General features: G+C 44.2%; 10 protein-coding genes, 1 long non-coding RNA gene and 1 other non-coding gene across 27 annotated transcripts; 5 read left to right on the top strand and 7 right to left on the bottom strand.

Annotated features, from left to right (window-relative positions):
* Nucleotides 1-12,505: 12,505 nt before the first annotated feature.
* On the bottom strand, nucleotides 12,506-59,699 carry CACUL1 (CDK2 associated cullin domain 1). Of its 3 annotated transcripts, XR_007906773.1 has the most exons (10): nucleotides 59,318-59,699; nucleotides 52,959-53,085; nucleotides 49,132-49,234; nucleotides 40,051-40,146; nucleotides 34,275-34,377; nucleotides 22,369-22,458; nucleotides 19,999-20,137; nucleotides 17,182-17,222; nucleotides 16,462-16,616; nucleotides 15,960-16,098 (listed from the first exon to the last, which is right to left on the bottom strand). XR_007906773.1 is itself a non-coding variant. In XM_051800419.1 (9 exons), exons 1-9 carry the CDS (start codon nucleotides 59,604-59,606, stop codon nucleotides 16,058-16,060), a joined length of 1,029 nt encoding a protein of 342 aa, XP_051656379.1. In that variant the 5' UTR covers nucleotides 59,607-59,699; the 3' UTR covers nucleotides 12,506-16,057. The 3 variants fall into 3 exon arrangements, 2 of the variants coding, with proteins under 2 accessions (XP_051656379.1, XP_051656380.1); XM_051800419.1 differs by lacking the exon at nucleotides 16,462-16,616 and having other exon boundaries at nucleotides 12,506-16,098; XM_051800420.1 differs by lacking the exons at nucleotides 16,462-16,616; nucleotides 40,051-40,146 and having other exon boundaries at nucleotides 12,506-16,098.
* Nucleotides 59,700-191,063: 131,364 nt separating this feature from the next.
* On the top strand, nucleotides 191,064-198,957 carry NANOS1 (nanos C2HC-type zinc finger 1). The gene is made up of 2 exons (XM_051800426.1): nucleotides 191,064-194,308; nucleotides 198,168-198,957. The coding sequence occupies exon 1, from the start codon at nucleotides 191,282-191,284 to the stop codon at nucleotides 192,050-192,052; it is 771 nt and encodes a 256-aa protein (XP_051656386.1). The 5' UTR covers nucleotides 191,064-191,281; the 3' UTR covers nucleotides 192,053-194,308; nucleotides 198,168-198,957.
* EIF3A (eukaryotic translation initiation factor 3 subunit A) lies at nucleotides 198,780-235,260 on the bottom strand. Of its 2 annotated transcripts, XM_051800371.1 has the most exons (23): nucleotides 235,097-235,260; nucleotides 231,477-231,667; nucleotides 231,139-231,275; nucleotides 228,627-228,790; nucleotides 225,177-225,376; nucleotides 223,779-223,987; nucleotides 222,652-222,823; nucleotides 221,563-221,667; nucleotides 220,680-220,778; nucleotides 219,863-219,979; nucleotides 218,721-218,906; nucleotides 215,725-216,072; nucleotides 215,010-215,114; nucleotides 213,093-213,206; nucleotides 212,720-212,842; nucleotides 211,585-211,738; nucleotides 210,387-210,571; nucleotides 208,615-208,703; nucleotides 203,723-204,345; nucleotides 203,459-203,662; nucleotides 201,969-202,143; nucleotides 201,361-201,530; nucleotides 198,780-200,049 (listed from the first exon to the last, which is right to left on the bottom strand). In XM_051800371.1, exons 1-23 carry the CDS (start codon nucleotides 235,143-235,145, stop codon nucleotides 199,808-199,810), a joined length of 4,161 nt encoding a protein of 1,386 aa, XP_051656331.1. In that variant the 5' UTR covers nucleotides 235,146-235,260; the 3' UTR covers nucleotides 198,780-199,807. The 2 variants fall into 2 exon arrangements, with proteins under 2 accessions (XP_051656331.1, XP_051656330.1); XM_051800370.1 differs by having other exon boundaries at nucleotides 203,459-204,345.
* LOC127477256 (small nucleolar RNA SNORA19) lies at nucleotides 220,187-220,318 on the bottom strand. Its single transcript, XR_007906905.1, has one exon. It is a non-coding gene; the product is annotated as a small nucleolar RNA SNORA19 (small nucleolar RNA).
* Nucleotides 235,261-236,508: 1,248 nt separating the features above from the next.
* DENND10 (DENN domain containing 10) lies at nucleotides 236,509-249,463 on the top strand. Of its 4 annotated transcripts, none has more exons than XM_051800408.1 (9): nucleotides 236,509-236,982; nucleotides 240,637-240,833; nucleotides 242,008-242,087; nucleotides 243,619-243,767; nucleotides 243,938-244,049; nucleotides 244,400-244,500; nucleotides 245,663-245,770; nucleotides 246,314-246,408; nucleotides 247,091-249,463. In XM_051800408.1, the coding sequence occupies exons 4-9, from the start codon at nucleotides 243,650-243,652 to the stop codon at nucleotides 247,265-247,267; spliced, it is 711 nt and encodes a 236-aa protein (XP_051656368.1). In that variant the 5' UTR covers nucleotides 236,509-236,982; nucleotides 240,637-240,833; nucleotides 242,008-242,087; nucleotides 243,619-243,649; the 3' UTR covers nucleotides 247,268-249,463. The 4 variants fall into 4 exon arrangements, with proteins under 4 accessions (XP_051656368.1, XP_051656365.1, XP_051656366.1 ...); XM_051800405.1 differs by lacking the exon at nucleotides 236,509-236,982 and adding an exon at nucleotides 236,991-239,762 and having other exon boundaries at nucleotides 240,617-240,833; XM_051800406.1 differs by lacking the exon at nucleotides 236,509-236,982 and adding an exon at nucleotides 240,051-240,150.
* Nucleotides 249,464-253,933: 4,470 nt separating this feature from the next.
* SFXN4 (sideroflexin 4) lies at nucleotides 253,934-263,788 on the bottom strand. Its single transcript, XM_051800421.1, has 14 exons — nucleotides 263,675-263,788; nucleotides 263,516-263,581; nucleotides 263,143-263,217; nucleotides 262,767-262,793; nucleotides 262,624-262,678; nucleotides 261,813-261,838; nucleotides 260,341-260,391; nucleotides 260,190-260,255; nucleotides 260,036-260,104; nucleotides 258,673-258,763; nucleotides 257,652-257,767; nucleotides 256,626-256,711; nucleotides 255,436-255,550; nucleotides 253,934-254,345 (listed from the first exon to the last, which is right to left on the bottom strand). The coding sequence occupies exons 1-14, from the start codon at nucleotides 263,711-263,713 to the stop codon at nucleotides 254,268-254,270; spliced, it is 960 nt and encodes a 319-aa protein (XP_051656381.1). The 5' UTR covers nucleotides 263,714-263,788; the 3' UTR covers nucleotides 253,934-254,267.
* A 1,266-nt stretch (nucleotides 263,789-265,054) lies between these two features.
* PRDX3 (peroxiredoxin 3) lies at nucleotides 265,055-271,151 on the bottom strand. Its single transcript, XM_051800432.1, has 7 exons — nucleotides 271,084-271,151; nucleotides 270,938-271,013; nucleotides 270,437-270,578; nucleotides 269,560-269,695; nucleotides 267,334-267,437; nucleotides 266,314-266,479; nucleotides 265,055-265,834 (listed from the first exon to the last, which is right to left on the bottom strand). The coding sequence occupies exons 1-7, from the start codon at nucleotides 271,117-271,119 to the stop codon at nucleotides 265,781-265,783; spliced, it is 714 nt and encodes a 237-aa protein (XP_051656392.1). The 5' UTR covers nucleotides 271,120-271,151; the 3' UTR covers nucleotides 265,055-265,780.
* Nucleotide 271,152: 1 nt separating this feature from the next.
* Nucleotides 271,153-277,447, top strand: LOC127476923 (uncharacterized). The gene is made up of 3 exons (XR_007906784.1): nucleotides 271,153-271,223; nucleotides 276,224-276,277; nucleotides 276,510-277,447. It is a non-coding gene; the product is annotated as an uncharacterized LOC127476923 (long non-coding RNA).
* Nucleotides 277,448-279,083: 1,636 nt separating this feature from the next.
* On the top strand, nucleotides 279,084-432,855 carry GRK5 (G protein-coupled receptor kinase 5). 5 transcript variants are annotated; one of them, XR_007906768.1, is made up of 17 exons: nucleotides 279,084-279,307; nucleotides 343,582-343,677; nucleotides 376,406-376,518; nucleotides 384,708-384,785; nucleotides 402,558-402,658; nucleotides 405,447-405,539; nucleotides 407,681-407,744; nucleotides 408,280-408,420; nucleotides 409,526-409,716; nucleotides 414,082-414,119; nucleotides 414,964-415,053; nucleotides 416,352-416,560; nucleotides 423,987-424,124; nucleotides 426,363-426,500; nucleotides 427,315-427,446; nucleotides 427,972-428,062; nucleotides 428,223-432,855. XR_007906768.1 is itself a non-coding variant. In XM_051800384.1 (16 exons), exons 1-16 carry the CDS (start codon nucleotides 279,256-279,258, stop codon nucleotides 428,319-428,321), a joined length of 1,773 nt encoding a protein of 590 aa, XP_051656344.1. In that variant the 5' UTR covers nucleotides 279,084-279,255; the 3' UTR covers nucleotides 428,322-432,855. The 5 variants fall into 5 exon arrangements, 4 of the variants coding, with proteins under 4 accessions (XP_051656344.1, XP_051656346.1, XP_051656345.1 ...); XM_051800384.1 differs by lacking the exon at nucleotides 427,972-428,062; XM_051800385.1 differs by lacking the exons at nucleotides 279,084-279,307; nucleotides 343,582-343,677; nucleotides 427,972-428,062 and adding an exon at nucleotides 375,023-375,400.
* Nucleotides 432,856-452,120: 19,265 nt separating this feature from the next.
* RGS10 (regulator of G protein signaling 10) lies at nucleotides 452,121-472,131 on the bottom strand. Of its 3 annotated transcripts, none has more exons than XM_051800434.1 (5): nucleotides 472,041-472,131; nucleotides 466,213-466,331; nucleotides 464,717-464,803; nucleotides 459,065-459,208; nucleotides 452,121-455,489 (listed from the first exon to the last, which is right to left on the bottom strand). In XM_051800434.1, the coding sequence occupies exons 1-5, from the start codon at nucleotides 472,087-472,089 to the stop codon at nucleotides 455,343-455,345; spliced, it is 546 nt and encodes a 181-aa protein (XP_051656394.1). In that variant the 5' UTR covers nucleotides 472,090-472,131; the 3' UTR covers nucleotides 452,121-455,342. The 3 variants fall into 3 exon arrangements, with proteins under 3 accessions (XP_051656394.1, XP_051656396.1, XP_051656395.1); XM_051800436.1 differs by lacking the exon at nucleotides 472,041-472,131 and adding an exon at nucleotides 471,462-471,806; XM_051800435.1 differs by lacking the exon at nucleotides 472,041-472,131 and adding an exon at nucleotides 471,021-471,806.
* Nucleotides 472,132-482,138: 10,007 nt separating this feature from the next.
* Nucleotides 482,139-501,191, bottom strand: TIAL1 (TIA1 cytotoxic granule associated RNA binding protein like 1). Of its 4 annotated transcripts, none has more exons than XM_051800410.1 (12): nucleotides 500,924-501,191; nucleotides 494,448-494,544; nucleotides 491,139-491,288; nucleotides 490,787-490,841; nucleotides 490,389-490,476; nucleotides 488,407-488,482; nucleotides 485,919-486,027; nucleotides 485,549-485,644; nucleotides 485,379-485,463; nucleotides 484,964-485,087; nucleotides 484,351-484,490; nucleotides 482,139-483,604 (listed from the first exon to the last, which is right to left on the bottom strand). In XM_051800410.1, the coding sequence occupies exons 1-12, from the start codon at nucleotides 500,950-500,952 to the stop codon at nucleotides 483,487-483,489; spliced, it is 1,167 nt and encodes a 388-aa protein (XP_051656370.1). In that variant the 5' UTR covers nucleotides 500,953-501,191; the 3' UTR covers nucleotides 482,139-483,486. The 4 variants fall into 4 exon arrangements, with proteins under 4 accessions (XP_051656370.1, XP_051656371.1, XP_051656373.1 ...); XM_051800411.1 differs by having other exon boundaries at nucleotides 491,139-491,237; nucleotides 500,924-501,190; XM_051800413.1 differs by lacking the exons at nucleotides 490,787-490,841; nucleotides 491,139-491,288; nucleotides 494,448-494,544; nucleotides 500,924-501,191 and adding an exon at nucleotides 488,950-489,322.
* A 15,959-nt stretch (nucleotides 501,192-517,150) lies between these two features.
* On the top strand, nucleotides 517,151-534,405 carry BAG3 (BAG cochaperone 3). Its single transcript, XM_051800389.1, has 4 exons — nucleotides 517,151-517,408; nucleotides 528,681-529,028; nucleotides 531,053-531,433; nucleotides 533,092-534,405. The coding sequence occupies exons 1-4, from the start codon at nucleotides 517,238-517,240 to the stop codon at nucleotides 533,863-533,865; spliced, it is 1,674 nt and encodes a 557-aa protein (XP_051656349.1). The 5' UTR covers nucleotides 517,151-517,237; the 3' UTR covers nucleotides 533,866-534,405.
* The last annotated feature ends 4,011 nt before the right edge of the window (nucleotides 534,406-538,416 follow it).

The raw sequence follows: 538,416 nt of genomic DNA on the forward strand, positions 1-538,416 counted from the left end.
AGGAATGGCACAGTATCAAAAAAAAAAGATATGAGAAAGACTGGGGCATGACAAAGCTGTTGCAATGCTGATTTTACCTTGGATCTATGGAGAGTGTCACATCTGCACAGCAGCACAAGGAGTCCTGGCTGGCTGGTGGATGGGGAGAGGCTCCAGGAGGGAAAGAATCTCCTTCAGGAACTTGTGTGTGCCCACAGTTACACAGGCACTGATGCACAAAACCCAGTCCCTTTCCAGCAAGGGACCTACCACAGAGGGCTCTCCCTAAGCTCAGCCTTTGGGGGCTGATGGGTGAGAAGGGAGCACAGTCCCGGCCTCTCCAGCCCTGGGAGCAGCCCCTGCTGTCAGACTGAGCTGGAAGGCTTCACATCCTGCAAGGACACGCCTGCCACGAGCAGCACAGCTCCACAGGCTAGCCAAGGTGAGCCTGAAACTTCATCTGCACAAGATGGAAATCTAGAAGGGCTCATACAACCTTCCTCTGACAGAAACAACAGCAAAACAAGCAGCCTGTGACAGGAAGAGAGATGCTCTGTAGTGCTCTGCAATGCACTTCTGCAGAGTGCCCTGCTCTTGTGCTGGCACTGCCTGCTCAGCTCAATAACTCGTACAGAGCAGAAAACAGGCAGTGGGAAGGTCACTTGGAAATTAGATTCTAAAAGAGACACTGCACATTTACAATCCTCCAGCCTCGGGAGGACAGAATTGAGTTGTTTATTCAGGAGGAAGCATGTCTGGCTAACATTGAGTTTGCATTTAATTGGCACTGATGAACAATAAAGTTGCAAACTCCTTTCACTAGTGCATGAATGTGCAGAAAACAATCTGCCACAGAACATTATATAGGAAATACTGTCCTTCAGCACCACGCAGCCTTCTGCCGTGTGAATCACAGCCCATTTAACAAGGACATTGATGCTGGGCTTCTCAGGGGAAGGAAAGGCAGCTCTGACCATCGCACACAGCCAGCATCATTAGAGACAATTACCCCATTAGCACCGACACAGAGCTCAGACGTGAACAGGGAGCTTCAATGCTCCTCAAGCACTGCTTTCAACTGGACATCAAAAACGGCACGTGAAAATATCCAGCTACTTACAACAGGCGCTCAGCACCGAGCAGAATTGGAGCCCTAATTAGGATTTAATAAGCTGGTAATTGTGATGGCAGTGGTCTCATTAGCCTGACGCCTCATTACTGTGAGCACAGATCAAGTGGAGGAAGCCAGTCAGCCTTGCAAGCCTTTCCAAACACCCAGACAAGGGCTGATTAAAGCAAGCGCTGCTTTTGTGGCAGTTCCTAATGAAAAGTGAATTCGTGGCCAACGGGAAACCAGCAGTAATTTGTGTCACTCTCTTTAAGAACATCTTTAGTGAGAGGCATGGGACCAGGAAGTTTGTTAATACTTAAATAAGTGCCCAAAATAAAAAAGGAAGAATTTGTAGTCAGCGCTACAAAATGAGGAACACTGAAGTGGAGCAATGATTGCCCCAAAGACAGCTCATGGAAATCACTGCTGACTGCTCAGTGTAAAACCTCCAAAGGAGACCAACACGTTTCTGAATCACAAAGAGCTCCACAGCCCTTGGTTACCCGATATATTTATTTAAGCTGTCACTTCAGGTACACACTTGGGCACTGCTCAATAGCAGGTGAAATCACGCTGGATTTTCACTGCAATGTTCCACTTGTCTTTGATCAAACAAATGTCTGTCTGCTGACTCTCATCTGCCTCTGTTTGCACAAGATCACAGCTACAGGTCTAAGGGAGAGTTTTGCATTTATTAGCAACAGAAATGCAATGTGTTTTACAAATACTTTTTCTTTTGATTTCGGGAATTTGGATAAAAAGCCAGACTATTTCATGCACAAAATTGGAGTATAGGTACCACCTCATGCTGGGCAATCCCCTAGGTGCCAATCAATCAAGAATGTCTGAATGCAGATCAAAAAGGTGAGGCCTCTGGGCTCTTTGCTCACCTTCTTTCCATCAAAACATTATTGAGGCTGGGATTTTGCAGCAAGTCATTTTACATCATCTTTTCATCTCAAGGAAGCAATGTGAGCAGAGAGTTGGTAAAATGAATTCAAAATAATCAGCTCATTAAAAAGAAATGGCTTCTGCAAAACCAAACCCCTAATAAAAAAAGGACAATTCTGAGCTTGATTTCTAGGTATCCAACTAGACAGTTTTAAAATTTCTGTGAGTTGTTACCAAGGCACAGACACATATAAAAAAATCTTGTTTAGGAGGGAATTGAAACTCTTTAAGTTGACAGTGTTATAATGGATTTACTTTTTTTTTTTGATGAAAAGTTGTCTGCAGAACAAATCTTTATGTAGAACTGTCCTTCAGTCAAAAAACACCATGACCTCCCACTGAGAGAAAATCGTGCTCTTAACCTGCTGAATCACTTCAGGGTGGCACAGGATGTACCTGCACAGAGGCCTTGGAGCAGCATCACCAATTCCACACCCCATGGACCATCACCAGTGTCACTGGGCAGCTCTTACCTGACTGTTTAGAAAAGTAGCAATGTTGATGGCCATGAAAAATGGAGAAGTCCCTCAGGAGCCTGAAAATGAGATTTTTTTAGCAGTTAAAAGGGTCTTATTTACTAAGCTGACTTCAGCACTAGTGTTTCCCAGAGCCACTCTTCTGCACAGCTCCAGGGAGGGCATGCAGCACAAAACCACTCACCTGCCTGGTTTTGTTTCTCTGTTTGTTTAGTTCCCTGAAGCAGCTCACCTGGGGACTAAAAAAAAAAAAAATACAAGAGGCACCAACACCATCACTTTGAACACCAATTGTGCAGTAACAGTGAACACAAAGCAGCACTTAGAGATGCTGATGCCCACAGAGAGACCCTTAACGATGGCCCTGTAAAGAAGATCTGTACAAGAGCATAAACAGGAATTTCACACATGGAGTTAGGACAAAAGAGGAGCAGAGACCTGTTCCATGAGGAAGCCACACTGCCTGCTATTGCTTTCACACTGCAGGCAGCAAGGAACCCAGCAAGGAGAGGATTCAATGAGTCCTTGCATGGGATAACCACAGGAAAACACTCAGTGTGTGGGATTTACAGGGTATGTAGTGATAGGACAAGGGGTAATGGCTTTGGGATGAGGGAGGGTAGGTTTAGATCAGATATCAGGAAGAAAATCTTTACTGTGCTGATTTTGGTGACCAACTTCTGTTGGTGACCACATCACAGGAGATGAATACCCTTCTCCTCCAGGCAGCTTCATCAGAGACACCCATGGGGGCAGGCAGGGCTGCACCAGTGGTGCTGCTTCTGCAGCACTGCACACCCAGGGCACCTCTGACAGCAGAGACTGCCCACCCAGCTCCTCAGGGCACAGAAATGCAAAGGTTACCCCACCTTTCTGTTTGTTTTAGTGCCACAGCCCTGTAGTTTTGTCTCCTTCAGCTACACCCAAAGCAGAGCTAGAGACAGACACCTCCTCAGAGCCCCACTGCCACCCCACGGGTGCTCACAGGGCACACAGGCAGGGAAGGCACCAAGCCAACCAGGGCTGGACATCAGTGATGTGACAGCCCTGACAAAAACCCTCTCCCCTGGTGTTGGAGGGCACTGCAAGGACCTGCCACGTCCCTCATGCAGGTGGGGAAGGGGCAGCTCAGTACACAGTGCCTTCCTCCAGCTCCAGAGCAGGAGGCTGCACTGGGGTGGCCCTTGAGCTGCCCAGGGCTGGGCAATGTGCCCACCAGCCTCCCTGGGCCCCTGTCCTCACCTGGCACACACTTCTGGGAAGTTCTACTGGCAGAAAGTACACCAAGTCCTCTTAACCACCCACATTGCACAGAGCAAGGAAGGAACAACTTGTGTGGCTTAAGACCTCCTGCTATCAGGTGACTTTTTTACTGCATTGGTCTGAAACCTCTGGGCAGCAGCCAAATCAAGTGGGCAGCAGGAGGAACAGCAGGGCCAGGACAGGATCTGTCCATCTGGCTGCAGTCACCACCTTCACATCTGCCCCTGAGGTGGAAAGGCAGAGGAAATATGACCCAAGAAAGGCAATTCCAGCAAATGAAGACACTGTATGAACCAGCCAGCTGTGCTGTACAACTGCTCCTCTGAAGGGAAGGGAGCCAAATTTGCCAAAAGCACCATTTCTGGAGACTGAGCAGCACCAGCCACAGCTGGATCTGCTGCCAAATTTAGGGGGTGCAATCAGAACCCTGCTGTGCTTTGGAGAACACATTGCCTAAACCAGAGAACATGAGAGATGGCAAGGCAGAGGACATAAAAATCCAACAAAGACTAGCTCAAGCTTGTAAATTATTTAATGAAACAAGAGCCTCCATGTGCACTCTGTGCAAGGTCATCTAGGGGGAAACATCCCATAAGGCTGGCAAGACAACAGAGGCATCCTGAGGTGAGGAAAAGCACTTATGTCCTCTTTATGGGAGAGGAACAGAGGCCTAGTATGACTGAAAGCCCAATTTAATAAGTTAAGTACCTCAATAAGTGCAAAAGCATCTAGAACATGAGACACAAGTGGGCTAAAAAGTGTCTGACACTGAGCTCCATTAATTTCAGCAGCATTTTCACACTCAAATGGTTTTTTTTTACCAGTTGAAGTGGATACCAAACTGATTGGGTATGGCTGAGGCACAGCAAGAAGTGAAATACAACTTTTCAAAATTACTGGCATCCTCCCACCCACAGCCTACCCTCCTCTTCCCCCTCTTCTCCCCCTCCCCCCCTTACTGGACTTCAATTTCTCTCCAAAAATTATAATCCATTCTCCATAATCTGTGCAGATTCAACAGATTCAACAGTTTGGGACATCTCCAAAAGATGGAGAAGGGGCAGCAGAAAAAGCACAAGTTGAGAGATTGCAAAGCATAAATCACAGAGCCATTGAGGTGGGAAAAGACCTTTCAGATCATCAAGTCCAACTGTTCCCCCAGCACTGCCAAACCCATCACTAACCCACGTCCCCAAGTGCCACATCCACATAGCTTTGAAATCCCTCCAGGGATGGGGACTCCAGCACAGCAGGAAAACTACCATGGCAAGACCAGGGCTCTCCTATTTGACTTACTCCAGAAGGATTTGTGGAACTGTTGTGCAAGGGTCTGTCAGACCAGCAGTCTGTGTGAGGAAAAGCAGATATGGTTATTTGGGTTCTTTTCAAACTTACAATTCTGTCCTAATTGTAAGAGCTGAATGCTTTTTTAAATTGTTCACAAATTGCATTAGTCCAACATGCACATTAATTTTGATGTTCACGAATAAAGTCACTGAGTTACACCAAGCAAAATCTCATTTTGAGCAAAGGAAAGGAGATCTTGAGACTGGGACAAAAAGTCTCCTTGTGCTAAAGCCACAACATTATTTATCCAAAGTCATTGGGGGGTTTCCCACAAAGGTACATGTTTTCTAATACAGAAGGTAACAAACAGCTTTTGATCTTGATGCAATCCCTGGGACTACAAGTAACCTGTGTTGGGTAACTGCCCCTGAACCCCCCTGAGCACAGCCAGCCCCTCCAGCTGGAGCCCAGCCCAGGGATGAGGGCAGGGGCAGAGCATCCCTTCCTGCAGAGCCAAAGCAGAGGGACTGCAGAGTCCTTCACAGGGCCAGGGATAATGGCAATCTAATTATAACTTCAATCATTGTAGGTGTCTGTCACTGTGCTTGAAGAGCTGGGGTCAGGGAAGGGACCAGTGACAGACCTGCTCAGGAACATGATCTTGAAACAGCAGCCACAGCACTGGAGCAGTGGAAGGGAGGGCTTCAGAGCAGGCAGGAGGGGGAAGCCTACAGAGAAAAAAGGTATCCCAAAGCACATCCTTTAGACCCTCAGAACCCCACTCCACAGCAGAAGTCTTTTAAGAACCCCCAAAGTAAAGAATGCCTGTTTCTCCCGAGAAGTTATCCTGGCAAGACCAGGACTTTCCTACTTGACTTTCTCCAGAAGGACTTGTGGAACTGTTGTGCAGGGTCCCTCAGACCAGCAGTCTGTGTGTCACCTTGTTTCACTGTTTTCCTTACAGCTGCTGCTTCGTTTTGTGGTGAGAGTTTTGCTTGCAGCTCTACAACTTAAAGGAACTTAAAATATATTTTCTTATTAAAATACAGACAAGAAGTTACTCTGTGGTGAAACAAACCTCTGACATACTGAGGTGATGGTCAGACACATCCGTCTTCAGCACACAGATGCCCCCAAGGAATCTCTCTTAGCATCTTTCAGTAATCAGGCAGATTGCTGAAAGCTGGGTGTTTTTATCTCCTCAACTTCCAGGAGTTTTTCCCCCAAGTGGGAATAAGCCTTTCTGACAGCTCTGACTCAAAGTGAAAGTCAGAAAAAGTGACAGGTTTGGATGGCTTGAAAATAAAACCAGAGAGAACACATCTGCAACTTCATACATATTGAAGTAGGCTACAAAAAAAGTGACAGCAGAAGAAAATCACACATTGTATGAACCTACAAATCAAGAGAACCTGATTGACAGCACAGCAACACCTAGAGAATAACAGACTAGAATTGCTGGTAGAAAATTTAAATGTATTTAAATTAATTCCCCCATTCCCGAGAAAGCGATTATGTTGACACTAGAAGTAACTAAGATTTCAATCTGTTTTGAAACATCAAGCTGTCAATATTTTCGTCTTTTTTTGCAAATAACCATTAAGGGGAATTAAAATGCAACGTTGCTCAAGGATTGCCGGTACATCACCCACCCAGCAGAGAGATCAAAGCTGCCTCGAGGGCTGCAGCCTCGCCCGGCTGCGGGAGACAAACGGCTCCGGAGCAGCACCCAGGGACAGGAGCTCAGAAGGAACTGGTGCAGACAGCTTTAACGTGTCTAAAGGCTCTTCAGAGCACACCTGGACAGCCAGAAGCACAGACTGCAGTGGTTAAAACAGGCAGGATTGCTAAACCCTCATTGAGGTCCTGCAGTTTCCCCTCGGAGGCAAAGGGACCATCTCCCTGGGCTGTTGTTCCTCCTTAACAAAGCAGTCCTGTCCTGACCCAGCCTTTCTCCTCACACATGAATAGAGCAGCCCAAAGGTTCTGCTCCAGGGCTGGGAGACAAGATGGGGATGTGCAGCTGTTCAGCATCACCAAGCCAGAAGACACTGGATGGCCAAAACAGAGACAATATTTGACAACCACATGAAAAATTACAGATGTCAGACACAATTCGGGTGACACAGTGGACAGGCTAAAAAATGCTGAAATTGTGCCTACAGGGGCACACACAACTTTTGCACAATCTTAGTATGAGGTCAGAGAGAAACAATTCTAAGTGTTGAAGTGCTCCCTCTGTTCTGTTCATGAGTTGTCATGTCCAACATGACCCAGGAGTTTTATTGTTAGCTCTTCATGATTCCGAATATTCTCAGAGATTAATGTTGAGGGCCAAGTCAGTTGTTTTCAGAAATTAATCTAGCCAAGAGAAGAATTATTTCTTCTGTATGAATATCTCTCTTTTGCTTTAAATTCAGTTCATTAGCCTTAATTTGGCTGATATAAAAATCAAATAAGTTACATGGCTCAGCTAAAAGCAACCAGATATGTTGGGTTTTTTCCTGTGCATATGTAGCCCATAAACAAAGGGAATAATATAATAATGGCCAAAACATTTGTTTGTATTCAACACAAGATGAATTCATCAGACTAAAGTAATCTTGAACTAAGTCACTCTGAGGATGCAGACTAATAGAAAGCTAAATTAGCTCTGCTAGGAACAAACTTCACATGTATTATTTTTTCAGGATGCTTTTAAAAATCAATAGTGCTCTTGAAATTCTTTATATACAGTGAATGACTGGCTGTAAAACAGCTAAATCAGCTTAAGAGTGGAGGTTTGTCCTGCCCTGGGAATAGCCAAATAGAAACACAAGCACCATTTGGTGGTACAAATAATTACATCCTTCCCAGCCCAGGCTGTGGAATCCTGCTCTCCTCAGCACCCCTGTTCCAGCACATAGCTCTGAACTTCAGAGCATGTGGAAAAGTGCCTTCTTCCAAGAGCAGAGTCACTGCTGCCCTGGCAGGAGGCTGGTTTTGTAGTTTGCCCAACATGATTCAGCTTCCTACTCCGTTCTTCCCCAAAGTCCAAGGGAGAGTGGCCTTTTCACAGAATCCCAGAATGGTTTGGTTGAAAGGACCTTAAAGATCATCCAGTCCCACCCCCTGCCATGGGTAGGGACACCTGCCACTAGCCCAGGTTGCTAGTCCTGGGCATCCAACCTGGCCTTGGACACTTCCAGGGATGGGGCAGCCACAGCTTCTCTGGGCAACCTGTGCCAGGGCCTCCCCACCCTCACAGTAAAGACTTTCTTCCTATATCTAATCTACACCTGCTCTCTTACAGCTTAAAGCCATTTTCAGCAACACAGGCAGCCCAGTCCTGAGGGTGTTGGGGAGCTCTGCAGCCCCAGCCCGTGCCCAGCTGAGCACAGACCCTCGGGGCAGCCCTGCCAATCCCACCTGGGATTCGGGAACAGCCACAACCTGGATTTCTGACAGAACAGCCCAGAGCTGACACTGTTCAGGAGGGACATGGTGGCTTTGGGAAACGTGCCTCAGAGGCCGTTCCTGACATTTGCAGATCACTGGCTGTGGCTTATTTTAAAGTAGCAGTCAAAGAAGTGAGTGTGATGACAAGGCAGCCAAGGGTCCTGGAGGTGGAACAGACTGCTCTGCCTCTGCTCTGTGGATGTTAAACCTCAGCCACAACAGCTGAGGCTGCTGGACTGCTCTGCTCAGTCTCCTTCACTCAGTTGGGATCTTCAGATGCAAACAGATTCTCAGACAAGTAGCTGTGCTGGCAAAAAACAGGAGGACCTGGCAAATTATAAACTTGCTCTCTTGTCCTCTCATCAGCAAATCATGAAGTGGCTGACGACCAGTTAGTCCAAGTTCAGAGATTTTGCAGCAGATTTGCAGAAACTCTTTGCTAAATCAATTAAATAAGCTCAAAGTTTTCCTTCTTTCCTTCTACCTAAGGGAATCATCTTGACAATCCCCAGTTCTTCAGCAGGATCAGAGTGTGACACCACAAATTTCCATCTGAACTCTTGTCCCCTGCGACGTGAGAGTTCAGACACCTGAGTCTGCCCAGCAATTCCTGTGTGCTGAAATGGTGAGCAATAGAACACGAGTGAGGAAGGCTTGTTTCAGTGGTTATAGCATGGACACAGGGCTTCACAGGACAGCAAATGTGGCTGAGTTACAGTACAGCAGATCAGTCAACACACATGTGCCAAGTGACATCCTTTGGTACAGAATTCCACGGGGTGTTTGGAGAACTCTCTCATCTAAAGCTCTTTACAAAGCTACCACGAGACAATGGAGAAGCTTTTCCACACAAAGAAATTGCCACTGGAAAGCTGTGGAGCAGGAACTGGCAGTGCTCACAACGGAGAGGGGTCACCACGAGAATCCCACAGCACCGGGGTCCTGCTGGTTGCTGTGCTCACAGACATCTGAAAAGGAGGTGGAACATGAAGTTCAGGTGCTTTCATCCAGAAAGGTAAAGAAGAACACTGCAGAAGTACAAAGAGCTACAGGACTTGATTTCATCAAGCAATGGGGTGAGAGGTCCAGACTACATATGATGACATGGACCTACAAAATGATGCATTAGGAAAACGTGACCCTAATTCTGCTTTCACAAGGAGGAGCTGCTACTACCCACAAATGACATCTTGTCACTATAACAGATAGCTCCAAGAAGTGTCAGCTTAATATACAGCAGTTATTAAGGCAAATTCAAAGCTGGGAATTATTAAAAAGAAAGAATATAACATTATTATGGGAGAACACAAATGAGGTGAGTGACTGCATGTGCAGTTTTTTATTTCATGACACTTTCCTGCAGGGAAATATGAAAGAGAAGTCTGGAAGTAGAATTTCACTCTACTCTATAGGCATCTGTCCCCTGCATATCTGTACTCTGTAACTACAGCATCTCTGAAGGAGAAGATTGGAGCCATAATGGAAAGCACATTATCACTTGAATATACATTCAGCAGTTGTAACCCAGGGAACAAACAGGATAATGAGATTATTTAGAAAACAAGTAGATAACCACCGGGTCTGACACTTCTCTGTATTTTAAGGGAAATGATTCTATAGTTTGGATGAAATTCTGCTTCAGATTCATTCCAACAGGCTAAAATATCCAAACTGCATGCCTTGAACAACTCAGGCTATCTAAGCAACTGGGAACAGCAGGTGCCTATTCAGTAAAGACTTAATATAAAGGTCATTAAGAAAAAGAACAAAACAGGCCTGTTTTCCTTCTGCTCCTGCACAGGTAGAACTAGTCCTGTGTGCCAAATTCTGCTTCCATGAGGTGGGTTCAAGTACCAGCAGGCCATGGTTAGTAAGAAAGACCCAAAACCAGAACTCTTGGAATATATTTCTTTAAACTTAAGAACTGTACTCTTATCCTGGAAATGCACCTCTTCCACAGGGCAGCATCTACTGACCATCCTAAGATATTAATTTATAAACTGCTCTTTGTACAAAATCATCCAATTTGCTGATAGATGGCAAATGGTGGTGCAAACCATGGGTAACAACAAATAAATCACCTGCTGCTCTCTAATTGAAACAGATGATGACCCAGGTCATTGTAGAAACTGTAACAGTTTTTCTTAAGGAACAATCAGTTGAAAAACCATATTAATGAGGCAATAAGTGCTATTGCTAAATTCATTCTGCTGCCATCATTAGGGGAGTCAACATTCCTGTTCTGTGCTAATTAGGTCAGCTAGCAGAAGCTCAGAAACAGAAAGAACATTAACCAAGTGTATCTGGAGCATTCCAGAGACAGATGGAGACAGCCAGAAGGGATTCTGAGTAATCATTCCCTATGAAATTTTGGAATCCCCTTAAACCAGTCATTCCAGTTAGACCAAGATACATTGGTTTAATACTTTCACTCTCTCTAGCAAAGTAGAAAGCACTTTATCAGGGAGCTTTCAACTGTGGCCAAATCAGTAAGTTTGTCTTGCTTTGCTAATGCAGTAATGCTCATCTTCTGCCCCTCCTGACAGAAGGGAAGATTCCCCCTCACAGGTGACTGGTTGGTCCCCATCCAAAATCAACCTATTTTGGTGCTGATAAGGACAAAATCCAGATTTTCTGACCTTTTCCTGTCAACAGGCACTACAGGTATAAAAATATCTTGTTGGGCCAGTATCACACCGATCTGTGCTAAAATAAGGACTGTCCTCTGGGACAAAGTAACTTCCCCTGACCTGTAATTACTGGAATGACACCTGCCAGAGTAAGTCCACCCCTGGTTCATGCCTGCCACAATTACCAGTACCTGAAGTTTGTAAGCCTACCAAAAGATCACTGTTTATCCCAGCTGAAAAGCAGAATGAAAGGCTGCCAGTGCCACAGGCAGAGTGCACTCAATGGGATTGACTGCCTTGCACCACACTGCTTGGAGAACAGCAGACAAAACCCACTGACATGGCCCACAGCCTTTTCCCTGGAGGAAAGATCCCTCTCCTCTTCCAGCCAGGGAGTATTTCCCAGCTCAGAATGACCTCATGCAAACACCTCCACAAAGATGCAGATCTTTGGGGTGCATTTAAAGGCTTCCAGCGGAGGTGCTCAAAGGGCAGTGAGGGAACTCTTCTGGGCAGCAAAGCAAACTCCACTGGGGCAAACAAATGCTGTCAGTAACAAGCCTATTTACAGCATCCAGCTGTGAATTTAAGTTTAAATGAGTTGTGAACACAAGACATCCCCCAAAAGAGGATTTCTCAACTCGAGTGGCATCAGCACAGTGACAATGCCCCTGTTACCACAGTCCCAGCAGAGCAGAAAGGGAAGGACCCTAAATCAAGCAGTGGCCATTCTGCCCTAGTAATACCTTTGTTTTGCAGTCAACTGATCCTAAAGGTTCACAGTGTGAACTGAACCACCTCTAGATACCTCATGCACCTCAATGCACCACAAAAAAAACCCCAACCAAACAACCAAACAAAAAAAAAACCCCAAAAACCCAAACTCTGTTTTCTCTCTACTGGAGTTGGCTTGATGACAGGAGTCAAACTGAAGCAGTTGGTTTTTATTCCATAGTTCTACAAAATAGTCCTTTCACTAGGGTTGTCATAGTGTACACAAAAAACATTTTTCAGTCACTCAAAACACAGCCTTTGTAGCTCTCGGGGGTTTCGTTTGGTTTTTTATCCTGCAGAAAGTAAACAATCCCATCTGTGGGGAAGAATTAAAAGGGGTGAATCTGGCTGATCAAATTTCTATCAAATGACAGGAGTCAAAAACTTTTTCTTCAATCTATTCATCTGTAAACACTTCCCCAACAATTGCAGAAAGGAGATCCAGCTGAAGAAGAGTTGAGTATTTTTCCAGTGAGCTCCCCCACCCCATCATTTGTATCAAAGACCATCTTGGCCATTTTTTGGCAATTGCCAACCACCCCAGAAGTCAGAGGGATGAACTTAAATATTTCAGCTTCTCAAATCAAGAAATGCAATTAATCTAAAAATATTTTAATGTAGCAAGTTTGGCTGTAGAACCAGTGCAACATAGAGAGGACACCCATTGTATAACCAACTTTACTGCTTAATCTTAACAGAGTAAGCTACAGATGCAATGGATTCACCACAAGTTATTTGGTTAAATTAAATACTGCAGTTAGGATCATGCTGTTGGTAATTGTGGCTTTACAGTACCAATGCTCAAGTTGGCTGAGTTAGTTTACCTGTAAGTAAAATGCAAGTTTACAGAGAACGGAAATAATTTAGTATAGTATGCTGTATTCTGTTCCATGCTCAGTCACAATGATCATGTCTTCAACAGATAAACAATATTTCAGCATTATGTTGATAATGCCAAACCATACAGGAATTGTAATGCCAAATTTACAACATAACACAGAGCTTAACAAACAGATTTCTCAGGTAGGTGGCCAGTGGTGAGAATGCTACAGGACTGAGGAGCATCCAAGCACTACTCAGTGCACACAGAGTGCTGACAGGAATGCTTTACCTTCGGGTGGAATGATTGTTCTAGAAGTTTGTCCCAGAAATAACCTGCTGTAAAATGATTGTTAAACCCTTGCCTCAAACACGAAGCAAAAGCACTACATGTTATTTACAAACCTGAACCAGTAAAACCACTTTAGGAACAGAGAAAAAGTGTGATCACCTGACAAAGATGACAGAGCTTGGTCACTGTATTATGTGAGCTAGGATGGTAACCAAGTTGTAAACAAACTTTAACCAAATTAGGTTAATGCATCTATTCTTACCTCAAGAATATTGCCATTTCAGCAGACAGTGATTTTTAAAGCTAAGGACACTATCAGAGGTTTCATTTTTGTTTAAAGCCAAAACTTAAAAAGACCTGGAAGCTGGCAAATCAGTTTTGTTCCCCATTAGCCTTCATTAACTTCACCACAGCATAATTCAGCAAAATTTTCAACCCCCCTGATTTTATCTAACTCTTCTCCAACTTTAGTAGCTGGTAGCAAAGTTGAAGCAAACACTATCAACACCTGAAAATCCCTACTCAGAGTGGTTTGGTTTTCCACTACTGGGGATGAGATCAGACTGCTGGCATTCTGCTACACAGAAATAAAAACACTAAAAGCTTTTAATTTTGAAACAAAAACTTCCTCAAAATCAAACAGGCTTTGCAAACACGCCAAGAAATATATATGTAAACCAGATTTGAGTCTGTCAATCCCAGCAGTGTCATCTTCATTCCTCTTTCCCCCCCACCCTCAAAATTAACAGCATTGCCAAAGTGGATGATGTGACACTGATGGAATTAAATTCACTTACAGGAAGCCTGGATACAAAAAAAAAAATAAAAAAAAATCCCTGCCGCACCTATTTTTTTTCCTGCATTTTGTAATGAACCCATGCAAGCATAAAAGGAGCTGTGTTGGTATTTTGTTTTTCTTTAAACAGGCATAAGAGTTGTGCCAGACAAAACAGAACAAACTTATATTTCGCTTCAGAAAGATCTTGTATTACCAACTCGTTTCTCTTCATAACTAAAGGTGATAAAAAAATAAATCCATAGTAATGAAAAAAACCCAAACCCTGTAATCAAGCTGCTTTTCAAGTATGTTGATCCCCTAATGAGAGAGCTGCATTAGCCATACTACTGATTAAAACCTACATCACCATGATTAGGACACAGACCACAGGCCTGACCTCCTGGAATTGTGTCCAGCTGGATGTCCAGCTGAGCTTCACAAGCCTGGAGGCAGGAGGCCGATGGCTACACATGCACACCTTACAGCACTCCTCAAATCCCTGATTCTGGCTGCATCCACTGCCCCAGCCCCAGCACAGCTCCTCCCCACACAGGGGAGGTGGCACAGGAGCCACACAGTGATCTTGGACAGGTACCATAGTTTGCTGATCAACCCAGTGCAAATCTTGTGCTCAGGAAGATGCCTTTTGGAGACCTCCCAGACTGGAGAATTTTGCCCACAGTGTTTCTACAAAGCACAGCATAAACCATATCTCAGTATTTCATTCAGTCTGGAATTCCCACCTCCACGTATTGCAATTGTGGAATCACAGAATATTCTGAGCTGGAAGGGACCCACAAGTCCAACTCTTGAAGCCAATGAAAAGTCAGTGAAGGGGGTTCTACCAGAGTTGGTCCCTGCATTAAACACTAATACATATGAAATATAAAAGGGGACAAACTTCCAAGTCACTATTAGTGATAGTGATAGGTTCAACTTTTCTTCCTTCCTCCTTAAATTCACTTCCTATTTAATGCAAGAGAAAAGTGCAACTTTGCAGCATGTTTGTTCACATCAAGTTTTTCCTCAAGAACACATTTTGCAGTAACAAAATATGGTCTATAAAGTCGCAAAGTGCTCAAGCTGAAGGCACAGAGTACAAACACATAGGAAAACAGACTTCAAAATACCAAGTAACAAAACAAGAGATAAACCAAAAATCTGGAATTGAAAACTCCCTGACAGAAGATACATTTACATGGTGTTACCGAACAAGGTATATTTTTTTATAAAAGGAGTCTATGCAGCAGTGGGGAAAGATGTTGGAAAATTCTCTTAACCTCAGTAAAACAGTGTTTGATCCCTACATCTATGATTAATAGTCTTGTGCCAGCTATTGCTTCCTTATTTACCTGTATCAGTGATCAATATGAACTAGCAGATGTCTTAACTTTTGAGAACAAGGATTGTGTGTCAGAGCAAAAAATGATAAGAGAAGCACATTATAACCTGACCACATATTTGAGATATTCTCAAGGAGAAAAGATTCGTTAGAAGATCTGGAACCACATCCAAATAAGTCCACGGAAATAATTAGCATATATGGATGTATTCAGGAAATGTAATGAATATGTAATAGAAATGTGATGAATATGCATTAGTGCCATGAACATAAGCTGGTCTGTTAGGCTGCTGGTATGCATGCTTTGTGGAGCAATCCCCATGCACCCAGCACTGGTAATACAGTGATGTTGGCTTTCTAACCTACCAAATTGGTTGGAGAGTTTATTTCCCAATTTTCGGTGACAAAGGGACCAACTCTTAAAAGGTGACAATTTTTAAACTAACAAACAAATACTGCAAAATAATGTAACTTTATTCTTATTATTAAGTAGAAGCTCCAGAAAATAACTTGGAAGTTCAAAAACTAATACACTGACGTGTTAACTAGTTTTAAGAATGTCCTTAATATTAAGAAAAGAGTGCAAAAAGGATTCTTCCATTCTAATGCTTTTGGAAGCTGCTGATTTCGGCTGCCCACTTCCACTTTGAAAGGATTGTTTTTCAAGGTGCATTCCTCACAGAAGTCACAGAACATGAACTTGTTGATAGGCCAGACCAAGGAATCATGTCATTCAAAGTCACCCCAACTGTAGCAGCAACTGACGTTGTACAAAGAAGAAAGTCCAAAACTCTTCTCTGAGGCAAAGTTCGTGTCAGAGCTTGAGTATCAGCAGTTGCCAAAGGAGGCTCCAGATACCATCTGTGCTCCTCCAGTGTCTGTTCTGGCTGGGAGTAGAAGCTGATCCAGTATATTCACTATCTGTATCCCCTGGAGCTTGCACAAGCTGATGAGCCACCTGAAATTATAGAAAAAAGTTGGAGAAATTCTCTCATATTAAACTTCCACATTATGTCCCTTGGCCCCCATTCCCCAAAAATACAGCATTGCCTGTAAAACATTAACAGTATAAAGAGAAGCTGATTTACCATATAAATGTCCATTCACTCATTTCAGCTTACAATAAGAGTTCATCACAAAACTCTCTGGCATTTTATGGCAATAAATAAAGCCAACATACTGAGCTGAAAGCACCAGAGGAAACTTGGTGGAAAGAATGCCATAAAATGAACAAAAGTTAACAACAGTCCCACAAGAGATACTATTCCCCAATCCCCAAGGCTGTTTAATGACAATCAGGGCCTTGTACTTCAATCCTAACCTAGATTGCACAGGACTAGTCTTTCCTGGCCAAATGCTTAGTCAGCACAGAAGATGAGCAGAAGACCAATGAGATGAGACCTCTGACCGACTGCACCCAAATTAGGGCTGCCTGGAGTAGAGCAACCAACTCCTCTCTGTGTCTCTTCTCCTACACTGGAGGAAATTAAGGGAACAAAGTGAAGAACCCCACAGTCAATCATGCAGCAAGAGGCTTCAGCTACAAACAGAAGAGAACTTCCCTGCTGCATGACTCCAACACTTTAGTAACCCAGGGCAGGGGATCCTGTGCTGGATCAGACACATCTCTGAGGGTTCCAAGCTGAAAAGCACAACCCTCCAAACTCTCCATTCTGTCAAGAGTCAGAAACACACATCACCAGTGGGTGATTTACAGAGGTGGACTGGCTCACAGCATTGCCTGTTATGTGTATCCTGAGCAGGCAGACACTTGGGAGAACTACATTCTTTTTCCTCAAGACCTCAGCTTCCACTTAAATCAAGTGGAAGTATCTTGGCCTCAGTATCCAGGATAGTGGCTGTGGGACTCTGGCAGAGCTAGCCAGACTCTAGATCCAAGAAATTTGTATTTTTCCTTGCCGTGGTCAAGGTTACATTGCAGGCAGCTCGATACACGTGGAGGTGCAGCCTCTGACACATCACCACCCTCAACACCCACCAGTCCACCACTACCTGAGGGCAGGGTCAGGGGCACACTTACTGTAGAGCTCTTCTCCAGGTCTCTTGCGTGACTGGTCACCTCTGGGAAAGAAGGGAGAGAAAGGTATTCTCATGATAACCTCAATTAAAGATGTCCCTGCTCACTGCAGGGAGGTTGGACCTTTAAATGTCCCCACCAACCCAAACCATTTGATGATTTTCAAAACAACAGCAAAATACCTCAGCACAACCATCAACTTGTAGAGATTTAGAAACAAAATGCGAACATAGTAACAATAACACTACTGCAGGATTGTCAATTTACTAAAACAAAAGGATAAGCTATATTTCGTAGATTAAATCAGCTCACCTTTTTGTTACAGATTTCATAGGATAACATGTTTGATATCATAAGATAATTTTTTAGAAAATGAAGATGAGAAAAACTGCTCATATTCAGCATGGTCTGAAGTCACACATAAAATTGTATTCCTCGATTCAAACTCCTCAACCAAACTTTATAAACTACGTGAAAAACTCTGTATCTATCAGTCTGAAAAGGTAAGATGCTCCTGGCAAAGCCCAACGATCAGACCCTAGGCAAGTCTGAGCTGACCATACTTGCTCTTTAAGCAGATTTTAGTACTTAACAGTGGTGATAAACTTCCTTCTTTAACTAGAGCCTGACATGCAATTAATGCTGCTGAAGACACCTCACTGTGCTGTTTCCTTGTGGTTATTGTAGTAGGAAATACAGCAGCAAAAACATCACCATTTTCTGGCACAATTAAAGGAGAACAGATGACATTTAATACTAACCCAGAAGAGACTTGGCATGCTTCTTGATAAAAGAGAAAGCCTTTTTATACATCTGTATGTGTAGGAATATAACCTCAGAAAAATTCTGACAAGTCATAAACAAGCATAACCTATGTTTGTAACAGGAAGAAGCATATTACACTTTGAAATACCTTTCAAGGCAAAATGCATTTCAAATACCACTGAAAAATGCCATGTAGCAAATAAAACTGAAGTAGAGATAATATCTTTTGCCTGTGTCCCTTCAATGATGACACTCAAATCAAACACTTTCTATAACCCCCATGTTTACCAGACTGCACTGACTCACCCACAGCACAACCCTATAAAACAGACTGTGCAAAACACAGTCATCAGAGACTAAGTGCCATCCATCAGTTATTCCTCTGCAAAGTTCTAGTTTGCATTTTTATTTCCTAAAGTGAAAGCAAGCTACACAGAAACTGCAGTTACACAAAAGCATGAGCTGGGAAGGGGGCAATTTTGTAAACCTACAAGCGATACCAAAACTCTCCACATGTCCAACACCCAGCAGGTCCCATCCTCCAGAAAGCCAAAAAGAAGAGTCAGAATTTAGACTCTGCAAACAATATGTGACACAGAAACCTTTACTCAGCTCTTGCCTGCGTGACTGTCCTCAAACCCCACTCTTTTCTTTGCCCACATCTATCACTCAGGAGAGGAACTGTTTCCTACAAATTTGCATTAGTCCCACAGTCAAGAGAATTTTCTGCATAAAAACAGCAGTTGCTAAAATACATTCTGAGGATCCCACAGAGTCTGTAACAAGACAGCACCATGTAGGCATTTAGTCTTTGCAATGGTCAGTGTCCCTTACTACCTCTCCCAGCTTTTTATAGTCTCCTCCTTACAGAACCAGCCAAAGAACTGCACAGCCAAGCTAACAAAGCCTCTCATTTTCAGGTAACTGAAGAAAAACATTTTTGAAACCGATTGCTTTTGTGGATGTAGACTGTTACAACTTGAAACCTCATTTTTAATTCCCTAAGAACTGTGAAACTGGTGAAATGCACTTGTAAGCAGAACTATCATTAGCCACCCACAGAATTAGCAAGATTGAAAGTTAGACACAACTAAATTGTTCCTTTTTTTGTTTGGTTCTGTGCATTGTATCCTTTTGTCAGCATTATATTCCTACTCAGTTTCAAAGTGTCAAACTCCTATTTCTTGGGTCATATGCACTAGTTTTCTCAGCTCAAGCTCTTATGACTTTATTTTTATGCATATCTCTCTAAAAAATTCCTTTAGTCAACAGAAAGCCTTACAAGGAGAGTCTACACCAAACCATTTGCATTTGGGTCAACAGTAGAGCTTTGAAGCTCAATAATTTACCAAGCTTTGAAGACAGAGATTACCTCTGAGGAAAACTACGTGGGATGAAATCCAGAAATACATCTGACACTAAACACACCCACACCTAGTGGGTGTTCAAACTACAGCACCAGATTTGGAGCATTGCACAGGTAACAGGAAAGATGAAGAGCAACAGGCACTGCCCAGAGTGAACAATGAACAGTATGAACATTTTCTGCTGGGACTTTTACTGTTTGTTCTGCCTCCTTTTGCCCCTCCCAGTTCAACACTCAGAAGAGAAATGCCTATTTAAAATAGACACCTTGTCTGTACGAATAACTCTGAAAGTGGAATAAAGAGAAATCATCAACTGACATTTTCAGAAGCATCAAAAAAAACCAAAAAGGAGAGCTTATAAAAAACAAACAGCCAAAGTAAATGCTGAAGTTGAACAAGAGCATGACCAGGCAGTAGAAGCACAACCAAAACACAGGAATGCATGAACTGAAAGCAATCTGTTTCATCAAAATATTTCAAGCCTTCCAATCATCTACTTTCTGGTACCATCTGCATGGTTGTTAGTGTTCCAACACATGGAAAACAAGGCCAATATTTCATATGGATACTGAGTTGTGGAAGTTTTTTATGAACTCTTAAATTATTTCTTCAATATTTTTAGGTGTATCCATTTTTACCATTGCAGCAGCGTCCAGAACAATCACTACTGAATACTAATAACTATTACCTTGTAAATCCATTCTGAATAAGCTCTCTTTGAAGTTTCTGGTCTTGAGCAGCATATTCCTGAAGCTCAGATTCCACAGCAGGGGGGAGAACATTTGGGATGAATTTGGAAAATAAAGCTGGTGCCATCTGTACCCATTCTGTAAAAAGACAGAAAGCAACAACAAAACACGTGGAAGAGATACTTTGTAAAAATTTTACTCTTTGACAAATGTAACTTTATTTTAAATACATATCAGTATCTTGAATTAAAAGAAAGAAAAAAACCAAAACCATCCCTAAAAACCACAGAAATCATGTCTTAAAGCAAAACAAATAATCAGGTTTAAAATCAGATGTTTACATGTAGATAAAGGAATCCACATCAAATTGAAATTCAGTTCCTGCTGCATCTCACAAGACCTTCTGAGTCTCTGGACACTCTCAAGGACAGGCAACTGAGGATCAGCAAATTCACCTTGAAAATCAGATAATTGTAGACCCTTTACTCCAGGAAACTCACTCACAAAATGTACCTGAGTCTTACTTCTAAAAAGCACAGCAGAATCATCACACAACCCTGCTTCTCCACTCTCCATTTTTAATGAAATAATGCATTTCTCTCCCTGCTCTTCCAAAGCTCAGATGAACAAATGCAATTCTAACCTGTACTAGTTCAGCTTCAGGACAGAAATGTGATTTAATTTCACTACACTGAACACTGCCTCACAGGAGCAAGACAGTTTACCTTAAAACTGCTTCACAGCTGATTATAAGAAACACAGAAGAGATGAGCAAAGCATGAAAACTGGTTTTGTAGCAACTGTATAACAAGGTCTGAGAAAAATAAATAGCCCTTAGGTATTACTGCAGCCAGACTTTCCACAGGTTGTAGCAGTTATCTTAAATCTAATCTTTACTTAGAAAAAAGGGATGCTTTTAAATTTATTCATTAAGGCACATCCCAATTCCCACATTCCTGCCCAAACTGGTGTTGTCTGTAAACCAACCGAGGGAGCACTCGACCCCTTTGTCCAGACCACTAATGGAGCTGTTAAAAAGGACTGGTCCCAGTGCTGAGCTGGAATTAGAAGAGAGTCTTTTCTGGCAACATTTGAAGCCTGACAGCTTTCAGGTACTTTCAACCTGAAGAGTAAATAAGAGAAGAGTAAGTGAAGGGCAAGCCCAGGGCCAGCAGGCACATGAGCATCCTCCTCCTGTCACTGCTGCACAGCCAGCTCAGAGCCCTGCTGGGATCCCCAGACCTGCCTCTGGGCACAGCTGCTGCTTTCCTTCCCAGCCACGTGCTCCCAGAGCCCTGACACATCCCATGGAGCACACCCCACAGGGGAAGGGAGCAGCACCACCCAAGAGGAGCACTCGCCCGGCTGGTTCCAGAATTCACCCTCAAGAACTTGCAGCACCCAAGAACTTTTACACCCAGAAGTCTCTCCTGGGCTCTGCTGGCTGGAATGGCATTAAAGCTCCTCGGTTTTTCAAAGGCTGAGAAGTTTGAGAAGCAGGCAATTAGAGCAAATGTGTATCTGTTCAAGTGACAACCAAAAGTCAATCATCTGGGTCTTCCTGGAAGTGTTTTATCCATGCATTTTGTAAATGGAGGGTCCACCACGTTCCTGGCTTACATGCTAAATATTGCACTAAGGACTTCTGTAAAGGATTCCCATCCTCATTTCTATCCCATAAATGGGGATTGCAAAGCAAAAATAGACTGAAGCTCAGACACAACCCTCCTCTCAGTCACACCAAGGTAAGAAGAAACTCTCAGTACTGTAAAAGAAAGGGAAGCAGGTACCATTTATTTATGGATATTTTAAACACTTCCTGTTTCTAAAAACTCCTCAAACACACAGCAAAGCTCTGCTCAGTTCTCCAAAACTTACAGAACCAAAGATTTTGGTACAGAATTGATCAAAATCTGCAACACCATTTTCCCTTCAACTTCACTGTTGTTGCATAAGATGTCATGATGTGTTCACAAGTTAAATTATTTCTTCCATGAAATAATCCCAACCAAACAATGGCTTCACAGAAGAAAAAGTCATTCACCTCATGTCAAAGACCTGACTGTTTGAAGTGCCACTTGCAATGTAACTTCCACCATTTCCACACTCCTTTATACAGACCTGCCCTTTGTCTCCAGAGCAGAGGGTTGGGTTGGTATTTTTAAGTGTATTTGGTATTCTCATGGTACCTTGTGCAGGTCAGATGGGCAACAAGAACCAGGGCAGAACTGAGCATTATGATGGACAGAACACAACACACATTCTTCTCTTAACTGTGCATTAAATAGAGACTATACACATGTAGGAAAATACATATTTAGGGAAACATATCACAGTATGAGACTAGCACAAGCATTGTTCCTTTTTACCTGGTCGTAGTGTATACAGGCCTTTCACAATATTTGCCATGGTTGAAGGAGTTATTTGAAACGGTGTTGACTGAGCTTCCAAAAGTAAAGCTGAAATAAAATTAAGAGAATCAGCAATTTTTCTAACCAAGAAATACAGGCTCTTACACATATATTTTTCCATCAAAAACACAGTAGCTGTGCTTTTTTTGGTATCTAATGTCCTCACAAAGAAAACCATCTGAACCTGACAACTCAATTCCCTAGAGTAATAAAAGATCACCTCTAAATAGAACTATCCTGTTCAAATTATGTATGACAAAAATGTGCAATAACCTATTTTTCATCCACTGGAAGCAGTAGGAGCTGTTAGGCAAAATTCAGCAAGCAATGGCTCTAAGTATTCAGACACAGAGCTGAAGTAAACAATTTATTTTTAGATGCACTCTCAAACTGAGGGTGTTAAACACCCGAAAATCCACAAATCCCAGCTCTACAGTATTTAGAATCTTGTACATAAAACCAAGGATGGATTGAAACTCTGTGCACACGTAGTGTAAAAACTGTAAACATCAAATAAGAAAAGCTGTTCTTTTAAACACAAATTGACAATTTAATCTCATTCTTGGTATCTTCTGCAGTAAATATTGCAATAATTGTGTCTTCTTGTGGAAAAACCTGGCAATAGCACATTTATAACTTGTACTATGCTCTAAGCTGGCCTTTATCCTGATGATGACTTATATGAGCTTTCTGAATTACAGAAACACACACACAGAGAAGTGAGAGAAGGAAGATGTGAACCAACTGCTGCCTCTCAGTTTTCATTTGTCTACAAAGGAGCTGAGCAATACAGACACCTTTCTGTACACCCACTACAGAGGAGAAATGCCTTATAATTCTACCTAAAGGGCACATCTCTTGGGCTCACATTGTAGAAATTCTGCTTTTTAAGCTTCAGAGCATCTCCAGTTCCAGCTTCAGCATCTGCCACTATGGCACTTACCATAAAAAGAAAAACCTTCAGTAGCATGTTCTTCTTTTCTGAAGGTGTTTAAGTGGCTCATGTCACAGGGAAATCAAAACAAAGTATTTTTTCTAACCTTCAAGTAATCAAAGTTGTTATATTTAACTGTTAGAGATGAATTTATTTTATGAAGAGCCATCTTAAAAGTGCTTGCTCATTTCAGCTGAAGCCTTGAGGGCGTGAGAGCCTGTGATTTGTTTTGTAATGACATATTTACAGCCCCTTCCCTAAAGATGTTTCAAACAGGCTCTTTCCTAAAGATTTTTCACACAGCCTCTTGGCAGCCAACTAAGCCACAAATCACAGAATTAAAATGGGCATAATGCTTTATAATGTGACAGTAATGCACAATCCAAACAATGTGTGTGCATATATAATATGTGTGTCTTTAGTTAGACTGTGGCTACTTCAGGTTAGGCTTCACCAAGAGATTTGCAAAGTGGCCAGAGAACTGTGAATTTACTCTTTACATACAGACAGTAAATTAGATTCCTAACATATGTAAAACAAATTATTTAAAACAAAACCAACTTCTTCATCACTTTAGTGCAGCTTCAGACGTTACCATTTCTTATCTTGGTTTCTGCAAGTGCATACATATCCTGCTACAGTGCAAATGTAAATCACTTGCTCCTGATTTACAGTCAGTAAACACAAGCACGATAGTATATTCAACAACAATATAACAAGGTAATGGCATATATTTCCCATTTCTCAGTGAAGAAAATTAAAGAAGCATACAGTGTAAACTAGCCCAGTCTACACCTTTCCCAAAAGCTGAACATCAATCTCTGCAGAAAGAATAGCACTGCTGTAGGATTTGTGTTTTCAGAACAATTCCCACAATAACAAACAAGACTCCTCTTTGGACAGATCCAAATGACCCCAATGCCAGGTTTAGACACAAAGATGTCAACAGATAAAAGCTGTAAAAGTGCTCTGCACACAAATTCATGTTCACCAACCCAGACACTCTATCCTGTGTTACTTCTTGAGAGAGGGTCACTCAGACTCAAGGAATAGAAAGAGCTGTGCCACACATGCTGAAGTCACCTCTGTTATTATTTTACAATCTCACAAAAGACTAAGACTAACAAATTCTAAGGTTTTGCCTCTTGCTTTGTTAGCATAACTAACGAGACCCTAAAAGACAGAAGTTGCACAGACTCCTACCTGCTCCCACCTGCAGCATTTACAAAGATAGAGGGGGGTGAGGCAGAATAAACCTAAACCTCAGCTGAATGGCAGTGGTAATGACACTATGATAATACCTGAACACCTCCACAGTGTTTATGAACTAACATCACATTCTACAGAGCAAGTAACTAATATGCAAAGAAGTTAATTAACCTACAAAGAGTCTCAAAAATAACTCCTGGCAGAATCAAAGAAGAGAAGTGTGGATTCCCACGATGAAATGCTTTAATTGCAGAAAGATACAAGAAGCTCTGAAATGTTCTTGAGCTGAGGTAAGACACGATACCCAAAATAGCCTGAAGGATTTCTGAGGAACAGTGGATGAACTATATTGGAGTAAGTGAGGAATGAACCTGCAACACTTCAGGTACTCTGCAGTAATCGAGTTCCCCCGTTATCACACAGGAACACTGAAGAACCTCATCCTTCAATGAATGTTCAAGCTCCTTCCTAATTACAGGGGGGCACTTGGGGCAAGATCCAGGACCCCAACAGTTCCAGGAGTAGCAAAGTTCAAATTCACTTGGTCATTACTCAAGATTGACTTGCAAAAACTAACGGGTTAGCTGTTCTAAAAATCTTTTTCTATCCCTCAACATTCCTTTGAAAACAGATTTATTTGGCTTAGCAAAGATGTAACTTTTCTGGCAGGACAGCGAAACTTTCTCATGTTAATTAAACAATGGTTTTTTCCCTCCCTTTACAGTAGCTTCAAAGTAAGCTATTTTAACAAATCACACATAAGTATGACCTAAGCAGATGTGTTCAAAGCTGTAATTATTCAACAATGCACTTTAAAAAAATATAAACCATATTCCCATTAAAAGCAACTCCAGGAGCTTCCACAACTCAGGCCTTAGTCAGCTGCTGGCTCTTCAGTCTCCAAGAGAGGCAGAACCCATTGCTTAATGAAAACAAGCTCTGTGTCCCACTGTCCAAGCTGTGCTCTTTGGGCCTTCATTCTTTCAATTATTGTGCAGTAGAACAAGTTGAATGCTGCCAGGGCACTGGGCCCTCCCACAAGTGCCCGTGAGGTGCTCAGGGATGCCCAGCAGCAGCACCAGAGCTATCAGCAGGGCACAGCCCCAGCAAACCTGGGCAGCACAGCCCCACGGGCCCTGCTGCCCTTGGGGAGGGTCAGCAGGTCACAGGCAGTCAGATCTGCCCTCTAATAAATCACCTTTCTCTCAGCTGAATTACACACAAACACTTCCACTTGGCTGGGATAAAATCACACTCCCCTTGAGGATGGTTCCTTTATCCCAACCTTTACTCTCCAATCCAGCCCATGCAAAGCACTGGCTTGGAACCCACGTGCCAAGAGCAATTAAACAGGAGGGAACTGCTACTCCTGGCACCCAAGATGTGGCTGCAGGTCTTTGGTGGTGCTGTTTGGGGCTGAGGTTTTCTGTGAGGTTGATCACGTTTTTGTGATTGTTTTTTACTGTTGTTGTTTGGCATTTGGGGGTTCTTGAGGGTTTTTTGTTGTTTTTCTTTCACCTGCTGCCTATTTTATTCTTAAAGTTACTGCTGAAGCTTGATCATATATTACCTTTTCATTACTTTAACCTAGGTACAACTCCTACGTGTTAATTATTGATCTAGAACTTCAAAAGCCTTTTGCAGGAAAACTGACTTGCCCTTTGGCTTAACCCTCACATTTGCAGTTTCATCCACCTCCTTATGATCCTGCATTTTCATTTTCCTTTAAACAGAAGTAAAAATAGAGTTTTACTAACTTAAATTCCTTATAAGTTTGTAATGAATTAAAATGGAGATCAGAAAAAAAAGATATAAAAAAGTTGTCTTTATTATTTATTACTAGCATTTGCCACTGGGCAGTTAATAAAGCCACAGATTACTTTTAAAATATTCATTACCTAAACCAAAAGCTTTATTAAGTATCTCATGAAAATGCTACAAAACAAAAATTCTGAGTCTTAATCACATGGAAAATACTCAGTGCTGTAAAAAGAATAAATATGAGAAACAAAGCTATAAATGTAGAAATATATGCTTTTGGACTTCTATAATTGGAAAATAAGGTGGTATTTTCACGTTTATAATTTTGTGAAGGCTTATTGAAATGGGAACATTATTCCTAGTTCTTTGCCAAGCAGGCAGATTAACCACAATGACCATTACTTGAGACTGTATTTTCCAACTTAATCAACATGAAACAAGGAAAATAAGAAACACAGCTGCAATTTTTTAAAAATGACCTTGCTCTTCGATGAAAGGTTTAGTTCAGAGACAAAATTTGCCTGCAGATTGTTACTTAAAGAATTTGAGGGTATTCTACAATACCTGGTAACAACACAGACTGTCTCCAACGTGGTTACAACACAATTAGTCTTTAGCTGTCAAATTACAGCTTCTTCAATATCAGTGAGACCACCCTTACCCAGGTGAGTGTGTTATTCTTGGTTATTCCAGCAGATCTGCAGGGTACAGAGGGTATAAGAAAGATCACCAGCTACAAAAGCTGTCTTATTTAGCCCTTGTGAGCATCCAGGGTACCTGCTGAGGTCTAAGAAAAGGGTTGACATTAAGTGTGACAAGTTCCTACAACAGCATCCCAGCACACTCCCCAAGGGCTGGAAAAGAAGTGGAACAATAGTGCAGCTGATTTTTGCTATCAGTTATCTATGTCTACCAACATTTGCAAGGAAAGAAGGAAGGACAGGAAGGAAAACACTGGTTTTGAGGTCAGAATTGGAAATTTGAAGGGGTGGTAATAAGATTGAACTATTTGCCTATGCAAAACAAGCTAGAGATTAAACACTGAACAAAGTCACAATACTACAGATGCACAAAAATCTTTAAAAATTACTTTTAATGAAGAACCTGAGAATAAATAGATCCCTTCTCTACATCTCACAAAAGGACTCTTTATGCTACAGAACCCTCTTGTCCCCCCAAATCTGTCAGAAGCTGGTATTTCTACAGCTTTGTAGTTGAGGAAAAGGGTACATCAGTTTTTTGTTTTAGAAGAATTCTAACAGAAATCACCCTGCTTTAGGCTGGCACAAATACACTGGAATGAAGCAGTATTTTCTACTAGTGCTCTGCTACCTTGCTGCAGTTTTAAGGCCCTCAGGAAGGAATGTTCTCATTTCATTTTCCCTATCCTGACATGTAGGCTAATTGCAAAGACAGAGAGCAAGTCACTCCACAGGCCAGTAATTCTGTCTTTTTAAATGTTTATTTTTCTGCCTTTTTCCCCCTGTATCATTCTTAGGCTTAAAAAGCAAGAAACAGTTTGTGAAGGTGGCAGAGTGAAGTTGTACAGATTTTCTTCTCATACTAATTTCACACACTTTTAGGAAAAAGCAAAGCAGTGTCCAGGGGCTGAGTAACATCCAATATATTACAGAAGGGCCTCAGTAATCAAACAGGACATTTTTAAACATATTGCTTCTGTCATCACAGTAGTCACTCTGTGTCTCAAAGAAAAAAAGAACAGTGATTTCAAATGCTTAAGGGCAGTTTCTATATTAAAGCTTTAGTTCAGACTAGAAAAGTGATTTTGAAGCAAATTCACCAATCCTCCCCACTTACTGCTCCTTGGTTGGTATGACAGAGCTGCCTTGGAGCATATTACTTTAATTCCTTTTGGGCAAGATTGAACCAGATGTGCTTGAACTGCTGCTAACTGGAATTCTCTCCAAAGGACCAGACAGTAGCAAGTGCAAAATAAAACTCTCCAAAAGCACATAAAGGCCAATACTGGGTCCCAACACATAGGTGTTTCACCCTTTGTAGATGTGCTCCCTTTGCAGCACACCACCTGCTAATGTAGATGTAGCCTAAAGGATGCAATGAAACCTCAGCTCTTCCTGCAGGGCCCACACCTGCCAGATACCAGCCTGTGGTCATCAATCTTCTGTGGCACCAAACCTATAATGATGCTCAATGCTTTCTGTCAAAACCAACTCAGAACAGGCATTCAAGAACATGTTCACTTAAGAAAGTAACTGCTATTTTCTTATGAAACACAGTCATTAGATCTGACATGGAAACGAGAAGCACAAAGAACAACTCGAATGTCAATCTGAAGGGCAGCAGCACACAGGAAGGGTGGGGGCAATGCTTTCTGCATGGAGCTGAAAAATGAGGAGTGTTTTCTCCCCTTTTCAGGGGATTTTCTCTGCAGTTTGCATGTCAAGACAATGACAGGTTGCTTCTCACATCCAGATTGTTTGACACAGATGTCAAAATTGAAGGGGGGAAAACAAATGCCACCTCAAGCAGAGTAAGTGTCAATCCAATCCATCTTTTTCTTGTCTATCTCTGCTGAAGGGTGAGGCATAGGGAGTGAATAAAAAAACCCAGCACACATCAAAATAAACCCTGTGGTCTCTTGTAGCTGTACAGTCAGGCCATGAACCTGGCATCAATCACAGTCCTTCTCTCAGCCTTTTACACTGCTCTTCTCAAACAGAGAATTCTGTATCCACAAACAAAGGCTGGATATAGAATTTATTAACAAAAGGCATTGTGTCATAGCAGCACAGCCAAAGAGATGAGGGTCCCTTCCTTCACTGACATCAACAGGCTTCTGGAGGTCAACACAATAAACACACATCTGCTAAATATGTAGGGCTGGGTGCCCACAGAGCAACACACTCCTGCTTACCCACTGCACCAACAGGAAAATCCCTGCTCAAGAAACATGCTCCCTGCTACATTTATCAACCTCTAACTAGATTCATCCTCTATGATTTTGCATTAGATTTCTACCTTCTGAATTGAAAAGGACAGTTGGGCAACTTCATTGTTAGGAGATGCTGGCAATCTTTTCCAACTTTCACATTTTCTGGTGCTTTTTAGAAAGCAGCAACGCAGTAGAAATATCCTTCCTGATGTCTTTATAAAGGAAAAGCTTTTCCAACACAAACAGTCCTCTGTTGAACTTTAATACCCCTCCAATAAAAAATAAAAATTAAGAAAATAGAACAGGATCTCTTCATCTCATCTGAATCCAAATGACCTAACTAGAAAGGAACAAAGCTGTCATATGCAAGAATCTTCAGAGGAAAAACTCTCTGTGTAAGTAACCAGAAACTGCTAACTTAATGAAGTAGGCTGTGAGTGGTCTCCCTCCTTCAGACTTTTTTCAAAGAATTTTTTCTTGGAAAACCATGAGAAAAACTTCTGAAAAAGAGAAAAATATATCTGTGATCTATTTTTACACTGTGTTTTAGCTCTGAACTCACACAAGCACTGACATGGAGAACTACATTCAGCAATTGCCTATGTACTGTTAGGATCTACCCAGGGTAGCACTCTGTATGCTCAGGCTTCAGTAGCTAATCCTGCAATCACCCCAGTCAACAGGAACAAACTCAGAAGTGCTGAAGAAAGCAGTTTTCCCTCTGATAAAGTTCACCTGACTTCCTAGTTGAGTAACTACTGTACAGAAGTGCAGGCAGATGCTTCTTTGGGAAGAACCATCTTGTACTGAATGGTGTTTACCAGCAGATTGCTCTTACAAGAGTAAATACCACTTCCTGCACTCAAAATACTAATGTAAAAGGAAAGAAACAGCTCCTACACAGACATAGGAATGGCTGAAGTGCTACAGTGATGTGCTAAGGCTACCACTTATCTGGAAGTGCCATAATCCATCTGATACATCCTTACTTCCCCCACAACACTACTGTCAGCAAAGAATTAGTAGAACACTCTACTCAGGCTGCCCTTTAAAACAGCTTCCAACTACATGACCAGTTTTAGCTACTGTTGCTTTTTTCTCAGTATGGAGGTGCTGAGCTCCTCATCAATCTGCCCGGGCAGGACTCCAGCCTGGAACTCTTCAATTTTCAGGAAGAGAACAGGGATAATTGCAAAATCTCATAATTAGAAACCAAGTGATCCACCCAGGAGACACAACAGTGCACTGTTAATAGCTTTGCCTTCTGTCAGAGTCAAAAGCAACCTTGTTTTGGGCACTAAGCTGCCAATAGCCAAAAAGAGAAGAATAGCAGCTACTTGTAAATACCCTCTGCCATTGCATTTTTACCTACTGCAAGTACTAGAAGTAGAGTTTCAGGAGTTGTTATTCACTTTCATGTAGTAGTTGTCATTTTGCTAGACAAGATTAAACAGGCAGGATGTTTCCAGGGCACGGAGATTACAGGGCAGGACTACCAGAAGAGACAGTGGCTACATAAGGAGAAAACACACCTATTTCTGAGTTTTTCTGATTATAAGTCACCTAATGCAGTAGGTGGAATTAGGTGTAGCAGGAACAAAGATAACACTCTCCACCACCCCTTCCCTAGTGACATGGGGATATTATCTGCATCCTCCCCTACTGCCAGGGCTCATTTCTGAAGCTCCTTATAAACAAGATGCTGTATCTTTGCTTGTTACACTCAGTTAAGTAGTTCTGCACACAGCAACTTCTCCCAAGCCATTGAATACAGCAGTCTTATTTACAAGAGCCAGCTTTGCCTTTGTAAGGAAAATAATCAGGTTATATTCACTTAGTTCAAATGTACCCTGTTTAATTTGAAGAGCGTTGACTTGATAAGTATGTGTGAGGGTAAAAGTGTTTCACAAACGCAACCATGTTCATGAATCTGTGCATGGTATAATTTTTGTTATATATTTACTTTATCTGATGAGATGCAGTCTAGATAGGAGAGAGCTGATTTAAAAAAATTTCCTCTATCGAAACCAAAGTGGAACCAATCAGCATTTGTGCAGGAAAAACCTGCCCAAGTAATGTTCACTCAGGCAGTGTTTCCCCTGTAAGTAATGAACTCACACTTCACTCTATTTTTTGCATCTCAGTGCTCAGAGAAGTGCTCCCAGCAGAGACCATGGTAGCAGGCACTCATCCTGCCCCTCCCTGCCTTCAGCCCCCCAGCACGGGTACCAGGGCTCACTCAGCCTGGGGGGCTTTGGGCAAGATCAACACTAAGGAACACATCTGTGTTGCACTGCCCTTCTGACTTCTTTTGTTTCTCTGTCTTTTTGAAGTGGAGCAGGAACTTTTTCAAAAATCAGATGAACCTGAAATGTACTTACAGTCCTTCCTGACCACAGCTTCAAACAGAAATGCCAGCTTTCAGGTTCTGAGAGAATGACAAGCTCCTGTAAACAAAATCCACTTTGCACAGAAAAACATAGCAACTAATTTCAAGAGCAAGAGCAGATGTTACTCTTATCCTCCAGTCTAGATCACAAACGGATTAAGCCAATTTTGTAATTTGTTTTTTCGAGCAGAGGGAAGGCATGCTTCTCCTCTCACTGAAGTGGCAGTTGCAGCACCTCTTTAAAAAACAGCCCCAGGATTCCATTTCTCTCTACAGATCATACTTTCCTTGACTTTAATTTCCTAATCAGATCCATTCATAACAGTATTTTTTCCTCCTCAGAACGCAGAAACTCTTTTTTGCTCAACCAAATCTGTATCAAACATCAGGAAACAGCACCACAGACTGACATTGGGAAGTAAAGTAAATAACAAACACTGACTTACATCCTATTTTCATAGAGCCCTTACACTTCCAAAAATGAAGGTAATATTCTGATCTATTATGGTCTGAATTTCAGCAAGCCACAAAGAACAGCTGAGAACGGCAGAAAATAATACAACATGAACTTTTTCAGCACTTCTACAGTACTATATCATGTGCTAGGTGTCTTCAATTATTTCCCAGGAATCTGTTAGCAAGCTTAGAATTTTACTTAGGCATTCTTTAACTCAATTTAAAGATCCTCTTGTCCAAGATTTAACCAATTCAGATCACAGTTAGTTCATACCTGTCAGTATTTATCGTCTTACTTCGGAGTAAGATAAAACCTAAATAACTTAGTTTTAATAAATTGACAGACTGAAATGAATCCAAGGAAGTCACTCATTAAACAAGAAACTCCATACACAGCAACAGACAGTGACGTCTTACTTTTATTTTTCAGTGTTTTCTTTTCATTTTACTTCTGCAATTAACAGAGCTGGGAAGAAGTATTTCTGATTTCACACATACACACAACACCACAGGTCTTTTCCTTTCAACAGTTCATCTGCAATTTCTATTGGAATATGCTATTATCATCACAGAAAGTTAATTACATAGCAACAGACATCTGACAGCACTTATGTCAGAGGTTTGACCAGCATTACCTTTGCATTGGCACTGGGGAAAAAAAAGAATTCTTTGTCTGAAAAATGCACACACGAAAGTTATTTAATTTTAAGGCAATATCATCTGAATTTTCCATGATCCTGTTGCAACAATGATCTTACTGGGTTTCATGACACTGTTAACTCTCTTTGGCACAAAATAAAATGTGAGGCCCATGGCTGGGGATTCCTCATGGTTCTGCTATTTCCAAGGATCTGATCTGCTACCCAGCTAAAAACTCTTAGCAACACCTTTCCACATGGCAAGAACAAGGTGGCATCAGAGCTCATGATCTCACAACATTTTAGGGTATCAGGCTCCCTGACCTTGTAGTCACTTTGTTTACCCATCCCTCTCCCAGGATGTCAACTCTCAGTGACCCTAAAACACAGAGTAAAGTGTGTGCCCTCACTGGAGAGAGCAGGGCATTACCACCCAAGGAAAGACAAAAGGAAAAATATCCTCCACTCCAATGGCTCTGCTGCTTTGCCACCTGCCCTCTGGAGGGGCACAGCAGCCCATCCACAGGTCCCTGTGCTCACACAAGCACCCCCAGCAGCGGCAGGGGGAAGGCAAACTCTGGCTCACCACAGCAGTCACACTGCCCGGTAAGTGCTCCCGTGGGTATCATTTGAAGCACATTAAATTTGCATTAACCCATTAACTTAGGAACTGCTGTCAGCATGATGCAGTTCAGAGAAGAGCAGCGAGGCTGGGGAAGGGACTGGAGCACAAGTGCTGTGAGGAGAGGCTGAGGGAGCTGGGGGGGCTCAGCCTGGAGAAGAGGAGGCTCAGGGGAGACCTCCTCACTCTCTGCAACTCCCTGCCAGGAGGGGGGAGCCAGGGGGGGTTGGTCTCTTTTCCCAGGCAACCATCAGCAAGACAAGAGGGCTGGGTCTGCAGCTGTGCCAGGGGAGGGGTAGGTTGGAGATTAGAAAGAATTTCTTTGCAGAGAGGGTGCTCAGCCATTGGAATGGGCTGCCCAGGGAAGGGGTGGATTCTCCATCCCTGGAGGTGTTTAAGGACAGACTGGATGTGGCATCAGTGCCATGGGCTGGGAACCACGGCGGGGTTGGAGCAAGGGTTGGACTGGATGATCCCAGAGGTCCCCTCCAACCCAGCTGACTCTATGACCCTATGATTCTATTCTAACTGGCAGGGAGGACTCGGGTACATCATGACAACAACCACAGCAGGATCACAGTTCTTTGGCCACGCCACGTTCCTACTGATACCTGTCAAGATTTTGATAATGAAATTAAAGAGTAGCAGCAGAAGCAACAGAACAATAAAGCCTTCATTATGTCACAATCACAAGTCATATGGGAAAATAAATATTGGTTCCCCCACACCTCAGGACAACCACTACTTTGTAGAAAGTCACATTTTTGAAAAAACAAAAACAAACAAACAGAAAAAGGTTGAAGTGTGCCACATTTCCTCATGCCTTAGAGGAATTCGTATTCATTTGCAATTTTTCCCTGTTTGTTGTGGATTTCTGCAAGATCTGAAAGCACTGTGGCTTTCCACACTCCCATTGTAAGAAAATCAACAGGTTTACTTACGCATTAGGTTGTAAATGTGCTTTTCTGCAACGTGTTCCGTAAACAGCTTTATAAGGTCATCTTTTAAGTCTCTGTTAAGCTTGGTTTCTATGTAAAATTTATTCTGGAAAATAAGACAGAAGTTTTCAACTTTCTTTCGCACAATAGCAAATAAAGCAAACTTATTTTTTAACCTGAACAAAAACGGTTTGGAATTTTAAAGGTGTAGAATAATTCACCTGTAAAATGATGACTTGGGTATTTTTTTCAATGTCTAAAAGTGATTAAGCCATTCAAATAGGTAGGTTACAATAATAAATCATCAGGACAACTATCCACTTCAATGGTTCATCAACAATCTCAAAGGATAGCTACTCAGAACTAATCAGCTGTGGAAATAAGTGATATATACAAATCTATGCAAAACTGAACTACATTAAAATTTTTAGGATTCCATTATCTTGACCTACTCAGCATTAATAATACATTTACCTCTTTGAAGAAAAAAAAAATCAAAGAAAATTCTATTAATGAGTTCCTTCAGAGTCCCTATACCTAATGTACTATTTAGTATTACTCCTCAGTTCCCAGCCTGCAGTTAATAGTAAGATTTCTTGCTGTATTTTATTGATAGGTGTGTTTTAAATGCTGGAAAAAAATAATTGCTCCAAGATAAGTCTCCTCTTATTAAAATGCTAACTTTGAAGTAGAACAGCTGAATTCAACTGGACAACTTGTGTAAGAGTTAAACAGATTACCTAATAGAAAATGAACTCAAAAATAACTTGCAGGAACACTTATCTGACAGATTTACTAGAGGAAGGGCTATCTTAAGGGAGAAAGGTTTTTTCAGATTTTGAATCAAGTTGTTCTCCTGATGCATTTAACAAAATTGGAACAAACTCTCAGAACACTATTAGAGCAATCTTTACATTTCCCTGTAAAACTCATTCTCTTGGCCATTAGCAAAAATATAAACACACTGTAACACTGTCCATGCAGAAACCACTTAAATGTTCAAGGCAAGCATTCAGCAGCAATTACTCATGTGTAATAAAAACTGAACCTGTCAGAAACAAAGGCCATGTGAGGGTTGAATCCCCATCTCTGCTGCAGTTTAGGTTTGTTGCAGTGATGGACAACCACCTTCGGAAGATATTTTTTTTTAATTTAGTAAACTTCTTGCTGTTGGTTCCCCCTGGACACTATCCTTACCTGTAGAGGTTTTATCAAGGGCTATTTTATTTTACTCAGTTGTTTCCCCCTCACCTGGGCCTGTTCTTTGAACAGAGGTTGAGGGAAAGGCTCTGCAGACAGAATAACCTGTTTCATAAAGAACAGACTGACTTCACTCACAGTGGTTTTGGTCAGTGGTGATCCACACCAACTAGAGATCCATGGCTCCCAGGAAGTGTTCAGATACACACCCTACTTCAGTCTTTCACCAGACTATTTTCCTAAACCATCTGCACCTCGAGGTTCCTGACCAGCAAACGCCATGAACCCACTGGTGCAACACAGAGGAGTGTCACACACAGTGTCAAACTGCTCATTCTGATGAGCTGGCAGGTGAGATGCACCCAGCTAAGGATATAACTTACTCTAGTCCCTTCCCAGTCTCAAGACCTCTGGACATTAAAAGAAGCTGGCAACAACAGGTGCAAACTCTGATGCTTGCTTTGGTTCATGAGTTGGAAAGCCTATACTTTTAAGTTTCGCTACTGGAAAAGCAACATAAAAATAATTAAAAAAAAAAAAAAGCAAGCCAGCAGCTACAAGACAGTACTTACACACAGAAGAAATGTAAAATACTCTTCACATTTGCTCACTTTGAAACACCTTTCCAAAAAGATGGTACACTTGTGTGAGTTTAAATAGACAGTGAAAAAATCATCTAACATAAGTACTCCATTTCCAATCCACACTGCTGAAAGGAGATGGCAGGAGAGCTGTCACCTTCCCCATTCTTGTTAGTGGAAAAACAGGAAGGTTTTCTGTATAACATACCACTACCTAGGCTGTACCAGTATTTCTTGAAAAATGTCTCAAGTCACCTAAAGGTCTAACTGACAATCAAAAGGGAAGCAGATAGCAACAACTGAGAAAGCCAGGTATGACACAAACACTTATTCTACAAAATAATTCTACACTGTATCACAAAGCAATCTGGCAAATCTTAAGATATAACTGAGTTAATATTACTAAGAGGAGATCAATAAATACTTGAAAGGAGAAAAACCCGTATATAGGAGTGCTTATCATCTCATCCACATATACATACTCACACATATTTGTGTTCACAGACACACACAAAATGCCCTCTAGCTGATAAGCAACAAAGTGCAATACCACCCAGAAAGAATAATAATGTTTTAGAGGCAATGAAAAAATTCTTAACTATCCTAAAACCACAGTGCTCACAAATGTTAAGCTCATATAATGCACCAAGATAACAGATTTTCCTCTACAGTTTTAAGTAAAATGAGCAATTGAGAATCTATAAGAAAAAAATATATTATCTAAATGCTGATTTTAATTTTTATTGAAGTGGAAATATGGTTCTTATTCATTTATGTGTGTAGCATAATGTGATATGTACAATCTCTAAGCATCCAGAATAGCCTCATTTACATTTACAAAGCAAACAGTTATTCACCAGGAATAAAGCACTGTGTACTAAGCTTACTTCCAGCTTAATTTGCTTTATCTGCTGTTACATTCCAGAACTTTTGAAGGAGCCTAAACCCACAGAATCTTGGAGGGACCAAAGTACTTTGGGTCTCCATGCTTTTCTGAAAAGTCTGCTGTAGCAGCATAAGACTGAAAAAAAAAAAATCTAGTACCATGTGAAAGGAGAAAGTGCTCCCAGCAAAAGAAGGAAGAAGAAAACTCCCTCAGCTGCAAGGTCAGCCCTCTCAGCCATCACCCAAAGTAAGCTTTGGAACACACCCTGGTCACCATAAACACCCAGGGGAAGAAATCACCTTTCCTGTACTCCCACCATTCAACATATGGTTTGGTCCATATCAGGAAAGGAAAGAAAAAGTGCTGCTGCTCCTATCAACACACAAAGCCTAACACAAAACGCTATGGCATGTTCCAGTTTTACAGAGAAGCTTTAGTTTTTCTTCAGCTTCACAGATTTTAAATTACTTAAATGCATATTAAAAGCTTTCCAAAGCAGCAATGCAATTATCCTTTCAGAACAAAGTTCTGAAGTGCAATTCAACAGCCTTGGAAGCTCCTGATTAAAGTAATCACAGAAAAGGAAAGCTCTGCCACCTCTGATATAAAGGTAGAGTTCAACAACTTAGTCCTCCTCACTTAAAAATGCATTGAAAGTATCTATTAAAGTAACTGCAAAACTGTAATTTATACTGTAGAGCAATTAGGCTTTCACCTCTTGCAATTGTTTTTTAATTGTATTTTTTTGTCCAAACAGAGGAAACTGCTGCTGCTGTACGAGAGAAAACTTGACTGGACAGTACAATGTAAGATTGCAAGAGTATCTGTACATAAAAAGTACTTGTGAATGCCCACAGGAAAACCTAAGAGAGACAAAGATTTTTCATCCTGACTTCTTTAGAGGTACTGTTCACATCATGCACAACACTGATTATTAACTTATTTCAGTGAAAGTTAATTTGACATTAGCCTTATAAAGCAGCATTGTGTTTGGAAGCAACAGGAACTAACAGTAAGTCACAGCTCTGATTCAAGGGGCTTGTAAGTAAGATGGGGACAGGCTGTTTAGCAGGGCATGTAGTAGCAGGACAAGGGGTAATGGTTTTAAACTAGCAGAGGGTAAATTTAAACTACATAGAAGGAAGAAATTTTTTTAAATGAGGGTTAAACACAGGCACAGGTTGCTCAGAGAGGTGGTGGATGCCCCATCCCTGGAAACACTGAAGGTCATTTGTGACCTGGTCTAGTGGAAAGTGTCCCTGCTCACTGCAGGGAGGTTGGACTAGATGGCCTCTAAAGGTCCCTTCTAACCCAAATTATTCCATGATAACTCTCAGGTCTAACTTGAATTAAGCCACTTAAAAGATAAAGTGTTTGCAGGAACAGTTTTACATCCTGAACAGAGCACTAGTCATGCTCCAAAGAAGTTTTTTCCTTTCAAACGATAGAGCACTTTCACTCTTCTTTGATGTCAAATTAAAAAGAAAACTATTATCTAACTATTCATTTTACAGGTCTGTTTAATACCCATTAATCATTTCTACTATGTTCAGGTATCAGACTCAAACTCTAAAATGAACAATGGGATACAGACCACTCCTCACCTGTACAAAGATGTGGAAATCTATTTCACAATTACACTTCATCTGGTCATATGGAAAAACCTTGTAATGATAAAACCCACCTGTTTCTATGTGTGTCATGAACATTTTTTCAATATTAGCTACTGCAGGCTTAATTGTGAAGGATAAATTTTGACTTCTGTGATGGAAGAACATCACAGAAATGGGCACTCAATACAGTACACACCTGAATAGCTTATCTCCTTTCTGAAAATGGATATTAAATTATGGGGTCATGTAAAACACCAGCCTGCAACAAACAAGTTATGCACACACAGGTCACAAAGTGGCTACCATCCAAAAATATCTGGATGCAATAGGGAAAAAAGTCTCTTCCTAGTTTTTCCCAGCATTTCACAACAGGAAGCAAGAGAACAATTTAAAAAATCATCAGAGGAACACATCCCTTAGCTTAAAATTGATGCTGGAGCAACTGGATTTCATTCTGTATTAACCAGATAAAAGAACAGATTAGAGTTACCCAGTTCAAGAGAGGCAAATTCCTCTTTTAATGCAACAAATCTGTTTGGCAACACTACACTGAAAGACTGTAGCAAGCTACCTAAATTCACTGAAATGTAGGAGATCTTTGGTAGTTTCTCAGAGTTTGGGAATCTTTTAAGATACTGTTTCCCAAACTCTGAGAAACTACCAAAGAGAATCATTGTGAAGAGTTTGAGGTTTATTTAATGTAAATCAGTTAAAATATTTTTTGAAAAGTTTCTTTCCCAACAAATATATCTTTTTTAAATTATTTCTAAGTGAGGCTAATGCAAGGACAGTTTCTGGGAGGACAAATTTCAAGCTTAAGTTATTCATTACCACAGAAAAACCCTCAACCAATAAAAGTCTTGGCACTTTGACAAAAAAACCTCAAATTATAAACGTCTTCAGAGGTATAAAAGATTTCATAAACTAAAAAATCCACACAAAAACTCTTAACCAATTAATCATTAACCATTAACCAATGGTTTCTGAACCTCTCCAAGTATTCCTGACAGTGCTATGAACATAAATTTGTCTTCATCCATCCAACACTCTAAATTGCTTTATCAAATGACAAAGACAGCTCCAAGATACATTTCTTCCTGTATTGTCTGAATCTGTGCTATTTAAAAGCAAGAAATAATCATCTCCATAACCTGCCCAAACTAAGAAGCCAAAGTATAACAAGCCAATAAATGATGTCTGTTCAAAAAGATATAAATAATGAATTATTTGGGATGGCTTTTTTTCCTGATCACAATAAAAGCCACTCTTCCCACTCCCAGGAAAGAATTGTTAGGGCAGAAACAAACTGCAAAACTCTACATTTAAAAAGCCCAGCTGCCCCTTCCTCTTCCCATACAACTTGATCAGTACTCTTAGGCAGGTATGAATCATAAGTTTTACATGTCAAAAATCAGTATAGCTCCATTTTATTCTTCTCACTTTCAGTCAGCATCTCATGTATGGACATATTTATTTGAAAAGAATTTTCTAAAACTTACCATATATATGAAAAGAGGCACAATGCTCTGCAATGCTCCCATATACTGTCCAAGAGCTATGTTAAATCTTTCAATATAGAGATCTGGAGGGCTGGCCTGAAAGAAACCGTAAAAGTCAGGTTGGAATTTGAACAAGAGAAAGATCTGGAACAGCATGGGCTATGCTTTCACAGCAAACTCCAAAGTATTTGATACACTAGGTCCACACAAAGCAAGCCACACATCATTCCAGAGTTTCTGCTCTAACTCCCTCCAGCACAACCAATCTTCCCTCAGTGAGCAGTTTTTGCCTGGGGCTGTGTCAGTGCCCAGCACAAGGTCCATTCAATAGGAAATAGGTATTCCTGTAACAAACTAGCATTTAGCATATGCAAATAAAAACACTCATCAAAGATCAGACCTTCATTTAGAAAGCACTCCCTGTCATGCTTAGAACCCCTCAGCAAATCTGAACGGGTGTGTGCCCCAACCTCCCGAGCTGCTCCTCCACCACAGAAGGTGACATTAAGTTCTGCTCTGCACCAAGATGGCAAGTGGCACACCCTGCAGCTGCACAGGGCACTGCCCTCCACACTTGGAAATCTGAAAGAAAGTCTTTTGACATTTTTGCTGGGTCACCTAAGGCAAGGCAAGTGTTCAGGGTATTGAGCTGAAGGGACCATGATGAAGCAAGACCTTCAGACAGAGCTGTGCGTGCAGAGTCCTCCTCAGTTCAGGCCTAGGAAAGCCTCCTGCTGTGCTCCAACACACTGCATCACCCTGGAGCCCCAGCAAAGCTTTGCTACACAACACCTGAATGTGCCAACCTCCTGATAGGCTTTGGAGAGCTATTTTCTGTGCACAATACCCTATTTCCCAAGGAAGGAGATAAGGAAGCTAAAAAGGTCTGCAGCGAGCTGAATTAAATTGAGAAGGGTAGCAGAAAAATGGGAAGCATTAACCACTGTTTCTGTTCCAATATTTATTTGGAGGCAGGCAGGGGAGCTGCACTGCAGCATTCAGATGTGCTCTCAGACACCCACTGCTTTGGTCTTTGGCTGCCTGAGGTCCTACTGCTCCCAGACACACACACACCTAAACACACCCAGGGGCAAAGTGCTGCTTCCTAGTGAGAAGCAAAACTGTTTTCCCCTCTGGCATTCACAGAGCCTAAAGAAGAAAGAGAATACAGCAGAAACTGGGACCTTGCAAGAAAACAAGCCCAAAGATTCTCCTAAATCCAAAGCATCTGTGGCATGAAAAACACTCAAGGCTTAGGTGCACCTCAACCATCTTATCAGAACTTAGAGCTATCTTCACATAGCAGATTTTTCAGCCTTTGTATGGACATTCACCAGGGCCCCCAAGAGAACAGTTAAAATTTATGTTGATATTTTGCTCTATTCTAAATTTATGAAAGGGTTTTTTTGCCTTAAATTAGCTTCTTTTGCCTACCTTCTTAATATGCTTAATGAACACGTGGGTAATTTTCACAGCAAACACCAATACAGAGTAGTCAGTTTAGAAAGGAAAGCAAAACTGGCAAAGGAATAAAGAGCATTATTCCATATGCAGTTGCCAAAGGTTATATATGGTTATTCCTCATTTTGATCATAAGGTTTTAATCTTATTGCAGATGCAGTTCTCAGGGGTGGCCAAACAAATTTTAGTTGAAAATGCCAACAATGTACAAAAGTAGCTATGAGCTCCAAGGACTCCCTTTCATATATAATTACATATATAATTTGTTGTAAATAACATGCAATGAAATCTGCATTTCTAAGCAGTATGTATTCCTGCTTCACTCCTTTTCAACCTCAACTTTAAATATGGTGATACCCTCGGATTTGTAAAGACTCGGCATACAGCTTCTAAGATTAAAGAAAAAGGAAAATTCTACTTCAAAGAACACATCAGACAAAAGGAGACCACAGCCTGACACAGTGCACCACTCTTCTCTCACTGGTAGATTGCCCTTTTTATTTAAAAGGAAAAAAACCCAACAACAAAAAAAAACCCAACAAGAAAAAACAGAGACAGAAGCTGTCTGAGCAGTGTGTGATTTAATCCCATGAACAGACTGCAGGCAATGTATCCCCTCAGTCTGCCACTCTTTTTTACAGGGGACAGTAAGGACTCATCTCTTTTTCCTCCACTGCAGATGAAAACTCTGCCAGCTCACCTCACAAAGCTTGTGTCCCAGTAAGAGAGACATTTGATGAGGGGACAACAACTGCACAACTGCCAGAGTCCTTTAATGGAAGGATACTGGGAAGCTGTTACCACCACCATCACCTTGCAACCAAGTGGAAACAACTGTTCTAGACAAAAGACAAAAAAAAAAACCCTAAGAAAGGTCCTGACAGCTTTAGAGGAAGCACTCACTAGTGTCAGGCAAATATCAGGCCTTGGTTTTAACCTCTGCAAAACAGAAATTATGGTGTTCACTGCTTCATCAGTGTGAAATGGCACCTTTCAGTTTTATTCTCCTGAATGTGCTTCATGTCAAGTCTCGACAGTCAAACCACTAAAAGGGAAGGAAAAAAAAAGCAAGCTTGACAATCAAACCCGCCTCAACTATTGCTGGACTTGTAAACTACCAAAATAGCCAAGCCAAAGAGAAATCAATAGTATTTTCACAGCTCATCTCTGAATTATCGTGATCTGGGGGGGAACAGAACCATCTGCTGCTGTTCATCCTGATGTTACTGTGCAGCTGCTCCAAACTGCCACACTGAAACCAATCACTTGTTTGAGCACAGGAACCTTCTCCATATCTCTACATTAACATTTATAATACAGTAACTGGATTAGCTTTATATACACTACTTGAATTTTATAAACTAAAAAGCAGTGCATGACATCAAATTCAGGAGTAAACAGAAGTTGCTGCATTTTATTTATTAAATGGTCATCACTAGAATACAGCTTCCACTTAAAATCTTTACTTATTCAGCTATAGCTATTACAAAAAAAAAAAAAAAAAAACTAGAAAAAAAAACCAAAAAAAACTCCAACTGCTTAGCTGACACTTTTCACTCCTGGTCTTAGTCCAGAAAAAGAGAACACATACATTCAGTTGTTTTAATTACAGGGGGAGGGGCAGAATTAAGCATGACATTTACTTCTTACAACTCTCCAGACACTATTAAGTCTTTAAATCTACTCCTATCTTACCTGAGGGATCTATTACAGAAGCTGCTCAAAGAAAGAAAAAATGCACACTGAGAGCCTAAGGTTTTCCAGGAAGGAAGAGGATCCCTCGTTCCTTCACTCTTCCTCCTCAATTCTATCAAAATGTTAATTCAGGGTTTTGGGGGGCTTTTTTTGTCTGTTTGTTGGGTTTTGGTGTGTTTCAATTTGTTTGTTTTTTAAGACATTCCATACAGGGAGACAGCTTAAATCCTCTCCTACATTTGCTCTCATCTGCCACTCATAGGGTTAAGAACAGTTTTCCAGTAACAACTCTGTGTGTCTACCCACAGGAGCACTGAACGTTAGGGTTGGGTTGGGTTCCTCAAAATGGGATACAGTTGCATTTGCTTATCATCTTCAGCTTGGCTGTGAGTCAACTACTTCTTGGCATAGAAAACTATGGTGCTGTTTAAAAGTTGTTAATAAATCTCCTTACACATCACAGTGGACATCTCAGCACCAAGAGAAATGAGAAGTAACAAGAAAACACATTTGAGAAAGGATGACATGCAAGATAAGACACAGTCAAACAAAACAAGCAATTGGAAATCCAGTATACTACATTACCCTTCCCTTATTTGAAATCTAATATCTAGGCATTTCAATGAACTTGTGGTCAAGAAACTGTACACATGAAAATGATGGGGTTTTTTGCAGCTTGAAAAACAGTTTGAATATTATTCTTTAGCTGAACACATGAATGAAAGCAGAAGAGTGTTGCTGGCTCAACACAGCTCAGAAACGGCTTACAAGAAAGAGAGACAACAGTGCTTGAGGAACACAAAGCTAATCTGTTTATGATGTGTCTGGCACAACCAGCAGTGTACTGAGGAAAGCTTACACTCCTCTGTGGAATGGGCAGCCCCATTCTCCTGGGAACACGCTCACTGCCACGATGCCAGCAATGTGCTGCAGCAGCTCTGCCACACCTGCCCAGTGGAAAGGGGGCATGGCCACCACTACACAAATGAACCTGTTATTCATGTGGGTGGTTTGAATCTTCTAAATTAGTCTTTGTTCTTCCTTGAGAAAATTTGTTTACCTTGCCTTAATATAGGTGATGCCCAGGTCTGCCTCCTCAGACCCAGGGATTATTGAAACCTTTCACAAAAACCAGCCATCACACTAAAGCACAACTCCTGCAAAGGCTGACTGTGTCTTCCTAGTCCAGCCTGCACTCAAACCTGTTCAAAGTTGTGCAGGATCATGACATACCCTCACCAAACTGTCTTACAGCAGGTTAGCAGATGGAGGTCGTGTTTCCATTTCCATTCTAGACGTTTGTCAAGCAAAAAGACATTGTATCTAAGGACCATTCAAACCCTGTTTAGTAGTAAGGTATCTTCAGAAGCTTTTCCACCTAGCAAATGCATATTAATTTGTGCTGTATTTACTTATAGCTTTCTGTAATTGTATCAGGCCTTGCAGTCCCAGCATATCTAGAGCTGCAGGAATACAAACCTTTTCAAAAAGCTGCAGGCAAGGATGCTTTTCTCAGGTTAGCTGGCTCACGGCAATGTCATTTTTCAGAAGCCAACATTCTGATGGCCACACAGGAAGATACAGAATTTCTAACGCTTCTGGTTTCTGCCATCTGAGTTCAAATTTGATGTGATTCAGTTTGCTGTGGTTCACAGCAGTGAAGACGTTTTTCACACCCGTTTGCTATACCTGGACCTAAAGTGTTGGTCCAGTCCGAGGTTAAGTTTGGTAAGGAGGTCCACTCTGAATGTTGTGACTCAAAGGGAGGGTCTCCCTTATTCCTTTTTATCCTTACCCTTTTCCTGTCCCCAGCCTGCACACAGATCACTTTTGTTGATTTTAGCTTTAGATTGATTGATTTTTCTCTGTGTGCTTTACCCCTGTAGCAGTGGGTGCAGTGAACACGGCCAATGAACTCTGTCACACTTTCACTTTGACATTAAACCTGCTTTTTCCAATACCTTTCCAGTGATTCTTTGAGCACCTCAAAACACTCATTCCCAACACCTGACTCCACTGCACACTGTGCCAAGGAAACAGCAGGAGAGATGATATTTTCATACACTGCACCGACTGGTTTGAGAGCTGACAAGACAGAAGGCTGAGAAGTTGTAAGGATTAATATCAGGCAGGAAAACTTGCTGGCATTGCACAACAAAGACTCTAAATCTGCAGGTCCTGGGGCCAAACAGCAGACATGCAAATTATCTACCAACACCAGCTGGTATCCACCAACACCAGTTCAGTCATGTTCATTGTAAAAAACTATGTAAAAAAATATAGTTCTTAATGAAAAAAAACCACCACCACAAACAGAAAACAATAGATCCCTTTTTCTCTTTTATCTAAATAAAAAAGGTGCAACATGACAAATAACTGGTTTTCAGTTCTCGGTCATTTTGTAAAGGAATTTGTGAAATTATTTTAACTAAAATGAGAATATTCCACTGCACTTGCACAAAAAAAAGGTACTTTTGTAACGGGCCAGCTCAAAGCTACAGTGCATTTTGATTGCCAATGCTTTGAGTACTTTCCAGTATCTTTTGCTGAAGAGGTATGTAATGGGTAGAGTACCTGATTTTGAATGACTTTATCAGAGTACATAAGAATAAGTTAAGCCAGTAACACTAGTGCCTAATGCAAACACATTTTTATTCATTTTAAAGGGAGGTGTATTGAATTTGAAAGCATATGCCTGTGTATCTACTCTACCTCATACATCTGAATGACTCAGCACTTACCCACAAAGTCAGCTGACATTATTTTGAACCACAACATAATGAACTATGTCTATTATCAATAAAATGTTTCCAAGTAAAGCATCTTAGAAAAATCATCTGTATACTGCCTGTATATTTCATAGACCAAGACAACAGGAAACAAGTTAATTTGTGTTTTCTGCAGCCACACATTTCTATTTTAAGCAGACAAAATCCCAAATTCCAATCAACTCAAGAATTAGGGAAATTTAATTCTCAATTACTGAAAGCTCCACATGACGAAACTCAGTCTTAACTAATGCAGAGAAGCTGGTCAGACATTGACTGCAGGGAAGGAAGGCAATCCTTGCTCTGAGTCTCTCCTTAACAGTCTGAAGAGAGGATTATTTACTTACAGACATAGTAATGAGGGAGCTAGAAATGTCTTGGGATATAGGATATACAAAAAGCTGATGGCCTGGTGACAAGCAATTCATCTCATCCAAACATACTATTACTGAGCAAGCACCACTCACTGCTTTTCACCCAGTGTGTGACACAGGAACACGTCAGCCCATCCACATTTTCACATCAGCTCTGCCACCACTGCCAACTGACCTTTTCGAGGTGCAAACCTGCAGAGCAAACCAGGAATGCACGAGGCAAAGACACAGCAACACCACACAGGTGTCCTGCAGTCTGGAAAGGCAGAAGTCACCTGGGATGACCAGGGACTGTTTGAGTGTCCTGGTGTGACCACGGGGCCAAAGCTCAGTTCCTGGGACATCCAGCCCAGGACACCTGAGTGCCACCACTCTGCTGACTCCAGCTGGGGCCAGCTGAGAGCTACACACACAGTTTGGGGGGGGGGGTGAATAAATACATATACAGGGAGCTTCTGCAGTGAATGCCCCACAGTAAGAAGCCAAACTCCAATAAGATCCACACAAGAGCAAGTCTGACCAGTCCCCTGAGATGCTCCTGCTTTTATTGTTTGGTACCTGAGTTTTACTGCTTTTGCTGTTGACATGTAATTCCTGTAGGAAATGGCTTGCTCTGGCACGCTGGTTACATGCAGATGTTCTGCAACCCACTTGCCATTAAACTGTTACACTTCTACACAAAGAAGCTGCTTGGCTTGTCCAGAAAAAGACATTGCATTTGCCTGCCAGTTCAATTAATAATCATGTTTCTCACAGAAACCAGCATTCTTGCTTATACTGGGCTACATTTGCATCTCTGCATGTAAAAAAAAAAATACTTATCTTGCATCAAGACACACCTTGCCAACTATACAGAACTCTGCAATTCACTTAAATGTTGCTGGTAGGTAGAATGAGTTCACGTCAGAGAAAGCAAAATACCACATATCGTGCATTAAAAGAATTCACATATATAGGGTTTTTCATTGTTTGCCAGCGTGAACCAGAAACTTCCAAGCAACCAACATTTACAAGGTAATTTGTTGTTGCTGCTAAAGATCTGGAACTGCATTTTCAACATAAATCCCGAGCGACTGAATGTCACCAAAATGTATTAGGATCAAAGAAGTATCAGGATAATAAAATACACTGTAGTAAAGTAATTCCTTAAAAGCAAATTTCACAACCCACAGCTAAAAGTTTCTTTAGAGAATAATTTTCTGAGGCATACGAATTTTACTTCAAGCGGCTCCAAAAAGATCTTTACCCTCCAAAAGCAGAGTCACGCTCGTGTCAGACAAAACTCATTAATAACACTCAAAGATGGTATCATGTCATACTACAGGTGTGTCTAACCTACATAAGGAGCCTTTTGCAAGGCACAGATTGCACTAAACAGTTGTCTCAATTACTCTTTCACCAGGCTGATGTTCAGAAGGCAGCCTTGCTTTTAGGCAGAAGCATTTAAGGCTCCCATGTGCCAAAGCAAACTTTCAAAGGAGCTGCCTCAGTTCCGGAACTTTGGAGGAAACAATGAAGGACTAACACAGAGTAAAGAATGTGGGGTATTCCCAAATTCACAGCAAAGTAATGCAGTATATTACCACGGGATGTATGAGAAGAACTGGCCAAACCTGTGTAGCTGCAATGAATCACAGTTCTCAGGCTGCACCAGCTCAGCAGGACCAAGGAAAGGCTTTATTTTAAATACCATGTTCATCTACTCTAACCAATTTTTACAGAACACTGAGGCTGTCATTCCATAAGGAACAAAGAGAATGTAAAAGAGAAAAGAAGAAAGAACCTAGCTCAAGATATTTCAGTCCAACACCATGCCTATTAAATGCTGGGTGGTTATTTCTCTTTTTATAAGGAAAGCCACAAGAGGAAAAGAGTGAAACCAAAAGGACATGAGAGATCACAGTGCTATGGGAATGCACGTTTAGCCAGAAGTACCTGAAGCAGTAAGACTGCTTTTGACTGACAGAAATTAATTATCAATGTGTTAGAACCACTGAGGGAGCTGCTGCAGTTTAGGGTTCCTTTGTATTTGGCATCTCTACTTCATGCACTGCAAGGCAGTACAGAACTCAAACATCTGTTCTGGAAGTGACAAAAGCTGTAGGGAAAAATCAAACAGTGTTGCTGCTACAGCAATACCAATTTCAGGTAAGTGCCTGGAGATTCCAGCCTAAAAGGAATGTTCAACAGGGAACACACATGAAAACAATCATGGGTGCACAAATAAGATGCAGAGAAGGATAGGGACATACAAGCATTAGGACTGCTGTAAACCACTGACATCTAGAGATAGGCAAGAAAAATGCAGAATAAACTGTAACACAAAACTTCATATGCAATAATTCCTAATTTATATTTCACAATCCATAATTAATTAATGTTATTTTTTCCTTTTGTGGTGCACAAGAACCATGAATAGTTTCCACAGACTTACACAGCAATGGCAGACATTAATCCCACGTGCACAACTCATGTTTGGCTGAAGTATTTACATCCCAGATTATGCTGTAGATTTCCCATTCTCTAGGCCTTGATTCCATATAATGTATTCAAGTTTAGCCACTGCTCTCCACATGGCTCAGGTCACCAAGGTTAAGGCAGTGCCACACAACTGGATCTAGCAGTTGGTATTTGACAGCCCAGTAGTGAATGAAGTAGTCCCCAGTTTAGTAAGCTACTGTAAATCAGTCTTAATGGCTATCTCCTCCAGAGGCCACCTACATGCTGTTCTGATACAATCCCAGATCCCAGGAAAGACAGAATTAGATTGTGCAGCTTCTTACCTGCAGCTCCTTTGAGACTCTCTCTAAGTGGTTAGTTATCTTTTTTATTAGGTCACTATACATCTGCTCCGAATGCTGCTGGCATACACACTTATACACACAACTGCAGAAACAAACACAGGAACAAACAGTGAACCCACAGCAGTTTGCAAAGGAGGGTAACAGACTTCAAAATCACTTGTACAAGTTGCAATTTAGAGGATAATAGAGTTGAGTGATTACTGAACTTTTAAATACAGTCCTAAGCTCGGAATGAGCTCCAGCAAACTCTTAAGTCTCTGGAAGCTCAAGAGTGTCCATCCCATTCCCCCTCCCCAACCTCATTTTTACTCACAATGAGCTCTCCTCACAGTGCCATTCAAAACAGCCAGGACAATTCTGTCAACAGCACATTCCTAATTCTGGCTTTTGCCTCTCCTATGTCAATTAAGTGCCCATTAAAATAAGCAGGTTTAATGATTGTATGAATATTCTAGACAAGCAGTCACAGAAGTTGCACCAAAACCCTGATAAGTTTTAAAAGGATATAGTAAAAGTTCTAAAATTACAGACCCAAGCACATTACTCCATTCTTTGTTATTTCAATTCTAAGAAAATCCTACACTTTCATAACAAAAAAAGATGCAGAAAAAAAGCAATAAAATTTTAATTCTACATTCCATGGCTTGGCTGTGTTAACTCTGGTGTTCAGTGTTACCTTTGTAAAGCTACACTGTGTGTCTGTAGGGGAACTATGACTTCCCAGTTCTCCACTGAGAAGGTGGGACAAAGACAGGCAAACCACAAAGATGGCATCAAAGCAACTGTGGGCTACTGAAATCTTCTAATGCAAGTGAGAGGTTAGGCACCAACTTCAAGCCTTCAGAGACCAAGACAATGCTCTCATTCAACAATTGCAACTCTCAAAGTCTTCTGGAGGAGGCTTTTACGAGTGAATTAGCAGTTACTCTAAGAAGTCTGTATTTATTGCCTCTGACAACTTCAAAGACCCCAAAATACAGCATTCATCCCTATGCAAAGTCTGCTCATTTGGTGAACAATTCTATTTCTTAAAAACCAAAAGACACTCCACACCTCTCCCATTACTATATTTAAAAAATAACTGAGTATCTGCCATTTGATATTATTTAAATAATACCAGTCAAAGTTGTCCTTTTTCTTTCACATAAAGTCTACCGATAACAGATTCTGTTTTGGGACAAGCAAGTGCAAAAGAGATTTTGGTATGATGCTTTTGGTAAGAATCAATTTAATTTGGATCAAAGAGAGAAACATTGATAAGAAAAGTAGACTGGCTTTTGTGATGTCTCACAAAATCAGCCAGCTGGGTAACCACAGCAAATGGTCACATGTTTGTTTGCTCCCTAACTAACCAAATACAGCCACTTCCACAAGCTGACTGCTTCACTGGCATGTAGCAAACTGAATTTTAAAGTACACTTCTGCTTAGTGTTACACACACTCTCGCTGCACCTACTTCTGCAACACATTCTGTAATCAAACACCAGTCTCTGTATGTACATGCAGGGTGTGTTTACATCTTGGGTTTTGTGTTCACTTCTATTTAGAGGCTCCTTCCCCATTTTAAGATCCTGTTTTCAGTTCCTGATTGTGGGTTGATCCTGTGAATCATCCTCACCCTGCTATTACCCAAAAGAAGTCACCAGCCTGTCAGTTCTGCAGCATAACCCAACAACTTAGGAAAAGGAAGACCCCAGGACACTGGAAGGTAAGCACTAGACAAGAGGGATGAATATCTGATATCTCTAAGTTGTCCTGTGGAACAGAAAACTGCCTGCCCTGCACCTGGGAGCCAGTGGAGCCTGTCAGAAGTACAACTTAAATGTTCATCTTCTCCTCATCTCAAAGTTCCCTTCACATCTCTCTGCCAAGATATCCAACATTTTATAACAGGAAGTCACTGTGCACAGGCAGGCTTTGGACTCAAGGCTGAAAACAGTCATTAAGGACACTTTGATACCTTACAAGTAAACTGATCCATAGGAAATACACCTTGGAGGTTACCTCCTACCTTTCACTGCTGGGGAGCAGACACCTACAGTTATCACATGGCATATATAACAGTTTGGGTATCTAATAATGTATTTTGAGTTTGCATTATGGAAACCTTGATTCCTTTACTCAGCACAAAGATGACCAAAAAACCCACTGTATTTTCACCTCAGTTTTATTTAAAAAAAAAAATATATGTAGCTGTTTGAACTACTTCAAGAAACATCCTATTTTTCAGACTTAAGAACTGACCTAGTTCTTTAGTCTGTTCTTCTAGCTCTAGAAGCAGAGAGGATCTAAACTCCCAGTCTGCTACAGACTCTGAATAATACTCCAAGCAAGCATCCTTATTAATCTCAGTTAAAAACAAAATCAATTTTCCTTCCATTCTCAACCTATCTTGTCCAGATTGTCAGTCAATCAAAGGAACAGCCTAAAAATATATAAAAAAAGGAAAAAAAAATCAGTCTTATGATTGGAAGAGGTTGTGTCAGAATAATTAAAACCAGACATAATTTTTAAAAGAAAACTGTCATGCAAGTTTTCCCAGTAACAGTAAACTATAAAAAAATCTTAGTAATAGTAAAATACATTCAATAGATACCCGTGCATTGGTACAGTCCTGCACCAGGTGTCCCAGGTTTGTCAGGGTTATCTCAGAGAAACCCCAAACCCATTATTCATTCAATAAATAAAACTTCTGAGGAGTAAAAAGGTGACAAGGATGGACTGCAGTTATCTGCAAACCATAACTAGGTGTAGATCTACTCAAGGTATTAAACCACTAATTTTGCACATTTGCTGTATGTCAGAGATGACTTTCAAGACATGTTGGCTTATCTCTTATGAAGACTGTTTGCACACTGGGGATTTCAAGCTGGGAAAGGATTTTGATTACTTGCACCAAAGCTGTCTCTCTCAATTCAAATGACCCTCTAATTATTTATACACATGATGATATCCAAGTCCTGATAATAGCAGTTCCAAAAGTCTGGAGAGGAAAGAGGAAGTTTATTAAAGTTTTCAAGTGGAACTAAGAGGAAAGACTGAACACTTGCCTTTCTTTTATCTGGTTCCCTAATCCAGAGTTTCAAACCACAGAGGCAAAGTGGCTGAGAGCAAGTGGGCACGAGACAGAGGTGAAAGGCTCTAAGAAGGGCAGTCAGTGACTGAGCTGGCAGCATTATAGGGTGCAACACTGTGCTAAAGAAAACCAGCACAGCAGTGCTACTATAGCTGTGCTACTGGCAAGGGCCAGTGGTTTTAACAGCACCTTGGCCAGTAAATGCAGCAGCAGCCACCTAGTTTCCATCCTGTTTACCAACACCCTGAATACACCTTTCCATCCTATTTACCAATACCCTGAATATTTACCAATACCTACAGAACAAAAATCTCCATTTCAGTAAATCTCTGCAGACACTGCCAGGTCTGTAACACATTTAGCACTTTGGTTTGGAGCAGTGGTGTGATTTGGAAGCAAATCCCCTTTGAAGGAAGGGGTGTTGAGTCTTTGATACATTTCTTATTATACTACACTAAGCAGCTGTGGTGGAGCTCATTGTAATGTTAGTGCTCCAAGCACTGATGCATTTTATTTCTTTAGTACTTATTCCTGTTAACATGGGACAACAAGTTATGTATTTATTAGTCATTCATTCTGACCATTTAACAATATTTTATTTCACATAACCTTCCTGCTTTCCTCCTTGAGGATACAAAGTAAGACATATGCATAGGCTGCAAGATAAAACAAACATTTCGCTTTAAAGAAGAAAAAAAAAAGTAACACAGCACTTAAAACATCTCCTTACCTGTATATTTGTTCATAGGAAATAGGGATGTAGTCACCAGGACTCTGAGTTAAAAGCTGATCTATGGCACTGTCCAACTTTGGCCAATATGTGCTCTTATAGTCTTCAATTGTTATAACATTCATCACTGCAAGAAAAGAGACAAAACCGTATTTAGTAACTTTTCTAAAAGATTAGAAGCAAGTGAATGCTCTGCAATTTCGGATCACACCAATATGCTAGCCAAAAAAACTGGGAACAGCTCACTTCCACTAAGAGAACCTCACCTAAAACTCAAGCCCAGGTTTGAATTTGTACCTTTTTATTTACAGAAAATAAAGTAAAATCAGAAAACTTGCCAAATCAGTGCTTGGATATTTCTCTGGGGCTCAAGTAGCAGGAAAAAACAAATTTCTGGGATTTCTACCATGACAACAACAACAACAACGTAATATTTATTTATTTATTTATGTTAAAAGAATAGCTAGAATTAATAAATTATGCAACTTTGTGGCAGTCCACAATCAAAAATTAGCACAGGGCCCTCACACACAGAAGAATAAGCTTTGGCCAAGACTGGCAGTGTTTTAAATCCTCCTTCCCAGCAGATTTATTCATTTCACAAGTCTCTGGTGGGACCAGCAGATTCCCTGCTCTAAAAGCTGATGCAATTCCCTCTCCCTTCAATTGCAGTTAGGCTTCCAGGCAACTTTTTTGAATCCCTATTACAGTTCCCCTCTAGCAGGCACGGTAATACTCCTTTTGCAGATAAGAATCAACACAGGGAAAACCAGGAGGTGTTTGAATTAGCATTCCCCATCATTCCCTGATCTTCCTCCTGGCTTCCCAACTGCACCTTCTTGCCCAAGTGACTCCGTGTGCCTTCACAGCCACAGAAGGGGTTGAACCTCTGTCTTTCCAGGGAGGATTTCTGAACTAACCCCCCAAGGCTCAGTTCCAACAGGTTAAACACCTTGTGTTCAGGGCCATCTCCCAGGACTGCCTTGCTGGCTTGTCACACCAGCACAGCTTCCCAGCACTCACTCCCAACTCCCTCAGCAACCCAGAGCACAGCATTTACTGCACAGCAAAACTACCCAGCCCAGGAAACCTCAAATCAGGCCTTCAGTTGAACTCCACAGGTGAGTCTGGGCTATATGGAAGAGAGAATAAAGATACTTCTCACCCCAGACAATCTAGTTTAGACACCACACTGAAAAGAAACGTTTTTGCTAGGGCTGTGTAAATGTAGATTCACTGCTGGCTTTGAGGAGCAAGATTTCTGAATTTGTATTTTCACAGGAGGTTGAAAGGAGCTGGGTAAATCACTTTTGGCAGCATTGTGAAGAACAATTCTAAGAAAATACAGGCAAACCAGTTAACAGACCAAGTCTTGATTCAGGATTTCCATGTATAATCACATGCATGTTAATGTGGTTTAACATATTAAATGAGCCCTACTAATTTGAAAGAAAGCATTCACGTAAGAATTCAGAACACTGAAAAATCATTTTTGAGGCTGTTGAGATGTTAACTTTAATTTTTTTTTTTTTTACAGTATGGACAAAGAAAGAAGCTGCAGACAGGAAGGCCTGCCCATTAGACACGCTGCACAGGTAAAGGAAAAACACTTTTATGAACAGCCCTGGGAGACTTGCATAGAAAATACTGATAAATTCACAGTGAATTTCAGATAAATCCTAGAAAAGCTTCACTCATTCAAAAGTCTCTTATAAGTACTATGTAATTCGATTTCCACACTTCAGTTCTGAAACTGAGCCAACCACAATATTTATATAGCTAAAAGTCCAAGACTACACACTGAACAATCACTACTTTTATTCTTCCAATCCAGAAAACAAATTATTTTAAAATTTTAGTAACTGTCACTAGTTAGTGAAGTCCCCTTTTCCTGGCAGTGCTTACACACAAAAAAAAGTGAAGGATGGCTTAAAATAGGACCCTGTGACTACAAACTCTGCCAGAACAAGTTCAAGACCAGGAAGGAAGGAATCACACAGATCCTCAGCAAGAAAAGACAGGCTGCATCAGCCTTTTTTGCTTTTTTTACTTTTCCATCTTTTTAGGATGCCATGCTTAAACGCTTATCCCTGCATTAGGTACTCGAGATGTAAAAGGAGTTGCCCAACAGCTTCTGTTCCCAAATCACAAGGAAAGACTACTTTCATTTTGTTGAAATTTCATTGGTTTCTGGGAAGTGATACTGATATTCTGTAACCAAACATGCTACAATGCACTATTTTATCCAACGGCAGCAAGTTTGGGGTGGGGGTGGGAGAGAAATCAGCCTGATAAAACAGAAAGGAAGTCAGTATTTTCCAGAGAATAAAAGACTTCACAAGTAAAGCTTGAGCAGCAACTGCTGCTTTTCCATATACAAAAAAAGTTCAAAAGAAAAAGTGTTTAAGTCAAATGCAGCAGTGAAACCATTTAAGTAAAAAGGAATATGCATGAGCTTCCTATCATAACCTAGATATATCAGTATCATAGCCATAAGTGAAACACAGCCTGCTCCAAGCTACCAAATTCTTTGATATCAACTTCAATGAAAAGAATGGAAAAAGCCACTAAGATTAAAAAACAAAAACAAACAAACAGACCCTAAGAGCAGGTATATATCCCCTTGAAATTGATAATAACACTTTACACACAGCTCAAAAGAGATGCTGAAACAGTAATGGCACAGGATGTGAAGAACAGAACATTAACTTTAGAACAAAAATAACTGACTTAGATGAGACAAGCCGAAAAACTACTCAACACACTTACTCTGGTCACATATAAAAAACAACCTTATCTACAGTTAAAAAGCAAGGGGACAGAGCAGGATGGCTAATGTGACCTACTGCCAAGTGTGCAGACATCAGTCTGACAATTACCTGTCATTTATTCTGCCAATGAAAAGGAAATAAGCAGTTGAGCATCTCTTAGAAGCCGCATTTCACAAAGTGACACGTACAAAACTTTTTTGCTTTATTAGCAGCACACCCTAAAATCCTGAAATATTTTGTCAAAGTGTGCAAACTCTTCAGGCAGATGTCTAAGGCTAATCTGCAGACTGTGGCTCAGTGCCTTCCTTCTTCTCAGCCCTCATGCTCACGTTTACACAACAGATTTTGCTCTCCCCCCTGCCTGACACATCCCAGCACACATTAGCAAGTTCAGGAGTCTGCCCCGTGGTTGCTTTCAATTCTGTTCTATTTTTATAACGTGTTTCTCAGCCTGCAATAAGACTGGTTAGAAAAAGGAACTTTCCCTTCATCAGCCCATTTGCATAGGCAGGAATACACACACTCACTGCACGATGTTATGTGCAGGGAAGGCCAGAGATTTCAGGGATGTGCCAATGCACACAGCCACATGTGCCTGTCCTAAACAGGCACTGATGACATTTATAACCATCCTTGCTTGGAAAGGATGTAAGAAACAAGAAGAAAACTCTTCGCTTTTCACAACAATGAGTTATGCTGCAATTACTACTATGGAAGAGTTTTTCTTAAAGTATTTAAAGTTCTTACTCTTCTTTTCTCCCTCGCGGCCCTTGAAAAGTACTTTTCATAACATTACAGCTTTATAAATCTGTAAATACAACTGAAGCTGATCAACTGTAAATATTTAGTTATAAGTTTAGCACAACACTGAACATTTTCTTAAGTTGCTTTAACTAGAAGGAAAGCTATTACACGAACTGTGCACTATTCTATCTGATTTTAGCTCTCAGTCTCACCACAATCTCAAGGAAGGTGAACTGGATTTGCCCCTTTGGAAGACCTGTCCAAGACAGCCTCTGTATCATGAAGCAAGCAAGGCACAAGTCCTTGCTCATTCACCTGCAGAACTTCCTTGTGTAGCAGAGAACAGACAAGGTTTTCATCAAGCCTAAGACTGACAATCAGCTTCTCTACCCATTCTGCCACAACTGAGACACAGCAGCAGGAGAGGATCCAGCACATGCATCATACGTTTACATCCAAAGTGACCCTTCTCCTTTTTTCTACACATGAAAATTAAACAGAGGATATTAAGGGATCCTCTGTCAGAGCCAGGATGAGAACAGGAAGCATCCCAACTCAAATCCTGTACTTCCTCAGTCAGTACTACTTCACTAGACTTGTTCTGTTCACTTACACACCTCATCACAACTATCCAAAACACAAAATTCTAAACAACATAAATTTGACAACTTTGTACTGTGCAAGAGAATTATTTTTCTTTAAACCAATACTTAACATCAGTAAGATACTGTGTTGGGATACCAGTGCTGGAGAACTCCAAAACCACACCCTAAGCAAAACCATGCATCACAGCTTCTTCTCCCCCTCAGACATAAACTGTGGATTAGCTGGAAAGTCACCTTCCCATCTGGGTGGAGATCCAGCTTGAAAACCCTTTTCATTCTGAAACAGAAGGAAAAACTAAGATTCTAAATTTCTGGATTGGGAATTCAAGGGCCTGGGTCAGCGAGGCTGAACGACATCTCACTGCAAAACTCTCGGGTGTTCAGAAACCACCCAAGTACCTGGAGCCTGACAAGCAAGGCACACAGAGTGCCAGGGAGCCCCAGCTTCAAAGGAGTCAGGCTTGGCCATGTGCCTAGAGCCACGAGAGCCAGGCTGCCAGAGGAGCAGGGATCCAGAAGCCTGAACTTCAAGCTCCTGATCAGCCTGACAGGTGAGCGAGCGCTGGGGAAAGCAGGCAGGACAAAGGAAGAGAATTGTGCTTCCCAGCAAAGTTTTATCATGGCAATTACACAGTTAAGAATACTTCTAACCACCCAAATCCAAGTTTTCCAATAGTCCATTAGAAAACAGGGCCCATTTTGCCTACAGAGGTGACTTATGTTTCAGTTCTGCTTTTCTTTCCATATAGCAAAAAAAATCTTCCTTTCCCTCAACCTTAGCTCAGTAAAACAATGGAAAAGTTTGCCATTCCTACTAAAAGCTACATGCAAAGGATGTTTAGGAACCCTGTCCCTGGAGGTGTTCAAGGCCAGGCTGGATGGAGCTCCAAGCAAGCTGCTCTAGTGGAAGGTGTCCCTGTCCATGGCAGGGGGTTGGAGGCACATGAACTTCAAGGTCCCCTTCCAACCCAAACCAGTCTGTGATTCTATTCTGGGGGGTGTAAATTAACACTCAGTTGTTCTCACCAGGCCTGTACAGACCCATTTTAGCTCTCAGTCCCAACAAAGTCTCAAGGAAGGTGAACTGGATTTGGTCCCTTTGAAAGACAGAAAGGATAACCTGTCCGAGACAGCCTCTGCATCATGAAGCAAGCAAGGCAGGAGTCCTTGCTCACCAGGGCAGAACAGCCCTTCCACGGGCTCTGCACACAAACAGGTCTCCAATTCACCTCGGGGTTCTTCAGACAGAAAGAAAAAGCTTCAGGAAAAGCAAAGAGAAAAAGCTTCAGGAAAAGCAAAGAGAAAAAGCTTCAGGAAAAGCAACAGTGTCAAACCCTGCCCAGCTCTACCGTGACAGCAAGGCAGGAGAAGTTGGGGTGCGCACAAGAAGCGTTATTTTCTCCTTCCAAGGCACCTTAACCCATCTGATTTCGCTTCGAGAAGGCTCTCGGGGCGAGACCCGCGCAGGGGTAGGGCAGAGCCGGGGCAGCGGGGCTGAGGGGCAGAGGGGCACAGAGGGGCAGCGGGGCACAGAGGGGCAGCGGGGCACAGAGGGGCAGCGGGGCACAGAGGGGCAGCGGGGCACAGAGGGGCAGCGGGGCACAGAGGGGCAGCGGGGCACAGAGGGGCAGCGGGGCACAGAGGGGCAGAGGGGCACAGAGGGGCAGAGGGGCACAGAGGGGCAGAGGGGCACAGAGGGGCAGCGGGGCACAGAGGGGCAGCGGGGCACAGAGGGGCAGCGGGGCACAGAGGGGCAGCGGGGCACAGAGGGGTAGAGGGGCACAGAGGGGCAGAGGGGCACAGAGGGGCACAGAGGGGCAGAGGGGCACAGAGGGGCAGCGGGGCACAGAGGGGCAGCGGGGCACAGAGGGGCAGCGGGGCACAGAGGGGCAGAGGGGCACAGAGGGGCAGAGGGGCAGAGGGGCACAGAGGGGCACAGAGGGGCAGCGGGGCACAGAGGGGCAGAGGGGCACAGAGGGGCAGAGGGGCACAGAGGGGCACAGAGGGGCACAGAGGGGCACAGAGGGGCAGCGGGGCAGAGGGGCACAGAGGGGCAGCGGGGCAGAGGGGCACAGAGGGGCACAGAGGGGCAGCGGGGCAGAGGGGCAGAGGGGCAGAGGGGCAGAGGGGCAGAGGGGCAGAGGGGCACAGAGGGGCACAGAGGGGCAGCGGGGCAGAGGGGCACAGAGGGGCAGCGGGGCAGAGGGGCACAGAGGGGCAGCGGCCGCGGGTCACTCACGGAACTTGGACGTGGAGGCGCTGATGTTGATGGCGGCGATGGCCCCGGCCGCGCCCGCCCTGCCGGCCGTGCCCGCCGGCTCGCAGCCCCGCAGCCCCCCGCCGTTGTGCTCGGGCCCCGCGGGGCGCGGCGGCCCCGCCGCCGGCGGCAGCAGCCGCTCCTCCAGCAGGTACCGCCCGTAGACGCCCGCGCCCCAGTTGTTGTGGTTCTGGTCGTCCATCATGGCCTCGCCGCCGTCCTCCTCCTCCTCCTCCTTCATGCCGTCCTCCTTCATGCCGTCCTCGTCCATGGCGGGGCGGGGTCAGCGCCCGCCGCCCATGCCCGTCCCCACGGCCGCCGCCTCAGCCCCGCCGGGCTCGGCCCGGGCCCCAGCCCAGCTCCGGCCGCGCCGCGCGACACTTCGCGACGCGCGGAACACGGCGGGAGCGCCGCACGGCGCCCCGCGGGGCACGCTGGGGGATGTAGTCCGCCGGGGCGGGGCGATGGAGGGGGCGGGGCGATGGAGGAGGCGCGGCCGGAGCGGGGTCCGTCCCTGCCTCCTCCCCGCCGGGGGTTCGCGTTTGCCGGTTCCTCGACGCCAGGGAGTTTTCCCCGGGGGTTTTCCCTGGAGCGCGGCCGCTCCGGCAGGGCCCGCGCTCTGCCCCGCGCTCTGCCCCGACGGCAGCGCTGGGCCCCGGGCCGACAGCGCCCCCTGGCGGCGCCCGGCGGAGGCCAAAGGCACCGCTGGAAAAGGGATTAAACGTGAATTGGGATTTTACACCGCCCTTCCTCCTCTTCGTGAGCTACCCGGGACAGTGGGAGGTGTCCCTGCCTCGGCTGGATGTTGGAACCGAACGGTCGTTAAGGTCCCCTCCAGCCCAAGCCGTTCTGTGAGGTGCCCGCACACGCAGCTGCTCCCTTACGGTGTTTCCATTCCCCTGTTAAATAGGGGAAAAGCCTGCACCGATAATGTACGAACCCACTCGTCCTGCAACAAACAATGGAACCCTTAAAAAGGGTTTTTTAATATACTCTTCATCAGGAACTGTGCTGATAGGACAAGGAGTGATGGATACAAACTGAAACGGGTTAGGTGTTAGGGAGGTTAGATATTAGGTTAGATATTGGGCAGAAATTCCTTACTGTGAGGGTGGTGAGACACTGGCACACGTTGTCCAAGCAGACTGTGGATGCCCCATCCCTGGAAGTGTTCAAGGTTGGATGGGACTCTGAGCAACTTGGTCTAGTGGAAGGTGTCTCTGCCCATGGCAGGAGTTGGGACTGAATGATCTCTAAAGTCCCTTCCAACCCCTTAGCATTCTATGATTCCATGATAATATTGTCCAGTTGTCTTCGATTTATACTTACTTTGGGTGTTATCTTCATTTGCCTCTGGGTGCTGTGATAGAAGAACGGAAATGAATAGTGGGATTTTGCTGAAAATAAATTTCCTCTGTGTGGGGTTTTTTGCTCTTTATTGGCAAGTAAACAAAAAAAAAAAAAAAAAAAAAGAAAAAAAAAGAAAAGTGTAGATAAAATCAGAGGTGGCTTCTTTCCAAAATGTCTCATAAAAAGTGAAAAGTGTGTCATTTGTTTTCCAAGCTGAAACACCAACTTGTACTTTAGCATGAAACAAAATTGTCCTGGTTTATACAAGCAGAAGATGCCGCTGACTTCCCAGCACTGTGGAACTGTCTCGAGTTGCTTTGATAAAGACAAGTGATTGAAACAGTTTATCCTTATTGCACGGGGTTTTTTCATACAGATTTTAACTGAAAATGGTTAGTGGTCAGTGGTCTGTTCAAACCAATAGAGAGTCTTCTTCATTTTCCATCTGGGTAAACACCAGTGAGTCACAGTTTTGTCTCAAGAGTCCAAGAGCTGATTTGGCACATCACTCATAGATCTCAGATTGTGGGCTCAGCATATTCAACACACCTGCTTTGGCTGTTGATTTATTTCTATCTACACCTTAACCACAGCTAGAAAAAGAACAGACAGGACACTTTTGTTCACTTCTGCTGCACCTTTGCATTTACTGAGTGGGATGTGCAATATAATGCAAGTGTCAGTGGAGTCATCTATAATGGATATTAAACTTGGAAAGCTAAAGCAGCAAACCAATTTTTAGCTTAAGTAAGCGTTGGGATTGTCTGATAATCACAAAGAAATGAAGTCTGTGTAACTTCACTGCTTCAAGAAAGAAATGTTTGTGTTGTCAACACTCAGAGCAACTCCACTGTACCTTCCTGCTCATCTGCTCCCACTCAGACTTTGCCACTATTTAAAAACTCTGTGACCTGAGGAGGAATCAGAAATTTACCTTTATCAGCATAAATTTATCTTTGTTTTACTAATTTCAAAAGTGCTTATGTGAACATCTAAAACCAGCGGAAAAGTAAGACAAACCCAGCATTTTTCAGTTCTAGAATTCTAGAATTTCTTCTTTTCTGTTTCATGCTCTCCTGTTGCACAGACCCATTTTTGTTACCATCTCTGTAATTTGCTGACCAGCTGAGGTCTCTGGTTTGGGTTGGGGTTTTGTTTGTTTGTTTTTCTTTTTTTCCCCATGATCTTTAAAGGTATGTTGCCTTTCTAATCCCTTTTCACAACATTCCTTGCGCTGTGACTGTACTCACTGCACTTCCTTGTGGCAGGAATCCAAAAAAGCTTAGGAAATACTTCACCAGGCATTTCTGCAGAGTCTCCTCCGTTGTCTTGTGCAACAAGCCAGCTCATCTTACAAATCAAACAAGCAGCTCTTTCTTGCCTCCCATAAGGCAAATGACAAGCTGCAACAGTCATTTCTGGCTCATGCTATTTAAAATATGACTGCACGCTGATAAAGGCACTATCAAACGGTTCATCATTGAAGCAGCACTTGTTTTTGCAGGCACTGTGGAGACTTCTCAGCATTGTTTCCTTTTTTCCTCGTCAGCATGTGAAAATTTGACTCAGGCTTTAAATACTGCCTTGGCAAAATTACATTTTGCAATAGCAGAACTATAATTATTTCCACTATTAGCTGAGAATACCACTTAAAAATGCACTTCTGACAAGACCTGAGGTTCCTCACGTCTCCATAACATCCCTGGAGATCTGAGACTTGTCTCTATTGTAAGTAGCTCATCAGCAGACTGGAGAAATTATGGCAACAAAGTAACATGCAGATGTCACACTTTCATTTCAGTCTCCTGGATCTGTAGGTAATTACCCAGACAAGCCTTCGAAGCGTTTGTTGTGTCTTCATCTTTTGTTTTTTTATTTTTTTAGTTTGGCACAGCACTTTTGATAACCAGGTCACAGCCACAAGCTTTGCTACAAATTAAAAGGGAAGATCCAAGATTTCCTAATATTACCCATCCATGGAAAGTGTGAGCCATATTTTCTACACAGAAATTTGCAGGAATGAGACTACAAGGAAGCTTTTCCTTCTAGGTTCTCAAGAAGCAGCTTGTGACACTTGATTCTGCTGGATGTCATTTCAACCTCACATGAACATTTATATCTATCAGACAAGGGGATTTTGTTTTTCTCACACATTTGTGCTTATAAAGTAGAGTTATTGGGTATTATTAGTGCAGCTGTTTCTGCACTCTCTGTCCCAGCGGGGTGTATGTAAGTAGCAGATAAATGATATACGAGACATGTTGGTAAAAGACATACATAACATGTTTGGGTTTACTTCCTGCTATTGCTAATAAACATTATGGCATGGATACAATTCTTCTTATTTCAAAATAGACCATTTTTCCGTATTTCCCAAGCTCCCAGTCCATTGAAGTCAGCAGGAAAGCTTTCATTGATTTCAATGGGATTTCAATCAAGCCCTAACACAGCATGTAAAATGCTTTTCAGATTTATAGCTCTGGTTCTAAATACCAAATAAAATAATTCCAACAAGAAAGAAAGATGAATGCTAAGCAGAGCCTTAAATAGCAGTCTGTCAGGAGGAGCATGAAACACAGCTCTTTCAATAGCAAATAAGACAGCCCCTTGCAGAGAGCAGATAAACCAAAAAGGAGGCTTAGGTGCTTGTTATTTTTGAGACACATTTTGACAATCGATGACTTGCTCGAGCACAGAGAACCCATAGTCCCTCTGCAGCCTGGCAATTTGTGACATATCCCTTCCAACAGAAATCACCACTTAGGGCAAACTGGTTAGTGTAAAATTTTCTTGAAAATGTGCCAGTGGTGTGGAGAGACCACCCTTAGTGTTTCTTGGCTATATACCCTCTGCAAACACAGACTATATACAGTGTGTCTCATTATATTCCAATGTCTTGGTTGGTCTCTTCCTAGGAAAAATTAAAAAAAAAAAAAAAAAGGAAAACAAAAAATCCCAAATAAAAAGTACCACAGCTTATGTGATAATTCCTTGGGAAAAAATTCTGTTAATGCATTTTACCAGCTGTATTGATTTCTGAGAGTTCAGAAGGTGTTACTCACAGCATAGGCAGAAACCAGCTGCCTGAAAAGGAACAATCCCTGCCATCCTCCTCAGGGAGAAACTCTACTTGGAACAAAGGAAATCCCAACTACCCCCCACCAAGACAGCAGGAGTGTGCTCTTGCTGGGTGCCAGCACAGTGCCTTTGGTGCAGAAGAGAAGCACACAGCTGCCACCCAGGCAGGGAACAGCAGGGTAAGTGTAAGCTGCTGATCAAAGCACAGGCACTCCAGGGACGTCTGTCCTGTGCTGGACATACAGCTGCTTTGCAGGGCACAACAAAACACATAGTCAAAAACCAAAAAATACAAAAATACATAGTCAAATCACATCATATTCTCCTGAAATGAACAGAAGAGTCACACCACGGGCTGCTCTGTGCTACCCCTGGGTGCATATGTAGCTCAACAATTTACATTTAGGGTAAATGGGAAAGTTTTACAAAAGGTTCGAGTGCATCCCTACTTCTGTCCTGCAGTGAGGTTGTGTTCCTCCTCCCCAACCTTATAAACAGAACAGAACCCAGGACTGTGTGAAGCTGTTTAAAATGAAAATATATTTTCAAACCAGCTCCCCTTTCTCTGCCTGTACTCCATCACCAGTGAGACATTAAGAGCACAACGACCACAGTAGTATATCCACTGAAATTTTTCCAACTTCCCCATTAGTGGTCACATTCCCACCATCATCTGTGCCTGGTGTGAGGGCCCTGAGTGCAGTAATTTGCTATAATTAACATGACCAGCCTCACCTAGGCGCCCATAAAACTTGTGGCCTTTTGTCCACAAGCTCTCTTTAAGCTCAGAGCTTAAGGTTCACTCCATACCTGTGCTGTGCATGTCCCATCACCTTTCTCTTCCAAGTCTTGACACGTTCCTCCCTCAAATTATTAAACAGGATTATCTCAAGGTCTGTGTCACTCAGTTCCTGCATATTAGAACAACTCAGAGTTTGGCCCATGGGAACAGAGAGATGAGACAGCCCTGCAGAGCCACGTTCCCTGGGCCAGGTGCTCTGGGTGCTCTGTCTCCTCAGCCAGGCACACAGAGCAATGCCCCAACCAGGCCCCAAGGGCAGCAGGGTGGGTGGGATGTGTGTCCTCTAACACAGGACATGTATTTTGCTCGTGTGGGTTTGGGTTTGGTTTACCAGCACAAAGCACAATTCTTTCAGCATATTTGTACTACAAGCGTTTTTGTGACATGTGATAGGGGTTAATCCTTCTAACTGTGGGCATGACCAGACTATTCTGTCCCATAAGCCAATATCAAAAGGAGCTCACGTTAAATAATAAAATATATTGCCTGGTGTTCATTGGTGACCTCATTTGGGCTGTTTTCTGGGCCAGTCTCATGTGTCTGGACAACACTGGGTCAGTGAGAGCAACAGAAAGGAGTCTTTGAAACTGTGTTCAGTACTTTACAAAACCTCCAGCCTGTCTCCAGCACAGGTGAAGAATCTGGAGTGTGATCTCTCAGTGCCTCTGCACTACAAAATCAGAAGAAAATTGAAGACAATTCCCTACCACCAGGGAAAGCTTCAGGCATCTGAAAGTCCAGGATGCACACAGCCAGCCAGCCACGGGCTCTGCTGAAGCACCACCTCTTGTGTGCAGCCACAATACAAGGGAGGTTTTGGCCACATCTGAGCTCCCCATGGCAGTTAATACCACGCTGGAAGGTCATGTGTGTTTGGCTATTGTGTGACACCACAGAAGGTGACACTCAGCTCAGCTCAGCTGGCACTGCCGTGGTCTCAGTAGGGGCCAAAGTGGGTACACCATTCTGATTCCCCAACGGCTTTAAGTTGTTTTAGAGGGGCCTGATGCATTTAATGCAGTAAAGGGCTGCAGAGGCTGTTTCCCCAGTGCTGCTGTTGCAGCCCATCATCAGCTGCCAGCCCCCTCCCCTGGGAGCACAGGGCTGGGCAGGTCATGGGCACATGGGCACATCCAGCCACACGTGCTTACAGGGCAGCACTTGGAAACAAACACAGAAGCCCTGGTTTTGTTAGTGCAGAAGGAGGAAGCAAACCAGCATGTAAATTTTCTGCTGCTTCATCATGTTTTCTCATTTGACTTGCCCCATTATCTCCTGGTAATCTGCTGCCGAGCCTCCGCCTCCGCTGGGGTGTGCAGCCTCTTGAAAGCTCTCTAAAAGTGTCCCATTTATCAAACAAGTGCTCCTTGACTAAAAGGAAGAAGGAAACTCTAGACTTCTCAAAGCAGATTTTGGGTTTTTTATCATTAAGTATTTACTTTCTTTCTCAGAATGTACTCAGAGAGTATGTGAGAGTCCACCAAAACGTTGGTTCCAGTAAAATAAGGGTACATGCATTAAGTAACATTTTCAGAGAATCTGCCAAAGCCTTTGTGCTTTAATCTTCAACTCAGATATCCCTTTCCACTTGTTTAGCTGAGAATGCAAATATAAAGGTGTGTTGGGTATAAAAGCACAAGAACTTTAGAAATTAAAAAAAAACAAAAACCAAAACCAAAAAAAAAAATGTATTTTGATATTAACTGATGGGTGTAGGATTCTCTCAGTATGTCCCTTTTTTAAAGGGACATTACCAATATATTTAGGTATAAAATTTAGAAAATATTTGGGAGTTTTTCATAATAGAATGAATAGGGTGAAAGCTTTCACTCCTTCTAAACTTTTCACAAGTAAGTTTAACAGCAGCACTGTGCAGGTAACCGAGAGCCACGGAGGCAACAAAACATTCTGGTTCTATTTTTCCAAAATGAAAAGGAAAACCTCAACATAAGCAGCAATGGGCAGATCACCCTGCAGAGCCAACTGTAACTGGCCTAGAGGTGGAGCCAGTCATCTGCAGGGCTGAACACAGAGGAACCACGTTTTCTGAGCAATATTGCAGGAAAACTGAAAAACAGCAATAATGTAAGTCATGTGTTTGCTTTAATAATGGCCATGTGTGTCTGACACATCCTCACCAGTAGTGAGCAGCAGGTTCCTGGAAGGTTTAAAATACATTTGTGATATAGCCACAAGAGAATTTTTCAGGGGAAAATCTGGGAAGGAAGAATCATTGCACAAAAGAAAATCATCTATAAAGGGGAAGAGAATAAGTAGCACCTCTCTTACAGAGTAATTCTTTACTGCCCTACCATACAGAGCCCTGCTCCTGATCACTGTCTTGCACAATGTTTTTAGGTGTTGAGCAGCAGCTCTCTTGCTGTTTCAAAAATAGGTCTTTCTAGCACTATTTAATCAAATAGTAGAAAAGCTTTCTCCACCACATCTTTCACTGGCTTTCACATCTAAGACATTCTGGAAAATAATTTGCACAGCACTTACCTGGGCTGGTGTGAGCTGCCAGCATGTAGCAGCAGCAGAGTGGGCTGTTTTGTCTTTGTTTTGTGTTGGATACTGGATATCGACTTCTTCATTCTTTGTATTTCCTCAGAAAATGGAGAGATAGCATCCACAGTTCCTCCTACTGGAAGATAATGCATGAATTCATCATGCCTCGAGTTTTAAAGTGGATCATTGTGTTTCCAAGGCTACAAGAGGGGAAATACTGTCCATTAAAACTCCTTTCTCCCCACAAGCTGTCACGGTGGGGAAGGCTTTAATGAGATTCAATCACACGGTTTCTTCGTCTGCTTTTGATTCAATACTCAAAGGAAGGTCCACCCACGTGCTCTCCAGGACTTGGTGCCACTTCCCACTTTCTGTTCTGCATTGTCAAGGTGTCCAGAAGTTGACACCTGCTTTGGTTCAGTCCAAAATCTCAGCTGGCCGAACTAATGTCCCCTCTGGAAAATATTTTAGGGTGAAAGGAATTACACAAATGCAAGAGGTTTTAGAGATAAGGTTAAGCACAGAAATAACAAATGCAAGAGATTTTTAAGTGTTGTTATTCGAGGGCCAAAGGCACAGAGATACCAGCCTCTAGCCCTCATGATTACTGCTCTTCCCAGCACAGCAAGTGACCTTATCTTAATCAAACTTCACAATCAGCGCTCCAGCCTCATCCTCTTCAGTCTGCCCAGATTTTTGGCATCATTCACCACCCACAATCTTGTCTTGCTCGGCTTCTCTGCTCAGTACTCTCTTATTTTCTTCCTACTTCTTCAGTTATTTCTCCCCTTCAGCCTTTCTTCCCCCACCCATCTTGTGTTTGCATCTCTGGTTTAACCTTCTCTCCTCCCTTCCTTTCTGGCAGTAATACAACCTCAACATAGCAAAAACTATAAGCTCAACTTCAAAGACAGCTTTTACTCTCCCTCCAGACTCACTGCCTTATCTCCTTCCCTCACCTCTTCTCTTGGGCACAGCCCTGTCATCCCACCCGGGTGCTGCCCTGGCTTTGGCCTTTGTGTCCCACATCCTGCCATTCTCCACACTGGTTCAGGTAACATATTGGCAAACACCTCTCTTACACATCCAAAGGTGTGAGTTTCCTGAGCAGATTCTTTCCCCTTTCCTCACTTACAGTGACCTTTTTTTCCCTTCCCCTTAACAGACGTGGTTATGTCCCCCTTTATCCACCAAACTGAACATGTTACAGAAACATCTCAGACTCCTCTTGAGTTTCTGGACCCCCTTCTCCATGGTATCAAACAGAAGCTTCACTTTCAAGGTTCTTTGTGATCCAGGTCTTGTCTTTCATTAAGTGTCAGGAAACCAACTCTGCCCTCTAAATCCATTCAGGATAAAAGTCCTTATCTCCCACTTGTTAAAACACTCACTTAGGCACCTTTGTGCTTTTTCCCAAGCAGCTGTAAGTATCTGTGAAGCTATCCTCATTATCCTTATAATTCTCCTGTGGCATTATGTCAATAAAATCCTTTAAGTGTTAGGCTGTGGGTTTGCTGAAACCCTCTGACTCAGAGTGGCTCATGTGTCCTTCTGCCTCCCTCCCTGTCTGTGCCCATTCATTAGTTCTGTCTGACAGGGAGATCTCTGAAGGACAGACATTGCCTTTCTCCCTCACAGCCCCCCCCCACAGTGGGGTCCTGCTCCGTGACAGCTGCTGGGTCACAACAGTGGGGGGGTAAATCAATCCATAGCCTTTTCCCATCAAAATTATGCTTCAAACATTCCTCCTAATAGCACACTCATCCCAGGCTCACCACGGACTGCAGGAATTTAGATGCAAAGGCACATATCACATTGCATAATAAAAGGAAGCAATGATCTAGCAAGAACATTGATGAGCATTATTGAAGACTAATTCTGACTTCATACTAGGATGAAAGAAAAAATAATATGGAAGTTCCTGGCAGCATATCAGCAGAAAAGTGATAACAACAGGCAAAAGCATTCCTAGGAGATTTTTGTATGTAGCTTATTTTAAATTCACACCTTTGCTTCTATCAACCATCTGTACCTAACCACTGGTAGAACTTATCAGGAAATGAGAATACAAGCGGGAGGCTTTTAAGGGATTCTTGAACTCAAGCACCTTTTAAATGTCATCTTCTGATATTACAAAAAATACCAAATCCCATCCGGTTTTGCAGTAGTTCCATGGTAATAAGTAACATCAACAGATTATGCTTCAGGTCAATTGGTTTCTCTGCTCTTGCCACTCCATCTTGCAAGCTGCTCCTTCCTTGCTTCAAGACACATTCACCAGGACAGATTTTATTCCTAAATCAGAGACCTATCCACTTGGCTTCATAGATGTTTCTCTTGAAGTGAAAGCAGAATTCAAAGAAAACACTCTTTTATATTCATATGGTCAAAACCATTCTGTTTTCCTGTTAGACAACAATTTCTAAGCCATAAATCTTTACCAGGATAAATTTTGCTGGCAGAATTACAGTGGCAGCAGAGCTAGCAGAGCATTCCTAATTTCAAACACTACCAGTTTGACATATGCCTAAGTCTAGAACAGAGGGACTAAGCTTTTAAATAGCTTTATTCATTGCTGCAATTTCTTTGATATATATCAGCTGAAAATGTCACCCAGGATCAAAATCATCACGGAGATGCTGCAAAACAACACAGTGAATGGAAAACAATGCAGGAGGAAACACCAACAAAATCAGCTTTATTTACAGTAAATAAAAGGACATGGGGACAATAATAAACAAATCCCTTCTCTTTATGTGTAGTCATTAGTGTGGCTTAAGGCATGTGGAAATTTTACTACAAAACTCACTGCTGCACTGCATAATTAAGAAAAGCACAGGGACTACTTACTCTTACAGCAAAATATCTCAGCTGAATCTAACCACCCATCATATGGTTTTCTTCAAACGTTCCCTGCTGAAGTGCAATGAGAATTACCATATTGCAAGAGAACTTTTATGTGCTGCTTTATAAAAGAAGTTAACTTCTAGGTGAAAGAATTAATAAAAAATAAATAATTATGGAGGAACTAGTTGAATTAGACAAAACAAATGAAATACTTAATAATGTTAAACAACTAAGTTACTTAAATAAAATAGGTAGCAGATGTCCTGTTATATGTGTTACTTTCACAGACAGGAATTACTTCAGTTTCTCTTTCAGTGTTTCTTCTGTAAGTGAAATAGGTAAAGAAAAGCCCATATGACAATAATAAGGGGAATTAGGTCAGCTTCTGAACTCATCCATCAGCGCAAATGCAGCACATCTCCAGCTCATACAATTCCAAAATCATTTAAAGAGCTTGTTTTCAAGTCAATCTTCCATCACCCACCTTTCTTTTTGCCAGAGGCCAGAAATAGCACCTCATAATTTATCTTCTGTGTCAAGCTTTGCAACAGCTGCCCCCTTCTGAGCCACTGAACTCAGTTTGTTGCATCTGCTTTCAATATACTCACTGGAACCACATTTTCTCTATTGCATTCACCTGTCAAAAATGGTTTAAGAGAACACACTTCAGATAATGCTAAGAAATGCTACAAACACGAGACTCATCCTGTGCTTAGAATTCAGTGTGTTTGTGAAGGGCCTTGAAAAGACTGCAGAACTTCAACTCATTGCAATGAACTGATGCTGCTAATTTATGGGCTGGATGCCAGAGAAAAGCTGGCTGATAATTTTTACGTTTAGAAAATCGGAAGTTGCCTTGGACCCAAACATTAAAAATTTCCACCTAAATAAGTGCTGAAAGCTTCCACGTTCTTTTCCTGCATTGCAGCCAGTCTGGGACACTTGCCTGAAATAAGGAGTTCCCAGAGCTCTCCTGAGCCCCCAGCTCAGGGTGTGGAGTCGCTCCACGTGCTGGCTCTGTGAAGGTGAGTCTCAGGCACGACAAGCCCCTGTCCCTCTCCATCCTGCCCTTGATGCTCTGCTTTAACCAGAAGTAAAACTTGGGTGTGGGGTCAAAAACAAAGGCATTTTGGAGAGGTGGCTGCTCTGGGCAGCCAGGAGGATGTACCACAGCCTGTGTTTGCCATTCAGCACAGATGTACCACTGTCCCCCTCAGAAAAGCTCATTACAAGAGCCCAGTGCACCCAGGCTGCTGTGCACAAGCTCTTCCTTCTCTGCAACTTTGCCAGAAAGTCTCTCTGACTTTTCACGCTGCCCCAGTGAAATTTAGCCTGACCTAAAATTTAGCCTTCCACCAAAGCTGGTGGAAGGGACCACAACACTCCAGCCATTTATTGTCTGTTGTAGGAGTCTGCCTGGAAACACATGCCCAGCCCAGGGCTCTGCTGTGCCAGGCACAAGAGGAGAGAGTAATTTAGCAGCACATCTCCGCTCTGCACAATTTACTGAGCAGGTGTTGGACAGGACAAAAAGAACAATCCAGACAATGGGAGAAGCTTCCTGAAGTTGAACCTCACCATACCAGGTGATTTATCTGTTCCCACACCCTCACAGCTCTGAAGGCCCAGATTCACAATTCCTTATGAATGTGCACAGTAAGATTCAAGTAAATGGCAAATGGCACGTGGCAGTTTGAATCCTTTTTTTGTTGGTATCTGCTCCTTCATCTTTTAAGAAATGGAAGCAGCAGCTAGTCTGAACTGCAATGCAACAGCTTTGTGTTGAAAAGGGAAGAATTCCCTTTAAGAGGTCAGCATCCAACCTCAGCTTTGTTCAGCACCACCTCCTGAATAGCAAGAATTATGTTTGAAAGGTATGTTCCTTTGAGCAGCTCCTGAATAGGAAAAACTACAGGAAACTGCACATTTTTACAAAGAGAGGATGTGCTCTTCTCCATTTACTGATCCCATGCTCAAAGAGCTCAGAAATCACCTCCTGCAGGTGCCAGGCTTTGAGAACAAAAAAAAAAAAAAAAAAAAGAAAAGAAAAATGGATATTCTGGTAACTATGGAGAGGCTAAAAAAATGGTTTTCTAGGTCACTGAAAGCAGACAAAACAGAAAATATTTTCTATAGCCACTCCACTCTCTCCTGTGCTCCCCACAAACATAAATAGTTCTGTGATTCATTGCAAAGCTGCTCTTTCCTTGTTGAATCTTGAAAGAGAATATAATTGCTTTTTCCATACACCAGTAATGATGAGAGAGACCAAGATGCATTTTTGACATAAAATGGTATGTCATTCATTAAATTACTGCTGGCTGAGTGGGAAGTTTCTAGCATAAGTGTCATCTTAGAACATGTACTGAAAGGAAGTCAGATAAACAGAAGTTTTACATAACACATTAAACTCTAGTTTGCAGCTTAACAAAACCTGTCTGCATGTTCTCATGGGGGGTGTGGGTTTGTTAAAATACCAGCCCAAAGCTGGAATGTACATATATCTATGTACATATATCCATGTGCATATAATACTAAAAAAATTAACCCTCCATTATTCCAAGTGTGACCAGATCAGTCCATGGTGAAACATTTAATCTTTTATAGTTCTTTGCATTGTAAGTGTATAATATTAAATAATTACAATTATATAAATAATAATATAAATTACATATATATTATGTAAATATATAATATATACTATAATATAAAATATATAATATAAAATATATAATATATATTATATACATAATACATATATAATATATATGTATGTATTATATGTATTATATATTATATATAAATATATAATATGATCTATAAATTATATATTGTATATTATGTATTTATACAAATATAATATATAAATATAATAAATAAATAGAATAATTATCATTGAATAATATTAGAATAAATAGATACCATTTGTTACACCACTGCAACCAAGAAGAGGAGAGCTGTATTAAGCTTAAGGAATATGTTTTCAGCAGTGAAGGTAAGTAACCAGCAGCTGTGGCCAGTGAAGGAAGCAGTGGACTCTGTCACAAGCACAAGCACCCAGTAAATCAGTGATGCATTCTGGCTTATGATGCACTGGTCCTTTCTAGCTTTAAAAACATGTCGAAGTTCCTTTTAGTGACCGTGTCATCTCCCCACCACCACCCGGCACAAAGCACCAGCAGCAGCCCTGCCAGCCCTCCATGGCACTCATGCCAGGAGACCTTGTGTCACATGGAATCCCAGAGCTCTCCTGCGACAAAAACAAGGCTGTGCCCTCGGCCCCCAGCAATGTGTTGGCTGTCTGTCAGGGCACAATCCCCCCGTGCCCACCAGGCAGGGCTGCGGGGCTGGGAGAGAAAAGGGAAGCAGCCCCAGAGCAGTGCCCCCCTGTGCCTGATGCCCCTCGCGGTACAGCGAATGCAGCACGTCAGCGCTGAGGGCATCAAAGGAAACAGCACTTCCAGCCACATGGGAAATATGTCAGCAAAACAAATGGAGTCAAATAAACGGCAGCAGAAGGCGCATAGAAATATTGATTCACGGCTTTTTATCCTCTGTCCTTTTGAAACGGTCCCTTTCCAGCACCTCGAGCTGCTGTGATAAATGGGTAAATAACCTCCTCCCCCTCCCTCACGCCCGACTACTGAGGATGCACTTTGTGTGATTTTCTGAGCGGGGAGGAAAAGAAAAGGACTTTAAAAAAAGACACCCACACTTTGTAATGATTCTGGTTTTGAGCCATTAGCTTGCCCTGCAGTATCAAGCATTGCTTTCAACCTCTCCCTGTTACAACAGTGGCTGATTTGTATCAAGGTGCTTCTCAGCAAAGGCAAGGCTTTTGAGAAAAACACTGAATTAAGTGTCATTAACAAAAGGTGAGTAGTAGAAATACATCAAAGGAAGCAAGATCAAAATTGCTATTAAGTGAGCAACTGAAGCAATTGGAAGTCCTTCCCATTCAGACAGGTCACCTATTCCAGTCCAACCTGAATCAAAAGTGAAAATGAGTCCTCTGTAGTTTTGGAATAATGAGATGAAGGATCTCTCTACTGGGTTTGATAGACAGCCCCATCACAAAAACAGCTGCTGTCAATTTTAGCAAAGGACAATGCAAGGTTGTAGGTTTGGCTAATTCAAATTGTTCGTAATAAAAAACAATACTATGCTATTTTTTAAATAAAAACCTATACCAGATGAATATTTTTGCCACCTAGCCATAAAAAGCACAGAAAAAACATGCAAATCTGGTCTGTTGGCTGCTGGTCTGTGAATGGATAAGAGTGAGGCACAAAGCCCAGGCTGTGTCTGAGGGTTGTGAGCCCTCAAAACCTCGTGGTAGGGTCTCAACTGTGCAGGATCATCAGCTACCAGCAGAAGTGCCACCTTCCTGCTTCCTCCAGGGAAGCACCATTTTCTTAAGGGCTTGCAGACAAATAGGACTGTATGAGATCCCTCAGTGCCACCTGTTCTCAGTCTATTTAACGCCAAAATTAAGTTAAACATTTGAGAAATGCTAAGAAAAGTTTGACTCCTGCCCTGCAGCATCCCTAATACCCCGACACCTCCAAGCAGAGCAGTGCTGAGAGCTCAGGTCTTGCCTGTGCCCCAGACAAGGCAATGCACGTTCCAAGTGGGTGCAGCAAAGAGACATTGCTGAGCTGACCCCTGTGCCCTGAGTGCACTGCTCAGTGACTTCAGAGGCACAGGAAGGGAAAAGAAACCCTTGTAAACCTGAGGAACTGTTTGTGCTGATCTCAGTCACTTGGACTTGTTGGCTGGCACTGACCTTGTAACAGGACAATCCTTCCTGCTCCAGCTGGAGGGCTAAACTCCTGTTTGAGCTCTGGGGTTCATGGCCCACAGCACAGTTCTCTGGCAGGAATGTGGGCTTTTTAGTGAGTTGGTGCTGTTCTGCTAAATGACTTGGAAGTGCTTATTCCCCTCCTCCAACATAGTTGTCCTTTTTTACTGCTATAAAAATGTTAGCACAACTGCCCCCGATGAATTTCAGGAGTTTCAACACATAATTTAAAAGCAGATATCATTAGCAAGCATCTATTTGATCACTGACAGCTGAAACAGTGAGAAGAGCAACCATTTAATAACAGTTAAGGTTAAATATATTGCTGTAGTTTACCATCATTCACTTTCCCTAAATGCATGACTTCAGGTGGGAAACGCTGAGGAGAAGGACAGTGTGAATTAAGTGGTGTGGCAGATATAACCATCAGCAGCAGGCTTGAACATCAAACCAATTCAAAACAAGAGCCTGACAAACAATTCCAGGGGCTCATCAAACGATATTAAAGTCCTCATAATACCATCCTTTCATGTGTGTGATGTATTGGAGGCAGCTCTCGGGTAGTCCTTAATGGCCCACCTGCCACCACAGTGATATATGCACTGTATATTAAGGAAATGAAACAGGAATTATGCACAATTCATCATTCCTCTTGCTGGTGTCACTGGGCAGGGAAGACTGCAGCACGCTGTTGCTTCAAGATAAAACAGGATCCTTATTGATCTAGAATAGAACAGAATATTTCACTTGAAAGGGACCTACTGTGATCATCCCGTCCAACTTTGTGCAGGTGCAGCAGACCAAACAAAGGAGAAGACACAAAACCAGAAAGACAAGATGCATTTAGAAAACCACACTTCACGTCATGAAATAACAGCCTGCTCCTTTCCCAGTTGTACTCCCTGAAGGCTAACTTTATCAAAGACACCCACCAAAACAAGCACCTTTCTTCCCTGCTCCAAGCTCTGCTCCATTCCCTGTTCCAAAAGTTGAACAGTAAAGAGGTGGCCACTACTCCCTGATTCAGGGCCTTCCACACCCTGTGCTGGTTGGAGCAGCTTGTGACTGCTCCAGCTCACTCCCTTGCAGCAGGATAACTGCAGCACCTTGTGCCACTAGAGAATGGGGAGTATTAAATACTACTCTATAACTCAACATAGCCTTTGCAGCAAAACACCAGTGCACAATAACAAAGCAAAAATAACAGCCACATCTGTCACCTCTGCTGCAGCAGGCAGCTCTTCAGTCCAGGTTTCCTGGGTAGTCATTTATAGCTTCACAGAGCAGGTGGAAATCATTGCTGTTCTGATCTGGTGGCATTTTACACCCACTCCAGATCAGAGAAAATCACTATAAGGAGGAATAGAGAGGCAAATATATGGCAGAGTCCCCTTTAGACAAACATTTGGCAGCATCTAGTTTACGTCCTCATCATCACATACCTGCAAACAAAATTAGTCTGCCTGGGCAAATGTAATTGTGAGATGCTCTGGTGGGCAGACAGGAGAGAGGAATTGGTTTAGATGCTAACAAGCACCCATCTGTGGCACAGAGCAGGTGATAATCCCAGCTCCAGCCTGCACATCCCTTCCCAGGTCAGCTCACCTTCTGCAGGTTTTCTCCCTCCCTGGGGAGCAGGGGAGGCAAACTCGCTCTTCCCAACAAATTTGCATCTGTCATTCAGAATCTATGTTTCCTTATTACAGAGCTGACAAAGTGACAGCAATAATTAATCTCACTGTGTACAGAGCTGATTGATATCAAACAGAATTAAACTACTGTAATCAAGTTAGTCTGTTGCAGATGTGTGAAGTGCTACAGTTTATCAAATTCTGCAGGCACACAATTTGATTCTGAATAACGAGAGAGGACAATACTGACAAGGCAGCAGAGAGCCAGTAATATGATGCAGGATTTCACGAATGCCTTTTTTTTAGCTCTCAAAAAGTGCCCCGCTTGTCAGCTGTACAAAAGATGCCACGACATGTTAATGCATGTCATATCAAAATTGTCAAAGGATGCTGCACACTGGCTCCATGGGGATGTGCTCTGTGTCCAAATCAACACGTGCCTGCACAGACTTCTTGTGACACACCAGAACTTTAGCAGATGAAGGCTCCTGAAACCAAGTCGTGGCAGTAAATGTGCAGATCTCTGAAGGTGTGAAAAGACGCTGCTAAGGGGGCTGTTGAAATAGAAGCAAAACTCAACAAGGACAATTATCTCTGTCAAAGGCTTTTGGTGATCGATGTCAGCTGCCATCACAGGAGGAGCAGGGAAAACCACAACATGAATATTTGATTAAATTAGGCCAACCTGAAGTCTCTGCCAGAGCACGTGATGCGGCGGGGTTTCTGTGAGATGGCAGGGTTCATCTTTCACAAAGGATTACATCTTTGTCTTGCTTCACCAGTTTCTTTTCTTCTTCAGCTGGAATGTTTTAAGCACAAAAGGTAGGGCTGGTCAGTGCCAGGGACATCTGTCAGCCTGTGCCAGCTCAGCCCCCTCCCCAGCGTGCTCCCCTCAGTCCTGAGGTGCAGGCACTGAAAATGGGCTGAGGGCAGGGGCAGCACAACCACACAGGCTGAGCTGACCCAGCAACTACCCTCCTGCAAAACCAGACAGCCTTGCTCTGCACCCCACCCCGCTTAGGACTGTGCATTCCTGCCCCCTTTCTTGGTGCTGGCCCTTAAACTGACCCCCAACCTCCTTCAAGTTGATTCTAAGCCCCATCAGACAGATATCAAATTTGGGGGACAAAACCAAGTGAGGTTTCCTATGTCACAGCCAGAGTGAGGCCAAGGGACAAGAACATGTGAGTGGGGGTGCCAGGAAGGGGGAAAGAGGCACAGCCCCTGTGGCACACTAAGGAATTGGGTCAGGTCTCCCAACAGCCAGAGAAGCTGTTGCACTCAGAAGGTTCAGGTGCTATCAGGCCTTTATTTGATGCACCTCAGGCAGCTGAAAGAGCCTGGAGGTTGTCTACACAGAATTTACTAACCCCTTGGCATTTATTCCCTCTTCTCTCATGATGCTTTACATCTAACCTAGATGATAAATACCCTGTGCTCCATCCTGCTCTTCATTCAATTCAGAGAACTAAACTGCTATGCACTCCCTTAGGCACTATGTGCTGCTAACAAATCAAGCTGGATGTTTGCTTGCAAAGACTAACCTGTAGGGAATGGCTTATTTTCATTAGCAGCCTGGTCTGTTGTTCAACACAGACCCTAAACCTGAAAGCTGTAACTCAACCTGCCCACTCAGACTCCTGTTTCAAAGAGTTTTTTCCCAGACTAGCCAGTCTTTTCTGGCACATGCCACCACAATAGGAATCCTGTGGTACCTCAATCAGCTCCACAGACCATCTCACCGAGCAGTCACCTCCTCCTGCCCCAAACTGCTTCCACAAAGAGGGACATGTTCACCCATCCTGCTGGCCCCCTCCTCCCCCAGCATGGAAATAGGTGTTTCCAATCAACTGAGGCAATGAAAGCAAGCACGAGTGGGTCAGACAGAAAACCTGATGTTTCCTCCTTATTCCTCCTGCAGGAATAACTGTATCTGACTGATAGGGCTGGAAGAGACCTTCTAGGTTGCTCAGACTCAGTCCTGCTGTCACAAATAGGTATTCCCTGTAAAATTGCACATAAATTGGTTAAACTCTGCTTAAACTAAGTCTGTTGTAACTGTTGTAAGGCCATACTCCCCTAATGCCTAAAAGCTCTCTGTCTATTCCCAGCCTCTGCTCCTTTTGCAGCTGGTTTATACTAATTTTCTCTGTTTACCTCCTATCAATTCCATTGAGTGACTCCTTGACCTTCTATTATTTAGTGTTTCATTGTGTTCCTTCATGCTCCAACACTACCAAAAGGAAGTGCAAACACAGGAGAACATGTTCAAGAGCAGCAGGAAGGATCATACAGCTTTAAACAATTAGGGAGGGATGGGGAAAAAGGGAATAGCCCACAGCTGAACCTTGCAGCTTTCTACATAATAAATAAACAAAGAGGCACTACAAAAATGGACCTATGAGTTTGAAATGAAACAAGATTCTCCATGCAAATGGAACAGCATTAATAATCTCATACAATGGCCACTTCTGTGTCAGAGCTGTATCAGTGTGGCTAAACAAACACAGCTGGAGAACTGGCTTTGGGGAATAAGGAAGACTTGGAAAAAAAAGGAAGTTGCTGGAAAGAGTCAAATAGGCAAATTTAGTGTTTTTTGGAATAATATGGTAGAACTCACCAGGTAGTCCTTGTAAATTAGATCTGGGAAGTTATGCTTTCTCTGCTCTGCAGAGGGAAAGTGAACTTGAAGAGTTCATGACTTGCTTCTAAGCAAACAAGAGCTGGTTTTAGGGTCGTGTGACTCTGTGGGAGAAGGATCAAGGTTCAGAAACTGGGTAGGGCCCAGGCTGGTGCCATCCAGGAACGTGCTGGACTATGCAGGAGAGCAGCGAACAAGGCTTCCCCTTTCCAGTGGTTTAACTCTTGCAAAGAAAATCATCCTCTATTTGTGCATCTCCAATTAACAGCAGCCCTCTTCCCAACATTACCAGAATGGTCACTGCACAAGAGCAGTTAAAAGGGAGACAGAGGGCTCTTAAAACAGAACAGCTTAATTCTTGGGAAACTCTCAAGGGCATCTTTCTTGGCTTTCAAGACACTTGTTTGTAACACCTCCTCTTTCAATAACCAAGATTCAAAGTTTCCAAAGCCTTTTAGGAAAAATCTCCTAAACTGTATCACATAATTGCATCACATCATGGCCTTTCAGAGGACATCTTGAACTCAGGCACTGGGAAACATCTTCACAGACAAAGAGGAAAGAGGTAACAACAAAGAATCATTGTATAAACTATTAGGCTTTCAGCTGGTAACATCAAAGAGTTTATTTACATTTTACAGGACTGGAAAATAGACCAGAAAGTGTTATGAAAAGTTCCAGCTCATCTGAGAGCAAGCACAAAAGCTTCATGTACAGTTCTATCACTCTTTCTAAGCTGGAAACGATTAAAAGCCTTGTGATGAATTCCATGAGCACAAACCCAGGAGAAGATGGGGTCTCTGACCACAGTGCATATAAGAATCTACAGAGATATGACTTGGTTTAGATAATTCTTGGGAACATATCAGGCCAATTTCTTTTCTTTGTTTAAAAAAGTTTGAGCATGTTTGAAGTTGTACTGGAAAACTCGAAAATTGATTTTTTTAAATTATTATGTAAAATCAGAAAAGCTTAGGTTTTAGCAGCTGAAATACACTCTTTACCATATTTTTTCCTCAAATAAAAACTGGAACAATATGCAAAAATGGTATTATGGGTGCAATTTCCATTTTTGTCAAAGCTTTTGCCACTGAAAATCCTGGCAAAGATGTTTTGTTGTTGCTGGCACTTCTGCTCCTCTGTAAAATTCAGGTGAATCACTAGAGACAAGCAATTAATGGTCTCTTTATTGCACTATACATTAGTCTCTTGTTTCAAGGCACTGCTGGTTTGCACCAACACAAGAGGTTCAGGAGTTAAGTGAGCAGGGGATCAGACCTCACCCATTCCCAGAAGTAGGAGATGACTGGGTTTTTTCTGTTAAAAGGATGCTAGGCCATTCATTTTCCCATTTTCAGAACAACATATTTTGTTCTGTGTCAAAGAAATGCTTAGGCCAATGCTATCCTTTTTAGCTTTTTTATTTTACACTTCTGCGGGAAGATGAAAAAGTTGGGGTATCAACACACAAGCATTTTCCCCACATGTTCCTAATTTGGTCAGGTAACCAAAAAATCAATTCTTCACCAGTTCCTAATGCTCAGGGTCACTAAATGTGAAACACATTCTTTTTCAGTCAGTCATTCTTAATAAAAGACACAAAACTCAGTGCACAAATGGGTTTTCTGTACATCTGGAGACATACAAATCGAAATTAAACTGATGTCCAGAATTTCTTTCTCTCTATAAAAGACAGATATTGAAGGGGAATTGTTTTCTAGAAGTTAATGGACGTGGGTTAAATTGTTCAGCAGGTTTTATGATGGTTTTGCTATATGTTCAGCATAAGTAGTATTTGATTATAGAAATTTCTTTACAGAGAATGGTACTGGACATATTTCAATTAAACATTTTGCTAATCATCACTATTAGGAGGTTAGTTCAATAAACAGATGAACGGTTTCGCTCTCAATGTCCAATTTTCTAGAAATCCTCTTTTCACAGGAGGGGCACTTACTTTCATGTAGAGAGAGAGAAGGCAGCAGAGTGAGGAGGTTCCTTGCTGATCTGACATTTTCTTCTCTGTAGCTACTCAATTCCCACCATGTCTCTGCAACAGAAAAATTCTAGGTCTTTACACAGCACCAATCAGCACAGTGGGGAGGGGACAGTCTGATTTTCACCACAGGAACCCTTTTGCATTCATCACAGAACAATTTAATAGTGACACCAAAAATGAAGTAAAGCTTTTCACCACACAGGAAAAGAGAGAAGTCACTCCTCTCCTGCTTCAGCCCATGGCTTTTGTCTGACAAACAAGGTGACCGAGTTCCTCTCCCCTCTCCAAAACCCAGGGCTTGCTTCATTTGCAAGGGTTTGGAAGCTATTTCCACTGTTTTCTCACTGTTGGCTACTATGGAAGATCTCCTGCACCTCCTGTCCCCCATCATGTCACCTCCCTCCTGGCCACACAGCTCCCAGCACAGGCAGCCACTGCTTTGTATATTTATCTACCCCCACAGACTCACAGCTTCAGGACATAAATCACCTGCACAACAAAGGGGTTTTGCAGAGCTGCAGTGGTCCCAGGTCCTGTGCCAGTGTCCTGAAGGCAGCAAGTGAGGGGATGCTCAGGGGAGGGAGATGCAGCATCAACAGACACAGCCCCTGCAGCTCCCACTGCCTGCTCTCAAACCCAGCTCAGACTCCTCTACCTGTCTCTCCCTTTGCCCTGGAAGAAGCAAGAAGCTCCTTGTCTGGCTGCAACTCAGCTTTTAGTTTTGTATTTGGAAGGTTTAACACTGCCAGCATTGCTGAGGAGCTGCTGGCCAGGTCTTGGAGCTGCCCACGTGGATCAAGAGCTGCAGAACCCGAGGCAGCCACACAGGCTGTGCACAGCCAGCCTACAGCCCTCTGCCTCCACAGAGGCTCAGGAACAGCAGCCAAGCACATTCCCTCCATTTCAGGGTTACATATGTATTTCCAGGAGTGATCTTCTCATGCCTCCTAATACCAGGAGGCACAGAGCTGGCATGAGAAAATTAATCCTGGAAGTCTGAGCAGAGATTTACACGGGGGGAGGAGACCTGGCCAAATTTCTTTCTTCAGTGCAGTTCCACCCTGTGTGTTCACCCTGTAGCTTGCTCACTCTAAGGGCACCACTGGAGCTGTACAAAGACATGACTTTCCCTCACCCACAGGCACACACACATGCACACACTCAGGATGAAGCTGCAGTTGTAACTCCACCATATGGCTTTGTCACAGCTGTCACCAATTCAGGAAAAAGAACTGTGAAACTCCTCTTCCATTTTGAGCTAACCACTGAGCAGTGTGATAATTTTCTGGGTCAGCATCCCAGGATTTTCCTTTTCCTAGCATGCTGTTCAGTACTCTCCACTCTTTGACATCATGTACAACTTCTGTAGCAAGAAAGTGCTTAAACCTCTCTGAAGTAATTTCTTTCTTCCTTTATGACTGGAGCCCTGGACAGTCTGTTATGCTTCAGCCCCTGTGCTATATTTAACTCAACCATCTTGTTCATTCTTCCTCTCATCTACAGCTTGCCTAAAAGGAAGAAATTGCAGCCATGAATAAAACACCAGTAAGAGAGTCAAATTGTACAAGACACTTCGAGGCAAATTGCAGCACCTGGAAAAGGGCTGGATTTCTACAGTGTTCCTCATTCTGTTTAGGGAGGATTTGCATACAGCTTAGTGCTCGGGGGTGAAATGTGAGAGTCAGAAAGATGTGACTCAGGAACATAACAAATGGGGCGGAATCTGAAACAGTGATGAGATAGCAATAAAATTCCTCTGGTCACAGGGAGCTGCCTCAGCCTCTTGCCCCAGGTTGAGGGCTTCCTTCTGCAAATCAGGTGACAGCAGATGCAGTGGGCACGTGTAGCTCTCAGGGTATAAATTTAACAAAGTACTTTCCAGCAAACTTTGCCCATCACTGCACAGACCTGCTCAAGCAAAACTAGTTCAACATGGCATTTGTCATCACTTCCAAAGCAAGAAAACTCTATTTGTCTACACTGAGATGCCACAGCAGTGTACATAACTCATGGGTTTCCATGCTAGTTCTGACACCCTTTCCAAGGCAAGCACACTCGTTTTGTTCTACCCACAGGATGCAGCCACAACACAATGAAGAAGAAGAAGAAGAAGAGGACTCAGGGCTGCCTGGCTCTGACACTGCTCATATGGTTGTCCTGCCTCAGCTGTATGACGTGGATACACCCTTCACCATCTCATCCACAAATCAAGGAACAACCTCAGTGCACAGCAAGCACAACCCTGAAATGTCCTATGCACAAGAATTAGGTATCTTTGGGTTTTGTCTCAGTACCAATCTCCAACATCTCTATGGTTTATTTAATACTGCTTAGTTCATGTTCAGCAGAGGCTTCTTTTCCTGAGGTGTCTAGAGAGTGCACTGGGACAAGAGAGGACAGCTTTTCCAGATATCTGTGCCTAAAATGAACCATCTACCTACATGCAAATACCCATGAATACAAATAATCTGATCTTCAGAACTATGGTAGGTTCAGATAATTTTTAATGACCCAGGGACAAAAGCTGCCAATTCTGTCTCTATTCCATTGGGTTTCTATATATGACATTTTTATTTTCTGTTTAACCAGAGTGCAGACAACTGAGCAGCTCCTGGTTTAGACTTTGTAATGTTAGTGCAGCTGTGGGGGTGACAGCTCACGAAGCAGACACCAGCACACTCACGTGCTTACAACACAAATGTTCAGATAAGCCTGAATTCACAAAACCATAATGTGCTGAAGAAGTTCGTCAGTAGGCACATTTTTAAGCAATTTAATCTGCTCTATTTCATACATTTCTCTTGGTGACAGCAAAACCTCATGCAAATCTGCTGCATGTTCCCAGCAATAGAAAGGGCTCACATACATGCTGGCAGCAAATAATGAATTTCACATTTGGCTCTGAGACTTAAATGAATTGAACTTAAAACTCACCTACAGAAGCATGGACCACACACTGACAAAGTCACCATTCCTAATTTTCCAATCTGAATCTAGACACTTTTTGATTATTCCTCAAATCTGGAACTGATGCTAAAACCACAGATGAGACAAAAGCACCAATGCTTGTTTAGCAGCCAATTAAAGGAGGAACAAACTCTTAAACTTTGGATTGCTCTGACAAATGCAGTAGGACAAAGATGAGATGGGAGAAGCTGAAGCCTTTAGCCTGTGCCATCCTGCTCTCAGCAGGGATTGCTATCACACACAGATGCTCCATGTCCCCAAGCCCTCTTACTGACCCTGCTTCCAACCACAGCAGAAATGATGTTCTCTGCACCCTTGGCAGGGAGGACTGGTGGGAAATGATGCCTCCAGCCACCACCCAATAGCCTTCCCTATTCCCATTGCCCCTGTGATAAATAAGGGAGGTGTGGAAAGGGCAGTTGCCTTGCAGTGGGCTTTGCACCAGCCGGGAGGGAGGCTGGAGGAAGGCCAACCTCCTCATTGTTCTGGGAGGCTGCTCACAAAGGCTCCTTTTTTATTATTGTTTTGTGTCCTCTTTGTTCCACCAGACCCACTCTAAATAGGCATTTTGTTTGCTATTAATGAAATCTGCTTCAATTTCAAAAGTTCTGCTTGCAGGCTGTAATCTCAGTCCCAGTCCAATTTAAATGTCTGTTGTTTTGGTGGTGGACTCCTGGACTCCATCCCTCTTGCTCAATGCCAGAAACATAACGGAGAAAATTTCACCCACCGTTAGGAGCCATCTGGTTCTGCTGCTCTGAAAAGTGAGAGGGATAAGGAGCTGTATGATACCCATGTAAGGCAATTTGCTGGCCTGTTTATCATACCTGACTCTGGGGTGCACAGCTTTATTTTGATTTGATAAAAAGCACGGGAGTGCAGCTGCAGCACACTGCTGCTTCACCAAGTCGACAGATGGGCATCACTGCAAGGAAGCCACATGGCATTTTTTTTGTTAAACTCAGCTCATTAGGTTTTATCTGCAATATGTTGCTGTATTGGCAGAAAACCTTTTAGCAAGCAGAAACATTAGCCAAAGTTTGTCAACAGATACAGGGAAGATCCTATTGTGGAAGGATATGTGCTGGGGCAGGGGTGGGCTGTGACTGCCTCTCAATGCTCACCAGTCAACTCTTCAAACTTTTTTCGGCTCTCTCTATAATTTCTGCCATAATGGCAGTCCTGACTTGCATATTAATAGAGCTGCTATTCACAGCTTGCAATTGCTGGGACATTTCAAGACAGTTCACAAATCACTTGATCTGAATAGGTGCAGAAGGTTTGTCAGCAGAACCTGGGAAGTGGGAATTTTTCCTTGCCCCTGACACAAAACAAAAAGCGAGATGCCCAAGTTTCTGTAACAGTGAAAAGTGCATTTCTAAGTTGAGAACCACGTCTCTTACAGGCTGCATTATTTTGAGATGGTTTGGGTTGTAAGCAGTCCTTTTCAGTCATGGGTCGCTGAGTTTAATTCCAACAGGCCAGTTTAACTTTGAGAGAAAAATTAAGCAAATTGGCAAATTTGGAAAGCAAACCAATGCATTTTCAATTCACAGAAGAAATATCAGGAACTTTGAAAATTTTCTCCTCAAGGAAAGAAATGGAATGGGCTGCTCTGGGAGCTCCCAGGCATCTCAACAGCTGCTCATGTGGGAGTCCCAGAACCAGCCATTTCCCAGACTGGGGGCTCAGCGAGGTATCAGGAGCTCAAGTTTCTGACACACAAACATGCACCAACTCACCAAAGGCCATTTAAGCAGCCAGGAGGTAACAGCATCCACAACTCAGTCCAGGTCAGACGTGTTCTTTCAAACCAACTGTACTCACCAGTCCCATTCTGCTTTGGGAGATGCCCACAGAGTGGTCTGGGAGCACATGCTCTGCCTTCCTCTTGGGTGAAACTCAACCACTAGGTGGTCCTCAGGACCAAATTAATCTGAAAGAACCCCCCAGAAACACACACAGCACAGATATCAGGGCCTCAGCACCGTCTCACCCTCCACCAGATAACTTGCTGAAGCAAACACATTGAAAAATCTCTCCTTGTTTTAATTTACAGGTGGTAAATTTAATTTTACATCGGGGGTTTTAATTTACTTTAAACTAGAACTAAATCAAATCAAACTCAACCAAAATTTAATAACTCCAGCTTAAATCAAAATGGGAATATCCACTCAATTTTCTGGGTACTCTAAATTTACCAGCCTAATAGGATATTTTGAATTAAATCATACCAACTCAGAATCTAAATGTAACCTTACTATCTGCAAAAGAAAACATTTTTCCATGATACTGCGAGCTGAGCTGTGTTTTCCATTAGTGGAAAATGTGATCACATTCTGAGATACTTTGTGTTTTTTACACTGGTCTTTATTTTTAGCTGTTTCTGTGTTAGAGCAGTACCCATTATCTCACTATAATTAAAGGTCACTGCTCCTGTTACTATCCATAGCTATAAAACTTCATGGTAGGCTGTGGTATCGTGACCCAGAATTAATAGATGTGTCTTAGATCACACATTTCCCCTTTCTCCAGCTGCCTGGCCCGTGTGCACACCACAGACACCCTCCAGCTCCATTTCAGGAGTGTCTCTGGAAGATGCTGTGCAAGGGTGTGATTGATGCCACCCTGGGTCTCAATCCCTTATTCCAGGATCACCAGCCAGGAGCACGGCAGCTCCCACGGCAGGGAACGTGCCAGCCCTGCCCTCTGCTCAGCAGGGCAGCCTCGAGCCCTCGGTGTCCTGCAAGGGGAGCAGCTGCAGAGCTGGACAGGGCAGGGAGAGCTGCTGCCTCAGCAATCAGGGGCCTCCTCCAGCAGTGGGACCTGTGGGAACCATTGGCTTAAACCAAAATCCCTTTCTGTTGGATTGGCTTTTTTGCCTGATTTCTTCAGGGCAGCCAGCAAAGTGGAGTGCTAACCCCTGAGTAAAGTTCACTGGCATTTTTGTAATTCAAATAAAGAATACCCTGGACTTGCAGCCAGTTTTCTCTGGCCTTACTTTGCTGCCATGCAGCCAGTAAAATGGACTCTATGAAAATGGACTCTGTGAAAGCAAAAGATGATCTCATTTGTAGAAAAGGATAGCTGGAAAGTTTCCTATATGCTTTTGACCTTTTTGTTGTCATGATAATATGAATTGTCTAACCAACAGTGCAAGAGAGACTGCAAGATAAGAGACAACATTTACTCCTTCAGAAATAGCCCTATTTCCCTGTAGTCCATAAACTCCACTCATTTCAACACCAGACAGTTTCCTCCATCTCAAGCACTAGAAATTTTTCTGTCCTTTTAAATTTCAGTCTTGCTGGAGAAAAAAAAAATACAATATCTAGTCACACATGCAAGAGATAAGCTTCATGGTAATTGAAGAGCAGAGACTCTGCACTCCAAATTCTGCCTGGGAGCCTGTGTGGATATTGCCTTTCAAGGGCAGAAAGGGGAATGGCTTTTCCTGATAACCATTGTACATATAGGTCCTACAGGAAAAAGGCAAAGGGCTATCAGCATGGTGGGAGGGAGCAGGAAGAAGAGGTGGCAGGCTTGACTTTGGAAAAACACCCCCAGGTTTTACTGGAGGCAGGGTCTGTATAAAGAATTGGGTCTCAACTCTGCTGAACATAAGAAAAATCTTCTGGTATCCAAGTTTAATTGATATTCATGAAAATGTATGAGATTAATGCACTCACTTGGCACTGCCCTTCAACCTTGTAATGGAAGCAGTCAGGTCTGAGAGGAGGTGGCAGAGAATAAAGAGGAACAGGAAAAGGAGAAGAGAAACAGGGAAGAGGAACAAGCAAACAGAGCTGATTGATTGAAAAACTTCCTTGCTATGGATCCACTGGCCAAATGCTGGTCTCCTTTGCACCACATAACACTGGGGTGGGATAAGATTTACACTGCTGACCCCAGCCACTAACACACCCCAGACCTGCCCTCTGATCATGCAGCAGAGCCTGTAACCAGCTCCTCCACAGGAAGCTTTTCTGGTCTCTGAAGAGCAGCACTGCCCCTTGGCTGCTTGGTTTCAGGACAGAACACCAGACTAAAAGGACCCAGCACACTGGCAGGTTTCCTGCAGCTGTAAGCAATGCTGTGCCAGAAGCATCAGGCAGGAGGGTCTCCTGAGCCTAAAGCTTCCTGGTGTCTTGGCACAAATCTAGGACACAGTATATTGTGCCACAGGAAGGCACAACACACATAAGGGAACCCCACAGTATGTTTTTCTCAGTGTGTTGATACAGTCACTTCCTCCCTCCATGGTATAATCTGGCAGTCTCAGGTGCTAACTCCAAACTGTGCATCACCTCACAGTGCAGAGTCCCCAGTGCACCCCTGGGCTGTGCTGCCCACTGTACCCTGAGCACTCTGCCCTCTGGATGGCCTGACCCACCTGACCTGGCAATCTGTGTGTGTCCAAGCAGCTGCAGCTTCCTCCTTCATCAGCACCTCCTTCACACTAATCCTTTTTCCAACCACTTCATTTTCTGAAGTGTCTCATCTGGTAACTATAAAATCCCATCCATGGCATTTAATTTCAAGAACCAGCAGGTTTAGTGTACTGGTACTGTCTTTGCTACAGAAAGCAGGATCAGGAACAAGCACCTCTCAAGCAACTCTCCTGTTGAACCATGGGAGACTTCCCTTGTCTCTCCTTATTCACCTCAAGAGAGCAGAGCTTTATGCAGTCATATTCTCTGTACAAGCTCTTCAAAGCAATCATTGTCATAGAATCATAGAATAGTTTGGGCTGGAAGTAACCTTAAGATCATCTGTCTTACCCTCACGGTAAAGAATTTCCTCCTAATACCTACTCTCTCTCAGCTTGAAGCTGTTCCCCTTCGTCCTATCACTCCATGCCTTTGCAGAAAGTTCCTCTCCATCTTGTAGCCCCCTTAAGTTCTGGAAGAGGCTCTGGGGTCTCCCCAGAGTCTTCTCCAGGCTGAACAACCCCAGCTCTTCAGCCTGTCTCCATAGCAGGGCTGCTCCAGCCCTCTGAGCGTCTTCCCGGCCTCCTCTGGACTCGTTCCAGCAGGTCCATGTCTTCCTTGTCCTGGGGGCCCCAGAGCTGGATGGATTGATGCTCAAGGTGGGGACTGTGAGGAAATGTCTCAGAAGATGAAGGTATCCAATACCTGGACACGTTGCTGCTTACTTTTTGTTTGTGCTGTTCCCTTGTCCTTCACGTTGCAGAAAACACAGATGCATGTCCTACAATCCTTCAGCCACTCTCTGGAGCACCTTGCCCTGCTGTTTAACACTGTTTTTTTACTCTCCAGTAGAACATTTTCAGCTCTTTACACTGTGCTGATTATCTTAACAAGACTTTCAACACCCTGTGGTTTCTAGGTAGAGCAGGAGGAGGGTATTGAGGTCATTCTGTCCTTTGCCAATCATCATCTTAAGGGACATTTATTCCAGAGTTGGCCATTTCTTGGTCCAGCTTTTTCATTAACACTTTTATGGTAGGACTAGACCGTCATATGGTACTAAGTGAAATATAACTGTGGAGCCAAAGAAAGTCCTCCTGATGACCTCTGTGATCAGTCTCAGTAACAGTGTTTGCAGTATAACCCATAAAACCTTGCAGAAAGGCTGTTGTTTCTCTGCTGTACCAAAAATAAAGCAAAAATGCAGCCAAAAGACTGTAGGAAGGACCTTGTTCAGAGGCAGGGGCTCGGTGACACCATCCTAAGGAACAAAATGGGAGTGATGCACATGTCCCTTGTTTATAACCCCTGTCTGGCTCCACCTACACTCCAGAGTCTCTTCTCCCAAAACTGTGATGTAGTCAAAAGGTTAACAGATAGATAATTGCCTTCTCTGCTCAGCTTTGCTGGTGTGCCATAGCAAATGTGTACAGCACATTTGACATCAGGCTAGGCTGCTTTACAGTGACAAAACCCTTAAGCTTATTGGGGGGGAAAACAAAGGTAAAAAGTTAAATATTACTACTGAAGTAGTGCCATGGAACCTCCTTGGAGTAAAGTTCCTGTACTCCAAGTTTCTCCAGAAGCCACATACCCTGTCATCTTATATCCCCATCACACTCTAAAATATATTCTCCAGGGCAAGGAGACAGCTGTTGGTGATGTGGAGGGAACAGGCAGTCCATCTGGGAAATAGAAGTCCCATGACATCCTTTCAGTATTTCTAAACAAAGTGTGATTTCCAGTTATCTGACCTAAGGGAGGGAGTAGAGGACAAAGTAGGGATTTTCCTCAAAAAGTTTAATTTCACTGGTAGTCCAGTTTGTTGTTAAAAGCAGTGTCAGAGGGTGTTTTTGGTCAAGTGTGAGAGGTTTCTCAAGGCTCACAGCAGAGTGTGCTGGGGCCACTTTGGGGGAGTGGCAGAGGTGGGGTCTGGGGAGGAGCTGCTGCCAAGGAAGTGAAGGAGCTCTCCAAGCTGAGCTGTCTGCTGGAATAACCTGAACAGGAATTTTACTTTTTTTTTTTTTTTTCTGGGAAAGCCTCACTTTAAAAATTAAATCCCTCTTCCTCTTAAGGATCAAAAAAGAATATACCAGAACAAAACCTGCCTGTACCTGGGCATGGTGCACGTTTGATTAGAATAAAAGAGAATATTGCTTTGGCTGCAGTAACCTCATGGCTGCACAGGGATGTTGCTGCAGGAGCTGCACCTCTGCCCTGCTCACTGCTGTGCTTTGGAACACACGGGATGGTTGAACACACCATCACTGGGAGCACTGCAGTGACAGCTGCCAACACGCTGAAGACTTTCAGCTCCTATCGACCCTGGTGGAAAGGGAGGGGATTCAGAATCTCCTCTGAGGCCCTGCTTTGCCACCGTGTCCTGTTCCAAAGGGTTGTTTGCACCATTATGAAATAAGTAGGTCACAGATAACCCTCACCAGTGTTCCAGTCTACCCACTTCGCTACCCTAACGTTATTCTTTTCTCACATAAGGATGCAAATTACCTTCTCAAGTTCAATTCCATCACATGAAAAAGGGACAGCTGAGCTGCCCACATCTCCATTTGATTTTTCCTCTGCACATTTTTTGCTTGGTTGCTGGGACTTCCCTTCATCTCTTTTGTATCAGCACGGAGGCAGGACCTTGTTAGGTTGCCTCTTTGTACTTAAGAAACCAAATCTGGCCCCCCTGCTGGCATTGAAAAACCCAGGAGAAAGAAAAACACTTTCTGACCTCCAAAGTATTTTCTGAATTAAGTAGATTCTTTCTTTTTCACCAGAAAGCACAGAACAAAGCTGGTAGTGATCGGTCTGTGTGAAGTCAAGAGATATCGGGAACCGATGCAATTCAGGGCTCAATGGGCCATTACCCCCGAGACAAATTCCCTCCAATTTACTTCCCTGGCTTTGTTTCTCTCTTCTGTGGCCACATTGTCCTCCCTCTATGCTTATCCAAGTGCTGAGCAGGGAAAGTATCAAGGTCCAAGCTGACAAGCAGCAGATGAATTCCAGCAGCTCTTTCTGTACTTTGATTTCTTAGGTCAGTGAGGACTTCATGGACCAGTTTTTCCTCATCTTGAGAGAAACAGTGCATATGGAATGGAGACATTTATATCCAGCTCCAGGAATGGCATGATAACTATATTTATCTTTCCAGGTGATTGTGCCAGACTCATCACCATGGTACCTGCAGTGAGCTGACTTTTAGCTCCAACCTTGTGCTACAGCAGCCCTTTAGTAGCCCTCACTCCACTGCTGAGAGCCAGGAAGTGCAAGGAACCATTGATGCTGCTCTTGAGTTATTCAGGGAGGAGGGTAAATGTTAGTCTTGTTAATCATTTCTTACTGTTTGCACCGTAGCTCTCTGGTATGTTAAGTGCCTGAGCCCTCCTTGCAGGCTGAGGGGTTGTGGATTATTAATCACCCCTCCTTTCAAATATATAAATCATGATAAAAGTAAAGGCAAGGGAAGAGAAGCAGTAATCTCCTGTTAACCCTTCCAGCTCAGAGAATGCTGTCTGTCCTGACCTGATCTCACCAGAAGTCCTGGGCTATCCTGTGCCAGTCACCTCCCCAAGAGAGAGGCCTTTTTAAGCTGCCCTCAAACCTACTCATGCAGTGTTCTCACATCCACCAGTTCTGGGGTTGCAGGCCAGGCCTGGGAGCTTCCAGATGCCCGGGTCCCATAATGAGGGAAAGGAGCTGGCTGGACATCAGACCTCACTTCATTCCTTGCATGAGAGCCTGGAACAAAAGCACACTGCTGAAGACAAAATAATGTTAGGTAGAGAGAGAAGACACATTAGGCATTGAAAAAACCACAGGGAAAATAAGCTCATTGGGATTCTCAGATCCATAGAAACCAGGCTAGTTTAAATAAAAATTCAAAGATAACATGATGCTAATACAATTCTCAGACTAAAGGGGAAAAAAATAAATCCCTCTTTAGCTCCTCCTGAATTATTCTATCTTTTACCTGGGCTAAAATAGTATTTCTGAACTAGAACAGACCTTCCTCAGCTGGCCTAAATATTAGATCCAATAAATACCTACTGGGGTAAGGCTGCCTCCAAGCCAAGCCCACAGGCGAGACAGTCTTCTAGTTTACAGGAAATCTTTCAAACTGTGCAGACCTTCATCAGTGCCAGAAATCTGTACTGACTCCAGGCCCAGATAATGAAGTTCTCAAAAGCCAGAGGAAACCACTGCTCAGGCTGGACTCTCCTTCAAAGCTGCAACAAGATCTGGTATCCAGGAATCACATCTTCAATCAAGCTCCAGACAGTGCATAACCACACCATGTAATGTATCACTACACTCCTCCAGCTCATCATAGCTAGGAAACAAGTTAAGTTCATTACAAATAAATTTGCAGTAAACAAACAGGCTCAAAAAAGGGGTTATTTTCAAAACGTTCACGTTTTAAAATAACGCTTTACAAAACTGATATTTCAGGTTAGGAAATGGTGAGGAAGGTTTTTGAAATGAAAAATGTTTCAATAAGATTAAGGTTTAGTGCTAAAAAGAAAGATATTTTATGACTAGAAAGACAAAATTGCAAACCAATATCACTTAAAGTGATTTATCTCAAGACAGGTCTGATGACAGCAAAATTCATCTCAAGTGATGTATCTCAGAACAACAACTCCAGCCCTGATGTCTCCCTACCTCAGTTCTAGGGAATCCCTGCCAGCCAAGAAAAAGGAAAATGCTCACTCCAGTTGTGAGAGCAGCTTCTTCAAGCAAGAGAGATGCTGCTGTGGGCTTCAGAAGGCCCTCCCTGGGTGGGTAGGGAGCTGGCTAGAACATCAGGTTAGATCTACAGCAAAGGTTTTCTACCAGTACAAGATTTTCTTTCAGGTAGACCTCTCCCCAGTTCATGTACAGACACAAGGTTGTTTGTGGCTGCTCTGGGGAGAGGAGGAGGTGCTGCTGCTTAGAGCAGAAGACAGCTATTGCAGCAAAAAATCCACAGTACCTGTGCTGGTAGTATTTTGTCCACTTTAAAATTAATTATAGCACAGAACGACAAATTAGTGCTAATTGTCATCAGTGGTGTGCATGTTTTACTCTACGGCACATCCATATTTTGGTTTTTTCCTGTTGTGCTACAGTGCTTATAGCTAATAGCAGTAAATCTGCTTTTCATAGCACTGGGCAGCTATAATGGTCCAAAGGCCTTGCAGCAAGCAAAGCAAAGCAAAGTAAAGCAGCTGAAATCTTAATTACAGTGATGATGAGCGAGAGCCAGAGCCTCAGTATTCCTAAACATTGGTTTCATTTCAGGTTGAGCTGTATCCTAGCTAGGAATGTTTATAAGGGACTGCAGAGGGCTGGCTTGTAAGCATGTACAGCCAGATTGTCATGTAAATCAGCACAGTCCTGTTCCAATCCCCAGGGCTCCAGCCCCAGGGAAAGGGTTGATGTCAGTGGAGCTGCATCATTTTCCAGCAGCAGAGCCCATCACATTTAAGAGTTTGAAGCACCAGAGTGAGTCTTAAATATTGAAGGTTTTATCCTGCAGTGGGCTAAAAGGATTCACATGTCCTTGGAGCAGCAGGCATTTAGTACATCTCTGGAGAAAGCCAGTCCTCTGCATAGTCATCTTGTGTTATCATCTGAGCTAGGCTCCCTACACACTGTCACAGTGGGTAACACTCACCCTGTGAGCACAGCCTGCATGGAGCACACCTTGGTTCAGAGCTCCCTTCAGCCTTCCAAATGAACACCAATGAATTTATACAAGGGGAAAACTCCATCCTCTCCAAATTATCCTCTGTGTGGCCCTGGAGCTAAAACCCCCCGTGCACAGAACTGTGTCGTGAACATGCATCCAAAATCTCTGCAGATATGGTCAGGTCAGTGCAATGTCTCTGCTCAAATTTAGATTGACAACTTCAGAGAGCAGCTGGAGCATTTCTAAAAGGAAAAACATGCTATTTCCCTCTGTGCTGAGTCTCAGTAGATCCAGCATAGAGCATCTAGAATGCCAGCACCGCCTCAGGAGCCATAATAATCAATCTCATCCACATAACTCAATCAGGTGTTTATAAATGCCTAATAAAATTGAGAAACTGGTAAGCATGTGGAACAGGAACAAAAAGATGTGAAGATGGTTAAGCAAATGTAAGTTGTTACAAAGCTTTCTTGCTCAGCTGTACTTAAACCATGGCCTAGTTCAGCTCTGATACAGGGTAAGGGTAAGCAGAGGCACTGAGATCCCACCTAGGGCAGCCTGGGAGGGTGGAAGCCAAGGCAGGTTCCCAGGAAGGGGTACATATATTAATTTGGTGTTGGTATGAGAATCACGGAGCCACACAGGGATGTTGGCTAGCCTGGATGTAGCTGGGAGCAATTTTTCACATGGACAAGCTCTCAACTCTCCAGGCAGAGGAAAGGGGCTACTGTCCCCAGAGCTGCCTCAGGAAACCTGCTCTAAGATAACAACAACGCCATTCTCTAAGTAATGATGCCAGGAAAAAGTTCACTTTATCTCAAAAGAAGTTGGATTTATGTGAATACAAGAAATACTCCAGAGTACCTGTAGCCCAGTAGCTGTCCCAGAATAGCTCAGGCAATGTCTGCCTACACAAACAGGCCATCAGCAATTCATCTTGAATCATCTTGGATCACAGAATCACAGAATTCCTTAGACTGAAAAAGACCTCCAAGATCATCGAGTCCAACTTCTAACCCAGCACTGCCAAGGCCACCACTAAACCACGTCCCCAAGAGCCACATCTGCACATCTTTTATATAAATCCCTCCTGAGATGGGGATTCCACACTTCCCAGAGCAACCTGTTCCAGGGCTTGGCAACTCAAGCTTCTGGGTTGAGAATTACTTTTCCTGGAGGGAGAAATGAACAGGAAGGGTTTGTGGCCTGGAAGAAGCTCAAGTTGTATCTCCTATACTCTCTTCATACAATGAACTTCTCCAGGGCTCTTCTGAAACGTTCTCCCAGGCAGAGGGGGCAAATTTAGCTCCCTGCTGTGTTGGTTTCTGTGGCTTTGCCCTCATGTAATGAGCAGATATTAGACCATTTTGGTTTTCATCTTTTTCTCAGATGGCAGCTCCTATTTTTTCTAATCTACCTGGGAGTAAATACTGCCAGGAGCAAGAGCTCTTCTTGGAAGAGCTCCTGAATCATCCCTCCTGTTTTCTAAGATCAGTTGAATTAGACTGAGAAAGCCACCCTGTAGTCATAAAAGCTGTATACTGAGCATACTCATTTGATTACAATTACTATGGTTTCCTGGAGTAACATTTAAACAGGAAAAGACATTCAAAGTGAACCAATATTAGATATAGGCCTTGCAGGCAAAACACTCACTTTGCTGAAAACTTGGAATACTGCAATATGAGATGGGGGGAAAAAAACCCTCTCTAAGTGTTTTATGCAAATTGTAAGAAAGAAGAAAAAAACAGTACCAGAAACACTACTGAATCCACCAATTGGATGTTGCTTTATGGGCAAGTTGTGAGGCAGAAAGCAGTAGTAACTTATGTTTTCCACAATGAAATTGAAAATGCTCCTATTGTGTAGTGGATTACGACTTTGTGAAATATTACAGTTTTCCTTATTTGCTTTTGCAGGTAGTTAAATTTTAGCGCCACTTACATTCCCCCTCATCCCCTAATTTAAAAGGCAATAAATTGCTTTAGTGTTTTCAATTTCCTTTCTTTCAAGAGATGTAAATTGACTGCCTGAATCCCTCTACAAACTTTATTCTTGTGAAGAGGGGAGCATAATTTACGAGGCCGTTGGCCCCATCCAACCCCCCTTTAGCTCCAGGTCACCAGTACCACACTTCACATCCAGCATCACAGCAGAGAGCAGGAGCCCCCAGAGCTCCACATCAGTGCTGCCCCCAGCCTGGGTGACAGGGGTGGGCACAGGGGCTGTTGTACCTTTCAGCTGGACCCAGAGGAGCAGAGGGATAAGGATGATTCCCAGAGACACTCTTGGGATGTGCCTGAAAAGCAGTTCTTGGGCTAGGGAATCACTTGTGTATAAACCAAACAGATTGGTTTTCAAAATTCTTGGCTGGCTGAGGGGCAAATCAGCTCCAGAACAGTAACCTGACCAATTCAAAAGCCAGATGTGGCACACTGGCAGAGCTCAGCAAGGTGAAGGCTTGGGCTCAGGACAAGAGCACGACCACTCCAGGCTGCAGCCTCAGGAGCAGCAGCCTCTAGCAAACCAGGCTGCAGTGCTTGGAGGTCTGCAGTGCTCCTCCACAGGAGCTGACCACACATCTGGCACAGGCCTGTCCTGTGCCTCTGCTTCTCCCTGGGGTGAGCTCAACCCATGGTCTAAACTGCCACAGAACCATTAAAACTGAAGTTGGAAAAGACCTCCAAGATGTCAAGTCCAACCCTTGGCTTGAAGTCATGCACAGGCAGAAAGTCACCTCCACAGCTGAGATCACTGAGAGCAGAAGTTTGTTTCAGGGAGTTTTCTGAGGGGGAAGGGGGTCAGTCTTTCTTCTGCCCCCCAGCACAGTGGGGCTCCAAACCATGGCTGGAGCCTTACCAGAAGTATCTATTCCTATAAACCTCAGAGCAAACACAAAGCTTCTTTCAATGCAGTTTCAAAACAACTACCATAAAGTCTTCTGCAGGCCAAAAGCCTTTTTTTAAAAAGAAGTAAAAAGCTTATTTAAAACTATCTGTACCATTTGACTGAATAGATTTGATTGCCATTCAGAAAATAAAAATATAGCAGCATGGGCAGCGATGAGCACAACAAATCCACTCCAGGTGGGTACCCTCCCCTACACGGGTGGATTTTTCCAGGAATAAAGATCATTCCCTAAGCAAAGCCTTCCTGCCATCCATCCCACACGTGCCACACAGCCTCCTCAGCCACCCCACGTGCAGTGCACAGTGCAAACGTGCTCACTGCCAAAGAACAGGAAGAAAAATGCCCTCCCCAGGCCCAGGCAGCAGATTTGCAAAATGGAAACCTGAAAAGGCTGAGAGGGTGAGGGAGCTGGCACTGTGGATAATCCTGTGAGCAGGGTTTGCCAGCCAGAGGCACGTCCTCCCCGAGCCCTCCCTGCCAGCTTCCTGCACTGCTCACAGAAAGCAATGTCTCTCCTGGCTTGCTCATTTAAAAAGCTCCCTGAAAGGTAAAGAAAGCTGCAAGGGAAGTCAAGCATTTAGGCAAAATGCAGCTGCTTGAAGATGTTACCCCCACAGAAAGCCTGTAATCCCATCCCCACCCTCATCTGATGCTTAGTGACAGCCCATCAAGCATCCCTCTTTATTAAATTCAAGTGTGAACAAAACTAGCAAAGAAATATAGGGTTTAATTAATGTTTGCCTTCACCATAAATGAAAGGGAACTTCAATTTTTTTACTGTATTTTACTAATCAGAGCCATTCAATATCTTGGATGCTAGTAAATTAATTCTGAACTAATGAAGTTAAAGGAGGTCATTTGTTAGAGAAAACTGATTACATATCGAGATCTCCCGGGGACCTAAATGAGAAAATCACTATAATGAAAAAATATTTTAAATGATGCAGGTCAACCAAGTACATCATTAAGGATGCAGGGGGGATGGAAATATTAATGACACCATGACAGGGAAATGCCAAAAGGGAAGTGGGCTGACATAAGTAATCAGAAAGGCATTTACAGTGCTAGTTTGGTTCTTTTTCCCCCTTTAATAATTGAAACACACGAACTTCATTGCTTCCCTCAAATTAGTCACCTGTGTCCAGATATTCCAATGACAGTGCAACAGCAATGCACTAATGTGCATTATGCACATAAATTTATTTGTGTGGTGCATAAACCTTTTTAGAAGTATAAATCACAGTGGCACCTAAGGACCCAGGGTGAAATGTGGGTTGCATTGTATGAGACATGGGGAAAAGCACGCAGGGGAAAGGAGGGATCCCTGCTTCTCAGAGGTTTAATTTCAACAAGCAAGCAGCAGTCAAGGGATGGAAGCTTACATGGCACAGCAAGCCAGGACAGTGTTTGAACACAGCCAGCTGCAACAGTGGGAGCAGTGTAGCCTGGATGAATAAGGAATACTTCCAGGGGCTGGAGCTGTGGTCTGACCAGCCCAGAAATCCCACTGCCTTGGGCTGGGCTCTGGTGTGAGCCTGGCCACTCTCTGCAGCTATTGCCCCTCTGCTCCTCCAGCACCTCTAGCAACTGCAACAGGGACACAGAAAGCACTGCTCTGCCTGCATTCCCTATATCCACTTCAGACCTGCTGGCTGAAATTAAATGTGTTTAGTTCCATTTTGAACCTGCTGGCATCATGAGACTCTGCAGCCTCCTGGGACAACACCCCCCAGAAGTTCTGTGCCTGCTGTGAGGAACAGCAATGTCTTTCCCCTGTCCCACACTCATCTCCTGATGGTTTCAAAGAGTTCCTCCAGCCAGAAGTAGTGCAAATTTGGTGAGAAACAATTCTGAGTTCACCTAATTCATGACTTTACTAGCTTTGATCATACCTTCCTCAGCGGCAAAGCAACTCCCAGTACTTTGCTCTCAGTGTGCTTCCTGAGGACACCCAGCACTGGGTTGGATTCTGCGGCTGCCACTGCACAGGGATCTCGTGATTTCCAAGAGCCATCAGCCATGGCCCTTTCCTAACCAGTGCCAGTTCCAAGCCTGGCATTGTGTGGGCAGGATTTAAACTATTCTTTTTCCTTATGCACCCTGAGAATCCCTGAAACATTCCTTTTACCACATTCACGTCAGCACTGTGGATGTGGCTGAGCCTGGTCCCACATGGCAAAGCACATGGTGTTCAACACAGTGGGAGCACCTGGACAGCATCCACACTCAGGTTTGCTGGGTTTTACTGAGCCAGGTTACAGGGCTTCAGGATACTTTCAGGGGGGAAAAAAAATTAAAATCAAATGGATGACTGAAGGTAGAAACAAAACAAGGCAGAAGGTGCAAGCGACATCAACCCATGGGGATTGGCAGATGTAACCAGGTAAGGAAACTGCAAAGTTGTATGGAAAAGAAAAAGATATCTCTGCTCAGTAACACAAGGATGGGAGGATCCTCTCGTGAATTCAGGAAGGCAGAAGGAATCTAAGGAATGTTAGTTAGAGGAGAAATGAATGTATTGCTGAAGGAGAAACAAAGCAGCACCAAGGAAATTAGTTGAAATAATCCTTTATGCAAATTAGTTGAAACAATCCTTTATGAAAAAGGAAGTACTGACACACAGTTTACCAAGATTATCAGAAAGTGGTTTTTTCAAAGGAAAGAAGAATCAAAAGTGATCCCGGATTCACTAAATCCACTTTTCAGGATTTCTTCACCAAATTAGGCGTAAGACATACACTAGTCCTACAGAGGAGATGCACACTATTTAAATTGGTACATCAAGCAGTTCTATCACAAAGAGATGTAATTAGATTTGAGGAGCCAATACCTCAAGCAGAGCCTGAAAGAGTGATCAACAGTTTACAGCTTGGAAAACTCCCAGAGCTGGAAGCCAAATCCTTCGGAGCATTTGAACAGAAACTCATCCCCACATTAAATGGACCACTTGCTGAAATTCCAGGAAAGGCTAGGATGGAGCTACCACACTAATCCCACACAGAAAAAAGGCAAAGCCATTAATTATTGAGCGTTCTTATGATTTATTTCTCTTTTAAGTATGGGTATTAAAAACAGTGCTAAAAGCCAGATGACGAGATGGAGACTGCTTTTTTCAACAGTAAGCATTTCTGACCTTTTAGTTACCAGTTGTTTAGTTGCAACCTCCAGATAAGCAGTAGTAGCAATTGATTTGTGTTCGTTAAAACTCTATTGTAGAACCAAGAACTAAAGCTGATGTTTCAGAATGCAAAGATAGCATTTGGCTGAGTTAAGTATCTACATCAGTTAATGTTATGATGATGATTTGGCTTCAAAGTATGTCTTGTATTGAAATGAAAACTGGAATTCCTGTAAGAGCTTCATTAAGCAAATATTCCTCAAGGATGGAATTTGCCATGACCCTTTTTAACTGGTCTTTCAATCAAAGTTTTCTGCCAACTTCAAATGAGAAACCCCAGCACTAACAAAGCAAACATTTTAAGACCCAACTCCTACTTCATTATATCTGCATATCTCCATTTATATCCATTATATTGAAATAATATGAAAGTAGGTATTCATTTTAAAAAATTTGGAGTTATCAACAATCTGACACAAAGCCCAAAAATCTCTAATTACACACGTGTGTGTAACACCCAGCAGACAGGCCTGGCACAGTCAACTGAAGATGTGTAGTCTGGTACGAGCAAACAACAGGAAAAGAAAAGGGCAGTTCTACCCAGCTCACCCCAGATTACTGACACAGTATAGGAGGTGGGGAGGAGGGTTCATTCCTGCAGGGAAGCAGAAGGCTGGTTTAGGTGAACCCAGAAATGTAGCTGTGACTTTATTGGAGCCCGAGAATTAACTTCTGCCAAATCCTGCTGGTGCTGCTGTGTGAGTGCTGCCCAGGAAATCACTGTCCCACAAGCAGTGTGAAAAAAAGCAACCCCATAAGCCTAAAGAAATCTACAATATACTTGCTCTCACCCCAACAGAATTAGTAGGACCAGAAGGATCAGAGTGATGTATTTCTCACTCCACTACCCTGATGTGGAGGACGACATTTATAAAGCAGCTAATTACAGTTTGAATCACAAGTAAGCACCAAAGCTGAGTTCCATTTTACTCAGATGCATAAATTTTCCTCACCTATAAAACTCAGAGCAGATGTACAGTGCCTGTACATGGCTGATGCTGCCATTCAACGTGGTTGATGCAGACAGGAAATGAACTGTGCTTTGCCACACTTCATGTGCACATTTTGAAGCAATATATTCTCCATGCCATGCTGAGCAATACTGTTTCCATTCCTAACCATGAAATAACCATATATTTTATATATATATACACACATGTATATACATATTTGGTTTAATGCACAGACAGACCTAAGCTCCAGTGGTGTAAACCAAAACATTTGTGCTCCTGTGATAGGTGTTCTTCACAGTTTGGTATCAGCTCCTCAGTTTCTTAAGACACCCTCATCTTTTGGTCCAGCAGCCCTTGGAATGTACAAATTCCAGCATTTTGGCATGGCCCAAGCTGTACCTACAGAACTGAGTGCTGGTTGCTGATGGAAATTCAGGTTGCACGCTCAAAATGCATGCATGCTCAACTAGAAGAGGATATCTGTGAAACCTGCTCTGATGATAACTTGAAAAAAAATGTAAAGTTTATCATCAGTGAAGCAGAGGTTTTGGCATAAAAAAAATCCCCAATGGATCCATCACTAATATTTAGCAAAATTATTAGCTCAATAATAAAAGGAAATCATTACCAAGAAGGGTGTTTCTGAAGAAACAAACTGTCACTTGCTATTGAGGAATTCCTCATTACCATTTAGCACGAGATCTTCTTGCAAAGCTTATTTCTCAAGGATATAGAACAAGAATGAAATTGAAGAGATTTATTATTAAGACATAATTTCCATTCAAGGCTGCTTGCAGGGTTTCAACCCCATTGACAGCTGGCAGCAGATCTTTGTTCAGTAGAATTCAAGTGTATTGCAGCAGAATTCACAGCAAACATTTCTGCCTCACATCCAAACAATACATGACATCATACCACGAGAGGCTGAAGTAAGTCTGGTAGAAAACCAACCCTAACCACTGTTTCCTACAGCTGTTAACTGTGGCATGGTAATGAAAGCAGGGGGTTTTGCACCACCCAAAAATATTGCAGCCTCTTGGCTGTGGAAGAAGAGTGTGGCTAAAACGAAAGCACTTGACTTCACACCAGTCTAATCTTGGTGTAATTAGGGGATCCCTGCCAAATAGGCAGCATATGCTTGGTCCAAAATCTCAATGCAAATCTCTGTGTGTGTGTCTATGTGTGTTGAATTATTAAATTCAGAAACCCATAGCAACATCTATGATAATACACACTGCTGCTATTATTATACACAAGAAGCTCTAAAGTCACTTTTAATCAAAAGAGATCCTTTTAAATCTATACCTGGTTTTAGTGACATTACTGTTAATGCAGCTGATGAAATATTAAGCATGCAATTACTGTACATGGTCTATAAATGGCTTTCCTGACATTCAGACTATATAGAAGGCTGTGTCAAAATGAGAAGGAAGATATTTTTCTCCCGAGTATCTTTTTCCCAGAGAGGGATTCAGGATTAGGTTGAAAGCATTTCACTCAGAAGAGATGAGAGCCCCAACCAAACTAATTACAAAGAAAAAACAAACAAACAATTAAAAAAAACCAAAAGACTGGAGGAGAGACCCCAGCAGAACCCCCAGTTGCTGTCCTGTGAGTAGGTGGGGCAGCTGTGCTCAGGCTCCACACCCGGGGTTCTCATCTGGTGCATGTTGGATCACCCACAAAAGGAAGGGAGAGAGGCAATCATCTCAAGAAAGCTTGTTACAGCTTTACAAGCACAAGGCACATACAAAAACTGTGAGATAAGGGTCACTTCATACTCATTTTTCTATGGAAACCTCATTCAGAAATGAGAGATGACTGCAGTTCGTGCTCTACCTGGTGTAAAAAGGGAGGTTCATTTTGCAGGCATCCTATTGCCACCCCATTTTTGAAGCTGCAGCCATAGCCAGTATTGATTGATAGTGTCTAATGGTCTGGTATGGATGTGCAAGCATGAATGTATCTGCACAGACAGGTGTCAGAAGTGCACTGACACGAGCATTTGGACAGCTCTAATATCTATCTGTCAAGTACACAAGGCTCCAGTAAAACACAATACAACCAAAATATAACTCCTCCCTGCAAGCAGCAGTCACCCCACAGTATGCATCAGCATGACTAACCATTATTGGCACTAATAGGTAGAAGCCCTGCAAAAACAGTTTCACTGCAGGACATTTATAACCCTTTGTGATTAGCCCATTAGAAACCCATCACATCGTTGCTGATTGCTGTGGTTATGGGCAGTCTGCTCATTACTGAAACAACACACACGAGAACAACAACAAAAAAAAGAATAGGTGCTTTTACTATCACAGGGACAAATGTTGCTGCTTCTTTACACACAGCATCCTTCCTCTTGGACTTTATCAGCAGCTGCTCCAAACTGAGGGAGAAGTCTCCTATTCTGGGGCATTGCTGTCTGATCTCCTCATGATTTTTCACCTATGAAATGAAAGAAACTTGCTGCCAGATTGGGGAATCCTTTTATTTCAACACTCATTCTTAGTAGTTTTAGTGTTGTGCCAGAAACCCTCATTCTCCCTGGACCTGAAGCTCTTTATCTCATTCCTGGCTCCTGTGGCACAATTTTCTTTCAGAAAGAGCATCATCAGTCCCCTTGTATTATACAGAAGCCTTTTCAGGAACAGGCATAGCTGGAAGTATCCCAACAGCTGGTATTTATCCAGGAGACTGATAATTGTATGCAACACGGGTCTCAAAAAATTATTAGTGCAGTAGAGACATCTCCTGCTTTATAAAGATGTGATATATAAGAGGAGGTCAGGTTAAATGCAACAGTCCCTTCTGGACTTAAATACTATGAATTTATGAAAAGATCATTTGTTTTATTCAGTGTCTCATAACTGAATGATTATGCTCACCCTTCCTCACAGCACATCACAGTCGGTGACAGATGCACAAAATAATACTGCTCCAGACAGAATGAAAGATAAAATGCTCAAAAGAGGGGGAAAAAAAAATCACCTACAGCATTTAGATATTACTACCAGGAGGCACAAAGATATAACTCATAACAGCAACATCTGCGTCAAAACAGATGCATTTTCAAAATAGCAATAAAAAATTACCCAGCTGATGCAGTGTCTGATATATTTCTGGTATATTGCATTATTTCCATGCAGCTGGAGTTCTGCACTCAATACCCTAGTCCTCTGGATCTGGAAAGAGGTTCTTTGTTCCCTTATGAGCTTGGATCTGGGATACAGGATGTTAACCTAAATATTTAAACTAGTTGTTAATCTATTCTACTAAACAGTCTTGCTGGACATATTCCAAAATAAAATAAAATGCTTTGTGCTGTAATGAAAGAATTACTGCTATTAAAAGATTTAGTCCTAAATACAACACAGCACATTTCTTTATACATCAAGCAGGGTCTGAAGGGCTGCTATTTTTATCAGAGTTGTATTTTACAGATAAGCATCAAGTGCAGATTACAGGACTGGTTCACACCAGGTTTCCCCACTGCCCAAAGGTAGAGCTTTGCAGTACCAGCAAAGCTAGACACTTCCTGGCTGAAAATACTGCAGTTTTAAACATGATTAACATATTTTCATCCTTGTCTCTCTGATTAGCCTTTCCATGGTACCAACTTTCCCTGTTCCTTGGACAGGTTCACTGGCAACCCAGGGAAAGGTCTGTGACAGAAATCACAGAGGATGGGCATGCCCATGATAATCAGATAAGGCAGGGAATATGGGATGCTAGGAAGGATGAATGTGGTGGTTTGAAAATATTTACAAGCATCTCCTTCACTCTCACTAGAAAATAATTGTTGTGGTGGTTCAGAGCTATTTGGGAACAAAATGCATTTAAATGAAAGTGAAAAGGAGAAAAAAATTATATTCACAAAGCTAAGGATTCAGGTAAGAGCCACTGGCCTGTGTAGGGAACAGACACCAGAAAGCAGCAAAGAAATGAAGGGAAAGAAAGCACTGGATGGGTGGCAGGAAGTAATCAAAAAGGATTGGGAGACAGGAGTCTGGTTTTATGAAGAAAGCACTGAGGGATACAAGAACAAGCCCAGAGAAAGTCACTGTTGAATATTTAAGAGCAGAGATTGACAGACTGAGGAAGGATCCAGATGGATGCAAAAGGAAAAATTCCTCAGATGTTACTTCAGAAAGGAGATACACAGCTGAGAGCAGGTGAACATGCACTACAGGGGAGAGGATGGGATTAGTCCTGATTCCTTCTGCAATCTGCATTTTTATAGCAGCAGTGAAATCCTGGACTGTAAATATGGCTCTGAAGCAAGACACAAACAGGCTTGTGCTTAGAGTGATGTTTTTCAGGACATGTCCCTTTGATACAGTCTTGTTACCTCCTCCCCAGAGCAGCAGGAATGATGCCTATAGAGGCAGCTGAAGGCATTTTTACTGTTCTTCCTCCCTGCTCTGCCCTAGATGAGGTCCAGCAGCAGCAGTGACAGTGACCTGCACTGGGGACACTGTCAGGTTTGCTCAGCTGGCCCTGAAGAAAAGACTTTTGTTAGGGACCTGTAGAACACACTGGTGACAAATTAAAAGGGAATTACTCTAAACTGCTTCCTCAAAGAGAAAGGATAAAATTGTCCATCAACTGAAACTAAAAAGCAGGTGAGTAATTGGAGAAGATGAGTGTTAGACTTAATCCACCATCTTTCATATTCCAGAGGTTATAGGGGTTATTTCTCTTCAGGTGAGAGGAACAGGCTTGTGCTGAAGCACCAGCTCATAATTCTGAAATAGTGCTTTTGAATCCTGGCTTTGCTGTGTGGTGCTCCCAGAGCAGTGAACATAATTCATCTCAACCTGTGCTTCATCTTCCACATGCAAAAATAAAACACTTGCCCATTTACATAGCAGGGCTCTGGGAGGAGACTGGACAGGGTTGGGCTCAAGAGTCTGATGTCCAGGTTGACAGAAAGCCAAGTGAAGGATGGATGTAAAAAGCAGTAGCCCTATTTGGGTGTGTCAGAGTCAGTGCTAAAATTTTTCGTCTCAATGTCAATGCCATAAAAACTTTTGTGACCAAGCCAAAGCTTTTGATTTTGGAGTACCTGACAGAGTTGGAGGGGCAGTTCCAGCAGAGCAGTTGGAAAAGCAGTTCCACAATTGAAACAGTTTTACCCCTCCTCATCCACCCCTTCCCAAACAGGTTTTGAAGAGAAACACTGTTTCTACAACAGGGAAAGCTTGTGCCTGCTGCTAATAAATTCAGATCCCATATCACAAATGGCCATCAGTTCATAGATTCACTAAAGACATAAATAGAAATCAAACACAAAAACACGAGTCAGGGATCACTGGTTCAGCAGAATCACTGCAGAAATGGAGGTTATTCCAGACCAACAGGATCTGAATTGCCACTGTCACACAGTACACACAAGGCTGATCCTGCTCTGGGATGCACGGGCAGATGTGTTACATGTGAGACATGGGAGATGAGCATTCTGCTCTACACACAGGAGAGAGGTCTCAGCTGGAATACTGCAAATAGATTTGTGCATCACACTAAGAAAAATGTGGAGAATTTGGAGATAGTTCAGAGAAGACCAACAATAATCATAAGAAGTACAGACAAGCACAGTTTACAAGGAAAGTGAAACAACTGGGCTAATTTTCACTATAGAAGCAGAGTCAGGCATTGCCTGACTATAAAGCAAACTGGGTATCAGTCTCTAAATAGGTAAATGCAGAACATAATTGATAAAAAGACTAGATGAACATCATCCCAGGCTAGATAGACCTGTTTCTGCCATGGAGCAGGGGGAGGAACTAGGTCTTGTTACTATATTTAAGCTTGGAGTGCACTTAAGCAGTCATGTATCATAGAATGTACTAGTGAAGTGTCTTATTTATTAAATACTGTGAAACATCATAAAGTAAATCTCAAAGCTAATAATACTCTGAAAAAAACCCTGCCAAGGCAACGCCTGCATACATGTTGGGCACAGGTATTAGGACATAAATAGGACATGGCTTGATAAAGCAGCAAAATCAATGGCACTCAAAAATACTGTTGGTCTCAGCCATTGAATTTCTTGTAAACACATTTAATGACTGATTCAATAATCAATCCTGGATTCATCCAATGAAACTGTAGCCAGGAATATGCATGTTGACCACAAGGAAAGTTGCTAAATCCCATTCAGCTAATAATGCTTTCTAGCTTGAAGCTTGATACCTTTATAAAATTTCAGCTGGCAGAGCAGCAGATGATATTCCTACTTTCCATGCAAATGCATAATCCTTTTCTGAAGGCTACTAAGCTCTTTGCCACCAAAATCAGTGGAACTCGGGCTGTTTACATCGGATCTGTGAAAGGCTTTGAAGATGAAAAGAGCTGTGCAAGTGCTAAGTGTAGCTATTTTGGCATGGAATCTAGACCAGAAACACAGGCTGTTACACACAGGTCCTATTGTTTCCTGTCATCTTGAAAGTCATCTTTATCAGCATAAAGGCAGAAGCCAGCAAAACCCAGGCAGTCTGATAAAAAAGACTGGGGGGGAAAAAAATCATTTTCCAAGGATCCTGTCAGAGGCACTCTGAGCAGGGGTGCAGTAAAATTGACTTTGTGCCCATTACTAATCCTTTCTTGTATCAACTCTTTTTTAAAAATAATTATTTTTATTTGGTCTGACGTGGTTTCTGGTCAGTCACGAGGTCAGGATTTGGGGGACTCCCCACCAACATCAGTTTCTGCAGATGAGTAGGAGAGAAGTAAAGAGCTGAGGTGAAAAGGCTGGTTGTGAAGAACAGCTCAAGGTGAGCAAGAAGAATATGAATAAAAAGAGTGTTTTGAAGGACCAGAACACAGCAGATGAAAGAGTCCTAGGGAAGCTTCCTGGCACACACAGAAATGAACAGGTGCAAAGGCTTTTTTTGTTGGCTTTGGGCTTTTTTTGTTGTTGTTTTGGGGGGTTTTTTTGTTTGTTTGTTTTGGCGTCTCAGGGTCTTGGAAAAAAGTTCAAAAGAGAAAAAGGCAAAAAAATAATGTCATTGGAAACACATGCTACAGGATGTAGGGAATTTACAGCTCAAGTACTGTACAAACCAACTCCTTGAGAATGTAAATAAAAACAGAGTAAGCAATGAAAAGAAAGAAAGGCATCAACTGAAAAAAATACCTGCAGATAAACAGGTTGGGTTTAGGGCAGGACTCAGGATAAACATACCAACATACTATTTTAAAACAGGTCTTGGAGAAGTCCACAGGACCCAACTGAACCTGCTGTAATAATTCCATAAAATCTGAGCAGGCTCTGACAGCATCACACAGAAAGATGAGGAATTCTGTGAATTTTGACATCCCAAGAGATTGATCAAGCTGACAGAAAACATTTACAGCAAGTCATCACGTGTGGCAACAGCAGACAAGATGATGAAGGAATGGTTAAGGATGACTACAGCAGTCAGACACGATGCAGGCTATGTCCACATTTATTTCTGCTGGTGGCTGAAGCTACAAGGCTTTAGCCCAACAACAGCTTTAGTCTGGAAAGAAGAAACAGCAAAAACTGGTCTGTATGAAAAGGCTGCTGATCCATAAGTAAAACTGAGCTCATGTCATGGATCACAGGGAACTTACAGAGGACAACTGAAAAAGTAGACAGAAGACCATGAAAGTCAACCTAGGAATTATTAGAGGACTACAAAACACATGGCTATATGTTCAGGTATCCTAACCATGCAGGCTCTGAGGGTTCCAAGTGGGGAATGGGAATTGTAAAGATGTTGGAAAGAGAAGGATCAGGTTGTTTCTGACTACAAATGAATGAGGAATATTAGAAGATCCCTGAGGTTCAAGGCTATTTTTTTTTTACAAAATTCTTAACTGAAGCAAATCAGCAGCTTGGAATATGAGGAAGGCAAGTGAAGAAAAGTCATTGGTAGCAGAAATTGTCTCAGGTAAATAGTAATGAAACACGTGGAATAACAAGGTCTAACGACACCAAGAGGTAGGATGTCTTATTTCATTTCTGCAGTTGCCTTAACATTCCAGGTTTGTGGAGCACAGAGGAAAGCAAACCAGCAAGCAACATATAACTTCAGCTTTCCAGTGGATAAAATAAAATGCAGTGTCATAGAAATATGGACTTAAACCAAAGCCCCCCTGAGGCCAGAAATGCTCATCACACCCCAGACCCAGGAGGAGCACAGAGGATCTGCTGTTCCAAAAGAACTGACCACATTAGTCACTCATGGATTCAGAGTATTGCTCAGAAAAGCAGCCCCTGTGCATTTACACAGCCTATATCATTTCCCAACTTATATTTGGTTACCTTATGTAGTGGGTCAGGAGAATTCCTCCAGCAGCAGAAGGCCAAGGAATTCAGCACAGACATCTGCAACTGCTGGAAGTACAGATCTAGTTTTTCTATGATCTACTTCCTCTTCTCCATGTACCTTTGGAATCTTCACAGAGAGCATTCAGAAGGCTCAGCATTTCTGCTTCTGAGGGTGCAATGCTTTCCTCACCCTCCTCACCCCCTCCTGTATTTGCAGGCTGCACAGTGGGATGGGGTACAAGGGACCCAATGTCACCCTGTTTTGTCTCTGTCCTAGATCCCCATCTCAGAAAGATGCAAAGGGCTGCCCTGGACCCACACCTCCTTACAACTCCTGCTAAAACCAAATAAAACAGGAGGGAGAGCACACTGCAAAGCAAAGGCTTGCTGCTAAGGCGAATTTCCAAACAGTGTGAGTCACTTAGAGGAAGTTTCTATGTGCTTCCATCTTCCAGCCCAAATACTGTAATTAAATTATCTTAAGTACTGACTGGAAAAAGCTTTATTATTGCAATAGCTAGGTCTGCAGGTGAATCATGTTGCCATTATACAGCACAGGTGCTTTATCACAGAAGTCACCCAATTGCCTTTTAGGACAGGTGGCATTTACTAAGAGAAAACCCCACAATTTTAATGTCTAAGTAGAAGATGCAATCCCAGATGTTGTCTGTTCTCATAAAAATACACTGAGAAAGCAACTTTTAAAGGGGAGAGACAGACTGCAAAGCTGTTTGACACTAGTGATTAAATCTCAAGAATTTAAGTCTGTATTGCTTTACAGAAAGATGAAAAACCTAGCAGACCATTACCAACACCTTTTGCAGACTGAGTTAGTGTTGTTCACAGTAAGATTTTCCTTCAGCACAAGTGAAGAAGGGGCTATGTGTGATCAAAGATGTGGCCATACCACTGCCACAGAATATGTCATAATACAGAAAAAAAGCAATAAAGACAACATGCAGAACTATGCATTCCATTTAATCAAACATTTCTGGAGGAGGTTCTGAACCAGGCTCTGCTTCCATGACATCAGTAAAAGCAATAGAGTTTTCAGAATGACTCAGCAACCAGTTTGTTGGGATCTTCTGTTTTTCTGGCCAAATTAACCCAAAAGAAGTTGCTAAGTATTGAGCACTTTTAAAAACATTGTTAAGAGATCAGAATGCTTCTCTCACACCCCTTTAAGAGGACAAGGCTATTACATCCAGTGTTATAAAGGGCCATATGGGACAGTCCCTGCAGAGAGAAGTTTTGTGGCTAGCAGTACTGAACTTCAGGCAAGTCAACTGAGCCCTCATAGTGAGGGTTAATAAATGCTGTGGTAGGTCATGTGGATTTTTTTCTCCTTGCTTCACCAAAGAAACCACAGGAGGAAAGACAACCCTTGGTGTTCTGATCTCTGAACCCATGTTTGTTCTCATGCAATGGTACTTATGACTGTTCTTTCTTTTTCTCTAGAGAACTGCTATTATCAAACCAGAGCAAGAACAAGTCATGTACAAAAAAAAAAAGTTCCTTAAAAAGGCAAGAATTAACCACCCTTGGAAAAACAATAAGAGAGGAATGTGAATAACACAGCATTTCCTGTGGCTTGTATACTTATCTCATACCATAACGATCAAGTGGCTTACTTGTCTCTACCCGTTACAAAAGGGATTCTTTGCATTTTCACGTGGTTCTGCTCTACAACCAACCACACAGTTTTACTACTTTGTCTTAGCTATTTTGGTGCTTAGATACTCAAATCCTTCCCCCCCCCTTCCCCTCACTAAGTAAATTTTCCAGGCTAAAGTTCAAAGTAAATTCCAATGTGATTATATAAACACACGCATACTGTAGATTGACATCATACAAAGCTATTCTTTGTTGCTGGATATTTTTTTTTCTTTTCAGTTTGCAACAACTTCGGCATGCCTGGCTTGCTTCCCTAAAATAGTAGCTTATTACACCCTACTGAATAAGATAACACCGTATTTATTCCTCTGGCAGTTTGGATTTCACAGGGGGGGAAAAAAGCTCATAATTTAATTCATAAAAATAGACTTAGAGAGGAAAAATAAAAGTAACAGACCTTATGAATCTCCCTGTTTATTAACGTATGTGATTAGTGGAGTGCAGAGCAGGCAGGGTTATGTGTTTCAGTCCATCATGACTGTGGAATTGAACTGTAAATGGTACCTAGTGCAGCCAAGTGAGACCGACACCACGCCGAGAGTTAATGGAAATGGGGAGAGCTTTTCTTTTTAACAAAGTACTCCAGCAATTATCCCAGCACACCCACAGCGAAAGGAGATAAAGTTAGTCTGTGCATTACAAAGGCTGTTAACTGCAAAATAAATTCACTGACAGCCATTGGGAACCCTTAGTTCCTTGTTCCTTTTCCTGCCCCTATTAGCCAAAAGTGACACGCGGTGCATAATAAACAGCCAGCCAGTTGTGGGGTGGGATGCTCGTTATGGGATGCACTGGCTGGCAGCCACTTGCTGGAGGCTGCAGACACTGCTTAGCCCAGAACACAAAAAACTAGTTCAAGAAAGGGGTGCCCTGCATTGTCACAATCACCTGAACAGAGGTGGGGCTTGGGGAGCCATGGGGAGCAGCCTTGTTCTGCCCCTCTGTAACACCGAGCGCTTCTGACAGCCCTGCTCTGCTGCCAGGGCTTTGCACTGCCATTAACCTTTTACTGTGGTAATAAAAACACATTGGAGCTTCTTCCCGGCCTCACCTTTCCCAACACTCCCCTGTCTGACTGCAGCCCCAAGGAGTGAAGGTCATGTTTGAGGCTTAGCCTGTTCCAGCTGTTCCACTGAACCCCAGGGACAAAGGGGATGAAGGGCAAGTCCCCCTTGCCCTCTAAAACACACCCTCATCCAACTGCTTCATAAGGATCCCCTTCCTCCAGTCCAGCTGCTCCCCACAGCAGTGTGGTCACACCAGCGTGTCCAATGGTGGATGTGGATCTCCTGGGGCAGAGCTTGGTGGACGTGGATCTCCTGGGGCAGAGGGTGGTGGACGTGGATCTCCTGGGGCAGAGGGTGGTGGACGTGGATCTCCTGGGGCAGAGGGTGGTGGACGTGGATCTCCTGGGGCAGAGGGTGGTGGACGTGGATCTCCTGGGGCAGAGGGTGGTGGACGTGGATCTCCTGGGGCAGAGGGTGGTGGACGTGGATCTCCTGGGGCAGAGGGTGGTGGACGTGGATCTCCTGGGGCAGAGCTTGGTGGACGTGGATCTCCTGGGGCAGAGCTTGGTGGACGTGGATCTCCTGGGGCAGAGCTTGGTGGACGTGGATCTCCTGGGGCAGAGCTTGGTGGACGTGGATCTCCTGGGGCAGAGCTTGGTGGACGTGGATCTCCTGGGGCAGAGCTTGGTGGACGTGGATCTCCTGGAGCAGAGCTTGGTGGACGTGGATCTCCTGGGGCAGAGCTTGGTGGATGTGGATCTCCTGGGGCAGAGCTTGGTGGATGTGGATCTCCTGGGGCAGAGCTTGGTGGATGTGGATCTCCTGGGGCAGAGCTTGGTGGATGTGGATCTCCTGGGGCAGAGCTTGGTGGATGTGGATCTCCTGGGGCAGAGCTTGGTGGATGTGGATCTCCTGGGGCAGAGCTGCCCCCTGTGCACCCTCAGGCACAATGCCCTGCCCAGCTGTTTGCAGCCCCTCACCCCCCCTCCAAAGGGGAGCTTTGCTGGATGAACTGTGAAAACACAACCCCTCTGTCAGTGGGGAGCCTGAAAGGAGCCTCACTTCCTAAGCAGAAAAGCTCAGGCAGACACCAGGAGAGAAAGGTTGCCCATGAAGAAAGTATTTATCAGTGATTGCAATGGTTTTCTACAGATTTTCCATTTAAGGGAAAAATCCTTCCCTTTCAGATGGGCATTGGAAAGCACCACTGGTATGTTACGGGTTACATACCAGAGGAGACCTGCCCCGTTACTTCATGAGAAGCCCACTGGAGAACCTGATATAGGAATGATGTTAAAATGTTTTGAAAAAGCAAAAAATTCCAATATCCATTGCAACTTGTGTTTTACAAAGTCCTTTATCGCCAGCAAGTATTGTGCTTGGGCCTCTTTGATATATCTTGTGATAGCAGCACACTATTTGCCTTTTATCATGCTATTTTTGAGAGTATCTCAAATGCAAACCTGCATCAAATACAGCACATTGACCCAAAGTCAAGCCATGTTTTATGTAATACCCATGACATCTCTTACTCCTTTGGCAATAGAGTCTAGTTCCTATTTGCATTTCCAGTGCAGATAAAAGCAAGAGCTATTTACTCACAGCTCTTCCCTTGCTATTCCTGATCTCTGTGCTGAAGCATCACTCTTTTCAGCAGGTGCATTGACTTCACTGTCTCTTCTGCAGCTCATTGTCATGGTTTGTTGCTGTTTGCCTCAGTTACACAACCTCTGAAAGCACCTCTCCTTTTCAGGGAGGTATGATTTGAAGATCTGTATCTTTTGGCCTCCCAGCTATTATTCCTGGCTGTCAGTCAGACGACAGAAACTGAAATCACAATAACCAATGCTCTCCTCTGTAGCAGACCTGTCACTGTCACTTTTTCCTGACTTTTATACAACGTAATCAAAATTTATTTTGTTTTCCCTACTCATGTGTCCTATACAAGCATCCTGGACAGCCCTGGCACAGCTGCATCACAAACCAGCACACCCTCCATCCCCTCCACAACCCTAATCCCATCCCCAGCAAACAAGAGCCTGCTAACTCCAGAGAGTGCTCTGATTTCAGCCCTCCTGAGCCACACACAGGCAAAGCTGCCCTCACCCAGATCCTCACTGCCAAGGAGGATTGCAACAACAGTTGGGCCATGAAGCCAGCCCGGACCCTGGGGCAGTCACTGCTCCGTCCTGCCGGAGCTGCAGCTGCAGCGTGCGGGCTCCTCTCCCTGCCCGCGGCATTTCCACTTCCCTGCACGTCTGTCAGATCCTTTCCACGGTGCTTTTCCTTCCCTGTGCAGTGGAGCAAGATGTCAGCTTTCTATTATCTGCACCGTGTGTGCTCCAGATCTAACGCTGTGCTTAAGATGCTATCAAGTAGCCAAATGTGACACGATTTCAAGGTTGGCCTCAAGGTGGTTAACTCTGGGAGTCAGCCTTTCAATCACCATCAGATACCAATCAAACAAAAATAGATGAGGGCTGACAGCAGGCTGGCCTTATTAGACTGTCTATTTCCAGCTGGTTCAGTTCAGGATGTTTTTATCAAGTGAGTCTCCAGCTCACCTCACTAGTATGCAAGGAAGGCAGGAGTGGAAATGATTGTACAAAAATGGAATAGTATGTGATTTATAGCTGAAGGAAAACCAAGACAATGGTTTCCCCTGATTTACTAGATGTGTTGTGCCTTGAACATCACCATAAGACAAAGCAAATCTCAAAGATAAAATCCATCTGAGGGGGGAGAGGGGACCCACAGCTGTGAAGTCATCATTTCAAGGTACAGCTTTTCTCCCTCTCCTTGCTTAAACATCACATCAAAATTACTGTGAACCTGCAGCTCCCCAAATGGCACTTGTGTCCTCATGCCCTGCACACAAAGTTCACTATTCACTTCAAAGGAACAGAAAGATACTGAGAATTTTTACCTTCAGTTGGCCATGCTGATAGAGATCAGGGAGATTTGTAGACTTTGATCATCCCTCATTTAATTAAAGTCAGACGAAGCCCAGTTGAAGGGTGAGGTTTCAGCTTCAGCAGGGGACTCTGTGGCCCAGCAGAGTTTTCACCAGCCTTTCATCTCTTCCCATCAGAGCCTCCTACCCTGACCCAGCTGATGTCAAACTGCTCTGATCAGATCCTGGTGAAGAACTGCCTTTTTATGTGTGATGGGGACTTCCTGTGAGTGTCACACAGGCATCTCACATGAAGGAGCTACACTGCTGTTTACCATTCTAGCCTCAAAATACATGTTTTAAAAAGACTTTGACTGCTCTACAATCCAGTAAGGACCACAGCCAGAGCCCTTTAAATGAAGGGACATATTTTGGATCAAGGTCTAGTATAGGCTCCAGTCTTTTACTGACACTGCTAATTCTTGCACCTGTAAGGAATTAAAGTGGTGATTATGAGTGTAGCTGACCTGAGGACAAATGAGAGGATAAATGAGAAGCTTTAGTTTCTCGTTAAATACTTGCGATCAGCTTTCATAAATTCATCACTTCACCTGAACACATTCTAGACAATTCTAACACTGTTCTCCAAAATGTTGTCTCCATGTGTTATGTCCTGCTTGTTTGTCCCACTTTCATCAGAGATAAATGTCCGTGTCACAAGGCAGAACTGTTGTAGCCCCCAAAGCATAACACCTGATTACAATATTTACTTGAGAAAAAACCCAACAGCAACCACAGGCCCCATGCAAAGCCCTGAGACCACAGAAAGCTCTGCACAAATCGGCCTCTTTGCTCTGGCTGTTTGTGCAAAACCCCGTTAATTCAGGAAGACCTTCTCACACCAAGCTCCTTCTGGGCACACAAGATCCACATCTCATATGCAGTGCCCTCATTCTCTAGTGGAGGAGCACAACCTGCTGCTGGGGCTACCAAACCACACCAAACATCACAGCTGGGGCTGAAAATACACCCTTATGGTCCAGACCAATTTATCTTCCCACTTGAGAGCTTGGTGACATGGTCCCAGCAGGCTTTAACAGCTCACAGGGGTGAGGGGGGCCTGGGGTGAGAAGGACACTTGTCTTGCAGGAGTGACAAGCCAAATAGTACTCAGGTGCCTCAGGATTTCCAGATAATTACAAGGGAAAATGGGAGCACCTCACCTCTGACTCCACACAAAGTCAAGGCTCCTGTTGAAGGTTCCAAAATCACCTGTCTGAGGTCTGAAGACTGTGTGTCACTAGGGTATGTGTAAATGCTCTTCCAGCTAGTGGGATTTGGACCTAAATTTGCTTATGATCTGACAACCAGCCCTTCCTTCCAGGGGCAGGACCTTAGATCTTCCCCAAAGCGGGTGCATTGGGGGGAGTTAAATGTCACCATCTCCCTTTGGCTGATTAAACTCTGTTTTTCTCCCCCTGATGCCACTGTCAGGGTGCACCGTGCTGATCAGGCACACGTTTGGCACAAAATGTCACGCGTGTTTATTATTAGATTAAGCTGCAGTAGGTTTAATTTTAGATCTTTTGATTCAAGTGGTGCAATGAAGATTAAATGTTAGGCATTATTAAAGATGCAGATGTGGGTATATTGAATTATAAACTTCATTAAGTGCCATGTCCTAGACAGGCTTCTGAGATAAGCTACAAAGGACTTCCTCACTTCATACCAAAGTTATTAAAATATTAGAAGGTAAATCTAATCATAAAAACATTGTGATAGAATGAAACTGATACTTTAAAAGTCCTATTACAAAAGACTGTATTTCTTTCATGTATAATTACTTCCTTCTCAATTCAGATTGCTGGATTGATATTAAAATGCAAGTATTTTTCCTCTTTTGAGCACACATTAAAAGTAAGTACAATGGAGCCAAATTTTGTCACTGTTTTCAGTGCCTGAGCCTTGAAAAATCCTCCTCCTCATTGTCAAGCTTTTAGCTCTCATCAAGATTAAAGTTATCCACTCATGATTATATCTGGTAGCAAGGCCATCCCCACTTGCATGGATGAGTGGTCGAGACACAGTATCACAGGAAATATATGACAAGATTTTGGAACGTCTGAGGTGGCTAAATTTAGACATGAGAGCAACAGCATGGAACAGGGCAGAGATTCATGAAAAAATAAAGGCACACAGAGAGGATTCTCAGATACTCTCATCAACTCTTTTAACATCACTCAATTGCTAGAGCTTTCTCCTCTGTTGCAGAAAAGTAGGGGGTACAAAGGGAAATTAGAAAGGGCAAAAGGAAAAAAGTTTCAAGTTAGTGCAACAATTTTATTTTATTAAGCACATCATGAACTTGGGGGACTCATTGCTATGAGATGTGGAGGTGTTCCCTGTCATCCCACTTCAAAAGATCCCCTATTGACACAGATAATTACAATTTCACCATGTCATTGGCGAGGATAAATGATCTATAAGATATAAAAGCATTTCTGGCTTAGACCATCAGCCAACCAGTGACTCTCAGGTGGGGGGGAAACTCTCCTGCAGGAATTTCATGATTGCACAGCCAAGTCTTTCCCTCAAGAGGGTTTTGCTCTGGCTCTTACTACCAGGACCAAGATATTGCTCTAAACCCAGCAGGGCAATTGCAGCTCTTTCACCCCATGGGCAGGTACAAACAGTTTCAGACTGCATCAGGACTTTCACAGATGTTTTTGAAACCTGTTGGAAATTCATGTCCAGGTTCTGCAGCTCTCACCATTTCTGCTAATCCCCCCCATTGCAAGGCAGGGCTGAGCTCTGCTAAAACCAGTGCCTGATTCTCGGATGGACTGCTTCTACCCCCAGTTTAAAGGACATCAACTGCTCGTCCTGTCCTGGATCACCTTCAGAAAAAGTCCATAAAATCCTGCAGTTCAATATTCAGGTTTTCTTTGCAGGGCTTTCTTCTCTTTCCCCATTAAACTGAGGCAACTCTTTGACTGCACCAGATAAAGGCCACTCTAATACACTGAAAATGTAGGGATAGCAATTCTACTCCTCATTTGCTAAACAACTGTATTTGTAAAGTAATGTAAGGATTTAAGAGCATCTTCTGTAGATGCATTATGTCAACTGAATGAAGTGACCACAATGGATTTGATCCATGATAAGATATTTGAATTTGCTTGTTTGCAAGAGTTGCCAGATAAGATAACCTGATTTGTCTCTCAGGGTACAGAGCAGGCCTCTTTTCAGATAAAGCTGGAGAAGAAAGTACCAATTGATTTGGCTGCATTATATTTTACATTAGAAGTTTCTTTGGGGATTCTTGTAAAAGCTGGCATTTATTTATAGCTGTCTGTCATTGACTGGAGGCACTTGATGTCAAAAATGGCAAGATAAAAAAGCTTGTTTTACAAATAAATCTTTAAGAGCAAAGCTGTAGCAATGATTTTTGTAAGGTAGGCAATCACATTCTAGTGGGTTATGGTTTGAACATTGCAGCTGTTATGAGAATTTGAAAATAAAACATGAAATACCTCACTGCCACTAGGAAGGGAACTGAGGAACAGGGAAAGCAAGACTTGGAGCAGAATATCCAAATTTCTATTACACTTTTCCAATTGAGAGTTACAAATTCTCCTGCTTCCTATAAGCTGCTTTTCTGTGTGAGAGGTAAAATGATTGTAGGAAGGAGTTTCTCCTTTACTTACACTAAATTATATTTAGCACTATTTTCTGTATTGAGCAGAATAAAACAAAAGGGTTTAAAGGGAACTATTAGATTACTTGGGAAGGTTTCTGAGATACAGCATGGTTGGATATTTTTATCTTCATTTCCTTGTCTTTTGCAATTTTAATTTGAGAAAATGCACATACTGTGAAAAGTTCAGTTAAATATTTCATCGTTAGTGCATGCTTCAGAAAGAAAAAAATAATACTCTAAAGATCAGTTTTTCTGTATTTGTTTTGGTGGGTAATTTGTTAGTGTAAATGGAAAAAAAAATCAAGATTCCTACTGAGGGCAGACGCTCTGAAAGAAGACAAAAAATAAAAAAGCACCAAAATGAATTCAGATACTGGAAACAGAACTACTAAATAAAATACACAAATGGAGGAGTCAGGAGTGTTGCCTTTTCTTCTGCTCTATAAACACAGGCCTCCAGAACTTAGATTGCTTCTGAAGCTGGAAGTAATAGCAGCTCCTACATCCTTGTTTTGAGTAAAACCAGCCATGACAACATGATCTCTCGCACAGCCTGTACTTTTTAGCACATGGACAACTGTAGGATGACTCACTACGCTTTTAATTGCAGCTTTGATCATTAAATCTTTTTCGAATTACTGAAGACTCCATTTCCGCTTTTCAGTTACAAAAACCATCAGAAAAGGATTTGAGGTTTCAGGTCAGAAAGTTCAGCTTTCCTTTTAAAATCCCAGCCTTGCTGAGCGAGTATCCATAAAGTGCTGCTCACACCAAGACAGATTACACCAGACCAGCCTTCTTAGCCTTGAGCACCCTGTGTTGGCATCCACCTCTTTATCTTGTCAGCATTTCCAGGCCAGAATCTTTGTTGCTTTGATAACCTGCTAAAAGCACTGATGCTTTCAACTGTAGTTGGCCTGCTTCTGGCACTGATCACTCCTTCCACATTAATGAGATGCTCCTCATATTGTTCAGTGAGATGTTACACTCCATAGCCAAGGAAGGCACCACTAGATGGCTCAAGGGACTGGTAGGCTGCTCCTGCTTCCCAGAGGTCCCCAGGCAGGGTGCTGGGTGGGGGCCACCACAAGCAGGGTCCTCCAAGCCCAGCCTGCCTTGGCCACGGATGAGCCACTCGGGCAGTACAAGGCAGGACGGAGCTTTGTCCTGTTTGGAGCAGCCACCATCAGCAGGGTCCCTGTGGCACCACACACTGACACCCCTCCTCAGACACAGCCACCTTCCCCACCATCACACCCTCCTCAGACACAGCCACCTTCCCCACCATCACACCCTCCTCAGACACAACCACCTTCCCACCATCACACTCCTCCTCAGACACAGCCTCCCCACCATCACACCCCTCCTCAGACACAGCCACCTTCCCACCATCACACCCTCCTCAGACACAACCTCCCCACCATCACACTCCTCCTCAGACACAACCACCTTCCCACCATCACACCCTCCTCAGACACAGCCACCTTCCCACCATCACACCCTCCTCAGACACAGCTCCCACCATCACACCCTCCTCAGACACAGTCTCCCCACCATCACACCCTCCTCAGACACAACCACCTTCCCACCATCACACCCTCCTCAGACACAGCTCCCCACCATCACACCCCGTGCTTCACGGAGCAAAAAGGGCAGATTTTGCCTCCTAAAAGGGCCTGTCCTGTTCTGACAGAGCCCCATTGCTGTGCCATGTGTCAGCACTCAACAGAAGGAAAGGAGGATCCCTCAGTGGCACATCCAGTCTGCTCAGAAATGCTCATTCTGGCTTTTTTTCCTTGCATGGCCACACAAACCCCACAGCAACTTGTCAGTGACTTTTAATTCAAGGCGATGATTAACGCAGTTGGTAGTCATAATCACCAAATGTTTCCCTGCTGATGTAAATCCCTTCCCTGATGGAAACTCGGGACCTTGCCACAGCCCAGCTTGTGAGGACACCTCCTCTGTGCACGCTGTGTGCAAAGAATGAATTTAGGAATTAGCTTAATGGACTTTTAAGTCTCTCTGGTTGTTGGCCCCAGAGAGGTGCATCCAACGGGCTGCTTCTAATAGTTAATTTGTTCCACAACTGGAGAGGGAATTTTTCTCTTTAAAAAGCTTTTTAGTGGGACCATTTCTCCCCTAGCCAGCATCAGATTGACTGCTGCACAGTCACTTTAGATTTACATTGATAAAAGAGAGGTAAAACTCATCTCCTTATTATACAGCTGAACTGGTCTGCTAAGGGAACTGAAAAGAAAGAGCAGGGGAACTATGAGAGGAAATTACAAATAATGTTGATAAAAGCAGCAAAGAATCACAGTTCTCATCCAAGTGTGTGACAAAAAGCTCTCCCAAAACAATTCTGCTATTGTACGGGTTCTTCCTACCAGAGCATTTATTTCATCTACTCCCACTCTTTGGCAACCCTCAGGTGGTCAGTCTTGCTCAAGTCATTTTCTTATGGGGGTGGGTAGGAAATGTAGCATTTTTAATACTTCCAAAAGTTTCACACATGTAGTAAAAGTAGAGATGGATAAGCTGCAGAAACCTGGTCAGCTTTAACTGAAATGCAGAAGTGCAGTACCCAATTTATCTGGGATATTTAGAAGTGAAAGAGGGGTCAGTCCACTTCTTAACAGAAACTTTCCATCTGCCAAGGGAGCTTTCGGGCAGCCAAGAACTCACTGGTAGGACTGTCCACAAATCTTGTTTTTGTCAGGCTTCTTACAATAGGGCAACATAATCAGGTGAAATTAAAGTGGCCCTGTGTTATTCAGCAAAAATGAGGGCCCAGCCTTCAATTAGTGTCACCATTAACCAGCCATGTGAAAGAGAATATAATGGATCTTGGCTGACTTCCTGCCAAGATTTCCAGACCTCACTTTGCTTTTTTGACTTTACACGCAGGATCATATTTAGCAGGACTAATGAGCCTGCATTCCTCTAATGGGCCCACCCCAGCACGGGAGGGTTTGTTTTTCTCTTTTGTTGATGATCTCCCTTCCTCGAGAAATCAATGTTTGAAAAAGACACAGAATAAGGTCTCTGCAGCACTATCATTCCAAGGTCTCTGCTCCACCCTCACTTTTAGAGCACACAAATGATTTTTGACTGGCAGGTTCAGAGAAAATTCACAGAAAACCTCTTTCTGCAGGATTGCAAATGTTTGTGCTTCTGCTTCAAGGGCCCAGAGCAGCTCAAATATTTGCACTTAACTGGGGAAAGTGAAGGAAGGAAACGGAAACAGAAGAGGAATAAAAGCAAAAGATCAGCAGAATTCATACGAGAAAGTCACGCTCTGGTTTCTAAAGAAAAGGGTTTGAATAAAAGCCATCCTTGACCCAGGAGGCATTCCACCTCAATCCCCAGGAAGGCAGTGGCTTCCAGCCTTTTTTGCTCCATTTCCAAACATCTGAAGGACAAGAACATGACTGTGACTAGTCAGTGGGGGGTTATAGGGGAGTAGTCCTGGTACTGCATCTCCCCAGAGACCCCAGGGGCAAGTTTTAAATGTCTGAGAACCCTTGACAAGACAAAGAATTTGGTAGAGACAAGTAATCAAAAGCAAGAGAAGAGCTTCACTTTTGAATATCACGAGAATCAACAGAGATAATGACTGTAGAGCTTCCTTCAGACATTAGTATTAACAAAATTCATTCTGAAAAGGCCAAGACATTAAGTGCTAAGGGGATGATGAGCTCCAATTGCAGCAATTACTTGTTGGCTGGGTAATGTGCCCTGGTTTTTGCTAATGTTGTCCTTGTCCTCTTCTCCAACCATTAGCTCAGTCTTTTTAGGCAACGGGCTGTGGGGTGAGACTTCATGTATCAGGTGTTTTGTCTGATGATTAGTTTTTCAGATCCCATTCTTGCAGTGATTTTTTTTGCCCCCTCCTTGTTGATTTTATGGGGGTGTGTGTGGGGTCTGTGGCCTCTGACCAGCTGTTTCTTTTCACAAAGCCTGTAGGGAAACAATTATTATGAGCACTTTTTATGCCTTTTGAAGTAAAGCAATCCAACAGGTTCTGATGTGTAAACTGTCAGAAGGCCAGGGCAGTGTGCTTCATGAAAAAAAAAAATTCTCAGAAAGGAAAAATTTAGGTAAGAAAGGAAAAAGCCCAGGTGCACTCTTATTCTACTAAATGATGTGGTCTCAGCAGATTTCTGATGCTGATTTCAGTGCTCAACCTTGCTGCATGCTGCTCAGTGTGCTGAACCATGGGAAGTTTCAAGTGCAGAAAGTTTCCCTCTAATTTCCCTGAGTTTGAGAAATCACCAGAATATAGGTTTCATTAAGAGTTGCTTTTTTATGCATATGACAAAGAGAAATTGCAGCCAGTGGTGTCTTCGCCGAAAAGACTCCATTAGATTGCCATTAGTTGCTAATAATATATCATAATTATTTTTATAGGGTTAAGCTTGTCTCTCTCCTCCTTCACCTGCCTCGCAGAGATAACCTCTAAGAAGACCCTGAAGGACTGTCAGTCTCCAGCTCAAAAGCTTTTCTCTCACTAAATTTTCTAAACAATTCATTACCTCTAAAAGATTGGTGGGAATAAAGAGATATGGCCCTTTCTCTTTCCAATTTACATTCTCATATAACTCCACTCAATGCCTAGTCAGACTCCGGAATAATTTGATTTTTCTCCCATTATTACTATGCAAAGATATTCTGTATATTAGTGCAGTGTTCATTCATTCTTCAGAACACATCTCATTTGCTGTTAACTGCACAAACACTTGACTGTAGTTAAAGAATTGCTCGTCGGACGTGTCACATATTTAAAATATCCACTTTACTTAGTGTGTGTGGCATGGTTTTCAAAGCTTGAGCCTTTAGTAGTGCATGTTTCTACTAGAAAATGAAGACTAAACTCACTGCTAAGACACATGTTTCTGTGTGTGCACATGTTGGAAATATTAAATGTTGATACTTTTTTTTTTTCTTATAAGCTTTGCCTGAAAGTGAAGCTTATCAGTGAACCTGTCAGGTCTGGTGGCAGCATCTGCTGCCTGACCTTTATGCAAGTGTGTTAGATAATTTTAATTGTAGAGCTGAGCAGCACTGCTGGTTAAACATGAGCAGCAGAGCAGCTGACCTGGCTGAGTCTCACTAAGAGGCTTGTTTTTCTCTTCTGCTTAAAATCCTGCTTCTGTAGGCTGAGCCCTGCCATGCACTGCACTTCTCTAAGCCTGGAACCAGCTCCAGCATCCTGAGAAGGAGCAGGACCTAGGAACAGGCATCGGTGACTTGACCTGGAAAAAAATGATGAGGTTCTACAGCTTAGCCTTGAGCATGAGATGACCCAAAACCCACGAGTCCCTCAGCAGTGAGAGCCCAGCACAGCAGATCCATCACCACTCCGAGAGCAGGGCTGGCTCAGGTCAGAATAACCAGCTATGCCCCTTGTATGTGAAGGTCAGTGACTTTTTCTGCCACTATGAAACGACATCTTTACACAGCATGAAATGCTAAATCCTCATTTTCTCCTACTGAATTAACAGAATTGAACTGAAGGCCACGTATTTCAGTCTGGACTTTGTTTCATTGCAGGAGCTTTGACTGGTGACATGACCTCACCAGCACATTTGAATCCTCACTGCACAGACCCTCTGAGCAAAAGCCAAGTTTTATTATAATGTGAAAATTTCCACGAGGAGAATGAATCAGACCTCCCTGTATGAAACCAGGAGATGCTGCAGTGCTCTCCAGAGAACATTGCACATATAACCAACAATAACAAAACCCAAACTTGAGCAAATGGCAGTATTTTCACCTAGAAAACCTGGTGGGGTGGGAGGGGGTTCTTTTCATATTCTATTTGAATAATGATAAATTTAGAGAGATGGAATCTGGGAGGAGACAAAAAAAATAACAGTATATTAACATTCAAGTTTCAGGAAAAAATGAGAAGACATCTCCACTTGTGGAAACAGTCAAAACCCAAGTGGACATGGTCAGCCTGCTCTAGCCAGCCCTTCCTGAGCAGGGAGCATGGAACAGATGATCTGCAGAGGTGCCTTCCAACCTAAGTGATTTTGTGATTCTGTGACACTGAGAGTATCAGAACAGGTTTTTCTTCATGTTTTCAATGTGTTTTGGTATTTCTGCCTTGAGCAGGAGGGGAGATTTCTCATCCAAACTCAACGATTCTAGTTTAGAAGTGCTAAAATACTTTTTGGAGTTTTAAACTTAGTTTTGAGTTTGCATTTCGGAATAAGGCAAATGTAATGTAATTTTTTTAAGCTGGGGGGAGAGAAAGAGGAATAAAGCCTAAGGGACTTACAAAAGAAAAAACATCATAGAACCATACAATAGAATCATTAAGGTTGGAAACTACCTGTAAAATCATTGAGCCCAACTATTTACCCAGCACCACTGTGTTCACCACTAAACCAGACCCCCAAGTGCCACATCCACACATTTTTTGAACACTTGCAGTGGTTCTACCACTTCCTTGGACAGCCTGTTGCAATGGTCTTTCAGTTTGAGTCAAAAAGAAAAACTTCAGTTTGTTTTGCCAAGGTAAGTTGCTTTTTACTGTTATTTTTACGTTCAGCCTTGAAACCAGGTAAGAAAAATTTCCATCTCAGTTTCTAAATACAGTTTGCATTAAGGTTCGTGATCTCAAGTATCAGTTCTATGCAAAACAAACCCCAAGCAACTGGAACCTTTTTCTGGGTTTTAGGTGCTTTCAAAGCTCAGAGGTGCCCCAAAAGTAATTCACTCCAAGCAGCACGAGGCTCAAGCAACCCCAGTTTAATATTTCAAGTTGTGACAGACGAAGTATCAAATTTCCATCTTATATTCTCTGCTCAGATTTGTCCAAACAAATCAGCACATTTCAGGAACATTTCCACTTTCTTTCATCTACCTGGTTATTCCAGAAGACTTAACATGTACTATTTCCTTTTCTTATCCAACTGCTCGAATAACATCTGCCCTCTTCGTCAGCTTCCTAAAATAACTGCCTTTGGCAGGTTAGAAAAGATTTTTCATTCTCTGGTGCAAAACAGCAGTCAAGTAATGAGCTGAGGGCTCAGCCCAGCAAATATTTAATTTGGCAAGTGCTAAGTTCTGACTCGTGCTATCTCATCTTTGCATTCAAATGTCTGAAACAGGTGATACATGGGTAATGCAAAAAGCCAGGAGCAAACATCACAGCATTTAGAAAATAGCTGCAGGGTTTTTGCTATGGAAATTATTTCTGCTTAAAACATCACCCCAGAGTAATTGTATATTTTGTTTAGGGTGACAGCTGAATTTTTCATGTATTTGCTGTCTTTTGATGGCAGATAAGTGGGAAGGAAAATGCGCTCTCTGAAGGCTTTTATCAGAGAAAATCACAGTCAGAAAATTGCACCATGGAGCACAGCAATATTTCCATACTTTACTGCACTTACAGAGAGAAAACTGTTATTAAGGCTAACAGGGTGTCATACAAAAAGAGATGTTTCTTTTCACAGATCCTTTATTTGGCTGGAATTTTTCCCCCTACAGTGGCAGGGGTTGGGAGGCCAGTACAGCAGAATTTAAAGCATTAGACTTTTCAGTGAAGTGCAGCTAAAATTTTAACATGGAGATCCATCAAAATTCCCACAGGCTCTGTAGACTGTGGTAAAACCCAGGATGGGCCATACTCAGTCTATTCACCTGTATGGCATTTAAACAGAAGGGCCAGTATTTTGAACCAAAGGGGGAGGAAAAACACATCCCTAAAGCCTGGCTTTGCTGTACAGACCCCGTTGTTCCCAGGAGATAAAAATCTCTCCTCTGGTGCCCTTCACACCTGGTTTGTAGGGCAGACGTTTCAGGAGAGCATCAGTAAAGGCAACTTCTCCTGGAAAGAGCTTCAGGAGGGCTGTTAGTTTGTTTGGGAATTCTCTGGAGGACTTCAGTCCATTTGACAGGGAAAGAGCACATTTATAAGGGACCAGACTGGAGGAAAACAGGGGGTGGGCTCCAACCAAGAAGCCCCGTGGTCTATTCCTGCTGCTGCACTGACTCACATTTGCTAAATCTACCAATGCCCTAATTGCCTTCTGCTAAGTGTGAGCCCTGACTCATAGTAAGAGTTGCTATTTCTACTGTTAGGGATAAAATTCCCAATGGACAGACCCCTGTGGATCCACAAGAATCATCACAGCAGCTGTAAAACCGTTTCATCTCCCTATGACTCAATCGCGCTGCCAATATTTGAATTATTTGCAAGTTTTGTAAACAGAGCTATTCTGAGATCTGTTGGAAGCACCAATCTCCTTCTCCAAAGGCCACCAGTTAGTCATGGCTTCATTCATCAGGAGCCCCTTTATCTTGGGAAGCGTCTCACTTCCCCACTGCTCTCAGCCGTCTGCAGCTCCTCCTCCACACTGCCTTCACATTCAGGAGCACAACAAACATCTCCTGAAACCCAGCACGCAGGACCCAGTCCCCAGTGCCATTCTGTTTGCTCTCCCCAGGCATTATTACAGTAATAAAAGCAGCAGCTGCCTGAAACAGATTTCTTCCCAGCAGAGGGGTGAAAAAGAGATGAGCCTTCTCTGCCACCCTAGCTCGGCAAGGGACAAGAAAATCTGCACCCATTTTGGTCCAGTAAAGCAATTTGAAATTAAAAAAAAAAAAATCCCAAACGCTGCTTCTGACCCAGAACTGTATTAGCACAATCATAGGTGCACCTTCATCCCACTGGCAGGGAAAAATTAAGTTAAAAAATGAGGACTTCTCTCTTTTCCCTGACTATCCCAAGTAGGTTTAAGCTGCAAGCTGTATCTCCTATTACAGCAGGCCCCCAAAGTAACAATAATTCCTAATCCCAACCATCCACTTTGCAAGCACAGAACAAGATCCCAGGCTCTTCCCAAGACCAGGGAGGTTGCCTGGCATGTACTAGGGACAATTTATTTTCATTAGGAAGAACATCCTTGTGGGATGTTACAGATGGGCTCCTGTATCTGAAGAATGCAATCATCAGAAGTTATGTCTGAAATGGAACAGAGAATTGCTAGGGATAGGAAAGCTAAGGAGAAGGAAGGATTTGCTTAGCAGAATAATACATGCACTATGTAGAAAAAACAGTCTTTAGGCTTTATGGTTTATAAGGACGTACAATCTTCCAGCTCCCTTCGTGCTCAGGACTGGGAAGCCAGCTGCCAGGAGCAGCATTCCCAGCACTAATCAGAACAGGGAATTCAGGCTGGGCAGTGGACAGCAGTGAGATGGGGAAGGCAGGCAGGGCCCAGCCGGGGGGTGCAGATGGCACTGCTCTCTCCTGGAAGCCCACACAGGTCCCGGCTGCCTCACTCAGGGACAGGCAGTGAGGGCTGGGGAGAGGTGACAGCTCCAGGCATTGAAAGTGCCAGTAATCAAGTCCCATCACTCCTTGTCCATGTGCAAGTCAAACAGCACGAGCTGCTCTTCCATTGTCCCAGTCACAAAACCCTTTGAGTGTCTGTCCTTCTGATGAAGGCTCCTCGTAGTGGAGTCATTGTTTATGGTCTCCATACAGATAACAACTTGCTTTTGTGTTTCACGTTAATGGGTTTCCTTTTAATTACCTAAGCCCCATCAGCATTCAGAAATATCAAGCCCATCAGTATGAAACAAGGGTTTTTTTCTTGTCCTGCCAATACTCAACTCTTCATCTACTGCTTCAGCAAGGAGTTGTTTTTATCTTTATTTGGGATAGTTCAGCATTCCATTAGGAACAGACAGAAATGCTATAGATTTTATTTCCTTCTTAGTAATTGATCGGATATAATGGAGCTGGCTCTCTGAAAAAAAGGAACCAAAAAAATCCCCCCCACACACACAAAAAAAACAATCCCAAAAAACAATAGTTTCATAAAGCTGTTGGTCCTTCCACAAGTTGAGTTTTGTTTCAATGGGGAGGTAACAGAGAAAGAGAGAATGGGTCTGAATGGACAAAACTGTCAGAGACTTCACTGTGGAAAACAGTAGCCAAAATCACACATTCTTAAGACACACAAAACAGAGAACAGTCAAAGCCTCTCACAAAAACATGACCATGCTCCTTTATGCTTCTCTTCTCCCTTTTAGGAAACTCGTTGTTTCCAGTTCTTTCACAAATGAAGGAGACACAAGTGTTGAGTAGGACCTTAACAAGGAGGAGGAAGAAGATACATGAATAGATACTGAAAGTGGACTCTGAAGAGTCCCTCTACACTACCACCAAATACTGGGAAAGCCCATAGTTGACATGGATGCATCCACTTTTCCTGCAGTTTACAGATCATTCTGAACTTTTGCAGGTAACAGACCTGTTCATCTTTTTCAAAAAAAAAAAAAATAGACCTATTTCCTTCACTTTTGCTTGGAAGATATCACCTTTGAAAGTGATAACTACAGAAAAATAGAGTATAGGAATGGGAATAAATTACTTTACACAGGTTTTTGGAAGAGAAAGATTGAAAGGACCTTGCAGATCACATGGTTCATTTCCCTGAGAATTAAAGACCAAGAGGCTTTTATACTGTTTCAACAATGTTAAGCCAGCATTATGTGAAATAAAAATTATCTGCACACTCTCTTGTCTTTAAAAGAGGATTAAAAAATAAAACACACTTTCCATTATATCGTTAGAGACCTATCACAGAACTCTGGTTACTGCTACCAGAAGTACCATTTCTCCATATTTATGGTTTTTGAATAGTTCCATAGGAGAATTTAAAAGTTTGCCTGCAGAGCAGGATATCAGCATTGCTGTGTCCAAGCCCAGCTCTGTGTATCTCTGAGCATCTCTGAAGGTAGGGAAATAAATTAGAGGCACTTAGCACCTTGGTTTGTGACTATAAGAAGGTGGAGGATCTTCCAGATGAGTAAAAGCAATATTCTTGCACAAAACACGCTCTCACACTATAAATAACTTCAATATTAACAATTCATTTCACTTGAACTGAGAAGTGTTTTGAAAGAAAGGCATTATCAATTCCCATGACTATCGTACTTCACAAACACCAGGAGACACTGAGATCACTGAGATGAAACTTCTTTCATTTCACAGAAGAAAATGCTACTCTGGAAGCAATCAGTGGTCAGCAGAACATAATAGCAGCTGACATTTCAGGTCAGTATGAAGGCAGTTTGGAGCCAGCCATTTTGGAAGTGCTCCAGTTTGTCACTTCATTGCTAACGAAGACAATGTTGCAACATGTTTTGTTTAATATAAAAGCCAGGATAGAATCATGGGAGAATTATTTCCCTCTTAACTTCACCCCCCCCCCCTCCAATCCTCTTGCCAAATGCAATTGTTCCATTTTTAAAAAGCTCATTTGTTCTTATTGTTTTTGCATCAAGCTGGCAGCTCACCCATCTGTCTCCCACTGTGCTTAAGAAGATGTCACGATCCTGCAGTCCCAAACACAGTCCTGATGTTTCCACTGAGCCAAGACACATCTGCAATGACAGCTTTCACTTAGGAGGGAAGCTGGTTTTGAAACAGTGACAACCTCACTGCTCAGATTTAAGAGGGATTTATCAAAAAACCCCAAAGCAGTGCCACCTCATCCAAGGTACCAGGATGTTCATTGGTTAAGACATTAAAAACAAAGCTTGTTTAAAGAGATCACAGCTCCATCATGCACGTGGTTTGAGAGCAATACCACACAAAGGTAGCTGGGAACAGGAGTCTGCCTTTAGGGCTGCCCTTCACCCAGAGTCCCACTGCAACATCTTGAACAAACCCCCAGCCCAAGGAGATCCCATGGGATCCCTAAGATCTGTGATGGACATATCAGGTGAGACACCCCTGAGAAATTACTACTTGTTCCATGTCAACTGGTAAAGAGACAGAAAGCAGGCAGGTAACCAAACCAACGTGTTAAAGAAAGCTATTTTCAGGGTCCCAGACAGAATTCTTGCAAGTGACTGAAGACTAACCCACTACTTTGCAGCTTCCATTGCAGGGAACAAAAGTCACATGGCCAAAATCGAACCAGATGTGCTTTTACTTGCCTAATAGCAGAGAAATCCATTGGAGAGAGTCAGAAATGTAACACACCATCAGTCTAGGTCCCCTCATACCCTCTGCTGCCCCAGGTTCTGGCTGTCTTGTTGAAGGCAGCAAGGTCTTCAAAGCTGGGACTGGCTCTGCTGAAACAGAGTCTCCCCCAGAAAAACAACTCTGTTTTTAGGTGAGACCTCGAGTGCAAAAGTACCATAAACACTAAGAAGCTTTCAGACCTGGCACAATCTCCATCACAGATTCTGACCCTAAATATACGCACCCTCATTCCATCACCTTATTTTGGGACTCAGCTAAGGGGCCCCAAGACTCTTTGGCCTGATAGAAAATAGAAATTGAGTCACTTTCTCACTCTTAAACTTCTTCCCTGTGAACCAAGTGAGAGGCAGAGTAGACACACACTTGCCCTACGTGTGTTTCAGGTTTGACAGCTGAGCATTTCTGGCAAGAGTTGCAAACAAACTTTCATTTTTTTAAGAGGCTTAAAGCAGACAAATGGCCTGGCCGCTCTCCTCAGAGGGACAAATCCTGAGGAGACACTTTTTTTTTTTTCTCATTACATTAATGAATATTCTGTCACTGTCGTAGGGCAAACATAATTGTTCAAACCCCGCTATGCTGAGACTAATTGCCCCGTCATTTACAATTAGAATTGTTAATACGGTCATTAAGATGTTACAAACGGTCCCTGAGCATCCCCTCAGGTCACCAGGATGCAGAGAGCACCCTGGCAGATTAGCAGGAGGAGTTAGAGGCTGGGGACCTCAGGAGGTCACAGTGCCAGGGAAACACGACAGGCAAGAACGTGCCAGAGCCTCCCTTCCTGCAAAACCCTTGCTGGTGGGTCAGCAGCACAAACCAGCCCAGCTCAGAGAGGACTGGGCACCTCTGCAACCCCCTCACTTCCAGATGCTGCAATTCCACCAGCCCTTCCCTCCAGCAAGGCATGTGGTGCCACGGGCTCCTGGCAACAATTAGTCATCAGGGTGAGACTGAGAGTTCACTCATAATCTTTTCAAATGGAAAGACCATCTTGTAATTAATTTCTTCTGTCCACAAAGCAGCTGACATACAAGAGAGGGGACTGTGAAGCTTTTAATGCACATTCCAAGCCTTGAGAGTGCAAGTGCACCCACTCACACAGAAAATTTCTCTCTGTGAACTGAGCTGTTAAAACTTGGTGGGTGTCAGGCTGGTGAATGCAGCATTAGCTGGAAGGGGCTGCATTTGCATGGGAGACTCCAGTCTCCAGCTGCAGTCTACTTTGAGAGGATCTGGAGTCATTCTTTTTCAAGAGGTCAATTTTTTAAGGGGCATGAAAAAAAATCCTCTCTAAAAATAAACCAACTCCTGTGAAAAGGCTTGGCATTGCCCTGTCAGGTTTCAGCAACTGGGAGAGAGAATAGTCTGTCTAGTGTTGGCTTCCAGCCACAAGGAAGTTCATATCTAATATAATCAAGCCACATTAGAAAGAACTGAGCAGATAAGAAGCCAAATGCAACTCAAACCACAAAGCCTCCATTGAAAATGTGTTTTGACTTCGAAAGAGGAAGAGGAAAAAAGAATAGAGGATTAGAGATTCAGGGCCCAATGCTCCTCTCAATTGCCCCAGATTTACACCCATTATACTCCAGCAGGGTTGTTCCAAAGCCCGCTTTGCTGTGAGAAAGGCAAGTGCTTAACTTACATCAGCTGCAAAAACATTTCCGATTTCTTATCTCTTTCCTAATTGCCATTCGGGGGACAGTGTGATGTGTGTCACGTCCAGCCTCTACCCATTTAATTCCGAAGGTTAAAAATGTCGCAACGGGTGTGGAATAACCAGCGTTTAAAAAAAATGTTTGTAGATACAGAGGTCTGTTATTGCAACTCCAATGAGAAAATAATGCTCTCTTTGTACTTGTTTTCTCTTGACAGACAGCTTAAATTAGGTTGCTGAATAACTTGGTACATGGTACAACAGTAAACCTGTCACAAAAGCATGTTAATCAAAGCACAACTGATACTTGACATCCCCCGGTGAAAGGCGTTTTTACAGTGTTTCATTAAAATTGAAAGGAGGATTAAGAGGCCTATTTCTTGATTAATGTCTCCCTCTGACTGGGAGATGTAATCCTATCTGTAACCTCAAATTACTGGAAACAAAATTAAATTTCTGCCAGCAGATCATTCGAAGCACATATGACACCGAGTACAAAAGTGTTCAGTTCTTTACACTCTTTATCCAACCTGGAGACCCTCTGAGCTACAAACACCACCCTGGGAGCTCCAGCAACACTCCAGGTTATGGGAGACACTGTGGAACAATCCCTGACATTCTGACAACATTGCTTTTAGTGTCAAAAAGCATTATAAAATGATACGAGGAAGCCCTTGGCGACAAAGTAAATCAGGTTGGAGAAAACTTCACAGAGGCAGAAGTTTAGGGAGAAGGTATTTGAGCACCCTTGTATGCCACACCAACACAGCAACAGGGAAATACAGCAGTCATCATGGCACAGCAGGGTGTTACTCAAACGTCTTCAGGCTTTGGGAAGGGAAAAGGCAGCCAGTCTGGAAGAAGCACAATGTGGGAATTTCTGTCAGGATACATCCTGGCCCTCTTCACTGCCAGGTGACAGGGACCCTCCTGAGAACCTGGCTCTCCCTGGTCACCGACGGTGTGATGAGCAGAGGACTCTCCCTCCCTGCCAGGCTTTTAATTCTGCATTGAACCAAGGCCAGGAATTCAGTGTCAGGAGTGCACGTTCCCAGCTGGTGCAGGGACGGCAGAGCCGTGCAGGGACAGCAGAGCCGTGCCAGGCAGTCTGGACTCACCAGCCCCACAGGGAATCCGGCTCCCTGCCAGCCAGCTCAGCCTCTGGGACATCTGCTTTCAAAACCTGGTGTCACTCGTACCAACACTGCTTGGAAGCTGTGTGTGCCCAGGAGGAGGAACAAAGGATGACACAACTGGCACTAATTTCAGCCTGTCCCACACCAGCCAGGGCAGAGGCAGTGTCAGGTCAGAACTCGGCTGCAAACACAGCCCCAGCCACCTGCCAAGTTCCCCCTTTCACAGCACTTACTGCTCATGGTCTGTGGCAAGATCTGGTGTGGCTAAATCCCAGGAAACCCAAAGCAGCTGCATATCCCACTCAAACCAGACAACCCCATGCCTCAGCAGTCCTCCCCAGCAGCACAAGGCTGCACCTCCCTCCAACGGGCTCACTGTTGCTTTCAAGAACAAACTCCAAGTGGTTTTTGCAGCAGCCCAGGCAGCCACAATTTGGCTTCTCAAAGGCAGATTAAAAGAAATCACTTGCAGCTCTGCTGTGGCAGCCACTTCTCCCTTGAAATATTCTCTGCCTGCTTCAGCCTGATAGTTTATCTTCAGAAGCCAATAGCTGAGCTAGAAGCCTAAATTCCAGGGGCTCCAGAATGCAAGAGTCGGACTCTCGACGGACGCTCCTCATATCTGTGTGCTTCAGAAATCCTCTCACCTCAAGACCATTAACAGGCAGTGCCAGGAACTATTTATGCCATTAGAACAGAGCCAGAACTTTTCCAAGCATGACCTACATGCACTGAGATATTAACAACTCACCTAAAGCTACATCATGTCTCAACTTTGATCTTCTCTTTGGCTGGTCTGAATATTTACTTCCTGCATCCTTCTGGAGGCACTGCCACAGTACCCACTATTCACCATTACTGCTGGTGCCATGAGGCCATATTGGAGTCATGCTTAGTCATGAATACCTGGGAACTTTGTTTAAACCAAACAAGAAAAACTCCAGAAGACCCACTTAACACTGAGTTCTGGAAGATGGCATAGCATTAAACACTTGTTTTTAAAGCAACCTTCGAATATGTTCAGATATCTGACGTGCATCCTGAACAAGTGGCCTTATCTTATTCTGGATTTCTGCAAAGACAACAAGTTTGTAACCCATCCACCCCCTCCTTAGATTTTTCATTCCCCAATGACTCCTTGGCACCAGGTAAACACCTTTGTCCTCACCCTTGTTTACAGAGCCAGGTTAAAGCAGCCTGTGAAAGAAGGCAGTGTTCAAGAAATGGATGGGGCTGCATTATCCTCAGAGTGTTTTAAGGGCAGTAAATATCAGAACCCTCCTCTCCTCCCCATATGCAGCAAACTAATTCAATGTACACATACTCTCAGAGTACATCTGAGAGAGGAACTTTGAGATGCATCCTTTTATAGTACCTGTAATAATTTAGTAAGCTGCATGCTGTTCCAAGAGAACATTCATGGGAGAGAGGAATTGTTGTTGTTTAAGCCTTTGCAGCTTTTTTAAGCTTTGAACTGAGGGTATTAGGTTGTACAGCAGTAAATGTACTGCAAGTTGAATGGTAATTTCCATTATAGCATTTATATCATATAATCTTACACCTGACATTTTTTATACTATATCCACTGCCTGAAAAATAGAGATGGGTGTTCTGTTGCCATTTATAACATCCCAATACATTTCAGAGAGTCTTATCAAAGGGCAGGTTAAAAAGTAATTAAAAATCTAGTCAGATTATTTAAAAAATAAAGGAAGGATGTATCAGGCATTCAAAAGCTCCAGGGTGAAGTCCTTTGGACCAACATTCAACTAGATTTTTTTTTGTTAATCTCACTTTAAAAACTCAATTTGTTCTCGTGAAATACCAACTTCCTTATTTGCAATCTAACTTGGAAGGAAATATTTACACCACATACACTGGCTTATTTATCCATTAAGTGAGCCATATGGCATCAAGACTGGCAGTGTAAGTGAGAACAGACAACAAATAAATGGTGCAGAAAGCTAAACCTTCCACAGCCCCAAAGGCTGGTTCAGAGATAAGCTTGAACAGAGACAAAGAGAACCACAAGAGGAGTCTCAGAGGTCACCAGGGAGGCCACCAGATCACCACACTGGCTGGTTGCTGTAGGACAGGTCTGTGTGCAGAGCACAGACCCCAAACCACTGGTCCATGCTGTGCCCACCAGCTGACCCTGCACACCATGTGCTGGACCATCAGCCCCTCCAGCCCCACCCTGCAGGGATCTCCATCAGTGCTGAGCCAGGGGAACACTCCCAAGGACAGCCCAGGCAGCTGACGCAAAGCTCCTGGATTCTGGTTGTGTCCATGGCAGATGAACAAAGCAGGCTTAGGTTGGTGCAGCCCTTTGCAGGGAACCGGCAAAGCCGAGCACAAATCAGTGTCCTGAGGATGCCCCCCTGGACTCTAAAAGGTGTTTTAGAGAGAGGAGGAAGAGCAAAACCTGCCTGGCTGCTCAGTCCCTTGGGCTTCTCCTATTACTGGTGTCAGTGAGGGGGAGGGAAAAATGTAAAACAAGATTTCTCAAGTTGCCCTAATCTGTGTTATGCCCATTTGAAGCTTTCTGCTCACATTTCTAAGCACAGACATGGCTCTCTTGCACAGTGTAGGGGGAGATATCATTAACCAAGGACATGGTTATCCTGCTTATTTGCACTCAGTAGGAAACATCAGGGTCAGTGGGGAAATGGGAGCTGGTAGTGGAGGGAAGGGGTAGATTTAAGGGGTTTACACTTCAGCAGGTCTGGAAACAGGTAAATGGGTCAGCCACCCTGATGGGCACAGTGCACCAGGACACTGAAGGCCAGACCTTAACTCACTTCCACTGCCCAACTAACATCAGTGTGCAGCTCAAACACTGCCCAGGCACAGCAGGGCCAGGACAGCGGGGTGGCACAGGAAATAACACAGGAGTACCTGTGCTTCCCAGGGGAACAAAACCAGACACTGCCTGGCAGGGGCACACAGGACCTGAGTACAACTCAAGGCAAGAGCAGATCCAACACAAATCCCAGGAGCTGTGAGGAAGAGGACAATTCCCAGTTTTGTCAGATGGTCTTGACCATGAGATCATTCAAGTGTCCCAAAGGAGTCCCACTCCCTTTTCCAGACCATTTTAACAGCAACACACAGTTACTTCAATTTTTGCTATTTAAGTTATTTATCACCAGTATCTCATCTGGTTTTCATGCTCAGCCTAAGCTGTGGTGTTTTATACAGCCTCTGTTATCTAAACAACCAAATAACCCTTTCCTTTCAACTGGATGGCAAGTGGGAGTCACTCTGGACAGTCCCTTGTAATTCCCAACATCACCTTGGTGCCCGAGGTACCCATGTTGAAGGGGTGTAAGGCTTGGTGTTCTTCACCTTCTAGTCAACACTGGATTTTAATAAAAGGAAGGTCAAGTCCTCACACAGCCCCCCAGTGCCAGTACAGAATTTTGTGGGCATGGGGAGCTGAGGAGCATGCCTGCTCCCAGCTCATGTTAAAGCATGAAGTGCCACAGCCCACAGCAGCCAGCACCATACACCAGCTCCTACACAACCAAGAGCAATGCCCAACATTTGTCAGCATTAACTGGAAAAAACCAGAATTTTTCCTTTCTTGTTTAAGATTAGAGACTCTCCCAAAAGTAGTCCTACTGTGGAATTTTACCTGTCCAGGTTATCCCATTACTGAAGTTGTAAGCACTGTTGGAACAGAAGGGTTTGGGGCACAGAAATGCCTATTGTCACCTTCAGAAAATAAATGTGCTCTAAAAGGCTTGAGTCTAACCTAGGGTCTGTGTGGAGGGAAATACTGGAGTGATAGGAATTTTAAAAGGCCCAAGGTACAAGCATTTGCACAGCAACCTGATTTGGAAACCAAGAAACAGGAGGATTAGTTTAGTTTATTACGAGATTGGTTTCTTTTCTGATTTCTATAACAGAGTGTTTTTATCATGTGAAACATTAGTCAGTGCCACAGCTAGTTAAATAAAACAAGTGGGGGAGAGAAGAGAAATAATTCTGAAACCTTTCTAAAATGGAAGCTTTCTTATAACTCAGAAGTCATAAATAAAATCAAGTATTTGCCCTCAGGGAAGAACTTAACACAACTCCAGTCCAGCTAAAGGAATCTTTTACCCAGGCACGCCCTTGCCCTCACAGACTGTAACTGTGCCTTCTCCTCACTCTCTTCTGTAGTCACTCTGCATTTAGCAGCTGAGAGCTACCAAAAGTCACCCTGAAGGAGCCAACAGAGCCAACCAAACCTGGAAAAGCCTGGTTTCTAAGAATTGCAGTTCCCTGAAACAGGGCTTCGTCCTTGCAGGTTTGCCAAGCAGCCTGCACAGCCCAGCAACCCTCACTCCTCCCTCTACCCCTGCCCGCGTCCCTCACGGCACCACCAGAGACAGGTCCTCACAGGGCAGGGCAGAAGTTGCAGGGCTTTTTGCTGCTGTAGGATTGTTTGCCCATTTGGGAACACATGCTCCCTATAAGGAGGCGTTACACCTTGGAGGGCTCATTTCAGAAGGGGTTCCCAGCGAGGCAGTTTATCACACTGTGAACCTTTTCCAACCCAAGTTCATTCTCCCCATCCACCTGAAAACCACGCAGAAGCCACACAAAGTCACCTGCCAAGACCTGTGTAGGCACAGTGTCCCTCTCCTTCTTTCCCCACAGTGAAATACTGTGCTCTTCCTCTCTCCCTCAAAAACAAACTGTGAAACCAAAAGCGACTCAGAACCTTTAATGAGGTGGGAAAGGGCAGTGCAATGGGTTGCACAATGTCAGGTGGCCAAAGGCTTTCTATAATAAGCCCCAAAGGCCACAGAAGGGTGTGACCTGGTTTATGTCCATATGCAAACATCTCTTAAGGGTTTGTTTGTTATGGTGAAACACACACAAGCCTCATAGTCAGGAACAGACCTGATCATGGGCTGCAGCTCAACTGCTACTTGTGAGTGACAAACCTATTGCTGAAGAGATGGAAACAGTCCCACACACTGAAGTTTGGGATTTGCACTGCATCCATACCAACCTTACAGCAGATCTGCCACCAGGACATTGGCTGGATGGCTCCTCCAGCACACTTTTAGGCAGCACTAACAATGATGATGTGGGCACTGGAAAGTCTGGGATATGCTGGTAGCTATTCCAGAAACATCTTCCTCTCTCCCTTATCACTTCCCCCAGTGCCATTACCTAGAGTGGGGTCCCATTTCTGGCAGTTCAGACTAGCAAATAGCATTAACACCTGCTGACCTGAAAGATGTCTTAGATCAGCCACAAATCCAAGTGCAAGAGGCCAAATCTCTTTTTAATTCCAGCTATACAAAACCAATGCCACTTTCCAGTGAACTCAGTAGAGCTGCCCCAAATTTACCACAGTGTAATTCAAAGTAGTGTGGAAAAGGAGTGTATAAACAAGGTCCTGTTTGGGCTGGCTTGTGACAAGTGGTGACATTTTCTTCTTGGAGTAAAACCTGTAATGTAATGATTTTACCTTGGAGTAAAATCATGTAATTAAGTGGAGAATGCCTTTGCTGCACTGAATCTATTTTCAAATACCAAAATCATCCTATATGAAGTAAATCCGTGTTCAACTTATTTTTTAAAAGACTCATTTCCAGCATGACTTACATCCTCCCTTGAGAGATTTTCTGATCTAAGCTGCCTTATCCTCAAAACAATTGAAATAACCCAAAAGTGTTTCCAGCAGCAAGAGGGTGCTGGGGCAATACTGTAAGCTCGTTTCCAACCTGTTTTTTTCTGCATTTCTCTTTTGCCTGTGTGTTTACAAACAGGTGAGGCACTCTTCCAAAGGTATTACACCTACTCACCTCAGAACAGGATAAACCAAACCTCGGATATATGCACCTATAACTGTCCACAGACTGCTTCAAATACAGGGACTGAGCTTTCCCCGGCAAAGAACATCCCCCCTTCAGGAATGTGCCTACAATAGCATGGAAGTAACAATACACCAATATTCCAATTCCAATAACAACACTGGAAAATGCTGAGTTTGCCAGAGCTGATTCATGTGTTTGTGGGAGGAGGGGGAAAAAAGGTGATTTAAACACGTCTTGTTCCTGCCTCCCGTTCCTCTCCACTTCTTTGGCTTTCAAAATTCAAATGCTATAATTGGAGTTGAGTGAAAAACAGAACTTGTGTCATATGAGAAACTGACATTTTGGCATGTTTTTACATTGAATCAGAACCAAAAAAAAAAAAAAGTATCTAAAATCTCTCATGAAGTGACAATCCAAAAAAATCCAGTTTTGAACCCGTCTGTATTGATACATTTAAACAAATTTTTTGAGACTGTCAAAGAAATGTAACAAATTAAATCCTGCTAAAGTATATCAACATTTTATGTGAATAATCCAAACAAAACACAGAAACAAGGATTTTACCTCTACCAAAGCAAAACAAGAATGCTCATCAGTTGTAAATATCTGCGTGATTGACACCTCTCAGTAAGACATTCTGATTTTGATGAAATTGCTTTTTCTGGTAGAAAACCGTTCCACCAGAAATTTCTGTGAGCTTTCCCGCAATACAAACGTGTTTGTGTTACACGTGCTTAGAAGAAAATGTCACTTTGCAATATTTTCCCTGGTTAGGTGCCTCCCCACTGAGTCTGCCTTGGTTTCTCCACATTCCCCCCTCCCCATGTACAACATGTACATTTATCATCTGATTAAAAACATTATTTATCTTTATATAAAAACATATATTTCCTAACAAGCCAGGACATTTATAAATAACTTATAAGACTACAGCTGAGTGCTAAACATCATGATTTAGGATGAAAAAAGAAACCTTTCTGATCATTGTCCTTTAGTATTTCAAAGCCCATTTTTCATGTTTATTTGCTGTCACTGGTGATAAGTGATGGCCTTGCTGTATTGCATTTCCTCTGCAATGGTGAGTTGTTTGCAAAAGGAATGGAGGACAAGCTGTCACATCAAAGAGAAAAGACTAAAACCCACCAGGAGGTGAAGCAGGGGTTTATTGTCTTCTGCCCTGGGTTTTGACAGTTAATTAGCTCTCATCCAATTTATGCCTGTGTGGCAGCCACACCAGGGTCACCAGCAACAACTCCAAGGTGAGGCAAATGCAAAGGATACAAGACAGGAGAACTTGCTCCGAAGCCCCAGGAAAGCAAAGGGCTTCATCTCTCACCCCCAGCCGCCACTGATGGGCTCGTTCCCTAATGAAGCCTTTGACTTGTTTATTTTTCCCCCTCACCTCACGGAGGTTTCTTTCAACCGCTTTGGGCACTGAGGAATTGCCAAAGCAGCTGCTAAATTAAGCAGTCAGCACAGCAGCATCTGTGGAAAAACGCTGTCCCTTCAGCTTGCTTTGTGTCAGCTGCCCTGGGCAGAGGAAGAGGAGGAACGTGTCAATGAGAGGGGGTAATGAAGGGCTTCACTGAGAGCCTCCGTGGGGCTGGACTTCACTGCCCGCCCTTCAGGACCTTTCAGCACCTCAGCCACCTCTTCTGGCACCCAGTGATTTTTCAAGACCTTGCAAAGCAAATGTGCTTCCCCTCTCATTACCTGTTGCTCTCTCTGCTGCTTCAGTAGGTTTTGCCTCCTGCAGGTATTTTATCTCCACTGTCACTTTGAAAGCCCAAGGGCAGGGAGCAAGCAGTGCTCCTAGGGCAGGAGTAGAAAAGCAGTGTTTTCACACCGTGGGATAAAACCTTTGATCAAATCACATCTTAGCTGCAATAAATGCTGGAAGAGCTCTGCCCTGCTTGATCCCTCATGAAATGCAGCAAGGGCTCACCTCTGAAAGAAGATGCTGGATCAGTCTAGAGGTCAGGTAAATGTCTCAGGGGAGTATGACAGACAGTACCACTGGAGAGAGAATTGGAAATGAGATGCCAATTCACTTTATATTAGAGTAAACATCCACTGAATGGGGAATTCTAGACATAACTGAACCAGCCAAGGCTCAGACTGGAGAGCCAGACTTGAATACTACAGAGCTCCCTGGCAATGCCCAAGATGAGCCACATTTCCAAGAGGATTCTTCATACCTTGTAGAAAGTACCTGCTGCCTCAGAAAATAGTTTCTTTTTTAGAATTACCTGTTCAGACCTTACCCAAGCAGAGCTGGGCAGTTGCTAGGCACACAAAAAGCATCTTTCCTGCAGAGACACTCCTAAAGAAACAGCCTCATTTAGCCACATTAAATATGGAAAGCACTGCAGTAAAACAGCACTGGTACAATATCCAGATTCCTATCTCAATACCACACTTTCCCTGTGTCTGGATTCTGGAGGGATCCAGTGGCTGAACTGAGGCTTTCCATTCCGTGCTGCTGTGATGGGATGCTGCATGTGCATCCCACTAATGATGCCACAGTCCTTTATATTCTCTTTGTAAAATACCTTGAAAAGTCACCAGTAAATTGTAAGCCTGAAACACAGAATTATCCAGCTCTTTACAGTGAAGTCAACTCTGGAGAAATGTAAGTGAGCCAGTCAACCCAAGCAAATGCTGAGCTACCAGAGTCAGCAGCCACCCCTCTACCCACAACTGCTGGAGGCAGACTGGGATTTAACCACTGCTGAGACACAGCAATGAGCTCACATGAATCATCTCCAGGAACCGAGCTTGGGTCTCAAGAATGCAAAAGGTTGAGAGATTCTGGCTGATCTTGAAGAGCCTATCCCCAGACACTGGGCCACAGCCAGCACGGGAGCCAACACCTTGCCCAAATCCCCTTGGAAGTACCAACAGAGCCACGTGTTTCTGCAGTAGAACCCCTGCTACTACGCGAGGCACAGCACCTCTGTGATGTCCCCTCTGAGCCCCCATGGCTGAAATGACAGAGAGCAGCCTCCCTTTAATTAGGGATCTCAACTCAAGGTCACTGAGTGCAACTTCAGCATCAGCACCCAGGAGCGTTGGTCACCACCCTTCTCTCTCCCCACTGACAATGGAGACACAAATGTCCCTCTACAGGGCCCAAATCAGGAGAACCTCTCAAATCACACCATCATAGAATCACAGGATGTTTTGGGCTGGAAGGGACCTTAAAGATCATCTAGTTCCACCCCCTGTGCCGTGGCCACAGGCACCTTCCACCACACCAGGATTCAGAGCACAAACAACTCTTTCCTCCGATGACAAGAAGCAGAGACCCACCTCACGTGAGCACCTATGTTTAGGTGTGATGATTCCAGCTCCTGCAGCCCATTCCTAACGTCAGCTGGCACACCCTCACATTGTGCAAACCCCCAGTGCTGTTTTAATGAAGGACAAATGTGAACGCAGCTCGTGTGAAAGCGGTCTCATGAGACACACACAGCAAGCTAAACAGCAGACTAAACTTAGTGCATGAGCTTGTGGCTTTGTGTTTCTCTCAGCTGTGAGTCATTGTGTGGGGTAGAAAAGTGCCTTCCTCCCCCAAAATATCACAGAAACTAAGCAATGCCTCACGCTGTAGTAAGAGAGGCTCTGCACGGGAGGGGCCAGGACTGTGTTGCTCACAGGGAGCCTGAAGACTTGGCAACGCTGCAGCCAAATCTGCCTGTTCCATTTCACACGGGCCATTGAGCAACCAGCAGAGGAAAATCATTTTCAGCTGGTCCTGATCCAGCAAGGTTCAGATAAGAAATAAGATAAAGACCCTTTCAGTTCAAGGTCACGCACCTCCCGGCGTTCGGTTCCTCAAGAGCTTCATTCCCACCTCCTCCCCTGGCACCATGAGCGCTGTGCACGGCACAGGTCCCTGCCCTGGGGTGACATGATCTGACACTGCTGCCCGGGGACTTGGATGCACCAGCTGGGAAGGCTGCCAGCTGGACGAGGGAGGCAAGTACCTCTTGCTTATTAGCACTGAGTCCAAGCGAGCCTCTCTTCTGCACAAATTTGGAAGTCTGAGAGTTGGAGCACACACGCTAAACACTCACCGGCACATTTAAGGAATTTGCATTGGCAAACATTCAGTGATTCAGCTCAGGACTGCTCACCTTCCAAAGCATGCACATCAGGTACCCCGGTGGGTGTTACCTGAGCGTGCTGTCCCTGTGAAGAGCCACAACCTGCCACGCTGCTTTAACTTGGGCTCTGGGACCGTTTTGCAGCGAGAGTATTAAAAAAATGAGGTACTGAATAGTCAACTCAAAGGGAAGGGCAAGTCAGAAACCCTGAATTCGAGTCTTTGGCTTTGATCAGGAGACAGTTTTCCTGTACATGATTCTCTTCAGCAAGGAAAACAAGTTCCTTAATACCCACTCCAGGATGTAATGCATAAACATGAAGAGGAGAACACGAAGCCACCAGGGAGAGCTAAGAAATATGCACAGATGTAGATTGACAGAAGCTTTCTGTGTGTTTAAGATCCAAGCCTAAAATCTACTGCCCACTTCAGGACAGTGAGCCATGACTGGGCTCAAAACATGGGCCCCCTGTGCCCTCCCTGAACCTGAATCGAGGAGAGCAGGCAGTCAGAAAAGTCTCAAATGCCATGACCAAGGCAGGTGCCAGGCCCTGCAGGAGAGAGTCCCAATCACACAGTGGAGGAGAAGAACTGTGTCTTGCCTGAAGTCCTGCAAGACCAGCCAGGATGGTGCCATACCCACACACCAGGCCTTCTCCTGGATTTTCTAGTACTAATTTCCCCCAGCCCATACCTGTGAGTAGCACCAGACACTCCTCCACCATCTCTCACTGAGGATTATCAACATTTCTTTCAAGTTTTTGAGGCTGCATGGGGGGAGCGGAAGGTTGAGACCAACCAAGCACTTAACCACCCTCTCCACCAAAAGGCTTTTTCAAATATCTGCTACTGCTCAAGGAACCTGAATACCCAGGATAGCCAAGACCCCCAGCACACAATTATCTTCCTTAAATGTCTATTTACCTTTGGAAAGAATGCAGTGAGGCCTTTGAGAATGAATTATAGAAGGTAAAATTTATAAAGGAAGATCAATAGTAGGACATCAAGTGCTCGTCTCTCTCAAAAACCATAGTGAGGATATTTTTGACATGTGCATGCATATCTTTTGTCAATGGAGATGTAAGTCAGTCACAGGAGAGAGGGTTGAGGGGTTTTTTTGTGCTGTCCTCAACCCAATATTTTTATAAACATCACTTTTCATTTCTGACTGCACTGCAAATCCATTATGGATAAGGAAAGCTGTCCTAAAACACAATTAAGAGATGGAGTCATGAGGTTGTAGCCCTGCAGCTATGAAGCAATGACCTCAGCACAAGGAATAGATAGAAGATACACTAATCCCTATTAAAGGGGGAAGCTGGCAAATAATGCTTTTTAAATCATTGGACTTTGCAGCATGCTGAGCTGAGGGTGCAGGAGGCTGGGGGAGAGCTGAGGGAGCTGTGCCAAGACATTTATCTGCTCCCTGGGGCTCCAGAGGCGCCCTGCTGGCAAAGGCACTGGAGAGCTGGATGAGCACTGTGTGTCCAAACCTGCACACACACACAGGTTTTGGTCTCCTCACCCAGGGACTAGAGGGGCTTTTTGCTGGGGGCCTCCCTGCTGCCACAAGGCAGCCTGGGTCACACAGACCGGGCACAGCTTCAGGTTCAGGATGTCACAGCTCCAGGGCTGCCCTCAGCAGGTGCTTTACTGAAAAGTGTGTCCCAAGCCTTGGCTCACACCCACACCTTTAGTGCCTTCTTAGTGCTACAGGGCAGCTGAGAGCCCCACAGGCTCTCTCTGCACACAGGTTACAACACAGGATCATCAAGGGCACCACTTTTCTGGCAGGTTCCTCTCCCTCCCCCTGGCCCCATTCCCAAGCCCTTGGCTTTGGAGCCAGTGCAAAGCTTTTGCCTTTCAGCAGTCAGTGGAAACAAATGCAACCTGAGGGAAGAAGAGATGTCAGAGGAGATGTCAGAGGAGAAGCAGCAGAGCAGGGGAAAGTCTCTGTTCACCACAGGTCTGCTGGCAGTTGGAGATTATGAGGCACAGCTGGGAGGAGAAGTGCCACTGCACAATCAGTCAGAGCAGCGGTGTTTCTTTCAGAGGCATTCAGATGCCTGGGAATCCTACTGAGTCTCCAAATAAATAATATTTGATTGTGACAAGTGCCTAGCATGCTTCTGAATGCAGCAAGAAAATAATGCACTGACATTATGAAAATATTAGAGAGGCATAAATCAATCCTACGAAGAACAAAAAAAAAAATATCCAGAAGCCCACACATTTGATTAAAAAAATGTCCTCACCACCATCAGCAATCATAAAAACCACTTTTCTGGCAAGGCTCAAGCTACCTGCAGAGAATTCACTTTCCTTGTCTCCTGACAAGAAGCTCAAGGGAAAAATGGCATCCATCCCTCTTTCCTCTATATGCTCCATTCTGCTCCATATGGTGCTGCCTGATAGTAAATGAGAAATTAAAAACATTAGCACCAGCCTCTGCCCTCTCCTCCCCCACAGCTTTCTCCCTGCAGTGGCTGTACAAAATCTGCTGGCCCAAGCTGGGGATGAAACCATTTAACTGCTGAGCTCTGGAGTCACATGTGAGCTCTCTGTTGTCTGCTCAGTTCATAGATGCCAGTTTTGCCAAGCACTGACTGTCCCGAATTATTTCATCTCAGAAAATAGCCCTAGTGACAGACTGAAACTCTCCCCATGGATTATTTTTTTTTATTTATCTAAAACTGAAAATAAAAAAAACAGAGACAATGAGAAATTAAAGCTAAAACCTTTGAGTTTGAGGCAGGCAGCAGTCAGCTGTAACATTTTACTCCAGCCCTTCCAAAACAGAATTTGTAGAGCCACTTTTTCGCATTGAAAAAAAAATCTGAACTAAGTTTTCTCAGTAAATTCTAGTCATAATCTGCAGCTGCCATTTTACTTTCTTCTTTTAGATCCCTTCAAAATCAGCTTCAGCATGTGCCATGTGCAGTCGGTTCCTTCCCAAAAATATTGTAAAACAGGATCCAAACCTAATTTTTTTTAATATCCATGAGCAACCGAAAAGCCAAGGAATTGGGAAAGTAGCCAGTAGGCACTGAGGGGTTTTTTTTATTATTATTCCTGTAGCACCCAGGAGCAGAGGCAGGGGCAGGTGCCACACGGGCTCGGAGAAAGCTGCCCCTCCCCGGCACACACAGTGGAGTCAAAGCCAAACAAAGGGAGAGGAGGTCACAGGGAAACGGGCGTGACAAACGTGACAAATGACACATCACCACGTGCAAGCATCTGATCTCTGCAGATTAACCTCGGCTCCTGGCAGAGGAGCCCTTATAATCATCCCATCTTCGCAGGCATCACAGCCTTTTGGGAAGATCTGAGCGCCGAGGGTAATTAAGCTTTGTCATCAGCCCATCACAGCCACAGTCGTGACTCCCTGGTGCTGCTGAGCCTCCTGCACTCAGGGATGTTCTCCAGGGGGATCCCTGCCCTGATCCCTGCACCTCCAGTCCTGCCTGCTGCTGCCCAGCTCTGCTCCTCCATGCTGACCAGGAGGGAAGCCTGGAACAGTGTGAAGATCCCCTCCTCCTGAGCCCAGCTCACGGCCATCAAGGACAGCCTGGGTACATCCCCAACAGTGTCTCCCTCACCACCTTCCAACGGGGCTGCACTCACTGGCACAGAGAAACACAGCCAGTACAACCAAAAGCAAAGCCAGAGATGAGACATTGCTCCTGGAGGGAGCAGGGGAGCAAACGGGGTGTGGGATGAAGCCAGGCTGAAACAGAGGATGGTTCCTCTGGGTCTGCAGGGCAGTTCTGTTCAGGCAAACGTTTTCCCAGCTCAGATATGTGATGTGCCCACCAGCCTAAGCTTTTGTGATGAGCTGAACTTAAAGTGTTACAAGCAGAGCCTGAAAACCCGTCACAGCCCAAAGGGCAGGCAAATCCCATCCCTCTCACACCCGGGCACACAGGCACACTGCTCACTGACACGGCCTGAGCTCCGAGCCTGCAGACACGTTGGCAGATGTCCCCGGGGCTTTCCCAAGCCTTTGAGGCTGCTCAGCCAAGTGTAGATGCTGTCTGTGAGCCCTGGTCGTTGCTTTAGCTGCCCTGTTTGAAGGTGTCTGCAGACCTGGGGCCCCTGTGCTAATGCAGCACAGTGGCAGGAATAGTTCTGAGGGAAGCTTAAGACCAGGATAAACAACTTATTACGGTTAATGGGTTTCTCAGCATTTCAACCAATGCAATGCCAGCCAGCCAAAGGCAGGGCTGGGAGTCTCAACAGTAGCACAGGCAGGACAGAAAGTGCTTTTCAAGGTCTATCTTCCTGCTAATGCTGTATTGCTTTATATCGTATCATAAAAACTGTCGAATGGCAGTTCAACAAGCCCGGACTTGATTCACAGACCTGCCATGTTACTGCTGCAGCTGAGGTCAAGAATTACAAATAGAGCAGTTAATTAGAAGGGAAGTGCATGGTGCTGAGCAAACACATCAGGCATGGGAAGATTTTCTGCTCTGGAAAGGTGGAAAAACCCCATTTACAGAACTACCCAAGCATTTTTTTGTATTGGTTTAAGCATCCACCAAAAAAACAAGGGCTTGAAGGCTTACAAATATGAGGATATCAGCCCATAGTATTGTAGTTGCTCTTTTAGGGTTTGAAAATGGGCCTCCATGTAGACCTGGAAGACCAAACTCACCAGTGGCACAACACGATGCAGACAGCCCTCAGCAGAGCTGTCCCTAGGACAGCTATTATTTCCTAGGAAAATGAGATATCAGGGACAACCCTTGGGGACTGACAGATCACATTCATTGCTGGAAAACATGAAAGAAATGCACTGTAGCAAACAGAGCTGTGCACAGCCTCTACCAGCAGAAAACAGCAAGTTTTGCTGTCCTGTTTTGCCCCCTGGGAAGCAGAGCTTGGATACCTCCTGCTTGGAAGAACTCAGTTGCCCAGTCTGCTGGGAGCAAAATCCTTACTTTGACACAGAAGCCAAATATCAAAATCTTTTCGTTCAGCCTGCCTTAGCTGGGAATTTTCCTGGTTTCTGTTTCATTTCAGGATTTGGTCAAATTTTGTGTTCCACTTTCTTCTCCAAAGCTGGCAGCAGACGACCTGTTCCAGATGCACCTTTGTATCTAAGGACTTGGTAGACAAACCTCACTACTAGGCTTGCAGCTGTAGCCTTTTTGCTCACTAATGAAGCTGCAGACACCAGAGATATTTTTAGGATGTCTGCAAACCTTGTCATAATCCACAAAGTTCAGCTACGATGGGAAAGACACAGGATGTTACAGAAAAATAGGAACTAAAATATCTCCCAGTGCTACTAAAAATGTCCAAAGAGTCAACACAGAAGAGCCTTACCTGACATAAAGAGAAAATTTAAACAAATATTCTTCAGTGTTGCAATTCCTGGGACAAAATTTATTAGCAAATTTAAATTAATTCTGCTCCAGGCATTAGGATACACTATCAGTTACTCCCTTACCCCACCCCCGGGAAATATTTCACTATTGCTGTCAGTCAACTGCTTGAATGGTTGGAGTTTACCAGCTGCATAACATATATTGATTTTTGATGAATGACATCTCTCTCTGGGCCATTATGGTTTTGTTTTCAAACCTTATTTAATTGTTCGCCTATTTTTCAGTGAAATAAATGCAAAGTGTTTATTCTCCAAAGGCTGTAAACAGAGATCTCAGGTCTAGTTTCTATGACAACCTCACTTGATACAGCAAACCTAGATTATCTCTAATGACAGACATGAAGTTTAAATTGCACATTCTGCACAAACAGTGCACTGTTGACCTTTTATTGAAAAATGGAATACAGTGTGATTAGCATAATGTGCCATATGAAAGGGAAAATTGTGGAATAATGCAGATTGTACTCTAATCATAACTACAGTGCTAATCTCCAGCAAACTGTTTGCCAGAACATGAAGCTTTAAAAATTAAGATTTTTCCCAGGAACCATTTTCAAATCCTGTTAGGTAGTAATGCTATCACATTAAATAGTTATCAGATAACACTTGCTGCTTCTGCTCTATCTCTCCCATTGCAGTTTTTAACAGGGGAGTAAAAGTGGATAAGCTTATGTAGAAATATGACACAAAAATTCCAGCTATGAGAACTATTTTTAAACCTCCTGAAGGCAATTCTTTTTCTCATGCTTACAAATTCGTTTGGAAAGGAGAGCCAAAAAACCAGAGTCCTTTCTGCCGGGTGCTGTCTTCCAAAACCTGCATGTTTTCCTAGGAGGAAAATTTGCATGTATGCTAGTGAATAAAGCCCAGCTCATCTGCAGAGACAGAGAGGCTGCAGGAGACATCCTGCTTTGCAAGAGCAGAAATGGAAAACATCTTGCCTTCATATGCAGCAAGTTTTGGCAGGCTTTGATTTTTGCCAGCCACGGTTTGCTGCTGCTCCCAGAAACGTCTGCAGCAGTTTACAAAACGTGAATTCTTTGGGGAGTTTGGTGCATGAATTGAGGCTCCCATTGGGGTTGAGAGAGTCACATGCTGCTCTAAGGGGACAGCAAGCTCTTAAGTCTGTCCTTCCCTCTGCAGAATTCTTGTAACTTTATTGCCTTTAAACTTTCATGAAACAAAAGGACGTATTTCCAATTACGAATGAAATTTCAGCTCACTTGTATTCCACAGTCACTGAACAGTCTGGAGACAACCAAGCAAACAAAACCCTAATTAATATCAAAATACAGTTATAGGTGGTAGAACTGGTGGGTTAAGGACTTGGGAATGAGGCAAAGATATTTTCACTTCTGCAGTGCCCAAAAGTAATGTCAAGATACTGTTATTTTCTTTTCTATGTTTAAAAAAAAAAAAAAAGTAAAGCAGCATTTGCTATTTTTCTAGAGAATGACAAACATGGAGGAAAATGATAAAAGTAGCTACCCACTGTGTGATAGGAAGTCTTAGATTGTCCAAGTCTGGTCATGAACACTGAAGAATCACAGCACTCAGCTATCTCAGCTATCAAACGTTTTTCTTCCAGAGGATGATATTCAGCAACTAGATCTTATTAGCATCACATCAAAGTGGTCTCTTCATCCTCCCCATTCAGCAAACAAGCTAAAAATGATTTTCAGGTGCTTGTCTACAAAGCATTGCCATTAGAGGGAACCTATTCCCTCATTTCTCTCTCACTCTAATGGGTTTATGCCACTAATACTGTCAGCTGAGTTGTTTTTAACCAGCAGTTAAGGTAGCAGCAATAATAAAGGATTTTTTTAGTACAGACAGCCCTCAGTGTACTTGTATTCTATGCAGATATTCATCACCACCACTATTCTCTGCATATCAAGATATCTCTGGTTTTCAGAGTTTGCCATTTGGCAGTTTTCCATTTTTCTTAATAATCATTGTCTTCCACTACAGCAGCTGCCAGGAAGGAATCAATTCATTTAAAAGGCATCCACTTGTTTCCACGTGGAGTTATGGCACTTGTAAATGTAATCCTGTCACTTGACATGTAAGACAGCAAGCTGTGTGTTTGGTAAGGTGATGTGCCCCAAGCATAGGTATTTCTAAACCCTGCAACACTGCCCAAACTCATCCACTACAATTTTAAACTTCACTGTCTCCTGTGACGGCAAAGAGCATTCGTGGTGCTGCTCACGTGGTGGGTTATGGGACAGAGGCCATATTGCACATATCTGCACAGCTATCAAGTGTTGCCACGTGTTTTATAGATCTAAAAAATGAAAAAATCAAGGTAAGTATTGACAACAAATTTGCAGCAGAAGCCAGCATGTCTGAACAGTAACTTCACAGGAGGTCTCCTTGCCTACTGGTATGTCTAAATACAAATAAATTACTACTTTTAAAGGCATTGTAAGTTATAAACCTATTTAGACAGAACTCCTCACCACTAGTCTCTCTGTCAGATAAATACATTCCCTGGACATTCACTTCCACAGGTCAAAAGAATGGAAATACCTCCTTGCTCTTCTACCACATTTCTTCAAATTCCCTTGTGATATTTTTAGGTAAGATACTGACCAGTTTTGGTACCTCCAGTTAATTCTTATCCTCTGTTTCACGTTTCCTTCAGGCACAGTTTGCATAACTCTAGTCACTTGTACAAATATTTAAAACCAGCAAGACAAACCAAGCATAACAAATCCAGAAATAAAGCAACTCCCACAGGAGCTAATGTTTACCCAAAAAGGAGTGTGAAATATTGCACACCCCTCTCCAGCCAGTCTCTTCTCTTCCTCTGAGGTGAGATCTGATGACGCCGTGGGCAACAAGGACCAAAGAGCCCCAGTCCCTGCCACTGCTGCACTCCCACTTGGGACCCTCAGTTGTTCAGCCTTTCCAGCCCCATCTGTGTGACCCTGGAGGGGCTGAAACTTCTGTGGGCTGAGTTTGAGGTGAGGAAGGTGAATGTGCCAGTCCCACCCTCATCCTACAGGAGAATCTGGACTCCAAGCCAGACACAGGCACTGTCGACCCCATCACAGGACTGATGTGTGATCAGGAACCACCATCTCTCTCTATTGCCCCATATCTTCAACCAAGCTGGGATGTGGCTGCCCTAAATGCTGAATGAAACAGTTCAGCTGGGCAAGAAAAAGCAACCAACACACCTAATGAAATAAATTATTCCCATCAAAGTAAAGCATGCTGTTAAGAGCACTGAAAATTCACTCTAGCTGATACAATCACCTTCCTGCAGTAACTAAACATCTCCTACCAAAAGTCAGACATGAAATACCATTTGTTTTGCAGTGAACTTTTAGCTGCACAGCTCAGCCAAGCATCTACTTTTTTTTTTTTTCTCTCTGAAACATAACCAGCTCTGTGAGATGCCAGACAGCTACGAGAGCACTCCAGGCTGGAAACAAAAAGATACTATTGTCTTGGGACTGCCACAGTCATTGTTCCCACCTATATTCATCCCACCACTTCTGTAAGGCTGACAAAACAGTTACAGAGAGCTCTTCCACTCACAACTGCTTCACAAGGCTGAGAATCAAAGCTGGAGCAGGAATAAGCCCGGTGGCAGAAACCTCACAGTTTCTGCAACAGCCCAGTTGCTGCTGTACAGACCAGAATCAGGAGTCTCAAACACGTGCAAGACTCCTAACTATGCTTGCCCACATTTTTTTATAGTCACAGGTGGCTCATTCTGCAGCTGAAACCAGTTTGCCAGTCACCTGGAAAGATTTCCACCCCTCTCCCCTGCACAGTAAGCTGAGAGAAGCCTGAGGGACCACCCAGCCTTTAGCTCCCAGCCCTGGGTGTGAGACACCCCCCTTTGCAATCCCCATGAGCACAGGGAACAGCTCTGGCACTCGGGTGGCACCTGAATGTTTCTGGGGCTCTGAAATAAAACATCCTGCAATTCCAGTTCTGTAGTTAATGTGCCCTATTGCTCTATATACAGTTCAGGATGCTGCACTGTCCACCTCTATGCAACATCTGTTTGTTCTTTGATCCAGCTGCAAACTAGATTTAAGTAAAAATCAGGTTGATGTTTACAATCGTATATTTTAAAAACTACTTATAATTTTAAAGAAAAAAGTCATCCATAAGAAGGGCTTCTACCCTTCCCAAGAGCTTCTGCTTCCACTGTTTTTTGGCATCCTTTAAATACTCTTTGTAATGACTAGGGACTGTTCAGGACCTCCAACATCTATCATTGCATCCTCTGAGATGAGCATATTGAATCAAGAGATGCTGGGAAACTACTGTCCCATCTAAGGAGGAGACTCTTAACCAGGACAAGAGAAGCATGAGGGTAAGGTTTCTCAAAAAAAAAAAAAAAAGAAAGAAAGTCTTGAAATCCTCATCTGCTCTAGCCCCTTTCTTGTTCTCCAGCAGGGTAATGACTTGACCCCATAACTGAGTGACTGTGAGCAGACAGACCACTCCCCAGATGGGTGATGTCGTGCAGTTAGGGTGGCTTCCAGTTTTGCTGGATTCCTGCTATATTGATAGATTGTAGAAGAATTTGAGAATTATATTATTAATCAGAGCCTACAAAAAACAAGAAGAGAGAGTCAAACTGCCAGGTATGATAGGAATGTTGGGCAAAGGTGTCTGTAAACTTCTGCTGACCCCTTACACCAACCAGGTCGAGAGCTCTTTTATTAATGCTAATGCTTTTCATATTAGTGCTCACATAAAGAAACCCTGCTGACTGCAGGGGCCAAAGGGTTCACAAGGTATGTTGGCCACATCAGCAATACACTGATGATTGTTTCTGACGTGACCCCGCAGCTTAATGAAGGGCCATTTGTGAGGGAATTGCTTTTCACGCAGAAAGAGGTCTGTGATGAAGGTATAAAACACATCTGGAGCAGGACAGGCTGCTGCTTTCGTGACACAGCAAAGAAAAAGTCCTCCATCCCACTGAGACAGGGTGTATCTGTGCAAGTAGCACACACCCCTTCTCCCCATTCCTGTCACTAAATTTTCCCATGCACAAGACACTGCTTCTGCTCCTTGTTGCTAAATGACCAACACCACTCTATTTATGGCCCCCATATCAAGGATTTCACCTGTAAGACCAGACTTTTTGGAGCCCAGGTCAGTACTACAGCTCAGCATTTCTCAGCCTGCTACACACCCTGCCTGCCTCTCTTTTGGGGCCCCTGTCAACAGCCTTTTAAAGGATGAAAGGCTCAGGTGCACCACAGCCCAGGGCTGGGAGCAGCAGGAAGTGCACAGGGCTAACCAAAGAGTCCCAGTGTTCTGTATCGCTGTGTAATCCTGTGTTGGGCAACATTTCCACTTCCTTTCTTAGAGATCCATTCCTGCACTTGCCCAGGCATGAATCCATCACAGAAGAGCAGTCTGGACAGGGCTTGAGGAGGTCATCCAGAAAGGGCTATGAACTCTGAGACTCACGATGGGTGTGTCTCTAACCTATTCTAAAAACACTCTATGATGACCCCCAAGAAACTGGGCTGAGAAGCCACCCTCCATGTCATTGTAAAGAAAGATATCCTCTACTACCCTGTCTTCACAGGATCTCAGGAACACCCTTCACATCATGAGAATTGTGCTCTTTTGTGATAGCCTGCAGGCTCTCTTCCCAAACAGATAACACCTTATCTGTGTATAAAAGACCTTCCCAGACTTGCATATTTAATCTGTTAGTGAATAATGGCTTCATTACTTAATAGGAGGGGCTTCATGTATTATGGGGGACTGCAGAATTATGGGGGGGTTAATAATTTTCACCCTGAGGAGAACAAGTTACCATAATAGTGTATGAGTATATAGGTATTACGTGATTTTTGAGGAGGAAGGGATTGAATGCAAACCTACAGAATCAACCAAGTAGAAAATCTAGAGATCATAAACAAGGAACAGTCATGCTGAGAACATTTCCCTTCATCACCCTGAAAAGGAGCTGCTGGGAGAAAAGAATTACTTACTATGAAAAATGTCAAGTTGTCAGATATTCCTTTTCATTCCTCAGACTGGGGCGAGACAGTGCCTTTCTCAGCAAGCCTTTTCTGTTGGACCTGTTGTTCTTCCCACAACTGTGATATCAAGGCACAGCAGTAACAGAGACTCAGGTTTTCCACCCCACCACTGACCTGCAAAACCACGGGTTCTTCTGCTGGAGCTGTTTGTCTCTGTGGTCCAGGAGGAACATGCCACAAAAAGTGCTCTTTAAAAAAAAAAACAACACATTTTTCCACAGAAGGTTTTAACTTTTATGAGCACAAATGCATTTATAGCCAACATTCCCAGCTGCATCTTTAGCTTCCCACTCAGGTGGGGGAATGAGGCAACAGTTCACAGCTGTGTTACTGCTGCTGGGGGGGCTGCAATGGAAAACAGAACTCCAAAAGGCAGCAGAGGACAAAGAATTCGAGGTCAACCTTCACCCACAGCACATTTCCCTGATGTCTCTCATGGGGTTGTTTTTTTCCCCTCACAGAACAAGTGGCAAAACTTTGTCCTGTAAATACCTACCTCTGAGAGCACAGCCACCAGCAGGGAGGGTATAAATCTGGAGGACATGTGCCATCCCTCTTCAGACAAACCAGTTACAGCTGGCAAAGTGCAAAAGTTTTTAACAAGAGCTGGGCTGCTGCTTCAGTCTGGGGCTGGCACATTAAAAACAAGAGGCCATGTATCCAAAAGCTTATCTGCTCCATTCAGCTGTATCAGCTGGCCTGGTAAGAGATATCTCTCCTTACAGCTCCCACCCTGGAAATGGGAGTCATTTATCAAGAAGGACTTTTCCCTGAGCTGTCTTGACCTTTTCTGTTGATGCTGCTTTTTCACTGTGATTTTTACACAGAATCTAACTTTAAATGCATTATGGACTTACATGCCCAGTGTAATAACAGGACCACAAATGCAGAAAGATCTTAGAGTCCTCCAATTAGATGCTACTGCTAAATCTTACTGTATCCCAGGTATTTACCTACAGAATGTATTTCTATACATACACTTAACTATGGAGATAAGTGGATTTATTATGATTTCAGTGTTGCTACAACACATGGCAATATGTATATTTGAAGCATCTTCATTAAACTTCAAATTATATATATTTTTAAAGGGTGCTAGTAGCACCATTTGATGTGGTAATTATTGATATTGGCTTCCTGTAGAAAGAGCACTCAAACTACCAGCTGATTTCACACGTAAAACAGCTGTCACATGGCAATGGCATTAAAAGTCACTAAGCTGATCTACATTCAAAGCCATGCCATAGAGGTGAAAGGCCCTGCAGCCAATTATTACTCCTCTGAGCCAGACAGTCCCCAAACACAAGCAACATATGCAGATCCATCCCTCCTTGTCTTTAATTAGATCCTGCCTACCCTCTGTGGCAGCAGCAGTATGAGTGAGAAGGGCACGTGTTAGGCAGTGGGGAAATAATCACAGAGATCCCAGTGTGCACTGTCTGGCACGTCCTGCTGGCACCTGCATGTTGTACACAGGAACTAAAGCCAGCACCAAGAGACAATTTTTATAGTGTCCATGCTGCAAAACGTATGATTTTCATGGAGCTACTAAACACATGGCACTCTGTGCAGAATATCCCAAGTCTCTTTGTCCAATCTGTCACTGACAGATTAATGATTACTATTATTTCTGGTAGTTGTGGGTACACAAGGAATACAGGTTTTCACCCACTGCTTACGAGGAAAAAACTTTAAAAACATCATTGGTACAATCTGATACTGCTTGAGTGAATCTAGTGAATCTACCCAATTTGCAGTGACTCTGAAATTGGGCAAAAGCAAACAAAAAGGTCCAAAGAAAAGGTACCAGAGCAGCCAAACTATCTTAGAGATTTTTCTGCCAAAAAATCTCACCTGGCTGTTGTTGCAGGTTCTGACACAGAGGACTCCCATGCTCATATGCATCCTTATCCCTGAAAGGTTTCACTTGCTCTTATTCTAGCCTTTCTGGTAGATTTGGTACAAAGTCCACTTCTGCTTCTGTTTCCAAAAGGAAGAGGCCCCACTGTCAAAAATTCCAGCCCTGAGTCTCTTTCCCACATCACCCAGAAGCCTGAGCTGATCTTTTCTGTAGCAGCAGCCACTCTGCAGCAGCAGGGACACTTCTCATGAGCAGAGTGAAGCAGGTCTTCCATGGCTTTAGCCTGGCAAGGTGACATGATCCATGTGAGTTTGTACAGATGGGATGACCCACACCATTCAAATAGCAGTGGTCTGCAGGTCTTTCCCACACTGCTCCAAGGTGTGTCCCTGACAATGCCCCCACTCTTCCTGCACGTGGCTGTTCTGTCAGTGAGTCCCTCCTCCTTTCCCCCAGCTCTTCTCCCTGCTGGAGCCAGTTCCACCCTAAGAACCCACCTGACCCCTGAAAGGAGGGAGAGTTATCCTTCTGTGGGATGAATCCCCCCCCAGACCAGATGCTGCCACTCACTCCCTATTTGTCAGAGCCAGGTTTCTAATGTGGAATTGATACAACCTCCTAAAAAATGTGGCCAAGTGATGGTCAAAGTCCTGCCAGCCCACTAACCCAGTGCAGATGTAGCAGCAGCGTGCACCTGCATCATTCCATGGAGCATAGGCTTCCCAATCCCAGAAAGCACCTCTAGAAAGGAAACAACCCCCCCTGGGATCAGCAGACAAGAAGCTCAAGATCAAACCGACAAGCTTGAGTCACACACAGAGTCACTCTCACAGAAATCTCTACCCTTCTTTACAATACACTGATTTCAACACTTACCAACAGATTGAACATTTAATTTCTGAATTTCAAGGGCAGCAAATTAAAACATCAAAAAGAAAAGGAACTGTAGCATAAATAAACATAGCTGCATCCACAAACTGCAATTAATCACTTATTTTTATGCACTGCAAGTCAGAATCTACACGGGCTTTTTTCTGTTTCCACTGATCTGCATGGACTTCAATATGGATTTTAACAACGAATGGGTGGTTAAGAGTTTCCAAAACAACCCTGTGAATTTCACTGCCAATGAGTCAAGAATGACCAATACACAAAGAATATGCAGTAGGAGAAGGCTTCTGCCTTTTCCCTCAGAAACTAACGGAGGAGATCTCCGAGCAGGGAGAAACTAATGGAGTGCAGGGAGCAGGAAGGGAGGGTCTGACACTGTGCCCTCAGAGCTATGCCTCACACTAATGAATTATCTCTGCTTGGTTAAATCTCTGGCATTGCTAATCAGACAAGAAGCATAAAATGGAAAGTTCATTAGTGAGATCATAAAAGAGTCAGACTGACAAAGATCATTCGACTTGGCCAGGGGAAGGTCAGTTCCAGGAATCAGAAAATCACCTTGTTTAAGGAAAACAGGTTAGACCAGAAGCAACTCGGAGTCCAGAAAAGACCTGCACTGGGGTTGTGTGCAATGCTCTGCTTTATTTCTGGAACATAAACAGGGAAACATTTCCTCTGACGGTGGATAAACTAGACTTTTTTAATCAACATCATCCTGGCCCAGGGAGAGCTGGACAGTATCAGCTTTCCCCCAGGGCTGATTCATTTACCTCCTCCCAGACCCAGAGAGCCCACAGCTCCTCTCTAGGAAACACTGTCAGCACAAGTCACAAGATGGTCTCTGAAGCAGAATTTGTTAATTGTGTCAAATTATGTGTGAAGGGTTTACAATATAGATCACTGCCCACTTGGGATTTAAAGGAGATTGCTAAAGTAATTTCAAGACTTCAGGATAATTCAGAAACCTTGTTCCCAGAGGTTACTAAATGCTCCTCTTATTACTACCACAGCCACACTGCACTGGGGGTTGGATTTTTCCCTTCAGGGGTAGGAGGAAGGGTAGGTGAAATGGTGGTGGGGTTTCTATTAGAATAATCGGAAGGAAAAAAAGCAGGATGTGCATTTTCTCCATATTCAGCCTGTTTTTCCAAAGTAATATGAAATAATAAGGCTTTAAATGCATCCTTTTCACTTTTGAGGTCACTAGCCTATTTCAAGCACATTTGGTAGGCAGAGTAATGGCAAAAGGATTTGTACACTTGAGGCAAAAAGGAGGCAAGAACTTTCTACTGCCCCTCAGGAAAACAACACCACCTGAGCTCAGTCAGGAAGACTGTAAACCCAAGAAAAACTCCATCCATGCCTTTTGAAGCCTTCAATAACCCCCACGAAAGACACAGGAAATTCAGTCACAGTCCTGACACATGCAAACAACTTCTTCTGCTCTGACACCTCTGCCTGGAGCTGCTCCATCAGCTGCAGCAGCCAACTTCCAGCAGGCATTTTCCTTTCCAAAGCAAACAGTCCAGCCAGGGTGGATGGAGGCAATTAAGACAGAGGATGTTTCAAACATGCAGACACACAACTCCAGCTGCAGCCAGCCAGAGGTAAGGCACCAAAAACCTTTCCAGGTGCCACTCTGCCTACAGGACTGAACTGTGTCAAGTTCCTTTTCTCTTTTTCCCTCCAAAAACCAGCACCTTCCCCACCCTATAAGCAATTGTCACAGTGTACATCAGGAAGAAAGCATTAAATAAATGTGGATGTTTTGTAAGCATCCCTGCTCCACGCAGGATTAACTTGTTCAGGGCACATTTTGGAGAATGGTCCTTTCTGTTTATCCACGTCCAATCCAAATTGCAGTGGGGAGAAGTATCCTGACCACGAAAGAGCTCGACAGCTTTACAGCTAGGACACATAACACAATAACCATTTAGCCAGATTAAAGCATACTGAGAGCTGCATCAAATATTGTTTAGAGCATATAAAAACTGCTTTAATATTTAAATGTATCCCACGGCTGGGCTCTTTAGATTTGCTAGATTCACTGGGGCTGCACAGCTATTAGCTTCTACATTTCATCTTCAATTCCTCTTCACAGTAGGAGAAACATAAAAATGAGGGTCACTGCTTGGTCATTTCATTACCCCTGGCAGAGAAATGTGCTTTGCACAAATGAGGAGATATTTTAGATGTAGATTGTTGTAATGTTGGTGTGACAAAATAAAACTGGAGTTAAAAAATAATAACAATATTATAATGGTTATTTTGTAGAATAACATTAAAGTAATATGCAATGTAGCAACGGTTCCCCTATCAAAGAGCCTGGTGTATGTCATTGTCATCATTTAAAAGGTCCATTAGCAAGAGCCCTGGAAATGTATGGCTCAAGGTCACAACCAAACTAAATGAGACTGAGCAGTAATTCAAAAACATTAAACTGTTTATGGTTAGAAATCTAATAAATAAATCCTCAGTACACACACACGCAAATCTTAGCAGCAAACTCCTCTACAGTTCTTTTTTTATTTCTCTGAAAACAGGAGCTTGGTGACAGAAATTGATAATCTGCTTAAAGCCAGAAATGGATTAGATGAAATGTCACTTTGGGAGATGTGTGACTTCATGCCACAAACATGGATTAGGCAGCACAAAGTGCTTGGCAATGGGTGCCCTCGTGACCCAAACACAAACAGTGCCCTCACCCAAGCCCAGTGGCCACAACAGAGCAAAAGACCTGGGCAGGAAACATGGGCTGAGCCCTCCCCTGCCACAGTGCCTGGGGACAGTTTGTGTGGGCATGGGGAGAGCATCACTACTGGTCTTCAGGAGGAGATTTAGTGCAGGAGAAACAGGAACACAATGCTATTCATTAATCATGACCTGAGAGGAGAAAGCCAGTCATTTTACTGACCCTTAGCTCTGTCTGCACTATTTGAAGCATGACATTTAATCCATATTCTTAAGTATCTGGATAAAGGGGACTTGATTTTCAGTTGAACTCCTCTCCCCAAAAGAAGTCAGTGTGAGGTATGTGCCTCTGCTGTACCAGCTGTAAATGAAGAGAAGAATACAACACTGAAGAGAGTCACTTCTGGCACTGAATGAGAAATTGTGCTGAAACAAAAATCCTAGCATTGCCTACTGCAAGGTTATTCCTCTGCAGCTCTCTGCTCTGCCCCTGAGCTCATCCTTGGATTCTCCCACTGGTCATTTCACTGGTCTTGGAGGATCAGGGCACAGGTCTTACCAGGATCATACCAGGAATTCCTGTGTGTAAGAATCACTGAAGTTGGGCCTATTCAGCACAATGGAAGTCACAAAAATGTGGGAAAAGTCATTTAGGTGGTTTTGATGAGGAACATTTTGGTATATTCAGAGACATGTACCAAAAGGCTCCTATGAGCAACATGTTCCAGAATAGCCTCCAATGCAGAGTATTGTGACCTAAACATCCAGGCCCAGCTGAATATTAAGAAACACAGGAAATCTTTTAGAGTCTTATTACTTCTGTTTGAAAACCATTCTCCTAAACCTCCCAGTTTAATATTATCCACCTTCATAAGCCTTATAAAAATGCCAGAAATGGAAACGAGATTCATGTACCACAGAGTCACAGAATCGTGATGAAACGCAAATGCAATCAATCACAGAAACTGATTCTTGGGGGAAAAAATGCAGACAGTGTACCCCACTGCCACCTGAATGGAATTCAGCCTTCAGGTACCTCACACATCTTGCTGACAGCATGTTTTATTGATGTCACGGGGATCTTGTATTTCATCTGCAAGCTGAGCGTGGAAGCAAGAGAAAAGGCTTTTGCAAACAACTGTGCTAACACTTTGCATCTGGCTGTGCTCAACAGCCATGTGAAGGCTGTAAGTGCCTGGAGAGCAGTGGAACACCTCTCTGGGACTTCAATCCACGACAGGAGCAGAAGGCACATCCAAAAAATTATAAGTTACATATGAGGGAAAATATTATTCTGTTGGTAGTTACGTCACAGCAATAAGTAAATTGCAAAGCAATGCAGCTTTGTCTAATGACTGTCCATTGAGCAAAGAGAGCTCTGGGATGTGTAACACAGGCAGAAATAAACCCCTGTACCTCTTGGTTTAGATACGTTGAAAGCATTTCCCCAAACATTGTAGTTTCCCCTAATATTTGTAGTTTCCCACTAAAATCTTCCATGCCAGCAGCCCTGGGCTCCCGTGCAGGCAGTGGCACAGCTGCTGCAGACAAACCCCCTCTGCCTGGTGGGTTGCTTAGTCCGGGCTCACATCTTCCCCATGTACAGGATATGATTCAAAAGTGACATAATGCACATTCATCCTAATCTCCCAATAATCCCCTTTCACCACTTGTGGAAATGCTTGGTCAATAAAACGTAATGACATTATTGCAGTAAAGTCATTTTCAAGTTAAGTGCCTGGCTCTCTGTCTCTGGGACCCCACCAACAGTCAGGCTCCAATCCAACAAGTAAACAAAGGCTTCAGTTTTGCCTCATGTTTGATTAAAAGGGGGGGTGAAAGCTGGGTTTAATGGTCTCATTTACTCAGGATCAGTCCAGATTCCACTCAAAGCAATGTGAGCCTGCTGCCTTTAAAGGCAGTTGAACTGGACTCCACAAATGTAGGACCTCCCCTTTCACACAAACTTCTTAACTTCCAGTTGGGAAAATACACCAGCAACTAAATAACCGGCTTTTAAAGGAAAAGATTTCCAGGCTGGGATCTGACAGGGCTTCCTGGAGCACCAGAGGGAAGTGCTGCTGTTTATAGGGTGATCATCAGTGTTACTGTCAAAAGCACCAAGTGTCTTTTCATTCCTTACAAAAACCTCTCTCTCGGTCAAGACTGGAAGACATTGCTGTTGAATTCCCCCCCTTGTAAAGAAAGAAATAATACTGAAAATGAATAAGCAACAGTGGAGCTGGGGAGGGGAAAGAAGGACTTCCCCAAAGGAGAGGGGAGCAGCAGAAGATGGTTGCTGGGGAATGAAATCAGGCTGCCCCAAAACAGGTGGCACCAGGGATGGAAAAGAAGTCCCCAGCCTTTCCCACGGAGCCACCAAAAGTAACTGCCCAGAAACTAGCCAACAGCAACCTGACATGGCCCCAGCCTTTATATGTCATCCACCAAATCCACAACCCCTCCAGCATCCCGAGCAAGCCACCTGAAAGGAAATAAAGGTGACTGGAGTTGCCCATCAACACTCTCTGTGCCTCTGCAGGTTCCAGCTCAGAGGTTCAGCAGACACCAACCCTCACTGATTAACTTGCTCTGTGCACCACCAGCTGCTCGTGGGGTGCAGAGGCACAGCACGAGTCTCGTGGCACCTCCAGAGCAAGCCAGGGACCAGGGCTCCACTTTGCCAGGCATGCAAACCTCAGGGGTATTTCAGGTGTTTCTAATATCTCCTGTGCTGTAGCAACAGATCTTCACACTCCTGAAGGATCATTTCTGTCAACACATACACCCCCTGCCAGGCAGGGTGGGTAAAAAAAATAAATTAATTCTCCATTTTTTCTTCTTTCCTCTCTTCAGTCCTGACTGTCATCGTGTCAGTCAGACTTGGAAACCCGAGGGGCCCCCGTGGAGACCAGGCAGTCCTTTTTCCCTTTCAGCAGTGCCAAGCAGCCATCCCTACACACAACAAGCTGCCCCTCACACCCCCTGCCCCTGCCCCACACACAGGGAGCTTCCCACTTCACCTGCTGCAGAGCCCCAAAGAAGCTCCGAGAGCAGAGCCTCAGGCTGGACCAGAGACACATCCTGAAACTCCAGAGCAGGCAGGCAGTGACTTAATGACAGTTCAGCCCATGAATCCAGAATAGCAACTCGTTTATTGTCTGAGGCTGGAATCCACTTTGTGTGATGACAGATAGCTTAGGAGAAGCAGATCTTGCCTGCCAAGAGAACTTCAAAAAGGACAAGGGGAAAGCAAAAGTCTGGCTAGAAACCAAATGCTTTGCTAAACCTAGATAACACACTGTTTACCAACAGCAAACTGGATTAGGGGGGGGGAAATTATGCAAATGCTCTTAATTTAATAATTGTGATCAGATATGGCTTTGTTTCTTCCATGTAATTTGTGTAATACAAATGAAGTACAAGCGTGCTCTTCCCCTATAGGAAATGGGAATTATTAAACATTGCACCGAAAAGCAAAGGAATGTGTTTATTGACATGAAAAATGATCCTGCGGATACAAAGGCTTTTGTATGTTAATTGCTAAATGTCAATGCAATTTAGAAAGTGGTTGCAGAAGGAAAGAATTCCTTTCCAAAACAGAAGTGGCTTTTCCTCATCCACCAGCCTGATTCAAGACTGCATCTTGAAAGTATTTATGGCTGTGTTTTGATCGGTGACATTGGGTTCGTACCCAAAAACATCCTCACTTCATATTGATGTGGTTACTTGCTAGGAGGCATAAAGGAAGTGAAGGATTTCCTCCCAGTTTTATTACTGAATGCTCAAAATGTTTCCTGGGGTAAACAGCACTAAAGCCATCTGGTTTTTTTCTTTTTTTTTTTTCTTTTTGGAAACAAAAGGAGAACAACGGTAGCAACCAGTGAATGGAAAAATACAGGTCTAGAGCTAAGTTATGGAAAAGACCTTCCTCTGAAAGAGGGAAGGGGAACAACCACAGACATCTTTGGCTGATATATACATTCAGCAACATTAAAAGCCTTTGGATGTGATGTCTCTAGTCTTCTGTCCCACTCCATGAAGGAGAAGGGAAATACAAAATGTGATTCAACTGCCAGATAGATGGAGGTGCTTCAGTACATTAAATTTTGGACTGGAAAATGAAGGAGCTTCTTAAAATCTTTAATTATATCCTGTTGATTTACTGCTCCGGGGGGGGAAAAACCAAACCCAAACCTTCTCAGTCCTGATGGGGAAAGGCAGCTGAAAAAAACTTACCATGCATTCATGAGCATATTTGCAGAAGGAAATGAATACATTTTACCCAAAACCTCGCTGTGAGGCATGCAAACCCTCTTAGGTGCAGAGCAGCTCCAGCAGAGCTGGTTGCACTGAGTCAAAAAAGAGGATGTGTTTCAGCCTGACAAACCAACAGGATTGGCAGAGCAGCCTGTGATGGCCTTCCTCATCCAGCACCTCCTGGAGAACCTCTGGCTGTACAACCCCAAGGCAGTTTAACTAACACAGGGGAAAGGCTGATGTGGCATGGGATGTCTGCCAAGCCATCCCTTCCACTTCCAGCAGCTTTCTCTGCCAAACCATACCCGGCCATCTCTGCCTTCCTAAGTCTCTCCTTAAAAAAATGTTGTTTCCACAGCTCTGGAAAAGTGGTCCTCATAGCTATGGACAATCCATGGCTTTCCCAGGAAAAACACAGGAAATCACAGGGTTGAATGACTTACCTGGTAAGCTGGGCTTCTGGATAAAAATGCATTTATTGCAGTTCTACAGCAAGGGACAAGGAATGTGGGTGATGCCAACAGCCTTTCAATTCCACATGAGAGCAAAGTGCCTCTCCCAGCACCTCTGCAGCTGCAGCCACACACCCCTGGCACTGCTGTGGGGCTGCAGCTGTGTTCCTCCATAAACCATGGTGGATTAATGCAGAAAGACCATGGGCAACTCTGGGATCTCTACTGTCTTCTTAGAAATTCAAAACTTTAGAGTAGGAAGAAATCTGCCACCGAAATAATTTAAAGGCTGGGGAGGAGGAACTGCTTCCAGGGAGAAATTTGATGGGCAGGATTTATTTAGCTTATCAAAGGGAAGACCAAGGGTGGCTTGATTACAGGGTATTAAGTACCTCCCTGGAGAGAAAATACCAGTCATAAAGGGCTCTTTAATCTAGCAGGGAAAATCTTAACAAGGACCCATGGCTAAAAGCTAAAGCCAGACAACTTCACATAGAAAATACAGCACAGATTTTAAACAGTAAGAGCAAACTAGCAGAGGATGCAGTGAATTCCTCAATCCATCTAGGAAAATGCTGCCTCCATCCATAGCAAGGGCCAGGCCTGAAAGGAGCACTGCTGACACCTTTCCCCTCCACACAGCAGAGCCTGAGCCACAGGAGATGCTAATGGAGACAGACTTGACTTGGACACCCACCTTGCCAAGGAACACCTGGCTGTAGCTGTGCTCCCTTCAGTGTTCAGATGAGACATTTGGAGTGAGGAATAACTCCTTCTGTAGAAGAGGAAAAGATTCATTGCAATTATTTAACAGATAAATTTGAAGTCAGCATCCATCAAAAAGAATTCAAATTTACTGTAACCAATTTTGACCTTCCATCTGCAGAGCAAGATTGAAAGAATATCCAAAGAAAATTAAAAGACAGGGGTTTGGCTACTGTGTTGTAAAGCATTTGGTGTCCTAATGTTTGGGATTCTTCCTCCTGCCTGACTAATTACTTCTATTTCCTGTTTTCTTTGACATTGCTACTATGTTCTGCATTGCTGGAATCTGAAATATTGTTTCATGGAACATTACTGTATTTATGCATACCACAAACTCCAGAGATGCCGAATTCCTTTTTGTGCTACTCTTCCAGCTTTGGAAAACACATTTCCCCTCTCCAGCAAATATCAACACCTCTCCCACAAAAAAGTGTTAGAGCTTCAAACCCATATAAAAATGTTTAACCACCAAAACACAGACATTTAAAGCTAATAGGAAAAAAAAGTGCTTTCAGTTTTCTAGTACAAAATCACATGTTCTTGACAGTATTGGACACCCATTTTGTCACAAATCCAGTTTCTATTCAAAAACAGTGATGAAAAATAGTAATTCTCTATTTGCACTTGTTGCCTGCCTAACTGTGCACTCCAGCAACTTGGTCACAAAACAACTTTGATGGCCAGCTCACATGTTCCTTTCCTTCAGCCCAAAGAAGTCTTGGAATTAAAACAAAAAACAGGGAAATTCCAGATTTTTCCTAACTCTGCCACTGAGTAAGAGATGGGCCCGTTATCACACAGACAAATTCTCTTTTACTGAAAAAAAAAAAAAGGGTTATAATATTCAGTTTCAGGAAATACAGCCTTTAATGTTTTCACATCTGGAAAGGGTTGCAGGGTCAGCTGATGGGAGCCAAATGTATTTCAGCTGTTCATTATGTTCTCTTGCACAGTACCTGGAAGACACACAGTTTATGGGTATAAAAATCTGGGATTCTGCAAGTAAAGTCCTGTGAAAATTCCACTTTTTAGGTTCCTCCCTCTCCCCAGGCAGTGTCAGCTTGCACACACATGTTTTATAGCCTTTGTCTCCACCTCATATTCAGGAAGGTTCTCTGCTGTCTTGCTTTTGTGTCCTTCTCCCCACACACCACTCCTGTTCTCATCATTAATGGTTGATAAATAGCTAATGAGTGGATTGGACATTAGGGCCTCCCTTTCCATCTGGGCTACATGCTATTTTACAGGCCCTGCTAAATCTTTATTAGATTTGGGTGCACATTATTGATTTAGGTAGATGAGGTCGTTGTAACCTCATCTCAAAGAGAAAGGAAGCAGGAGAAGCCAAATGTAATTCAGCTGTTATTTTCTGTAGCACTGCAAATCAATAGGAGGGAAAAAGTCAAAACAAAACCAAAAAGTGTCCATTAAAAAAGTCATAGCTGGACCTTAAACCAAATACAATGGTCTTACAGGCACTTGGAAGCAAAGAACTGAGATAGGCTCTAAAAGTTAAGAGCTTTTCCCACTTTAGCACTACAGAATAGGTGGTAGGTTTTAGTAAAGACACAATGTTAATAAAATGCCAGGCTGTTCCTAGGGCAAAGTGACATCTATTTATAGAATAAGAACACTTTACCTAAGATATAGTGATGGCTTAATAAAAGGACATCTTTTGCTTAAGTTATTTTTACTCCTGTTAAATGGCCATATCAGCACCTGCAGCTCTAACAAAAGAAGAGCTCAGACTTTGTACTAAGCACTTTAGAGCATCCTGTCAGAGGTAACAAGCACAGAAATCTCCCAGAAAATCTGACATTCAGGGCTACTCCCTCCAAGAGATTTCAACACACTCTCACCACCCATAATCCCATGGATGTGAACACCAAGAGCGTGTATGGGTTCAAAAGGAGCCTGAATAAACACAGGGAAAAGAAGTCTGGAGATACTTTAGGAAAGAAATTCTCGCAGAGATGGGTACAACAGTTGTGTCATCTTTACCTGCAGCCCAGTCCATGCATGGAGCAGCATGAGCCCAGGTGGAGGACAGCACAGACACAGCTGCTGTGTTCCTGGTGGCTGTGTGCCTCTTCCTCCCCCTCTTCTCACAGTGCTCTCAGGCCAATCCTGTCCTTCCCAGCTCCACCAGACAGCTCACAGTTGCAAATTTAGAGCACATGTGATCCCAGGTTAAGCACCTGCCTGTGAGACAGAGGTGCCAACCACAGCTCAGCACCCCCCAGCCATCCCCATCTGGCCCCACAGGTGCCTCTCTCTTCATGTTCTGCTGCAACCCAGGGTGGCAAATTCCACCAGGCAGCAGAGCACTTAGCCAAACTCACAAAGGACTTTTTATTGTTTGCCTAATCCTTGGGCATTTTGGGATTCCCATCCTAAAGCCCCATACCAAGTCACACAAAGCCATTTTCACCTGGACACAGGGTTGTTGTTCACTCCTAATGCACCGTGACAGGCTGCCGGCTGCTCCCCAATCACAGCTCTTTGATCTCCTCAGTCCAAAGGAATATGAAATTCAAGACTGCTGGTTGTGTCCAGGAGCTGTCAAGTTCCACTAATCTCCCTCCCTTTCACATGACACCCAGCTGGTGTTTACCTCTGCAGCCACGTTCTGGTGTGGAATTCCAAAATCAGGGAGCACGGAGCTGCCGTGAGGGGCTTGGGTCACTTGCACACACTCAACTCCTGTTCTGTCCAGCTCATTCCCAAGTCTGCACAAACCACTCTGTCCTATTTAGCAAATGAATTTGGTCACCTGGAAGAATTCCAGGCTGGTAGCACAGCCCTCTCCCTGCAGTGCCACAGCAGGAACCAACAGGGAGACCTGGTGACTCCACAGTGCTGGACCCAAAATATTTATTTGTTCCTGTGTTTTACCTGATATGGTCAATTGGTGATATGAGTGCCCATTTACCTCTTGCCCACAAATGACCAGCATTAAATGCTCAGCTGATGGGTGTGTGATCACACAGAAGTGTCTCTCTGTTTTCTGGTAGGCCACAATATATCCTGTTTCACTGCCCCCGTGACCAGCTCCTGACCAGGCACTGCAAACTCACAGCCCCCACAAGCACAGGTGCATCTCCAACTCGTTGTTTTAAACCAGACAGAGAGTCAACACACTGGGAGTCTATGTGACTTATAAGACACTGGAGAAGATCTGGGACAGTTTTTGAATTGTACACATCCTCAGGAGCTTCTGCAACTGATGCTGAGTGCACCCGGGCTGGGCTGTGTGGAAGCTCACACCATAAGATCCACATAGCTGAAATCCTCTCCAACAGTGAAGTCTGGGGCACTCAAAAGGAAATTTGGCCATATATGTGCAAAATGCAATTGAGACATTACTGCCAGAGGGGCAGAGCACCTTAGCCTTCATTTGCCGCTTTGTGATTTCACAATTACGCTGGAAAGGTCAAGACATCTCTTCACAAAACTGGTTTGAGTGAAAAGGTGTGTATTTCTGTCTGGTGTGTGGGATCACCAGCCTGTCTCCAGCTCTTACCAGATATGCAGTAAAAGGTCAATGCCTAGTTTTCCTCATCTTCCAAAGTCTAGAAAGATCCTTGGATAAAAACCACGACAGATTATAGCAATCACCATCACCTCAGCTGAATGTGCAAGCCACCCATGCAGTGAGTGTGTGTGAGTTGTATGCCCATGTGAATGTTCATTTTCTAGATAAGAACTCAAGGAGAAACTGCAAAGTGAAAGGTTTTTTATGTTTGACCCAGTAAGGGTCTTCATGCAAGCTCGACTCCCTCACTCCAGCTTAAGCCCAATTCTCCCTTGTTGGACTTCATTGCTGCTACAGCCAGAATTTCTTTTTTGCCTCATTAGCCAGAGCAGTGGCTTGTTTTCAGGCTTTGCTAACACTTCCTTCCTTCTCCCCATCCATAATGTTCCATCAGACATCATCACGCCTCAGTGAGAAAATAATGAAGAAAAATATACATTCGACAGTTTGCTGAGACAGCTTCCTTTGCTGGTCTCAGTTTTGCTTTTTGCTAATTCCTGAAACATTTCTGCCTGGCAACACCTAATCTGCACCATGAAGCAGCAATCCCAGGATCCAGTGCCTGTTTCCCCTCAGCAGCAAAGGGAGATGTTGAATTGGGCCTGGCAGTCCTGACCCTTGGAGTTCACACTGGCCATGTCTCTGCTCCATATGGATGCACCCGAAATATGTGCATGATTATGAAGCTAAGGGCTATTCAAACACTCACCAGCACCTGTGGCAGGGAGCCACAAGCTATGGAAAGAGACAATACATCCTACTAGCTCGAGAAGGAATACACTGAGCAGTTAACCACCAGTGTACACAGATTATTCCCTCCCCACCATCACACATCCAAAGATCTCTGAGCCACTGCTGCCAAGAAAGCAGTGACATTTCAAAGTAGCCACGCTCAGATTAACCAGCACTTTTTTTTGGCTCCTAAAAGAGTCAACACAAGCTGATCTCACATCCCCAGACACACCAGACCTCCTTCTGCCATTTATTTGGCAACAGAGATGGGAATCTCACGTTCTCCCTCCTCACCATCCAGTTCCTCAGGCTGGCTGGCTGCTTGGCCCAGACTCACAACCAGTGTCAGCTGCAGCAAACCCAGAACTTGTGGCCACCTGCTCTGGGGATGCATTATTGGCTCTCACTCAGAACACAGTGTTTCCTAAAGAGTTACAAGCTGGGCTAAATGAGAGGGATCACCACATACCAAACACCAGGAGGTTCTCCTTAGTTCAGACACTGTGCCCTATATTCCAAACCACTGTCATCAGACACCTTATCCTTCAATGTATAGACACTGTTCAACCTGTGGCCCAAGGACACCTGGGAATCCTAAGATGATTCTGAAAAGGGTAATTAAGAAAGCTGAGTCTGCTGTTAATGGACTTAAATTAGCTCTATGGGGATCCACATACTCACTGAAAAGTTTGTTTTTTTTAATAAGAAAAAAAGGAGGTTTATGTGGACATTCACTGCACAAAGAGTTCATTCTCCAAGATGGGCAGAACCCAGGTAGAGACACCTTCTTGGCCCTCAGCCCCTCTCCTGAACACAGCACAGAGATAGATAGATATAGAGATAGAGACATATAGAGATATTTACATGTCTTATACACAAAATCCCACCTCACTCCTCCCCTTCCCAAGGGGTCTTAGGCAGCAAAGGCTTGTATTTAACATTTTAGAGGCCCCAAATCCCAACCACATCCTCCTGGAACAAGCTTAGGGACATACTTCCAAGCTCGTTTGTGCTATTTGTCCTACACTGTCACCTAGACCCCTCCTGTGGCAATCCTGCTGTCTTTATCACTAGCAGAACAAACCAAGACTTCTGAGGTGCAGTTCTCTTGTGCTTTTGACAGCACTGGATCTAAGCAGTCCATGTGGATCTGCAGCTGTTATAAGGCAAGAGATGACAAGCCTACAGCTCAAATTTGCTGCTGTATTTGACTAAACAGCAGGGCCCTGGGAGATCACTTCTCTGCAATCAGAATTCCATCTGAGGCAGGATCTGACCATGAACAGGTGCCATTTTCCTCCTTGAGCTTCTGGAAGCTTCACCAGTAACACTTCCTTTATGTTTCCCTCTCTGCTGGATCGTGGAGTATACTCTATTTCCTGATTTACATTTAGAATCCCTGGGTTAAAGTTGCTTTGGGATTCAAGCTACTTTGTTCTTTATGTTTAAGAGCAGCAAGCACAATATTGTATGAAGATGAACAGTTTTTTAATCAGCAACACCAATACCTAAAACCACTAAAAGTCTTTCTACCTAAACTCAAACCAAACAGCAAAAGACCACTGGGCTGAGGCATAAACAAGAAAAAACTTCTTTCCTAAAAGCAATACTAGTAAAATTGAAAACAAATTAATGTGGACAGAGCTCGTGCAATGCATCACTGATCAAATGCTACGACCCTCTTTGAGAAGCTGCCTGTCTTGCCACATGTGTCCATTCCCTTCTGAACTTCATTAAGGTCTAGTAAAAAATAAATAAGATAAATATCATTTGCATTTATTACACGAATTAGAAGAGCTGGCCAGATGGGGGGCTCTCCTCCAGCAGGGCTGTTGTTTTCCAGGAGAGAAAAGCACGAGCACTACCCAGCTGTTTGGGGCCTGTGATGTTCCCACTCCTAGAAAACCATGGCCCCTGGCTTCTCCCTGTAATTAGTTAGTGCTAATACCCTTGGCTAGTCTGTGGAAAAGTCACATTCTGAAAGATCACCCCCGTGAACAGCTGTACTCATGAGACAACACGTCACCACTCCAAGCTGTCAGACAATTCATCTCCAGCGGAAGGCAACCGGGCCATAAATTGGGAGTTCTTTATCTCAGGACAGCAGACCGAGCGGGGTTTAATTGCTGAGCTATGCTAATGAGCCTTGTTTGTGACACGAGGTGCTTCGCGGTGGCTCTGTTTGAAAACACGGTGTTGTAACCCCCCTGAGGGCACGGACAATCAGCTTAAAAACGGGGCTGTCTGGAGACAGAAAAGAAATCATGTAACGGTGGCACCTTATCAAAGGCATCGTTAACAGCTGCTTCCTGGAGTGGCAGGAGGCTCTCCTGGGTCAGCTGAGTTCACTTCCCTCTTATTCTTTCCTCCCCTCTCATTTTTTTCTAAATCATGAGTTCTGCAAACCTCACTGTCAAATCATCTGCGGGGTGGGGGGGGGACAAAAAGATATCAAGAATTTAGTCTTTCCTCGCAGATAAGAGCTGTGTTTGTTTTTAAAAAGGAATTAAAACAAAACAAAACAAAACATACCCAAAGCAAACAGATAAAAGAATAGCAAAAAGTCTTTCTTTCTGACTTTTGAGTCAAACCCTACAGCAGCCTGGATTTCACTTTGTTCCTTTTGGGTTAGGGGCTGCAGCAATGAAGACAGTTATTTTAACACTCACAATTCAGAAAATCATCAAAGAATGGTTTGGGTTGGCAGGGGCCTTAAAGACCATCTTGTTTCAACCCCACTGCCATGAGCAGAGAACCTTCTGCTGGACCAGGTTACTCAGAGACCCACCCAGCCTGGCCTTGAACACATTCAGGGATGGCTAATCCTCAACATCCCTGGCCAAAATAATAGCCTAGGTGGACACAAGGCTACACATTTCCTTATCCAGAGATCACACGCTGGTTTGTTTGCCCCAATAATAATAAGACCCACAATAATCCCAAGACACGTTTCTGTGGGTAAGGCCAGTGCTCAGCATCCTTAAAAATCATTAGTACTTAAATGTGGCATTGTTATGCTTCTGGTAGTACCCAGGGAGGGGTGACAGGCCTTGCAGCCCCCATGTGTTAGACACTCCACAATCTCTATTTCCCCAGTCTCTGAGATCTTTTAACCCGGGGGCCCGACCTTGCCTGTGCTGACACACTCCAGCAACCACCATGGCCCTCCTCAAATCAACACAACTGATGAATGGAATGAAATCAGTAATTACCCATGTGCTTAATTATTTGCAGAACTGGGGGCTAAGTGCTTCATTTTTAGCTTTATGCTTGAAAATATTAGTTCTGATCCGGTGTGCCTCCCTTTGCACTCAATCCCACGAGGGGCGGCGTGGTCTGGCCTAATTAAGCAAAAGCACTTAACGAAGTGTTTAACTTTAAGCACGTGAACAAACCCATTGACTGAACACTGTGTTGCTTGGGTTGGCATGCTCAGCCCCTGGCAGGATGGGACCCCTTAACCCAGGTATTAGAGGCTGGGGATGAGGACCACGACTCAAATCCCAGACCTGTCCGAGGTCATATGTACAGTGTGGTGGGTGAGCCAGGAGCTCTGGCAGAGCTGAGGATCCACCAGTGGGTCCGTGGTTCCCCTCCTGGATGGCATCCAAGTCTGCCTGGGGAAGAGGGTGCAAAGAGGCAGTGCTGGGATTTAAAGAGTGGCTGCAAATGTTCGCTGTAATTAACTGACTGAAAGTGTTCACGCTCAAAAGCACACCCCTCATTTAACATTGGCCACGGCTCCCCCTCTGCAGCCACAGCCTGGGCCAGGGAAAGCAGAGAAAGAGCCCTGCTGCAGCTGCTCCCTGGGGACCAGAGCACAGTGGACCTCCCTCGCTGCCAGACTGGGGGAAGCACAGGACAGGGATGGGGAGAAGCACAGGACAGGGATGGGGACATGCACCCAGAACCTCTCTGAACTTCTGTTTCCATCTCTTTTTTTTGCCAGGCTCAGGAGTACCTGGAACAGGGCATGTGCACGACAAGACCCAGCTCTGCTGAGACCTGGGCTGCCTGGGATGAAGCCTCCAACAGAGGCTTGCTTCCTACAAGCCCTAATTTTAGGCCCTTTAGGACACAAAATAATGATAACACACTCCCTGGAAAAAAAAAATCCCCTTGGGCCAGTGTAAAATTAGCAGTGTGCTGACTGTCCCACTTTCACTCCTGCTATGTGGGGCAGCTTGGCTTATTAATACACTGGGCTCATTTCAAGATCCTTTGCTTTCCCCCTTGCAAAGGGAGCCCAGAGACAGCCAGACTCCTTCTCCCAGCAGTGCTGAGGATGCCCCTCTCACCCTGACAGACAAAAGCTCCTGCACTCCACCTGGGAAGGTAGTGGGAGAGGACAGAGCAATGTGGAGAAGCTGCAGGCTGCCCTGGCTGCTGCAGGGGGGGAAGAGGAGGGATGTGCCCTTTGTTGGCACAAGAGACCCCCAGCAGTGAGGCTGCAGGGTGGGGGACAGCTTGGGCTCTCTGAGGGAGAGAGGATAAACCACACATTCCCTCCACCCTTTGCAGCCTCTGGGAGAAGCCTGGCAAGGCAGCAGGGACTTCAATGCCATTTCTGGAAAGGGCTATCCCTTTATCCTACACACACAGAAACCCACACCTGGAAACAAAGCACAGCTTTAACAGTAAAATTCCTCAAAAATGGCATCACTGCCATAATCCAATAGCAGTACAAAATATGACCCAAATCAGGAGATCAGAGGAGATCAGTCCCCTGAGACATGTTGTCTGCCCAGGTGAAAACCTCCTGAAAGGACTCCCCAGGGCAAGGGAATGTCAGAGCTGCTGTGAGATTTCTTCCAGTGTGAAAGAAAAATCCCAGCAAATCTGCAATGTCCAAGTAGGAACCTGGGGAGAAGAGAAAAGGGAAGGTGACCCCCAAAGACATCTACAAGTGATGTGGCTGCACAGGTTAGAGCAATTCAAGGAGAGGGAACCCCAGCTAAAAGAACAAAGACCTCAGAAATAAGCTTTTTCATAATGTCACATAGCCTGTGCTTTCCTCCAAACTGCATACAATCTGCTCCAACACTGTTTGATCTCACACTGCTCACAATGAGTGTTGTGGGATTCTGATCCTGACCCAGCTTCCATTCAAAATACTGATTTAACCCCAACTCAAACAAAACCTCAGAAAAATAGTACTAGATTTGACTCAGATGTGAAACACAACAAAGGATGAAGATAGAGAGAAAAGGAAAGGTCTGGGGGGAAAAGATGCTGTGTACCTTAAACAAGAGGAGTATATAAACTGCCCTTGCTCCTCACAGCCCCAAGAAACAAATATATTTCAGTAAACAAAAATCTAATGGAATGGCACTGTTTTCTCTGTGCAGTTTTTTTTTTTCTCCCATGGGGTTGGCAAGTAGTGGTGCTTTCTTTTTTTTTTCCTTTCCACGAGGTACATTATTCCATTTAAGTGCTTGTGCATGTTTATTAATAGAGCAAAAATGAGTGGACAAGGAGCTGCTCTGGGGAGGCTGAAAGCCTGCACTGGAGCACTGAATCAGAGGTGCAGATTCACCTAGGAAAATGCTCATTTTAAAACATGTTCCTTTCACATCTGAGTTATTTTCCTCTGTGCCCCAAACATCATCAGACTCCCAGTGCTATCACTGCTGTGTAGTACATGCAAGACAGGAGATACTGAGATGATTCTGGCCCTCTGTGTCCACAGGTGAGCCCCAGGGCTGTGAAGATCTCCTGGACTGATGGGGACAGTTCCTAGCTCCTCTGCAGAGGCACAGGTTGCCATCACCAGAGCAGGGACACTGCCCCACTGTGCCCAGTGCTGCTGACAAACCCAGGGGAAAGGCAGAGGAAGAAATGCACACACAAACACAGACACAAACGTGGGCACAGTTCCCAAAGCAGTGGAAAACCAGGTCCTCTCAGCTGGCCTTCAGAAGGGAGCCAGAAGAAAGTGAGGCACACCAGGAAGATGGGCTGGCAAAGGGCACCAGAGAGGGAATAAAAACGTTGCTCACTTGCTAATGAAAGGAGTTCAGTAATGTGAGAAGAAATATTTCAAGACCAGCTCATCACTTACTATAAACACTTTGTCAGTGACACCTGAACTCCAGCTACCTGGGGACCACAAAGCTCCCCGAGGACACCAAAGGTCAAATGTGTTTTATTCATTTGCTCTTTCCAAAAGGCATTGTTATTTACTGGCTGTCAGTAGCTGTGTGCTCGGCACTTTCAGCTCTCTCTTGGCTCTGCTAAAATAGTTTCCCAGCCAGTGGGAGGCTGCTGCTGGCTTCAGCAGAGCCAGGACAGCGTGTGATGTGGCCGCACCCCCCGGCACACCCCGAGCACCAAACCCCTGTGTTTGCAGTCTCGCCGCTTCCATGTTCCCCCAAACGAGATTAGCTGATTGCAGACAGTGCCTAATGAAAGCTGAGTTTTTCCATGCCAGCATTCGCCTTTCCAGCCTGCAAACACAGGGCTGGAAGAGTGGCCTGGCACTCAGTCTGCAGCATGTGACTGTTTAATGAGGGAGGTCTATGAACTGCAGGACTAATGCACAAGCAAAAGCAGCTACAGGACATGACTTGCTTCACTGGACTGGAAGGATTTCTTTTTTTTTTTTTTTTGTGATTAAGGCCCACCATGGGGAAACAAACCTATTCTTGGCACTTTCACAGCCCTAGTAGGTGACTGTGAACAAATTCTATAACCCTGTTCTACCTTAGGAGTCCCCCACCATAAAAACGAGATCAAAATTCACTTTCTCACAGGAGGATGCAGCAGGTTCAGGTATTAGTGGGATGAATGCCACAGCAACACTTGCGAAATGTGAAGACTAAAATTGGAGCAAGCCCTGCAGTGTTAGCTTTAAAAGCATGCGTGGAATCACTGGATCACAGTGGTCTTTTGGGTCTCAACAGCACCTGCAGCAAACGAGGCTTCAGTGCTTCCCTGTGCCCTGCCATCCCACCCAACAGCAGTCTGCTTGGGAAACATCAGGAGGGACAAGCCAGCAAGTGGAGCAGCTGTGACAGGCATAGCATGGCTGGGTGTCAGTGAGCATTTCATGCCCACACAGGGCACCAAGGGGCAGCTGTTCCCTCGCTCCCACCCTCGGGCACCACAGCCTGGGCTCTGGCTTCTCCTGCACAAGGGCAGAGGGCACTGAGCCCCTGAGCCCTCTGCCCAGGCTGGGCAGGGCTGGGGGATATCCAGAGGTCACTTCCAGCCACTCAGTGACTCCCATGTTCTGCTGAACCTCGGTGACTCGCCCCTTATTCTGTGAATGTCCAGCAAGGTTGTGCTCTTGAAAGACCATGGTGAGAATGAAATTACAGCCTTGGAAGGAGACAGGAGGTCACAGTGCTCCATGACCCACCCCAGGCCAAGCAGATCAGGAATTCTTCACTCCAGCAGGTTGGATGCCCTGGAATTGTGTGTCTATCTTTGATCTCTTTCCCCACCTTAAAAAGTAAGGAGGAAATAAATTGAAGAGCCAGAGATGCTCAGGCATCAAGTGCCTGAGCACTTGACACAGGAAAAGTGTCTTTTTTCCCATTTTTCTTCAGTATTTGCATACTTATGCCAACAGACATTGCAGCTAGACCTAAAGGTGCTGCACTACCCCAAGACTGAAGGTATTCCCTGCAGCAACAGGTATTTCCTTCATGCAGACCATGCCAAACCCTTTCACCCCAGCAATGAGAAGTGTCAGGCACCACTCAATCCATTGGACACTTCCAACAGTTCCTGTCACCTTTATCTAATTTGCTTCTGAAAGAAACAGTGAAATAACATTTTCCCTCAGCGTTGCCAGGAAAAAGTCACAAACAAACAAGAAGAGTAAGCAGATCACTAAGTAGAAACCAGTAAAGCTGGAGCTGCCCTGAGGGGCTGAGGAGGAGATGCCCTGCTGCAACCTCAGCCCATGAGCAGACTGTGTTACCTCAGCTAAACCAATACAAAATCAACTTTGTCTAGTCCACATTAAATGTCACAGCGTGCCAAGTGACACTTTTGTGCAGAAGTTTTTGCTGTTCTCCCATCATTCTGATGCAGAAATATTGTCCTATCTGCTTTAAATTGCTTCAGACTGGTGGTTTTTTTTGTTCTGGCTTGTTGCTACATCTCTCTCCTCCTTGTTTATGAGCGTTATCTCCTGGTTTTCCACAGAGCAAGTAGAAGCCAACCCAGATTTTCATATTTCACACACTTTTTTTTTCCCCCTCAAATGAACCATTTCAGGACTCCCACTGTCCTGGGATTAGCCTGGCTCTTTTTTTTTTTTTTTTTTTTTGCAGCCACAGAACAAAAATATTATGGTTACACACGAAACCAGAGCTTTCTGTGGGCCAGGAGCCACGGGAAAGGGAGGAGGGCAGGGCTGGGCCACGGTCACAGCCGGCGCTGCCGACGTGCCCCGAACCACGCTCGAGCCACGGCCAGCGTGGGCACCCCTGGGGCTGCAGCCACAGGAACTTAACAGTGAAGTTATGGCTGCAGAAGAATTGCCTGAATGATGACAGGTTGTTATGGAATGGTCACTGGAAAGGGGAGAGGGGCACCTGCCCCAGACCAGCGGGAGCAGCACGGCTGGACGGGCGGCCAGAATTCCCGACTCTGCTCCTTGTCCCAAAATGCAGGTTGATTTCTGACCCTAAACTATTTGACAGGCTTTCCCTGGAGCATCCAGCGTGGTTTCCATGGAAGTATCCTCTTTACAATGAGACAAAAATATGTCTGATCTCTTCCTAACCTGCTAGCAGTCGGGGAAGGAAAACAGCAGAAGCCTCCATGGGAAAATATTTTTGCTGTTTTGCAAAGACATAGAAATCAGTGACACATAAAATGCTATATGAAACATCTTAAAGATCCAACCCACCATCTCTTTTCTCATTATGAAGAATATTCTACAAAACAAACAACCTCCTTCAAGTAGGTGCAGCTGTCTGCATCTAGCAACAAGGGGTACAAAGCTTGCCCTCAGACAGCATTTCAGGCAACATTTAATAAAAACCTCAGAGATTTGGGTGCTGTTTTCCACACCATATAGTGTTTCCAGGAGTGGATCTCTACAAACAGCAGATTAAAGATGGGATGGGTTTTTTTAAACATCTCTGTCCTGTTTTAAAAGGCTTGAAGTGCTGAAAGCGTGGTTATGTTTTATCTGATGTGAGTCTGGAGGGAAAAGGGGAGAAGGGGAGCGATGGAGTGAGCCAGTAAGAAACACAGCAAAAACCAGTCACCACCACCTAGACAGTCCAGCATGGATTAGACAGTTCAGCTGTGGATTTATACATTAAAATATTAGCATGGTGTCACTGGCAAAATTGAGTCGTGGTAAGTCAAAGACGCCATAGCTGCCTCCGTGTGAGCCTCAGAATTTAAGAACCATTAATTTTATTTCTATTTGTTTCATTTAATAGTAACTTTGGCCCTCATATATCATTCTGTTACAAAGCACATTGAATATCTTTGAATTCCAGTGAGGTTTTGTGAACAATGAAGTGGCTCTGCCTGCTGTCTTAAGTGGTCATGGTTCAAAAGAAGGGCTCCTGGTACTTGATAAAATTCCACTAATAAGAAGTAACCCTGTTCTGGGAAGGATTTCACCTCTGCTTTCACTTGCAGATGAATGAAACCCTCTCTCTTTCCTGGTGCCTCTTTTGCAGGCACTGTCACTGCACCAACATTCCTCCAGCACAGCCACGGCCACAGCCAAAATAACCCTCTGCATGAAACCAGCTGGGTCCTGCACAGGCAAATTTATGCTGGGAGGTTTTCATGAACAACAGCACAACGTACCTAGGGATGGGTGAAGCTTGGCATGTGCCAAAATAAAACAGTGACACTTCTAAAATGTCTCAAAATTCCTGGGAAAAAATCAGAAATGGTAAAACGAGTGGGTTTAGATGTTTTATTTCAGCAAGGCCGAGGCACTCGAGGGTTCTGACAGCTATGGTTGCTGAAACAACACTAAGAAGCATTTTGAACCAACCACAAGGTTTTGAAACTGTTGTTCAAATACTGATGAATTCCACATGTGTGGAATACTTCCACTTTGGTAAAAGCTTACAAATATATCAAAGGGTACATTTTGGTTCCAACACACATGTAACTCATACCTAGGCTCTCAGAAGCATCATAAATTTGAAGAAAAATCCAACTAAATCATAGCACTGTTTAATTTTTATTATCATTGTATTATTGATGCCATCAGTTGCTATTTTTTTAACCTTGCATAAAATCAGTTTGATAATATTGGCTTTCAGTAGCATGTACCTTCAATTTTTATAAAATCTGTGTGTTAAACTTAGAGAAAAGTAATTTATTAGTTTAAGAAATGATGGTGTTTATTTGCATTCTCTTTATTCCAAAAGGGAAGAGCATTCATATTCCTCCAGAAAGCAATGATAATTTGGTACAAGGACAAAACTGCAGAGGAAATCAAAGATGATGCCTCCAGAATCTCACAACTGAACGTGCTTATGAACAGATATTTTTGCTTTTGTCAGCTGCTCAAACAAAAATCTGAGTGCCCAGAATTGGCAAATTATCAGAAAAAAAAAAAAGGCTACAGATGGATACAATATTTATACCAAAAAAAGAATCCAACTCCCAAATTAATAAAATCCTAGGGAAGGTTCCCCACCCTGGGGGTTCCCACCTTCCTTTCATACACCAGGGGAAACAAGGCACAACTTGGGGGCAAGTCATTCACCCTCCCCTGGCAGTGGGAAGAAATGACTGTGATTTTTGCTCTTTTTGCCCAAACAACAAGACAAGAAAAGTGGAATATGTTGTCACTGTGACTCTTTGTGTCTCAATTATCTCAATAATATGATTACAATAAATGAATAAATAAGGATAAAAGCAGCAGGAGCCTTCTCAATAATTTCAGCAAGACCAGAATGCCATGAGCTTGTCTTTTCAAAGGATCAAGATGCAGGGGGACATACTGTAAATCTGCAATTACAATTGTGCTTGTGCCTTTCCATCTGAGTGGCCTATAGCATCAATTGTTTTGCTATTCAGAAAACGGGATTTAAATATTTTAAGATGGGTTTTTTCTCTGTGTCTCATCTCTACGTTCTCTGTGTCCTCACCTGTCTCTGCTCTCACTTTCAGGTCCTCAAAACCATGGCTTTTCTGATCTCCTTCCCCAGCAGTAAAACACATTCCATTATCACCAGTCTTTCCCACCACTAGCAAGTATGTCTTTGACTATCTGCATGCCAGCAATGGCTTGAAATGCAAACATATCCATTTCTCCCTCCAGCGCTGGCTCTCTCCTTGGAAAGCTTGCTTTTTCCATGGAAGTTTCATAAACAAAATTCCACGGCACTGAATTATACCTTGTTTTAAGTAATCTGCTACTGGAGTGGCTCAAAACACCCACCCTTTCCTTCTGCCAGCAGCCTGAGGGCTGTAGTGAGACAACAGTGCCTAAAGTTGAAGTGTCCAAGGCCAGGCTGGACAGGGCTCAGAGCAACCTGGACCAGTGGAAGGTGTCCCTGCCCGTGGCAGTGTGGTTGGAATAAGATGATCTTTAAGGTCCCTTCCAACCCAAACCATTCTATGACTGAAGCACAGGGCCTGTGTCTACAGCAAGCACGTTCTCCTGAGCTGGCTTGGTGTCTGCTGGCTGTGAGATGAAGTGTGTTGGCATGTGTGCTGACACTGGTGCCACAAAGTGCTGCACAACACCCAACCCAACAGACTGCACTGACTGAGGAACTGCAACGGCACGGAACCACCCTGGGGCACAGCTTCTAGCCTGGAAAGGGGCTGACAAAGCTCCAAGTGCAACTGTAAACAAGGAATCATCAGCCAGGAGTTTCCAAGAAGCTCCATGGCGATCTATTCCCAGCTGTGTGACATCCTTCCTGGAAGAAAACACAAAATCATGTTCTAATAGGGCTGCAGGTGACACAGCACTGCAGATCAATCACCGAGGGAGAGGACTGTCACTGCCAAGGGGTTGGCCAAGGGGAGGCAAGGAAGTCCCTCACAGTTCAGTGAGGCCGAGCTGTGCTCCCCAGCTCCATGCTCACAGGAGGCAGGGAGGTGTCCTGGGGGTCAGAGATGCTCCAGCAGGTTTGGGGATGGCAGTGGTTCGTTGGAAGCTGACAGATGGGGAGGCCGAGCTCCCCAGCACCAAGGACACTGCAGGAGCTGCTTCCCTGGCAGCCAGGCAGCTGCTGTCAGAGCTCAGCAGTGCATGCAGAGCCCCAGGTCTGCACTTTGGGGGTGCCAGCCCCTGGCAGTGCAGCAGGGCCATCAGTCATGGCCAGCCATCCTGCTGAGGAGCAGCAGGATGTGTCCTCCTGTCCCCACGGAGCAGGGACATGCTGTCCTTCTGTCTGGACCGTGGTGCTCGCCCTGCCTTCTCAGGGCCCTGCTGTGATTTAAAAATATCCCTTCCCAGACTCTCAGCAAAGACACAAATCTTCTGGTTTGCAGTTTAACTCCTAGGGCAGCACTAGATACAACTGCTGAAACGCCCTGTGTCAACTTGATACACTTGATACGAGGCCTAACAGACCATTCAGACACCAAAAACGTATGAACACCCAAGGCTTTGCGTGGAATTTCACATTGTATCTTTATTTTTAAAAGATAAGGGGAAGCTATGCAGGGAAATACCACCCTTCAGTATCCACCCACTACAAGCTACTGTCAGAAGCAGAATGCTGAGCTAGATCAACCTTTGGTCTGAAACTATTTTTATGCTCCTGTTCAGTTGTACACAGTGTCTGAGGGTAGCACTGTAGGAAAGGATGCAAAGCTTTCTGTGCTTCTGGTATTACTGGTGTAATTCCCACTGGAGGGCCAGTACATTTAGAGCCCACAATTCATAAAGGATGCTGACAAGTTGCAGAGAGTTCAGAGAGGAATATGAAGGATGAAAAAACAGCCTTTACAGCTGCATATCCAGGAGCTCGATCTATTTGGCTTGTGAAGAGAGGAGGTTAAGGGATGACTTGGTTAAAGACTATCAGTGTTTACAGGGAGAATGAAATGCTGAGATCAGGGCCCTCAATTAGCAGAGGAAAACCCTGACAATGAAAACAGACAAGTTCTAACTGGAAATATGGGGCACATGTTTACCAGTGCAAATAATGAATTTATTACCAAAGCCAGAGCTGAAGCAGATAGGATGACTCTTCATTACAGGGTTTTTTTGAATAACATTTGGATGCTTTTTTCCTAAAGATACACTCTGAAACTCAAACAAGTGCAAACAGAAGCAGCCTTATACCTCTATCATCCAAGGCAACAAACAGTAGTGCTTCCCTTTTTTTAACATTGACAGCCTTCTCTCCCTTCTATCAGCAGTCCTGGCAGCAATTCCAAGTGTGTAACAGGCGAGAGTTAGTTCTGATCACAGATCCTCCTGGCAGATCTGGTCTGTGTTTGTGCCAGCACCAAGCAGATCTCTTGTCTCTCTGCTGAGAGCCTCTCGCCTGCACGTGCCTTGAGCCACAGTGACACTGGTGCTCCATCTCCTCACCACTGAAGCCAGGAGCACTACACAGTCCACCTCCACCAGTGCCTGCCCCACCTCCTCCTGGTGCCTGCCAGCAGCAGAGACTCCTCTGATGCACCCTGGTCCAAGCAATCCCAACCAGACCTCAGTTACCCACCCTCGTTTCCCTGATACCCAATGTCAGCCGCCCTCGCTGTGCTTTAAGCCCATTCCTCTGTGTCCTATCCAACAGGATCATGGAGAACAGATTATCCCCTCCTTTGAAGGCATTTAAGACCATTTTCATGCCTCACTACAGTCTCATCCTGACTCGACAGCACCAATCCTTTCTCCCTTCCCTGGGAGGCCCCAGCTCTCATTAGTTTGCTGCTGGACTCATTCCAAGGGCGCCTCCTCTTGCTTGAAATGCCACTGCCCAAACTCCACATGGGGCTACAGGCATTCCACAAACACACACCAAAACCCCGGGGTCTGTCATGTGTGTCTGAGAGCAGGACTTTGCCCTCTTTTAATCCCATCTCGTCTCTCAGCAATATAACATTTTGCACATTATCGCCCCAATTATAAAGGCTCGTAGGTGATAATGAGATTGCACTGGATATATTCCAGCAAAGCACATTCTAGGTTTTACTAACTTCATTAACCAAGAAAAGCTGGTTAATGGCTGAAAAGTGCAATGATGCACATAATCACACCAGTTGCTTTGCTCCTACAATTATATTATTAAGATGGATCTTTGAGGTACAATTTTCATGTATAATTAGTGGTTTATCCCTTCAGGAAAAAAAAAAAAAAAACTAATTCAAAAGCACCCAAAGATTTGAACAAAACAGTTCTTACTGCAAACACAAATGAAGTCATGCTCTCAGGGTCAGACTGCAAATGGGATTTGTGAGAAAACAGGAGTGCAAGAATTTAGAAGCTTAGCACAGGCTCCTCAGGGATATGAAATGCCAGAGTGCAGGTTGCAACCCACTGCACACTGGGAGCACCCAATCTCACGTGGCATCCGTAGGTATCCATTCCCAGGGCTCCCAGGGGTAAGGAATGAGGATGGGCAGGAGCAGATACACCCCAAGCTCTGTGCAGGAGGGACCCCACAGCCCAGAGAGCCTTGGGGGCAGATGGTGTTTGTGTCCCAGCCTGAGCTGTGAGCACAGGCACGAGCTGGGCTGGGAGGAGGGCAGCCAAGGAACAACTGTGGCTTCTGAGAAGAATTTGATCCCAGACTACACCAGAAATGTAAAACATTTAGGCTGATTCAAAATTATTTCCTGCTGCTTTCTTGACTTCAGCATTCTTCAGTATTTTATTTTCTTGGTCATCACTGTTCTTCCCAATAGAGGCAACTGCAATTTCAGATTAAGAAAGTCAGCACCACCAAGCAGGCAGGGCATTGAAGAATCCTCTGTTTACTCCTTTCACCAAATAACAAAACATAAAACCAGTGCAAATTTTCACACATAATTTTTAAGTACAAGCCTGATTTTTGCCCAATTCCTTTTCTCTTTCAGCTAAATTGCACTTATCAGCTTGACAAAAAATGCAATGACTGTTTTTCACTAGGAATTTTTTACAAATTTAATCAAGCTGTCAGAAGAAATGCTATTATCCTCACCGTGTGAAACTCATATATCAGGAACTTATCTACTGTCTTGCATGTGTGTATGACATTTATATGGATCAACTAACATATATATCTTCTGCTTGGTAAAATTTCACACAATAAAAAAATCTTCAGAAGTGAATTTGTGGTTGTCTTAAAGTCCTTAATATGGCTGGCTCTGCCTAGGAGCTTAGTGGGAGACTTTGCTGGATTTAATCAGCCAGGCAGACCTCAGAAATTCTGCTGGAATTCTTGTTGCTATTAGAAATATGCACTAGGGTTTGCTAATTCAGGTTCAGAACTGATTCAGAAACTAAAAGCAATAAATCCTCGTGCAAGTATCAAGCTCTCTCAAGTATATCCTGCAGCAGTCATTTTTGGAGAGGAGGAATACATAAAGGAATGTAGAGTGTCTAGCCAAAATCTCATTGGAACTACTCTTTTCAGTGAACCCAAAGATTTGTCCAAACAGAAAGCCTCTGATTTTTCCCAAACGCTTTGGCTTGGCCTTCCACTTCCATGACCCTGCACTAGACCAAGTTGCTCAGAGCCTCATCCAGCCTGGCCTTGGACACTTCCAGGGATATCCAGAGACATTCAGTAATAATAAAGTTCAATGATACAGAGTTGATTTGATTCAGTACCAAACTGTAAAGCTAGCACATTTTCTGTGACATTCCAGGTTCACGGGATCTTTGCAGAAGAACCTGGTTTGCAGTTTCAGCATGAGTCTGATTTGCTGTAAGAAGGAAACCTCATTTGATATTTAGAAACTGAAGTGCTTATAGCATTTCTTACATTTCCCTGATGTATTTATACAATGCATAAACACAAATTGTTCCTAAGCAAAAAAAAGAAAAACTTTCAGTTTTCAGAAAAAACTGTTTGATTTTCTCATAAACAGCATGTATGAATTTCTATGCCACTTTGACATTCCTCTCCATGAGTTACCATATCCTCAGGAAAAATATGCTTCTGCTGATAAACATTTGGCTCTTGGCTTGTACTTGTGTTCTGCAGTAGTTTGGATGGGCAAGTCAAAACCCTGGCTGGTTGTCTATGACCTTTGCATTCTCCTTTAAATTCCAAGCATTTGCAAGAGATGATGGAAGAGCTGATAGTGTCTACTGTTTATCAGCCACGATAATTCAAGTGGCTACATTTTCGATTGTAAAAATAGTCTTGTAATGGATTTTTTTTTTAACAGCTATTTCCAACACTCTCAGCAGTGCTCTGCATTTGAAGATTTAAAAAGGTCTGTGTCCAGAAAGCACTTTGCCTCCTGATAACCAGCTCAGCTTCAGCTGAAAAACTTTTTTTGGAGGAGAGGAAATTGAGTTTCTCTTCTCTCTGCACTGTCAGCCCCCAGAGCACGAAGTCTGTTCTGCCCCTAATTGCTGTGCCCTGGAGAGGGCTCAGCAGTGTCCTTGGACCCCCCCACACCCCTGTGCACTCCCGTGGCTACAGCCACAGCCAGGCTGGTGCTGCCAGGGGGCAGCTCTGGCTCTGCTGAATGCCCAGGTTCAGCTGCTCTGGGTTCAAGTTGCCACTGCTGGAGATAAAACAAAACAGGGAAAATGATGGCATTTTGCTGGAAAATTAAGCACTCAACAGTCAAGCAGAGAAGTATTGAGGTTGCCCATATAATTTCTGCTGTGGTGGGCACATTACTTACTCAATGCCAGTGTTGTGCTCCTGTGAGCACCTTTATTTTCTCCTCTCACCTCTTTCCAGTTGTCTGCATGCAGCGAGGTGGAGCAGCAGTTCTTAGAGAGCTGGCTACTGCTGTGTGCTGGCCTGCATTTTCAGTGGCTGAATCAAATTAAGAGACGACTACAAATACACAACTTCCCCCCCCCAGCTCTGTGTGCCTGGGTAACCATTTGCTGCAGTTGCCTGAGGACTGTCATGTAACTCTTAGGCTGAGGATGACTGATCTGGACAGTCTCTCCTGCCTCCAGCAGGAGCATGGAAGCTGTGGTCTGCACCATGGAGGAGTTTAATACCCTGGTACAGAAACACCTAATGTGTTCAGTTATGCAGAAATAGCCCACTGTGCTCAGCACAGGTTACAGGAGGGCAGACCATCACTGCCCCCTTTGCAGTCACCTCCTGTGTGGCTGCTTCCACACAACAAAAGGAAAAGTACATCTTCAGTGAAAGATTCCCAAAACCAAAGTCATTTTTCATGGCTGCTTTTACATCCCTAATCCTCCATCCCAGTGAGGTTTAGCCAGTAAAAAGGGCTTTACCTTTCTTACCAACACCCTCATGCCAGCTCGAGCCCTCCTTTCCTGAAGCCTGGGAGCCTCTGTGCCTGGGGTTCTCACACCAGTGGCCTGGAGCAGGGGCTTCCTCCCCAGACCACCCAGCAGTACAGCCACCCCACACCCACTTATGGCACAAGTCTTGTTCCCCTCTCCCCTTCCAGAGGGAAAACGCCAGGGAAAGCACTTCTCCCAGGGGCACAGTGAACGTGGGTGCTGGAGCCTCTGAGCAGACTCCAGGCTGAAGCTCTGCTTCCATGGCTTGTGTTTGTATCCACTGAAACCTAACTCACCCCTGTTAGTCCTGCCAGCTGCTTCCAATCTTCTAAACAGAAGGATCTCTCTGTGCTATAAACTTCAGCTTTCCAAACACAAGCATCATCTGTTAAGCCAAAAGCTTTAGAAAGGATCCCTGAACACCAGGCTGAGTCCAACCAGCACAGGGCATATCTTCCCTGTGTCAGCAGACACCTAATGTATTTTTAGTGCTGTCAGAAACAAACCACTCCTTGATACTCCAGAGGGGGGGGGAAATCATGCAGAAGTGGCGGTGAAGCCAATATTTTAAAAGACCCTTTCGAGAACTTGCCAGCCTCCTGGGGGAGCTTGTCAACATCTCCCACGTTAAATGAAAGTCACTTTAAAATCCACAAGGGTTTTAAAGAAAAGCTGGAACATATCAAAGCTGCTGGGATGGCAAGCTTCATAACGTGCACAGTACATCAACACTTACAGACACTAAATCCTCCTCGGCCTCAAGGGAGCTCACAGCCCCCTGGAGCAAACCCTTTCTTAATGTATCTCTCAAATGAACTGCTAATCTCCTCTCTAAACTTGACAGCTGTCCTGCATGCTCTCAAACCCCCCTGTGAGTAAATCCTTCTATAGTTCTTGTTAAATCACTTGCTGGATCATTTTTCCTTTAATATGAGGAAAGAAATCTTTCCTCCAACCCCATACAAAGACCTCCCTCACTGGCTGTTGTATATATTCCCAGGGGCCATCTTGGGCTTTACAGACTCCTCTGGCCAGTAGGATGTCCTACACCAGTCCCCCCAGGCAGATTGCTCCCTCCCAGCAGTTCTGATGGGAGCTGATCCCGTGCTCAGATCAGCTTGAATCACTGACACGGTTTCTCAGTGCTCTGAGGGAGCAGAAAACGTTCCCCTTTGCTGGGCAGAGTTTGGCCCGTGGTGTTGAACCCACAGTGCCAACAGCTATTTGTCACTCCTGTTCCAGATGATAGTTTTCCAGGGTTGCTGTGCAGCCTTGCCACAAGAACTCATATGAGACACCACCAAGACATCTGTGGTCTTACACTGTCCAAGTCCCAACTGGGGTTGCTGAAAGGGTAGTTTGGGACAGAGTCAGAAATAATCCCAACTTCCAGTTGAGGACAGAGCAGTAGTTTTTCATGCAGTCCTCAACGTTTCCAATGAAAAACGTTTCCAATGAAAAACATTTCAAAGAACTCCAAAGCACCAGTGCTGTATCCTTCCTAGAAACAGCTACTTGTCCTTTAGCTGTTCTTGACCACATATTTTGTTTGCTGTTTGAAACTGGTGAAGAGCTTCACTGAGACACTGATTTGTTCCAATGTCAATAGTGGCATTCCCTACTCTTGCACCCAACAAACCAGATTTTTTGTGACATGACACCCAACAAGTTGGCACAAGGTTAGTGCAAGGCTGATGATCCCCAACAGAGGTTGGTCTCTGCACAGACCTAATGCCTGACTGAGCTGTTGAGTCTTTGCTCAACACCTGGAATGCGAGGGGCCATTGGCAAAAATCTGGACAGAGAAAACATCAAAATAACTTTTGCAACATATCTTGTACACTTGGATTGGCAACACACACGAGCTCTGCCAAGAGCTGTCAGAGGGTGCTGTTACTGCAGTGTTGGTGATGAGTATCTATCCTTCACAGTGTTTTTCTAGTGAGGATATTTTTTGTGTTGCTCCATGTTCTTCATCCCTCCCTGCATTAGCAGTGAGGGGAACAGGGCTGTTTACCTCTCTGCCTGTGCTACTGACACTGCTACAGCAGTGATTTGAAATTACTGCCTCTCCAAGACTGCCTCTTAAAATGTCCACAGATGAGCCACAACAATTGCCCCAGGATGTGATGCTCCACCACTCTGACCAATCACCCCACACTGTTTCACCCAGTTGTTATCTCTGTTTTATTGTATTCAGAGGCAATGGCCCCAATGGACCAGCCACAAAATGCTCCACTGGAGAGAGGAGAGGTGTGTCACATAACTGCACCTCGGAGACTGAGCTCTGGGCTGAGCCTGACACCACACAACTGTGAAATGTCCCTGCGGTCACCTGGTGCAGAACCGTGTCCCACCATGAGCACGGTCTGGAACAGGATTTCCTTTGCAAATGTTTTCAGTACTGAAGCAAGTCCCATTTTCCAACCAAAGAATTCACACTCCAGCCAGCTCTGCAGCCATCTGCATTGTTCCTTGGTCCTTGATACACCCACTTCCCAGGCATTTCACATGGCTGGAGAAGCATATCAAACCCTGGAGAGGTGTTTCTGGTATCTGAGCTCATGAAACCTGCCGAAATCAGGTGCAAACAAAAGCACACTGTGAAGCTGCTTTACCTGCCAGAGGAGCACCTGTTAGACCGACAAATCAGGGCCGTGCACAGGGGAGACAGATTCCCCTCTGACAGAGCTCCACCGGCCATGCTCAGCCCAGCAGCTCTTACCAGGGGCTGGAAATCAATAGGATCTTTACCTGTGGCTGCATTGCCAACTCCTCTTGCCCAAATGGAAGAGTACACGTGTGATGCTTCCCAAAGGAGGATCTGGTTCCTGGGTGGCCAGACTGGATGGGAATCATCGGGGTCAGCGAAGGGGGGACTTGCCTGTCCCCACCACGGCCCCTCGTGCAGCAGCACGGCAGCTGCTCTGCGAGCACCGTCAGCGGGGGAAGCGCTGGGCTACCCGCTCTCACCGGGCTCAGGGGGGTGCTGCAGGACACCGGTGCCCATCCTGCTGCCCAGGGTCCCTCCACGTCCACCCACTGCACACAGTGCCCTCCAGCCTCAGTGTAGGTCAGGCCTGGCCCTTTTTTGGGCTGAGTATTCCAGATTGGTTCCCACACCTGAGCAGCACTCCAGTGAGTGCAATGTCCCTCCACTCCAGTGAGTGCACGAACCTGAGACACCATCACAACCTTTTATTCTCTTTTAGTAAAACCAATCAAACCCACTGACTAAGAGGGGTCCGAAGAGGAGATCCCCTCTGCCCCACACAGCTCACGGGCACCTAAGGGGAGGCACCTGCTGCCCTCCTCCAGCTGAGGAGGCACGAACCGCTTCCCACTTGGGCGGCACTGAACTTGTTCTGTGCCCGCACATCGCTCTGCTGCGGGTGGAGCGGGTTGGTTTCGTACGGCGCTGCGCCATCAGTGCGACGGTACCGGGCTGGGAGCGGTGTCACGGCACCGGCACGGCAGCGGGGCCGCGGGAGCATCCGGGACCGGCCCGTGTGGTCCGGACCCGGGCACCCGATCCCCATCCCAGTCCCGATCCCGATCCCGATCCCGGTCCCGATCCCGATCCCGATCCCGGTCCCGATCCCGACTCCCCTCGGGGCCGCACCTGCGGGGCTGACGCGCGCCCCAGGGCCGCCTGGCCACGCCTCCCTCTGCCCCTCAGCCAATGAGCGGGAGGGGGCTCTGTCCGGCGGCCAATGGGAGCGCGGCGGGCGCGCCCCCGCCCCCTATTTGAGGCGCCGAGCGCGGCCGCGCGCTCGCAGAGGCGGCGGAGCGGGCGGAGGGAGCGGGGCCGGGAGCGGGACCCGAGCGGGAGCGGCCCCGGGAGCGGACGGTGCGCCCGGCGCTGCCCCGCACCGCGCTCGAGGGAGGGGCCGCTCCCATGGAGGCATTCCCCGGCGCCAAGCTGGAGCAGCACCGGCACCTCCCGCCCGTGGAGTGCCTGCCGGGCGCCCGCTACGGCGGCCGGAGCCACAGCGCCTGCGGGAACGTCTTCAACTCCTGGAACGACTACCTGGGGCTGGCCACGCTCATCACCAAGGCCGTGCGCCCCGGCAAGGGCTTCGGCGCAGAGCCCCCCTCGGTGGTGGTGGCGGCCGCCGTGCCGCCGGCCGAGGAGGAGGAGGAAGAGGAGGAGGAGGAGGAAGAGGCGGCGGGGCCGTACTTCGAGGGCGCGCTGGACTTGCACGACCTGGACCTGTGCGGGCATCACCATCACCACCACCACGGCGAGGGGCTGCTGGAGGAGCGCTTCGCCGACTTCAGCCCGTTCCCCGGGCGCGGCGGCCCCGCCGCCGTGGTGTTCGACTGCTCGGGGGAGCACCCGGGCCGGGAGGGCTCCGCCTGGGGCGGCGTGGTGGTGGCGGGGCGGCTGCCGGCGCACCCGCGGGCCGCCTCCCGCCTGCTCAAGCCCGAGCTGCAGGTCTGCGTCTTCTGCCGGAACAACAAGGAGGCGGTGGCCCTCTACACCACGCACATCCTCAAGGGACCCGACGGCCGCGTCCTCTGCCCGGTGCTGCGGCGCTACACCTGCCCCCTCTGCGGCGCCAGCGGCGACAATGCCCACACCATCAAGTACTGCCCCCTGTCCAAAGTGCCGGCGGCCCGGCAGCTCCGGCACGCCCGGACGGCGCTGGGCAGGAAGGGCCGCTGACCCCCGGGACCGTCCCCCGGCCCGGTGACACTGCCCCGGCCGGTGCGCGCTGGCCCGCGCCGAGCCCGGCGGGGACTGCGCGGCGGAGATGCGCTGTGTTTGTTTATTGTAAGAAAGAAAATATATCTATATGTGATTTTTACGGAGACGGCGAGATCTGACTTGCGGGGAGTGGGTTCGGAGGGTCGAAGCAGCCGCCGGGAGGGTCGCGGGGGTCTCAGGTCGCCCGAGGAGGGGCAGCGCCGCCTCCTGCCGCCCGGCCCGGAGCGCATCCCAGACCGGGATCGTGCGGGGCTGCACCGCGGGGGCGGGCCGGAGAGCTGTTCTTAATTGCCACTTAATAGCAGGGTGTTTAATTAGGGTACGACACTACTCCTTTCGGGTCTTAAAGCAAACATCCCATCAGTTTCCTTTGCCGGTCTTAAAACCGGTGTGCAAATCGCGATCAAACCTGCCCTCAGTAGTTAACTCCTGCTTCCCGAAATCGCAGCATCCTACCTGGAGCGGTGCCCCGCGGTCACTCGTGAGCAGGGATGGCGCTGGCCTCGCAGGTCCCCGCATCGGATGCTCGGCTTTGGGGAAGGTCTGAGAGGAGAAAACACCGAAGTGCACGTTTGAAAACGTGATGACTCTGGGCCAGGGTGCAAACGGAGTCCTTTCTGCTGACAGAAAGGCAGTTACAATGGCACGGAACAAGATTTGATGCAGCTGTGTTTGTAGTGGTGAAGGGGGAGGTGATGTGAAGCCCGGAGGAAAAAGACCTGGACAAAGCAGGAAGCCGTGACCATAGGATAATGGAAGAAAGGGAGGTTGTGTATTTTGAAGAGCTCAGAAAATGTGGCTTTAACTCATTGCAAGTAGAAGGGATCTACCCATGTGGTTAACAAATATCCTTAACACTACATAGACTGTACAAAGCATAAGAATTATATTGAAGATCTGGACTACCCTGGGTGATGGCAGATCCTTGGTACTGAATATCAGCCAGGGCTATGTTGTTTGTAATCCTCAAAAGACCAGAAATTACTTATTTTCTGACTCAGAGGAAGGAGAAGGAGCAGCAGCAGGCTTGTAGTTTGCTTAGGATTCCTCCAGAGCCAAAAGGCAGGTGCAGGAGTTTTCAGAGCAGAGTGTTTGTTACACTGCAGATGGCTTTGTGACACCTGGGATGTGGAGGGGTGCTCTGTCCAGGGAGGGTGCCCTAATGAAAGCAGGGAGGTGAAGAGGGCCTTGCGGAGGAACTGCTGGGGCATCACCAGGACCCTGAGAAAGGAGATGGGTCCTGACAGGAAAAGGGAACCAGGAAAATGAGGGGTGATTCACACTTGTGCAGTTTCCTTTCAAAAAGCTACTCAGCAGGGTGGGAGATGGGATCGAGAGAGCAGGACAGTCAAGAATGGAGTCGAAACATGTGTGGGATGGGCTGGGGATGAGGGTCCAGGGTCTATTATTCATCGCAGCTGTTGGCTCACAGCCACAGCAATTAGGAGGAAGAACCTGATTTTGTGTGGAAGTGTTCCTTTAAATCTCCATCAGATGACTCCAAAGATGGTGTCAGCTCTAATTACCAAATGCAGTGGGGCTTGCATTAAATAACACTCAGTGGCTGCAGTTACCCTTGTGGCAGCCTCTCTCCTTGTGCTATATACCATTACTTATTGTCTCCTGCTCCATGGGGTGTGCACCACTGGCTCTTCTAAGCTGTTAGAAGTTAGATGTGTTTGGTTTTGTGATTCCTGGTCCACGTAGGTTTAATCTGTGTCCACCACACATTAGAATCAAGCTCAAGTGTGATGCTGTGGGAAGAGTTTCCTTCTGTATTTTTGTTTCCTTGTGGGAAGTTTTGAAGATCCGTATATACATTTCAATGCAGTTGACTGTTACTGGACACAAAAGCAAGAAAGATCTAAGTAAATCTGTCTCGGGTGTTTTCTGAGGGTTAACTGGCCGGGCTGGATTGGACTTGCTCCTCGCAGGGTTTGCCATGTCCCTGCCCCACCTCTCTGCTCTTTACATTAAGCTGCTGTGCGGTACCAGCCCTGGAAATCCATCAGGATACCAGCAGATCTCCTGCCTCGGATGCACTGGCCTAGTGCAGCATCTGTGTGAGAGGGAAAGGGTTGTATTGATGGCCTGGGCTCTGTTGTTCCTGGTTCCTCTCTCGTCCCACACGTGCACAACCTGGCTGTGGGAAGGCCAAGAGCTGCCTGTCATCGCTGGCACGTGGCATGAGGCATCTGATCAGAGTCTTAACAGGTAAAGTGGGAGAGAAGAGCTTCAAAAGACCAGCTGGGGATGGGGAGAAATAAAACAACAGACTGTTCCAGAGAGGAGATGATGAGATTCAGCATTGGCAACAGACAGCCTGAGAGCAAGGCTCTTCAGTTACTTTACATGATCATTCAACAGGACAATTTCCCCTTCTAAGTTTTACAAGTAAGAGTCTAACAAAGACTAAACCTTTAAGGATATTTTGATTGGTCTTTCTAAAGTAAGCTCCTGTGATTTCTGGTGCACCAGCACACTCCTTGTGGCACTGAGTAAGCAGGAGCATGCTTGTTCTTGGTCAGTCTGAAAAGCTTACTACAATTCATAGTGTTTGTAGAGCTACTTTGATTCCTTAAATACTGGGAACCACTTACATTAGTAATTTAAATCCTAGGAACAGCAAAAAGCTGAATCTGAAAGCAGGTCAGTTTAGAGCTGTTATATGCTCTGCAGAAGAGGTCTATGAAAAGTGAGATATTATTTCACTATTCTACAGGCATCTGCAAATCAAAATATTATGGCCACGTGTTTAAACCCAATACTATATCTTCAGAGAATTGCTTTATTACAGGGAAATATTCCTATGCATGTTAGTGATGGAATCTTTTCCATAGCAATGTTCTGGCAAGAGAAGCGAACACAATATTGGATAATCATCCTCAGCTGATACTAGTCTTGGCTAAAAGCAAGCTGCTCCTAATTAAAAACTACTTTCAGATGTATAGATAACTTGATCCAGCTGAAGTCAGGTAAGTCTGTGCCCATGTTTAGTGGAAATCCTGTCTGGACAGGTTGCTCTCAGGTAACTGCCACAGGAGTAAACCACAATGGCTATAAAATGTCCTTCCCTCCTAGAGTGGCAGCTTCACCCACCCACCAGGTTAATATACACTGGAGGTAGTTGGCCAACAGTTGCACGGGGAAGAAGATGATTAATTTTAATATGCCAGTTGTCTGGGCAAAACACAAGTGCTACACTAAATCCAGAAAGAGATGTAGCAAAGCCACTAGGTTGTCCTGCCCAAGTGTGAAAGGGCTAAGAGCTTAAATTGCAGCAAGGGGGGTTTTGATTAGCAAAAATCCAGTGGAATAGCTTGTAGAATCTCCATCCTACCATAATTAAATGCCTTAATAATTCTGTTTAAGAGGAGGATCAGAGAAAGTGTAGAGCATTTCAGTTCCAGCTGGTCCTGCCATGGCAAAATAGGAAGAATTGTGTGTTTTTGTTAAGCCATTTGTGTGCCTACTTCTTGCAGTGCTGCAGTAAACCACACAGGATGGGTACCAGTGCCTGAATCACAGGGAAATTTTGGATCTTGCATTTCACTGACCCAGCACCTTCCCTTTGTAGGCTCCCACCATTCAGCAGTACTTTTAGTTAAAGGAGGAAAAGCTGCTTACATGTAGCAGTTCCTGTCAATGAGTGCAGCCCAAGGGCATTCAAACCACAAAGATGTTTCATTTACAACAAGGCAAACCTCCCAGTACTCTTGCTGTTTGAGGTGTCTCCTGGCTGCCCACCAGCCCACTCTGACATCCTCCTGGTCCTGCCCATGGCCACACTGAGGCCACCAAGGTCATGGCATGTCCTGGGGCTGTGCTTAGTCAGGAGCTGCACTCATTGCCCTGCCCTGCCAGTCCTCATAAATACTGATATTGTAAAAAACTTCTATTAGTTTTTATAACAAAGGCACTCTAGAGAAAACTTAATTAGAATGCCCTGCTTCTGCTGGGGACCCTGATGGGCTGGGTCAGTCTGTGGGCTGCTCTGGGAGCAGCAAACAAACAAACAGCCCTGTTCATACCTGACCCCTGCCTTGCTCTGCTCCTGGAGATTCGTTTCAATTGAGCAACACTTGGATCCATTTAAACAGCAGCAGCCTTAAGCTCTGCCTTCTAAATACAACCTGTGACAGTTTGTATTCTTCTAAGGTTCACTGAAAACTTTAGTTCTTCAGCTGAATGTGATTCAATCAAACAAAGCAAAGGTTGACAGAGAACTCATTTGCCTTCCTCAGGTAATCAAACTTTGTGCTCATGTCTAATGATGGCAGTAGATGGAGGTTTGAGCTGTTGGATCTGGTCAGTAGTGGGTTTTGATCACTGTAGTTAGTATTGTGTCTAAAACCATCAAGCAGTAAAATAAACACACTGGCACGTCTGCAAAGCTCACATCTCCCAGATCTTTTCTCAAGCTGCCCAGTCCTTGAGAATTTTACATGTGTTGGCAACATTATGAGTCTCAAATAATGGAAGTTAATAACACAGATGGGGGAACAGAGCTTTAGCTGGTGCAGTGATCACTGACATCCACTCCTGTGTAAAACTGTCTTTGTATGGATAATATTAAAACTATGTAACTGAAGGTATAACAATCACTTTTTACATATTACAATGGCTGGGGAGAGGCAAATGTACCTGTCTTTTTCAAAGACTGAAATGATCATCTGAAAAACTACAGGCCAGATGGTGTTGCTTCAGTCCCTGGGAAAATCAGAGGAAGTCCTTTCAGAGCCTGTTTTTGGGCACATGCAGGAGTTGAAGATTGGGAACAGCCAGCAGGCATTTACTGAAGGCAAACCATGCCTGGCTAGCCTGCCTTCTACAACAAAATAACTTTGTGGCCAAGGGAAGGAGCAGTGGATGTTCTTCATCTCAACTGTAGCAAGGGTGTCAGTGCTGTCACACAATATCCTGGCACCCAGGTGAGGATGTTGCAGCCCACACAACAGTGGGCACAAAAACTGGCTGGATGTTTGGGCTCAGCACGGAGGGCTGGGCTGCAGCAGGTGAGGGGCATCCAGGGGGCTGCCCTGGGACTAGCCCTCTCCAGGCTCTGGAGGCAGCCATGGGATGTGCCCTCAGCAGAGCTGTGGATGCCACTGGAGTGGGAGGACCAGCCCACAGATCTGGGATGCTCTCCAGAGGGACCCACAGGCTGGGCAGGAGCCTGGTGAATTCAACGAGAAGAAGGGCAGGGTCCTGCCCAGCCAAGGAAGGAGTCCTTGCAGTCACGGGCTGGGAGGTTCAAATGCCCCTTGGAAAAAGGGGAGCACGAGGCAGCAGATCCCAGGCTGTTTGAACGGGACCACAGCCTGTAGAAGGGAAGAATCCCAGCACTCAGGAGATCCATCCTGACCCCTGTGTGCCCTGTGGGGTTCCATTCCCCCCATACCAGGACATTGCCAAATCTGAGTGAGTTCAGCAGAGGGCTGAGAGGATAGTCAGGGCTGGAGCACATGCCTTGGGAGGAAATGCTGAGGGAACAGGGCTGGTTCAGCCTGGAAAACAGGAAGGTTTCAGGGAGACTTCACAGCAGTCCTACCACTTCCTACCAGTACCTGGAAAATTCAGGCTTTTCACAGCAGTGCACAGGCAGGGAGACACAGGGTAGAAGCCAAAAAGAGAGAGGGTTAAGCTTTTTGGGGGTCACAGAAATGAACAGAAGGCTGGAGCACCTTCCTACGAGGAAAGGCTGAGAGAGTTGGGGTTGTTCAGCCTGGGGAACAGAAGGCTCCAAGGAGACCTTATTGTGGCCTTTCAGCACTTAAAGGGAACCTAGGAGAAGGATGGAGACAGATTTTTTGGCAGGACCTGTTACAATAGGACAAAGGGTAATGGCTTTAAACTGAAGGATGGTCAATTTAGATTAGATACAAGGAAGTTTCTTTGCAATGAGGGTGGAAAACACTGGCACAGGTTGCCCAGAGAGAGGGTGGATGCTCCATCCTTGGAAACATTCAAGCTCTGACTGTGATCTGGTTGAAGATGTCTGTTCTCATTGCAGGGGGATTGGAGTAGATGACCTTTAAAGGTCCCCTTCAACCCTGTGATTCTGATTTTTCAGTCTGGTGCCAGTCAAGCACTGGAAGAGACTGCCCATAACAGCACTCCACATCCCAAGACCACACTGGAGAAGCACAGTTCTAAGTAACACAACAATTTCACAGCCAGCAGTGAAGAGAGCTCCTGGGTCCCTTTTAACAGGACTGACCCTGTGATCCTGTGACACAGAATGCAAGGACAGCAACAGGTGGCTGAACAACAGCAGCAGCCACTGCTCCAGATCTATGTGCTGTTCCTGGATAAAATAACCAAAAACCATGGTGTCTTTTTATGCTTAGAAAACACTACTCCTCTGAAGGAGTTCTGTGACTCAAGAAATCACGTGACAAGCTCCAAAGACACAAAAATCAAGCTCTCAGATGTCTGTGAGAGCAAGTGTTTCCCAAGATACCTGCTGGTCCTGGATAACTCAGAAGAGGGCAGGAAAAGGACAAGAGGAGTATTACGGACTTCTGGTCACACACCAACTTTCTCAGGGAGAAATTATCCCAGGTGTTCTCACATTCTCCTTCAGCCGCTGCAGAACAGGTATGAGAACAGAAAAGGGTTGTTCAACAGCTGTTCTGCATGAACACACACTGCAGGGAGCTACTAAAAAGTCAAAACACAGCAGTTAATTCCTTAAGTCGTTTATTTATCATTGAAGAAACACACAGCAGCAAGTTCTGTGTTGGCTTCAGTGTGATCAGATCCCTAATCGTTGTTACCGCACCCCAGGTTTGAAGTCAACACAGCCATTACTACAAATCACTTTTCTGGAAAGGGAAAGAATTGACCCTGAAGACAAAGAATTGGGGGAAAATTGAACAATTTCTCCAAAACCACACATTTTAAATATGACAATATTTAAAAATCCTTGAAAGGCATGAATTATCCAGTAATGGAAAAAGCAGTTGTGATGTTGGCAACAGAAAGTACATAGCCATATGCTTACCAAAACACTGAAATGGTGAAAGCTGCAAGTTGGATTGTACACTGCAGCAGTGTATACATTACTGGAACTGTGACTGCAAAATGGCCTCAGAGGTATGATGGATTCAAGTAACTCTACAGAAAATATCCCAGTGTAGCTAATGCTCATAATGTTTATTGTATTTAATTCAAATTTAAACAACTTACTGAATTTAGATAGTGATAAAATAAGTCTCAGAAACTGCCTGCCCTCCAAGATACCTATGTAAAAGAGGGCCTTCCTATTTTTTTTGGCTAATTATGCAAATTAATTTAGCTCTGCTTTTTCAATAATTCCACTCTGTGAACAGAGGTGTTTTCAAATGCGTGTTCTGTGATGATAATACCCCATTCCAAACTAAGAAAGACTCAAAATAAAAAGGGCAGCCTCTTCTGGTGCGAGATAGAAGCCGTACTGAAGACAGCTGTTGGGCTTGCTTCTTTTTATTTTAGCAACAAATGACCCATGAAATAAGCATCATTTGAAATTTCAAAAACTGGCATTTCCATTTCCAACCTTCTGCTGTGAGTTTTGTGCATGATCAATCTATATGAGTAAGTAATTCATGCTTTCATGTTACCTCAAAACATTGGTTAAAGAATTCCAATTGAGAATGTTTATAAGCACAAATATAATCTGGATTCCATCAAATCAAAGCTAAAACATTGGTTAAACTCTGTGATTCCCACTTAACGTCGTACAGTGGTCCACCCTTCCTCATCTGTCTCGTTTTTAGTGCGGCGCACGGGCTCACGCTCCTTCTCCGTTTTCCAGGAGCCCTTCTCCTTCTCCCCGTCTCTCTCCCGCTCTTTGGATGCTGGTGGGGGAGCAGCAGCTGGAGGAGCAGCGGGAGCAGGGGCTGATCTCCGGACCGGCTCCCGCTCCTCTCCCCGTTCCTCTCTCCTGTCCTCAGCGCGGCGCCAGGAGCTCGCTGCAACAAAGACAACAGGACAGCTCTGTCATGCTCCACCAGCACCTGCAGGAGTTTAACCGAGCAGGCCGACCCTGGCACTCTGATTTACTGACTCTCAGCCTTGCCAAGAGGTCATACAGCGAGGATGGCCAAATACATGGTTTAGTTTTACAGGGAAGTAATGACAGGAATCACTCAAGCCCCTTTTCAGTTTTGGGGTGTGGTGAGCAAGCCCAGTGTCATCTTTAAAACACAACAACTGCAGTAAAAATGTTCTATTGATGTACATGGTTTTATGATGTAAAAATATATTCTTATACTATTAGCAGAATTAAAAGCACAAAAGTGTCTCCTTAGAAATGACTGAACCCTGAAAACAGAAAAATCCTTACTTAAAAACACTTGTGGAAAATGTTTAGGTGTTCGCTGCACTAAAAGACAGGAAATTACTCTTCAGCCTACTAGAAATTAGAGGTACTGAATTACATGACTCTACTGGTAACAGCATCTACCACCCTTTACTACAAGAAGAACTGTTCATGTCCACCAAAAGGATGTTAAATGTTCTACCCCAGCTGGGGCATACACCAAACAGACAAACACCAAAACTTCTTGACACATCAAAAAACCCCAAAAATCTCCCCACTGAGAACACTCTGCCTTTCTGCCAGCAGCAGTCCCCGTTGGATCCCACGTTCTGTTCCAGCCTGATCCCACGTGCCGGAGCACCCACACGTGGGGCAGAGACAAAGAGATTCTGAACATTAGAATGCCAGAACTGGAAGATGTGGTGGTGTCTCCAGGCTAAATGTATCTGCTGTTGCTGTATTTGTAGAACGCAGCGAAGGATTAATAAATATACAAAATTAAAACAGGGTAATGTCTGTAATCAAAATAGGTTAGTCATCAAAATTACCACCATTAATAGTGTGAAACCCATAAGGCCTCATTTGGAAATACTACCCTCACATTTTAATGGTTTTAAGAAAAGGGACAGAAATTCCTTCCTGGGATGTCTCGATAGTCTCACTACAAAGAATTCATTCACCCAGAACACAGTCCTGCTATGAAAAGTGCACACTTGAAATGTTAATCCTCTACTGTAGATGTGAAATGCTACTATGAGAGAAAAGAATAAAACTACAAATAGTTAAGATTCTCTGAAGAATCTTCAATTACACTAAAGCTGCTTTTTATCACTTTGTTTATACAAAGGGAGTTTAAATGGCCGAAAATATCTTATTCCCCTTTGACCCCACGCTAGCAGTGTCAGTAACAGGAAGGCTCTGCAATGAATGTGGCACTTCAGGAGCAGTAAAATAAACCTACGTTCTTCCCGGTCTGATCTGAGGGGGGGGCCTCTCCTGAGGGGTGGCTCTCTGTCATCGCTGCGGCGATCCCTCATGTCACGGCCACCTCTGTCCCATTCCTCACGGCGACCTGAATCCCTCCAGCTAGAAGTTTCCTCAGCTGGGCCTCTTCTCCAACCAGCATCATCCCTTTGGCCATTCAAAACAGAAGACTAAATGTTAATATTTTACCTTTGCTATGGAAAGAAGTGATAATAAAGCACAGCACAGATATTTTCACACCCAGTGGTGGTGAAATAGAACTTAACACACTAACATACTTCCAAAATTGTATTTTTCTGAGCCTAACATGGAATTCTCTTGAAAATGGGTTAAAAAAAATAATAACTATAAGCAGTAAAGCATTTTGAGATCCCTTCTGTCAACAAATAACATCGTCTTAAAAATAACAAGCCAACAGGGCCCCAAAACGCCACTATCCATTTGCTGCCTGAAGTGCTTAATTTCACCCAAACCAACCCCTCTTCCTTTCACTTGGCAATTCCACATTATTTCGTTATCAGCAGGGCAAGTCTTTTTTTTCTTTGGCAGAAACATTCTACAAGTATTTAAACAGAGAAGGCAAACCTGGGGCGCCTGAAACGATCGTCTCGATCGAAATCTCTCTCTCTGTCGAATTCCCGGTCCTTCTCGTTTTCATCCCGATCTTTGTCTCTGTCCCACTCACGGTCTCCTGAAGGTCTGGAGTCTCGTGGAGGGCCCCAGCTGTCCTCACGGGCCTTCTCTCTTTCCCTCCATCCCCCTGTAAGAAAGAAACACAGTCAAAGGAATTTGTGACTGACCTCTGATCTCTCTGTAGACAAAGAATCCTTTACTTCCCTCACGGAAACTGGTTCTTCAAGTTTTGACCCCTGAGGATCCAACTCAAGATGCTTGTAAAAAGTGTGCACATTGAGAGGGAGCCACAGACAAAACACTGTACAAACTGCTTAATGTAAAGCCAGCAATCCACACCTGGTGTCAGGCCTGCCTCTAACAGCTCAGCAGTGCTGATCACACCCTGCCGTTCTCAGTCAGAAACTATAAACTCCACAAGGATCTTGTGCAAAACAAGTGCAAGAAGTAAAGGGAGTAGTTTAGACAGTGGGTTCCTTTGTGAAAATCCACAAGTGAGATATTATTTTTAAAGAACTTACTGCTTTTTAAAGCACTACTTTAAAATATGACTCTTGTTACCATCTAGTTAACGCAGCGCACTCTGCAATATCACTCAGTTATTTGGAAATGGGAGTTCTTTATTGTGCAGCCTGCTTTGGCTTTAAATAGGAAAAAATGGAGTGCAAGTTTTGATGTTTATAACTTTTCCACAGGTTTGGATTACAGAAGTAGTGTCTATAAAAGTTGATGTGCAAATACATAAATAAAAAGAACCAGGAAATCCAAATCATATCAAGCATTTAAATGTAATTGACAGTTCTGAAAAGAATCACAAACAGTTTTTCTAGTCACCATCAACAAGACTTAAAGCTAGAAATAAATGATCTAAGAATAGGATAATTCAGACTTTAAGGGACCTCAGACAGTCTTCTAGTCAAAACTTCACTCCAAGCAGGACTTTAAAGAAGGGTCAACACAAAACCAGAAAAGGAATGTTAAAACCAGGAATATCTCTGTACACATAAAGAGGGATTATTAAAACCAGACCCACCTGAATGAGGTACCAAAATCCTCCTTTGAAGGAGGTTCATTTCAGACACATAGAAGGGGTAGGGTAAGAGTCCCAACGTGTGCTAATCTAGTGAGAATGTTTCTCTCCCATCAGAGCATTCAACTTATTTTGGTTTTGCACATAGGGAAGTAAGTGATCAGCATTACTCTGGGACCTTTAGGTATCTTCCAGGCAAGCAACAGACACTGCTATTTGTTTGGTTTTTTTTTTTAATTCAACCCAATTAAAAGGTTTAATTATACTAAGTAAAGGAGTATCCCCTTTAGCCAAATTAATCCAGATGTTTTCAGAGCTGATTCTCCCACCTCTGCACCAAGTACATTACATCCATTACCTCTCAGGGTAACACACACTTCAGAGGGAAGGTTACTATATTGCTGTATTTTACCTGGTTTACCAAATGGCCTCCAAGGACCTGGCCTTGAATCATCACCACCACGCCACGGCCCCCTGTCATCGTCTCTCCTGGAGAGCCTGTCATCGTCAGCGTTACGCCACGGCCCCCTGTCGTCATCCATACCACGCCTGGGCCCTCTGTCGTCATCCAGCCCTCGCCTGGGCCCTCTGTCGTCATCCAGCCCTCGCCTGGGCCCTCTGTCGTCATCCAGCCCTCGCCTGGGCCCTCTGTCGTCATCCAGCCCTCGCCGGGGACCCCTGTCATCATCCGCAGCTCTCCAGCTGCCCCTGTCATCATCCAGCCCACGCCTGGGTGGCCTGTCATCATCCAGAGCCCGTCTGGGTGGCCTGTCATCATCCATTCCACGCCGAGGCCCTCTGTCGTCGTCCGCGGCTCGCCAGCTCCCTCTGTCATCGTCCAAGCCGCGCCGGGGTGGCCTGTCGTCGTCCAGCCCGCGCCGGGGACCCCTGTCGTCATCCAAAGCACGTCTGGGCGGCCTGTCATCATCCATTCCACGCCTGGGACCCCTGTCATCATCCATAGCACGTCTGGGCGGCCTGTCGTCATCCATTCCACGCCTGGGACCCCTGTCGTCATCCGCAGCTCGCCAGCTCCCTCTGTCATCATCCAAGGCACGCCTGGGTGGCCTGTCATCATCCAATCCTCGTCTGGGCGGCCTGTCCTCTTCCCCTTCCCGCCTAGGAGGCCTGTCCTCGTCCCCTTCTCGCCTCGGTGGCCTGTCCTCCGCTGATTCGGTGGAAGGACGTTCCTTTTCCTCCGCAGGACCACGTCGGGGTAGGTCATCCCCCCGGCGAGGCAGATCATCCCCTCGCCGGAAAGGTCTTTCATCATCCCTTGGCTCTCCTCGACGCCAATCTCTACAAAACCAGAGAACAAGTAGAAGCTGACATCCAGGAAAGCTTTACATCAACAGTATCAACCCCTCAAAGCCATTCCTGACTGCGTGTGCTTGATGAGCCACTGCAAACACATCTACAGAGTGTGCAGTTTCCAAGTGCACTCTGTAATTGCCTTCACTGTTATGGGAAGGCAGTAGGTCACCACCCCTCCTGTAAAGACTGAGCAGTTTACTATCTCCTTCAAAACTACAGTTTGAAGGGGATAACTGCAGTCCCCTGTTGGTTATTTGCTGCAACACCGAGCCTAATCTGACAAACTCAAGCTAAGTCTCAAAGAATGAGTATTAAAAACCCTACAACCATGAATTAAGTTTTCTCCTCCTTCATGACATACCAACCCCACAGTCCAATCCCTGTTTTCTCATGCTTGGGCACAGTTCCAGCCCAAAGGATTGGTAATACCTTCACTGACAAGGCTCCACAACTAGGCAGGACAACGCAGTGAACTCGTGAGCGAATCCACAGCTACTGCCTGATAGCAAGCAGGGTGCCCCAGGCCCTGGCAGGCTGTCAGTGCTTCCAAGGGCTCTCCTTACTGGGATGTACATGGGAAGTACAGAATCGGTGAGCATTTTCCCTGGGCTGTGGAGCCATCAGTTCATCTTTGAAATACGTTTGGACTTGTAACACTGAAAAGATCAGACACAGCTGAACAGTTAGAACCTTTCACTCTTGTCACTTCCCTGGACACATCATTTAGTTTACTGTCTCCAGGATTTTACACATACATTTATCCTTGGTTTTGTCACCAGATCAATTTATTTCTGGAAATTAACCTCCCTCAGCAATAAAAAGGAACAAGGAATAGTACATCACAGAAACGTACTGCTAGGTTTTTCTTGGCAGAAGAGAAGCTGCACTGGAGCTGAACCTCATGGATTTAAAAAAAACAAAATCAAACCCAAAACACAAGGAAAAAACACCCCCATGTTTAGAAATTCACTATGATACTAGAATGTAAACAAAAGAACAGCAATGACTTGCTACAAAACAACAGATGTAGGACTCGAAGAGGTGAGAACAAAGAGGCAACAGTTTGTGACAACTCTGCCTCTCAAGAATTTTGAGCAATAGCAAGCAGTGCATCTCCTAGTTTTGGAAGAATAAGGGGGAATGCAATTACCATTGATCTGTGAGATAAAAGCCAAGCCATGGAAATTGTTAATTTCCATTTAGACTCAAATTGGATAATCTTCTCCTTTGAAAAGTCTTATTATTTTGCCATAAAAGACATACAGAGTTATCAGTTTCATCAAATGAACAAGTATTTAATTCATTCAGGTATTGTTTCAGGGTTTAGGATTTTTAAATCGCTATTGCTACTCTAATTTTTAAACTATTACTCGCAGGTGAAATTATGTCTCTGTTGTTTTTACTGTTTTTTCTCGTTTGACAACTTCAGTGTTCGTTTCAGCTTTTGCCCTTCTTTCCCTCTTATAAATCAAGCCAGTCTCTCTTATATAACCCATTTTTAAATAACCTCTAAAATCCCCACACACAGATCTACAAGAGCTAAAGCATGCAGACAGCTTTACCCAATAAAGCAGAAACCTGCTGGCAAAGTTCACACTACAGTGTCTACCACTGTTACAGGTTTGTAATTTTGTTTTGCTCAGTTCAGGCAAACAGCAAACAGAGGTCAACTCCCCTTTTCTGTGTATTTTTAATTTCTAGGATTTCTTGACTACAAGCACGTGAGTATTTGTTGATCCTCTGGGACTGCAATCTGTGGCACAGTAACTGATGAGCTGTGCCAAGGGTGCCCTGCCCCTTTTAGTGAGTCTGTATCAGTTGCCATTTCATTGTTTCAATGGGTCTACTTCCTGAGGGTATTTTACGGATTTTCTGTCAACTAGAGAAAGAACAAGAGGTACCACCATAAAATGACTTTTTCTACTAAATCAGCTGGCTTTCAGTTTAACTCCTACACAGCACTTCTACGTTAACCTTTCTTCTCCTCTGTATAAAATTTTACTACATCGTTAGTTTTGTTTTCCTCTTTCAGTTTTTATAACTAAGCTACCTTTCCTGCACAGGGGAGGAACAAATACTGGCAGCCTAATCATAACTCTGAATAAAGCTGCTCCCTGTCCAAGAGATAGACAGCCCTTGCTGGACCCTTCTGACTGTAATTTGTTTCTTCTTGCACCTGGTAACACGCCTGGAAAAGACTGAGAACACTGGAACACGCTGATACCTGGAATTCAGCACTCTGGGGGCTGTGCTGTAGTACAGTTGCTTGCTCTGTGACTGTAAGGATGTGTGTGCCAATATGGCACATTCGACCAGGACTGTGCCATTTCCATCACAAATTGCCTGTCACACAAATTTTAGAGCTTTTCTCCTTGCATCAGCATCCATAAGGACTTTTTAAGGAATATATATCCAATAGCTGCACTTACAGCTAGATACATGCTGCAAATTAAATCTGATGCTCTGTCATCTGTGTTACTGCCTTTATCACTTGATCCAGAAATTCATGTTGGCATTACTTTACTCAGCTAGGTTTGCAGTGCTGTCTTTGTATCCAACACATTTTCCCTTTAGGGTTAAAATCCAACTGAAGGCAGACTAGGGACTACTAAGGAGTGCACCTTTCTGCTGCAATTATGACTGAGCATCATCACTTTTACTTTGGTATTTCCTAAATTCAGCAAATAGAAAATAATTGAGAAACATTCCTTTACTTAAAATTATGTAGAGATATGGAGTTTTACTTTTATCAATACATCCTTTCACTATTCCTCAGTATGTTCATTTTGGTAAAAGGAAAGAGGAAAGTTTTACCAAACTTGCTACATAATAATGCAAAATATTCCCAATTTTAACTCCTCGGCAATCACTTGGCTCCCTTTTTACAGAAGTTAAATGAGAAATGACTAAGACAACCTGTATCATTCTATGTGAAAAAAAATTGCATTGAGGCATATAAATAGATGCATTAAACACTTCACAGAATCACAGACTGGTCTGGGTTGGAAAAGACCCTAAAGATCATTTCATTCCAAGCCCTTGCCACAGGCAGGGACACTTTCCACTAAATCAGGTTGCTCAGAGCCCTGTCCAACCTGGCCTTGGACACTTCCAGGGATGGGGCAGCCACAACTTTCACAGTATGTGAGTAGTTAAAGGCTTCACCCAGGAATTTCATCCAATTTTGACATTTTGCAGATGAAGAGAAAGTGAATCCCTACCAGGAATGGCAACACAGCTTTTAAGGAAAGATGGAATGCTATTGTTTATTGAGAGATCATACTTTTCCAACTCATTAAAAAAAATTACTAGAGAGAGTAGGAGTAAATTAATTTGCTTCCACTGGAGTCATAGGACGCACTAATGGATTTAAATTGCTGCACTGGAAATTAGGGTAAGACATTTATAAAAATCTATCTACCTGGATGGCTAATGAAGCCATAAAACATATTGCCAATGAGAACCAGCAGTGTTATCTCCACTAGCAAAGGCTTTTAAGGACAACTAGATGTGCACCACCAGAAAATTTTTAGCTACAGCTCATCCTGATGTGGAGCAGAGAAATGGACATATGTTAAAAATCTTATTTTCTACAACCATATAAACAGTTTTCACTATTAGTGAACATATCCAAAATCCCCAAAATACACAGATGTAAACAAGCAAGGATTTCTTTTTTTTTTATAGTGCGAAGTACCTTCAGAAATTTGCTCTTCTCTGTTCAATACAGTCCTTCAGAACTTTGTTTAATTTATGGCACGTATTTTCTGCCCTGTGACTCACTCTGGGACTTGCACAGGTTAAGATTCCGAATTTTGACTTTACTATTCTTATACATTACTGTCAGTTTTCTAAATGGAAAATCTCAAAGAGTTTCATCATCCAGGAGCCCTGCATTTGCTTGTCATCCTTCCCCATTCTGTATTTATACAACTGACACCAATGTTTGAGTGGGGGAGGAATTTTTACTTTAAAAAGGAAACCAAGTAAGCAAGTTATCACACACAGAAGATGTCTGGTAGCTTCATATATCTCAGCTAAATAAACCAGGAATGTTATCTGAATGCAGCTCCACGATAAAACCTCTCTCTCTTTTCGAGATCCTTATAAAGCAACTTTTTAATACAAGGCAACCTTCAGAGATGTAAAGACAAGAGGTACTACTCAGTTATTGCAATTTTAGCAGTGGCAACACCATGGGAGCCTACATACTTTGAGCCCAACACAACTGGTTCTTAGTAACCCCCTGGTTACCTTTCCACTGGTGCTCGGCGCCATTCGGATTCTGGCTCCCCTCCTCTCCTCCAGGAGCTTTCAGACTCCCTGTCACCCCAACGAGACTCCTGTGTCCAAAGAAATTAGGAACATTCTCTCTGAGTACTTTAAAAATGAAGATTTTCAACATATAATTTACTTTTAGAGCATACAATGTCATTAAAAACTCACTAGTCACGCTGTAGAGAATACTGTACTATCAGGAGACTGAAGAACTAAAGTATGGTCTTAACTGACTGACTTGATTGTTTCTGGTGCAGTTTAACCAATAATGTGGTTCCCTCTGTGCCACATTCCTCACCAGTAGGGTAGGATATTTGCAAATACACTAACAAGTTTATGAACAAGTGTATGAACAATAGCTAGTCAGCCATAGCTACCACCTGGTGACTAAAAGAGAGGTTCTAAAACTTTCACTTTTCCTGGAGCTTCATCATGGTAGGAATGAATTCAAGGAATGATTTGGTTTTGTGCTTTCTAATCTGATCAGGAAATATAACTAAATACACTGAGAGCTCTCTATGACAGGGACCATTTTGTTCCCAGTATGCACAGAACAGGTGAGGTATTAGTGATTCTCACTGGGCAGGGCAATAATTAATCTGTATTCTTTTAAAATGAAGCTAAAATTACTCTCTCCATTGCTGGATAAAGACAAACCACTTAAACTATTTCTAACACAGCTGTTTATTCCTTAATTCCACACAATAAACTAATTAGGTGAACCACCTAAAATACCTGGTTTCACATAGTCACACAGCCTCTTCATAGTTTTCAATCTTTCTTTGGAAAATATTTTTATTGTCAGTATGGGGAAATACACAGGTTACCCAAGATCTTGCAGATCCACTCTCTGTGGTTGTCTCTTTAAATGCTTTTGAAGTGACCCCAACCAACAACAGTGAGCAAGGAATCCCAGAACTGCAAATGGAATTTCTGAAGTGGTACAGATATCTCTCTTGGAACCTGAGCCAGCTTTTCCATACAATCAAGTGCCCATGGCTAGGAGACTTCTTATGTGAAAAATACCCCTAATGATTATTTACTTGACAGACTATCAAAACTAGTTACACAAGCTCTGATAACTTATCTTTGTGGTGTTAATGAAGTATGTATTAAACAAAGAGAAAGGCTATGGTGGATGAAATTTTAAACTAGTTCTCTTGAATGATAAGTTCTGAAAAAGTGGAGTGTAGAAGGCTTATGGTACTTAGTTACATTCTTTTCAATCATTAAACATTCATTTGCAATTAACTTTTGCTTTGTTTCCTGTTGGATTGGGATAACATTTCTCCCAATCCAATTTATATTTGTAAGCAGAAAGTTCCACACACCCCGTTTTATGTTATTGCGTGTTTCTTTTGTTTTAAAATATAAAACTATGAGTTTATGTTTAGTCTGGAATTTTCCTTCAATATCTACTTTAATTTCTGACTTTGTCATGAGTTACTGCACTTGCTTCCAATATAGTTTTCCTCTTGTGTTAAAGACAATGTTATCCAATACTCGTTTTAGCCTTTAATTGTTTAGTTTTTAAACAGCTTGGAGCTCTTAGTAGTTTCTTTATTTTACACTAATACTAAGCTCCAGATTCCAGATCCTGACAGTGAGTGACAATAATTTAACTATTGAACTAGCCACTCACACAACCTAAAAGCCAAAACCCCCGACAATTCTGCAATGCTAACATCATCCTCCAAATAATCTAGAGGAGCAGCCAGAAAGAAAACAAACCTGCAGGTATTACCCACCTTCCTTGAAAATGGGTCATCCAAGCCTCTCCTTTCCTCTTCCCGACGACGCTCCCTTTCCTCGATCTCCATTTCCCTCTGACGTTTTTTCTTCTCCAGCTCCTCCAGCTTCTTGACCCTCTCCTGGTATTCCCGCTGCTCCTGCTCGCGCTTCTCGCGCTCGATGCGCTCCTTCTCCTCGCGCTCTGCCCAGGGGGAAACACAGCTAAAGCTCACCAAGACAAACTCCAGTGCTGTGCTGTACCCACAGAACAGTCACAACATACACTTTGACTCCTCATAAAAGAACAAATCCAAGCATTTCACGTGATGAGTTTAACAAACCATAGAACCTGTTCTCTGAAAGTATCTTAACTCCAAAGCAATAGGAAAAGGAGCCCTGATACATCCATTAATGAGACACCTTGAACAGCTAGCAAGGAAGAAAAAGTTCCAGTACCCTTATGTTAATTCCATGTAGAGACCACAAATGTGCCAGTTACAACAGAAGTAATTATACAACCATGGTGGAGGATCCCTTCCTTAGGTAAGACCAAACAAAAAAACCAGCTACCAGTGTCAAATTTGATACTCATGACTGCTTTGGTTTTCGTTTGTTTTTTAAATACCACATGATTATGATCTTTGACACATGAAATCTTAATCCTCCAAGTGACGAATAGGACAGAAATTCACCTTACAGGATGCCAATCATGTCTTCTCTTCTAAAGCCCTGAAATGGGCTATCAGACAAAGCATTTCACAAAGAAAGGTGTGCAAGTTGCTTACAGCTCTGGAGTTCTTGATATGACACCAACATTCCCTTTCTTTTCTCCTTAAGATGTGCACAGAGAAGTGGCCAGAGCTCAAACTAAAGGCTAAAATCAAAGACTCAATTTTTCACTAGCCTCCCCTACTTTATCACCTCCTTTATTCATGGCTGGGAGAAGGGCAGGGCAGGAAGCATTGATATGCTTTCATTTTCCCTCCCTGCTACCAGACTTTACCTTCACCTCTGTGCTGCACAGGTAAGCGTTCAGGAGGTGAGGTAACATGTAAAGGCACAGTATCTAACAGCAATGAACAGTCTGCTCCACTGACTGGAAGCTGAAAAGATTTCCTCCAAACTGTGACACAGGGACACCAGACACTAGCTGTGTTACACAGATGGAATGGGTCGAGGGTGCAAAGGATAAAATAATAATGTTCCCAGTCACACCTTTAAGCAGCTGCTCTTCTCGTAACCTTTGCTCCTCCTCCTCCTTCTCTCTGTAGTAAGTGATCCGTCTCTCCTCTTTGCGCTGTTTCTTGCGCTCCTCCAGGCGATTCCGCCTCTCTTCTGCCAACCGCTCCTGGAACTGCTTGAGCTTATCCTGAAACACCAACACCACACCTGAGAACACCACACCTGCCTTGTCTAAGAAAGCAACAGGACAGCAGCTGGAGAGCTAAATAAAGCTACAGAGAAACACAAACCAGCTGCAACATTTTAACGCTGCTCCACTGAAAAACAACTACCTGTTTGCCATTTCAACCTCTTCTGCAATTCATTTTAAGAGAATATACTCCAACTTAGAAGACAATCAAATCATCATACACAATTTTAGTCCTTTATCTGCTTTTTCTGAACAGGAATTGCCTAAATAATATTCTACCTGTATCTAAAATATTTTACTTAGTATCATATGCAGTTACTACTTTATTTTAACAAAATACCTTTTCCATTTCTTTGTGATAAAGCCAGTTCTTACAGCAACACAGTCAAATATTCAAAGCTATAAACAGTCTCAGAAAATGTGAAATTTTAAAATGTAGAGCAAGAAACAGAGGAACAGCTCTTTCCCTGACCTTGTGATCTCATTAGTTTTTAAATTTTGCAATCACAAAATAAACATCGCTTGAACAAAAAAAAATACTTGAACTGTCAAAATAATTTCCAGATTCAAACACACAAATTAAAAACCATAGAGAAGAATTTCCACCTGTTTCTCAGCTTCAGTGTTATTGTCACTACTATGCCATCAGCACAGTAAGTCCAAGTACTTGTGCAGATACAGCTGGCTGTCTTTATGTCACTAATGATCAGTTACAAATAGCTGTATTGAAACGAATGATTTACCTTTTTTCCCATATAAGCTATTTCAGAAATTGTCAAAAACTGTAAATGATAATGTCTAGGAATGGGTGCACAGAATTTCCTTTTTTTAAATAGTCAAAGCAGAAAATAAACAATTCCACAGTTCTGAGCCATTTTAGATACTAATTTGTTTCTAGTTTCATGAAGAATCACTTGGTCACAGTGTTAGTTCCTCACTTTAGGGGAATACTTTGTTACAGTGCCATGTCTAATGTACCTCATAAACTGTTCTTCGGGATGCTTTGAGCCTGGCTTCAAATAAATCTCTATCCTCCAACATCCTGGAGAGTCTGCTCTTGTGCTCAAGGGCTTTCTCACGCTCCAACTGCAGGGTGGTGATCTAAAAATAGAAAATACAGAAAGTATAACTTTACCGTGCATTTGGATTCAATCTACCTCAGCCACTAGAAAGAGAAATTATCTTTTCCTCTTTCAGAGCCAAGACAGAAGATATTACTGTCCCAGCACAATCCGGTCGTGAAGCCAACACTTCATTCTTTCTTCTCTTGGAATGAGCTGGGGGAAAAAAAGACAGTGCAAAACCCACTATTTTTCATTCATTGCTAAAAATCTGAACAAAAAATTCTTACCCTTTCTTCTTCCTGTTGCTCCCACAGCTCCATATCATGCACTCTTTGTTCCTCATATGCAGTCTTTATCAAAGGAATTTCTTCTAGGCGCTTCGCTCTTTCAAAATAGTCAATCTAAATAAAGATAACACACCTTTAGCATGTCATAATACAAAGCCCAAATCTGGAAGACTCCATCTTCAGCATCCCTCGAAGAAAACCCTACTATCTGGAGGCTTTTCCAATATATCTGATATATTATGGCTACATAACAACCACGCTGGACCACATCAAAGGCCCACTTAACTGAAAAACTGCCTCTAGCACCAGCAACTAAGTGCTCCCCTAGGCAAGGATGCAGGAATAGAGACAGGCACATTTACAATACTCTCTCAGCATCAGCTCCCAGCATTTCCTGTGTTGGAAGCTTTTTTATATTTTAAGCATCAGTGGATTTCTCCTCCTGTCCCTCTGAACTCAAAGAAGCTTTTCATATACAACAATGTCCTTTGGAAAGGACTCCTGTGTGTCTGTGGCTCACAGCATGAAGACTCACCCTCTACTACAAACAGCTCTGAACATGACTCCTGCTGCTTCCTTTGATGCTTCCTACTCCACTACACCTTGTAGTCAGTGCAAGAACAACTGCTTCCAACATCAGCTCTTACAGCAGGGACACTCTTACAGACTGACACCACATCCTCTCCTGAGAAATGTTTCAGACAGAGGGGTACCCTTTTACATGGACACTTCTCACACAGAAGCCAATCCACACCATGGTTAATTCTTGTTGGCCTCCTGTCTAATTTCCAGTTGAACTGCATCCTTTTAGAGACAGAGAGCAGAGCTGCAGACAGTGCTCCAAATGCAGAAGAACCAAGTCCTTACTGCTGGCTGAGAATGTTAAGTTTGGAGCCCACCATCTAACATTCCAAGCTAATGACTGGGGGATTTTTTTTTCCTCCTTTCCCTACATAAAGTTTTATATCTATCGAACCAGAACATCTTCAAGGGCATTTCCTTTTGTACCACAGCTGATAAATGTTTTTTTGGTGAAGAACTCTGCAAAAAGCTTTTTTGGAAATTTTTGGAATTTTGGAAATCCAACTTAGTTACACCCATCAGATCACCCTAACTCATGTTTGTTTTGACAGCTTCAGAGAACTCCAAGAGGAAGTCCTGGCTTACAGTTCTTTTACAGAAGCTGTGTGCTTTTCCAGGTAGAGAAAGATCATATTTACACAGGTGACCACTAACTGTACTGTTTCATGTATTTTCTGCTGTTTTGCCCAGAATGAGCAACAGGTTTACAGGCCTGCAGTGTAAAAGATCCTCACTGGAACCCTTCTAACTAACCTGCCACTTTTTGCTATCGAGTCAGTTTTAAGTGGCCCAAGGCACCAAATGTATCATATAACCCCTGTTTCCTTCTTGAATACAGCAGGAAGTCCTGGGTGAGTCTCACCTTGCCCAGGTCACGTGTTTCTATTTCCTATGACACATTTCTCACACCTTTATAGCCATCCACATTTCAGACAGATGCTTTTCTGCCATCTAGAAGGGCTCTAGCAGTGGAATTTCTTCTGTTTCAGTGAGGACTAACACAGTTAATTAATTTAGTTTCTCCACAATGACCTCTCCTCCTCCGAACATTTAATCTTCCCTGAACATTTTCCAATTGCAAGTCTTCCCACCTAAGACTTGGTTCACATACAGCTTAAGGGTCCTGTTTCAAATCAACTCCATTAATTAGAACAGACTTTTGCACTGAAACTGGAAGCTCAGATGGTTTATAATAATTTATCCTTTTTTAGTTTCAAACAATAATATTTCCAACATCAGTATTTTATATATATATGCACATATGTATATCAACACAGGAGTTCACATTCACTAAATTGTGAATGGACATGGGTTTGTACCCTTCCTACTTTGTACCTTTTTCTCCTGATTCTTCAGACGTTCCTGAAGTTCCTTCTTTTCTTTTTCTAGCTGTTCAACTTGTTTAGCCATAATGAAGTCAGGATCCAATTCTTCAAGATCCTACAATCAAGTAAAGTTATCAATACAAAATAAAGCAAACATTTTTTCTGTTGCAAACATGATTTGTTTGTTTACTTATTTACTTAAGCTTCTCTGCAGTTTTCCCCTTTAACTTTTAAAATAATTTGCTTCAGGAACATTCTGTTTCTTTTCTTCTCTTCTGGGCAACTTGTATTTTATTTTTAAGAAGCTCTATAAAGCATTTAATGTTGATTTTTAATTGAGACACAGTCCAGATACTACAGAATTGGATGTGGAGGTCTATTTTGTATTTCAGATACCATTTAAGCAACAGGAGAGAGGGAAACAAAACAAAACACCCAAAATGAACCTCCCCCAAACAAACAAATAAAAAGGGACAACAAAAACCAAACCAACCAACCAACCAACCAACGAACCAAACAAGCTGGATTTTATTCCCACAGGTAAAAAAAGATCCCACCTAAACCCAGAATTCAGGTTTACTTACACTGTCTCACTTTCAAGAGAGGCTGTTTTTAAGACCAGTTACAGTATAAACCCAGAAAACCCCATGAAATTCAGGCAGCCCAGCAATGTAGCACCGAAAGGGTAAGAAAATAACTCAACAGTGCACCAACAAGTCACTTACCTCAATATCAATATCTTTAAAGGCTTTGGCTCCCAGTTCAGTTTTCTTGATCTGCTCCAGGCGCTCCCGAACAGTCTTCTTTTTGATCTGCTCATGCTCCTGCAGGATCCGCTCCTTCTCCCTCTCCTTGGCCTCCTGGCGCAGCCTCTCCTCTTCAGCTTTGCGGACTTTCTGCAGCTCTGCCTCCCGCTGTTCCAGCTCTTCCTTCTCCCGCTGGATGTTCAGACTCTCCAGGCGCTCTTTTCTCTCCTCTATGGTCTGACGCCGCGCCAGAATGCGCTGATGCTCCTTCCTCGAGTTTTTCAAGAAGGCGGTGACTGCCAGCTGATGTTGTTCTTCCTTCTCTTGCTGAATTTAAATTAAAAAGAAGACAATGATGTATGCTGCACCTCTTTAAAAAGGCACAAAAGATAGCAAACGCTTCTCAAAGAAAACTCAAAGTTCATTGTATTCTCCAAACGGAAATACAAGTGTGATGGCAAATCTAATCCCTCGTCCAAGTGGCATCCAAAGTAGTATCAACTGACTGGAACCCTGTTGTCTGTAAAAGACAATATTCTGCAACATGGCTTAGGTGTAATGGTTTACATTTTTCCACCCAAAAATATTGCACACCCAGATGTTACTGATAGTGAAATTCCTAACTGGAAGGGGCATGGGGGGTCAATCCTGATTGACTCTGCATGTGTCTGCAAGCATACCACCACATGGACTGTATTTCACCAAAGCTCCTTTGTTTTTAGAGTTTTGTTATTTTCCAGACACACTAATATAAGAGGAAAATATCCTAATTGACACGAAGCACTGTCTGTGAGATGATAAAAAAATGAGTCACCAATTTAGGTATAAACATTGTATATAAACCCATTGTAATGACCTTATAAAAAGCACTAGGCTTCTAGATATTAGCATGTAGACTATTCTTTCAGCAGCCTTCTCCAGAGTACCCACACAGTTCTTTGTGGAGATTCATGCTGTACACATGAGGAGGTGTAATTGTGCCAGCTCCATCAAGCAGCAAAACACTGCAGCCCAATCAGCTCTCTACACTCCCCCAGTCATGCTGATCATGAAATGCAGTCGTGAAACGTGAGCCCCTTCAGAGGTATTTTTAGTAATCTGTCACTTCTAGGGCATTCAACAAAAACACTCAAACATCCATGCTTTGTGGCAGATCTGCAAACATTCAAAGATAAAGGGAGGTGCCAGAAACGGGAAAGTGAAAATTAATTTAACGATTTTGCGAACTATAACAAATGTGGCAAATTAAAAGTTCTTAAGCACTTGAAAAGACTGAAAAGTTTTGATCTGAATGATGAAGGAAAAAAGGATATCAACTTGTTCTGTAGCTTCTCTAACCGAACAGATTGATATTAAACTTGATACTGTTCTCCAGTTTTACAGGCACAATGACCAGCACTTATGTCATTTATGTTATTCAGCTTCCTGTACCAACATATCAAGTGTGAGATTGTCATTTCTACCCATGAATGTACAGATAAAAGCATGTTTTTTTCTTTCAAAATCACCATCTCACTAATACCAATCACTAGTTAAATCTTTTTAGGAGAAAACCTACATGGAAGTATTTTTTATCTTAAACACTATAAAACAGGTAATGCATGTTCAAACTAACACAAGTAAGTCAGCATTAGGTGTCATGATACAGTTCTACTTTGTGTGTTTATATTTGAAGAAGATCACTAAGTATTTCAACCTGTATAAAGAATCTAACATGGACATCTTGCAATCAGCCTTTTTTTCCCATACGGAAAAAAAATTTGATATGTTTGCTACGAAATCTTTCATAAACACAAAGCAAAAGAAAAAATTACCACTGCTCTTGTAAGAGAAGTGAAGGTTTAACTTGCCACGACCAAAGCATGCTGGAAATCTGAGGCTGATTTACACCTTGCTGCTACAGGGCTCTGGAGAACCTGAAATGTGAGTCCAACCTTGAAGCCAAGAGCCCCAGGGAGGAGAACAGGGAGTGACAAGGACAGGGCAGTTCTTGTGCTGGGGGATCTTTTGTTCATGTTTTTAGACTCCACTCTTAAAGTTACATTCCAGGTTCTTCAAAACAGCAGTTTCTCCAGGAGGAATAAAGGAAGCAGGCTCTTGGATTTTCAAATATGCATGTAAAATTTTAAACAAATCCTAGCTCTGTAGGCTCACCTGTGGGAAAGTTATTATTTGGTATATCCTAAGCCTGATACATGCAAGACTGGCAACTCATGATTTTAATTATAACCAAACACTAACTAGATGAGTTTTTTTAAGAATGACTTTGTTACGAGCACAAATAACTGATTACCACTAGGCTGAAAAAAATGAAAGTAAAATGAACATCTAATCTGAGAAAACACATTCATTAAAATATAAGCTTTAAGTGTTATTAGCTTATGTTTCTACTTAATCCACAAACAGGCAAATGCAGCCCATCATTACTGTCAAATTAGATCAGAGATCATTACCAAAATGCTCTGAAAAACAGAGCAGTACACTTCTGAAAATAAAACAAATGTACAAGAGCACCTCCTCAAATCCTCGCAGTGTCACGTTAAATTAATCGTTTAGAGAGCTCACTGCCATTCCTGTGCCAAGGAAAGATAAACCAAGGAACTCCTTCAAGTATGATCTCACAACTTCAAGACAAGCTTGCCTTGCTAAACCAGAAAAGCTGTTAGAGCTCTGTTAGAACAGGTGAGCATGTAGCAGATGCAGAAGGACACTTTATCACTAATAAATTCATGAATGTGACCATACATGTGTATGTATGAACACCTCAAGGATCAACTGTTTGTTCTGAAGGGATGGGACAGCAGAACAACACTCTTTACCACTGCACTGAGAACAGATTACAGGAAGGAACAGTTAATCAGACAAGCAAAAATTTAAAAAAAGGCTGGATAAAGGCAGCAGATGAACATCACACAGTGCACACAGGGAAAATGCCAGATTTTGTCAACATTCTCATAACACTTTAAACAACTTACCATTAGGTGAGGAGGCTTAATGACTGCAAGAGCCTTAGCCAGAGCTGAGGACATAGCAGTCAACTGGTTTCTAATCTGCTCAGAAGGCATGCTTTGGAGCTGAGGGCCTAGTGGGGCATCTTCTCTAGTACAGTAATTCAAATCTGAACCAAAACTCAGTGTCCGGGTGGTGTGATCAAGGCGAACCTTCACAAAAAAAAAAGGGAAGGAAATGATTGTATTAATTATTGAACAATTTCTCTGTTGCTCTGTCTATGACCAATACGAGTCAACAGAAGCTATAAGCAGAAATTACTCTAAAAAAAAATTAGCTACACCATTCTATGAGAAATGCCAAATTAGTAGGAGAAATATAGCACTGTGAATAAAAGTTTGTTTTATTTCTATGGTTTATACAGGAAAAAACCCCAACCAACCAATCAAAAAAAAAAAAAATCCTTCTTCCTGGAAGAGGCTGAAATTCCAATGATTCCATGAAATGAGCACTTCAAGCAAACCACTCTTGCCTCTTCCTCCACATCAGCAATACACAAAACAAGAACCCTAACTTTAGTGCAGGGAACTGCAACACATCTGAAATATAAATTCAGGTTCTGTGTTAACCTAAGTGAATTAACTCAGCCTCATCTAAAAACCTAAATGGATAATTACTAAGCAACCTCAACTAAAAACTACCTGCACCTCATTGTTGTTCTCTCAACACAGACACTTTACCAGTGCACACCTCAGACACTGGTGCTTCACTTCAGTCCCTTGGTGAGACACAAACCAACGTCAGCAACTGCTGGCTTTTCAGTCTTGCACAACTAATGCAGCACAGGCAGCAATTCACATCCCTGTTCGTTAAACTTGCTTCAGGATATGGTGGACTAAATGACTGGGGTTAACAGGGCAAATTTCCACAAATTTTATTTTCAACTTCTAGTTCTACTGGACTTACATTAATGGCTGTTGACCTAAATCAAAAATACACATGAGAATGCAAATAATCTTCAGTTCTTAATATAGTGTCACTCTAGCTTATCTCCATCTATCAGAATCAATTCTTTTCCTTGGGTTACACGTCAGCCAGCTCATTTGCATCCCATGTAATTCATGTGAGCCCATTCACAACTTCTCATGAGTCTTTTGACAGCACCTACTTGTAAGTCACAGTGCCTGGCAGCATCCACGATACAACGCTCCAGCGTGAAAGCATCCACGAAAGGAACCAGGGTACACAGGCGAGCAAACTCAATGCTCTGATAAATCTGGGCCACCTGAGTGGGAACAGAACCATCAGGCATTTTTTCTCAATAAAAAGAAATCAGAAACATAAGTTGTTGTACAGGCCTTAGAGTTAATTTACCAAACTGTCAACAAATGAATGTATACATAATAATACAATAGCAAATGCTCTTTCAGGATTTTATTTCTGTACTGTATTCAAACTTAACCTAAGATTACATGCCATTCCTGCATGGCTGCTTTGTATGAAGGAGACTGGCAGCAGTAACTACACACAGCTATGCTGCTAATTAGCCTTCAACTGTTTCTTTAGCACACCAGAAATAACACTGCTCTCACTTGTAACGAAAGCAGGTCAATGAAATGTGCATCCTATAAAACACTTAGATACAAAAAAAATCAAAATAAACCAAAAACCAAAGCAAAATACCCCCCCCCAGACCTTACTCCAAAGCGAAGTTTTAAGAAGTTTGGTAAGTAATGAAGAAAAAACAGGCAAGGGATTACATCACTGTACCCCACTATCAAGTACAGCTACTATGGCTGTACCTAAACAATGTACAATCTGAAAATACAGGTTATACACTGGGGAAAAGAAAATCTCAAAATCATAATGGTCTTCTACTTGATGGGAAAAAAATTACTTCAGCATGAAAGTTTCCAACTTCCTCTCCTTCCAAAGCATTTACTAACTTATGTATACTTGGGAATCTACCTTTTCTTTACTCGTACCTGCTGCAGAAGGCGAAGAATGGTATTGTTTTGCAGGTGAGGAACATAGAGCTGCAGTTCAGGTTCCTTTTCAGCTTGGTCTTTCACCCAGTTGAGAACCTACCAAAAGTCTGAAAAGTTACTCCATCTGCATCGACCCGTACAAACTTCACCATTAAAGTACAAAGCATGGCTCATAAATATTTCTGGTTTACACCCTATGAAACAACAGCACTTCTGCCCAGGGAGTGCAGGGTTTTACTGAAGTGCATCTGACAGAACACTCATTTATAATGGATAGCAAACAGGTTTTGTATGAAGGCGACTGACAGTACTGGCAACGTTTACCACACTGCTAATTTACCTTCAAGTTCTTTTTAGCACCTCAATTATCTTTGTTCCCACTATTGAAGAAAAAGAACATGATGTGCTTCATCAATTGCAAAATTTGCACTAACCTAATCAACAGCTCTCACATTATTCTACCTCCTAAACCTCTGTATTTTAACAGTGAAAAGTCACTGGTATATCTTTCCACTTTGCACACAACCCACTCACCTGCACGTGCGTGCACACAGCTTTCTCACTTTCCATATTTAAACAGAATTAACTGACTATCACCTCCACCAAAAAAACCTTCTGATACATTCCCAAAACTCTGCATCTTTATGGGACCCTCTGAAGAGCACCCTAGAGACCTGAGTGAATTTTTATTCTGTTTCAATAACGTGGTGCAACTCGTATATCAGATGTCACCAGCACGTCACAACGGAACCCAACCAAATCAAGCCTACTTTTGAAAAATCTGGCAATAGAAGATGCCAGCTGATATTTACCACAAATCAATATTCAAATAACAGACTATTAGTCAAGACCAGTTACCACACAGAGCTGCCAAACCTACCTTGCTGACACGGGCGCTTAACTTGAGCGGGTGAAAGTCTACTTCAAGCCAGTTGTAAAGTTCTTTCACTTCTGGGACAACATATTGCACTACGTTGAACCTGACCTACAGTCAGCAAAAAAAATCCAAAGATCTCAAAATAAATGCAATATTAGCCAACAGTTATGCTTTAAGACTTTCATATTCAAGAAGTTAAACAGGCACCACATGTACATTTCAATACAGATTACTTCTCATTGCAACATTCTGAACTGCAGTGACAGTAACTCTACATTACATCACTTAAATGTATTTAAAAATGGAAAAGGAGACATAAAACATATAAACAAGGTAAACAAACTAGAGCACCATCCTCAGCTTAGCCATTTCCAAAACATAAGGCCTAATACACTTGTAGGCCTACAATCTAAAATCCTAGCCCAAACTAAAATCACACACCTCTATTCATGATTAAATTTCTGAAGCCTTAAGTTGTGGTTTCGAGGCAAACTGGAGAGGTACTGAAGAAGAATTAACTTACACTGCAAAATGAGCTTTGAATGTATGTTTTAGACATGCATGTGAAGGACTGCAAAAAATTCAACCACTCTCTGAAAATACCTATGATGATGTCTGATTTGTTTATGAGTATCTGGGGGGTCTGAGGATAGATCAATCCAGCCTCCCTTCAAATTAAACACAAGGAAGTTTTCATAATCACTTAGATTTGCATGGTCTGCCACTTGATATATGACCTGTGCTTATCCAAAATACATTTAAAAAAGAAACATTTGGTTCAGTTAATTACACACCTTAGAGAAGGGAAAAAAAACCCCAAAGTTCTAGTTCATAACTCATTTCAGACCCCTCAGAATTTCAAAACGACATTTGTTGCTTGGGTGACATAAAGGGTAATCTGGAATCTGACTCTTTAGTGCACCCAAGAATTCACTGTCACTGCCATTTCCAAACAGTCCCTGTGAATCTGCAGGTTTAACGCCGCACCGTAAGTCACACACGAACCACACTGCTGTCCCCCAACCAGGCACAGTGCTCCAGAAGGAAAACAGGACACAGTGTTATAAAGCTGCTCCCCTGGCCACCACCTACCATATCATTGATGAGACTGGCACGGGTGGGTGGGGCCTGCAGCCCCAGCAGGGTTGCCAAGCGCCGCTGTTTCTCCACGATGATGCCATCCATGTCCAGGAGGCGAGCGATATCCGTCCTCTCAGGAGTTATAGGGATTGACAGAGTGGCCAAAAGGACTCGAGTAGACATCCTGTTGACAAAGTAGAAGCACAAGAGATGAACTGCAAGTGAACACTTAATAATTCCTGTTCATGTACGTGCCAATTCAAGAGAGGAACGAGTAGCATTTATAATGCAAAACTGTGTAAAAATACCAGCAATAACCAGGATGCCACCTGCACCATGAGAGGACAGAATGCAGTGTTCCTCAGGAACAAGAGGAAAGAGTTTTGTAACTTTGATATGTATGTACATATGTATATATACAAAGAAATTATAAAGAAATTTAAGCTGCTTCTGTAAATACCGAAACCCTATAAAGTAATGAAAATGGCACAAAGCAGCACCTTTAAAAACTTTCAGATGCAAATCCATCCCAGTCATTTTGAGTGAATTTATTTTTAAAATTTACAGTGTAAGACAGATGTACTTTTTGATGTAAATACTTAAATTCTGGTCCTACTGCCCAAGTGAACAGGAATGTAAGAATTTCCATCAAGTATTATTATGACCAGGTTTTGATTCTATAAAGGCCTGTAGATGAACTTCAGAGGTTAAAGCAGTCAATGATTCTGCACACCTCAAAAGCCTTGCCAGTTCATCCCTATTACCAAAAAATTAAAGGCCCTTTGCCCATGCAAAGTTTACATTAGCTACTGTGAAATCTTGTGAAATAAATCCCACCACTCAGAAGAGAAAGAGGAAACAAAAAACCCAGACACTCATTGACTTGCTTAGCTTCCAAGGCAGTGAGAGAAGGAAGCTCAACTAAGGTGATCCTGGTGTTCACAATACTTACACTGTAGCTCTGTAAAACATCCTTCTTGCTCTAGATTTCTTTTGAGGCAATTAGTAGTGGCCAATTTAGGCAGAGCTGCTCATAGGTCATGCCTGTCATCTGCTTCTTTTGGGGTACATTTTAGTTTATTTTTGAACCTAGGGGGTTAAAATTAGAATCTAAGATCACATTATATATCCTTCCCCACCTCTGCATCTCCTCTTGTGTGAGATTCTTTCGCATTTCTCTTGATAAGTGATAAAGTCGGTGAAGGGTGGATGCATGAAAGAGAGCATTTCCTGATTTCCAGAAGACAGTTGAAACTTTGTGATAGTAATTTGCCATCAGTTGTGGTTTGGGTGGTTTCTTAGACAGTGCAAATAGTCCATGAATATCTTCCACTGCTTTGAAAGCTTCCTAAAGAGAAAAAAAAACAAATACACTTTTAGGAAGTTTTTTGCAACACCCAAAAAAAAAAAGAAAAATATGAATTCATTAAAGATTATAAGACTTCAGTTTTGCCAGCTACCTGAAATTACATACTTCTTTCCTAATAAAGAAATCATTTGGACATACTGCAACTCCATTAACTATATGCTTAGAATTTAATGATTAGTTTGTGTAATTTTTCAAAAACTTGTTTCTTTCAGATTTTCAAGCTACAAACCAAAGGGAGAAGAAAAAAACCAAAAATGAAATAACAAAAGTTCTACTATTCTACTACTATATCAATTGTACTATTTATTGGCTTTAGCATTTTTCATAAAAATAGTTTTTGTGATCAAAAAAGGGTATAGTTTCCCTAAAACACAGGAAAACTTGGAAATGCCTTAGATGTAATTACCTAAACCCCTAAAATGGAAACAGCACAACAGAGAACATCCTCCAAATTCACAAACCCAAAAAACTACAGCCTTGGCTTTTAAAGGAATTTCTTGGCTTTTTAAGGAATTTGATGTTAGAAATGTTGGCAGAGGTGAAGGTGTCATCATAGAATCCCAGAATCAGCTGGGTTGGAAAAGACCTCTGAGATCATCAAGTCCAACCCTTGATCCAACCCCGCCGTGGTTCCCAACCCATGGTACTGATGCCACATCCAGTCTCATCTTAAAAACCTCCAGGGATGGAGAATCCACCCCTTCCCTGGGCAGCCCACTCAAATGCCTGATTGCCCTCTCTGTAAAGAATTCCTTCCTCATATCCAACCTAAACCTCCCCTGGCAGAGCCTGCCCTCTTGTCTTACTGATCATTGCCTGGGAGAAGAGACCAACTCCCCCCTGGCTCCCCCCTCCTGTCAGGGAGTTGGAGAGTGAGGAGGTCTCCCCTGAGCCTCCTCTTCTCCAGGCTCCTCACTGTCACAACTCCAAGTGACTTCAGCTACTCTACCATTTACTGCTCCGAGCAAAGCTTGGTTTGAAACACAGGACCATCAGACTAAGCATTCAACATGCAAGTAGCACCATGTTCTAGACATTAAAACTTCATTCTTTAGCTATCATCCTTTCTCCACCTTGCTACGTGTACCATGGACCGTGAACTGCACGGAGCAGGTTCTGGCAAGGCCGGAGGGCACAGTGTGATGGGGAGAGAGAGTCCTGTGCATACCTGCCACAGCTCCATGCTGATGGCACTGTCGAGCTGCACAAGCCTGGTCTCCAGGTGCATGGACTGGCTGTCGGGATTGTTGAGGTTGATGGCTGTGCTCTGGTTGTGGTGGCGCTGGATCTGCCCCAGGTGCATCCGCAGGTTGTCGCAGAGCTTACGGAACTCGGCCTTGCGCGTGTACTGCAGGCAGAACTTGAAAGCTGCAGCAAGGAACAGCACAAGTTAAGGACGGGCACTAATGGTGACTTCATGGTAGTTCTAAACGGGATTCAAATATGTAAATCAGCACATTTAAAGAACCTTCATTTGCAGTCAAAAGATATGTCAAACATGATATAATCTGTCACACATAATGAATAAGTGACACTGCAGAGCACTTCCATCTTGACCTCAAAAATGAAGATGTTTCTACACAATTAAGCCTAATGAGCATAGGGAACACTTAAGAGTCTCTTAAAAAATGTTGTAATTTATGCACTGATTCTATCTTTGATTTTGAACTAAGAGTAAATGAAATCCTGTGTACGGCATGAATTCAAGTTTTGGCTTTGTAAAATGTAAAATTCTCAAGTCATCTAAATATGGTAAAGTTAAAGAAAGCTTTCAAATGACTGGAAATGACACAGAAAAAAAAACTGTCTTTGATCCCGTAGTTCCTCTCAAAAATCAGCTTTTGCTCTGCCACTGTCAGTCTGGAAATTCTAGAATGTCTCTACTAAAAACAGACACAAAAGGAAGCCTTGACACTGTAGCACAAAGGCTTAAATACACCGAAGCACCTAGAACTCACCTGACAGTCATCTTTCCTGAGGTACTTGCACAATTTGGATCCAGAGTTGCAAATCTGACTTTTTTCAGAAATACCAAGTCCTAAGTGATACATACAAACATTTGCAGAACCACAGTCTCATAACTGACTTTCTGTATCCAACGAAGGAGTTGGAAGACAGCAAATGGATCTGGTATTCTGATAAAGAGTCATTTGATGATGAGGAAGTAACATTTCTGACCCCTAATTAAAACTGAAACCACAGACGATGGTCAGCGTTAGCAAACTGCTACTAAAATGGTGCCATATACAGTGACCAAGATATCAAAGTTCCAGAATAAGTACAGCAGCTGTACACAGGATAAAAACATTTGGTGTGATCCCGACAACAGAGAACCAGGGAAAGATGACTTTATCTCCTTCAACCCCATCTGAATCCACTGGACCTCAGGGTGGAGTGGGAAATCACACACAAAAAATTATCTCATCTGATCCAATCCAGGTGGCTGATTTGCAAGAGCATTACGGTCACAGTCCAGGGGAGACTGAAATCCAGCAAGTGGAATCCTATAATACACACGTAATAATGGCCCAGACATTCAGATTCCAGTTGGTTCTCACCAGCAATTAATAAAATTTCTAATAGATACGCTGTGAGGCACTGGATCAGTAATTGTTGGGTCGGAACCACCCTAGGGGTGTGTGTGGAGGTGGGAAGGGATGGGTCGAACCTCAGGGAGGTACCTATCCCTCATGGCAGCTACTGGAACCCACAGGAGAAAGCCCTGGAGCAGCTGCCAGTTAAAAGCAGCCAGGAAAACTCCAACACACCACACCTCCTGGAGCCCCTAACCCAGCCTCAGATCGGCAGGGACAGTGAGAACACTTCTCTCTTCTTGCTCCCTCTGTTTTGGGCAGCTCAAAGCTGGAGGGATTGGATTTTGACTAAGTGTTGTGGATTAGTAAGTATGTGCTGAGTCAGTACTCTGGTGGAATGTTTTGCCTGGATTGTAGGATACCCTTTTGAACTTTTGCCACATTCCCTTATTTTCTTCCCTAAACTATCAGTTAGAGTACCTTTTGAGGAAAAGTCTGTGGCTTCTTCTCTCGGCAGTGCCCTCACTCCATGCGACACCTGCACTCCCTGATTCAAGGATTGCTGGTGTGTCACAGTGCTGGGTTTTGGCTGTGGTGTGAGATGGAATTTCTGAAGTTGTAGTTGATTTGGCCCCACTAAGAGCTGTGGTACCCGGTACTGCAAACCCTACAAGCAGCTAAATTTTGCAGAACTGGTAACTAAAACTCAGAGTGTCCCACTTGTGAATGGCAACTCTAGATGTAAAAGAAGTGGGGTTTATGATTCCATGCTGGGAATATGACAAGGCTCAAGTGGCCACTACCTGTAAGGGAGGGCAATACACCTTCAGCAGACCCACACAGGGCTATAAACGTTCACCCATGATTGCACATGCTGTGCTTGCCAAACTTTTACAGGTAGTTCCACTCCCTCCAGACATGAAATTATGTAATACCCTAATCACAATCCCCCCAGAAAGGTGGAGGAATAGCAACAGCAGTGCAGCAAGTACTTCATGAAGCAGAAGTAGAGATTCCACATGAGGAATGTCAAGGCCAAACTGGACCAGATGGACTAAAGAGATCTCTGTTATTCAGCCTGACTGCATTTAAAGAGACAAGACAGAGATGTTCCAAATGGGAAAAAGGACTTTAGTCATCAGACTGAGCTGTTAAACAACTTGAGCCACTAAGGGGTAACTTGTCCAGACAAACCCTATCTCCCTTTCCCTCTCTCCTCTTCCCTTTTCAATGGATCACCAAGTCCATACTGGTGTTTGAGCCACAGGGTGATGCAGAAGCCTAGAAGATAACAGAGCTAATGCATGTCTCAAACATGGACAGCTGGATAGCCGTGGAGACAACTCAGGATTGTTGGCAAAAATGACCAAGGGGTGTTGGTAGTAACACACTGTCAGAAAGAACAGGATGTGGCTGGAAAAGGGGCCATACAGGGGTAGGGCAGCACTTTTCTAGGACAAAGGTCCTTGTTCTGGCTCCTGGAGATAAGCACAATACAGCAGAGTGCAGGCACAGGAATGAGGCTGAGAAGTAGGGATGGACTGTAGGGGGGGACCAAGACCACCCAAGACTCCCGAGGCCCTCCAACCCACTCCCAGAAAGGTCCAGAAGAAGGGACTGGGTATGATAACTGATTTGCATAGGAAGTGAGAAATTCATCTCCAGGGTGGGGAAAACTTACCTGTAAAAAGGTTCCCTCCCACAAAGCCCAGGTGTGCATGCACCCCAGAACCCTGGACACCCCGTCAGCTGGGTTGACATTGGAGCCAGGACCGCTGATCTCTGTTTATTCCTTTATTCCTCTCTCTCCCCTTTTCAACTCCTCTCTCTCTCTCTCTTCTCTTTCACCCTATCCCTTTATCTGAAGTGCACAGCTGTGTGCTTACCCTGCTAGCTCAGGGACTAACATACCAATTTCCATGCCAAGTGTGTAATTTACTAATAAAACTTCATAAGCTTTTGGGGACCCTCTGACTTTGGTTGTTCCTTTCAACCACGAGCATCTGTGAATCTTGGATGCTCCCTTCCCCTTCAGGGTGGGACACCACATCATTACACTTTAAGTTTCCATCTTTTGGACCTACCTTGCTGTGCAATGTCATGGTACAGGCGTTCCACTCGAGAATTATTTCGGAGAAGATCCAAACACTGCCTGTAGGATTCCCATAGAAATTTAACCCAGGGTGTCAAAAGCAGTCGGTCAGTACGATCCTGAGTGTCTTCTCCACTTACAGCACTCAGAAGAACACTGTAGTCAGGGCAGGGAGTAAGGAAAAACAAAAAACCAAAAGTGAGTTACTCCCTACAATTCTCATCAATTTTTCTGGACAAATCTGAACAGAAAATTGCTGCTGAACAGTCTATTGCTTATTTTCAAACTGGTCCCTCAGACGGCTCCCTTTCCCTTTAAAGGATGTAGATAATGTCCTTGCTTTCAAGTTTCAAAATCTAGCCCCTGCATATACAACTGACACGTCCAAGCTCCAGAGGTAACAGACTTCAGAAACTTCTGTATCCTTCCCGAGTAAGCCAAAGGAAATGAACCCCAGGATTTTCACCTTCCCTTTTCTACCAGGGAGCTGTGCTAGAGTGAGGTATCACTGTCAATACAGACACTTTCGTACTTGCTCAGAGCTCCTTTTTAGCCACCAGCAACGCTGCCAGAGTTCACTTCTTGTTGACATGTGACACAGAGGCACTGTGTGCCTTACAATCTACAGACATCGAAAAACAGAACACTTAATCCTTTAAAATTTTGATATGAAAAAGATGCTTAAATAAATGTCAAAAGCAAGATGTGATAATCTTGTATTTAGTGGCTGTAACTTCATTCTCTCATCAGAGAAATACAAGATTGGTTCCTGAGACACTTGAGACCAATTCAGTGCTGTGTCTCACGTGGTGCCTTTATGCTGAACAGTCCACCCACCATGACAAACTGACAAAGAATCACCTTCCCTAAGCCTTCATTTTTAAAATTCTTTTTGAACTATGCTTCTAATATAAACTCTCAACTCCTGTAGCTCTTTTCTACTACACCATTTCCAGTTCTAATTTGCTTCCCTGAGCACCAGTACTAAATATTAAACACATCACCAGTGGTTTCTCCAACAGATCGAGTGGTGAATTCAGCAAAAAAGTATGAGAAGGTTAGAAAACAGGACCTAGAGGACAATAAAGAAACTGTGCTTGTTCAGATAAAGAATTGTGATTGAAAACACATTCTCTAGTCCTCAGTCATAGAAAGGAGAACAAGGAAAGAGCAGGCAGTCCATCTTCACTGTTTAACTATTAGTGGGTTTCCTCTGTAACAATTTCAGGCTCTGGAAAAAACATGAATGGCACTGCCATCCTGGAACAACTACTGAAGACAGGTCTGGAACCCTTTTTTTTTTTTTTTGCAACCAACTTCTCCCAGAGAGCTCTGCTGTCAACATATAAATCCACAGCCTTCTACTCCAGGTCTTTATGAGTATTACTTGACTACTATAACTCTATTCCTACACAGGACAAATAACCTCTACTTCAATAATTTCTTCCCATTTTCTATCATCAGAAGATAAAACTTTTACTTTTTTAGTTCCTGTGCAAAGATTTTAATTGAAAGAATTCCCACTAACTTCCTTCTTGCTTCCTGTCTCCTTTTGTCAGTACATGTCATCAATCTTTCACTGGGCAATGTCTTAGTCCCCTTCCAATTCAGCTGCAAACATCCCTTCTGGTAGGGATCAGTAGCTTCACCTTTCCCCAGATTAGATGTCTGGCCTCCTCCAAACTCAGCTGGAATGCTTTAAAACATGTCTTCACCCCCGCCTTGTTACCCCTTTTCCACAGATGTCATCCACACATCTCTGTCCTCTGAATTAATGTGAGCATTCCCTACATCAACAGGCTCTTGGAGCTAACATCACTTTGCCTGAAGCAGAATAGGAAGTTCTCCCACAAAACACTGACTACACAATGACTTCTCAGAGCTGGAGACTTGTTTCACCCTAACCCAGCACTACTTGCCAGGGAAGGTCTACACACACAACCTACAGCAGATGTATTTACTGATCCTTTTTTCTATTCCTCTCTGTTATCATTATCCATCCAATTAATTCTAACTCTGAATGTACTTTGTATGCCCTTTCTTCTATTATTTCATCAGTTACCCAAGCAATTATAAAGTAACATTTGCTTTGGTTTGTACATGCACAATGGGGAGAGAAAAACTGGAGGTTATCAGATACAGGAATTACATTGGTCTCACATCATTAACAGCATTTATACATCAACTGGTAATGAGAAGCTTTCCATAATAAACTTTCCAATACCACTACAGATGCAAATCAGAGCAGACACTAGAAAGCAGTGACCCAACTCACAGAACCATTCCCACAAATTTTCTATTCTTTACTACTTACTTTCTTTACTTTTCTTTACTCTGACTTAGGATTTTGTTCAGTGCAAAATTCCTGCTTTCTCCCTACTTGGAAAACCTCTAGACCACCACCAGTATTCCATTTCAAATCCACCACATTTATATCTCAGCTTTGTGAATGAAAACAAGTATACTTTCTGTGAATTACTACATTTTAAAGACAGACTGCCCACCTTTCTGGAGTCTGAATGTTATCCAAGTCTTCTATGTCCAGTACCATCTGCTGGGATTCTTCCTTAGCTGCTTCTGTTTTTTCTTCAGCTAATTTTAAATAGGCTCGAACAACATCCTCCAAAGACTTGATGTTAACCTACACCAAAGGCAAAAAAATGGGAAGATGTTTCCACCCACAATAGGCAGCAAATATTTAAAATGTAAACGCTACAAACTCAAGAGCATCTAAAAGGCAGATTAATTCTAACTCGAGAGGATTCAGTTACTTTTAGATTGTATCAGCTGACAGATACCATGCTTGCTATAAATAAATAAAACAAAAAATCAGAAAATGTACCTGCTGGCAAATATTCTTGTACTGGTACAGTCCTTCTTTTGCCAGGTGACTCTTGCGGAGATCCACGCAGAGCTCCAGGTACTTCAGCATAATCGGCTCGTGGATCTTCTGCCATGTTCGGTGTTTCTTACTTTTCATAACATCATAGAGAACATCGAGGGCAGGCTGCTTTTTGCCAACCTCAAGGAATTCTGAAAGTAAAATCCCAGTTAGCAAAAGACTTGCACACCAGAAGATGCATTTTTTTATGCTTAACACAAGAAACTTTCAGAATTGAATTAACTCTACCCAAAGCTCCTTGATGGTTTGTCTCAGTGCCAGTCGTTCAATGACACAAGTGGCAAACAAACCTCTCCATTTACATGTAAACCTGAGGATAGGGGAGAGGTCTCTCCATCCATCCTGGCATGAATGAGCACTTCAAACAGAATAGTAAAATATACACATCCACTTGTTCAGCTGGTTTCAGAGGCAGGGAGGGAAGAGGGAGGGGAGTCAGGGAGGAAAAGGCACAAGGAAGGGAGGAAGGAATGGAGGGAAAGAGGGGGGAAACTAACTTCACTCGGGAAAGTTTTAGTGTTTGTGGGTTTGTTGGGTTTTTTTAACTCAGAGTGGTCTAGCACTTCTGTTTATATAAGGTACACCAAAAGCTGCTGCAGTTCAGCTGAAGGGTCAAACACTTTTTAAACTAGCCTTGCTGCTGGAACCAGTGGCCCATTTATTCATCCCTAAGCAGCTGCTCTTACTAACAGGAGCTCTCAGCACCACAGCAACTCCCACCCCTGACATCCCACACATTCTGCTCAGCACAAAACCCAGCAAACCACCCATGAGCAACCACCAAGGCAGCAACCCACATACACAGACCCCCCACTAAATGTGCTCCTCACTGCAGCAAAGCAGGAGAAATGAACACTGAGAATGGGAAGCAAACAGGTTTAAAAGATAAGGGGAAGTGAAGTACAGCCAGTGGGAAAAGTGTTTACTCTTAAAGGCTGAGGGGTGGAGCCAGTACTTCCCATGAAGTACTTTGGAAAGCACTACATTCCTAAGAAATAATGGCAGAAACAACTAAAGTAGGGGCCTGCTCAAGGTGCTCAGACATCAGACAGAGCTTCCCAGTTTTGGAATCTCAAAAGTGAAGTTAAAACACAGCAAAAGATGTAGTTTGAAAGCAGCAGTGTGGTTTTAATCTAAAAACCACCATAGCACGTATTCAGGGCTCAGTTTATGTAAAAAATGAGCTTGCATAAGATGAGCAAGTTCCTTTCTAGAAAAAGCACCCTGATACAGTTGAAGATAATTAAGGCTACGGTGTGGCAGTATCCAGCAGTACTTTTACTCACCAAGGGAATTTTAATAAAGCTGTCCTCCAACCCATAATTTACACTGCTATTCTATCTCAGTGCTGCTTTTCAGACAATTACTGCTCAGCTCTACATTTTATTTAAGAAAACACACTTGAAAGGCAAGTTTAATCCTGCAACAACACCAGGGCATTCCAACCACAGCTCTCAGTGGTCGATAACCAACTGGACAAAGCACAAAACTAATTCATATTGTTTTGAAACTTTTAATTAACTCTGGCCAAGCAGGTTCTTACCAGTAAGTCAAATAATTAAGGCTAATTTAAGAGACACTTCAGTAAAAGCACAAAGTGAACCTGAAGAGTCAAATACAGCACACACCACCATGCCTTGCAGAAGGAACTGTAAGTTATGGACATTCAGATCTGTAACACACAAATTGCAAAGCTCAGCCCATAAACAGCTGTCAGTTACATTTTTTTCATTTTTTTTTCTTTTATACCACTTAAAATGCTAAAAGGTAGCCAAAAGAGCAACTGAAGCTCTGAGTGGCCAAGAAGCAGCTGATACACATCAACAACTGACCTACTGCTAACACAAAATCCTGAATTAAGCTCAGTTTTCAATGTGAAAAAAATGTATGTCATTACAGGAGGTGACATGTCATTACAGGAGGTGACAAAGATGTCACGTGCTTTGCAGTATCTCTAACAGTGGGCAAGCTCAGTATCTGCCACAATAAAACACTCCCCAAAGGTGATTCCATCCTTGACTACAAAGCAATGCCAGATGTTAACAAATGCTGAGGGTTGACCTTGACCTACATTTAGCATTTATTACGAGAAAACCACCTTTCTTACATATCTGTACATACTTAAAATCATTCAAGCTCTTCATATTTCTGAACATCACCTTTGTATGGTGAAGTCACTGGGAACATGGAGCATTAAATGATCCTAATGCTCACCTGAGCCTTACATATAAAACACACTCTGGAAACTGCACTGAGTGTTCCGATTTGAAATGTCAGTTTAACATTAAGCTGCTTCCTGCAACACACAGTCTGCCTCAGGTACAACTTTCCACCCTTTGTTACGCTTGGACATGAAAATATTGAGCCCCTGCAAGACTTGACACTGCTTGTCATGCTCTGTGTTCAGTCCACTGAAATTCAGGGTTGCCAGCGTTTGTCTGGAGAACACTCCCTTCAGTTCTCACCCTTCAGTTCCACCAGAGTCCTTCAGTTCATCAGAATTATTTAGACTTGCAGCAGCACAAGAAATGTGAATTTAAATAAATACCAGGAATGCCTCAACAGAATGTCAGATTTGAACACCTTAAGGTCAAAGTAACCAGAAACATGACTTGTACACCAAGTACAATTTACTCTGCCCAAGAATTCTGAAGTTTAACTGGTGTTTATATACTACTGTACGAGCATCTTTTCCAGTAACAGGACTGATGCAACACAGCTTCGCCCTGGAAAGCTGACTGATTTTATCTTCCATCTCATTTCGAAGCCGATTTTATCTTTCATCTTTTACCTCTGTGGGATTTTCCGGTGAATTTTAGGTTAGTAATTTTGGGGACGTGCACTGCTTTTATTCGGAAAGCACTACATTCCTAAGAAATAATGGCAGAAACAATTAAAGCAGGGGCCTGCTCAAGGCGCTCAGACACCAGACAGAGCTTCCCAGCTTCGGAATCTCAAAAGCGAAGCTAAAACACAGTAAAAGATGCAGTTTGTTCAAATACTAAGCAATTGAAGCATGCAGAGACCCCCAGAGCCTCTCCAGCTGCCGCTTCAAGACCAGCAATTTGTGGACGCCTTTAAGCGCGACAGCGAAGGGTCTACACGGCCTTAAAATAGGATACTGTAAAAAAAAGAAAAACTAGGATACTATATTAAAAAAAAAAAAAAAAAAAAAAAAAAAAGCAAAGCCAGTTGACAAATATAAAACCGGGCTGGTTGTGTGCCAGTTGGGATTGCCGGCCTGTCTTCCAGGGGCAAGCGAAGGCGCCTGGCCATTCGCATCCTCACCGCAGTCACATGAAGGACGGGGGCCATTACGCGCCGAGCCCACACGGGGCTGGCACGGCCTCACCGCGGCCCCGAGCCCGCCCGTCCGGGCGGGCTCGGGGCCGCGGTGAGGCCGTGCCAGCCCCGCGGTGTCCGTGAGGCGGGGCCGGGCCTCTCTCCCTCCCCTCACCGCCACCCCCAACCCCCGCCATGCGGCCCCGGCCCTGCCCTGCCCTGCCCCGCGCGGGTAAGCTCGCCGCGGCGGGCTGCGGGTTTCGTGAGGGCGAACTGACCGTTCGCCCGCTTCAGGGCGTTCTCGGGCCGCTGGAAGTACACCGGCATGATGGCGGCGGCGGCGGCGGCGGCTCCTCACGGGGCGGCGGCAGCGGCGGCGGCGGCGGCTCCTCCTGAGCTCCAGCCAGGCGGCGCGCGCGGCCGGAAAGGGAGGGAGCGCCCGGGGTAGGGGGAGAGGAAGGGGAGGAGAAAGGGAAAAAGGACGGGAGGGAAGGAGGGTGAGGAGGGGAAAGGGACGTGACGGCGGCGGAAGGGGAAAGGGCGCTCAGCGAAGCGCGCGAAGCGCCGGGCGGGAGTGTGAGGGGGAGCGGGGTGAGGATGGGGATGGGGATCGGGGATCGGGACGGGGTCGGGGTGGGGGGGGATCGGGACCGTGAGGGGATCGGGATCGGGGTGAGGAGGGGCATCGGGACCGTGAGGGGATCGGGATCGGGGTGAGGAGGGGCATCGGGACCGTGAGGGGATCGGGATCGGGGTGAGGAGGGGCATCGGGACCGTGAGGGGATCGGGATCGGGGTGAGGAGGGGCATCGGGACCGTGAGGGGATCGGGATCGGGGTGAGGAGGGGCATCGGGACCGTGAGGGGATCGGGATCGGGAGGGGGGTCAGGACCATGTGGCGATCGGAGGGGGATCAGAACCATGGGAGGAGGATCGGGATGGGAGGGCGATTGGAACCGTGAGGCGATCGGGATAAGGGAGGGGGATCGGGACCATGGAGGGATTGGGATCGGGATGGGGTCGTGGTCGTGAGGGGATCGGGATCGAGATGGGAGAGGATCGGGAGGGGGATTAGGACTGGGAGGGGATCGGAATCGGGACTGGGAGGGGATCAGGACCAGGGAGGGAATCGGGACTGGGACGGGATCAGGAACCGGGGGGCGCATCGGGATCGGGATGGGAGGGGGATCAGGACCTGGAGAGGTTCGAGATTAGGATGGAAGGAAATCGTCAAGGGGATCGGGACCGTGAGGGGATCGGGATCGAGGTGGGGAGGGCATCGGGACCGTGGGGCGATCGGAAGGGGATCAGGACCATGGGAGGATCAGGATCGAAATGGGAGGGGGATTGGGACCGTGAGGCGATCGGCATCGGGAGGGGGATCGGGATCGGGATGGGAGAGGATCGGGAGGGGGATCAGGACCGTGGGAGGATCGAGATCGAGATAGGAGGGGATCGGGAGGGGGATTGGGACCGTGAGGCGATCAGGAGGGGATCAGGCTTGGGGGGGGATCAGGAGGGGATCAGGACCATGGGAGGATCGGGATAGGAGGGGGATTGGGACTGTGAGGCGATCAGGATTGGGATCGGGACCGTGGGGGGATCAGGAGGGGATCAGGACCGTGGGTGGATCGGGTTGGGAGGGCATCAGGAGGGGGATCAGGATTGTGGGGGGATCGGGAGGGGGATTGGGACCTGGAGAGGATAGAGATCAGGATGGAAGAGATCGTCAGGGGGATTGGGACCGGGAAGGGAGTGAGAACTAGGAGGGTTGGGGGATCCCGCTGCGAGCTCCACAAAGCCCGTTCTGAGTGAGCCTCAGGTGGTACCGGGGTGCGGGGCAGGGCTGTGCCCGTGTGGGCCGGGCAGCGCCGGGTTCTGTGGTGAGCGATCCCGGGTGAATCGTTCCCCTGCCTTGTGCACTGTTGTTGGCATTGCTGTTACTGTTCATTTGTTATTTCATTTCTCTTTCCTGTAAATTGTTCTTGTCTCAACCCGTGACCTTCACCTTTCTGTGCCTCCAGTTTTCCATCCCACCACAGGAGAGGGGAGCGAGTGAGCGGCACAGGGTTTGGAGTGTTTCAGTGGGAACATTAAATGGGGGAATACCATTCCTAAACCACAGCAGCCTGATTGGCACCCAGCAAGGAGCACGAAGGCTTGAGGTAACAACAGATCAGTGTATGCAGTGTTGTTCTCCTGCTGACCTCCAGTGCTATAGGTGGGAATTCATTAACAATCCTACCCAGTCTGTGGGGAGAACAGGGAAGGATAATTTTCTCCAGCTTTTCACCCCCTGTTTCTCATCCAGGCTTGGTACAACAGCTGAGACTTTTGAATTTCCTTTGGATGTTAAGGAAAGCGTGCTCTTGTTACTAAGTCTGCCAGGTCTCCTCGGTGTGGTCTACACCATGTTTAGAGTTAGTTATGAAAGAGATTTTTAGGAAGGTCATTCAGAGGTCTGCCTCAAGGGTGGATAGTCATGACTGGCACGGAAGGTGGGAGAAAATGGGTCAGGTTTTGAAGGACTTTTCTCCTCCAGTGGTTTGGAGGTTTCTCCCTGAACCACTACAGGACCCTTGTAAAGCGATAAATTATGTGAAGGAAAAATGCTGTGGCAGTTCCCAAGAGGCACAAAGTTATGCTGGGCCCTGGCTACTGTTTATCAGTCACTGCTGGTCACTAGACAGCACCCTCACGGGGAGGGGGAGGAGAGCAGAACAACGGGCACTGTGGCCACTCCAACTACAGCTGAACCAGAGGAACAACCTGTTCCATAGCAGTTGCCCCTGTAAAGAAGAAGAAATCCAAGACAAAATCAGTTCACTTAGTGAGGGATGGAGAAGAAGTAGGGCCCTCAGAACAGGAAGAGGAGGCAGCATCAGAGATAATCACCCAGTCCCTATCCCTCTGTGAGCTGCCAGGTACACAAAAATGTTTCAGCTGCCTGTCAGGCAAGCACTTTGTGACCTGGCTGCTCCAGTGCTGGGATAGCTCAGCCCACAGTCAGATGCAAGACAGTGGTGTAGCCAAGCAGCTGGGGACTGGGAAAATGAAAGGAATCCTCAGCCTCTGGAGGCAGCTTCTGTCAAGCATGTGGGAAAGGTACCCTTTCAGGATACTAGCTGATCTAGGAGTGAACCCATGCAAATGGATCACCATGGAGCAAGGTATCCAGTACCTGAGAAAATCAGCTGTGCTGGAGGTACTCTGGAAGTGTTTAAGGAATGAGCAGTCCTCTGTAGATCAAGATGAAGTCCAGTGTACAAAACCCACGTGGTGGAAGTTTCTACGGACCGTGCCATTGTGGGATGCCAGCTCACTGGCAGCAATGTCATGGAAACAAGGAGAGCCAACAGTGAATGATTTGGTTGCCCAACTCTGGCACTATGAAGAAAGTCTCTCTCCCCCTGTATGGGCCTGTGTCTCAATCCCTGCACAGCATGCCATGATGAGCTAAGCAGAGACTCATGTGAACTAGAAGGTGGGCATCAGTTTCAGGGAGAATTCTAGTGCATGACCCTCCATTCTAGAGTCAAAAAAAAGATGGAAGAAAAGAGCCCAGCTTTGCTTTTTCAGGCTCCCTTCACTTGGAATTTTCTCCATGTCCTGGCGTCCTTAGAGATCTGGTGTTCATGTTGTACACAGTGTTCTCCGTCAGGTCACGCTATTGGTTTACATGACAGTATTTTAGTATGGGCTGCTTTAAAGCAGAGTCATCACTGAGCTATTTATAGTGCTGAACTGTCTTCGTAAAATTAATGAACTGAATAGTGCTTTTCTTGTCTTCATAAAATTGACTTGAATGTCTGTCAGGTCAGAGACAGCCCCAGGTCCGGGTGGCAGCTTTCCCAGCACCAGAGGCTGCCTGTGCCAGCGTGGCCAGAGCCAGTCCCTGTCCTAAGTCCTTGCAGCCCTCTCTGGGGGCACCTTTGCTCTGATGGGTGTGCTGCCTGGTATTTATTGCTGGGCTAGAGCAGCATTTGCCATTGGGTAGTCCACCCCCCTTTTTTGTACGTCTCTGAAGCTCCTGAAAGCCCTCCAGGCTGGGATCAAGACAATTTTGTGTTGAAGCAGCTTTTATGATCTGAATCCTCATGTCCCTTCCTACATGGTAGCAGAGTATATTAAATATGTGTGTTTTAACTTTATGACTTTATGAAAATCATATGGCAAGCTGCCCTTTAGTGTATTCCTCAGCCAGGCAAGGACCAGGCCTGGCCTCTCTCCCATGTTTTCTTCAGCAGCTTCTGATGACCTCTAGTTATCCCAGGTATTTTGGAAGTTTCTCCTAATCAGTGGCTGCTCTGTGCCGTGGTATTCCTAGAATCAGTTAGGTTAAAAAAGACCCTTAAGGACATGGAGTCCAACATTCAGGTACCACTGTTCTTTCAAACTTTAAAATGAGATCTTTTCATCCTCAAATAAACTTGCTGATGCATGAAGTAACTCAGGAATGGCTGTTCTGCTTCCATGAGTGTTCCTCACCTCATTCAGCTGCCTCTTGGGCCCAAGTCAGCCTTCATCCACACTCTGTAGAAGCACAGGGAGGCCTGTGTTTTGGGATGCTTAGGGATACAGCTCCTGTCCAGGACTTCAGGATGCAGCTGCCAGCAGGGCCACCTCCTTTTGTGTAGCGTTTCCCCTGAGCTGTGCCCCGTGACTTACAGTGTGAGGTAGCAGAAGAGGGGGTTATGCAGGTGATGAGGGGACTGGAGCACCTCACTTTTGGAGAAAGGCCGTGGGAGCTGGACCTGTTCACCCTGGAGAACGGGAATCTCATCAATGTCTGTCCATGTCTGAAGGGAGGGTGCAGAGGATGGAGCCGGGCTGTGCTCGGTGGTGCCCAGCAATGGGACAAGAAGCAACGGGGCCAGACTGGAACACGGGACTACAAGGAAGAACTTTACTGTGCAAGTTACCGAGCACAGGCTGCCCAGAGCAGGTGTGGATTCTCCCTCACTGGAGATAAGGACACACCCCTGAGCGACAGGAGGGGACCCTGCTCGAGCAGGGAGGTCGGCCCGGAGGAGCTGCAGCGCTCCCTTGCAGCCCGAGCCGTGCCGGGGCTGTGCGGTGCGGGCGAGGACGCAGCCTGTGTGTTCCCAATCCCAGCCCCGTTCCCCACGGCGGGAGCCGGGCGGGCCCTGGGGAGGAGCGGAGCGGGGCGGGCGGGCCCTGCAGAGCGGCGGGCGGAGCGGGCCGGGCCGGGCCCTGGGGCGGAGCGGGGCGGGAGGGCCGGGGCGGAGCGGGCCGGGCCGGGCGGGCGGAAGGCGGCGGGGCGAAGATGGCAGAGCCGGAGGCGCAGCTGCTGCGGGCCGTGGGGCTCATCGGTGAGGGCCCGCGGGCCGGGGGGGCCCGTGTGGGGCCCGTGTGGGGCCCGGGGCGGTAGCGGGGCTCGCCGAGCTGCGGCCCGGCCCGGGCGGGCGGTGCCGGCCCCGCCTGTTGCCGCGCTGAGCTCGGCCGGGGTGCCTGAAATTCGCGGCTTCCCATCTCTGTGTTGCGACATCAGAAATAGGGAAAAACCATAAATAAGCTTGTTCCTCCGTGCCTCGCTCACGCTGGATGTGTATTCAAACTCCCGGCGCTTCTCTGACCTCGTCAGGCGGGTCAAGAGCGGATATTTATTAGGGTTTCAATAATAAAGCCCGCAGCAGAAGTGCTGCCCTGGGGCTTAAAGAGCAGAGGCAGAACTGGATGTCTAGGGTCAGGGTAAGGTGGATTTTTAATCTGGTTCTAGGAAACAAACCTGGTTAACCCATCGATTTACTCCCTTGCTGCTGTTTGGCATTCTCACAGTGAACATCTTTCCACCATAGAAAAAGACACCAACGGAGATGCTTTGTGGGTTTGGTGTTATCCGTCCGTAACAGCTGAGCTGAGGACTCTGTTGCTGCGAAAGTGCTGCCTCACGGATGAAAACAAATTGCTCCATACATTTGTATTTGGCCAGTACAAAAGGTCTTGGTTCTACATCACGACTGTGGAAGTTCAGGATTCTCCAGCCTTGAAAAAGGTAGGACTTGGTGGGGGTTCTCAGTAGAATGCAGGGAAGATATCTGCAGGTTAAGCAGTGTTTTCCTATTGAGGGAAACATGAAGAAGAGAAGGGATTCAAGCTGTTGTGTGCTCACAGATGCAGTTTTTGTCCAGGTGTCCAACCAGTCCACGTTTCATTTTTTGCCAAGACATGTATTGGATGGAATTGCAGAAAGATTGGGACACTCATTGCCCAATTTAGATTCTTTGTGTTAACATGGTAATGCTTTCCCATGTCATTATTTCTAGTTAATTTGTATTTCATTGTCAGCAGTTTGTTTCTCTCTACAAAGTTTTTTTCATTGTGTTCAAAGTCTTGTTGGTATAGAACTCGGTGCTTTTTTTTCCAAAGGGTCAAGTTACACAGGTACTTTATTTTTCATTGCATTCGTAATTGGAAGACAGCAAATATGCTTGTATCTGCTATCTTCTCCCTGCTATGAAAATCATTAAACTGTCAAGTTTATTCAATTATTCAATTTTCATATTTCATGCTATATTGTTAAGCGGAAAGATAGTGGGGCAATTTAACATGCCCACAACAGAATATTTCTTGCCTTTCCTCACTCCAAGCTTACATCTCCTGTGAACCTTAAAGGTGTAAAAAATATAAAATAAAATAAAGTGTCCCAGCGCTGTCTCTGACAGCGGCAGATGCTGTTTGAGGAGGACATGTGAGCCTGGTCATTGTCTGCAGACTTTGTCTCATACTGTCCCAGCCCACAGTCATTAGATTAAGGAAGTTTAAAGAGTAGTTCTGGTTTTGGCCCTGCTATCTGTGTGGTTTTCCCCAGTCTCTTTCTAAATGTATTGATGCTGTCTCTGCCTCCATAGCAACAAATGATGGAATTTCCCTACCTGGTGTGGGGGAAAAATAATGCCTTTCTGGTTTTTTAATAACCCCATGAAAATAGAGGAAAGCAACTCTCGTGGTGTAGTTTAAGCAAAAGACAGTCTGTACTAGAGCTGAGGCACATCAGAAACCCATTACCCAGCCATCTAAGTTCCCTTAAGAACTTAGAGCTGCTGCTGCTCACTTTTTTGTGGTTTTTTTAACTGAAATGCCTTGTCAGTACTGCAGGAAGTTCAGTAGTGTGACAAAGGCTCGTGGTGGGTCAAGAACTAAGCTGTCTGTGTTTGTGTCATGCACAGGTGACCCACTTTTCCATTGTCCTGACGGCCAAAGACTTCAACCCAGAGAAATACGCTGCCTTCACGAGGATACTCTGCAGGTCTGTACAGCTGCTTTGAGGGGCTGCTGTGGGCAGGCTTAGAGCTTGCCAAAGCAAGAGGTTAAATCTCATTGTGTTGCCTTTGTTCTAACAACCTGCTGGAAACCCAGTCCTACCAACAGAATCAGATTAAATAGATCCTTGATTTAAGTTTGTCTTGAGTTCATGCAGTAAGTGTTGGGTGAGTGTCAGATATCAGTTAGGTTTTAATGTGTGTCTTCTCCAGGCACCACCACCCACACACTCATTTTCTCTGAGAACTTGCTTTTTAAAAGTGTAAATATTTGGGAAGAGGTCAGTGCTGGACTCAAAGGTCACCGTGTGTGTGGTGAACAACTTGCATCCCTCCACAACATGTCTGCTGTAGATGCTTCTTGCAGCTCCTCTGAGCTAAGCACAGCCCCTGGGGATGGTTTTGCTTTCCCTCCAGGGAAATGAGAGCCCTTTGCCTTGTCCCTCTTCCAACCAGTCTGCCACCTTCTCCTTCCTTGTTCTGTTCACTCCCTTTCCTCCACATCCACATTCTCATGATCTCTCTCTGCTTCTTTCTTTGCCTTCCCTTGAGTTTCCATATTGGTCCGGTCCCACTTCTTGATTCCAAGAGTATTCCCTGAGATTTTGCAGCTAATTGGATGCAATTGTGAGGTTATTGTATACTGGGCACTTACTACATATAGCGTAGACTTGGGAATGCCTTCAGGCTTTACCAGTTCTGCAGGGCACTGAAAAACTGAGGTTGTTCTTTTTTGGTGATACATGAAATATTTAGACTTGCTGTGGATTGCTTTAATGCTGATTTATCAGCTAACACTTCCTTTCAAATCCAGAATGGATTCTTGTAAACATGCTAATAATTGAGTTTCAAGTGTGATGCAGCTTTGTGCTACAGGTAACATGGAAAATGGGTAGTTGGCAGCTTCAGTGCTGTTCCTGAAGTACCTTAACCTGTAAAACAGGTTACAGTGGAAGACAGCTAAAATTGGATGGGCTCTGTTGGTGTGTTGGTTCTTTTGTGTTCTTTGGGGGTTTTAATGAGTATCAAGGACATATTTGTATTTTTCTTTCATCATTTAACAAAGAGTACAGAAGAATGTCAAATGATACTGGGATAAAAAATGAAAAACTAACTAGTCAAATGTAACATGTCTACATGTAACAGCAGGAGTTACCATGGTAGTTGCTTTTTCATAAGGCAGGTACCTTTCGAGTCTGCAAAGAATCCTTAGTCTGGAACACGCCTACACCTTTGGGGTTTGTTTCTATCTTAGTCAATGTTGGTTCTTTCCTAAAACAGGAAACTGAAATAAGGATACAAGGTAGTTTTATACCCTGAAAGACAGACATGTATTTGTGTGCATGTTGGAAGGCTTCTAGTTCAGTATTTAAAACCTCAACTGGGTGTCCAAAATTAAGAATTCTTGCCAATAATATTGCTACTTGTGATACTGACTTTTAATTTTTTATTTTTCTTATGTGTACATGTATTCATATGTTTGCAGTTTAAATCCCAGACTCTCTTCTGTTCACACAGGATCTACTTGAAGCATGGAAGCCCAGTTAAAATGATGGAGAGTTACATTGCAGTGCTTACAAAAGGGATCTGCCAAAGTGAAGAAAATGGATCTTTCCTCAGCAAGGATTTTGATGCTCGGAAGGCTTACCTTGCTGGTTCCATCAAAGGTTATTTACTGCCAGGAGTCTCTATCCTGATTTTTTTTCCTACACTATAAAATGCCATCTAGTTTTCCTGTGTGCTTCAAGTAACAATGCTAACCTGTGCTGTTATTATTTAGCTTCCTCAAAAAACAGCATGCATATCTTCTGTACAATGATTTTCCCCTCTTTTCTAGATATAGTGTCTCAGTTTGGAATGGAAACAGTTATCCTATATACAGCACTGATGTTAAAGAAGAGAATTGTAGTGTACCATCCTAGAGTAGAAGCTATCCAGGAGTTTACCAGGTACTTTGTCTGTTCCTTCCTTCACACCCCTCCCCAGAATCCAACAAATTTTGAACCTTCATTGAGAGAAAAAACCATATTTTAAGGAAGAAAATCTTTCTTAAACCTGTTTATTGAAATTCTGCTAAATCCCTCTTAAGGCTTTAGCTGTATGTTCCTCAGCTCAGAGAAATTCAGCTGTGGAATGAGCAATAAACTCTGCTTGCACTGAGGGCAGAAATCTCTGTAGTTCCTGTATATCCACCCCAAATGAGACCCAGTCATAATCATTTATTCTTATGGCATGCATTTCATCCTGTGAAACTTCAGTTAGCATAAATAAAAATATACTATGTGCCAAATTTCCCCAGGACCTTGCCTGCTTTGGTGTGGCATCGACAAGACTGGTCAATTCTTCATTCATACGTGCATCTAAACGAGGAGGAAGTGGAAGCCTTAAAAGCCTGCACAGGTAGGGATAGTTTATTAATCAAAAATATAAAGAAAATTTAATTCTGCTTTCTTTTACTGCAAGGACTTGCACCAGTGCACTTCGGAGGAAAAAAGGTTATTTTGCTATTAATGCTATTGTTCAAAGTTAAACAGCATAATTTGCTTTAGAAAAGGCAAAACAACTAAACAAGTGTATGGGAAGATAACTAGTTAATCTGGTGGGTTTGGGTGGATCCACATCAGTCTATCCCCAATCACAGATGCAAAGCAGCCTTGAGACTTTTTGATGTTGTGGTCTGAGGAACTGAAAGTCTTCCTGTTGTACAAAAGCAGCTCACTTTGGATAAACTGCATTTTTTTCGTCCCATCTTCTACCCATCACTTGTAACTGAATCTTTCTTTTTTTTTTCTTTTGTGAGTTCCTAACTCTGAAGTGCCAAATTTTTATGTTGATGCCAGTGAGGTCTCTGGCTCCTAAGCACAGGCAGACTTTACTGGCTACGTAGGAGTTTGGTCTGTGTGACACGTTGCTGTGTGTGTGCAGGGCTTGGTGCATAACCCAGGAACAGGCCCTTGGCTTATGCAAAGTTTAACATGACTCATTATGTGGCCATTAAGAGGCTTCTCTATGCAGGAATAATGAGCAAGAAGACTACTCATCTTCAGCATTTCTGCTGTGTGCTTTTTTCAGCTCTCTAAACACCTTCCACGGAGAAAAAGCTCTCTTAGTTTGCTCACCTGGTTTGCTATAAATAAGAAAATCTGCTGGGTTTATTCCTCTGTTCCAATCTAATCCTGACTTTGTGACAAAGGGCTCCAGAGTGGTGGGTTTTTTAACGAGAAAGTTCAGTGGCCTTTTCATTTGCAAAAGATTAATTTTAGTAGCAAGGTAGGAAGAGATTTTAAAATTCCACATTGATAACCTTATGATATTGCTTGTAGTGTCAGTGGTTCATTCATGTTCAAGGCAATTTTAGAAGCTGATTTTGAAGCTCCTTGAAAATGAAGCATCTGCTGAACACACTTGTTGAGTGACTGATACTATCAAGAGCACAACCTCCTGGGTCCAATGACTGTTGTATGAAAAACTCCTAGAACAGACTGTAGGACTGTGATTTTATCTTGGTTTTGGCATGGGTTTGTTTATGAAGATCCTAATCTTGATAAATTCTGCTCTCTAGGTTACATTGCTGGATTTACAGATTCTGAAGTGACCAGCAGACCAGACCTGTATGATGTGTATGTGAATTTGGCAGACAGTGAGATTACCGTTTCCCCTGTAGTAAAAGGTTGGTTGCTGTTTGTATTTGGGATTTGGAGGCCACTTATCCCCAAGTTTGTAGTAATTGCTGAACCTGGCTGTAGATCAAGCCATCTTGATCCTTCTTCCATCCAGATTCTGAAAAGTTCAGTGTATAAGCTTCTGTCTTTTAGTCTTATTGCAACACTGGTTAAAGTTGGAAGCAAATGCACAGTTGAGACTTCATAACATCCATGTTACACAGTTATATGGAAGAGGCTTCCAGCTGGGTGCAGATATGTCACTTGAGTCTTTAGGAAAACACTGCCCTAAATACTTGGAGACTGGGGACTATTTGAAAGAAAAACTTCTGTGTTGCTGGTCATCTCTCTGCTCCTTATCATCTACTTAGGGCCACTTCAGGGGTGTTGGCAAAGCTGTTGATATGCCAGGTTACTGCCTTTACCAGTAGATTTTAAGTAGTAGTCATGAAAAGACTCCTCAATTCAGCTTGTTGTTCATATGCTTTTCTAGATATCCCAGAAAAGGTGATTTTATGTGAATGTGTGGTGTTGTTTCCTTTCTTACACAGAGGCAATGACAATGGGAAAACTTCACAAAGAGATCGGACAACTGATTGTTCAATCTGCAGAAGATCCAGATAAATCAGACAGCCAAGTCATTAAGGTTAATATTTTATTTTTAAATCTAGTTAACTTATTTGTATTGCTAAACCTGGGCGGAAGGAGGGCGTGGGAGGAAGATTGTCCCTGAGAATCAGTCTCTTCTACTCTCTGCCTTTTTACAAATGAGCATTTTATTCATCATACAGATTTTTTAAGGATAACTTACTTGGTTTGTATTATCTGTTGGGTAACTGCATTGCTGAAGGAACTTCAAAAAGTCTATTGATTTTTAGACTGGTTTCCCAGTTTTATTCCACAAGGCATGGATTTTGCTCAGTGCTTGGTCAATAGTATTGTCAATACCTTGAAAAAGTCCTGCTGAGATAAGGCTTCTCAGCTGTAAAGCCTGATTTTCATCATGATGGCTTTTTTCACTTCTTCCCCTATCTTAATACATTATTAGACATTTCACAGCTGAGTGATTTAATCACAGAGCTCAGTAAGGCCAGAAGAGGAGCCTGTGGAGTGGTTGTGCTCCCTTTATCCAGCACTGCACAAGAGCAGACTGAACAACTGGTGCACATTTGCCTTAGAATAAATGTGAGCTTTATTTTAAATGAGCTATTTATTTATCATTATTTCCTTTTTTTCCCTGTATTGATTGATTTTTTTAATAGACATATGCGAAAACATTATCATACCTAATACTATGTTCACAGTTGCTTGTTTCTCTGTTCCTCAAGGACATTTCTCTGAAGACAAAAGAAATCCTGGCTATTTTAGCCTCACTTACTGAAGCTTCTGATGGCAGTGAAAAACCAACCCTTAACTCTGAGGCCCTGAAACAAAAGCGGTTTCCACCAGCTACAGAAAACTTCCTTTTCCATCTAGCAGCTGCTGAGCAACTGCTCAGAATCTGATCCTGATGCACTGGAGTGTTATGGACCAATTCAGAAAGGCTGTCTCTGCCACACAGAGAGGTACACCTGGTATTCTATAAGGAAAAATTCAAGGTATAGGAGTGAATGTTACTGTGATACAGTGCAGAATATTGGAGCTTGACTGGGAACATGGAGACGTTTTTGGGAGCATTCCTGGTGTCATTATCCTTCCTCAATCCTAACTGTGTACAGATGGCTCCTGTGTTCCATGCCATGGCATGAGTGTACATACAACAGCAGGGGCCCGTGTGTCCAGGCTGTGCCAGACATGATGGCAGTGGCTGTTTGTCCTGCACATTCCAGAGCCTGGACAGCTCTGACTTGTCTTCCTGGGCTCTGGAACACGGCTGCAGCTGTCAAAGCAGCACAGTTTGGGTGTGTTCATCTCTGCACAGGGACACACTGAACATGCAGTGGGCTGAGTGCTCCTTCTGGCCTTCCAGGTGTGTCAGCCTGTGGGATGCTGCTCTTGCTCTGGGTTACCTGATTCCTGGAAATCCCAACTAAATGGACAAGTTCTCTTCTTTCTACTTGAAGGTGTCTAGGTGTGGAAAAAAAAGGATGTCTGGGAAAATCTGATGTGGTAGCCTTAGTACCTAGAGAAAGGGGTATTTTGAAGCTCAGGTGTGAGTTGAGCACCTCTTTTGGACTCCTGCCTTAGAGGTTTTCCCCCTTTCACTCCGTCCCACGCCTCTGATAAGAGTCCAGGATTACTGTGTTTAAAATGGGGCTGCCCAGGGGGGTCACAGACAAGGGCTGCTTTACAGCTGCAGTCATTTAAGAAGTTGTTGGGGTTCTCAGCTGAGAAGAGACCTTGCCATTCATTCCTGATCCACACGAAAAAGTCAGATGAGTTAAAGCCTCATGGACCAGGAATGTCCCAATGGGAAGGTACCACAGGGAGAGCATCAGCTTTGTAAACTACTGGAGCTGTAACACAGGTACTGTCTGGTGGTGCTCGGTGTAAATGAGATGGAGGTGGAAACTTTTGAAGAAATAGTGAAAACTGGGAAAGAGTTTAGAGAAAATTTAAAATTTGCCTACTTGTTTGGTTGCACAGCCATAACTCAAGAGATTTCTTTTTGTTTCACTGAGCAGCCTGAAACTAACTGCTTTGTAATCTTCTGAGAAGAATTTAGAGTCCTTGTAGGGAAATGCTCTGAGCCAAACAATCTGCATTTGTTCAGAAATGTCCACAACAAATCAGTCAATTCTGCAGTAGCACTTTGTTATATGAAAAAAAATAACCTTTTTCCTGGCCTTTGTACAGATAGGCTGTAGCATGTGGTTTTACATAGAGATTTTATACTTATGAATAAAACTTTAGTAACCAATATTTATATTGTTAAATAATTGGATGTTTGCTATTCTGAAACTGGTAGAGTTCATCAATAACTATTTACAAGCAATATGGGTTGGAAAAAAGGTTGTCCTTTTGCTGTGTATCATACATTAAGGAAATCTATTTTAGAATGTGATTAAGGAATGTGGTATAAAATGGATAGTTATTACAGTCAGGAAATGAAAGTGCTTCAGAACAACCCCCTATTTTCAGGGGTGTAAAATTCTACTTTAAACACTTAGTCTGAAGTTTAACTTCTGAACACAGTAGCATGTACTTTGGTGGGTTTTTTAACTTCTGAGAAAAATATTGCAACTGCCTTTGTTTACCTGTAAGTGCTCTACAGCTTTTTTTCCCCATTTGCCCATTAATGTTTTTTCTTAATGGTTTGTTAATATTACTGCTTCTGTTTTGAGACCTTTAAAACAGTTGGAATAGCAGAACTGCAAAACTGTGCTGAAAATTCCATTCAGGACTTACTTTTAAGTCCACTGAAACTGAAGTCTTTCACTAAGAAAAACCTGGATCTGCTTCAGCCACCTGTCTTAACACCACAGTGTAACTGAGAAGAAATTTGCATCATTTCTTATTAACAAAAAGCCTTAAGGCATATCCAGAGAGAACCACAAAAAGCAGAGGAGCTCAGTTGCAAACTAAACATTGAATGCCTGTTTTGCTTTCTGTCCTGGAAACATTTAAGTTGGAAACCTCAGTGTTGTATCTGATCTTCTGATGTTTCTGCAGTGCAGGTGAAATACAGTTTTGCACCTAAGGAACTGGACTCACAGCATGCTTATGCCTATTAAAAAAATTCTGAACAGTCTACCCTTTAATTTATGTAAATTTTTTTCTTGACTCGTTGTGACCATGGAGTCACAACTGGGATTGGGCTATAGCTTGGTGTTTAGGTTGGAAATGTACTGCTACATGTTCATACACTTTTATCATCTGATGATTTTATTGTCAGCACTGCACAGGATGTATTTCCCTCTCTCAGCTTCAGTGCTTTCAAAGGCTTGTCCTAATGTTCTTGCATTTTCTTAATGACTTTTGGCATTGTTTCTTCTCAAAATGGTTTAAAATAAAATAGAAAAATCTGCAAGGTCAGGACAGGGAAAGATTTTGGCTGATTTCTCACTTCCCTTTCCCCAGGCTGGGTGTGCAGTTGCTGGTTTTGCAGTCAGATGACATCCTTTCTTCCCCCTAGAAGCAGAGACCATGTAAAATGAAATTTGTATCTTCTCATCTTCCTGCCTTCCTGTTCTCAGTTAAGTATAAAATGGTGAATGGTTCCTGTGGCATAACATCTCCACCACGTCTGCAGAGATTGGATGGTAGATAGTGAACAGACAGAGGCTTGCAAAGGGGAGCAGGGTCAGCACTCAGTGCCTTCAGCTGACATTTTGCTGAGTAAATTGGGTTACTTGCTTTCATGCTTTCACCCCTGAGGTTTTAGTCCCTGGTATGACCTGCCCTGCCCTGTTTCCCCCCCAGGCAAGTGTGGGGGAGAATGTTCTGATGGAGAGCTTTGTAACCTAGAAAAACTCAGGACATGTGGCAGCATCCATCTTCAAACTTCTGGCTGCTTCTGCTTTTAACCTCTGACTGCCACTGAAATGGCTACTGAGGGTTGTTCATGGTGTGTTGTGAGGTGTCAGTGGAAGCAGCTACATTTCTAGATAAAAAACAAGCCATAAAGCTCAGTGTAGGAAGGTCACAGCTGCCTCACGCTGCTGCACACCCTTCCCTAGGGTGTCAGGAAGCTGTACAGCCTTCCCTGGGCAGCTGTCTGGCTGGATCTGAGTCAGAGGCATCTTTGGCCAGGTGAGGTCATTCTTTGTAGCTGCCGAATGATGTGAGACCCACTCGGGAGGAGACTCCCAAGACTGGCAGCAGCCCCTTCCCGAGTGTCACTGCAGCACGTGGCACAGTGTCTGCTGTCTGAGGGGGAAGGAGCTGCACTGCAGGACTCTCCCTGCCTGCATCCTTCCTTCCTCCATCCCAGGGCCTGTGTGGAAAAGCAGCATGGCCATGTTACAGACCTGGGGGTAAAGTAGAGACACAGCTCTGGCTGGGAAAGGCTTTGATCTCGGTATTTCCTAATATGGGAGTGACTGAGGTTTTTTGTTTTGTTTTTTTTCTTTTTAAGCTACATTAAAGGGACCTGGAAGTCTCATTGTATATTCCTAAATTTCAAGAAGACAAGCTGAGTAGGTGGGGCAGAGATAGCATATTGTGCTGTACTGAGACTTAGTTTTCCTTGAAGCAGGAAGCTTCCATCTGTTCTCATTCACCACACCTTAAACTGGTTCCACCACTAATGCACTGTCACTTCACACAAGGGTCAGCACTAAGGCAGGAGACAGACCTGCCTTGGGCTGGTATGTTGTTAATCTATTCCAGGTTAGGAAGGGGAAGGTTTCCTGCAGTTGCTGACTCTCCTCCCAGGTCCCTCAAACATGGTGTTTTGCTGCTTGTCCCAGTCTTGTTCCCCTCACTTGTACCTCTGGACTACCAGGAGTCAGGTCCTGGCAGTTCCAGTCTCAGTGACTTTAGTTCAAGGCTGAGGACGCTGGGGCCTTTTTAGGGTATTTTCCCTTCCCTGACTTGGGAAGCAGCTGAATCACCCAGGCTGACAATTTAAATGGCAGGCCCTGCCCTTCTCTTCTGGAAAATTCTGGTTAGGGCAATAGAAACATTTATGGGAAGGGGGGAAAGAGATATTTAATGATCCTGAGGGAGCTGTGTTTAATATGGCAAATTTCAACTCAGTCCTCAGTAAGAAGCTGGTAGGGTCTGAGAATGGGCAGCTGTAATAACAGACACTGTTACCAGACCTATTCCAGAAGCCTTACTCACAGAGCTGTAATGACATCAATTTGCTTAAAACATCCAAGTGTGGTGCCAGTGAATTTATAGCTTGTCTAGTTACCATGACGACTCAAAGTTCACCAATATATTATCTTCTATTTGTTGGCTTTGCTCTGCTGTTGGGTTTTGGGCTTTTTTCCTTGTTCCCACTGTGGTTCACGTAACTAGCATTTACTTTAGCCATTCCTAAATTAAGATTAAAAAAGATGTGGGGAGAGGTGCAGGTCTTCATTGTAGTGCTAATTAATGTTTACTGAGAGTGGAATTAGACCTCATCTGCATTTACCTTTGGTATGTGACTGAAATAGGATTAACAGAGAAACAGGGGTTTAGAGAATAGGATTTTGGCTGTGCCTCCACTATTAAAAGTTTGGAAGGAGATAAAAACCTTCACTGGGAGAGGCAGGCTGAGGCTTAAGCCTGTTCCACCTGACCCTGTGGTACCTAAAGAGCAGGGCCAGCCTCCTCCCCAGCATCCTCCCAGCTCAGGAGAGCTGAGGGTGATGTGATCTGGTCAACTTGTATCTCCTGTTGGCTGCTGTCAGAGATAGAAACATAGAACAGAATCATGGAATGGTTTGGAAGGGACCTTAAAGATCATCTAGTTCCCACCCCGTGCCACAGGCAGATGACATTTGGCTCAGCAGACCCTCTGTTCTGACACAGTACCATTCTGTTGTTGACTTTGATGGGATTTTACTGAAGAACATGACCCACAGAGGCAGGGCTAAGTGAGCCCTGTGGAGTTCAGCAGGTGGGAATGATCCTTTACCTTTAAAAAATCACTCCAGTGCAGTAGTGCAAACTCTCTGACACTTAGGGTTGGCAACTTGCAGACAGTATCCATATGGTTCTTCCTGGAACAGCCTTACAGCATGCTCCCCTCAAGTTCCAGGTCCCTAGGATGTGCTGTCCCTGTCCTCTTCCCTTGCCTGACCTTTCCCTGTAGTAAGTTGTTAAAGGCTCAGAAAAAAGGCAGAACTCAAACAAGAAACGAAACTCAATCCCCAACTTCCTGCTTTTATTCAGAGCCAAAAGCACAGCAGGAATCCTTTTCCTGCAAGAGACCAGGCCTGCTATTTTTCCTTACTTTGTTCTGTGCTGCTGCCTTCCTGTAGGATAGATTGGATTGGGAAACCATTGGTTCCCTCACACCATGAAAAGAACTCTAATCCCCCAGCAATAGGAGAGCAGTGACCTGTGCATTGCACTCTAAGGAAGTTACATTATGGCAGGGTTTGGAGGCTGCACTTGTGATAATCACTGTCACAGAAATAATTTGACATTATTTAGTGCATTTTTCCATCCTTGTCACACACAGCTTTAGCAGCACCTCACCTAAGTATAGGCAGGGGTCAGAGAAGAGACAGCTCAAAGATCACTGAAGATGTCACAGAGTCTTCTGCCACATTTATGGAGCTTCTGTCCACCTTGTTCCTCCAGAAGGTATGACCTGGATTTTGGGGCAGGTCAGCAAACCAGAGGAAAGCAGCTGTACCGGGCCAGATCAAAGATCTGTTCAGCCAAATGTCATAGCCCAGTGGCCACCAAAGGCAGGCACAAGAAGAGGCTGAGAGCAGGTGAATAAGCTCTTTATTCTTTCTACTCACCTGTAGTATGGAGCTTATGAACTTCTGCTGCTGTGGCTCCCATGAACTTAGTATCCTTCAATGGATTTCTCTGATGGAAATGTCCAGTTTCCTCTTAAACTCATGTTGCTTTTAGTATCCAAATGTCCTTCGAAGTTCAACTGTGTGTTGAGCTGCTTGCCACCACCCTAATTCCACTCCTGGTGTTAACAATCACTCACATTCATTACTTTTCACTCACCCATGGGGTGTTTACCCTGGGTTTACCTCTGCTACTGTAAGCTCTTTCTGCAGCTCTTCCCAGACAGCTGTAGGCCCCTGAACAATGTTGGAGGATCAGCAAAACGTGTCACTGCAATGATCAACAGGGTAACCCTTATGCCACGTATCAAAAGAGCTTTCTTTTGTTTGAATGAACACTGTCAACCTGCAAAAGTGGGAATTCCTCATTGTCCACAAGGTCAGAAAGACATGGGATTTCCCAACGGCTTCAGTGTGAAAAAACCAAGTTGTAAAGCTCAAGGGGCATCAGGCCTCACAGCTCCTTCCAGGATGTTGAGAAAGCCAGGAATTAATTGGCAGTCAAGTTTGACACTCATTTCCTGAACACTTCTTAGACAACTAAATTTAGCCAATATTACATTGCCATCAGGGTCACTTTGCCTTGGTATCACTTTAAGGGCTGCCTCACTCATGTCTCATCCTTGAAATGGGTGTTGTTAAATACACTGAAACACACAAAGTGTTCTGAGAAGAACCAGCTTGACTTTACCCAAAGGAGTGTTGTTAAAGCCTTCCCCAGCTGTGTTCCTGGAAAGCAGTGTGCCAAAACCTGCAGAGTGACAGGACAAACTTGTGTACTCAACAGTCTTTTAATGAAGGAATCAATCACCTGAGGAAGCACAGAACACAGGCTGTGACAAACACTGTGTTATGGTGCTTTCTGGTACAAATGCCACTTCCAGCATCAAGTGATGGGTGTGTTTCTGCCCCCAGGATGGGGCTTGCAAAGCCCTGGTGCCAAGTTCTGCCTCTTTACAGGCCACACCATCACACACCAAATCTGGTACATAGGCCACCACAGATCCACCATTCAGTCCCAAATGCCAGTGGGGTTTGTTGGTGCATCCATCATTCCCTTCAATCAGAGCACATGTTTATAAAGGAAAGCCCATCTCTAAATCCCCCTGTTGTAGAACAGCTCTGTTTCTTCTGTAGATGACAGAATCTCTGGCTCAAGGTCTGCTCTCTTTATCTGCAAGGGACAGGAAAAGGGAATCAACACCACCACAGCCTGGTAAATATATATGTTTAAGTATATGTTAAGCCCTTGTGCACCTTGCACAAATTCAGTATCTGGGATTTGGGGCTCTTTGTTTATTTGAGGGATTTTGTTGTTTTGGGGCTTTTTTTTTTGCTTCTCCAACATTTTCTACATGTGTACACATAAGGGAAAAAATACCTTTTATTTACGAACAGTGACATTATCTCCACTTACTATAGAATCATGGAATCATTTAACATTGGAAAAGACCTTTAAGATCACCCAGTCCAGCCATAAATACATTTGGGTGGCAGCCAGAAGAACTTCTGCTGTGGGCTGAGTAATTGGGAAGCCCAAAGGGAACCAACCAACCAACACTATCAGTACATCACTTCTCACAAGTCCTCTCACTTATGTTCTGTTTACCCTTACTGTCATAAGAAATTAAGAAATCTTAAAAAAAAAAAAATTAAATGCCAGAAACTTTAGGCAAATATAAGAAACCTGTGAAAATTGCAAGGCCCCAGTCTGTGATTTTCTGAGAATGTTCACACAGTGCTGATAAGAGGGAGGAAATAAATGCTTAAGGAACCCCAGGCTCCTCTTTCCCAGGGAACAGATTACACTTCCCATTTGAGCAAGGCAGAGAGAACAGCTGTCACAGGTGAGTTAATTTACCTCTCCACTGAGTTCACACTGACTCTGCATGAAAGAAAAAATTCTCATCTACATCCTTCCTTTCTCCTGCAGGACTGCACACAGTGCTGGAAGAGCCTTGGCTTAAATCTTCAAGACAGTCCTCCTGACCTTGCTTGCTTCAGACTGTCGTGAAAGTCTGTTAAATCTACATTGAAAAGTGTAAATATAAATAACACACAATGCAACTCAGAGCTAGAAGGTCCTGTGAGCCTCTGCCTAGTACATGGGCCTTCACAAGCAGCCTTTCCACTGCCCATTTTGGATGTACCACATTAATCCTGTGGATTTTTTTCAATTGTGGCCCTCAGGCTGCTGGCCATAGCTCTGGAAGGACTGTTTAATACCACAATAATCCTAAATCAATTCCTATGAAAGGACTTACCTCCCCACACTGTGGGAACATACTGAGTGAGACTGGCACCATCCCTGCTAGGACTGATGTAATCAAAACCATTCTCACTGCAGCCAAAGCATGAGGATTTTTCACCAGTTTTGCTCTGTCCAAGACATTGAAAAACTATGTCAGTTTGGGCTTGAAAAATAATGTGACAGTGACACAAAGAGCATTAGCCACTATTTTACCGGTTGAAATTGCACTGAAAGTAGTAATAACCTATGCTTACGGATCCTAAAGATGTTTCCTAACTTCATTTCCTGTGTTCTTATTCCTAACTTCCTGTGCTTTCCCCTTGTTTTGTATTTGGCTGCAGTGTTTTCCAAGCCCAGATTGTCAAAATGAAGAAATAAGCAAGACCAAAGTGAACAAAAGGAGAGAAGGTGCATTAGTGCTTTAAAGTGTCTCGGTCCTTTGATTAAGAGTTTTCTTGCATTACCCTCTTTCCTTTCACATTTAGCTCCTGTGGGCAATCCTACTTTGCTTTGTGCAAAAATTTATTACTTGACATATATTTAAAGTTTTATCTTACATCTCTATTTATGTCTTTTGCTAACAGGAGTCCCATAAGGTAAAAAAGGGGATAGGGAATCAATTCAGGCAATACCAAATTATATGCCATAGATGATCCCTACCTGTACTATTTACACCACAGAGATTATCCCTACCAAAAGCTTGTGGCAGGCTAAGAATTTTCTCAGAAAGCATACAATGTATTCTTCCTAGAATACAGGGATTTAAAATGTTGCAAAAGCAAGAATGTGTTCTACAACCTATGGAAAACACTTTGAAAGCTGGGATCCAGCTTTAGCCGGATCAAGTGCCACATTACCTCTTCAAAAATACAAATCTGAGCTACGTGCTGGGAACAACCTTGACACAGACCCTGGGACTCAGATCAAGGTAGGGAATGTAGGTGCTGGGAAACAGCCTGCCAGGAGAGCACAAACATGTTCCCTGCATGGGAACAGAGAGGAAAACCTCACAGTCTGGCACAACCTCCTGCACACCCTCAAAGCACAGATGCAAACATAACCAGGTTCACTTGCTGATCTAAAAGAATCACAGCAGCTGAGCAGAACTTCCCAGGCAATCCCTTCTACCAGGGCACACGGGAACACTGCAAACCCAAGAAAAAACTGAGCAGGCACCCCCAGCCCCTCTGCAGTGCCTCTTACCTTTGCACAAAGTGCACAAGCACTTCTGGCAGGAAGAATGTTGTCCCAAACAAGACTGCTCTGGACAGGGCCGTTTCCCTAACAGCCTTCAGGGAGAGAGAAAAACAAATACTGGTAAAGCTCTGTGCAGCTCCAAACACTGCCTGCTTCTGGGAGCACTTTTTTATCTAATACCTTGGAGTTCCAAACAGCTGAATGGGGGATAAAAACATTTATTCCAGGAATTCTTCCTTAAATGGAAACTAAGTGGCAAATACTCCACTTATCACTAAGAAATACCTTATATTGGTGCCATAATGAGTTTTCTTGCTATGATAGTAATTTTGCTGAGACTTGCTTTTTCTAAGTTATTCTGAACTTCATACAATTGGTTATACCTTCTGGGCATCCTAACTAGCCTGTGTCAAATCTGAAGTTCTCTCTCCAGCTGTCCACAAATCTTTATGGTCATGCAGTTGCTTCCTCCCCTCTGGAAAGCAGCATAGAAAAGGAGGGTCACTGATAGCATCTAAAATGTGTCTCCTTGCTCTAATTCCTGTGCCAGACTGTAGTGGATGTTGATGAGCAAAGCAAGGAGCAAATACAGAGTCAGCAACTGCAGCCCAAGGATAAAATGCAGTATCACACTGCAGATCAGAGCATTCCCCTTAGGGAGGCACAGCTTTTATTCCCACTGTAGAAGGTGCACATGATGGGCACAGTACAGGGCTTTTCTCTGAGGTGTCCCATCAGAAGAAGGTCCAAGAGTCTTGTCTTCTTCTGAGGTGACCAGGGAAAGCAGAAGTGCCTGTGCCAGCCTGTGGCTCAACTCTGGCACTCAGTACATTGGTCTGGGAGGCTGTCAACCCTTGAAGACAAAAAGGCTGTGGAACCTGGTTCCAGAGACCTAGTCCATGCCTGCCCAAAGATTCGGCACCTGATCTGGGATTCCTCATTTCAATATATCCAACTCTGTCTACTCTCAGCATCACATTCCATTCTCAGCAGGGAATGGAAGCAAGCCCAGGGAGCCCTCCAGCCCCTTACCTTCTCACCAGCATTCCGTGACACTCCTACAACCTTGCCACTCCTGTCCATCACTTCTATTCCATTCTCAAATTCCGGGCTCCTCACCACTGCTGCAGTAAATGCACTCGTCAGACCTGCAGGGTTAAAGAGGACTTTGCTTTAAAAGATCCAAAAGGACTTTCTTGATAGTAACATTCATAATTATGTGCATCTTACATTTCCAGTTCAACTGTTCACAACTGAATAACCTGGTAGCTTAAGAGACTGCCCAATAAAAACCTACTTGGGATCTTAATCTTTGTTTCAGAAGCTTGAGCAAGGCCCCAAACCTAAAAGCTGCTTTGGAAAACTCTGGGTGGACATCTCATATATGTCAGAACAGAGGAGATGACGTGTTTCAATTTTCCCAATTTCCCCCTATGAAAGGCCAAAAATTTTTTTAATGTCAATAGAAACATAATTAATGACATCAAACAGTTAAACTTGTCCTGGTGCAGCTTCACTGTGGCAGTTGAGCTGTCCCAGTAATGAACTGAGTCCCACTTCTTTGCAAGGTTAATGATATTCTGGTGTTACAAGTCTCCCTTTCTGCACTCTCAGCAGTTTTGCAGCCCCAGCCTGAGTCAGGAACTCTGCCTGTGCATACCCAGGGCTGTGTCACACTCTGGTGTCACCACACCAGGTCATGGCAGTGCCAGTGCTACTGCCCTCCTGGCAGTCCTGATGGCTTCAGGTGTATGTGCGAGCCAAAGAAACATTCCAAGTGCATCCCTGGGGATCTCTGGAGAAACAGTGGCATGTCATGCGTGCAAAGGTCACGAGGGGGCTCTGCAGCTCTAAACTGAAACCAGCAAGACTCAAACGAGGTCAGCAACAGTGTTCAGTGAGCATTAACCTGCACAGAAAGGAGGGGGCCCAGCAAAGGCAGCCAGAGAAGAAACAGCAAGATCACCCCTGTTCCAGGGCAAGATAACTCTACTGTCAGGTGGGCAAATGGCCCTCAGACCAGCTGCACAACACACAGTTTCTTTCTACTCACCAAGCAGAGGAGCAGGTAGAAGTTTTCTGACGATTAGTTGTGTCAATGGACTCTTCAACGTGTAACGATTCATGAAAACAAGAGGGAGAGCCTAAGGCACAGGGAGGAAACAGGACCTTTATCAAAAATGTGCAGCATTTCAGTATGTGTAACAGGTCAGGAAAATAAATCTGTGACTTAGTACATAGTTACCATCTATGAAAATAAACAAATGCCCTGGTTTAACATTCCGACAAAATACACACATGTTCTCTAGTTACTGAAGGTGCTTGTAATCACTCTTTAGATAAGAATACAAAATATTATCATAAAAACAGCATTAAACATTATTATGTAGAGGACAGCAGCAGTGGGAACACAAAGACAGAAAAAAGAAAACAGTAACCTCTGACTAATATTCCTTGGACATTTGTCCAACTGCCTCGTGTCACACATTGCTCTCTCCCTCAAACAGGAAACCTGGCTTACTTCTGTATTTTTTCTGATTCTCTGCAGTTTCAGCCCAATTCTATAATCCCATAATACAGTTGCAGGAAGTTTCATTTAGGAATGAATGGCCAGGACACCAGCTGCCCCTCAGAGTCTCCCTTGGAGGACAAAGGGAAGAACTCCCACCATCACCCAGGGCATAGCTGCCTCCCCAGACCTCTGTAACCCTGAGCTCTGCTGCCCCAACTGTTTTGCCCAGTGGACAGAGGTGAAAATCTTTCTACCAGAAGCAGGAACAGTTGCATTTTTCTGCCAGAAGGCTTATGAAAATCACTGCTGCGTGTGGAGAGTGAGGAGAGGCATTACAGGGGCATCTACACTTGTGATGAGTGCCAGGAGGATACCAGAGTTCATTCTGATGTAGCAAACTCCAGAAACCACAAATTCCTGTTCTGGTAGAGAGCACAGCCCTCAGCTACCTAACCCTCCTGGAAGGCCAATTTAGCTGCATTCAGTGCAGTATTTTCACAGCTATGCTGTTGCTGGGATCTGAGCAAACTCTATCCAATACAGATGCCTGCAGATTTCACCACATTTAGAGCAAGACAGATCTCTTCCACCACATCAAAAATCAACTACGACAACCCAGTGGTTTACTCTGTGTTTGTCAACCCCAGCCAGTTCCTCTCACCACCTGTTTGCTAAGCTTGCTGAGTAATAAAGAACATGACATAAGAGGAAGCAGCAGAAGTCAATCAAGATCTTGGCTGATAGGTGATCAGAAAAAAATCTTATTTGGAACAGTTTTGTGGTAGGACATCAGAATAGAGCATCAGAGCACGATTCTGAAGGGCAACTGGCAGTGTGATTACCCCAGTGCCTACTCCTTCTCAGGAGAGCTTATGAGGAAAGCAATCACTGAGCAAATACATACCCCAACACAGGCTGCATAGGAGATGGCTCCCAAGCCACAGAACATCTGCTTTTGCTGAAGTGAGTACTCCTAAGGAGGGCAGAAAAAACACACTGCATAAGTACACCTGCAAAACACTTGTAAATCAAGTTCAAAACCAAAAACTGACACATACTTCAGCCTTTGGGGTTCCATTGCCATTCAACAGGGTGAATGCTGTGGTATATGTGTGAAACACGAACTGCAGAAACAAGAGATTATAAAGAAAAATGAATTCAGCACTGAGACCAGAAGACCCATAAAAGTAAAAAGAAAGAGGCAATTACCTGGAAAAAGAAAGTTGACTTTGCCTCTTGCTGAAGAGCTGAAAAAATGACCTAAGAGAAAAACCCCACAAGAAAATTAGGTTTGATGAATGTAGAAGTTTTTGGTGCAGAAACACCAAGGGAACTACTGTGGTACTATTGGCGGCAGTGTCAAAGGCTTCAGTCAGTGCCCAAAGTCATTTGATTTGATTCTAGGCTATGTTTTCTTGTTACAAAGGTGACATGCTCACTTTTTCTACCTAATATAAAACACAGAAACCTATATAAAACACAGAGAGACAGTTGTTAAAACACTATGTGTAAGAATACTTGAGCAAGATGCCTTCTTACCCAAAATAAAAAATGCACTTGTACCCATGAAGCTTAAATAGATGCAAATAAAATAACTCAGGTAATAAAAGTGTAGTTAAAAAACAATGAGAAAGGGTCAGCTTGGTTTTGGTGGGACTATAAATACTAGACCTAACTGATCTAAGAGCAAAGATTTTAGCGTTTACTTGCCAACTCTTTCTCAAATTCAGACGGTGAATAAGAATTCAGTTTTAATAAACTACAGCCTTTCTGGAGTTCTGACCTACCAAGCTCAAGGTGTGGAGCACTCACAAAGAACAGAGTCAATCAAGATAAAGCAAATATTGAATAACAGGAAAGCAGAGAATCTCCAGAGCCTCAGAGGAGCATCAGTAATTCATTTAATATTAGTGGATCAACTGTCTTTATTATTAGTACCACCGCTGAATCTAACCATACCTATGAAGGAGCATTAAGCTGTAAGCATCATAAAGAAGTATTTCTGTTAATTTTATTACTGCTCTTAGTGAATTTAACAGCCACCAAGACTTTCACTATACTTCCTAGTAGCAGTATGTAAGTTCATGCAGTAATCTCTACATGGGCTGATGTATCTCAGCATGTATATCATAGTCCAAACCCAAAGACACCTAAGTGAATAAACATGCATATCATTCCAGGTACAAGTTTTATGAAACAAAATGGTGCAATTTTTGAGCACAGCAACAGGAGTTTATTTTTATATCTTTGGTAATTTATTGACAACACCATTTCCTACTTGCAAATGCACGATCTGCATAAGAAAAAACTCGTATTGTGGACCTGGAACACAGAAACACGAGGCACCAAGTCCTTCCTACTGCAGTTCCAGATTTTCCAGTTTAAACAGACCAAAACTAGGCCTTTCTCTCGATGCTGAATGGTTTCACCTTGCATCAGGTGAACAATCTCTTGGAATACTGCTGAAGGAAGGCAGCTCACAGGTTTGGACAAGGAGGATTCTTTAAGGGTTCAATTTCCAGGTTACTCAGCACTTCCCATAAAACAGATGTCTTTTAAACAGCTTGTGCTGAAAGTACAGTGAAGCAGCCCAAAACCTTCCACTCCCTCCCTCCAACCCCTGGCTATGGAAAAATATAAGCCTTGCCAGATGCACACTGGCACCTGTCATGGTTACTCACCCATGGAAGAGCTACGGGCACGAAAGCTAAAAATTAAAAAAAAACAAAACAAAGAAAACTTTATTTCAGTAAAAATAACTGCTGTGAGTCTAGATGGATGGTCTTGAGCAGAAAATTCCCCTAACTTCCCTCTCTAGTTTCAGCTCCAAGTAAAACCCTGCCCACAAACCCAACCCATCAGCATGAACTTCAGTCCTAACCTTTGGCTCTCATTCGAGAAGCCCCAACACCTGCTCACAGCTCACAGCCAAAAGGAGCCCCCAGGAACTCCACCTCCATGGCTACTTGGAAACCAAAGAACTGAACAGAAGTTCAACTTTCTGCTCAGAGAGAGAGAGAGGTGGCCACAAAGGCTGCCCCAGCTGTGAGTGGTTACAGGAGATAGTGAGTAAATACCCTAAGTATGGTTGTATCTGATGCTGCCTTGGCTCCCTAAACAACACCCCAAGCACATTTTATCTGCCCCCAAGGCAAGTAAAGTCATCAAGCAGCCACATCCATCAAGGGAAAACCTACTTTATAGTACACTGTTATATGTGGGGGGGTTTGGGAACTCATTCCTGACAAGAAACAGAGACTGGTCAGACCATTTCCATCTAGATGAGCAGATAAATCATGAGAAAAATTCCTCAAGAGGAACACAGGAATAAATAAATCTTCCACAGATATGACAAAAGTCTACAAGTAAAAGTCTACTTGCTTTTCTATATGGAGAAGAGTATCTCTGTAGTATCACAGTAGCTATTTACTACAAGCTATTCTCCCTTGAAGCTTCAGTCACATACACAAAACTTCATTTAAGGGAATTTACCTGGAGGTCTAAACAAAAGAGGAATTATGTCGTTGGTATCAGGATGTACACTGGACTTAAAAAAAAAAAAAAAGGCAAATTAGAACACCTTTGCCATACTTGAATAAGGAAAAAAAAAATTTCTAAATGTTTGGTAAACTTACCAGGCTTAGCAAGAAGGCTTGTCTTGTCTAAACAATTTGAAAATTCGGTTAGTAATCAAATTTTAGAAGAGACTGCATAAAAACTTCTTTCTACATTTATTATATCTCTTTTTCTAATAACTTGCTTTTATGTGAAGTGCTGTACATTGGTACATTTAATTATTTTTTACCTAAAATTTCTCTCCATATACTCCTTGTTGAATATAAGATACTCACACCCCGTGTGCTGGGTGACAGCACCAAAGCACACGCTATGGTAGAACAGAAGATTAACTTTAAAAACTTTAACTAGTAGGTATTTTAAAACAAAAAACAATTTAAATATGGCTAAAAGCCTAAGCATTTATGTTAAGACTTTAACTGCACTCCAAAATACCTGATTATTGTCTATGGGCTCACTTAGGGTCTTCTCCTTCATCTGTATTAATAACCTGGCTCTTTTTATTTCATCCTGCATTTGAGAGAAAAATCAGAACAAACAAAATATAACTCAGATTTCAATATTCTGACGTGCAATATATCGGTTTGAAACCGCTCCCCCTTGTCCAATCACTCCGTGCCCTTGTCCAAAGTCCCGCTCCCGCTGCCCCGCAGCCCCTCCAGGCACCGAACACCCCCTTTCCCGGCACATTTCTCACACTTCGTGTGCCCTCAGCAGCCCCGCAGTGCCGCGGTGTGCCGGCCCAGCACAGCGCGGGCCGCAGGGTCGGTCCCTCATGCCCAGCACGTCCCGTGCCCCCGGTACTCACCGAGGACTTCAGGAGCAGCAGGGGATCCAAGACATCCGCCCAGAGGAGAAACCTCTGCAAGAAAGACTGAGGGAGGCACGGTGGGGAAAGACAAGGCGTTGTTTAGAGACAGCCGGGCCCCTCCATCCCCCCATCCCTGACCCGTGCCCCGTTCCCGACCTGTCCCTCGGCCCTCCACAGCCGCAGGTTGGCGTCCATGGAGCCGCGGCGCCGGAAGGGCGCGGCCGGACCGGTCCGCCCGCCGCACGCTCCGCCCGGGCACGGAGCCGCGATCCCCGCGATCCCCGCGATCCCCGCGCCCGGCCGGGCCCGAGCGGGGCCGGGAAAGGAGGGATCGGCTTTTCCCGGTCCAGCGGCTTCCTCCGGCAAGGCAGAGCCAAGGCGCAGGGCTGCAGGGAAAGCCCCCCCCTCGATGCTTTGGGGTGAGCGAGGCAGCGGGAGGACAGGGCCAGGCGAAGCCGGTGTGTGGCTGCCCCGCGGTCTCTCAGGCACAAACCGGCCCCCGGCACCTCCGGGGCTGGGTTTGGGTCCCTGAACTCTGCTCGGAGTTAATTACAGGTACTGTAGAGCCAGAATCACAGAATCAATTGATTGGAAAAGGTTGGAAAGGACCTCTGAGATCATCCAGTCCAAACCACAACCCTTGTCACCCAGACCAAGGCACTGAGTGCCACGTCCAGTCTTCCTTTGAACACCTCCAGGGGTGGTGACTCCACCACCTCCCTGGGCAGCCCGTTCCAATGTCTAGTTTCTGTGGAGAAACTCCTGATCATGTCCAACCTAAACCTCCCCTGGCACAGTTTGAGGCCATTTCCTCTCCTCCTGTCCCTTGTTCCCCGGGAGCAGAGCCAGACCCCCACCTGGCTGCACCCTCCTGTCAGGGAGTTGTAGAGAGCAATAAAGCCTCCCCGAGCCTCCTTTTGTCCAGACTAAACGCCCCCAGCTCCCTCAGCTTCTCCTCATGGGACTCGTGCTCCAGACCTTTCACCAGCTTCATTGCCTTTCTGTGGATTTACTCCAGCTCCTCAATGTCCTTCCTGCACTTAGGGGCCCAAAAGTGGGCACAGCACTTGAGGTGCAATGAGCATCGGGTTTACTGGAAAAATTACATGGTTACATTTCACCAAACAACCAAACACTGGGACTGAAAACAGATTTGCCTGTACTAGAACCTGGAGCATCACCAGGAACTGCACCACGTCATTTTCCCATCCTTTGTCACATCGCAGCATCAATACCCATTACAAAACCAACTTAGGACAAAACCCCTTGGCCAAGGTGGTTCCCTTGTGCTTCTTTGCTCAAAAGGATGGAAGATGAAAAACAGACACCCACTGAGCCCGGTATTGATTTACCCAGCCCTCCAGCAGCACACCTACTACTGACTGTCTATGGCCTGCTCCCCACAGGCAACTCTGAGTTGCTGGCTGTGAACAAACAGCAATACAGGAGAGTTCCTAAGGCAGTGCAACACATTCAAAATAGAGAAACAGGACTCTTAGGGGGAAAAGTGAAAGAAAAGACAAGTGACACACCTGCTGCTAGTCAGTGTTAAGATTATTTTATTATAGCTAGAGATAGGCTACATTGGTTTCAAGCAATACAAGAGTCAAGCAAGTTCAAATGAGAGGAGCTGCCATTAAGCTCCAATAAGGACACTATGGGGGTTCAAGTTTTTACCATCTCCCAAACAAATGAAAGTTCTTCATGCTTGTTAATGCTTCCTGTGTAGCTGCACAGCAGTTTTGACTATATGCAGGATTAAAATGGCATATATTTACATTCATGTTTTAGTGCATTTACACACAAAACCAATGATTTAGTACCTTGTTACATTCATCTCCTTCTCTGCAAAATTCATTAAAAACAAACCACGCACCACAATTTTATCTTACGTCTTGTCCATATTGTTTCAAACCCTTGTTACAGAACTTAATGTCCTGTGAGAAAAGGAAATGCAGGACACTTTCTGGTCCAAAACTAGTTAAGGAAAGCGGAAAAGCCAGTGTAAGGTAACTGTACATTGAGGAAGATGACTAGTGGTCACAGAAATTCATGAAGCTAAAATTGCAAAGTGGGGGGAAAGCCTTAGTTTTTACCCTTCTGTTTAAAGTAAGACAAGGGAGTCAGTAGATATTTCAGCATTTAATTTCTTCATAAACATGAGAAAATGAAAACTTTTATTTTCAATTTTTACAATCACAGCTGCTTTCCTAACGTCTTCAGTTTATGGTAACTAAGAGCTTTGTCCACATATTTAAGTGCTTATGTATGCACCTTCTCAAAATATTCTTTAGAACCTTCTGGGCTTGGTTTGATCTGTAAAGAAAAGAAAACTTAATTATTATTTGCTACAGAGAAGATAAAAAAAATCACATATTTGACACTTTATCCAAGAAAATCCATGCATATTTTACAAAAACAATAGGCTGTTTCTGCATTTGGTTGAAAAACGAAAGCCTAAATGATATACAAGCTGCTTCTTGAAAATTTTAAGTAAATAACACATTTTTCCAGTTGAATTACAAGGCATTAAATCAGTAAAAAATCTGACGTTGGTGGAGAGTGCAAGTCAAATTTAGAGTTTTAAATACAATTTGCATCTCCTAAAGGGAAACCAGTGATTTTCTTCACAGAAATCCCACATTTAGTACCGCACAGACAGACCGAACCTGAGGTTTAGACAGCAGGCACAGGCTGAGTGAAGGCCCTGGTGCTGCAGCAGCTCCCAGCCCTGCAGACGTGCACACACAGCCCAGTGTCTGTACTCAGAGCAGGGGGACTCAGCAGGCACTGACCGTCGGCGAGTCTGGAGTCCAGTTTGCCGGGCAGACCTCCCCGTGCGTTTCCACGAACTGGAACGCCTTCACCAGCCGCAGGGTCTCCTCCACGCTGCGCCCCACGGGCAGGTCGTTGACGCTCAGGTGCTTGATGACCCCGTTGGGATCGATGATGAAGAGACCTCTGCAACCGAGCGGGAATTCAGGGAACGCGAGGCACATTCCGAGCCCGAACACAAGCAAATGGGTGGGCTATTCCAGCAAGGTGGTTATTCCTAGATGTGGTTATTCCTAGGTACCAAATGCTGTACTGCTGCTCTTAAGTGGTATCTTGTTTGTTAGTGACCAAAAGCCAGGAACCAGCCAACTGCTGTGGTACTGTGAAATCACAAAGTACGCATAAAGACCACTCAATCGAGACAGATGTACAGCAAAGGCAGAACTCATAACTCCACCTGTACTTCAAAACTGGTACCTGGCATCCTTCCCATGTCTTTCTGATCAAATCTGAAGGTATTCAGTAAAGAGCTGATTATGCATTAAGCTACTAAATTAAACCCTGTTGGATATAAGCACTTGTGAAAACCAAAGTCCCAATCTTACCATACTATTTAACTTAATCTGTCAGCAAACAAATGTCAGGAGTTCCTGATCCAAAGATGGAATCAGGAAGTGAAAGTCTCCAGAAGACTGCTATCTAACCCATTGTTTCTTGGGGACTACTGTTGAAAAAAATTTAAGAAACTGCTTTTCTATGCTACTCTTGTTTTCCTTAGAGACATGGAGTTCTCCCCCTCTCTTGGAACTGTTTTTCCCCCGCATGCACTGTCAGAGAGGCTGGAACCATTCTGAGCTTCATGGCCATAATGGCCACGTGCCCTTTTCCTAGGGAGGGCTCCAGCAGCTCTGCAGCAAAAGTGACATCTGTGGGTCTTCATTTGATCCTTGTGCTGTTTCCCCCACAGGAGAGGACTGGGCAGCTTTCCTTGGTTTAGACTAGGCTGTGTCATAACAGAGTTCCTGGAAATCATGCCTTACCTTAGTGCTATGCCAGGTCCTTCTAGCAGCACTCCATAGTCACGGGAGATTTGTTTGGTGAGGTCTGACAGAACTGGAATATTCATTTTGCCCAAACCGCCACTCTGGAGGAGAGTAAGATTCCATTTGGTTACAAAACACTTGGATACTCTTTAGGGTAAACTCACTGAAAACACAATCATTCCATTTGTTCCATGAAAGGAACCGGGAGCGTGTGTTGTTGTTTGGGTTTGCTTTGTTTGTTTTAAAGTAGTCAGAAACATTTGGTTTCTTTGCAACATGAAAACTTGTTTTGCACTGAGCACTTTAGAGCTGCATATTTTGGTGGTAAAAGGCAACCAATGGCAACAGTCACAAATTTTCAGAAAAATTTCCATTGTACTCTAATCAGGAGCTTTGAATACAAAAATTTCTACTGCATATTTAAGTGTTCAGAATTAAATGAGATGAACATGGTAGAGAGGGAAGGGAAAAGTGCATATTGTGAACAAACAAATGTTGAAGCACAAGTCTTTGGGCACAGGTCTTACGAGGAACGAAGGAGCTGGGGCTGTTTAGCCTGGAAAAAAGGAAGCTCAGGGGGAACCCTGTCACTCCTTAAAACTCCTTGACAGGAGATTGTAGTGAGGTGGGGGCCAGTTTCTTCTCCCAGGTAACAAGTGACAGGACAAGAGGAAATGGCCTCAAGTTGCACTAGGGGAGATTCAGATTGGATATTAGGAAAAATTTCTTCCCGGACAGGGTTGCCAAGCATTGGAACAGACTGCCCAGGGCAGTGGTGGAGTCACCACCCCTGGAAGTGTTCAAAAACCATGAGGATGTGGCACTTGAGGACATGGTTAGTGGTGAACATGGTGGTGGTGCAAGGTTGATGGTTGGACTTTATAATCCTAGAGGTTTGTTCCAACCTTAACGATTTTATGACTCTAAGCACACACGCTTGGTATGTCGGAGTTCTGCTGCTCTATTCAGTGCATGCATTTTTTTTTCTTCTCCTCCCACAAATCAATTTAAATACTATTTGGAGAGTCAAACAAGATTTCTTTCAGTTTTGCTACATACTGGAACTGCAAGAGAAATAAGCTCTCTAACCTTGAAACAAGGCTGGAGTTTGTTAGCTTTGCTATTCCTGGCATCACCAGTGAATCACTGTGTAATCTCAGTCACTCAGACCTTGATCCTGAAAACACTTGGCTGCAACAGAGTTCTCACAGGCAGAGCTTTGGGCACAGATGTCAGAGAAACCAAGGCCTCAGCTTCTCTGGGTGTCAGCTTCCTTTCAGCACCATCATGGAATTCCTTCCCCCCGTGCAGGGTGTTTTGCTACACATGCACCTGAGCAGCACAGCTGGCACACACCGAGCAGCTTTCCAATAAATCCACAAAGTCAGTCCACAACCACATTTTAGAGCTTTGAACAAAGCATTCAGAGAATAAACATCCTTGATAGGCTCAGCCAAGCTGTATTAAATCCAGCAAACTGTCCTGGCCCCCCTGCATGTCACAGCAGTGCCTGAAGGCACCCAGCCTGTGAGCACTCCTGCACACTGCTGCCCACACGGGTCATGGCTGATGGCACAGCCTGCACCTTCCTGTGACACCTGTGATTCTCTACAACTAACTCAGCTGGTGAGGTCCTTTATGCAATTAAGAGCATGTATTTTATATACATCTGAAAGAGGCTTCTCTCCAGTTCAAGGCCGTTTTCTCACCTTCTTTCCCTAAAGAAAGCCAAACCCCTCCATTTACACTGCAAGAGCAGAACCCTTTCAGCAAGTGACAGTTAATAATACAAGTGCTCCAACAAACTGGTGGTTCTTCTGCTTCCCTTCTGAAGCCACCACTGTTAGGCACTGCATAACAATAACAACTAGACAGCTGCTGTTCATTTTCTGTCATAGTTTCTGTGCACTATCAGCTGTAACAGATATCTTAGGGCTGTGACATGTACACTGAGCATTTGTCTTTTGAGATAAATGTACAAGAATAAACATTACTATCAACAGAGCAAAACATGTTAAAAAAACAAGTAATTAAGAAAAAGAGCAAGAAAACAAAGATTGATGTCAGAATTATGTCAACAAATGTAGAAGTTAATCACATACCACTTTAGGCAGTCTATTAAAAAATCAGTGTTGGTACAATTATTTATTCAATTCCTCTGGAGCTCTTGTGAAAAGAAACCAAACCAACAGAAAAAGCCTGAAACAGATGGTTGATTCATACCTTTCGTGGTGTATTTATCCAGGCCAGATGACAAAAATGAGAGTCCACTGAAACTGCCACCACTTCACAGTTCACATCACGAAATTCATTTGCTTTGTTGCTGAAAGCCACGATTTCCGTGGGGCAGACAAAGGTGCTGGGTGGGAGGAGAGATCAGGCTGTAAATGGTTCTACAGTCCTTTCCGGGAATTTTTTAGAAACGACTCTCTTGTCTGTCTCTAGGCACTAATGCAGCAGAGCGTTTTCTTTAGCCCGGTAATTTTAACCATGTTTCCCGTTCAAGATTAGTTTCAGTCTCAAAGCAACAGTCATAGCTGCGGAGCTGGCGTGCCAGTTTCCATAACAGATTCTTTGCAAAGATGAAGAAACTGCCTCTGCTAGGCACTCTTTAAACAGAGAGATTTTGGAAACTATAGCAGGAAGGACTGCAGGTTAAACCCTCCCCCGTGTGCCTACCAGGATGCTCTTCGCGATTTAAGTCTTCTGACAGACTTAACCCCATCGGGTCACGTTTTGCCTTGCAGCCATGAAGCTGGAGCTCTGCTGGCCCTGCTGCTGCCTAAAGGAGAGTCTCCAAGGCAGCCCCAAATACCCTCAAACCAAACACCCTCACCCTTGGGGTCTGACCGTAAGAGGAACCACATCCACCTCCTGAGGCAGTCCCTGCAGGCAGAAGATGCTCTCCCGCCACCACATCCACTGCTTTAACACACAGTGGCCATTTGTCCCCAGTCTAATCGCCCACGCTCTAGAAACAGGTACATCTGCCTTCCAAGACCGGCCCAAATCGGGTAAAACCAGCGAGGACCCGCCGCGCCTGCGATGACCTTCAGCAGGGCGGCAGGCCCACCGGGACGGGGGGGAAACCCGCACTCACAAGTCCAGCGGGTAGAAGAAGAGAACCAGGTATTTCCCCTTGAAATCATCCAGGCTCAGCTCCTTGAACTCTCCGTTCACCACGGCCGTTCCCTTGAAGAACGGGGCGTGCTGTGTCACGGCGGGGCCGAGCCGCGCGGCGCCTGCGGGGCAGAGCAGGGAGCTGGGGCCGGGGCAGAGCAGGGAGCTGGGGCCGGGGCAGAGCAGGGAGCTGGGGCCGGGGCAGAGCAGGGAGCTGGGGCCGGGGCAGAGCAGGGAGCTGGGGCCGGGGCAGAGCAGGGAGCTGGGGCCGGGGCAGAGCAGGGAGCTGGGGCCGGGGCAGAGCAGGGAGCTGGGGCCGGGGCCGGGGCAGAGCAGGGAGCTGGGGCCGGGGCCGGGGCAGAGCAGGGAGCTGGGGCCGGGGCCGGGGCAGAGCAGGGAGCTGGGGCCGGGGCCGGGGCCGGCATTGCCGCGGGCGCGCCCGCCGTTCAGCCCGCCCGCCGCTCAGCCCGCCCGCACTTACCGGCGCTCAGGGCGCGGCGGGCGCAGGGCGGGGGCAGCGCCGGCACCCTCCTCCCGGCGGCGGCAGCGACGGGCACCTGCGGGGACAGGGGGTCAGAGCCGGGCCGGGCCGCGCCGGGCAGGGCCCGCGGGCGGGCGGGCACTCACCGCGGCCCGCAGGAGCCTCCCCAGCGCGGCGGCCATGTCGAGCGGCGGGCGGGACGGAGGGACGGGCACGATGGAGGGACGGGCGGGCGGGACGGAGGGGCGAGGGGGCGGGGAGAGCCCGGGATCGCGGGAGCGGTTGGGTTAGAAGGGGCCTCCGAGGGCGGCAAGACCCGACTGTGACCGAGCGCCGCCTTGTCAAGGCACCAAGTGCCGCTTCCAGCCTTGCCTTTAATAACGGTGACTCCACCACCTCCCTGGGCAGCCCATTCCAATGTCTAATCACTTTTTATGAGAAGAAGTTCTTCCTTATGTCCAACCTAAACCTCCCCTGGTGCAGCTTGTAATCATTTCCTTCTCGTCCTGGGAGCAGAGCCCGACCCCCCCGGGTTCCCCCTCCTGTCAGGGAGTTGTAGAGAGTGATGAAGTTCCCCTGAGCCTCCTTTCATCCAGACTAAACACCCCCAGCTCCCTCAGCTGCTCCTCACAGGACACGTTCTCCAGACCCTCCACCTGCTCCATTGCCCTTCTCTGAACTCGCTCCAGCCCCCCAATGTCCTTCCTGCACTGAGGGGCCCAGAACTGGACGCAGCACTCAAGGTGTGCCCTCACCATTTCCAAGTGTACCTGGTACTGTACCCGGGCTGAGCCCCTCAGCTGCACAGGCTGTGCTCAGGTGCTGGTGGTGGTGTTTGCTCTGGGACCTGGGTTTGGTGTGTGCTGGTGCAGGCTGGCTTGTGCTTAGAAGCCTTCCAGATACAGACTTTACAAATGCAGTTGGCTCAGACTTCACTGAACTCACTCAGATTATAGTTACAGAATCACAGAATATTCTGAGTTGGAAAGGACCCACAAGGCTCATGGAAGTCCAACTCCTGGCCCTTCACGGGACACCCCAACAATCCCACAATGTGCCTGAGACATTGTCCAAACACTCTTTAACTATGACAGGCTTGGTGCTGTGACCACTTCCCTGGGTCCTGATATCCAACATAGACCTCCCCAGCTCAGCCTCATGACATTCCCTCAGGTCCTGTCGCTGGTCACCAGAGAGAAGAGATTGGTGCTGCCTCTCCTCTTCCCCTCCTGGAGAAGTTGTAGACTGGACTGAGGTCTCCCCTCAGTCTCCTCCAGGCTGAACAGACCAAGTGACCTCAGGCGCTCCTCATATGGCTTCCCCTCAAGGCCCTTCACCATCTTCATAGCCCCTAGTTGTTTAATCATAATGGAACAATTACAGTGTGCCAGCCATGTGCCTGCTCATCTTCTCTTGGCTGTGAGCTGATGCAAACCCAAGTCACTGTCTCATTTCCCTCACAGGCACTTGCTGCTGGTGATCATCAGCAGCTCTGTGTTAACCTGAAAGTGTGTCTATGTTTGCCTTGAGGATTGTCCCAGTTCAGTTGGCTGCAGGGACCATCCCTGTGAAGCCACACTGGTCCATCCCTAGGAAGAGCAGTTTGGGTGTGTGTTACCTCTGCAAGAGGTAAGAGAGTCACAAATGCCCATTGCAGGCTTCCCATCTCCTGCCAGGGAAAGCAGTGCAGGGAAGGTGTATGGCTTGTGGAAGGGACCACACCTGACATGTGTAAGACTTCATTTCCTTGCAGCTCTGGTTTTCAGAGAGTCTGCTGTCAAAACCCAGGCCCCCACAACTCTTACTAAAGGAGCTACTTGAGCAGAGTCACTTGGGCAGTACAAGGTTTTCTCAGGCTGTTTTTGTTGAATGCCTGATGGTGGCAGCAAGAGAGATCATCTTCATGAAGAAGTGCCAACTGCCTTCCCTTTTTAGGCCATGTGCTCTGGAGCAGCACGAGCAACGTGCACAGCCCAGAATACTGAAAATCACTTTCTGAAAGTCCGTTTTTCTTTTCTTAGCTTCTTTCTCTGTGTTCTTTCATCTAAATAGTCAAACTGAGTTGAATCCAATTTCCCTTCTTATAGCCAGAGTGACATGAGAGGGAAGAAAATGTGGACACCACAGGATATGGATACCCCAGTGTGGGCTCCACCTGCGTAGTAGTATAACTGCTTCCTGCATCCATTGGTTTCCTTGAATTCAAATAGACATCACAGTTGCTTTTGATTTTGAGGCTGTTCCCTTCAGGCTCAACACCTGCTGTCAGGCTCTGAGTGTGTATTTGAACATGTGTGCACAAGTGCAGTGCTGGGTCAGTGAACTACCAGGCTCTGAGTTAAGGAACCTTCTGTACCTCTTGCTTCTCATTAGTGCTTCATTAAGGGACACCTGAAGGTCTGTGAGAGAGAAGTTCAGTTTTGTCTCTTGCTGATAAACCAGGGCTGCTGAAAAGTGCCAGCTGGATTGAGACTCTGCTGGGAAGGTCACTGGCTGAACAAGGAGCATTGGCTAGTTAAGCTACTCAGTTTAATTGCACATATGTTGCCTAAAATTTGGGAGCATTCTTGCTTAAAAACCACTCAATACCTAAAAGTAGAAGCAAGTAAACTATTTGTACGTTGGAAAGTATGTCAGGTAGACTGTGGGTGAGCTGTGCCATAGTCTGCAGCCTTGGATTTGGAGAGGAAAGGAGCAATTACGGAAAGTCATGACCACGATAGAGGTGTTGGAGGTCTTTGTGCCACTGCTGAGGGCTGAAAGTGGAGCAGTGAGCAGTGAAGCTGAGTCAGGACACCTGTGGAGCAGTGACTGTAGGTAGAGAGCAGGAAAAACATCAGCCATTCCTTGGGCCATTTCCTTAAAGAGCAGTGCAGGATGGCGTGTCTGTGTTCAACCCTGCACACCCGGACATCGCTCCGATGGACAGACGTGCTCACCCAGACGAGTCCCCTGGGGCTGGGCAGCAAACTGTGTGCCCAGGGGTGGCTGGGCCTCAGTGGTTGCTTTCCCTCAGCTGTGGGAGCTGCATTGTGGCAGCAAGAAAAGGGTTATTGCTCGGATTTCCTGAGGATGGCCGTCTCATCCACACATGATTATTCACAACTTCTAAGTTAACGTATTCTAAACCGATGTCCTTCCCCCCTCCCCGGAAAGTTATATTTGTTTAAAACTCTTTGTTTAAACACTTGGCTTGCAGGTGGGGAAATATTGCTCATGCTTTGTTATGAAGGCAGTGTAATTCAGCTTCTCAGGCCTCTGTGCAAAAGCTTGAACTACTGCCATTTAACAGGGGGGATTTTCCACTTTGCTTTTTACTGAGCATCTCTACAGTCTGAAGATGGACCTTGTCACTGCCAAAGCGCACCTGGTGAAAGCTGATATTTTTCCCTCAGCTCTGGGTCTGGCATGGGCTAGAGCAGCTGCTAAACCTGGTTCTTCTTGACATCAGAAGTTCAGAATAAATCTCCCGAGTGACACCATATGCACTCTTTTTCCAAATCTTGTTGGTTGTCTCCTTTGCTGTCTTTAAGCCTGATTCAAATGGAGACACCTGAAGCTGGGGAAGGACTCTCCAGGGATTTCAGCAGGCTTTAGGGAGAAGTTGATGTACAAGGTGGATAAAGCACCTGAATGGGAGATGTAAATGTTATCTTTGGTTTAGGATACTTGTGCTTCTCCTTTCCTATCTGGAAATAATTAACTATGTCTTTCTCGTGAAAAACTTCAAGATCTGTTGATACAAAGTACTAGAGAATGCTTGTGTGTTGTTACCATTATTGTTTTGTGAGAGATTTTTAAAGAGATCTTTGAAAGATCATCATTAACACAACAAAATATAGGAGGAAAAGTAGCTCTTTTATCTCCAACCTTGATGAAAGGGGTAAGCAAATCCCCAATCAGATCTGCTGCTATGGGTCACTGAATGGCAGAGTCTGTGCAGAGTATGGGATGCATCTGTCTGCTTGTTTAAAAAATTAAAATCCACTCATCTTCTAGGTGGTTATTTTATCCCTGTGCTCAAGTGCTGTAACAATCATTTGTGACCTACCTCGAGGAAACACACAACTGAAAAACAGGTTTGGAAATGGAAAGAAACAACAGAGGGATAAACAATTTTTATCTAAACCAAAGCAAAAAGTTTTCCTTAGACAACACGATGCATCACCCCGTGGCTGTTGGTAGATGGCAGCCTCTGTCCTTGCACACAGAGGCGCTGGAAAATATTCCAGCTGCCTGCAAATGCTCTCACAGGCCTGTGTGCTCCCACCTGCTGATACCAAAGCTCAGCAGGAGGAGAAAGAATTTGCCCGTTTGTGGCAATAAGTTTCAGAAGCAATTCCAAACACAATGCAGCTTAGAGCTAATCATGAACGGGCTTGACTGCATTAATTGAGTGTGTTATAGCATGGATTTAGGAGATAGCTGCTGTTAGGGTATGTTTCCAGTTGATAAGTATAGGCAAAAGCCTTGCTGACATCTGGTTCACCGGGGGTCTTATCCTGGCATTTCAAGCAGGCTGTGCTGAGGCCAAGTGGTTTTTCTCTGGTGGCAGGATAAAACTGGGTGTGTTGCTGCTGTGTTTCTGGCTGGAGCTGTGCGAGCCCACCCTGCTGATGACTCATCCTTCGAGTGGCTCAGAATATCACACTGCCTCGCTGCCTCCCTGTTCCTATTGCACTGATGCATTTGGGTCTCGCACGGTGTTGGCGTTTCATTTACAAACCTCTCTTTTCCCATAAAGGAAAGATGGCTGCCAGCCCTTCTTTATCCTGATGTTCAGCACTTTTAGGTGTTTTTCTGAGCCTTTCCTGAGTGACTTCAGATGGAGATTTAAAAGCAGAACAACCAGACACATTAAGCACCTTAGAAAGCACATTTTTCAGAATTTAATTGGGGTTTTTTTGGTAGCTTGTCTTTTTTTTTTTTCCCTTCTAAAATTGGCTGCTTCTGCACATGATTCAGATTAAATTTTCCCTTTTCTCCCAACAAGCACTGAATCAGGAGCTTTAGGCCAGCAGAAGGGACCTATGTTCCTTCCCTGCCACCCTGTTTTTGAGTCCATGCATTTCAGCACTGGAGTTTATAACAGTGAATGGAATAAGATAAGCATTGAAACAGATTTACAGGTCTCCTGTTTCCCTCTCCCTCACTCACAGAAAACCTGATGGTTCCACTAAATCAGGTATGGATATGCCTTGAAGTTAAAGCGTTGTCGCAAAAGAAAATGGATATGAATAAATCTACCTCTTCCTAATTTTTTTTTTGGTTGGTTTTGTGAACCAGATGTTCCAGGTGACACAAAAATGAAGACACCAACAGCTATAAAGAAGTCATGAGGTAAGACACCAAAAGCTGCAGTGGGTTTTGCAAAGACCAACTGATGGACTTTTAGGCAAGAAGGTCTCTGCACTGGCACTTGCTCTGGCAGCACATGGGGGCCACACCCATGACAGGGGCCATCCATCTCAGGCCAGTGCTGGAAGCAGACCCTTGTCATGTGTCAGCTTAAAAAACTACAGTAGAAAAGAGAGATGCAGTGAGGACTGATCATCTTGGTTTTGTTTTTCAGAGCAGTGCAGGTCAGTGCTGGTGAACACACCTCCTCCCATGTCCTGGTTGCACCACATCGACTCGGATTTACTAGAAACAAGTTTCATTTTATTAAGTAACATAAGAATCACGAAGAAAACCCTCTCCATTGTCCTTACCAATAAACACAGGGTCAGAATCGCTGCTCTTAGTGTAACTGAGACAAACATATTATTGCAGAACCCCAGCAGTCCAGGAGCAGAGCTCAGCCTTCCACTCCCTGCACTCAGCCACATTTAAGTTCTGTGACTCCATTTCAATGCAAAGTCACCCAGCTGAGTAGAAATAACCCCTGTGGCAGCAGCACACACAGAGCTCGATTGCTGCCCCTGTTTCTGTGTAACTGTGCCTTTTGGTTGCCAGGATCATGGAGAGCTGTGGAGCTGCACCCTTCATGAGCACTGGGTAGCTCCGTGGGATTCTCGAACTCCAGAGAGATCTGTCATAACTCTTTCGATAAATATATTTACTCTTTCAAGAAGTAAATATTTGAAAGCATACAGGACAACATCAGCATGCTGGAGTTATACTTTTGTCCCAGGGGGTGACACTGCAGATGGCTCTGTGCATCTAGAGGTACACAGAGATATCAGATAAAAGAGGAGTAGTAGAGCTGTCAGGGGCACGTGTTGAATTCCAAGTGCAGCTCAAACTTGAGACCTGCAAGATCTGCTGTCTTCATTTAGGCACCTCTGTAAAAGTTACTCACCAAAGACAGTCACTGCTCCCTGTGGAGTCTCCCATGAGGGTAAATCCCTCCCCACCGAGCAGCCTCATCCCGAGATGTGGCAGACAGATGTGGCAGACACCCCATTGCTGTCAGCAGAAGTTGAACTTGCTGCTGCAGTGAGTGGTGCTCCACAAAATGGGCACTTAGACACGTGCCTTCATTTTTCCTATGGAAAGAGGAGTTTCTTGTAGCAGTTAAAAACATTCTGTATAATAAAAATTGTCTTCCAACATCGGCCATGTTGTGATGTTGGTGTTGTCCTTGTGGTGGGAGGCTGGGCAGGAATGTGAGAGGCACTTACAACCTGAGCATAATTTTCTGTGTACAAGCAAGCACCAGTGCTTGCACAGAAGTGTTCAAACAACAGGCAGGGCAGATGGTCCTTAGGAGCCTCCTCTCTGTGCTAAGGCTCTGGTTTCCAGGAAGCAATTTCTCCCTCAAGAATTATTTAATCAGAGAAAAATCTTCCGGTACTTACAGACACAACTGCTGCTGTATAGAACTTGGCATTACAGAGAAAGTAACCACAGCATGGCACAGCTCTGGAGGCCAAACATTTTCTGAAGCAAAAGGAGAGAGATGTGGAAGATTGTGCATAGCAGTGCCGCCCACTATGCACAACAACTTTCAAAGTTCAAACCTCTGGCACTTAATCAGGTACAAAAGGCATTTATTATAGCAATTTTACCCTAATGCCCTAGGTATTATTCATGAAATGCATTTCCCATTTATTTCCTATATTCAGAAACTGTGTTCTAGACAGTCTGCAAGTTATGCTATTGCAAGTCATTTCTGCCTGGCTGTGGAAATGGATCGGTACAATAAAAAAAAGAAGAAAAAAGTAGTGTCTATGCTCCACTTACAAGAAGGTGCACATTAATTTGATTTACCTCATGTGGATTTAATCAATGCAAATACAGATGGGGGAAGAGTGTCAGTGGGAGTAATGGGTCGTTTTTTCCTCTTTCTTTGCTTGACCTGCTGAATCGATCTACCCCGTTGCTAGGAAAATCAGAATCAAGCTGACACGAGCATCTGTGCTACACAGACAGAAGAGAATTTATGTTGTAATCCAGTGCTTAAAATTCACAAACTTTCCACAAGTGGCTGATGTCTCACACAGATGCTTGCAACGGTGAAAACAATGGTGCAGCAGAAGAGATGGGATTCCCTCGGGTACTTCCCGGGGGGGCTTCTGAGATCCCAGGAAAGCCGAGAAGCCCGTGCCCCGGCCCGAGGAGAGGGGCGGGGGCAGGAAGAAGTCTGCGGGTGTCGGCGACCCCTTCCCATGGGAACGAGCCTTTGCGGGGCGGTGACGAGCACGAAGACCCGGGCGGGGGAGCCCTGGGGACCCCGGGCAGGGCAGGGGAGCCCCGGGCCGGGACCGCCGCCACCGGGTGGCGTCCGGCAGCAGGGCTGCGGCGGGACCGGGGCCGCGGGGAGCTCCGCGGGGAGCTCCGCACATCGCTCCGCGCATCCCAGCGCATCCCGCGCATCCCAGCGCATCCCGCGCATCCCCAGCGCCCGACACCCACCCGCGCCCTCTCTGTCCGGCCCCTGTCCGAGCCCCTGCAAGCGCTCTCGCCCTCCCCGTCCCCGGGGACGCTGCGCGGGTGCGGAGCCGGTGCCGGGCGCGGCGGGGCCGCCCCAGGACTACAGGTCCCGGCGTGCCCGGCCCCGCGGAGCCGGCGGCGGGGCGGGGGCCGGCGCCTGCGCGGGGCTGCGGGGCCGCTCCGCGGTGCCACACCCCCGGGGGAGGGAGGCAGGAGCGCCCGAGCCCTCAAACCACCGGGGGAGCCGGCGGGGCGGAGGATGGAGTAGCGGGGCGCGGCGGTGCGGGGAGCGCCGCCTCCGCCCGGGGAGCGGGGAGGCAGGCGGGGATGATGCGCGGGGGGATAACGCGCTAGGGGCAGGAGGCGGGTGGTCGCCCGGAGACTCCGCACCTCGGAGTGACGTCCTGCTGCAGTGCCGCTGCCTGCGCTGCCCGAGCTCGTCAATGGAGCTGGAAAACATCGTTGCCAACACCGTTTTGCTGAAAGCCAGGGAAGGTGAGAGAGCGGCGGGAGGGGAGAGGGGGCTGGAGCATCCTTGTCGCAGTCGCCCCTCCGCGGAGCGGTGCCCGCGGGATGCGGGCGGGCACCGGCGGGGATGCGCGCCGGTCCCGCCGGCGGCGGCTTTCGGGGTGCCATGTGGCTGTGCCGGTGTTAGAAACGGCTTGTTGGAGACAGAGTCACGGTGGAAAGGAAAATACCGCTTTTTCCCTGTGCGCGGGGGTTTGGGAAAGGAAGTGAATGAGATTGCAGAGATTACAATATTCACCCATCTCTTCCTTCCCCCTTCCCGCCCCCCCCCCTCAAATCTGGTCCCACAGATTGTGCTATTTCAGCGTCTATTGTTAAAGGTCAGCTGCAGATGCATTCATTCAAAAGGGTTTAGCAAATCTGCAAATAGCTTTCCGCGCCGTGTGGTGAGACCGGCAGGATCGTATCGCTTCCCCGTGCAGTCATTGCCTTATTCGGCGTTATTAGGTGAGATCATGTTGCTGCAAACATGCCCATTGTTGAGAGCCTGTTTGTCCCCAGCCGGAGCCGGGCAGAGGGGCTGGGGGGCTCAGCGGGTGCCCCGGAGAGCCGGGGGGTGGCCGGGCGAGGGTTGTGCCCGGCGGCAGCCGCCGCGCTCGGGCGGCGGGATGGGATGGAATCGGACGGAATGGGATGGGATGCTCCGGGCGATGCCGGAGCCGCCGCCGTTCGGCGCCCTGAAAACACGCTGGGGTGCCGGCTGCGGGCTCCGCGAGCATCCCCGTCCTGCCCCCGAGCTCCCGCAGAGCCGATGCCCGGTGACCGCCGGCGGATCGGGCTCACGGGGCTCTTTCCCCCCCAGTCGGGAGCGGACGCGGTCTTCTCTCCCCACGCCGGCGGGTATCTCCCCGCGGCCGCGGGGCGCTGGGCACGGCGGGGCCGGGGGCTCAGGGCTCGCCCCGGCTCCCCGCGGAACCCCCGTCCGCCTGGGAGCATCCCTCCGGCTGGAGGGGGAGCGCCGCGCGTAAGCAACACGTCCTACGGCTGCGGCATCGCTGCCAAGACGCGAGCGCTTTCTGTCTGTTCCAACCCGGTTTTGTGTTTGTATTTATTTGCTTGCTTACTGCTCAAAATAAGGCATTTTTCCAAGCCCTTGCTCAGGCTTTCTTCGCTGAAAGCACTTGCTAGACTGGGCGATTGTAGGTGCCGTACAACCTGCAGCCTGTTTTCCGCTGCCCTCCCGAGTGCCGGAGCTGCCTGCGAGCGGGGCTGGGCACGGCTTGGGTGGGCTTTAGGCTTCGGTCGCTCCCGAAGCTGTGGAAGTACGAGTAAGGCAGCATTCATTTCGTAGAAGAGATCGCTCAGATAGCCCTCCCCTGGAGTGCTCCTTTTGCTGGGAAAATAGTTCAAATTGTAAAATAATGTTTATATAACTCCTGGGCTGTTGAACTTGCGAGGCTTAGCTAAAGAGTAAAGTCCTGAGATCCTCCCAAAGAAGCTCTACAGATATTAAGGGCAAAGTTGTTATCCCATTCAGCAGATGGGTGAATTATACCTTTCTGACTTCTGAAGGAGAATTTTTATCTTCTGTTGTAATTTTTAATACTGTTTAGGATGCAGTTGTTGCTACCGGCCATACAACACTGGTTTAGATTTTGGTAGACTTTAGGAATACTTTAAAGGACTGGTATTAATTACAGTTATTGTGTGTTATTTACAGAGAGACAATATTTTGCAAGTAATTTTAATTGTGCCACTCGGTTTTACAGTCTTTTTCTACCATCCTCAGGAAGATGGTTACAGTAATGTAGTCTTATTATGTTAAAGTCTTATTAAAGAAGCCGTTAGCTATAATCCAAAAGGCAGAAAATTATCAAGATTTACTCCAAACTACATTCCATCTGTTCTTTAAACCATGTATGAACCTCCAACAACATTTTTTGGAGACCTGGTGCTAATTTATTTTTAAAGCTTTTTCAGAGGGGATGCGAAATCTTTTTAAATGAAGAACAAAGGGCAAGTGCTGTACCTGACATCAGAGCCACAAGCGTTACACCTGCACTGAGTGTGTTGCCACACTTTTAGTTATTGTTGTCAGGTGCTGTGAGTAAAGTGGTTTTAAAATTTGCAGGGAGTAATGTAGGTGGTTGTCATTGCAGATGAAGAAGACAGACAGCATATGGAAGACCAGGAGTAAAAGCAAGTTAATATATTGAGGATTATGGTATCCACAAATAAGTTTGTTCCAGGTCCTGCAGACTCCATCAATAGATTTAGCTGGGTGAACATGTGGCCAAAGCCAAGTATGTGCATGTGTGTTTCCACTTGTTAAGTCAAAAGTAAAAGCTCAGCTGCTTGGTGCTTAATGTCAGAAGAAGGAAAATGGTGGGATCTACTCTGCAAATGTTAGTAAAAGCAGAGGTTTTGTCACAATTGCAAGGGGAGCACAAAGCCATTGTCAGCAGCAAGAGGGAAATTTCAGGTTGGTTTCAAAAGGACATCCAGGTAGACCTGCAGTGTAAAGTCCAGCAGTGTGGACGTTTATGAGGGAATCAGAAGGAGGGCTGAATGGCCACCACAAATGTTCTATAGCAAATATTGGTTTAAATTTTGCAATTCCTTTGCTTTGGCCTTGGTAGCGACTTCCCCCCCCCGTGGTCTCTTTTGTAAGTTCCTTCACCCCATGGAAAGTGAGCTTTTTAGCTGAAATACCAGGAGGCAAGTTTTGTAACTGTTATGCAAATACTTGCACTTGAATCTGATGATCACAATGAGAAGCACACCCAGAATTAAATGATGCCATGTCATACATGAGTAATCTTATTAGAGCAACAAAAAGAGTAAATGCAGTTCACATACAAAAACGTATTTCAGTGAATAATTTTGAGCAGAGAATAAATTTCAGGAAATTTTAATACTTTTGCAGAATATGAGGCTTACGACACAAAATTACAGATAATTTACTGAGAAGTCTGCCAGTCTGAACATGCAAAAAATGGAGTTTTATTGCATTTGAAAGTTCATTCATTATTTATTTAGCTTGAATTTATGCTGTTTCTTCAATTATAATTTCTCATTTCTTGAATGCAAAATCCCATTTCACAAATCACTACTCTCTTTTTGGACTGACTAGAAAATACATCTGGTTTAATTATGGGAACCAAATAGGTATTTGGGAACTATCTCATGTTGCCTGGGGAAAAGAATAAGCAGAGAAGGAAGACAAGAAAGATGAGAGTCATAAAAAGAAAATCAAAATAATAACAATTGCAGTCATTTTGGGCTGAGTAAGAATCCCAAATTATGAGGTGGTGAAACATTTATCTGGATCTTCATAGAATCAGAGAATAGTTTGGCTTGGAAAGGACCTTAAAGCTCATCTCATTCCACTCCCCTGCCGTGGGCAGGGACACCTTCCACTAGCCCAGGTTGCTCCAAGTCCTGTCCAACCTGGCCTGGGACACTCCCAGGGCTGGGGCAGCCACAGCTTCTCTGGGCAACCTGTGCCAGGGCCTCCCCACCCTCACAGTCAAGATTTTCTTCCTAATACCCCTCTAAACCTGCCCTCTGTCAATGTAAAGCCATTTCTTTGGCCTTTCTGTTCATTAGCCTTCTTGTTCCTGAGTCTCAGCAATAGTGCCTGAGCCCCAGGAATGATGGAGATACACCACACTGCCAGCTGGGAATCCACGCTGGGGAATGAGTCCCAGTCCATTTTCCCAGTCTATGGTTGTTTGACAGAGGGCATCATCAGAAACAAAGAACCAGGAGAGACAAAAACTGAGTCTCCCAACATTTCAGAGGAACTTTAACAGCCCTAATCCAGAGAAGCTTTAAATCACATCCACAGGGTCATGAATCTCCTCTTGCGTGTCAAACCCAATAAAAAGACAAGCCTTTCAAAGAGGCTGGTGATTAAACTGTAATGTTTATATGAAAAATAAACAACATGGTCAGAAAAGCCTGACCAAGGTGTGGTGATTACCTGGATACTCTTCCTCAGGAGCCATTCCTTCCTAGCCATAGGATCAGCCTTCCCTCCTGTTACCTTCAGCTTCTGGGGAGTGTGAGCTTTCTCAGACAACCTGAAACACATTTCAAAACACAAATACAGCTTGACTGTGAAATTGCAAGATCCTTTACGAGTTTGTACAAACAGACAGACAATTGTCACCACTTAAAAGTTTTAATAGGAACTGTGATGCCTAATTTAGTTACTAGTTTTAAAGCAGCCAATTTGGAAGATAAACAATTGTTTTTCTCAGACTTGGAGTTTCTAAAGCTCAAAGTTTACCAGTAAAACACAATGCAAATGCTTTTTTTCCCTTTTTAGGTAGACTGGAATTCTAAAATAAGCTTATTTATGGCACCCAAGCAGAGCCTTTGATTGGCCTGGCCAAAAGGAGAGACCTTCTTTTATACTGTCAGAATTTTTTGATGAGGACACACTGATGCCATATAACATGCAAAATGTGCCTGTTCATAAATTGCTGTATTTTTAGCTTGCTTTTCCAGGATGATCAGAGGAGAGATTTGTGTGTGTCCTCATTGGCAAAAGACTAGCAATAAATCCTAAACAAGAAGCGTGATTGCTTTCCAAGAACTTGGCTGCAGAGCAATTGGAAAAAGGGCAGTAGAACAATGAAAAGCATATTTTGAAGGAAAGAAGGTGTCTGTAGTGACAGCCAAAACCCCATGGAGAATATGATTATGGCAGCTTCATTAACCAGTGCATTGAATGCAGAATATAAGGTCCTCTCCTCCATCCCTTGACATAAAAACAAAGTGCTTTGTAAGGAAAACGTTGTCTCTGTAAGCAGAGGAAGTATGCATGTGGTGTCTCAGTTTAATTTTCTTTTTAGAGCTCAAGAAAAGCTCACCATTGTAATAGCTTTATAAATGATTTCAAGAATGGGCTCAGCCATTGCTTCAGATATAACACACTGCTTTCAAGCAGCAGTTTAAAAAAATTAGATTCCTTTTCAAGCCTGTAACCATTTCTTTCTGGGGGGAAAAAAGTATCCAGAGGAGTCAAGAATATTTCATTGTATTTTAATCGAGGAAATTCAGAAAACAGGATTTTTCAGGCCTGGGTGAAAAGAATGTGTAAGTTTGAAAGACTTCAAAATCTGTTTTTACAGAAGGGAATTAGTTCTGTAGCCATACCTGGCTTAGAACAAATGTGTGTGTGTGTGTAGAGCTGGCTTGAAATGTCTTTCCTTGTGGTTGGTTTTTTTATATAGAAGGGCTGATGCAGAGCAAGTTGGAGGTGCTGTAGCTGTGCCCTTGGTGGACTCTTTGTTCTGGGGTTGTCCCTGTAGCCAGTTTGCAGCTGTGGGCACATCTTGGGGTGTGGCAATGCTGGAGAAACCAAGAGCTCTTCCACCTGAATGTTATTGCTGGAGATGAGACTAGACCCCTTCATGTGTGCTGTGGAACTGTTATGGCCTAATTTCTCTCTACCTTGTTGGGTTTGTAGGCATTTAAAAAATATTGAGTAGTAAGCCATGATGATCTCTCAGGTTATTAACATACTGAAGCTATTAGATTGTAAAACTTTCAGTACAAATGTTAACTATGGAGGTTTGAGTAGAGCTCCTTACATCTGTTCCATTAATCTGGTGGGATTGCTTTCCTCAAGTGCAACATAATAAATCTAGGAAGAGACTGCCTGTCTTCATTATCACTATGTTCTTTTTCTGAGAATGTCTTAACTTGGTGTTGCTGAAATTGTCCACCACAAAAGAATTGTCTGTATTTATGGGCATAACTTTGTGACTCTATCTAGCTTTTTTTGTATTAATTAAGAATATTCTGAGATAACTTAGTCAAAAACATCTTAGTCAAAAAAGAGGTGGGTTTAGGGTGCTCTACTGAGGGTGTTACCAGAGCAGCAGCACTTGGACAGAACTAACAGCTCCAGAATGAAAACCTCAGCCACAGTCTCACCCTGAAACAGGCCCTACCACAGGTGTCTCTGTCCACAGGGAGTTGGTGGATGGGGCTGTGCTGCCCCATTTTGAAGGCAGTGAAGAAGAAACAGCTTAAGAGGAATTCAGCAGCTCTGACCTGGCTGCTTTTAGGCCCTGGGGGTATGTTATACCTGTTTGGTGGCTGGAATTATTTCCTTCTTCCTTCGTGCCTGGGGACAGTACAATGGGTTACTGCTGGAAAAAAACACTCAACAAACTCCTCACACCTGCATTGTTTCAGTCTGACTTCTTGGCAGATGAGACCCTTTTCTAGCTGGAATCTGCTCAGGATCTCTCCTTCCCCAACTCAAAAGGTGAAGACCTGTGTGCTGAGGACTTTGATACTTGCAGAGAAGGGTCTGAAGCCCAAGCTGTGAATTCAGACTTAATACAGATGTGCTCTGATCCCCATAAACTGACTGCTAGGGTGTGGGCAGGGTCCTCTTGCATATGTTGAGACATATTTTTGTTGCTTGGCTGACCTTACATACTAAGGCATGTGACTGATTCTTCTCTCCACTGTTTTTCCAGTGTTACTCTGTGAATGACTTCTGGTTTTTATTGATCCAAAGAAAGCTGCTGAAGCTCTTATTTCAGTGCAAGTAGTGGTGCTGAAGCCAGTGGAATTATTTCCATGGTTAAAATATCCACAAAATCACATCAGGATCCATACTGGTGCATTGGAAAAGTTTAAAGGCAAATTGTTTTATGAAAGCAATTACCATCTTTATAAAATATTAATCAAATCCTACCAAATAAACAAGGGTTCTGGGTAGAAAAGTGAGAGTAAGGTTTTCTAACTCATGCTCATCTATGAGGTCTTCCCCTGCATCTCTATTTTGAAAATGTTCTGTATGCTGTATGAGTTTTCTGTGTGGCAGTGAGTAAGAAGAGAATCAGTTGTTCCTTATTTTTACTGGCACGTGATCTAAACAATAACAAGATGATATAACCCTAATATTTCTTTGAGACCACAGGACATGAAATTAAATTAAAAGGCCAGAAAAACAAAGAACCCTGCAGTTTGATTGCACTCAGCTGGATTATCTTTGTAATTATTTTCCTTGGAAAATTTAAAAATGCATACAGCTTTGTGAGAAAAGATTAAGCAGGGAAATCAAAATTAAAGTAAACATTCTAAAGAAAATATTGCAAAGCTGATGGGCATTTTACTTAATTAAAAAAATTGCATGAAGTTGCCTGTTAAAAATGAAAGGATGGAAGAAAGCACAGGTGAGGGGGAAGATGGATGAGGCTGTGAAGTCTGTACAACTGGCACAGCTGCTTCTAGTTCATATAATGTCTCTTTGGCTGTAGTTAAGAAACTGCCAGAAGCATTTATTCAGGGGAGAAGGGCAGGCTAAAGGGAGCAGGAACTCACACACAGGTGCTCTGGGTGGGTGTCTGTGGAACAGTCACTCACAGCCAACTTCTCCGTGGCACAGCCCAGGCTAAAAATGTCTGTATCCATCATTTCCAGCCCCTAGGGATGTGTTTGCTATGCGTGAGTAGTCCCATGGAGTTGGCAGGGGGAGTGCTCTGGGTTGGGAATGCAGCTTGTCTGTGCTGGGGGATCAGCCACAGCAAAGCCACACAGGCAGAACTGAAGGGAACCTACTGGAAGCCATTGGGAAAGGCCTACTGCATCATTTTCTCCCTTGTCTGCCATGTACTTTTTAAAGTAGCAAACAGTTTTGATGTAAAAATTACCCCACTTATGTCTCCCTAGAATTTTTTTTATGAGCCCAAGAAATTTTGATTTTTCTCCTGGTGAAATTTTCCTTACTCAAATCTCCCTTACTCAGGTAATCCCTTTTGTGCAGTTTTCATTTTGTTTTTTTTTTTCAGGTACTTTCTGATCCTCATCAGTTATAATCTCACCAAGTTTAGCAGGTTCTGTTCTTTCCTTCTGTCGGCTTGGATGGCACACCTGAGGTTTTGGGCAGCCAGTCCTCAGGACAAGTTCCCTCCTCGTGGTGGGTGCCTCAGGATGGACTTGGCTCTGCCATCTGAACCAGCTCCTCACCCTGCCCCACCTCAAAACCAGCCAAAATAGCTGCTCAGGTGGGGAGGGGCCCTGGGGAAGAGGCAGCACCCCAGAGGGGATTTCATCAGGGTATTTTGAGTACTTTCCAGCAGTGAGGTTGCTCGTGGGGCTCCCTGTTGTCCCGAGGATGCCAAGGAGGCAGTTAAAAAGCTGCAGCAGCTATTTTTTGCCTTGGTTGAATATTCTCTTGGGCCCCATTGAATACATGATTTCACTATGAGCCTGGCTTTTCCTGGTAGGCTGAGGTTGTGTTACAAGTTCTAGAAGTTACCATATTTTTGGTACAATATCTCTTTTTCTTCACTGCTCAGGGAGCCAATCTTTATCTTGTGTGGGTGTGTAGAACAATGACTTCCTGGATGTTGTTTACCAGCTCCCAAAGCTCCTGGACCAATCCCTTTTTCCTAGCATCGTTCTCCCAGTGAATAAATCTGGATGATTTTGTTTCCTCTCTTTGTTGCAGCAGTCTGAACTTTTCTAGACCGAAATTCCCATATTTTGTTCTTCCCACTTTTCTAATCTGTCTCGTTTATTTTCCTTGCCCTCTCTTTCTGACACCACCTTTGAATTTGAGAAGTCTTTGATGTGCTGTTTAAAACACACTTAATCAGTTTGGATTAAATGTGGCTTTCCTGGCCACATGTGAGGCTGTGTGTGTTTTCACTCTTGTATTATCCTCGGTTGCTCTTTAGTCAGTGTTTAGTCTGTGTGACAAGGCTCTTTTTTTCCCCCCTCTGTGCATGTGTTATGGGAGACCTACATGACTATAAGAAGTCTGTATCTCCAATGAAAGCTTTAGGCTCTGCCTGCCTCAGTGTGCTCCCCCAATCCTATCTATCCTTCTGTCCCAGGAAAGGGGATTACCTGCCAGGAGAACAGAGACACTGTGACATTACAGTTGTGTTCACTTGGCAGCATCTGCAGAAGGCATTGATGGAAGATCTCATCTTGTGAGGGGGAAAAAAAAGGTAAAAAAAAGAGAGAAATGCAGCTGAAAGAAGAGGAGATCCAAAAACAAAGGGAAAATGTCAATGATGCCAAGTGAAAACAGCACCAAGGAGTCCTCCGTGACACTTCTGTCAAAATATTCCTGTAGGCAGTGCAAGGGAACTGACACCTTTAACAAGCAGATGAGTTGGAAAGAATGGATGCCAGGCTAAATCATCATTTAGCCAAGGTTGCCAGAATATCTGTTGAAGATATATATCCATATCTATTTGTACTGGTGCTGTTCGATGCTTTCCATTCAATTGTGTCGTAGGTTTGTGCTGATTTCATCTTCCCATTGCTTTCTTTCCTGTTCCCTCTTAGGCTGGATTTTGTTTCTTCCTGGGGATGAAGGTTACATTGGTAATTTCTTTCAGGCAGTGTGCCTTCTTCCATGTTCTTTAGTGTTGGTTGTTGTAGAGTTTATTTATTTATTTTCCCAGTGCTCAGGGTCTCTGAAGGAGGAGAGAGAAGCACTCTGGAAATCAGTAGGGTTGCTTTCTGTAGGGGAGATCTTGCTGCTTGCATGGCAAACCTTTCTCCAGTAGAAATCAGTGGAACAACCTACCTCTCCTCTTTTGTTGCATGGTGCAAAAATGCAACTGTTCACCCTGTGCAAGCTTTGCAGAGGAGATTTTACTTGGCTAAGAGTTGCGGAAAATTAAGAGAATCTGGACACTCAGCTTTAATCTTCTTACTGTGAGAGGAAGAGCTGTTGCCCAGTGCAACATTTGGAAGCAGTGAAAAAAGCTTACAAATACAGGAGTTGGGACTAATCTATGAATAAACCCTTTCTGTCTCCCTCCTTAGAAATTCCACATCCACATTCCATCTTTGAATCATGATTTTGTGTTTTCTGAGGATGCCAAATTTATAAATCATACATTGACTGAGAATCCCTCATGAAGCTCACATCTGGGAAAGTTTGTGCTTTGTTTATTCCACCAGCAGCAGAGCTTTGGGAAGAACTATCCAGCTGACTTCCACATGATGGAGGGTTCTCTCCTGGTTACCACACACCTGCCCAGGGAGCCTTGTCATTCAGTGTGCATCTCCTTTCACTCTTTGCTGAATGAGAGACATAGGAATGGTTCAGGAATTAAAAAAACAAAACAAAACAAAACTTTATCTCCCTGGTTTGGAGAGCTGCTAAAAGAACAGAAAAGCAACTGAAGTAAAGGTCCTTCTTGTCGCATCTCATTGATTGACAGAGAGGAGCAGCAGGTGCCTGTGGAAATGTGTGGATAGATCAATCCTTCCCCAAGCTGATCTCTTCAACTTCCCACTCCTGGGACTTCCTGAGCAAAAGGTGGCTTTCCCCTTTTCCCCTTGGTACTTAATAAAGGGATTTATCCTTTATGAATTTATTTAATCCATTTTTTGGACCACATTTCTGATTTTGGCCTGAGCAGCTTCCTGTGACCATGAGTTGCATCACGTAACAAAGGCAGGCAAGCTTCATGAGGGACTCTGGGTCCACGTATGACTTGTGTTCTGGCAACCTCAGAAAGCAGTCTTTGTGAAGATGTGGAAGTGTCTTGGAGGGGAAAGAAAGGGAATCATCTGCAAATCAATCAAATACTTCTGGTTTTTTGTTGTGTTGGTTCGGTTTTTATTTTTTTAACATGTTAATATCGTTGCTTCTGCCCTAATTTCTGTTAGACCATCTGTGGTTTATCCTTTATCACATCCCCTAAATAGTCTTTCTCCATGCAGAGAGGTCCAAGTCTCTCTCTGTCCCTTTGCATCTCTAACTCTGTGTCCTTTGTGAAATGGGTGACCAAAGCTACATGTTGGGTGTGGGCAGTGGCACAGCCATGCTGACCACTGTGTCCTTTATTCTGTTCACCATCTTAACTTGATGTTTGTTTGCTTTTTTCCCCTACTGCCACAAGTATTCATTACTGGGCCTACCAACAGTGACCTCAGAAATTTGTCTCCTGAGCTGTAATGTTTGATTTGGAGCCCACTGTTTGGTGAATATAGCAAGAGTTGTTTTCCTTCATGTGCAATACTGTGCTGTCTAACACAGAATAGAGCATTTTTTTCCTCCTAACTTCTGAGTGATTCAATACTGCAACATACTCCTGCAACTCTTCACAGGCTTTTTTTTGTTACAGCTGTCCTGAAGAAATTCATCTTGGCAGCAGATGCCATCTCGCTATTTATCTCTTTTCCAGACCATTTATAAATACACTGGATAGTCTGAGTCCTATTGCAGATATCTGTGGCACCCTGCAAGCAGCCTTGCTCCACTGGCAAATCCTTATCCCTGATTTTCCATCTTGTCAGCTGCTGCTGGCTCACAACAAGGTCTCCTCTCCAGAAACAGTTAGGTTCTTAAGAATTGTTGGTGAAGGTCACTGCCAAAAAACCCCAGTGTTCAAAAGGGTCAAAATCCACCTGCCCAGGCAGCTTTGACTGCAACCAATTCCTTCCAGGGGTGGAGAGGCAAAGGGAAAACCTGTGAATGAGAGATGTAGGAATTTGCCAGCTGATGGCAGTGTTTGAAGGAGCCATTCCCGAGACAACTGAGGATTGGCAAAGAAATCAGGGTTGCACCAAGGGCTGAAGGACGAGGTCCCAGGTGAACACCGTTAAAATGGGCACTGCTTGAATTTACCCATCACATCTTTGACCATCTGGGGCTGTTGTAAGGTCAGGGATCACTTCTAATGCCCAGAGCAGTGTGGTACCTGCCAGTAGGCCACTGGTCACATTAAAAATAAACCCAACCCAAATCTTCCATCCTGCCCCCAAACCCTGCCAATCATGGGACAAAAAAAAAAAAAAAAGAAGAAAAAAGGTACTTTCAGGTAATTATCCTTAAGGACCTGAACACTAAATATTCTCCTCTGTCCACACATGTATGCACAGGGTGAACCTCTTTCATCAGGTAGCATAGTCTGAAACCTCCAGCAGGTCTCGGGACATTTGTTATTCTGGCTCACGCAGACCTCCAGCTGCAAAATGTTTATTTGGCTGTGAAAAGTCTATGAAGTAACAATCTTTGATGGATCCAGCATATTGTTTTCTCTTCCTTTTTTGGGATGCTGTTTGCCTCCAGCTCTCACGGGGAACATGTCTCTCTTTTCTGTGTGTCATAAATACCAGAGGCTGCAAACAGCTGCCAGTTGTGTGGCACAGGTAGAGCCCTGCTGGGCTTGCACTGCACACAGGTTGCCCAAAAGTGATGGTGTAATATGCCTGCCCAACATGTCAATGTTTAACCTTGCCGTGGTTTCAGGTTGCTAATAATTTATCCTTGCTTATTAGCAGCTCACAGGTTGAATAATACCAGGACACTGGGATTGTTGGTGGAGTCAAGTGAAGGAAGCAAACTCTGGCTCCATGAGCATAATTGGGAAAGCAGTTAGGGAAATATATTATTTCTTGGGTGACCTCTCTAAGACCTCCGTGTGGTGGGTTGGTATAAACAAACTGGTAATTGCAAAGGTTGAAACAAGCAGGAGGCAGCTTTTTACAGTTTCTGGATGTGCTATGTAAATGACCCTGCCCAGCTGAAGCTCAAGTCTATATGTTACAAATCCTTTGCAGAGGGATTGTTGGAATATATTTTTGAGCAAACGTTTACCAGCTGTGTGAAGGCATGAAGCTTGTGTAAAAGCCCAGAAATATTTTACAAGGTGAGGACAGAGCATGCTTTTGTTCAGAATCCCTGGCCTAAATTTTCAAACATACTTAGTGAATTTCTTTTTTTTTTTTTTTAAATATATTTCAGTTTTTAGATACAATGAGTTAAGAAGGAAATCAAATAGGGAGTTAAATATTGGACAGTAAGCTCTGTTAAAATGCATATTCTCTGCAGGGAAGAGCCAAATGTGAGAGGTCTGGCATTTTTCTGGGGCCAGATACTGAGGAGGGCAGGCAGCAGAGCTTTGATCTCTGCCCTTTGTTCGTCTCCATGCTCAGTTCTCTCTCAGATGTTGGATGCAGCATCACATCTTGGACGAGGGAATGTAGGACGCTGCAGTGCTGCCTGGGTGGATCTGCTGGTGCAGGTGTCAGCTGAAGATGCCATCCTACAAACACTGAAGCAAAGAGTAAATTTCAGACATGAATAGTCCCATAAGGTGAGCAGTTTGTTGACAGAGGCAATTTGAGCACTTGTTCATCAGCGAAAGTAAATGCTTCACTTCCCAGCCTCTTGTCTGCTTGTGTAAAGAAAGTCACATTTTGTATAAGCACTTAGAGGACCCGATGCCTAATTCCAGCAGATAATTGTTGGAAGACTGTTTTTTAAGGAGGTTTTGCTTGTTTCATTAAAAATGTGATGAGATCTGCAGATGCTTCTCTAGCACAGACCTGCACTATTGCCATTATCTTTTCATCTGGACTGATTGCAAATCACAGTGACCATGTTTTAAAAAACACAACAAGTGATGTACTAACTCCTCTGATATCTCATTGCAGATGAAGTTTCATTTATCTTAGTAGATGAAGTCCAGCTGGAGGACAAAGCTAATTTTTAGGATTGCATAATCTTACACAGAAGTGAATTTTGCTTTTCATAAATCTTACTGTTCTCCTCCAGGGAGGGGGAAGAGGGAGAGATAGCTTGACAGGAATTGGTTGTTTTGATTTAGGAGAATGTGAGGAAACGGTGTCTTCCAATAAATACACTTTTTATTAAAGTTGAATACTGTGACAAATAGTTAAGACTTAGAACATCAGATTTGGTATGTAAGCAGAGCAACTCCACTGAGATTTGAGTGCATTGCTAAGATTAATGAAATATACTTTGTAAAGAAGGGCAATGATTCACTGAATAAAAATAGGCAGCATCTTAAAGACTTTGTAAACACAGCTATTAATTTTACGACTAGGATCTCACACTCTTTGTCTTAGTCTGAGAATAATGCCACTGCACTCCATGGCACTATTCAGTGGTACAAATTCAGCTCTTAAACAGATTTTTAAAAGTGGCCACAGTTGCATTTTTGTTTGCATGTTTTGTCCATACTTTGGCATATCTTCATGACACTCTTACTGTATAAAATATTAATCTCTTTTATTTTAAGCCATCACCCACACCACAAATCCTGCTTGATACACTTGCTGTAGTCAGCAATAACAATACAAAAGGAGCCACAACTGACATGCCCCTCCTTTTCTACCAGCTTATTTCAGGGGGTTGCACTCTGGAAAGTACTCCTTGGTGTGAGGCACTAGCTCCATCCCCCAGGTTTGATTGCTGAATGCTTAGTTTGATGCTGTACCTCACTTTTGATTTGAGGGAAGGGGAATGACTTCCCCCTTCTTCCTGTAACCTCAGGTCTTTTAATTTTTATTCATTCTTTTCAGTATCAGAAAGAAGCTTTCTTTGGCTTGATGCAGCTTTCTGGTGATCTTCCCAACAGCTCCTGTCTTATTGCACTGTCTTGATCTCTTGCATGAAGCATATATTTGTTTTCTTTCAAAAGAAGGAAGCTTCAAAATTTGGGCAGGAGCCAAAGTCTCGATTCATGCTCAGTGGTATTAATTTTTTCTTTAATGGAACATGGCAAAATCACCATCATTTTCTATTGAACCCACTGGCCAGGAGGGTCTTTTTTTCCTTTCAGCTAAAAGCACAAGGAAACCTATTTAGGTGCCAGCTCCTTTCACTTTGGACAAATAAGCCAAAGGCCAAGCTTACTGCTTATGCAGGAATATTGGTAATCACTTTGTATCAATGGGGTGAGCATAGACATCACAAACACTAAAACACCAAATATATCTGTTTGTATTCCTTTGGAAGGTGGGTAGATACAACCTGAGCTGCAGAACTGTAGGGTTCTGTTCTTTTAATTTTCTCCTCACCTTTTCTATTTACTGCTTTTACCATTCTTGCAGGGTCCTGAACCTCTGTTTTTTAGACTAAATAAAAGGATCCAGTAACTCATCTCCATACAGCAACATGCCTCCAGGAAGAATCAGTCCAGTTGAGCAGACTGGTATCTGGATATTTATAATATAATCAAATACTTAGACTTCCATGTCAACCTGTAACAGCTGGCACAGACCTAATGGTAATTTGTGCTCTGACTGTACCTCGTTTTTAAAAATGAAGGAGTGTTATTTGACAAGCAGCTCCTTTCCTGGCCAGGGTTACCCACAGAGCAACCATTACAATGTGGTGAGAAGTGATGGGATGTGACCTGTGATGGTGAACATGCTGTCATTTATAAATGTCCTGTCTGTAGCTATCTGTGTCTGCCTGTGGGCTTACTGGACATGTTTTTCATGGAGATATAATAATGCTGAGTATCTTCTGGCATTGCAGAGGCCCTTTCCTATGCCTGGCTGTGATGTGTTTGGAAATTGTTTGGAAACGGTCTTTGGTAACTATTTAGTTGGAATTGGAACTCTAATCCCACTGCTGTGCAGCCGTGCAGGGGCTGTAAGTGCTGTGGACTCTGCCTTGCAGAGGAGCAAGTCCAGTGCAGGTAACTCATTACCCTGCCTCCACAGGGCAGAGAAAACAGAATTTCACATGTGCCACTGGCTGACAGAGGGGTTAGCAAAGCCCAGGCTGTGATTTGGAGCTTGTCCTCCTCTGCAGCAGCTCCACAGCCCCTGCCCCTTCCTCTGGCTGCACATTGCAGTTGTAATCCAGTCCTTGGTGGATCTAACTCCTGTTCCTTTGTCCCAGCTTTGCCTGCGAGGGGGTTGTCCACTGCCTTGAGTTGTTTGGATGTTTGCAGCCTGCTGCAATATTTCAGTAAGGCCCCCTGAGAGGATGCTGTAGCTGGGCTTTGGGCAGGGTCAGTGGTGGAAATTACTTTCCCTCTGCTGTATCCCAGCTGCTGTGCAGTGCCACGGGGCTTGGCCCCTTCCCTGGCAGCCAAGGCACTGCCAGCCTGGCAAGGGGCAAGGGCAGGGGAAGGCTCAGGGCATGGCCCCTTTGTCCATCCCCTGAGAACAAGAAACTTTCAGGCCTGGGAGACATATCAGGGGCTTGCAGCTGTTTAAGAGGGGCTGGGATCAGTTAGAAAGTGAGCAGTTTTTCTAACTGTGAATAAATCCTGCACCTGGAAAGAGAAGAGGACTCAGGAGACTGAAAGTGGGGTGGAGCAGGCCACCAAGTACCATTCTGAGTTGTGTATCCCAGCACTGGCATCCAAAACTGTGGTTTTGTGTCTTGTAAGTTGTGACAGATGAGGCTGGAGAACAGGGAATGGTCTCTACCACCAGTTAGCTTTATGCATCTGAGTCAACTGTTTAATCTCTCATGGTCAAAATCTCTTCTGTGAGAGATTCTGTAAAGCAGCTGAACTTAAGGATCTAATAAAGGGGATATTAATGCAGGTGTCTCTGTTACATGGAAAACAGACTATGCAATGACGTTCCCTTCTTCTGTGGAACTGCATGTGGTTTTTATTTTCTGTGTATAAGACAGCATATTTTATTTGTTTTGTAGTAATTTGTGATACATGGGTCATTGTATTCTGCAGTAACTTACCCTAATTATTCAGGAATCATCCCCTATTTAATTGTTATGACTAATTTTTCAGCCTGGTTCCTCATTTAGCTGTGCCGTGTAAGCAAGTAAAAAAAAAATGCATGTCATCATTAATTATCTTATGGAGGAATCATGATTAATGCCACAATAATGTCCAAGCAGATCAAGGAACATTGCTATAGCTGACATTCAGGGGACTTTCTCTTTGAAGTCACTGTAGACTTTGGCTGATTGAAAACCTCAGGACTGTATCCATATTCATCTTTTTTTCTCAAAATTCAGTAAACCAGGTGAATACTTTCTGCTGATATTTTCTGATGATATTTTGTTTTGGAGAATTCTTTCTGCTGATATTTTCTGATGATATTTTGTTTTGGAGATGACTGCATGTCATGTTCTTTCTGAGTCACCGAAACCAAGCATGCCTCACATTTTCTTAAGTATCCTTATTTGACCATCAAAATTTATAGGAATGGCTTAATTAAATTCCTGAAAGTTTTCTGAAAGCTTTTGAAAATCCTGGTTTGCTTTCTCGGTTTTGGGCTGCTCTTTGCTGACATGTGAAAGGGAGTGTGTACATACCTTAAAGTTGATAGCATTCCTCCTACAAAGTCTAAAACCTTACAGTGAGCTCATAGAGGTTGCATTCTGCAGTAGTCAAAAGCATAGATGGTATGCTGAAGTCTTATGTAGGCACTTAACCTTTTCTCACAAAGTTAGTTGCTAGCAGCTGTGTTGACAGCTCAGTGATTTCACAGAAGTAACCATTAGTGTTTCCTGTCCTTCTTATGAACTCTAAAAGTATTAATTGTTTACCTCTGATGATAGTAGCTCTGCAGATGCAGAGCCCTTTGGTGCTACTCAGTATTGGCAAGCACAGGGAAAGATGATGCAGCCTCTTCTTTGAGCAACACAAAGCTTAACTAATCCCTGGACCCAGGTAGACAGAGTACCAGGGTGAGGAGCAGCACCTTGCCTGTGGAGCCCAGGGAGGTTCTGGGCAAGAGAAAGCAGCAGAAGGCAGGTCCCTGGAGACTGTCAAGCACTGCACTCACAAATCTCAGCTCCACACTGTAGGCATTTGCAGCCCATGAGGTTAATTCACGTTATTTCACCTCATCTCTTGACTATAACCTGCAGGGAAAGTTGTCCTCTCATGCAGCAAACTTCTACTTGCTTGAATTCTTGCAAACGTTTCTGCAGCTGTGAAAGTGTCTCACCATGGTTGCCGTGGGATGATGATGATGATGTAGGGAAAGAAGTGTGTGTTGGTTGTAGAGCTGCTCGTTTCCTACAAACAATTTACCCAGGCTGATTAAGATCTGAGATTTTCCAAAGCACAAGTGCAGTAAAATACAGTGGAAACCAAGAGCTCCTGCTATAGTGTAGCTGCCTATTAAACTCACAGCTGAATGGAGATGGAACATGCTGACTGCCCCACATGAGAGCAGTGGGATTCAAATCTCAGTTTTCATCAACGAACTCGTTTACATTAAAAACAAAAGAACTGCTCTGGAAAGCGTTTAAGAAGTAACTGTTGTATGGGAACACACAGCTTCCCATGACCCCTTTTTTTTCCTCTTCTCCACACCTAAAAATTTATCCATACCATTCATCAGTGATACTGTGCTCCAAACTATAAAGCTCTTTCCTCCCATCGAGCTAAGATTAAATATTTTGGCTCCGTTGGAAACATACAGGTAAAATGTTAACTTTATAAAAAGAGTATCTCAACTTTATTATAAATGTAACAGAAATGAGTAGTGTTGAGACACTGTTGCAAGTGGGAAGGTCTGTTGAAATGTCACACCCGCCCTCCAGCCAAACAAAAAAACCCAAACCAACCAAACCCAACCAGCCAAAACAAACAAAAGATCAGTGTTTTTAGCATGTTTAAAAGAGTCAGTTGTTTAAAACAAATGGTTTCAAAGCTGAACTTAATGATTTGATGTTGTGCATGAGTTCCAGCAGCACAAGTGTCACTATGAAATAGCGACGTGGCCTTTCACCCTCAGCTGGTTTAAAATGCCTAGAGCTTAAGTTGTGTTCATGCTGCATAAATGGGCTTTTCAGGTGCATTTGGAGCTTGTGATCAAAAAGCTTGGTGGCAAATGAAGATTAACAATGCAAAAGTGAATCACAGTTGTGACAGGGTTTTTTGCTCACACCGATGTCTCTCCTGGTCACAGCAGGTGGCCACTGGCTCAAAGTGCTGGTACTGAGCTCGGGGGTGACCCCTTGCATCAGACACAGGAGGAAATGAAGAACAGGTTGGTCCATTAGCAGCCTCATTTCTCACAAGGGATCTTTGGAAAAAGCCAGAGCTCTGTGAATCCCGAGGGAAAGGTTATGGACAAACAACACAGTCTCTGCCATAGCTGACTCAAACCATGATAATGAGTTCTGCACTTCCATCAGGTATTATGTTGTTTTACAGGGTCTGCAGAGTAATGACCATGCTGCTGGTCGTGCACTTACAGGCCATTTAAAACCTAGTGAAGGTGGGCAATGATGCCAAATGTGGTCAGGATATCTCCTGACCCATGATGCTGGGCTTTTGCCTTCCCGTGCAGTGGGATGTGTGGCACAGAGCCATTGCCCTGAGCTTCTCTCCTCATGTTATGTGCTGATCTGTGAGCCTGGACAGTGCCAGCATTTACTGCAGAGAGCCACGGCTTCTCCTCTGCTCCCTGGCACAGGGCTGGAGCAAAGCCTGGCCAACAGTGGGGTCGGTGATGGCCTTTGGGGCATGTGGGAGAGGAACAGGTGAAGGTAGGAGGGTAGGAGGTCTCATCCCCTGGGCTTTGAGAAAGGCAACCTAAGTCTCCCAGTGTCTTGTGTGCTGCAGTTTCTACTATGAAGCCCCTGCAGGGAGAGGTCACAGCCCCCCAAGGGGGTCAGATTGCCCAGGTCAGGGGGAAGGAGTAGAAAGCAGGAAGAGAAACCCTTGAGACCTTTGCTCTCAAAAGGTAAAACTGAAGACTCCACTGGTTCCCTGCCTGGGAGGTTTAACAGTGTCACAGTATCAGTGGGTTGTTCCTGTGCTCAGAGCAGTGGGGGGGTTCCCTCTGGGTAAGAACAGCTCCAGCTGGTTCCCAGTTACAGCTGACTGCCACGCTGCCTTCCCTGAGGCTCCACCAAACACATGCATTGAAAAAAATAGTGCTGATAGTAAGTTTTATTTGCAACCCACTCTTTTAAACGAGGTGAAGGTTTTCAGGCAGTTTAGCAATGTTAGGTCTGGCTGAGCTTTACATCCACACAGGTGCCTGCCTGTGATCTGTAGAGGCTGTGAGTGAATGGCTCCCAGCAATAGTTGGTGCTAGTGAAATGTGGAACTAATAAATGTCTGCAGGTAGTTGCAAACTGGAGAACATATTTTAAATAGTAAGAATAGTGTTTGAACTCCCATAAGTGTAACAACGTGTAGCTGTAGACTTTGTTAATAAATAATTACTGTGTAAAATTAAGCATATGGAAAATGTTTCCATTTCTGTTTTCTGATTTATAACTTACCTTAAATGCTTGGGGACAATGTTCTTTCCTGCAAAGGAAAATGACTGGTGTATGGACAGATTATTAAAGATGTTTGATTTTTCACCTGTGAATATGACTTTATTCCCCAAATCCTTATGCCTGAGGAAATGTGTGTGTATATGAATGGTTCATCTTGCTTCAAAGCAGAGCACATGTGACTTCAGAGTCTACCTCTGGTGGGTGACTTACAAACAAAACCTGCAAGAGTTTCACGAATTCATTTTAAATCGATGTACCATGAGGCAATCATCCCCAAGTCAGTCTGCTTTAAGGTCTAGTCTGGGACCTGTTTCCAAAGTATATGAACACCAGTAGGTTTTGCCAGTTGGCAACCTGGGACCTGAAATATGTTATTACTTAGTGCAAGAACACCAAGCTGCAGACCATGATTTAGAAGGCTGGTGTTTGCAAATCATTTATGAAAACTTTCTTTTGTTTCATCTTGTAAAACTTTGTAATTCAGCTGCTGACCAGGGTGCTTTTTAGCTCGAAGGTATTAAGTGCTGCAATGTCTCTGTTTTTAAATCACAGTTTTTATGCATTTTGGGAGTTTTGAACTCCAAAAGCATTCTCAGAACATGGAACATTTCTCATTACCAACACTGATGCTGAAACAAACTGTATTTTTTTTCCAAAAGTAAGTAACCCAGCTCAGTCTGTGGTGTTCTATAAAACCTTTCAAGTTGAAGGATGGAGTGTGTAAGTAATAGGCTTCCAGGCTTAGGACAAAACGTTTTGATGCTGCTGCTGAAGAGGCAATTCTTTCTTAAATACTTCAACTTCAGTTTAACTGGCATTCTGGCATCACTGCTTTACATCACTCTACATCAAGTCAGGGTATTATGTTATTTGGTTTAATATATGTGTTTGTGCAGGTCATTGCTGCTCCTGTTTATGAATGATACCAAGACTGGGTTTCTCAGCCTAAGTGTGGCTAAGATGAGTACCAGTGGAATCTGATGGAAAATGTACAGCCTTAATAGATGTGCTGGTATGCCCTGTTGAATTTTGTTGTTGTATTTATTTTGCTCAGAAAGAGAAAACAAGTAATTAGCCAAGAAAGCTCACAGCTGCATAGCATACTCCCTTCTCTCCTATATACACACAGTCTATTGGTATATACAAAACCAGCACTAATGAAACATAAATAGATCCTTTTCCTGTATGGAAAAGACTTATAGCATTGAAAGGGAATGAAAGCAATGAGATTCTTTGGGAATCCCAGTTATTTGGGTTCCTGGTTTGGATTTTAGGCTCTAAAGCCTTTTGCAGTTCCATACATGGTGCAATGTCCTCCTGGGTTTCTTATTTTGTGTTGGTTTGGTTTGGTTCTTTTCATTTTGATGTTGTTGTTTTGGTTTGGTTTTGTTTGGTTGGCTGGTTTTTTTGTTTGTTTGGATTTTTTTATGTATTTGTTTAAATCCGTTGGGAGATGGGCTCCTGTTTCTGGATTTCTATAGCCACATCATTTCCTGCTTCCAGCAACCACCAGTTTTTCTGGAATCCAAGCTCCTCTTCCTCCCAACAGCCGTGGAACCTCCATCTGTCAATCATGACTTTCACCCCTAAGATAACAACTAGCTCCCAGCTTCTTTTGTTGTTATCTGACTCTCATTTTAACTTCTTGCCTCAGGTCCTAAAAAGAGCCTTGTGCAAGAGGCTTGGCAGGCTCCAACCCGTGCTGTTCACACCCTGCTATCGGCCCTGCTCTCCTCCACAGCACCTGCACCTCGCTCTTTCTCCAACTAAAATAGACACCCACTTGCAGATCTGGCTGTACACCAGCTCTTGGCCACTGGCAGTCACGTCTATTCTGAGCTCTGAGAAAAATGCCATCACATCCTCTGTCCTTCCTTCACCTGTGGTTACTCTCTAGTTTATTGTTTTGAGCAACTAAGCAGCAGTGCAGTGAAGTCATGGCATTTATCTTTCTGCCCCCATAACATCTCTGGTCAGACATGCCCTGTGTTCCAGGCATAGGAGGGTCTTCAGCACAGTGAAGAGCACCTGTGCTCTTCAAGACTTTGAATAAAATTCAAATAGGCTTTCTGCATTTTATTTTAAAAGGGGGGAAGGCAATTTGGCCTCAGAAAAGACAGGATGGATTGACTTACATAGACTGCAAGAAACATAGCAGGATCCTACCCTTCAAAAGCCTCCTTGTAGGAACAAGCTAATGAATTCCCCATTACTGTTCTCAGAGCAACTCAGAAGACAGTTTTCTAGTTTAGTGAAACACATTTCCTGTCTAGTTCTTCTGTGCTTTTTTGACAACTACTTTTCTGTTCAGGCAGTCCCTTGACATTAGTAGAAAACCTTGTCTTTGTACACCTTTGAGAAGTTCAAGCAAGTGATTAGGGAAATGCTAGCCCAAGCTCAACCCCAGCTTTCCTGTTATCTAGCAGAAACCCCACCTTCAGACTTTCTGCACGTTGTGTGGAATTTCCTTTTCTGTCTGGCTGAATTTTTGGAGAGCCTTAAACATTGGCAGTGGCTCTGCAAAATTTTTCTGGGGAAGTTGGTAGAAGCTGAGCTGAAATGGTGAATTATAATGAAAGCAAAGAACGTAACATCACATCGTTCCCTGGGAGACTTGGTTTCTGCTGTCGCTTGTGGCTCTGTGTGCATTCCTGGGGCTGCTGAACCCCCAGCTCCGCAGAGCTGCTCTCAGTGAGTCCCTCAAGGTTTGGGCTCTCGAGGCTTAAAAAAACTCATACTTGTCTCAGAAAACCTTCCTTTTCCAGGATGTGCACTAGTGGACTGCAGCAGGGAGGTTGGGGGTAGCTTATAGACAATGATAAATTTTCAAGGGATTTCTTCTTCCTATAGGCAGGAGTTTGTATACAGGAATCGTTAAACTGCCCCCCCCCAAAACTGTTTGCATTTTGTGGTGACAAATCTGAAATGTACCAGTGACTAAGTTAGATAAACTTTGAAATGCCTAATTGTTCTGTTTTCCAAACGCGCCCTCACAGTACTGTTCAGTGCTTTAATAACAGTTTCCTTAGAAAGTTCAAAATGTTTTGTATGTCACGATGCCAGAAAAATTAGCTCGTAGGGAAACAAAACAGATATGTAATTCTTAATGGGAAAGGTCGCTTTTCTATCCCTTCCTCCTACCTGCTGAGAAGAGTTATTTAACTGTGCGCGTTTGGCCACGTGAAGAGGTGCCCCCCCCAACACCTTTTCTATCTGCGTCCCCCTTTTGGCTCGGGGGTTTTCAGTCTCTTATCGCAGCCCTGGGTTCCTCTGTGATGTGGAAGCAGCTGTTGCCACCCTTTTATCGTGCAGCACGAGCGGGGCAGGGGAAGCCTCGCTGGCCGTGCCCGGAGCAGCGCCCCGAGGGCATCGCGGGCGCGCCGCTCCCCGCACGGCTCGGGGACCTTGTCTGCCCGCGGCTCCCGCTTTGTTTGCCCTCCTTTTGGCTCCTGTCCCCGCCAAAACCGTGGGCTCAAAGTGCAGAGGGCGGTCACGTCAGAAAAAACCTCAGGGAAATGCCGGAGCGGGGATAGGAGGAGGACGGGGGCTGGCGATGGGATGTGCATTGTGCGTGCTTGGCAAGCTGAAAAGGTGGCTGAGCCTAATCAGAGAGCGGCCCGGCGGCTGGTCGGGGGACAATCGCTGTGTCCCCGGGACACAGTGGGAGGGGAACTACGTCCTCGCACGCACACAGAGAGAGGAAGCCTCCACTTGACAGAGTGGATATTTTTGCATGCAGTTATTTTGTCCAGTTTCGTCACTGCGTGTTGGCAGAGAGGCTGCAGATCCCTTCAAAAGCAGTCAGGGGAAGTGCAGTTACAGAAAAGAATTAAAATGGCTAAGCACTGAATAACTGTGTTTCCATGCTGTCTCTGTGTGACACATGCTTCATACACACCCCCAGAAACATGCAGTCACCTGTGCAACAGGGAGTTGCAGAGAATTAGTGCCCTTGCACTAATAGCTGAAACCACTCAAAATTCCCCGTGGAGTCGCCAACGATTCCTTCCTAGTTGTGATTCCTGTCCCTTTGCTGCAGCCTTTCTTGGCACTCTCAGCTGGCCTCTCTGCAGTAAACTCTGGTTCTTACTTTTTTATCTCAAGGTCCACAAGCTCTTCTGCCAGTGCCATCACCTCTTGTTTGCCTCGCAGTAGGGTCTGGCGCGTACATAACATTCTTCTTTGCCTTGTGCCGTTTGAAACACTCGATTCCCGTACAAAATCCCTCTCTCCTTATTCCCCCACTGGGGTCTCTGCAGGGAACATTATCTTTTCTGCTGCTTGATACCTTCACAGTTTAAAAAAAAAATAAAATTAAAAATTGATGTTTTGCAGAATGCTACAAAAGACCATGAAGCTTTAGGACCTCTTGTAACTGTTTTATGATAAATACTACTCAGCAGTCTTTTGAGCACACCTGCACTACATCTGGCTCTCCAGTGAAGGCTTAACTCGTTTGCCTGAATTATTTTACTTTTTAATTACATATATAATTTGGACTGTTTATGTGTTGTATTAGGCACATAAGAATTGCAGGCAATTGTGCCTGAAACAAAGTCACATCTTGGACCATACTATTGGTCTCTGTAGTCTGGATTTTTTTGGTGACAAGGACTAGTTCCATATGACTGAGGAAGGCACAATGATTTGACTGTCCCATGATAAAATATTTGGGAAAGGTTTTTTTGTTGGGCTAGCCAGGCGTCACTGGACAGCTGAAGTCTGATGTTTGGCACTGATTTTTGATGTATTTTGCCCAAACACCCACACATGCTTTCACATTCTTCCTAATAATTTGCTGGAGATCCAGCCCAGTCTTGTGTTGTCCCTCTGAGAAGCCACACCAAGTGATTTTCTGCAGGCACCTGGACAAAGTAGTTAGAGAAGCAGCTAATCCTATTCTTAGCTCGGCATGCTGGTTATCTGTAAGAGGACAGTCTGCCAGAAATGTCTGGTGACATATTTGTCCAAGGGAGGGGGGTTTGTGCCAAGATGCTGTGGGTGCTGCTGTATGGATCTGAGTTTAGAACGAGAAAAATCTGTGAAATGTGAATTCAAAAACACAGCTGTTGTTAAAGAAACAAGGAGCTGTTCCCAGCAACACAGATATATTCAAGATACAGATATTTTTGAAAAATTATTTTTTAAGTATCAGGAAATTAAACAGTAAATGCTGCGGTGTCAGCCAAAGTTAACTCTACCTAATACTTTTGGCTTGGCCACCAGAGGTGGTAGCAAGCTGTATGTGCAGTTAAATGCTGGTTTTATTTCATTTCATTTTAAACTTAAAGCCCTTTATGCAGGTCAAACATTCTGGGACTTGTGCTTGACTGTCCCCCAGCAGTTTTGGCCGTGTGCGCGTACCCCGGCGGCGAGTCCGTGTTACAGTCCTCCCTCTGTGCCTGGCCTGGAGCAGTTATAAATTTGTTAACAGCTTCAGGAGGAGAGCCTGGCTGCACAGCTTGCTCAGAGGCAGCCTGGGCTCGAGGGTCGTCCTGCAGTGCCTGTGCTGGCTTAGGGTGGCAGCTGCTGCCCATCAGAGTTCTGGAAGCACCAAGGAAAAAAACAAAGCAGCAATTTAAGAGCAATTGCAGTACCTGGCAAACAACCTCTCTCTGTTGTCTGAAATCAGGGCTGCTTCACTGCGGGGCATCCAGTCTGCCCCAGGCTCTGCCAGGCCTCCGGCGAGGTCCTTTGAAGCACCCATGTGCAGGCACCCACCCCACACCGCCGGGGATCCCTGTTCCAGGAACTCCCCGATGGCAAATGCAGCTTGTTTGCTCCACGTTTGTCCAATGACCCCTAAGTCAGATGCTTAAATGAGGTGATGTGAAGCCTGCCCTGAGGTGCCTGAGCCCATTTCTGCCCACCTGCCTTTGGCTGGGTTCAGAGGAACTCTAATGTCAGAGCCTTCTCTGCTCCCCTCCCTCCCTGGGGAGAGAACTCTCCACTGATAACTCCTCAACATGGGTGGGAATTTTTTCTCTCCTATATTTTTTAGCAGGGGATGCCAGTCAGGATTTAGGCTAAGGCTGTAGTGGTCAGGATGACCCTGGTGGGCACTGGAGGGAATTTGGCTCTGGGAGTCTCTCAGTGGCAGCACTGTCTGGGCTGGGGCTGATGCTGCCAGGATCTCCTCCTGGAGAACCTCAGTCCTCCAGTGCTTGAGCTTGAAATCTTCAGGTGCTGCTGCTGCTGCAAACTGGCTGGGATTCTGGTGCCAAGGGTGACACAGCTATTTAGGTTGTGGTGCCCTCTGAAAGAACATCAGCGTGGAGACAAGAGGGACTGTGGCTTCTGCATCGTTTACTCTAACCATAAGCAAAGGTGGAAGCTGATCCCTGTGGACAGGTTTCAGCTGTGCTCATCTGTGCCCTGAAGAATGAATTGCTTTGAGTTCCTAGAGCCATGATTTTCATGTGTGGATATAATATTAAAAAGTCACTTTAGTTCAGCAGAAAAATATTTGGACCCACGAGGCAATGAATTGTTTTTTATTATCTGCATCTTGGGTAACAAATCCGTTCTGATAAATGCAGACAATATCAAGTCCATTGTTGTTGGCACCCAAAAATAATAGATAAGTTGTCTTGGGCAGTTCTAGTGGATGATGTCCAAAGATGACAGGCTTTTGCTGCTGATAAGTTCAAAGTAAATGTAGTTCTTTATGTATATAGGAGAATTGTTGTTACCTCTGGGTACTGAGTGTTCCTAGCCTGGTTACGTAAGAACAAACAGTGACGAAGTTGGCTTGGAGCCTTCTTCAAGGTTTATTTGGATCACAAAGAGAGTTCCCTACTCTGTAAAGAGAGAAAACTGGGTTGATTTCACACTTGAAACCATTCACTATGAATGTCTGTAGCAACACCTGGCAGAGGTCCCACTATCACAGAATGAAGGCACCAAACTGTGTATCAAAAATACAAGAAGAGCAAAGCAGCCAGGCAGGACATCTCTGTCAGGGAAAATGATGCCCCATTCATTCAGCCCTACAGTATGTTTTTCTTAGACATCCTGTGCCTCCTTCAGGGCTTTGAAATGAACCATAACAACTTGTTCTGGTGGACAGAATCTGGCACTCGTTTGTACTTGCCAGGTCAAGCTCTTCGCTTGCAGGAGGGCAGAGACCCTCCACTGAATCAGCTTTGCAAGCTAAAGCAAGATTAAAGAATTGCAGTCCTGCTGATGCACAAAAATGAAATTAAATGGCAAGTGGCTAGGCTGTAGAAGTCATGGTTTGTGCTTGTTGGGGTGATAAATTTTCAGGCAACTGACATTTCTGTGGTTTACCTGTATTATAGCAAAGTCTCATCTGGGGCAGTAATAGTGGTACATAAGGAAGGGGCTGGGGAGAGGCACAGTTCTGCTTCATTCCCAAACTCCATCAGCGTCCTGCTGAGCCTGGAGCAAGGCATCTTGTCACCTTGGCTGCTGTTTCTGTTGATAAAGGACAATGAGCCTGGATTCTCACCAGGACAAATGCACCATCAGACATTTTGGAAGTGCTTTGAGATCTTCATAGGCAAGCTTTATTCTAACAGAGCAATGAAAGGTATTTACTTCTGTGTGTTGCTGTGATGCATTCTTCAGCTTTGTCTACCTTTCTCTTGCTTTTTACAGCAATCTCTGCTCATGGCTGCTTCTCCTGCTCTATGTCCCTGCAGGAAACAGGGCCTTTCCATGCCTGACAGTCATTCCCTTCACCCAGGAGTTTATATGCAGTTTAATTCAAATTCAGTTCAATTGTGCATGATCTCTGCTTCCTTCCACTCAGTTTTGGTAAGGCAGTGGGAGATGAAAGGAAGGTGTCTTCATCTGCAGACATGTACGAATGGAAACTTCTGAAAGCAGGTGGCCAAAAGTGGTGGGGTCAGGAGCAGGTTTCAATACTACAGGAGCACGAAGGTTCTTCGTGACACCTCAACAACAGTAGTTAATAGGCATTTTTGCTCCAGTTTTCTTGCCTGGGGTGCAGATACTGCTTCTCTGATGTGCTGTGTAAGTGCTGCAGTATTTGTGGCCAGTTCTGGTATCCACAGCATCATCCCTCGTTGTGAACATTTTCAGTGATTAACTGGCAGAGGGAGCCCTGGCTGGCCTCAGAGCCTTCCCTTGCTGTTTACTATCATTATAATAAGATATTTGACCCATACAATAACAGCATTAGTGTTGAGTACAAACCGAAATCTTTGGATTGAAAAAGCTCTAAACTTCGGGAAATGGTCAGATCCAAATTTTGTGGCTTGGCACAAGCTCTGAATGAAATGAAACTGAACATGCCTAGGATTAAAACTCCTCTAGACTCAGAAGCTTTACTTTCTTTTGAAAGAGTTTAATTTTTTTAATCTCTGTTGTTTGAAGTGTTTCTTAGACTTTGGAAATGCAAGTCAGATTTCTCTACAGATCGTTTTTCCCAAATCCTTTCATAGTTGTGGATTATTTTCATAGATTTCTAGTACAGAGGAAGCTGATATCTTGTCCTTTGATTTTTTTGTTATGTTTTCATCTCTGTAGCAAGAGGAAGAATTAATACAGTTGCAGACTTAATGTTTATAAGCTTCAAGCCTTTTTTTGGTGCTGCATAGATAGATGTACGCTTTTATATGCCATACTTGGAAAAATACCGGTGATACGATTTTAATTTTAAATTGGTCTAACATCTGAAGCTGAAAATCTTAATTGTCCATCTAATGCTTTCCCTTTGGAGACCTGTGTGCTATTGAATCTTTGATACTCAAGGTCCACTGCCTGCCAGACTCTGTATGCTACAGAGAAATCCTTGCTTCCTGTGCAGTGTTTAGGGAAAGCATTAACTGGAGAAGGACTTGAGGACCCTGGGTTGAACTCTTCTGTTTTGACACTCGTTTGTTACTTGACAGATGACAGCCTGATTTTCCTGACTGTTTATTTTTGAAAGGAGCACGAGCATTTTCAGCGCCCCTCTCAGCAACTCGCTGCTGCCTTCCCGAAAAGCCAGATCCCAGGCGTTTCTCTTAACCTTTCTGTTTACTCCTTTTATAAACAAAGATTAAGGGGACCTCCCTGGGAAGTTGATGTTTAAATCCTTTGAGGACCTCAGCGACTGGACCTGCCCGAGGGGGAGGTGGGATGTGCTTGCACGTCTCAGGGACGCTCGAGGCTGGCACTGGCAAAGGAATGTGGAGTTGATTTTCCTTTCTCCTCCTGGGTCTGCTCATGGCTCTCCTTCTCCCTGCCAAGAGCCTCCCCATCAGCCTGCCTGTCCATGTAGCCCTGCACATGTAGCCCTGTACCTCAGTTCTGGCGTTCCCCTTTGCTGCCCCTGCTCAGCACCGCGGTGGTGGCGGGGCTGGCACAGCACCCAGCCCCGAGGTGGGCTCTGCTCTGCTCTGCCACCCCAGCTGCCTCTCCACCGTCCCCTCTGGGGTGGCACAGAGCTCAGCAGAGAGTCTGGAGAATGCTCCGTGGTGAGGGGAGACCACGGAGCTGCAGCTGGAGGCTTGTGGGTTGGACCTGACCCGCCTGGCTCTGTGCCTTTTCCTCAGAGAGGATGGGCAGCGGGAGCTTGGGCACAGCAGCCCCACTGCTGCTCATCTGCAGCAGCTGAAGACCTGGCCTGGGGAACTGAAAGGAACACAGCACGTTCCTGAGCCTGGCAGGGTTCCATAGCCAAATCTTGGGGATAGGATCTTCTCCATAGTCTTTACTTTGGTGTTTGTGAGGTTCATATTTGTATTAACTTCAGAGGGATGTCAGGAGAGAGCCAGATCAGCTCATAGAGAGTGTGGTTAGTGCTTCTTATAATGCTGAATCCAAGTGCTCCAGCTTCTTGACATTATCACCACTGAAAAAAAAAAAAAAAAAGGAAAAATAGGTAAAAAAACAGGGTTTGGTACATTGTGCTGATAATATGAGCGTGGTAGACATCCACAGGCATATATTCTAGACATACCTTTATATGTCGTGCCTGAGGGGAAAATGATTGCACAAGTGTGCTTCCTAATGCATCATCCAAACCTCACAGTCTGAACAAAACAGCAAAGGCTCACTCAACTAATCTTCTCCTGAAGATAATACCATGATATTTCACGCCTTTTTGGGGTGTTTTTTCTAGCAACATTTGTATGCATTTATCAGCGTTAAGAGGCTGAGGTAAATTATTTTCCTCCAGAAATGCCAGCTGCAATAAATCCTCCCTCCTTGCCACTCCTGTAATGGAGGGCTTGGCATTTTAAAGCCCTGAGCTGTTGACTCACCTTGCTTGCAGAAGTGCCCTTCCTGCCAGCTCACCTTCCTAGTCACCAGCACCTCTGCTGCTCCACTCTCTCTCCATCGATGGTCCTGGGGTGCTTCACCAGGGACCCTTCCTGAGCCTTCACATGGGGGGGCTGTGTTCCCATCCTGTATTCTCCAGGTGATCCTTGCCAGCACACAGCTATTCAGACCCAAGCTAGCAGCTGTCCCATTAAACTCCTCTCTCATTATCTGCAGCCCCTGGAAACCCTTCTTTCAGCTGACTGACCCATATTTTAGGTGCAGGCCGTGCCCTGTGAGTGCAGGGTGTGTGTGTACTTTGTGGTGTGTGCTGGTTGAGCTCTGCATGCCTGCCCTCTGATACTGCTTTATGACATTAGAAATATTTGCTGGTGTGTAGTGTCACGTCCTCGTTGTCATGTTTGTTCTGTGGCCAGCGCTGCCAGTGGGATTCAGGCTGTACCTACAGAAGTGCTTTGTGCATCTGTACATTTTAAGAACCAAGTGCACATGGCTGTTTGTCCTTGTCCCGAGGTCTCTGCCCAGGTCTCAGTGGCTGGAGCTCCCTTACACCAAGCTGCCTGGCAATCAAATCTCATATTCTTTCTCCAGACTGGAAACAAAATTCCCAACTCCTTTTTTTTGAGCTACTTGCCTGATTTCTGTTGCTGCAGTGGGTGAGGGCTCAGTAGCACTTCATGGACTTGCCCTTCCAGCTGTGGCTGGTGCGGATGCTTCACTATTATTTAAAATAAAAAAGAGTGGGAGTAAGACATCCAAGTTCTGCAGTGAGGCTGCACGGGCAGTTTGAAGTGCTTATTTGTGCTGTATTCTGTGTTACCACTGGAAAATGAAAATGTGAGGGCGGAGGAGGGCACAGCCTCGATCAGCGGCACCGCCCCTGGGCAGGCTCCCGGCTCGAGGGCTGGATCCAGCCTGGCTCTGCTGTGGTTGAGCTGCTGGGTGCAAGTGTGGCTTGGCCACCACCAGCCCTACATTATGTAAAGGTTGTCTGGCCCAGGGATAATTCTATTGCTACCAGACTTGAGCGAAAGTAAATGAGCAAAACGTTGTATAACCCGAGGGGGAGGAGGATGGAGGTTATGGTGCCCAGAGATTGAGTGGGGAGAGTTATGGGTGTCGGTAATGAGTAATTTAGGACATCTGCAGACTTTTTATTATTACATTATTTTTTTTTAGTGTTTTCCACTTCCCTGCTTTGTGGCAGTGCCTTTTTTAAAAGACCAGAAGGCAATGTCGTATCCGGCCATAGGTGAATTTAAAGGCTTGGATGCCTTTCATTTATGTTCGTGCTGAGATCCAGTGCTCAGAACAGGAATCAAAATTTTGCTTGAATAATCTCCATTTGCCACGTCTGTGTTCCCAAGGAAACTTACCCTGCCTCTTCCCAACACCCCTCTTCCTTGTGTCCCCCCAAACTGGGGTGTGTGTGTAGGGAGAGACCTGCCATTTCCCACATCAGCATTATGTGGCTGGTGAGGTGTTGTGTGTTCCTCTGTGGAGGAACCACAGTGCAGTCACCAGGGTGGACACACCTTCTACAAGCTGATGTATCAGCTCTGCCTTTGAGTGTGGTCACGTAAAGACCCCCAACCTCACTCTCTGCTGACACTTTCCCCCTCCATCCCCACAAGCGCAGTAACATCAGTAGCACTTACAGTGTCCTTTCCATCCAGGAGAGTTTTAGGATTTTTTAGGAAAACTGTAGCATAGCAGATCTCCCCTGCTTGGGACAGGGCCAGCTGGACCCCGTTAATATTAAGCTTTCCTTTTTTTTTATTTTTTTTTTCAAGAACTGATGTGTATGAGATATTTGAGCGTTTCATTCCTTTGTTATATTTCAAGAGAGGAGATATTTCTTCTTCCACATTCCCAGTTTAATCAGAAGGCTGAATATAGGTATTTGGGGATTCCACTATTATTTATTTTTCCCTATTAGGAAGTGAGTCACGAGTTAGTGACAATACTGTCTCCAGTCAGAGGGAGTCAGAGCTTATGGATGCCAAGGACTCATCTGCTAATGATGACTTTTAAGTGCAGCCATTCTCTGAACCTTACCCTGTTGCTTTTGGCTTTTATTATTTTTCTCCCCAGCAAACTGAAAAGGGCATTTCACTCTTTGTCAGCGAGCACACATCCTGAGAGGTCCTGAGAGCTTTTTCATCCCAGTAAATGGAGGGGGTGTCGCAGACGGTCAGCATTGCTCAGCTCTCCCTCCATCAGATACATCACAGAAGCATCTGTTGGCAGAAGCACTCACGAAATTACCCATCAATATCTCTGCATTTCAGCTGTCACACACTCACTGCACTGATAGAAAGTCACGTGTGTGGGCCAGGCTGGGATGGCTTTACTGGAAAGATGGCTAAAAAGTCATTTCTCTTCCCTGGGAGACAGGGAGTGCTTAGAATATTCTGCTTCATGCCAGTACCACAGAGCCAGATCTTTAAGTCCTGTTCAGTTTTAACATCCCTCTCAAGATGTGTACCAAGTGCTGCCTTAAGATCCTACTTATTAGAATTGAATGTAAAAAAAACAACTCCTAGGTTTTATTTGTTGCTCAGGACCTTTACTTCAGTGCTATAGTCCTTTTTGTTATGGCATTGCTCTGATATGAACTCATTTATTCTCTCTTCAGTTCTACAAATTAATTATTTTTTAAGAGCAGAATGAACTTTATGCTGAAAGACGTTTGCCTTCTGCATTAAAAGGTGTCACTGACACTAATACTAGGGGAAAATTATGTTGGTTTTCCCTTAATAACTGTATGCAAAGCCAGATGAGATTGGCTGGATTTTTAGGAAAATGTATCTTAATCCCTTGATCTGACAGTGGCCTGGCAGTCAGATCAGGAAAAGAAAGTCACTGGGCTCTTTTTCCCATCTCTGTGAGGTGGGAAATACACATCCTACTGCAGGGATGGAAAATGAACAAATAAGTCTGCTGGGCAGCGTGACAATCACACACACATTCTTTTCCTGAGAAATGGCACACGGTCAGAATATTCTTGGTTTCTGGTGATAGGAGTATCCCAGGCTCTGCCTGAGTCTCCCCTGGATCTCACACGTGTGTTTACAGGAGTGCTGTGTTACTGGATTGTGGAGGGGTTCATTTTGTGCAGTGTGTTCATCAGAGCTGCCACTCCGAGCCCTAAACAAAACTGGAGCCTTGCCATCCTGCTGCTGTGGAAAAAACAGGAATAAAATGTTTATGAGCAAATAGTTTGAAGTCTGAGGCAATGAGAAAATAACCAGTGGAGGAGAGGGGTAGAATCTGTCCAAGCATCTATAGGTCTGTGCTTTATGGGTATATGGGCATGCTTTGTTTGCACAGAGGAGGAGCAGATGCATTGTAAATATCATCTCTTTCCTATTTTTTATTTATTTTTTAATGTTCTTATAATTCAGTGGCTTGAAACCATGGCAGAGCAAGGTGTACATTGTCCTCTCTTCTTGAGTGCCTCAAATCTCAGGGCACTCCTTGCCATTCTTGTTTTGGACCAGAGTTTCTTCCTCACCCTCCCTGGCCCCCAAACAGGGAATGGAATTGCATTTCCCCAGTTATAGGCTACAGGCACTTCCAGATCCTGGAGGGCTTCCCCAGAATTAACAAATCCATGTGTGTCTTGGGGCTACAGAGCTAATTGCCACTTTCTAAAGCTTCACTTCCCCTTGTAAAGAGCAAGGCTGTGGTCAGGCTGTAAAATAGCAGCTTGAACAAACATGTTTGAAGCTTCTGATGTGCACAAGAGTTACCTGTAGAAACACACTTGAGGAAGACACAGGTTTACAAAAATCAGGGTCATTTATTTGGGATCCTTTCTCAACTCTAAACCAGCAAGGTTGGCACTGGCAACCCCTCAGCCCTGAACAGCTTCCCCATGGTCAGTTCAAAAAAGGTAGACCTGGAGATGGACAAAACTGGTTTTATGAGTAACAAAGACATGGCATCTAGCACACATGAAAGCCATCATATATAGTAAATGCAGATATAATGTGGAGCTACAGACCAGTGAAGAAAGAGTGAAGGTCTAAAAGCACGTCAGCAAACATATAAAAATGACCCCAAGTGCTTCCTAGCATGAGGAAGAAAACATCAATGTGAACATTGCCTTTCTTTGGAGGGGGGGGACTCTGGGTGATGGGGATTCACTGAAACATCCCCAAATGCCAGAATGAAACCTCTGACCGTGGGACACAGACTGAGAAAGGGAGAGTATAGCACCAGGAAACAGAGTGGAAACGAAGTGTGTATTTAGCAGTTCTCACCATGCTAATGTTAATTCCTTTCCTGTGAGTAAAATTAAAAAAAAAAATAGATCCTGACTAATACTGATTAGAGTCTTAAGGCTTCAGTTATTCTAACAACAAATACTTGGCCTTTTGTATATATATACACATACATTTATATATATGGTGTGCTTCCTCCTTACTGATAAAACAAGATCTTCAGTGTAAAAAAAAAAATCATTAATTGTGTAATCATCACCTTTCAAATTAAGGCTTGGGCTGTAGCCTTGCAGCCTAGAGATGACAAAGGTTCACAGTTTAGTGTCACACACATCCCACCTAAATGATTCACATGCCCTTGAGCCTGGCCTTGGCTGCCCTCAGCCCCCTGGCTGTGAATGCATACGTTGGATCTCAGTCCGGGGATTTGTGTGTGTGCAGTGGGGGAAGTGTGGAAACAAAAGACCCTTGAGTGGCTTCCAAGGAGGCCCTGGGACCACGCTAGGGAAGTCTTTGTGCTAAGGCAGACTAAGGGGCCTTTTCCCCCAGTGACATCTAGATGATGTGTTGAAGTTTCTCGTCTTGTGGCAATCAGAATAAAAACCAGTGTGTTCTGCTGGTAGGTGTGAGCTGGGCAATCTGCTTGTGCTCTCACACCAGATGGGTTAAGTGTTTCCCACCCTAAGGGCTGGTTTTCACAAGGTCAGGTGGCACAGGAGGAGAGGGAAGCGTGACAGCCACGGAAAACACGTGTGTTGTGAAATGGAGATCTGTCCACACTTGCTGTCCATGGCTCTGCTGTGCCCCAGGTTCTGGCTGTTCTCACTTTCTCACCAAGTCTCCTGCAGCTAAACAGAAAGTGGCTCAGGCTGGGAGTCAAGAAGTGGTTCTCCTTCAGCAGCATCAGGTTTCCATGCTGCAGGCAGGTGAGGATCGCCAAGCCAGCTCTCTTTGGAACACCTTTGAATTGGTGACATTTTTGTACCTCCTTCTCTGATGAATCTTGTGTCAGTAGTGGAGATGATTGCAGTTGTGGGTGAGAGAGGTGGAGATGGCATCTCACACATTTGGTCCCGAGGAGACTATCTGCATCCTCTTAGGCAGCAGAATAGGACAGGTGGAACTTGACCACAGTGGTGGGGTTTTCTGGGAGAGCAGGTCAGATAAGAACCAACCCCCTTCCAAAGCAGTTGAAGGGTTCCCTTTGGCTTCAACGCACATTCATCTCACCTCTTCAGAGCAGGGGTCCTCTCTGAGGGCAGCCTGGTGCTCATCTTCAGGACAATCTGAAGTGCCTTAGCAAAGTGGATATTCCCTGTTACAGGTTTCTCCCATTCCTCCAGCTGAACAGAAGAGGGAAACTCCCACTGTAGTCTGTGCAGGGACAACACCAGTGCAGCTTCTTAAAGTTCTCTGAGGTCTTTACTTGGCTCAGGTCTTGTTCTGGATGGCCATAAAATTGTGATGTTTGGTTTTGGGACTTTTGCTACATCCTGCACTGCCAGACGTTGAGGCCCACAGTGACTTGTCTTCACTTACAATGTTGAATGTTAAAAGGAAATAACAACTCCTGTACTTCAGGCTTTAAAACAGCCTTTAATGCAGGAGGAGAACCTCGGGTACGTTTAATGCATTTCATCTACAAGAAGTGCTTTTAAATGATGACTACATTAAAAATGTCTCCTAAAAATAAGGTAGAGAGCACTGGATACTTATCAACAAATAAAACTGCAAATGAAAGAGGTGGCTGGTTTGAGGTTTATCTCTGAAAATTACTGAAGTGTTTACAGAAAGGTTTTGTCAGGTAATTTGCATATTCATGAGTAATTTCACCAGTCGCTGTATTTAGGTGATAATGCCTTTTCTAATACTGTAATTAAAAATTTTTGATCTAGGTTATACTTCAGTTGTTTGCTCAGGTGCACCACAACAATAGGTGTTTTGTTTACTCGTTGTTTTAAATACAGCTATTACGTGTAAAACATTTCCATACCTGACAAATTTCTGGAAGGATCCCCTAGTTAGTTAGACTCTTGACACTGTCCTTTGAGAACCCCACAGCTAAAGAGATGCTTAGCCCAGACCAGTGCATGCACTCACAAAACTTAGTGGAGAAAACAGAGGCACTAAAGATTGGGCAGTATTGAGGCAAATGGGATTCCAATTTAGAACAAGTATAGAAAGCTGTGGAATTTCCCATGTGCAATTTCTTTTTAGAAAAGGTTTCTCCTTTCTCACATATTAGTTATTATTTCAGTGAAATATTTTACTGAGACTCAGATATTTAGCTTTCCACCTGTATCAGCTGGTGTCAAGTTATATGACTTTATGATAATGTAGAAATCTAAATGATGAAGCCAAGATGATGCATTTTGACCTTATCACATTGCAGTATTCCAGACCAGTCAAGTCTGAATTACCATTTTTAGTGAAAATGTTGACAAATTGTGTACCTTCTCATGGAACACTTGAGTTTAATGGAAGCATCATTTCCCAGTGGGAAAATATGCCATCAAACAAAATGTCAACAGCTGCTGGGCTGGAGAACATACTAGTGGACAATGGGAGGAGAGGGGAAAAAAAAGACACGTGTCATTGACACAAACATCCACAGTTGATGAAACCAATTTCAATTTAGTCAAGTTGCTCTAGCATCACTTTGAATTACATATGCCAAGGAGAAAGCTGCAGCATCCAGCTGTGGGAATCAACAAGACAATTGCACGGCAGTCGTGAAAAGAACAGTCAGCAGAGGAATGATTTGCATTTGCTTTTCTTGACAGCTGATATTTTCCTGATAAATTGCTGCCCTTTGTTGTTCTAGTTGCTTTGAAGAATCAACCCACTCAAGGGGGTGGTAGCTGTGCCTGCATTCCTGGCTTTCCATCAGCTGGCACAGGTTGGGGAGGAAAACAGGAGACTGAGAGAGGAGGAGAAGGTTGGAGACCATGTAGTAGAGATGAAGTTGGCACAGTTGTTAAAGATGTCCTGTGGACAGGGTGCTGCTCCAATGATGGTGCTGTCTAGAGCCGTGAGTGCTTAGGATCATTCCTGATCAGTGGATTCAGGGCAGATTGATGGTAGGAAAGACACTTCCATGGCTTGACATAAGGTGGTGACCATGAAAACAAGTAGGCCTGCGAGGCTGCAGGCTGCTGAGGGAGACAGAGGGACCATGAAGTTAGATATCATCTGCCTGTGGAGGGTGGGCTTGTGCCAGGGAGAAAGGAGGACGAGGGACTGTCCAGGCAATTCCCATTTAAACTCTAAACAGTATCTGCAGCTCTGCCGTGGGATTTCTGTCCTTAGTGAGCCCCAGGAAGGAGGAGGTAGAGGGAAACTTTGGCAGCAAGAGATGCAAAAGGTGCCCGTATCAAACATGCAAAATTGTTCCCCCGGGGTTTCCCTTCAGTGGGGTCATATTGTTGTTAAATGGATTGTTAAATAGGATTTAAATAGCTTATTAAATGAGGTCCCCAGCTGGGTGGCTCTTAGTGGGCAGACTGTTCCAATTATTCTGGGTTTGCCCTCTTCCTGCAGCAGCCCTGCCCTTTCTAATGCCAATAATTCAGCAAAATTCATTTTTGCGAGAATGTTATTCCAGCCTAGGATCTGGGCCAGGCCTTTATTTCTGTTAATTACAGATCAGTCATTCTTTTTCTATCCTAAATGTTGAAAAAATGTGTTTTATGTGCAAGAATGGCTGATAAGTGATACACCCACAGGAACATTATATTTTTCTAACATCCGCCTCTGTGCTCCTTCTCTAATTTGCCTGCCACTGTCTTTGTAGAGGATCCGTCTCCTTCCCCTAACACTGTTCCCTGCCTTTTAGATATTTCCTTTTTCTTCGACCGCCCTTAATTCCTACCACTGTCACATCACAGTTTATTGCTTTTTAGTGATTTATCAGTTCGTGAGTGTGAGTTTTCTCTTTATTTCAGGCATTCTTTGTAAATCTTCACTAGATCCTTAATGGTAAGACCTCCACCCCCCTTTCTACTTCATGAGTGGGCTCCTGGAGATTAGTGGTGGTCCTGGTGGGACCGGGGCAGTGCCAACAGTGACAGACCAGGAGCACCAACAGTACCATCCAGCCCCTTTCAAGAGGTGATCCTGTTCTTAAAGCCTGGTTAGGGTGCTTTTTATGTAGCATCTTCAGGATGTCTCCTGTTTATTTCAAAATAACATCTTTGGTCATTGAATGAGACTTTTATGAAAGCTGATTTTTCCCTCAGGCCCCTCAGGAATGGAAGCAGGTCTGGAGGGAGCTGGGGCACTGGGTGCAGCTTGTCACACCTGAACTTTACATGTGGGAGCACCACTTTTCTCCTCAGGCTTACCAGACCAGCAGAAGTGATGTTCCTTGCCCAAGATGACTGTTTAGGAACACTGTAATAACTTGTTCTCTTCAGTCTTGTGCCTGGAGCCTTTGTATGCCAACAACATTTCCCTTCAGAACAACCCCTGTAACCTCATGGTGGTAATCTCCTCATTGTCCTGCCTAAGGAGCCAAATTCCTTGGTTTTGGCAGGCTGAGCTGGTCCATCTTTGCTCTGTGTGCTCCACTTCTCCATAATCAGCCCAAAAGCTCCCCAGAGAAGGTCCACCTGCATTCACCCTGCCTGCCATTTCAGACCTGAGGCTTCGTTGGTTTTCCTGAGTCCCCTATTTGAAAACCCCCTGTTGCCTGGGAGGTCTGAAGACACATCTTTCCACGGGATGATTGTTTGCTGCACATGTGTAGGAGAAGGGACATCGCTGTGCTCTGCCATGAACAAGAGCAGTCACATCCACCCTGGCATGCCTGGCCAGGGCCTGGAGCCAGCTCCTGAGCGGGCACCTTGCTGTTCTTGACAGCAGGCCTCAGCACAGGCTGCCAGAAAACCACTGAGGAGTGTGAATTCTGTTTTCTGGGGAAAGAGCTCACACCTGGGGCTCGAAACACAGCTCTCCTTCCCATTCTCTTGGAGCTGTGGCCCATCACGTCTGCCTGAACTTGCTGCTGTCCAGCAGTGCCTGTGCCAGTCACTTCTTCTCTCTCCTGGTTTATCTGTGCCACCGAGGGGAACTGTCACAAATTCTCCACGAGGCTCTTTGAGCCTGCTGTGGGAAGTCTCCCTTGTGTCTGGTGGCAGTGAGTGTGGTGTGGAGATCAACAGAGTGTGGGAAACTACTGAGAGCTTCTCAGGGTGTCCTGGCAAGGTGGGTTAAGAGAATCCTTGGGAGTACTCAACACCAGCATATTTGATTCTGTACACAGGTACATCTTGAAGTGCTGTAACTCCCTTTTCCTGAGGCAGTTATTTCTTGGCTGCACAGTGCTACACTTCACTGTTTGATTTACAGCACCAGGAGAGAATGAATCTGAATGAGTCTGAATTTCAACATCTGTCTTTTGGAGGCCTGAGAAACCCGTGTGATTCACAGAGAGGGAGGATTTTCACGATCAATACCTGCTAATCCCTGACCAGGGTCGAGGGGTCAGCTTTGCATTTTGAAACTTTATCTTCTCTGTAGTGGCTGTTCAAACGTGGCCTTCACTCTGCAGTGGGCACGTTTCATGGCACTGGCCAACGTGTCAGGAGAGAAGCTGGGGGAGCCCTGTGAGGAACCTGCTGCTCTGCCAGGAGTTGCAGTGCTTGCAATGCAAAGACAAGAGAACTGGAGTACAAAGAGTGTAACCAATCAAGTTAATGATGGGAATTGTTTAAATCAAGGAGGAACCCATTTTACACACTGTCCCTCCAGCTGTCACTGTCTGCAACTGTCATGTCCTTGGGAAACAGGACCTCACCTATGGCTGAGGGGTCTTCAAAGCAGAAAGAAAATGTGGAGATGGTTACAAGGGTGATGATGCTACTCTGCTGTGAAGGCTCTGTGTCCTCCTGAGGTCTCCGTAGGTGAATCTCTATAGGTGAGGTAGATTTTTCCACTACAAGGCAAGCCAGCTTTTGGGCAGCTTCTTCCCATGCAGTGGTGCACACACTGCCCTCCTTCAGGGGCTGGGCTGGCCCTGGGTTTTTAAACGTTGAAAACATTCGTCTTTTATTTCTGTTGCTGTTCAATATTATGGGAAAAGATGTTATCACAGCTAATCCGTGCGGTGTCTGTGGAATTTCTTGGCATGGGAAGGTTTATATTGCATTCATGTATTCCATGAATTGGGCACAGGTTTTGCTTCCGACAGCAGGAGTTTTTTTCAAGGGCATCCCAATAAGATGAAAGTGTGGTCGCTGACAGAAACCACAGTGTCAGACTACGGTCTTGAGGATGTTTTGAATGGCTCTGTATTTTAATTCTTGATTTCCCCTGGCATTTAGACAACCAGCAATTTATTTGAAATCCTAAGGGGAGGGAAAAAAAGTAGGAGAACTGGAGGAAATGCCTTAATTTAATTGATCGGAATATTTTGGAAATTCACATGTGGCCTATTTTTTTTAAAAAGAGGTAACTAGAGAATAGAAAAAATACTATGTAAAATCATACTGAAGCCTTAGCATAATATTTTTCCTTGTTGTTTTGGGCCTTCTAATTATATTCCAATATGCAGAAAAGAACAAAATGATTGAAAAAAATAGTACATAAGGGCAGTCAACCTGGGGAACTCACTGCTGCAACTTTTGGACAGGGAGTCACATTTCTTGCAGGAAGACTTTGAAAATCCTTGGTACTATCACGATTTATAAAGTTTGTGGGTTTGTGTAGGAAGAGTAAGAAAGTGAAGACGAGATCTTGTGCATGAGGATATGATCTATCCTTTGTCTCTTCCCCAGCTTCATATTAAACACTTCAGTAGGCATTTTCAAAGGTGGCTGGATGAAGTATCAAGCAGAAACAATGACTGAATGTGATGATCGAGGCTGAGAAACCTTAACCAGCAACTTGCAGCTGCGTATGGGAGTTATCTGCAAACTGCATCAGCATTGTCTTATGTATATCAAAGCTGATCATTTCCTATATTGTTCTAACACACCTGCCCCGGTCTGTTGAGGCTGGAGGAAAACAGGAAAGGAGGAGACTCTTGGCTGTAAATGAGTATCTTGTTCCTTCCTGTGCGATGCCAAAACATTTATGAATGAGCTTTGACCCTGAGGTAGGCTGAGCTGGTAAGGAGCTTCATAAGTTTCTGTCCATTCATGTTTCATTCATGTTGTTTACCTTTTGTTTACACAAGGGATGTTTTTTTTTTTTTCTTCTTTGTGGAGTATGATCTGCCTGTGGCCACCAGCCCTTCTCCATGGTCCTTCCAGCCTTTGACAGCACATGAGAGGTGGACTGTGCTGGTGTCTAACAGGAGAAGGTCTGAGAGGTCACGCTGAAGATTCACTCAGGCTTAAAGTGTACAGTCACTAATATTTCTAAATTCTGTAATGTGACACACCATCTGCACAGATGGGCATCACCTTCTTCAGAGGTCCCACCTAGACCTCGTGTACAGAAGCTCCAAGTACAATGTTCCACCAGGTATAACAGTCCAGCCATGATAATCACTGGCTGCATTGCTCACATACTGACAGCATTCCTTTCCCTCCAGATTTGGCATTTAGCTGTTTTAAATGCATCTCTTCAAACCTACATGATCTCTTGCTTGGGACCAGAACTTGCTGTTGATGTGCAGCCATCATTACTTTACAGCTACAACAGGGCAAAGGTGGCACATGATAAATGAAGGTAAAGCATACTGTACCAATCCACTGCAAAAAAAGCATAAAAATAAGAGTTAAGCAGCATTGTGCATGAGAGTAGGGGAAAGCTTGCACACAAATGTGAGTTCAGATAATCCTGGTTAAATGTACCCCGTGGTGTAATCAGATCGTGCTGCTGGTGTGTGTTGCTGTAATGGTATTTGCAATAAGCAGCTTTTCTCCAAAGCCTGGTGTCTCTGTGCAGAGTGCTGCACTCCCTGGCTGTGTTTCTGAGGGTGCTGGGGCGTGTCTAAACCAGGCAACTCAAGGTTGCTTCTCAGTTCTTGTGTCCCAGAGGACCCAGCAAAGCGAGGTGGGGACGCTTTGCTGCAGAGGCAGAGCCGGTGGCAGGCGAGGCTGTCGGCCCTTCGCTGACCCTGGGAATGCCTTCACATGGAGCAGAGCAAGATCCAGAGATCCCTGACCCTGGGCAGTCCAGGTTTGCTGCAGACATGCAAACAGCAGTGCCACGTCGGGGTGGCATTGTGCCCAGGCTAACTAGCAGGGGCTCTCAGCTAACCCTGCTCCTGGGGAGCCTTCCCAGGGAGCCAGCTCTGCCCCACACTACCCTACCTGTTTTGGCCACTGGCTCAAAGAGAGCTCTGCTGTGGCACTATGCTGAGCCCGACGGATATCCCCAGTTTTTCTCTCAGGAAAGGAGTGCATAATACTGAGTATAAACCTCCCTAATTTGACCCACGGGTCCGTATTGCTTAAAATCTGCACCACAAGCAGGATGCAGGTTTTCTGAGCGCTCCTCAGAGCTCACAGGTGTGAGATGCCATACAGAGAGCTGTCTGTGACCCCCCTTTGGCACAACCCTTTCTACGTCTGACCTGCTTTTTGCAGATAACGGTGGGTTTTGTCTTGCATGAGCAGTCAGGGTGAGTTAACAGCAGAGAGCCCTGCCTGCGACAGATTTCCAATAGCCAGGACTCGGCAGCTGAATTTTTGAAATAATCCCACTGGCTTTAATCGAGAGAGGAGACTGTGAGAGGCTTGTAAATTCCTCCAGCAAAATTCCCGTTCCCGAGGCAGATCCTGCCTCCAGTACGCTTATCTCCCTCCCTCTGTGTGCAGAGCCCTTGACGTCAATGGAAGATTCGCTCTCTCGGGGAGAGCAGCAGGCTGAGGTCACGCTCCGCCCTGCAGACAGCACAGTGATGGCCCTGGCACTGAGGAGAGAAGGCTCCATGCTTTTGCACAAAAGCAGAAAGACTCGAAACAATGGCATGCCTAGAAATATGAAAAGGTAGACTGAAGGCAGGGGAGATGTTTGGAGCTGTACCAGCAGGCTGTAGGAGGATGCGGCTCTCGGTTGCGTTTAAGGATGTGCTGCTTGGCAGCCATGAATGGCGTGGAGGCTTTTCATTCATCCATCCCCTTTCCAGGCCTGGGAAGGGACATCTGTCAGCGCTGAACCCGAGCAGCAGCACGCTGTGCTCGTAGCCCAGCACATTTAAATCAGCAGCTTAGAGGTTAAACTCCACGGCTCGGGCACCCGTGGCCTCAGTGATATTTATAGATTGCATTACACTTACTGCAGCTTTTATGAGCAAAAGGTACTCTGCCTGGTTAAATTATCAGAGGTTAAGTGTGACCAGTTGTAATTAACCTGATGATGGATGTTGCTATTTTGATTTTTTTTTTCCCTCGTATTTGAGAGGACTGATTAAATGGGTTTAAGGACCTCTGAAGAAAATATTACATTTATTGTTATTATAAAATTCCATTTATAAAGCTGCTTTTGTTGAAGAAGTGCTTTGCAGAAATTAACATTTTACCTAGCTTAAACTTTGGAATAGCATCCAGCTCATAAATTAAATGCTGCCATTTCCCTCAAAGAACTGTTTATTTCTCCTCTGCAATAAGGGAAGTGAGTTCCTAACTCTGCGGGAAACTTATCGCTCTGCAGATGAGGTCTGTAGTTGCACAGAAATGCAGCGTAGTTCACCAAGGCCAAAAGCCAACCGAGGTGACCAAGGCCAGGAGAGGTGTCCCTGGGTGCTCCCCGTGGTGCTGTGGGGGAGGATGTCTCCTGCAGGACAGTTCCTCCTGGGGCTGGAAGTCAATCAACACGTGGCTCACGCCGTGAAGCCGGGAGCGTAAACGGGGAGTTTGTGTTGCTTTCATCCCGTCTCATGTTGCTGCCAAGGCTGTTATTATTCACCATTTACCTTCTCAAAATATTGAGCCAATTAGAAAAGCAAATCTCTCTTTTGGTGAATGCCCAAGGGTGAAGCTGTAACGACGTGTGCTCTCCGCAAGCCCTAATTGCGGGTGTCGCAGCTGCGCCCGGGACTGCCGGGCTGAGCGAAACCAAATTCCTCTCTGATATATTTTACACCTCGGCCAAGCCACACTGAGTGGCTGCTTTTGTCCAGCTTCAGAAACCGGGTGGCTGAGGCTGGTCAGCACTGGGATGGGAAAAGCAGCAACAGGGAAGGAAGGGATGGGGCTTGGAGAACATCACCCCGAGCGGATGGCAAGCGAAGGTCCTGGGTGTTGGGTCAGGCTCTGTTGCTTTACAGACTGTAAACTGCTAGTGCATTTATTGAAATGGTGGCTGTAATCCTGAGTGTGAGATGCAGAGAGAGGTTTCTGGGTGTTTTTTCCTTGTTAATTATCAGACAGGTGGGTTTTGAGCATTATTAAGAATAGTTAAGACAGGACTGTATGCCATCAGTTAGATTAGATATGAATCTGAGGTTCTGGTGTCAAAATCCCATGCTTTTATTGCTTATGTTTTCTTTATTTGTGGTGAAGTAAGTAACATACTCTCAAGGTTTGCATGCATGAAGGTATATATGCTGATTGTGAGATTTGAAGCATATGAAGGTTTTAGTATCAGAAGTCCAAAAAGCTGCTATACTTCCATTTACATGCCAGGATTTTTGACCCCCTGCATAATGAGAGCACAGTGCTAACTTAGTGAAGCCCTTTATTAAACTCATCTGATGGCTCAGGCTGCCTGCCATTAGTACTGTTTCATACATGGTAAGTGGTATTGCTAAGCCCTCTAAAATGAGTATAACAATCTAACCGGTGCCCAATGGGATATCCATCTTGTGTCTGACTACAAGGAATAAATTGTGCTCTCACACTGATAATTGCTTGTGCCTGGGTTCGAGGATTACAGTCCTGTGATGCTGATGATTAGAACTGGTCTCTGTCTCTGTGCACAGACGCTCCCTGTGATCCACTTCAGCGTCTGCCTCAGCTTCTCCAAATTGATTGCTCTTTGCAAAAGGAGGAAGAAACAATTCTGCAAAAGCCTTGCAGGCAGCTAGGACCTGATTTAAATTCTGTACGAGATGGGCACTGGAGAATATAACTTCTGGTGTCTTCTAGATAGTTTAAAGAGGTATTCTTGGGCATTTTTGTGGTTCTGAAAACTGGGTGGGTCATAGAAAAACAACATTCAGAAAGAAATAGTTTCAGAAAATTCAGAGGTATTTAAAAAGAACTGTAAAAGTTCACATAAAATTAAGTCTATTCTGACTGGAAGAGACAGAGATAACGACGAATTTTTTTTCTCCTTAAAATAATTTCCTTGAGCTCCTTCACAAGAATGGTGACAAAGCAACGCACGAAGTTGTGCTCTACGCTTCACTGCCTATCTTCTCACCCTCAGCTTAAAAATAACAGCTCTGTAGCACCTTCTGTTTTCTCGTGACGTCTACACACACTTCATGAATAATCTGTAGGGGGAACGCTGTGCTTGATCTCTGATTGGGATTTTCCCGTCTTACCCGGTGTTGACTTAACCCTGCTTCCAAGGAGTCAGGAGTAAAACGCCCATTGATTTGGGTGCGAGCAGATTTTGACTTTTCAGAAATGCTCAGCCATATGTGTTCTCCTTTTGGAAGTATCATGTGGTTGCATTTGGCCCATGTCGTGTTTTAGTCACTCAGAAAGAACACGCAGAGTTCCAGCCTGTCCTCACCTGCCCTCAGCACTGCAAGAGCTCAGGGCCTTAGGGAGGCTTCGAGGGCCAAAGGTTCTGCTCTTGTCCTGTTTTGGGGTTTTGCTTGTTTGTTTGTTTTTTCTTCCCAAATTTCAAGAAAACATATTTCTGTTCTAAGACAAAGGGAATACAAACATTTCTAATGTGCTGTGAAAACGAAATCTGAGGAAAAAAAATGCTTGAACTCAGCCTATATGTTTCATTTGGGAATAAATTATTTTATTCCTTGTGAAATAATGCAGTATTTTAAAAGGGGTAAAAATAGTTCGGAATCAAAAGTTGAAACACTGTTTTAACCTTATTGAAGACCTTCTGAATTTCCTTCATTTAAAAATAAAATGTCAGAAGTGACACATCTGTGAAACATTTACTTTTGGCTGATTGGTATTTTCTGAGGGGAAAAAAGTTTCACTGAAAATTTCTGTCTGGCTTTAAGGTTTCTCAGTCTTCAATGTATTTACACCCAGCAGTATCAAAGGGAAGCTTAGGAAATACTCTTGGTTCATGTTCTGTGCTAGGAGCTGATGGAGGGCAAGATGAAGGGCTTGCCTTGAGGTGGTGTGTAGCTGTAGTGAGGATGTGGACCTGCAGGCATGGTTTAGAGCCTGATGTGACATGTGAGTCTCAGCAGCTGTGAATTAGGAGCACAGCCCATTAAATCTGATGTTCTCCAAGGGTAATAGTCCCTGGCAGAGGGACTGGGTGAACAAGCCCATATCTGCTTCAGCCATCTCACCCAAGTCTGTCTGTGATCATGAGAGTTTCACAAGGTATTTACACAGCCTAACTCTTTGCCTAAAATAACGTCAGAAATCTGTGCCAGATGAAGGACTTAAAAACTAATCCTCCCTGGGTCCAAGGTTAACGTCCTTTCCTCTGGATTGTCTTTACTAGTAGCACGTCTGCTTAGTCATCTCTAAGGTGAGCTGAGCGTGCTGGGGAGAGCCCTTCTCCAGCCAGGGGTATAAGCAAATTAAAAAGACACAAATGCAGTTCATCTGTGCTTTCTCCCACATTCCTTGTGCCGTGTCCTACTGTCCCCGTGTGTTCTCCACTGTGGTCAATGAGGGATTTGCACTGGACATGGCACAGCCTTTAAGCACGATTCCTGATCTGGATCTGCTGCTTAAAGGATTTTCTGTCCCCCTCGTAACCGCCCGTGCCATCAAGGTTTTCCATGACTTTGTGAAAAATTAAATGCTGCCTTCATGTCAAAAGGTTGTCCTGCTTTAAAAACACTAGTTTGAGCAATATGAGTTGGAAGGGGAGTCAGCTTGAGACTTTGGAAATGTTTAAATCACCCACAAGAAATTTGTCTCAGACGTTTTTATGGTATTTCAGCTGAAGTTCCGTGAAAAGTACAAAAAATAACACTTTGACTAAAAACAAAGTCCCAAAACAAACAAAGCCATAATAAATAAATGCTTGCCAAGAGTCATAAAAACCTTAAACTGTGATTTAATATCCTGTCTTTCTTTTGTCTTAGTGGAAAAGGTCATATAGATGAAAGACATCTGCTGTTATATCTTGGATTTCAGGACAAGACCAAAGTCCTATTCTTGGCTTTTTTTTGTGTGACCAAATTGCCATGAATTCCTTCTATTCTGTTTTTTTAATATGTCAGCTTTTGAAGAGGATGAATAGGCCTGTGGCCAGTGATTTCAGGTGCCAGGGTGCATCCCCTGTATTTTATTCTTCAGAGGGATGCGTGGCTCCGTCAGCGCTGGGTGAAGGACATCCAGGTATGACTGGGTTCATCGGTGTCACATGGAGGTTCTGGCCAGAGCCAAGGCCTGGTGGCAGCTGGTGGTGAAACTTTGGCCATGATCAAGTCAGCCAACATAGGATTTCTTCTGTATATCACAGAGGACATGTCCTAGTGAGCTAAGTAGAGCCAGAGCAGGAGGGTTGAGCGCTGGCACACAGCTCACACACAGCTTATTGTTTGGACAGTTTTTGGCCCAGTTTTGGCCTACACCAGGTCTGAAGAGGACTTAGGCACAAATTCGTGCAGGGACTTCTTGATACAGGCCAGGAACTGTTTCCAAACCCCCCTTACTCATGTATCCTAATTGATGGTCCCACACAGCACACATGGGAGATGCCTCTACCCCGATGGGATGCCAGACATGATGTCTGGTTAGTCTGGTGGTGCTGGTAATGAGGGTTTCCAGCTTGCTGAAGGTGTGCAAGTATGCAGAAGAGAATTTAGAGCTCATGGAACAGAGAGACAGAGAGCAAGTGAGAGGGAACAGGACACTGCAGTCTACCCTAGGAATAGACTGAAATGAGGGAAGAGAAGAGCAAGAGGCTCCAAGCCTCTGTTCCTAGGGTTGCTTTCAAGAGTCAGAGGGATGTGGAGGTGCAGCAGTGCAGTTTGCAACAGGTCAGAGACAGAAGGTGGCATTGAAGGCTCATGAATGCTGATAGGCAACAGGAGGTGAAAAGAGGAGAAACCTGGAACACAGAAATAAGTGGTCAATGCTTGAAATGATAGAGATGGACAGAACTGGGGAAGACAGAAAGACAAGAGATGTCAGGGAGAAAGTGGAGGAAAACACCTGGTCTGACTTGTTCTTCATTGTTCTTTCCATCTTTATGTTTTTATTGAATCTGTTTGAAACATAGTCAGTTCTGGACAACAGTGCATTTACAATCCTTGATTGTTCCTGGCAACTTTTAATGTTTTTTCAGTAATACCACCCCTTTTTGAAATATGGGCCTTCCTCAGAAAGCAATTGTGTTGATGAGTGGGAAAACTGTGACCCTCTGAAGCCTCAGGGGATGAAATCCTAACCCTTGCTGAAGGCAAAGGCAGCATCCCCAGTGACAACAACGGGATCAGGATGTCGAGGGGAGTGATTTTGGCTGCGGTACTGTGAACTGGAAACTCTTCAGGGATGGGATCTCTGTTCATGCATTGCCTTGTACAAAGAGGTCCTGAATTTTTTGGCCTCCAGGCACTGCAGAAAAGCAAATGCTAATTGTCCTGTGAGCAGTGGAAGCAGTGAAATGTTGGTGCCATTGGGTTCTCTGGTGTCTGGTGAAGGGGGGGTGTCGGCCTTTTCTCAGCAGCTCTTTTTGCTCTCTCCAGCTGCTTGTTCCCTCAACAACAGGAAGGTGATGTGCAGCCCCCTGAGCTGCCATTTGGAGTTGGTGGAGGGGATCCACACCACACCTGTATGTGCATGGTGCACCCAGCAACACCCTGTGCTCCCTCTCTCCGGAGCTGGGCTGCTTAAAACACTCAGAGTTAAGAGAAATTGCAGAATGCTTTTCCCTCCAGCATCTAGCAACCCTAATTTTCTTAGGTCCTCTGACAATATCAACTGGAAAAATTACCAAGAAGAATGGGTCTGGTTTTATTTATTTTTTTGTTGTTGTTGTTTTGGGTTTGTTTTTTTTAATTAAAGCCGTGCATTTAAGCTGCATGTGATAACTTCTTTTCCCAGTTGCACATGTGGAGTGTCTCAACAGGACTGTAAAAGTCATGCTATTTTATGTGAGGGCAAAATTCATCTTTGAGCTGGAAAAGCTTTTGCTATTTTTGTTTGCAAAAGTGCTTTTAGGTCTTTAAGTAGAGGGCACTGCTGAAAAGCTAAGAGATGTGTTGGTTTTATTATTTTTATTAATATACTTTAAAAGCAACGCTGAAATATTTTGATATCTGAAGCCAAGGCAGCAAAGTGCAAACCACTTTGTCATCTACTAACGTGGAAAATGTGAAACAAAGTAGATGTACCTTCTACTGTTTTTCTTTCCCCTATCTTTGTTTCTCTACTTCTGGGAGATAAACATTTCTTTTTTTAATAATTGAGAACACTGCCTTTTTTGGCATAAAATACAAATATTTTATATTTATTTTTGCTATCACTGTAAGCACTCTTCCACATCTCCCATGTTATTCTCCCATGAAAAACTTCCTTACCAGGAAGGCTTGGGAAACAGTGCTTCTCCAGAAACACCCTGCATTTATAATTTTGTGCAGAGGGGACTCTTCAGTTAGGGTCCTTTTCTCCCCCTCTCTCAAGGGCCTTGCTGAAGGGCTTGCTGGCATGTGTGGTTCCCAAAGAAATCAGCTGAAATTGTAGGTGCTTGACATAGCTGGGCTCGAGGCTGTTGTGGTTGAGAACTAGTTCTGCTCTTGAGACACTGGTCAGGCTGTAGGGCAATCATTGCCTGCATTTCAAGAGGATTAAATATAGAAAAGCATGGAAAATAACTGAAATTCCTGCTATGGTAAGACTGACCAGTGACAGGAGCTGAGGGAATAACTTGAAGTTGTGTCAGGGGTGTTTAGGTTGGATATTGGAAAAAGGTTCTTCCCCCCCAGAGGTTGGTTGGGCACTGCCCAGGCTCCCCAGGGCAGTGGGCACAACCCCAAGGCTGCCAGAGCTCCAGGAGGGTTTGGATGATGCTCTCAGGGACATGGTGTGACTCCTGGGGATGGGCTTGTGCAGGGCCAGGAGCTGGACTCTGTGATCCTTGTGGGTCCCTTCCAGCTTGATATATTCTGTGACACTAGGATTCTGTGAAAGGTGAACCTTCAGCTTGGAAAAACCCCCGTGTCTTCGTGTATATGGGCCACTTGTATGTTTGCTGGAGGTTGTTAACTCCAGTCATTCCACTGAGGGTGGAAAGCACCACCAGGACAATTCTGCTTCCCCCTGCTGGCACCCCATGCCCCCTGTTGCTGTGGGAGAGGCTGAACAAGGCTCTGTGCTGGGCAAGGTCCATGCATGCCCACGGGCAGCTGGCGAGCCTGTGCCCAGAAGCGGAGGGCAGCCGGGGCTCCGGGCTTCCTGCCTCCTCTTGTTCCTCCATATCTCTCCCATGAGCACTGTTTTCAGCTGGGGTCCTGTTTGTGTTGTCGTCTTAAAACATCATTTGGAATGTTACCTTCAGCCAGCTGAAATTATTTCCTTTTTTGCCCCCTTACAGAGAGGGTTTATAAATATTGAGTTACGCAGGAAGCAAATTCTCCCGTTATCAGATTGTTCTGCAGTCACTTTTCTTTTCCTCAAAAGCATAATGGTGACCTTTATCAGTGCTCAGTCATTTGTTTCCTATTAAACACAAGTGATTAAGATACTGTTTGGCTTACTGGGAAGAGTTGCTGACCTGTTTTGTCTGTAAATGTATCTTTAAATTAGGAGACACCTGAAACTGGTAGGAAGTGGGCATTAACTGGCTTCAAGTTCCATAAGCACAGCTTGCAGTTTCCCAGTGGGATGTGGTAAATAGCCATCACCAAGATAATATTAATTACATTATCTCCCAGAGTGGTCCCCAGAGGTGCTAAAATAGTACATGTGCCACCTGGGCTTAGATGCTTAGACATGAAGATCAGCGTTTGCTGCGTCATGGGGGGAGCTGGATGAGATAAGGAGGCTTGGATTTTCTGGGTAGTTGCTTGGGGTTTTGCTCTCGTGAGTTTAAAAATCAGAATACCATCTAAAGCAATGGCTGGATTTCTTTTTTCTTCCCTGACACCTTAAAAGGAATGATAGTAACAACCCAAAATATGGATTTCATAAAACACCTGGACAGAAATGGTTTCTTCCAGCAGAGACTGTGTCTGCCTTGTAGATTTGTTCAGCTCTTGTCTGTCTGGTGGATGCCAGGTGGGCACATGCCCACATGCAGATCAGACCATGCTCACATTTTTTAGCCCCACAGACCCAGCAGCCTTTGTCCCCTGGGCACTGATGAGTGGTAGAAGCGAGAAGCAAACAAATATCCTGTTCAGTGGTGGCTTGTCCCTAACTTCTCCTTTGTTAATGAAGCTCAGCAGGCTGGATCCATGTGGGATGGAAGTGCATTGGCCTCAGAGGTGGAATTGACTCTGACCTGATAACCAGACTTTTCCGTCTGGGCTGGAAAAACATGAACCTGGTGGTTTGTTAGGGACATGCTGGCAGACACTTAAAGACAGCAATGCTCAAGGCACCATTATAATTAGCTCAGTCAGAGACTGAGCACATAGATTTGCTTGAAAACCAGCGTGTCTGTTCCCTGGTCATCATGACCTCTGTGGAAAACACTGCTGAAAGAATACTTACACTTTAGTCTCCTAATGCAATGTTACACGTCCTTGTTGTCAGAGTTATATATTACCACTATTAATTAAAGGTATCAGCATGTCCCATAAGGAGGGGAGTGACTTATGACATAAGAAGTGACTTTATGGTTCTCAGAAACTGACTGGTAGGTTGATACTGTATTTTTTAGTATTCAAAAAGTACTTTTTCCTTGTTTACAAAACTTAAATTAGACACCAGAGGGGTTCACATATATTTGGATGAATGGGAAAGATGTACCCTTCAGTCTCTTTCACAACAGCTCAAAACTAACATAAACACCTTAAAACAAAGGGAAGCTTTCATCCTTGTTCCTACAGCTACACATGAAAATCTGAATTGAAGTGAGATTGAGCAACAAGCAGAAAGTAAATAAGCAGACCTGATTCTTGACTGTGGAAGGAGTTGTTTCAGTAGAAAAGAATTAGCCAGCGTCACAAAATGTCACTAACTGGATGAAAGTGGTCCCCTTGTATTTCCTGGTTTCGTTACTCTTCCCATTGTGGCACCTTCCACTCAGAGATGCGTTGCTGAACCGGGGTTGTACAGGACAATAACAGAGGGATGCTTTCTGGGGAGGGGAAATGTAAAGAAAAATTTTGCTTCTGTAATATGTTCTGGTTTGGGGGTGTTTTTGTTTGGCTGGGCTTTTGTTTGTTTGGGGAGTTTTTGTTTTGGTTTTGGTGTTTGTTTTTTTTTTCCTATTGCATTCAGGTTTTCTTCCGAATGGGAGGAAACAAGCTCAGGTTGATTTTTATGGTGCAATTCACACTCTTCCAATTTTATTTTATTTTTTTATGCTTGTATATTCAAAGATCTGGATCTGAGGTGGTTTTTTTTTTAAATATAAGCCAACAATCTTTCTTTCCAAAGCGAGAATAATCTGTGGCTGCTTGGCCAGGCCCAGAGGGTTCTGGTTTGTGCTGGAGTCAGCAGCAGTTTGCTACGGTGACTTCGTTTGACCTGACAGGCTGGGACTGGCAACAGTCTCAGCTCCAGCCATCAAAACATTCCTTTGTAGCCAAGTGTCCTTCTGCTTTCTCTGAAATATCTGGTGTCAGTTGTAACAAGAGGGGAAACAGACGTTCGTCACCATTAATTCGCTGGACAATTAAACCGCTGATCTCTGACCTCCTGCCATTGTTGGCTTTCAGAGCCAGGGTAAAGACCCCGCAGATATCTGTTCTCTGTCATTCCCTGCGAGCTGTCCTAGTATTTTATTTACTCAAAGGCTTAGCTTTTGCCCACCACCAGCCAAATGTATATGCTTTGTAATAAAAATGGCTAATAAGCCGTCCCAGGCAGTGACATTAATCTCTGAGTGACGATAACAGCAAGCAAAGGGAACAACTGGCTGTCAGGGGAGCATGGGAGCAGGAATTATACATTTATTTAGATTTATGTACATATTAGAAGTGTCTGTCCCTGGCTGCAGCTGCTTTTGGTGCTTTGGGCTACGTTGGGCATCCAGGCCAGAGGCAGGGGCTTTCCAATGCGAGGTGGGGGATTGGCTCATGGTGCTGTTTTCTTCTTTCTTCATCTTCCAAGCTATGACAGTACCCAGCTTTTGCTCTCTCCTGGAGACCCTGGTGGCAGGATTATTGTTCTTGCTGGCCTGTTTCCACACTGCTCCCGGGGGGCTGATGGCCCAAATCAATACCTTGTTTTAATTCTGGCCCTAGGGCTGCGGTGAGAGCCAGTGGAAGTGCAGGACTTTGTGAGCAATGAGGAAATAGTTAATCCATCCCTGGCACAAAACTCTGTTTTGTGTTTATTAAGAGGTGCCAGCTCTGGGGTCGTGGTGGGTGGGTGGGAGGCGAGGCAGAGCGGGCCAGCTGCTTGCATGATCTGACGCTTACGCCATGCGGCCTTCGAGCCTCATTTTTCAGTCGCTGCTTTTGAAGCACTTCATTAGCTAACCAGAGGAACCCTCTGCCTTTGCTTTACAACAAGTTTCCTTGTTTTTTGTCTTCTACCTCCTGATTTTCTTTTTTTTTTTTTTTTTTTACTTCTTTTTGTGTTGAGTCCTTCAACTGGTAGCTATAGTAACACCCGTGAATGAGTGACTGTAGTGCACCGTCACAGCCCACTCCCCTCAGCAGAGCTCTGCCAGGCTGTCACACACCTGCAGTGGCTTGGCACCCTCTCTTATAGGGCTTTCTCTGAACAACAGACACAGTCTTAGTTAGCTTGGGAGCCAGCTCCATCCTCCTCACTATTTGCAGCTGCAGCCCACAATATATTGTGGCAGAAGGAGTGAGTCACTGGCAGAGCAATCTGTTGCAACAGATAATCACAGATTACCTCCATTAACCTGAATCCCTTCTGTAACCTTTTACAGTGATGATCCCAAATGCTGACGCATACAATACTGTTACCATCATGTCTTGGGCTGTCAGTAGTTTTTGAGGATGGTGTTTTCTATGATTTCAAGAGTGATTTATCAGGGCGTGCCAGCAACATCTACAGAAAGCAACTGTTGGTACCTTGTTGCTGGACAAGACGATGGGGCCAAAGACAGGCTTTGTAGCTAAGTAAGGGGGAAGTCCCCCCTAAAACTGACCATGTGCTTTCATATCAGTCCTGTGCAGCCTTTACACCCTTTCCCTGGCATCCATGTAGAATCTCTTCCCTCCCAGTCAAAGTCTGCACCAGCACCTTTTCCCCTCTGCCAACCTCTCACTGCAACTGGCAAATTCTTGCTGTAACCAGGCATTTCAGGGGGGCTTCATATCCCTCTCCAGGTTTCCTCTACAGCATATTTGAAGGACTTGTCATATATGTAGGGTTTAATTTATGCTTTATGTGTATGTCTCAGAATCTGATGAGTTACTGACCATAGAGAGCAGGGAGGATGGGCCAGGTCATTATCTGCTTTTGTGGTAAAGAAAGATGTGTCTGGTCCTGATCCCAGGCAGAAAGTGACCCATTCTGACAGACATTATGATGCTGTACTTTTCTTCCTTGCTGACTCTGGAAGCAAAAGGGCTGAAGTGTCACAGAAGAGAAGTTCCTCTAAAACAGTGTAGCCCATACACATCTACTGAGGAGGTTCCCAGCCCAGACATTTCCTCACTGCCCTTCTTCTCAAGTGCCCACATCAGCACCTTTGCAGGGCTTGTTTCACTGATGGTATTAAATGTGGAAGGAGAGACTGTGGTAATGCAGGGATTTGGTAGAATATTTGCACGTGTAGGCAGCACAAAGGGTCTGCAGAATCCCTTTGTATCAGGCTCTAGAGCTGAGACCTGTGTGTTGCATTCCTAAACATCTGGAGTCTGCCAGTCTGCCTGCCAGAGAACAGGGCTGAGTACTCAGGGACTTGAGAGATCTGCTCTTCTGTCTCTCTCACCAAGACTCTACACTATTTCTTTCTTACTTTCCTGGTAGCTGTTTTCCCAGCTCAGACATAAGCCATCAAAACTGAGAGAGTGTGCTGTGATTTATGTATGGAAAGCAAACCACGTCTGTATTTCTGGGTTCTTGTCAGAGCACCTCAAAGCTTTACTGATTCTACCAGTTGGTGGAACCAACAAATCAGTCAGGCCTAATAAAACAGCCTGTCTCAAGTAATTAATTTGTCATGGCTTTAACTAAAAGTCTTTCCTTTAGCCTTGTTGGTAAGTTCATTTGTGTGGGGGCAAAAAACCAGAATAGAACATAATTCTCAGAGCTTGGCTCCAGACTGCTGATAGGAACACTCAAATTCTCACCTCCCATCCAACTGGATCTCCTCCCCACAGCTCAGAAGTACTCCTTATAAAACTCAAATGTCAGGAACACAGAGGCTAAGTTCTTATTTTAGAGACTGCAGAACTATTTGTGGGAGAAAAAGCCCACACAGCTCTTTGACAGGGACAGTCAGAACCCGCATCGTTCCCTGCTCTGGAGTTTTTGCATGTTTTTCCTCTGGAAATGGCACCATAGTGTTCAGGAGAGCTGAGCCCCATATATTTGCCTGTAGCAGGAGAGGTTTCCTGGTGTGTTCCTTCTGCCTGTCTCATGCTGCCCGTTGTGCACTTGTGTTGGTAAAGGTCAGAATTGCACAACATGGAGCAGCAGATCAGCAGAGCCTCCTGAGACTTGTAATTTATCTCAGTGTCCAACTCGGACCCCCACATCCCTACAAGGTATTTTGGGTTTAGGGACCAACCTTAAGTATATTTGGGTTGTTTGAGGAACACCCAGGGCACCACACACACTCCTGGGCAGCCTACACGGGCTGCAAGTGGGTGATGAGTTCATGGAATCATGGAATATGCTGGCTTGGAAGGGACCCACAAGGATCATCAATTCCAACTGCTGACCCTGCACAGGAGCACCCCAAGTTGCATTTGCAGGTTTGGGTTTGGGGGGCATCAGTTGGCAGCTTGCAAACATGTTACTAAACAGGGTAATAAATACATGGAACAGGTCATAAATTTAAAAAGGCACTGCTTAAAGAGGAGTTCCTTCCTGCAAAGATGTTATCGAGCCCTATTCAAGCAGGATTTCTGCAGCACAGGTTTGCATTCTTCCTTTGGAAGAATGGGAAGCAGGTCTCCTACAGTCAGTGTAATTCACAGCTGTGCAAATTAATTCGAGGGAACTGGTAAGGAATGTGAGAATTTAAACATTCAGATATGGGGAGGCCACGTTCTTTCTTTAATTCTCATGTACTTCGAAGCGTGTGACAGTTGGGAACATTTCTGACAAAAGAATCTTCCTTTCGGAGAATGAAGTTTTGTCAAAAATTAAAGGGTTTGCAAGGGAGTGTCTTCCTAAAAGAAGAAAAAAAAAAGATTTAATTTTTCTAACTTCTTATTGACACTATAGAAACATCACTTTAATGAAGTAAAGAGTGTCAATTTACCATACCTGCTCTGTTCCAGCGATATAATATCTTAATACTCTATTTGATGTGTTCCATGATAATGTTTTGACGTTAAAGAACTGAGATGACTCAAATGTTATCGCAAAGAAATGGTTTAATTTCTTTAAATCAGAGTTTTTGTAGAACTTTGAGATACTGACTCTCAGCTCCAGTTTGGAGGAAGGTTCCACTGAGAGCTGCAGTGTTTTCAGAAGGGTGATAACCTTGATTCTCCACAGCTCTGTTCAAAAGGTTGGTCTCCCATAGTAATCATTGATGCTGAAGTGTTGCAGTCAATTTTTTTCTGTCAGCTACACCACTGATGGACAAAATCAATGCTTCCCAGATTCAGACATCATAGCCTCTGCATGTTCCTCCAAGAGAGCTTAGAGATCCAGAAACAGCTTCCAAGGGAGCACAGTGGCTCCACATTCACTTGCTGCATGGTCTCTTCAATTCTTGTTGCCAACTACAACGTCAAATATTATCCAGACAACTTTCAGTTTGAAGCCTCAGTTCTTCTGAACAGCCTGTTGGAATACCCAAGACATGGGAATGCATTCTAAACACACCAAAACTGCCTGGATTTGTGCCAGGAGCGTAGTTTACTTTGAGGTCAAGAATAAGAAGTTAAAATTTTGGGCTGCGCTTAATGTACTGTTTTAGATAATAGCTGGTTTTATAAGATTTACTGTTTGTTTTTTTTAATAGATTGTAAATCTTCAGTATACTTTGTATCTCCTGGATTATTTTTGTTTGTGATGTAAAAGCCAGCAATCTCTACTTGCTCACTCATCAGCTGCAGATAAACACAATACAGTTAAATACAAAGCATAAAAGAGAGAGACACCATAATAGACAAACTAGAGGTGCAGGGGAAAACTAAGTTGCACTGAGGGAAATTACATCACCAAACAAACTGCAGCAGTGAATTGTACACCCAGTATATGTGAACTGGCCCAAAAAACCCAAAGACAACTTGTTGGAGTAATCTCAAATATGCATTAAGAATCCCAGGGGAGGATGAAGGCAGAGTTGTATGGAGAATGCCACAGACTGGGATGCCTACTGGAGACTAACAGAAAAAATTAAAGGCCTGTTTTTTCAGTTTGGTTAAGATCCTTTGAATGTGCTCTGACTAGACATAAAGGTAGCTTATGTAAAGGCTTCTTTTATATTCCTAGAGTGGTACCAAAATGGCCTTGACATATGATAGTTAAGCCCTGAGGATCAATCTTCAAAGACTAATCCCTTAGTTTCCTCTGTCCCTTCAGGGCAGTGGATGTTATTAAAGCATACTATTAACAGTATTATTAACATATAAAATGTGTAGTTAAAGTTATGTTTCAGCCATTTATCGGTATTTACAGCACTACTTGATCTCTTATTTAAATCATAGGTAGACATCCCTGCAATTAAGTGTTTGTTTATGAACAGTGACTTCTGTAAGCCAATGTTAATAGGACTTTAGATGCCAGCTGTATACAAAATATTTTGCCCTCTGGTCCTCTCTCTGGTAGCCAGATTGCAAAGCCAGCCTGACTCTGCTGGGGAGAAGCTTGCATTTTTGCTTATGAAATTCCCCTCTCTGTGGTTCTGAAGGCTTAAACATGAAATACATCTGCTGTTCATTTCCAAAAAGCAATGGGATGTTTTACACAGCGGTTGTCAGGCTGAGGTATCTGTAGGAACATGCAGATGATTTATGAGCAAACACGCTGTGACAGCAGGGGAGATGGGCACAAAACTCTTATCGTGGTCTGGGACTATTTGGAGCCGTGTTCAAAAAAAGGCTGTGGGAGATAAAGGCAGATTGGCATCGATAAGAGGAGCTGTGTAACATGATTCTCTTTTGAGGGCATGTTATGGACTTTTTGTTGTGTCTTATAAAAGAGAGCCTCTCAGAGGCATTGCATCCCAGTGGATGGTGCACACCCACCTGCTTTTGAAAATCCAGCCCTCGTACTCTTCTCATTTGCCTTGGGCTGACATAGAAGGGGATCCATAAAGAGGTTCCTGAGGGTCTTGTAAGTGCTTGTTTTAAGCACAGGTTGGTCAGGAGTGTCATCTAAGATCTTGTAAGAATAAAACAGGGTTCATGGTTTGGGGTTTTTTTCTGCTTTGCCAGAGGAGGAGGGCAGGATGGAGGGAAGAGAGCAAGCATTGATTTTAATTCTTTGAAAACAAGCTGGTATTATTTGCTAGTGCAGCTGAGTGTAGGTGGCACTAATATGAAAGAAGAGTAGTGAACCTGGGAGAACTTCCATGTGAAACAGGTCTAATAAGGGTGAAACTGTTTGCCTTGGGGGCTAAATGTGTTAGACATGAAAAATGCCTAGGGGAAAACAATGGGCTGACAAGTTTTATTCATGCTGGCTCATTAGGAAGAGGCGCTGTAAGAAAATAAGCAGATTAAAATTGGTATTCTTTTCCTTCATAAATACATGGTTAAATTCTGGGACTCCCACCCACATGAGGCATGCAGGTACCCAACAGTTCAGGGCATTTACCAGGATCATGAGAACGGCCTGAATTTAAGTAACACAGATTCTTAAAAAGAAGAAGAAATTGTTTGGAAGCAATACATCTTCATGTTTTGTTAACCATATCTAATTAACAGGATGGAGAGGAACATTCCTGCTTTTCAAATACTTTAGAAGCAGCTTTCCAAGATCTTCCTCTGAAACTGCCTTTGGTCTGTCCTGTACTGGACAGACCTTAATGTAATATGGCAATTCCATATATACCCTATATATATATATATATAAACACCTTGATGGGAGAGAGTGAGTAAAAGAAGCATGGTGAGGGGAAGAGAAGAAGAAACACAGATATCTTTTGAGTGAAAATGGGATGCTAACCATGATTTTTTGGCTTTTAATATTTTTTGGAGTTTGTTTCACTGCTTTCACGTGCTGTGCAATCAAGGCCTTGCATTCCAAGCATACAGAGCTCCCTACTCTTGTTGGGAAGGCCTTGGATGACAACCTGGCTACTGTTGCCAAACAGAAGACACAAGCTGTAGTCATCCTCCAGTGATTTGTGGGTAGTTTACCTAAACTGGGTTAACTAGATTGCAGTTAGTACAGTTGGAGGCATTGAAATTTTAGGCTGCCTTGGGTCAGCCAGGCCTGGCAGTGTGGGATGTGATGCTGGCTTATCAACTTGAGCAAGAACAGAGCAATAGCAGGAAGCCAGCTCAGCCATGCTTAAAAGCCACCTTGCATGGTGGTGTGAGGCACAAATGCAATATGCTACAGGCATGAATTCACCCAACAATATGTTTTATTGTGTGCTGTGAAATATCTTCAATCAGCAGAGCAGGAGCATGGCTTGGTGCTGTCCTTAGCAGGATTAAAGGGCTCAGCACCTTGGCTGCTTCAGCTTCTTCTTCAACTCCTTCCTCTTTCTCTGATTTTTCATGTAATTTTGGACAAGCCACTTAATATCTCACAGGCTCAATAATGTGCAGGTATTTTCCTGTCTCCTCTCACTGTTAGGAGAGTAAGTATATCATGAATAATGGAGGGGGAAAAAAAGTAGGCACTTTAGGCTACGGGTAGCTCCTGCTTGCAAATGTTTTACATTTGTGCCTCTGGTTATGTCTCTCTCCTTGCAGGCAGAGATCAGAGCTAGATTTGCCATGTGGCATCACAAGATGATATGAAAAAAGCCATGTATTTTTCAGTAGGTAAGATGTAGAGCAAATGCTTTTGTTTCCTGCAGGACTGGTTGACATGCTGAAGAATTAGCTTCAACCCTCAGTTTGCAAATGCTGAGTTGTTAAGTGCCTGCCAGGGAGCAGAGCTGAGATTTCCTGCTTTTGCTGGCAGCTCACCTTTCATCATCAGCAACAAACCAAGATTTTAAAGTAGTCAGACCCTCCAACCCCACATGATGGAACTCACATCTAATACATGGCCCAGCTGTCAAGTCTTACCCTGAGAAGCTGCCTTGAAGATTGCAAATCCAGGGCAGAATAGATGGTGCGAAGGCAGCAATCAAGACAACGTGTGAAAAGCTTCCCTCTGCAACCTGCACAATGACTGACCTATTCAGAGAAACCTCCCCTTTTAGCTTTTAGCTCTGCTAGACAATTTACTCTGTCTCAGCTGTCTCACTTCATTATGTCCTTCAAACCCCCCAGAATGAACGTTTGGAGCCAGCAAACCCTGCTGGCTCCGCGAGAGAAGGCGGGAGCGGAAAGGTCAGGTCGATTAAAGCACTTGATCAGAATCTTTAACATAGAGACGTCACAGGCAAAGCAGCAACGCTACTTCACGCTCAGCTAAGAGCAAATGATTCATCAGGCAGGGCTGCTTATTTTTGGAGGATGGCCACAAAAGAGGAGAGAACACGCTGGCTGTATCGATCACGGTTGTAACAGGGGACCGCAGAGCCCTTCTCGGGTTTTGATGGAAATTTAATGTCGGAAATACATCATCCGATGTAAATATATCAATATATGTTTTACGTCGAGTGGATTTTAAAAGTGTTCTGGCCCGGCTTAGCGGGATCGTTTCACCCCTGCACAGATCTCAGAGCTGTCACTTGGAGCCAAGGGCTGTTTTGCAATGGTCTGCACTGCTTGATGCTGTGCTAAGATGCAACCATTTTGTGAGGACTTCTGTGAGGGTGGCTGGAGGAGCAGGTGTGCTCTGAAATCTCCAGTGCTCGGGCCTGGAAGGTTCCACCTTCAGTGGGTGAAGATGTACCACTGTTGAGCAGAGGGACCCTAAAGGATACTTTCATCTGGCTCACTCCCACTGCCTCCTGTGTCCAGAAATGTTTGGAATTACTGTTGGAGCAGGCACTGCTGCCCAAGCAGCTGCACAGCCCCAGAGCAGAGAGCTCCTGGCTGTCCTGCTGCAGCACCCCTGTCTGTCAGATCCTTGGGAAGAGCAGAGCAGGTCCCTGCAGTGGCAGAGGCAGCAACCAGGAATAAGGGGCACATGTTTGTACATGGAGGTGGGATGATCTACTCTAGAAGTTGACAGCCTGAGGAAGGGATACAGAAATCCAGATTCAAACCCTGTAACTGTCAAAGGGGGATCATTCATCTAACACCAGTCCAGCAGTTTCCCTCCTTGCTTTCCCCTTCCTTCCCATCCCTCCCCCAGTGCTAGATAATATGTACTTAATTCATTTAATTCCTGTGGAGCTTTGACATCAATGCACAGAACTCAGAGTTTACAAGAGTTCTTGGCAGGCTGGAGGGCCAACCGTGTCCTGGGGTGCCTCAGGCACAGCACTGCCAGAAGAGAGGGAGAAGAGGGACGAGCAGAGGTGGCAGCCTGGCACGCAGGAGCTGCTGGGCAGAGTTGCAAGAGTGGGCTTTTGGGAGATGAAAGTCAGTGAGGACCCTTTGGGTTGCTGAATCCAAGCCCTGTGGTCACTGGCAGCCAGAGCAGAGCCATGTGCCTCAGGAATTGGTGAACAGATGATCACAGTGCTCACCCCAGCCCACAAAATGCTTCTCAGCACCTTGTGTACCTAAGACCCTCAGCGTGCAAGAGCAGGGGAGCAGGACAGCCTCTCTGATGCTGTGGCTAGAGGGATGGGAAAGGAAATTACTTTAGCCAGCAGTGTTTGGGATGCACTGAAGAGGTGAGGTGGGAGCAGAATTCATTACAGACCCAGAGGGTACATCTGTGTTGCATAATACTATGTAGTGTGGAGACAGTCACAGCTCTCTGTGCTTTGCTGGAGTCTGATTCCTGGAAAGGGTCTCAGACTTCTGATTGTCTAAACAAGCTACTTCCTTTATGGCTGGTGCAGGTATCTGCTCTACACTGCATACTGTAGAAATGCAATCAGTTTCTGTGATTAAGAAGTTTTAAAATAACTCAAGGCAGACTCTGTGATGGGAAAACCATTGGCCACCAAAAGCAAAGGAATAAAACTGACATGCAAAAGAAGCACTCCTATGCCAAAGGTTCTGTGTGATCAGGAACGCCCTACAGAGTGCAGTACTTGGCATTTTTTTCTGAGGGTCATGTTTCCTCTGTGGTGGTCTGCTGCCTTTTGAGTCAATGCTCTCCTAATTTAGCCTGCAATGTCATGTGGGACCTAACACATCCTCAGTCTGCAACTGTGACTCTGCCAGCCCCTCTACAAAATTAACTCAGCTCTGAATTAGTCATTCGATGTGCCAGTGCATGTAAAATAGACTCAAGTGAATCAGATTTTGTGTGCAGGGACTGAACTGCAGCACAGACAGAGACTTGGAGAATCCCAGCCTGCCTCTGGGCTGTCTCATCCAGGGGGATAGTCCCAGCAAGGAGCAAAGTGAGGTTTACTGGAAGCACTACCTTTGCTGGTCAGAGCCCCCTGGGCAGCTCAGATGTGGCGCCCAGAGATGCCAGGGGTGCCTGCAGCGAGGTGTTTATGGAGAGACATGGATGAGGGAGATTCATCAGCATGGAAAGGCTGAGGGTCTCGTTCAGTCAGAGCTGGAGGAAGCCAGCTGGGTCATGCACCTTGAGAACAGTTCAGTTCAGGAGATCTGGAGGAGTGAGAAGGAGGGAAAAGAATCAATAAGAGATGTTTTCCTCATGAGACCATTATGTTAATTTTCTCCCACTGTTCTGTGGAAGCAGCAGTGGCCAGAGTGTGTAACACTAGCAGTAATTCCATGTTGGCAGTACCTGTAATGGGAGGCAGGGGGGATGGTGATAATTGAATTTTGGTCTTCAGTCTCCAGCACTTCTTTTGCCATGGAGTCAGGCAAAAAAAATCCCCCAGAAGGGGAATATCCAGATTGAAAAGGTGTGGGCTGTAATTTTACAAGATTATTTGACTTGTGTGAAATGGCTGTTGGTTGGGGCAGAGGTGATGTTGGAGATGCTTGGTTCAGCACTGTCATCTGAACTGGACCTGGTGGGCCACAAACCTGGACTCCCAACTTTTAGCAATCTCATCTTCTGCCAGATGCCACCTCCTTGGTCTGGTTAAGGCCAAACAAGCTCAGATTTATCTGTATCATAGAATCATAGAATGACTGGGGTTGGAAGGGACCTTAAAGCTCATCATGTTCCAACTCCCCTGCCATGAGCAGGGACATCTTCCACTATCCCAGGTTGTTCCAAGCCCCATCCAACCTGGCCTTGGACACTTCCAGGGATCTACCTGTGTCTCATCTTTAATTATTACTGGTATCCATAAGAACTGTGACTGGGCTGGTGAACTCTGGGTGTGACTATGCCCCCTAAAGCAATCTAATCCTGACGTTTCTTTCTCTGCAGGGGGTGGAGGGAAACGCAAAGGCAAAAGCAAAAAGTGGAAGGAAATCTTGAAATTCCCTCACATTAGCCAGTGTGAAGATCTCCGAAGAACCATAGGTAAGAGCCTTTCCCTTCTTTGGAAGTATTGCATAAATAAAACTCAGTACCTACCTACCAGGACCGTTGTGGCTGTAAAAAGACATTCAGAAATGGGTCTCTCCATCACATCCTGCATTCCCTTCTAATAAGGAGCTCTTTATCAGGGAGGAAATGAGACTTGCTGATTGTAGTTGAAGGTCAGTATTAATTATAGTCTGGATATGATGTTTGAAGCAACAGGCACTACCTCTGCCAGGCTCAGCAGCACCATCCTCTATTCAAACCACAACCATGACACTGCTTTATGTAGGTTTTTATAGGACATATACAAATTTTTTTTACTTAATTTGTTTTATCTGTGTGGGCCAAACACTGCAGATTTGGAAGAGAGCTTACAATGGCCATTTTTGTAGCACTGCCTTTCTCCTGCTCATACCTGCCAAATTTTAGCATGTTTTTGGCTGCTGCCTTGGCAAACAGGGCTAGCAGCTATCTCCTTCTGCATTCTCCTCTGGAAAGCCCAGCATTACTGGTCTCACCACAAAAGGTTAACTTCAGCATTTGAGGCTTCTTTTCTCCCCTACACATCAAATCCAGCCACTGGCAAGGAATGAATGAAAGGCAAGAATCTGTAACAACTGAGATAACAGGCAGCATAATTTGTCTAACTTGGGTGAACTCCTGGGGTCTGAGTGACAGTGCCCTGGCACTATTTACCTTAGAAATTCACAGCGTGTTTATGCAGAGAAAATATGTGGAATGTTTTGAAAGTCTTTTCATGGTCTCCTTCAGTAAAATTTTCTCCTCTCATCTTCTGCTGCAGAGCTAAAAGGAGGTAAAGAAAAGAGGGGAGGCAGTGGAAGAGGGTGTAGGTTTTCCCCAGTTTATGGTCACTCGACAAACACACAAACCCTGACCAATTTCTGAAGGTACAGAACCTGCTGAAAGCAAATCTGACTTAATATATTGTAATCTGCAAAAGGAATTCTCCCTGTTGTTCTACCAGCCTTGGTTTCTGCAGGGGGAAAATGGCTCCAGATAAAATGCTGCTCTTTACGAAGGTGTAGTATCCTAAAAAGAGTGGTCTCAAAAAAGTTAAGTCTGCCAATTATTTCAGTTTCTGAAATGCTATTTCTGGCTTTTTTTTTTTCTCTTTTGTGTGTGTGTGTGTGTGTGTGTGTGTGCTTTGTCCTAAATGCAATTTGGTTTGAATTTTTTGCATGAATGATTTGGTGAAGTAACCGACCCTTGTGTGATCTCTGGATGGATTTGGCTTCGTGACAATGATTACCTGTTGACTGGGAATTTTAGCAGCTGACTTTTCCACAGTGGGAAATAAGGTCCAAATCCTTGTTCTGTGACTCTGATTTTTATTGAGTGGCTTTCCTGCTGAGCTGGATGTGATTACACAGGGAATGAGGCACTGCTAAGCCTCAGTGAGGTCATCTGCCCTTGCTGGCTCTACCATTTTCAGCTGATCCAGCTGAGGTTGAAACATCCCAGACAAACAGTTGTCTGAACTTCTCCTTGCTCACACAGGGTACCTGGCACACCTTGGATGGGTCTATAGCATTAAGTGGTTTTCATGTGTGTGGTTGGTCTGAGGTGCTCAGGATGGATCTGTTCATGTGCAGATCCCTCGCTCTGGGCACCCAGGAACAATTTCTGGTGGTTGCAGTCTGGCCTTAAACTGCTTCTTTTACTGCCTCTGCTAAGGAAGAACCATTTCCCTGGCTTTAACCCTTCATTTTCTGCAAGTCATTTAAAAGGATCTCAGGGTTTCAGATCTCAGGTGTTTCCAGAGGTGATTTTATCAGGGAATGTACTGAAAAATCTTTCTTGGACCATCAGCTGAACTGCTCTGTGACTTGCAGGGAATTCAGCTTTTTGGTGTGTCTGCCCATCAGACCCTCCCCTAACAATTTCTTAACCCACTAGTCAGTGCTAATAATGAAACAGAGACCCCAAAAAGGCTTTTTCCTCCAAGGCCAGGTTGGATGGGGTTTTTAGAGGAAGGTCCCTGCCTACAGCAGGGGGATTGGAACTAGGTGATCTTTCCAACCTTCCAATCCAAACCATGATTCTATGATTCTAAACTTTGTACAAGGAAAAGGCTGCAGCCTAATTCAGTTTGTTTAGAGACCAAGACAAATATGGGCAGGTTCTGCTCCTCACAGACCTCTTTGCTGCCTGTTCACCTCCCAGCACTTTTGGTCAGACAGAGTCTTGCCACTTTGGTTAAAAAGAAAATCACACCGAGTCTTGGAGTGTTGCATGAGCTGGAGCTCCAGGCTGTTGAGGTTTTGTTGTACTCCTCTTTTTTGGATGCTTCCCAAGAGCCTCCAGGGAAAGGCTTGAGGCAGGGGTGGGATGGACTTTTTGGTTCAGGCTGAGCATGGGCTGCACAGTGTAGTTTAATGCAGCCCTAAGCAATGGGTGGAAAATGCTGCTGTTGTGATTGTGGCAGTGCAGCCTGCATGTGTGTGTAGCTGCCCACATCTGGGTGTAAAAACGTGTGTGCGTTTGCACCCCGCTAAGGTGTACTGAAAAGAGTCTGTGTCTTAAAAAAAATAGTGTAGTGTGAAAAGAAATCTGGGAAAAACAGGAAGGCTGAAATAAACCAAGGGTCTGCGACCTGTGTTGACACAATTATGAGTCAGTTCATACCTTTTGGTTACCTCTGTGTTTACAGGAGACTCTGTGTTTGACTATCCATCATCTGGTGTCTTACTGAAAGACTTGCTTAGTAAAGCCCTTTTTTCCCCTCCTTCTTGTGAACAGAAATAAAAATCAAAACACCTGAGAGAAACACTGCTTTTTGATAAATAAACAAACACTGGAAACATCTTTATTAAAAGTGCCATTTAGCCAAGGAGCTATTTTTTTGGATTGCACTTAAAAGCAACCTCTTTTCTCCTTTCTTTTTTGTCCAAAGTATGCAACACCTTTTGCAGGGAAGTTCAGTGGCCTTCATTGTGTGCTAATTAAACAGGCATGGGGAGCAGGGATGCTACACTGATACCTTTACTGGGCTGAGTGAGGCTTGTATACCATGAATGGCTGATATATGTTTCCATTTGCAGCCCTCTTCCTGGCTGTATTTAATTGTATTAAAACAGTCAGCCCTTTCCAGGTGGGAAAATTTCCATATTGGCATTAGAAGCCTTTTCAAGCAGCGAAAACTGATGTTTGAGACACTACTTACCATGACTCATGGTGGGGTTCTGCTGCCTTTAAAGCTCATAGCTGATAGCTCAGCAAAAGAGGGATGTTTCAGGGGAAGAGAAAAAATATCAAGGAGCAGCTTTAAAAGTTCCTACATTTGACTCTGCACGAAGAGGTGCCTCAGGTTTGAGATACCCACTAGTTTAAAGGCCATCAGTAAGCAAAAGTGTAAGAAAAGGTTGCAATTTTGAAGGCCAGAGTGTCGTTTTGATGATAAAAGATGCTGGATGTCTGTAAATACTTCTGAATGACGCAAAAGGTTCTCTTGGTTAAAAGTGTGGAATTTTTATTTATTTTGCTCAGGCCCATTCTGTGCTTTTTTCTTCCGTAAAAAAAACTGCTTGGGTGAAAGAGTTGATTATTCTGATCTTTGGCAAATCTGCTTTCACAACTGTCCAAATGCTATATAATAAATCAAGATTTTTTTTTTTCCCCCCAAACTGCCACAGAATGTGTCTGTGTTTGTTACATAGAGTGATTTGTTGCATTATTGCAGAAAACTTTTTTAACTCCTTCGGTAAATCCGTTTCTGGTTGTGTGTTGTGCTCAGATAGAAGAGAAACTCTGAGGATTTCTCGTGTTAAATATTTATATTTAGTGAAATTTCACAGTCAGAAAGTTCAGCCCCATTAATACTAATTTGTCCATTCTTGGTTTAAAAAGAGCAAATAAATCCTTCCTATGCCATTTAACCTCTTACATGGCATTAGCTTGAGCTTCCAATTCTGGCAGGTTCTTTTCAGTGTTGTTAAAAATACACATCTGTGTGAGAAACACTTTGTAGAGATGGTGAACAGAGTAAGTGGGACAAAATCAAAGCCACAGAGTTCACATGCTCTTTCTTCACATGCAACTTTTTACAAAAACCGGCTCTTTTTTTCCCCCCTCACTTTTCTCTGGGGTATTGTACTTTCTTCAGACGTGATCAAGACCTTCCCCTACAGGATTTTTTTTGGTCACTGTGGAGTTTATCTACCCAGAGGCACACTGATGGTGCAGGCTCTGCAATGGGACTCAGACCTACGTAAAGGAGGTTTTCTGAGCTGCCAGATGGGTGCTGATGGCAACAACCAAGGAGCTGCAGTGTGGACATCAACGACACAGAGACGCTTGAGTATTTATCAGGCTTCCTAGGAATGCTTTGCAGCCTGCACTGAGCTCCATCCTGTGGCAGAAAGGCTGCTGCTATCCCCGGGTTATCTCATTTAAAGGCAGCTTGGGCCGCCCTGCTCTGCTCCAGGGTGCTGGGATATCTTTCAGGAATTCCCATCAGCAGTTTTTGGGCTCCTTGGCTTCAGGGGTTTGCCAGCACTGCAGGGATAAACACACGGGTGAGGGGTTTTGGTAAAGCCAAGTGTGATTTTCCAGGCTTGCTGGTGAGGGAATGTTGATTGAGGGATCATGTATGTCTGTGGGACCGTGCCCCACTCCATCTGGGAACAGGGACAGACCCAGGGCTGTGTCTGCTGGGATATGGAATGGGGATAGGATTGGGAATGGAGATGTGGCGGCAAAATACAGCTCCACATGCAGATCCCAGAGCCTGAGACTATGTGGTGGTGTCACATATAAGGTTCAGGCACTGAAAGTGGGAAAGAGAAGTCATCAAAGACCAGGCTGATCAAAACCACGAAGCAGTAGCCCATTTTCTCTCCACTGACTCCTTCACTCCTGATGTTTACAGTGATTAAAAAGCAAGGTTGGGAAATGTAATCCTGAAGCCAACAAATAGATCAAAGCAAGGAATTGCAGCTTGCCTTCCACTGTAAATAACCAAGCTCAGGTGGTTAAAACTTCTGTGATTGTTTTGTAGTATTGGTCTGAATACTACACCGAAGGCTGGTCTCAAGTTTTTGGCTAAAACTAGAGTTTAATTTTTGAGAATTTTTTTTTTTTTTGTAGAAAGCATCATCTTTCCTTGGAAAAAAACCCCACATTTTTATTGGAAATAGTTTTTCAACAAGTAGTCAGGATTCCATGGCATGACATATCAGCAGGGGGAATTGTGTCCTGTTTTCTTTCCAAATATACATACTGTATAATTGTTACACTGTTAATCGAGATATGTCTGTAGGGAAATTCATATTATTTAAGGCCCAAGTTGATAAATGGGCTCACAAAGAATTATCCATCTACACAGGGTGTCCCTTTAATCTGCATCAGCCCTGGGGTCACCAGGACCCACGGGCTGGTTGTGGCAGGGCAGTGTGGATAATCCCATAGACGGTGAAGCAGTTCCTAAAGAAAACCTCTCTGGATGGGTTATCCTCTGTGGTGGTTGTCTGCAGGGCGAGCACAGAAAGAGCAGAGAGAAAGGAACCCAAGAAGGACTGAAAACAAAGTTGGAAGGACTGCTGAGAGCTGTGGGGAGGATTTATTGCTCTGGAAAAAGTTATGCAGATTTTTTTTGGATAAAGTTAATGCAGAAAAAACCCTCGAACTGATTCATTTCTAAAGAAGAGAGAAAGTCCTTCCCCTTGACAGTGCCCATTTCATACACTTCTTTTCTCCTCGCTTTATCTTTCCCTTCCTGCTGCAGCAGGCAGAACTTTCCCCTCTCTTCCTTGAGCCAGAAGGTCTCTGTTGCTCCTTGGAAGCACAGTTTATGTAATCTTTCCAGCATAGACCTTGCCTTCAGGGTTGCCCTGCAGTTTCTTGGATGTGACGTCCTGTCCCATATCATGAATACATCTAAATTAAATTAGATACTCTTCAGGGGCAGGAACTGGCCACATGATAGAAACTGGTCCAGCACATGAAATGATATGGCTGACGTCAAAACCATACTGTTTGTTTACAAACCCACAGTTGGTTCAGCTCCTTTCTTTAAAATCCTTCAGATTCAACTATAATTCCATCATAAACATAGGTTTCCAGTGCTCTAATGTGGACAAACAGAGCAATGTTTGGTGCCCTTGCAAGATTGGCTGCATCCAGTTTATAGCGATGGGTGGAATTGAGAAGGGTTGGGGGTTTTTTCCTGCCTTTTTTTTTTTTTTAATGCCATCACAGAAAATATGTGAAAAACAAGCTGTTTTATGCATCTAGTGAGACTCAAGACTAACACTGGGAGAACAGGCTTCTTGCAGGCTGCTTGTGCTTGACAGCTTCCAGGCCGGGAAGGGGACGCAGGGGAAATGAGTTGAAATGATCTCAGTCCACGTTCTATTTACAGAATTTATTTCACAAGACTTAATCCATTAAGTATTACCTTGGCAGGGTCAACCCAGAAAGAAACCAAGAAAGATGTTGCTACTCTCCCATAAAGAATGGGCAGCAAATCCACATCTCCCTACCCAACAGCGAGCCCGCCCTCGTCACCGTTCAATAGAAAGCCTCCTAAGGAACAAATATTGTCACTAAACCTCTATATTTGTGTTTTGTGGCAGAGACAAACTAGCCTTTGCAAATTGAGAAGGAAAAAAAAAAAAAATGCCACGACACACTTGGAATTACTTTCCGTACAGTGATACGCAGGAAAGGAATTAGAGGAGAATGTATCCTTTAAAAGGATCCATTTCATCTCTCGTTGAAAATAGAAGTAGATATTGTGAGCTGCAGGGTTTTTCATTATCTTATTAGGTAACATGAGTCATTAAGCCTAATTAATACTTATGCAGTGATTTGGAATTGTAAAATGCTATAGAATTGCTCACGGGTCCTGTTAAATGGTAGTACTTGGTTGTTAGGGAAATTTATTTGGAAAGCAATTTAACATTTGCTGGATGTGGGGAATGAGAGGTAGGGCTGCATTTATGGTGAAAACTTGCTCTTCTCTCTGCTGGACCCACTTGTAGCTTTGCTCCTGGTAGTGATGGGGAGGTGGTGGCTCTGCTCAGCTCTGCTGGAGTCAGTGAGAAAGTTTCCCTTAAATTAAGTTGCACAGAAGCCCTCTTATACTGGAAAGAGGGAACTGCAGGGAGGGAAAAGGGAGAGAAAAGATCTATCAGACCTACATTATAGGGATGCTGTGAAGTGAACAGCCTGAAATCCTCACCTTTGGGGATGCACTCAGGCTTTTAGGGAGGGATGGGATTAACCTCAGCTAATGCTTCTTGAGGAAAAGAACTCATTTGGTAGTTGGGAGAGGAAGCATTATTCTGACTTGGCTTCTGCTGGTTATTACAGAGGCCTCCAGGATTGTGGCTGGGCTTTGCTTTGGGCTTTGCTGGGAACAGTCATGCTGCAAGTATGGCAGGCTGAAAATGCTGCAGGTCAGGCTACAGGAACATAAGAGACTGAGCCCTCGATGGAGACATTTTGTAACAAAACACAGCTTTTTTTGTAAAAAAGTGGAGCTGTTATTCTGGTTAAAACTGGAAACCTAATTTTTGTCTCTTTTATTTCCTCCTTCCTTTTTTTTTTTCATGGAAGAGGGGCAGGAGAAAAAGAAGCATCCTATTCTTTACTTAAAACCAGAAAATAAGTGGTAATCTTAATTTATATGGAAGTCACCCAAAGACCATAAAATATTTGGAGTGAAGCAAAATTCACATTTTTTGTCTGTCTATCTATCTATCTCTGTTTTGAATATCTGCAAAATATAAAAGTAATCTTATACCTCTTTTTTCAACTTTATCTCTGTCTTGGTAGCACTGCTTTTACTGAAGCACTCTTTACCACAAAGTGTAATTCTTTAGCATGAGGTGCAGTTTTTGCTTTAGTTATGAAGGTCCTTGATCAGTGCACTTCAGTTCTACTGGTTTGTTATCTTTTCTTGACAGTACACACATAAATAAATGAGTATAAATTCAATATTTCACTTTTAAGTATAACTTAGGGCACTGCAAATTATTTTATGGGTCAGCAGGGTTGGGATTCTTACTCCTTGTAAATCTGTGTCTGAGGTGAGACCCCAGATAAAGTGTCTTAGTGGGACTAAGGCCCATTGTTGTCCTTGTGCTGGTGATTTCTGGCTTTCAAGGGGAAGAGAGGTTGTGTGCTTTTAGGATGATCCCACACCTAACTTTTAGTTCTGGTTTTAAGGCAAAGTGTGAGGGAACTCACCTGGGAATGTGATTTTTTGGTGCTTTGGCTGAATCCTTGAAGTCATTGAGAAATTCCATTTATTTTTCAGAAAATCACTATATGCTGCTTTGAAAACACTTTGGAGGTGATAATTGGAATTATTTCTGTGTTCTGTAGATCAGAAATCAGGGCATGGCCATGAATTCTGTTAAATATTGCTATTAAAATAGAAACCCCACTCGACAGGATCAAAGCAGGAGCTATGAGGCAACTTCTGAATAGAGCTCCTGGTTATGCCAGTACTATTATTTACTTACTAATCACATTTTTTACCATGCTAAACTAATGCCAGGGAATTCTAAGACAAGTAAAATAAAATATTCTGTACCTTAAACTGCTGTCTTTTAGCAGAATAATGGAAGGGATGAGTGAAAGCACAGTGTAGGGAAGGGAAAGAAAATCATAGAGCAGGATGGTATAATCTAAACTATGAAAAGTCTCCCAAGTTTGGGCAGGGATTTTGTTGAAGAACTCACTGGTAAATCTCAGTGCAAAAATGGTTCAACAAATAGTCTGAACTCTTATAATCCTTAAAAAAATACGTTATGGACCAAGACATTGAAGTCACAATTAAATTTGCACATTAAGAAAAACAAGAAGGTTTTACCGTTCCAGAAGAATTCCTGATTAATTTCAGAAGATGGGAAGTCTCTATGGTATTCAATGACCCACAAAAAAAATAAAAGCTCAGCAGGTAGCTAGGAAATACTTTGTACCTGCCAGATTTCCCCATCCTCCAGCCCTGCACCAGCATCACATTTGTACAGTGGCACATTGAAGGTCTCTTGACGTCACACTGATTTTCTGAGCTCTCGCTCGGACAAGTTAGGCCAGTGTTGACAGATTGGTGGGGGCTGTTCTCAAGAGCAACAGGACCTGGCTCCACTACATACAAGTATTTGCAATGTTGAAACAGCCCTCTATAAGTAAGTGCTTTCAGGCTTTCATAACTCCTGCTTCAAAATATTTTTGGCATTTGTAAACACGGCTTATGGAGAAACACGGTTTTGAGCACAGGAAGAATTTGGTGTAAGTCACTTCAGGGCTATTCTGATCAGTCCAAACAAACAACATTCAGCACTCGAGTACCATGTCCATCACATCTGACCTTTTGGTGTAGGTAGGGTTTGTCCCCTGAGCAGTGACTTCAGCACGCTGAGCTTCGAGAGGGGTCTAAGAAGTAAGTAGGGACATCCTGCAGAGGTACAATCCTGACTTTAAAATGCCAAAGAGATAAATGTATGGTGAGGAACTTACCAAATAGCATAAAATATTTATGATTCAATGTGGCAGAGTACGTTTGTGCTGATCAGCTCTCCAGCAGCTACAGCCAACTGGCAGCCACGCCACTTCAAGCGAGATCCTTTCCAGATCAATTTGGCTAAACCTGCTAAGCCTGAGCACGAGTAATGAGGTGGGATATCTTTGGGAAGGACCTCTGTGCTGGTGACAGGTTGGGGTCCACGTGGGAGGGAACTAACCTGTCCCTGGGGAGGGAACAGGCCAGCACTGTTGGCTCCTGGAGGCCTCTGTGTGCCCCAGGTCTGTGCCCAAGGAGGATGGAGAATGGAAGACAGGAGAGTGGGTGAGCTGGGGGGAGCAACTGTAGGTAAATAAAAACACATCCCCTTTGCATGGTCAGTGGGAGCATTCCTGAGGCTTGTTCTGCCTGTGAGAGGAGAAAAGACCCAGCATGAAAAGAGCAGCTGTTAAGCAGCCCAAGTGGTGGGAGTGGACCTCATGACTGTCCTTAGCTCCACGGAGGCTTTCTTCCTCCAAGGTAGGGACTCACCCCTTCAGAGGCTGCTTTCATCCCTGCCCAGGAGACTGTGGGTGTCTGTGGGGCGCCATAACCTCATTATCTTCTATGGGGAAAAAAAAACAACTTCTAAAAATATTGTCTATGCCAGTATTGTCTATGCCAGTGTGACTATGAATCAGTGGTCAGAGCTGCAAGGGAGAATTACAGCCTTTTCTCCCTGTTCCTTGCCATGGACAACCCCTGGTCCTGTGACTAGGACTGATGTCTTTTTTAGAATCTACTTCAAAGCCCCCTCGGGGGCCAGAGCCTTTCTTATGAGTTAAAAATCAACTTGTTTAGGTAAGATCTTAAGGAGTGGAAGGAGGCAATGCAAAGTTTCAAGCTCGGCAGAGGAGCTGCCAACGCAGAGGTCACACAAGGTTGTGGTTACTCCCACTGTGCTCTGCCATGGGCTCTGTGCATTAGCACAGACTGGGATTACAGCAGAGCCAGCACAGAGAGAGGGAAGACATGGATCCACCCTCTAGCCATGTGGTTTTCACAAGTTTTCTGGCACTGGCTTCTGTTCCAAATCCTAAAGGAGCTCTGATGGAGACCTGCCGTCCTGGTTCAAAAAGGGGGATAGGATTTTATTCTCAACAGCACCACTGAACTACGTGGCAAGTAACCATCACCCACAACCAATTACCAGTAAAGCACCTATAGACTGCTTGAAATTTGTAAAGAGCTCCATAAGTGCTCACTGTAATTCACAGCATGGGTAGGATAATCCTTTCCTTTCTCTTTGTTCATATCATATGAAATCAATTGCAAACTTGTCCTTCTTCATCCCCAAGGAGAGATTATGTTTTTTTTTTCCTAAGCCCCAGTGTTTTTCCCTTGTTCATTGCAGGGGGGTTGGACTAGATGACCTTTAAAGGTCCCTTCCAACCCAAACTACTCTGTGATTCTATGATTTTAGCCTTCTGTCTCACTCATTGCTGGAGTGTGATGATGCTAAATCACATCTCCCCAAAAGCCTTTATCTTTTGTGTAAATTAGCTGATAGCTTCCTTCTACTGATGCAAGCCAAAACAATGCTCAAGTTGGCAGAATTATGTGGAATTCTGCCTCATCTGTTTTTTGCCTCCCATCAACAAACTAGTATTTCCCTAACAAGTCCTCAGATCTGGCAGTTTTCCAGGGTTTCCCTTTTTGGTAGACAGCAATAAGGAAGGGAATCTCATCTTACTGCCAACTCACCCACTTCCAGCATGTACTGGGGAGGGATCAGAAGCCCTTTCCTTTGACTGCCACAGAGAGAGAAAGCACTGGGAGTTCAGCTGGAGGCTCTGCCTGTGAGATGTGGGTCATCAAGTCTTGAATTAGAGAGCAAATAAAACACTCCTTTGCTTTTCTTCCTCTCTTTTTTTACCCTCCATTTAAGCAAATTTAAGTCCTGGTGACAGTTAATGCACAGATAACCCTTGAAAGGGAGATGATGTGTCTCCCAGGCAGGTGCAGTCTGACTTGCCTCTCTCTGCTCTGGTCCCTCCCAGGGTGGAGGCACAATGGCAAGAGAGAGACTATTTCAGTGCCCATGATCTCTTGCTCTTGGCTGGCTCTGCCAGCCTGGGTGCCAGTTGTGGTGGTGGGTTTTGCATAGCTGTGGGTTTGATACCAGTTTAGCTGCCAGCTGGCAGTGTGAGCTGTGTAACTTTCAACTCCACAAATGCCATGCCAGCATCTGTTTCTCATCCTACAGCGTTTTAAATAATGCAGATTTCCAGCTGTCTTCCCCTTCCTTCCCAGTTTCAGGGCACAGTTTGCTGGTTTCATGTGCTGCTCTGAGGTGCATTTCCAGGCTATGCAGTTTGTGTGCAAGGCAAAGCTGCTCAGGGGGCTGCAAGATGTGATGTGAACTGTCCATACCCTCATCCTCCAGCACAATCCTGCATCGAAGCAGAAGAAATCCTCAGCTGTGAGGAGTCCTACAGCTCGTGGAATGTGTTAATTAAACAAGCATCTCTGGAAGAGGTAAAGTGGTGGAGGTCCTCTGCAGATAACTTGGCAGCTTCCTAATACAGTATTCACTGCTTCAAGTCTCTCAGGGGAAAAAAACCCCAGCTTGAAAGAGGGGTTTTTAAAGCCCTACTTTCCAGTAGGAATGTAATTGAAGAATGCAGTGAGGACTGTGGAAGCACGCTCCTCACAAACAGAGCAAAGATTAAATTCCAGTGCTTTGTTTGGGGCAAATTGCTGGCCTTTGTCTTCAGCATTAAAGCCATCTGAAGAAAATCATTCCTAGCATACAGCAAGACAGTTGCTTTTGCTGGATTCTTTCCTGCATACAACGTAATAGTTTAATGTGAATGCAGTGGGGAACAAGGAAAATGGAAAGCATGATTCATTTTGAGTGGCATGATGTAAGAGGTGATTTCTTTTAAGGAGATAGAAGGCAGAGGGATCAGCATTAAATATTTTAAGTGGGCTCTTGGAGCAATCCCATAATGGAATTCCCCACATCCCCCTCCTTTTATGACCATAAGTTCTGTTTCCTGCTAGTTCTCTTTTTGTATTTATAGGCTTTAAACCTAAATCAGAACAATTTTACGAACCAAGTTATAAAAATCCTTTATCCTGTGTCCCACAAAGTCATAAGTGTTTGTTTCTTCAGCTCAGTAATAGTTCCCCATTCTGCTTTCTGGGCAGATTTACTCAATATCACTGCAATTTCTACCCACAGTCAATGTCTCAAGGCACCAACTCTTCCTGCCGGGTTACAACTAAGCATTTCCTACAGTATCCTTATAATTTCTCAAATTTCTCCTCCCCCTTTGGAGCCTGGGAAAGCAGATGGACCCTACAGCATGACCTGGGGGGTCATGAAATCCAGGCTGTTAGAGCTGAAGTGGGGAAGCGCATTCCAGAGGAGACAGCCCTTGCACCAGGAGTGTTTGCAGCTCAGGCTGCTCTCCAGCCCACACAACACCCAGCTGATCCTGAGCTCTTCAAGTGATTGCAAGTGGCACAGCCTGGGGCGGGGAGGCAGCAGATGTCTGGGATTTAGGGTGTTGTGGCTCAGTGTTTTCCACTGGAGCTGGGACTCAGCTGCTGGCTGATGACAGTCCTGGGCACCCTGAGCAGTGCAGTGTAGGGCTGGGCACCCAGGAAGACAAATCCATTGAAAAGTGTCCTGCTGCTCTCAGTCGTTTGAAAGGGGACTGGGGAGCTGGCAGAGGCACGAACCACTGCAGAGAGGTCCATATTCAAATGTCAAGCCCGCAGTTTCTCCATCAGTCATAAGGAGAAAACCACTTGGCAAATCCAACCCGTCCCTGAACCTGAGTGACAGAACAGCCTCCTTCAGTTTGGCTTCTCATAAATGCTGACTTTTTCATTGTGTTGAAGTAAATCAGTTTTACTCCTCACCCCAGGCTTATAAGCTCAATTATGTCCCTGCATCCTATTGGATTGGCATGTCACTGAGCTGCCCTAGAGTGTACCCAGTGCTGTCCAGAGCTGATGTCCTGTCAAAGCTCTGCGTGTGAGATAGAGCTGGGAATGGTGTGGATCTCCCATGGAAGTCCTTGGGGTCAGAGAATGGGTGCTTGGCATTGCTCTGCAGCTTCTGTTGCTGAAGAAGGGGAAGGCCATGTGGTCAATGTGCTGTAATAAATATAGCTGACCTATCTGAGAGAACTGCTGTGGGCTAATAGTTGTCTGTGGCCTGGAGGAGGTTATCAGTCAACACAAGGAATGTAGACTCTGGGTCGTATTCAGCCCTGCAATCAAACAGATCAGGCTTAAAGAGTCTGAGAACAACAGATCATGGTAAAAGATCATGCTCTAATTCAAGGCAAGGAAAAGTAAATGCAGAAACTAATCTGTCTGGCAGCACGAGGCTGGGATGAACAGAACATTAATGCCACCGTGAAACACGTGGCAAAACAAAAGGCAAAACCAAAGCACAGAAACAGCACCAGAGCAGGCTCCCTGGCTTTGTCCTGGTGGAAGTTCTCCTGGTCTCTTGGCTGGGTCATCAGAAGCTGCCTACCCAGGGCCCTTGCCAAGCAGCCTGTGACCTCCAGGTGTGATTGCAGGTGGTTTAATGCAGCGGGCAGGGGAACAGCCTGAGAAGAGTGGCAGCACAGGTTCATTAGGAAGTAGCAAGAGCAAATAATGTTTCTGAAGGGCTTCACCCAAACTAGATGAATGTGCTGTGGTGTCTCATGCTGTTGCCCATTGCAGCTGGGATAGCCTTGTAGGCCTTTGTTATTAACAAGTGTACGTGCACTGTCATTTCATGGTGCTGATCTCTGCTACTTTAAAACAGAATGCTTAGAAAATAGCTCTTGCTTGGACCTCCTGGTCTCTAATTTGCAGCAAGTGAAATTTGTGCCCCCATTAATTTTAGAGAAAGGTTGTTTTAAGGCATTGTTTCAGGCATTTTTTTATTATTGATGACCTACTGTAGCTCTTTGAAACTACTGCTACTATCCAGAACTCAACTGCCAACTACTCATGGACACAGATTTGTGGGACCCAGAAATGAAGCCAATACCTTCAGTACAGCTGGACTGATGCAGAGCTGTGAGAGATGATGTAATACCAGACACAAGAAGTAAAAAGTGGTCTCTGTCTTATGTGTGGGCAGTAACAGAGTTTGTTAATCACTGAGTCCTCACCTTCCCCATTTTTCCCCCCTTTTTTTTTTTTTGAGGAACCCAGATGTATTCCAACTGAACTGTGGATACCTACATGGAAATTTTAAAGCCTTAGCCTTGCTTACTGAGCTTTTCAAAGTCACTGGGCCTCTCTGAGGACATGCTGAAAGACATGGTCTGTGTCAGGTGATTTCATTTATTTAATCAGAAAGTTATGTGAAGGTTGGAGTGAAAAATACAGGAAAATCTGATAAGAAAGCAGGGAAGATAACAAGTTAAAATGTCTCACGAGAATGCTGAATTGTGACAAAAAAAAGAAGCAAACCTTTTCAATTAGATGAATTCTCTGATTTGGAGAACTCCACAGTATCACAGTTCCCATTGAAATCCGTGGACTCTGTATGAGTTCCTTGCAACATCTGTAAAACTTTTCACAATGATGGATGAAGAGGGGAATTATCTGACTAATGTATTACAATACCTTCAGTGAGGCTGTGCCAAGGGCAGGACCAGGACAGAATGGATGAAATGCCAGTGATCAACACAAATAGCTGAGGAAAAGGGAGGTTCTGGGTCTGTTCAGTGCAAATATCATTTGTGAGAGATGCAGGCAGAATATTCCACACAGGAGCCAGGTCTGGCCACTTTTACTGATCTAATCAGTTTTGATTGATGAGAGTAACCAAAACTTGTTTTCTTAATTGTGCTGGAAATTTTATGTCTTCCTTCTGTCATGTCTTTGATGACTTCCTGCCAGTATTTGCACAAGCTGCTGTCACTGAACAGTGTGGAGTGATTCTGGGGAAAGTAAGGCAGGTCAGACATGTTGACTGCCTGCTTCAAAAGTGGTTTGGCCACTCCTAAAAGAAAAGAAGAAAAAAATTCTCCTGGTCTTTGGCAGAGGGTCAGGTGACGACCTTCCAAACACCCAAATTTCCTTTTGTTTAAAGTCTGATATCCCAAAAATGGGGAGGCTGTGGTCACATTATGAGCGAGTTCATCTGAGAGCACGATGATGCACTGAGGGGGAGCTGGCCAACAGGACAGGGTGGAAGAGAGACTTCTTGCAGACACTTGGTTTTGTTTTTCCTGGGACATTTACCTGGGACACTCCAAGGCAAAAGATGTTTGCTGTCATCCACAACAGACGTTCTCCAAGTGCTCTACCTCATTTGGCACTTACAGCAAGGGTTGACTCAACACTTGATGTTGCCCAGGACTGTAAATTCTGGTCTATGTAGTTTGTTGTGAGGAGGATTATCAGATGAGATCTTTTGCTTTAGCTTGTGTCTGCTCTGCTTGGACACTGCAACTTGTATGGCATTTCTTATTTAGAGTAGGATGTTCTTATTTAGAGTAGGATTTCTTATTTAGAGTAGTGTCCTGGCTAAACTCCAGCCTGGGTGTTTATATTCTTCTCAATTAAATGGCACTCTTGATCATTACATGAGAGGAAATGGTGGTGCTTGTCCTTTGCTAGTAATGTATATACCCTTCAGACCTGCTTTATGGAGAGGCACATCTGCTCTCCTCTGAGGACCATGGAGTCATGATTCTCATTAATAATTATAACATACACTAGACCAGACCTTGTGGATTCTTTTTCTTCTTTTTTTTTCTTTGTAATCTCAAGGTTTATTTTCTTACTCTTGCAGTATTGTTGCTTTTTTCTACACTGTTAGTGTCCCTGAATTATCACGTGATGTATCTCCAGCACGTTGCTGCGCCGCAGCTCCACGCAATGGGTGAAGGATAAAAAAACCCCAGACCTTTTGATTCAGGGTAGTTTCTCAAATGCATATTTCTTCAAGAGGCTTGTTTAGTCTGTTCCTGTTTTGCCAGAATGTGTGTTTTTAGGAGTCTCCTCCTTCACCCGTTTAAGTCATGACTCTCTTTTGCTGCATCAATGGTAGCGGTTGAACCTGAGCAGACTTGGAAGGTGTCTCTGACTGGTGTCCAAAAGCAATGAATATTTATTCGTATTCTCTAAACCTTTCCACTCCCTGAGTAGGACTGCCTTGTTTTTCTGTGTTTATTCAGTGCCTAGCACCATGTTCCCCTCCATATGTTCTTGGTCCTGTGCCATGATTAGGCATTAGCGCAGTAAAATAATCTTTATTAGTAATTATACTACAAATTAATAACAGGAAGAGTGAATGAGGAGATTATGACTTTGCTTTCTCTGTGTTGCTTCTCTGGGAGAAGGTATCTATTCCAGCAAGGCAATTCTGCAGGGGTGGAGCAGAGATGCACTCCTGTCTTCTCTTTAAGACTTGTATCAGAGGCACAGCCAGAGGTTTCCCCTCTTTGCAAGCCAAAACCAGGTATTTATTTAGTTTTTAAAAGTATTGGTTAAAATATCTTATTTTCTGGGTGCAAAGAGTGGTAGAAATTACTGAGCTGTAGGGCTATGTCAGGTGTACTGACCTATTGAAAAGGAGCAAGATTCCGGGTTTTGCCTAAAAAAGATGTGTGCCATAGAGTGGAGAAGCAGTTATAGATCTCATTAAGGCCAAGTACATTTATTTTATTTTTACCTGAAGCATAATTAATTCAAGAAGCTTGTTCCACACATTATACTTTTAGATAGTCCTGGGCCCAGGTGAGAAAGAGAAAAGCTGGTCATTTCCTCGTTGTTGCAGCCAACAGAACAAGAGCAATGGTTTCCAGGGGGTAACTGGTGGCTCCAGCCTTCTTACATAATGCAGCTGGAGGCTGGAGTTCACACATGAAGAACATGTCTTTGTGTGTGTTCTGAAAATAGCACAACAGAAATGCTGTGTTGTAACTTGCATAACTTGTAGCTCTGTTCCCCAGCAGTCCAGTGCACACTGTCACCAGCAGGATCCAAGACCACAGTTGTGACAGCAAATTCACATGTGAACTGGACATGCCCAACCAACCTCAAGCTGCCTTCAGATCCCTTGTCTGGGAACAGTGGAACTGTCTTTTCACACGGGGTTGGTCCCATCCAGAGGGTCAAAGCTGTGCTAGGGATGATGCTGCTCATGCACAGGCAGTAAAATGATCTTGCCATGCAAGTGCTGCTTCCTGAGTTCTCTTCTTGACTTCATCTCCACAGATGAGATCAGTGGAAAGGAAGATGGGGAGGGAATAGCATGGAGATTGCAAAACATGCTGGGAGAAATGTACTTTTCCATGCATGTCTTGCTTGCTGGGCTGCACATTCCTCTTTCCCTGATGACAGTATTATGTGCTGGGTTTTGCTGGTAGCTAGGCAGCTACCCAAAGCAACAAATCCAGGTGCCAATGAAACTTTCCATTGACTGAAGTGGGTTCAAGGGCAGCAGTAACAACTCACAATTCAGTCTCTTCTGAGGCCACAACACAAGGTCCCATACAATATTTTTAACTGCAAATTATTCCAAAATCTCTCTCAAAACATAATCTGTGCTTCATGCTGCGTATCTGTACCGAGGATTTAGAAGAAAAATGGGTTATTAGTACCTAATTTACATTTTATGTTTTATGCTTCCTGGCAAGTTAAGCCTGTGGTCAATGGTTCGGCCCCAAATGGCCTTTCATTACTCAGGCTGTCCAGACATTCATAACCTTATGAGTCCTTACCAAAGAGGCTCATGTTGGTGCCAGAAATATTGAGAGAGGAGAGCGCTCATGTGGAATATGTATAATGTAAGAACCAAATGGAATTCAAGGCAAGTAAGGTAATATTAATCCCTGATAAGCCGACAGAGATGCTTGATTATTAAAAATCATAAAGTTGAACAAAACATTGTGTGAAGCTTATGCAGTCTCTCTTCTTTATCCTCATCTTCTGCTGGTTTATGTTTATCTATTTAGGCTGAAAAAAAGCCTCTGGAAAAGAAAGTTGCTTGTGTTTTGATTCCCATATAACCCTCAAAGATAGCATCCTCTGAGTTTTCCAGTCAAGCCTTCAGCATTCAGTGAGACTACTCGCAGGTCAAGGCCCTAAAACATCAGCAGGCAGGGCAGAACTGGCCCTGTAACACATAATAAATAACAACGGCGCGTCTGCGGAGCCAAACCTTCTGAGTAAGGGTTGCTGTTACCAGTGGGCTGGGTAGCACCATCCATGACTAAAGTTGCCTAATATTGCACGTTATAAGATTAAGATTTTGCCAGAGTTATGTAGACTGAAATTTTCCATGCTGGATGTTTTCTGTGCTACGTTTTTTCTTTTCCTTTTAATTTGTTCTTTTTTTTAATTAAAAATAACAGGCTGAAGGTGGGAGCCAGGATTGATCAGAAAGGCAAAGAAGCAGCATCATTCCGCTGAAGGAATGAGCACTGGTGAATTAACACCACCATAGCTATTCCTTAAATATCCAGGCTAAGTGTGAGACAGTTTATTCCCCTTTCAGAGGTCGGTTGCATTGCACATGGCTGAGGGAGTTCACAAAGGCTGACAGGATTTTGCTGCAACCCCTGTACCTGTCCATCCTCTCAGTCACAAGTGAAAGAGGTCATTTGGGAGCGTTTCAGGGAGGGATCCCACCTTGAGGACCTCTCAGTGCTTTTCCTTCCAGTGAAGGAAACAAGCCCCTTCAGGCTGAGATGCAAAGTCTTTGCAGGTGTCTCCCAAAGGTTGTCCACTTGGAGAGCTCTTGCAGAGCTGCTGGTGTGCAGTAAATCCCTATCCCACTTGTACTGCTGCACATTACCTTTCCTGTGCAGGACAAGTCCTGGGATCAGATGGATGGGGGATTTGGGACCCATTATCTGGAAAGATTGAGATTTACTGTAGAAGTGGAGGGAACTTGCTGGTCTTAGGGGAACTAGAATGGAGCAGCAGTACTGCTGGGAAAGAGGGCAAAAAGTTAGGGAGGGAAGGTGAAAGAAAAAACCTGGGGAGTCACAGTCCACAGAGACCCTGGAACTGAGGAGGATCAGCTAACACAATTCACAGCTCCTCTCCCAGCAGCACAAATGGATACCCTGACATCCCTGTTTCAGCTCTGCCAGTGTAGGTATCAGTATGAGAGTCATCATGATGAAGTTTCTGTTTCAAAGAAAACTTAGGAAAAAGCTCAGGAAAAACTGTGATGAAAGGACATTCTTCAAGTTCAGTGTTCCCAGCCTGTTGTGTAAGCTCTTCCTAATGAACAAAACCTTTTCTTGATCCACAGCAATTTTTTTTTCTTCAGTTTTCCAGTTCCTTAAAAGCTTAGGAAATTAAACATGCAAAAATATGTGTTAAAACAACGAGCACCTAAAATAAATTTTGAATTAAGGCTGCCTGTGCAGCTTAAATTCGTGTTTCTGTAAATATCAAATGTTTAATATTCTTCCCCAGGAGCCCTAATGCAGTCAGTTCAAAAGCCTGTGTTAGCCTGGGATTGGAACTGGGTTTTCTAATAGAGGAGGATAGAATGCCTGACTCATTTATTGCATGAGGTAAAAGGTGTGTGATAAATTTAAATGGGGATTTGCAGCATCAAAGAAAATGGTCTCGTAGCCAAAGTGATTGAATAACACACTAGGGAACTGGACAGGGATAGATCTTATGAGATGACAGGCAAGTCACTTGAAATTAGTTTTTCACAGTTGGCCTCTATTTGTGCTTTTTTTCATTTTTTTTTTTGAGTAGTTGTAGTTGCCTTGAGATTTTTGGGTCCTGGTTACAAACATCTGCAACTGAAACAAACAGAAGGTTGGCCTTGGGCAGAGAGAATGGCACGTAGTTAAATGCACAGCAAATCAAGCCACCCCAATTGGTGGATACTTTTTACCTCTATCTTTATATGTTAAAGTCCCCAGCCTGTAAAACTGGACTCTGTGTGCCAGAGGTGGGGTGCAAATAGATCCATGTGAAGTATTCAGAGGCTACAGTGGAGAATGTCACAGCAAGGTCCACGGGGAAATGAATCCCTGTGTTCAGAGCAGGCCTGCCTGGGGGCAGTAAATACAGTGCAGGGCCACACATTGAAGCAGAGCAGAGAATGAAGTCCTGAATAGCTACTCATTAAGTAAGCACTGTCCGTTCTGGGCTTTGAATGAGGGGAGGGTCCAGGGGGAAAAGCAGTTTGCAGTGATGTAATTAAGGACTGCACCAGAACGCACACGCAGTCAGGACTGGCATTCAGGCTGCACCAGCCTGCAACTTTAATTTAGGTTTTTCCTGGGTTTTGAGGCTTAACTTTGCAACCTCAATCACGTTCCTTCAATAATTTGGGGTGCGTCGACGCAACGCCACGGCTGAATTCTTCCTTGTGGGATATGATGTCTCATAAAAAACATATTCTGTGCTCAAAAGTGAATGTGTTGCATTACTTCCTGTTTGCTCCCCATGCTGCTACGGATAATTGCTTCTTTCCTGCGGCTGGAATGAAGACTGTTGAAGTCCAATGGCCTCAACCATGGGCTGCTTATTCCATGTGGCATGTAAGCAGCAGGGATTTCCTTGTCCCTGGCTAGAGACCTGCATACTTTACCTCTTCCATGCAAGTAGGATGGAATTAATCAGTGTTGGTTTTCTCAGCAAGCAATGAAATTTCAACCACTGCAGTGTCGGAGGAGGAAGACTCCTCAAAGGGGACCAGGAGAAAATGCATGAATGAGAAGTTCCTGCCAAGACATGAACACTACGCTTGAGTGTGTCCGAGACGTTGGGCGCAGAGAGTAAATAAGCCCCATGACAGGTCTAGCCTAAATACCCAGCACTTCCATGGCAAGTAGCCCATACTTTCACCGCCCTTGGCATGGAGACGAGGATAATATTTTTGCAAGGATGAACTGCCCTGGAACAATGTCTCTAATGTTTCAGTGTCGTTGCAAGCACGCTTTCCTTTCAGATCAGCCATGTGGCTCTTCTTTTCCGTGCCTTTTCCCTTCACAGAAGTACGTTTTATGTGTCTGCTGAAGAGGAAATCCCTGTCTTCTGTACGGTTCCTGGGCTGAGGACCCAGAAGACAGTGCACCTCAGTCCTGGGGATGTAGCTGTTAACCCGTAGCTGATGGTTCTCTTCCAGCCAAGCTCACTGGACTTAGTGTTCTCCTATCTCACTTTTATAGGAGAACCTTCACATCTCTAAGGGGAGAATTGCACATGGCAGTCCTGACTTCCATACTTTGAGAACTCCTCCCAGCTGTTGGACTGATTAATGAAGTAACAGGAGCAGTCTAGTTATGGGACACAGGATGTTGCTGGTGAAGCCACAGCTTGCTCTAAACACCTGAGCACCAAAAAGCCGTATACGGCATCTACCCTCTCCAATGTGGAGGTCGGCAGGAAGGCACGAGCACAGAGGCTGCTCTACTTGGCAGAATTGAAAGGGCAGATCTAAGTGGCTGCCCCATAAGTGATCCTTTTCACCATCTCTGAGCACCTCTCCACATTTATGGACACACAGCTGATGCTTCACCCGGAGAAGGCAGTGTCACCAAGCTGTTAAGGGGCAGTGGGAGCTGTTGCAGAGTTCTCAGTTTTAGCCTCATCCACCCCACCTCCCTGTACATTCTTGACCAGAATAACTTGAGGAGGGGTTTCTCAAAGGACTAATGGCATCCAGTTGTGATGCTGCTCTTACCACACCAGAGCTGCTCCTTGCCATGTGTCACTCTGGTATAGAAGTTTATGAGATAACCACATTTAATTTCAATAGGTTTTTTAATACTCTGCTTATTTTCTAAAGCAGTGTGTGCAGATATGCTGTTGATATGCTTGAGTGAAGCAGTGTCTTAGTGGATCAGCAGCTCTCTGGAAGGGTGCTGGGAACACTTCAGACAAGCATTAGGATCTCATTTTTTGATGTTTTTCTTTGGATCTAGCATGTAATGCAAGGGGATGTTGAAGTATCCTCTTCCAAGTGAGAAGAAAAATGTCTAATTTTTTTTTTTCAACATCTAAATACCATATCACTATCACCATATCACTATGAGGTAGGCAACCCTAGCTGGAGTTCCTCTTAATTTTGTCTTCTGTGTGCTGAAATTCTTTTAGTAATTTTGGAGGTGATAGACTGGGCTTCTTGTTTTGCAGATCTGAACACCATTATTTTGTGTTCTTGAATACTTGTGGCTGTCTGTTGAAATGTAGGAAACAAAATGTTACAGGGGAAAAAAAAACAATTCAAGGGTAAGATGGTTTTCATATGACAGTGTGAAACTAAACTGAGAAATAACAGGGGGGAAAAAGAGATAAACTGGAAAAATGCAAACATTAGAATAACCTTTAAAACTGCAAAAGTTCTCGGGTAATTTCCCTATGACAACCTAGTTTTCATAAGAATAAACTGGAAGTTCACTCAAAAATTGCCTTTTTTTTTGGTAGACCTAAGTACGACTGTTCATGGTTTTTGTGTCTGGGCACAACCTGCCACACTCTCTGCATCCATTGCAATAATTTAGTATGAAATGGTTCTTGGTACTGCAGACTTCTGTCAAGGAGAAAAAAAATACTTTCCATTGGCAATACCCTTTTGTACAAGTTCCTTTCAGTGCATTTGGGTTTCTAAATGACTTTAAAATCTCTTTTGCACTCCTCCTATCAATTTTACTCAGCAGCTCAGCTCCTTCACGCCCACTCAGAGGGGGCTGTCACTCAGCAGGCAGTGAAATCAGCCTGTCAATATAAACCAAGGCAAAATCAGTGTCTGTATTATAACAAATAAACCACTTGTGGTTGAGCAAAATATCCAGTTAAGTGGTAATTTAGCAGTGTTGTCAGAGGTCAGTGATACCCTTAAAGTTGGTGCGGGTCGATTATATTTTCCAGTGTATTATTTTCTGTGATTATTAAGGTTGGTGGTTGAGCTTATTTTGCAATTTTTTAAAAGCTGGAATTGACAAACACTTATAAAATAAGTGGAGTTTTACCAGCGTGGAGTTTTGTTGTACTTGAGGTTTGGGGTTTCAAAACACCAGGAGAAAAAATGGAACAAAAAGGAACAAACAAAGAAAAAAAAAAAAACAATCAAGAAAATTTAGCAATGAAGTAACAACTAATAGCATCTGGTATTTTGTTAGAGGAATCACTAATAAAAGGGCTGAGATGCTTAGGACTTGCAGTGAGCATTGAACAGCATGCAGAGTAAGTAATCCCCGTGAATAGTTTTATTATGTGCCTGGGAGTAACGTGTTCTGCTTAAATATGCACTCACAGAGTGAGTGCTGGTGGCTCTGTGCATTCTGCCATCCTACTGACCTGGTAAAAGTGTAGTCTTGACAGCTGCTTCTACCTGGGCTAGTTTAGAAGTCAAAGAGTAGTTTTGCAGAAGTCTTTTCGCCTTGAGAAAGCGATTCACAAGATGTCTCCGTTGGTTTCCTGGAACCGAGGTGTTTATTTTGTGCTATGTACAACAGCAACAGCTCTGTAGATTTCATAACCTTCAACATTCAAATCGCAACTTCTACTGAAATTTTCTTTCAGCGAGTGTTACCCAGAATTTCACCAGGCAGGAGTCTAAATAACAGCACTAGACAGAAAATAAGTTTGGTGCTTCAGTTTAAATCTTTCAGGCTGGATGTGAAAGTTCCAAACGAAAAAATGTCAGTAGCTACTGTCTTTGAGAGCAAATCATCCGGTTCTGTCGTTCCCATCCAAAGCAGAACAAAATGAGAACAACCAAGTGTTTGTTCCCCGAATTTCCCAGGGCGTTTCTGAGGTGAGCTTTCACATTGCTTTGAGGGTTTGTTTTTTTTTCCATTCCTCTGGCCTTGCCACAGAGACATTGTTGAAAGTCGTTGGAGAAGATAAAGTCCTTTTCCAGCCGGGGTGGTGGTCGGGGTTATGCTGTGGGCAGCCCTTCCCCTGGGGCTGCACGAGCACCACATTAAAGTGCTGGGAAATTGTGGTGGTGGAACATCTTCTGTGATCAGTGTGGAGTAGTTTGGAAGCCCACCATGCCCTGGATACCTTTGTGACTGGCCACGAAGGCACCGCGCCCAGGAAACCTCACCTGCTGAAGCTGCTCTTGACCCTGCAGGATCTGCAGTTTGCCTTTGAACACAGGGCTGGGGCAGTGACCCATATGGAAAGGATGCTGTTGCCTGAACCAGTAACTTTTAGAAGATACCATAAGTGTTCGGGGAGGGCTGGAATAACTCAGCAGAGTAACTCAGATTTCGTTGGGATGAGAATTTATCTTCCACTGGTGAATAGCCTGTCTCAGGGCAGAGCATTCTCTCTTTGCCATCTGGCTGTGCTCCTGGCACAGGGCTGGGTGACCAAATGTCTCCTCTGAGAGAGCTGAGGGTCCCTCCCAGGCTCTGGACCCCACTCATGTTTTTCTATGTGGTGACAGCGTTGAGCTCACAGGATCTGGTTTGATCCTCCTGCTACTGCTGCCACAGAAAGGGTGGGTGGGTTGTTATCCCTCCTGCCAAAATCTTTGTCCAAAATCAGCAGAGCCACATACGCCTTCTGGTTCAAGTGCAAACATATTTATGCAACTGTTTGTGGGATTTGACTTTCAAATAGATTTCCATGGGCAAGCTTCAATACAGCTGCTTTCAGAAAACAAATCAGAAGATCCATATATATCACCAAAGTGTATTTAACTGTGAATCTGTTACAATATTCTCCAAACATTTTTTCCATTTCGGTCCAACTCTAAGGTTTAGACTGTTTCCATCTTCAGTGTAATGCTGCTGTGATGTGTGGAGTTTATCTCTGTAGCCTAATAACATGAAAAGAGTGGAAATAAGGAAAGTTATACAAAGCAAACGCTGTCTGCATCTGAATAATTGCATTAGATGTTCGATGATCAGGAGATTAAATTATGTTTGTTTAAAAAAAAAAACGGCTGACAAGCAGAGAAAATTAAGTTGGCAGGACTTAAAACCAGTTTGGGGTAGTTCCATTGTCTCAAGTAAGCTTGATTGCATTTGTATTTTTAATTAATTAAACTTGGATAGTCAGTGCCAAAGCAACGCTTGCTGTAACAGCATAGACGAGGGTCTCCAAGTATTTTGTAGAAAATCCTAAATTCAAAGGGAAAAAAATCAACCAAGGCCAAAAAATGTGTTCTCCCCAAGGACTTCCTATGTTAGGTCTTGAGCTTTCTGCAGCAATGAAGGCCTGGTTTGAACTGCAGACGTAGAATAAGGAGTCTAAAAAGCCATTATCTTGTCATAAGTCATAACAATTTCCGTATTTTATTAAAAATAAGGAAAACAGATGAAATATTTATGGTGAGAGAGAGAGTGTGCTTTTTGCCCCCAGCAAGAGAACTTCATCACAGCCCTTGGCTTCAGAATCCCCGTCCAGCACCTGCAGGGCTCTGGGCCTGCCAAGGTAAACACTCTCCAAGACAGAGGCTGCGCCATCATTTTTAATCTCTGTGAAGTGCCAGGTGAAGTTCTGGAGCAGTACAGTGGTTAATGTATAAAAAGACTCTGCTGTGCTCTCTTGGACTGGATTTCCACTCCGGGAGTTTGGATTTCAAGTAAATAGCAAGGAGCCACGGGGCTGTCCAGCAGCACTCTGGGCTCACACACTCTGATGTACTTGTTCTGGCCACGCTGCTTTGAGGGAGGGCAGTGCCTTTAGCCCCATTTTATAAATACAATGTGCCACTGAGATCTGCAGGGCACAGAATATTGGTTGTACTGGTAACTGAATTCCCACGGGAGCCTAGATGCTTGATCAGGCTTTTAGAACATGACTGACTGCCACAGTTCCTAGGAATTTGTGAATGAGCTGCAACGTGGCGGTTTTATTCCTGTCTTGTGTTCTCTGACCATCTGGATTGCCTCACTTCTTAAATGCATTGCTGGAGACAGGGCAAGTGGAGAGTCCTCAGCATCTCGACAACAGGTTTCCATCTTAAAACAAACCTCCCCAACCCAACAACAACAAAAAAATCAACAACAACAAAAAAAACCCCAAAGCAAACAACCCCCAAACCCCAGAAAACAACTGACAAGAAGGACAGGAAACTTCTCTGTTGTTGCTTCAACCCATTCCTGCAGCGTTCCCAAGTAGGCACCATGAAAAAGAGATCCCTCACTATGTTACTGTACTTGGCCAGGTTCTACAGTTTAAACAGAAATATCCATGTTTCTTCATCAGAAATGGTCCTGTATTGGCAGTTTCTCAAAGAGAATTGCAGTTTTTCACTGCAAGTACATGGGTTCCCAGCAAGGTTCATGAAGTCCTGACTGGCCATGACACCTCCAGGGCTGAAAACCATTGAAAAATAGGAAGAATAAGAAGGTAATAAGTGAGTCTACGGAAGTGTTAACACGGCCCATCTTTGGGTCTTGCTTTTGAACACAAGGATTATCTTTTGTATTGAAGCACATTTATTAGAGATGGAAAACTGCCCTTTGTAGAATGCAAGAGCTGATGTTCCAGCTTTCCAGACTATTCTGAAATACAAGAGCAACACAGACACTGTTAATAATGCAATCAAAGCAATTTAAATCCTTTTAAAGCATCCACAAAGGGTCCTTTGATAAGAAGCAACTTTCATCAGCCTGAAAGACTAGGCAGTTTAGTATGTGCTGTTGATTAAGTTTATACGTAGAAAGTGGTAATTCCACTTTTGGCTGGAGAAGAGCAGCAGTAAATTATAAGACATCTTTATAAGCACCACTGTTAGACTTGCTGGTTTTAAATGAAAAATGCATTTATATTAATATAGCTCTAAATGGGGTTATTCAGTGTTTAAAGATGCAATTTGTTTTCCATTAGTACTCTGACTGGACACAAAGCAATTCTGCAAATTCTGCTTTGGTGTTCCTTTTTTGACAAAAAGAAGGAAATTGCTACAAGTACACAGTGTATGATGGGCTGTGGGAATCTGTTTAGTTCAGTTGTGCTGCATATTTTTTAATCTTGCTTTTAGTTCTTGCCTTTGCCCTCCATTTCATTGTGTGCCCCTGTAAGGGAGCTTACATGAAGAAGGCAGAGATGGGGAAAAAAACCCAGAAGTGGTTTTAGATTTGGGCTGAGCTGGTTAGGATCTCTTTTAGCACATTTCCCCTGAGTTGATTGAGGAGGGAGGCGTAAATTCTGGGACATCTCTAGCTGAGGTTTCCATCCATCCCAGGAATGGTGGGAACCATTTTGACAGGCATCAGGCCCTTGGAAAAAGAGAGTTTTCCTTTTGGTGTGCCAGCTGTCTTGGGAACTGACTGCTGGCCCCTCAGGCTCTGATGCTGCTTCTGTTGTCCAGCCTGAATTCGTACTCAAATGCTTTCTTCTTCCATTAATTTGGTGTGGCTTCTGTTGTTCTGCACCAAAGCAGGTGAGAGGAAGAGAGCAGCAGACAAATAATAGACTTGGAACAACATCTAGAGGACTTTGATTCACCTTAAAGAAAGAAAATAGTGAGGGGGAAGATGAGTTCTTGTCTTGGGTCATGGAGCATGAGCAGGAAGTGAACAATTAAGTCTTCCTAGATCCTCTTTGGGGTTTCCAGATGTTAAAGAGGATTTGTTTGGTTTGCTTGTGGGGTTTTGTTGTTGTTGTTTTTTTTTTAGGCAGCAGAATTACTTTGCACTTGGATCTTAGTTTTCTTCCAGGCTGATTTAATGCCAAAGATAGCAGAGAAGGATGGAGAGACCAAATGTTCCTGTGCAGCAGCATGGTGCCTTGTCTTCTTGGCCATTCTCCATGCATTTCTTTGAAATATCTTCTCTTGGGATTCCAGTGTGTTGGAAAATAAAATGCTACTTAATAGATAGTACAGAAGTACAATCATTGGCCACACCAGCAATGGCTAAAAAGCCAAAAAGATGTTCCTGGCTCCTGTAGACCAGAAAACTGGGATTTAAACTGAGCTCATCCCTCCCCACAGACGTGTACAGGAGGGAGCCTCACCAGCTGACTGCAGGGGTTGGATTAGCAGCCCTTCAGAATGAGTTGCAGAAGTGCAACTTTTTATAGCAGTCTCACTTAGACACCTGCAGTTTACACTGAATATCAAAAAAGACTGGTTTTCAGCCAAGAGTCATCACCCAGTTTTGTAGCTCAGCACTAACCCATCAAAACCCACAGGTATACTGCAGATGTGAAAGAGGAGGGGGCACCTGGTCTCTCTGCAGACCACTGTTTATCTCCAAATTGGCTAAGGTGGTATTTTGAGCCAGCCAGAAAATGCAAGGTATTTAAATGGGGAATTAAGACAAAAAATCTTCACAAGGCACAGGGTGGTTTTTATCTAATTCAAATGTTAGATTTTCCCCCCTTTTAGTTGAAAGTCAGGGATTTTGTCATCAGCAGCTTTCGTTACCTTGTGTGGTGTTTTTCACTTCATCAGTGGTATATTTGATCAGTATGAAATTTTATTAATAGGATTATTTGTCCTAGGCATGTGCTCAGATCTTTTTCTGAATCTTTCCAAGGTATCTGTTGGGGAACATATCTGGCCATAGGCTTTGAATGGTGATGGAGTATTCTGGGCAGGTGTAACTATTTTGGTATGTTCTCAGTGCTGGGTGCTCTAAGAAATTAGTATTTCAATACATAAGCTGTGAGGTGAAGGGGGAAATGAATCATTAGAATTTAGAATAAACACCATTTATCTTTATTTATCTTATGAATGTTTATGACGGCATTTTGTGTAATACTTTTTCTATATTAATCTGTGTTGTTACTCAGTCAGAAAGATAAAGAACTCACTTGCATGTGCACGTTGTTTGCCAGGGATATTTTCTAAATAAAGAGTTTGGCGTCAGTGAGAAGTGTCTGCTTTCCCAGGGCTTTGACCCACCCAGCTTTTCACCCATGTTTTGGGTGACTTTGCAGGTGTTAAACAGGATTCCACTGAAGCAGGAGGGTCTGACTACCAAAGATATCGCTCTCAGAGCTGTTTTAGTTACACTTCATCATCTTAAGCATATGGTTTCACTTCCAAGTGTTTAACATTTCCATTTCCTCAGGAAATCATTCCTTCTATTTTTTAAACTTTTGAAACTGGATGGATATTTTTGCTGGCAGGCAGACCCGAGAGCGACACAGCGACCAGCCCCAGCCCCAGAGAGCCCCTGGCTGTGGTACCCACCAGCCTCCCCATCCTTCCCCTCCTGCAGCAGCTCCTGAGCACGGCTGGGGGTGCTTCAGCCAGGTCCCTGGGGTGCAGCACGCTGTTAAAACACTCCTGCTTTCCTTACCCTAGTAAAACTACCCACTCCTTTTTTCAGCTTTAGCTGGGAGAGATGTTTTTCTTTCTCTGTCCACTCTGGGCCCATGCATCCCAAGAATTAGTTGAGCACAGACTGCTTTAGCTGATTTAGTGAGGCCAACAGCGAGATCGGGGCCTAAGAAAATAGTTTGTGTCACCTCCAAGGAATGAAAGCATTTTCATCCCGTGTTTGTTGTCTGTGTTGGTATATCCAGCAGTCACATGCACATGACGGAGGAGTGATGGCTCCAGGGGACTGCTCTGGCTGTTGTGTTTTCAGGGATTATTTCTGGTATTTCCTTTTTCCTCACGGCGAACGGGTCACCCCCTCACGTGCTGGCCAAGTTCTGTGCCATAGGAGGAAGTCTGTGCTCTCATCTTCTTTATGGTGCATTTACCCACATATGTCATAGTGTTTAGCTGCTGGTTTTCTTTTCCTGCTGTGCTGTGAAGTGCAGTTATGGATGTGCAATTTGCACGCTCATCTGGCTGGTATCACTGGCCCTTTTGTGAGAGGATCATCCTCTGCTGCAGTGAGTGTCACCATGTCAAACAACTCTGATAAACTGACTGCATTCTGTACAACGAGCGCTGTCGCTGTGTATCAAATAGTGCTGTACAAGAAAAAATGTAGAGCAAACCAGCTGATTAAAGTGTCTGTTCCTTTCTGTTTTACTCCTGTTACAAATACAGACAGTCACAGTCTTTGCTCTGCTTGTTTAGCAGGAGGAAGCTTGCTGTGGGCTGGGGCTCCTGGAGGCATTGAGTCCTACCATGAGCAGGCAGGGCCTATATTTTATTCTTACCCTCTCAAGAGTTAGTCAAGGGAGCAGAAAGCATCATCAGGCAGATGTAGTTAAACCTCCAGACCTCCCAGGAGAGCTCACCTGAGCTGCTCAGGCTCTGGCTTCATGCTGGCCCCTGGGGCACTGTGAGTTGCTGTTTGGATCTGCTGACTCTTCCCTAACTGTGTCTGCACACCCCTTCACCTTCTCACTAGAAATGCTGCTCAGTCAAGCAGCACAAGCTTGCACCACTCCCAAGGACACCCCCAAGGCTCCTCCATACCCCAGCAAGCCCACTGGCTTTCTTGCCACGTGGATCTGTGTCATGATGTTCCGAGCTGAAGGCTCCAGCTCGTGCAAACAAACCAGTGCCACAGGGTTGCTGCTGATAGCTAGACAGACTGGAAGTCAAGGTAGGATTTGCACTGATTTCAGTCCAGTTTTACTTGCAAGAGAGTATCAAAGCATTGCAGCCTTCTGGATAGACTGAGTGATATCCTGATCCAAAATGGACTGGCAATGCCAGCTAAAAAAATGATGCTGGTACGTTGTCCCAAATTGCTTCAGAAGACCAGACCAGAGCAGGACCACCCTGAATTAAAAGCCCAGTTCAGCTGGTCCCAACTCATGTCTCCAGTGGCCACCCTCTAAGTGCTTCAGGGGCCAGTTCCTGAGGTACAGCCACACCTGCACCCTGGTGCAGCACTGGGCAACTCCCTCCTTCCTCTCACGAGAGGAGGCCTTGGGTGCTCCTACCCTCCTGTCCCACAGAGCAGCAAGTCCAACACCTCATACAGCGTTTTGTGATCAGGACAGATGTACTCAGAGGGTGGTGAAGCCCTGGACCAGGTTGCCCAGGGAAGCTGTGGATGCCTCATCCCTGGAAGTGTTCCAGGCCAGGTTAGATGGAGCTCCAAGCAACCTGGTCTGGTGGAAGGGGTTGCTGCCCATGGCAAGGGTATGGAACTAGGTGATCTTTAGGATCCCTTCCAACCCAAACTATTCCATGATTCTATGATGTCCTGGTTTTGCAGAACATGATCCCCAGGGACCTGTGATAAGTGAGCCCTTTGGCTGGGTGCCTCCATGGCAAAGGTGAGCTCCATCACAGACATTGCCTGCATCCCTGGAGTGCACGGAGCTGAAGGGCAAAGGGGGAATAAAAGACATTGCAGGAGCCACTCCAGGCCCGAGAGAGAAGTAACCAAGGCACTGACAACTTGTGTGGGTTTCGTATGTCTGTTTGCAGGGCTGTGTTATGTGTTTAGAAGCTGGTTGTTTCCATAATAACAGCAAGTGCCATATGGCAGCGAGGAGGGTGGTGAGAAGAACGCCTAAGGAAACACAGTATGTTGTTTGACATGTGTGTACTTCTAGAGGAATAACGTGTCTCAAGCAAGTAGTGCTGTTCCAAGCAGGCTAGGGGAATTTTCTTCTCTCACCAGAAAAATATCCAAAGCCCTCAGCATTTGTCCTGGTGCAATGCCAGTTAATGACGCCTGCCCTTCGTCCTTGTTTTCCTGCAGATAGTCCTTGTGATGGGCAAAGGACCTCTTGCTTTACTGCAAGTGATGGTTCTGGATGCACCAGCACAGGGGAATGGCATTTAAACATGGAGTTTAGGAGGAAATACTGTTCTATAAGGAGTGCTGTGTGGAACTGAAACGAGCCAGATGCCATATGCTCCATCCATTCCTTAACACTCAGCAAGTAAATAGCAGAAATTTTAAAACCTTTGAAAATGCATAGTTTATACTATAATTGTTTAGTACAGAGTGAGCAGAGCATCTCCAGAGATTAGGGGCACTTTAGTGCGTATCTAGAAAGCATCCAGGAAAGTCTCCACAAATTAAATTTTCCTGCCCTTTAATGTATGACTCACATTTCAAGGTCTTGTAATTTGCTCCCCACGTTCTCACAAACATCACCAGTACCTTTGAATACATTTCCACCGCAGGAAAATATGGAATTATTTTTTCATAAGACCTGAATGGCTTTTGCCTTTTGCCAAAATGAATTCCACAAAATTCAACCCCCCTTATTTGAGTCTTAAAGCCATTAATTATGTTTGTATTTGGATACCTGAAATGTGGTGGTGGGGAGAAGGATGTTGTTCTGATTTGAGGTCGTAGTTCTGCACTCATTTGCAATTCTCTAAACTCCTGAACAGTCCAGAAGACAAAGCTCTTCTCATTTTCATGCTTCTCTTCTTCTCTTTATTGCCTCTAGAGAGAGATTACTGCAGCATATGTGAAAAGCAGCCGATCGGAAGGCTTCTCTTTCGGCAGTTCTGTGAAACTCGACCCGAGCTCGAGTGCTGCATTAGGTTCCTTGACTCGGTGGTAAGTCAATTCTTGTGATATTTCGGGGTGCTTCCCAACGCTTTCCTGACAGAGGAGACTCCTCTGACCTGTAGGAATCCCTTTTTTGTGGGCTATGAGGGCTGGCCCCATCAGCAGCCCAGCATCACTGGCAGTAGAGGGGCAGTGCTGCCTGCGGGGTTGGTGCCAGCCTGGAGGGACACCAGAGCAGGATGAGGACAGGCACCCCCCCAGTGCTGGTGTGGCCTCCCTTCATGTCAACTCCTGAGCTGCTGTGAGTAATGTCTTCTGATGTGGGTGAAGCCTGAAGTGCTGGGAGGCACTGGGAGGAAAGGGAAGGTGATGAATGGACTGACAAGAGAGGAATGTGATAATGCTAATATCTCTTACCAAGGCTTTTCATCTGTAGACTTCAGGGTGATTTACAAAGGATGTCCTGAAAATTACCTTGTTTTTTCAAATAGGAGAGCAGAGGCACAAGGTATAGAAGTGACTTGATTGAGATCACTGGGGAACAAATCTCCATTTTCCATCCCAGTGAGCCACTGAGCAATGCCCCCAGCCCCGGGGGGACCTGACGCTCTTTCCCAGTCTGGCAGCACTTGGCCATGTGCACTGCCAGCTGTTCACAGTGGAAAAGTCTCCCAGTGACTTTCTTGCTGGGAACCTGTGAAAGGGGAGGTGTTGATCAGCCAAAAGGCTAAATCAAAGCAGAGAGGAAGATGAACTTGTCGCTGCTGAGTGTGAGTGTCCATGGGGCTTCACTCCCTGGTTAACACTGACAGGGAAAAGCAAAACAGTGCATACCAACAGGATAAAATTGGTGTGTTTGTACTGTGGTGGTGAAGGTATTCTGAAGTATAGGGAGATGTGAGGATTGCACTTAAGTTGTAAAAGTAACAGTCTGGAAGGGGACATGTGGTCTCTTAAGGTTTATGTCAGTACTGCAGTAACTACAGCAAATCCACAGCATCAGAGAAAGTGTTGGATAAAGTCCTATTCCAATCAGGTTTAGCCAGTCATGACTTCTACCTGTTATTCCTAGCACTGGCTGTGATTTTCTCCAGTGAAAGGTGTAACCACCAAGGTACAGGAAACATCTGACAAATGCTCTGTGCAGCTGTGCTCAAGGCCAGCAGGCAGCAGGGTGCTTCAGGTACCCTGGATGTGTTTGTCCTGCACCAAGCCAGCATGAGACACCACCCACTCATCTCGGGGAAGGCACCCCACAGAAATGGCACACAGGGTGTAACACCTGCAGCCCCGAGGGGGTGGGTGATGGCCATCCCTCTAGGAAGCTGCAGAAATCCTTGGGGAGACAGTCACAAAAGGCTACTTGTAAGTGGTCACCCTCAGTCTGGGGAGGGTTGGCAGGGCTCTGCTCTTTTCTCACGCCTCCTCTCAGCAGCAGGCACCACATTTTGGTTCCAGCAGCGCCCAGGGGCTGCAGAGAACAAGCCCCTGTTGTGTGAGCCCTGCATACACACTCGGGGCATCCCACTGACAGCAGCAATAACATCTGGGCACAAGCAAACATCTCTGTCGGCCCCGGTGCCCCCCGGCTGCCCGGCCACCCTCGGGCTCTGGGAATTGAGGGCACTGTGTCATTTTGTTCTCCCAAAGCCCTGTGGAGCACTGACAAGCACTGAAACTCCGTGTCCTCTCCTCACCCGTGCAGCACAGGCAACACTGGTCCTGCAAAAGCTGGCGGTGGGACTGGATTTGTTTTAAAGGTTTGTCTCCAAGCAAAGCCAGACTGATATTCCCAAATCCTTTTGCAAGGGGGGTGCTTTGCACCCACTCCCATGTTGCTTTTTCAGACTGGAGCTGCCCTGTATACCTTTACTGGGCTGGTGGTCTGTTCCCAGTTAGGCTCAGACTGGCAGTAGGATTTTGAGGATTTGATGAACAAAATGCCTGGCTGTGTGGAGGTCTGAATATTTATCTTTCTCTCTTCTTTTTAACACTAATTAACAGCAGTCTCCTTTGTTTATTGATTTCGGATTCTGTACAGGCTTGCTCCCAGCCCACGAAAATCCCTGCATTAGGCAATGTTAAGGTCAAACAACACAGCCCACGGCCATTAAATTGGATGAGTGCTACTGAAATTTGCCCAGCAGGGTCACACTGTGTTGAGTGAGCAGTGGGATTCAGGCCAAGCCCTGTGTTAGGCAAAAAACTCCTGTAATGAGACCAGAAGTTTGACTTTACAGTCCTATTTTGAGACCACCAGGAATGTGAAACCTTTTGGGGACCACCTGCTGTAACAAACCCCAAGCAGGAGAAACCAAGAGCCTTAATTGTCTTTTGTCTTAGTTATTTTTTCTAACATGAGATGCGAAACTTAGCTTTTGTGTAATAACAAACAAAAAGAAAAAATAAGAGGGGATAATATTTAGCTGTTCCTGAGAGATTCACAGAGCTTCTTGCACATAGAGAGATAGGACCACCTCTCTTTTTCGGAGCCCATCTAAGTGACTTTACCAGGATCACACAGTAAGGCACTGGCAAAAGCCAGTAATTGATGTCTCCCCATTTTTAATACATTTTTTTTTTAACCCATGCACTCAACTGCCTGCAAAGAAAGGAACGATCAGGACTTATGGGAAGAAACCAGAAGCTGAGTCAGACACTTAACAACCCACCAACATCCTTATGGAAGACTTAAGTTTTGCAAGCTCTCTTACACCTGTGCTTCCAAAGGCTGGTAGAATCAATCAGACCTTGCAGACCAGAATCCATAAAGAGACAAAAAAAAATCCCTCTTGGCTGGACATTTATGTGAGCTGTTGTGTGAAATAACTAACCTGGTCTGATGTAGTCTCCTGAAAATCTAATTATGGCAGCGTCTGGGGTTTTTTGTCTGTGCAGTACAGCAGAGGTTGGGCTGCTTTCTGAAGAAAAAGGGTTTGTCTTGTTCAATTCTGTGTGCGTGTGGGTGTGTAGCTGTCAATTCCCTCTGAAACCTGTGAATACCCTGGCCACTTTCAACCAGTAATTGTGATGAAAGTGCTCAGATGCACAAAGTTTCTACCTGCTTTCTGAGGAGAGTGGGTAATAACTCACAACCAGCTGTAGCACAGACTATGACGATACGTGGTCTGTAAGCAGGAGGCCCTGACATTAGATGATGAGAGATCAAAACTAAGAGATAAAATATTGAGTAAGAAGTACTGATGGCTGCAATTTGTGCCTCTAAACTCATCTGTGTGCCTGTAACCACAAAGATCCCATGGATAGCTCACCAAACCCTCATGTCGCCATTCAGATGAAGGAACTACATGAACATAAACTCCTATTGTTAAACAGAGATGGTTTAAGACTAAATCAGCTCCTCTGTAAGCCCTTCACAAGGAATTCACGCACAGCCCTGAAGCACACTTTGCTCTGCTTACAAATATTTTAGTGATATTGTACAACTTTGGAGCTGTTGAAAGGCAGCCATGAAAATAAAGTGCGAGTGGATATGTTTCCTGTGCTGAAAGGCAGATCAGTGAGCAGGGAATGTGCTAGCAAGACATGTTTCCTTCTCTGCAGCCAGTGCTTCCAGGACAAGAGAGCAGCAGTTCAGTTCGGCAAGGACTTCTTGCTCCTGTCCCCTCCTCAACAGCACATTCCCAGGGTGCCAGCTCCTGACATTTCCCTCTCCTCTCCTGTGATTTTTATGTGCTATTATAATGGAGACTTTAGCTTCTGGACTCCCTTTCCTGCTTCATCTACTCACATGCATAATTTATTTATTTTTTTTTCCGGGGGAGGGCTTTTAACATTTTAATGCAGACCAGATTTAGATTGACTAGAGGAGAACGTGGCCCATTTTGGTGAAGGAGAAAATAACCTGACATTGTTTTCTCTCTAACCTGACCAATGTTATTTCTTTGCACTGAAGTCACACAGAAATACATCCTCTGGAGGAAAATGGCCCCTGCTCATGATATCTGGGCTCAGGGGTTGGGGTGACAGGCACATCTCCTCAGGTGGACTTTTCAGCTGAACGCTTCACTAGACATTGCACTTATCTGGGGTGAAAGGACGAGTGAGCATCCATTTAATGCCATTTATAAAAACCCTGTCTTGCTGTTAGGGAAATTTCATTTGGTTAAGTCCCTTACATGGTGTATAAACCATCTGTGTATGTGTGTCTTAAAGCTGTTCAAGGCTTTTTCCATCAGAAATGCCAGTTTGTTGATATCAACAAACTCATTAACTCAAAACGTGTTTTTAAACAGTCAAAAGGGCTCTTTTTGCCCAGCCTTTAAGTATGAAAAATGTGGCTTCGAGTTCACTTTTCGTTTAGAAATGCGAGTTATTATGAATCCCAGCTGTCTGGGGTTTGCCTTCCAGTTTTTAGTCACAGATTTTAAATCTCCAGCAGAGGCAAGTGCAAGGACAGCCATGGAGGACAGAGCAATAACAGGGCAGAGCCTGGAGTCCAAGGAGGGAGTGAGCAGGAGCAGAGAGACATTCTGGGGATAACAGAGGAGGGAGCTGAGAAAGTGGAGGTGTAAAATTGGGACTGAAATGCCAGTAGCCTCCTGTAGGTGCTCAGAAGGTGACTTCACTGCTCCTGACTTGACCAAGAAGCCAAAACTGCTCTGGTGGGAGCATCTATTCCCATCTCCATCTCCTGGTGGGTACAAGGGACAACTCCTGTGGCTGTGCCACGCTGCTGCAGGCAACCATCAGCTACCTGCTGTGGGAGAGTGTCCTCCCAGATCTGCAGAGACATCTCTCTGGCTCTGTTTGTCAATTTGCACGTATTTTTAAGCCACAGAGTTTCCAGATCTCAAGCAATATTAAGATGAAAATAAAATACAAGATAAATTGGTGTGCCAGCATTAAAGCTGCTGATGTGAGTGCCTGTGGGGTCCCTGTGCCATTGCCCTGGAAGCTCTCCAGCCATCACAGGCAGCCTCCAAACCTCTTGCTCAGCTGTCCCTGAGGCCATGGCCCCATCCCACAGCCAGCCACAGGCTGGATGTTTCTCCCTTTCCCAGCTGAACTGCATTTTCCCATCCAATCCCACTCAGCCCATCCCAAGACCAGCTGCTTCAAAGGGAAGGACGCTTCACACCCCGATGCCCCCGTTCAGCTTCTAGGGGAGAAGGAGCCACCAAAGTAAGTACTACCTCAAAAAAAACAGCAGCCAAAAGAAAAGTTAGCAGCAAACAGCAGCCAGCCCACATCCTCTGGTCATTTGGACTGAAGGATCTGCCCCTGCCCACAGAAAGAGCCTTCCCTGAGCCCGTCCCATGGAGTCAGGGTGATCGTAAATCCTCCTCTCGTTTATGAGCCATGAATAGGGCCCTGTCTGACCTAACTGGGGCATGGAGAAGCTATTAGACTTCAGAGCAGGAGCCTTGAAACACATGCCTGGATTCATCAAAGGAATAATGGAAAATATTTTGTTCCACATGGATTTTAAGTAACGCTGTTATTTCTAGCAATTAGGGATTTGCAAACTGTAGCTGTGCTTTGGAGTATTGTGGAAGAAAGGGATGTATCTTGTGATTTAAGCACAGGACTCAGAGTTGAGGACCTTGATGGCTTCCCAGGGAGGTGGCAGGGGGAGCATGGGGGCATCCCTGTCTGTCTCCTGTAATAACAGCTCATGGCTGAAAATATACCAGTATCTGTTGCTGAATAGCTTGAAAGTGGCACTGAAGGAGAAATAATAATGAACTTAGAAACAAAATGAAACAGGCTTCTAGTACAGAACTGCAGTGAAATCAACACTGTTCACAGTTGGAGCTTATGGTTCCTTCTCACATCCTCACTTGTCTGTCACTTCCCACCTTCCACCACTGTGTCACATTTTCTGGGAATGTCAAATGCAAGTATAATTAAACTTTCCTTTTATTCCTTCCTAACTATCTTGAGACAGAATGAGACACTCTGTATATGTGTGTGTGTGTGTGTGCATTTAGCTCTACATATGTTGTATCCCATCAGGAATTGTATTTCAAAACACTGATCCAATCCCTGCAGAATTTTTTTCTTCTGGACTGTCCTGATTTGTTTCCCATTGTACAATTTGGGTGGGATGTAAATGTTATAGGTTATCTGTGGCAAAAAGGATATCAAATTTTTTGACATCTCCCTGGTGCACTTCAAATAGCAGATGATGACTTACAATCAGGTTTTATTTGTTGAGAAGCCAATATGTTACCAGGATCCAGAGTTTAAAACCAAATGAAGGAGAGAGAAGTTGTCATTATTGGATAAATTGTAAATAGCATTGAGTGGAGGACTCAGAAGATCTCCTAGATGCTTCCATGCTGAGGCAGTGCCAAGAAGTTTTCCTTTCTTTGCAGTCTTCTGCATAGACAGTTACATTTAAGTACAAATGTTTTCTTTCATTAAAATGCATTATTTCTGTTTTCTTTTACATGAGAAGCATCTAGTTTGTCTGTGAATCTAACCATAAACTGTAAGGTCCAAATAAGAGGCAACTTTCAGCTTTAAAAAATCTGTTTTTTTGTTTCACTTGCTATTCCTCTATTCCCTAGCAAGGAATCATAGAGGAAAATGCTGTTAAGATGCTGTAAACATTTGAGAGTGTGCTCTAAGAGCTGAAATGACCCATACTCAGATACCATCTAAAAGGACAGGAAATAGGATGAAAGATTTTTTTTTTTAAACCCTGATATTAAGTTTTATGAGGACATAAACAGTTTCATCCCCAAAATGGTCACTAAAAGAGAAGTACTGTACTTGTGGGTTTTAGTTTTTGGTGTATTTTTCATCACTAATACAGGTTTGTCTTTTATTTGTGGTCATTGTCATTTCCCAGACAAAATCAGGTCGTAATTCCAGATTGTTCAAGCAACCTGCTCTGTGTGTGTGTGTGTAAATATGCAGCTTCAGACTGGAGCTGCAAGAGCCAGCTGAGCACTGGCTAGATAGATGGGGAATAGCATTATTACTACATTGTGGTTTCCATGTCATTCCTGGGTTTGCTTAGCTGGGGTATCCATTACAGCCTGCCTTCAGATTTATTGCACCCAGCTCGGAGCAGTACATACATCTTCCAGTGGGCAAGAGTTCTGAAATTTGTTCTTCCAAGTGTTTGCCAGTTCAGTCTGATTTACCTTCTTTTTTTCTTTTTTTTTTTTTTTTTAAACTTCCTCCTCATTTATCATTGCAGACAGCTTGTATTGGACCAGGTTATTTAATTGGTTTGGCAGGATTTTCTGGGATCCTCTTTTTAATACAGCCATGAAAGCTGTTAGGCTCTCTTCTTTTCCTTTTTTTTTTTTTTTTTTTTGAAAATATTCTGGGCAGTGCCAAGCAGGAATGTCATTAAGAACTTGCTGTCATTTAGCCATCAGGGTCCCATGCAGCACGTGCTTCCTTCGACTGCCTGCCATGGATCCAAAGCTTGAACTGAAGTGATTAATGTCTTGGCAGTGCACAAATAGTGCTTCTTTTGTTTGTTCTGTAAATATGGTCCTGAAACTCATCAAAAGTCAGTAGTGCTACAATCCATAGGATAGGCAGAATTTTAAAATGTAGGCAAACTTTGTGTGTGAGATTCTCCTTTTTTTAACGCACTAAGGAAGCCAAAGAGAATTTGGCTCATAGTGTCTATTCCTCTAAATGGCCTCTCTTGTTTACTCTTGATCCTGAAAAATCTGCCTTCTGAAGGGAATGGGTCAAGGATCACTGAAAGTGATGGGCAAGTGTCTGTCTCTGCTTTGCACAAGTGTTGTTGGACCAAGGGGAAGGCATAAATAAATGGGAGAGACACATTCAACCCAAAAGACAATATATTGAAGGAGTTCACTTGGCACTTGAAATACCACTGTGACAAGAGTAACAAACATTCACTTTCTCTACTACTCAGAGAAATAATTTTACCTTCTGTGCCCACTTTCCTTTTGAGCAAAACCAAATGAAGTTGACGTCTCTTGTCACTGAACGCTTTCTGAAAGCTGGTTTGGCAAGGCTATGAAATATAAATGGATTAAATTGTATTGGTGTTAATTAAGAGAGACAGCCTCAGAAAATGCACCACTAGGATTTGGTCAAAATAAAGTGGCAGGATTTTAATAAGGCTGTGTATAGAGGTTTTACTTCCACCAGAAAATGATATTTATCCTTTGGATTTTTCATACAGAGTGTTCTGTTAAGGCCACATCCAAAATGAAGTTATAATGGTGAAATATGAGTGCAAATATTGACTTTTATTTTTTATATGTCTGTTCCAGGCGGAATATGAAATTGCTCCAGATGAAAAGCTGGGAGAGAAAGGAAAGGAAATCATGATGAAATACCTCACCCCAGAGGTAAGGGGCAGCCAAAGTGGCATTACTGAAGGAATACTGCAAGGCACACCTTTGCTAAACAAGGTTGTTATAGGCTTTGTAAGCCAGACTTCTAAAATTTATGGTGGCAATCTCCAGTGAATAAACCTGTGAGTCTTATACAAATAGTCAGAGACAAAAAAGAATTATAATGCAATCCAGAGATTGACTTCTAAGGACGAAATTGAGCTTACCAGGAGCTTAATTCATCTGTGGACAAGCAGGGGACTTCTCTAGTTTCCTAGTGTGGGAAGCTCTGTGGTGTAATGCAAGAGATCTCAGTGCTACCAACAGATGCCCCAATTATTTCCTGTCCAGCTCAGGAGTGGTGGTGGCATTTCATGTACTGTTGAGTAGAAAGGACTGGCAAAACACGGTCTTTCGTAACCCTGTATTTTGGTACAGAAGTTCCCACTCCTCCCCCAGCACCGTTTTCCCCGGGGCATCCAGAGACGCGCAGGACTGGCAGGAGGCAGCGGGGTCTGGAGCTGGGAGGTGCTGCGGTGGTTCTGAGTGTTGCCTCCCGGGGCTGTGGGCAGGACAGGAGCTCGTGGGAGCAGCTGTGTCCACAGGGTGGCACTCCAAACAGAGAGACAGATCCGCTGCTGGGATTTGGGACAGGCTGCACCGGGACTGGCTCTGTTTTGGGGCGATTACCATCATTTCCTGACTGCCTTTCACCTTTGCAACAAAAGTCGCTGCCAGGGAGCAGTAAACATCCGACTTCAAACACAAGAGCAATCCTAGGATTTTTCCTAAGTTGCTTTCGTAAGAGTAATCAAAGATGCACGACTGCTGCTTCAACTGTTTTACAAGAGAAATATGTTTGACCTTCAGGAGAATTAATGGCATTTTTGGCAGATGTCTTTCTCGAGTGTTTAAGTGGTACAATGTGTTTTGGAGGTGCAGGGGCAGAGCAGACCACTCTTTTTCCAGTCAGTCATTTTCCTACAATAAATTTCGATGCATACTTTCGGTTATCTCGGGCTGCACTTTGGGATCTGGTTTCATTTACTGAGCCTGGCTGGTTCCATGTGCAGCCATTGAGCACTGCCAGTACGAGTTCCTGCTGCCCATTCATTAGGGGCATGAAGTTCCACTGCTTTTTAAATCCACCAGAGTGACCTTTTGTTTTAAAATCTCTGTCAGAGGAGGAACGAGGGACAAATACCGGGGAAAAATATTTCCCACTGCTCCAGTTCCCATCTGGAAACGGGGAAAGGCATTTTGCTGATAGCAGAGCTAGTGAAGTGAGAGAAGGATAGCACTGCTTCTCTTCAGCCAGTGATGGTGAGGGTTTCCAGATGCCACAGCCCCTCACTGCTGTCCCGTGGCACTCCTGCCATTCCTAGTGCAGCCAGAAGCACATGGAATAGCTTAGTGAATGTGCAGTGAAGACCAATCTGAGAACAGTTGCTTCTTCATCCAGAAAAAATGGTTACTGGATGGTAAATTGTGTTACAGGAAGGAAAAATACTGGGGCTCCAGAGCTGGAGTTTCCATTCTCTGCCTGTACTTCTTATTTGACTTGTACCTGGTTTTTTCAGTATGTAAAATTGGCACAGCATATTTACAGTCAGTCCTGGAACTTTCCTGGTACTTGCAAGTTGCCTTAACAGCTTTGGGCAGAAGGAAACTAGATGACTTCCAGTGGTCCTTTCCAACATGCTCCTTTATGTGCAATCTAAACCTGCCTCCCTGGTGGTGGTGCTTCAATGTCTGCATTGGTCTTGCTGCACTTTTTTTCCTTAGTGAGAAACTTCTGCATCTTCCCAGAGCAACATGTAAGCCCTGCAGGGCAGAAAATACTTCCTACAGGTGAGGTTGACTGTCCCATAACAGTGGGTTGAATCCTAGATTTTCTGACAGGTTTCCCACACAACAAATGCTTAAAAAACTAGAGCAAGGCCTGGATTAATCTAATATTGTTTTGGATACCTGACTAAGGTACTCAAGTTAGGAGTGCAGATTACTTACTGCCCTTTCTTGCAAGAAAGAGAAATAAGTATCTCCAAAGGACACATTTCAAGCCAGTAGAAGTCAGTGATTCAAAGCCAGGGTAGATGCTTGCAGTCCAAAGGAATTAATCTGGACCCAAATACCCTAATGGAATATCATCCTGGCCAGCAAAGAAACCTTATTTTCATTAGGATCTGCATTTCTCCATTTAGTTATCAGTCTCTTGAAAGGCACAAATTGCCACTGATTCCACAGGCTTCTGCTTTCAGCTGAACACTTCTTTTAAGTGGGTGTATGTCTGTGCTTCAAAGAACCTGATTGTCTTAATATAAAAATAGTGTGACATACAGCTTGACTGATAGAATAAAATTATAGGTTTAGTTCTTGGACAGATAATTTAGTCTTAGAATGTGAAAAGTATTTTTCTCAGAGTGCAGGATCAGAAGCAAAATGAAAACAAAAAGTAGACTTTGTGCTCTTTAGTATTTATAGATGACTTTTAGTTCTTTCTAAGGTTTTTAAATGTCATACATATTTAACATACAATGTGTCAGAGTATCATCATTCTAAAGTGTGTTCCTTTGCATAGGGAACATGAACTTTATTTGATAGAACATGTACTACTTGCACAGCAGAAAGGACAAGAAGGTCCTTTCCCAGGTGAATAGACATCCCACCAGTACCTACAGCCCATGGCACTCATGGTGCCACACTGCACCATCACCCGACTCCAGCCACTGGGAGCAGTGAATTCCCACCTGGAGAGCTCTGGGTGAGAACATCCAGCATCAGCCCCGAGGCCACTAAACAAACCCAACACTTGCCAAGATGGTAGAGTGGGTGGTGCTTTTTCAAGTGATCACAATTCAGGCTCCTCACAGCCCTGGCATCCTGAACTGCTCCCATGTGCTCGCTGGGGAGCTACCAAGAGGCCAGAAACGTTTTGTCCCAGCTGACACCAGGGATGGCACAAGCAGGCTGGGCTTCCACCATCTCCCTGACCTACAGGCAACAGCCATGACAAATACTGAGCATGTTCTGGCACCTGGAAGGGAACGTGGGTGGTTCAGGCCTCCAAAGAGGTGGCACAGAGGGACAACCTCCCTAAGGATGTGGCAGAGTCCTCATCACTGGAGCTTTCCAAGATGCCATTGGACAGGGCACTACATAATCTCATCTAGGCCCCCTTTCCCGTGACAGGTTGTACCAGACAACATTCAAGGGTCCCTTCCACCCTGAGCTGTTCTACAATTCTGGGTGCTCAGGTCCTCACCTAGGAAGACATTGGTATTCCCTCTCTCTTGCCTGGAGTTCTCTGACACAGTCATATCCCCCAGCCCATTCTGGAGTGTTTGATGGCAGGGAAACGTGAGGAGCACATGTGATCTTCATGCTGAGGATGCCTAAATATAAGCATTCTTATGGCTTCCTTAGCAGCTTCTCTTGAGTGGTGAACAGGAGAGTGAGAACCCACAGAAGAGCTGTCCTGTAGCTGGACACACCCTTGAAACCTTCTCTGCAGAACTGCTCTTTCTCCATGCACAGGAGCAGCTCAGTGCCTGCCACACCAGCAAGGTCAAGGTTTTTTGACTGGAGTCTTGCTTCTTTAAGCAATTTGCTTTATGCTTTAACAATTGCCATGAAAAAGGCACTTAAAGCTGCCTTCTTGACTTAATAAGCCCATAAGGCAAAAGTCCAACCCACAGGAAGTCTAAAATTTCTGAGGTTGTGAAATATGATGGTAAAACTGCTAAAATGAATTGGTCACAAATATTTCTTCCCTGTTTTTTCCTAATCTCAGCAGTTGAGTGGAAAAGGTTTAGGTTCCAGGTCTGTCTGAAAATGACCTCAGTGCTCCATTGAAAAGTTGAGTTAAACTGAACCCAACCTGGCTTCATTACCTGGCTGCTTCTTGTACTGGAAGAGCAAAGAGATATATTTAGCTTTGTCCTGCTTTTAAATTATAGCTTTGCATCTCCATGCAGCATTTTTGCCTTCCTGCCTGACAGCTGCCACGCCTTGCTCTACTAAATCACTAGCCCACTATTTGCTTTTTCACTGTAAATCACCTTGAGAGACTTGGAGAGACACTATATAAAACTAAATTGATTTGAAATGGCTCTTAAGACAGTCTCCATATGCCATTATAGTTTATATTTCGACTCAGCTGGGTACTAAAAACGTTACTGAACAGGATGTCTAATGTGTATTGTTATCCCCATTAAAATACTTCACAGAATATGAAGAACAGCAACAGCATTAGTTTTCTTATCTGAATTCCTGTCCGGTCTCCTTTCCTCCAGGAAATGCACAGAATAAAGGCCACGTTTGCACTTTCTTTGCTGAAAGAGGTTAGCTGGGCACAGCAATAACCTCCTTACTCCAGTCTAAGGCTAGCAATGGGTATTTTGATAAGCAAAAATATGTCTTTGTTTTTATGAACAATTATAGGATAAGGAAGGGAGGGAAAGGTCCCCTGAAAGGGACACTGGCTGATCAGCAGTGCCTGGCCTGGCTAAAACATGCTCTTCACTCAAATCAGTTCTTTATGGAGAAGAAAACATCTATGTAATATGGGTGAGGTGAAATCAAAATGACATATGAGCCCTTCTGCTGGGCAAAGCCACGCAGCTGAGTCGGGCTCCTGCTCCCAGACACCCTCTCTCAGCTCTGTGCATCACCAGAGGATTGGTTTGGCACACCACTGCTTTGATCTTGACAACAAGGATCTTTACCTTTTGTTGCTTTCTCCTTGAGATTTCTTTCCCCCTTCTTATTTTCACCACCAAAATAAATGCAAACTTCAGCAGTTGTGCTTTTGGGTGAGTCATCTTGGCCGATCACTAAATCCTTGCATCTCCCAGAAGGAAAGTATCACATCTTAATGATTCTGGCTGAAACCTGGAAGGGCAGGTCATACCATACCAAGAACTGGATTCAAGTACTGAGACCTTTTCCTCTAACTGTTTAGTTTTACTAAAAGCCTTCTAGGGAACACGTTATAATTAGTTTTTGGAATGGCCAAAACAAAAGCTGAATGTCACTCCGAGGGGAAGCTCTGAAAGATAGAAACATTAAGCTTCTGTAAAGCAATCTGCAGAGTTTAATACGAGACAGAAGCTTTGTGTTTTGAAAGGTGAGCCTTCAGGGACTGTTTTCTACCTCGTTACCTTTCTCCTACAAATTCAGCTTATATCACTTATATCCAGAGAGTCTGTCCCCCTGTAAGCTTATTACCCTGCTGATAAAAGGCCAGCACAATATCGCTTTTTGCTGGCTACAAACCCTAAAGACTTTGTCCAAGAGTTATCTCCACAGATAGTTTTCAAATTTTTCTAAACCCTGTGCATTTCATTAATGACCCAGTTGGAGTAGGCAATGAATGAAGTGCCTGTCTGAACACAGTGTGTTACGTGGACTCGGGATGGGCTAGAATTATTTACTTGCTCAAAGCTTTATTCACTGTGTCCTTTGGGTTCCTATCAGGAGACTTTTCAGGATGCTAAATACTTAAGTAGAGATCCTGGCACGGCTTGAGCCAGGGAGAATTTTGCCATTTAATTAATTACCCTGAGACTTCACCCTTTGCCTCGATGGATTTCTCATCTCCCCTTTCTATTGACTTCACTACTCTAGGAGCAGCATTTCAGGCAGGGATGATAGCATTACTTAGGCCTGTGCTTTGCAGCTCACATAATCAATATGTAATCCAGTCTCCAGAGAAATCAATGCATAATTTTGTTGTTGTTGCCGAGACAGCACGATCAATATCTCCACTGATCACTATGTCTTCTTAGTCCAGCAAAGTACCTTCTCACTGTGCTTTCTGAATAAGCTCATCTTTCCCAAGTTCAATTCTGGGAAAGTATCTGAGCAGCAGAACAGCAACCTTGTTACTCACATTAATGCTTTCTAGTCAGAATTTGTTTAATAAGCGTTTGTCACTGGGGCTAGGCTGTAATACAGTGTGGCAGAGGAATCTGAAAAATCACAGGGCTGCCTTGATTAGGAGTCCCTTTGCTGTGGTCTCAGGCAAAAAGGCATTTTCTCACGGTTTGCTCAAGTCCTGTTTCCTCATCCTTTACCCACTGTTTATAATACAAATGTTAGTTAACTAAACACTTACTGAGGGCTTCTGTCTCTTGCAATGGTGCCAAACTGCAGAAGAGCCTGTGGAAACAGCACGGAGCCTGCCCTGTCCCGAGGATGCTGCCCAGGTCCCTGGGAGTCCGGTGTCCTGTTTTCAGGCTCACAGAGGGCTGCATTTGCAATGCATTTGCTCAGACTGGTTGAAAGTTTAGACCAGAGTCATTAAGTCCCCTGGGTTTATGCTAATCAGTGCTATTAGTCGAAGCTCTGCTTTTCCTTGTTGCTTTGGAGAGGTTACACTCTCTGGTTCACGTGCTTCTTAACTGTTTGTCATTTGTGGTCAGGAAAAGCACTGGGATGCTTTGGCCATTGGGCAGAAGCCTTCTGGCTTCCCTGTGTTTGCTGGAATTACTCTGACTTGACCCTTTAGAAAATGGAAACTTGCTTCTGCTAATTGATGTCAACCACACAAGTAAACCTGGCTTACAGCTGTGTGCTGAGGCAGGGCAGGCCCCCCAGGCTGCTCCAGCTCCACTCCCAGACCTGCCAGGGCATCTAAAAGGACACTGCAAATAAACCAGGGCATCCAAGAGGACACTGCAAATGAAGAGCCGTCTGCTCAGGATTATCTGGGAACAGGAAGGATGTACTTGTCTGCCCTTGGCTAATGAATATACTCATTATAGTTTCCTCCTCTCCATTTCAGGGGTCATCTGTTCCCTATCCCCTCTGCATACCCCTCACAACTTACCCTTTAGTTTGTAGGGATTACCCAGTGGCCAGGGCAGTTAATTCTAACAGCCTTTTAGGACCATTCAGCTTCCCCAGAAACAGACTCTTCTGCCTGAAAACTTTACCCACTTGGGAAAAAAAAGGAATCAGCCTTTTCCAGCTGTCTAGAACACTGGCTTGCAGAAAATCCAGGAATCTGCAGGAGATGGCTTTTGTGTGTTTGCACAGAATGACATTAAAATAGACCTCTGGTGAGTCCAGCCTCTTAAGCTCCCAGCACACATATTGCAGCCTTGAAGGCATCTGGATTGGAGAGATGACGTGGCTCTTTCTGCCCACTGGCTACAGGGACCTGGGAAGGCTCCGAGTGTCTCAGCTTTTAGATGATAAAGTGTGATGAGGTGAATTCCGTGCTGGTGTAATGCAGAAAACATTAAATTACTTTGCATGGCATATCCACACAGGTTTCTGTGCATAATTTCTCAATGCTACGGAGCCCTTTGAAGACCTGACCTCCCCAGCCCTTCCATCCCTGCCTGTGACTTGCAGCAACTTTCCCTGGTTGGTTCAGTTTCAGATTTCTTAAGCTAAAAACATAATGGGTCAACAAGTGTCTCCTGAGCTCAGGATCCATTGTGCTAAACTCAGAAGCAGTAACAGGGAACCACATGTTTGATCCCAACAAAGAAGAGAATGAAGAGGCACATGATGAGAATGGAAGTAAAACACAGCTTATTTCTCACCTGATTCCCTTGTAACAGGAAATTAGAATTCTGGAAAAACCTCTGTAGGCTTCAAGATCTGAGTAGCCTCACAACAACAGGGCCAGGCAAATTCAGATGAGATACCTGAGGCTGACACCTTTGACTGGGATGATGCAACTAGAAGAATCACTAAGCTGATAATGTTAGTGTGCTGTTTTAACCTGGGACCAGGTATCATGGGGTTACCATAGGGAGTACTTTCAATTTCACAGAAAACAAATGTATTTCCATTCCTTAAAATGTCACTAGATAACTGCAAAAAATAATATTTAAAAACCAAGTCTTTTGATTACAAATTGGATTAGACATAACCAGCATATTTAAGTTGTGGATATGTGGCACTTCCAAGCTGTTCATGTGTAATATTTTTTCCCGGTACCGCCACAACACTTACAAAAGTCACTTTTACCTGCATGCCAAGCCTCAGCTTGTATGTTAATTTATTATTTTTTGATCAAGTCAGACTCTGACCTGAGTCAAAAATCAAGCATATAGCGATTTTATTATCGTGGCACAGATGCTGTTTGTCCAACAAGCAAAACTGAGGAAGAGTGGAATATGCCACTGCAAACAGCATGTCATCCCCTACAATAAATGTCTTCCCCCTCGGTCATTTGCAGATGGCTGTTGCCATATGACTGTTAATGGGCCGTGTGACCCAGGTGATTAGGGAATGCCCTGTTTCCAGCAGTGATTTTGTTTGCTTTCCTGGGTGTTTCCAGTCTTTCCCCTGCGTGGGCCACTGGTTCCTGCCTGATGTTTGTTTAATTCGCTTCCTAATTCTTCTCCAGACCATCCTGGGTTATCTTTTGGATTTTCGTTTCTTCATTCAAGCGTTTCCTCGGGATTTGACCATTTGCTAATGGGAAAAGGCAAAGGCAAATTCTGCAGAATCCCCCCACAGCTGGTGGCAGGACAGCCTGGATGAGGCTTCGTGCATGAGCTGCCTCCATGCAAAGCAAACAGCTCGTGGGCTTCAGTCCAGGGAGCGCTTGCAAGGGAAGGGTTACTCATGTTTACAGGCTTGTAAGTCTCAGAGGAGTGAATTCAAGCAGGGATCTGTTTGTTTTCCTGCAGGAAAGCCATTCAGTAATGTTGAGGTTGTAAATGAGTGTTTATAGATTTAGGGATTTTTTTTTTTAATGGAACAAATGACATTTGGTTTACCAGAGGAAGCCAAGTTATGACTGTTGCAATATAAGCTTGCTTGCTAATGTTTAGGCTATCCATCAGTGCAGGAGCATGTTAAAAGGTAGAAAGATTCTGATAAGAGGCTGAACACTGGATGCTCTCCAAACCTATTAAGCACACGTGATGAGAGAAAAAAACTTCCTGGGAACAGAAGCTTTCAGAATGGTCCTGTCATCTTTGTTGCTACTAATAGTGACAATACTGTTGTTTTCCCAGAAAGCTTTATCAAACATCTGGCTGCTTGTAGTAATGCACTATATCCATGGCTCCTCTGGGTTGGTAAAAAAAGTGGTTATGTGACACTTCCAAGGGCTGTGAGTAGCCCAACTTTGGGGCAGGTAGAAAATCCTGCTTTTTTTACTCTGTTTCTAAAGCCACCCTCCTCATCCTGCTGTCAGCTACTGGTACAGGTTATTTCATCTACTTTCATCCCTTAATCTGTGTGCAAAGTGCTTTTAAGGCAGAAAAAAAGCGCAACAAGTAAAACACAGTTTCCCTTCCCCCGCTTTAAAGCAAATTTATATGAAACCATTTCAGCTGGCTGGTTTATGAGCACCCCTCCACCAATAAACCTGTTGTCTACAGAAAGGAGGAAAAATGTGTTTCTTTGGCAAAGAAACCTCTATAAGCAGGTTTCTAAAGAATTATTTAAAAAGTATGTGTGGGAAAGGACTGGGGTTCAAAGATACTGAAAAATATCCTGCCAAGCACTTCTTGTGAGGCCCAATTTTTCACTAATTGAAGTCAAAAGCATATCTTCTGTGCTGACCAGTTTAGATCCTTAAAATGAGCTGTACCAAAAAAACCACGGCTGGTTGGGATTGTGGTGTTTCTATTTAATTGAAGAGTATGAAGTCTGCAGCTGATTCACTGGACTTGCAAAAGAAGATGATGAAGCAACTAAATTTTGTCTCATGGGACAATTTGTTATTTCAAAATTATTTTCTATGGGGCTTTGAGTGTTTAAGCTCTGATCACCTATAGGAGCCAGGAAGAATTTTCTCCTTCTTGATCTAAGCAGTCTTTTCTCTTATTTTGTTGCTCCAAAACTCATGTTGTGGTTATACCCCCCAAATTTCTCTGAATCAAATAAGTCGAGATTCCAAGGAAACCACACTTCGGATTGAAGAGCTTTCTGTAGGAAACATGTTGACTCACACCATTTGCGTGGCTGTTGCCACTATCAGGAACAGAAACGTGGTTTCCAGAAAGAAGCAGCTACAAAAATGTCTAATGAGAAGAGTAAAAACAAGGTATAGCCAGATAGCTATAGGCCCTGGACTAACAGGAGATCCCTGAAAAATATTTCATATACTTCCCATGCACTTATCAGAAAGGAAACCTTGGTGGTTGCAGAGTTTCTCCAAGGAAGGGCATAGTTCTAGACTGCAACTTGTACCCCAGCACCAAAGAGGAAGGAAATCTAGAGAGGAAACTTGTCCTTTTCCTACTGGTGGGTTTGATGAGGCACAAGAGGCACCCTGGGGAGTCCAGATCAAGTGAGTGGGCCTGAAGCTCCATCAGATCTCTTGCAAGAACTGAGGTGTTGAGCAAGGCCTTCTGTGATGGATCAGCACAACCCCTCCAGGCAGAGGAACACGCTCAGCTGTTTGCTCAGGGCTCTGTTGTCTCCAGTCATTGTGTTTTTCTGTGTGTCAACCTGTGTTTTGATAGTTTAGTAGAATATGAGGGAAAACAGATTTGTCATGACTCCAGATCAGCTTGCAGCTGCCAAACAAACCCCAGAGTTCAGAGGCACTGCTGATTCCCTTCACTGATCTGCCAGCAAGGGATCCTGCCCTCAGTGCTGAAAATACCATGTGGTCAGAGAACAGGACCAGGTTCAACATCTTCCCTGCCATTGACCCATTCTGTAATCCTGGATGGGGCATTTCATGTCTTTGTCTTCTCCTCCCACTCTCAGGGCTGGTGAGATCAGTTGGCTTTGGAAGCTCTAACTCTCATGACCTGTGTACATAGTGCCTGGCATTACAGGCCCCCACACTTAGGTATCATGTCTACACACTGTCATAATGGATAAATTGCTACTAATAACACAGCTGCCTTCCATGCTCCCCGTCCACCTCACTGCCAGTTCCTACATCTGTCATCTCAAAGCAAATATCCTGAAATTATGAAGCCTTTTGCTTTACTGGTTTGCCTCATACAGACCCAAATGACTGTGGTAGGGGAAAAAAAAAGTAAAAAGAAAAAGCAGAAGTTGATGACTTAAAGTGTTGCAGCTGCTCCTGATGTAGAATTGGCTGTTTGCTACAAACAGAGCTAAAACTGAACAGATAAGATCAGACACAGGGCAAGGCAAAAGAATGTTCTGACATATTTGTGCGTAACACCAAAAAGCATCAGGAGGCTGCATGTGCTGTGACAGCTGTCCTTTCTCTCACCAGGGACTTCCCAAAATCTACAACCAAGACACTCCATCTCCTCCTCCCCTACTTCCCTCTGCATTTCTCAGTTGGGCTTGGTGATCCTGCAGGTCTTTCCCAACCTAGAGCATTCTTGGATTCTCACTGTCAGCCCCTTCGTGCTTCCCCTCTGTCAGTCCCCAGCTGCACGGTCAGAACTTCCCAGGCTGTCAATGGCACTGGATCTCAGCTGGCGTTGGCCTGCCCCTGACCCCCCAAAGTGGGGAGGTGAGGTGACATCAGGCACCCAGAGTGGCTCCAGATGTCTCCCTGCAGTGGGGAGAGCAGAGCCCACGCTGTGCCCTGCGCTGGTGTGTTCCCTGCTCTCAGGGCAGCAGTGCAGACCCCAGTGGAGACACCACAGGCCAGTTCTCGGGGTGAATCTCCTGCCACAAGGAGCAGATAAGCCTCGGAGGCGCAAAGATGCACAATTTTGTGCCTCTGTTTTGCCTTCTGTTGTCTTTCCCCTTTGAAAATGTGCATTATCTGAGCACATGAACTTGTCTCTCCCTGATTTTGTGCCTACCAGCATGACTTGCATACATCTACCCAGTCTCCCTTTTTCTAGTACTCTCTCTGCTTACTGTCCTCCTTATGACTCCTCATGAGGGTTTGCCTCAAAGGGCTGAGGACAGTCACCCCTGACAGTCACAGCATTGCTGCCTGTCCTGGTAGCTGCTCCCCCTGCCAGCTGAGCCTTCCTCCAGCATCTGGGGAACGATGTGACTCTGCAAAAGCAGCAGCAGAAACGGCATTGCATGTGTCAGCCTGCCCAGCCTGGACACAAACCATTGCTCCCCAGAGCTGCTCTCGGGTCACGGCCGTGTGAGTGCAGATCAAATGCAGAAACACCACAGCTGGAGAAAGGCAGAACCTCCAGGTTTTTGTGTGTGAGCTCTTCCCATCCCATCATGCACCGCCTCACACGAAAGTTCGTTTTAGCCTGTTTCTTTCATAGTTTTGAGGGCTCTACTAGTAGCAAATCTGGAGATTTGTAGATAGATTATATGTGGAACGTTGCTGTCAACATCTGAAAATACACACATCATTAAGACAAATGCTTGGAACCAGAGACAGCTCGAGAAAAGTTATGCCCTTGAACTTTTGTCCATTGATGAAACATTTTTAATTGTTTTAAGCTAGTTTGTTGTGGAATGTTTTCATAACCTGAAACATAACATATGCTGCACATTATTTATTTTACGCAAGTGACTTTTAAAATAACTCCTCGTGTTTCAGTGTCGTGGCTGCATGCCTGAAACTTGCCAGGAAGGCAATTGTGTTTATGACAAAAGTTTGCATGAGGTCTGTTCAGTCTAAAGAGTGCCATGTCCTTCTGGTTCATATGGCTTTTGTAGTGATGAACAGTTGTGCTTTAAGGTACTGTGATGACTCACATCCACTCTGGCAAGAGTTGGTAGAAAATGAAAGCCTGGATTTCTAGGTTTCTGTTCCTTATTCACTAATTGCAAGCTACAGTTGGACTGGTTTGTGGAATCTGAGCACCTCCAGCTTTCGTGTATCTCAGTGAGGCTTCTTTGATTTCATTTAGAGATGATGATCAGCCCCTCTGCGAAACACATCTCTCAACCTCCCGTTCACTGCTCTGTAAAATATTGTGAGATTGCCACCTAGCTCATGAAGACTTAATCAGGCAATGAAGCTTTAATATTTGCTGGTTCTTAGATGAAAGGATCTGTGTAAGGATAAAGAATTACCCCGTTCTCTTTCTTGCAAAGGCAGTCTGACTGAACTCGAAGCTCTCCCTTTTTCTGATCAGAAGTTCAGGGTTCTGCAGGCTCTTTCATTTATTGCTTTAGGAGACAGTGACGATGGAGACAAGTGTCCTTGAAGCAGGACTGATCATTTGCAAAGAAGATACTTATTCCCTTGCTCAGAGCTTCAGGTTTCCTTTGGTGAGCACTCAGCACACAAACTCCCTTCCTCAGCTGTTCTCAGGGCCATGCCATGTGCCTGTGTTTTATGGAGCCCAGTGTTTTGCAAAATCATTTATACAAAGGACTGGGAGAGGGCTCAAGAGCCTCTTGCACTGAACAGAGATCAAATACACTTAGATGATCAACAGATGTCTGAGTGCCCTTGGAGGTCTTTCAGACCTCTGAGAACAGATTCCACAGTATTCATATGCCTGTTCTTCTGCTTCCCTGTGTGAAAATTTTTCTAAAAAAGCCTTCATATCCAATTAAGTGGATTTCTTCACATCATTCCCCCAGTGTAGAGCAGAATATGCAGAATAATTGATCCCTGCCCTCTTTATTAAAACCATTTTTATATTAAAAGACCTTTGTCATGTTTCACCCTTGCTTTTCCAGACTAAACAGATTTAATTCCCCAATGCTTTCCTTTGGGGCTTTTTTCCCCCAGACATAGTTCTCGACTCTCCAGGCACTTGGTGCTCTTGTCAGCTGTCTGTAGCTTTCTGAAATGGTGAGTGAGTGTCTTTAGCTGGGGTCTCAACACATCCCTCTCAGTTCCCTTTGTCATTTGGGCACTTTTTCCATGGAAACAGCAGCATTACACACAATAAACCAACTCTGCTCATGCAGGTTTGTGCTGTATGTGCAGAAGTAACTCAGAAGTAACTGAGCACCCTTTTCTTTTTTTCTCAGATAACCACTAATGCAATTCCTAGTTACATTCTTTTCTTAAAAATTAAGCAAGAGGCATCATAAAACCAAGATGTTGCTTTGCCAGCAAAATATTTATACAAAGGTTTTCAGTTTCTGGTCATAAAGGGGAAGATACAGGAGGTAGGAGATTTTGGTTAAAACCTGGTGAAAGTACTGTGGACTTCTGGACTCTTATTACATTGTGTGGTCAAAGAAGATAACGTGATGAGAGAAATTTTTGTTGTAGGATCAATTTAAGCACTTCTTGTGCTGCCAGAGTCTGGCCATTAATCTGGTTTAGGTTCCATCAGCTTTACCCTGGTGTTACTTTGTTGAGTTGACTGGCATAATTTCTGATTTATGTTATTGTAAAGGAGTTCAAGAATCGCTTTCCTTGCCTTCAGGAAACAGAATAGCCATTAGAGGAAATATGGGACTGTACTTGTTAAAACTCCCCAGTGTTTTGTTTTGAATGCAAGAAAATGTAACTGGTTTCTGCAGGTGTTTCTGAAGAGTTAGCAGAATATTCTTTGTCACAAACTCAGAGGTAATGGTCTTAATCGTGGTGTATTGCTCTCCTAGCTGCCACAGGACATTTAATATGTTGGAAAAGGTGTCTCTGTTCCCCTGTAAAAGCTGAATTTGCTTTTACAGCCATTGCCCATAATGCAGCAGGAGAATGGTGTTAATAACCATTTCACTGGGGCTGCAGAAATCTTCTGCACCTCTCCAGGGAAGAAGCAACTTTTTCATCTGTAAATGGCCAGAGTGTTACCTTTGGAAGCTTTCACTCTTGGGATCCAAATGCTTCCTTGCACTCATAACCTGTGCTGCCTAATTGTTCTCCAGGGGAGCAAAAGTCAGTTGGTGGGTTGGGTTTTGGCTTGTAATTGTTTCTGGCTTTGTTTGAACATTTGAAGGCTGTAGGTATGCACAGTACTCACACAGGGAAAATGGCAGCCATGGCTGTTTAATGGGAGCAGTGGGAACTATGAAGTCTCAAGGAAAATCTCAGGAAGGATCATATAAAGGCTCCCTAGAACCGTGTGCAGGGTTAGAAAGGGTTGGGTGTGCTTCTTTCATGCACGTGGTGCCCTGAACACAAGGAGGGGCTGCAGAATGACATAAAATGTTTTGCTGGGCCTGCAGAACCTTTGGAAATTATCAGCCTCTGGAAAAAAAAAAAAAAAGGTGAGTTTTTTTTGGTTATAGAAAATGAAATGGTCTAATAAAGTGTTTGCACTACACTGTAAGGCTTTAGTCCATGTCCAGGATGTCAGTGTGTTATGTCTTTGCCTACCTTGATATTGTTAGCTGGCCCTCAATTTGTTCAGAGGAAGCAAAGATTCAAAGGTCAGCAATGAGTGGTTTTGAAAAACCGAGTGGTGAATGTATCTCCCACAAGCCTGGAGAGAGGAATCACAGTTTGTGTCATTCTTAAATAATTCCCACATTGTCTGACCATTTCTTTTTCTTGTTCTTCCTTCTGTTCCCTCCAAGAATTTAATTTCTTATTATGAATAAGAGTTAGCTGATGCTTATAGTTTTTTTTTTTTAAATGTACTTTGATCTCAGAGGAAGTTTGATGGATTTAGTACTCTAGTAATGCATCCTGGGCATGATCTTCAACACTAACCTCAAGGCAACTTACCTTCCATTGGGAAATGAATTCCCATAGGGACATGAAGTTGCCTGGTATGAGTAAGAATCAAGTCACTTGGTCTAAATGACTAATTATGCAGTGTAGTACTTAGCTTTTGGATTCCAGCTTTGACCTATAAATGTAGAAAAAGTTCTAGATTTAGGTACTAGTAACTTCAGTTACAGGTTCTAGTGTCAGTTTTCCTGAAGTGCTGCTCCATTCACCTCAGACAACCTTCCTGATTCACAGCAGTACAAACACTGTGGAGTTCAGTGGTGTTTCTGGACCATGTAAATCAGAGAGATGTTCATCTTGAACTGGATTCACTCAGGCACATACCAGCTTTGGGCTGCAAATGTTACCCACTGAGTACAAAAACTGTACATGAAAGGTATTAATTCATCTATCTCTATCCAAAATCACCTGAAATACTGCTAATCATTAGGCTTTGGTTTATATCTCAGTATTGCTTTAAAAGGCTTTTTTTTTAAAATCTGCTTCCCTTCTTCTTTCCCCCCAACAGATTCAATGCTTTAGGACTGGAAAATGGGACTTCTGAGTTTTTTTCCTAGTTCTTTCACTGCTTCACTCTTGCCTCTACTTACTCTCTTGAACTAAAACTGGGGCTTAGATTTCATCATGGGCATCTATAGTTAAGGATTTCTGTAAGTTTTCTGGTTTACTGAGACTTGTTCTACAGTTCTCAGTTCCTGTCAGCCTCAGTGGTCAATCAAGCTGAGAATGTCTGGCTTTGTCTCAGTCTCCTCAACTTCTGGATGATAACATGGGGGCTTATCTGCCTCTCAAGAAACTATGAAATTTCTTAATTATTAGTAATCTACTCTGTCTGTGATTAAAAATAGTTGTTCCCTAGATATCTTTTGCTGAGGAAATGGAGGAATATATTGAGGAAACGAGGAAACATTTGGATGAGGTCAAAGGTATCCCCAGCACGTTCTGCAGATGGTCTGTCAAGGCTGAACAGTGAGGCTGCATTACACAGCATGCACAGACAGTCCTCTAAACCACATTCCTATTTGAAAACATTCAAGTGGAACAAACTTACTTTTTCATGTCACAAGCAGGATCAGATTCACATTTCAGCAGCGGGAAGGAAAAGATAAAAGACTTAATTCAGCTTTCCCCATGCTGGGGATTTTCTGTGGCTCCACCTCTGCCCCTTCCTCTGTCCTTATTCCCAGTGTTTTTGAACTCTGCCTGCACTGTGTTTCAGTGCTTGCCAAGACATCTCCAACTAAGGGTGAGTTAATGAGAACATCTGGCCAGGAATGAGTGATGATGCTCTGTGACCCACCCACTCAGCACATCTGGTGGTCATGGCCACGGATGGGGGACCTTATAGAGTGTTAAGGCTTCTGCAGGGAAAGAGGATTTTGTCATCTATGGCTGGATTTATTGTAAATACCCGAATTAAATTGTTTATATAAAGGGACTTTGATGTAAATGGGAGAATTGCCTATAAATAGGTGCACATACACATACAAATATACACTTTTTAATACAATTACAGTGTGCATTCAATGAGTAAGAATGTGGACTGCCTAAAAACTGTCTTTTTAGATAATTAATCCCAAACATCTTAAACTGGTTAACCATCAAGGCATACTGCAAGAGACCTCTCTTTGGCAAGGGCTTTTTGAAGGGGCTGAATGTACATTGTCTCCAAAGGGAGGAGAGGATGAAAAGAGTTTATGTGCTTGGTTGGCAAAGTTCCTCTTTGAAAATATCATTTTAAAGCTGCTGAATTATTCTTTTTCCCTTTAAGGGTGAACCAAGGTGTTCATCCAGACACTTTTGTGAACATCTTTATATATATATATATATATATATATATATGTGCACACACATATATATACCAGTGCTCTGCTCTTGTTTTGCTTTGCTGGATTTTTCAGACAGCACAGTGAATCGCCCATGAAGTGAAAACACTGGGCAAATTCTCTTTTGTTTAATAGAATGGCCTGTACACAGTTCAGGCCAGCACATTTTTCATGGGATGCAAGGGAGCAGTTCAAAGAATTGGCAAGTATTGTGTCCTGCATATTCATGAGGCTGGGCAAGGAGGTGAAGGTACAGGAGAAGGCAGAAAAGCAGTGTGGGGATAGGGTGGAATGTGGAGCGAGTTGCCACGGTATCCTATTTTACTGCTGTTTGACGTAAAGCTCCTTTGCTTTTACACAACCGCTGGAATCGAATGGAAGCGGCTCAGGGCATAAATAATGAATGTGCCTTTTACACGTTAAGAGAGGAGAATCTGCACCTCATCACTGACTTAACGTGCCCCTCTCTTCTCTCTCCAGTCTCCAGCCTACGTTGCCGAAGTCAGTCGAGACCTTGTCCAGCAGACAGAGGAGAAACTCGAAAACAGCCCCTGCAAAGAGCTGTTCTCCCACTGTACAAAGTAAGTATAACTCGATCCCCAAAGATCACAGGGCTGCAGCCAGCAGCTCGTGAGGAATGTGTCAGGTGGGGAGAAACACTGCAGTTCGAACCTGAGGCAGGTATCTTTGGCTTCTGCTCCTGATCCTGGAGGCATAGCTGACAAGGAGTGAAGTCATTTCATCTGAACAAAATGCAACAAATATTTCCATGCCATTATATACACTACACACAGGCCCTTACTGTTTCAGGTATTTGACAGTGTTCTAGCCAAGTAAACCAACCATGGATTTCATGCTGTGTGAAAAGAGCTACGATGATAATGTATCCAAAGAAAACATCTCTGTTTCAAAGTGAATAAAAATTAAGTGGCTATACGGTCCATTTAGACAGAGGAATGTGCAGACTTGCTCCGCATGGCTTTTCCAGAAAATCTTCACCAGGAGAATGGGGCTTTTTTAATGCTTTCTGTCTGCCCTTGGCGTTCCAACCAACGGGCATTATTTCCCCCTTTGTTTGGGAAAAGGCTTATCAGTTCCTGCAGCGGGGAGGCGATTGGGGCCATTATGTGCTAAAGCTCCAGGTATGCGATCTGCCTTTGCAAACGCTGGCCAGTAGCTCATAACCCAACAAAAATATGAAAAGGAGGGATCATCACACGCCGGCCCATGTGGTTTCTGGCCGAGCGCGGTTTGTTTTCCCTGGATGATGTAATGGGGATTTGTAACATTCGCTCCGCTGTCATTCATTGTTTTGACTCATTTCATTGACCTTTTCTGTTTTCAGTTATTCTTTGCGTTGGTAGGAGCTGTGGGTTATTTCTGGCCCTCTCTTAGAGCGTGGCGGGTGCCGTGTAGAGATGCTCTGCAGCTCATACGGCTGGTGTGTGCCAGTCCCAGCGACAAAGGCAGAGCTGTGCTCCACACAAACCCCCCTGATGCCTGCTCCCAGTCCTCCAATCGCTTTGAAAGCTGACAGTTCCCTCTAAAATGCACTTCGTTGTTGCCAAAGAGGGGGAACTCAAAAGCAAACAACTGCTGAAAGGCAGCTATTGTTCTTCTAAAATACGTGGGGCTTTTAATTAACTGAATGGAAGAGGCGAGCATTGGACACCACTTAATGCAGGCCCGCATTCACCCACGGCCATTCCTTCATCTCTGAAGCAGATAAATGAGCCAGGTTTGAAGCCCTGGTAATAAATATGCTGGTCATTTCACACGGACTGAAATGAGGTCAAAAGGAACTTTTAAAAACTTGCTGTTGGTATTTACTGGTATTGAATAACGTTAATTTTGAAAGAGTTCAGACCAAAGAAGGGAGGCATACATACAAATATGAAGCCTGCTGTCCTGTAGGAGTAGGGACAGGGATGAGTGTCGTTCACATCTTCATAAATAAAAATCAGTCTGCAAGAAAAATTCATGTGTAACTCTAACTCCTGCTTTGACCTTTAATATTTTGACTGTCTGCTCCTGCCTCCATTTAAAACTGCACATCTAAGACTTACTTTTTATTTTATTTTGTAAGCTTGAATCCATTAGGGGAACTGTATTATCTGTGTCCAGTCAAAGCTAATGAAGACAAAAATTTGACTTGTTGAGTGTGTGCAATTACCTGCCTGCTCCAAACTAAGGGTGCAAGAATTAAAAAAAAAAAAATTAAGAGCTGAGAAATTCCAAAAATAGTAGCTCAGGAACAGGGGAGACACATTATTCATGATGACTTGTCTGCTCAGGTCTAGAACTGCCTCAGGGTAAGACATAGACTATCCATTCCCAAACTAGAGTAGTCCTTCAGAGAGGCTTTCCTCCTTCCAGCAAAATCTGGAAATGTGTCTGTATACCCTTAGACATGGACACAAAAGTGTCTGTATACACCAAGACAGAAATACTCCTGTTTTAATGGGCATTTTTCACCCCAAACCAACTTTTGTCCTGCCAGTGCTGCTGGCAGAGGTGGGTAAGCAAGGCAAGGACCAACAGCAGCCCCCTGGCAAACAGTGCAACCACCTTCATTTCAGTCAGCTGGCTCAGCTCAGCCCCTCTTTGCTTAGTTCTGAACCCTTGGCCTCTCTTATGGGATGCCTGATGGTCTCTGGCTGCCTGTCACAAGCAACAGACTTTGTTCTCGCGTTTGCAGACTGGCCTTTTTATTCCTTTATTCCTTTTCATTATGCAAAAGATTTTGCACCCACTGCATGAGCCCCAAAATGCTTGTTCTTTGTCCAGAAACAAATCCATATCCCTGTTCAGACTTTTCTTTCTTCTGTTTTGCTCTACAAAGTACATAGCTGTTGGGAAAACCCCTTTGACTTCAGTCACATGTACTCCTTCTTCTGTGTAGCAGGAATTGAAATTGATATTTTTACTCAGAATGGTGCTTCTGAGGGAGCCTCTTTGGCAGAGATGGGCTTCAGCCAGAAATTCTCTATCCAGATATAAACGTCCCCCAAGGTTTAGGAGCTCAGTTCCTGAGGGAGTAGTGTTAATTGAGTAACAGAAGTAAAGACATTTGTTGTCTAGTGGCTAACAACCTCTGGAAAAGTTCATTGAAGCCAATGGGAGTTGCCCTATTAATTTTCAGTGTATATTACTGCTCAGCTTGTATAAGGCCTCCTGTTATGAAATACATCAAACATATCACTTTGTTGCAAGATTGAAACTGGGAGTAAAATAAAGTGAAAAATAAAGTGAAAGTAAAATAATCCTAGCAGATGAGAAGTCTGGATTTTTTTTCCTCTTGTTTTGTTTCTCTTTTGCCTCCAAGTTCAGGATTATAAAATGCTTATATATCCTTTTCATCTGAGATAGATCTGTCCTTGACCACCTCAGTGGGGAACCATTCCAAGAATACCTGAGCAGCATGTACTTCGACAGGTTTCTTCAGTGGAAGTGGCTGGAAAGGTAAGTTGTCACAAGATTTATTTCTTTTTAAATGAAAATAAATAAAAATGTTTATTTTTACTTTCCATGCAAAATACATAGAATATGCTCAAAAATCTGATATGTTTGCTTCTACAGCTCGAGTGTTTGGCCCTTTAATGGTATTAGGTGCATGAGGTGTATTAGGTATGATTAATGTTCATTCAGCAACTTCAGCTGTCTTTTCTGAATATGGTGACTTTTTCTCTGCACCAGTTGTCACTGTTATTAAATCACTCTAAACAGAGAAGGTCCTCAAACCATATGTATTTGCTCAACATTTCTGAGCACATTTAATAACCAAGCAGCCTTAGTGGGTATTAATTTGCGAGGAAAGGGGGTCCTGCCTTTTCCCTGTCAGGGAGGGCTGTAGCAGACGTTCACTGCTGGGTAACAGTGACCTTGAGCTGAGAGGAGACCCAGTTTCCACAAATGGGATTAATTAGGGCGGATGCGTTAGGGCAGGAGCCACCAGCGGTGTGTGTCAGCGGGAGGCCTCGGAGATCAAAGGAGCTGGGCCAGTTCCTCTCCCTGGAAAGCTGCAGAGCTGCTGCACAGGAGGGGTGGGCAGAGGGGCCCTTTTGTGCCAGGACATGCTCCACGTGCCATCTTCGCAGAGCCCAGCATTTACTCTTCCATTTCAATTAAAAAAAAACCCATGGGAAGATTCGTCTCTGGCCAGGCTATTTCCTACCTGTTTTCACCTCTGGGATAAGGAATTTTCTGAAATGCTTTGAGGATTTTTTTTTTTTTCCCATTCCCCCAACAACTAGGACAAGCCATTGGATATGCCTGGCTTAAGAAGCTGGGAGAACTGCTTTTAGGTTAGCACAGAGATGTTAGCAGCATGGAGTGATCACCAGCTCCTTCTGACAGCCTGCTGGCTCCAACGGAGCAGTCACACAGTCCATTTATTCCAGGGACATTGCTGAACATGTAGTTATCACTGCTAATTGTTGCTTTTAACCCCAACAGCATTTGCAGCAGCCTCGCAGAAGCCTGAAAATAGCATCTTTTCCTCTTCTAGCTTTGACCTTCTCCGTTATTTTTCTTCTTCCACTTCGAAAAACAATAATGGACATTAATGAAACTATTCACTTTAACATTTATTCCTCATTGTCATCAACCTCATCATCCCTGTGGTGGGAACAGCCACATAACTGTGCTCCCTCTGCAGGCTGGCCACCTGCCAGAGGGGAACAAGGATGGGAGGAATATCCATTTCCACTGCTAAGATAGCTGTAAAACTTTGGAAATGGAGTGGTGGATACAAAATCGGATCTCTACGAATCTAGAATTCTTCTCTGTCATGTTATAAAACCTCTGTGGTAGCAAAGTAAAAGTTAGATGTGGATCTGGAGCCATTCTGGTGGAGCAGATTTTGTGGGAAGCCTGTGAGATTGCACAGAGATCATGTCTCGTGGTTGTTAGGGAGCACTCTGCCCTCAGAGACAGACTTATTTAACCCTTAATTTGGTTTTTGCTCCCTTCTTGCCTGTGACACTCCCATAGGAGGCAGGTAGCCCAGGGGGGACGGGCTGGCTTGGAGCTTGGCTTCCTCTTCTCCCACATAAATCCACCTCTCCTGTTCCCAGGATTGTTTCTTTCCTTGGTTCACATCAGTTTCATGTTTTGTTTAAGACACCAGAAATATTTTCTAGTGGATCTCTTTTTCTCGTCTTGCGCACCAAACAAAGCCATGTGTTACACCATCCTATATATCATGGGAATTAATATCTTGTTGGAAGCTTTCAGGCCCCCTCTTTGCTTAACAAAAGCCAAAGCTGTATAATGGAGATTCAGAACCCTCCTTGGTCTTAAGATGCTAGCAGAAATTATCCTGATGACTCACTAATGTGTTGTATTTTATTACAGCTTAATATGTTGGAATTGAAAAGTTCAAGCCATACATAGTATTGAAGTAATGTAATTACATAATTATATATTATATTATATTATATGATTACCCTGAGATAATGTGATTATGTAATATCTATCTATTTTGCTTTTCAAAAGTATGCTCTGAAATAAATAAATCACTGAGAGTGCATTAAATGTAGCGTGCCTTTTATTTATTTATTTATTTATTTATTTATTTATTTATTTATTTCCTTTTCTTCCAGGCAACCAGTAACGAAAAACACGTTTCGGCAGTACAGGGTACTGGGGAAGGGCGGCTTTGGGGAGGTGAGTGATTCTGAAACTTTCTGTTAAAGAGTGTTTCTTACTTTTTAGGCGCTGCAGGTACAGGAGCCTGATGCGACAGAGGCTGATTTTCATTAATTGCTGACAGTTTTACTTAACCCCTCGGGACACTGTAATCCGAAAAGAACACTTCTGAGGGTTATTTTGTGTTTGGATGTTACACTCACATTTGAATGAGGGTCCACACCCTTAATTGTGTTTTACTGGTGGCTGGAGGTCGCTGGAGAGGCAGGGGAGGTGCAGGCGGGCTGTGGCCGAGCAGATCACAATCTGCACAGACAAAAGGAGGTGGGATAGGGAAGCAGGCGGAGGAAAGTGAAATAATTAAACCAGTATTACACAGCAGGTTTGGAAACAGTAGTCGGTTCCCCCTGCTGCCCCCGCCTAAGCCTTATTCGCTAAGCCTCGGTCTCTCGCCTTAAAAGGACTAAATCAGAAGAGATTGTGAGGAGCAAAGTGCAGCCCAGACACAGCGTTTGCTTCGAATTACCCAGCAATTGTTCTCTCTAATTCGCAGGTCTGCGCCTGCCAAGTGCGGGCGACGGGGAAGATGTACGCCTGCAAGAGATTAGAGAAGAAGAGGATCAAGAAGAGGAAAGGCGAATCCATGGCGCTAAACGAGAAGCAGATCTTAGAAAAAGTCAATAGTCAGTTTGTAGTGAGTATTGAGCTCGGCTCCCTGCTCACCTCCTGAGCACTGCCCTGGTTGAATCCGGTGCCTCCTCCATCTCCCGCTCCTGGGAAGGTGCCCTTTGCTTTGCACCTCAGTCCTGCCCCCTGCACCTTCGCCGGGTCTCATTTTGGTCTCTGGTGCGTGAGAAATGCGCCGACCAAGGAGCCTGTGCCTGCCATGGGAACGTGATGCGTTTGGCAGCCTTGACTTGCATCACAGCTGCATCAGCCTGAGCTATTTTTATCCAGCGTGATTACCTGAATTCCCAGGGTCTGGGAGAGAGGAGCTCGGGAGAGACTAAAGCAGGTTCAACCTGAATAGATCAGAAGAGACTGGCTTGTAGAAGCATCTAAGCAGTGAAGTGGAGCTGGTCTGCCTGATGTAGGGCTTTCCTGGGTCACACCAGCTCTTGTGCCTCTTTTAAAACCTCCCTTAGTTAAAAAAAAAAAAAAAAAAGAAAAAAGAGAAAGGTGTAATCTCAGCATCTGCCGTGTTCCTTACACTTATTTCAGGAAACACTGTGTATACAATAGATATTTACTTTACAAGATGTTTACTTACCTCTGGCAGAAGCCAAGAACAGTGGCACGTATTTAAAAGTGATGGCTAGCTTTTGGCTTCACTGGTTTTTCCTGGGGCACTCACAAGAGCCTCAAAGAAATAACACTGACCTTCATGTCTCAGTGATGGTCCACTGGATCCTCCAGGACTGGTCTGTTTAGGCCTTCCAGGGAACCTACTGAGATGCAAAACAGGGCAGCAGGAGGTGTAGTTTCCCTTCATTACTAAGGTCCCTCTTACATCAAAAAATCTGCCTGGAATTAGTATGCTTGTCCAGCCTGTGAGGCTATCTGAGCCTTGAGGGTTTCTGATGATAAATAGGCTGGATTGAACAAATTAATCTGCAGGCTCCTAACATCTGATTTTTCTGTGCCTTTAAATTGTGTGTTTGCCGTTAGATAAGTCCCATATCAAATTCAGTCAATGCATTTTTTAACTTTTCTAGAAAAAAATTCTTTAATGAAAAGCCAGCTCCTCCTTCTTAGCAGCTAACTGAACTGTCACAACTGTGCCTCAAATGTTTTTCTAGGTCAATTTAGCCTATGCCTACGAAACAAAGGACGCCCTGTGTTTAGTTCTGACCATAATGAACGGAGGTGACCTGAAGTTTCACATCTACAACATGGGAAACCCAGGCTTTGAGGAGGAAAGAGCTTTGTTTTATGCAGCAGAGATTCTTTGTGGCTTGGAAGACCTACACAGAGAAAATACTGTGTACAGGTAAGCACTCTCTCTAGAGCCTTAGGAAGTCTTTTCTGGGTAGGAAGGTACTGCCTGCATCGTCCCTGTGCAGCTTGGGTGCCTGAGTGCTCTGGCTGAAATTTCGCAGAGCCCTGTATAAATACAGTGTGATTCAGTAATCATGGAAGGAAGCAGTTCCTCCACTAAGTACATCCTGTCTAAATTAGACAGAACTATCACAAAGCTCCCCAAACCCTACCTCGGCGTGCACTGGGTGACATAAGAAAATGATGAAAGTTCCTCTGAAGAAATGTCATTAAGGAATCTAGTTCCTAGTTGGCACGAAATGGAGATCATTCTACCCAAGCCTCCTTCTAATTGCTTACATTATGTTGCACGAGGGGCTGCAGCACGTCAGACGTGGAAAAACCCTCCTTCCTGGATTTTTCCCAAGGGGGTGTCTGAGGCACAGGGTGTGGATTTACACCCTGGTGTGATTAGCTAGACTGGATGGTGGTGGCCACAGCGTGCCAGCCGTGGAAGGAGGCTGCTGCTGGCAGCATCCCACCCGCCGGGGTGCATCCAGCGGGCACGGCTCTGCCCGGCGCCGGCGCGGGCAACCAGCCCCGAGGAGGACACGCTGCAGCTTCTCAGCTTCCACTTTGGCTTCCAGCTCTGAGCAAGCACTTTTCCAGGGCACCACGGGGCTTTACTCGCTGGATGAGCGGGCTGATTGCAGACGGAGTTCTTGTGACTCCAGGAGGATTTATTTTTTTAATCAACGACCAGTGTAGTTGTAAACAACAGTTAATGTTTGTCTTCATCATCCCAGCTTGTGAAATCATTATGGCTGGCAGTCACAGCAGAAGAGGGCCTGTAAATTGATGAAAGGACTTCCAAGGACAGTGATTAATAGGCAATAATATGTTATTTTTGAAAACCAAGCCACGCTTTAAATCACTTGATGTGCCCACGTGCAATATGCACGGTGCACGTGCTTGTATGGATAGAAATTACAATATTGTTGTTCCTTGGAGGAGATCTCTAGCAAACTGCCACTTGGTTGCCTCACTGTGCCTCAGCTCTTGCTAGCTGGCATATGGAGGGCAGACAGATAACATGCTGATTTAGTTGGTGCTGGCCCAAGAAGGAGATTTTTTTTTTCCCAAGGAGCAAAATGGAACCAAGTGTGTAATGTCAGTTGAAAAATCAAATTGTGGGTGAAGTGTCTGACTTCCCTTTTCTTTGAAAAACATCCTACCACATTTAAAAGAAAAAATTAGGAGGCAGTACAGTGTTTCTTTTAAAAGTACCAGATTACAAGCATATTTTATTGAATAAAATGACTGGTACATTCACTACATGGCTGATATAATGCCATATATAATGTCATTTTCTAATAGAACAGATCTGGCCACCTAAAAAAGTACGTACTCTGAGAGAAATGGCATCCTACTTCTTTAAGCAGTTGTTTTCATGTTACTCTTACAAGAGCTGCTAGTTTACACCTCAGAAGACACATTCATTTCGGTGATGAATGATATTATATCCTTGCAGGTGACATTTTCTAGCAGTACTTTAGGAGCCTCTGCAGGGACCCCTAATTTGTAATACCACAGCGTGTTTTGGGACCCGTGAGAAGGGCTCTATAGGTCAATAAAATACAGCAGCTAAATGCTGCCGCTTTCTCAGGGCGAATAATTCGTCACAAAACACTTATTCCTCAGACTTAATTTCACTTCCTGTAAACAAAATGCTCGTGAGTAAATCACAGCGTTGGAAAACACATCCCCATCTCCTGGGCCGTGATGATGCACATGTGACCCGAGAGAACAGCCAGGCTCAGAGGCAGAGTTATCTGATCCAGAATTCCCTTGGCAAACGTGGCTCTTGTGCTACATTTCTCAACTGCATCATGTGGGTGAAGGTCAACGGGTCGATTGTTCGTGGAAAGCAAACATAGAAAAGCTGCTGGTTCTCCTTGAATTATTTTTAGGTATATAAATATGTATGTATATGAAAATTTTTTTAGGGTTTTTAGATGTATATACATGCATATAGGTAAATAATTTTTATGTGTGCTATAACCATGTCTGGAAGCTCCAGTCAGCATCAAGATCACATTGTCCTAGGCATTTTGCACAAATTTAGGGTAGAGCCTTGTCCACTGTGATTAATTGAGTTCTTTAGGCTTTCCCATACAGCCAAACAATGTACCATTGCCTTCAGAGCACGGGCACAGTGCCAGCAGTTTATGTTTCAGTATGTTTGGGCAAGGCTACTTTACATGTGGGAAGTCATGCCATTGGAAAGGAGCCTTACATGTCACTGTGTCCACCAGGGACTTTTATTTCTCCTTGACATTCCAGTCTTGATCAGCTGGAAGTGTTGGCCGTGCCAAGGGAGCCAGCCTGGATCCTGGGGAACCAGGAGTCTGAAAACAGGAGTGACAACTGATGTCTGGGGGGGAGGAAAGCTTGCTCTAGTTGCCCTAAATCACAGAATACTTTAGGGACCCAACTGCTGTTCTCAGAGTTCTCCTGGAGTCTCTCATTTTCTCATTCAAAGACAGCATTTCCCAACTTGCATGCAGGATCCTTGTAAGTGGTGCTAAGTTACAGTTTTAAGTGGGACTAGTAACTGCTGGAGCAGAAGATTAAGTTACTGATGAAGGCTGAGTTCTTCAACTAAATAGTTCTTACAGGATTTGAGATAAATTTTTAAAAATAAATAGGAGATGCCCTTGACTGTGTTGCTCCAGCACTGGAAACCTTCTGTTGATAGACAGGGAGAGCTCACAGTGGTATGTTAAATAAAATCACAGCTTCTCCTCAGCATTCAGCTGCCTTTCACATATTTCAGTATTGTTGATTTGAAAAATAGGCTTGGTACCACTGGGCACCCAGTGAGGTTTATCTTGAGAGGTCAAGAGGGTCTGAAGCAAGCAAGAAGAGGAGATTATTCACAGTGCCGTGTTCCTGCTTGAAATAATAAATAAAAACAAGGCAAGTTTTGCAATTTTAATCTTGGCATTGTCAGAACTATAAAATACCCCTCTCCATTCGCAGGAAAATTCATGACACCGGAGCTTGAGGCACAGGGGGGGCTCCTGCCCAGGCTCTGTGCAATGTCCTGTTTCCCTGGTGCAAGGGTTTCCCCTGTGCACCCCCTCTCTTGGCTCTTTGAAAGCAGTGCCTCTTGCTGGGAAGCTAACAGGATCGAGCTGGTTCACAGATGCAAGGAGGCCTTACAAAGAGAAGAGGCCAAACACTGCTTGGATTTGCACCAGACTGAGCACTGTGTTTAGATAAAAGCCAGGGCACGGTGTGGTGAATGCCAGGAGTGCTGTTCTCCCTGACTCACCCACCCCAGCCCTCCTGGGACACTCCCTGCCCATCTCCCTTCCCTCTCACACCTCTGGTCCCACCTCCCAGGCACGAGCAGGAAGGGAAGGAGCCTGTCTGGCTCCCACCTCAACAGCAGCCCTAGAAGGGCAGCAGTGGCTGCAAAGTTGTGCTGGGCTGCACAGGTTTGGAAAGCAGCCGTGGCCAAGAGAGGGGGCTGGAGCGTGGCTGGCCTGGGCAGCGTCTAGAAAGAGCAGCTGGTGGAGTGGGTTTCGTGCAGACAAACCTTTCAGAAGAATGATCTGCCAAGGCTCTGCTAAATATATGAAAACTGAGATTACTTATTTCAGAAGTTTATAACTTGGCCAGATTTGGGATTTTTATTTTTTTTTTCACAGGAGCAGTAAAAGGCACATCTTTGACATCAGAGTGACCACCTTGCCAATTTTCATGGCATTACTCCAAACCACATAGGCACTAGAGTTTCACAAATGTTTGTATGAAGAGTCTTAATCTGGGCAAAGCATTCCCCCCCGCCCCTCTTTTTCCAAACGTGATGAAATTATTACACATGTGTGCAAGTGCCTGGACACACATTCACATGTTTGGTCTGAGTCAGATGCCAGGCGTGGAAAACTCGAGCCCAACAGATTGCTACTTCCATTTTCATGTGCAAATAAAGCATTTTAAAATTTAAAATATTTTTCTTTTTGACAAAAGATTTTACAACAGAAAATGTTAACAGAGATTTAACAACACACAGGACTACAGGGTTTGGTTTACAGGGCTTACAGCACTAGATGGATGAGTCCATTACGGAGCAGATTAGGAACTAAAAGCTTGGCTTAGTGAAAAATTCTAACTCCAGTTTAGAAAAAGACATATGGTTTCAGTCTCTCTGTGAAGTGAGTTGTAAAAGGTTGCATTGGTTTCAGGAGTTCCTCGCTGTTTGGGTTGACACTCAATTGGTTTATTACTAGTAATAAATGCACTCGCACAGTTGTATGGTTATGTTATCAAAACCAGCTTTGTACCAATGACTGCTATCCTTCATTTTCAGAGATCTGAAGCCAGAAAATATCCTGCTGGATGATTATGGTAAGTCTCAGAGGTTTACAGAGATGCTTTCCCAGTAAAGCAGATTAAGTTAGTTTTAGGATATATATTGCACAAAGACAAATAATGCTCTGAAGTGATTAAGGGGCTCAGCATACACTAATATTGCCGTGCAGGGGAGGCTGAGCTGCTGGAGCTCCTGCACAGATGGAGCGGAGCAGCCGGGGCTGTGCTCGAGCTCAGCAGGGTCTGTGCTTTGCTGGGGCTCTCTGCCTTCTTTGCATTGTTTTTCTGTCCTCCTTGCTGCAAGGCTGATGCAATACAAAGGAAGTTCTGATTTCTAAATCTGTGCTTCTCACTCTGTTTTCAAAAGTGTTTTCATCCTTTGCTGAGCCGAGTCTGGTTCTGTGCAAACCCAGGTACCCGTTTGCTGCTGAAGGCAGCGATAATCGAATCTCATGCTGACTTACAGACCAGATGTAGCCCCTTCAGCCATCAGAGGGTTACAGAATTATGTCAGCCCATCCATTCTCTCTGATCAGTTCAAGACACCTCCCCACAGCATGCTTCTCATTGCCTTTTTTCCTTGGTTTTAAAATGTCTAACAAAATCCACTCCCGTCCGTAGCCTCACTTTAATTTCACTGCATTATAGTGCCCTTTATAATTCGTCTTTTCCATAATAATTCCTCTTTTCCTTAATAATTCCTCTTTTCCTTATCAATGAAACTGTTCCAATTCAGTGATTCAGAACACTCTTCTCTTAAAAAGTCTGAGCAGTAAATTGCAAGAGTATTGTAGCAATGACCACAGCTGGGGGGGTTGGACTAATTTGGGTCATGTTGTTATATCTGCTTTTTGGTTTTTTGTTTCTATTTTCCTTCCAGGCCATATCAGAATATCTGATTTGGGTCTAGCTGTTAAAATCCCTGAGGGTGAATCAATCCGTGGAAGAGTAGGGACAGTAGGGTATATGGGTAAGTTTTCTACAGCTCATCTTTTATATAATTACTTAACTTCTCGTGATATTTCTGCCATGTAAGCTCGAGAAAAAGCATAAAAAATATTCACATTAGGCTGGGTCCAGTTCCTTGCAGCAACCCACACAGAAATCATGGCAGGGGAAATCAGAAGGATGAACCACAGCAGCTCTCAGTGAGTCTGGTCTATAACCTTAAATCAGCAAAGAAAATGAAAAGGGGAGACAACAACTGGGATTCTGGTGATTTAAGCATAGGTTTATTTTAGGAGGGTTATGTGCTAAAAGAAAAGTTTCTTTCTAGTTGCTACTTTAAATAATAGTAAGTGATAAAATGATAGTTTGTGATAAAATGGGTAAGTCCACACCTATGGTCATCTTGACCAGAGTCATCTTGAGTCTTCCATTCTGTGCAGGGGAGGCTGCACAAAAGAAGAGTAGAGATTTATACACTGGTAAAATGAAAACACTCTCCCTGGTTCAACTAGATCTGTTTTCTAAATTCAATGTAATTATTTTCATGCATTCTCTGGGTGGGCATATTTCTTGGAGTAAAAATTTGCTTGTGCTTATTTGACTAAATAGAAACTAGCTGATGTGAGCCACTGTTACACCATGTGGAGACTTTAATGAAAGCAAGCAAATCAGTTGTCATGTCTAAATTTTGTTATCCCAGTGTAAGTTTGCGTGCACACTGAGGCTCTGTGCTTGTGGGCACGTGTGTGTGTGTGTGTTTGCACCCCTGCATGGCAGTGAAGGGGCCTGCAAGGCAGCGACTGTACGCCCAAAGCATCGTGTGGTTGCAACACAAAATAAATGGGTTGTTCTTTTTAAAGTGGGAGAGAAAAAAAAATAAGTTACCAATTGACCAAAAAGACAGAATTTGCTTTTGAAGAAATGTCACGGCCGTTCACAGGATGTGTGTTTGCATTTCATTTCTTCCCTAAATGGAGAAGTCTGGAGGGACTCTTAAGTTTAGGTCTCTGCTTAATATTTAGCTTCAACTTCTTTCTGGGTTTTTTTGGTTGGTTTTTTTTTTTTTCCCTAATTGGACTGAGTTGGTAGAGAAGTCAGAAGGCAGCATGCACAAGGCATGTAGCATGTAGAGAAAACAGCATGGCATGTAGCATGCTGCATTCTCTGTAATGCAATCAGTGGAAATCAGGAGGTATTTTTGTATTTTACCCACCATCGTCTGTGCATGTGTGTTCAGTCACCAAAATGAAAGTTCTAGACGTTTGTTTTGCCTATCTAAATATCAAGCATCTCCACAAGACATATCACTCTCCTCCACAGCTCCAGAAGTGTTGAACAACCAGAGATACACGCTCAGCCCTGACTACTGGGGGCTAGGCTGTCTCATTTATGAAATGATTGCTGGGCAATCACCATTTCGTGGAAGGAAGGAGAAGGTGAAGAGGGAAGAAGTGGACAGGAGGGTGCTGGAGACAGAAGAGGTGTACTCCCACAAGTTTTCTGAGGAGGCCAAGTCCATCTGTAAAATGGTAAGGGGCTGGAAGGCCCGCTGTGGCAGCGCCGTTAACAAGCTGTGTGTGACACGGTCTGAGCAGAAACACTATCCCACAGAGGGGCTGCAGAAACAAGGACTAACCAAGCTCATCTGCTGATGGGGTGACTGCATTCTCTGTTGATTCTAATTGTGTTTGTTTGGGCTTGCTTCTCCATGAGATTCATCACGGTCGTCTGGAGCCCTTTCCAAAGTTTTAAGGCCAAGGGAGCGGTATCTATTCTCGTGAGACTTTGAATGTTAGTTTGCAGTCAGGAATGCATTTCTGTCTTTTATAACATTGTAGAAAAAATAAAAAGGACTTGATGATGCAAGACTCTGGTTGTCTCCTGCAAGGAACTGAAAACCCCAGGCTTCCATTGTCTTTGGTGAGAGCTGGGGGTAAGCAGGACAAGGATTATGCAATGAAATTATTGAGACACTCAAATGTCCCAGCCCATCTTACTGAGTTTGTTAGCAGCTTTTCCCCTGGGGTGCAGGGTATCCAGCTTTTCTTAATACTGTTGAGCTGTTCTTCAAAATGTTTTCTCACTCTTTCAGCTGGGAGTCATTTTTGTAGCACAATAGCCATGTCTGACAATGGAAATCCTCAAACCCTCCGAGAAATCTCAAAGCTGTGTCTGAATTCATCAGTGTCTTGTTGACATCCATCTTTAGAAGGCGGAATTGTAGTTTGGAAAGGGCTGTGACCTTTCTCTTGATGTTGTTTGCTAACGAGTGAAGTCTCCTTTGGAGGCAATGACATATCTGTGTATGCTGGTAGAGGGAGAATGAGGGGAAAGAAAGGTCAACAAATAGGTAGTGAGAGTTTCACCAATGTCTTGTGCAACAGGCAAGCAAACAGGTCGATGACATTCTGGTTGGCTGGCTTCAGGAAGAGACACTGAAGTCTCCTTGCAAATAATAATGGTAGCATTGCCAAGTATGGTGCCTGGAAGTTATTAACTCACAGTGCACCAACTCACTGCTGAATCCCTGGGTGGTAACTAGCTGACATCACTCTTGATAGATATTCTAGGCCATTCACTGCCCTTAATTGGAGATTCAGAGCCCCCAGTGAAGCTAACACGGGAAACTTTAGGACAGTCACAGACTCTTACAAACCATCTCATGTGCTCAAACAGCCTTCTCTTCTCAGGTAGCATCTTAACTGTCTCCAGGTGAGGAGTAGAGTCTGCTGGAGTGGCAGAGGGTTTGTGCATATCCTGCTGTTAGTATGGAATAGAAATGTAGTGGGCAAAAATTATATCCTGTTGCTTATTCCCTAGTTATTTGCAGGCATGAGGCACAGAATCAGAACAGTTTGGGTTGGGAGGGACCTTTAAAGATCATCTAGCCCAAGCCCCCTTTTCTGGCTGACGCATTGTAGAAGCCCTCCTTGTTACTCTTTGTGTCTCTTGCACAACAGAATGAAAGTATACGTTGAAAATAAGCAAGCCCAGAAGAACTTAAAGTGGAGAAGAATTAAATGCAGCATTGATGGGATAGTGCTGTAGATGAGCTACCACTCCCAGGGGAGCAGACAGTCGTTACACTGTAGTGGTCATTGTCATCTTCAAGCCATGGAGACTTTGGTTTCACAGAGGTGGGACCTTGGGAGGTCATCTAGTTCATTCCCTTGCCTCAGGGAAGCATGGACTGTATATAAATCATCCTGAAAACTTGATCATTAGCTGCTTCCCTGTCCAATCACGTGGCATGTTTATTTAGGTGGTTTCTGCAAACTATTAATGGATCCAAAGATAACCCTTCCCTTTTTGAGCACTAATGCCTCAAGGCAGGAAGTGCCTTAGTTCTGGTACCGAGTGTGATGGCATTTGTGGTTTTACATCCAAAAGTGATTTATTTTATCAAGATTTTTTATTTTAAAAATCCGTTATTCAAATGCATTTTCTCAAATTCTTTTTGCTCTTTGTGCTGAAAAGCAGGACTTTGTTAGTTTGTACCAGCATCTTAACAAGGACACAAAAAAGTAACAATTAATTACCCCTCATGTCTGCAAAATGAAACATGAAGTTTCAGTACATGAATCTAACTTGAGCCTTCACAAAGATCTGACACAACAAGGCTTTCCCACAGCGGACTCTTCAGGGTAGGAGTGGGGAACAACATGTTTCTCACCATGTCTCCTAACCTTCTCTTCAAAGCTTGCTCCATGAGCTCATAGCGTCGCCATCAGGAGATATATTGTCTTTATTCATTTGCTCATATGAAAGCCCTCTAGTGTCACTCCATGTCAACCTTCCCCTGCAGGATGTTTGTGTCCTTTTGCATTTTTGCAGGCACATATCATAGCTCCCATTAATCATCATCCATCCCATATTTCCATGTTTCATTTTGTAAGCAATTTCCCATAAATCAGACCTCATTTTGGACTGAAACAGAGATGAATAATAAATAATTAGGAACAGGGGCAGCTGGCTTTCTGGGAAGCTCCCCAACCCATAGTTCCCATATAACATAACTGCTTCATGGTGTGTTTTTTCTGTGAAAAAACTCCAGTCTTTCTAGGAAATGCTCCCTGTTTGTTGTTGTTATGACTTGTACTTCATTGATGTACATGCATGTTTTCCCTGACAAGTGCAGTCATGCATCCAGAGATGTGACTTGAAGTGCATTCAAGTCAGCAGAATTGGATGGGCCCATATTTCTCTGTTCTTCTGACACTGTGTCCTGCTTCTCTACGTTTCCCACAAAGTGTCTTCCCTCGTGCCTTTTATTCCTGCAGCTCCCATTTTACTCCACAAAAGGGATCTCTGGTTGGAGGGTGTAGAGAAGACAGAGCCAAACTCTTGGTTTGCTGCCCAGTAACGGGACAGGAGGCAATGGGCACAAACTGAAACACAGGGGGGTCCCTCTGAACATTGGGAAACACTTTTCCACAGTGAATGTAGTCAAGTACTGGAACAGGTTTCCCAGAGAGGCTGTGTGGTCTCCACACCTGGAGTTATCCAAATCCCAGCTGGACAAGGTCTGGAACAACTTGCTCTAAGTGGCTCTGCTTTGAGTAGAGGGGTTGGACTAGGCAATCTCCAGACATGGCTGTTCCACCATTCTAATCTCCATTCCTTTCCCAAGGTGCCTCCCCAACCAACTAAAAGGTGATGGGTTCTTTTTTCCCCTAAAAGCAATTTTTTTCTCAACCTCACCACCAGAAAATGTCATCACACAGCTACTCCTGCCTGCTTTCATCCTTCCTCTCTGCTCTCATCCCTAGAAACCAACTTGTTCACACATAATGACACCTTCAAGTTTGCCAGTGCTGCCCGAGGATAACTGATCTCCATCTGTCTTGGGAGGAACCTCGTACACGTCAGGGTGCTCTTCAAATGATTATTGTTGCTATTGAGAATAACAACAGCAACAATAATAATAAATCTTCTCTAGTAAGTCTTTGCAATGAGCTTAATTGTCACCCACGCCTGAGAGTGTTTTATCTCTTCAGTTGGCCAGATGAGGCTGTGATTTCATAAGCAGGATGATGTACAGCCATTCGTGTCATTCTGGCATCTTCAGTTCCCACTCCACTCTCATCTCTCATTTAGTAACTGAGAGGGGACCATAGTACTGCCTTTCTATTCTCTAAAAATTGCTGAAAAGAGTATGCTTACCTCTGTGTCAGGGTTGAAATTTATCTAGGTGATTCCTTAAACTATTTGCTCAGCTGGGTCGATGGAAATGGTTTTACCGCTCCCCTTGTCTCTTTTCATGAGCAGCAATTTTTTGTTTCCCCTTACTCCTATAATTTTAGGACTAACATCCTAGGACTTGGAATTGTTTATTACATGGTATGATCTGGATATGAACTGATTGATCACAAGAAGATAAAGCAGTGCTTTGGGGGCTGTTGGCTTTTTTTAGCAATCCTCACAACAGTTGTTTCTTTTTGAAAAGGAAACAAAACAAAGTCATGGAAAAAGTCTCAGACATAGCAGAGTTTGAATCCCCAGTGGGAATCAAATGAGCGACATGAAAGTATCAGAAAGCTCTTTATATCAAGATCTTGATGTAACTTCACTGCTGCTACTCAGGACTCTCTTTGAAAATCCTGTTCTAGTCATGCTTTGCCCATAACTCTGTAGACTAAACCCTAAATGTCCAGTGTCATCTGGAGCATTTGCTACCAGAACATAAAGCTCTACTGCTTGGTATCAACTTCATGCATGGTTGGGTGGCCTAAGATGTCTTCAGATTTGAAACTCTGTGAATTATCTGCAGGCTTTGGCTGTAAAATTACTCTGAAATTATGTTTAATGGGGTCACTTGCACTGCTGTCCCAGGAGGGCTTGTCACCAGCCTGATGTAGTTGCTTTTGTTCTGCTCTCTGTTCATATTAAATAAACCCTTTGAAGCTGAATTAAACAAAAGTGTAGAGGTGGCTCAAAACATACAGTTGTTATCTCCATTTTCTTTTCCAGGTCAGATTCCCAAATGGGATGCATGTTTCAGGCTCTTGCACAGGTTTACTATTGCAGAAAGCTTCTGGGGCTGCAGGAAATGGTAAAAGACTCATTATTCCTCGGACAAAGGAAGGGTTTTTCCTTCTGAAAAGTGTTATAGTCCATGCTATCTCTTGATATCCACAACAGAAGCCAGAAAAATTGTCTGGTTTCACCTGTTGCCATCTCTAGAGCTGGTTGAATCTACAGCTTATCAAATTCCATTAATTTCTTACATTTTTCTCCATTGGGACTCTCCTCAAGAGGCAGGCAGGAGTTTGCAGGAGAATCCTCTCCTTTCTGTGGTCTTTCAGTCCCAGCCTATTCCCACTGGCCTGTTCCCTTTTGTGTCTTTCAGCCTGCAGCGTCCAACCACCCACAGCCAACTGCATTCATGCTCCAGAGACTCCCTTCTCACATCTGAAATTGCTGAACACTCCCTTGTTTATCACAGAGGAGCCCAGGAGTACCCAGGCAGCCTTTTTCTATCCTCAGCTACCCTATCCTCTGACCACACACTCCAAACAACTTACAGCCTGACAAGGGTAAATTCACAGATTAGTTTGGTCTTCCCGCTTAATCCAGAGTCCAGACTACATAGACAGGATGTAACCCCCTTTCATCCCTTCACAGCTCACTTGAGAGCAGAAACTGCGGGGATCTCCTTTGTCATCTACAGGCAATTCCAGCCTACCCCTTCCTACTACCTCTTGCTCCTCAGCTGCGCTGTCCCTGAAAGCTTCAAAGTATCATTTCCAAAAGTATATCAGAGCCAGGGGCCGTAAAAATGGTCTTTCTGCCTTCAGATTCTTCTTTCCACCTGTCAGGAAAGCCCTATCAGCATGAGAATAGAAGATCAAAAGTACTTTTGCCTCCTCCGCCCAACCACAACAGAGCAAGCCGGATTCTGACTGGAAATTCCAGAGCTATCTTCTTCACATAGGCTAGAGCATGTGACTGTTGGGATTTAACAAAACAAACAAACAAACAAAAACCAATACAGAAATACTCGCAACAAAAAACCTTGCCTCAGGACTGAGGGAGCTCAAAGTCTTGTGCAACAATGAGCACTGGTGAGGCCACCCCTGGAGTGCTGTGTCCAGTTCTGGGCCCTCAGCTCAGGAAGGCCCTGGAGGGGCTGGAGCAGGTCCAGAGGAGAGCAACGAGGCTGGGGAAGGGACTGGAGCACAAGTGCTGTGAGGAGAGGCTGAGGGAGCTGGGGGGGCTCAGCCTGGAGAAGAGGAGGCTCAGGGGAGACCTCCTCACTCTCTGCAACTCCCTGACAGGAGGGGGGAGCCGGGGGGGGTTGGTCTCTTTTCCCAGGCAACCATCAGCAAGACAAGAGGGCTGGGTCTTCAGCTGTGCCAGGGGAGGGTTAGGTTGGATATTAGGAAGAATTTCTTTGCAGAGAGGGTGCTCAGCCATTGGAATGGGCTGCCCAGGGAAGGGGTGGATTCTCCATCCCTGGAGGTGTTTAAGGACAGACTGGATGTGGCATCAGTGCCATGGGCTGGGAACCACGGCGGGGTTGGATCAAGGGCTGGACTTGATGATCTCGGAGGTCCCTTCCAACCCAGCTGATTCTATGATTCTATGAATTGGAAAGCAAAACCGCCGCAGCTGGGACGGTCCAGGACGAGCCTCCCGCGGGCGGGCAGTGCCCTCGGCTCGCTGGGGCTTTCAGTGCCATTCCCGGAGCGCAGCCCACCCGGGCAGGGGCGAGCGCTGCTTCCCGGCTCGGCTCCGGGGCAGCAGAGCCGGGGGTGGGAGGGGAGCCTGGCCCCGGAGATGCTCCCGGGATGCTCCCGGGACCGGCCCGGCCGCGCTGCCGCTCCTCTGCTGCCTCCCGGCGGCACCGGCACGACAGACACCCCTCCTGTCAGTGCCGGGTCACTGGCAGCGCCACGGAGAGGTTTGTGATGAAGGGATCTTAAAGAACATCTAGTGCAACCCCCTGCCGTGGGCAGGGGCACCTTCCACCAGCCCAGGTTACTCCGAGCCCCGTCCAGCCTGTCCTTGGACACTTCCAGGGATGGGGCAGCCACAGCTTCTCTGGGCAACGTGTTCTCTTGCAGTGCCTTTAGGTACTGGAAGGGGCTTCAGGGTCTCCCTGGAGCATTTTCCACTGGTGTGGAAAATGTAGAGCACCCAGCAAAGCCAGCCTTGCCCGTTTGCAGTGCATGTTTAGTTTGCTGCTGAGCTAAGGCATGAGTTGCCCATCTCTTGAGTAGGCAGCTGAAATCTCTGGCAGATGATGGTGATTTTGGAGCTGTATTTTCCCATCTTTATCTGAGCATAATGCAGGCTTCCTTGAAGATGAATGGAAGGGAAAACAGGGAAACAAAACTGTGAACCTTCACTTTTCAGCAGATTGCCTTTCAAGTCAGTGGTACATTTAGACAGGTCCCTGTCCCAGGTGATGGTCTTTTTGAACCAGTCACTTGCACAATAAGCTCTGCCTCTCTTCAACTGTTTAGTTGTGATCTCTTAACCTACTTGATCCTATGCATATGGTTTAAAAGTAGAGGCACTTTTGTGAAGATTTGGCTACATGTTGTCTGCTCATCCACCAACTAGTTTGTGCCAGAATTATTGAACTCTTTCCTTGCAGATCAATTAGTCCATCCATACAAAAGAAAAAAAAATGAGAAAAAACACATGAGACTTATGAATGTGCATCTATATAAGTTATTAAGGAATGTCAGATCTTTTCTTGAGAGTGTTCACTGAAAGTAAGCAGAAGCAACAGTCTCTATTTTTACTGTAAATACTTTACAGCAGGTGATTTTCAAATGGTGGAACAGTGCAGTCCTAATCCATTTAACTACAGCCTTTAAGTAGCAGCAATTCCACCTCCCCTCTGTGCTTCCCTCTGGGCACGTTCAAAACCAACTGGAGATAAAAATATCTCTGTGGAGCTCTTGCTTTTCTGACATCCTCACCACTCCTCTTGGCACGTTTCAGCTCCTCACCAAAGACGTGAAGCAGCGGCTGGGATGTCAGGGGGAAGGTGCAGCAGAAGTGAAGAGGCACCCCTTCTTCAAGAGCATGAATTTCAAGCGGTTAGAAGCAGGAATGCTGGATCCTCCCTTTGTCCCTGATGTAAGTACGATGGGAAGAACCCCCAGTGGCCTCTTTCTAGAGATTTGTTTCTAAATTACCTTCTCTCTCTTAGGGCTGGAGTGGGGGTGCTGGGAGGAAGAGCAGAGGGAGCTGTGTAGGTGTGTGTGTGCAGGGTGGGTGAGCCTCCACACAGGAGGGTCACCTGGGCCTTCACTCATTCCCAGTCATTTTACCACAGCATTCCATGTGACACTGGAGGCACTGGAAACCTTTGTATTCCCTTACCCATGGTGGTGGTGTGAGGATCAGTGTGCTCAGGACCAGGTGGTGCTTGGCACCATCAGCAGTGAGAGCCACATGTATGCACACAGATTTATAGATATACATGCTGAGTGAAACCAGAACTACAAAGTCCAAAGCTCTGTGGAGCCAGGGGATTAACCTGAAATCAGGTGTCACCTCCAGCAGAGAAGGTGACTTGGACCTGAGAGAGCATTTTGAACTTTTTAGTGCTCATGGGGCATGAAACCCAACGTTGAGTCCTTACTCAGGTTTGCACCCCAGACTCACACATACTCGAAGTCTTTGTTGCATTGGCAACAACAAAGCTTTTTCCACCCTTTTGTGGTATTAATTTCTACCCTAGTGCACAGAGTTATCTGATGATTTTCCTCCCGCAGGGTTCTCTTTCTGGCTAGACCTTCTATCCTTAAAGTTCCCATATGGTTCTAAGTAAACACTGCCATTTTAATCTATTAAGGAAAGTAACATCTTGGCAGCTCTCATTCACGTTGCTGCAAACTCAACCAAACCAAAGTGGTTTGAATGCTACGAGAGTTTACTTTAGCTACTCTGGTTTTGCTTTACATTTTACTATGTGGCCTAGTTACTCCTGCCAATTAGCCCATGGTGTTACGACCTGCTTTAGTGGGAAGAAAGAGGAGACAAGCTACTATTTCTTTCTGATGTAGAAAATTAGAAAATTCTGGGCTCAAATTTGGGATCTGCCAGAGTGTGTTAAAAGCTTAGCTGAGGCACGAAAGGCCCAGAAGGCACCTCTTAGAGACACATTTGCTAAAGCAAAGGCACATAAATTTTTATGGCTATTTATCGGGAACTCAAGAGCTGCCCCTAATTTGATTTGTTTGCCAATTCATCCGTAGATTTCCCAGTCTTTACTGAAGTCAGCTGAATCACCCAAAGCTATATAGCCAATGACAGAGGTTGGAATCCAACCCGTGCCTCTCCATCCTCTTCTAGATTACTCTGTGTCCACAGAATTGCTGTGGATTGCAGCCATCTGGAATGCAGAAGGATGCAGCCTTCAGCACACGGGACCTCTGTCAGGAGTCAGCTCTGTTTGTTTGGCCACAGTGCTCAGATAAAGTGCTGCACTGTTGGAGCCCTGGGCAGTCATGGTACCATCTATAGGCAGTAGGATTCAACACGTGCTGCAGTTGAGCAGGTCAGGCTGGTCCCACCAGCCACCCCTCGATTATCCCTGCACATCAGAGGGTAGCTGGGAACTCTCTGGGCACACAGGTGACCACACTGAGGGTGACAGGGAGCCAGTGATGACCATTTCTGCTCTCTGTGGCTGACTGCTGGAATAGGAGCTAAAAACCACGTCACTGCAAAGAGCTCTGTCTCTGTCATCCCAGAAAGCTAAGTAGTTCAAAAAGGCAAAGCCATTTGACTGTTTCTTTGAACAAATGCAGACAAGTTAGAAGAGTTAATAGAGGTGCTTCTGGACAGCTTCCAGCAGCAGAGCTATTAATAAAAACAATGGAAAAATGCCAAACCTCCTCTGTTTTCTTTAGCAATTAGTGTACATTCCTTTAAATTTTTAAGCTGCAAACCCCACAGCTATCTGACCAGGAGGGCACTTCTGTTTGAGGCCTCTTTTCAGAGCTGTCTCATAAACATTCTGGTTTTCTGTTGTTTCCACTCTAAAAGAAAAGACTGGTGAAGGATTTGATTTTTGTTTTCTTGCTTCCTCTGTTCTTTTCCTCTTACCTCTTAACCAGATGGTACATGGATGACTAAAACCTACTTTGACTGATGCTTTAAGGACTTCGAAATAGGAATCTTAAGGTGCTTAAAGTGAAGTCAGCCTTTGATGATGAACAGGCAGGCAGAACAAGTCTAGAGAAAGGGGATGCAGACACACACTTGTTGTTAGACATTCTCACTTGACTGAAAATGTGAATGAAAGCACATGATCCGACTTAGAAACATTTTTTCTCTTGTTGTTTCTCTTTTCTTTGCTGCTGACAGCCCAGAGCAGTGTACTGCAAGGATGTGTTGGACATCGAGCAGTTCTCCACAGTGAAAGGAGTTAACCTGGACCAAACAGATGATGATTTCTATTCCAAGTTTTCCACAGGATCAGTGTCTATCCCATGGCAAAATGAGGTAAGGGTGTATCATAGTAAAATTACTCCAATGAAAGCCCAAATGCAGATGGTTTAAGAGGAGCAGTATGTTTCCAGTAATATATGGCTACTGGAGAACCTGCCAGACTCTAATGCTTTCATGAGTTACAAATGGCCCCTTTCAAGTTCTGTAATGTACCACAGGTGTCAGGTCCAGGTGACTGTATCTGTTGGCTCTGGATCTTTGTGTAAATTGGCCAGGATCCTACTGTACTTCCTTCTCCTGGATTTCTGCAGAGGTGTTTCAGCAACAGCTCTCGGGAGCTTTTCTGGGATAGTTGGAAGTCTTAGAAGAAGGCTCCTCCACTGGTGATCCTGATGTCACCCATTGCCTTGTACCTGCAGTGGGTCCCAGCTGCAGCATTGACTCTGGACCTTGAACTGCTCTGAGGTTCCCAGATCTGAGTCTTTCTTTCTGTTTGCTGTCAAAACACAGCCAACAGTAGATTTCATAATCCAACTCTATCAAACAGCAGATCCACTTGGGCAGAGGGGTGCTAATAACTGGGGTTTTGTAAATGTGCCTGCCTTTGCCCAAAGTATTCTCCACAATGCTAAAGAAAAGAACGGGAAGTTTCACGGGGCAGTTTTTGACAAGAGTGATGTGCAAAGGTGCAGAGCAGACTCAGCCTCTCCTTTTCACACATCCTGTTTGCCTTCCATGGACACCAGCAGGAACCAACTGTTAACCCTCCCAACATATTGGTGACTTTGAACAACCCAGTGCTACTGGAATTTGGTTAATTCAGTTGTATCATCTCTTTTTTCTTTTCTTTCTCCTTGTGTTCCACTAGATGATAGAAACAGAGTGCTTCAAGGAGCTGAATGTGTTTGGACCAAATGGTACTATTTCACCAGACCTAAACAAAAGCTACCCCCCAGAGCCACCCAAGAAAGGATTGCTACAGAGAATATTTAAGCGACAGGTGAGATCTTTTATGGCTAAGACAAGGGAACTCCCACAGGTGCCCAGTGTCACAGCCATGTTCTGCTGGTATTTTTGTTAGGAGGAAGGCAGAGTGTCTCAGAGAGGGCTGGCTGTCACAGTTACCTGGTAATTCCCTGGCTAATCCTGCATGTCCCAGGTTTTCCATTTACCTCTTGTGATTTATATTTTTTTTTACTGCCAGAAGTTCCAGTGTTGTTCATGAGTTTTGTTTCCAGCAGTTGAAGTTCCTTGTGAAAATCCTTGATTTATATGTTTAAAAAAAAAAAAAAGGAAAAGAAAATGCAAATTTTGAGGGAGGTGGTCATGGCAGGAAACCAAGACAGTAAAAAGAGAGCAGACCAGATCATGCATGATGTACAGGTTTCATGAGGCCCCATGGCACCACTTGCAAATCTCAATAGCATTGTTAGACTGATCTGTTTCTGTAGAGTTAAAACCATGCCTGAGCATTGGCAGGTATCCTCTGTATTAGCCAGATTTAGCAGATACTGACATTTTGCAGTGAATTGATTTGACTCCTGGAGCTCGAGTGAGTCTTCTTTGCTTCATTCCTCAAGAACTGCCATGGTCCTGCTGACCTAGAGGGAATACAGGTAAGAAAGTAAAGAATATTTTGCATCCAAAGATCTTCAAACAAAAAAACCTTGCAGTCCAGTCAGTACCTTATCACCGTAAAATGAGCAATGTTGGACTAAAAATAAAAGCATGGCATATTTTGCAAATCTAATTGCCGTTGTCTTCCTCTCTCTACAGCATCAGAACAATTCAAAGAGCTCTCCAAATTCAAAGGCCAGTTTAAATCACCACATAAATTCAAATCACGTGAGTTCAAACTCCACTGGAAGCAGCTAGTTCCAGCTCAGTTTTGTGAAACAACGTGTTGCATCCTTCCACTATAATCTCTGGAGCTTCTGTGGATGAGAGAGCCTCCACCATTGAGTGAAAATAAAAGGGATCTCCCAAAATGGAGATTTTCTATCCATTCCTTCCAGTGGAGCCTCGCATTTTAAGAAGAATTTTCCACTCAGGTCTGTTTTTGGAGGTGGCACTCAAGACTGTGTGAATCACATTTGTCTATTTAGAACATTGCAATAGAAATTCAATGAACATGACTACTTGCACGTATTTAAATAGCATCATACTAGAACTGAATTTTGTCTTTATTATTTTTAAAGAAAAGTTTTGTAAATTTCTCTATTGTCTCAGTTTACATTTTGTACATTTGTATTTAAATGAAAGTCAGACTTTGGAGGTGTATATTTTCCAAGCAGCAGCTGTAAAGCCATGTGTTTTAAGACATTTTTTTAAAAGAAACAAAATGTGACTCAAGACTTCCAGAGCCTCAAATGAGAAATCATTCTTTTTAGCAATTCTAGAAAATTCTTCATAAATCACTTTATCAGTCTGGGGTTTAATGACATGCATTTTTATGGAACAGTTTATTCTTAATTATTTTACATCTGTATATTTGGTTTACAGCAACACTGCATACATTTCTCCTCTTCATTAGTTTGTAATGTCTCGCATTAAATGCTAACAGACAAGATTTTGGTGCATTCAAGAATGCTACTTGCCATGCTGAAGGTTTGTGATGTCATGGGACCAGCCCAGCTGAGATTTGCACTTCCTTCTGTTGTTGTTTCATCAAGTACTTTTTAGTTAGAAAAGGAGCCCTATTTGAAGCTCTTCTCCTTCACTGGTTTTTGTGCTGTTTCTAATGACAGATAGAACAAAGCTGAGTGAGAGGTGACCTGGAAAGCAAACGTCCATTTATTTTTCAAACCTGCACCTGCTGAAATGAGAGCAAAACTCAAAGTATTCTCTGTGCTGCAGTCAAATTCCAAGACCTTTCCACAGTTGCTCATATCAAACAGGTAGCAAGAGAGAAGTTCAACAGTCTGGTTTGTGCTGACCCTGAGATTTGTGATGACTTAGAGCTGAGCTGTGGGGGTTCAGAGTGGCAGCAGCAGAACCTACAGGCTGTGTCTGCACTTAGAGTCCTTCCATGTGTCATGCAAACACCCCATGACTCCTCCCCTCGATTAGATCCTCAGCTGAATAAAATATCAGTTCTGAAATAGTACCTCCCACGTTGGGTTCCATCATCCTTTGTCCAGGATCCTTTAACCATTGACAAAAACTGGTATAAACAGGACCAGTCAGGATCAGCAGCAGAACCTCAGGCATCAGAATCGTGCTCTTCTCAAGTATGCCCCTATCTATTATTGGTAAGAACACCAGAGCAAAAATATGGTTACTTCCCTTCAACAAGAATTGGAAGACCTTTGTCCCCCCAGCTGCAGGCAGTGTGTTCTGTAAAGCATGTTGGTTCCCCATGCTCTTTGCTGTGTTGGCTGCACTGTACTGATGATTTTACACCTTTGGGTCATCAGGAACATCTGAAGCCGGCCTGATGTGTCTAAAACCCTGTTAGCTTGTAGTGCAGCTATCCCAGGGTACAAGGAAGTTCCAGTGGAACTTTTAATAGTCAAAATTCCTTAGACTGTCAGGTGTATGTTCTATGTGTCCAGTGCTGAGGGGGAAGAAGATGCAGGTTAGTAGTGGCAAGTCTCTGAGTGAGAAAGACACTGGAATTCGTAGTAAAGCAGCTTGAGGTCATGAGGGAGAGAGAAATGACAGGGGCAGGACTTGCACAAAGCAGCTGGCAGAGAAAAGTTGAGAAAGGGAGATGAGGCTTGAGCCCCTCTGCCATGGCAGAGGATGGCATTGCAGGTCCTACAGAAGATGCAAGATTTTAGGCAGGTAGTAATAGATGAGAATTATAACCAATTTTATCTCTCTGAACCAGCTATAAATCAAATCTGTAATGGTTTCAGCTTCCTGATGACGACTAACATTTTCTTTCTTTACCATCTAATAACAACAAAACCCTTACTGAAAGCTGGTGAACCAATTGCACATACAGGTTGGAGCTGGCCTTATACATCTTAGCTGCCACCAGCATTGTCTAGTGGTGGATGACTTCTGAGTGACAGCAGTGAAGGACAGCGTTTGTGCCTTGTCCTGCTCTCCTTTCAGCTGGCACAGTTCCTCACTCTGCACCTCTAGGACTCTACCAGTGGAGACACAGGGACAGTGCAAAGTCCTGGAAGGATGAGAGCTGCATTCATTGACTGCTGATGCTTAGAGGACACTGTGGTAGGATTAGATATCCTGAATCCTCAAGGTGTGCACCCAAAGGCCTAGGATGGACTCCCTCTGGGTTCCACCTCCTTGGGAGCAGTGAGTGAGGAAGAGCAGAGACACAAAACAAGATAATTGAGGGAGATTTCGTGCTGCATCCCTTAACTGTGTCCATCCTGAATGACAAACTATAAACAGTATTATGATACTGGGGCAGCAGAACTGTTGTACTTTTTCAGTGCCCAGCAACGAAAGACTTAATATTGTACATCTCTAGTGCTGATGAACAGTCCTAGAGATCTCCCTGACAGGGTTTGCCTACAACAAAACCCACAGGATTTCTTTCTTATAGCCTTTTTTTTTTTTAATTATTCAGCTCACCTTGCACTCAAGACTGGAGTAGGACCACAGTCCTCTCACTTCCACTATGTGACCAGGTGCCATTTGGTTTGATGGATTTTCTCTGCCTCCGTTTCAATTACAATACAAATTCTTTCCAAAAAAATGCATATATTCAGATCTAGTTGCTTGTTTTAAATAGACAGATAAGCAAACTTAGCTCTTTTTAAGAATCAGAAATTATGCAATCTGATCCTGAATTGTGCAAACATGTTTTTTTTATTTTTAAATCTTTACAGAGCAGTCAGATGAACACTAATTGGTTTACAGGCTTTTGTAAGTCAGGTGTTTGCTATCCATTTTCTACAGCGTCTCAAGGTTCACTTGAGTCTTGTAGCATTTTTTCCCACTCTCTGTTGGATGGGAGGCTTTTTTTAAACCGAGGGATAATGAAGGAAAAAATAACAAACTCTTGAGTGTGCACCCTTGACCTGGATTGTCTAAAAAGAGATTTTTCACAAGCATGGCCATGACTCAGATGTTGTTTCTGAACAAAAAGCTGCTTGTGAAGTTCAGAAAGGTGTGAAGATAATCAAGCCAAGCAGGTACTGGAGATCAAGCTGAGCGTTAGAAACTGCAGAATTCAATATCACAGTGTCCATCTGGCCCTACTGATTAGAGACTCCTGGTAACTGGCAGTTCAGAGGCAGAACAGCTCTCTGTAAAAACAGTTTAATACCATCTCAATTTGCAGTCATCCCAGAAACTATGGCTGAGAGTGCCATCAGCAGTGGGAATCAAGCTTGGCTGACCCAGTAAAGCATCTGATTTGAAGACGCCGATTCTTAAGGTCATTCTCCCAGACCTCAGGATCCAGCTTGAATTCTTTGCTTCAGCTGTCAAAGCCTCACATTTCAAGTCCAAACTGGTGCATGTTCTTCCTTGGTTTATCACATGTTGGTCACAGTTTCCTCAGTCACCTGAGACTGCACACACCAGGCCATATTACACATCCAGCCTGGCCTGGGGCTCAGAGACAGGGTTGTCTCTCTGAGGGTCAGAGGGAACAGTTTGATGAGGCAAGTGAGAACCCCCTCAGCCTGCATGAACAGCCATCACAGAGGTCTCTGTTCCCACGTGTCTCGGCCTCAGTCAGGAGTTCCCTGCACAGGCTTTTCTGGAAGAGCAATAAATGCCCCTCCTTATAGCACAGCTGCTTCTTCTCACCAATCCCCCTGGAACAGGAGGCTGCAGGAACTGGCTTCATTGTGGACAAGATATGTGTGTTTTAACCTCTCTCCACGTTTAGTTGTGCTCATTCTCTTTGTTCAGTTGGTATTTGTAATGCTCAAGTTGCTCAGTGTAGAGGAGATCATTCATCAGGCATTTCTAAGCATTTCCCTTACAGTCTTTGGAAAGACTGGATTTTTCTTTCAAGGAACATCTTTGGGTTAGTCTGTCCCTTGGCATGTAGTCCATCTTCCTTCATGTGTGTAGCACGAAGCACAAAGTGCCCTGCAGGAGCTTTAGAAGTCCAGACTTAAAGGTTCTCCTGCCCAAGGAAGGTCCTAGTCTGGGTCAGGCTGTGGGGAGGTACATTTGGCAGTGAGGTTTGGGAGAATCTGTTCAACGGCTCCATGAAAAACAGGAGATTCCAGAGTTGTCTATCTCATGCCTTTCACAAATATGCCCTGACACTGAAAATGCTACTAATTATTTAGAGTAAAAAAAATGACTAACACCCTCATGCTAAAGCTGAGAGAAAGTCTGCATAAGTTTAAAACAATTCTTCTCTTTTGTGTGCTGGGCAGGATACAGTGTCTTTTGCACTAAATAATATTACAGTGCTGGCTGGTAATAATTGTCTGTCCTTAACTGAAAAGAAAAAAAAAAGATAAATAAATTGCTTTAGAGAATTTTAAAGTTATTTCCTTTAAGGAGAATAAAAAATTTCATCAGAGAAGGTGAAAGCCAACAACATGCTACAGTATTATACACTCACCTCTCCCAAACATCACTATGATAACACAAATGCAAGCTGCTGCTGTTGGTTCAGCTAAGCTGGGGTACTGACAAATGGGCTTCATGAAAGAAACAATTTTAAACAGATTGCTGCCTATTCACTATAATGAATATTACTGCTGGCACATACTCTTCTCCTTGGTTTATGTACTGGAGCCAGGAGTGATGGTTTGGGTTCCAATTCTGCCCGTGTTTTTCTTCACTGCCCTGGGCAAACCTCTGGGCAGTTTTGTTTTCCCACTCTTAAATATGGAGGGATGCTCTCTGTCTGTCAATTGAAAGCACTTTGGAGTCTGTGCAGAAACCAGATCAATATCAACTCTTTGTATTATTATTTCAGTGAAATAGGCTTAGTATAGCTGCTCTTATTTACATGACTGGGGAGATGACTTTTCTAAATTAGGGCTCTTTTATTATTGGTTTGTCTTAGTTCCTTAGAGACACTGAAAGAGAAAGCACTGCACTTCTGTGAGACATCTCCAACAGACCATGAGGTGACAGTGCAAATGTTAAAAGTATTAATTTCTTACTTAAAAGCTGGCCAGTAATGATAGCATTCCCATGAACACATCCTCTTTTTTTAGGTAGGAGATAAATAGTTACAAGGAAGGGAACAAAATGACATTCATTGGTTCAACTTTTTTGGCCGAGCCTGCAAAGGATTCCCTGCATTGCCAGTTGAGTGAGGATTCCCTGCATTAGCAGTTGAGTGAGGATTCCCTGCATTAGCAGTTGAGTGAGGGGCTGTGTGAAGTCCCAGAGGTGCATCTGTGGCCAGCACTGGGTCAGCTCTGCCCAGCCATGGAAACAAAAGAGGCAACATCCCTGGGATTGGAGGGCTCCGAAGGGGAGCTCCTGCAGAAGATTCACTGCCAGAGAAGGAACACCTCAGGTGGTGGTTGGATGGCAAGTGTTCTCCTGCCTCATCACCCCACCCACAGCTGTCAGATACGTTGATTAGCAAGCTCAAACGAGTTGTTTCATGTGTGTTGGATGCGGTCTCCCTTAACTGCATTTCTTTTAAACACTGGACACTCTTCTAAAAGACTGAACATTTTAGCCTTTTGAAGGTGAAAGTTGTAAAAACTTTGTTTTGTGTTTCTGAGCAATGTAGATAGACCTAAAGATTTCATGAACTATCATGTGGTTGCCCATATCCGACTAATAATTAAATTGTAAAATTGCAGTTTCATATTAGGGTTAGTCTTTTCACCTGCTTTAAAAATTAAAAATCATATTTGGTATATAAACACACACAGAATATCCTGATTCAATTTCAAGAGCATATCCAGGATTAAATGTTTTTAAGCACTTCTAATACTGTAGTCTATAAGAGGAGCAGACACTTCTAAAGCAATGTTAAAAGTTGTCTTTCATAACTGAGTCAACAGATCATTTTTGTAATAAATTAAAGCAAGTGTTCTCAATTAGAAGAGCTAGTGGCTGTTGGTATTGTACAAAAAAAATCATTCTAATATCCAAAGGGTTGGGGTGGGGAGGGTCTGTTTGGTTTTGTTTCTCTTTCCAGGGAGATCTTTAACATTGTTTGATGAAGCTAGTTTCATTTTGAGATTGTTACTGAAGATAAAGGCTTCTGTGTTCTATGGCTGCTTGGATTCTTCGTACATAATGTCCTAGTAATGTCACAGTGCTGCTGTATCTAGATCAAACCACTGTTTTGATTGGGGTTTTTGGCTTTGTTTTTTTTTTTTTCTTTTCGTTTGGGTTTTTTTTTTAATAAATTCCTTAATTTAAATACATGAAAATTATATGTTTTACTTTAATGAAGCACGTAATCAAACGGAGACTCCTGAAGTCCTTGGGATCCTGAAGATGATTACTGAGAGGGTGGGATGCAGTCCATACCTTGCTGGATGCTTTAGTGGCTTCATATGTTTTGTATTTTCTGTCCCATCACATCTTCAGGAAGACTGAGGGAACCAAAAGCCAAACTGAGGTTATATCTCCCTTTGTGAAGGTTCAGATTCTCATTTGAAAGCAGGTTGTGTTTCTCCTGGCACCTCCTTCCTCTGCCTTCCATCCTCACCTCCCCAGCCTCTCTCTGCTCTCTCAGCCAACACAACTCTTTACAGCCTTAAAGGTAAGTTCAAGGAGAGGATGACAAACTCACCAGTAGGGACACAGGCTTGAGAAGACATGAAATATGTTTTAAAGTAAGGTGAGCACTGATTTATGAGGCCCTACAGAGGATTTTGCTCCAGTCTGGCAGAGAGAATATGCTTACAGAAGGAAAACAACATCCAGCCAAGTGTGCTGTTCAGTATTCCCCACAGAAAGATCTAAAACAGAGATAAAGAGTGGCTGCAAAATCTCCAGGAGGGAAGTGATGCACTGCTTTTGTTGTTAAGAGGAGAAAGGAGAATTTTTCGGGGAGGCATAAAGAATATTTTTATGAGACTGCTAATGGCAAGCAGTGTCTGCATCGAGTTTCTTGAAAGAACATTGTGAAAATAGATTATCTGCATGAAAGAAGCAGCTGCATCCAACAGCTAAAGTCAGTGAAACCTAAGGTAATAGACTGTATAAATTCAGGTTGTGCACATTCTCACTTTCCAAACAAACCCAGGCCATTTTTCACAAGATTTTAACAATCTGAGAGGAGATGAAATTTTATTCCTTCTCTTAACAGTTCTTGGCAGGGTTTTTTTCTCTCTGTAACTTCATGTCTTTTCTGTAACATCTAGATATGTTCCCTCCTGGGAGATGTAATCTTCCTTAGACTTTTCCACTACCTCTGACATGAGATGGGCAACTTCTCAGAGGGAAGTCATGACACAGTTTTGAAGGAAATCCAATTTAAAAAGCATGTCAACTTTTTTTAATTCCCTAGGGTGTTTTACAGATGAAAAATACCATAAATGGACCTGACTCTGCAATTTAAGGTCTATGGGGTTCTTTTGAGTGAGTAAACAGTACAAGTTGCTGCCAAGTCAAAGCCTAATTTTTTGCATTTTGTGATTCTATTTCACTTTTGGTATTCAGTAAAAGTAAAAAATAAAATTAAAATAGGGCCTGTTAAAAGCTGGTGCTCTGCCTTGCCCTGAGCAGAAAGAGTGACTGCCCAGAGGCTGAGCAGCTTGAATAGCCCATTTACAGATACTTGGGTAAATCACAGGATCATAGACTCATTAAGGTTGGAAAAGACTTCCAAAATCATCAAGTCCAGCCTTTGGCCAAACACCACCCTGTCAACTGAACCAGAGCACTGGGTGCCACCTCCAGGGATGGTGACTCCACCAGCTCCCTGGGCAGCCTGTCCCAATGCCTGACCACCCTTTCAGTGAGGAAAGTACCTGGTTTTCTGGGGTTTATTTTAATTATGGTCTATCACTGCTAATTTTTTTCTTAACTCAGGAAAAGTTTTCTCCTTCACTATTAGCAAATGTGAGTGGCACCCTAAGAATGCAAGTCTCCACATACCTCTGTTTATATGGCAGAGGTCTGCAGAGAGACTCAAGATGCTCCAGACCTGCTAATCTGGGGTCACTGCAGTGTGATAACCATTAAAATATCAGGAACAGGAAGGCAGGCAGTTTGCCTTTTTTTTTTTTTCCAAAAAGCTTGTAGATTGGAAATTATTTGCAAAACTAAACTTCAAAAGCACACATTCAGGGGTGCTAAGCCACATGTTTAAGGAATGAAAGAATTAAGGTTGCCTGTGTTCCATTAATATTGTTCCCTTCTCCTTATGCACTGTTATTATTATGCCCTCTCATAATACTCTGTTATTACTATGCATTCACTCCTAGAGGAGAAACTAACCCCTGGCAAACTTACAATGAGAACCAGATGCATCCCCTCAATGGCATCTCCTAACACATTGTGGCTTTCAGACTTTCATTTAAATCTAAAAAAGAAAAATATTTTCCTGCAGGGAAAAATCTCACCTAATTGGCTGCTCCCTCCATTTGCAGCAGGAAGGCATTTGGGAATTCTGAAAAATTCATTTGGCCTAAGTGTACAGTGCTTTCTCCCACACACCAAGGGCTGAGAGCTCTCAGGATCCCATCTCGGTTGCCTTGGGTCATCTTGATCCCAGGACTGGGGAATGACTCTTATATGTTTCATTTCCATTTTAGGGGGGAAACTCTTGGCTGTTTCCTGAGGGAACTGGCAGGAGGGGTGTGAGAGGTTCCTTAATCTGCCCTCTCCTTTCTGCGTGTTCATCCACACACTCTGAAAGACAGAAAGGTGTGGCCCAAGAGCTGAGGAGACAGTGCAAAAGAAATATTTCTGCAAATAGGTGTTGGGAAGAAGGAAAATATGACCTGCAGAAGGGACAAGGCACACCTTGGGGCAAGTTTCACAAGGACTGAAGAAATGGGAGGAACAAGGAGGGAAAAGTGATGGAGAGGAGTCAGCACTGGAAGGGATTAGGTCTAGCCAGGGGCATGGCTTAATTGTTAAATCACAATAAGTCTGAAAGGAAAGAGACAAGACATCAACTCAAACCAACACTGTAATGAATTTATTGCCAATGATACCACAGGCAGTAGTAGATCTTTCTGGAAGCTTAAAATCATTGCCCCACTTTGGGTCTGGTATTCAGTCAGGGCACTGTGGAATTAAACACTGACATTTCCCACAATGAAAAGCTTCAGCTGCAGCTGACATTGTATACTTACACAACCACGATAAATACTGATCCCATAAACAATTTGAAGCTCAGATTACATTAGGAATTTGCTGTGTTGTTCTCATATTTACAATAGGAAAGTAGGAAGGAGCCTTCTTTCATGCTTAATTCCATCATTCTGACTCAAATCTAGCATTTTTTTCCTCTTTGCCCTTGTAGTGGCTTTTAACTCAGAGGTTTCTGAGTCTGCAAATGAAACCATAATAGCTGATCATATTTAAAAGTAAATCTTCTCTCTGTGTTTGCTTCTTCACATGTCAAGCTCTTACAGTGATCCACCTGGAGATTACATGTGGCAATGAGTGAAAATCAATAATTTTTCATCAACTATTTTGTCTGTGTCATAAATAAGAGATAATAAGACCATAAATTAGTTGGGCCACAGTGATAAAACCAAGAGGCTTAAAACAAGCAGAGTAACTAGGCAGAACACAACATTCTTTCTTCAGATTAACTAACACAAACTCCACAATAGGAAACAAGCTACTCCTCTGACACTTATCACCTTTTTCGAGGCCATGTAAGCATTTAAGTAACATATGCACATATTTAGAACTCTGCTATGAGTCACACCTATGGGGCAATTATGCTGACTCTCTGCAGAAAATAGTTGAAAACAAATCTATGTATGTGATGTAAATCAAGAACACAAAATGAGAGACTATTTCCTCCCCCAAACAAGCATCTTTCTGTGCCAGAGGGGGCTGACGTGTCTGAACTAAAGTCGGGATGGTGCTGAACAGGAACAATTTTTCCTGGGAAAGCCGTAACCAGCCCTGGTGTCATTTCTTCTGCACAAATACTTCTAGGGGAGCAGTGATGTGCATTGTCAAAACGTCCAAACAGTCACTCTTATAGAGCTTCAGGACATTCTGGATTTTGTCCTGCCCATTGCACTGGGTCCCTTTCTGGCTGTGCTGGTGTGCTGGCACACAGGCCCCCTCCCTGTCCTGCCCCGCCACCAGCACGGCGCTGCAGCTGCTCCTGCGCCGGGATCCCCTCTGGGGGCTCTCGTCACCAAATGCTTTTGCTGTCCTGTTGGATCTCTTACTTCCATAGCTCCCCAGCTCCAGCAGCCTCTCGTTGAAGTACTCCTGCAGTGGTTTGTCGTGGAAGGCAGTGCTGGCTGTCAGGGGCCCTTCCAAGGAGCCTCTCCGGGAGCTCCCCAAGCGATGGGCTAACGAAGGTCTCCTTGAAAAATCAGTCAGCTGGGATGAGGAGTTCTTTCCTCTTTCCAAATCCTGGAAAAGTTGGTTGAAGGCTGGAATTCCCACGTAATTTCTTGATAGCTATTTTATATGGGGGGAGGGAGGGGGAGAGAAAAAAGCAGGATTGGGGGCAGGAGAGAGAAAGAAATCTGAATTAAAATATACTGGCTTAAGCGGAAAAAGAGTCTAAGGTGTGTGATTCCATACAGTGAAGAACTGTTAGAGAACATTTGAGCTTCTTAATCCAAATTCTCTGAAGACCATGCATTTTGGTCTGGATCCCTCTCTGAAACAGAAGTGCATTGGGCTGAGCTTAATTAATGCTGAGCTTAATGAATGCTGAGCATTTTTACCTCCTACCAGCTCTGGTGTACTGCCACAATTTTCTGTAGCCTCTGTGAAAATCTAACTTTCTGAAAGAATCTCTCACCTATCTGTATCAACAGAATTTTAGGTTTATCTTTTTAAAATCCCCTTAGCCTGTAGCTGCTCTTTCCCAAGGTAAAAACAGATCCCACTTCTAAGAGGATTTTTTTTTCCCCCTTTTCCTTAATCCCAGGTAAATCTGTGCTGAACTTCAGTGTATTTTTACAAGAATTGTAATTTTCACATACAATTTATTTCTACATCTTAAAACTACAAACTTTATTATTGTGGCACCACATCATAGCATAGATGTGCATAAACTTTTCTGCTCCTTTCCTGTTGCAGGCCAAATTCACACCTGAGTTATTTGAATAGTCAAAGAAAGACCTGATCCAGCCCCCACTGGATGTCTTCAGGCTGATTTCAGGGGAACATCCATGCTGTGAGTCCTTTTTTAGACTGCTGGAAATTCACCATGTAAAAGGTTGACTCTCCATGACCACAGTTTAATGTCCCCTGGGTTTTCCAAGTCACTGCTCTGCCATTCCCACCTTTCTCACAGGTATTCCAAGACACCCTGGCCTGTCTCAAGCTACCAGGAGGGACAGCTGGTTTCTGTACAGCAAGTAAGAGCAGAGCAAGGCTTTTTCTCTGAAAACCTTAGCAGTTTGTCTTGAAGGAAGAGCTGGTTTACATTATATTACTGTTTCTAATCAATAAAAAGAAAGACTATACTGTATGTGGATGACAGCCACAGCGGGATCGTGGAACATTTTGCAATCATTTATTATGCCTGACAATGCCTTTGGTATATAAAAAAAGCCATCACTCATGCAGTTTTTGACAATCTCTAATTAAGGCTGGATACTCTCTAAGGGTCCAGCCACAAATCTGGATTCAGAGCCCAGCAATGTCTCAGCAGGGCACTCCATCATCAGCCTTTGACATGTTGCCTACTAGTAATGAATGAAAAACATTGAGCTCAAATGAGAAATAGTGGATTGGACATGCCATGTAAACTGAAAAGCAATCAAGTTTTTGATCTCTCACTCTTCCATCACACTTCATTCTGGAAGGGACCCAGCAAATCAAATGCCCCTGCCTAGAGTGGTTGTACTTTTGGAAGAAGTTAGGTAATTGGAGAACACTAAAACTTGACTAAAAAGCAGTCTTCCTAACTAAAACTTTTTAAAAACATTTAAAAAATAAAATCAACCTAAAATAATAACCAACTTTAAAATGTAGCGGAATAAAACTCATTCAAGTCAAGTTTTTCTATACCAAACCACAGTGCAAACCTTATTATCGTATCAAATATCAGCTTGCCAGGACACAGGGGAATTATTCCTCTAACAGAAGAATAGGTAGCATTTATCACATATTGTAAAGAGAGGTTTTGCATACAAACCTTAATATCCTGGAAGCCTGGATATTCTGGGATGATGGGCAAGGCACACTTGCTAACAGTGTTTGAGTGCCTTTTTTGCACCATCCTGTGAGAGCAACTGCAGCTCCTGGAGAGGTGGGATTGTCCCAGCTCAGGTGGATTGTCAGTGGCACGGAGTGGTTTGCAGTGTTTTATGTAGCAGGTTCTCAGGCACAGCACCGAGGCAGGTCCCTCCATTTCAGCACGGTTCAGAGGAGTCTGGGGGCAATGTGTGCTCCAGAAAAATTCTCTCTCCTGGTTTTCCTCTAATGTCTTGGACTAGTGAGTCCCCTGACAGGCTGCAGTGCTGGGTGGCAGCAGGCACAGCAGGCACAGCAGGCACAGCAGGCACAGCTGGCACTCAAACAGCTCTGGGCAGTGCAGCTCTTGCTCATCAGCTCGGGTTCATCAGATCACGGGCAGGCGATGCCTTCGCTGAGGTCTGAAACCCTCCAACCATTAATGCTGCTTTTATCCCCTGAGAGCTCCTCGCAGACGGTCGGTAAATCTTCCCCACGGACGCAAAGGGTTCAGGTGAGGGGGGAATTTGCAGGGATTACTGGCTCTCCCACCGTCATCCCAGACAGTCTGATGTGGCTGCTGACGCGGCAGCAATTAGAGCAGATCAACAACCTGCATGCAGGAGTCGTCACTGAGCCTATTTGGAGCAGGCAGATCACTGCCCTTCTGACTGGGCATCCCTGACACCAAAACATCAAGGGCTTTAGCTCAGCAAGGCAAAAGGGGAGTTAAGTCAACACAGTGAGGCAACAGGGCAGGACTTTCCTGCCCTGACAGTGTAGAAAGCTGCAATAAAATATTCCTCCCTGTGCCACTGGGCTTCCTCAGTGTGGTTGGAGATGAGGTGCAGCCCTGGAGGTCGGAGGAGATCCGAACTGCCTTGCTGTGTGTGGGGCTGTGTCGGGAGAGGGATGCACTGCCCTCAAACAGCCTGGCACCGGTGCACATTTGGCAAGAGACCGTGGGGACAGCAAGACTCCTTTCAGCCAAAGCTGTGAAAATGTTCACAGCAAGAAGCAGTAGCTGCCCTGAACAGCTCACACTCGACACATCACAGATGAGGGGCAGGCAGGGAAGCAGCTCCGCTGTTTTGATTTGGAGATGCATTGGTGGCATCATGTGCTAGAAACAGATAAATGTGTGTAGTTGCAACAGTTGACACCCATGAACTTTGGCAGCACAGGGCTCTTTATTGTCCCCAGTGACTGGTGACATGTCCTGCCATTTGCAGGGCAGCACCTCCATTCACTGCCCCACTGTGGCCAGTTTGCATGCAGAGCTTTGGCCCTGAGTGATGAGCTGCTTCTTCTCCATCACATGCTGTGAAGTAATTACTGTTCTCACTGATGCCTGTGGAAAGAATACAGAGAGGATTTGCAATCCCCTCAACCTCCAGGGCTTCTGCTTATTCAAGGTATTCATAAATGTTTGCCCACTCTGAATACATGCAAGTATTTGTGGATGTCCTGGACGAGCTAGAGATCCTTATGGATCCAGGGTATCCAGAAACACTTGCATGGACATATTCAGAGCTCTGACTGTGAGCTGAAGAGCTTTGGATCTTATCCATGAGACCATCAGCTGGATTCAGGTTAGTGCTTTAGACTCTGGCAGATGGCAGCTTGGCAGGCTCAGGGCAGAGGTCACAAGAGCAACACCCACCCGGCTGCTGGACCACAGCAGGTCAGGCACGAGCAAAGAGCCCACGTGAACACTTACACCCAGGTCAGGTGTGAGCAAAGAGCCCACATAAACACTTACACCCAGGTCAGGCGTGAGCAAAGAGCCCACGTAGACACTTACACCCAGGTCAGGTGTGAGCAAAGAGCCCACGTAGACACTTACACCCAGGTCAGGTGTGAGCAAAGAGCCCACGTAGACACTTACACCCAGCCCTCCACTATCCACGTGCAAAGGTGCAACAGCCCTTTTTACCAGCTCTGGCTCTGGCATTTTTTAATTTGAGGGTAAAACAACTCTCAGGCAGAGAGCAAAACTCACACTGAGAGTTGCCATTTCGGCTACGCCCCAGCAGTGTCTCATGGATCAGGGTCTGTGTCCACAGCTCTGTGTGAGCCACACACAGATTCAGATATGAGGCTGATGGCAACAATTTGTATGGAGAGATGTCACGATGCTTACAAAGTAATAGAGCTATGAGTCATCCCTGATGCAGCCCTGATTATTGTGTATACCTGGTGTATACACAATGGTACCTTCATACAGAAATACAATGTGGCCTTGCTAGAGGTACCTAAGAAAAATCTAAAAAGCATGAAAAAGATTTCTTGGCATCAATTTTTCCACTAAAACACTTCCCTTGTCCTATTTGACAGGGAAGAAAAAAAAAAAGGTCTTTATTTTTTTACTACTCCTCTTCAAAAATCTTTCAGATACTCTCTGAGCCGCAGTTGTTCTGGGGATGTGTTCCAGGCAAACCTGGACTGCACCAGAAAGTCTCTGTGGACAAGCAGGAGGTGGGTCTTGTCTGTGAGTCTTCAGGCCAAGTCACAACCTCCAGGTCTAAATGGCTCAGGCACACAGAGACAGGTAATGTGCACTCTGAGAGGTGGCAGAACGTGCCTTACCCTGCAGCAGCAGGAATCAAACTGATTTCACTGGCGACAGAGAGCTTTATTGTTTCACAGACCAGGGTATTTATGGTGCTGCCCACAGCTGGGATCTGACTCAGAGAAATAAGAGCAGTGTGAAATCCCTGCCATTGGCACAGCTGCTTTTGGGGATGTGAGTTATTGTAAGTGCAGAGGCTTCGCGGGGGACCTGCAGGTGTTCTGTTATCGGCCACACTGTAAAGAGTTCCCTCTTTCCATCTGAATTTGCAGCCTGAAAAACCTCTCACTATCAGAAACCATTCCCCCTTCTCCCTCGAAAACATTTTTCTGGTGGAAGTGAGACACCAGCAGCTTTTAAACTGTAACTGCTCGTTGTGCCTCGTGAATATGTGAGTGCTGCACACAACGTGTGACTTCCACGGAGCTGCAAAAAAAAGCCCCATGTTCCTGTTTTAATGGGAGGTTCTGATTCTACTCCCACGGTCTGAAACTGGGGTTCATGGAGTTTGTCCTTCTTTAATCCCGTGTTCCTTCTTGTACCAAAAGGTTACTGCACACAGTGGGGCCAAGGCAACTCTCTTCAGCAAAGCTCTCCTGTTTAATATGAAACTTTATATGATCCTTTCAACCTCTAGTGAAAAGAAACATGACTTTCAGCAGTGGGTAGGCTTCACTAGTTACCCCCCTTACATACCTTTCAATTCTTTTAAAAATAACTTTATTTTTTTTAATGGAGAGTCACATTATGATACCACTCCTCGTGTCAGAAAAGGCACTGGGGATGTGCACAATCTGCATCAAAATGCAGAAAGATGCTCTCGTGTAAGACTGGGAGCATAAGCAAATGAAACATTCACAACAAGAGCAAAATTAATTGCACAGCAAATCTCTTCTTATGTGCTGTTGAAGGGATGACACTGCTACAGTGCACTGCCCTGTACTATAAACATTCCAGAGCCTGCCAGGGGACCAGCAACAGTCCTGCTGCAGCTGCCCAGAGCTCAGCAAAACCTCTCTGAGCTGCCACATTGGTGCCTCCAAGTGCTTCCCTTCAGCCATCAGTCCTGGACCAAGAGCACTCCAGCATTACATGATGTAGAGCTTTTAAATTATAAGGAATTTTTGTTAAACTGTGAAAACTGCTGGTTTATAACACAGTCCCAAATCCCTGGAGGGCCAGAGCCGGGTGGGATTGCAGGGAAGCCAAGCAGTGCTGAAGCTCCTGGGGTTTGAGCAGTGCCAGGAGGTGGGAGGGGTGAGAGGTGAACACACACCAGCTCCATCACTACTGACCACGGGGGCAAAGAGTGCCATGAAAAGGGAAGGCATGAGCAGTTCCTGGCCCAGACATGAGTGCCTAAGGGTGGGAGCAGAAGTAGAATTGCAAAAGGCTGAGTCAAAATTTTGCCTTCTGAAGTTACTCACTTCCTCATTTAGAAAAAGACCTTGTTCTGCCTCTAAAAAGAAGCCTGGGCTGTATCACTGCCTCTGCACCCTGACTTCCCCCAAATCTGGAGGTATGCACTGTGTGTCTATTGCAATTATCTCTTTTCCACTTGCAAAAAAGAGCAGTGTGTGGGGGGGTGATTCTATACCTTATTTTACTTTGCAGCCAAAACCCTGATCTCACTCACACTCTTTTGACCTCAGACCAAGTTTCACGCATCTCTTTTCCTTTCTTAGATGGTTAATACTCTTAAAAGAAGAAACAGATGGCACCCATTTGCAGATGTCAAATGCTTGCCTCACATGGCATCTTTACTATTGGATTTCCACCAGAGGCTCATGGCCCAGATAGTTAGATTTCAATCATAATCACCAGCTTTAAATCTCAAGCAAACATTCACCGACTGGGTCGAGCCACAATTACACTTACATCTCTCTCAGTGCTTCTGATTCTTTTTTAAATTGATTACAGATTGGAGTACAGGAAAGGGATTAGAGATGCTTAGAGATCAGGAAGAAGAATATTAGAAGTGGATGTCAAATAAGAGATGGAAAAACAATAAAAAATGCAACTCCTGCACTCCTGGGAGGGGAAGGGTGACCTAAGAGCAGAACCAAAAGAGGAGAAGACCCACATGTCTCAGTACATGTGAAGCTAATTTGGGAGCGATGCTGTGTGTGTTTGTGATGAATACTCTGATTTACACTCCCCTACCCTTCTGCACAAACTTTCCCACGTGAGCATCCCGAGTGGAGCAGACAGGAGTGACCCTTTGTGTCACAGAATGAAGCAGTTGTGAGGTTTGCCACTGCTCTCCCCAGAGCAAGGCTCTCGGGGCTTTTCTTTCTTTGTTTCTTTTCCTGTTTCTGAACACAGGTTTCTGAGCTTCCTGGCTGAGCAACGGAGAGCACACAGAACGTGCTGTTCCCTCTGGGAGAGCGGTGTTCAGCATGGGATGTCCCTGTCTCTGCCTGCAGCTGCTCTGTGCTAAGAACAAAGACACCTGGACCTGTTGAGCCCCGTAGCAGTTTTGTAGCACATTTACAACATGGCACATCTCCAAGAAAAGTGCTCTGTAAGGTGTGAAAGCAGCCTCCTCCCTCTGTGAGGGATTAATTTTGGAAACTAAAGAGGAACACAATGACAGTGCTGACACTGCCAGGTGTTTCAAACACATTCAGCCAAAGTGCTTATTCCACAGGCCCAAAGTGCCTCATCTATCCACCTTCATCCCACAGCAGCTTCTAAAGCACAGGAAGGCATTAGCAAATCCCCAGCTGAGTAAAGTCCAGGGTGCAGGGAAAACATGGCAAAAGTCAAGTTAAATGTCATACCCGAGGTGACTGCTTGTCACAGGCACAGATCTGGTCCCATTTGCTCCACCAGATACACTCATTTTGTCTGTGTTCAGTGCCTGGGCTGTGCTGAGCTGCAAGCTGTGCAGATGAACCACACTGAAGCACAGTGTCAGCAAGGGGCCTTCCCAGGCTCATTCAGTTCCCCCACAGGCTCAGGAGCACCACTCTTCTGTCCCTCTGCCCTCATCAGGTGGTGCTTGTTGGGGACAAACTGAGCTGCAAAAGCATGAGAGCAGTGAAGAGTCCTCAGGTTCATCAGCTGCCACCAACTGCTGTCAGCAGCACAGAGTCAAAGGAATGGGAAGGTACAGACCCCCTCCTGGGATCCCTGTATCTTCAGCTGGGGTAACTTCTCCTCATTTTGGGACATTCATAATAACCCCTCAAACCCAGGTGATTTCACGTCTCCCCTGCTCACAGGTGTTCTGATTCTCTATCTGCTTTTCCTCTTGGTGGCATTTGCTTGGTTTCCCTGTTGCTTGCACACTGTGCTTGCTATCAGGTCTGGATACAAACTCATCAGCTCGGTTTCCATCGCCTTCTCCGTCTTCCCTCCAGGCTCTGCTTCTTGTTTCCTCTCTTCTTGCACAAACTGCCTCCCCACCCTGGTTTCTGCTGCTCTCACAAGCCCTCTGTCTAGCACACCTTAACCACAGCTGACCAATTTCTGCACCTGTGGAAATGATGGCAAAGAAGTTGACAGCACATGAGCTCAGCTTTAACTCTCCACCTCAGTGTGGAGGTGCCTGCAGAAGCTGCTGGTGTGAAGAGGAGAGCAAAGAGAGGTGAGTACAGACCCACGAGTCACACCATGACAACAGGTCGATATTCTGCCCTTGTCCCCGTGCAGTGAGTGCCGGGTGCTCTGATCATCTGATCATCTCTGCCAGGGCCTCCTCACCCTCACAGGAAAGAAGTTCTGCCAAATATCCAATCTAACCCTGCCCTCTCTCTGTTTGAAGCCATTGCCCCTTACCCTGTCACTACATGCCCTGTCCAAAGTCCCTATCCAGCCCCTTTAGGTGCTGGAAGGGGCTCTAAAGTCTCCCCAGAGGTTTCTGTTCTCGACTAATAACCCCAATTCCCTCAGCCTTCCCTCACAGCAGAGGTGCCCCAGCCCCCTGAGCATCTCTGTAGCCTCCCCTGGACTCCAACAGGTCCATGTCCCTGAGGACACCAGAGCTCCATCCTGCAGCAGGGTGAGGAGAGCATTTAGAAAAAGGTTACCTCTGGCCCCAGCAGCAGTTTTAGGTGCTGATTAAGCCTCTGAAATTCCCAGCATTAATTTCGTTGCGGAGATTGTATCTCTGGCTTCTGTCAGTTCAAACAGGCATCTAAGACAGGTCCCCAAAAAGCAAATCTATTAGTGGTGTTAATTTAATGAACCTGCAGCAGATGCAAAAGCTGTGACCTGACCAAATCACTTTTAAATTAATGCTGTTATCTGTAGAAATAAATGGGGTTGGAACCTTGGTGGAACATGTGTTTGCAAAGCACCCCTAGATGAGCCATGGCAGATGTACTTTTGCCATAGCTCCATCTACATCAGGAGTAAACTGAAACCTTGTTTTGCAGTCTCACTGGCAAAAACTAAAATCAAACAATGGTTTTGTTTTTAAAGCAGCTCTCTTCTCGTTACCAGCCCCAAGGATCTGACCCATCCTCCCACCAGCTTTCTCCTACGTGCCCCTGTTAGTGCCCCACGTTGCCCTGTGCCTGTTTTGTAAGCCTGAGGATGGCTACCAAAATCCACACTGCTGGCTGCTGCAGAGGTGCACCTGAACTGTGTAATACATCCAAGTGCTAGGGAAAAAAAAATAATCATGGAACACTTTATGGAACAACTTACATGTTGTAACAAGTTAACATGCTTTTCAAAGGAAACCAGTGGTGCTCACCATACTATGAGCTGTGATTTTGCCTTTTTTGAGCTCAGTAACCATTACTTTTCTTTCCCATCACTGTCTTTTTTCCTGTGTTGAAAATTGGTGATTTTATAAGGTGTTTAGGGGGGCTTGTGATCCATCAGCCCTCCAGAGGTACAACCACCCCTGCCCACTGTACTTACAAGCTTTAAAGGAGAATATGAAGGGGAGGAAAAAAGGAATTATCCTGGTGTGGGTTATACCTGCACAAAATGGAAGGCTGAAGGAGCAGCGTGAAGACCACAAAGAGCAAAGGAAGGGTGGGTGTGATGTCTGCACATCCTCTGGGAAGCAGGTGCTTCACTCTGCTGTAGTCCAGATGCCAATAAATCTTCCAACCTGGTGAAGCAAGATGTGCCTTAAAGCAAAATGCTGCTTAATATGAGATTGCTGCCACACCAGTGAAATTAAAATTGTCAGGACACGCGCATCTCATGATTTTGGAGACCTTAGTTCCCAGCTGAACCCACCCACAGGCAAATTAAGAAACAGCAGTGAGGTGAATAATGGTTTTCAAGGTGTAGCTTGAAACTCCCCTCCCCTACCACACTTGGCCCCACCAGTCATTTCACATGGGACAAAACTGGAATTACCCTGAATGCAGACTAATGCTCTTCTTCATCTGTGTCACTTTGGTCACTGCCATAGCTATCTCAATTTTTATTTAGCACACCAAAATATACTATTTTGGTATACAGACTGATTTTCCACCCTCTCTTCCTACCCAGTTTGAGAGCTTAGTTGGGATTTCAGTTATGCACACAAGGACAGCTGACCCTTAACACCATTACCTTGAACAGGGGCTACTCTTGGTAGCACTCAGCTGTGCAGCTTTCCCTTCCACCCACATCCAGTGGGGGTCAGTGGTGTCCTTGGGTATCCCTCTTTGAGAAAGTGCTGAGCCCTGGAAAGCCTCAGCACTTCCCAGTTCTCATTTTTTTTTTCTAACTTGAAGCCTCCCTTCTGAAGTGGGGGCAAAAATGAAAGAAGAAGAAACAAAAAAAGACTGATTCAGGTTTTGGCAGCTCTCCTGTCACAGAAGAACATTCCACACTTGCACATGAAAGGGAATTTTTAGCAAACCAGAGCAAAGAGTCAAAATAACAAACACAGACACTCACCAAAAGAATTGCCACACTCAGTGGTTTTTCTGACTGCTGCTACTGGCTCAGCGAGAGGCTGGGCCGTTGCCTAATCTTGAGCTCAGAAAAAGACAGTCCATCTTTAAGTTTACAGTGTTATTGGCCCAACTACAGAGGATGGGATTTCCCTTAAGCCTTTGCCCGAGGCCTAATGGCGACTCCAAAAATAACAAGCAGCCCTGAGGTTGGAAATTTTGGTTCAGAGAGAGATTTCGTTCCTGTTCCGTAAATGATACACAAATATTCGTCTGAGTGGATGGAAAATGCTTAAAAAGCTGCATAACGCAGCGAACAGGACCAATCCTGAAATGGGAATAATTGACTTAATTCCCTGCAGCACTGCTGTCTCTCCCAGCCATCTGGTAGCTGGGATGCCAGTGATAATCTGTGGAGCAGCTTGGGCTGTGGAACCTTCGGAAAGCAGAGATCACAAAGAGTTCACTCATTTCTCTACAGTAGAAAAGGAAGTGGGTGGGGAAAAGGGATGAAAGGATAAAACACCCAGCTCGCAGTCTGCTGGCTTCAGGATAAAAGCTTTGCTCTAAAAAAGCCCTGGTAATGCCATACTTCCTCAAGGAGAAGTGGTGCCTAAGATGTGGAGTGAGCAGCAGTCGGAGATGTTCTGTGAGCCCAATTATCTTCATTATGTGGTAGATGGTCATTTTAGTGTCCAAGAGGTCTCCTCTAGGCCTGAGGATTTTCCAAGAAGCCTGGTCAGGATGTTAAGGATAGTTTTTAGCAGTGGCTGACTGAACACTGCAAGAAAAGCACCAGAGGTGGATTTCCCATTCATTCAGGGAGTGATTGGCACCAAAACTGTGCCCCTGGGGTTTCACCACATGCTGAGCTTCTCAGTCTCAGTGAAAGCTGTAGCAGTGTTACCTTCTGTCCTTCAGTTTTTGGGGTTTCATATCATTTGGTATCTCTTTGCAGACTAAGGGGCTTGTCCTCTACACTCTTCACTGTCAGATCCATCTCTGTGGCACTTCAGGCGTGCAAAAAGGACGTGTTTATGTCGTGTGTGCTGTGGATGTGAAAGAATGTCTAAACCTAGCATTCAAACTGTGGAAAAACTGTGAAATCAGTAAATACAGAACAGGAACTGAGAAAAATTTGTGTTCAGCTGTTTCCCTACTGTAGCTTGGAAAAAGAACCTGAATGGTTTTAACTTGCCTCCAAGTTAGTGTGCTTTTTGTAATTCTGGGAGAGCTTTGGTGCTGGGATTGTTAGCATAACTTGTTCAAATATTCCAAGTTCCCACCTCCTCTTACTCATGACATGGAAAAACACTCGAAATCTATCTAATCAAATGCTCACAAGCAGCCTTATCCCACGGGCAGCTCAGATAGGCCTGATGAAAACCACATTTGCTGACAGCTTTAGCTCAGCTCCTGCCAGCTGAACTGCAGCCTGGCACATCATCCTGTCGAAGCCCCGCTGCCCACCACGATGTCCCCCGGGATGAGGGGTCTGGCCGGGCAGCAGAGCTCACAGACAATCCTGGGATTCCTTTGGGGAAACACGCACCGAGAGGCTGCTGCAGCCGTGCTCTGGGGCGGAAACGAACTGCCGGATTCCGCTCCAAATTGGGATGGCAAAGCAAACAAAGAGCGGGGGCAACGCTCCCCCTGCCCTACCCTGCTTTTCTCAGCCAACCTTTCTTGCTGGTTTGCCGATTTTTCTGTAAGGTGAGACAGGATTTACAGAGCCCGAGAGTAACCCGGGGATGCAGGCAGGTAACGGGGGGATGCAGGCAGGTAACGGGGGGATGCAGGCAGGTAACGGGGGGATGCAGGCAGGTAACGGGGGGATGCAGGCAGGCAGGATGCGGATTTTTAGGTGGGTCACCTCTGGCAAAGCCGAGGCAGGAGGTCGGTGCGGCAGAAGGAGCGTGTGAGAGCGGCGGCACTCAGCAGAAGGGTCGCCAAGCCCCTCGCCTTCCGCAGGAGTCTTCCCCCGAGCCCAGTGCCGCGTTATTCTGCCCAGAGCCGGGAGAGGGTGCTCTTAAATTTGGCGATCGTTCCATTCCTCTCCATGGGCTGCCTTTCCCTGCTTGCTCCCCCACCCTCCCCAGCCCCTCCGAACCGGGCGCTTTTTAACTCCTGGCTGCAGCGGATTTGCGCTTTGATCGAGATATAATAGCCCTGATGAAAAGCATCTTTCACTTCATTATAGCCAAGCTCCTAAACTGGAGGGATCGGAATTGGGGCTGCAGCTGCTGAGCACTTGTGTGGCAGCACAGGAAAGTCCCACAGATCCTTGGGGTGAAGGATGCCCCAGAGCTCGCTTTGAGCTGGGGCTCTGCCAAAAGGGCCCTTAAAGCCCTCGGCCATGAGCTGTGTGGGATGTAAAACAAGAGGAACTGCCTCTGGGACGGGGAAATTATCACTGTCACGTAAACAACCCTTTTGTTTTGGCAGGGGCAGACATTTGTTACAACTGGGTGACTTTGTAAGACTTTCTGCCCTGTTTTAGGATGAAAATAGTTATAAACAATTTATAAAAGGGAGAATATATTGCTTTTCAGCTTTGAACCAGCCATGGAACCATAGGACCTCTCTGCATCATAGACCTAGTTAGTTTTTAACCCAGATGCAAATGCTACCCATTTAAAATAAGTCTGAATTTTCAATAAAATACAGGCACTGTTATCCAAACCTGAACTTTCAGGTATTTTTCTCTCCTTCCCTCACCATGATTTTTCAACCCCTCCTTCCCCACATCAATGGGTTTGCAAGTGCCATGGAAGAAACGCAGCAGGAACAAAGAAATGGCAGATACAGAGGGTACAAGAAGCATCTTTCACTGCTCAGGGGACTTTCTGCAACTTGTTCAGGCAAGGGCTGGCTCAGACGTGAGCCCCACTGTGTCATCCCATCCTCCAGGAGAAAAACACACCAGGACAGGCTGTGAACAACTGTGCTAACGGGGGCTGAGAGCAGAAAACGGGATAACTATGGGATATGAAGTGATCTTGGCCCAAACTGTGTTCAAAACACAAACCAGCTGTCAGCACACGGATATGGTGTATTGGTAGAGTATTTTAATTTTTTTAGCTGAGAAACACAAAACAAGGTAGAGTTCAAGGCATGCAATCAGGCACTAAACTTCTCCAGCTTGTTTTTTTTGTGCTCATACCTTCAGTGTAAGTTCTATGAAGAGCAGCAGATCCTATCTTTAATCTCTACACAAAGCAACTGAGCACCCACTTACAGCCTGAGGTTTTATGCAACGCTTACAGTTGTTCCTGGAAAGCAGGATTTACTTGTAGGGAAGCAGTTCTTTTTCTATCTGTGTGTTTTGTTCTATGCCACATAGAGCAAATGTCATCTATTTCCCAAAGTAAGTTTGGCCAGTGACAAAATCAACAGAAGTAAAATAACTTTCTCCACACAGATACAAGTTGCAATTACAGACATCTGCTTGCTAGGTTTTAATTTGGTTACTGTTTACTGAAAAATACAGATAATCTAATGAATAGGAAAAGGTCTTTGATTTCTGTACCTTGCAAGTCTACTTCTTGATGTTCTAAAAAAGAAAATAAAACAAAACCAGATACCACAAACAAGCCAGCCAATGGGGCAATCCACTTTTTACCTCTGAGGTAAAAGAGCAATTCAAAGATTAAGCATTTTGTGGATTTAGGCATATTAGAATCATAACAGGTATTGAAATAAACATCACAGGTATTGAGATGCTGCTAAAAATACATTTCCATTTGAGTAACTTTAGTCTGGCAATAGTGTAAAGCACCTTGGTGTCTACTCATATGGGGCACTTGCTTTTAACAAGCAAAGACAGCACCTGGTAGGCAGCACAGTGCCAAGGAAAATGTTGTTTATAAGCAGCTACAAACAAATATTTTCTCTCTTTAATGCCCTACCTTTGTTCATACAGCTCCTGGTTTTATTCTTTATATTTATTTTAAGACATGATAGTCAAAGACTCTTCTCCCTTTTTCATGCATTTTTTAAATCAATATGATTAAAAATGAATCTGCTGTGCATCCATGTGATGAATGTGGTAAGAGCTCATTCTGCATTTTTCCCATGAAGATCCCCCTCCTGAAGTTTTCAATACCACTAAAACTTCTGCAGCAAATACTGGGGAGAGACAAATCCCAACTCCTAAGCTGGTTAAACTGCTCACTCTCAAGGAATTCAATGCTATCAGAAGTTCCATCCTGTGCTGTGGCAGGCACTAAGAGATCGTTATTACAGTGGATTTTCAGAAGAGGTAATCCTGAAATTACAAAGAGTTGGCAAGTCCAGAACTGGATGGTCCCATTTCCTAGGACCCCTCAGAAAAAAAAAAAAATAAAAAAAATAGCTTCATGCACGTGTTTAATTCATCCCTATTTGATAAAACATTGAAATACAGCTTAAACATGAGGTCAAATGCCACAGAAAGTGCCTGAAGAAATATGACTTCACCACCAAATCTTTTGAGAGCATAAAAGGAAAAATAACTCAGTGCATAAGAATTACACCTTACAACAAGCATATGGAGGCACTGACCTCTCCTTTGATTTCCTACAAACGAGCAGGGCATGTAGCTCTGGGGGAAGAATCAGAACTTCCATTCCCACTTGTACATCTAACTAGGGAAAAGCCCAAGGAAACAACTTTCTTTGTACATCACCTGAAAGAGTGGCTCAGAGTTAAAGAGGAATAATCAAGTCTAGAAAGTGAGTTTGCATTCTCAATAATGGCAGCCTAGATTTAGCTTAGAACACTGATGGTGACAGTAACATGCAAAACATATCTGGCCTTTCTGACAAAAAAAGAAGTATAAAATGTTCAAAAGCTAACTGTGCACTGAGATTAGCCAGCACATAAACAAAAGTTCAAGACAAGTGGTGCAAAAAAAATGAGAAAGTAAATAATGAGAGAAACAGTTAAACTACAGACTGAGAGGCTTGTAAATAGAGTGAGTGGTTAATACACTTTCCCAACTTAAACTGCAATTCAATAACACTGAAAATGAAATAATTAAAAAAAAAAATATTTGAACACCTGAAAAACTGTGCCCCAAGATGTGCTTTGCAGCTCTGACACATTCCCAGGACAACATGGGAGCTCATGGGGAGTGTCTTCCTTTACCCTCCCTGACATTTCACCTCTAATGGCACCAGGCAGAAATAAATTCCCCTTCCTCTCAAGTTGGGGTGAGAATGGCTGAACCCCAATGCCAACCCCCTGTTCCACTGCAGCTCTCCAAAAAGTCACAATTAGGGAAAAAAAAAAACCCTGAAATACTTTTCTGGAGCAAACAAAAGAAGGCAGGGTGACTTCAGTGGAGAGATTTTAGTAAAACAAAACCAGATTTGGTTTGTTGGTCCTTTGCCAAAGTGCTCTTGCTGCAAAGAGCAGGATTGTCCTGGAGACCTGGGAGAGACCAGATGCTTCCCAGCACTGATGTTCCACTGACATGCAGGACATGCCCCAGGGAAGGTTTGCTGGAATCAGTGTGCCCTAGTGGGATATTTACTGTCACGTTTCCTAATGGCAGTCAGAAGTTCTGCAGAGACTCTGTCTATTTTAGGGCTTCTGTTCCCAAGGGAATAAAGATTATTCCACCTTCTGAAGAAAGTGATTGTCTACTGCCAAAAAAAGGGAAAAAAAAAAGGAAAAAAAAAGGGGGGGAAATTAGGAAATACAGAAATTAAAATCATGACTAGAGAAGTATTTTGATTGAACAATGAAGGCAAAGTTAAACAGGTATCACCATGAAAGAAAGTTACATAGGAAGGGATTGGATTCTACTGAACTTAAATATGAAAGATGCTGTCCCTTGGTGATTGGATTTGCTATGAATGACTCATCCACAAAGTAATGTGAAATGCACTCCTCAGTAGCTTCTCCCAGCAGTTCAGGGTGTAAGAGCTAGTCACAAATAAAAATTGCAAGGCAAAAATAAAACAACAACCACCCTGTCTCCCACTTCTCATCATCATTGGTGACAGAAGAAAACACAAGAATTGAAAGCATTTTAACCTGTGAAATATGGATGGCAAGTCATGCTCTGGAGGAACACCTCAGCCTTTTATCCAGGAAACAGTCTTTCCATGGGTGCTTGGTTAATAGCTATCATGCAAAAACAATTAGTCATTCAAGCAATTAAGAAGGTAAATCTCCTAAAAAGGTTTGGAGCTTTCCAAGCCCTAAATGCAGCTGCTCTAACCCTAGACTGTTCCTGAGTGTGATTCCATTACTGTGTTGCCTCTCCTGAAGAGACCCGTTGTATCATGTGTTGTAAATTCTCGATGCTCTTTTGGCTGCAGTCTGAGCCTCTGGTGAATTCTCCTCTTGCTCCTCACACTTCTGATGGTTTAGGAATATGTCTGACTTCAGGAAGCGGCTGTAGCTGTCGTATTTCATGAGGTTGAATATCTGGTAAGAGAGGGGGAAAAGAACACAAAACCAATGGCCTAAGGAAAAGGAGATTTTTAAATGAGAAGGACAGCATCAATTCTAGGGTACTTTTGTTCTGCCAGTGCTAAAGCACCCCTAAAAAAGCAACACAGTGAAAATACACACTTCCAAGTCTCCAAAGGGCTGCACATAGCAAACAACATTGTAGGTTCCACAGTCACTGTTTGGCAATAACACCCATATTTGTTTAAGAATCAGATTATGTTTTTCACAGTAGCCAACTTTGCAAACCTAATGCTGAAGGTGGGAGTTCCCATGCCGTGGTCACTCTGTAGGATGGTCAGAAGCACAGGTGAGAACAAGCAGGGCAGTGCCTGGTGCCCTCCCGAGGCAGCTTTAGCCCTGCAGAGCTCCCAGGAGTGAAACCCAGCAAGGGTGTCCTCCTGGGAGGGGGTCTGGAACATACTCAGAGGGACAAAGCAGAGCTGAAGAAAGAGAGGTGCCTTTTATGCACCTTTCTGGCTGCAATTCCTCTTGAACATTACAGAGTTACTCATTATATATATGGATACTTGCAGAAAGCCTCTAAATAATTTACACAAATACAGAAACTTCAAACTGAACCTAGACTGAAACAACTGGTTTGACTGAGGTTTCTTAAACTTATGCCAGTATTCCCATCCTTTTTAGACTGCTGCATCAAGATTGGTCTCAGGCCAGCTCAGAAATGTTGCAGGTACCTTCCACAAAGAGCTGATCCGGTGCAGATGTAGTTTACCAGATAAAATGTGGTTTTAAATTGGCAATGGATTAAAGTAGTGCCTTTATGCTTTACACTAGGCCAAGAGCTGCCCCTCTTCTCATGACCAGCATGGAAGTATGAAGTCAGCACCAAGCACAGCTCTTCTCTCCCAGGGCTTGAGTTCAGGCTCGTCCCTCAGCATTACTTCTGCTCCTCTACTTGTATCCACCACAGACAAAAAAAGCTACAGCTCTTTTGGAGTTTTCTGAAAACAGAAAGGCTGGGGAGAGGAGTCCGGAAACTGTTCAGGTGTCAAGGTCAGCACTATATATTTAAGCTGGTCTTGCAACAGAGTGGAAGAAAAAAAGTTAACCTCAGGACTGTAACTGAGGCAAAACCAAAGCCAACATCACCCTCAGCCTATTATTTCACTGGAGCCTCTCTGAGTCACGTTTCAGGACTGATTACATTTTGTGGTACTCAGAGTAACTCAATTTCCAAGACAAATTTCTGGATTCTGACCTGCATGTGTGGCTAATCCGTGCCTGGATAACTTCAGCTTTACCTTTACAGTCTCCCTTCTAATTGAGAGCACAACCAGGTAAGACAACTGTTTGCTAGGAGGAAGAAAACAGCCTTAAACTGCTTTTTCGTTCCACATCCTCGAGGAACCTGGACAGATAAAGGCAAACATCCAAAACTTGACTGTTCTTGTCTGTGTGTTTGCTGAAATAGCTCCCTTACAAGTAAATTACATGGTGGATTTTACCAACCACTGTTCATTTGCATATTTAAATATTTAAGTTCGTGTTTAGAGCTGTGGAAATGCTGTTATATAAGCAACATATTGGAATATGGACAATCCCAAAGCACCCACTCCATGCAGACCCTAATCAATGCAGACCCTAATCAATGCAGACCCTAATCAATGCAGTTAAACAAAGCCAAGCCAAATTACACCTCCAGGCACTGGCCAACTACAATGTAATTAAATTTATCCAAGCAGCTCGAGGGAAAAAATAGTAAGGAAGACCTTGCCTGTTAAAACATCATGTCAGTGTTAAGAACTTAGACTTCTCTTGTTCCTGGTATCACTTAAAGCATCTGCCAGAGAGACAGAGCACTGTAAGATCAACATCTTCTGCAGCCTGGTCAGCCAAGTGTACAGAACAGGCAGATTTTGTGATCATGTGCAAAAGCAGAGCCCTCTTTTGCCCTTCCCCTCCTCTCATTGCCTTTGTGCAGCAGCAACATTCACCCTTCAAGTATTTTTAAACACAGATTTCTATGAACCACTCTGTCACCACTTCAGTCAGCACCAACAACTGCCCCCAAGCCATTTGTTTAAGGCCACCCTGTGAGCACAAACCCACAGCCCACCAGTAGCACCAGTCAAACCAGCAGGTCTCTGGAGAACACAAGTGCTGGTTCCCAGCAGTGCTGCAGACCAGGCTGGGGCTTTCCAGCTCTGCCTTTCTACACTTCAGACACACAGCACCAGCAGTAGTTAAGAATGTTCTTTAGAGAACAAATTACACCACTCTTCATAACTTTATAAGGATTGAAAACTAGAGAAGACCATAACTCTTCTGAACTATTATCTAACAGCAGTAAACAGTAGCTTCAAGCAGTGGAATCCTGCAATGACCCATAAACGTTCTGCATTTGTTTGTAAAAGTTCCCAGACTGTCTTCCCACACTAGTGGGATTCCTCTACCATTGGTCCAGCATGTTTCCAGTTCAGGTATCACTAATCCTTGGCTGCCCATGTGCATGTCATTTGTAAAACTGCAGAATATTCTAACTCCACTAGTCTCTCCAGCTTCACTCTCATAATCACCCACTCTGAACTGCAGTGCTTAGATTTACCAGAACATTTCTTTTTCCCTTCCCCCCCAGCCAGAAGTTTTTCCATGAAAAACTCTGCTTCCTCACATGGAAATTGAGTTTCAGACATTTCCACTGCTAATGACTTGGAACCTGCTTGAAAGACAGCAGAGCCTTTGCTCCTCAGACTCCTTCAGCTGACCCAGCCAGTCCCAACTAATGTGTTCAATACCTGACTGAAATGGGTTGAAAACACTGTTTAAATCAGTGTGCTGTTTCTCCACAAAAGGAAAGAGCCAAATGGAAAATGCAGGTAGTCCTGAGGATGGTACAGGATTTAAAAATAGTACTGCAAGTGCTGGAAAGCTGCAGATAAGAATGACTCACTTCATAACTTCAGCTTTAAAATCAGCTAAATATCAAGGAAATTTACCACCCAAAGACATGCCTGCAAAATATCACCTAATTTCCACCAGACCTCCCAAGTTCTTTGGGAAAAGGCAAAGCAGATACCAGCTTCTCCAAGCTACAGAAGAGGAGGCCTTTCAGAAAACTGTGTTATGTTCATATCAATATAAATACCAAAACAAAGCAAAATGAAGAATCTTGAGCTCTCAAGGAAACCAGTGGCAACTGTGGAAACAAACACCAGCAGTGACTCAGCACAAGTGAACACACAGGAAAACCAAGGCACAGAGTTACTCAGCGGGGGGAGCCTCAAATTACCCACACAGGAACCCGGGAGAAAACTTCACCCAGTTTTCCAGGAATGTCCTGAGCTGGAATTAGAATGGCTGCATGGAGTGTCTTAATTAACTGGCCTCAGTTAGATGGGGCCCAAAACCTGTGGTACCTCAGAGCAGCTGCATTTGACATCACCAGCACGGAACCAACCCAGCTCTGTAGCAGGGTAGCAGCAGGCAGATTCCCAACCTTCCTACCATAACTCGTGCTCAGAAAGCAGAGTGCATTAAAAACAGACAAAAAACTGATGAAACTGTGTTATTGGACAAAATAAGTTTACCTGGTCCTGGAGCTTCTGAAACATGAGGGGGTGAGGTGTCTCTAAGATGGTCTCGCTCAAACGGGACTGCCCTTCAACGTTGACCTGGGAGGAAGCTTTACTGGACAGGAAAGTCATGTAAATCTCTTTAGCTTTTTCTTGCATCTGCAAAAGGACATATTTATTTAAAGCATTATTTGCTGTGTAGATAACCTCTGTATTGGTTAATGTGTTGTTGGAGACAGATCTAGGTCGCTTCTTGAGGTCCACATCCTAAAACTGAAACACGTTCTGAATTAAAAAAAAAAAAGGTAACAAAACCCATAGATCAGCTTATCTGTGTGTGTTCATCTGTACTGGAAGAAAAACATCTCTGCAGGCAAACATCTATATTGACATCAGTGGAAGCACTTTGTTTACAGCAAGTTGTGGTGTTTGAATCTGAGTATCCAGTGCAGAACTGCTCAGCACCATCAGCTAGGCCTTGTCTTCACTACTTAGAAGACTATTTTTACTAACAGATCATCAGTATGTGCAAGGAACCCAAAGGAAAAACACTGTGGGAACTTACTGCAAGGCAAACCTAGGCAAAGGTAGTGTATAATCTGTGCCACTGTTAGATAACTTGTCATACTGCAGGCTTTGTCTTAACTACCACCTCAGGGCAGCTCACCTACCACACTGACTACATGAGCAAAGAAAACACCAACAACTTGACTAAATGTTGGAGATAAGGCTCCCAATAGCCTCTGAAAGCTGATAAGGGTAGGTGTGACTTGCACAAAGCTGTTTGTTGGTGTTTGCCCTGATTTCAGAGTTCTTCCCTTGGCAAACCAGCAACAGCAATAACATCTTGACCCAACCAGCACCTTTAAACTCCAGAGCAGTGAGTGAGTGCTCACAATCCTCTGAATGCAAGCTCCTCCTTGACCAGAGGGTGGGATGAGAAAAAGCCAGAGGGGTAGCAAGAGCCAAGCCAGGCAAGAGCCTGCTACAGTCCAAATTCTGCACACTGAAAAGAGGAGCTGTGTGATCCTGAGCCCAGGGTGCTCCTCAGTGTTCCCCACAGCACCTCTGAGGAGTAACCACAGCCCCACACCAGCTAAAGGACTGTGTCTTTGATGGGAAGGGGGCTTGAAGAAGGAAGCATTTAAGCCCTTGCCCATGAAGGAGCCACAGAATTTCTTTCATGTCTTACAGCTGAGATACATTTGCATTTGGGGATAATTAGAACAAAAGCTGCATGTGTTTGAGAATTCAGGAGGCCTAAAGAGTTAACTCTCTCGCTGCTGAAGGGGACACACATTTTCCAGTATTTTTAAAACAGATTATTCATCTGATGGGTAGAACATTACATGTCAGGTGCATTAGGTCCCAATGAACTGTTTTTAACAATTTCTAATCTTTCCAGTTTCACAGATCAGGGAGGACTGGGTCAGCCACATCTGTTCTACATGAGCAATTAGTCCCATTAATCAGAGGTGTGACTGCTTTAACTGGCAAAATTAATGCCCCAGTGCAGACACAGCAAAGCTGCCTGAGCTATTATTGCAAGAGCAAATGATTGCACTGCCTAAATAAGTTTGAACCTGCTGTCAAAATTCCAACAACATTTGAGAGAATGGTAAGGGACTGAGAAAAAAACTGCCCTCCTACTGAGTCAATGGAAAAGAGGAAATAAAGGCAGAGGAAAAGAAGCACACACACCCAGGGAAAAGCTGCAGTATGTGCTCAAAAGTTATCTGCTCTGCTCGAACTGCCAGGGTGTCCTTAGCTGCTGGCTATTCAAGGCAGATGCAGCTCCACAGCAGCCACAGCACAAGGTGCTGCTTGCCCAAGGACTCAGGAGCAAGCTGGGCACTGGAGAGAAAGAGCAGAGAAAGGCTGGAGAGGAAACACAAAACTAGAAGTGACTGTGAGGAAGTTTAAAGAGCGAGCAGGGGAACCAGAGGGCTGCGTGGGAGGCTGGTGAAACAGGGAGGCTCTCTGGATTTTGTGAGGAAGAATAACAAAGAAAGGAAGTGAAAGAGCTGTGGCAGGGAGAGGGGGCCGTTGGAGAGGCACGGGGGACCTGGCTTTATAGCAATGGGAAAATATGGAAATGCAGAGCTAAACCTTACAGGCTCAGCTGCAAACAAGTGCTGTGCCACGTCTGTGCTGCAGCAGCAGAGCATCAGTGTAACTACAATTTATAATTTGTTTTTTAAAGAGAAAGTGCAGTTAAAGCTGCAGTTAAAGCTGCCAGCTGCCAGGTTCAGGTGGAGGAGACAGGGTTGGCCCCCCTTCAGTCAGGGGCATTCCTTGTTCTGCATCAGCCTGAAGCTGATGCCCCAGCACAGGGGACTCTGCTCTGGAACTGAAAGTACTCTTAAACTGGGATCTTGTTCACAGGTGGTTGTTAAAGGATTTTTGGCACTTCTCACTCCCATCTGTGTGCTCTCCCCAGCATCCGTGCCAAATTCCCATTTGGAGTACAAAGTTCTGTCTGCAGCAATCCCCCTCACTATTTCAAGTGGATACAATATTATTTCCCACTTCCTTTCCTAAGGTCAAACTCAGCTCTCAAGCATGAGTGTGGTTCCCAGATGAGGTGGATGGAAGCCCCAGATGCTCATCAGAGCAGGCTCCAGCAGACAGCAGCTGTGCAGCATTACCCAGTCCTGCTAAACCCTTGCTACATTCCATGTGGGAAGAGACAGAGGGAACTCCTGAATATGTAACTTTGTTCTGAAATCGTCCTCTACAAAAATTCCACGTGGATATTTTGGTGGGCTTTAGCAATAGCTGAAAATATTCCCCGTTGCTGGAAGCATTTATTGCAATCTGTAATTTATTTTAAAAGCTCAGCTGCAAGAGCAGAAACATTGAAACCCCGGGAAGCAGCACAAATGACATGCTGTTTGTTTCATTAACAGTCCCAAACGCAACAACTTATGACTAACTCCAATAAAACACTTAAAGTTAAATGTTATTCACTGATCCCCACCACTCCCATCTCAATTATTAAATATGTGCCCTATGATGAGGAACATATGGGTGGCAGAAGAGCTCACTGCTACAAGTGGACTTGACCTAATTCCTGCCAGTGCTGCCTCTGGTCCCATGATCCAAAGGGATCTGGCTGCAGATCCTGGCTGCACACAGGCTCTCAGTCAAGAGGAAGGGCACAGAGAAGATGTATCTGCACAACATCTTATAAGATCTGCCTGTATTGGCCTGACCTAAGTCAGCTCCTGGCAGAACCCAAGTGACTGTGGTGAGAGTAACAAACTTATTAAGCCGTGAGGAAAGGCCCAGGATATTTCCTTAGAATGGCACTGATGCTGCTAGTTTGCTACCAAAGGAAAGCAGGAGCAGAGTGAGCCTGCATCCACCTGCCAGGACCAGAAAGAACACGAGGGAAGGACAGAACAGTCACTGAGCCAACCAACCATCCTACTGGAATAGCAGCCCATGCAAATCCAAACCCTGCTCCAGGCTGGCACAGAAAGGGTGAGCACCCCTGGAACAGTGGTACCTTTGTGCAAGTTTAAACTGACCAAGAAAAACCCTACACCAGAACTCTCATGTCAAGTGATGAAAAGTTTATCTTATACTTTAAAATAGGGGGGGGGGGGAAACATTCATAGAATCATCGACTGGTTTAGGTTTGAAAGGACATTAAAGGTCATTTAGTTTCCACCCCCTGCAGGGACAGGGGACACCTTTCACTCGATGAGGCTGCTCAGAGTTCCATCCAGCAATGGCTTTGAGTGTTTCCAAGGACAGGGCAGCAGCCACCTCTCTGGGCAACACCTCCAGTGTCTCACCACCCTCACAGTAAAGAATTTCTTTCTTGTGTCTAATCTAACCCTGCCCTTTTTTCAGTTTAAAGCCATTTCCCCTTGTCCTGTCACTCCAGGCCCTTGTCCTGAGTCCCTCTCCAGCTCTCTTGGAGCCCCTTCAGTCACTAGAAGGGGCTCTCAGGCCTCCCTGGAGCTTGTTCCAGGCTGAACAACCCCAGACTCAGTCGGATTCCACAGCAGAGAAGCTCCAGCCCTCCGAGCATCCTCGTGGCCTCCTCTGGACCCACTCCAGTCTGGGTTATCTGATACCAGCTTCATCTGGCCACAGGTCTAAGGGGCTTTGAGTTAGTTTCTGTGGTAAACCAGTTTTAAGGAGAAACAAGTTATGAAACAGGTAAAAATTTGTTTTTAGGATACTTTGCTCACAGTAGATAGACACAAACTGATTTCTAGAAGAGACACTTTCAGAAGACAAATTCAGGCTTCATGCTATCATAAACACTGGAAATATTTCTATTTTTAGTGCTTTTCCCAGCTTTGTCAATTATCTAAACAAAGGCATCCACAAGCAGTAGCTATAAAAACTCGCTGTAAGTCTGTGTCATTCTAAAGCACATTTATTCCAGCCAGTTAAAATAGTTTGGGCAGTACTGTGTAATGATTGGTACTGAATAATTAATCCAAACATAACCTACTTCAGTCTCTGTCCATTCATTTGGCAATTCATTCAAGGATTCACTAAGCTCTTATCTCTGTACATCACTTTACCATTTCCTGGCACGTGCAATCCTAAAATAGCTAAAAATATGGAAATTATTTAGCAAGGGAAAATACAATTATTATCCCACTGCAAGGCATGGGACCTTACAGAAAAGTAGACTGACCAGTTGTTCTTTTCTGAAGACCATCTGCATTTGTGAACCTTTAATGAGGGAGGGAAGCAGCTGAAACAGCACTAAATGTTACAAAGTGCTCAGACAAACCCAACGTTTTCCTCTTCTTGGAAAATATATTATTTTTTTTTTTGGGGGGGGGGGTGAATTTATCAACACCAAAAAATATTCACAACTAATTTGAAACTTCTCAAGAAAATAACAGAACTAACAAAAAAAAAAAAAAGAAATGAGTCACAAACACTTCTTCAGAAAAAAACAAAACATGATAAATATTTTAGGCCTGACTTCATAGGCTTCAAAGTCTAAATCTGAAAGTGGATCCTGTATTTCTGGTGGGTCTAAATGCAAACCAAGGTCTAAGCAGTGGAAAAAAACTTACTGCTGAAAAAATTTCCAATAGAGTATTTGCTACTAGAAAGATACAGCTTTCATGAAAATTGTCTGCAGGTATGTACTGATTTGGATAATATATTTAAATTAAAAAAAAATATTTAAACAGGCCCTCGCTTTTATTTGTTTTGTAACTTGTAATCCCATAAGGCAAAATGTTACATTTTGATACTGTGAAATATTTTTGTTTGTGCTGTGTGTTATTTTTATGTTTCACTAAAGAATTACAGTGGTGTTTGTTGCCATGTAATAGCTGCTATGCTTTAAAAATGTCCTGAATGAAATGTCTTTATGTTTGCAAGCAAGATGATGCAACATCACTAATGAATCATTGAATTAATAAACCTTTTACTATTCCCAAGCAATTACTAAAAGTTCAGAGGTTTCAAAACATGGGAAACTTGACAATTTCAGCATTTTGTTTTGATTTGAAATAGAACCAGCTTTGTTTGCAAACAATTCCACCGCGATGATTTTAGTGCAATTTCTTCAAACACATTTATTTGCATCCACACAGAGCACGTTACACAACAGGAATGTTTTAGCTCCAGCTCTGCTGAGTAAACTTTGTTGACAACTAAAATTTTATTCAGGAAACATACCTGTTTTTTTCCCTGTGTTTTCTTAAATTCTTCACATGCTAGCCAGAACAAAACGTTTTCTTCACTGAATTCCTTCTTTAAAAACTCCTAGGAAAGAGAAAAACAAACACACAAATGTTAGAATTCAATTCCTCAGCTGTTTTTCTCTCTTCCTACTGTAGCTATTAAAAGTAGAAGCTGCCTACAGTGAATTTTACCATGAGTTTACATAACCCAGTGAAACAGAACCACTGCATTGGTGCATCTGCACATACCAACACACAGAGGAACAGCACATATTCTGCATTTTGGAAGCACATTCCAGGAGGATGATGGGCTCCATTTAATCTCAGAGCACATCAGTAACTAACAGGAATAGTTTCTTCAGCCTCCCTTAAATAACTCGAGCACTTTTACAGCCACTACTCAAAGGGAAATCCAAAAATATATGAGCTCATTAGCTGGTGAGTATAATGAACTATTTTAATGAGAGCCACAGATCACCTGAGATTCTCATTTGGTATCTTTCTAAATTTTTTAATGAGTAAAACCTCTACAAATAAAAGTGCTTCTAAACATGATTGTCAGTGGCAATAAATTCACTTCAGTAAACTAAAGCAGAAGATGTATCTGCATTCTCTGCAGTGTTTAACACAGCACATGGCTCCAAAAGTGAGGCATGCTTTAAAAGGGGAAAAATGAGCATTAAATTTATTTATGAAACATAATGGCTGAAACATTTATAGCTCCAAGATCATCAGTTTTCTCTTTCAAGTGTTAGAAAATAGAGATCAAGCAGTGCCAAGAATTAAATAGCACCAAGATGGCTTTTTTTTTTTTTTTAAAGAATTCAGAATCAGTGTTTTGTAATTCTAGTTTACATCACTTGTTAAACCAGTCTGCCAGGACACCATGTTAGCCCAGAGCATTTTATCAGTAGCATTTTCAAGTGGGTAGCTCCTATTCTTACATGTAATAAGGCAAGAAACCCTGAAAAACCAACTCACCACCCTCACCTAATTAAACCTCAAGCCACTTGGAGCTGCACAAGCCCACACTTGGTAGTAAAGTGACAGGGGATACTTTTCAGTGCAGCTGCTAAACACAGATTAAGAGTGGTCAGGCTCAGAGACTACCAGTGGTAACTTTGCTTAATGGATGAGAATAAAGAGCCCAGCTGAGCCCTCAGTGATAAACAACACTTGGCAGGAGGGAGCAGTGGCTCAAGGACTGCGGTTTATCCCACAGTGACTGTCAGGAGCAGACAGATCCCATCAGGAAGATGCAGGCAGGAGTCCTGCAGTGCCTGGCAGGAGGGAGCTGTGGTGGCAGAGGGCAAAAGGTGCTGCCCCAGGAGCTCAGCCGGTGGCACAGCTCCAAAGTGCCACCTCTGCTCAGGGCACAGGCCCAAAGGAGCCACATCTCTGTGCTCACAGCCTGGCTCAGCTGCACCCTGCCTCATGCAGCTTTAAGTACTGACTCTGTTCTGCAGAAACACCCATAGCTAATATAGCCACCCTGAAGCGTTTCACTCCCTCGGGGTCCTCGAGGAGGTTCTCCAGCGACGTGGCCCATTTTGAGGTTCCTTTCAGGGTTTGGTGGCTGCTGCTTGGGTGACCCTCGCTGTCATTTATCTCTGGAAAAAGAAAAAGAATCGAAAGAAACGCCACCTTCTTTAGAAATGGCACAAATGGCAGTCACACGGGGATGTCTCCCACATTCCCCCTGCACCCTGGGATTACAGCTGCTGTCTTTAAAGGAAACACCATAAAACTGAAGATAAACACACACACACACACACACACACACACACACACACACATACTTGAATTCTGCTTTGCCTGTGAGGAGGCAAAAATTCCTTACAGTCAGATAATTCATGAGCACTGTCACTGTTCTACAGGAGGTCAAGCACCTTCTGCCTGTGGAACACAATGACCACAGTCTGTGTCAGAAAAGGATCATTTGGTCTTTTTCTGACACTGTCTACAGCATGGGCTCCTATAAAGCAATTCCTGGTCAGTCAAACATGTGAAATTTACTTTTAAGAAAAGAACCATCACTGGAGGCTGGAGGTTGGGTAAAAGCAAAGAGAGAAAGAAAAATAATGCTTTGTTCAGCAGGAGAACCAGTCTAAGATGTTAACCCAGCCTAACTGGGAGGAAAGACAGCTGGCAGAAGAGCCTCACTGAAGCTGAGTCAACCTGGTTTGGGGCAAGGGGGTGGGTTTTCTCTTGGTTTCCAAGTCCACTGAAATTCTCCTTTTATAAGGTGCTCTGGGCTGTGCCCACATCTGCTCTGCCAGCTGCCTTCTCACAGGCAGGAGAGATGGTACACAGGTTGTATTTTCCCTATCCCAGGGACAAGTGCATTGCATTCAAGGCTGGTGATGAAAAAAAAAGAATTTTTCGCTGTCTACCCTTTGGAAAACCTATTACTTGGAGGGACTCCAAGGATTTGCTCATCTGAAAAACTCTAAAACAGATATAAAGTGCTTGGCCTTCTCTCCTCTCACACACAGAATGCCCTGGAAAGGCAGGAGGGCAGGGCAAGGGAAGTCAGGATAAGAGCTCCATTTCAGGTCACTACACACTGGAGAGGGGCACAAAACCCTTCCTGTAACCAATACAGCCTCTATTTATTTTAATAACTCCTTCATTCCACTCTACCAACTTTTTGGAAATATGGATCATAGTAACTTCTGCTTAAGCTCTGTTAAAAAACCCTTCTTCCACCACAAAACTAAACCTCAGGAAGTATCTGAAAAAACTATCTGTGCAGAGCTGTGCTATCAGATGCCCTTTTCAGCTGGTAACTGGAATAAATGCTAAGGTTAAAGCCCTGCACAATACTGGCACGACAGCAAAGCCTCCCGGGTTTGAGTTGGTAGGGACCTGTGAAGTCTCTCTTTTCCTAAAAGTGACAGGGAGCACTGTTCTAAATGAATGAACATCCCTTCTCCTGTGATAGGAGTGGGGTTTGTACATGAGAAGCACAGTCTGTGAGCTAAAGGCCAGCAGTCACAGCCAGGGGATTGCCCCCAGGCCACTCCTGCAGCCCTCAGATGTGACACCAGCACAGCCAGTTAAAGCTGCCTGGGTTTGCCCACCCCCTCCTTGTGCAAAAGGATGTGGTTCTTGATTATCACTTGCAACATTTATTTTAGCAGCCTGACTCAAAGTATCTGGGCTCCTAATCTCAGTCAAATCTGTGAGATTTAAGTGGGAATAGCCAAGTACATTGGACCAGAACACAGTAACCTCTGAGGAGCTTGAACCTCCTGTTACAGTCGTGCTCACCTGCAAGCAGAAGGGCAGCTCTGTGTGTGCAGCTGCTCGTGGCCTGAAGAACCAGGCCATTCCCTTATTTAATACATGATTTAGCACAGAACACATGGAAATGAGATTTTATTTCTAGCGTTTCTGTTCCAGCCAAACCTTCAGTGGACATTAATGATTATTTTGAAAAGCACGTATTTCAACGAGCCAGTGCACCAAAGGGCAGACCCAGGGCCTTGAGAACCTATAAAATATAAATTCTGGTGAGCAAAGGCCAGAACAAGTGCTCCATATACCCTGGATACACTGATCTCCTTCTCCTCAGCTGCTTTCACTGGTCCCTCATTTTACTGCTGGCTATTCTGTGTCCTCCCTGATCATCATCCTCACTTCCAGCCTACCCAGCACAACCCAACTCTATTCCCTACGTTTACATTCCCCTCCTGCTCCTCCTTGTCAACATCCAAACTCTTCTCTCGCTTATGTTCCTGCTCCCCTTCTCCCTGCCTTCTCCTCCTACAGCATTAATAGCAAAAACATTTGGTTTTGAAGGGAAGACCTGCATGGTTTCTTCCCAGTGTCCATCTGCTGTGCCTTGTGCAGGGCTCTGTTACTCTGCTTGTTTCCTCACTTCACAAGCTCCCCACAGCCCAGAAAGTCCTGGGCTACCAAAATGAGGCTTGTCTGCCCATTGCAACCCTTCCATTCACCCCTTGCCTCACTCACTGAAGCTGGGAGCTCCCAGAGCAGAGGCTGGGGGATGTCTCAGGTGCTGGGCAGCTCTGCTGCAACCCCAGCCCAGCCCAGGCTCAGCCCACACCGAGGCAGGGGACACCAGGCAGACCCTCAAACCCCCTGCACACAACAAACACAAGGGGCCAAATAACAGCCTTAGGTGCTGCAGCACCACCCTTGTCCTGAGCAGACCCCCAAACCCACAGAAACTGCCCCCCAGCAGCCAGCTGAGGACATCACCTGGCTGGTACCACCCTGCCAGCGGTGGCACAGCTGTGGCACAGCTGGCAGGGGCCAAAGCTGGGACAGAGAAAATGCCAACAGCTCTGGAGGGCTCAGGTCTGTGTGCTGGGCATGGCACTGCTCAAAGTCTCCCTCTGGGCTGAGCACCACGTTCAGTGTCCCTCTGCAGCCATAAAACATTAACATTCCCCTTCAGTACAAACATAAATGATACATGACAGTAGGAAACACCCTGAAATTTTATGAGGACACTAAAACTGCTGGGTATTTTTATTATACCCCGTTAAATATGCCATCACCAACATATATTCTAAAACAAAAGTGACCCAACCTCACCCCCAGTTAGGATCATAACTTCCCACGCCACGTGCTGGTTTCATTCAGCAGATTTGAAGAGTGATTTCGAGATTTCTTTAAAGAGTTTAAAAGACAGGAAAGAAGTTCTCCCCACAAATGACTCCAGAAGCTGATCCCCAAATCCACCTCCCATAACACATTACTAAATTACCTTAAAAATTATACTTCCACTGAAGTACAAATTAATGAGTCTGAAACGATTTATTTGAAAAGGCAAGACACCAATAAGTGTAGTTACATGAATGATTCTCCTGAAACCTATTCAACTCTGTTTGGTATCTATAAAGATAACTTTCTCCTTTTAAAAATCCTCTAGTGACAAAGTTAGGTAATATATGCTTGGAAATAACAAGCTTAATCCCAATGTTTAACAATATATATACATTTGTAAGGTCATTTAAATGAGGAAGGCAGACATCTGCTGATACTGAAAACGGGGAGATAATTTTGTGCATCTAAAAGGCTATTACAAAATGGCAGTCCTTCCACCAGTATTTCTGTAAAAGTAACACACAGGATGCAAAATAGATAATAAATACATTAACCACATTTCTTACATTGCAATATGCTAATTATATTTCACAGCACAGCTTGCTGTCGTTTACTGGGGTTAGAAACCAAGAGGCAGAGAAAGCCAGCAAAGCACACACAGGGCAGGGCCCAGTTGTAAGAGTTTTCTGCTGAAACAAACTTTCCACCGAGTTGAAAATGTGCTTCAGAGACACAACTGCTCTCACGGTGTGCAGGGAGCAGCCAGCACAGCAACTGACTGAGCGCTTGTTTTAACATCACCCGACTTCAGAGGACTCCATGCTAAGACAACAAACAGGCAGCTACATTAGCTGGAGCATTATTGCAGAGGAGACTCTCATAGAAGCTGCCTTCCCACCACACAATAGCCCTGCAGCACCAGACTGCGGATAAAGGCTCTTTGTGTGAGAATGGTAAGTGCAGCACTAATAATGCTGTAATTATCAGCTGGAGAGTGCTATCAAAAATGGCAAATGTTTGCATTCTCCAATCAGGAACTTGGACTGAAACCACAGAAAGCGTCAATAACATCAACATAGACAACTTTGCAGGTCAAAACTCGCAGTTTTGGGCCTTGTTTTTGATCGAAAAAAAATAAAATAAGTGGAAAGCCGTCAACTGTGAGTGACTCAGACCCAGCTAATTGAGTTAGACATGCTGATCGCTCTGCCTTCCAGGAGCACTGCAACGGTTCCCCAAGCTGCTGCCACTCTCCAGCTGTTGATATCGTGGCCCATATCAAGCAGCACAGACTCACACCCTTCACGGAATCCCACGGAGCACGTCCCTTCCCAAACGCCTGTTCCACCCCTCTCTTTCCCACACACGCCTTCTGCAAACTCCCTGGCAAACGAATGTCACACAAACAGTCAAAATGACAAAAGCACCATTCTATATATTGAATATATTCTATATTCAAGCATCAACGTAAAACAAGAAAAGCCATCTCAATTTCTTCTCGAAGAACTTCTGACTGCACCTGCCCTTATTCACCTGGATCATAAAGCTGCGAGCCATGAACCTTTATCATTACTTCAAAAGTACTCTGAATACCTTGTCTTTTCCTATGCTCAGCAGAAAGCCTATCCAGCAACAATCCCCAGTCCAGAATTAATAAATCCAAGGCATGAAACAGTGGCAAACTTCCTAAGTAAGCAGCTGAAAGGGGGAAATTCCCTTACTTTCCATGCATCCAAGCATCACCAGATGAATCCTCGCATAGCAATTTTTTCCAGCAGCATCTGAGTTCTAGACCTTTTCCTTACAGCAGAGCTGCCCTTCACATGTCTTGGTTGTTCAGAGCATGAGCCTCAACATCCTCTTTTGACTGTCTCTAGCAACAGATGGCTCCTGGATTCCACTTTTAACTATAAGGAAGGAAGCTAAAGGGACGTTCCGCTTTTGCAGCATCTCTGGAAGCATTCGCCAGACAGATATCCTTGAAAAAAACAATCAAAGAGCCCCAAAAAAACCCCAACCCAAATCAAGTCTAGACAAACACCGCATCTGGCTTTTCTTAGAAAGATTGCAACTTCTTCCTGCACGTAATAAACTGTAGCACTATTTTCTAGGATTCGGAGATTGCTACTTTTTACCCCAGTTGTTTCAGCCCCGACTGATACCAGACATCACCGCCTCGGGATGGACAGACTGGCAGCAGCGCGGGCAGAGAGCACACAGACACGGCACAGCGCCCGTCTGCACAGGGAACTGGCGAGTCCTTGGTAACTTCCATTCCAGCTTCAGACGCTCCCTCCAAAGGCGAACTCTTCAAAGTCGATTCACAGCCTGACTAACCGCGCTCTGGAGCTCTGGGCTGTTACCTCGCCCCCAGTAAGAGCAGCCCGCAGGAGCTGGGCACTGAGAAGCGGCTGATGAGGCAGGAGCCCGAGCAGAGCGCAGTTCCCTGTTCCGCGGGAAGCGCCGCTCCCTTCCCGGCACGGTCCGGGCACGGTCCGGGCACGGTCCCGGCACGGTCCCCCCGCGCACCCCGCCGAGCGGCACCGCCGCCCCCCAGCCGGACCCGCCGCGGGGCAGAGCCGGCTCCGTCCGCAGCTCCCGGGGCCGGGGAGAGCGGCGCGGCCCGGGGACCGCCCGGGGACAGCCCGAGGACAGCCCGGGAGCCCCTCGCTCCCCGGCGGCAGCTCCGGAGCCCCGCAGCCCCCCCGGCCCGGCGGTGCCCGCTGCCCCGGCCCCGTTACCTGAGGGCGGCCGCTTCCTGCTGAGCCGGCTCACGGCCCGGTTGAACATCCCGGGCGCCGCTCGGGCCGCGCTGCCCGAGCCCCGGGGCGGCCGCGCCTCCCCCGCCCCGCCCGCCCCGCTCCGCTCCCGCCCGCACGGGGCGGCCCCGCCGCGCCCGCACCTGCCCCGCTGGGAACGGCGCTTCCCGCGTTATCCCGGCCACAGGCACCGCCAAAGGCAACGGGGCCATATCGGGGGTCTCCCCCTCGCCGGTTCAGAGCGGCGCCTCCCCCTTCCCCTTCCCCTTGGGGCCCCCGCTGTCCCAGACAAACCCACTGTCACCCCTTTCCCAAACAACGCTGTTAAGTCAGCTCGCCCAGATCCATCTCATCCCTCCCTGCTCCTTCCTCCTCCCGGCTCAAGCCTCCTGCTCCTCCGTGGACTCCCGGCCAGCCTTGAGCCACCAGCCGCCCTCGTGTCTTTGCCGAGCAGGTGCAAGAAACAAAAACCTCCCCCAGCACGGTCACCTTCATAAAACCGTGTGCTTTCTTACCAAAATAGACATGCCAAGCTCTTTGTGCTGGGCTGACTCATTTGCTCTTCCAAGACTTGGAAGAATAATTCTTTCCTAACAGAACAGAACAATTACAATTTTAACAAAGGTATTTTCACTTTCAGAAATATCTTTTTACCAAAATATTTGATCGAAAATCCAGCATGTGATAAGTTTGTGTAATTCTGACAATGCTGTAAGCCATCAAACACAATTAACTCAGGAAGCACAAGACAACAGTAGTAGGAGGCAATGGGAGTGTTTAAATCCCACTGGAAGCATCACTGATACACAAAAAGCAACAGAAACCACTGTTAGCAGACAAGTCAACACTTGTTTTATTTCCACCTAAGCCAAATCCCAGCCTGAACACACAGTAATGCATTGCTAACTAGCTCCATTCGCAGAGGGAACTTGGATGGGCTCCCCATCCCACTGAAATGTATGGATATTTTCCACTTACATGCACAAGGCCAAGATCTCATTCCTGGGAATTGGTGACACCAGAAGACTCACACAAGAATCAGTTGCATCTGTGCTTCCAAAACAAACAGCAGCACAATACCTTCCAGCTGAAGGGATTTGGCCTGAGCATCCCTGGACTTCTGCCTGCAGCACCAGGGCCAAAAGCTGCGTTAGCTGGTAAAGATTTCTTGGCTTTTGGTGTGGATTTAAAAAAAAAAAAAAAAAAAAAGAAGAAGAAAAAAGAAGTTTTCTGCTTTGCCAAGGGAACAGCACAACAGCTGCACATGGCATTTCCCAGCAGATGTGTGAGGCAGGCCCAATATTGGGAATACAGCTGGAAATTCCGTGCAAGCACCAGAGGAGCAGGGGCTAACAGCACGGCAGCAGCAGGGCCCAGGGGAGGCACACGGACAGGCACATGTGACAGGGATGCACAGGGGGGCAGTTCTGGGAGGAGACAGCTTGGGCATGAACTCCCAAAGGTTTTTTTAGTCACATCTACCAGTGCCAGGTATTTCAGGCAGTACATTCACACCCAAGCAGTACAGACACCACCAGATTTTATTTTTGTTTTTTAAGAACCAGGTCACAGATCCCCAAGTTCCTATTTTAAGTGTTAAGAACTAGTACTCCCAGGACAATTACCTCATCTTCAAGCCAGAGTATTGACAAGAGGTAACTGGAGCAGCTTTAAAACTTAACATCATGGATTTGGAGGTGGGAGTACTTAAGGATATGAATGCTTGGAGGCCAGCAATTGTGCCCATGGTCCATGTGCTGGTGCCTCCAAGAAGCCACAGGGAGCCCAGCTCTCTGTCCATTCATTTATGGGAAACCTGCCCCACGGTTTGCCACAAATTAACCTGTGGAAGCACACACTTTCTGTTCCTTTCCTCCTCTAGACACAAACCTTTGTTTCCAAGACTCATTTCCACCCCTTTTCCTTGAAAACAAGCACACTGGGGCCACTCCTGCAGCCAGGGCTCCAAGGTGGGCACACCAGTGCCTGCTCCAGCAGGGTCCTGTTCCTGATGCTGTTCCGTGCCTTCTGCTCTCATGTTCAGCACTCAGTGCTTTATCAGACACAATGACATGAGGGAATTTTCCTGCCAGATGAATTTGGTGGAGACATCCAAATCCAGTTCCTTTGCTGGGGATTTTTCCACCTTCTTCCACAAATAACCTGCAATACCCACATATAACCACGTGCAGTTTATGACTTCATTCATTCTGTGCCAGTGTCCACATGCCACTTCTAAACATTTTTACACCTTGCATGAATTTTTACCATCTTTCCCTTAACTTCACAGGGCAAGGCTTCCCTTAAAAATGAACCAATAAATGTGTTTCACTACCTTTGGCTGCAGCCAGGCCAGGCCATACAGAAGAGAAGATGATGTTCTCTGAGTACTTACCAAGTCATTGTACTTACACCTAAAGAACTGTGTACAATTAAAAATTAAATGTATGTTAAAATAGTCAAGTTCCCTCAAAACTGAACAGGAAAACTTTTGCAAGCCTTCCATGCCCTGCTCCATTCCATACATCTGGGATAAAGTCCAGCGGATTTCCCACTGCCATTGGCAGGAACAGGTGTGTGAGGGGGAATGAGAACGTGCAAGACACCCAAAAAGGCAGAAACATGCCTGACAATGTGATTTCAGACAAAGATTCTATTTTAAAATTTGACTTGTATTCTGAAGAATAATTTAGCTCAAATTTAAATAGCTGGATTTGAAAAGAAACGGCAAGAGTTGCACTTAGCTGTTGCCACTGCAAAAAAATCTATCCTGGAACATACTGAACTATGAATAACTCCACAGAAAATTCATAAAATGCACAGCTCATTTCAATGCCTAATTGCAACTGAAAGACTCAAAACTAATCAAGAGAATTATGAGGAACACAACTCATGTTTTAAAGCTCTGGTTTCATTTACACCAACATAATGCAACTGGTTTCAGGGGAGGTGGTACTTATTTACATGGAAATTGGAAATGTTAACAATGAGGAGAGGCCTTCAAAGCAGGAAAACTCTCATTTCTCTGAAAAAAAAAAAAACAAAAAAACAAAACCAAAACCAACCAACCAACCAAAACCAAAAACAATAAAAAAAACTCCCAGCCCTTCAAAATTTGATTTTAGACTTGCAAAGTTTATTTCCCTATTATACTGCAGGTGTTAACAGAAACAGTAGAAAATAAGACTAGATGCTGCACTGCAAACTGCATTCTGGCCAGAGAATGAGGCATTTTAATCCATGTGTGCATAAAAATCACAGACAGTCCATAGTACCATTAGGTTCAATAAAACCAGGTTTCAAACTTCACCAACTTTCATCTTGATCACCTTGATGTTCTTGATGGGCTGGTAAATACAAAAGTTTTTCCTTCCAAATCAGGCAATGCTGAAATGCACACAGTACCATGAGCCTTTAGGGACTGCAATTTATGCTTTTTAACCTAAATATTTCAGCACACATGTTTTGACAGTTTAACCACAGAGAAATGAGTGACATGCTGCCAGAACACACTGGTGTGGTTAAACCTACTTGTGCTGGAGAAAGCAACGTGACTTTATGTTGTTAAGATCCAGGGTAGTTTTTTTCAGTTCAAAGCCAAGACTCACTTTTTAGTTTTATTAACCTTAAACAAGGCAAGCCATCTTTAGTTTCAAACCAAGTTTCACAAGTCTCAGCTAAATGCAGTTCCTGGCTGAAGATTCAGAGATAAAGAGCAGATAATAAAACACATTTTTCATCTCTTAATAAGATACACACAGAACAAATTAAAACATAACCTTCCTGAAAGGTACACAGCATAAAACAGCCTTGAAGAGAATTCTGGTAGAAAATTGCATTCTATTTCAGGCTTGCCCAAATAAATCAGAGGAATTTGTCCAGCACTCCTCACTTTGAACTCAGAGAAAGCTCTGACTCACTCCTTTGTAATACTTTCTAGTACAAGGAGGTTCACAGGGTCAACTTTTATCCCTAATCTTGTGGAACATTCCTCAGTACCTCCAGCCCCACAGCTTTATGCATGCCAAAATACAGACTGCAGAACTCTGGCAGAGACATTTAACCACGCAGAAACTGAATTACAGGCTAAAGAACTCCAGTAGTGCTCCCACCTTACATCAGTTACACCTATAACTCTTCACAAACTGCACTCAGAAAAAAACAAGACCAAGTGTTCCAAAGCTTGAAACTTTAGGTGTGTGATTTTTCTTTATCAAAAACAGTTTTATGATCTTTGCATCTGACAGTGAAGTAAAAATGTTTCATGAGTTTAGTATGAAATATATATTTGAGCCTGATAAAATCCTTACTGCTAAATCAGTCTTCTTGAGTTTCTTCAACTTTGTTCTATAAAGAAGAAAGAATTACAGTGAAGGTATTTTATTATCCTTTTATATTGGAAATGTAAATTTTTTTTACCCACAAGATTTAAAACCAGCTTTCAGAAGATAAAGCAGTACCATGAATTAAATCTTGAGATGCAGAAATACCGTTTTCAATTGCCAATTTTACAGCAATAAAAAACTTGATAATAAAATATTCATATATTGAACTAGACATGAATTATGAAATTGTTATTAAAAACCTTAAAAGCATTCTGGACTACATATAGGTAGGACTGAGTAGGAGGTACAGTGAAGAAAACCCAGCTTTTGTGAATTATGTTCAGTCTGGGATGAACCTGGAGATACAAAAAAAAAAGAACAGTACTTAACACATGCTTTTAACACCCATCTGTAAATATTAAACCAAGTAGAGACCACAGAAGTCAAAGATTTTTGTAGTACAGGGGAATATTAAAAATTATATGGGATCAGTGTGTTTCTGCTAAGAACCAGAGGCAAATGTAACAGACTGTGCATGAAAAGCAAGTACAACTCTGTTGACTAGAAACACACATAATTAAAGTGAGAAACACAGCAAAACAGACAGGGTATGGAAAATGAGAGAGACATGGTCATAACAACTCACAATTCAAGTATCCCTGTGCATTTTCTACAATGAAAATCATGATGAGGGAATGCCCGTTTCTACAGCCTCGGTAAAATTAGATTTGGACACACTTGGATACTTCTGAGGAGACAGCATCGTGCCTTCCTTCGGAGGCTCCAGAAATCAAATATCCTCCAGTAAGATTTTGCTGTAGAAGCATTTCACTGAAATGTCAATTTTCTAAGTCATGCAGCTTGTCAGACCCTTGTCCCTAGACACTGTGACCTTGTAAAATGAATTTAAAGCATAGCATCACATACCTTGCCAAATTTCCATGTATACATCAGGCAGGTCTGCATTGTTTCTTGAAAGCCCACAAAACAAAAGGATGATGGAAGGAACGCTCTCAGAATTCCATGTGAACACAGCACCACCTTGTCTACTCGCCTTAAATCCTCTCCAAAAGGTAAAATATATTCAGTGATATCTGTTGGTCCTCTGATCTCAGGTATTGACCATTTTAAAACATATTAGCAATACACAGGAACAGCTGTTGCTCTTCCAGAACAAGGTCTTGCTATATCCATACTGCAAGTTTAGAGTGATTTGCTCCCTTCTGAAAGTGTCCATTATAAGTGATATGAGAGATGATTTTGGACCTTCATATCCTTGTTCCATAGAATACATAAACCCAAGTAGGAGGCATGATTCACCTAGGAACAGTCCTAGAAACAGTCACACTTTATTTTTCTTAGTCTGAAATCAGCCATGTTTTTAGATAATTGTCACAAACACAACAGAATTTTCTCCTACAAAACCACACCATGTACCCGTAAATGAAAGAAGCCCCAATTCACAGCAAGAGTTCAGAAAATACTGCACCTCAGCTTTCTCTGAGCACTTGCAAATATACAGACCAGATTTATTCTCTACAGCACACAAGAGGAGCAAGGCATAAATGTTTCCAGCACTTGACTGTACAGCAGGGATCTGGTACAGCAGCTCCAAGCTGCTGATTCCAAGCTGTATTAGTGTAGACTCCCTGTGCTTTCAGGTGAGGGCAAAACTCAATTAGAAATGGTTCCACAAACACATATTGCAAAATTAAACAGTTCTTTTAATAACTAAGAGGGTGATTTTGCCCACAGTCAGTACCTGAGTTGGAAGATCTGAACTAAGCAATAAATTACAGCAATTGGTCTTTCCCATCATGCTGGACAACCATTAAAGGAAACAAATCATTAATGGAGTGAAAAAGATCTGCCTCACTGAAAGGACCAAAAAAACCACAAAGAGTATTTTTTCATGGAACAGCAGCCCAGTAATAACTCCTCATTTATTAAGGTCAAAGAACTAGCAACCCAAATGGAGGATGGCAGCTTTTCATCATCCCCTGTAACATTTATTCTTCTACAGAGTTGGCTCCAGTAAGTCATTTTCCATCCAGGAAATGTGAGCATTATCCGGTTTCATGTGGTAGACCCAGGATTCTTATCCAATTCCTACCCACCCCTGTTCCAGAAGTTGTAAAGAATGGGAAGATGTTCAACAAGCAGCTGTGCATATCTGAAACTACTTCAGTTATCCAAGCAGAACTGTCAATGCAGACACAACAGAATGCCAAGCTAAGAGGTCTACATTAAGTAAAGGTCTATAAATTCAAATGCTTAACTCAATTTGCTCCTTAAAGTTTCTTTGTTTAATCACCTTGGGTGTTCAATGGGCATCTGTTTTCTCAGAGAATGGCCAGAGGGTATGTGGTTTCTACTTCTGTAATTTTAAAGCCACATTCTTTTAAGCAAGCAGATTAAGCAGGTTTGTGTCTGAATGGCCATGACACTTTGGGTACTGCTGTGGTATCTGTGTAAGCCTGTCATGAACTTCAATGTGTTTGACAATCTGACTTGGCACCAGCACCACACCCGGGGCTGCCACATGTACCACCTCCCCTCAGCACCATCCCCTTTCCTCCTCCTCCTCCTCCTCTCCCTGCCAGCAGCTGGGAAAGACAGTTGCTGAGGATCTGGGAGCAGTGGGAAGCTGGGTTCACACAAGGAATGAGCCCTTGTTTCAGAAGGTAAATATTCAAATGCTATCACCCATCAGCACAGCAAAGTCAGCTTACACTGAATTCCCAACACAACCCTGTTGTTTTCCTTCTGAACAAAACAATGCTGTCTGTGCAACTGTGATGCCTCATTGACAGCTTCAACACTGAGAGAAGGCAAAGCCAGGTTTCTTCCCACTGCACTTCAGGAATACTTTAATAACCAGTAAGATTCAGATCAGCTTTAATCAAAGCATGAGGAGCTGTGTATTTAAGCAAGAATAACTTGTATTCAAATAATCATTACTGATGTCAAATTAAAGTTTTGAGTCATTACCCTTTAAATGTCAGTGAGCAGAGCATGTCATTCACATCCATGGTCTAGATGAGCACACAGCCTCAGACACGACAGAATCAGTGTTCACTCATCAACATGAAGTCCTGTTTCTTTTCTAAGTAAAATATCCAGTAAACACTTCAGCATTTTCTTTGATTTGAAATTACAGTAAAGGGGGGGATGTTTTTCAGGTGATACTGAAAAGCACAACAATTTTTAATTTTTTTTTTTAAACCATCAAGTAGATTCACAAAAGTTGCTGAAATGAAACACAACAAAGACCTTCCCAGCAGCTACTGCCTTGCAGTTGCCTTTTTATGAGCAGAAACTTCATTACATAGTGAAATCCTTAAACCAGTGTTGGACAGGCACCACACACGATCAGAACAAATGAATTCTCACTCATTTTCAAAAGAACAGCTTCCTTTTGCTATTACAGCAGCAATCCAGACCCCAGACTGCACCTATATATGAAGATTCACGCTGGAACAAGGCAGTTCTTCACAAACCCCATCAATTTTTTGGAAGGATACTGAACAAAAGATTGCCTGTATCTTGCAAAGTAAGAACAGTGCAACAAAATCTTTTATTGCTGACCAGGAAACAGTTTCATGTGAGTAAAACAAACACTTGTGCCCTTGTTCAAAAACAGTCAGATAATTAAGAAGTATCAGACACTAATCATGTCCATACAGTTTAAGTCTGCTTCCTTGTGTACAAACACAAGAAAAACAAATCACTATTTTTTTCTGCAAAACTAAGCCTTATATTCACCGTGAGACTTTTTTGAGTGAAATGAAGGCAATGGTTCTGGTACAGTGAATAGCTTCTCATGAAGTTATCTTAGCAAGGAAGAAGGTTCTGCAGGAAGAGTATGCCTGGACACTGTTAAAAAATATACACAAGGAGGCAGGACTGATGAGAAGCTACATGTAACCTTAGATTCACAGCCTTACTACTGCAACTCTGCAAAATACAAAACGATTTTATAGGAAAAGTTTTAAATAAAACATCTTTTACATGATTGCAAGTGCATAGTTTACAAGTTCAGCCTTGTCTGCCTGTTGTCAGTTTTACAGCAAAGAGGGACAATGCTTTGACAGATGACAATACAGGATAAGCCCTTTATCACGTTTCACTTTTATTGAACACCTTCTGCAAACGCAGATTACAACCCTGGGTTAGGTTGCACGCATCAACTTAAGCCATAAGAAATCAATACTTTTTGAAATCCAAATCCTAGCGGTGAGGGGTTAGGTAGTGGTTGATTTCTGCAGTTAGAGAAATTACAACAGTGTTAAGTGTCACTCATAAAAGCAGTATGGTGCAAGAGGCTCTTTGGTGCCAAAAAATCGTCAGTGATGCATTTATGAATGCTACTGAGTAGAAAGCAATCTAATTTACAACTCTTCCTCGCAGTGCTATAGAAACATTAAAGGACTCTGGAGACTCCCCTACCTTGAACATCTGCGAAGAAATATCACCATTACAGAAAAGCTGTATAAAAATCAATGACAAAAGACTGAAATCAGAAGGTATATCCTATCTTTCATCCTGAAATACAGGTCAGGTACGGCCCAGCTCTACAGCAGGCATATTAAATAATCAGATTTAAAGTGATCTACACATTGAGACCTGAAAGATCACTGCCTTAATCTCACACCCAGTTATATGGGCATTTAAGTGGCAATGTACTTGCATCATCTAAATCCTCAGTAAGAACATACTGCTTATATACCAGCATGCATCCAGAGCACAGTCTATGTCCAACACCTACAGTTATGTAGAAACCCCAGATTTCAAGTGAAGTCTAAGAAACCCTAAAGTAACTCGCAGTTTATACCTCTACTGACTCGTGATTTTTTCAAACAGCTGAGTGTAACAAAAACACAGACTTACTGGTGAGGTTTTTTCCCCAAACTACAATGTATAGGCCGATCCTCGCGTAGATATTCACATATGTACAAAATGTATAGAAAAACAAGAGTCCTGCAGACAAGCTCCCTATCTTGAGTGGAGAAACACTGGGTACAGCAGAAAGGAGAGCCAGAGATAAAGGGCTGATTCTGTCCCCACGAGCACTCGTGGTTCCACACTCCCTTCAGTCATTATTGCAGGCATGAGGTGCCCAGAGCCACAGGGACCTCTGGGCACAGCTGAGCCGACTGACTGAGCTGCTCTGCCAATATATCTCACCTTCCACCCGATCTAAAAGTCAAGGAACTACTTCACATGTCAACAGGAGAGGAGGAGAAGCCCCCTCGTGTGATTTGCTACAGCAATCAGGGTGGTTGTTTGCACAGCCTGGCTGGGTTTGACATCACTGCAAGTCTCCGTTTCAAAACAGACTATTCTAACTCCCAACACCTGCATGGTAAGAAACAGAAAAGGTAAAATGTACAGCTCCTCAGACACTCACTTAGAAACTATCATCTCTAGATTAATCAAACTTTCTGTTTCTTTTAAAATGCAAGTTTGCTTCACTGAACTATCACTGCAAATCCTACTCATCCTGTTCCAAGGGTGCTGCCTCGGCGTGTTCCAGAACACAGCTGAGACATTTGCACCCTCTAGCTGTCATGGGGAGGACACAGTACTTATCTCTAACTTACATTCATTTTCAACTTCAAATTTATTGAGGCAGTTTGTATCAATGTATCCATAAAATAATTCAGAAATAACCCAAGTATACCATTTAAACATCTTCATGATTTATCCATTTACACACTCAGTACACAAACAACCCAGCCTCTGTACAGGTTCATCACATGCAAACCACCCAGAAAGACAAAAACTTTAATTAAAAATAAGTCACAACTCAGTGTACTGTTTCAACTGCATCTCCGTTTACCAAATGGCACATTGAATATTCTCTAAAATAAGATGTTTTTAACAATCTTGTTAAAAAATTCTTGGGCAAAATATTTCTAGACTTAAAAAACATCAAGATTTTTCAAAACACTCAAGATACTATACAACTTATAATAACCTTGAAAGAGGTTTACAAGGTTGTTAACCAAGGTATTTACATACCAAATAATGTAAAGCAAAAAATTTGTATTTCTAATGACAAAAAGGTGATGCATTAAAGATTTATGAAATTAAAATTAAGGCTCTTTGTTATAGTTCTTTATGTAACTTTACATATTAGCCAACTTTGGAAATGTCAGTCTTGCACATTCTCGTCAATCTACTGCATTTAAAGCAGTAGAGTATATTAAGTATTACTTTGAATAATTACATTGCTACCTCTATGTTTGAGCATGCTTTTGAAACACTGTAATTATGAAATATTTACAATGTGTAGCCTTCAAACTTTATGTAAAAGCCCAAGTATGACTGTCTGATTTCAATACAAACAACATACTTGTAAAAACGTTTTTACTTCTCAAAATTAAAAGTAAATTACTGCAGTTTTAACAAGCAAACCAGCTCTGAAAAGTTTTAACGTGTGCCTGAATGTGGACAGTAAAAGTTATGCAAAATTTCTCAGACAGTACTGTTTTTCATTTCAGACTGAACTATTTGTTGTATCAGACTGTTCTCTTTAAGCATGTAGAAAAATTAAATATTTTTTTTAAAAAATTATTCCAAGACCTACATACCCTTTTGAGCTATGCCCATAGGTTTCTTGAAAACTCAATACTGTCTCCCAGCTTGTAGTGATTGGTCCACAGTTTATTTCAGGATGTGTGTTCAGCTAAAAGCAACTTGCTGTTTTCCAACCTCATTTCTCTTTTAAAAGCACAATGATATAAAACACTGACGACAAAACAAAAAAAAATAATGGAATGGTAACCTAAGGATCAAATTTGTTAGCCATTTCTCCTACTATATCAAAATTTGTAGTCAGAATTGTCTTTATTGACTTTATTTTTAATTTTTGTACACAAAGAAAAACATGTTCATATCCATCATGAACAAAAACTTAAAAAGGCAGAACTAGAAGACATTTGTGTCCTTCACCAAAGCAAAGCTGTGCTAAAGGTTCCAAACATTTCCATTTTTTAAAATAAATATTTTCTTTTTTCATTGTCTACATTCCAGTCTTCAGAATGTCACTGGAAACTGCAGCCTATCATGAAATACACACTTTAAAACAGAGTCCCAGCTCACTGTGTTTGGTAACTTGCCATACCATATCCAGCTTGGTTAGGTATTACAGGAGCACCTTGTCCCTGGGCAGGCTGAGCACCAAATCCACCCATCCAGGCAGCAGATGGAGATTGGCTTAAAAAGAAACAGGACAGTTAAAAAAAGGGGAAGAATTATTTACTAGACAACATACTAAAAAAAACCAAAAACATATTTCCCACACGATCTTTGTACCAAAACAGAACAATTTCTTCTTCTCTTCAATGAGTAATTCAGGTTAAACATTACAACATGTGATTCTTGAAAATATCATGAACTTTTCAAGAATAAAGGAGAAAAAAAAAGCCCCACAAACCTTGGGCACTGGCTGCATAGGGCACCCACCTCCAAAGGCATGTCCACACACAAGTGGCTGAAAGTGAACATCAGTGATCCAGAAATGCAAAAAATACCCAGTGCCTCACTGGCATGAATACAGTGATAGCTTTATCAGGTATTAAGATGTTTAACTGGCAGCAGATAATGAAGATAACTTGAGTAAAACAAGTTATTTCAAAATACCCAGGGTCCCTGGCTCACACTCTCCAGTACTCACCAGTTCCAGTCAGAATCCACCATGTGTTGAGGTATCAGACAAGACCACCCCAAACTCCACCACAGAGGTGGTGTTTGTGCCTTCCCACCCCCATGGACTGTGCCATCAGGCAGAAGCCAGAGGGACTCACCCGGGTGTGTGTCCGTGGAAATCACCAAACACAAGCTTTAAGCACACAGGAGCCCACCCAAGGTTTGACACCTTGTGCAGTCCTTGACCTAAGCGAGCCTGAAACTCAGATGCTGCATTCTTGGAATAGCCTACAAAACTCAATAAAATTACTTACTCTACTCCAAAACCCTGTTGATTCCATGCTTGGCCATACATTCCATAGGATGGCACTTGCCACCCGTTAGCCATGTACTGCCCGTACTGCTGGGGATTCCCATAGACTTGGCTCCACTGCCCCCACTGGCTGTAATCCACCTGGGGAGAGAACAGTCCATCACACTTCAGCTTCCACACGTGGCTTAGGGTGCATTTGTGCTGCTGAAGGCAGTTTTGGCTCTATCAATCACAGGGCTACAACAGGCAGTAATGAGATCAGAAGAATAAGACACCACTGATTTAATGAGATCCTTGTACTGAACAATGCATTTGGGTGTGCTTGAAATATCAAAGACTATCTGGTTGGACAGTCCCCTGGTCTGCAGTTAGAGAAACAGCAAGAATCAGAATTACCTCAAAGTTTCTCCCTATCTTGAATCATATCCAGAAGACAGTAACAGATATTCCATCAAAATCACTAGCCCAATTTGATGAACAACTGGAACATAACTGAGACAGAACATGGACTTTCATAAGAACTCCATAAAATTTACCCATTACAACTGGGAAGGCATTACAAGTATACATGCAATCGCTTCTGTAATGCAAAGAAAAGGTTAAACTGCAGTTACCTGTTGGAAGTTTTTAGTCATATCAGGGGATTCTTTACCCCAATAACACTTAACAACATGTCCTTCAATTGTGGTTCCATTAACTGAAACAATAGCATGTGCTGCACTTTCATGGGTTGAAAATCTAAAGAATGTAAAAACAAAATAATGTTACGCTTTACAGGACTTCCACCTTACTGTTAAAATACACTGACTCCATACATACAGCAAATCCAGGGAAAAACATCTGCTTTCACAAACATTCATCTTCTCAGGTAAAAAGATTGGTGGCCACTTTTAAAAGTTCCAAATTATTCTATGAACATATGGTGACAGCTTTTAATGCATCAGGAGAAATTCAATCAAGTGAAATTACAGAAAGATGAAACATTACTACATGCACAGACCCACAGATCTGACTTTTCTTTGTCCATACCTGACAAATGAGTAACCTTTTTCTGGAAACACCCTTATTTCCATAATCTGTCCAAATGGGGAAAAAGTCTGTCTCATAAGTTGATCTACAACATAAAAAGTTTTCAAATTAGTAACTGTCTTGGTGTCCAAGAAGCTTCAATAATAAAAAAGCAATAAAACAGTTCATACCTGTTAGCCCAGAGGCAATTCCTCCACAGTACACAGTACAATTTTTTGGACTTGACTGATTTACTACATCTTCAAATCTCAATTGTTTTGTGTTATCTATAAAGAGAAAAGGCTGGTTTTCAGCAATGGGACAACAGTAAGTTCCAGATACTCACCTTGTACACCAGTATGAATTTCACATTTAAGAAAAACATTCAATATTTTATGACAGACCTGTATTGCCACCACTCTACCAAAAAATCTACTCTTTAAGATCTGGAAGGCAAGCTAGATATGTAATTGAAGTGACATGAGTTTGGCTCATGTTTTATTCCCCCACTGAGCAGTGACATGCAAGCAAACACAGCACAGCATGACATGAGGGCCTTACTTTCTTGTGTACTTTTGGGGGCTGGTGGTTTCCGCGTTGCCCAGTTAGTTCTGATCTGGCGGCCTCCCAACCACTGGCCTCCCATGTGTACAATAGCGTTTTCTGCATCCTGGGGACACCAAAACAAAGGTTACAACACTTCCAAGCAAGAAGCTACTTCTAAGAAAGACCTGGGTGTCTGTTAATTCTGTTGACAAAATCAGTAACAGTACTAAGAAGTGTAGGAAACTCAGAACAATCCCAGCAAGCAGCCAAAAATTAACTGACATGAAGGCAACTGGTTACAGAGAAGGCCCTCAGAAGTCATCTGATAAAAGCTTCCTCCCACCCATTTTCTAAACACAGGTTAGAATCCAACTGCAATCACACACACACTACCTGAACATATGCCACATATATATATACATACACACATATCTATACCATATATATGTATACTATACAAGCACCTCTATTAGAATATTCAAAAGCTGCCCAAAAAAGTGCACAAGTCATACAGATGCCAGAAGCAATTACTGAAATAAAAAAACTATCATTGAAAAAAAAAAAATAAAAAATTTGCCAATTGATCATACTAAAAATGAAGAAGTATATTTAACAGTAACAGACAAAAAGTCAAAATACTTGAATAGTCAAAATCCCTCACTAGAAAATATTTTAGATATAACCTAAGTAAAATTTACACCATGCAGTAGGTGTTTGCAAAAGACCTTGTATAAGATCTAAATGTGGGGGGTTTTTTCAGAATCTTACTGTGCACTCAACATAACAGATCAAGTTTAGGTAGAAAAATTCCAAGTTCTGGGAGGGCTAAATGGTAGTTACAAAGCAGCTGTAACGCTGAGATACAAATGACTGTCTAAGTTTGCTTTTATTTATTATTTGCACACATCCTCCTGTCTGCTCTCTGCAGACATGCAGTAGATGTCTGAATAGACTGCTCTGTAAGTTCTCTAAATATTAAAGTTCTCTAAAAATTGCATGAACACACACAAGAGTTCACAGCCCACGTGGTTTAAATTCTTATCTTGAACATGACTTAGAAAACTATCTAAGTTCACACTGGAAGCAGAAACATTGAGTAAGCAAGGGATAAGTTTGCTAACACCTGCAAGAAGCAATTTTTTCCCCAGCTGCTTTGAAAGAAGAGAGGCAGAGCAAATAGTCCATGTTTGGAATGCTTTTCCAAGGGCACAAAGTTACATCAAAAATCCGCCAAGCACAAGGGCCAAAGGAAACAAGGACCAGTTACAGGTGAGCTCTCAGCATCCTCCTGCCTCACACTGAAGGCTTCTCTTCTCAACACTCTTCTCAAACTCACTCAAGACTTTGATATTTTTAAGTTTTAATTACACAGAGTGCTCATTTTGAAAAATATACAGAAGTGAAATTATGGAAGATGGCCAATAATAATAATAATAATAATAATAATAATAACAACAACAACAGAAAAAACCCTAACAGACAAAACCAAATCACCAGACAATAAAACCCCCATATTTATTCAAGCACCCTTCTCTCCCAAAACATAGTGAATAAGTTACAAGCTGAGTAGGAAAGGAAACTACCTCTAATGAATCTTGCTGCTAGTTTTGAGGATCACAGCTGTGACAAAAATGGAACAGAGCCCAGGTCACAACTGATCCAGTTTAACACAGGAGTTTAATTTGCTCTTAACTGTGGAATGCATTAAGACCTCAGGCTGGAGTACCTGAAGTCTGGGAACATACCCAATTCCCCAAATGTAGAAGAATGACAATAAATTCTCAAAAACAGGTCTTAAACTACAAGCTCAGGATGGTTGTACCATAACCCTCCAGGTACAGCTGCTGTGTGAAAGAAGAGCAACCAGGACATAAAATTTAGAAGTACTTATTAGTGCTACATTTAGAATTCATGCAGCAATTCTGTAGAACAAACACAAATTTTAAATTGGAGTCTTCATGGTTCAGTCTGAAAAGTATCCACTGACTTTCATTCCATGACTGTTGCAACATTTCCCCTCCAGTCACAGAAGCTGAACACAACTGTAAGGTAAGGGAAGAGGGTACAAGGAAATAAAAGAGCTATTCTTTATCTATTGCAGCTGTAACAGGGTCAACAAAACATCAGGGGAAAAATACACTAAATCAAGGCACCCAATTGCAGTATCTTATGGCATCTGCACATCTGAAGGAAAGAAATTCCAACTTTTTCCTCTGATTACAACATCTTCTGTTACAGAAGAGCCAAAGAGATTCCTGGCAGGTAAGACTTATGACCACACAAACAGGCTTTATATGCTAAAATGCTGAACTGTGTGTGCTTTTCCTAGACATAATATTTAAGGAAAATGATTAAGTTTTCCCATGTTGTCCTAGTTGCACATACAGCTCCTGTACATGTACATTGATTTCCCTTGGTGAAGTTAATAAATAGCAAACACATAAACGAGCAAACTAAAACAGGAAAGCAGGAACTACTTTAAATCTCCACTGTGATTACTCACCAGTTTGTTATAAAAAGATACAAAACCATAGCCTTTTGACTTTCCAGTTGCCATATCTTTAACTACCCGTGCATCCCTGTGAAAAGAAGCACAGCTATATGAGGGCAATATTAATAACCTGCAAAATAAAAACTAAAAGGAACCACACACACTGTATTGTGAGCATAATTTTTTCTTATAAATTCAGTTAGCCCTAAAACTACAGTCATTCCTGAACTCTCCCCTATTGCTTCTTTACCTGTTAGAAAAAAGCAGTAGGACAAAAAAAATAACATGTAATAAACATGCAACCTATGCACATAACCTATGCTGGCTATAACTAGAATGTTCAAATTTGAAGTATAAGAGAAACAAAGTTTCCTTTTCTAATATTCTATTGGCTAGGGTCCTCTAAGGTTTACTGTTCTATAAATTACTGTAACAATTCTATCTAATTTACCATGCATTTTCTAAATAGTTAAATGTCTTCTGCCTAGTGATACAAAATATATGAAATATTAAAAAAATCGAAAAAGAGGAAAAAATAGGAATTAAAAGGCATACATGGCCTGTTAACAGATTTCTTTATTTTTCTTGGTCAATTCTCTACCATCATTTTGGAGTTTGGGTAGCTGTAAATTTTGAAAAATTGACATTTTCAGAAATTTAAGAAAGGAGAATAAAACTAACAACAATGCTAAGCACACCAGTACGAAAACAACAAATTTACACAGAAATTTTAGTGAGTAAGTTAAAATGATTGGAAATATAGAACTGCACTGAATATAGAATGTTAAAATGTAAATACTAAAATATGTATATATAAATAATGTATAATAAGAATAAATAGAAATGAGAAAAAATCTACAACTGAGTTCCAGTGTGCACAGTTCCTTGCAGTTAGCCTTCAAGATCCTGTCCATTCTTATGAGCAATTCTGCAAAATAACCAGAATGCTATTACTTTTAATTGTGACTTGGACTTTAGAAAAACTGCAGGTCTCAGGTATAAATATAGATCGAGAAACAGAAACCTGAATTATTCTCTTTAAATTGATTTTTAAAACAGTACTACTTACCACATTAAGAGACAAAAAGCAAAGTAAACAAAACAGCAGAGGTAAGAAATAAGATTTATGATTCATTTAAAAATACGCGTACAGAACAAGAGAAAAATAAGAATTTTGTTCTTAGAAATATATTCCTGTAAAGTAGTACAAAAACCTTCATGTGCAACTCTTAAAGATTTTTATAAAGATAACGTGATAGAAGATTAACACTTTTTTTTTTTCAGAACTCTTAAGCACATATATATTTTAGCACTCACAAGGATTCTTGTAATGTTCAGTATGTTCAATTAGGACACCAGGTGATTCAGCATCACCTGAATTGTCTATGAGAAGTTTAAAGAAACATTTTCTTAACTGGCAGAAATGTGCACATATTATAAAGCCACCATTCTTTAAGATATTATAATCTTAATTCATCCCATTATTATCCAAAAAAAGGAGATTTCATTCTCATAAGTACCAGCTTTTTTCAAACATTCACAAGTTATTAACTGGCTGCTTCACAGAATTATATTCCAATTGCCCAATTTTCCATACTGCCTATGAAATGCAGTATGAACCCCCAAGAAACACACAAGGATAACACAGATACCAGTTTTTAAGTCACTGCTCTGTACATCAAATTCTCAACACCGAAAAGTCACACTTAGAAACAGTAATTAAATTTTAATAAAAAGTTGAAGGACATCAGCATATAAATTAGGTTAAAGGCACATTGCTTGCAGCAAATCAGAGCACAATGACATTACTGTATTTACAACCATGAGAGATACTGAGATACAACCCCTCTTTACTACCCACCCATCCACCCACCCCAGCAAAATTAATAACATCAGAAAAATTCTCTCATTAGATAAGAAATAACATTTCATCTTAGAAACAAATTCTATCATATTTTCTGACTGCTATTGGAAATGTTTATGATGATACTTACGATATTTTACCGAAAGGAGCAAATGCTGACTTGATGTCTTCTGTTGTTATTTCTGGACTTAAATCCCCAACGAACACATGGAAGTGATCTGAAAATAAATAATTTACTAATCAAATATTTAACTGCTATCTAAAGCTGTAACTCCTGAGAAGGTGATGTTCTGCACACGGGACTGGGAACCAGGAACGCTCAGGACTCCATTTGATGAGCAGCAGCAATTTAATCTGTCCACTCCTGTTTCCCCAGTTGTAAAGCACAAACAGAAGAATTAGTTTGCAAAATTCTATTAAACACAAGATGGGAAGGAGAGAAGTTATGTTTCAATGCATTTATGACAAATCATTACCAGGCTGTGAAGTATTTGTGTAGAAGTGATACTGTGGCATTACATTACTTACTGGATGTATCTTTTTTCTGGCTACTTGGTGTTGTTGCCCAGTTTACTTTGACCTCCTGAAAACAAGTATAAGATTTAGTATGAATTCACAAAATTATTACATCAATAAGTTCATTCAAGGGTGGGTTACAACTGTCAATGTTTACAAATCATCATTCAGTATAAACCACCATCATAACTAGAGCATCACAAACGATACGTTTCTTAAACAAGACACACTTTTTTTAAAGTCAGTATTTTAAAAATATTATTCTAACAGTACTAAAACTTGGTAAACATCTTCAACAGCTTTATTAATACTTTCACAGAAATCTATATTGTTTAAATCTAAGATTACAATGTAAGCAACTTACCTTTCCCAAAATTTTTCTCCCATTCATAGCAGCTAATGCAGCAGCTGCATCTCTGTGTTCATAAAATTCCACAAAGCAATAAGGGTCATTGCTTGTATGCTGCAAAACAGAAAATCCAACAGAAGAGTTGACCCTTCTGCTATCGGGTTGCTGAGAAGAAAATCCAGGAAAATATATTACTCATAGCTAGAAACTTTCAGAATGATTTGCATCAGATTTATGAAATTGCCTTTGACATTACACTTAAATGCAAGAATTATTAAGGAGGACTTTTTCTTAAAGGTCTAGCAATTTCTGAAGATAGTTTACTTTGAATGAGGACTGAAGTTTACTGAACTAAAAATAATTCAACTGCCAGAAAAGTGATCTGCAAACTGGATGGAAGGGGATAGAAAGGGGGAGAATGGAGAGAGGAACAAAAATGATCAACTGCCTCATGTGTACACTCAAAGCTTGAAAGGTTTGTTCCCCAGATACATTTTCACCAATTTTGTCCTATTTAAGAAATCTTTCCTTTTATTGACTGAAAATCACTAGCAGACAGCAGTCTAGAAGCTGCATATTCTCAGTCTCAAGTGAAAAATGCCACACCCAACAACTGGAAAATAATCTTTAAAAAAAACCCCAAACCCAGAACAGTTTGACTGAGGGAAAAAGATACTAATCAGGCTGTTAACCCTGTTAAACCTCAGGTACAAGCTGTTTTTGCAGGATGGACTATCAAATCACCTTTAAAATACCAACTGACAGAGATCACCGAAGGCATTAATGTACCAGAGTATAAAGTGCAAAGACCAGAAGAGTTTTCTGAAAAGTTGATCAAGTGGAAAGGGTGACTAAAATGCCAACATTAACACTGGACTTGATCTACCCCAAAGATGTAACAAACACAAAAACTCAACCCAAAACATCTGCATTAACTGCTCTGCAGCTATAGAGACCAAAAGGTGATAAACACTAATGTTAAACTAAACAAATTACTTCTCACAGGGATAGGGGAGGGTCTAGCACTTAGAGAAACTGCTTTGGCATCAGTGTTCATGTATATCAAGCTGCCCCACTGCCAGGTTGAACACAGCTCTAAGAGGAGGCCTTTTCCAGTATTCCTGTGTATCTTCTGACAACTCTAACACACTCACACCCACGAAGAAATGCTAATCCTTCCCCCTAAAACTGGACTGTACACCTTCAAACATCTACATCTGAACAAGGGAAGCTATTGAGATGCAACAGTTGAACAGATCACAAGCCCTTTATACCCCTAAAATGACCAAGCAGTCTGAAGTCAACCTTCTAAACACTGTCAGTACCTGATGCTCAATGAACAGTTGGGAGCAAATGTACCTGACATCATAAAAAAAGAGTTTCAGTCACAAAGTGCTCTACAGGCAAACTCACCTCAGATGCCCCAAAACAGAAGGCCTTAATTCATCCCTCTTCCCCCAGCACTCTGGCAAACCCATTTAAGGCCTCCTTAGCAAATTTAATGTTGTTTATGCTTCAACTGAAGTGCAACTTTACTTTTAGCTTGTAGGAAGGTCTTTAGCACTGAGAACTTGTCTGCAGACAAGTTTGGTGTTCAAACTACCTGCAAATGCTGTCCCACCACCCCCTGAGTATTATATACCAGTATTATATACCCCCAGAACAAACACTTGGAATCTCTAAACACTTGACTTGCTCATGGCACATTTCTGCAAATGAAAAAGAATGAGTTGATACAGCTGCTAAAAACTGAAAAAAAAAATCACAAAATTCTTAGAACATTCAGGAACAAACTTGGCTGATGGTGGTAATAACACTGGACAGGTAAGAACCACTTGAACATGACTCAGCTCCCAGGAAAGGTTTCCCACCCACTGGCTGGAAGGATGAGCAGCATGCACAGGTACTTTGACAGCTGCAGGCCAGTCCCAGTGCAGAATCCAACCTGCACTTGCTGAGTGGTTGGTGGCAGGGGCTCAGCTCAGCCCAGTGCAGTCACCTCTGTGTCACTGAATACAGCTGGAGCAGTTTTTGTTTATCTACTTACTTCATAAAGATGTCCCACTTATGTATATCTTAAAACCACAAAGCCTCAATCAGGGTAAAGTGAGTGTTAGAATTTCTCCTCTGGTTCTCAAGAAACCAAACTGATCTAACAGCTCTCAATCAGCCTGAGGTTGGAGCAGCAGCACCTTATTTCTGGAGAGCATGACAATCAAAACTGTTTCTTCAGAGAAAAACAACTGTGCTCTGCCAGCCTTCTGTTACCTTCCTCCAGCAAACTTACAGTAAACGTGGCACAACTCAGTGTCACATGGGAAATTATTAGTCCAGACAAAGATGAGAGTGAATAAAGAAGCACTAAGTGGTTAATAAGGAGCTAAAAACCAACTAACAAAAAGCTGTGTGTCACAGGGAAAGGAAAACAAGTCCACAGAGGAGTTTCTAGCAGCATTCCTAAAGAAGTCTGGGCACAAGACTTGCCTTTTAATATTTTCATTAATAATGTTAGCAAAAAACTAATGTGACTGTCCTCAGGAAATCTGTAATTACTAGTTAGTATAAAGCATAAGAAGCAGTAAAAGTGGGAAGAGAGCACAGAAACCAGGGTTGAAGGACCAAAGATTGAGCCTAGCAGAGGTTCTGATTAGTCCCTGTCTGCTCCAAGTTTATCAGTTGTAAATGCAGAAGGAAGGAAAAATATCAGGGAGCCAGAAGTTTTCTCGGATGTGTCAACAAGCTCACAGAAATGGTCACCAACCCATTGCAAACACCAGAGCATTTGCAATGGAGAGGAGAAAGTATTAATACTTACCAGCACTTTGTACAAAAGAACTTATCTGGAATTCTATGGAAATTTTGTCACTTTGTTTCAAGAAAAAATTAATTTAAGAACAGACAGGTGCAGACAAGAGCTATTTTTAATGGCACAGAAGAGGCTCAGGAAGAGCCAAACTTATTTCGAAGGATTTTTTACTTTTCATCCATAGCAAAGGATCAAATAAAATGAGAAATGTACAAAATAACCACAAATAACGCTTGGTACAAAAAGGTTTCTGATCATCAGAACAATGTGGTTCTGAAAAGAGGTGGTAACAATCTTTCAGATGAAGTGGAATCTCATCACCAGCTGATGAAAGGCAAAAGCACAGGACTGCACACAACAGGTCTCTCCTGCAAAGTCATCCCCAAAGCCCAGCACAACCAACCTAAAGAAACCCATCACCAGTAAGGTCAAAAGAAGCCCTCAACTCCATTTATTTTGGACAACTCAGGATAAAGTTACACTGCATTTGCTACCCCCCTAGATGTGGAAGGCCTTACCTCTGTTATCATTTTACAGCTTTTGCATGGTCCAATCTGGCTGAATAACTGAAGTATGAGAACTTCAGTCACATCTCTGGAGAGGTTTCCTACATAGCTACACAAGGAAACAAAAACAAACAAACAAAAAAGAAAAAAAAAATCAAGATTTTAAACCAGAAATTTTCACCTTTTCAAGTGTAATTACAATTTGAAAATCTTAAATGACTATGAAAAAAATCTCCCTTTAAACATTGCAGACATCTTAAACACAGTATTTACAAATTATTTCCTATAGTTTTAACACAACATTCATATAGTTTCTAAATTATAAAGTTGGCCACACAACTGAGATCCTGAAGCTTGATTCAGACAGAATACTGGAGATCAATATCTAGTGCCAATCATTTCCTTGGCAAAGAAATGTCAAAAGCATGAAGAACATTGCTCAAGAAAGTTGGGTAGAACAAGCAACCAAATGGGCAAAGGCATTTTAAGTTTCACTTCCCACTGAACATCTAATCCAGAGCACTTCTGAATTTGGGGATGAACCCACATCCAACTCCCAGGAGCTCAGGAGCAGCTATTGGACAAACTGTGCTGCCTTGCAAGCAACCAACTCAACTTTTCTGTTTTCCTGAACATTTGGAAAACCAGCCCACTCACCAACACACACGGCAATTTATGCAGCATTATGCCACAGGAATGCTCTGTACAGCATCTATCTGAACAGCTCCCACCTCTGTTACACTCCCCAAAATTCTGACAGGGTTATTTCAATATCACACAGATTTCTGTGTTTGTTTTTTTTTTTAATTTGTAAATCTTGAGAAATAATTCCAAGTTTTGAAATATTGATCAAGTTCAGATAAGACTCCTAGATTTCCCAGGTCAAAGATGACTGAGAAAGTCATGAATGCAAAACGAAATTCTTCTTTAAAATGTGACTAATTTGTAATCCAATTGTAACCAGAGTGATCAGTTAAGAGAAAGGCTTGTCACACTAGCAGATGTCAAAAGCCATCAGCAGAGGGGCATTCCTCATCCTCACAAATAAGCCTGTCAAAGCAGAAAGTATTCAAATGCAACCAATAAAGTGAGCAGAACTTTTTGTGATTTAGCTGTTGAAAGAATGCACACTTTACTCCTTTTGCTCTGATTTGTTATAGAATGCCATAATACAGTAAACTAAAGTCAGTCTGAGCTGTTAAGACACTTCAGTAAACATAAATGTGAGCCAGTATTTCTTAGTCTGTGCACAGACCAACTTCTTTTGAGTCAGGTAAAGAGCTGGGTACTGAAATCGCTGTAACAGGCACCCTTTAACATTTTGGAAAAGCAGTTCCTACGTGTGACAACTGGACTTTCATCTGCCTTTGGCAGAATTAGAAAGGACACTGTTTGTTTTCATCTGAGCACCACACAGCATTATCTACAGATGTGTGTTGATGTGGCTCTTTAAACACTGTGAAACAGTTCTGCAGTTTCTCAGTCAGGACTTCAACGCTACACAAGATCCAGAGTGAGTTTCTTACATATATCACATCAACTCAATATAGGAACAGCCATTAAACCTTTCACAGACTCAATACTTTCTTACTAAATACATAGGAGCTAACAGAAGTCATTAATAGAAGTGTGTATCATTAAGAAGCATTTCAGTACAGAAGTTAAAAACTGCAAAATTCTGTAAGACTCTTACAGGACAAACTGTCCATCTCACTGACTTTTCAGTTCTCTGTTCTGAAACTCAGCAGTTAAACATTTATCCCTGCCTTCCTTCTGAAATATTAACTCAATTTTTGTTAATCATTCACCAAGATTGAATTGTAAATCACTAAAACTTTAAGTGAAAATATTAACCTTTGCAGATGCTACTAAAATCACATGGAAAATATAATTGCCAGTGGGAACTCCCATATAAAGGGTCAGCAGTGCTGTAAACTTATTACTAGTGCTTGTTTCCTTTTTACCCTGTAGAACAGTATTAATTAATACCAGGCTTTCACAGCACACTGAAACAAGCACCTGGACACTGGCACTGACATGGAATTAAATACAGTGAAGTCCTATTACCATTATTTCTACTGCAAAATCAGATGCAGTAAGTAAAATTAATACTACCAAAAACCTAAATATCATCCTCTTCTGTATAATATTAATACGTACTTTGGAAACACAAGAAGTCTGAAAAGCAATCTGAAGAAGTCTTCTTGGTCTGACCAAAAAAAAAAAATCCAAAATAAAAAGGCCAGGAAAAGCCATTCCTCAGAAATCTATTCAATTAAGGGCAGACAAATTACACTGACTGCTGGAAGAGATTACCAGCTGGTTTTCCAATACCACTACATCTTCAGCAAGGTAGCTGTGAGTGAGACTTGCATCACAAACCTTAGCTATGAAACAGGCTGTCTCTTCATAAAAATCAGCAGTGTAAATCTGGACCACCTGCCTGCTGCATCCAGATGGGATGGGAGATCCTACCAGTCCATTAATTCTCCAAATGCAATGATAAATACTGCCTTGGTGTTTAATATCACCAGTCAGAGGCATTCCTACCTTTCACAAGCTGCTAACACTCCAAAACTTGAGTAATACACACGCTGAGAACAGTGCACACTAAAGGTTCATGTCACAAGGACAACATCCAGAGAGACCCAAATCCCTCAAAATGCACATTAAACATGGGAATACAAACATCTACAAATTTGAAACAGTACACTACAAAGTAAGACTTGATGATTACTTTCATGTCTTTAAGTAGGTTCAGTAACGTCACCTCTTTCAGTACAGTCAGAGATGACTTTAAAACAAACCAACATTGAAGCAAACACCTTCAGTGTAAATGTTTGAATATCACAGAACTGTTGAAAAATGTATATTCAACACATTAGGAACAGACAGCTTACCTTTCTGGAAACACAACACCTGGCTGAGCTGATGCTATCACCCACCCTCCCCAGCCAGCCTGCTGCTGCACCAGCTTTCCCTTTCCTAACTTCATTCTACTTTAGGAAATCAGAATTATCAGAACCACACCCCAAGAAAACATAAGACTCTCAACATGCTATTATATGTTATTTTAGTATTTTTGGACTGATACAGTCTAGAGCTTAAAAAAAATTATAAAACCCAACAAAAAAGCACTTGGTATACTTTTATAGGATGCTGTCATGGTTAATGTGGCAGGGCAGCAAAAGTTGTGGTTTTCTGCATACAGGCAATAGTGTTTGCTCCCTTCTGCAAGTCTGAAGCATCTTAAATACCAATTAAGAAGCAGATACACAAAGAAAACCCAACCCATAGACAGATATCCTGATACAAATTTCAATATATTACACTAGAATAACAAACCACTTGCAATTCAGAGACCTTGTAGAACTATCAAAAGAATACAAGAAGCACATTATCAGTAAGCAATGAGTTTTAGAATTCAACTCTGTCTTTCTACTTGAGTGCAAAAATCCTCTTTGTGAAGGAAGGGACATTTACAGCCACTACTTTTAGTTCCACAAAAGTCCCCTACATACTTTTTTGAGGAAACATAGTAAATGTGATTTCACTGTCACACAGACAACATGCAAGAAATGGCAGTTCCCATATTTAAAAGAAGAAATGGTGATAAGCAATAAGGTAAGTGATGAAGAGCCCAGAGAAGTTCTAGCAGCATCTCTGCCTAGTGCTAGGGAGCTACTGGAAATAAAATAATGCCACGGAAAATCCACTCTGGAGCCTCCACTGCAGCCAACATTCCTCTGCAGGAGAGCTGAACTGAGGGAAGGGTGAGAGAAGTGAATCCCAGTAAAGTCTTACTTTGCACCCCATCCACATTCCAGGACACTTGGAATACACTCCTTGGCAAGGCTGATGAGATAGATAACAACTTGTATGTATTCAGTGACTGCTTGTGAAGTCACTGAATACCTACAAACCACACAAAACATTCCTAAAACAAGAAGAACATTCAAATTCGGAACTTTTCTTCTGGTTATCAGTGAGAGCTGATAACAGCAGCAGCACATCAGGTTTCCAATAGCTTAGTTTCCACTTGAAAGTAGAAGCAGGACTTGGACAGAGCCTGTGAGATCTGATAGCACTCAGAAAATAGAGCTTTCAAGTGTTCTATTAAAAAAAAAAAATAGAAATCAGAAGCCCACAGCTCATCTTAGGACCAGTTAAAAAATTACATGTGACAGATCCTACAAAAAGGCCCTCCTTTCTGGAAAGCTTTTTGGCAGAAGATATGGAAGGTTATTCTTCACATTTCTATAAAGGCCTAAGAGTTATGAAATGTGAGAAATAAAAATGCAAATGGTGTCTATTTTCTATACTAAGCCTGAGAAAATATTCTGAATTCTTAGAGGTTCATGACAGACCTCTCATGATTGCAAACAACGTAACAGTCCTGTAACTATTGCAAAGGGAAATGATCTTTATTCCTGAGATATTCAACACGGGCATAAATGTGAGGTGGTTGGGTAGGTTTTTCTTTCTATAATTAAAAACCATTGCTTGCAACTGTTAAAAAAAGAAAATTCCTTCCCAACTTACAAGGTTAGTTTTTCAATCCTGAAGGAATAAATGAAAATCCAAAGACATTCATAATGTATTGCTTTAACTATCAATCAAGTGCTTTTGCACATGGTCAAATGGCTACTGAAAGAATTTGTTCCTCACTTCCCCCCTCCCTAAAATAAAAAAACAAACAAACAAACAAACAAAGAAAACTTAGAAGTTCAATTTACAATATTTTCAGTGAGTTTTATTTATGAGATCACAACTGCTCTACATGCAAAGCATTACCCAGGATACTAATCTTTAAAACACAACTTGCAATTCTAAATTTAAAGATATTTCAGGTGAAAGTAGGGACAAGAGGGTGATGTAAGAAATGCCACAGCAAAATTTTTGTCTTCCATGCAAGAAGCTTTCAGATAATTACAGGAAAGCAACCCCATGTGACTGTGGTTACTACAGAACTCCCAGGAAATTAATGTATATGCTGTTTATTAGTTTGACAAATTAAACAGTCACATGTGCAATAAAACATTTTGGGCAGCTGCAGAGCTGCTACTTTCAGACATCTCAGTACAAACGTGTTTTTTCCTTGTTAGTGACAAGTGGGCTAAGCCATCCCTCCTTGATGGATGTGTTAGTGAGCAGAACCCACTCCCAACGTGCCACCAAAACTTGTTAGCAGCAAAAGAACACTTTAAAACTTAGTGGAGATATAGCACTTATTAAAAAAAAAAAAAAAAAGAGGCAACCATGAAGAAAGGAACCTTGAAAATAAAACTGAGTAAAAACACTGTGTGACTTTGCTCTTTTCCCTCCTCCCTTTCTGCAGCAACACTCAAACCTATGCCCACTATCAGGGCCAAGCAAACTCGGACCACCTGGGTAATCAACACAAAAAGCACCTCAGATTTGCTTATATAAACTGTGCATCTCAGGGAGCGAGGTCTAAGTACTTTACACTACACCACGAACAAGTTAAAACAACTTCTGCAGACACAGAAAGGAGAAAACACACAAACAGCCCGGAGAAGCCTTAAATGCCAAGTCATCATTTTGGTAGCGAAAACGATGAGACCTTTCACTCTGTTTCAGTAGCTTCTTTCAAGTGGCCTTCAATCCAGACTATCTTTGATAGCTTCTCTGAAGGCTACTGTGCCAAAAACTAAATAGACAAAGATTTCATTTGCGCTGTCCCGAGCCGTGTTTGTCATCTGGGCAGCCCGGGCATGAGACCGCCTTTCTTACAGGGACAGCGGGGCTCACAGAGCCCGGAACACCCTCTGGCAACCCGGACCGAAACCCCACGAACCGGGTAAAATGATCCCCAGCGCAATCACGGGGATCTCCAGCGCCCGGACACACGTACGAGCCGACGGGACAAAGAAAATTCATCAAAACCATACCTGCGGAGTTGAAACGAACTCAACACCACCCCCTCCAAAAAAAAACCCCAACAAACTCAAATTTATATTTTTAAACAGAAAGCAGATGACAGCCGCCGAAGGGAGTGAAACTGCCCAGAGAGACGCGGCCAGCACAGTTACTCCTTTCCCCAGGGCCCGATACCTTGTTACTGAACCGCACCGCGACACGCTGGAGGGAAAAGCGATCCCTCCCGGCTTCCCGGCGCTCCCCATCCCACCCTGCGCCGGCAGAGCACAAAGAACTTCCCCAGCGCCGGGACCGGGCCGGCCTGGGACCCCCGGGGCACCTCCAACACCCGGGCACGGCCCCCCCGGGCCTCCGGAGATGGGCCCGGAGAACTCCCGGGCCCAGCTCGGGTTTTCCCGGTGTTTTCCCTGGATCGCTGCAGCGCGATCCCCCCGCGGGCCCCGCGCTCCAGCCCGGACCCCGCTCCCGGCCCTCCCAACGCGCTCCGCCGCGCTCAGCCCCCTCCGCTCCCCCAGGGCCCAGCGGGACCCCCCGGGGGCGCATCCCCTCCCTCAGCCCGCCCGCCCCGCCGCCCGCTCCCCACTCACAGGGTCCTGGGCTGCCCGTCGTCTTCCATGATGGTGGGCGAGCGCCGCTCTCCGCAGCCGCGCCCCTGGGGCAGCGCCGGAGGGGCCGGGCCGCGCGGGGAGGCGAAGGGAAGGCGAGGAGGGTGCGGGCGGCCGCGGCTCGCCCCGCTCGGCGTGGCCCCCGCGCCAGGTCCCGCGGCCGCGGATCCCGAGCGGGAGAGGCAGAAGCGGCACCACAAAATGGCGGCCGCCACCAGACGCTCAGGAAGCCGCGCTCCGCGCACGCGCCACCCGCGCGCGCTCCCGGACCCGCTTCTACTCGGCGGCGCCGCGGGGCGCGATGGGGCTCGTAGGCACGGCCGGGCGCGGCGCGGCCGGGGCCCGGGGGGCGATGGGAGTTGTAGTTCTACCAACAGGGCACGGAGCGGGGGGCAGAGGGAGGGGAACTACTACTCCCGGCATGCCCCGCGGCGGCGGCGAGGCGGGGGCGCGCCCTGGCGGCCGCGATTGGCCGCGGGCAGCCCGGGAACATTCGCTTCGCTCCGGCCGCCGTCCCGATCCATGATCCTGGTCCCGAGCCCAGCACTGAGCCCGATCCACGATCCCGGTCCCGAGCCCAGCACTGAGCCCGATCCATGATCCTGGTCCCGAGCCCAGCACTGGGCCCGATCCCTGATACTGGTCCCGAGCCCAGAACTGAGCCCGATCCATGATCCTGAGCCCAGCACTTATACTGATTCCCTTCCCAGCCCTGATCCCAGTCCAGCCCTGATCCCGAGCCCAGCACAGCTCAGTCTCGGCCCCATCCCCGCTCCCAATCCCAGCCCTAATCCCAGGCTCCACCCCAGCCCCAGCCGAGCCCCGATCCCGATGCCATCCCTAATCCCAGCCCCTTGGATGGACTCTGAGAACCCGGGCTGGTGAAAGGTGTCCCTGCCCATGGCAGGCGATTGGGACTGGATGAGCTCTGAGATCCCTTCCGACCCAAAGCATTCCCTGGTTCTGTGACTCCCGAGCCCACGGGATGATTCCCTACACCATCCACACCCACGGGCACGGCCCGCCACAGCCCGGGGCATGAGCACGGGGCCAGTTCATTGTAAAAACCGGGAATGGGGGAAGCTTCGGGGGCTCTCCGGGAGCAGAGACGATGGGGGAAGAGGCGTCTGCCCCTTTTCACTCCAGCTCTCTCATAACGAGGTGTTACAGACACTGCAGGACTTCACCTGCACATTCAGCAGAAGCATCAAGCAGTGGTTTCTGGAGACTCCTCTGGAAGCGCTCTCCTTTTTATATTAAGCATAAAGATCCCGACTGACATCATTAAACTGTTCTTGCTACCAAAAAAAAAAAAAAAAGGCTAAATGGAAGAATTTTTATGGCAGCTTTTCTTTTTCTTTAGCTGGTAAAAAGCTAAATTAGGAATTGTCAGTGAGGAAATGGATCAGAATAGCAAAGGCAGAGTAGGAGCATCTTCACATGCAGTTGCTGCAGATTAATCACAGCACTCTTATTCTGGAAGAAATTCAGTTTGTATACATATGGAATATTCAAGCACTCTTAAATACTCCCCCTCTTCCAAAATAGTAACATCACAGAGAAAACTGCCTATCTACTTACCAAACTAGATATTTTCGTGCCTACTGCTCACACAGTAATGTTTTCCTCTCTTTAATTTAAACAGGCAAGACTGTTGCCAGGCACAGATTTCTGGAAGAAATTATTCCAGCACATGGGTGCAGATAGAGGTGGTTAAAGTAACTTTTTAAAATGCATGAAAACCACAAAAAGCTGAATATATAAGGACTTACTGGGCTACTCTGATCACGGGTTTTGAACGGCCAAAGATCTGCGTGCAAACCATCCACGTGGATTTGGGGAGCTGCAAATCAACCCACAGCACTGCAGGGATTTGCGCTGCTCTGTGGGTCCCACAATCACCTGTGGATCTGTGTAATCCATAGCTGGCAGCCTGGAGCCTTGGCACAGAACATGTGGATTAGGAATGCCTCCTGGTAAAGTCTGTGGGCTACAAAAGTGATTGAAACCAGAGGGCATCATTTATATATATATTTATATATTTTTATATATATATTTATATATTTTTATATATATATTTATATATTTTTATATATATACAGATCATGTAATTCCATTTTGAGGGTTGGAACTAGATGGCCTTCAAGCTCCCATTCCAACCCAAACCATTCTATGATTCTTTGATTCTATGATTCTGTGATATACTACTCTGAGAAGAGGAACTTGATTTACAGCAGCAATGTATAAAAGTCAGCTTCTTTTTCAGAGATGTGTGGTTTCGTAAAGGTAATGTTACCAAAATGTTTTAATTATTCTGCCATATTTAAATGACCAGCTACCTCCAAAAAACAACCAGCAGAGCACTAAATGTTGTTCCCCTCTCACCATAACAAAGAATTGCACTAGAGCTTTAATAAAGTTTCACCCAAACCTCACTTCATCCCCTTTAAACCTTGGGGTTTTCTGCCTTTTATTTTTTTTCCCCCAGCATTGCCTGGGAAACTTTTTGAAAAAGTAGCAAGTGAGAAAAAGTCATGTTAGAAGATGTATTTCTGGATATATAATTTTTATATATATATATATATTTATATATTTTATATTTTATATATTTTATATTTATATAATTATATATTTTATCTATATATGTATGTACATATATCTATGTACATCACTGACCAGCATTAGGAATGTGCAGCACTGTCAGAGCTGCCAAGTCCCTGGTAATGCAGGTATCTTTGTTTAATGCAGCAATAAAAAAACGTTATTTTTTTGAAAGCAGGAAAAATTATTTCCTGAGTTCAAGCTTTCCAGATTGCATTAATCAAAACTCAGAGCATTGGTGCCTCTATTTTATTTTGTTAGTCATTTCAGGGTGTAGGAATGGCGTGAAGGGCTGACAACAGAGATAATTTGTGCCAAATGACTTCAAAATTAATGACTGCAAAAAATGCCTGACAAGTTTCTTAAACCACACCACGTTTTTCCAGCCCTGAAGCCAAAGAGGCTTTTGGTAGGACCCCAGCATTGGTTCCTTACACCAGCCCAGGCTGTGGCAGAAAACCTTCACCAAAACTGAGAATGAGATAAAAGAAATGGGTGGAGAGTTTACTGGAAAATGGAACTTCAGCTGACATGAAAATTTTCTTCTTGACTTGAGTTTAAAAAGCAGCTAAGGCTTGTTTTAGTTGCAGAGATATTCAGGGTCCCTGCAAAATGTGGGTGTAGATTTGATTACACCAAAATCCAAGGAGGGAAGCACTTTACAGAGCAATCAGGCACGGACTAAATCCTCTCCAAGTGCACACTGAAAGTGGAGTTTTTCTGCTGGGTTTAAAGACTGACAGATTTGCAGTGTTCAAAGTGTTGGATAGCACTGATCCCAGGAGAACTTCTCTGGAAACTCCACCTATGTTTTCCCATGAACAAGTGCCTTTTCAGGCTTTGTTAACAGGGAGATCAGTCCCAGCTAATGTGGGTTTAGCAAAGGCAAGTCCTGCTTGACCAACCTGATGTCCTTCTATGACAGAGGGACCTGCTTGCTGGAAAAAGCTGTGGATTTGGTCTATCTGGACAGCAGTAAAGCCTTTGGCACCATTTCCCATGGCATTCTCCTGGAGAGACTGGCTGCCCACGGCCTGGACTGTGGCACTGTCTGGTGGATGGATGGCAAAGCCCAGAGAGTTGCTCAGTGGGCAGCTGATGGCACAACAACATTCCCTGGAAACAGTTTTCGCTGTTTACTCTAGCAAAGGAATTGTTTTGGACCTGCCTCTTGATTTCTCTCTTTATCAGAGCATCTTATCTCCTAGAACTCATTGGCTTTGCATACCTTGTTCTTAATTGCAAGGTATTCAAGGCAGCTGTACTGTGGCAGTGAAATCTCGCAGAGATGGTTTGTCAACCTGTCTTCACCTCAGCTCTAAAATCAAAACACCTTTAAATTACTTTTTTTGCTTTGTTTTATTCTACAGAACCTGCATTTCACAGATTTAGGAAGAATATCAAGGCACAGGAAAGGCTGGAGTTCCTAATCGTCACCTCAGACTGCTGTGGGTCTACCCTGAAGGGAGCACGAGCTACCCTTGGAGGGGAATGTGGAATTGGGAATAGGGACACCCCAGGAGGCAGAAGCCAGCACTGCTTTGCCAGAAGTGAGGTAGAAGGTATGGGACAGGAGGGGAGAAATCTGGAGGAGCTGTTCTCATCCAGCACAACCCAGAGCAGCAGTGATGCTGTGAGATGCAGGACAGTGAGGTCAGAGCCCTTCTGGGAAGCAGGAGGAAGGAAACTGGGCTTAAATACAGTCTCTTCTTGCCCTTTGTCAACCTCACTTCAACAGCAAGGGAGCTAGGCTTGATATCCAGCCTCTTTTAAGTCTAATTACTTTGATTTGTCTTCCTTTACAGATGAAATTACTCTTCCAAAGAACAGCAGGCGCAGTGGGACTTGAAATAACTCTTCAAATATGGACATTTTCAGATGTGTGATAGAAATACCTGGGGCAAAGTCTGGAGGTCTCCTCACAACTTCTGGCCAGCCCTGGGTCAGACTGGCCTGTGAGTGAACTGGGATGCAGCAGAGTTATGGAGCACAACCAGGAGAGGAGCCTGAACTTAAACCACGTCCTGAGAACATGCTTTCCACTCCTGATCTTGATTTTTTGTTGTTTATTTTACGTGTTTGCTCTCCCCCAAATCATACTGCTTCATGTACATGAGATGTATTTATGTTTTACCTGATTTAGCTTGGAAGGAGTCAGGGCCAATAGTCTGAGCTGTTTGAATTTTGCAACTGCTGAACATACATATACAGACACACCCAAGCCTCTTCTCTCCCAGCAGACAGGTGGGAATCCAGACCCAGGTCAGGATGGGAGCTGAGCAATGTAAACTAATTAAATAATAATTCAAAAGTAATTGGAAAGGAACTGTCAAATTATTAACATTTTTTAAAATGAGAAAACATGAAGAAGGCTCAGTTTGCTGCTTTAAAATGCTCTTCTATTTTAGCTGCACCAAAATGTTTTTTTTATTTTACTATCAGTTATGTTTTACTAAGAGGAAAAAAATCTTACCTGTAGGTCAAAACCAGAAGAATCAGTCAGTTCTCTTTTTTCATGTAGCTCATCAAACCCATCAACTCTTCTAAAACACTTGGTTGTAATGACAAATTGCAACCAAGAAAACTAAGAAAGAGCAGATTTCATTGCAGCTTTATATATCAGATAAACACCCTCCCTCTATTTATCTTAAAATTTGAGCAGGAGACTGTGAGAAGGCAGAAGATGTCTTCATCAGCTGTTCCCATATAATTCCTCTCAGCTGGAAGTGTTTCTCACATGGAAGAATAACTTCATCAGGAACTATCCAGGGCCTTTACACATCAAAAGGTCATTCCACCAAAAATAAACATAAAGATGCTGCCAGTTGTCAGAGACTGAAATAGTTGATGATTTATGCATTCTAGGAGGCTTTTACAGGCCTTTGACTATTGACACCTCTGATGGGCGATTAGGAGGTGCGAAGTCCTGAAAACAAGAACTGACCTTTGCCTATTGACACATCTAATGGGCAATCAGGACCCGCCCTCCCTCTGCTAAACTTGAAAAGGGCGGGAACCAGGCGAGACACAGCAGCTCTTGCGCAGGGCCCAGGGAGAGGTCGGAGGCAGGAGGCATGGCCCGTGACACTGACCACGGATATGATAATTCATAACTTCTTGGAGTGTGGGGGCTTCCCTCCTTCACCCCCAGCAGATCAAGGCCACCACTTCAACCGACAGACATGGAAGCTGCAACTATCAAGTTTCATCGCTGGACCCCGTGGGCGGTGACTATGGACATCTATCCACTCTCAGCTTTTCTTTCCCTTACTCTCCCTTGCTCTTATCCTGCCTTTCTCTCCCCTATGCATTTTTCTCCTCCCCAGAAAGGTTATGACAGCACCCAAAAGTGTTAGCTTACCTATTGATTATGACAGCACCCAAAAAATGTTAACTTACCTGTTGATACAAAACTGTTAAAATAAATCTTATATATTTTCATACACCAATTATTTAGTGTCGCTTCGCTTTAATCCACCCCAAAGGAATTTTTGATAAAACCTGGGTTACCCCCCCCCCTCTTTTCCTGGGGCGGGTCGTAACACCAGTCTAGTGAAAGTTTAGTTCAAATGCCATCCAGAATTTGTCATCTGTCAATGTTCTCATTTGCAAGAGGAAAACACTCATGTATTCTTAACTACAAGAGCACTTTCTGTTATGTCACACTGTTCCTGTTTGATCACAGTCTAAACTCTGGAAGTGCACTGGGTGTGATCCCTCATCAGGGCTAACAGGAGCAAAACGGGATCTGGCCAAGTCAGCCAGCTAAATACACAAATAAACTGAGGCAGGGCTGTTTTCCTGAGGTGAACGAAAATAAACTTTGAAGGCTGTGTCTCTGCCTTAACTGGAGCTGCTCCCAAAAGCTGGAAACTCCACAGCATCTCTATCTCTGTTGTTGAACCAAACAAAAACAACCCCAGATAATGGGACTGCCTGGCCATAAGAGGAGAGCTCTGCTTGGTGAGCAGTGAGTGGAGGATGGAGCAGGTCCCAACACCCCTCCTGTTGCTCTCCAGCTCTGCTCACCTTAACCCCAGGAGCCAATTCCAACACTCTTTTTTGCTCAGGACTTCACTGAACATGGAATTTGCAGGACCTGAGTTCCAACAAGCTCTTGACCGATGTAGTGACAACTGTTGCTTTGTTTTTCTAACCAGACTAAAACACCACACGGTTGCTGTACCTTCAATCTGCTGAAAATTTCCCACCATCTGCTCTGCATGATGATTTTCTCAAATCTGCTTATCACAATTACCCCAATTTTGATTCTTGCAGATCAAGAGTTTATTGTAGCAAAGCCATGAAGCAGAACTGTGTAAGATGTGCCTTTATTTGCCTGTTCAGAACCAGAAGAGATGTTATTCCAAACTACTGTTGTAAGACCTAATTTTGTTAAAAATTAACTTCTGCCCATTCTGAGTATTTCATAATCACTCAACATCTTTGTTTAATTATGATGAGGGACAAGAATACTACACTGGGTTCCTGTGACTTCTTTACATTCCCATTGATTGTACAGTTACAACATAATTTCCTGCCACCAGGCTACGAAGGCACAACCTTGCACCAAAAACTCTTACAAAAGTTTTGTTTCTAAGACCTTTACCCTGGAACAGACAAAAAGAGAAACCATGTGCACAGACAACTGTGCATTATAAAAACAGGACAGGGATTCTGTGCAAAATTCACCTGGATATTCCTTGGCTAATGAACGAGTAAACCTGCAACCTGAAATCCTCTTAATGTATTTTCTTCTGAGAAATTTTCTGGCTGCTTTCATTTTAGAGAAGAAAGAAAATTATATAGGATACAGATATGCAGACACTGCCAGCTCACAGCATCCCTGTGCTGTGTTCAGTCATGCAAGCCTATCTTTTAAACTGTTTCTTGCCCTGCTATCTTGCTGCCTGCTTGATAACCCTGCAAACTTCATGTGCTCCTTCCCCTCACTTGCAAATTCTTCCTGGATGTTCAGACTTGGCACTGCTCCCAGTGAAGATGTGGAGCTAAAAAACGTGGTGGAACACAGAGAACTGCCATCTCAGAACTTGGTTCTGCTCCTGTGGATCAAAGCAGCAGAGGGTAAAGGCTTCATACATAATTCTCAAAGCAAAAATCTGTACCTGATGTGGGATGGACTTCGGCAAACACAGATATGGAGCCAGCTTTTTGCATGTATTTCCATTTTGGATGTCTTGAAAGGAAATTCATTAAACACATAAACAAGGAGCACCCTGACCTGGCAGGAGACAACTTCAGCATTGACATGAAAAATATGGCTGTGATTGAGATTATCAGGAGGGGGATTATTTGGTTGTTTCTAGTCAGCTTTGCTCTCCCAAGTTCCTGTAACATTTTCACTGAGCAGCTGCTTCTACTCATCTTTCTGCTGCAGTTCTTTCCTCTACCCAGCTGTTGCTTTCCATGGAGTGTGTTTGGATGCAATGGCTTTGAAAGGTTCTTCCTGCTCAAATTAATGAGAAATTAATGGCCAGGGATTCAAAGCTGTGATGGACAGGCAGCAGGACTGCATAAACATCTTTTCACTGGGAATGGGCTAAAAAAGAAAAAGATTTTATTCAAGAGGGTCCAGGGAATTAAAAAAAAAACAAAAACAAACCAGCACAACAGAGTTTCTCATCAGAATGTGCTGACTCCTTGAAATCAAACTGTCCTCAGGACTACAAGCTCTGACAGTAAAATTTTCAGACAATAGACAAAAAAAAAAAGCACATGCAGTGATCTTGTGGTGTGGAGCTCAGCTGGGCTGTAAGAAGTGAAGGTTAGGCTCTGGTTTGGGTAAGAGCCACAAGACTTGACCCACAGTCCTGGCCTGCCCTAAGCATGAGATTATTCTGGGATGGCATTTCAATTTTTCTACACAATGTCAAAAAAAAAGTGAAGATATCCTTCTCAATGAAGATCACCAACAATTAAGAAATCTCCAAAAGTTTTATGTGATGGAATAAGAAACCAGGGCAGCATTTCTCTGGCTCCCTCACCTTGCCAAGGCAGACTATTTTGGCAGGTCAGGATTTGCTGCAGACTGGGAGTGATCTGCTCCAGTTAACTGCCAGGCCACATTCCCAGCACCAGGGAGCACAAGGCTGTCCCAAAGCCTACCAGGGATCTTTCCATGCCAGTAGAACCCTCTGGAAATCAGATCCACTGGTTTTGTGTTTTGCACTGTCTGTAATTTTTTTTTATATAATAGAGGTGATATTTAAACCACAGAATAGGTGATGTTCAGCCAAAAATAAAATAAAATAAAATATGAGACTTGAGAAAGTTACGAGAAAATTTGCAATCTGCACTTAGAAACAAAAAACCTAAGCTTTTCAGTGCCCTGAACTATTTAGAAATATAAGCACTGGGAAAGAAAAACAGCTTTGTTCTAGTTAAAATGAGCCAAAGATTGGAAACAAAATCAAAAGGGGGGGGGGAATGGTTACCATTTAATAACAGCAGTTCTGTAAACTCAGATAAGCATCATCTAATCTTCTGTTTCAGACAATTGATTACATTTCCCCTACAGCTGCCCTGAACTGCAGGTCTTATGCAGGTTTTATGCATTTTCAGCCTTCCTCTTAAACTCTGGGGATGAAGCTCTGACTCAGCCACTCGAGCTGAGGTGGAGTCCCTGCTTTCCCACCTCTCTGCCCTATCAGGAATTACTGACCCTGGAGCAGGGATGGCAAAGGGAAAACTGTGGTCAAGAGCTGCAGATCAGAGTTGTGAGCTGTGATTTAAGCAGGAAGGCAGTGGCAGCTCAGTCTGATGGGCAGAGGTGCTTCACCAGTGCCGGGTCCTGCCCTTTGGCCACAACAACCCCCGGCAGCTCCAGGCTGGGACAGAGTGGCTGGAGAGCAGCCAGGCAGGAAGGGAGCTGGGAGTGGGGATGGACAGGGAGCTGAACAGGAGCCAGAGTGTGCCCAGGGGGACAAGAAGGCCAATGGATCCTGGCCTGGCTCAGGAACAGGGTGGCCAACAGGGCCAGGGAAGTGATTCTGCCCCTGGACTCAGCACTGGTGAGGCCACCCCTGGAGTGCTGTGTCCAGTTCTGGGCCCTCAGCTCAGGAAGGACATGGAGGGGCTGGAGCAGGTCCAGAGGAGAGCAACGAGGCTGGGGAAGGGACTGGAGCACAAGTGCTGTGAGGAGAGGCTGAGGGAGCTGGGGGGGCTCAGCCTGGAGAAGAGGAGGCTCAGGGGAGACCTCCTCACTCTCTGCAACTCCCTGCCAGGAGGGGGGAGCCAGGGGGGGTTGGTCTCTTTTCCCAGGCAACCATCAGCAAGACAAGAGGGCTGGGTCTGCAGCTGTGCCAGGGGAGGGTTAGGTTGGATATTAGGAAGAATTTCTTTGCAGAGAGGGTGCTCAGCCCTTGGAATGGGCTGCCCAGGGAAGTGGTGGATTCTCCATCCCTGGAGGTGTTTAAGGACAGACTGGATGTGGCATCAGTGCCATGGGCTGGGAACCACGGCGGGGTTGGATCAAGGGTTGGACTGGATGATCTCAGAGGTCCCTTCCAACCCAGCTGATTCTGTGATTCTATGATTCTATGATTCTATGACTCTATGATTCTGTGATTCACTCCGGGTGCTGCAGGACATGGAGCTGATGGGTATGAGCAGGAACCTCTGAGCCCCCCGTCCAACATAAACCATCCCCTGAACAGAGTCAGAGCCAGTGCCAGAGGTGGGATGTTTTCCATTAGCAAGGAAATGAGAGGAAAAATATTCCAGTGAGTAGGATTTGCTCCTCTGATCAGGAGCATTTTATTGTTGTTTTGTTTTTTTCAGGAGTATGCAGACGAAGATTTTCCACTTGGATTTCCTCACTGCTGAAGACTGTCTGTTAAAATTCACCATGGCAAAACTCACTTTTGCATAAGCATACCTAAAATCATGGGGTTTTTGTATAACTGCATCTTCTGAAGGTTATTGTGCCAGTGAACATTTGTCCTGACTTCCTGGCTGGTTCAAAGCTCAGCAAAGACACGGTGATATTTCCCCATTAAAATAACATGTATGTTCTGTGTCACCCACGAGTCATAGTTTTTAGTTTTAGTTTTTAGTTTTCCTTGCTTGTTTGCAGCACTGAGATGTGTAAATGTCTCCGTGGATCAGACAGCTGATGTGACAAGTAACACTGTCCAGACACTCTCCAACTCACATCTGCCCATGCTGCCCAGCTGTCCAGCCCCCAAATGATGGATTTCCCGGGTGGGTAAATAGTGATGGTGTCAGGGCAGCCCTGGGGGAGCTCTGGAGGGGGCCTGGAGTGAGAGCTCAGTGGGAAGAAGCTCTCAGGAGGAACTGGGGGGAGGCACTAACACTTCCAACACTTCTCAACTGCTCTTATCAGTGAGCCAGCCTGGAGCAGCCAAACTGCACCCACGAGTGGAGGGGCTGCATTCCTGGCACAGACCCAAAGAGCTTTTGTATGGCTAGAAAATGCACTCCCAACGCTGAATTCCCCGGCAGACGCTGCTCCAAGGAGAGCCAGAAGGAGCAGAGACTGAAGGACGTGCATTTGTTTCTCTTCCCTCTCAGCTGCCTCCTCTGAGACTCGGCTGTGCCAGGGAGGGAGCCAGAGATGCTCTCAGCTCTGCATCTGCTCCTTCCAGTCAAGGCAATAAAAATATTTGGAGGGGATGATTAGAGACAGAGCACCAATATAATCAAATCAGCTGCAGGACCCACAGAAACTGGAGAAATACTTCTACCAACACGTGCCACAGTCTGCTTATAAAAGGATCAATTTGCTCGTGAAAGAGGGTTTTCAGGTTCCCTTTTCAGTTGTATTTTTCCAGGCTCTGGGCTGTGCCTGCTATTGGGCACACTCAGCCCTGGAAATGATTCTGGTTTGGACCGAGATTTGCTGTTAAACCTCGGAAAAGATGTTCCAAAGCACATTTGGGTGGCGGCAGGCTGGAGCACAGTGGGGTAGATTATCCACTAGGTGGAAGCCTCTCAGTGCTAATGAGCGGTGGCCACCGCGGCAATTAAAACAGCCGGCTGAGAGTGACTCTAATTCGCTTTATTTCCAGTGAAAATAAAGTTATCCTGCACCCCAGGCGTCTCTTACACCAAAGACCCGACCCCTCAGGCTTCTGCCTGACTGACTCAGGAAGAAAAGGGAATGGTCAACTAAAAGTGCTTATTTTGGAAACATTAATTTATCTTACCTATGCCATTCATAACATATTAGGAGAGTGAGCTCTAAATATTCAGGAGGAGCTCTAAATATTCAAATTGTCTTCTACTGCCTGTGTTCAGGATTGAATTTTGCTTTTGCTGCATATAAATCACAGAACTTAAAGCTGGTTTTGCTGTGCTCACAGCCAGATTTTCTCCCTGATTTGTGGCAAATTTCATTCCAGGTGGAAATAAAAAAAGGGGGGGGAAAAGAGGGTACTGGAATTAGTTTCTGGAATCTTTTTCAGGTTCAAAAAATCTGAAGTTTGGAAATCTGAGTGTGTGTTTAGTGAACGTCCAGCTCCAGTATAGTTGCTGTGTGATTGCAACAGGCACATTTTAAAAGCTTTTCTCCATTTAGACAGTCCATTTAGCACTCTATTTTCTCATTTATATCTTGAATTTTCTATTAATGTTCATAAGAAATGTATTTATCTACCAAATAATCTGGCTAATACTGTGACTTCAGTAACAGATGGCACAACCAAGCTCTGTGAACTCTGCAGTGTCTGCACCTCAGAGCAGTCAGTGTGAGATCCATTTGAGGGTCTCTTCATCCAGAGACTTCTACTCTCTCCTTCATCAGCAGTTACACTGAATTATGTACCAAACACTGAAAATCAAGTTAAAAGCTGTCGGTGCCATAAGCAGCAGATCAGTACAAGATTAGGGTTTGCATTTTTAATTTTCTGACAGATGGGATCCAATTGAATCTGTGGCCCCTTTTTTTTTGTACTGTTGATACAAACGAGTCCGTGGTTGTGGAAAAGCAGTGAAGCCAAACATCTCCACCTCTCTGGTTATAGTTACAAAGAATCCATGGGTGAGACCTTTTTGTTTTTAGCTGAAATGGTTGTGCACCTGGAGCAGGATATTCAAAATGTGGCCAGTGAAGGTCTGGGCTATTCAGAAGTGATGCTCTGGATCTGGAGGAAACACCAGGCCATGGAGATCCTGCTGGTCGAATCCACCATGTCTCTCGAATCTGAAGATTGAGAAACTGTGTGTTTGCTGCACTTGTTAACAAAGTGTTCATATGACTCAATCTTAAATACATCCAGCAGAGAATTTGGACTGGAGCCTGCTTAGGAATACAGTGCTTGACACGTGCCAGACACATCACTCACCCACAAGGTTTATCAATAACCTTTCTGCAATCCCTGATCCAGAATAAACATCTGAACCCCAGTCCTGGCTAACAGGGCCTTTTCTGTGCAGGTGACCTGCTGAATTGCCGCAGGTACTCAGGAGGCAAAAAGCCAGTTTAGATCTTATCACAAGACGTGTTGTCTGCTGACACACCAGAGACATCTGCTTGATTAACAGGCAAATAACAATTACATTCCAGCAGTGCTGTGCTGTACAGCCTGAGCTGGAGCTGGCAGGCAGCTGGGAGGGAGCTCCCTGCAGCAGGACAGTCCACACAAACATGCAGAGCCATCTTAGATGGACAGATCTGTGACCAGAGATGGTGTATGAACCATGGATGAAGCAATCACCTCTGCAGACATTTCCTGATCCAGCCACCGAGGGAAATGTGGCAGCAGGCAGTGGCTCCCCAGGGTGGTATGTCTCTCGCTGCCCTGAGGCTTCTGGAAAGCATCTCCACCTACAGATTCAAGTAACCACTGGCCATCATATAACTCAGAAACTGAGGCCAATTCCCTACACAGTTCTGAGGTCAAAATTGAGAAATGATGCAGTGGATGGCTTGAGAAAAGAATGGCTTGGCTTCGCTTTGATGTCCTGGGTTATTTCTTGGAAATCCCGTTGTGCGTGCAAGCCTAATAATTTTTTAGGTGGTTTACCTAGAATCAGCCAGTTTTCCAAGACAAAAAAAACCACAGAAGACCCTGTAGAGTTTATTAACTCTGGGTAACTACAATTATACAGTTTCTGGTTGTAGTGGAACACCCTGGAGCAGAGGATTAGCTCAGTACTCCTGGGTGTGTGAAGCACCTGGACAAGTCAGGAGTGCTGTGTTTGCACCTACATGAAGAAGACAAAAAGTAGCAGATGCTTCTTGATTGTTTTCTCCTCTGAAATAGAACATATAGACCTTGAGCCTGAGATTAGCCAGACACGACAGAGACTCACTTATCTTAATAACAAATTTCCCTGAAGCCAAGATTTTTGCTTGGCAGTGTTCTTTACATGAACATTTCTATAAATCATCCTGATCTGAAGTATGGTTAATGACAACAAAAACTAGAAGCTGAATGCCCTCAGGGTCACAGCTATGGCCCAGAGACACCACAGCACAAGAGAACAAACAGTGAATCCCTGCACAGCCATCCCGAACAACCTGCCTAGCTGGGAGTCCTTTCACCTGCACAGGAAACCAGGCTAAAACCTACCTGTCAGGAAAGACAATTTAATTAACAGAAAAAACATGATGTCTTGCCAACTGAATTCAATCACTAAAATGCTTTTCCTTGTCAGCCCACACTGTTCTCTCTCCAGCTGGATGCTTGTCAGCCCTGCAGCAGCTCAAGTGAATCCTGAACCATTAGCCCATTATAATTTTTGTGGAATACAGTCCCCTCTGTTTCTTAGCAGGGCATGCCCCCCCCCCCCCAAATGTCTAAATTAAGCCTGTCAGATATCCCTTTGAATTTTCCTTCTATTAATTTTTCATTTACTTGCTGACCTCATTCATTACCTCTGCTGGGTGTGTGGTTGGCTGTCAGCTGCAGCAAAACAAAGGTCCCCCATTCTTCATGCCCCTGTTTACACCCTTTCAGCTACAAACCCCATCTGTATCACTTCCTCGACTTACAAGAGTAATTTTCCTGCAGGACCTTTTTAACATCTGTGTCCCCTGTGTCTGAACCAGCTGCTTTTGTTGATTTGGCAGAGGCTCTGGCATATGCTACAGGGAACATACGGTCTGAGCATGTGTTTTTGTTATGAAACTGAAATTCCTGCAGACTGAAACTCCTGCAGAATAAATCGCTGATATTGTGCCTTTTGAGGCTCCTGCTGACATTGGGGAGGCTGAGCAGAGGTCTTATGCCACGGAGAGAACATGAGAGGTAGCAGAGGTAGGAAACATGCCCAGGGGGAGGCACCACAGTCCAGGACTGATGTGAGATGCTCAAGGTATGGGACTTGTTGCTCAGAAAAAAAGGCTAAGTCAGAAATGGGGGTGGTAATACAGACATCTGAAAGTAAAGGCTCTGGGAACAAATGATTCATTCACAAAACTTACGAGTCAAAGGCACAAAAGAGCAAGGACAGAAAACAGGTCTGTGATGGACCACAGTGTGGTTCTGATGGCAGGGGACACGCAGGATGGAAGAGCTGCAGGAATGAAGCAGCAAGTTTGAGCAATTACTTGGTTTGTCAGTGTGATAAGCAAAACTCCCATGTCAAAAGATGAATGACTATCAGTGCCAAGCAGTATCCAGAGATCTTTGATCCTGCCTGGAGCAGTAGGAGATCCTGGCTGTCCTCAGGGCTGAGAAGAGACAGGGGTTTCTTGAAGTAAGAGATACTTGGGTAATGAGCATCTATCTCCCAGGAACTCATGCTTTGAATTCCTTGAAACAAATAGCTTTTCGGAAGGTAGTTTCTGCATTTGAGAGATACTGTGCATTCACTCTGCTGCTTAAAGTAACTATCAACAGGCATCTGTGGCTGCTCCTGTGACTGTCAGATGACTACAAGTGGTGTCACTGTGCAGCACAGTTACCTTAAGCTAAACCCACCGAGTGCATGACATGCTAATAGGGCACCCATGAGAAAGGGACGGTTTTAAACCTCACAGACGCATTCTTTGCCTTGAGGTGTATTTCTGAGTGAAACTGAGGACTGAGACACAGATTTGCAAAGAGCCGAGAAAGTTCAAACCAGTCGAATCTGAAGAACAACGCCCGCCCACACCCTCATTTGGGAAGCGACATTATTTTTGTTATTTGTCAACTATAAGCTCGAATTACCAGTCACGGGGCAGCGAGTTTTTGGGAGGAGCTTTGTGCTTTCTCTGGCTGCACGGGGCTCGGGGTTCCCGTGCGAGCGGTGCCGGAGGGTTTCCCCAGGGATGGGCTGTGCCGTGCGGGGCTCGGGGGCGGCCCGGGCAGGGCAGGGCGGCAGCTCGGGCTGGCACATCCACCCCGCGGTGCCCGCGCTCGGAGAGCTCCCTGCCCTGCCCCGAGAACCGGGAGCGCCGTCCCGGGACGCGCCCGGGGACGCCTGCGGGGCCGGGACGCGGCTGCGGCTCCCAGGGCGTTCCCAGGGCGCCGTTCCCGGTACCCCGGGGGTCCGCCGGGCACTGCTGGACACAACCAGAAGTTTCCAGCCGGCGGCTCCTCCGCCGGCCCCCGCCCTCCTTCTCCTCCTCCTCCTCCTCCGCGGCCCGCCCCTCGTCCCTCCCCCGCCGCCGCCCCCCGCGCCGCCGTTTCCAGACAGTTCCAGCCCCGCGCCCCCGCCCCGGCCCCCGCCGGATAAAGGCGCGGGCCCGGCCCCCGCCCCGCACTGTGCCCGCACCGCCCGGCCATGAGCGCGGCCGCGCAGACCCCGCCGCCGCCGCAGATGGAGGGCAGCGCCGAGCCGCTGCCGCCCGGCTGGGAGATCAAGATCGACCCGCAGACGGGATGGCCCTTCTTCGTGGATCACAACAGCCGCACCACTACCTGGAGCGACCCGCGCCTGCGGGCAGCGCCGCAGGTACGGCGGGACGGGGCGGCCGGGCCGGGGGTCCCGGCGGGGCCGGGGGCACTGCGGGGTGCGGGGGCCGCGCTCCCCCCGCGCGGGGCGATGCGGGGAGGGCAGGAGCTGCCTTTTGTCTCTGACGCACTGCAGTCCCTTCTCCGTGCCTTAAATCATTCGATACCTCGGCCCCGGGGTGTTTATTTAAAGTTGGTGAAGTCCGCCCGGACTGCCAGCGGAGAGGAGAACCTGATTTATTTTTCAGCTGTGAAACAGCCCAAATGGTGAATGCCTTTAAAAAAACCAACCAAACAAAAACTCCACAAACAAAAACCCCCAGCACGGACTCTGGTTAAGTTTCGTTTTTCTTCCTATTTTTTTCTTTTTTTTTTTTTTTATTTTTCTTTCCCCCCCTTTTTCTTGTCCCTGGTCCCAAACTCTCCGAGCCGCTGCCCGCTCCGGTTTCGCTCCCGAAGCACGCTCAGGGAAAAGCCGCATCTCACTCCAAATATGTCCATGGAAGGAGAAACGCGGAGGGGAGAGCGGCCGGGATTTTGCCGGGGCCCTGAGGAATGACCCTTTCGGGTCAAGCAGTTCTCCGGGTTTTGGGGAATACAGCCCGTTCCTTCGGGGATTACAGCCCTCTGACCCGACAGCGCGACGGCTGCGGGCAGAAAGTGCTGGAAACTTGAGCGGAGTAGGAGTTGCCCGGTGGGAAGGCGATTCCCCCGGGGGCTCGGTGCTCTCCTCCGCGGGCAGCACCGCCTGTGCCCGGGCACGCCGGGCTGCCCGGCTCCCCTGCCCTGCCCCAATTCCCCCGGGAAGGGGCTCCGCCACGTCCCGGCCGCTCCGCGGGGCTGGCCCGGAGCCCGCCGGGGAGGGGCCCGGGGGGGCTGTGGAGGGACCAGAGGGGCTGTGGAGGGGCCCGGGGGGGCTGTGGAGGGACCAGAGGGGCTGTGGAAGGACCGAGGGGCTATGGAAGGGCCGAGGGGCTGCGCAGCCCCCGGTGCGGCTTCACTGCCCGCAATCCCGAGCGGGCTGCGGGATGCGACGGACCTGCCGCAACTCTTTCTCTTGCAGCCTTGCGAGGCGCTCAAGAAGTGTTAATTATTTTAAGAACTTAATGTTTCTTAAAATAGTAATTGCTCGGTTTGTGAGCGCGGGCCGTGACTGAAAGCTCGGTGTGAGAGCAGCTGGCACTGGAAAGAAAGGGACGGACTTCTCTGTCACAAATTAACCCTCTTTTCAGCTCTTTAAGTGCTAGCTCGTTTGGTCTATAGATTCCAGTAATAATGCAAAGAGGTCTTAGGAAAATGTACTTTGCTAGTCTTAATAGTCATATTATCATAGGAAAAAGTGCTTTATGTCCTCTTTGGAGGCATTATCTTCCAGCTCTAATAGGGCACCTGTTAACATTGGCTCTTATGGCAATAAAAATAATAAATAATGTGGGTTTTTATAACCATAAAACATACTTGAGAAGGAAAGTGTGCTGTTTACTCAAGAGCTTTTGTTACAGAAATACCACTTGAGACTAACCCATTTAACAGAACAGTGGAGTTTAAGCTGCTTTTGATAATTGTGTGAAGTGACTGGAAGTTCTCTGATGGGTCAGTTCTCTGCTTGAGTGGGTGCCTGAAACAAAGCAAATTTTCACCCTATCTCATGTGAAATTTGTGGTAATGAAAAGTGCCTCTTTTGCCAACTTGATCACAGATAAAAAAATTGCACCTGCTTTTGAACAGCTTTTGTGGGATGCACATTCCTGCTTATAGAAAGAAGTAACAAATTTTCTTGTTTGGAAAAAGTGTGTATGCTTTGGGTTTGTTCAGTGAGAGACAGAAACGCCTCCAGAGATGAATATGGAAAACTGCTGATTTTTGAGAGTTCCTGTCTAGTGTTCAAAGAAAAAACCCTCCAGTTTATGGCGATAGAAACTGTGTGTAGCTCCTCTCACCCAGCCGTTTGTCAGAGCCCTGAGTTAAGTATATCTGCTGGAATTCATGGACAATTCCTGAAATTTAGATTTAGTATCAGTAAATTTCATGAGGACAGGTACTATTTAGCAACAGAATGATAGAATCAAGCCTGAGGAAACTATGTCTCTTCCTAAATAATGTTTTCTTAGCTAGGCAATGCCAAAGAAGACAAATTACCCACTGACAGTGAATTCAAAATCCAGCAATGACTTTTGAAGACTAAGGCTTTTGTTCATACCTAAACAAGGACAAAACCAGAGATGCAGGCAGAAGGAGAGACTAGATGGGAAGAGTTTCCCGTTTTCCTTCGTTCTCAGTCTAGCTCAAATGAGAACTTGTGGCTTTTAGAAGTGATTTGAGAATGACAAAACCTGATTGCATGTGTCAGACTTCACTTACCTTTACAAGGATCAAACTTGTACTGACTTTATTGCTTCACTTTCACTGAAATCAGACAGTGAAACTTGTGGGGTTTTATCACCTTTAAGGTGGTCTTACACTATATCTACCAATATCCTCTCCGTGAGTATTTGTCCTCTTTCTGTAGAGATTTTTGGCAACAAAATGAGGTATTACACTGGCTGTGTGCAATGAATGGAGCACAGATCTAGAGCTAACTGAGCTTTTCTAGCTTAGTAGTACAGCTGAGGCAGTATCAGAGTGAAGTCCTGGTGTTCCCAAGTGCTTGATCCTGGTCTTCTCACTTACTCCAGGCTTAACATCAGTGTAGCCATGCTGACTGCAGCATTCTGTGCCAGAGACATAATCAGGTAAAAGTTGAAGTGGCTCCTTTGAAATTTTAACCCATGACAGAGTCATTTTAAACCAACGAAACCAGACCTCGATTTTGCATTTAACTCTGTAGTTTAGATGCATTTGTGAATTCAGCTGACTCTGTAATTTTCTCAGTCAGTCTGGCCTTTTTTTACCCACATGAAGGATGGGTGTTCTTCCTCTGCACGTTTGCCTGTTCCTTGTAAGAACTCATTGCAGTGTAAGGCTGAATTAGGGAGACCTTCCTGAGAAAGGGGAGAAAAATCTCTTACTGCTCCAGTGAGAAATAAGGCACAACTTTGCAAATGACCAAAACCCACTTATTAATGAAACTTCTTGCTAAAGTACTGATTTTCTTTCAAGTGTCTGATTAGTTAACAGTAAGACATTCGAGGAGTAAGGTACAATCAATACTGTGAAGCATGTATATACATACTTTTACTGAAAGCATGTTTTCTAGCCATGTCACTCTTCCTTTTTTCCTTTGGTAGAATTACTGATTTCCTATGCTTATCTGTTGTTATTTTTTGTGTTAACTTGGGGCATCACAGCTGTGAATACTTCCTGCATGATTGTCTTATAATGTTAAACTGTTAACTTGGTGTTCCTTAAAATGTTGAAAAAAATAGATTGCATTTAAAAAAGAAAACAAAACCAAGGCTTGTATAGGTATTTATTGATGCCCCTTCTACGTGTTGTTTCCCCATGCAATAAACCCAGTGGGAAATTATGCAGCTAAAAATAGAGCAAAGGAATTGACTGTGCTGAGCTTTGCTGGACGGATATTGCAGTGATCGATAGCTCGCTGGTGCCTTGGGTTTGAGATAAAAGCTGGAGCAGCCAGGCCCACAGCCATAAAAGTGATCTGTGCTCTATGTACTGCTTGCAACGAGGACTGCACAGGCCTGAACAAAGGGAGAAGGAGCCATCTTACCCTCCCACTGATGCTTCATTGGTGTTTGGGGAACAACTAACTACACCTAAGTTTCCATCCTCCCCCTTCCTGGCTGTTGTGGCTCTTTTCTCTCTGCTGCCCCAAATAAGCCTGAAGTCACTCAATTCTCATCCCTTTAGTGGTGAATTTATTTTTGAGCACTGACTTCTCACGTTCGAGTTGAGCGAACAATCCTTGGGAGCCCAAATTAGAAATTGCGCCGGGGGTTCAGTCCGGCCTCTCTGCGACTGCATCTCTGGCAGTGCTGCACATCAGGGGAAGGGAATGTGAGGCTGGCTCAGCTGGTAATTAAGGCTTCTCCTACCTGCAGTGTTTTACATTACTAATGCTGATGTGCTCTCTGTCAGGTTAGCAAGTTAGTGACTGGGTTAAGAAGGTACTGCGTATAAAAGGCATAATGTGGAGCAGTGGCAAAACTATCAGTAGGGGATTTTTGGAGGATTGTGACTGGCTCTGTCCAGATTGCCTGCAGCTGCTCTGTGTAGTTATTTAAAGCCCCCCCTTTACATGGTAAGCAGGAAGTTAATTTATGGGGATATCAGTTAATCTGAAAACAAGAGGTGGATCGAATCGGAAGTAAGAGACAGGAACGTGAAGAACTCATGCTGGAGATCGTGGCAGTGTCTGGGCAATCGTGCAAGAGGCAAAGCAAAGGAGGTATTGCAGAGTTCTGTGGAACTCCTGGTACTGTGTGCCTCTTATCTAAAGGACAAAGGAAGCCTACTTGTGCCAGGTGGCAGCATTCTTGCCTAGGAATCATATTTTTAACACTTGTATACGCAGGCAGGATTTTTCCATAATCACATGGCAAAAATAGAGTTGTTCCCACTGGAACTGTGATAAGGCAGGTAACAGCCCAATATGCTGTGGGGTGTATAGACAGTATCACACCCCAGGTAAGCTCTGTCTCCAGAGCTTTCTGGGGCATCTGTGGTCTCTCTTCATGCCAAGTTAAAGGTAGATGTAAATTAGGAGAAATGGCTTGTTCACACAGATCACATTATTTAATTACAGACAGAAGGAAAAATGCTGTATCTTAAATATGTTGCAGAAGCTGTTGGTTTGATTATTTTTCCTTCTTTGTTTTACAGACAGGAAAATCAGGCATGTGTTGGGTAAGCGACCTGTCTGGCATCACCCAGCAGGTCAGGTAGCACGAAAGTGGGTTTTTTATGGCTGATGGCAAAGCCTTATGATTAATAAATGAGGTGCAGTGTAGCAAGTGGTTTTAGTGTTGGAAATTTGATGTTTAAGGAAGTGAAGTCACAGAAATGCTGCTTGCAAAATGGAATTTTAGATGAAAATGTGGACCCCAACTATAAACTGTGAAATCCACAGCCCTTTCTTCAGCCATTATTTACTTATTCTTGTTTTTTTATGAGGCATTGTTTTGCTAATTCTTGAGACTTGTACTTTCTCCTGTATTCCAGATTTCTGGTTCACAGCTAATAGGAAGGCAGCAGGTTGACTACCTGCTTCTTAGGCAAGCAGGCAGTGAACAGGAATAACTGAATGAAGTGTGTCATTCTCATTGCCCTTGACAAGGATATCTCTGTTAGTCCTCTAAAGGGCTTTTCTTTAACCCTGCCCATTAAAGCTGACAGGGTGGGTGGTGATTCCAGCTCTCCTAAGAGTGCTCTGCTCCTTGTAGCAGTCATTGCTTCTTTCTCAAACATGTTCAGTTTGGCCCATCAGGTACTTTCTGTGCACGGGCCAACTTCCACTCCTGGGCACAAAAGGCAGGTGATGTCATGTCAGCACTGAGGTGTTTTAGCTTCAGAATCATCTTAGTGATCAAAAGAGGACCTTTTTTGTTCCTGCAACAAGATTGATCTGCAAGATGGCCAGTGTGTTTGCTCCAGGCTCTCTGTGCTGAAAAGCTTAGGATTAGGGTTCTCCTTTTGTTTCCAATAGTGTGTGTTTATTCCTGATGGCATCGCTGGCCTTCCTCAGTCAGAGCACATGTTAATGTAATGCTTGGATAATACAACCCAATAATTACAAGAGGGAGCAAAAGGCCTATTTGCCTACACATGTGTATGTTAGGAAATAAAAACTCAGCATTCACCAGGTGGAACATCAAAAGCAGCTTGGCCTGTAATTGGGTTACATGATGCGCCTGACACGAAGTTCTACTGAGACAGCTCATGCAACTCAGCTTATTCATGCTTTCCTTCAGTCATTAGCTAATGATATCTTGCTCAAATGCCTGTGTGCTCAGTCCATATATTTAAGCACAAATTGTGAGTAAAAGGGTGAGAATGCAAAAGTCTTCAGCAGCTGAAGTTTGGAGTCAGCACTGAGAGCAGATCACTCTGCACCTTCCAATTTGTGTAGTTATCTGGGCACTGTTAATAAAACCTACTTCATGCTAATGTTGTGCTATTAATATGTTCAAATACAAAGCACTGGTGAGAAACTTCTTAGAAGTACTTGGAAATGCTGATTTCTGTTGATAGCAAAACTAGTGTAGTACTTTTGCTTAGTTAACACAACAGAGAAGGAAAAAAGGTCTGGCCAGAAGTAAAATACAAATGGATATGGAATCCAATTCTAGTGCTTAGTTTTGCCTTTCTGTGACAAAATGTTCTTTTGCTTTGTTTTTTTTTTTAATAAATAGAATTGATACATCATTCTTAGATTTTAATATTGGGTACTACTGGCTTTTCTGGTTATTCACGGTAATTTCTGATAAATACATTTGAACATGTGTGCAAAGGAAACTTGTTTGTTGTATTTCAGTCACTCATTTTAGTTACATTGTTGTATTTGGATGTGAAAGAACAAAATCATGCTACTCTCTTCTTCCTAAATATTTAGGATCTGGGTTTAATGTCGTGGAAAATGTGTTCTGAAGTTAGATTTTATCAGGTACTAGCATTTTCTCAGTCATTTGAGCAAGTAGAATACTTCTGTTTGCATGGTACTCCACAGCAGCAGCTTACAAGTTCAGGACCACTGAAGTCAGCAGACCCTCTGTTTGCTTACAGAAAGATGTTTAATTTCTTGGCAATGTTGGTAAATTCTGTTTTTCCTTTGCTTTAGATAATATTTACAAAACAGGTGCAATTTAAATACTTGCACTGCTGCTTTGCAAGAGCTACGGAGGTGCTACATGTGTGTTTAATACACAGATGCTTTAGAGAACTGACTGTTGTACTGCAAATAACACCCATGCAGGTTAAGAAAAATGTAAGAGTGTGATGGCAGCAAAACTTGCTTTTAAACTTTATTTTGTAGACCGTTTTAGTAGAAGGGGAATGAAAAATGCATTATGTAAGGAGTCTCTAAAGGGAGATTCTGAGTTCAGTACAACTATTCAAGTCATCTAGCATGCACACAGAATATTTTGACAAATTTAATTTGATTGGTACAGCCACCTGGAAAGCTCCAGTGGCAATTTGTTGGCATAAGCAGTGAGTGAATTTGCAGGTTTCTGTGTTTCAGTCTGGAATAACACTTGAGCAGTCGCTGGGGCACACTGGGAGTTCTGCCATTATCCACTCCAGATAGTGCAGCTGTATTAGGAATTCTGTTTCAACGCTGTTTTTTCTCTTGCTGTCGCTTTTTTTCCTTCCAATGGCTCGTGGTTTCAGAACTCACTTAAAATCCGGGCAAGTCGGAGGATTTTAGTGTCAGTTCTGAGCATGCCCTTCCCATGGGAAGCCAAGAGGAGGATGGAGGGGTATGAAGTGTTTTTTTCCAGTTGCACAACCCGTGCTGGCTGCACCTTTATTTATCGTGGTGATGGCCTGACAACAGAAACGTCCTGGTCATGAGAGGTGGGAGCGCTGTCATTCCCTGAGCAGAAATCCCAGCGTGGCTCAGCTGCCCCTCACAGCTGGGCCAGAACACTCCCGTTGGACTGGATGGCAGGACTCTTCCCTCAGCACCTCCTGAAATGGTGGATTGGGTTTGAGTGCCTGGCGGTATTGCAGGCTCCCTGAAATGTAGGCTGGGACTGTTGTCAAAATGTCTCAGCTGCTCAAGGGAGGCTTTTTTGCTTTTCTGTGCTCCCCACTTTTTGGGGAGACTGTCTGTTAAATGTAAGTGAAGTGTGTGATCAGAGCTGGGATTGCTGCAGTGCTGGTACTCAGTCCTGCTGCTTACTGAAAATTGATTGATCCTCTGCTGCTTGTAGCTACTCTCAGCTTTGTTATTAAGGAATTTATTGTTTCTTTAGAGGAGGGCAGAGGAGTTTTACTTCAGTTTGTTTTAAGGCAGAAACCTGAATTGGGTTCCTGGTTTTTATGTGTAAACATTCCTTTATTACACATTTCTCTCTTTGTGCAGATTTGTGTTCAATGTGAGCTCTGGACTTTTCCAGATAACGTGTTTGTTAATATAACAAGCAAGAACTGTATGTGATAGAAGGCAAATAAAACCAGAAAATGGCTTTTTTTTTTTTTTTTGTGCTGGCTGTGCTCTAAAATACAAATTAAAGCATTCAGAGTGAATTTTTTCTCTGTAGTGTGATGATGGGAGTTTTCCAGAGCTCGATTCCCTTCCTTCCCCTTGCACACTGTCCCCAGGCACACCTGAGCTTCTCCTGCAGTGTTCCAGAACCTGTTTGTCTAGGCTGGAAACACAGACTCCCTTGCTCAAAACAGAACTGCTTGGGCTGAAAGCCTGGCCGTGGGGGTACTGGGATCTGCTCCTACTCACTGTTGTGTAGGATTGTCACTAAAAAGGGACCCAAACCACTGTCAGCATCTCCCTGAACCCAAGGCCTTGGTAGTCTTTGGCCGTGGTGCAGAGTACATGGATTGCCCGTGTTTGTTGATTGTATGACAGTGGGAATGGAGAAAAACCGACCAGGAATGTTTAAGATGTGGTGATACAAACTGGCTAATGTAAGCAACTGTTTACAGAGTTAACTATTAATTAAGTGTTGAAAGGAACAATGTAGATTAGGAAGAGCAATTGTGATGAGAGCACCTTTTCTGAACCTGATCTCTGCCTCAGAGCTACTGATGGTGGGGAAAACAAGGACACTGCATTTGTAGCTTTACTGAGGGCTGCTCCAGTATGACTGCTCGGGTAAGAGGCATTGCTCTGTGGTTAGACCTGACTACAGGGGGAAAAAACCTGGGGCAAAGGACTAACTCTATACTAACTTTCCACAGAGGCAGCACAGGTTGTCTGAAGCTGTGAGAATATGTGAGAAATGATGGGAGTACAGTTTATGCTGTGGCTCTTAAGAGGGCCAGTGTTTCCATTCAAAAACAAAACAACCCCAAAGACAACAACAAAAACCAACCACACCAAACCCACCCAATAAAGTGGGCGGGTGAAGTAAAACTGAAGTTTTACTTCAGGTGCGAGATGAATGGTTTGGAAAAGCAGTCCAACCTGATTTTGGTTTGGTTCTGGGCTGCTGCTTTTGTATTTCTTACCAGGGCTTAAGTTGCTGTGGCAGATTTCTCAGATTGCTAGGCAGGTTCAAAACAAGGGCAGCCTCGCAGGTCTGAACATGAAGACATGGAAGGGGAAGCCCGTGGTTGGACTCTGGGTGGGGGCATGGACACTGTCCATGTTGAATCCTTGGCAATAATTTACCACTGTGGATTACTCCAGATGATTGAAGGTCTTATCCCCAAATGAAGCCGTTCAAAACACTGCAGACCCCCAAAATGCCAAGAGAGGAACTGACAACTAATCCTGAGCTCCCTACCCCCAGATGGAGCAGAGTGGAGCTGGTTTGGCTGACAGCCTTCTCATGTCAGGCCATCTGCAGGTGCTCCTGGCCCACCCAGCTCCTAAACCCTTCCCAGCACCGACCCTTCCCACAGAGACACTGGAAGTGAGGGAATCTCCTTTTTATAGCAGTGGGAGCCGTGGCTGTAGTGGGGGTGGCTGGGGAATGCTCGGGTTACTCCGTCAGGGAGACTGCAGAGCAGCTGGTGCAGGCCGGGCACAGAATGCCTGGAGTCTGCTCGGAGCACCAAGGTGCTTCTTCCCCCTGTGGAATCATCAGCCTCCCTCCCAGCTTGCCCTGTGGACACTTGGCTCTGCCTCGGCCTCGCATTGTTGTCGGCTGAGCACACCTCACATTTATTTTCCTGCAGATGCAGTTTGCTGACGTAACCGCACATCCCCGCGGATCCCGGGAGAGGAGGCTGCCGGGAGGGCTCTGGGTGCGGGGTTGTGCCGGTGGGAGGTGAACAAGCACATGTTTGTTGGTGCGTGGGGTTCTGAAGGCCCCTGGACAGCCTGTGTTGAGCAGAGGAACGTGGTTTCCTGGTAGGGTGAATTTAAAATGACTCATCTGTCGGCGGTGGATCCCGGTGCAGACCTTGGCATGAGATCATCCTTGTTCTGCAGCTGGGAAAGCCAACTTCAGATTGCTGCTCCGTGCGAACTTTCTAGGCCTGGCTCTCCTCTGTGCCTCTTCCAGAATTCTTCCTTTGTGGAGGTTTTTTTTAATGAGTAAAAGGAAGTGGAGCATCGGGGCTCAGACTTTGAACTTGTTCCTTTCCGTGTTTTTTATCTTTATTAGTTTCCTTAAATAATAGCCTTTATTCTCTGAAGTTTCATTGCTTACAGGAATTCTCAAAAATTGCTTTTTAAGGGGATACTGTCATATAGAAAGAACACTGATAATCTGGTTGGTAAAATAGTTAATTCCTAATGAATTGGTATATTAACGTGTACAGAAGCAACATGAAATATTTTTACAGCTTAAACAACTCTTTAAAAATAGGGTTTCCAACACTTGCACCATATGTCCCCTTATTAAATTCTCCTCTTACTGAATAATGACATTACCCTCTGAATGACAGAGGTGCTTGTTATATGATCTGACTTAGAGATACATCTGGAACTTGGCCCTCGCGGGGTCTCAAAATAGAATGACCGATGCAGGAAGAACTTACTAGAGGACTTGTGAAGTCTCTGAGGACAAACCACTTCCACCCTTGCCAGGGCTTTGACATTGTCCAGTGAGCCCACTCAGACAACGCAGGGATTTTTTCATCTTGCTTTTCAGCCTTTTCCTCTTTGTTAGACTGTCCTGCCTTCCCCTCCCCTCTCCCTCAATATTTACTGAACCGAATCCTCCCTTTGCTGGAAGTCAATATATTCTTCAGTGTGCAGGGTCAGTATCTCTTCAATTAGTTGGGGGAAGAACAATACCAACGAGATTGTGTTTCTGATGGGATTAGTCTTCCTTGAAAATGTTCTTTCAGATGTTATCTGTAGCACAGATGTGTTCTAAGAGGTGCTAAGGAAATGCCTCTTGTTTGAGTTGGATGAGCTCCACCTGAAGAGGGTGGGCTGGTGGCTGAAAGCTATAAATGCATGCTAAATAAGAAATCTTGTAGTTAGGCAGGTGTTTTAAAGCCCAAGTTAGTATTTATGAGAAGTGGGGCTGAAGGCCCCACACATGAGCAGATTTTTTAGCTTCCTCTCTTCTGCTGCCTGCAGAGTTTAGCACCTGCTGTTTGCTGCCCGGCACAGGCCTCAGAGGTCTCAGCTCCTCATACGCAGCTGATGCTGCTTTTAGGACAGACCTTCAGGCAGCTTTTTCTTACCGGCTTTACTGAGCTACCAATAAACACTATGTGATGTTTTTAACTTCCAGGAAGGCCAGTCCTCAGCGAACGGCCCATCTCGCGACAGCCCCAGGCAGCCGCCGGCAAGAGAAGGAAACATGGGATACCCCAAGCTCCGGGCCGGCTACATCCCCATTCCCGTCATCCATGAGGGCCTGGACGGCAGGCAGCAGCACCCGTGCTTCTCAGCCCCGCAGCCCGGGCCACAGAGGTACAAGGCAGAAGCTGTGCCCAGCACGGTGCAGGCACAGCCGCCGCTCCGAGGGGCCTATTCCAGCCCCGAGTCCCCCGTGCGGGGGCCGGCGGAGGCCGCGCAGGCGGATAAACAGTGTGGACAGACAACGGCAGCTGCGGCACCGGCGGCACACGGACCCGAGGTAACTGCGGCACCGCGGGCTGGCTCCGCTCGGCGCCCGCAGCCTGTGTGGCCTCAATGTCACACGGGGAGTTGATCCTTCAGAAAAGCCAGACTTGCCACGGGATTGCATTTTCCCGATGCTTTCCCAGCATTAAAATGCAAAAGTTGCACAGTCACGGCGGCATAAATGTGTCTGGGTTTTGTAGAGTCACCTGCTTCCACTCTGCAGTGGTTCTGCAGAGATAAATGCGTGTGAAGGACTTCTGCACAAAGCAGCCTCTGAGCCGAGCAGGTCCTGCAGCAGGGGAGGGGTGTTCAGGGGTTATACAGGTTCCCTCACAAGTGGAGGATAAAGACAAGTCTCTTGTGTTCTGCACCATCAGCCAAAGTGAAGTGAACAAAGTGGGAGAGACAAAAATAAAAGTGTCCAGTCAGCGAACAACCCAGGCCACTTCAGAAGTTCTTAATTTAATATTTCAGTTGTATAAAGAGTATGGATTTACATAAAAGCAGATTTGAAAGTGAATTGTAAGGTGTTTTTGTCCTTCGGTGGCATGTGAAAATATTTTCAAACTATGAACTTATTTGAAAAAAGTCACCCTGCTTGTTCTGTGTTTCAGCTGGTAGGATTTTGGTTGGCCTGTTCTCTGTGGAGAATTGGTATTCTTGTAACATATGGAAATACCAACCTCATTTTTATTCAAAGTAAGATGAGCAGGAAATTCAGCCTTCACCAAGCTGAAAACATATCAGGTCTGTAATTCAGCAGTAGTGGCATCTTGTCTGAAACTTATTTGGAGTCTGAACAATGTAATTAAAATCCTGTTGGCAGGTTTCTCAGCTGTCTTGACTAACGATGCCTTGTCCATGCAGCACCAGGACAAGAGGCCCAGCTTTTCCTGCTTCCAAGCTTTGTGTTGTCTGCAGAGTGGCTTCAGGAATGTGTCTTCTGTGCCACTTACTGAAGTCCTGAGAGATAACCAGAGAGGACTCAGAAGTTGAAGTGACAAAGTTAGGCAGTGCAGTGACGGTACCAACTGAGCAGAGTCTGTGTTGGTGACTGCAAGCTGTGTGTCAGCAAGGCCAGCAGCAGTGCCAGTGCTGGGGGCTATAATGCAAACCAGCAGTTGTTTATTTAGGCTTGCTGTTTCATGGGCAGCTGAGCGTTCACCAGCACCAAGAGGGGTCTTGTTCCCCTTCTCTCCTGCCTTGCCTGCCCTTCTCTTGCCTTCTGGCTGTGTTGTCCTGCCCTCTCCTGTGCCAGTTCCAGTCTGACCTGGCCTTTCACTGAGCTGTGTCACACACCCAGAAGGGAATCAGCTGCTGGGGCTGGTGCACAGTGGGTGAGGGGATGGACTGGCAGAGCAGGAGGTGGGAGGCAGCTGGGAACAAACTGCAGACCCCCAACCTTGAACATGCTGAGAACTGGATTCTGCAGCAGCTCAGCCCAGTGCTTGTTTCTAACAGCAGGTCTAAGCTAGTGCAGCTCCTGCTGCTGGTGCCAAGGGGTTGAGGTGCTGGAAGGTCCAGGAGAGGGGGGAAGAAGGGGCATTAGCCATATGTGTATTGCCATAGCCTGATACCAAATTAGTGACATGGTTTATAAAAACCCCAACAAAACATACAGAATCTGTTAGTGGGAGTGGGATCAGAAGTCAAAATGTTGTGTGCCTCTGTTAGGGTTTGATTTTTGTCTCCAGCTTAGAATTTGTTTGCTTAGCTTACTTTACCTCAAATTTGACAGGTTTAGACAGGAACAGCCATGCAAAAGCAGCAAACGTTCTGACTGAGCATCCACTCCCTGCTCATTTGAGGGCTGGGAATGCTGTAGCTCAGGTTTCTGCTTGTTCTAATGATGCTCTCACAACTTCTGTGGTTTGTCTAGTGGGGCTCTTGGCCAAAAAACCAGGGAAATGGAGCCCTTGCATGCCGGAAACATAAGTTCAGTTTCTATGATGACTGTCTCCTTTTCTCTTTAAAAATGAAAAGTATTGTGAGCACAAAATGGTTAAAATGTACTAATGGATTTTGTTTTCATGGCAGCCTCAACCTCCAGGAGCATCTGATTCTCCAACAGTTTCCCCTCAGTCCTCTGGCAGACCCAATGCAGGAAGCCACCAGCTTCCTCGTGGTTATATTCCAATTCCCGTGATCCACGAAAATCTCCCCCGTCAGCCGACACAAGCCTACCACCAGGCCCAGAAGACACACTACCCTGCCCAGCAGAGCGAGTTCCAAGCCCACCAGCCGGTGTTCCACAAGATCCAGCCTGAGGAGAGGGAGCCCAAGGCGCCGCGGGCGCAGTCTCCGTTCAGGGTGGCTCAGAGAGGCTCTTCGAGTCGGGAGAGTTCACCAGCCAGAGTTACCACCCAGATCCAGCCCCCAGCTCCCATCAGAGTGCAGACAGTTGTAGACAGACCCCAGGTACGTAGAGCTGGGAAGGGAATCACCTCCCGGGGACTTTAGGCTAGAGCTGGAAAGTGAGCTTGTACTAACACATACATGAAAGCACATAAAGCAGTCTCTGTTTTGAGATTTAAACAGACTGGGAGATACTGAGATTAACATTGGGAGATACTGAGATTAACATTAGCAGCGAGTTGCCTTTCCACCTCTCAGGACTGTGGAGTCTTTGGATCACTGAAATGTGATTTAAGACATGATTTGATCTTCTCTCGTCAGAGTATAATTTGGTGTAATTACACTGAGGTCACTGATGTTGCATTATGTTTATGAGAAGAAAATCAGGTCCATGGGATTTGTGACACCTATGTAAATATACTTCACAGATGTCTCAGAGCCATTTAGGGATAGCATCAGATGCACAAAATCATTTTAGCTATGAAGAAAAAGGATCAGCAAAATCTAGTCTTAGAGCTTTTTATTCTTCCAACTTGAAGCATACTCTTGGTTGTACAACCTGTTGCTCATTGAACACTTTTTCCATGTTAAAATTCTTACTAAAACTACAGTTAAAGACTACTGGGAATTAGACAGCTGCGAGTGTGTGGAAGTGGGTGTGTACAAGCCTTGATTTCCTCTCTGGAGAGAAAAATGAGAGGAGCAGAATTAGGTTAATGTATTTGAAAACCCATGTACTAGGGCAAAACAAGGAAGACTTCAGGTTAAATAGCATATTTTAGGTCATAGTGCTAATTTATTTTTGTGGGTGAGAGTTTGTGCTCCCTGCTCAATTTTTATGTTCAATGGGTAAAGCAGTAAGAGGTTGTCAGTGCAGGCCACTTACTTATTTGGTTTAAATAAAATATAGATATTTTAGGTAGAAATATAAATATCATATAGAAAATGTAGATATTTCAGCCATCTAAATCCATGAGAGTTGGATTTGGCATCTTTCAAAATCCTTGTATATGTGCACAAACAAGTAAAGGAGGTGTCAGGGAAAGGAAAACACAGATCTCACAAAATGCAGTTTTCTGCTAAGATTTCAAAACTAATCTCAATTTCAAGAGGTTTCTGATTTGATGCCATAGATCTGGAGTAATCCCAAGGATTGTCCCTAATCACTCCAGTGTAATAAGATTGACACAGTAACCTCTGCGTGTAAATACGCTAAAGATAAAATCAGTAAAAATAAGCACTAGCAAAAAAAAAAAAGGAATGCCCTGAAAATAGGAACAGGATGAGAATAGCCCAGAATGTGATTAAAACTCAAAGTAGTTGGCTTTTCAAGAAAGGTGAGCTCTCAATTATTGACCCACAGGAGGAAATCTTGACTGTGCTGCTGTCAGCTGCAAAAGGTCTTACTGACTTCAGTCAGATCCTGTCTTACAGAACTGCTCATGGGGCTGATTTTATTGAGCACAGGCAGGATTTGGTGTGTTGAAGTTTAATGTTTGTGAGAGTTGATTTGTGCCTGTAGTCTGCAATAGCTTGGAAATGCTTTTCAGCACAGTGCTGTTTTTGAAAACAGTAAAATTCAGCAGTGCACAAGAATGATTAATCATCTCGTGTGAAAATGGCACTGCTAGGAGGACAGAAAACTGGGGTTTAGGTTACTTGTTCTTTAGAGGGAAATAAGGAGCTTTGTGTCTCAACACAAAACTTGCCTTGCTCACCAGGTTTCTCAGCAACAAGTCCCTCCTCAAGAGCCACCAAGAGCACCCCCTGCGCCTGAAACGAAGCCTGAGAACAAGGCAGCCCCACCGCCCGAACCTGAGGCACCGTCAACATATATCCCAATTCAGGTCACCCACCAAGAACCAGATCCTAAACTACCACCCCAGAAGCCTCCAGCCATGGCAGAGAAAGCTGATAAAAAGGCTCCTCCCCCTGCTAAGGTTGCTCCCCCACAGGAAAGGCCTCCTCCTGAGGAAGCGCCGCCGCCGCCGCCGAAGACGGTGGAAACAGGAGAACCTCCAAAGCATCCTGGTGTTTTGAAAGTGGAAGCAATCCTGGAGAAAGTACAAATGCTTGAGCAGGCGGTCGACTCCTTTGAAGGCAAGAAAACTGACAAAAAATACTTGATGATTGAAGAGTATTTGACCAAAGAGTTGCTAGCCCTAGACTCAGTGGACCCTGAGGGTCGTGCGGATGTGCGCCAGGCCAGGAGAGATGGTGTAAGGAAGGTCCAGACCATTTTGGAAAAACTTGAACAGAAAGCAGAAGATGTCCCAGAACCTGTTGATGGACTTCAGCCAAATTGTCCAGAGCCTAAGCCACCACAGGAAATCATGGAGATTGAACCTGTGGTAGTCAAGAGTAAGGGAGATACCAGTAATAAAAATGCTAAAGAGGAAACCAAAATGGAAAGACATCAGCCTGAAACTAAGGAAGAAGTGTTTACCAATCTGGCTACTACGACAAACACATCTAATAACCCAACTGAACCATAGCTATGTGCTGAAATCCACATCTCTCAGACTTTATAACTTAAAGTGTGTTTAAGTGAATTTTAAGTTGCATGCATTTCCGGAGCTCTTTTCAACTGGTTTTAATCAACGTAGCAGCTTGGGACACAGTAAACACTTTGTGGGGAAAGGAGGGAGCTAGAAAGAACGTAATGCATTTATCCTTTATTCTTACACTATGTAAAAGACATGTCTCAAAAATAAACCCTGTACATTAATTGCTTTTAGATCAGCTGAGTGGGGAAAAAAACCAAACGACTTCAGGGTTAATATTGATGCGTGTTGTTTAGGGTGTATTCTTTTGCAGGTGATTTTTGTAAAATCAGTGGCCTGCATTGTCAGAATACCAGTCCTCTTATAAGTATAGCCACTCTTAACAGTAATGTTTTTATTTTTAATGTTCACAGTTGGGCACTTTAAGTAATGATGGATAGAAAGCGTGTAAGAAACTGTAGGGATATTTATATGTGTGCAGGACTTCAATGCTATATTTTAAGAGGGAAATAAAATGATATGGAAGCCAAATTTAGTCTTGTGATTTTATAAGGTGGAAATGTAAAGGCAGTAGTTGGATTTAAAAACACTCTCTAAACACAGATTTGTTAGAGCAGCGTTGTAGTTGAAGTCTGACAACTGTTTTCTCACCAAGACCAAAATGTGTCTTTCCTCATTCACTTCCTCCCTTTTGATGTTGTTGCTGTATCCCGTCTATGGACTCAGGAAGAAATTTGGCTTAGCATTTCCCTCCCTCCCCAGGAGTCACCATGGAACAGAAATGTTTATAACATTGAGATCTGTATCTGCTGCGGTTGTTTTACAGAAATTTACGGTATCTTAACTTCTTCTGCAAAGTCATTGTTTATTAACAGTATTTCTGAATTTCCAGCCAGACACACTCTGTGTTTATAGGCCCAATCTGAGTCCTCTCATTTTGTGAACAGTTTAAGCAGTACTTTGTTCTAAGTGATTAGAGACTTACACTTAAAGAAGGGCCATAAGACCTACTTCAGGTACGTCCTGGTCAAATGAAAGCAGCAGAGTCAGACCAGTGCAGAAGGAGTGCAAGGGAGGAGGGGCTCCTAACCAAAATCCAGAAGTTACCCTTGATTTGCATTTGTAAAATTAACAAATCTTTTTTTACCTGACAGCAGGTTTACAGTGTAGGAGGAAAAGTTCAATATAGCCGCTCAAGGCAATTGATTACTTACTGAACTATGCTCTGAATCATGAGAGGGGATTGGAAATTGGGTTTAAACCCATCTGAAAATCTGTTTTTTAAGAGGCAGTTTGAGAGTCATCATTGAGAAGTGTCACTCTATTTTAAAATAACATGTAAACTGTAGTGCGATGTGTGGTTTTGAAATACCGGTGTGACTGTGAACTGTCTGCTTAGTTGTAGGTAGAAGGGTGATGCTTCTTTTAGTTTCATTTTGATGGTCAACATCATCATGTAAGAATACACAATGTCTTGTAGCCTTTTGGCTCCCCCAGCTTTGGGAGCAGCATTGTAAGCATGCTAGTGAAGAGGTGTGAAAGTTCATCTGCCTGCATGATTCTTGCATGAACTCACTTCAGTGACATATTGCTCAGGCAGGATTACATTTCAGTTGAGGACACGCATCCCTGACATCATGTAACAAAAATATTTAAATCGAGGAAAATCAGCTCTGGGTTTTTAGAACTGAGCTCTGAGGGAAGTCTGGGAGGCCCTGTCTCTGTATGGTTTTGTTTAGTAGTCCACTAAAACAATCCAGATTAAAACCACCTCATTAGCTGAGGTGGCACTGTACAAATTAAGATTGTAGTCTTAAAAATGTACTATTTACAGGAAGTTAAACAGGTGCTAGCTTTTTAAACATGTCATCTGCTGCTAATGGAGCCTGATTCATGTTATACTATTCCATGTTAGTCAGAGTAGGTGGAGTCAAATGTAATTACAACTGATGGGGTTCTTTTTAAGAAGCAAAGCTGGAGGTAGAGCTACACTCTGCTAAGTGGCACTTGAAAAGTTGGTCATTAAAGTCAGTGATACTCCTGCAGAACTAGGTACAACTCAAAATGAGTGAGGTTTCATGATCTGGCCTAATAAGGGAAAGTACATTTGGCTGCCCTGGAGCTGCTGGGCTGGGAGACTGCTGCTCTGAGTCATAGTCTCTCTTTGTTTCCTCTGTTGCTCAAGACTAAACTGTGCCCAGTCCAGCATATATGTCTTGACACATCAGCATAGCTACAAATTCTGCATGAGGGCTGGCAGGAGGGAGTAGCCAAGGAGGAAGCAGCTGAAGATTCCCACCCATTCCCTGTAAGCTCCTGCCCTATTCCTTGCAGAGCCTGTTTGCTTCCTGGTGTTGGTACCAATGCTGGGGGGAGCTGGCAGAGGACAGGAAGAAGATTCTTCATTAACTTGCATTTCTGCAGTGTGGTGCTGGCTGGTCTGTGGCTTGAGCCTGGGTAATTTGGCTTTGAAACTCAGGTAGAAAGTACTCAGGGTTTTAATGCTCACAATAGGTGTTAATGTTCCATCACATTACTTTTCACATATAGCTGTGCACAGCAAAAAGCAAATGTGCTGCTGAAAGCAAGATGCTCAAATACAAGGTGCAATTGCAGTAGCCATTTCAAAAAAATCGACTAAATGTCAAGCAATTAATTATTCTAGAGGCAAACAATCCCCAAGTCAGGGAGAGGCACTGCTTCAGCTCATTTACAAGTAGCAAGAGGGGTATGAAAAGCCTGTACACGGAAGCACAGTGAAAGCTCAGGCTATTTTCTGAGTGCACTATCTTGTCCAGCTTGTGATATTTTAAATGCCACTAGTGGCCTGTTCTCTATATTTAAACTCTCCCAGCAGCAAGGCATTGTGTTTCCTATAAATATAGCATTTTGACTATTTATTTACACACAGCCAAATCATGCCCTGCCCTGAGGAAGGGGCAGCAGAAGTTACATTGCCCCCCAGAGCATGCTGAGACAACTGTGCACTCTGGTGTCTGATTCCTCCCTTTTTCCAGGGGGAGGTACAAACTCTTTATCTGGGATATGTTTTACCTCCATCTTTCTGTTAGCTCAGCTGTATTTGCAGACAAGCTGGGGAAGGAAAGGAGAACAAATCAAACTCCACCCAGAAGGCAGGAACGCAGCACAACAGTGTGGAGAGGCAGGTCATGCCCCTGCACTCCAGGAGCAATTAAGGCAGCCTAGGAAAGCCCTTGTATCCTGGGAAAGCTCAGGATCCTCAGGAAGGATATATCATGGAACTTCTTAAACTGGTAGTTGAAATAATAATAATAATAATAAAAAGCTTCTGGTGGCTGGCACATAGCTGCTGAAGAGGACAAATCTCCATCAAGGTATGTTTGTGACAAGGTTTTAATTTGCTGGGTTTTCAGTCTCCCTCCTTAGATGTGCATGTGTTGATCTTTTTAAATATAGAAGGCACTGCTGCATCCTGGACTTTAAGACATACAGAAACATGAGGGCAATATGGACTGAGGCCAAAGGACTAGTTATGGGCAGTAATGTCCGTGCTTTTGGTCCTGTTGCATCCAAGAAATTAAAATGCAGGTGTATTAGCAAAGAAATTTAAATGCTGTGAATGTTTAATATTATACAAATCTCTGGGTTTGTTAGAAAAGCTATCAGTACCATAGTTTTTCTGACAGAAACAAATCCAGCCCTTTTGGGCCACAGGGGTAAAGGAAGCCTTTAGAAATAACTAATCTGAGCTCAGTGCTTGCTGCAAAATACAGATTGAAGCCAGAAGTTAACCATACAAAATACCATTTCCTGAAACCTTACCATAAAGTATTAAAACTGAACCCCCAAATTTCTCTGGATATATATATAATATTGTCATTAGTGACATATGAGCACAATCATTTTAGCAATAGATACAATGATTTCATTGGCACTTTCACCTTCTGTTTTTGTGGCTAGAAGCATTCTAATGGTACAGGAGAGCCAAATGAACAAGTGTGTTTGTTTTTCTCTTAAGGTAAAGCATTTGTTTGAAGATAAATGGGTGACACTGAGGTCCATTAGCCTTTGTGCTGGCTAATTTGGGTTTCCAAGCTCAGTATTGTGTGTGGTATCAGTCTCCACACCAGGAACCACGCTGTGTAACACTAGAGACCAGTGTAATTGTATGCCAGCCCCTGCCACCCAAGGCAAGAGTTATTTTAAGATGGGCAAGAAGCTGGTTACAAAGCAGGGGAACATACCAATTCTCAGTCAAATTCCTTTCCAGAATTTATAAATAAGCAATTTTTAAAAAGAGGCGAGTTCAGTTGTTTCCTACTGGAATTTCCACTGGAATTTCCACTGCTGTCTCCAGGAAATCTACACCAAAGGAACGGGCCCAGCTTTAGTTTCCATATGTCCTTGCCCCAGCAAACTGATGCAAGCAGAAGTGGAGGATTTAATGTTACATTTCAGATTATAAGGAGAAAAGTGCATTTGCCACATGTGTTTCAGAAAATAGTTTCAACGGGCACTGAGCTGTGGAGACACAATTCATGTGTCAGAATTAAACATGGA

Source organism: Manacus candei, unplaced genomic scaffold, assembly GCF_025592945.1.
Source record: "Manacus candei isolate 608988 ecotype Guabito, Panama unplaced genomic scaffold, ASM2559294v1 h1tg000050l, whole genome shotgun sequence".
NCBI classification, from domain to species: domain Eukaryota; kingdom Metazoa; phylum Chordata; class Aves; order Passeriformes; family Pipridae; genus Manacus; species Manacus candei.

What these genes read in the sequence shown, in the direction of transcription:
- CACUL1 (XM_051800419.1), bottom strand. Translation starts at nt 59,606, where the DNA reads ATGGACGAGGACGGCATGAAGGAGGACGGCATGAAGGAGGAGGAGGAG. An exon ending in TGCCTCTTTTCATATATATG is followed by an intron (nt 34,378 to 40,050) that starts GTAAGTTTTAGA and finishes CTTATTTTCCAG; the next exon opens with AATAAATTTTACATAGAAAC. An exon ending in ATTCAGAATGGATTTACAAG is followed by an intron (nt 17,223 to 19,998) that starts GTAATAGTTATT and finishes CTTCTTTCCCAG; the next exon opens with AGGTGACCAGTCACGCAAGA.
- NANOS1 (XM_051800426.1), top strand. Translation starts at nt 191,282, where the DNA reads ATGGAGGCATTCCCCGGCGCCAAGCTGGAGCAGCACCGGCACCTCCCG.
- EIF3A (XM_051800370.1), bottom strand. Translation starts at nt 235,145, where the DNA reads ATGCCGGTGTACTTCCAGCGGCCCGAGAACGCCCTGAAGCGGGCGAAC. An exon ending in AACATTCAGACTCCAGAAAG is followed by an intron (nt 228,791 to 231,138) that starts GTGGGCAGTCTG and finishes CCCTGACTACAG; the next exon opens with TGTTCTTCTGAGTGCTGTAA. An exon ending in GATCGTTTCAGGCGCCCCAG is followed by an intron (nt 201,531 to 201,968) that starts GTTTGCCTTCTC and finishes GAATGGCCAAAG; the next exon opens with GGATGATGCTGGTTGGAGAA.
- DENND10 (XM_051800405.1), top strand. Translation starts at nt 239,512, where the DNA reads ATGCAGGTGATGAGGGGACTGGAGCACCTCACTTTTGGAGAAAGGCCG. An exon ending in CCTTGCTGGTTCCATCAAAG is followed by an intron (nt 243,768 to 243,937) that starts GTTATTTACTGC and finishes CCTCTTTTCTAG; the next exon opens with ATATAGTGTCTCAGTTTGGA. An exon ending in GCTATCCAGGAGTTTACCAG is followed by an intron (nt 244,050 to 244,399) that starts GTACTTTGTCTG and finishes AAATTTCCCCAG; the next exon opens with GACCTTGCCTGCTTTGGTGT.
- SFXN4 (XM_051800421.1), bottom strand. Translation starts at nt 263,713, where the DNA reads ATGGACGCCAACCTGCGGCTGTGGAGGGCCGAGGGACAG. An exon ending in AGTCAACTTTCTTTTTCCAG is followed by an intron (nt 260,256 to 260,340) that starts GTAATTGCCTCT and finishes TTGTTTCTGCAG; the next exon opens with TTCGTGTTTCACACATATAC. An exon ending in ATGGAACCCCAAAGGCTGAA is followed by an intron (nt 260,105 to 260,189) that starts GTATGTGTCAGT and finishes TGCCCTCCTTAG; the next exon opens with GAGTACTCACTTCAGCAAAA.
- PRDX3 (XM_051800432.1), bottom strand. Translation starts at nt 271,119, where the DNA reads ATGGCCGCCGCGCTGGGGAGGCTCCTGCGGGCCGCG. An exon ending in CCGCCGCGCCCTGAGCGCCG is followed by an intron (nt 270,579 to 270,937) that starts GTAAGTGCGGGC and finishes TCTGCCCCGCAG; the next exon opens with GCGCCGCGCGGCTCGGCCCC. An exon ending in GGACCTGGCATAGCACTAAG is followed by an intron (nt 266,480 to 267,333) that starts GTAAGGCATGAT and finishes GCTCGGTTGCAG; the next exon opens with AGGTCTCTTCATCATCGATC.
- GRK5 (XM_051800384.1), top strand. Translation starts at nt 279,256, where the DNA reads ATGGAGCTGGAAAACATCGTTGCCAACACCGTTTTGCTGAAAGCCAGG. An exon ending in TATCCTGCTGGATGATTATG is followed by an intron (nt 414,120 to 414,963) that starts GTAAGTCTCAGA and finishes TTTTCCTTCCAG; the next exon opens with GCCATATCAGAATATCTGAT. An exon ending in CTATCCCATGGCAAAATGAG is followed by an intron (nt 426,501 to 427,314) that starts GTAAGGGTGTAT and finishes GTGTTCCACTAG; the next exon opens with ATGATAGAAACAGAGTGCTT.
- RGS10 (XM_051800434.1), bottom strand. Translation starts at nt 472,089, where the DNA reads ATGTTCAACCGGGCCGTGAGCCGGCTCAGCAGGAAGCGGCCGCCCTCA. An exon ending in AAACACAGGGAAAAAAACAG is followed by an intron (nt 459,209 to 464,716) that starts GTATGTTTCCTG and finishes GTCCTTTTGCAG; the next exon opens with ATGCAAGAAAAAGCTAAAGA. An exon ending in TTCAGAAGCTCCAGGACCAG is followed by an intron (nt 455,490 to 459,064) that starts GTAAACTTATTT and finishes CTCTCTTACCAG; the next exon opens with ATATTCAACCTCATGAAATA.
- TIAL1 (XM_051800410.1), bottom strand. Translation starts at nt 500,952, where the DNA reads ATGGAAGACGACGGGCAGCCCAGGACCCT. An exon ending in CCAGAAAAAAGATACATCCA is followed by an intron (nt 490,477 to 490,786) that starts GTAAGTAATGTA and finishes ATTTATTTTCAG; the next exon opens with ATCACTTCCATGTGTTCGTT. An exon ending in TGACTAAAAACTTCCAACAG is followed by an intron (nt 484,491 to 484,963) that starts GTAACTGCAGTT and finishes TTCTCTCCCCAG; the next exon opens with GTGGATTACAGCCAGTGGGG.
- BAG3 (XM_051800389.1), top strand. Translation starts at nt 517,238, where the DNA reads ATGAGCGCGGCCGCGCAGACCCCGCCGCCGCCGCAGATGGAGGGCAGC. An exon ending in CGGCGGCACACGGACCCGAG is followed by an intron (nt 529,029 to 531,052) that starts GTAACTGCGGCA and finishes TTTTCATGGCAG; the next exon opens with CCTCAACCTCCAGGAGCATC. An exon ending in CAGTTGTAGACAGACCCCAG is followed by an intron (nt 531,434 to 533,091) that starts GTACGTAGAGCT and finishes CTTGCTCACCAG; the next exon opens with GTTTCTCAGCAACAAGTCCC.